The 576,716-nt window shown below is 38.6% G+C and overlaps 2 protein-coding genes, 1 long non-coding RNA gene, 1 other non-coding gene and 2 pseudogenes across 5 annotated transcripts; 3 read left to right on the forward strand and 3 right to left on the reverse strand.

The window, feature by feature from the left end:
- Nucleotides 1-81,061: 81,061 nt before the first annotated feature.
- On the reverse strand, nt 81,062-81,596 carry LOC103236300 (ATP synthase subunit d, mitochondrial pseudogene; annotated as a pseudogene).
- An 8,170-nt stretch (nt 81,597-89,766) lies between these two features.
- RNF150 (ring finger protein 150) lies at nt 89,767-361,549 on the reverse strand. Of its 2 annotated transcripts, none has more exons than XM_007999860.3 (7): nt 361,027-361,512; nt 186,837-187,087; nt 169,656-169,727; nt 167,685-167,767; nt 146,067-146,163; nt 139,664-139,874; nt 89,767-98,327 (listed from the first exon to the last, which is right to left on the reverse strand). In XM_007999860.3, exons 1-7 carry the CDS (start codon nt 361,508-361,510, stop codon nt 98,209-98,211), a joined length of 1,317 nt encoding a protein of 438 aa, XP_007998051.2. In that variant the 5' UTR covers nt 361,511-361,512; the 3' UTR covers nt 89,767-98,208. The 2 variants fall into 2 exon arrangements, with proteins under 2 accessions (XP_007998051.2, XP_037848288.1); XM_037992360.2 differs by lacking the exon at nt 89,767-98,327 and adding an exon at nt 138,165-138,445 and having other exon boundaries at nt 361,027-361,549.
- Nucleotides 123,627-133,624, forward strand: LOC140712034 (uncharacterized). The gene is made up of 3 exons (XR_012093461.1): nt 123,627-124,281; nt 128,389-128,459; nt 132,409-133,624. It is a non-coding gene; the product is annotated as an uncharacterized lncRNA (long non-coding RNA).
- An 81,676-nt stretch (nt 361,550-443,225) lies between the features above and the next one.
- Nucleotides 443,226-456,192, forward strand: ZNF330 (zinc finger protein 330). The gene is made up of 10 exons (XM_007999861.3): nt 443,226-443,440; nt 444,675-444,800; nt 446,716-446,735; nt 446,836-446,906; nt 448,990-449,069; nt 451,247-451,373; nt 451,846-451,950; nt 453,120-453,166; nt 454,212-454,329; nt 455,396-456,192. The coding sequence occupies exons 2-10, from the start codon at nt 444,681-444,683 to the stop codon at nt 455,668-455,670; spliced, it is 963 nt and encodes a 320-aa protein (XP_007998052.1). The 5' UTR covers nt 443,226-443,440; nt 444,675-444,680; the 3' UTR covers nt 455,671-456,192.
- Nucleotides 456,193-463,829: 7,637 nt separating this feature from the next.
- LOC119621864 (probable ribosome biogenesis protein RLP24 pseudogene) lies at nt 463,830-464,354 on the forward strand (annotated as a pseudogene).
- A 54,168-nt stretch (nt 464,355-518,522) lies between these two features.
- On the reverse strand, nt 518,523-518,627 carry LOC119624082 (small nucleolar RNA U13). Its single transcript, XR_005240170.1, has one exon. It is a non-coding gene; the product is annotated as a small nucleolar RNA U13 (small nucleolar RNA).
- Nucleotides 518,628-576,716: the final 58,089 nt, after the last annotated feature.

Consider the following 576,716-nt stretch of genomic DNA (forward strand, 5'->3'; position numbering starts at 1 on the left):
GGATTGCCTGAGCTCAGGAGTTTGAGACCAGCCCGGACAACACAGTTAAACCCCATCTCTACTAAAATACAAAATATTAGCTGGCATGGCACTGTGCACCTGTAGTCCCAGCTACTCAGGAGGCTGAGGCAGGAGAATTGCTAGAACCCGGGAGGCGGAGGTTGCAGTGAGCCGAGATCGCACCACTGCACTCCAGTCTGGACGACAGAATGAAAAAAAGTAAACAAAACTACAAAGTCCCTGCTTTTGTGAAGATTAAAGTGTAACCAAAACAAGTTTATAAAAATTTGCTTTGAGAACAAGATAGGACACCAAGAGGAAAGAAGAAAAATTTTTAAATCCTTAGCCATTTTCTAGTTTCTTGGAAGACTTAGAGCACATTCTCTCTGGGAAATTAGGACTGCCGTTATTATCATGACTTGTGATAACCTGTAGTAAAAGGACATTGCAAAAAACTAGAGAAACTATAAGGAGTTTATGGTGGCTTTCCAGTCCCATACTGCTACCTACTCAATTAAATGTGACTTTGAAAAAACAAAAGACATCAAATATACCTAGACAAGAAATGACACAAGGAGAACCTAATTAATCTAACTAGTTCCTCTGTGAAATAGATGACTATTTTTAGCTTTCAATTTATTCTCACAGGTTTTAAGCCCTAGGATAGTCTCAGACCACCTGAGGAGGAAAAGCATTCAACAGATGGCTAGATAAGGTAGAGGGAGATGATGTCTTTCCCTCCCTCCCTCCTTCCTTCCTTCCTTCCTTCCTTCTTGCAGAGTCTTGCTCTGTCATGCAGTCTACAGTGCAGTGGCACGATCTTGGCTCACTGCAACCTCCGCCTCCCGGGTTCAAGCAGTTCTCCTGCCTCAGCTTTCCCAGCAGCTGGGATTACAGGTGCCCACGACTGTGCCTGACTAATTTTTGTGTTTTTTAAGTAGAGATGGGGTTTCATCATCTTTGCCAGTCTGGTCTTGAACTCCAGACCTCATGATCCACCCACTTCGGTCTCCCAAACTTCTGGGATTACAGGCATGAGCCACTGCGCCCAGCCTTGTTTTACTGTCCCTCAGATCTCTCACTCTCCCCTCCAACCCTAATAGGTTTCCTTTTTTTTTTTTTTTTTTTTTTTTTTTTTCTTTGAGACGGAGTCTCTCTCTGTCACCAAGCCTGAAGTGCAGTGCTGCCATCTTGGCTCACTATAACCTCTGCCTCCCAGGTTCAAGCGATTCTCCCAGGTCAGCCTCCCAAACAGCTGGGATTATAGGCGTGAGCCACCATGCCCAGCTAATTTTTGTATTTTTAGTAGAAATGGGGTTTTACCATGTTGACCAGACTGGTCTCAAACTCCTGACCTTAGGTGATCTGCCCGCCTTGGCCTCCCAAAGTGCTGGGATTATAGGCATGAGCCACCACGCCCGGCTGACCCTGATAGGGTTCTGACTGCTTGACGTTTGAGCAGTTAAGCCGTGTATTGCTTAGTGGGAAGATCTGACTGATGCAAAATTCCAAGTGTACTTAGTTAGTCTTTGGCAATTTCCACCCCCATTTCTGCAGTATGCCCTCCTTTTCTGCTTTTTCACCTTCACAGTGGTGTGTTTTCCTCCTTATCCTCACTCCTCTCCCACTCAGTCCTCTGCTTGGTCTTCTTGGGACTTGCCCCACTTTGGAAATAGCATGGAGTCTCAGAAGCACTGTGCCCACACATCCCGCCTCCCAACTGCAGTGTCTGCTCCTTCATGGCTCAATTCTCCCAGAAGCAACGGGACAAAGGCTGCAGAACATGGGTGTTAATAACCATTCCAGGTCGGGCGCGGTGGCTTACGCCTGTAATCCCAGCACTTTGGGAGGCCGAGGTGAGTGGATCACTTGAGGTCAGGAGTTCAAGACCAGCTTGGCCAACATGGTGAAACCCCGTCTCTACTAAAAATACAAACATTAGCGGGGCATGGTGGCACATGCCTGTAATCTCAGCTACTTGGGAGGCTGAGGCAGGACAATCGCTTGAACTCAGGAGGCGAAGTTTACTGTGAGCCAAGATTGCACTACTGCACTCCAGCCTGGGCAACAGAGACTCTGTCTCAAAACAAACAATCAAACAACAACAACAAAAAACATTGCACTGCCCAGCAGTCCCAGGAGTGGTCAACTAGTAGAAAATTCAGTTTCAGTTTCAGCAGAGAATTCACCCAGCAGAGTAATAAAGTGCTAATGCTTCCTTGGAAGAACTCCCCTAGGCTTCCTATCCGAAGATAACATTTTAACAAGAGCTTTTTAAAAAAAAAATAATTAATTCACCTATCTTTGATATCCAACTTGGAGGGGCAGTAGCTGTAGTAGGATATTGGGAATTTCTTATACCCACTGAGGTAGAAGAAGGATGACCAATTGGGATAGCAAAGAGTAATATTGCTTTGAAGATCCAATACTTTGAAGTTGCTTTGAAATCTACATTAGTCGAGATTCTCTAAAGAGACAGAACCAATACACTATATACTATGAGAGACGATTTTTAGAAGAATCAGCCTGGAGTTCTGATGTCCAAGGATAGAGAAGAATATGTGGTCAGCAAAATGTCCAAGAATAGGAAAAGAAGATCTGTATATCAGATCCACATTCACCTTTTCTCCGTTTTAGTTCTCTCTAGGACCTTAGCCAGCTAAATGGTGTTCTCCTCCACAATGAGAGTGAATCCTTCCTCCTAGTTCACTTAGACTCACATGCTAATCTCCTCTGGAAACACCGTCACACATGCACTTAAAATTAATGCTTTCCTAGCTCTCTTGGTATTCCTTAATTCAGTCAAGTCGCTACCTAAAATTAACTATCACAATATAGAGACCTTCACAGTGGATCTGAGTTGCTGAACCAGCTGAAGAAACTGGATCAACCAGTCACCACACTGTCAACTCTGCAAGTAATAGAGCTAATTGATACAGAAGCCACAGTTTGGTTATTTTAGCTTTAAGTGAATGAACAGTTCTGCAGCCAGGACCATCCTTATAGTATGATTGAAGGAAAAAGATCCCTCAAAATAGCTCTCACTGTAACAGTGCTACCTTGCATCCATTCATTAAATCTTTCCACTTTCAGTTACATTCTGAGATGCTCTGGAAATAAAGAATAAATGAAACTAACTCACTCACTCACTTCCTTCCTTCCTTCCTTCCTTCCTTCCTTCCTTCCTTCCTTCCTTCCTTCCTTCCTTCCTTCCTTCCTTCCTTCCTTCCTTCCTTCCACAGGGTCTTGCTCTGTTGCCAAAGCTGGAGTGCAATGGTGCAAACATGGCTCACTGTAGCCTTAAGCTCCTGGATTCAAGCAATTCTCCCACCTTAGCCTCCTGAGTAACTGGGACTACAGGTGTGTGCCACCACATCCAGCTAATTTTTAAATTATTTTGTAGAGATGGGATCTCCCCATGTTGTCCAGGCTGGTCTTGAACTCTTGGGCTCAAGCAATCTTCCTGCCTCAGCCTCTCAAAGTGCTGAGATTACAGGCAAGAGCCAGCACCCAGCCAAAACGTTTCTTTCTATGTTGGGGACATTGTGGTCGATGACCTCTGTCAAATGTATCTGTGTTCCTGGAACGAAGGAAGGAAAGACCCTAGCCTCTCTGAGGGAAGAATAAAGCTAAACATTAGCAGAGATTTATTTTCAGACTATTTGTCAAGCAGGGCAAGTTTTTGTGTTTTTGTTTTGTTTTGTCTTTTCATGAAAGAGTCAAACCTAAGGGCAAGTTTTAATGGTTGGGAAAGAATGATAAATAAGGAAGAGACTTTAGAACAAAGGGCAAGGTGGTGAAACACTTTTCCTACTTCAAAATTATCTACTGCAAGTTCCCTGAGGGCCAGGACCCTCTTTGTTGGTGTTCTTTTGGTGTTCACATGATGACTGAATTTCTCAACTTATGTTTACAGATTTAGAAAAAAAAGGCCCTAGGAGACCCTGAACATAGTTATATTGAACTCTTCATTTTATATACAAGGAATGAAAGCCCAGAATAAGGAAGAGACTTGACTAGGGTCACTTGGATAATTAATAGCAAAGTTGGAAGTTGGTCTTATTTAGAAGACTATGAAGAACCTGAATACAAATTGCAACTTTTCCCTCTTTCATTACACATTATTTGTCACATTTTTCCCTCAAGAATTAAGTTTATATTTATATGATGCTTTCATGCCATTACCTATCACTGTGGTCTGGATGTTGAAACCTATCCACTGCTTGGCCAGATATAAGCCGTATGCCTGCCCTGGTGTTGGTGGTGGCAGAGGAGAGGTGACAGTGTGTGAGGAATAGTCCCCAAGGAAAAAATCGGAGAACTATGAGAATAAGGAGACCGGGTCATGGGTAAGCCTATGTGACAGAGGTCTACTACACAACCTACTATTGACAACTTGTTTTTTGGTGACTATATCTTCTTGAATGTAATTTGATATTGCATGTTAATATCAAAAAATATAACATGTTTTGTTTTCTGCTAACAAACCTAGTGGTTTGACTCTTGATAATTATGGTCAGAAGTCATTTGAGTTACTTAATTTTTTTTTATATTTAAAGAAAAGAAATTATTGCAAAGGTTCAGATAGACTAAACTAGTACCAGAGACTTTTAGCAAGCTCTCCGATCAGGACAGGTGCAGTGGCTTACACCTGTAATCATAGCACTTTGAAAGACCAAGGTGAGAGAATTGCTTGAGGCCAGGGGTTCAAGACCAGCCTGGGCAACATAGCAAGCTCCTGTCTCTACAAAAATATTTAAAGTTAGCCAGGCATGGTGGCACATGCCTGTAGTTTCAGCTACTTGGGAGGCTGAGATGGGAGGATCGTTTGATCCCAGGAGTCTGAGGCTGCAGTGAGCTATGATTGTGCCACTGCCCTCCAGCCTGGATGACACAGGGAGGCCCTGTCTGGGAGAAAAAAAAAAAAAAAGCTCCGGCCTGGTGCTTTTCTCCCTACCTAAACCCTTCTCTGAATCTCTGCTTCTCTCTGTACATTTGGTCTAGTGTCTTTCTCCACTGATCAGCCTCTTTGCCAACAATGGTATCTGATCCCTTGTAATTTAAGCATACACAATAACCATCATAGCCTCTCTGGTTCCATCTCTCTGTTATTGCTTTCAAGCTATAACTCCCACCATTCAGTTTTCTCAAGGAAAGAAGAAACATTTCTTGGCTATTTTCTGAATACTTTAGGTAGGTATTTCTTAGCTGTAATTCATGAGGAACATCAGTTGGTTCAGCTTATCTTTTTGTCCAAGGTCAAGGTTGTTGCATTGCTTATGACTGGCTGTCATTTTGAGGCAGAAGAATAGGGAAATAGGGTAACCAAGGGTTAAGATAGAAGCAAAAGAACAGCAGGTGCAAACAGTTATAGGCAAGATTCGACAGTATACAGGCGACATTCTCACTCATGTGATAACAAGACAGGCATTTCCACTTCAGCCTCTGATTGACCACCGGACCAAGTCTCCACTTCAGCCTCTGATTTGTTGTAGGCCCAGTCTCTACTTCAGCTTCTGATTGGCTGTGGGCCAATCCTTCATAGGGTGTAACCAATTGGAGGCCTCTAAAGAGCACCTGGGGGTGTTACCAAATTGTTTTAGCTTAATAAAAACCCTAAAAAACATTGTAATCAGGTCTCTTGAGCTGCTTGCTCAAGCCCACTCCCACTCTGTACTTTTGCTTCGCTAAATCTGCTTCAGTTTCTTCTTTTGTTGCTTTGTTTGTGAGTTTTGTTTAATTCTTTTTTTCAACTTGCCAAAAACCTGGACAACTCACAGTCAAGACTTTCCATCTGCTAACAATTTGGTCAGATCAACAAGACATGGCATCTATGTAAGTATGCATATTTTGTGCAACTGGTACTTCACAAATTCTCACTAAAAGTGCCCCGTCACTTTGCCTTCAAATGCTATACTAGGTGAAAAATGTCTGAAGTATTTCTTGTTTAACACAAGCCAGTCAACCATGTCAATAAAGACTAAAGCTCTTATACCACCCTGGGCAATATAGTGAGATCCAGTCTATACAAAAAATGAAAAAATTAGTCTGACATGGTGGCACATACCTGTCATTCCAGCTACCTGTGGGGCTGAGGTGGGAGGATCTTTGAGCCCAGAAGGTTGAGGCTGCAGCAAGCCATGAATGTGCCACTGCACTCTAGTCTGGGAAAAAAAAGACAACAGCTATTTAATGTGGTGTATTTTTAGTTATACTGTATGCAGTATAATATACAGAATATCACACAGTATAATAATTTTTATTATACTGACAACATTCTCATTAGAGAAATATTACATTTTATCTTATAAATCTCAGATCTTTAAAACATTTTTTTCTTTTGAGATGGAGTCTTGCTCTGTCGCCCAGCCTGGAGTGCAGTGGCATGATCTTGGCTCACTGCAACTTCCGCCTCCCAGATTCAAATGATTCTCCTGCCTCAGATTCCCAAGTAGCTGGGATTACAGGCGTGCACCACCACACCCAGTTAATTTTTGTATTTTTAGTAGAGACAGGGTTTCACCATCCTGGCCAGGCTGGTCTTGAACTGCTGACCTCAGGTTATCTACTCACCTCAGCTTCCCAAAGTACTGGCATTACAGGCGTAAGCTACCACTCCTGGCTCTTTAAAACATTTTTATGGTGTGTTTTACTAAATGATTTAAAAGAAAGAAGAATATCCAGGCATCAATACCAATACAAAATAACACCTTACCACCCAAACCTTCTAATTTATCAACTATATATAAAACCACTTATCTCATGATTTCCAGCCCCTCAGAATTTCCAAAAAAGATTACAAATCATAGAACGGAATTTGATGTGAAGATCCCAAATATTTGAAAAACCTTAAGTGTAAAACATTAAGGGGAGAAAAAAGGATTCACTGCACCAAAGGAGAAACTCCCAAAGGTTAAACATGAGACTTGGCTCTCAGGCTATCTTTACCAGGACTAATAAAAAGTCCAAAAAAAAAAAAAAAGAAACCCAAAAAGGACTCAGGCCGGTCATGGTGACTCACACCTGTAATTCCAGCACTTTGGGAGGCCAAGGTGGGCAGATCACTTGAGGTCAGGAGTTCAAGACCAGTCTGGCCAATATGGTGAAACCCTGTCTCTTTTAAAAATACAAAAATTAGCTGAGTGTGGTGGTGCATGCCTGTAATCCCAGCTACTTGGGAGGCTGAGGCAGGAGAATTGCTTGAACCTGGGAGGCGTAGGTTACAGTGAGCCGAGATCATGCCGCCGTACTCTAGCCTGGTTGACAGAGTGAGATTCCGTCCCCCACCACACCCGCAAAACAAAAGAAAAAGGACTCAGTTTTCATTTGTTCTTGAGGCTCTCAATACCTTCTCTCTAGGCATTTACTGCTGAGTTTTCTTTTGCAGAATCTTTGCCCTCAATGATGTTGTTTACCTCTATAAAATACAGACCTAAATCGACATTTTCATCATAAAATTGTACTGGTGAGAATTTTGCTCTTTTTGTCACTTGCAATCCCCTTATAGGCTGTGAAATGTAATCTTCCACAAAAAGGAAATGTGTTAAATCACACTGATTTCTATTCCAATGAAAATTACAGTTTGCTTTTAGTGGGCATGACTCAGTCAATCAGATTGGAAGCTTGATATTCTGTGCCTGAATGAAACTTTTTAAAACAGTTTCATCTTTCTTCTCTTACACGGAGACAACCATCATTCACCTAAAGAACACCGAAGAGGAAGGCATATAATGAAAACAAAAATAAATGCCTGCTGACTTTATCCTTCTCTACAAACTGTGGCCCTCAGATTTTTAATATCAAGGTTCAAGTAAGCCTTTTGAAAGAAATGAGAAAATCTTTTTAGATGTGCCAATAGAATATCACAGAATTCTAGATAAAGGTAGCTGACTGGTGGTTAAATTAAACAGTGCTGTAATAAAGATTACATTTTAATCATACTTGGGTAAAAAGAGAAAAATAATCATACTTAAATAAAAACAGAAAGATAAAAATGAAAAGACTTCTTTTTTTTTTTTTTTTTTTTTCCCCAGACAGAGTCTTGCTCTGTCACCCAGGCTGGAGTGTAATGGTGCTATCTCAGCTCACTGCAAGCTCTGCCTCCCGGGTTCACGCCATTCTCCTGCCTCAGCCTCCCGAGCAGCTGGGACTACAGGCGCCCGCCACCACACCTGGCTAATTTTTTGTATTTTTATTAGAGACGGAGTTTCACCATGTTAGCCAAGATGGTCTCGATCTCCTGACCTCGTGATCCGCCCTCCTTGGCCTCCCAAAGTGCTGGGATTACAGGCGTGAGCCACTGCGCCCAGCGAAAAGACTACATTTGATTAAATCAACCCTATGTAGCTACGTTTAAGTCTGCGGTGGAATCCCTTGAAGCTGGTGCCAGATGATATACAGGCTTTCTTAGAACCAGGAACAAGTAACCACCTGTACATAAAAGTGTATGTGTGTGTGTGTGTTGTGTAAGGGGAGTACCTGAACTATTTTACAAATTTAAACATCTCCAATTAATAATCCTCCTGATGTTTTATTTTTAATTATACAACTAAATAATGTTCACTGTAGAAAAATTAGAAAATACAGATAAACAAAAAGGAAAGATGCGAAATCTACATGTATGTAGTGTTTCATGCTACGCCTAAACTTTTGTAATTTAGCCTGGACAACATAGCAAAACACTGTCTCTACAAAAAATAAAAATGAATTAGTTGAGTGTGGTCTCATGTACCTGTAATACTAATTATGAGGGCTAAGGCAGGAGGATCACTTGAGCCCAGGAGTTCAAAGCTACAGTGAGCTATGATTGCACCAGTGCACTTTAGCCCAGGTGATAGAACAAGATCCTATCTCAGAATAACACACACAAACCTACAAAACTTTTGTAACTGCTTTTATTACATAACAATATTGTGAACATATTTTCAGATTTTTAAAAAACGTACATTTATATCATTATATTGGCTGCGTGTTTTTTAATTATATGATGTACCTTCATTTATCTGCCACAATTATTTGCATCTTTAAGATGTTATAAACAAATCTATGATGAACATTTAACCGTGTATTTTTGTATATTTATCTAATTCTTTTCTTTTCTTTCTTCTTCTTCTGGTTTTTTTTTTTTTTTGGAGACAGGGTCTCTCTCTGTTGCCCCAGGCTGGAATGCAGTGATATGAACACAGCACACTACAGTCTCAAACTCCTGGGCTCAAGTGATTCTCCCACCTCAGCCCTCTGAGTAACTGGGACTACGGGCACATACCACCACACCCAGCTAATTTTTTTTTTTTTTTTTATATTGTCAGGGTCTTGCACTGTTGCCCAGGCTGGTCTTGAAGTCCTGAACTCAAGCAATCCTCCTTCCTTGGCCTCCAAAAGGGCTGGGATTACAGAGGTGAGTCACTGCATCTGGCCTAATTATTTTCTTAGTATAGACTCCTAAAAGTGGAATTTCTGGGCCATCTAGAATATGCCTTTTAATGTTATTGACATACATTGCTCCAGGAAGAATGAAACCAATTATTTCCCCCAATAAATAAGACAGGATATACATTGCTCCAGAAGGAATGTAACCAATTATTTCCCCCAAGAAATAAGACAGCACCTGGTTCTCTACAGACTCATATAATATGTTTCATGAAAATGTCTGTCACTGGTTTTTTTTGGGTGGAACATGATAATATGACTCTGTATTTTTATTGCATTTTAGTAATTTCAATATGTGACATCGTTATACGATTTTCCAAGATTAAAAATAGTTCTGTTTTCTGATTATAAAAATCATGTTTATTATTAAAATGACCAAAAGAGAAAAGCATAAGAGAAAGCAAAATTCCCTAAGATATCACCACGTAGAACTAACAACTGACCTTCCACATATCAATCTGTGCATATTAACGTATATGGACCAGGAGACATCCTTTATTCCTGGGCTAAGTGCTATTCTGAGATAACATGACTTTCCGTCTGTATTCCAAGGACATCTTTGGTGCTGTTTATGTATACTGAGTTAAACTAAAGATCAGGACTGCAGTTATGCAGCCTTTCTCCTAGAGCACATGGACAGGTCCAGGGGGTCAGGCGGAGGGAGGTCTGTTTATGTACCACTTGCTTATGTATTTGTAGACCAGGCCCTGAGATGAAACGTAACTGTGTGTGGAAAGGTCAATGATTACCCCAGCATGTTGCTCAAACTTGAAGTAGAGGACAATGCAAATGATTCTAAATTTCCCCCTTCAAAAGAGGTGCACAGTTCCTTTCTAAAGTCTGTGGTAAACTCTATTCAGCACTTGCCAACACAAACGTTTCCTAAACAGCAGAAGGGTCACCTACTAGAATAGCTGCTTCATAATGTTTTCATGAATCCAACATATTTGAAAAACTGAGGTCCTCTAGAACTCCTTTGTACAGTTAAAAATAGGTATGCAATGTCATTTTAAATATTTTTCCCCTAACTTACTTGCTGTGGTAGCTTTATCTTGTCAGATATGGGTTTGTCAACCATGGTACTGCTAGGGGAATTGATTTTCCTCCATTGCCAAGGGAGTACTGTGCATGATTTTCAGAGTGCATATTTGATTTTTTGGCTGCTCATCATCTGAACATTGTTCCGCTTTTTAGGGTTGTCCCTCAAATGGCAGCCAGACTTTCTCTGCCAGGATGATCTCAGCTCCCACCTGGCTCTTGGAGCTGATAATCCACTGAGATGCAGCTAGCTCCCCACCCAGCCCTAGAGTTCTCTCTCCACACCCTTCTGATGAGACTTTCCCTTCTTCCAATCAAGAGAACTTCTTCATAGCTAGGCATGGTGGTTCATGCCTATAATCTCAGCTACTCGGGAGGCTGAGGTAGGAGGAGTGCTTTGAGGCCAGGAGTTGGAGAATAACCTGGGTAACATAGTGAGATCTCATCTCTAAAAAACGAAAAAACAAAGACAAAACAAAAGAACCCTTCCAGCCTGCCAACAAGTTTTATTCTTTATTGGTGATGGGTGTGCTGTAGAAGGGAAGATATAAATTGTTAGATCTTTCTCTGCTTCTCCCAGTTAGGAGGTTAGCTCTTTCACGACAGATACAACATACCTCCAGTTGTGGGTTATGGCTGCTTCAACATGATGGGGTGTGTATGTGTGTGTGTGTGTGTATACACTTGTGTGTAGGTACAATCATCCCTTGATATCAGTAAGGTACTGGTCCCAGGACACCCTGTGAATACTCAAATTTGTGGATGCTCAAGTCCCTTATATAAAATGGTGTAGTCCCCAGTAGGCTAGTGGTTAGGAATAAAATAATATATAAAAATAGAAATAAAAATGGTGTAGCATGGTATTTTCATAAATAACTAATCTCCTGACACTTTCATTTTATTTTTATTATTTTTTTTAGACAGAGTCTCACTCTGTTGCCCAGGCTGAAGTGCAGTGTCATGATCTCAGCTTACTGCAACCCCTGTCACCCGAGTTCAAGCGATTCTCCTGCCTCAACCTCCCAAGTAGCTGGAACTGCAGGCACTCATCACCACACCAGGCTGACTTTTGTATTCTTAGTAGAGATGGGGTTTCCCTATGTTAACCGGGCTGGTCTTGAACACTTGACTTCAAGTGATCCACCCACCTGGGCCTCCCAAAGTGCTGGGATCACAGGCATGAGCCACCACGCCCGCCTCCTGACATTTTTATACTTTGGGTCCCCATACCAAATTTATAGTGGTTTAAAACGTCATATGACACTAGTGAGAATTGATTAGAGTTTATTTCTCACTTATCTAGCAGATCTACTTCTGTTAGGAAAAATATCCAGCTAACGCTGGGAAAATCCTTACACTTTAATGTGTTTTGGTAGAGTTTACAAGTGCAAAAGTTTCTTATGCTATCCCTCCTCTAAGAGAATAAAGAAAGAGCTAAAATACCTTGGAGTCACTTGAGCAAACCTGATGTTATCCTCTGACGCAGTCTAGCCGTGTTCAAAGTGTCCATGGAGACACTGAACATTTCCTCAAGAAAATAATCTCCTCTCTCCAAAGCTTATTCAAGAAATGTAAACATATTCTCTAGTGTGGGATAATAAAATACAGTCCTCTATTTCTGTTTCCTTTCTTTTCTATTCCTAGTAGAAACCAAGAAGAATCTGAAAAGTTGAGTCAAAATAATATCTGTGGCAGCAGAGTGGAGAAGAAAAGGACCCAGGGCCATGGGTGGTAACAGAGGGAAGGCCTGTTTGTTCAGCGTATTAGATGACTTTGCCGGTGACCCACCATTCTAGGATTATTTGCTAGGTCAAGTGAGAAGGACATTTAGGAAGAGGATTGCTATATTGCGTTAGATGTATGGAGTTATTTAGGAAAGACCTTTGATAATGACATCATGGAGAGGTATAGCCATGTAGCCAATAAAATGCCTCCTGATCTTTATGAAAATTGGAAGAGTGTCTGAATTTGGTGATATCTACAAAGTAAAACATTTAAAAGTGAAAATATTTTTTGAGTTATAATCTCATTTCTAAGAACTTATCTTACCCATATACTTGTGTATGTGCCAAAGATGACTGCACGTTTTATTATGGAATCATTTGTATTGAAGCACAAAGATTGCAAAAACCTAAATGTCCTCAGCTGGGCGCAGTGGCTCGTACCTGTAATCCCAGCACTTTGGGAGGCTGAGGCAGGCAGATCACTTAAGGTCAGGAGTTTGAGACCAGGCTAACCAACATGGCGAAACTCTGTCTCTACTAAAAATACAAAAATTAGCCAAATGTGGTGGCATGTGCCTGTAGTCCCAGCTACCTGGGAGGCTGAGGCAGGGGAATCTCTTAAACTACGGAGGAAGAGGTTGCAGCGAGCCAAGGTTGCACCACTGCATTCCAGCTTGGGTGACAGAGTGAGACTCTGGCTCAAAAAAAAAAAAAAAAAAAACAACCCATACAGGGGCCAGGCACCATGGCTCACACCTATTATCCCAGCACTTTGGGAGACCGAGGTGGGCAGATCACCTGAGATCAGGAGTTTGAGACCAGCCTTGCCAACATGGAGAAACCCCATCTCTACTAAAAATACAAAATCAGTTGGGCGTGGTGGTGCATGCCTGTAATCGCAGCTACTCGGGAGGCTGAGGCAGGAGAATCACTTGAATCCAGGAGGAGGAGGTTGTGATGAGCTGAGATTGCGCCATTGCACTCCAACCTGGGCAACAAGAGCAAAACTCTGTCTCAAAAAAACAAAACAAAACAAAAACCAAACAACAACAACAGAAACCCCATATGCTAGCTAAAAATAAAAATAAAAATCTAAATGTCCTTTCAACAGAACACAAGTTATATAAATCATGCTGCATCCTTATCAATTGTATTAGACACAACTTTTAAAACATGAGGCCTACATATATATCTACTATGAAATGAGTTTATATGAAATAACGTTAAGTTAAAAACATCAAAGTTCAGGACAATATATGTGGAACATCCTCATTCACATAAAAAGGTGGTTATATCCATCTGTCCATATTCGAGTATATTAATAGCAATGTTTTCTAGTGGTTGCCACTGGGAAAGGAAGACTGCAGAAGCAACGGTCTGGAGTGAGAAGAATTGATTGATTGATTGACTGATTGATTGAGACAGGGTCTTGTTCTGTCACTCAGGCTGGAGTGCAGTGGCACAATCATGACTCACTGCAGCCTCTACTTCCCAGGCTCCAGCAATCCTCCCACCTCAGCCTCCCATGTAGCTGAGACCACAGGCATGCACCACTTTGTCCTGCTAATTAAGAATTTAAAAGTTCCTCAAATCTCATGTATCTTAGCCAGCTGGGGCTGTCATAACAAAATATAACAAACCAGGTGGCTTGAACAGCAGAAATTTATTTTCTCACAGTTTTGAAGCCTAGAAGTCCAACATCAAGGTGCCAGCAGTGTTGGTTTCTGATGAGGCCTCTCTTCCTAGCTTGCAGATCGTGACTACTTACTGTATCCTTACATGATCTTTCCTCTGTGCATGTGCAAAGAGAGAGAGGGAGAGAGGAGAGAAACAGAGGCACACAGAGATCTGGTGTCTCTTCCTCTTCTTATGAGGGTACCAGTCCTATTGGATTAAGGCCACACTCTTACGACCTCATTTAACCTTAATTACCTCCTTAAAGGCCCTATCTTCAAATACAGTCACATTGGGTGTTAAGCTTTCAGCATATGAATTTAGGGGGAAACATATTTGAGCTTATAACACCTCGTAGGTGAACTTCAAAGCACAAGTCTACTATGAATCAGCCTGGCCTTTTCATCCACCAACAGCCCTCAGGTTGTGCTCCTTGGAGCACCCATAGAAGGAAGTAAGGAAGTAAGAACTAGAACAAGAGACTGTTGAGGTGAAGAAGTTTGCTATCAACTCTGGAACTAATATTACTTGTGGCCTTCCTTTTTTATCATCACCACTCCTTGCCCCTTCCCATCCTAGGACCCAAAACAATTACCTGAGGACACTTAATCAAAAATTCCCTTTTATTTCACAGCTTCCAGACAGTACAAGATTATCTAAAATAAGATAATTCGTGAAATAAAGCAGTGTCCTGAAAGAGTTAATTGTCTTGGTTTTCAAGTGAACTTCCTTTTCTTTTCTCCACTTTGGATCTTGGTGGAATTAAGTCAATTGTTAGGCATATATTTTGAATGTCATTGTGGATGCTTTCAGCATCCTCCCTCTGAATGTCCTTGGTTTTATTGAAGCATTCTAGACTGTGGAAGTGGTGGAAGTGGTCTTGTCCCATATAATCATTTCCAAAGTCCTGCGGGAGATGACTAGATCGTCTAAGCTGACGATCATTTTGCTTATGGTACTTTCCAAGGTATGGTAGAGGACACCCAGCATGCATAAGAAACACACAGAGGTAAAGGATGAGGGAAAGAGAGGTCTAAAGAGTCGTCATTGGTCTCATGGAAATTGAGATAGATGCAACGGGCTCTACTTGTAATCCATTAGTGTTTAACCACAGCTTTCCCAGTAAAGTCTTAGCATCGTCTATGAGGGTCTCACAAGCTGGCTCCCATCTTCCTCTAAGCCTCATTCTCACACTCCCTCCTCATCCTCTATTATCTCATGATATGGAACTGCTCTACCTGCCAAAACCCCCGCTCTTCATGCTGATTCTCCATTCCTTGCCTCTACTCAATGATCAGTGATCAGTAATCAATTTCATTTCCACATTTCTTTGTCCTGATAAATCTATCTTATCTTGAAATATTCAGCGCAAGCCTCTTTACCTCTGGGAGGCCTCTCTTAGATCCACAGTGAAGTACTAGCTCTTTACTGTTTATCCATTTCCTCTCTCTGCTTCTCTGTCTGTGTCTCTCTCTTTCTCTTCCTCTCCTTCTCTTTCTCTCTCATGTATAATTTACTTTTATATCCCAAGCAGCTGGCACACTGCCTGGAACACAGCAGGTATTAACAAAATGCATGTTGAATTAAACAGTGCAACTTGAACAGTGCATCTCCTAACGAGTCTGGTGTTGGTTCTCGGCACTCAGAATTTTCTCCTAGTTAAACCTGTGATTGGAAAAGACTAGTTTGGAGACTTGCGGTGGATTTTCTACATACGACATTATTGCTCACTAGGAGATCGCAAAGGTGCCTGCCAGCTTGACTGTCTGCTTGCTTTCTGGAAGTAACACTAGAGAAACACATCACAATGTCAGCAGTAAGAAATGGCAGTTGGAAGAGCCGAGAGTGCTTACTCTAGCATCTAGGTAAACATTCATTCATTCATTCATTCATTCATTCATTCATTCAATTGCAGCCTCATTTTGAGGCAGGCCTTGTACTGGGTGCAGGAAACAAGACATACACCCTGGTTTCCTGGAACTCACAATCTTGTTTGGCTGATAGATGTGTAAACAAACACAGCTGATCCTTCTCTTCAAGTATTTAAAGTTTACTGTTTTGACCAGAAGGCACATGATTGGCAGTGGTTTGTTTTTGTGCTGAGGCCCGTGTGTGAGAATGAACTCTGAGCTAGTGAGTGAGGTTAACCAACAACTTAACGTCTAAGCCTATCTTGGCTTTAATTTCCTTTATTATTATTTTCTTACAATCGAGATTGTACTCTTAATATATTCCTGAGTGTAGTAAATTAAAATTTTTACTGTACTATATTTTATAAGGAAAATATGTTCCATAGTAAATTGTGAGAACACATGCAAAGGAAATTTGAAATATTGCTGTAATTTTTGTACACTGTGATAAGTATATTTCTAATATCTTAAAGCTGTTCCTGGCTATGATCGCACTTCTGCACTCCAGCCTGGGCAACAGAGCAAGACCTCATCTCTAATAAATAAATTAAATGTTAACAAAAATTAAAATGCAAGATATTATCAAGCTGTTTCTGGGCAAGAGATAGACATGTAGGAGAGGTTTTATGAGGAAAATAGCAATAAAGCAAAGATTTCATTTTCAGCATGAAAGCATTTTCTGTTCTGTCGAAAAAGATCAGACTCCTAACCAGATTTAGAGATGCAAATATTTGTTCCTAAAGAGGAGACTTTTTCTCCCAAAGGATAGTTTAGGGCTAGTCATCCAACCCTAAAATATAGGCCACACCTTCTTCAAGAAACATATTCTTGATTCTAGAGAGTAAAACATGTAACCCCACCTATCTATTCTGGCAGGTTCTGGTCTCTGGAAAGCTCCATGATGCAGCTAGGGGAATATAAGCCAGTTGGCATCCCTGCCTGAGGGTGGTGAGATTAGGGGAAAGATACTTGCACCAAGCCTCTAGGTCTTTCCTCTGCTTAACGTGGTTCTTCATCACAAGGGGAGACAAGTCCTACCTCATTGGCATGCCTCACTTTAATCAAAGCATAAATGAGAATATAAGCATTTAAATAAAGTGCAGATAGAAACATTCCTTTTTACCCTATAATAGATGCCATCTGACCTACTATGCCATAGGAGCATAGTAAAAATACTTTGTTTTGAATAGTTTCAACTAGGTAATTTGTGAGCATGTAGCAAAATGACTATTGAGTTTCAGTTGTGCAAATCTGGAAAACCTTACATACATTATGGAAATTAGATTTCTTTCCTTTGACAAATGTAGTTTGTGTACTTTCAAAACGTGTGACATTTTAAGTGTTTGAGAAATGGCACACTTGCACACCTTGTTAAAGACTAAGACAGCAACATCTTTGATCAATTCTGCTCTATACTTAGACAGCTGTTTTCCTTCTAGAATAGTCTGTGTACTTGAATAGTAAGTACTAAGTTCACTCAAACATACTCCCCTGGCTTCAGAAAATTTCTCTGTCAATAGTCATTGCATTCAACAGAATCTAAAGGTCAGAGTGAGCTAATGAAATGTAGTTTGGGTAATCAGATTTCATAAATAATTCAAATGGTAAATCTGGTTTTCTTTTTAAAAATTGATACTTTATAAAGTAAAATTTTATTCCTAAAACTAAGTGAAGTCAACTTCATGCCTTTTAATGATGCTTGAAGTGTACATGTGAGCAAGTCCCATATTTACCCTGAAACCATGTCAACAATTTTTGAAAGGGTATTTGCTGTGAATGAGATGATCTTTTTCAAACCATTTTTGAGTTTACATGTAGATCAGATGTTTTGACTGATAAACTCATTCTTATCACTCTAACAACAAATTAATTTAAATAAATGTCTTTTCATTTAACTGAATTGTTTAAAACATTTGGCCAAATTGACTTCTTTCTTTGGTATTTAGTAGTTGCAACTAATTAATTAATGAAGCCGACATTTTTAAAGGGTCTATTAAGTATCAGTACCTTTCTAGGCACGATGAAGTCACCTCTAACCAACCAGGAAGTTGGTCAATTTGACTAAAAATTTCACATTTGGAGGTTTATTCATCTAGTATACTGTGGCTGATTTTTCTACTTTCTTCTACTAGTTCAGAGAGAACAACTAAGTCTTTACTGAGACGATCTTTTTCATGTCTGGCACTATTATTCTGTTTCTAAAGAGATGCTAGTCCATTTTAAAGGGCAAAAGGGTGTATTCAGTATTCAAACAGGCAGGTACACCATAAAATAGCACACAAAATCCTGGAGGGCTAAATATACCTAAGAATTCAAGAAATATTTATTTTTTTAAAGATTCATTTTTTATTTTTTAGACTAGCCAAATGCAGTAGCAAGAATGGGGGGGAAGAGTAGAACAAGAAGCTTGATCTTGGACAATCAACGGTAACAATTCACTACCTTCAGACCAGCTGAGAAATATTTATTGAGCATTCAGAGTGTAAAAGATAAGAGTGTGTAACCTGCTGGTCATGTTGGCTCAAGTCTGTAATCCCAGCACTTTGGGAGGCTGAGATGGGAGGGTCACTTGAGCCCAGGAGTTCGAACCCAGCCTGGACAATATAGCAAAACCTCATCTCAACAAAAAATAAAAATAAAAAAACTAGCCAGGTGTGGTGGCACACTCCTGTGGTCCCAGCTACTTGGGAGGCTGAGGCAGGAGGATCACTGGAGCCCAGGAAGTTGAGGCTGCAGTGAGCCACTGCACTCCATCTTGGATGACTGAGTGAGACCTTGTTTCAAATAAAAAAAAACAAAGTCTGTAACCCTCCTTAGTTTCAGTTTAGCAGGGAGTGTTAAGACAAGCATACTAGTGAATGGAGAATGGAGACCACAAGGTCCATAGTACAAAAGAAAAAACATTTGAATTAAGGGTATGACTTTGGACATGTTAACTTAAATTCTGATTTTGTTCGCTTATATCTAAAACTGGCTAATAACGCTAAATTTATGTTGTACAATGTTTGGGGGAAAAAAAAGCCTACACGAAGTAACTTTGTATGCAGTAGAGACTTATAAAAATTTGCTATCATATACTACATGCACATGTATTGATATCATACAAATATCCATATACATGTATACATATATGTATACAAAAGTAATTGTGGTTTTTGCCATTACTTTTAATGGCCAAACAGCAATTACTTTTGCACTAAGAGTAATTGGGTGACAGAGCAAGACCTTGTCTCAAAAAAAAAAAAAATTTGAACAAGCATAAAAGCGATCATACTTAGCCTGCATGGTCTTTAGAACCTACGTGACCTAACGCAATGTACTGTTATCTATTAATTCTCAGACATGGAGACCTAACACTGCCTGTCCTCATCTACCACCAGGGCCAAAGAAATTGCTTCTGAATTCTTAGGATATCACCTGCTCCTTATTCCATTCTAGTTAAGGATATCCGACAATGATGCAGTGGGAATTAACCTAGTTTAATAAATACTGAGAGTGGAGTGTGCAATGGGAGATAATGGAGACGATGGCCAATTTCTTGATGAAAGGAATTTTCCTTTGGCTGATAATGTTTATGTAGAATACAGCATATCAGAACCAATGTAAACTTTCCTGCATTCAGAAAAGTCCTCTTCCGGGAGAGTCTGGGTTTTTTTTTCTTGAGACAGGGTGTGAACCTGTCACCCCAACTGGAGTGCTGTGGCATGATCTTGGCTCATTGCAATGAGGAAGATTTAAGAAATGTCTTCTTCCTCCAAGGACATGTAAAAAAGATATGCATTGGTAAAAGTTTTAGAAAACTCATGTGTTTGAAGCTATTGAACATAGTCACAGGCAAGCACGTGCCAAGATCTTCTTCACTGGCTTTAAAGACAAACCACTCACCCCTGCTTCCCCTCCTATTGGATTGATGGCCTTTTATTATAGCTGCGATAGGATAAAAGTATGAATGTAAGAGTGTTGACATGTTTTCTCTCTTCTCCAAAGCCCTAGAAAAAAATCTTATCCTTTTCAATCCAGTTTCAGCATTGTACCCTTAAGAAAAGGAAGAATTTCTTCTGGCTAAGCCAGAAGAAAAAAATCTATCTACATAAATTATTGAGGAAGACGGGAAAAGGAAAAAAGTTTGGTACGCTGAGGATAGGAAAAGTATTTTTCTTCTGGAGGGAGGTCGTAAGGAAGGCTGAGCTGGAGCAGTTGTGTGTATGAAAAAAGGAAATAAGATCTGGGGGCTGTAGCGCATGCTTGTAGTCCCAGCTACTCGGGAGGTTGAGAGGCAAGAAGACTGCTTGAGCCCAGGAGTTTGAGGCTGTAGTGCATTATCATGGTCATCTGTGAATAGCCACTGCACTCTAGCCTGGGCATGTAGCAAGACCCTGTCTCTAAAAAATAATAACAATAACTTTTTAAAAAAAAAAAAGTAAAAGAAGAAAGGGGGTTTTAGCAAGAGCTGCTATGGACCACGTGTTTGTATTTTTTAAAATGTCCTACAAGATATTTGAGTAAAGAATAATTTAAAATATTTGTAATTATTTCTGCCAGTTGAAGTGTATTTCTTAAACATGATACCACCAGTACTGAGCCACATGGGTTCTGGGCATATAATTCATTATTCAACAGCATTTCATATCTCTTTACCACATGCTAGGCCAGTGGAGGATCTGTGTATGCAAAGACGAACATGATGGCCTCCACTCTCAAGAGGTCAAATGGTCTCCAGTAGAGATAGATATATATGTAATGAGTTAAATGAAGTGTTTCAAGTACTGAGATGTACAAGATAAAAGGTTTTACACCAGATGCATGTTTTTAAAACATAAAAGCAAGAATATTCAGAGTTGCTGGGAATGGGGGACACCAGGAATATCCTCACAACTCCAGATATGCTCCTGACTGACCCAGGAGGTGGCAATGGAAGAGGGAAGAGAGACCAGAGGGTAGTGAGGAATGGAACCATGTGCTGTTTTCCCCCTGGAAAGACTCTGAGCTCCTACATTTTTCTTTAGATATATTGAAAGTTTGATTTGTAATCAAGAAAAGCCAAGAGGGGAAGCGTGATCTCCGCATGATTTGAAAGATAACTCTGGGGAGCCAGGCACAGTGGCTCATGCCTATAACCCCAACACTTTGGGAGGCCAAGGCAGGCGGATTGCTTGAGTTCAAGCATCAGTAGTTGCAGATCAGCCTGGAAAACATGGCAAAATCACATCTCTACTAAAAATATAAAAAAATAGCTGGGTGTAATGGCATGTACCTGTAGTGCCAGCTACGTGGGAGGCTGAGGCGGGAGGATCACCTGAGCCTGGGAAGTTGAGGCTGCAGTGAGCCATGATTGCACCTCTGCACTACAGCCTGGGTGATGGGAGTGAGACCCTGTCTCAAAAAAAAAAAGGAAAGAAAAGAAAGATAACTTCATAGCATTCATACAAGGAGAAAAACAGAGGACAAAGTCAGATGACTGTGTTCCACAATTTGTACAGTACAAGATTTCTTAAGGAGAAGAAGCAAAAAGTGCACTATTCTATTGCTAAAGACATAGCAAGTAATTGCCAACTTCCTTCAAAACTGAAACCTGAATGGTCATGCTTACGGCAAATGCCATTGCACAATTAAACGCACAGTGTGCTTAATGTATGGCATTGTCGGTGTGTGAGTAATCTACGCGTTATGTTTGACACGAGGCACATGAGGCGTCATGACTAACTAAGGATACGTTCTGTCCTGGCAGTTTCAATAGCATGAAGCATGTCAATAATGGGGGAGGAAAAAGAAGTCAAATACATGGAGAGAGAGAGATATATATATTTTGAGACAGTCTCACTCTGTTGCCCAAATACATGAATACATTTTTAAAAATCGTGTCTTCTATTTCATGGACATTACTTTCCATCTTGCATGAAAAGTGAGAAAGGAAGTATAAAGTGCAATTGAATCAAGCTTCTCTTTTCGAAGTTGCTCATTTCCTTATATAAGAATGTTTCGGTGCCTCTGTCTTTCAGTGAGGAGAAGGAGGGAGATGTGGGAGAGGAACAAGCTTGACATCTCCCGAGTGCTCAATTATTGCCAGCAACTGTGCTGGTGTGTTATCTGTGCTGTCACTGACGCAGAGCAGCAGGAGGGGTTGGTGTTAGAGGGAACTCTGGGAACAGGCTCTAGGATGGGGGTCCTAGTTCAGCCACTTAGCCCTGTGACTGAGCAAACTCTCAACTAGCCATAGCAACTAACAGGACATTGACAGGCACTGTATCAAGTATTCTCCTATTATTTTTTGAATCCTCACAACATCCTTTTACATAAGGTAGAAGAAATTGAGGTAAAGTTAAGGCAGAAGGAATGGCATAAAGATGAAAAGCATCTGGGTTCTAGAGTAATACTGCTGGTGTTCATGTCACAGCTACACCACTTATTAGCTGTGTCACTGTTGGCAAATTAACTTCTCTTGAGACAGCTGGAGCATACTTTGAATAGGGTTTGGCACACAGGGAGAGCTCAGTCATATCAACTCCCATTGTGATTCAGTGAAATGGCAGGTATCCCTGTTTGTGAAGTACCTTAACTGCTTAGTCTTGAGTAATGAAGACAGAGAACAGATATCATGATTTGAGGACACTGGTTTGAGGCCAGAGAATGTAGAGTACGTACAGGTATTGTAGGTGGGTATCGAGGCCTGCACACGTGCTCACTGGTCCATCTCTACTCTAACAGCGCGTGTTCCTCTTTCAGTTCCTCTTTGGGGTCTGGGTGGGGAGAAGTGGAAAGGGAAGAGGTGTCATGCCTTTGTGATTTCTTTCAAGAGCAAATCAAGTCTGCCAGTAATGAGTACCCTAGAGTGTCAAGACATTCTCTAGCCAAAAGGTCACCAGCTTCCCAATAAGGGGAGTATCTGTGACATGTAGCACACCCAACAGAAATAAACCTCATGAACTCAGAATTCTATCTGGGGGACTCTTTATTTGTGCTCCAGAACTTTGAAGGCCAGTAGTAAGGCCCATTCAAAAAATAAAGACGTTTCTATCTTATAATACTCAGAGGATTCTTAAACAAGATTTGTGAACATGGCAAAAAGCTAGTTTAAAAAAATGGAGCTCTCACTCATGTAATGAAAAATTTATGAGTTATGTATTTATCTCACTAAGTGATGGATTAGTTTGTGTTTAAGCTCATTTTCAACACGGGTGCTCAGATTTTGCAAAATTGCTTTTAATTGCCAAACCCCCCGAAGACTCAGAAGGCAGCCAGTATAACGGCAGTTGTCTGTTCTTTTAGAGGGAACATGAAGAAATGCATTCACGCTTCTCCTTACGAATCACTACTCTAAGGCTCTATTTTTTTTTTAAGGGATGGGGTCTCCCTCCCTCTGTCACCAAGGCTGGAGTGCAGTGGTGCTATCCCAGCTTACTGCAGCCTCCAACTCCTGGGCTCAAGCAGTCCTCTCTCCTCAGCCTCCCAAAATGCTGGGATTACCGCTGTGAGCCACCGCGCCCAGCCATCTTTAATTTTAAAGGAGCAGTCTGAGCTCTGTTGGCCAAGATGGGCCATGGATGCTGGAGGCCTCTTGTACAACCAGCCTGAGTTCCCTGCCACTTTGACAATCTGAGTGAGGGTCTTGGCTTGGCAGCCGCAAAGCCAGTGAGCGGCTAGAGACCCGTCCATTATCCAGGATGAAATTCCCGTTTCTGTTTGCTATTCTTTTCTTTGCCTCATTTCATCCCTTCTCCAGGTTTTATTTCCAGACTATTATGATGGAAATTTGGTCTGGCTAGATAAGACAATCTCCAAACAGAGACAGAATGATCTTGAGAACAAGATAGCAGCATCATTTGAATGGTTTCCATGGATTTTATTTGGGGTTATTTGATCTTAGCATCTCCTAAGTAACCTGAATGGTTCAAAATGCAGCCTTCAGTTTTTCCTGTCTGACTACAGTTAGGTCTTAATTGAGATCACCATGGTAATCTGTTTTAAAGTATGAAAAAGGACCTGTATAAGGCCAACTGGCAGAGAGAACGTATATCTCCAGGTTTGAGGCACACGCTGGTATCTCTAAAGATACCACCTTCTGTTTCCAATGTGAAAAGAGATAAACAGAAATTTTGAATGAGCTGGTAAGGACAATAAAATAGAGTATGCAGGCCGGGTGTGGTGGCTCATGCCTGCAGTCCCAGCACTTTGGGAGGCAGAGGTGGGCAGATCACAAGGTCAGGAGTTCGAGACCATCCTGGCCAACATGGTGAAACACCGTCTCTAGCAAAAATATAAAAATTAGTCGGGCATGGTGGTGGGCACCTGTAATCCCAGCTGCTCAGGAGGCTGAGGCAGTAGAATCGCTTGAGCCTGGGAGGCGGAGGTTGCAGTGAGCTGAGATAGAGCCATTGCACTCCGGCCTGGGCGACAGAGCAAGACTCTGTTCTTGAAAAAACAAAATAGTGTATGCAATACTTAAAGAATGACTGTTATCCAATAAGATAAACAATAAATAATTCTTAAGATAACCTTAATAGTATTTTCTGATGTAAGAAATTAGCTTTAAAATCCTATATATATAAAATTAAAAATTAAATTTGTAAAATAGGGAAAAGTTATTCCTTAAAAGTTATATATATGATTAAAACATAAAAGATTAAACTAAATGACTTCTGGCCACTGCTGTCAATGGCTAGTTTCTCTTTAGTGTATGGGTACCCTGCAAAGAGATGAAGAGTAAGGGAAGGGATTAGAACTGGGTCTTCCCTAAGTCTCATTATCCCCGTCCTGCCTTCCTTATAGCCCCTCTGCAACAGATAGGAGAGATTTGGGGAGTATCAGCCTGACTTGCCATGCAGAGTAAGACAGGAGAGGGATTGTCCTGTTCTGTGCGATCAGCAACATGCAGAGGAGGCCCCCATGGTGCCCCGTCTCCCCACCAGGCTGTTGGAGACTTGAGAGGTAGAAGAGGGGCAGAGAGTGGCCTTGTTCCTCCCAGAATCACGCTGTGATGTGTGTATGCTGCTCAGGTGAAAGCTCTGCCCCTTCCCACACCCTTCCCTGTGCATCCTAGGGGACTCCACTAGCAGGTAGGTAGGACCTGGACAGGGCTTAATTTTGTAGCCGCCTTGAGCATTTACAGAAGCTTCACTACCTGCTCTGTCACCTTTGGCACTGAGGCAACTGCCATCTGTTCTTGGAAAAGGCAAAAAGATGATCAATATGTCAAGGTGAAAGAAAGAAAGAAATTGAAGTTTATCTGCAACATTCCCTTTTCTCTTACCCTTTGATTCTACTTGAGATCCTTTGTTCTTTGGTGGCCAGGCCCTTGCAATACTGAATAGAGATGCCAAACTGAAGGAACCCCGGTGGGGGTAGATACCTCTACATAGGAAAAGGAACAGGAAGAAAAATTCAGCAAGGAAACGGGGGCTGGGAAGAACAACAACAACAAAAAAGTCAAATGTGAAGAGGGTTTTTAGATAATCTGGTTGTGTATTGTGTTACAATTTCCTATCCCTTCTCCCAATGGCCATATCCTAATCACCCTTATTCAGCAAATCCCATATTATCATTCTTTCTAGTTCAGAAAATATTTTTAATCTATAATTTTAAACACTTAAAAACTAACAAATATGCTTACTGTGCATCAGGGGTTTTCTAGGTTATTTAAAAATACTTGAACCCTCATAATAACACTCTGAAGTAGAAACATTATTCTTACTTGATTATTGAGGAAACTGAGGCAGAGAAGATAAATAGCTGAAGGTCACATGGGTAGAAAGTAAAAAATCTGGGCTTCAAATTCATAGTCTGGCTCTTGAGTCTATGCTTTCAGCCACTGCACTGTGTTGCTTCTCTTATATTTTTATATTAGATCTTTATTAAACATGTAAAAATGAATATAATATCCTGGTAAAAAATTAAGTCATTATAAATAAACAAAGTCATTTCTGGATTGTTCCCCATCATCAATTCTGGCTCTTTTTCTTTTAGAGAGAATCATATCTTTGCACAGCTTTTATCTCCTATATACTTTCATGCATATGTATGCACATGTGTCTATGAATACACATATACACACACATATAAGTACAAATATATATCCACATACATATATGTGCACATGTATATATATATATATGCAGCATATATAATTGTAGAAAATACATATTGTGTGTTTAGTTTTTTATTTTGTATTACTTAACAATGTGTCTTAGAGATCTTCCTAGTCTACATATAATACAGCTGCATTTAAAAAAATTGTTGCATGTTATTTCGTGGTGCATGTCTTATATGAGATACTATGTCTCATATAAGCAAATTCCTAGTGAGAATGGAACATGTAGGGCTTTTCCCCCTATTTTATACTCTTTCAAACAATGCAGCAGCAGTGACCGTCTTTGTATACATCACCTGTGTGTGCAGATGAGTATTACAGGGATAGACTACAAGAAGTAGGCATGCTTGGTCATATACAGTATATACTTAAAATTTTTGTAGAGTTGCCAGTTTGTGCACAATAGTAGACATAGACATTGCTGAGACTTCTTGTCTTCTAAAAAATCATACTCCCCAAGTAATATCACTTATGGAGAAAAAATGACCTGGGGCAAATACCTTAAAAATCTATGCTGCTTTGCAGAGCACTAACAAAAACAACAATTTTCTTTCTTCAGCCATTCCTGCTCCAGGCCTGACCTTCAGCCTGTTATGATGTAAGTTTAGCCTGGCTACTCCGGAACCAACTCCAAACAGAGATAACTTAGCACAGGAACGCAGCTCATCAAGGCCAGAGGCTGCCTAAAGGGGATATTAAAAATGCACAAAAACACTAGAAATGCTGGACTCTAAGCACTGAGACAGTACATAAGGAAGTGAAGCTCTGAGCCAGTGGGGCTGTCTTTGGGGTAAACAAGGAGGGCAAACTGCCACAAGCCCAGAGTCATGCAAAGGTGGGATGCATCTCTCTAGGGAAGAAGGGAGGAGCAGGGGCTCATGTTATTTATTTGAATAAAGCTGAGAGGACTCTGATCTATGTGCAACAGCTGATCTGAGAACTTGCATCTTTCTTATAGAAGAATATTAATGCTACTTCCACTTGTAAGAGCTAATTCATGTTATAAAAATGTATAAACTGACTTTTGTTGATTTGCTTTCAAAAGCATCATACCAATGACTCTAACACCACAGTGTAGCATCTTCACTTTTTGGAGTTGGATTTATGTTGCTTTTGTTTTTGTTTTCTGAGACAGGGCCTCACTCTGTCACCCAGGCTGGAATACAGTGGCACAATCATGGTTCACTGCAGCCTCAACCTCCTGGGCTTAGGCAATCTTCCTTCCTCAGCCTCCCAAGTAGCTGGGACTACAGACATGTGCCACCATGCTGGCTAATTTTAAAAAAATCATTGTTTGTAGAGATGGGATCTCCCTTTGTTGCCCAGGTTGGTCTGGAACTCTTGGGCTCAAGTAATCCTCCTGCCTTGCCTCCCAGAGTGCTGGGATTACAGGCATGAGCCACCGTGCCTGGCCTATGTTGTTTTTGGGTACATCATCTGCTATGACAGACTCAGGAAGACCTGATATAATCAGGTAACTCTATAGCAACAGGATGCTTTATTTTTCATGTTTTCTTAGAATGATAAAACTTAATTCCTTTGGGCCCTGAAATTGATTTAGAGGTCTTAAGGTTTTCTTTTAAATTGTCTCACTTGTTTTTAGGCTAAAGTTTCCTGTTATTTCTTTCTAAACTGAATATGAGGCTCTTTAACAGACAGAACAACATTGGAACTGAATATTTCTGCCTTTTCGTGACATTCACTTTATGTTGCCAATGGCAATCTTGATTTATAAGATAACATACACAGGCAAAAAGTAGAAAAGATATTTTAAATGTCCAATTTTTTTCAAGAAATAGTAAAAAGTGCAGTGCAAGGAGAAAATGGTTATCAACGTATTTCTAGGGAAGTAAAAGTTTAATATATTGCAAAGCTTATCAAAGACTATTAGTTGTTCCTCAGTGTTATGGGTCTAATCATGCACCCTGAAAATTCCTATGTTGAAGTCCTGACCCCCAATACCTAAGAATGTGACTTTATTTGGTGATAGGATGTTTACAGAGGTAATCAAGTTAAAGTGAGGAGGCCATTAGGGTAGAACCTAATCCAGTATAACTGGTGTCCTTGTAAGAAGGGGCAAATCTGGTCAGAGATACACGCAGAGGGATGACAGCATGAAGAGACAAAGGGAGAAGATGGCAGTCCACAAACCAAGGGGAGAGGCCTGGAACAGATTTTTTTTCTCAGAGCTTTCAAGGAATCAAGCCTGCAGGCACCTTGATCTTGGATTTCTAGTCTCCAGAGATAGTAAATTTCTTTTCTTTTCTTTTTTTTTTTTTTTTTTGGCCACCCAGGCTGTAGTGTAGTGGCGTGATCTTGGCTCACTGCAAGCTCTGCCTCCCGGGTTCAAGCGATTCTCCTGCCTCAGTCTCCCGAGTAGCTGGGACTACAGGCACCCGCCACCGCACCCTGCTAATTTTGATGTTTTATTTATTTATTTATTTATTTATTTTATTTTTTTTTAGTAGAGGCGTGGTTTCACAAATATCGGACAGGCTGATCTCGAACTCCCTGCCTCGTGATCCATCCACCTCGGCCTCCCAAAGTGCTGGGATTACAGACATGAGCCACCGCACCTGGCTTGAGATAGTAAGTTTCTTTTGTTTACGGCCACCCAGTTTATGGTATTTTGTATGGCAGCCCTAGCAAACAAATACGTATACTCAGTATACATATATCTTATCATAATCAGCTCCAGCGGTGGCCTCCAATGTGCCATGCCCCCCAGGACCTACACCTGATCAGTCTCCTCCCCTTGAATCTGTGCTGGGCATGAGGCTTGTTTTAACTTATAAAATGTGGCTGAAGTGAGGCTGTGCCAGTTCTGGCCCTCAGCATTAGGAAGGTGTGGCACTTAAAGTTTTGCACTTTGGGGAACCCTAGATTGCCATTTAAGAAGTCGGGCCACCCTTCGAGAGAGGTCATGCAGAAAGGTCTTATGGAAAGGGAGAAACCTGAGTCTTTATGGAGAGACCTTTCTACATGGAAAGGCCCAACACTCCACACATGCCAGCTGAGGTCAGTCTTCTAGCCGTCCCTACCAAGGCATTGTAGATGCGAGTGAGCATGTTGGACATGATAGCTGCAACCATCATCTGACTTTAATTACCTGGGAAACTCTAAGCAAGGTCAGTAGAGGGACTGCCCATTCAATTCACATAGTTATGAGTGATAATAAAAAGTTGATATATTTGAAGCCACTACGTGTTGGGATAGTTTGTTACATAGAAATAAATAACTGAAATATTCCCTTCTTCTACAGCAATACTTGGTCTCTCTTCCAAGAGACCGAGTACTGGCTGATGGGATATTAGGAGCAATGGTGTGTCTTACTTCCCAGACATGTTCTTAAATCTCTTTCCCCCTTCGTCCTTCAACCTGCTCTATGGAACGTGGCCATAAGATCCACCCTAGACAATATGCATGCACTATGCTAGAGACAACTGAGTAACCAGGTAGAAGGAGCCTGGGCCCCTGCCATGCCAGCCCCAGACTATTACATGGAAGGGAAATGAACTCCTAGTTTATGCTGGGCTCCAATTACAGCAACTTATCCCATATCCTAATTAACATACAAGGGACAATTTATTGATGAAATGTTTTACAATCTTTTTCTTAGTAGATTTCTCAGCATGTTTTACAATCTTTTTTTCAGGAGGCCATTTTTCTACACTGCAGTAAATTAGGACATTGTTTCAAATGAAAGAAAAGGAATTAAAGGATGAGAACATGAGGTCATATATGGATACATATGACAAGATTTCTTCGGGTTGAAGGCCAGGCACGGTGGCTCAAGCCTGTAATTCCAGCACTTTGGGAGGCTGAGGTGGGCAGATCACCTGAGGTCAGGAGTTCGAGACCAGCCTTGCCAGCATGGCGAAACCCCGTCTCTATTAAAAATATAAAAATTAGCCGGGCATGGTGGTGCATGCCTGTAATCCCAGCTACTCGGGAGGCTGAGGCGGGAGACTCGCTTGAACCTGGGAGGCAGAGGTTGCAGTGAGCCGAGGTTGCGCCATTGCACTCCAGCCTGGGCAACAAAGCAATACTCTGTCCAAAAAAAAAAAAAAAAAAAAAAAGTCTCTTCCTTCTCTTTTGGTGAAGCTAAGTTCAGTTCCTGTTGGACTCCTTCCCTATAACGATAGTCATTACTGAATAAAATCTATCCTTCTGGCTTTAGTTAGTGTCCAACTTAGCTCGTCTTTGACAGTCAGACTGTTGCTTGCATTCAGCTTTTCATGATCTCCATAGCCCTTGACTTGGTCTCATTCCTTATCACATTTGCATACTGAAAATTGGAAGAGCAATGGTCAGACTCTCCTGAGAAAGGATGAACCTAGTTCACTCTGAAGCACAATAGAGGATGTGTGTTAGCATCTGGCTAGGTTATAGTCATTAACATATTATCTGATTTTTTTTTCTGAATGGTTGACTCAATGTTGGGTAAGACTTAATAAAAATCCATTTTATCTGCTCTCCTTTTTCCTCTCTTTCCCTCAATCTTTACTGTTTTTCCCCCTTAACTTTGCATCAGGGTGTTCCCAGGATATTGTGTCAGGGGTCTTAACTTATATTTGATGTATGAAATGAAATGCATTTTCCCAACATAGCTATGCTTAAGTAGAGCAAACTTCTGTGTTCTAACCCTCTCCTTTCCATGACAGTTTAGGAGAATAGAAGGAACATCCAGGGTAGAAGCCTCTGGGTCATTGCTCCCTTGGGATTCAGGGTGAAGACTAATATCATTAGTCAAGGCCAGAGGTGACTGGGTTTCTTGCCAAGAGGTTGGTGAGAGCCTATCTGGAAGTGGGATGATTTGACTGGATGTCTTGCCAACCCTGGAGAAACCCCTGTGGAGGGGAAACCCAGTGTTAGAACCAACGAGCTGGGGGGTGTGAGTGAGCACCGAGTCATACCATCTGCAATTCAAGTCAGTGACTGTGGATCTCCCAGACTCCCCTGCCCATCCTAAGGTACCCATGAGGAGCTGTGGTGATCAAGGACAAACTACCAGATGGGTGACTGTGCCAGTAGGACCAGCAAAATGGAAACTGAGGAGCTGAGGAGCCTAACACCAACCGCAAAACCCAAACTTCCCAGAGAGAGGAAATTCTTCATCCAGAAACCATACAGGAGATACTGTAGGACACTTTTAAAAGAACTTAGTGAATACCCAGGAAATTTCACCTATGCTGTAGGCACTGTGTTAAATGCTTTGTGAACATGATCTCATCTGATTCTCTCAATAGCCTAAGTGGGTAAGTTCCATTACTACCCAATTATAAAGAAAATGGAGCCGAGAGAAGGTACGTAATTTACCTAAGGGTATACTCTTTTTTGTTTGTTTGTTTGTTTTTTTGAGACAGGATCTCGCTCTGTCACCCAGGCTGTCACCCAGTGGCACGATCTCAGCTGGAGTGCAGTGGCACAAACTCCACCTTCTGGGTTGAAGTGATTCTTCTGTCTCAGCCTCCCGAGTAGTTGGGACTACAGGTGTGTGTCATCACACCTGGCTAATTTTTGTATCTTTAGTAGAGCCAGGGTTTCACTACGTTGGTCTCATCTCAAATACCTAGCCTCAAGCCATCTGCCTGCCTCAGCTTCCCAAAGTGTTGGGATTACAGACATGAGCCACTGCATCCAACCAGGGTGTACTCTTAGCAAGCAGCAGAGTGACGACTGGAATGCATGATGTAATCCCTTGCTACTTCTCTGGTTTGATATTCTTACCAGGCCATCTCTTGGTGGTCCCATTGAACTTCTGGCTCTTCCTCTCAAAGCCAAGCATGCTCTCCGCTAGTCCTGAGTGCGCTCTTTCCTCTGTTGGACTCCCCTTGCCTCTGATAACTGTGTGGGTTTCTCCTTCCCTTCAACCCTTGAACGGGTCTCTGTTCAAATATCCTTTTACAGTGAGGTCTTTAACTCTCCTATCTAGAATGGCATCCTTAGCCCTTATTGATCTTTATCTCCAGCAGCCTGCCTCATTTTTCCTTTTGGTTTAGCAGCTGTTTATTTTGGCCTGGACCTCTTTTGCTTTTTTTTTTTCTTTTAGAGATAAGGTCTCGCTCTGTTGCCCGGGCTATGGCTCAATCATGGCTCATTGCAGCCTTGAATTCCTAGACTCAAGCAATTCTCCTGCCTCAGCCTCCTAAGTACCTGCAACTACACCTGTGTGCCACTACACCCAGCTAATTATTTTACTTTTTGTAGAGATGGAGGTCTCGCTATGCTGCCCAGTCTTGTCTTAAACTCCTGGCCTCAAGCAGTCTTTCTGCCTCAGCCTCCCAAAGTGCTGGGATTATAGGCATGAGCCCTAATGCCTAGCCCATGGACCTCTCTTCTGAACTCCAAGCTGTGATAACCAATTTCCAACTTGACATATCCACTTGGCTGTCTATAAACTTCCTCAAATTTACCATAAACTTCCAAAAATGAGCCCTGATCTTCCTCCCACCTTCCTTCAATCTGTTATTCTTGCAGTCTTCTTTATTTCAATGAATGGGACCTCTAGTCTTCTAATCTCTCAGAGTAAAAGCTTAGGGTCACCTTTCACTTCTCTCCTTTTCTCTCTTCTCCTGCCCAACCTGTCAGAAAATCCTGTTTTCTACCCTCAACTTAGACCCCAGCTCCAAACACTTCTCACTGCCTTCACGGGGTTACCCCGTCCTCCTCACCATCACTGCTTCTCACTGAGATTATTGTGATAATTTCCTCACTGATCTCCCTGCTTCTGCTCTAGGTTTCTTCAGCTTATTCTCTGCATAGCAGTCAAAGTGATCTTGTATAAATATGAGTCAGATCATGTCACTCCTCTGCTCAACACCCACCAATAGGTTCCTGTCTCATTTAGAGTAAGAGCCACAGCCCTCACAATGGACTACCAGATCCTAAACTCTCTGGCCTTGGTTACCTTTCTGACCCTGTCTCCTAGATAACTGGAGTATGTATTGGGAGAATGAATTAATCAATAGTATTTATTATATATCTATTTGTTTACATGTTTGTTATCTATCTCTTCTAGAATATAAACACCATGAGTACAGAGAATAGGAAATAGTAGATACCAAATCAATATTTATAGAATGAATGAATACACAGGTAAACTCAGACCATCTGATTTCAAAGCTCATGAGCTTAATCCACTATACACCATACCAGAAAACAGATGGGCTTTAGGTCATTCCAATTTTATTGTGTATTCCAAATCTTCTGACATTTCCCTATCATATATATATATGATTAAATATATATATGTTTAATTCTCTGTAGCAATTTGACACTAGCAATTTGCCTAGTTTTTAAAGGAGGTTTCATGGCTTTGTTTTTCTTCTATGCTAATGGTTACCAAATTCACTATTTCAAGTTCCAGACCTGGATTTTTAAATAGCTGCTGTGATGTGGCCTGGCCTTCCAGAACCAGTAAGAAAACGCATGCCAAATGCTAGCACAGAGGATGACACCAATGAAGATTAGTTCCCTTTCCTTTTATCAGGACAAAGGAAACACACAAGTTGGTTCAACTTTAAGTTGGGACTGCAGATGGGGGAGACAGGAACGCAGGAGAGGGGACAGCTCTTTGGGCAGCTGAACATTTCCCAGAGTGACTGCTGTGTGGGCTGCCTCTCATTCACATTGGAATGAGGAAGTGAAAACCATCTCCTGCACCCGCTCCCCGCCCGGACACGTCTACATCCTTCCCCTTCACTGTAAAAACAGGTGCTCTTCCTCTCTGGAAAGGATTTTCATCTAAGGGAGCCATGAATGCATTTTGGGTCATGTCCTTGTTTAGTGTTTTAGCAGAAGGAGATTTCCAGCCACATCCCTTGGTAGCTCTTTGTTGGGCAAGTCACATCATTTTTTTTGTTTTGGTAAAAATGGGTTCCTCATATGTAGAGTGGGTGCATTATTTACTCGGTTTAGCATTGTAAGGCAATAGTACTTTCAGACATTAGATGTATACCATCATCGTTTACATTGTAATAAAAGTATTATACAAGGGAAGTACAATCTGTTTAGTCCTCCTGCAGTGTATAAGCTAGTCTTATCTCAAAATTTAATCCTGAAGCACACAAATACATACCGTTTGGCTTGTTTTTGTTTTCTCAGCTTTTTTTTTTTTTTGAGATGGGGTGTTGCTCTGTCACCCAGGCTGGAGTGCTATGGCTGCTGTAAAATTTGTTAGTTTGAAACATCACTCGTTTATTCTCTTACAGTTCTAGAAGCCCTAAAACCAAAATCCGTTTGGGCTATGTAAAGTTAAAGGGTCACAGGGCTGTGTCCCTCTGGAAATTCTATGTGGTTCCAGTTGCGGTGGCATTTCTTGGCTCATGGTTCCATGGTCTCTTCCTTTCTCTTTTATTTTTTGTTTTTGTTTTTTTTGAGATGGGATCTTGCTCTGTTGCCCAGGCTGGAGTGCAGTGGTGGGATCATAGCTGACAGCAGCCTTGAGTTTTTGGGCTCAAGGGATCCTCCTGCCTCAGCCTCTCAAGTAGCTGGAGCTGGGACTGCAAGTGCGTGCCACCCCATCCAGCTCCTCCCTCTTCAAAACCAGCAGTATAGCATCTTCAAACCCCTCTCTGTTTCTATCATTATCACATCTCTCTCTTTCTCTTCTGTGTCAAATCTCCCTTTGCCTACCCCTTAGAAGAAAACCTTTGATTGCATTTTGGGCCCATCTGGATAATCCAGGATGATCTCCTTGTCACAAGAGCTGTAATTTAATCACATCTCAAAAGACCCCTTTTCTATATAAGGTAATATTCACAGGCTGCAGGGATTAGGATGTAGATATCTTTGAGGGTCATTACTCAACCTACCATGGAAAGAGTTCCATTTTTTTTTTCTACAAAAAGGTTAAAAGCTATTATGCTAGATAATAACAGAAAAACTTATATAGTACATTCTATGTGCTAGACATTGTTTTAAGTATATTTGTGTGTGTGTGTGTGTATGCATGTGTGTGTGCTCGTGTGAATCATTTGTTTCTTATTCTAAGGATTTGCGGTTGTTGTTTTTTTGTTTTGTTTTGTTTTGTTTTTGACAGAGTCTCTCTCTTCACCCAGTCTGGAGTGCAGTGGCATAACCTTGACTCACTGCAACTTCTGCCTCCCAGGTTCAAGCAGTTCTTGTGTCTCAGCCTCCCTAGTAGCTAGGACTGCAGGCATGCACCACCACACCCTGCTAATTTTTGTATTTTTAGTAGAGATGGGGTTTCACCATGTTGGTCAGGATGATCTCGAACTCCTGACCTCAGGTGATCTGCCCGCCTCAGCCTCCCAAAGTGCTGGGATTACAGGCGTGTGCCACTGCACCCAGCCGGGATTTATTTTCTGAGACAGAGTCCTGCTGTGTTGTCCAGGCTGGAGTGCAGTGACATGATCTCAGCTCACTGCAGCCTCAACTTCCTGGACTCAAGTGATCCTCCCACCTCAGCCCCTCCAAATAGCTGGGACTATAGGTGTGTGCACCATGCCCAGCTAGTTTTGTTTGTTTGTTTTTTTTAAAGACATGGGTCTCACTATGTTGCCCAGGCTGGTCTCAAACTCCTGAGCTCAAGGGATCCTTCTACCTCAGCCTCCCAAAGTGCTGGGATTACAGGCATAAACTACCATACCAGGTCAGACCAAGGTTTTTTGACCCAGGTCTACGTAGAACGTGCAAGAGACCCCTTTGCCCATCTACAACACCTACTTCAATTTTCTATTTGTAAAATAATTTAGTTATTTTAGTAATAGCAATGAAGAGTTATTATAAAAGCAATTGAGAGGGAAAAAGGAAGGGTTTCCATTTGTGTTTCCAATAGGAGTACAGCCACTTAAATTTGAACTGCAAGGTACACTTTTTTAAAAGTATAATTATTGAAAAGTTATAATCCAAGAAAATATTGTTGATGCATCAATTTAATAATTTCTGAATCAACCAGATCACCAATAATAAACTAAATAGGTAACAATGAAGCTAAACTAATGGGAATTGATAGCTAAAAGAACAAAGAAAGTCACAATAAAAATATAACTGTCTCAGGACAACATTAATGACAAGAAGTGCTTCCCGAAAACTTCCCGAAAATTTCAACCCACATGTGAGCGGGTGCATGGGCAATAGGAACTTTGATACGTTAACAAGCATTGCCTAGCAGCCAGTCGTCTGAGTAGAATACTGAATTAGAGTCTTTAATAAACTCTAGAATATGCTAATTTTTCAGTACAACATCAATTTTGTTTTGTTTTTTTTTTTGTTTTTTTTGTTTCTTTTTGTTGTTGTTAGAGACAGAGTCTTGATCTGTCATCCAGGCTAGAGTGAAGTGGCACGATCTTGGCTCACTGCAACTTCTGCCTCCCGAGTTCAAGCAATACTCCTGCCTCAGCCTCCCAAGTAGCTGGGATTACAGGCACCCACTACCACGCCCAGCTAATTTTTTTATTTTTTAGTAGAGATGGGATTTCACCATGTTGGCCAGGGTGGTCTCAAACTCCTGACCTCATGATCCGCCCGCCTCTGCCTCCCAAAGTGCTAGGATTATAGGCATGAGCCACTATGCATCACTAACAAACATCAAATTTTGTTAATTCTTAGAAACTTCCTATAACTATGAAGTCTTTTCTCTCTCTTTTTTTTTTTTTTTTTTTTTTTTTTGAGACGAAGTCATGCTCTGTTGCCCAGAGTGGAGTGCAGTGGTGTGATCTCAGCTCACTGCAGCCTCTGCCTCCCCGGTTCAAGTGGTTCTCCTGCTTCAGTCTCCCGAGTAGCTGGGATTACAGGTGCATGCTATCATGTCTGGCTAATTTTTATATTTTTAGTAGAGATGGGGTTTCATCATGTTGGCCAGGCTGGTCTTTAACTCCTGACCTCAACTGATCCACCTGACTCAGCTTCCCAAAGTGCTGGGATTACAGGTGTGAGCCACCGGCACCCACCTGTATTAAGTCTTGATAATAATGATGAAAACTCACATTTTGAGCCCTTAGTATGTGACAAACACTTTAGTACATTAATTTCTTAATCCTCGTACTAATAGAAATTATGTATCTGAAGTACAGAGAAATTAAGTAACTTGCTCCAAGTTGCACAGACAAAAAATACTGGAGCTGGGAGAGGAACCCAGGCAGCCCCTAAAGAATAAATATGGAAGGCTATGGGATAGTTTGAGCCCACCTTCAAGAATCATTGTTTTAGATATTTACACCACTGCTTTTTCCCAGAGTTGTTGTATAAAACTATAAGCACTTTTTATAACCTTTACTGAAGCTACGGTGGACTTGGATTATAGTCATTGATTCCTGCGTTAAATTGTCAGCTCCAGGAGGTCAGAGAACCCATTTTGTTCTTTTGTTCTCCAAGGCCCTAGAAAAATGTCTAGCACAGAGTATTGGATCAACAGATGTTTCATATAATAATGCTGACCAACATATTTTACTTCTCTGCTGATCTCAGCATTTATTATTTCAGTAAACATGTATCTAGCACAAGCCATGTGCCCACTTCAGACATGGGGATAGAGCACTGATAAACTTACACATGGTCCTACCTCAGGGAGTTTGCAGTCTAATGGGGGAAACAGACACTAAGGGAGCCATTAAGATGATGAGATGGTAAGAGAAGTATGGATGCCATCCCAGCACACTGTAAAGGGGCTGACACTAAAAAAAGGTCAGGGAAGGACTTGTGAGGAAGTGTTGAAGGTTGAAAGCTGAAAGATGAGTGGTAAATAGGTCAGATGAAAGGGAAAGGGGATATGGAGATGGTGGAGAGAATATCTTCAACCTTTCAACAGTGCGTTGAAAGGTGCAGGGATGGCCAGGTGTGATGGCCTCACACCTGTAATCCTAGCAGTCTGGGAGGCCAAGGTGTGAGGATCGCTTGAGTCCAGGAGTTCAAGCCCAGCCTGGTCAACATGGTGAGACCCCATCCCTATTAAAAAAAAATTAAGAAAGGTGCAGGGGTGAGAAGCACAAAGCATTTGTGGACCTACACGAACTTTACTGAGTCCTTGAGCCTAGTGGACATAAGGGAGAAAGGCCAGCCATTAGGCTAGAGAATTAGTCATGGGCCAACTCTGGGTCTTGGCAGGAGTATGGAATTTATCGCAAGGTACTGGGAAATCACTGTAGAATTTTAAACATAATTAATGTTTTGCTGGAATTTACGTCCAGAATGATTTCACTTGTGGGCAGTGCAGAGAACGGATTCACTTGTGACAGTGCTGAGTAGGAAGTAAAACAGAAGGTAGGGAAACCAGTTAAAAGGTTATTCCAGTGGTCTTAGTGATAGAGGATAGCAATGACCAGGATGGAGAGAAGCTTGAGAAACAAATACCTAGCCAACAAAGCAGAGCAACCAAGTTTCTAATGAAAGTGTTAGTCAGACGAGAATTTTCTCCAACTGTATCATTAACCTCATCACTTGCCATCCAAAGAGTATATGCTCTAGTTATTGTTCTGATTCTAAATTCTGTCCCAAAGGTCAAGAGTGTAGTACCATCTTCACAGTGAAGATGCATTGGGCAGCAGTGTTTAATGGTCAACTATGGTCAGGAGGGAGGGGGTTGAGGGACCAGAGGATGAATATTGTAGTTTCAACCAGAGAGAGCTATACATAAAAATTGTCTGTAGAGCCTTTACAAAATAACCATGCCAGGTCCCCATGCCAGATCTGTGGATTTACAGTCTCCAGAAGTGGGACTGAGGAGTGTGCACTTTATAAAGCTCCATAGAAGATTTTGATAATCTATGATTTAGAACTTTGTGTGTGGGGCATGAAATACTGGGAGCCTGAGTAGGGCTTTTCAGAGAATACAAATGTGGGAATTAATAAGGAGGTATAATTTGCAGGACTTGGCAACCGGCTGGATGTGACCCAGATGGCAAAGAGAGGTTCTACAGATAGAGGTATCTTTGATCGTCCATTAGGCCGTTTACAACCTAGGCAGAACTTTTGTGAAAACTGGATAAAGTCACCTCCCTGGGCATAGGGCTTGGCAAGCTGAGCCAGGTGCTTCCATCAGGCCATTGGTTCTATAAGGCAGTCCTGGTTTCCCACCTGGAAATGGGAGGTCCAGGCAGCATAGGTGAGCTGGTTAGCAAAGACACTGGTAGGTTACGTTTGGGTCGAAGTATGTTTGGTAAGCAGGAAAATATTTATCTATCCTCAGGTGTTAGAGCAAGTAAGTGGAAATCCTGTTTGTTGAAGACCAAGGATTGAGCTGAGAGATACTGGCATAGTGGCAGAGCTGAAGGTCTGCATTGTTTGATACAGTCCAAGGGAAGACTGCAGATAGAAAACAGAGTTCTCTGTTACTCAAGTGTAACTGGTGACAGTTAAATGAACTGGGAAGAAGCAATTACTTAGAAAGTAACCAATCATACAACAAAATTCCCCCCACAAAACTTAAATGTTATTTTCCTGAGACTTAGCCTAAAAAGTAGTAGGAAATTCCATGGTGGGGTAACAGGCTTTATGGGAAAAGTAGTACAGAAGAACCAACCTTGGCAGAACTTATGAATATTGTCACATTTTCTAAACTCAAACAGTGGAGGGCATAGTAACTAAATAGACTGTTAGTAACATTAAACACAGCTTAAGTTAAAGGGTGCTGGACAGTTAATCACCATGTACCACCTCCTGGTTGTTAGACCCTTCAGGATTTCTTCCCTCATTTAATCGAGGTGGTTGCAAGTTCATTTTGCATTATTGCAGATAATGCTTACTTGCATTTTAAGATATGTTTACTTTATTCCTGTTCTACTCATGTATCCAGTCTTTTCTGATTTGGAGTTGTTTTCTCCTGCTTCCTAGAGTAACTTGGATACTTGGAAAGGAACATCTGCATAACTGAGAAGGTTTTTTCTTAAACTCATTTATTTATGCAGAAGGTCATGAAAACTTCACCAAAAGAAAACAGAGCATTGCAACCTGTTAGTTCCTCTTAGAAGTTTCAGTTCTCTTCTCCCAGAAGATAACAGCTAATAATATAAACAACATTCTTTCAACATTTCCATCTGCTGAGTGTTGGGCTCAGAGTTTTACATATGTTGTGCTATTTACCCTTACAATAACATTGTAAAGCAGGTGATATTATCATCTCCATTTCAGAGATGGGGAAGTTGACTTTTAGCCTAACAAATTTGGTCAAGGTCAAAGCAGTATCATTAGTCAGTGGTAGACATAAATTTGAACACAGGTTAGGCTAACCCTGAAGCCCTCAATGTTCTCTTTTAGAATTATGGTAAAAGACACATAACATATGTTAAATCAAGTTTAGCCTAAAGCTGCCTCCTTACATATTTTAAGTTCAGCCTAAAAGTTTTGCTGTACATCGTGAACTATAACCACTGGAAGTGTAAACAGACCACAGCCTACAGTTGTGCCAAATCACCACGTTTTGGCAAATGAAATGTAGCCAACTGTTCGAACGGTGTTCAAATAAGGCAAATGCAGACCGGTAACTAATCCAGCTGTTTCTGAACCTCACTTTCCTTATTCTGTCCGTGAATCTTCTACAAGGCGGCTGCACTGGAGTCTCTGAGCCTACTGTGGCTCAGAAGGCTGCCTGATTTGCGATTAGTTCATTGCTCAATTAAACTTCTTTAAATTTAATTCAGCTGAAATTTTTGTCTTATCTCATACTAAGAGATTTACCATCTTAAACTTTTTTTTTTTTTTGAGATGAATCCTTGCTCTGTCGCCCAGGCTGGAGTGCAGTGGCACGATCTCGGCTCACTGCAAGCGCTGCCTCTTGGGTTCACGCCATTCTCCTGCCTCAGCCTCCCGAGTAGCTGGGACTACAGGTGCCCGCCACCACCCCTGGCTAACTTTTTGTATTTTTTTTTTTTTTTTTTTACTAGAGACGGGGTTTCACCGTGGTAGCCAGGATGGTCTCGATCTCCTGACCTTGTGATCCTCTCACCTCAGCCTCTCAAAGTGCTGGGATTACAGGCGTGAGCCACCGCACCCCGGCCCAGTCTTAACCCTTTTGAAGCGTACAGGTCAGTGGCATTAAGTGCCTTGACATTGCTTTGCAACTATCACAACCATTCATCTGCAGAAGATTCTTTTTTTCTTTTTATTTTTTAAATTATTATTATACTTTAAGTTCTAGGGTACATGTGCATAACGTGCAGGTTTGTTACATATGTATACTTGTGCCATGTTGGTGTGCTGCACCCATCAACTCGTCAGCACCCATCAACTTGTCATTTACATCAGGTATAACTCCCAATGCAATCCCTCCCCCCTCCCCCCATCTGCAGAAGTTTTTAATCATCCCGAACTAAAACTCTGTACTCATTAAACAACTCCAAATTCCCACCTCTTCCAGTCCCTGGTAACCACCTTCTACTTTCTGTCTCCATAGATTTGACTATTCTAGATGCCTCATGTAAGTAGAATCATAAAATAGTTGTCCTTTGGTGTCTGGTTTATTTCACTTAGGTTCACTTATGTTTTCGCATTTATAAGGATTTCCTTCCTTTTTAAGGTTGAATACTATTCCATTGTATGTCTATTCTACGTCATATTTTGTTTTGCCATTCATCTGTCCATTGGGTTGTTTCCACTGTTTGGCTATTGTGAATGATGCTGCTACAAAGATGGGTGTACAGGCCGGGCGTGGTGGCTCACGCTTGCAATCCCAGCACTTTGGGAGGCCGAGGCGGGCAGATCACTTGAAGTCAGGAGTTTGAAACCAACCTGGCCAAAATGACAAAAACCCTGTGTCTATTAAAAATACAAAAATTAGCTGGGTATGGTAGTATACGCTTGTAATCCCAGCTACCTGGGAGGCTGAAGCAGGAGAATTGCTTGAGCCCAAGAGGTGGAGGTTGCAGTGAGCCAAGGTCACACCATTGCACTTGAGCCTGGTCAACAGGGCAAGACCCTGTCTCAAAAAAAAAAAAAAAAAAAGAAATGTACAAATATCAGTTCAAGTGCCTGCTTTCAATTTAAGAACTTAAATGTTAAGCACTGCTCCACAAAGCAGCAAGATCCAGCAAGGTCACAGCTCTGAGATGGAGGTTGACCAGCCTGCAACTTCCTTTATATAATCCAGTACAAACATAGCCTCATGGGGGAGGGAAAAAAGGAATACAGGAACTTCATCCTCCTCCCCACAACTTTCTAGTTGAAAAACAGATTCTACTATTGTCGACCTGATCGTACTTGGAATCAGTTGCAGAAGTCCTGAAACGTAAGCCACAGTTCTATTGCTTCTCCTTTAGAGTTAAAAACAAAAATACACATTTTGCAACAGTGTAGAAAATACCTGTTTTTAAAAAATGCTCTTCGATATAACATGACAATCTCTCTCTCTCTCTTCTCTCTCTCTCTGTCTCTCAGGGCCTTGTTCTGTGCCCAGGCTGGGGTGCAGTAGTGCGATTTTGGCTCGCTGTATCCTCTGCCTCCTGGGCTCAAGCAGTCATCCCACCTCAGCCTCTCAAGTAGCTGGGACTGCAGTTATGCACCACTACACCTGGCTAATTTTTGTACTTTTTATAGAGACAGGGTTTGGCTATGTTGCCCAGGCTGGTCTTGAACAGCAATCCACCTGCCTCAGCCTCCCAAAGTGCTGGGATTGCAGGCATGAGCCACTGAACCCGGCTGACAATGCCACTTCAACTACACCATCGTACCTGCCTGGTCTCCCTGCCCATCTGTATTAGCTATTGTTCATACTGATTATGCATAGATTTGTATCACTTGAAAGATACGTTTCAGCCTCTTTAGTCATTTTCTATTTTGATGGATCAGGTGTGGTTTATTTCTTGGTAATTAATTAGGAAAATGTAAAGACAAAACTCTCCCTTCTGATTTTTTTTTTAAGTAATTTTTCATGCTAAACGTCTTTCACAGCCCTTGTCAGTTCTCTCAATCTCTCTCTCTCCCCCCTCCCCCTCCCCGCTTCCTCTCTCTCCCTCTCTCCTTCCCTCCCATTCAATAGAATGTGGATAAGGCACACTCACATAATGAAGGGTAACCTGCTTTATTCAAAGTCCACAGACTTAAATCTTAATCTCATCCCAAAAAGCGTACCTTTATAGAAACATCTAGAAGAATATTTGAGCAAATATCTGGGCATTGTGTCCCAGTCAAGCTGACACATAGAATTAACCCTCACAGTGGGGGAAAGGCAAGAGAAGTACATTTTATTTTAAACAGGGGAGCTTTGTCACCTGTTAGACTAACAAACAGAGGTTTTAGTGGATGAGCCATTTAGAAATATCTTATAGTTAGACTAGAAAACCAAATAAACTAAGCTTTCTACATGGGAAAGGTCAAAAAGCAGAGGCGCCACGCAGGTCCTGGCTGTGGATTTTCACAGGGTAGTGAGCAGATGGGAGCCTCCCGGTGAGAGCAGAAGGCACCTCTCCCTGGAGGCTGAGGCTCCCGAAGCCAGCTGCTCAGGGAGATTAAGAGCCTCCCTGCATGGGACAGTTTCCAGCTCCCACACCCAGCTGGTGGGCTCCTCTTTGCACTGGCTGCCACCGCCAGCAGGTTCCTGTGCCCCCTCCCCAGGGAATTCAACCAGAGAAGCAGGCTTGGGGCAGACAGTGGGCTCACACCCCCTGGAGCCCCAGCAACGCCCCGCTTCACTTTGCAGAGACCATGCATCCTGGGCTCTCCTCCTCCACTCCCTGCAGATGCACTTTTTATTTTTCTTGTCCTGGAGGATACCTCTATAGTTCTTCAAGGCCCTGCCCAACTGCCATCTCCACAGCAAGGTTGGTGCTGAATCCTCTAGCTGACATTTATTTCTCCTCCACGACATTGTCGCAGCAATTACTCTGAGCTCTGAACTTACACCTTCTTCAACAGATGTCATCTACCTAGCTGCAGGACTGTCTTAGTCAACTTGGGCTGCCATACCAAAGTCCCACAGGCTGGGTGGCTTCAACAACAGACATTGATTTCCTCACAGTTCTGGAGGCTAGAAGGCCAAGATCAAGGTGTGAGTAGAGCTGTTTTTTTCCAAAACCTTTCTCTTTGATGTGTAGATCTCTTCTTCCTGTGTCTTCACTCTGGTCTTTCCTCTGCACATGCAAATTTGGTATCCAAATTTCCCCTCTTTATAATGACACCAGTCATATTGAATTTAGGCCAACCCTAATGACCTTGTCTTAACCTACTTACCTGTAATCCCTTATCTCCCAAGTCACCTATCTCCCAAATAAGGTCACCTTCTGAGGTACTGAGAGAGGGACTTAACTCAGATTTTTTTTGGTTGGTGGGTGGGGCATAACTCTGCCCTTAACAGTGACCTTGGGTGAGTTGCTTCACCACTCACCTGCAAAAGGGGGATACAAATAATGACTATCCCATAGTGTTTTTATAAAGATGAAATCACTTAATGTATGTAAACCAATTAGTGTAGAGTCTGATAGATATCAGTCATCCAATAAACAGAAGTTACTTTAGTAATACTTAAAATGATTCTTTATTAAATAAAAAGAATTATTAGTTACTTTGAAACATTTTAAAAGAATGCAGTATATGGGGCCCTAACAAAGAAGGAAATCCTGTCATCTGTGACAGCATGGATGAACCTGGAGGACATTATGTCCAGCAAAATAAACCAGGCACAGAAAGACAAATGTCGCGTGATCTCACGCATACGTGGAATTTATAAAAGCTGAATTCATAGAAGTAGAGCACTCTGTCAGGGGTGGCGAGTCAGTGGATGTTTGTTAAAGGATAAAAATAATTTAGATAAGAAGGATAAGTCCCAGAGATCTATTGTACAACATGGTGACTATAGTTAATAATCTATTTTGAAAATCACTAAGAGAATAGATTAAAAAATATATATATAGAAGGTGTGTCACCATGTTGCCCAGACTAGTCTCAAGCTCCTGAGTTCAAGTGATCTGCCCCCTTGGCCTCTCAAAGTGCTGGGATTATAGGCATAAGCCACCACGCCTGGCCTAAAGAATAGCTTTTTAGGTGCTTTCACCACAAAAAATCAGTATGTGAGGTAATGCACATTAATTAGCTCAACTTAGCCATTCACAATGTATACATATTTCAAAACATCATGTTGCACACAATAAATATATACCATTTTATTTGTCAGTTAAAAATTAAAAAAGATTTAACACAAAATTGTTCTTACTAAAATAAGAATGATTAATAGTAAGAGCAGTATGTTACAACTGTGGACTTTAGAGTCATGCAGACATGAACTCCAGGCTCCAGCACCTGCTAGTTTTTGGTCAGGGCAAATTACTTAATCTGTTTGTCTGTATCTCAGTTTTTTGATCTGTAATTGGGAATATGAAATAACTGCCCCACAGAATAGTGTAAAGATCTGTTGAGCTAATATATAGAAAGCATGTTAATCATTCAATAAATAGTAGCTGTACCAGTTAGATTTAAAGCTAATATGTATGTCCACAGTACCGTGCTTAAAGAAGGAAGAGGTTTATTTTTCCCTCATGTAGTAGTCCATGGTGAGTGATCCGGGCTGAGAAGGCAGGTCTGCATTACCAGATAAGTTGCATCCCAAGTCCCTTCCCCCTGTTGCTCTGCCATCCTAGGGTGTTGTCCCCATCCATGAAGTTGAAGGGGGATTGTTGTGAGGTTTACGTTCCAGCCAGTGGGACGGGGAAAGAGGAAATCTAGGATTAAGTGACTTTAAGCAAGTTACAAAGAAGAAGTCATCTTTGGTAAGAACTTAACCACGTGGCCATAACTAACTCCAGAGAAGCTGGGAGATAGCCTCTAGCTTGACAGCCTGTGCAGGGCCAGAATTATACCGTGACTATGAAGAGAGAATGGATCTGGGGTGGTGGGTGAGCGCAATTCGTAGCCTGCTGTAGCAGCTTTGATAATATCATTGTGTGGCTTAAAAACACAACTGGCGTGCCTTCCGATGTCTTACCACTATGACTATACTGTATAGCTCCTGAAGGGAGAGGTGTCTCATTATCACTTCAGCCCTGTCTTTACATCCAAAGAGCTAAGCCATAAATGCATTTTTGCCAGTTGCTTTAATAAATACTTGAACTTAGTTGTATGTATCAAGCAACATAGCATTAATATGGTTATACTTCAAAACCAGGTCTCCTTTAATTTTTAAAAAATATATCTTCCAACTCTGTTGCCTATACAGTAAATAACATTTTTCAAGTTTGCTTCCATTACACAGTCTTAGAAATATTCCTAAAAAAAAAAAATCAATCTGATTAGTAGAGAAAAATTAAGGCCTGAGAAACACTTTGGAAAATATGTGATATGAAAACTATAAACCTTTGGTTGAGAACAAGTAAGCATTAGAACTGATATTTTATATAACATTTTTTAAATGGTTTAGTGATACAGTTTTGTAAGTATCCCACCCTGTCCCTAACACAGTTGCTGGTACTCACACCAGGCTTGGGTTTTTGTTTTTATCTGTCTCCAGCCATCCTTTCTCAATTTCTTTTTTTCCTTTTTTTTTGAAACTGAATTTCACTCTTGTTGCCCAGGCTGGAGTGCAATGGCGCGATCTCGGCTCATTGCAACCTCCGCCTCCCGGGTTCAAGTGATTCTCCCGCCTCAGCCTCCCGAGTAGCTGGGATTACAGGTGTGCACCACCACGCCCAGTTAATTTTGTATTTTTAGTAGAGATGGGGTTTCTTCATGTTGGTCAGGCTGGTCCCAAACTCCCAACCTCAGGTGACCCGCCTGCCTTAGCCTCCTAAAGTTCTGGGATTACAGGCGTGAGCCACTGCGCCCAGCCTTTCGATTTCTTTAACTACTGTTTTTCTGTACATCTTCCCACCAACATTTTTCAGTAACTGCAAGATTTTACTGCTCATCCTCTTTTCTTATTCCACTTTCCCTGGGTGAGCTCATTCATTTTCACACACATTTTTTTCTATCCAGATTCATATTTTGTATTTAATTCCAGCCAAAAATTTCCAGTTTCCCATCAGACATCTCCACCAGAATGTCCTAAAGCTAGCTCCAATGCAATGTGCCTAAAACTGAGGTTGTCATCTGACCTGCCAATTGGCTCCTTCTTCTATATTCTCCCAGTGAAGAACATTGTCATCTACACTATAAGCTAGAAAGTTTGCACTCTGCTGTTTCTCCTCCTTTTCACCCCCCTCTGCACAATCTAAATGTTCAACAATCAATGCCTATCATTTATTTTTTTTTTTGAGATGGAGTCTCGCTCTGTTGCCAGGCTGGAGTGCAGTGGCACACTCTCGACTCACTGCAACCTCTGCCTCCCAGGTTCAAGTAATTCTCCTGACTCAGCCTCCCAAGTAGCTGGGTCTACAGGCACACACCATCACACCCAGCTAAATTTTGTATTTTTAGTAGATACAGGGTTTCACCATGTTGGCCAGGATGGTCTCGATCTCCTTATCTCGTGATCTGCCTGCCTCGGCCTCCCAAAGTGCTGGGATTATAAGCATGAGCCACTGCATCTGGCCCAATGCCTATAATTTCTAACTTTGCAATGCCTTTGGGATCCATTCCCTTTTCTCTGTTTCTTCTATCACTGCCACAGACTTAAAAAACAAATTATCTCTGGCAGTATCATGTTATTGGTTCTAATCTTCAGCCAGCAGCTTTCTAAAACACACATCTGAGCTTGTTACTTCCTTTTTTTAAAAAAAAAATATATATTTTATGGCTTTCCATGACCATTAGGAGACTGTAAATTCTTTGGCAAGAATATTAATAATCATCACACTCTGGCTTGTTCTTCGCAATCTTCTCTTCCACTCTCAGCAATTATGTAACTCATAGTCTAATGCTTTGACTATTTGGCATTTCCCCAAAGTGCCTTATAAAGTCCTACCCCTGAATCCTTTTTCATGCTAGTCCCTCTACCTGAAATATGTAAGAAAATCCATAAGTACAGTAAGGGGCAAGAAAACAGGAGTGATTGCCATTGTCTAGCATCATTGGCAGGACATTTCTTTTGGAGAGATGGACCTGCAATAGGGAGTAAAGTGGCACACAATGTATCTTCATGGTGGGGAAAGATATAAATGACACTGAAAATCAGAAGAAGTTTGCAAATCCAAACAACATTTCAGGCCATTTAAATTTGGGCAGGCCAGGTGTGGTGGCTCACACCTGTAATTCCAGCAGTTTGGGAGGCCGAGAAGGCAGATTGCTTGAGCCCAGGAGTTTGAGACCAGCCTGGGTAACAAAGCAAAACCCTGCCTCTACCAAAGGTACAAAACTTAGCCAGGTATGGTAGCTCACACCTCTAATTCCAGCTACTCGAGAGGGTGAGGTGGGAGGATCCCTTGAGCCTGGGATGCAGAAGTTGCCGTGAACCAAGATTGCAAAACTGCACTCCAGAGTGAGACTTTGTCTCAGAAAAAGAATAATTAAAAACAATAATTTTTGGCAAACTCTTTTATGTTGTGGAACCACAGATTCACCAACTGAAAACTGGGAATGGAGAGCATCATTTCAGCTAACAGTAATAACATGCCTTTAGAAGAGAGAGTGTGTTGGGCTCTCTGAAGGTTGATGCTAATTGGAAAACAACACAAAAGCAAACCAAATTAAACTCTAGTCTCTACCACTGAGGAGCTTCCTCTAAGAATTACCAAAATCAGCGTCTGAGGCGGGCTGGACTGGTGTGAGCGTTCGGATGGCTGCAAGAGGCAACGAGGTGTCAGATGAGAAAGTGGGAACCAAGTGAATCCTTCGCCCTGCTTCTTCCATTTGGTATGCCCCCCTTCTTCCTGACAGTAACTAGCTCTTCCAGAAGGCAGCGGAATCAGCACTTACCCAGGCTGCAAATGGCTCTCCCACAGAGCTTCGCTGCTGGTGATGAACAGCCTGGGGAAGTGACGATGGAGCATGTGGCAGATATCCAGCAAACAATGAAGGCAGATAACACACCTGCAGTGTCCTTTAGACACAAGTGGAATCCATTCTGGAATACAGAATGGACTATAGGGCTAGTGAGATGTTTCCCCACATGCGCTCTTCACCCTAACACTTACTTCTCCCTTCTTCGTCTTTTGGTCATAGTGAAGACTATGAAGAGAGAATGTATCTGGGGTGGTGGGTGAGGGCAATTAGTGGCCTGCTGCAGCAGCTTTGATAATATCATTGTGTGGCTTAAAAACACAACTGGCGTGCCTTCCAATATGTTCTAAATCGTTTTCAGAAAAAGAACTTTCTCACATCATTCAGAGCATTATTCTCATGCTGGGGTATTTGATCAGCCTGGACACTTGGGCTTGCAGAACTCCATAAATGCTTTTGATTATAGAGAGAGAGAGAGAGAGAAAGAGAGAGACAGAATTGGAATCAGCTGTGGCAAAGTGTGTTCAGGGAACCATTTTCAGAATATGGGAACATCATGCTTATGGGGATGGTTTAGGCTTCAGCACCAGGAGAAGAATATTTGGAAGAAAATCCTATAAATGATGGAAATCTTACACATATGGCAGGATTGTCTTAGTTTTCCTAAAGAGTGTAGACTAGGGCTAGTACCCAGGCTAGCACTCTTTCTAAAACTGGCCACTGTCTCTGGTGATACTACCTCTGCCATAGGCTACTGACAATGTACCACATGTAGGATGCTAGCTGATGAATGAGTGACTAAACACTTAGCAATTGCCGCTGTAGTGAAACATGAGGGTTTTTTGTTTGTTTGTTTGTTTGGCTTTTTTGTTTGTTTGTTTGAGACAGGGTCTCACTCTGTTGCCCAGAATGGAAGGCAGTGGTGAGATCATGGCTCAGTTCAGCCTCAATCCCCTGGGCTCAGGTAATCCTCCCACCTCAGCCTCCTGAGTAACTGGGACTACTCGTGCGCCCCAACGCCCAGCTATTTTTTGTATTTGTGTGTGTGTGCGTCTGTAGAGACAGGATTTTGCCATGTTGCCAGGCCAGTCTTGAACTCTGGGGCTCAAGTGACCTGCCCACCTCAGCCTCCCAAAGTGCTGGGATTATAGGCGTGAGCAACTGGACCTGGCTGAAGCACAAAACTTTGTGAGAGTGAATTGATTGTGGAGAAATGGTGGAAATGTGGCCCTGACACACCGGTCAGAAGATATCAGAAAACAGCTGAAACAGAAGCCAGAAAATGCGAATTTTGATGACAGTATTGCATCTGTCTGAGAGTTTGTTTTTTCTGCCAGTTCCATGGGCTTATGCCGCAGTCTAGGGTGGAAGGGATGAAGAACAGAAAGGCAAAGAGTGGTTCCCACACATGACTCACTGTTGGGCACTGGGAACCCAGGCAAGTCTCCCCTGCAATCATGGTGACAGAATGGCAGGGGAAAGCATACTCTCCACTTCGGGATGGTTTTTTTTATTTTTATTTTTATTTTTATTTTTATTTTTATTTTTTTGATCAATATTCAATCTGGTAGGAGGGCTGTTTTAAGGCAGATCTATGTTGGTTCAGAGTGACCTTGGTGGCCAATCCCAGTGGTAGAGAAGCAGCATCTCGATTTGACTTTGTCAGCGAAATTGTGAGAGAGCCAGAGCAGAAGAAAAGGAAAGACCATGTGTCCAGGTGTGGCACTAAATGTTTGTTTGGGAGGTTCTCCCGCTATCCCAGGAAGACTGGAGAAAGGGGAGCAGGAGGCCTCACCCAAGTGGGTGGAAATGAACCAGATAAGTGTGCTGTATTAAATCACCAAAATGAAGTGTCTCAAACACCTTTCGACTTACGCCAAATCCTAAGTCATGACATCGCTAAGAGGCTACTTGCTGTTCTTTTCCCAATTTAATTTAGAGGCTCGCGGATTTCATTTGACACAGTCCTGTTAGGTATCAACAAAGATTCTACATGCTGCTGTAAATTTGCTCTTCCAAGAAAAGACTGCAAAGATGCATCTTGATTTTTTATCTAAGTGTTCTTATGAAGATAAAACTCTTAAAAGATGAACTTCATATTTTCTTGGATTATGACTGTTTTATTTTATTTTATTGTTTTTTGGCTTCTTTGGAAGGAAGTTTTCACACCTAGAGATGAGCTAGAGTTATTTTATCCGTGCATCTGCTATCATCTAGACTTCTTCAGGGATCACTGTCAGCAATTACCAAGCATTCTCCTTTTGTTGTTACTAATAATTGTACATTTTTGTAATGCTGTTAAGCTCACAGAGCACGTTAACCTAACACCTTAATATATTTTCTTCTCACAAGAAGCTATGGGCTACATTTTATAGATAAGAAAACTAAAACTCGGCCGGGCGCGGTAGCTCAAGCCTGTAATCCCAGCACTTTGGGAGGCCGAGGCCGGTGGATCACTTGAGGCCAGGAGATTGAGACCATCCTGGCTAACACGGTGAAACCCTGTCTCTACTAAAAAATACAAAAAACTAGCTGGGCGAGGTGGCGGGCGCCTGTAGTCCCAGCTACTCGGGAGGCTGAGGCAGGAGAATGGCGTGAACCCGGGAGGTGGAACTTGGAGTGAGCCAAGATCTGGCCACTGCACTCCAGCCTGGGCGACAGAGCGAGACTCCGTCTCAAAAAAAAAAAAAAAAAAAAAAAGAAAACTAAAACTCGAATATCATCTTCAAGGAGTAGCTGCTAATGGGACAGATGCTGCCTAAAGCTGGGCCTCCTGGCTTTAAAACTGTATTCTCTCTGCTATGTAAAAGGATATTGTACTACCGGTAAGTGTTAGTTGTAAGTCATTTCTAAAATGTAATTCTATCCAGACCTTGTTAACCAAATTGATGAGCTGGAAAAAATGATAGGTTTTCCTTCTCTTTGACATAATTGAGAAAATTGACCAAAGTGCAGCCTATGGGAAGAAGAAAATTTCTCAGAAATCTCAAGCTGTAATTTTTGTATGTTTCTCTGATAGAAGTTTGCCAATACAATGTTGGGCGTGTGCAGTGTGGCTCTTTCTTGGTGCACTGATCTCTCATATAGAGCACACAACATAGGGCTTGCTCCCTTTTACAATAAACTACTGTCTGCTTTTGTCCCTGTCTTCCTCATTCAAAATCTGGGCAAGGTGCAGGAAAGCCCACAAGGAGACCACTGGGTCACCCCTTGCTAAAGCAACAATATGCCTGAAGCTGTTAAAACTACAAGCCATCCTCTTGTAAAACACCACAAGGCAAAGTTAGCATGGCCAACCTTTCTCCTTTGATCATCCCTCAAAAGTCTACATTTTCTGATTTCATTTTCCCTTTAGTGTTCAATTTTACCTGATGTCCATCATTTGAATATATTAGGGACTGCCGCATGATTTCATTTGCCCTGTTTAGGCAGAAAACAAATACTGTTTCTCTTGTTGATTGACAGATTTGGCGTGTTCTTCCTAGAATATATTGCTTAAAAAATCCACTTGAGTTCCATTTTGTCCTGAGGTAAAAAACTGATATGACTGACGTGAGTAAAGTGTTTGAAATCCTGGCACCTGGTCACTGATTGCTTCTGCACTAAAGCAAGTTAACATGCTATTTTTGGAGGAATGACTGACTGTCAGTTCAGCAATGTATTAGAACTTCTTTAGGGCCAACAGCAAGACACAGTGCCGAGCAGGAGAATTTCCTACCAGTTAGGTGGTAACCAAGAATAATTCAAGACATCGGCTAAGTGAGGACAGGTGTAATCTTCCTGCACTCATGGTTTCAGTGTCAAATGCACTATTTCAGTTTCTAACATACTCAAGCACGGACAGTGCATGAAAAATGCACATTTGTGAACTGTGTGGAGCACCTTTTGTTTTTCTGGCTATTGTTGTCTCGGTTCCTCTAATTTGGTTCTACTTTGTGCAGGGCATGCCTAACAGTGAGCTGGAGGTCTGGATCTTGCAGGGGTTTGTCCCATGGTTTGAGCCACATGGGCAGGACCTGAACTTGTCGTACTGGAACTGGTGTCCACTTGCTTAAGAGTGGCTAGTTCTTTCACTCAAAGCTTCTGCTCTGGAGAGCCATAATTAGATGTAGGAAATGGAGGTCCCATGAACTTTCTAATCACTTGCCTTGTGATAAGAATGTCTTTACATTTGTATCTGATATCTGTGTTACAAAGCACTTTCGAGCTGCTAAATATTATGATTTCTATAAGAATCTTGTTGTCAGGAAGGATTATTATCCAGAGTCCACAAATGGAGAAACTGAGAAACCTAGGGAAAAGAAATAAGGAGTAGGAACAAAGGTTACTTTTTTTACCATTTACTGAGCACCTACTATGTGCCAGTCATGGTAATTATTGCTGTATTCATATGATCACTGATTTGGGTATCAGACCTTAATCTCATTTCATTGACAAAGAATCTGATGCTAAATTGCTCAGTTAGGTGATTGTTTTCCTCAAGGATACAGAGAAAGTTCCAGAGCTGGATATAAGCTCAGGCTCCTCTGACTCCAAATCTCAGGGTCTTTCTACCATATCACACTTAGGTGATTTACTCAAGGAAGCTGAGGTCTTCTGACTTTAGACCTAATTTGCTTTCCAGTACATCAAGATATCTCTTTGTGGTATAATCTTCTTATAGCTATTTTAAAATGCATCTTTGGTTGATGTGCTCTTCTGTATTCCCTTTCTCACGTACCTAGATTTCCCTAAGAATGTCCAATTAAAAACGATGTTTCTAACATGGCTTGGTAGCTTTTCAGGTTATAGCCAAATCGTGATATTCTCAAAACAAAGGCAGGCTTAATTGCCTTTTTTTTTTTTTTTTTTTAAATAGGAACTACATACTGAGCAGCACTTTTTCGAAAGAAGGGGGTGACATTATGGAATATTATTATCCTAGGCAAGGCTTGGGTTTGGAGCACTTGTACTTCTATTAGACAAGGATCTTTCATTGAAAGTGACAGAAAATCAACTCAAAATATCTTCAGGAAGAAAGGCATTGACTAGTTCAGATTTGTGAAAGGTCTTGGGTAGACTACATGCTGCCCCTGTCTTTTTCCACTTCTTACCTCTGTTTTCCTCTGTGTTGTTTTCATTCTCAGAGAGACCCTCTCTAAGGGACAATGTATTAGTTTACTAGGGCTGCTGTAACTAAGAACATAGGCTGGTGGTTTAGGCAACAGAAATCTATTGTCTCCCAGTTCTGGAGGTTGGAGGTCCAAGATAAGACACAAACAGGGTTAGTTCCTTCTTATGGCTACGGGGTGGAGTCTTTTCCAGGCCTCTCTCCTTGGCTTTTAGACAGCTATCTTCTCCCTACATCTCTTCACATTGTCTTCCCTCTATGCCTCTGTCTCTCTAGGTCTGCGCCAAAGTTTCTCGGTTTTATACAGACATCAATCCCATTGGATTAGGACCTACTATAATGATGTTACTTTTAATTGTAAAGACTGCATCACCAAATAAGATCATATTCTGCAGTCCTGGGGATTAGGACTCCAACATATGAATTTGTCGGGCAGGGGGACAATTCAGCTGATAACAAGTGGGAAGATTGCCACTCCAGAGTTACAAGGTCTGGGTAGTTCCCAATCCTAGAGAAAAGTGAGCCACCCTCAAAGCATAAAATCTCCTGGAGAGTCTGACTGTCTCTGGCTGGTCAGGTGTGCATAGCTTAGACCCAACCCACTGTGGACATGTGGATATTTTCTGGAGTGGCCGGGAGCCACAGGTTTTTTTTTTTTTATGTTGTTGTTTGTTTGGTTTTCTTTTTCAGTATAAGTGGGTGGAGCCAGCTCCTTTTCTCCAGTGACTTCCTCCTTAAGTCACTGTCCAATCAGCAATATAACCGACCAGAATTTTCAGTGTTCTAGGGCAGCTCTGCCAAAAAAGGAGAATGTTTCCTGACTCCCCAAAGACTGGAGGTCACCTCCATCATAAAGGGTTTTATTTATTTGCTTGTTTGTTTTAATCAAGACAATACCAATAGCAAGAATTTCATTGTCTAGGGATGAGCCAGTGGACATTATGGGGCTAATGGTGTTTCTTGGAAAACCAGAAGCCCACTCACTATGTTGTTTCTTAGATTCATTCATGTATAGTCAAGCTAGGCTAACTGCTCTAACAATCCCCAAATTTAGTGAATTCACACGATAAAGGTATATTTTTTGTTCATCTCATTGTCCAATTCAGGATAGGGGGTCTCTACCCCATTCAATTGTTTGGGGACCCAGGCTTCTTCCACTTGGTTTCTTTGCCATGAGCCTTGGGGTCATCTACTGGGTCCTCTGCATCTGCCTGGCACATGGGGAGAGATGATGTGGAGGGTTGTGTGGGAGATTTTAGAGGACTACCCTGAAAATGGCACCCATTATTTCTGCACGTGTTCTATAGGCCAGAACTCGGTCACATGGCCTCTTCTAGATAGCAGATGCCACAACCTACCCATCCATCCACTTATCCATCTATCAACCTACTTAGCACTTCTTGTTTTTTTTACACCTGTCTTGTGTCAGGCACTTTGTTCATCAGGAGTTCACAGTTTCTGGAAAACAGGCTGAAAAAATGACCTCTATAATAGGGTTGGTGTTACAGGGAGATGTAAATAGGGCACTAGGGAAATATTACAGAAGGAAAATCTCACTCTGCCTAGGGGTTGGGAAAGCCTTTCACGGATGAGGCTTAAACTGGACTTTGAGGAAGAAGTAGGATAGTGCAAGGGCATTCCATAGAAGGAACAGCGTGGAGGAAGCCATGGAGTTGTGGAAAAGCATGATGTGTTTGAGAAATAGCCAGTAGTCCAGTGCAGCTGGAGGATAGAGGGTGTTGAGAAACTACTCCCTCCCTAGGACTTTGGAGTGGCCTAAGAGGATAACTCCAGTCTTGCTGCCACTGGATTTGAATCTACAGTTCATTAGGTTATTATCTAGTTTCCTGTTTGTTTCACGTAGTTTTTGATCCTCATATGCAACAAACACCTGTCATGGGCCTGAGAATTCTCTAGTTCTAGGGAGAAGCAGAGAATGAAAAGTGGAACAGAGAAAAGGGAGGAGCCCATGTTTCAGTCTAATTCCCCTTGAAGTCTAAGTTTGAACGTCGTAGGTTTACCTTGAAATTTTATTGTGCAAAAGTAACTTAATAAACACAATTGCTTTAACAGAATCTGAAGTAAATCAATATCTTTACCTCCCTCTGAAATAAATCAACAGTTGCTGAATATTTTAACATTGACGGCTCCTCTCCGAATTTACATAATTTTGTTATTTTTTATAAGTAAATTTAATGAGGGTCTGTTGGTAGTAAACTTTCTCAGTGTCTGTCTGCCTGTCTGTCTATGTATCTATCTATGTATCTATGTATCTATCTATCTATGTATCTATGTATCTATCTATGTATCTATCTATGTATCTATCTATCTATCTATCTATCTATCTATCTATCTATCTATCTATCTGTCTGTCTGTCTGGAAAATGTCTTCATTTAGGCAACAGACTGGGGACCAGAGAGGATGATTAAACATAGGCTCTGCCTCTCTGGTCTATAGCCTGGTGACATTATTTTCCATTTAGCCTCTCAATACTTCTATATTCTCTTTCAGTGATCATTTATATGAGCCTCTTACAAGTGCTTTATATTCCCCCATGACAAACCTGCTTTTGATCTAACGTTTAAATTAGGAATCTTTTGGAAAATCCTCAGAGAAGTGTCCTTTTACCTAAAGGATACATCCAAGAAGCAGGATTGTGGAAGCTGATTTACAAATGGTGAAGCCAATGGAAAAACTGGTTTCTATAAACCATAATGTAGATTTTACTACTGGCCTATCATTTTTAAAAAATAAACCTTTAATTATGGAATATTTTTAGATTTACATTAAAGTTGCAAAAATACAAAGAGTTCACATGTGACTCTTACCAGATTCAGTTTCCCCTAATGTTTTCATTTTGTGTTACTGCTGTGCACTTATCAGAACTAAAAGTATACATTGATATGTTACTATTAACTGAACTGCAGACTTTATTTAGATTTCACCAATTTTTTTCCATGAATGCCCCTTTTCTGTTATAGGATCCCACTGAGGATATTATTACATTGCATTTAGTCATCATATCTCCATAGTCTCCACTGGTCTGTGACAGTTTCTCAAAGACTGATCTTGACAGTTTTGAATAGTGCTAGTCAGGTATTTTGTAGGATGTTCCCCAATCTGTCCACTAGACAAATCGTCCAACAAATGGTTAGAATGGGATTATAAGCTTATGGTGAAGACTACCACAGAGAATAATTACTCGTCTTATCACATCATATCAGGGGATACATTGGTCCATCATTTTAAAGACTCGATCTCTTTGTTGTTTTTTCTCTCGAATATCATGACAGATTAAGAATTGATTTCTTTTCTTAGAATCTTGAAAGGCCTTTAGGTTATTTCTTTCTTCATGTAAGATATCCTATGCAAATCTCTCCTGATTTGGCTCCTTACAATCTGCCAATAAACATTCTCTAATCTCTCCCACATTGCAAACAATTTGTCTTTTAATTCTGCCTGTTCCTCAAGCTGCTTATCTTCCTCTCCATCCTTCCCTTTCTACCTCTCTCTCTCTCTCTTTCTCACCACCACCTCTTTATCCCATTTCAGACCATCAGTTCACATCCGAACTTACTTGAGCTTTGGCTGGAGCCTCTTTCTAGCTTCTAATTTGTGTCCAAAGATCTGTGGTGATCATTGTGATGGTTAATTTTATGTGTCAACTTGACTGGACTGAGGGATGTCCAGATAGCTGGTAAACATCATTTCTAGGTGTGTGTATGAGGATGTTTTGGAGGAGATTGACATTTGAATCAATGGACTGAGTAAAGAAGGTTGCTGTAACTCACCTGGGTGGGCATCATCCAATCCTTTGAGGCCTGAATAGGACAAAAAAGGTAGAGGCAGGGCAAAACCTCTCTATTCTTAAGTCTGGGCATCCATTTCCTCCTGTCCTCAGACATCAAAGTTCCTGGTTCTCAGGCTTTTGGACCCTTTGGGACCAATGGGACCTACACCATCAGTTCTGCTGGTTCTCAAATCCTTGTACTCGGACTGATAGACACTACCAGCTTCTCTGGGTTTCTAGCATGCAAATGGTGTATTGTAGGACTTCTCATCCTCCTTAGAGCAAGTTCTCATTATAAATCTCCTCTTATAGATCTATATATATGCTATTGGCTCTGTTTCTCTGGAGTGCCCTGACAATCATCACACCTTATGGTTGTTAAAGCGAACTAAATATGGCCTGAGAAGGACTCCATGCTTCTATATTTGAAATATTGTGGATGAACTGTAACCTAGCTTAATAGGTAGACAAGATTGAAAACCTAACTTAGGGGTATGCGCCTGTAACAATAGCTGAGTCTTGGCCTATCCCAGTGGCCATACTTCAATCACTCATACACTGCTGGGTGTTCAAACTGTGTTCAAATAAGGCAGACGCCGAGCTGTAACCAATCTAGCCATTCTGTACCTCACTTCCAATTTCTTTCGTCATTTCCCTTATTTTGTCTATAAATCTTCTTCCACTGCATGGCTGTGCTGGAGTCTCTATGAATCTGCTGTGATTCTGGGGGCTGCCTGGTTCGCAAATCATTTGTTGCTCAATTAAACTCCTTTAAATTTAATTCAGCTGAAGATTTTCTTTTATCATGGTGGAGGAAGAGAAATCAGGAAAGGAGGTTGAGAAAGAGTAGAAAAGACTCATTCTTCTAGAATCTCATTTGGGGTACTTTTTGTAACTCTTGGAAGAGTTCGTCATCCCCACCTTTGAGTTAGCACACACCTTGTACATACTTCTATTATGCCATTTAATACGTTGTACTGCAAGGCCTGTTTCTTGTTTATTTAATGTACCTATGCTCTATTATTTTGGGTTTCCTGAGGGCAGTTACTATGACTTACTTAGGTTTCCTTAGTATCCACTACAGGTACATATTTGACACAAATTTTTCATTGAATGATTAGATCAATTAATATTTAATGTTGGGTAAATAAAATAATACCATCCTTATACAAGTGTATTGTTAAGATCAAATGAGACAATTGTGTCAGAAGCACTCAGTAATTTTTAAAGAGTTCTGTAAACTTGAGTCATTGTAACTCCTAGTCACCTATTTCTTAATCCTGTGAATCTTCTCCATCCCAAATACTTCGTTTTTATTGCACATATGCACTCTTTATATACCTTGTTTTGAGGGCAGATCACGCATATTATTAGTTATTTATTGCTGCATAACAAATTATCCCAAAACTTAGTGGCTTAAAAAACCACAAACATGTAATCTGTCAGTTTTTGAGGGGTCAAGAATTCAGGCACAGCTTAGCCAGGTCTTTGGCTCCCAGGGCTCCCAGAGGCTGCAGTCCTCTCCAGACTTGGGTCAGGGAGGATCTGCTTCCAAGCACTCACCTGGTTGTTCGCAGCCATAGGCCCTCAAAGGTACTCGGTCAGAGACATAAGTTCCTTGCCATGAGGACCTCTTCATAGGACCCCTCGCAATATGCCAGAGCAAGAATTGGGAGGTGGGGGTGGGGGGAGAGAGAGAGAGAGAGATTGAGATTACAGTCTTTTTGTAATCTAATCTTGGAAGTGGCATCTCATCACTTTTGCCATATCCTATTTGTTAGAGAGGAGTCACTAGATTCAGCCCACAGTCAAAGAGAAAAACAGCTTGCATAAGGACATGAATAACAAGAAGCAGGGATCATAGGACCATTGGAACAGGCTGCCTACGACCGCATGTTGCTAACTTTGATGCCCTGTAGTACTTAGTCCTGGCTGACATAAAGCAGGTGCTCCAGAGGTGGTGGTAAATTGATTTAAAAATAACAGAACTCCTGTCACCCCTGAGATGGATAGAATACGTGCCACCAGGAAAAGTTTTCCCAAATGCTTTCCTGCAATTTGCAGTTCTACACTGGGCATCCTGATCTATGGAACAGAGCAGGAAGGTGAGGTCAGCCAAGGAAGTCAGCACAACCTATGTAGGGTATTTCTCCAATGTCTTTCCTACCATTATCCATCTTGAATTGTGTTTCATTCATGTATAGCATATGATCAGTTAGTCATTCAACAAAGACTAATTGGGGTCTTTCTATGTACCAGTCCCTAGGGACAGAGTGATGAAGAAGAGGAAGCCCCTGCTTTTGTGGAGACTGCATTGTAGTAATTATTTTCCTTATGAGCTTGAAATGGTTTCCCAATTCATTTTGGGGACAAGAAGCCAAACTTTATTGCACCCTAATTGCTTTGTAATAGAGGTCCTAAGGAAAACATCTGAGCTAATATTAGCCATTAGCTGGAGGGCTACTACTTTCCTAACTCCCTCGTCTTCTTCAAGTCTTTGCTCACCTATTCAATGGGGCCTATCTTGACTATTCTACTTAATAATGCAAACAGAGCTTTCATACACCCACTCTTAATCCCCCTTAACCTCTCCTATTCTTTCTCCCTGTCCCATGTCACTTTTTACCTTCCAACACAATGTACTTATTATTTTTACTACACAATCCTATCTCCCCTCTGCTTGGATCTAATCTCCAGAGTGAGGATCTTCATGTGTGTTTCTTCTGCTACTCTGTCCCCCAAATCTAGAATAGTGCCTGGCACATACGAGGTGCCCAGCACATATTTGTTGAATGAATGAACTGAGTCCCTCCAGGTCAGGCTTCCTTTTTAGACCCTACTTTGTAGTTGGGAGAATTTTTTCTTGAAGGAATAGAGATGTAGTGAAAACCGGCCATGCTCTTAGCTGTGGCAGTTGATTCCAAAAAAGGGAATTAGATTTAATGTGTTCATAGGGCTGAGAAATGAGATGTGATTAATAGATGCCAAATTAGTCAATGATGAATGGATTTTCTTCCATGTAGTCAATCCTACAGCTGTGTGGTTTTCACTCGGTTTTAATGAGTCTTTGCACATGCAGGTTGAGCAGACATTGTAATGGAAGCTGGGGGTTGCCTGGTGATTTGGAGTGAATTGTGTCTAATTGGAACAAAATCAGCAGCTCTTCCCCTTTATCCCCCAAAGAATGAGGAGATGCTGGGAAGCAACAATTGCATTCCTGCAGCAGTTCAGAAAGTTTAATACTGCAAGTTTTCCAGGCCTTGCAAATAATAGGAAGTGATTATGAGAAGTGAAGTTACTCTGGCTGACCTCACCTTTTTGGTTTGACTTTGTTCTGACTTGCGTCTTACTCTTAATGCTTGATGGTTTTGAATTAAACATAATCCTCTAGCTAAGCCCTTAACGTTTTGGTGGATGGGGAGCCCATTACAAAAGTTCTACTTTTGTTGCTGAACTAAGTTCAGACACATACTACCAGAGGATGATGAAAACCAGGCTTCAGCCTTTCTCCTCTGGCAGCTTTAGTGCACACAGAATCCACTTCAGAAGGAAGGAGTTGTCCACTGCTGTTTCCCCATGTTTTCTCTCCTGTCTACCCTCAAGGTCTCACTTCTTCTTCCTGGCTGACCCAGGTTGTCATTCATTTATTTCAGCTCATCTGGTATTCCCTTGAAAGTGGCTTCAAGTCACATCTAGATAAAAAAGGAGTGAAGAAAAAAGGACCTTTGAGGTCCAGATTTGCTAGTGGTACGATTAACCACACCTTAGCACAACTCTGGATGTTTCCTCTTTTCTTTGCCTTATCAAGAATTCTTTTCATGTTTTCTTTTCATTTTTTTTAAGAACAAGACACAACCTGGAAATAAAGCAGATATGTCCTTTCACAAGAAGAAGGTGAAATGGGAGAAAAATCCCTTCTATCATATAAACCTGAATGGAAACAAAATCTCTAACTCTAGCAGTGGGAACTCTCTTTAGGTAGCTGGAAGTGCTTGGTGAAGACACTGTATTATGATACAGAATCAAACACTCAATCCAACCATGTATGAAACCTGGGTGCACTGGAAGCTCATTTAAAATTTTCTGTTTCAATTTTGAAAATTGATATTTATTTTTTACAGTTTAAAGTAAAATATGTTTGTCAATGTAAATTGAAGAAAAGCAGAAAAGTAGAAAGAAGACAAAATGAAAGTCACAGATATTCTTTATCACTGGAAGATAAAGGATGTCGATGTTTTGTTATACTTCCCTCCAGTCCCCTTTTCAATTGTTTTCTTCACAGAATTGCAACTATCTAGTCTCTACAATTCTGTATTCTCTTATTATCCTTTTTTCCCAAATTCTCTCAGATCCTAAAACATTATCTTATTTTCCCATAGCATGAAACATTCCTCCACTTTTTCAAACTCCCCAGAACTTTTTTCAATGGCAGCAAAGTAGTCTAGGGAGAACATGGGCCACAGCTTACTGTTATTGTTAGAACAATAGCCATGTTCTAAACTAGGAGTCAGCAAACATCTTCTGTAAAGGGCCAAATAGTAAACATTCTAGACTTTGTGGGCCATTTATCTTTCACAACTACCAATCCTCCTTGACTTACGATGGGGTTATGTCCCAATAAACCCATTGTAAGTTGAAAATGTCATAAGTTGAAAATGCATTTAATATGGGTAACCTACTAAAAATCATAGCTTAGCCTACCCTACCTTAAATGCGCTCAGAACACTTACATTAGCCTACAGTTGGGCAAAATCATTCGGCAACACAGTGCACGGTAAAGTATGGGCTGTTTCCTCCTGATCGTGAAGCTGACTGGGAGCTGTGGCTCACTGTTGCTGACCAGGATCACAAGAGTATCATACCACTTTCTACTGAATGTGTAGCACTTTTGGTCCATCATAAAGTTAAAAAATTGGAGACAAATCATCTTTAAGTGTTGGGGATTGTCTGTACTCCACCCTGCCATAGTACCCCAAAAGCAGCCATTGATAATATGTAAACAAATAAGCATGGCTGTCTTCCAATAAAACTATTTTGTAAATAAAACTTTATTTACAAAAACAAGCAATGGACCAGGTCTGACCCACTGGCTATGGTTTGCTGACTCCTAAGTTATTACATTGTTTTTAATTTTTTGTATTTTAGTTCTTTGATGAACATTGTGTTTCCAGATCTAGGATTATTCAGAGGAGGCTGACCCCTCCTCTACATTCTGTTTGCTAATTGTAACCTTCTAGGTACATGAGCCGTGCGGTACGTTATATCTGCAGGCTGGCTGCCAGTGCTTAGATTTATCATGCATTGAAAACGGACCATTTAAAATGTTTTCTCACAGAAGATAATTACCAGGTGGGGGAAAAAACAAGCTAAAAAAATAGTATGAAAAAAATTAAAAACTTAAAAAGAGTAAAAAACTGTTATTTTGATTGGCAAAGAAATGAAATTTCATTATTGTTTTAAACAGTATTTCCTGGAGGCTGAATCTTTTCCCACATGTTTGTTAATCTGTTGCACTTCCTCTTTTGGGACATGTCTACTTATGTCTTTTCTCTAAGTGAGAATCTAGAAGGTACGTAGCTGTTCCACTTAACTATGCTTAGTAAGTGTTAAAGGCAACATTTGAAATTACCTAAGTGTGTCTGAAGAGGAGTGTCTAAATAACTTTGGTATATAGTTGACAATGGCATTTTATGTGGGTATTACAGATTTTTTGTTTTGTTATTCTTTTAGGACTGTAGGTGGCAGAATTTAATGGTGTTTATGTTTCAGCTCATGGCCATCTGTAATCATATATTCATCTAAGGCATCTTCTTTATCTTATTGTTTTTTCCCTTTATCTCTATATTAGTTTCCTGTGGCTGCTACAACAAATGAGCACAAATGTAGTGGCTGGTAACAATAGAAATGTATTATCTCACAATTCTGGAGGCCAGAAGACGTATATCAGTATCATGAGACTGAAATCAAGGAGTCCTAAGGGCCACAATCCCTCTGGAGGCTCTAAGGGAGCCTCTTTCCACTTCCATTGGCTCCTAGCATTTCCTGCTGTGGCCACATCACTCGAATGGGCAAGGCCAGCATCTTCATATCTCCGCTCTGTCTTCACATGACCCTCTCTGTGTTTAAAATCTCCCTCTGCCTCTTCTTGTCAGGACACTTGTTATGGCCCTGATGGCAACTGACTTTCTAAGCCTATCTCCTACTCCCTTGCAGATATTCTGTCTGCTTGTTATTTTTCAATTATGTCCTATAATTGACTGATACTAAGTGGCCTTTTCAACCATCACCATTCATTTAATTCCAATGACTCTTTCAAGTAAGATCTAAAATAATAGCACACTGATAATCATTTCCTTCTTTTTCCCAACTAGTATTTCCTTCCTTTATGATTTTTAAAATTTAATGAATAGTTTTTGAGGGTTTATTTTATGCAGGGACTGTTCTAAGCCTACAAATACTTTCTCAGTTCTTTTTGTTCAACTCAATGAAGTAGATACTATTATTTTTCCCAATTTTAAGATGCAGAAACAAAGGCACAGGGAGCCTAAGTAATTTGCCTGAGGTCACACAGTTGTATGTCTCAGAGTTGGGATTTATTTTGGCAATCTGTAGAAACAAAGCCTTTAACTTCTCTGTGTGCTGCCTTCTTTTCTGCTGTTCTCTTTCTTTTATCCCTATTCCCTCCCTCTTTTCCTTCTCTTCAATTAGTAAGTGTGTGTGTCATGTATGTTAGTGAATAAAGCAGTTGTCTCATGCATGCGTGATGGGGAAGATGCACATGTAAACAAATCAACAAGCAACAAACACATAAAATTCAGAGAGACAAGTAATCAGGGAAGCGTCGGGGTCCTGGAAGTTTGCTTTTCACATTGTAAAATTAACTTCATTATAGAGCTTACCACATTCTTTTTTTGAACTGTTCTGGAAGTATTTGCATACCAGTCTTATCAATTTTCATATGGTTCAAATTCCAGGAGATGTTGATTTTTTTTTCCTGTATACTCAGTAAGATGGGCACGGTGAACATCAACTAAATATGAATTGGATCAATGAACTGTTGGAATAGCTTCAGTCAATACTGTTAATGGTTTCTGGTCATTCTCTGACTCCTGCATGTCAGTCCTGGGGCCTGGCACAGGGATGCCTCAGCGTCTGGTTGGTTGAGCAGGAATCTAGAACATTTTGATAAATATCTGAACAAGGCCCTAGTACTTGAAGTGAGGCCACTTTCAAAGAAATCATGATGGGATTTACATCAGGAAGAAAGGCCTGTCTGAGATGATGCTCTGGTAAGCCTCCATATTCAGGAATCTGCAACAAGCAGCACATTTTTCTGAACCCTGCAAAGCTGGCTGGGGGTAAGAAATTATAGTAATTAGCAACATGGCAACAATTTAGTATCTAGAAGAAAGCAGGTCCTGCTGATGCCACAAAAAACAGGAGGCAAAACAAAACTCTGTCTGTGTGTAGCATCACCTTCTAAATTTGGGGGAAATTGCCAAAAAGGCATTACTGTGCCTTGGATGAGAGGCTGACCCAGAGAGGTCATCTGAATTTCAAAACCAGAGCTTATGCCTTTCAAAATCCTTAAACCAGGCCTGCCTGAGCCATGGAGCAGCCCCTCCTCTCCCCAGCTGACTTTCCCCATGTCACCATTTGGTGTGGCCAGCATTTCCTGATGTCTTGGGAGGATGGCCAATCTTGGTCTGGTTCCATCATAATAAAGTTTCCCTGCTAGCAAGTTCTGGAAAACTTCAGTTTCCTTTTTAAAATAAACAGTTTATGATTCTGTGCTTTGATATGAAAATCCATGTGTCAGTTCATGGAGTTCATGGAAAGGAATGAAAAGCTTATAAGACGTGTTTATACTCCCTGTGAGGTAGACTTAACTGTGCCCAGAAAATAATAAATCTTCTAGAAAGAAAAGACTTCTTCCCACTTAATAAAAGCAATCACATTTGCCTGTAAGCACCTCTACCTCAGCCTGGGAAACTGTCACAGTCTCTAAAAATGAACTTGTCTTGATCTAAGACCAGAAAGCTGGGTGCTAGACCCTTGGACAACAGAAAGGATAATCTGAATCATTCTCTTCTCTTTTCTCCTCCCCTAACCCCTTACTTACCGAAGCCATTGAAGGTTAGAAGATTATGTCCATGAAGACCTTAGCTGGTGAAGGCCCTCAGAAATCCATGGAGTTTTGATTACATTTTACATTTCATTCACAAAGCATCATTTATTAGCATGTGTGCAAACTGTGCCAGGTTATTTAACATTATAATTGTTTATTTTTTTCTGGATTCTGAGCACATATTCTTCTTGCCCTTCATTATCCAGCAGGGAGCCTGACAGAAGCTATGGCATCAATGACTACTTGTTTAATAGATCAATCAATAAGGAATGTTCTTTTTAAAATAAAATAAATGGAAGTACCTTTAACACATTTGCTGATTGTAAAAATCTGTCAGTTCATTGTAAAAAAATTAGCAACTCATAATGTGTATAAAAATTTCGAACACACTATCTTCTCTTAGAGATAACCACATACACTCAGAGTTGAAAGAAAGAAAGAAAGAGCAGCTGGGTGTAATGGCCCATGCCTGTAATCCCAGCACTTTGGGAGGCCAAGGCAGGCAGATCGCCTGAGCTCAGGAGTTTAAGACCAGCCCAAGGCAATATAGTGAGACCCCTGTCACTTAAAAAAAAAAAAAAAATCTGTGTTTTCCATTCGTTCACCCTGGGTGACCAAATAGATTTTAATAGGAAATTACTAGAAATCAAAGGGTTTAGACTCAAATAAGTTATTCTCTAATAGAAGAATTTCAGACACAAAATTATTTTTAGCTTGGTCACTGAGAAAATGTGCTGAAATCTTCCACTGTGTTAGTGGAGTTTCATTTTTTTCTCTTTATTCTTTGTAATTTTTTCTTCATAGGCCATGTCATTAAAGGTTGTGGCATAAACATTTACAGCTAACCAAATATCCAAGAAGCCATACTTTCCTGGCCCCCTGGCAATTAAGTAAGTTCTTTTTACAAATTCTAGCCAATGGGCTGAGTCAAGTGATGTGTGCCACTTTTGGGACAAAGTATTTTAGAATGAGATCCCTCCCTATCAATGTCTCTTGACTGAGGATGCCACGTGGCCCAGAATGCAGAGCTGCAACGTGGTGGATCCTCCATCAGTTGGAGTCTCTGAGTGATTTTTGGAGTAGAGTTCCTCACAAACTCAAATTTGCCCTTGTAATGTGAATGAAAAATAAACATTCGTTGTCTTGCACCACTGAAATTTTAGGGTTTTTTTTGTCATTCAACATAGACTGATTTATCCTGATCAAAATGAGGTTATACAAGTTTGTATCATATCTTCTATCAGTTTGTTCTTTCTCAGTATGAAATGTTCTATTTTGTCTTTTTAAATAGTCTTCACATTAATCTCTGTCTTCTGTGATGTTAGTAAGTATATTATTTTCTTTTGGTAATCTTTGCCTACATACTTTTCTTTCTTTTGATTATCAACCTTTCTGTATTATATTTGTTTTAGTGGATCTCTTGTAAATAGCATAACACTAGATTTGAGATTCTTAAACTTTTATTTGATTTATTGTGATTACTGATAAATGTGGATTTATTTTTTCTCTTATTTACCATGCAGTCTCCTTATTTCTCATTTTTCTGTTTTGTGCCTTCTGTTGGATCAAGTTTCCTTTGTTCAGTTTTTTCTCCTATATTGTTGTGAAAGTTATAGTTTTCATTCTTTTATTTTAAGGGTTATCCTTAAATTATCAACACATAAATCAACCTTTTCTCCTAAAAAATTAGTTAAACAACAAGAACTCTCCCCTCAAATGAAGCTTGCTTCCATCTGTTCTACTTCCCCTAGATTCCCTGGAATAGATGTTATTTCCCAAAGGTTGCTACAGGGTTATCTCCCATTGCACCAAGTTGGAGTCCATTTTTCCACCATTTTGAATCTGGGAAGGGGCAATGATAACGTTGACCAATAGACTATGGCAGAAGTGACATACATGTCTGTTCAAAGTATAGCCCTTAACTGGCAGCTTCTGCTTCCTGCTTTCATGAAGCTAGCTACCATGGAAGAAGTGCAGTTTCTCTAGGTCTATCATGCTGTGGGAAGTCTTAACTCTGTGGAGAGGCCCTGGACATGAGACATCTTGCGGAGCAAGAAGCCAAGGAGCATAAAAAAATAAGAAATGAGGGCAGGAGCCATCTGGAAGTGGGTGTTCCAGTCCTATCTACTCCAGATGATGTGACATGGATCTGCCAGCTGAGCCCTTCCTGCATTCCCATCACAAAATCCTGAGTAAAATAAAATGATCATTTTTAAAACCACTGAATTCCAAGGAAGTTTATTACAACAATAAATAACCAGGACTCCTTCCCACTCTATTGTTGATATCATTTGGGATTGTAGTTCCAGATTTTATTTAAAACTTAAAAAAATGGTGATTTTTTTCAGACAGTTTTACTAATTTATTTCTGTCATGCACATCCGTGTGAAGAGACCACCAAACAGGCTTTGTGTGAGCAACAAGGCTATTTATTTCACCTGGGTGCAGGTGGGCTGAGTCCAAAAAGAGAGTCAGCGAAGGGAGATAAGGCTGGGGCCGTTTTATAGGATTTGGGTAGGTAATGGAAAATTACAGTCAAAAGGGGGTTGTTCTCTGGCGGGCAGGAGTGGGGGTTACAAGGTGCTCAGTAGGGAAGGCTTTTGAGCCAGGATGAGCCAGGAAAAGGAATTTCACAAGACAATGTCATCGCTTAAGGCAAGGACCAGCCATTTTCACTTCTTTTGTGGTGGAATGTCATCAGTTAAGGCGGGGCAGGGCATTTGCACTTCTTTTGTGATTCTTCAGTTACTTCAGGCCATCTGGGCGTATACGTGCAAGTCACAGGGGATGCGATGGCTTGGCTTGGGCTCAGAGGCCTGACATTCCTGCCTTCTTATATTAATAAGAAAAATAAAACAAAAAGTGTTGAAAATTAGGCGGCGAAAATTTTTGGGGGGTGGTATGGAGGGAGAATGGGCGATGTTTCTCAGGGCTGCTTCAAGCGGGATTAGGGGCGGCGTGGGAACCCAGAGTGGGAGAGACGAAGCTGAAGGAATATTCTGTGGTAGGGGTGATATCGTGGGGTCGTTAGAAGGAGCATTTGTCATATTGAACGATTGGTGACGGCCTGGATGCGGTTTTGTATGAATTGAAAAACTAAACGGAAGACACAAGGGAAGAGAAGGAGAGAAAACAGCTATTAAAGGACTAAGAATTGGGAGGACCTAGGACATCTAATTAGAGAGTGCCCAAGGAGGCTCAGCATAGCCTTGCCAGCAAAGATCATTTATTTACTTTAAGAGGGAATTTAGAGTGGCGGCTTGGGATAGCACCAGGAGATATCAGCTGTGCTGGCTTGGAGAAACAGTGTAAACCAGCAGTGTAAACACGAGCAGGGCATTTATGAGTAGTTGAGAACGGTGAATAGGAGTATGACTAGACGGAAGACAGTAGGGATGAAAGTTTTTTGGGGTGCAGTCTAAGTTGGTCTGGTGTCTGGAATGAGACTGGGACCTGATAAAAAGGAGCATCCACACAGGAGCTCAAATGGGCTGGAACCTGTAGCTTTCCGAGGACAGGCCTGAATTCTGAGAAGGGAAAGTGGTAAAAGTATTGTCTAGTCCTTTTTAAGTTGGTGACTGAGCTTGGTGAGGTGTGTTTTTAAAAGACCATTAGTCCGTTCTACCTTTCCTGAATACTGAGGACAGTAAAAGATATAAAGGTTTCACTGAATACCAAGAGCCTGAGAAACGGCTTGGGTGATTTGACTATTAAAGGCTGGTCTGTTATCAGACTGTATAGAGGTAGGAAGGCCAAATCAAGGAATTATGTCTGAAATGACCGCGGTGGCCTTCTCAGACCCTGTGGGAAAGGCCTCTACCCATTCAGTGAAAGCGTCTACCCAGACTAAGAGATATTTTAGTTTTCTGACTTGCGGCATGTAAGCAAAGTCAATTTGCCAGTCCTGGGCAGGGGCAAATCCTCGAGCCTGATGTGTAGGAAAGGGAGGGGGCCTGAACAATCCCTGAGGGGTAGTAGAATAGCAGATGGAACACTGAGAAGTGATCTCCTTGAGGATAGATTTCCATGACGGAAAGGAAATGAGAAGTTCTAAGAGACAGGCTAGCGGCTGGTAACCTACATGGAAGAGGTTATGAAATGACAACAGAATAGAATGGGCCTGTGAGGCTGGAAGGAGATAATTTTCTTGGTCTAGGAACTGTTTGCCTTGTGTGGGAAGAGATTAATAGGTGGAAGTTTCAGCCGGGGGGAGGGGGTAGGTGGGAGTGGCCGATGTGAAGGAGGAAAACTGCCGTGAGGGATAGAAGTTGGAAGCTAGCTGCCTTTTTAGCTAACTTATCAGTAGAAGCATTGTCCTGAGCAATGGTTGGGGGAAGAAAATAGATTTTGGAAGTTATGAGAACTGTAGAGAGTTGAGCATAGTTTGTGATTTTTTTAGGGCCTCTAACAGTGTTAAAGCAGTGGCAGCCGCTGCGCGCAGACATGAGGGCTAGGCTAAAACAGTAAGGCCGTTTGGACAGAAAGGCTGTAGGATGTGGTGCTGATCTTGTGTAAGAATTCTGACCGCACTAACAATGCCTAGGAAGGAAAGGAATTGTTGTTTTGTAGAAGGGATTGGGGTTTGGGAGATTAGCCGGACATGATCAGCAGGGAGAGTAAGTGTGTATTTATGAGAATTATGCCGAGATAGATAACAGATGAGGAAGAAATTTCGGCTTGACTGAAGTAATGGGGGCTGTTCGTGAGGCCTTGCAGCAGTACAGCCTAGGCAATTTGCTGAGCCTGATGGGTGTCAGGGTCAGTCTAAGTGAAAGTGAAGAGAGGCTGGGATGAAGGGTGCAAAGGAATAGTGAGAAAAGCATCTTTAAGATCAAGAACGGAATAGTGAGTTGTGGCGGAAGATATTGAGGACAAGAGTTGTACGGGTTGGGCACCACAGGATGGATAGGCAAAACAATTTGGTTGATAAGGCGCAGATCTTGAACTAATCTGTAAGACTTGTCCGGTTTTAGGACAGGTAAAATGGGGAAATTGTAAGGAGAGTTTATAGGCTTTAAAAGGCCATGCTGTAGCAGGTGAGTGATAACAGGCTTTAATCCTTTTAAAGCGTGCTGTGGGATGGGATATTGGCATTGAGCGGAGTAAGGGTGATTGGGTTTTAATGAGATGGTAAGGGATGCATGATCAGTCGCCAAGGAGAGGTATCCTATACTTGTGGTTTAAGGTGGGGGGATACAAAGAGGAGGATGCGAAGGAGGCTTTGAACTGGGGGAAAAGGCAGCAATGAGGTGTGGCTGTAGCCCAGGAATAGTCAGGGAAGCAGACAATTTAAAATGTCTCAACCTAATAAGGGAGCTGGGCAGGTGGGGATAACTAAAAAGGAGTGCATAAAAGAATGTTGTCCAAATTGGCACCATTGGGGGGTTTTAAGAGGTTTAGCAGCCTGGCCGTCAACACCCGCAACAGTTATGGAGGCAAGGGAAACAGGCCCTTGAAAAGAAGGTAGCCTCTGTATTGATTAAGAAGGGGATGGACTTACCCTCCACTGTAAGAGTTACCCAAAGCGTCTGTGATGGTCCAGGAGGCTTCCGAGGCGATGTGGCAGCGTCGATCTTCAGCTGCTAAGCCGAGAATATCTGGGAAGGAGTCAGTCAGACAGCCCTGGGCCAGAGCTCCAGGGGCTCTGGGAGTGGCTGAGGGGCGAGTTGGACAGTCCGATTTCCAGTAGGGTCCCGCACAGGTGGGACACGGCTTAGGAGGAATCCCGGGCTGCGGGCACTCCTTGGCCCAGTGGCCAGATTTCCGGCACTTGTAGCAAGCTCCTGGGGGAGGAGGTTCTGGAGGAACCCGTGGCAGCTGCGGTTCAGGCATTTGGAGTTGTGTGCTGGAGATGTGGCTGGGGTTTGTCTCACAGTGGAGGCAAGGAATTGCAACTCAGAAATAAGTTGCTACTTGGCTGCCTTTACTCTATTATTGTACACCTTGAAGGCGAGGTTCATTAAGTCCTGTTGTGGGGTTTGAGGGCTGGAATTTAATTTTTGGAGCTTTATTTAATGTTGGGAGCAGATTGGGTAATAAAATAAAATGCATATTAAGAATAAGATGGCCTTCTGACCTTTCAGGGTCTAGGGCTGAAAAGCGTCTTAGGGTTGCTGCTAAACAGGCCATGAATTGGACTAAGTTTTTCATATTTGATGAAAAAGAGCCTAAATGCTAACTGATTTGGGAGAGGTTGGATAAAGAAACAGGAACATTAACCGTGACTATGCCTTTAGCTCTAGCCACTTTTTAAGAGGAAATTGCTGGACAGGTGGGGGAGGGCTAGTCGTGGAACAAAACTGTAAGCCAGACCAGGTATGAGGAGGGGAGGTGATAAAAGGATTACAGGGTAGTGGAGCGAAGGCTGAGGAAAAATTGGGACCTAGCTGGGCCTGGTGAGGAGGGAAGAGGTCAGATGGGTCTGTAGAAAGGAAGATTAGAAAGACTCAGCGACGCTTGGGGCTGGGGTTGAGGGGACAGGCGGGAGGGAAAGAAGGAAGATTTGGGACGAGTTGCCTTGGGAACAGAGACTAGGGAGGGACCGATGTGTAAAAGAATGCCTGGATGTCAGGCACCTCATACTGTTTGCCCATTTTACGACAATTATTTAGATCTTGTAGGACGGAGAAATTGAAAGTGCCGTTTTCTGGCTATTTAGAGCCATTGTGGAGTTTGTATTGGGGCCAAGCAGTGATTTAGAAGAAGATAAGGGTTTAGGTTTTAGGTCAAGTGTGAGTTGAAGAGGGTTTAAGTTCTTGAGAACACAGACTAAGGGAGAAGAAGGAGGAATGGAGGGTGGAAGGTCGCCCATAGTGAAGGAGGCAAGCCCAGAGAAAAGAGAGAGTAGAGATACGGAGGAAAGGAGTTCGGGGGTTCTTGCCCTCCAGAAAAGTGGGAAAGGGATCAGGAACTAAGGGACTGGGGCACAAAAATAAGAGGTCGGGGTACTTGCCCCTCCCCCAGAAAAGCAGAGAAGGGGTAGAAACAGAGAAGGGGTCGAGGTGTTTGCCCCTCCCCCAGAAAAGGAAAGAAGGGGTAGAGACAGGGAGGGTAGGGGTTGGGGTGCTTGCCCCTCCCAGAAAAGAGGGACTTGCCGCTTAGGGTGAAGGACAAAGGCAGGCATCCCTGCAGCGTGGTCAGACACCTCTGAAACGTGAGTGAGTAATCAGAGAGGCGTCCCTGCAATGATTAAACACCAAGGGAAGGCTGCCTTCCCCAGTCGGTGACCGGCGCCAGCATTTTGGGTCCACAGATAAAACGTGTCTCCTTTGTCTCTACCAGAAAATGAAAGGAATTGAAATTAAGAGAAGGGAGAGATTGAAGGGTGGTGCCAAGACTGAAAGGAGAAAGAGGTTGAGGGATAGTGAGAGACGCTGGAGAAGAGAGTAAAAAAGGGGCCGCTTACCCGATTTAAAATTGGTGAGATGTTCCTTGGGCTGGTTGGTCTGAGGACAAGAGGTCATAGGTGGATCTTTCTCACGGAGCAAAGAGCAGGAGGACAGGGGATTGATCTCCCAAGGGAGGTCCCCTGATCGGAGTCACAGCACCAAAATGTCATGCGCATCCGTGTGAAGAGACCACCAAACAGGCTTTGTGTGAGCAATAAAGCTGTTTATTTCACCTGGATGCAGGCGGGCTGAGTCCAAAAAGAGAGTCAGCGAAGGGAGATAAAGGTGGGGCCGTTTTATAGGATTTGGGTAGGTAAAGGAAAATTACAGTCAAAAGGGGGTTGTTCTCTGGCGCCAGGAGTGGGGGGTCACAAGGTGCTCAGTGGGGGAGCTTTTTGAGCCAGGATGAGCCAGGAAAAGGAATTTCACAGGATAATATCATCACTTAAGGCAAGGACCAGCCATTTTCACTTCTTTTGTGGTGGAATGTCATCAGTAAAGGTGGGGCAGGGTATTTGCACTTCTTTTGTGATTCTTCAGTTACTTCAAGCCATCTGGGCGTATATACGTGCAAGTCACAGGGGATGCGATGGCTTGACTTGGGCTCAGAGGCCTGACAATTTCTACTTAATTACGTTTTTTATTTTGAGATACTTGTGGATTCACACATGATTATATAGACAAATCTTGTGTATTCTTTACTCAGTTTCCCCAATGACAACATCTTGCAGAAATATAGTACAATATTACAAGAAGGAAATTGGCATTGATATAGTCAAGATACAGAAAATTTTCGTCACCACGAAGGTCCCTCTTGTTGCCCTTTTATAGCTATGCCCACTTCATCTTCTGCCCTCATTCTCCTCATTAATCTCTGGAAACCACACTAACCTATTATCCATGTTCATAATTTTGTCATTTCAAGAATGTTGTAAAAATGGAATCATATAGTTTGTAACCTTTTAGTACTGGCTTTTGTCACTGAGCATAATTCTCTAGAGATTCATCCAAGCTGTTGTGTGTGGCAATAGTTCATTCCTTTTCATTGCTGAATAGTGTCCCATGGTATGAATGTACTATGGTTTCTTTAGCCATTCATCCATTAAAGGACATCTACATTGGTTCTGTTTTGTAGCTATCACGAATAAAACAGTTACAGACATTCGTACATGTATTTTGGTATGAAATGTCTTCATTTCTCTGGGACAATTGCTGGGACCTATGGTGGTTACATTTTTAAGTTTTAAAGAAACTGCCATACTGTTTTCCAGAGTGGATGTATCATTTTATATTTCTATCAACAACGTATGAGTGATCTAGTTTCTCTCCATTCTTGCAAGCATTTGTTGTTGTTGCTATTTAAAAAAAATTTAAACATTCCAATGGATATGTAGGGGTATCTCATGGTGGTTTTAACTTGCATTTTCTTAGTGATTAATAATGTTGAACATCTTTTTATGTGCTTATTTACCATCTTTATATCTGAAAAGCAGATATCTCTTCATGTCTTTTCCCCATGTTCTAATTGGATTGTTTTCTTTATTGTTGAGTTTTAAGAATTGTATCTATACTAGTCCTTTGATGGATAAGTGTTTCGTAAATATTTTCTCCCATTCTGCAGCTTGTCTTTTTAAAAATGTTTTATAGGGTCTTTTACAAAACAAAAGTTTTTAATTTTGGTGAAATCAAATGTATGAATTTTTCGTTTTATAAATTATACTTTTGCTATGAAGTCTAAGAACTCCTTGTCTAGCAATAGATCCCCCAATTTTCTCTTAAAAGTGTTATAGCGTAATGTTTTAGATTTAAAGCTATTTTCCATTTTCAGTTAATTTTGCAGAAGGTGTGAGACTTAAGCCAATTTTTTTCTCCCTATAGTTGTCCAATTGTTCTAGCAAAATTTGCTAAAAAGGCTATATTTCTTCTATTCAATTGTTTTTGCACTTTGTCAAATGCTGGTTGGCTATATTTGTGTGGATCTATTTCTGGTTTCACTATTCTGTTCCATTGATTGATGTGGCTATTCCTCTGCCCATGCCACATAGTCTTTTTTTTTTTTTTTTTTGACAAAGTCTCGCTCTGTGGCCCAGGCTGGAGTGTCTGTGGCCTAGGCTGGAGTGCAGTGGCGCAATATTGGCTCACTGCAACTTCTGTCTCCTGGGTTTAAGTGATTCTAGGGCCTCAGCCTCCCAAGTAGCTGGGATTACAGGCATGCACCACCACACCTGGCTAATTTTTGTATTTTTAGTAGGAACGGAGTTGTACCATGTTGGCCAGGCAGTCTCAAACTCCTGGCTTCAAGTGATCCACCTGCTTCAGCCTACCAAAGTGCTAGGATTATAGGTGTGAGCCACCGCTCCTGGCCCCATGCCACACAGTCTTAATAAATCTATAATTAGAAATGAGTAATGATATCTCTGACTTAATTTTTTATTTTCAAAATTGTTTTAGAGATTCTAGTTTTTCTGCATTACCATATACATTATAGATTATTCTTGTCTATATCTACAAAAACTCTTGGTGGAATTTTGATAGAAATTGTGGTAAACCTGTGTATCAATCTGTGGAGAAGTGACACCTTTGTTGAGTTCTTCAGTCCATGAACATGGAAAGTATCTCTATTTATTTAGTTCTTTTTCAGTTTCTTTCACCAGCATTTTGTAGTTTGTAGCATGTAAGTGAGTCGTGAACATGCTTTGTTACATTTACACTTAAGTATTTATTTTTTTAAGTTATTGCCACTGGCGTTGTGTTTTAATTTCAATGTTCATGGGCTCATTGGTAGCATATAGAAATACAATAGAGTTTTTGTATGCTAATCTTATATCTTGTGATCTTTCTAAGCTCACTTATTAGTTCTAAGAGGTGTTTGTTTGTTTGTTTTTGGAGAGTCCATGGGCTTTTCTGTGTAATCATGTTATCTGCAGATGTGGATTTCCCTTTCTTGATTCATTGCACTGGCTGGAACTTCCAGCATTATGTGGAGTAAGAGGGATGGGAGCAGACATCCTTGTCATGTTCTCAGTCTTGTGAGGAAAGCATTCCGTCTTTCACCATTAAGTATAATGATAGCTGTATGTTCTCAGTAGGTGCTCTTTATCAGGTTGAGAAAGTCCCCTCTATTCCTATTTTTCTTTGTGGTTTTTTTTTCACTTGTGAGTGGGCGTTACATTTTACTAACTTCTTTTTCTGCATTTGTTGATACAGTCATGAGATTTTTCTTCTTTAATTTGTTAATATTGTAGATGACATTGGTTAATTTTTAAACATGATACCAGCTTTGCATCTTTGGAATAAATTCTACTTGTCCATTGTCTTAGTCTATTCAGACTGCCATAATACAATACCTGAGATCAGGTAATTTAGTAGAAATGTGTTGTTCATAGTTCTAGGGGCTGGAAAGTCCAAGATCAAGACACTAACAGATTTGATGTCTGGTGAGGGCTTGGTCTCTGCTTCCATAGATGGTGCCTTGTTGCATCCTCACATGACAGAAGGGCAAGGCTACTCCCACTAATCTCTTTTATAAGGGCACTGATTCCATTCATGAGGGCTTTGCCTTCATGACTTAATCACCTCTCAAAAGGAGCCACCTCTTAATACCACCAAAATAGGGATTAGGGTTCACTATAAATTTTGGAAGAACACATTCATACCATAGAATCATAGTGTGTAATTCTTTTTATATTTTACTAGATTCTATTTGCTAATATTTTGTTAAGGACTTTTGCCTCTATATTCATGAGGAATATTCACCAGTAGGTTATTTTTTTGTGCTGTCTTTGTCTGGTTTTAATATCAGGGTCATATTCGTTTCAGAAAATAAATTGAGACGTGCTTGGTTTGCTTCTATTTTCTGGAAGAGATTTTGTAGAATAGGTGTTGATTCTTCTTTACTTATTTATTTTCTTAGACAGAGTTTCAGTCTGTCACCCAGGCTGTAGTACAGTGGTGGGGCTACTGCTTACTGGGTAAAAAGTCTTCCCACCTAAGCCTTCTGAGTAGCTGGGACTATAGGCATGCACCACCACACCTGGCTGAGTTTTGTATTTTTTTTTTTTTTTTTTTGAAGAGGTGGGGTTTCGCCTTGTTGCTCAGACTGGTCTTGAACTTCTGGGCTTAAGCTCAAAGAACCAGCTATTTGTTTCATTGATTTTTTTTCAATCATTTTTCTGTTTCTGATTTCATTGATTTCTTACCTTTAAATTCTTTTTTTTGAGAAGCTCTTCATCCTCACAATTTCATTGATTTTCTAGTTTTTTAATGGTTCCATAGTTTTCTTCCTTCTACTTATTTTGCTCTTCTTTTTATAGGTTTTTGAGATGGAAGCTTAGATTATTTTTATGGGGAAGCTTAGATTATTGATTTGAGTTTTTTTTGTTTTCTCTTATGTGTATGTGGTGCTATCAATTTCTGTTGCTTTGAATTCACTGGGCTTTTTGATTCTGTGATTAGTGTTTTTCATTGGTTCTGAAAATTTTAATTGTCTCTTTAAATACTGCCCTTGCCTTATTCTTTTCCTTCTTACCCTCAGAGATACCCGTTAAATACTTGTGGTATCCTTTATGTCCCTTACCTTTTTTTCTGTATCAGCAATCTTTCTGTCACTCAATCCTTCATTGTGAATCCCACTATTTTTCAGTATATTTATTTTTTTCTTCACCTGTGACTAATCTGCTATTAAACCAATTCATCTACTGAGTTTTAAATTTTGGTATTTTATTACTTTTTTTCTAAAAGCTCCATTTGATTCTTTTCAAAAACTGTTTTATACTTTAACTTGTAAAAGTATTAGTCAGTTCATAGTTTCTCCTTCCTTTCAGATGTTATTAATTTTTAAACAAAAAATTTAAATATAGTTAATATAGTTAATTTATGTAATTCTAAGACTTGAAGTCTTTGCAGTTCTGTTTCTGTGGTCTGTATTCTGCCAGATATTTCTTATGACATCCACTTTCTTTGTGTTTCTGGTTATTTTTGGCTTAGTTTTAGACAAATTTTTTGATGTCTAATATGAAATTGGCTTTTTGTTCCCCCGAAAATAATTTATATTTGATTCTGCAAGGTATCTAGAGGCACTACCAGTTTAAGACAACTTTAAACTAAATTTAAGGCTTGAAATTACCTGGAAAATACAGGATACTCAGGAGAGTTTAACTGAGGTTGTGGTCTGTGCTAGGACTGGTCTATGTGGGGGGATCTTTAAAGTACAGATTATTTAAGGGGTGAATCTCTTATTAGGCTTTCTATTTTATGTGGTTTCTGGGAGTTGATTTTTTTTCTTCCATTGCCAGGAGGCCACTAAAATGAAAATCCAGTATTTTTAGGGTGGATAATTACTCTCAGAGGAAAAGAAGCTTCTGTCTTAATTTGTGCTTCTGGGACCCTGACTTCTCTTCATGGCAGGTCTGGTATTTCCTTCCTATCTTGTCATTGCTTTGATTCTTTTAAAATACATTGTATATATTCTATCTACATTTATATTTTATCACATTAAAATATTTTTTAGCTTAAATGACAGAGATTTATTGGCTCATCCTTCTGGAGTCTAGAAGTCAGAGGAGATTAAAGTGCCAGCAAGGTAGATTCCTTCTGAGGGTCCTGATGGAGAATTTGTTCCATGCCTCTCCCTAGCTTCTGGTGCTTTACTGGCAATATTGGGTGTTCTCTGGCTTATAGAAACAAACAAACAAAAAAGAGGTTTGTTTTTACACCAAAATAATTTCTCCAAATAACTTGACTCAGCATTTCAGAAAACAGGATGGGCTTTGGTAAGACAGTAAATGTCAGAGAACCTACACATTCTGGCCAAAGATACCATCTTTTATTGCTTGTCTTTCTGGCTTTACTCCCTCTGAAGTCAGCAGGATATTTTTTCCCCATTGGAAGTAGTAAATTCTGCAATCCAAGTGTTGCTTTTCCTGAGAATGTGTCATTCTTTCAATCATTTATTCAACAAACACATGTTGAAAATCTATTCTAAGCCAGGTCCTATGCTAGGTACTGGGATACATGGAGAATAAAAATATGGATCCTAATCTCAAGTAATTTGCAACCTAGGTTGGAGAATTGGTATTAATCTGACAACCACATCAGCAAATTTTCAATACTAAACATTGTTTAATACATGGAGTAGCCCTGTCATTAGAGCTATAATGGCCAAGTACAAAGTGCTGTATAAACATTTAACTGGGATATTTAACCCAGGGATGAGAGAAGTTTTCTCCAAGGTAAAGCTCTTGAGCTGAGATCCAAAGAATGAATTGGCATTAACTAGAGGGAGATGAATAGGATAAGATCAATAAGGCTGCATGGAAAACCTGTGCAAAGGCCCTGTGGTTGAAGGTGCTCTGCATGTTAGAATTAGAAGATGTTAAAGCCAGTGGGGCTGGAACACACAGAGTGAGAGGGAAAGTGGTTTATGATAATTCTGGAGATGTCAGAGGCCGGGTAGAGCAGACTTAGAAACCAATTAAGAATTCTCTCCTGTACTTGAACTTATAGAAATGGGAGATCATTAAACATTTTTAATTGGGTCAGTGCATGTGTGTGTGTGTGTGTGTGTGTGTGTGTAGACACTGCTCTTGCTCCTGCATTTAGATAAAGAATTAAATGCATGAACTATCTTGTAAAATGCTATGTGGAACAGGGCATTTGTGGTCAGTCGATGAGTATGTAGGTGATACTTCAAGAATATTTCTTTGGCCAGGTATGGTGGACCACACCCATAATCAAAGTGCTTTGGCAGGCCAAGGTAGGATTGCTTGAGGCCAGGAGGTCAAGACCAGCCTGAACAACAAAGCAAGACCTTATCTCAATTACAAAATGTATTTAAGAAGGACATTTCTCCATTATCACCTTTCAGGAACACATATCCTGAAAGTAGGATATGGCATTTCTAGTTTTATCACTTCTAACCTGCTTTTCCTTTGAGCATATATGGTTTCAGCAATATCTAGGCCTAAGAACATTCTGAAGGTCTCTGTTTTCTGGTGTGGTCCAATATACCTTGTTTCTTCCCTGAAACATCCTCTACCCCAACCACATTAGTTGGTGTTGTCTAATCTTCCTTTCTAACTATACAAGTATTACTGGAGAAGATTTGTGAAAGGTTTTTCTTTCTCAAAGTTACCCCTACAAACGCTAATCAAAGTAGAATGCAAGCAACTCTCTTCCCTAATGCCAGGGCATCTTTTCCATTTGATGGTCAACAGGGCCCCCTACTGGGAGAAACAGCTCAACTACATAAATACCAACACAAACAGCAAGTGTTCTATAACATTTGGTTCTTCAGGCAGCCAGTGTTTAATATAATTACGTGCTGTAGCTGAGACACCTACTCATTATTTTGTGTGATAACTCTGACATGTAGTTACAAAAGATTAGCTTTTCATTTGGCATATTTTCCAATTACTCAGTGTTGAAGAATCATTGTAACAATTAACAAAAATCACAAATGTATAGTCTTAAAATAGAATTGATGTCAAGAAATAATTTGGTTCAGTGCTATGTTTCAAGAAGACTAACATTTAAATTCTTGAGGATACTGAGCTTTCTGTTTTGTTCCTAGAATTTCCAAGGGAGGACACTCCACAGTGTCATCAGAAATGAATTCTTTGCTTCTAATAAACCAATAGGTTCTTATATTTGATAATAATATCTCCCTTAAAAAAACTCCTGTTAGAATGGTTCTAAATTTACAGAAAACTTACAAAGACAGTACAGAGAGTTCCTACATTTCCATCACTCAGTTTTTCCTGTTGCTAACACCTGACATTACCATGGTACATTTGTCCTAACTAAGGAATCAACATTGGTACATTACCATTAACTAAACTCCAGAGTTTACTCAGATTTCACCATCATTGTAACTTTTCCCCAATGTCCTTTTTCTGTTCCAGGATTTCACCGAGGATATCACATTACATTTAATTACCCTGTCTTATTGGGATTCTCTGGTCTCTGACAGTTTCTGTGACTTGTCTTGTTTGTGTGTGTGTGTGTGTGTGTGTAATTATTATTTTTAATGTCCAGAATGTGTAATACAAGGGCCAGAGCTTCCTCCTGGACTTAATTTTATAAATTCTCGATTGGTTGGTGAGGCCAATAGGGATACTTTTTCTTGTCTAATTTGGTTTCTGGGAAAGCTTCGTTCAAGTCCTCAATGGTCATCTGATCAAATGGAATTAAGTTCTTTATCTTCTCCATCTGTTTCTCATATTCTACAATCCTGGCCTTTGACAGAGACACCCACTCAGCACAAGATTTCACATCTTCTTTTTCTTTGGCATCCACCTGGGCAGTATATTTATCCTCTGGCATAGGAATCTTCAGGGCATTAAACTTCTTCTCAAAGTCATCCACCAAGCCGGCCTTGGCCACATTGGCCTTGTAGTAATCCCTGTCGATAGCTGGTGGATTCTCAGGTAAAGCAGCCAACCTGGAGGTGAGGGTCTCATTCCAGGACTTCAGGGAACTAGCAATGGCCTTTTGGTTCTGGGGTATGATCTCCACAAAAGCTACCCAGTCAATGGTTTTTAGAGCAAGTTTTCGCCCAACCATCTTGGGATCCTTCACCGACCCTGGCTGCCCACGGTCCACCACTGACTTGTCTTGTTTTTGATGACCTTAGTAGATTTTGAGGAATACTGGTCATGTATTTTGTAGAATGTTCCTCAGTGTGGAGTTGTCTGGTGTTTTCATCATGGTTCTTCCAGGATTACGGTATGGGTTTTGGGAGGAAAACCCCAGCAACATTCTTATCACATCATATCAAGGCTACATACTTATGTATGTATCATTGCTGATGGTAACTTTGACAATCTGGCTGAGATAGTGTTTATTACATATCTCTACTGCAAAGGTGCTTGGTCGTTGTTGTTGTGGGTTTTTTTTTGGATTCTTGCTCTGGGCTCAGGCTAGAGTGCAGTGGTGTGATCATGGCTTCCTGTATCCTCAAACTCTGGGGCTCAAGTGATCCTTCTGAGTAGCTGGGACTGCAGGTGCATGCCATCACACCAGCTATTTTATTTTATTATTATTTTTGTACAGACAGGGTCTTGCTATGTTGGTTAGGCTGGTCTCAAACTCCTGGCTGCAAGCAATCCTCCTGTCTGGGCCTCCCAAAGTGCAGGGATTACAGGCATGAGCCACCACACCAGACTTTTTTTTTTTTTTAATTTAAATTTAAATTTAAATATCTTTCCCCTTATTTTACAGAGATAAAGACAGAAACCTGTCAGCTTGTTTTTTCAGATGAGGGAGGATAACATATTATGGCGGTGAAGAGCAGCTTTTAGGAGACAGAAAACTTGGGCTAATGAGCAGTTTTGCCACTTACTGGCTGTGTGATTTGGGCAAGCTACTTCCTAAGCTTCATGATCAGAATTTGTAAAATGGGATACTAATAGTACTTTCTTCAAAGGGTTATGGTAAGGGCCAAATGATATGATGCGTGCAAAGCACTTGCCCAGTGCCTGCTGCGTAGTAAGCACACAAATGTCACTCTGATTACACGTGTTAATATGACAGCAGTGATGATAAGCACTATGCATTTATTTTAGTGGCACTGTTACTCTTCAGAGTCAGTAGCAGCAAGTCTTCAGCAGGCAATTTTTTCCATTAATATGCCAGTCTGGACTTGGTGTTTTGGGCTAAAAGGTTGAACCTCAAGCATCCATTCAGTTACTAGTTTAACGATGTTCCCTGAGCTCCTTCTAGGTCCTGAGGATACATGGTTAAACCAGCAAACACAGTGTGGCTGCAGCCCTGGGAGTCAGGTGGAGAGTGTCCAGATAGAGGTGAGTGGGAGATAGAGGTCAGGGTTGGTTCCTATGGGACCCTGTGGGTAAAGTATAAGGACAAACTTGATTATTTCTTCTCTAGTCTCAAGCCATCAAACATTTTATAGGTGAAGTTTAGTCTCCTCCAAGTTCATTACCATAAGATCAAAGTAGCCCAACCAAATAAACGATTTCACTTGTCCCTGCTTTCCTACTCTGATTTTAGTAGTTGTGCTATTGAGCCCTGAAGTGACCGGAATGGTGGTTTTCAAACTTTAGGGTGAGGCCAGGCATGGTGGCTCATGCCTATAAACCCAGCATTTTGGGAGGCTGAGGTGGGAGGATTGCTTGAGGCCAGGAGTTTGACACTAGCCTGTACAGTGAGACCCTGTTTCTAAAAAAAAAAATTAAATTAAAAATTAGTTGGGCATTGTGGTATGGGTCTATAGTCCCAGGTACTTGGGAGGCTAAGGCAGGAGGATCACCTGAGCCCAGGAGTTTGAGGCTGCAGTGATCTATAATCATGCCACTGCACTCCAGCATGGGTGAAAGACTGAGACGCTGTCTCTAAAAACAGTAACACCTTCAAGGTGTGTTAGAATCACCTGTAGGGTTCCCTAGAACATTTTCCCTATATCTTGTACCAATTTTTTCTCATATCACCCTCTTCCTCACTGTGACTTGTTTCCTTATGTATTTTGAGCTTTTGATGGTGAGTTTATATTCCTTCGAACTTGATTTGTGAGAATTCCTTTGAGACCTGGTTTAAAGAGTATTCCTCTAGTAAGGATGTATGTATTCATTTCTACTAAACACTGAGTGTGACTATCAGTTTGCAATAACTTTAAATTTGTACTTTGGGATTTTAGGTCATACGAGTACTTGGATTCTGATACATGGCCCATGAGAAGGCTTGTCTGTGGTTAAGGCATCTCGGGGTGTTGGGGGAGACTTTATCTTTTTCCCTTTTTAACTAGAACCAAGGCTAACACTGGTGAACACTTACATCAATTCCTTCTGGTATGCGTATATATTTTTTTCTAGTTTACCCACTAAGGGTGTCAACTGTTTTAGGTACTGGCTTCGTGCTGGAGTCTCTGATTCTGAGCCTGAGCTTTGTCTCTGAGCTGCTCCTGTAGGAGCAGCACACGCCCATCTTGTGGCCTGTTTTGTGTGGCCTTTCAGCTAAGAATGGCTTTTACATTTTTAAACTGTTGCTAAGAAACAACAACAATGAAGTAAGTGACAAATCGTATGTGGCCCACAAAGCCCAAAATATTATCTTTAAAATGGTATCTTTACAGAAAAATATTGTGAACCTCTAGATCATGAGAGCTAAACATAGGCACCCAGGGCAAACTCTACTTCTGATGGTCCTGTTCCCCTCTGAATAGACTAGTAGTTTCTTACCGTTTCTGGTGTCCAAGAATTTCTCTGACATTCCTATCAGCTTAGCTCTTTGTCTTAAAGGAGGTTTTAATATTTTATCCATTGTTTTTAGGAGTTCTCTACTTAGAAGGTTCCTCTGGACACTGAGCACCTCATAATATATGAAAAAGCATCCCCACCCTTTACTTCCTGTCGAGCAAGTCTCAGTGCCACAGCAGGGCCTCTAAGAAGGGAAGGCGTTCATATGCACTGGCCTGTGAGCCGGTGTTGGGAAGTATGATATAACTGAAATGGGAGAATTCCCTTGCACCCCTTCTCAAGACATGTGACAGGAGTGCGGCTCTGTTTGGTGAGTTCAAACCACTTTTATGTGAGGGGGATCATGCAGATGGTAGGTGCAGGAACCGGAGTGACTGCTTCGGGGCTCTGGCCCCATGGCAGTGTCTAGGGGTGGGTGTCTGCGACTCCCAAAGCCCAGGTGGGTGCATGTTACAGTGTGCTCTTTTAGTCTTGCCCTTCGTGGAGGGCTTAAGGGTTAACCAGGTCAGTGGGCCTTCTGCCTTTTTGCAAGGGCAGGGGGCCAGCATGACAGCTTTCTGTATCCTGAGCTCTTGTCCAGCCATCCCGAAAAACTGGGTCACACACGAACTTGAAGGATGAATGTGGGGGTTTTATTCAGTGGTGGAGATGGCTGTCAGTGGAATGGATGGGGAGCTGGACAGCAGATGGAAGGGGAAGATGATCTTTCCTTGGAGTTTGACTGTCTAGCTGCTGATTCTCTGATCATCTCCAGCCAAACTTCTCCTGATGTTCCTTCTCTTCTCTCCCAGCTTAGGGTTTGGGGTTTATATGGGTAGAGGACACGGGGCGTGGTAGGCCAGAAGGCAACTTTTGGGTGCAAAAACAGGAATGTCCGTCCTTATTTAGGGCCACAGGTATTCAGGCTTGAGGGTGGTACCTTTTGCCAGGGAAATCACCCTCTTCTATCCAGTATTTCCATAACTAATTATATTTTGAAGGGGTGAGTCTAGAAAATAACACACATTGGGATCTCAAAATAATGAGCCTCCTTGCATAGCTAAAATTAGCATTCAGTGGGGACTCACCTCGTGGGTAGTATGTGTGTGTGTGTGTGTGTGTGTTTGCAGGTGTCTCTGCTTATATACGATGGTTGCATCATTCTATTCTACTTCCAGACTACACTTGTTCCTGTTCAGGAAGTGTTTCCTGATTATACATAATCTTCCTATACATAAACTTTCAGTTTTCTTTCTGCTTCTTTTTTTTATTTATAGAGACAGGGTCTTGCTCTGTCACCCAGGGTACAGTGGTGTGATCATAGCTCATTGCAGCTTTGACATCCCTGGCTCACCTCAAGCCATCCTCCAGCCTCAGCCTCCTGAGTAGATGGGACTACAGGCACATGCCACCATGCCTGGATAATTTTTTAATGTTTTTCTAGCGACAGGGCTCTCACTTTGTTGCCCAGGCTGGTCTCAAACTGCTTGCCTCAGGCAACCCTCCTGCTTTGGCCTGCCGAAGTGTTGGGATTCCAGACACGAGCCACCATGCCCAGCAGCTTTTCTTGCTTTCCATTCCTGACGTTTTTGAGTGGTCAGGAGGTGCTTACCCGTTTATGAAAGCAGCATGGTGCTGCCCCAAGAACTCTGGCAGTGGAGCCAGGAAAACCCAAGTTCTAGTCCTGAGTCTATCCCTCATTCATGTCCTCCCTTTTCTCCTCCTCCTTTTTGTTTCGAACAAAGGAGATAAAAAAGAGGGAAAGAAAACGTGGTAAGAGGCAAATGGACTACCTTTAACTTTCCCTATCATAAAGGAAGCTCTGTGAGTCAGGTCCCGTGTGTGTTTGGGTCCTGGCATTATACCTCAATCTCAGGTAAAGATCTCCTGAAATTAGACTTAACTGGGAGTTTTGCTGGCATAAAAAACATCAGGTCCAGGCCCAGAGTGATGTAATTTTATTCTCAGGTCTAACTCTATTGTATTCTTATATTCTCAAATTCACTTCTCTGCTTTCACATTTATTTATAGACATGGATACCATTGCCAAAGCTCTGAATTATGTTTTTCTCCTTAGAGATTTGAGACCCTTGGCTCCCATTAGATCTATAATATCAATGACAGCTGTGTTGTGTATACAGCTCTCATAGCAACCAAGTGCAGTTGCCTGCCAAGGAAACCTGGCTCTGCTTTCCCCCTTGCCTATTTAGTAAATGTCCTTAAGAACAAAGAAGGTGGCCGGGCGCGGTGGCTCAAGCCTGTAATCCCAGCACTTTGGGAGGCCGAGGCGGGCGGATCACGAGGTCAGGAGATCGAAACCATCCTGGCTAACCCGGTGAAACCCCGTCTCTACTAAAAAATACAAAAAAAAACCTAGCTGGGCGTGGTGGCGGGCGCCTGTAGTCCCAGCTGCTCGGGAGGCTGAGGCAGGAGAATGGCGTAAACCCGGGAGGCGGAGCTTGCAGTGAGCTGAGATCCGGCCACTGCACTCCAGCCTGGGTGACAGAGCGAGACTTCGCCTCAAAAAAAAAAAGAAAAAAAAAAAAAAAAAAAAAAAAAAAAGAACAAAGAAGGTGGGAATGTTAGAGGGAGGCACAGAGGGAGTGATTAGTTTAGGGGTTATGACTAATCAGGCATGTTCCCTTTCGGGGAGGGTGGGGCATGTCTTCCACAACGGGAAGGTCCGAAGGGATTGGGGCATTTAATTTGTACCTCCCTGTATGCCAGCAGGTATAGGCTACCACTGGTTGGAGATTTAGGATGGCACCTTCTTTTGCTAGGGTGCTGTGACTGAAAGCCAACGAGGGGAGATGCAATCACAGTGAGCAGAGGGTCCCCCTGGTGTCTTTGGTGGCACGGTGGAAAGGTCGTTGTCCCTGATTTGTCTCACAGCCAAGAGCAAAGATTTATAGTGAGACTTGATGGAGGCTGTCTACTACCTGTGAGTGTGATGAAATAAGAGGTCAAGTTGCTTCTGTTGTTGGATCACTAAAAATGATGGAACTGGTGTTTTAAAATGTCTCATAAAGAGGAGACCTCTCTCTGTCACCTGAATTTCTTAACTGGCATTCACTCTTCTATAGATAGTAATTACCACAGAGCAAAAATAACTCATATTCTCCCCCCACCCTTTGTTTCCCAATTTGTTGCAATGCATTATTCAGGGAGATGAGTAGCACTACTAACACTGGCTTCTAAAGAATTATTAGACTTAGAAAAGAACTAGGCCAGGCACAGTGGCTCACACCTGTAATCCCAGCACTTTGGGAGGCCGAGGCGAGCAGATTACTGGAGGTCAGGAGTTCAAGACCAGCCTGGCTAACATGATGAAACCCCCTCTCTACTAAAATTCCAAAAAATAGCCGGGTGTGGTGGTGGGCGCCTGTAATTCCAACTCTTCCTCAGGAGGCTGAGTGCAGGAGTATTGCTTTTGAACCCAGGAGGCGGAGGTTGCAGTGAGCCGAGGTTGTGCCACTGCACTCCAGCCTGGGCAACAGAGCAAGACTCCATCTCAAAAAAAACAAAAACAAAACAAAACAACAACAAAACCAGAACTAAATATACTTCTGTGTCTTCTGAATGATAGTTTAGCTTACAGTCCTCTAAATGTAGGTATTAACAGAATAAGAGTTGAGCGGCAAAGCTGACCCAGCTGGCCCATTACAAAGCTCTGGGGAGCTTTCTTTTTCTTTTCTTTTCTTTTGCTTTTTTTTTTTTGCTACTTAATTTTATCAAAATCTAGGGTTGTAAACATTCCATTCTCAAAGGTATGATTATGCTGCATGATGTCTCAAAAGCCCACAGAGTGAAGTTTCTAGGTGGGATGGGGCCTCCGCCTTCAGGCACAGCATGATAGCAAGCCACGCTGACGCCCAGTGCTCCCTGGCATGCGTGTGACCCTGGGAAGTGCCCAATGATCTCTCCCCAGGTCATACCCACGCCAGGTGAAGCATGTCCCAGGCTAACACTGCCCACTGTGCATCACCTGACCTTCCCCTCGTCCACTAGGAGCAGGGACAAGAGAGGCAAGGGTCTCTGGAATATGCAAGATTTACAGGAAATGATGTCTAGCAGCTTGTTTTTTTTTTTTTTTTTTTTAAACTCTGAACACCAACATGTTCCACACAGTGGTCTCCAGTGTAGTGTGGAAAAACACAACCCTTGAAAAAAGGGGGTTTTATTGTCAATCAGCTTCAGGAAAAGCTGAATTACAGAGTTAAATCAGTGACCTTACTGAATGAAGCCTTCTCGAAAGTTTTTAATAGTGGCCAGGCAGAGTGGCTCAGTGGCCAGGCAGAGTGGCTCATGCCTGTAATCCCAGCACTTTGAAAGGCCAAGGTGAGAGGATCACTTGAGGCCAGGAATTAAAGACTAGCCTGGACAACAAAACGAGACCCTGTCTCTACCAAAAAAAAATAAAATAAAATAAAATAAAAAAATAAAAAAAGCTATTAATAGCTAATATGAATTGTATGAAGCCTTATGCCAACTTAATTGAACTTGGGGGCCTGCTGTAAATTCTAACATATCCCATCCCACAGAAACATTTTCTCATTTGGGGACCCCTGGTCTAGTGGAAAGATGATGGAAGTTGAAGTCGGAAGGGATGGTTTCCAGGTCCTGGGTAACAGCTTCATACCCACAGTGTCTGGGCAGATAAACATTGCAATAATGGAAGCATAAACAAAGTCTAAAGTGCCTTCTAATGTGGCATAGTCATGAATGTTCCCAACAATCCCCTTAGAATATCTTCCTGCCTACAAATTAAGCATAGACTGGCCCTGAGTAAAGCCTCCTGGGCACTAATGGTTTCCTTATCGACAGCAGCTCCAGGAGACCACGGCACTCAATACTGTTTGCATTTTCTTTTTGCTAGCAAATTCTGTGCAATTAACAGCTCCTGCCTGGCCATGTCCAATCCTGGCTGCTCCTCAAGAGGATGTGTCAGGAGTCTCAGCTGGGCCAGGCGTGGGGGGCTAGGCCACACCCAAAGGCCTTCCAGGTTCCAATAGCTGAGGCCAGTGAATAGAGGGCCCTTCTCCTGTCCTGCCTTCTTTTTCCACCTTCCCAGGCCAGCAGGCTCCATCTTTTAAATTTGCTTCATGTTCCCTTGCGAATCCCAAGGAATTTCTATTTAAAATCTTTTAGAAATATACTAGTAAATATAAAAAAGAAATCTGTCTGCCCCAGCCCATCTGGCGGGCCCCATGGTATAACTCTGCCTAGTATAAACCTGCCTGAGAGAGTCCATAAGCACAGTGCTCAGTTCTTGGCAGACAGCAACTCAAGCTCATTTCACAGCCATTCTTCTTCAGAATGGCTCACATCTCTTAATCAATTCCCTTAGAACAGCAGAGCTAAGAGAAGGTTGGTGCCTGCCACTTGACTTACCTGAGAAAAACAAGGAAGCTATTATTATCCTTGGTCTTTGGACATAATCATGATTTAACAATAAATATGATGTTTTGAAATCCATAGCACCACCTCTGCAACTCAGGGATAGGCAACAAACTCAGGGAATACAGATGACACAAACACAAGCATCTGGTTCCATTTTATTAAAAAACAAAACCAAAAGAAATTTTGCAGTGAAATTTCCTGGAATTCACAACCCTCATTTTAAAATCTTTATAGTTGCAACATATTTTTTTAGCCAGTACATAAGAACACGATTGCCATTATTTACACGATAGTCTTCTATATAACAAAAATAACCATGTTGTAATGATTGAATGTTTCCAACTATCATCCTTGATTGATCGCTAGCCCATTATGAGACAAACTGATTATGCTCTCCAAGTACATAGAGAATAGAATAAAGCAAAATAAAAGTCTGTGTCTCCTAATAGAAGACAAATTCCTTTAAAGACAGTTACTTTTTTTCTTCAATTTCTTTGTATTTCAAGAGAGATATAAAGTGCCTTGAAAGAAGTAGGGTATGTGCCTGAGGTGGGGAAGAAGGAAAGAAATTTATACAGAACAAATTAAAAAACTACACTGCCTTAACTAATCATCTAAATATGCACACAACTTTGTACAGAAGATTAGTTTTGGGTAAAAAGGCTACATAATCCATTAGTACTTATTTCGGCAATTAAGAATTACCTAAAGTCCTGCAAATGTCATCAGGAGTGACATTTTTTGTGATTTTGGGTCAGATGCTATATAAATCAAGGAAGCTCAGTCACACAGTCTGAATATGGAGAGGACAGACAATGCCAAGATGGCACCATCATCTACGACCTGCAGACTAGCCAGAAAAATCTCGTGGGGAAGATAAGTAGACTTCACCCCAACATCAATCATTTTACAACAAAAGCATTTTGTTGGAAGCATTTGTTTACAATAAAAGTAATTTGTGTTAGGATAGGAAAAAAAAAAAAGCCTTTGGAATTTCCTCTTGCTAGTAGGGTGAAGATTGATTTATGATGTCATGTCTGATTATAATTGTAAATTCATTATTTGCAGACTTTTTTCCAGTGGGAAATAATGTGCTGTACAAAGTGGTTAAAATAAGTTGTTTCTTTTTCACATTTTTACGAGTGGCAATTGCTGGTTATGGTCTGCAGTCTACAAAACTGGGTATCACATATGTACTGCTTGAGAGTTTCCCCTGGAAACCAGAATAATCATCCTCCTAGCTCATGAACATTTTAAAGAACAATACCCCCCCTTTTTTTTTTTTTCCAGAAAATGAATGGAATGTAACTTTTCACAAATACAAAATTACTTCATTTTCTAAATGTAAGGGACACCCCTCTATAAAAATAACAGTCCCTTCCCACTCCCACCCCTACATCTCTTTCTAATTATAAAATGGTAGAACCATCTCAGATTACTAATGTGAAAGCAGGAAGTAAATACATTATGTACATGTACAAAACACATCACTATTTCACACCATTTACATTCATATGAAAGAAGTCCTTTTATTGATCTTCCTTTGCAATTTCACAAGAATAAAGTTGAGATAACTTACAAAAACAAGCAGTCCCTTGCTTATAACCGCACAGACATTCTAGCCAGAGGCATCTTCTTTGCAGACACAGCAACATTATCTTTCAACATTTTGCAGAAGTAAGGGCTGCCGACAGTGAGAAGATCTGTGGGGTCTCCTTCAACTTTTTAGAGTTTGTGACATTCTTTCCTCATTTGATAAATGTAGACCAAATTCTCAACTACCGAAGAAATTGTGTGATGAAAGGCAAGTAACTGGTTGTTGAATTTGTGACCCAAGTCAAATTAATTTGCTGAAAGAATAACTGCGATTATTCCAGCAGAGGGCACTCTGCCCCTTGCAATAACATCCTACTGAACAGTAAGTACCATAGATGCCAACACAAATTCAGACCGAAAAGTCCATGTATGCGTTAGTTCTTCAATTGCTCTACTATACCCATTAGTACCGGCAACAGTTTGGTATCTTCTTCAAAAGAGCAGGATATACTATATTTAGCTAGCTCTTATACATGAAAATTCTTTGGCTATTTAAAATCTTCACATTCTTAAAAAGAACAATATTCCGAGTTCAGTAAAGCGCTAGATTTGTTGGAAAGTTTTGAAGGAAAAGGGGACTAAACACTAGACTTCAAAGATGGTGTGGTACTAAGGCCACAATTCATTTTTTAGATTTCAGGATTTAGTAAGGTCAATCAACAGTCTGCAAGAGAAAACCCTATAAGGTTTAATGGTTTCATTCAACCATGCAACCCACCTTCACTTTCATTTATGAGAACATTAGGAGAAAATTCAACTAGTCAATGGAAGAAACATGTGTTCATTTGGATGGTGATCAGTCTTTGGTTTATATAGCACACATGGTCCCCACATTTTCCCTGCTTCTCCAAGCCTGTCACTTCACTAAGGATAACAGACCACAGATACTCTGTCAAGCAATGACTTTGGGTAATTAAGCGACCTTCTCTAAGGATTTTTCTCCCTGTGTTCAGACATCGCAGACCTCTTAGTAGATGTGTATATTTTTGTTTTATCATTATCATCAGCAAATATTTATCAGGTGACCATAGAGCAAATGGCTCTACATTAAGTGCAAACTTCAGTAGTAGCACAGGATTAGAAGATCTTTGATCATTGAAATTCCTGAAAAAGTCACTTGATTATGAAGCACTCAAGGCAGGTGAAGAGAGATGTGACTAACCTCAGCAAGTTCTTGTAGAACAAGCAGGCTTGCAATCAAATTGCTCGATATTAAGGGGCCACGTCTAGCGTCTGGACTTGCTTCATTAGTTCTGGGATGCTAATTTAGTGTCAATAAAAGGTGTAGAGTGGAAGAGTGTGGCTATTGACCTGTGGCTCTTTAAAAATTAATGTTCCTATTACACAGGGTCTGGGATTGAGTGAGGACAAAAGGAGGGAAAAGGAAGAGCTAAGAGATGATGAGAAACTCATATCAGCATCTTAAAATTAATTTATTTTTCAGGCAATCCGGACCTTCTTTGCCATCATGAGTATTTTAACTCATGAGTATTTAATTCCTTCAACACACAAACTCCCAAAAACCCAGGTCAGCTCTAAACCTAGGGATGAGCATTTATTTGGGGACAGCATGCACATTTTGTTAAGCACAGCAGCTTTCCAGCCCTGCTTTGACCAGCTTCCTGATCAGAGATCCTGCCATCCTCTTTTCTAACTTCCTGTAGAATGACACTCCCATCCCATTTTAACTGCCAACATCAAATGTATTCATCCATACAATGGCATGGATGAGGGATCTTGGTGGCCAAGAGCACTACATGAAGAACCATGCATCCCCACCTTAGGAGGGGAGTCTCTTTGTGTCTCTTTGTCAGTCTTCAGGAATTAGTGGCCCTCAGATCACTTACGATGAGCAAGCTCTAGTGCTAAGATGTTAGGAAGAATGGGCGTTCCAACACGTATAGTATACAAGTTTTTCCAAGAAATTCCAAACCTGGGGGCTCAGGCGAATGAGGAGGGTCAAATGCTGAGGGTGGGAGAAAGCAGACCTATACAGCATTCTGGAATTGTTGCTTTGCCATTATTTGTCCAGAAAACATTTATGGCAAGGAAGCCTGAAAACATGGCAATGGTTGTTAAGATGGGTTGTGATACAACTGGTGATATGAGAAGTGAAAATGAAACTGAGTCTATTAGGGAGGACATTGGTTTATAGCAAACTGGTTTGCCTCATCAGAAGTGAATATGGATATTGCTACACAATAAAAAGAAGAAAAACACCAAACACAGTAACAATGGTAATCACGATAATGATAATAACTCTGTAGGTATAGAACCTCCAGGTTTTTTTTTTTTTTTTTTGTTCTGAAGGTTATGTCAGAGTTTCTTGCAAGAGAGAAAACAAATTAGAAAAAAAGGGGGAGAGAGAAGATGGGAAAATAATTGATGTTATGTGTATACAAAGTAAGATATAGGCAGAGAAAAACAGATACAGACAGAAAAGGAAAAGAAATCTAAGTGAGAGAAAATATAAAAGTGCTACTGGAAATTGCCTTAGTGGCCTTAGTACCAGAAAAGGCTGGGCTCTGGCTCCACAGAGGGAGTGACTCCATATCCTAGATTTTTTGAAAAAGTTTTGATTCAAGGATTTATTCTTAAATCAGGGTGATACATTCACTGGATAACTAAATGTCATTTGATTTTTTATGCTCTGCAAAAATATCCATCTAAACAAAATTCATAAATAAGAAAGATCACTGGCATTGATTTGGTTTTGAGAGTATGGTAGCCTCAGAGATGTCAGGGCAGTGACTGAAATGGCCACTGGGCATGGTGCTTTTTGAAACGACCAAACCTAGACCTATGAATTTCCAGGATATTTCACCAGGGTGAAGGAAATGTTAAAAACAAGAAAATAAAACAAAACAAAAAAACCAAATGAACATTTTTGGACAGAGCTTTGCCTCTATGGTTCTGATCATTACCATGTGATGTCAAAAATGGGTAGGTACCTTTGCCACTTTTAATTTTCCACTTTCTCCAGACTCTACCTCTCCAACCAGAGTTGACACTCCTGGGGATATCAAGCCCCAGAGATTAAGTCAATGTTCAAAAGCTATATTCATAGTCAGGGGTCAGCTCTTCCAAAGGGACTAGCCGCACAGGAGGTAGCAGTTCCTAAAGGTAACCCTAAATTATTTCGAGTGAATGCAAATGCTCCTTTTCTTCCCCATAGCATTGGGGTGGCAGGTGGATGCTGACTTGGAGTAAAATGCTGGCTGTTGCAGGTGGTCATAATTCACCAAGTAGAGGCCAGATGATCACAGGCCCCCAAAGATTCTTTTTCAATAAGGCCACATACAGTCTTGAATTTGGAGTCAATACGTAATTTCTCATTCTTTCCTCCCAAGTCCATGAGTTTTCACTAAGCTGTGGGACTGGGGGACACTGGGAAAGGACTTTCACCAACCATGAAGAAGAAGAAGGGGTTGAGGTAAAGTTGGGTGATTTCAGTCTGGGGTTCTCTTTGGCTCCTAAGTGCCACATATCAGTCCAAGGGTTTGCCATAGAAGTGAGGGGTATAATTTTGTTTCAGCACCAAATCAGCACGGTTTGTGTGACTTTTAAGTAACAACTGGTCAGAGAAGTAATAACAAATGGTCATGGACATCAGTGATATGGTTAGAAAGTTCAAGCAGAAATTTTAAAAAGGGTTGCCTGAATCTTTATTCACCACAAAGTAAATGAACCTCTGGGCCTCTCATTAGGCGACTTGGGTGGTGTCCAGTTCTCCTGGAGGTAATTAAGGTTTTAACCTTCTTTTCTTTTGTAAGGGTCAGGGGATCTTGTGAGAATACTGGAGGAACTCTAGACCTGCATTGTCCAATTGGCAGCCACTAGCCACATGTGACTATCCAAATTGAGAGGTGCTGTGAGTGTAAAAGACACAATGGATTTAGAAGACTTAGTATACAAAAACATGTAAAACACGTCATTAATTTACATTACTGACATGTTGAAACAATATTAGGTTAAAGTACATGATTCAAATGATCTTTACCTGTTTCTTCTTACACTTTAAAATGTGGCTAGTAGAAAATTTAAAATTATGTCTGTGACTTGCATTATGTTTCTGTTAGACAGTGCTAGTCTAGACTCTTGCTACAGAAAAATGCACATCTGCTAATACACACACAGTTTGCATTTGCTTCTACAGGGTACACACACTCTCTGACATCTGTAGACTACTGGGTCTCCAGGTTAGAGTCTCTTGTTTGGGGGAGCTAAAGAAGGCTATAAGGAAGGGCTGTTCCCCTGTTCCCCTTTCTTTTGAAAGGGAAACTTTCTGGTTAAGCTTTTTTTTTTTTTCTTCTTTTTTTAAAACTATCAAAGCTACAGGAAAATCCTCCAGAAGCAAACCTTTGGTAAGTCGTGAATGGCAAAGGCTCAGGGGGTTTTGGGGTCAGATCTGCAAGCCTCGAGTTGGCCTTTCAGACCCCTCATTGTCTATGAGGCATCCTGTAAGTGCAGCTGTGGCCAGGGCTTGCATATACAATCAATTCCTGATTCACCTAGTTCTTGGCAGGAAGAGAAAATACTCGTTAATCAGAGGACTAAACAATCCAAAGTGCATTCTCTCTGGGAATGGAATATAATTTATATTTCTGTTGCTGTTGATTTATCCTTGTAATTCCACTGGACTAAAGTTAATACCAGTAATACTAAAATTTGTTTTGGGCAAAGCCAACTGAAGGAGGAGTCGGTGGCGCAAGCCTATGCTGACTGTGAAAAATAAACACCTTCGAGATCAAGAATCCCACAGTAAGAGCTAGGATTTGAAGGTATCCAGAGATTGCAAACTCTGTGACTAACAGTAATTTTTAAACAAGGCAAAGCAAACCAACTCCTACTTGGATTTAAAACTTCAATCATTTAGATTTTCATTCTCAGCAACACAGTTGTGTCAAGTCTCAAAGGCTGTTATTATATGGTACATGTCAGGTAACTCTACCTCCCCAAGCTATGAAGCCTGATTGCCACAAATCATAGCTATCTGCAAAAATGGGTCCTGCCTGTGAAAGGCTCATCAGTGGTCCTACAGCTAGAGGAGCTTGGGGACTCATGCTATTCAACCCTTCACTTTATAGATGGAGAAGCCGAGGCTTAGTAAAGCACGTGGTTCATCTAGGATTCTCGATTCAGAGCTCTCTTCATTCCTCCCTGCCTCTTTTCCCACACACAGAGAGTGGATTTCATTACAGGAAGCGCTGGACTCCTACGGAGATGCGACCTTTCTGAGGGTAATAATCATTTGCCTTGCCTGTCTACTTATAAACCATCAAATAGGAAATTGGTAAAGGTGGTGAAAAAAGAGCAGCTAGTATTCTCCCTTGACCTGCACTCCATGTTTCAGCAGGCGGCAAGGATTTACAGCAGAACCAAACTCTTTTTGAATGAGTATTAGTCTAATGAGGTGGAAAAGCCCCCATCAATACATAAAAACAACTCAGTGAGAAAAGCTTTCTTTCCTAGTTAATCCAAGCCGTGGCCTGGTCTTTGCCAGCTGCGTAGAGATAAGGTGATCCGTCTGATTGTTCAGAGACGCTATCAGTGACCTTAGTCATCTCTGTATCTGGATAGTCTGAATGTATTACAAAATTGCCCACTGAAAAAATAGCACATTTCTGTCATAGTTACAAAAAATGAATAAAAACAGAAACAGTTTAAAAATACCGTTGGGTTTCAGTATTTACTTGATACTTCTTTTCCCTTCCGTCTTACTTTGTCTATTTCAATCAGGATAAACTTGATTTAGCAAATTCTCATGCTGCATACTTTTTGGTTCAAATGATACAGCAGATCACACCTCGTTCCTCACTAGGCATCTGGACACACTCAGGGAGCCCTGGGAAGCAATCTGCTAGGGATTCACCTAAATCCTTCCACATGGTCTGGTGAGATTCAACAGAAGTGTGTTGAAATTAAGGTAAAAGCTTGGTGCTACTGCAGCCCCCACCATGTTTGCCATTGGACTTAAAAATGATTGGCTTTTCTCTAAAGCCTCCATCTTTTACAGAACCCACTTACAGAGGTAAGAAAAAAACTGTTCTAGCCCAGGGGAAACCAATGCAGCCGGCATTTTGTTTTCAATGGGAAGAAAATGTGGTATCTGGTTTTAAAACCAGCCCTACAACCACCAAAGACTGGATGCCTTGGAGGGGACTTCTGAGTTTAGAATTTCAGCCAAAGACTGTAAGACCCAGAAGAATGGAACGGCTTCCCTAGAGCTCCCTTCTCACGTCACGTGGGCCCTTAATCAAGCCTGGCAAGTGGAAGCCAGTGTGATGTGGCTTAAAATAACCAGCAGTGGCCTCAGCCGATTTAGAGCTTAGTGTTGGGGTCTCTGGCAGCTGGGATTTTTAAAGGCCCACTTAGAAGAACTTAGATTCTTAATGAAAGCTGGCCTTAGTCCATTTCAGGGTACGGAGGCACTTCTCAAAGCCATGCACACTTCATGCTGAGAGGCCAAGACCCCATATCTCAGAGATGGAATACAAACTGATCATAGCAGGAACTGGTGCTTCTAAACAGAAATCTGTACAAAAGCTGCAGTGAATCAAAGGAAAAACAAAGGAACAGATGGAAAGTAAACTACAAATAATCTTTAAAAAATTGCCAAAGAAATCAAACAACATGCGAAAAACAAGAACAATAAGACATGGAAAGAATTGAAATGAAACTAAGAAATCCTAAAGGTGGCCTTTCAGTCTGTTTTAGGAGCTTCTGAAGTGTATGTCTACATGGACATGGGAGTGGAAATCAGCTTTTAAATTCCCAGCTGCCAAGGCCACAGACTGCCGTACAGATGGAGAAACTGCATCCTGATTGACAAGACTTTGGATATTGCTTTTCGTCAGCATTCTTGAACAGAGTGCCCTGGAGTTGCCAAGGTGATCTGGAGGTGTGTGTGTGCCTGGTCCAAGTCTTGGAGCACTCCTCCCTTCCTTTCCCTTGGGTCCTACTATCTCTTTTCTTCTGGATTTGTCATTTCAAGATTTCACCTCTTCACAGTCCTGGTCAGTGGAAAGTTCTATATCAGACAGTCCAACCTCCATTGCCATGATCAAGGAGATGTCGGAATCGCTGCTTACAGCTGGCTCCTGCTCACCTGGGAGGAGAAAGCAAAGTTCACAGTGAATACTGAGCTATGTCTTTGCATGCTGGTTATTTCAGTACAATTGCCTGTAATAATATTTCTTTAAAGGCCAAGAGAAGGTATTAGAAAAATTGGGTATTCCATAAAAACTCTAGTTAAAGCCTCATCTCACATGGGTCAAAAAGTTAAATGCAAACAAAAGAAACTAGAAGAATAAAATATATCATCTAAGGATATGTCTAAGTAGGAAAATATATATCTACTATAAGTAGGGCAAGAAATTCTATTTAGAAAAGTAATTGGGCAATTCACAGAAGAAAAGATTTTTACATATGCGTAAAATTTAAAAATGTTTAACACATGTAAAATAAAATCAAAAGGCATATCAAACTCAGGAATTTGCAAAAAATTTCACAAAGGTTTCTATTCTTAACATATAGGAAGTTTTTAAATCAATAAGAAAACCAGTTCTATAGAAAAATGGACAAAGGCTACCATTACACAATTCATGGAAGAGTGTAATATAAATGACCGATAAATATAAGGTAAAAATAAGATACCCTTTTTTGTCTATGTAATCTTCACTCTTTAAAAAAGATAATATTACAGTTAAGGGTACGTTGAGGTAGGTAGGTACATGATATATTGCATATAGAACTGTAGAATTTTCACCCAGTAATTGCATTTCCAGCATGTATTATAGAGAAGTAACTGGAGATGCAAAACTACTCAGTTAAGCATAATTTACAGTAGCAAAACATTGCAAGTAACTTAAAGTCCAACAACAGAGAATATCTGAATAAACCTATTACTTTTAAAGGGCAATCTTGTTATAACCATTAAAATGATGTTTTCAAATAATTTGTAGTTACATGAGAAAATGTTCACAGTATACTGTTAAGTGAGAACAGAAATATTTAAAGCTTTGTATGCAATGGGGTCAACAGAGAAAGTTAAATGGAAGCAAGGAAACCAAAAATGCTAACGAGAGTCATGTCTGGGGTTGGGATTTATATTCATTTTCTTTTAACTTTTTTTTTCCCAGTTCTCCCAAATACTCTTTAATGAACATATATCACTTACTCATTCAAGACCTATCTACTGTGTCCCTACTGCACACTAAGGATTATGCTAGAGGCTATGGATATAGTGGAGAGCAAGACAATCCCTATCCTCAAGGAGCTTAGTGTCTGGTGGGAAGGTTGACTGTTCACTAGGCAATTACAACACAATGAGATAAGCACCAGGATGGAAGATGTACCGGGTATTACAGAATCAGGTAAGAGGGCTATGTAACCATATACTGGGTGCAATGTCTGAGTCCTAAAGGATAATCTGTATTATAGTCAGGTGAATAAGAAGAAATAATCTTTTAAGCAATAGCATGTGCAGATGGCTGGAGGTGATGGGGAGCTGTGGGCAGGCAGATATCAGAGGGTTTTTAATTTGACTGGAATGCAGAGTCAAGCTAGGGAATATGGACAGAGGAGGCCAGAGAGCTGAGCTGCATAAAGGCAGCTTTCAACCCCAAAGGTCTTATACTTTCTCTTACTTTGCAGAAGAAATATGCAATTAAAAAAACCAACAAAAATGTCTAAGTACTAAAGAATAATAATGGTTATAATACTTTTGTTCTGATAATCACTAATGTAATTTTTTCATGTTGTGACACAGTTAAGAAAAATACCTGAGTTTCACGAAGGACAGTGAATTCCTAAGATGTTTTAAAGGAGACAAATAAGAGAACTAACAAAGAATTATGGCCTGAAGAATCAGTTTCAAAGAAATAGGGTATTTTACAGGGAAATATCCAACCTAAAGACTAAGCTCTTATATGTTTCCTAGATCCATAATTGCAGGAAGTTCATAGCAATGTAACAGATCAATGGTTAAATGAAAACCCTGGAAGCATCTCTATAAAGATACAAGTCTTTGGTATTTAAAAACAGTGGCATTCAACAAATAGTCAAGAAAACTAGTCATTTAGAAAAAAGTGAAACTGGATCTGTGCCTCACACTTCACTGCAAGTGTGATGTGTGTGTGTGTGCACTTCCTTTCCATTTATCTTCTCCAGAGGAATCTGGTGCCTTTGATCCCTGACCTTCGGGGAATTCTCAAGTGCAAATAGAGATGGTTTTCACTTTCCCCATAGCTGATTCATGCTTGTTTTCTCAGCAGGGTCGTGGCGTGCTGTTGTGCAGGGTGTGTACTGCACTACTCCAGAGCACAGCTTCACTCTGGAGTCCGAGTGAGCAGTGGCTCCTGAAGTGGGGCAGGACACAACCCACACAGACGGATGCAAGGGCTTGCTGTGTCTCCAGTCTACTAAGTCATGGACTGTTCATCTGTTTTTTGCAGTTGCCTAGATTTTGTTATTGTCTCTTCTTGCATTTTACCAGTCCATGTTGTGCTCTGCCTTAAAAAAAATCCCTTCACTGTGGTTTTTGTGGAATTTCAGGAGAGACTGGGAGTGGCTTCAAATGGCAGGTTCACTCTTTTTGCTCAGTGCTCTTCTTAAGCATCATTTTTACAATAAGAACTATATATATATATGTGTGTGTGTGTGTGTGTGTGTGTATACTTCACACTTACGAGAACTGGGAATCTATATTCCTTTATACTCTATTCTAGCCTCTGCTATTAGTAACTGCATGTGTTATTTTGTCAAAATTGTTTTTCTTCTTCAGGGCTGAAGTTTAATTGTCTAGAAAATGAGAATTTGGACTGGATGCATTAGAGTCCTTTCCAGTTGTTGTTTATGCATGTTTATGTGTTGATGCCAATCCAGTACAGGGCCTCCTACATAGTGGGTTCCTGATGAATAATTATTAGACAGAATGACCACTGAGAAACAAAGTTGCCTTTTTTACAATTCTTCAGATTGTTTTTATTTTTGCAATTTTTTTCTTAATAAAAAAGGCCTGCTATTGTATATTTAGTACAAGTATGAACGAATGGGAGAATTCCCACTTGGAGGTGTAATGAAAGCTGAAATCTTATTCCTGGAGATAAAAAATGAGAGCTGTACTTTATAGGGAATTTAATTTCCACTTCTTTTCTTGCAGTGGCCCATCAATCAACTCGGCTCACAGGAAGCCAAAATTTTCAGCTCACAATTAAACCAAAGAGCTCATGATGGAATGAATTTATGACTTTCATATGGGTCCAGCAAAAAAATAAAAAAGCAGCACAGATAAAGAGCTGAGTTAGTTACAGTTCTATAGAGACAGAACTCACTGCTACCTACAGTGGCAGCTTCTCACCTTCATTCTGGCTTTGCAGCCACCAGCCTCAGCAGATCTCATAGTTTTCTAAATGGGAGTGTGTGAACTGAAAGAAAAAGGGGCCACAGGGACTGATGTAACTATGAGCTGCTGAATTCATGGTGCTACTTTGGAAATTAAGACTGTACTATACAGTGCAAGGCAAAGGTGAATTCAAATAAATGAAAATAGAGAAATTTACAAAAATGGTTCAATTTTTATGATATAACATTGCACCAATATCATCTAATCATTTTCCATTAAAAAACTTGTTTTTAAAATAATCTGAGGATGTGAAATTATTCTAAGTATGTCCTATATTTTTAATGAAACTTGGTTTGTTCCATAATTTTTAACAGTGTTTATCGTTTAATCAAGGCAGATGTTTTACTTTCAGGCTACAATAATATGAGTGAAAACTTTGTCAGCAAAATATTTAGAAGGTTCTCTGTAGGTAGTGCTAATTGGGGACGATAAGTAGCTATTAATAACATAAATGTTGACTGAATTTGCCTCCTTCTCTGCAAAAACTAACAAAAATTAATGTAAAAGTAATATTAGCCCTCATTGGATACAACCACCCTTTGATGTAGGTATTTTTATTCCAGTTTAGAGATGAAAAATACTCTTAGTCCATTTGACATAGTAGGATCATATCTATTTGATATACTTTCTTCCTTTGGTTTTCACATATTGTAAAACATTGAGAGATTTAAACAGGAGGTAATCTGATTTGCCTAACCTTTTAAGAGGTCACTCTTGCTGTTACAAGAAAAATATTGGCAGGACAATGGGCAGAAGGAATCCAGTTAGGAAACTATTACAGCAGAACAGAGGAAACATGGTGGCTTGTTGTGGTGATAAGGGTGGAGATAAGGGGACAAATGAAAGAATGATTTTGAATGAAGGATCCACAGGAAATGATGGACTAGCCAAGGGTAGTAAAAGAGGAGAAAGTAGACAATAATTCCCATGTTTTTGAGCAATACAGATACCATTTATTGAGCCAGAGAAACTGGAGAAGAAGCAGGTGTTAGAACTACATCAAGAGTTCAGGTTTGCATATGCTGTATTTGAGATGCCCAAGGTTGATGTGGAGCAGGCAGCCAGATACTTGAGTCTGGAGTTTAGAGGAGAGGCCATGACTATCAATACATTTGCAAGTCTTCAGTACAGAGAAGGTATTTTAAACCACAGAAGAGATGAGGTTTTTTTGTTTTTTGTTTTGTTTTGTTTTGTTTTAGGAAGCGATTGTAGCATGAGAAGATAAGGTCAGGGACAGAACTTGGTGAAACCCAAACATCGAGAGCCAAAGACTCAAACTGGTGACTCTGGATGCTGTTTTGTTTGGGCTGGACAATGTTTTGTTTTGTTTCAAATGTGAATTAGTTACCAATATTTGGAAGTCTGGACATTTCACATACAAATTTGTGTTTGAAATTTGTCTTGGAAAATGGAAGATATGGTAATATGTGCCTGATTCCCAGATGGACACCACTGGTGGGAGCTGAGAAAGAGGTGTGCCACTAGCCCAGGGGACACAGGCTCCAGGTTATCACAGTCACCAAATGGGCTACATCAGTGGTTCATACAGATTGCCTCGCCTGTGCAGACATTTATTTGAGTTTGAAGTCTCACAGTTAGGAGGAGAGCAGAAGAACAGCAGAGGAAGGTAATCTCCCAAAAGAGTCTGAAAATGGCCAGAGAATGGTAACAGGGAAACTAGAAGAATATAGTGTCATTGATTCATTTCCTCATTTTCCTTCAAATATACTCCTTCGTCTTTTATAAATAAAATCCATACCCAAGGAAAAGAGAGACTGTAGCATTACTGGATCGACTGGGGTGGACTTAAAGACTGATCCCAAGTGATCTCATTCTCTGTCTTCAATCTTCTTATCATAGTGTTACAGAGAGTCTGCTTAGATGGAGCAGAAAATACTGTATTTTATTTTATTAATTTATTTTTGAGACAGGGTCTCTCTCTGTCACCCAAACTGAGTGCAGTGGCATGATCTTGGCTCAGTGCACCCTCTGCCTCACAGCTGAAGCCATCCTCCCACCTCAGTCTCCCAAGTAGCTGGGACCACATACCTGTGCCACTACGCCCCGCTAATTTTTGTATTTTTGGTAGAGACAGGGTTTCATTCTCGCCCAGGCTGGTGTTGAACTCCTGGGCCCAAGCAATCCTTCTGCCTTGCCCTGCCAAAGTGCTGGGATTACAGGCATGGGCCACCATGCCTGGCCTATTCTATTTTAAATGGCGCTTTGTGACCTACTTTGTTCTCAAAACTATTGCTTTAATATATTTCCACTTGAATTCTGAGTAAAATCCATCAGTAGTCTAAACTGTGGTTAACCAAATAATTCTCAGTGGTGGGGTTTATTAATTCCATTTAGTCCATAAATTATTAATATCTTTGGTTTGGTTTATCTCCTTCCTCTTAAATACATAAAATGTTACCTAAAGACTCACAAGTTTCCCTTTGTGAAACAGGCATTGCAGTTGTAGTTCTGCTATGATTTTGATATAATTTTCGGTAACAGTGGGCCCCATGACAGTTCAAATTCTTTCCAACCATGAGAAGACAAGACTCTGAGATCTGCCCTGTTCAGTGCTGGGCATATCCAGGGCCTTTATCAGTTCTCTGGCTTAAGCTCATTCCATTATCAATGTTCCCATGTCAGGATCCTGCTGCACTCCTTCATAAAGAGGAGGCACTTGGTAAATATTTCTAGAATTGAGATAAAATTATAGATGCTTTCTGGTCACACAGGGCCTAAGTATTTTATTTTAATAGCTAATAACAATATTAATGCTTACTGAGTACTTAGTCCCTGCCAAGAACTATGCTTTATTTTATTTTTTTGAGACTGGGTTTTGCTGTCTTGCCCAGGCTGGAGCTTAGTGGTGCAATCACAGCTCACTGGAGTTTTACTCTGCCACCCAGGCTGGAATGCAGTGGCACAGTCTCGGCTCACAGCAGCCTCTGCCTCCTGGGTTCAACCGACTGTTCTGTCTCAACCTCCTGAGTAGCTGGGACTACAGGCATCTGCCACCACACCTGTGCAGCCTCCACTTGAGCGATTCTCCTGCCTCAGCCTGTTGAGTAGCTGATTTTTTTTTTTTTTTTAAAGTAGAGATGAGGTCTCACTATGTTGACTGGGCTGGTCTTGAACTTCTGATCTCAAGCAATCCTCCCTCCTTGGCCTCCCAAAGTACTGGGATTACAGACATGAGCTACCATGCCCAGCCTATGCTAAGTGCTTTAAATAATTTAATATTCTTAATTAACTATGACATGGAAAGTATTACTATTTCCATTTTCGGTTAATAAAACCAAGGCTCAAAAAGGTTTAAAATTCCACAGCTTACATAACAGTAAGAGTTGGAAACAGAATTCAAATCCTGGTTTTATCTGACTCCAGAGTCTGTGAACTTGACCATAATTACTCTTTTTTTTTTTTTGGTGAGAGACAGGGTCTTTCTCTATCACCCAGGCTGGAGTGCAGTGGGGTGACCATAGTTCACTGCAACCTTGAACTCCTGGGCTCAAGGACGCTTCTCACTTCAGTCTTCCAAGTAGCTGGGGCTACCTGCTGGCATGCACCACCCATATCTGACTAGTTAAAATATGTTTTTTTTTCATAGAAATGGAGTCTCACTATGTTGCTCAGGCTGGCTTTGAATTCCTGGCTTCAAGCCATCCTCCAAAGCACTAGGATTACAGGGGTGAGCCACCATGCCTGGCCCATAATCTGTTCTTGAGTTGAGATTCTTAACCTGAGGATTAGTTATTTGTAGGGTGGGGCTGGGGGATTAGGCATTTAAAATTACATACACACTTTTATAGCTACATAGAGGCCTTTTCCCTGTAGTTTTCATCAGATTCTCAACTCACAAAAGGCTAAGAACCATTCACTGAAATGATTTTGCATCCCTGGTGAGTTGGATAACACATTACAGTAAGCAACAGAATGGCTTGGTTTTGTTTGTGTGTGTGTTTTTTTTAAATGCATATTTTGGTAACACTAGCTAAGTGTTCTATTAACTTGACATGATAGTTTTCACATGAAGTCACTGCTTTCCTACTTAATCGTTTCTTTATGGTGGTTATTCAAAGCTAAAGCAGAAAACCATCCTTCCCCGAAGGAGGTTTATTTACTCTACTGCCTGTCTTATGAAAGAAGGCGCAGACCAGTAGCAGGCTGGCATAAGTCCTCCTGTGTTAGGAATTAACAAACATTGCCCTCAGAATAAGTGCTCTCTGTTTTGAGAGAAAATAAGGTGGTGGTGAATATAATCCCCCAGGTGGCCTATTCTCCAGGAGGTCTGGTGTTTGTATGCTGGAAGCTGCTTTGCATTACACAAAAGCTTATTTTTCCTCATGTACTTGAAAAGTAAGGTTTCAAAGAAAAATGGCATCTTTCTGTCCACTGCTACTGATGCTTATCTTCTTGAAAATAGGGCATCATTTCCAATCAACCCTGTATTGAACAAGAGCACCATAGGGAAGGCACTTTCAACCACATTGGTTGAATTATAATGTTGCTGTCTTTTCATCTCAGAATGTGAAATTCCCTTCAAGCTGGGGCAGTGTCTATATAGCCTGTCATAATCTTAGTGGGAAAGTTAATTAGACTTTAAATGCAGCATGTTTGCAATCAGGAAATGTGTTCCTTTGAATTCTTTTGCTTAGCAAGAATTTCTAAGGAGATAAACTACTTCCCATTTGGTTTATGTTTTCCCATTAATGAGTGGCCTCTGATGTGAGAATGGCAAGGTCTCTGGACTGCTTTCCTCAGAGGGTATGCAATAGGATGGATACTAATATCTAGCATGGACTGGCTCCTTCCTACATGCCAGGCATTGTGCTATGTCATTAAACATATCACACATCACCCTCACAATAATATCGCTATGATGACTTCACATGTTATAGGTGAGGGAGAGCACATAGAAGATGGAAGAAATGGGATCTCAAGCCATGCCAGTGAAATTTGACAGTTGCACTATTCTGGAATGGCAGAGCTACTAGAGTTCTATATGGCGGCCATGTTGCTCTTACAGACAAGACTCAGCCACATTTGGAAACCCAGCAGGCTTATGATACAAATTCATCCATTTGGCCAAGTGACTTCTAGAATTGTTCAGATATAACTGGCACTTTTGCCTTTTCAATTCCTGCTTCATAATTGCAAATATATACATGTTGTGGTCAAATTAGGAAAATTATTTCTTACCTTTCAGATGGGGAAGTTTAAAACATTGTTTTTATTTGGATTTGGTGAAGAAGAATTCCCTGGAAGCCTGTATATTAAATTAGATCACATAGTTAGGATTTCACTTTGCTTTTATCTCTTTGCTGTTGGTTTTCTTTCCCTGTGACACTTCACCTAGCAGGGGAAAGATTTTCTCCAACTGCTCAAATTCCTTACTGATTTCCTTGGCAGTTCATTCATTGAGTCATTCCTTACTAAGTGCCAAAAGGAGGCAATGTGATTCTTACATTAGTTTTACATTTGTTTTTGCAGGGAAGGAGGCAAAATCTAGTGCACATTCGTGTTGTCAACAGTTTCTTTACAATGCCCAATTAGTACTACCTATAGAGAACTTTAAACATTAAGCATAATATCTGGTAGATGAAAGACTTTTGATGAGTGTAAATATGATTGGTATGAAAAAGGAGTGTAAAAGAGAAAGTTTCCAAATGGATTTAGAGAGATAGGCAGAGTTCATACATATTTATCCATTTCTGAAACTGTATAAAATTATCTGTAGACCCCATTTATTCATTCAACAATTCACTTCATCTTTATTCAACAGGTGTTTATTGAACATGTATTAGGTACACAGCACTGTTGAAGAGCAGTGTGGAGAAAAGAAAGATGACCTAAGTACAGGCTCTGACTTTAAGGTGAATTTGATCTACTAAAAGAGATCAGATTTGTATCTAAAGAAATTTAATACAAGGTGACATACGCTAAAAGAGAGGTGTAAATAAAATGTTAAGGAAACAAAGGTGAGGGGAAAATATCACCTCCAAGTGGGTAACCAAGAGGATTCATGAAACAGGTTACCTGTAGGCTGGCCGTGAGGATCTGATTAGTATTGGGAAGTATGGAGGTAAATGGAATTCCTTTCAGAAGGGCCAGCATGACTATAGCAATCATCAGAGCAAATTTCAGGGCATGTGGATGGTTTGACTTGCCTGTGGCTTAGTGTGTGAAGAATGAGGAAGGGTTCAAAGAGGTCACTGTGGCTCCGAAAGTGTTGGCTGTGATTTCAATCAAATCAGAGGGAGAAAGATTCTCTATATCCCCATCAACACTTACTATTTTCTGTTTATTTTAAAATTTTATTTATTTTTAATATTAGCCATCCTAACAGGTTAAGGTGATATCTCATTGTGTGTGTGTGGTTTTTTTTTTTTTTGTTTTGTTTTGTTGTTGTTGTTGTTGTTATTCTGCAATAGAATCTTGTTCTATCGCCCAGGCTGGAGTGCAGTGGCACCATCTTGGCTCACTGCAATCTTCACCTCCCAGGCTCAAGCATTTCTTGTGCCTCAGCCTCCCGAGTAGCTGGGATTACAGGTTATGTACCACCATGCCCAGCTAATTTTTGTATTTTTAGTAGAGACAGGGTTTTACCATATTAGTGAGTCTGTTCTCGAACTCTTGGTCTCAAGTTGATACACCTGCTTTGGCCTCCCAAAGTGCTGTGATTACAGGCGTAAGCCACCACACCTGGCCTCATTGTGGTTTTGATTCAGATTTCCCTGATGATCGGTGATGTTAAGTATCTTTTTTATGCTTGTTGGCCATTTGTACTTTTTCTTAGGAAAATTATCTATTCACATCCTTTGCTTATGTTTCAGTAGGGTTATTTATGCTGTAATTTGACTTGTAGGAGTTCTTTGTGTATCCTGGATATTAATACCTTATCAAATATATGGTTTGCAAATATTTTCTGTCATTATGTAGCTTGTCTTTTCACTCTGTTGACTGTTTACTGTGTAGAAGATTTTAGTTTAATGTAGTACAATTTGTCTATTTTTGTTTTTGTTGCCTGTGCATTTGGTCATTTCCAAGAAATCCTTACCAAATACAATGCCATGAAGCTTCCCCCTTCTGTTTTCCTCTAGGAGTTTTACAGTTTCAGGTCTTAGATTTAGGTCTTTAATTCATTTGAGTGATTTTTTTTTGTATGCTTATGCTATAAGATAAGGGACCAATTACTTTCTTTTTCATGTGGACCTCCAGTTTTCTCTACACCATTTTTTGACACTATCCTTCCACCACTAGGTAGTCTTGGCTCACTGTTGAGGATTATTTGACCATATACATGAGGATCTCTATTCTGTTTCATTGGTCTGTATGTCTGTCTTTATGACAGCACCATATTATTTTGATTACTGTCATTCTGTAATACGTTTTGAAATTAGGAAGTGTGAGGCCTTTAGTTTAGTTCTTCTTTCTCATGATTGTTTTGGCTATTTGGAGTAAATATGAGTTTCAGAATTGTTTTTCTGTTTTTGCAAAAAAAAAAAAAATGCCATTGGGATTTTGATAAAGATTCCACTGAATTTACAGATTGCTTTGGGTAATATGGACATTTTAACAACATTGTCTTCCAATCTGTGAACATGGGATATCTTTCCATTTATTTATGTCTTAACTTTTTTAAGCAATGTTTTACAGTTTTCAGTGTACAAGTCTTTCACCTTGTTAAGTTTATTCCTAAGTATTTCACTTTTTTGATGCTATCATAAATGGAACTGTTTTCTTAATTTCCTTTCATATTGTTACTGTACAGAAGTTCAACTAATCTTTTATGTTAATTTTGTACCCTGCACTTTGGGAGGCTGAGGTGGGAGGATCACTTGAGCTCAGGAGTTCAAGACCAGCCCGGGCAATATAGCAAGATCTTATCTCTACAGATGAAAAAAAAACTAGCCTGGCATGGCGGCACATACCTGTGGACCCAGCTACTAGGGAGGCTAAGGTGGGAGGATTACTTGAGCCCAGGTTGAGGCTCCAGTGAGCTGTGATTGTGCCATTGCACTCCATCCTGGGTGGCAGAGCAAAATTCTGTCTCAAAAAGAAAAAAAATATTGCACCTAGAAACTTTGACTTTGCTGAATTAGTTTATTAGTTTTAAGAGCTTTTGAAATCTGTAATCTTTAAAGTTTTCTACATATAAGATCATGTCATTTTGTGAACAGAGATAATTTTATTTCCTCCTTTCCAATTTGGATGCTTTATTTATTTATTTATTTATTTCTTTATTTCCTAATTGCTCTGACTAGGACTTCCAGTACTGTGTTTAATAGAAGTGGTAAGAATTAGCATTCCTGTCTTGTTTCTGATCTTGGAAGAAAAGCTTTCTGTTTTTCACCACCTAGTATGATGTTAGCTATAGACTTTTCATACTTGGCCTTTCTTATGTTGAGAGAATTCTTCTATTCCTACTTTGTTGAATATTTTTATTATGAAAGCATGTTGAATTTCTTCAAATGCATTTTCTGCATCAATTGAGATAATCATGTGATTTTCATTCTTTGTTCTCTTAATGTGGTGTATTACACTGACTGATTTTTTTTGTATATTGAACCATCCTTGCATTCCAGGGATAAATCCCACTTGGTCACGGTATATAATCTTTTAATGTACTGTTTAAATTGATTTCCTTATATTCTGTCAAACATTTTTACATCAATATTCATTGGTTATATTGGTCTATAATTTTCTTTTCTTGTAGTATCTTTGTCTAGATTTGGTATCACAGCAATACAGGCCTCATAAAATAGTTTAGAAGTGTCCCCTCCTCTCCAGTTTTTTTTTTTTTTTTTTGAGAAGAACTCTCATAAACTCTTTTTTAAATGTGTGGGATAATTCTCCAGTAAAGCCATCTGGTCCTGGGTGTGTGTGTGTGTTTTTTGTTTGTTTGTTTGTTTGTTTTTTTACAAAAGGTCTTTTTATTACTGGTTCAATTGCCTTACTAGTGATAGGTCTGTTGCAATTTCCTATTTCTTCATGATTCAGTCATAATAGATTGCATTTGTCTAGGAATTTATACATTTCTTCTAGGTTATTCATAGGTGTATATCTGTCCACAGTAATCTCTTATAATCTTTTTTATTTATTTGGCATTAGTTGTAATGTCTCCTCTTTAATGTCTAACTATTTATTCAAGTCTTCTCTTTATTTTAATTAGTCTAGCTAAGGATCTGTCAGTTTGGTTGATCCTTTCAAAACACAAATTCTAAGTTTTATTGCTCTATTCCATTGTCTTTCTATTCTCTATTTCATTCATATTTGCTCTAATCTTTATTATTCCCTTGAAATTCTGCTAATTTTGAATTTGCTTTGTTTTCTTTTCTGTAGTTCCTTGAGGTATAAAGTTTGGTTCTTTGAGATCTTCCTTTTTTAATGTAGACATTTATTGATACAAACTTTCCTTTGTTTATTTTATTTTATTTTATTTTATTTTTTTTAATTTTAAGACAAGGTCTAGCTCTACAGCCCAGGCTGGAATGCAGTGGCATAATCTTGGTTCACTGCAACCTTCACCTTCTGGGCTCAAGCCATCCTCCCATTTCAGCCTCTCGAGTAGCTGGGACTACAGGCATGCATTATCACATCTGGATAATTTTTATATTTTTTGTAGAGATGCGGTTTCACCATTTTGCCCAGGCTCGTCTCAAACTTGTGAGCTCAAGGGATCCATCCACCTCAGCCTCCCAATGTGCTGGGATTACAAGCATGAGCCACCACACCTGGCCCCTTTCTACTTCTTTTATTGCCTCCCATAAGTCTTGGTACATTACCTTTTCGTTTTCATTTGTCTCAAGAGGTTTTCCAATTTACCTTGTGATTTCTTCTTTGACCCACTGGTTATTCAAGAGTGTGTTGTTGGTTGGGCATTGGGGCTGATGCCTATAAACCCAGCACTTTGGGAGGCCAAGGTGAGAGGATTGCTTGAACCCAGGAGGTTGAGACCAGGCTGGGCAACATAATGAGACTATATCTCTAAATGAAAAACAAAACAAAGCAAAATAGCCAAGCATAGTGACAAGTACCTGCAGGCCCAGCTACTTAGGAGGTGGAGGTAGGAGGATATCATGAGCCCAGGACTTCCAGGCTGCAGTCTCATGTCACTGCACTCTAGGCTGAGTGACAAAGCAAGACTCCATCTCTTTAAAAAAAGAGGATGTTGTTTAATTTCTACATTTTGATGAGCTTTCCAGTTTGCTATTGATTTCTAGTTTCATTTCACTGTGCCTAGAAAAGATACTTGGTATGATTTCAATCTTCTTAAATTTTTTTTTTCTTTCTTTCTTTTTTTTTTTTTTTTTGAGATGAAGTCTTAATCTGTCACCCAGACTGGAGTGCAGTGGTGCAATCTTGGCTCACTGCAAGCTCTGCCTCCCAGGTTCACGCCATTCTCCTGCCTCAGCCTCCTGACTAGCAGGACTATAGGTGCCCGCCACTATGCCCGGCTAATTTTTTGTATTTTCAGTAGAGATGGGGTTTCACAGTACTAGCCAGGATAGTCTCAATCTCCTGACCTCGTGATCTGCCTGCCTCAGCCTCCCAAAGTGCTGGGATTACAGGCGTGAGCCACTCAATCTTCTTAAATTTCTTAAGACTTGCTTTGTGGCCTAACATATGATCTATCCTTGAGAATATTTCATGTGCACTTGAGAAAAATGTGTCTTCTGCTACTGTTGGATGGAGTGTCCTGTATATGTCTATTCGATCCAACTGATCTATAGTGTTGTTCTATTCTACTTATGCCTATTGTTCTCAGTTTGGTTTTCTATCTATTTTTGAAAATGGGGTATTGAAATCTCTTACTCTTATTGTGTTACTATTTTCCCTTTAAATTCTGTACATGTTTGCTTCATATATTTGGGTACTCTGTTAGGTAAATATATATTAATAATTGTTATATCTTCCTGAATAATTAACCTTTTATCATTATATAAAGACATTCTTTGTCTCTTGTGACAGTTGCTTGCTTAGTCTATTTTTTTCTGATACGAGCACCTCTGTTCTCTTTGGTTACCATTTGCATGGAATATCTTTTTTCATCTTTTCCCTTTAGCTCAGGTGTGTTCTTAAATCTAAAGTGAGTGCCTTGTAGATGGCATATAGTTGCCTCTTGTTTTTCATTTATTTAGTCTTTTGGTCTGAGAGTTTAATCTATTCACAGTTAAAATAATTACTGATAGGGAAGTACTTATTATTTTTATCATTTTCTATGTTGTAGTTATCTCTCTTCTTCCCTCTCTTGATGCTTTCTTGTTAGTTTTGTTGATTTTTTTTTTGTAGTGCTATACTTTGATTTGTTTCTCATTTATCTTTTGTGTGCTTTTTTGGGTATTTTCTTTGTGGTTACTATAGAGATGACATAAAACATGTTAGAGCTATAATAATCTATTTTAAGCAGATAATGTCACATACCAAAACTCTACTCTTATATATTCCCTTCTACACTAAGTTATTGATGTTATAAATTATATCTTTGGTATATTTTACATCCATTAACATAGTTTTTTTCACCTTTGTCTTTTAAATTCTATATCAGAATTAAAAGTGATTTATGCACCACCATTACAGTATTTATGCACAACCCTTTACAGTATTCTCTGTTTGTCTACAGATTTACTTTTGCCATTGAGTTTCATGTTGCCATATGCTTTCATGTTACTATATAATATTCTTTTATTTCAACTTAAAGAACTCATTTTAGTATTTCTTGTAAGGCAGGTCTAGTGATGACAAACTCTCTCAGCTTTTGTTAATCTGGGTAAGTCTTTATTCCCCTTCAGTTTTGAGGACAGTTTTTCAGTATATAGTATTTTTCATTGCCATTTTTTCCCCTTTTTCTCAGTACTTTAAATATATCATCTCACTCTTTTCTGGCCTATAAGGTTTCTGCTAAGAAATCTGCTGATAATCATATGTAAGCTCCATTGTGTGTGATGAGTTAATTTTTTCTTGCTGCTTTCAAGATTCTATCTCTGTCTTTGACTTTGGACAATTTGATTATAATGTGTCTCAGTGTAGGCCTCTTTAAGTTTATCATATTTAGAGCTCACTGAACTTCTTGAATGTAGATGTTCATATCCTTCCTTACATTTAGGAAGCTTTCAGCCATTACACCTCTGAAGAAGCTCTTTGACTTTTTCTCTCTCCCTTTTTCTTTCAGAACTCTCATGATGCACATATTTGTCCACCTGATGGTACAGCATAAGTCCCTTAGGCTTTCTTTACTGTACTTCACTTTTTTTCTTTTTGCTCTTATGACTTGATAATTTCAAGTGACTTGTCCTCAAGTTCACTGATTCTTTCTTCTGTTTAATCAAGTCTGCTGTTAATCTCCCTCAGTAAAATTTTCAATTCAGTTATTGTAGTCTGCAACTCATGAATTTGTTTCTTCTTCATAGTTTTTCTTTGTTGATATTCTCATTTATTCATACATCATTTTCCTAATTATATCCAGCTGTCTATCTGTGCTCTCCTTTAATTCACTGGGCATTTTTAAGATGATTCTTTGAATGAACTATTTATCTGATAATTCATATATCTCCATTTTTTAGGGATGATTTCTGGATATTTGTTACTTTGATTGGGCCATATTTTCTTGTTTCTTTTACTCCTTTTTATGCTGTGTTGGGACTTCAGTATTTGAACTATCTGCCACTTCTCCCAGTCTTTGCAGTCTGGTTTCATACAGGTACAGATAGTTCGCCAACTAGCCCAGCTAGAGATTCTGGAGGTCTCTCAAGCCTTTTCTGAGGATGTGTGCTTTCCGAGTTTTCGTACGTAATCTAATTGCAGAGGTTTGCCAGTTTTACTCAGAAGCTTCCCCAGTGTCTGCATCATTGAAGCCTTTCTGGTGCTACCTAGCAAGTTGTGGTACTGGAGCTCCCCCTTGTGTTTATCTTTGAGACACGTGCTCAACCAAGTCCTCTTGATCACCTTTTTTTTTTTTTTTTTTTTTTTTGGTCCCTGACCTGCTGCCTTGTTCCTCTCTGTGCTTAGACTTAGGCAAGACAGAAGCCAGTCCCTTAAGTAACACCCCCTCCAAAAGTCAGAATATTAGACATCCCACTTTACAATCACTTTTCTCTTTCTCTGCCTGAGAAGAACTGAGTTGGGAGTTTTCTCCAATGGTACCATGCTATACTAGAGGGGAGGGGCTCTGGTGAATGAGTGAGCTCCATGAATTTTCCTCCTGGGCTTCCAAGCACTTGGCTTTGTCCTTGCCCGGAGTGCAGGAACTTCTTAACTTGTTTCTGTTATTTCTCCCAAAGACAATTGGTCTGTATACATTTTTTAAGTCCATTGGTATCTCCATGGAGGAAGGAGGGTCTGGGGCTTTCTATTATGCCATCTTCCTGCTGTCACTTCCAAACCGTTTTTTCCAACATGGCTGTACTATTTTTCCATCTCTACAAGCAGTGTACAAGAGTTTTAGTTTCTCTACATTTTTGCCGACATCAATCTTTTTTTTTTTTTTTTTTTTTTTTTTGAGACAGAGTCTTGCTCTGTCGCCCAGACTGGAGTGCAGTGGTGTGACCTTGGCTCACTGCAACCTCTGTCTCCCAGGTTCAAGCAATTCTCATGCCTCAGCCTCCCAGCTAGCTGGGATTACAGGTGCATGCCATCCTGCCCAGTTAATTTTTGTATTTTTAGTAGAGATGGGATTGTGCCATGTTGGCCACGCTGGTCTAGAACTCCTGACCTCAAGGGATCCACCTGCCTCAGCCTTCCAAAGTGCTGGGATTACAGGCATGAGCCACAGCACCTGGCCTGAGCTTCTTTTTATATATGTTCTAAGAAGTATGTACATCTTTTTGGGAAGCTGAGGCAGGTGGATCACGAGGTCAGGAGATTGAGACCATCCTGGCTAACATGGTGAAACCCCGTCTCTACTGAAAATATAAAAAAAATTAGCCAGGTGTGGTGGCAGGCACCTGTAGTCCCAGCTACTTGGGAGGCTGAGGCAGGAGTATGGCGTGAACCCAGGAGGCGGAGCTTGCAATGAGCCGAGATTGCACCACTGTGCTCCAGCTTAGGCAACAGAGGGAGACTTCACCTCAAAAAAAAAAAAAAAAAAAAAAAAGTATGTACATCTATTTTGGAAAGTGAATGTTCAAGTCAATGTTAGCTTTTATTTATCTGCTTTTACTCCACATTTTTCCAGAATAGAGGAGTGTGCATATACGTGTGTATGTGGTTGTGTTCAGCTGAGTGGAGTGGGCAGTAGTGAAAAACAGGAAATAACTAAGAAAAGCTGAACTAGGCATCCCACCCCACAGTGCTCCACCAGAGACATAAGGCAGGTCACCCACATGCTTTGCCCATTTTTAAACTGGGTTGTTTGTCTTCTTACTGAGTTGTATGTTCTGAATGCAAATTCTTTGTATGTTCTGAATACAAATTCTTTGTTAGACACAGGTATTGCAAATATTTTCTCTCAGTTTGTGGCCTGACTTTTCATTTTCTTAAAGATGTCCTTAAAGGAACAAAAATTGTATTTATTTATTTATTTTTGTTTTGAGACAGTCTCACTCTGTTGACCATACTGGAGTGCAGTGGCACAATCTTGGCTTATTGCAGCCTTGACACCCTGGACTCCAGCAATCCCCCTACCTTAGACTCCCTGGTAGCTGGGACTACAGGTGCACACCACCACAGCTAGCTGATTTAAAAAGTTTTAAATTTTGATAAAGGCCAATGTATCAACTTTTTCAATGGTTCACTTTTTAGGTCCTATTTAAAAAATATTTGCTTATCCTAAAGTTGTAAACATTTACTCCTATGTTTTCTTCTAGACTTTTTATAGTTTTAGTTTTTACATTGAAATCTATGACCCATTTCAAGTTAATGTATGGTGCAAAGCAGGAGTTGTTCATTTTCCCCCAACATTTTTGTAATTAAGTTCTTGAATTAAATTCCCTTATTTTGAAATCCCTAGAGTGATTTCATTTTACTGACTGGTGTAACTCAATACAGGTAATGATATTAGAAAGATAGGTGGTATTCAGATTGCAGAAGGATTTGAATGCCAGGCTAAATTATCAGAGCACTATTTAACTTACATGTATGATATTATGTTGATACTTGACAAATACTTGCTTAGATAAAATGTTGAGAAATAAACAATCTCAGCTTCCTCATCAGTAAAGTACTGATAATAATACATTTTTTATAGCCTGTAATGAGATTTGATAAATACACACACATACACACATACACACAATGCTATGCAGTATGTGCACTATATGCTATGCCAGATAATATGCAGCTAATATTGGATTTAGTATATTTACTGGGAATCTGTTTTTTTCTTTCCCCACTAAGCTTTCTGAGCTCTTTCTTTGCCCATTAACATGCCGGTGACAAAGTACACCCTTCCTTTCCCTGGCTATAATCCCACTGTTTCTGTAATATTCTATTTCTTCAGTGTTGTTGGATGTAGGTCGACACATCAACATTTCATAAAGAGTTCATTCACCATGTGACAACCTTATCCCTACTGCTTGTACAACTATCACCCTGTTACAAGATAGCCCAACACAAGAGCCAGAAGAAACTAGAGAACAGGGCTCTGATGGAAACACAAAGTCTGATTTAAAGGTCAAGCTGCAGAACACAGCAAAGCAGGGAATCCTTTACTTTGCTCTGGGAGGGGTTGGGAAGAAGAAAACAGAAATAGAAACATACTCTCCTACACCTGCATTTTCAAAAAGAAAGAAGCATTTTAAATAGAGAATGTGCCTAAATATATATTCCTCAGGAAGAGCATAAACACATTATAAGGTAAACAGCTCAATGATAACTGGAGGCCAAACACTGACATGAGCACGCTTGGCTCTTATCATGCTGGCTTCATTTTACATCAACCTGTTTGACTTCCAGTCTATTTAGGGTTTTTATCATTTCTGACCATTCTATCTGTTTCTCCAGAAAGCACCTGAAGAAGCCTGATTAAAAACCTTAAGAATTGTAAGTAATTTGTTTAGAAGAATCTCTGGTTGCCTCGTCTTCCAATAAATATTGCATAATTCACCTTTGGTTGGTTTGAAAGCAGGTCATAACTGGTATGTTGGGGGATGGGCAGGAGGGGAGGGCTCAAAGTGGAGGCATGAATAAGCTCTCAAAAGGTGACAGACTCACTCTTAGCTACAGAAAAGAGGCTTGATGTTTTGACCCAGAGCCTGGGTTGATGTCCCAACAATAAATTTCTGAAATTCACCTAGACGGGTGTGTTTACATGCCTTCCCCGACAATCTAATGGGTTTTATCTAAAGCACATAGTAACAAGGGCAATGGTCCAGTCATGCATGTTGTGAGATCATAACCCTACCCATTCCTCTGGCTCACAGAACATAATTTTCAGCTCTTTCTGTTTAGAACAAAAAACAGAATTTGTAATCAATATTTGTTCTTACAACAAGAATTCCTTGCTATGAGTTTAGGGTGAAAATAAAGGAGATACAAATGAGGTAAGCTGCTCAACAAGGAAAGGATACATGAAAGGGCAAAGGGAATAAGGCGGACTGAGCTGAGCCCGACATTTGTCTTCCATTTTGCCCCTGGGGATGGAAACCACAGCTCATGTAGTCTTTTGTGCTTTCTTCTTGTTTCCTTACTAGGCTGATAAAGCTGAAAGAGACTTAGAGATTATTTAATCAATCATTCTCTCAACCAAATAAGATAATGAATATAAAGCATTTAGCCCTGTTTCTGGCTCAAAGAAATCCTTAATAAAAAGTAGGCTGTTGGTGATCATGATACAGCTGAAGCTGTTTAGTTGTTCATGGTTATATTAACCCATCCCATTCACTTCATACTAAGAAGGCAGGTAAGAAACCCAGCATCACAGACTGGTCCCTGAATGGGATAATACTTATTATGTCAGTGCTGAGATTAGGTCTTCTAACTCCTTAAACAGTTTTTTTTTTTTTTTTTTTTTTAAATAAAAAAATATAGACCAGGTCTTGCTATGTTGCCCAGGGTGGTCTCAAACTCCTGGGCTCAAGCAATCCTCCTGCCTCAGCCTCCTGAAGTGCTGGGATTACAGACATGAGCCACCATGCCTGGCTTAAATAATTCATTTAAACTATGTATTTTTCCTTCTGGAGCAGATTCTCAAACTTCTTTTGAAAAGAGTCACATTCCCTTTTGATAAAATTAAAAAGCTTATTCCTCCCTGTGAAGGTTTGACACCTCTATTCTCACACCTTTAGAAGTACTGTAATTTTTCCTGAATCCTTACCTATGAGGAAGATTTTGTTGAACTTTGGAGTTGGTATTTTAAAAATAATTTGCATTTTTTTGTTTCCCACTTATAAAACCAAGTCATTACTTTATGTGATGTTTTTCTATACACATTCCTCCTAACCCCAATCATTGATTCAAGCGTTTGCAATCCCTAAATGCTTCATCTGGGTTTGGTATCTCTTTAAAAATCTCACGCTACTCTGAAGCGGACTTTTTTTGTGTGGGGGGGAAAGAGATGTTTTAAAATGCTACAAAAGTACAGGAAATAATATAGTAAACCAAACTGCAGTGTCTCCATCACTAAGTGTCAATGCTTAATGATATTCAAGTCCCTGCTCAATGTCACTTTCTCAGATAAGCCCTCCTTGATTGCCTGCCCTAATTAGTAGTCCCTGGTCACTCTCTAACTCCTTACTTGGCCTCATGTTGATTTTATTTTTGATAATTGAGTCCTGACATTATCTTCTATATTTCTTATCTTGTTCAATAGGATGTAATCTCCATGAAGTCAGGAACTGCTTGCATTGCCCCAAGATTCCCCAGCATAGAAAGGAGGATCTGAATTATACTAGGCTCTGAATAAATTTTTATTGAATGAATGATGTTCCATTGAAGCTTGTCTTTTTAATTAACGCAAAACAAAAAACAAATAAAAAACCCCCATATTAGCTCCTTTTGTGCCTCACCACTAGTTTTATAACCCCAACATAGCAACCACCACTCTGATTTGATATGAATTCTTACAGTATCTTTCATGCAAATCAGTGTGTGTGTATGTGTGCAGGTAACAAAAAAAAAAATCAACGTACAAGTTAAGTAATATTTTGTGTTAGCATTTTTTATACGAAAGAAAGCTTGCTATTTGTGTTATCCTGCAATTTACTTATTTTTCCTTGTTTTCAGATTTAATTACATTATGTATTTAATTCTTGTTAACTGCTATAAAAAAAAAACTAGTCCATCTAAGAATATGCTACATTTTATTTGTCCTTTCCCCAATAGAGAGACCTTTAGGTTACTTACAATATTTTTTCGCTATTATAACAACTTTTCCCTGTACATGTGTTACGTGCTAATGTTTCTGTTCCCCAAAATTCATATGTTGAAAGCTTAAACCCCAATATAATGATATTAGAAAGTGGGGGTTTGGAGAGGTAATTAGGTTTAGATGTGGTTATGAAGTTGGGGTGCCCATGATAGGATTAGTGTTCTTATAAGAAAAAGACTGGAGTTCACTCTCTCATCTCACCACGGAGGACACAGAGAGACAGCAGCCATCTTCAAGCTAGAAGAGGTATCTCAGTAGAGGTCAACCATGCAGGCATCCTGATCTTGGACTTCCCAGCCTCCTGAACTGTGAGAAATAAATGTCTGTTCTTTAAGCCACCAGGTCTATGTTACTTGATGATAGCAGCCTGATAGACTAATAAGATGTATCTTTTAGCAAGTTCTCAAAAAAATGTTAGTTTCCTTTTCCCTTCCTTGTTTTCAGGTCTAAGAATACAAAATCACTTGCTTCTCCTAGGAAGGGACCTTTTGAGGAGTTTAATGCAGCTTCCAGATGCTACCACTTGTTTTGGCTTTCCAGAAAATAAATGTCAAATTAATAAGAGAAATGAAGAGGTGTAAAGTACCATTTTAAATCACTGATCTCACTAAAGGTTAACTATAATAATAGCTAGTCACCTGTCTGCACCTATTATTATATTCCATGCTCATGGCAGGTGGCAATGAAGGTGGGATGAGTGGGTGGGAATAGCACTGGTAGAAAATGATAGATTTGGCCAAGAATTGTTCTAACACACTTTTATTTTTATAACAGTGGTTATTATAATTTTATCACCATCATCACCATCCGTTATATTTGATTTAGTTTCCAGTGTTCTTGCCATATTTGAGTCCATTTTACAGCAGGCTACCTGACTTTCAGAAAGGCTACTGCTCTCTCAAAGTCTCAGAAAGAGCCAGTAGTAAGTGGCAGAACTAGGACTTGAACCTAGCTCTTCTGTTCTTGCTCCAGTAGGTTTCACAGTGCTCCATTAACTCATACAAGTCCACAGAGCACCCCAAGGACCACTGTGGGAGGAACTGGGAAGGCTGGACAGTGGTGGAAAATGATGATGGTGATGACAAAGTTGAAAATAATAACTGCAACAAGCCCAGCCGAGACGGTTCTTTCCAAACCCTTCCATTCCTTCCCCTCCATTAGCAGTTAGCATAGTTGTCCTTCAGTACCCACTATTCGTGGGGGATTGGTACTGGGACGCTGCCCCCCTATTAAAATCTGAGGATGCCCAAGTCCCTTATATAAAATGGTGTAGTATCTGTATATAATCTATGCACATCCTTTCATATACTTTACACCTGGGCCCCCGACTGGTACCGGTCCATGGTCTGTTAGGAACTGGGCTGCACAGCAGGAGGTGGGCGGAGGGTGAACGAGCATTACTGCCTGAACTCTGCCTCCTGTCAGATCAGCAGCGCATTTGATTCTCATAGGAGCAGGAACCCTACTGTGAACTGTGCATGTGAGGGATCTAGGCTGTGCATTCCTTGTGAGAATCTAACTAATGCCTGATGAGGTGGAACAATTTCATCCTGAAAGCACCACCGCCCCACCCCCCACCACCTCTCTCGTGGAAAAATTCTCTTCCAAGCAACTGGTCCCTGTTGCCAAAAACGTTGGGAACTGCTGCTTTAAATCATCTCTAGATTACTTATAGCACCTAATATAATGTACATGCTACCTAAATAGTTATTGTATTGTATATTTTATTTGTACTATTTTCTACTGTTGGATTGAGATTTTTTTTTTCCCTGAATATTTTTGATATGCAGTTGGATGGAGGGACACCTATATAGCAATGTACAAAGGCAGATGACTAATTAATAGTGTAATGAATCTGTTGAAGCTGTTGAACCCCCTCATTTACTTTACTAATTAGATCTATATTTCCTTTGCTAATCTGACCTTTGTTTCCTGAAAAGCTAAAACAAGCATCTGATGGCTAAAACTAATTCTGCCAAAGACCTCTGCTTACAGTGATGCAACAACAAGGGAGGGGAAGGGCCTGTACTTCACCAGCCTGCGCAGTTTAAGTTGATCTCTGTATTACATTTGAACTGTACACAAATATCGGGTTTGAAAAAGACTTTTGTTAAAAACTCAGAAGGAAAGGTGTGGCCAATTCAGCCTTCCATACAATGGCAATTTTGTATCCTGCTAACTCTGTCTCCAGAAAGTGGGTTAGGGAGTCTGGGCGACTTCTTGGCCTCCCAGGTTCCTTCTCCCTGGGGAGGGATGTAGCCAAAATGTACCCTAGAGTAAAAAGTCTGTGGAGGCTGGTGTAGTGTGGCTCATGCCTGTAATCCCAGCACTTTGGGAGGCCCAAGCAGGAGGATCGCTTGAGGCCAGGAGTTTGGGACCAGCCTGAGCAACACAGTGAGACCCCACCTCTAAAAAAAAATAAGCTAAAAAATTAGCTGAGTGTGGTGGTGTGTACCTGTAGTCCCAGCTACTCAGGAGGTTGAGGTAAGAGAATTGCTTGAGCCAAAAGATTGAGTCTGTAGTGAGCCATGATTGCACCACTGCAATCCAGCCTGGGAGATGGAGTGAGATCCATCTCTTAAAATAAAAAAAAAGATCTGAGGGTAGTCCTGCCACCGTGACCACCCCCCGGCCTTTCTCCAAAGAACACTTTTATTCACAATATTCCAGACATGTGATTAACAGCACTGTCTTATTTCATTATTTAAATATTCCGCCCATGGATGTTTTTTCTCCTAACTAGAGCAGACTGTAATTTCTCAGGGGTGAGGGGCTTATTTTGCAAGACTCCATCTCTAATGCTACGGAAATAAAAGAAATGCAAAAGTTATCACTTGAATGTACTGAATAAATAAATGGGGAAAACTGAAGACATCATGTTGATTTTTTGAAAGGATAAAACACTGGGGAAGAGGACTCATGCTCTTTTGATATCAATCCTATGTGGAGTACATCATGCTAAGGAATCGAGGCAAAACCATAGAGCAGGCGAAGAGAAACAAGACCTAGACTGAGCAGCAAGCTCAAGCAATTCATTGATTGTGGGCCAGGAATCTCATTCCTGCTGTTTCCAACTCCACCTTACAAGGTACCTTTTAAGATCATTTTCTGTTTCCTTGTTTCTCTTTTAGAACCTCCCTAAGAAAGGGGCCACCTGTGTGGAATTGTCCCTGAAGCGGGCAGTGGTGGGGGTGTGAATAAGCCAGTTGTTCTGGCAGTGGACTTGTGAAGCTTAAAAATGAAAAAGTGAGAAGAACTGAAAAGGTATCATTTAGATTTGGATTATCATGAGTGGCTGAACATGCACATAATAAACACACAATTAGGAAAATGCTTAAAATTTTAAAACTTAAAAACTAGTAATTTTCTAGTATTAGGAATGCAAAATCTAAGACAGAGGCCCTTCATCCTAATATTCTTCAATATATGTACAAAAGGCCAAATTCCCTAAACAAGTCCATAGGGAGTTCCTGGAATTTAACATGGGGGTTAAGGTTTTAGTATTTCCTCCACAAGCTGAAGAGTGATGATTCCTTTCTCTGTCTCTTTCTAAACTCAGGAAAGCTATGCAAATCCCTTATGTAGACAAAGCTTTCAGTAGATCTGGCAAATGAGATCTGTTCTTAAGAAAGAGCACTTGGCAAAGTAACTGCTATTTTGTACACATCTGTTTTACATCTGTTCAAACCTAAATTCCTTCAGAGGAGGGGCAATGTCATCCTAGCTCAAAATCGGCATTAATACATCTTATGCTAAATCACCAACATCTTTTGGTAAAATAGCTGTGTTTAATTAATGAAACAGACTTCCAGATTAACTTCTGATGAGGTCCTCTAGGTGTCTTCAGAGTGTTTTATAATGTCTTCTCTCCCTAGTTATTGTTAATATATTCTGTGATCTTTCCACAACAGAAAGTCATTTTAACATGTGGCCCATGAAGTTTCTGAAGTTTTACTTCTTTTTAAAGGATCATGCTGCTGCTTTCTGGGATGATTACTGATGTTTATAATGAGCCCCATCCCCCACTTTTTAAACTCCATAAATATTTAGGACAAATAACCCTAAATATTTGTCCATGATAGAGCTCCTGGGTCCCTTCCTTTAATTGGTGCCTGCTTTATGATTTTGCCAGTGCTTCCCAGTAGCACACAATCAATGCACATTTTGAACTTGTATTCTTAAAAAATCTGCAGCCACAAACGTGGCTCATGTCCTAAATAGTAGGTGCTGAATAGATCTTCAATGCTTTTATTTTTGTCCAGCCTGCAAATATTTTATATTATTTTGCCATGAAGAAAGCTGCCTGAGACTATGTCGACAGTTTCCTGTCATGTAGATGCCTTGTCAATAATGGTAAGTATGGTGCAGAGTGAACAAATCCATAAATCTCCAAGTCACATATTACTTGCTCATCTGGGGCTGAGCTGCCTGAGTCTCCATGGATACCGAGGGAGCATCTTCAATTCAGGGAACTCCCAGGGAGAGCAGACTTTTTCTCACCCCAGGAATCTGCAAGCCTGGCATAAAAAAGTGAGGGTCCTTGAGAACATTACCTTTGTAGATCCTTTTCATTAACCCACTAGAGACTAAATCCCAGGTCGCTTTTGGTTTCCTCCCACTCCCTTTAAGAGAAAAATCTCCTGGAGAGGGTCAGGGGGCACAGGTAGCATGAGAGCTGACTGGGATTTCTATTTGAATATTTTTCCCTCGAAACTTTGATGGGAATTCCTGCATCAGAAGTGATATATTTTTCTATTTTATGGTTGTGTTTTTAGAGAGAGGGTTTCTTTAAGGAGAAGATGAATATTTAGGCACTGAGACAGCCCTGGAAGTAGAAAATGGGCATATTATAAGCACAGCCAAGTATCAATGTAAGTCAAAGTCCCCACAATATGCCTTGGAAGCAAAAAACATATGTCTTTGTAGGAAAGTAGCCTATATACATTATAAGAGCAAAGCTATGGTTCCATATGTTCCATAACTGTAATTGTTCCTCAAGATAGGAAAATAAAAACAAAGAAAAATGGAGTCCCTACCATTCTTACCTCCTGCCAATTATCAGCTCCCAGAACACATTGTCTATACTTTTAACTTTGGTGGCAGATCATTCTGCTTAGCAGTTACCAACTCTTAGTTCTGTGCTGCAGATCTTAGCTGCAATGCACCCAAATAAACTATAAAATGTAACCTTGTTGCCTTATCCTTTTTCTTATAGTAGTTAATTTTATGACACCAAATAATTCTTCCCTCAGTAAAATTATGCATCTGAGAAAACCAGTGGTAATTCTTTCAAAACTTGTCTTTTGATCTGCTTGTTCAATGACTTATTTTAGTATCTAAGATTTTTAAAGAATTTTTTTTCTACAGGAAGCACTTCCTTTTTCTAGTAGATGATTCTAGAATTATGGCTTATGCTAAAACTGTAAGACAATGCCTGCACCACAGTGTGTAGGTCACACATCAGGTCGGGGGTGTTTCATGAGCAAAGGAGCCATTATTATAACAATCAAAAGGCAGCAGCCTTCTGCCCAGATAGCAATGTTGGCTGCTAGTATTAAACCTCCACCAAGATCACAAGTAAGGCATGACTAAGTAAAAACCTACTTGTATTTTCTATAAATGTATTTTGGGATTTGGACCAGTGCTGTAAGGATCCAGTGGTCATCTTTACTACATGTATCGATATATAGCATGGGTCTATTAAGAACGATCCTCCAAGGATCAAGCACATACAATCGCACTCAAGTGTTCAGTGGGGGAAATTCCCAAAGCAGAGTAAACAAGAAATAGGTAAAGTTAGTTTGACTGAAGAGAATGTTCTAACTCTAGTACCCCTGCATACAATTAATATCAGGGTGGATATAGAGAAAATGTCAAGGAGCTGTAGGGATAAGATACCAGTTATAATGTGTGCGTTGTCTTGGGTTCTGCTTTCCTTGCGCAGGCACTCTGGGGTTGCTGGGCAGACGTTTTGAAACTCTGGCTTTAGAACGAATTACTCAGGAAGCCTAATAGAAGTGACAATTCTCAGCCTACCCCTAGAAACTGTGATTGAGTAGATCCGGGGAGGGGCCTGTGGATCTGCACTCCAACTACAGCCCAGGTGGGTGTTCAGACCATAGCTAGAAACTGGTTTGAGAAACTAGAGAAAGAATCTGAACTTCGATGAGAGTGCAAGAATTTTCACTCCGGCTCTACCATTTACCCCATGTGTGACCTCTGACGTGGTTCCTAGACTGCTCTCTAATTCAGTTTCTTAGATATAAAAGAGTGATAATTGAAAAGGCTAAAATATGTAAAGCTCTCTGTAAGATTCTTGGCACAAAGTTTAATAGTGTGTGAGTCCCTTCACCTTCTCTTCTATACAGTTAACTTTTTTTTTGAATGCTTATTATGGACCAGGCACTTTTCTAAGGATTATTGCATTACATTTAATCCCATGAGGTAGGTATTCTCTAAATTACCTCCATTTTACAGATGAGGAGCTAGAATTAGAGAGGTTGAGCCATTTGTCCAAAGTTACACAGACAGCAGGTGGCAGGGCTGGGCCTTGACCTAGCTTTACTACCAAGAATGTACATTATTTTCAGGGACATAAATGAGGGATGGGGAATTTCAACACCTCTCTCTGCTGTCTAACAAAGACCTACACTTTACTTATAGTGCCTTTAGCATCTGATCGTGTTCCTTGATGCCCCACCAGATGAAGAGACTACTACCACTCAGTGTGGTTGGACACATACAATTTTATTTGGCCCCAAAGGTGTTGTTCTATCACAGGGCTTGGATGCTAGGAATATACTACTCCTAAAATTAGGAACTGCCTTACTTGTAGAGGCATATTTAAATTTTTCCAGATATTAGAGAGCCTTAGGTTCACTTAAGAAAAAAAATGATGCACACTTTTTTTTTTTTTTTTTTTTTTTTTGAGTTCTTTCTCTTATGAGGTAAGCTGCAACTACAGTTTCATTTCTAGGAGTAATCAGGAGACCCATGACCAGAAATTTCTATGATCCCTGCTGAGACATGGCTAGCTACTATGACATAAAGTTGATGGTACTGAGTAACATGTATGTATATGTGCAGGCATGCATTTATGCTAGATAAAAGCACAGATGTGCATGCGTGTCAAAGTACTGCTTTAGGTACAAATGACTGACACATATGCTATGCATATATGAACATATTGTAGGTTTATTTTCCTACATAGGTGCATGGGCACACTTGGTATACAGATGTGCACAGGCACACATGCTTCCACATATGCATGCATGTATGTGCTTGTGTATGCAAGTATTTATGTATCCAACTACACATATTTTATCTCAGTTTTTTAACAAGGAAGATACGCTTTTTAATCCATTGAGTTCCTGCTTAAACTTTGATTTCTAAATCCTATTTTCTAATTAACTCCTTATTTAAATAGCAGTGGCAGTATTATTATGGTATTATTTTTCTTTTAAAAATTCATTCCACTGTTCTTGTGCACAGCAGGAGTATTAAATGCAGCCAATACTTTATTGTGCTGACAGCCCTGATTAAGGCATACGTCTTAATTTAGAGAAATGAGTGATTTGTTTGACAAAAAAATTTTGATGGAACTCTAGTCTATAAATCTACTAATTGTTCCTCCCTGCTGCGAACATTAGATATCAGTGTGTTAACCATGTATGTTGTTGGCTCATAGGCACACATATTGTTTCCCTGTATGATTCTACTAATAGGGTGTTTATTTTTTTTTTTAAATGAGATCTAATAGGAACATTCAAAACATTGATCTTAGCACTGTGTGTGAAAGAAGTACTGCTGTCCTGAAACTGTCCATAAATTTGGGATTGCAAGGCTGCAGTGAACTGCAGAGGACTTGCTTTGCCTCAAAAAGGCTGAACCAAGTGTCACCATAAGGAAATGTGGCCCAGGATTGCTGCAGCTTCCAGCTTTTCCAAATTAAAAATTTAGGTTTCTATGTAAAACCTTGCCAAATTTAAATGTGGGCTCCTCACTGAACTTTATCAGAAGCATTCTGAAGACAAAACACATTTCATATGTAGGCAGGCAGAGTCACAGGTGGCACCAGTTTGATACCTCTGCCTAGAATAATCCTGGAAATTTCTAGACATCTAATTCTACATCGAACTCTATCCAGTTATTCTGAATGATAAGCCAAGGCTGGAGATTGGTGGTGGTGTGTGTGTGCATGTGTGTGCATGAGTGTATGCATGTGTATGTGTGTGCACAAGGAACCTGGCTTGACTCTTATCCTGGTGTCCTGGTGTGTGCTCCTTGGGAAGCCTATGGAGCGAGGAGGAAGAACTGTCTTCTAAGCATCCTTGCACGCTCCAAATTATCCAAACAAAATGAAGGGTGTCCTAACTGATAACCACAATTGTGTCCTGGAGAGATGTGGGGAGGAGAGTCTGGTTAAATCACTTGAGCTGCAATATATTTTCTTTTCTCCAGAAGTTTTCCCTGAAAAATTTTCCCCAAAGGCGGGGAGAAACTTGCAGTGAGGATCACCACAGAAGAAGCTGGTGAGTGAGTCAGATATTTCTATATTTTAAAAGGTATCTTAGTAGGTTTTCTCTCTCTCTCTCTCTCTGTCCCATTTGCTGCAAACTTGGAGATTAGGTTGGTGCAAAAGAAACTGCGGTTTCTGCCATGACCACAATTTATTTTGCACCAACCTAATAGCATGGATATTTCCAAAATTTTTCTTCCAAGTTGTCCCCTGAGGTTCAACTTATAAACACAAAAAGATCATGAAGACCTAGAAATCTGAAATTGCTGCTTTATTCATAGAGCAGTTGTCTACAGGTCATTATGCTCAAAACACTAAGGTTACTGGCAGGGCCACTGTCTGTTGAATATAACCAATACAGAGTCATGTGTAGAAAGGGCATAATTACAACTTTCTAGGAAGTGACACTAACGGGTTGCCGATTTACTGATGGGCTGACTAGTGATGATGCTGATAACCTCAGAGGTTTCTCTGGAAATAAGGTTTTAAGGACACTCATACTTTTATATGAGATCATGGTCATAAAGACTATAGCTAGTAACTCAGTAACACTCAAATGATCAATTAGAGAAAAAGAGAAATAACTACAAGCAAGCAAGCCATCCTGCTCAGGAACTAAAGTAGTCGTGGTAACTGAAGAAGAGCAAGGTGATGTCAGTTTTCATTCCCACAAGCAGATGGTTTAGGATACAATCTAGAGCTCTCAGGCCTCGACACTACATCTTGGAAACGGACAAAGATACCCTGCAGACATTTTTATATCTAGAAATTTCAATTTCATCAATATATACACCATGATGTGTCTGACCAATATCATTCTCATGAAGAGGTGGTGTGTGGGGTGGGGAGAGAAGTAACATTTATAATTTCTTAAGTGTCAGGCACCAAGCTAGGAACTTTATAAATATATTGATTCATTTAATCTTTACAACAAACCTACGAGGTAGGTTCTATTTTGACAATTTTCATGAAGAGGAAACTGAGGCCCAGAGATATTAAGTGAATTGGTGACAGCTAGTAAGTAAGTGGCCAGACCAAGATTTGAGTCCAGATCTGTCTGACTCCCAAGTCATGCAGTTTTGTGAAACCTACATTATTTCACAGTAGGGTCATCTTTATTTATCATGGGTTAATAGAAAATAGTAAGGGTCATGTAGATGGTATAAAACAAAAATGAAAAGCTGCATTTAAGTCTTCAGTGGTTTCTGGGCATTTGGTTTTATGACATTAGCAGGGCATTTGCAGAAATTTATGCACAGTTAGACGTTAGAATCTTTCTCCATGACATTTTCCTTTGCTGCTGTTTCCGCTATTTCATCTCTCTCTGATGCTTTTAATTCCATTTCTGCTGCATAGTACAGTATCAATAACGATAAATAATAAATCGTCAGTCCATTTCTACAAGGCATTAGTCTCCCTCTCCTCTTGTGATGGGGGACCAATTTAACACTGTGCTCCTCTTTCACACAGGGGTAGGGTCACACTATCATTCCGGAGAAACTGGCTATACAGAGAATTGTTTGCTAGTGCCTTGGTCCAGCCTGAATATCATTGGAAAATATATTTATTATTTTCATTAGCAGCCAAAATATAAATATACATTGCAATACATTCTCCTTTACCTTTCATTACTGTTGTTGGTTTCCCTTAAAATTCAACATATTCATTTACTCATCCAACTAATGTTTATTAAATCTAACTGTATGCCATAGACTGTGCTGGGTTTTAGAACATAAAGGTAAAAAGTCACACAGTCCAAGCCTTTGAGGATCTATACATTTAAGGGAGTAACTGGCGATTTTTCAAGAAATTGTATCAGAGATAGCTATTTGAAAGTAGATAATTGTAAAAGAAACACCAGATTCTGCTTGGAGGAGCAGAGAAAATATCTCAGAGAATACAGCAGATGAGATGTGCTTGAAGGATACATAGGATTTGGCAGGTGGAGAGAGAAGCATGGGAGGACAGTGTACCTGGAACCACAAGTGGCTTAAAATGCTTCTGTGTAAAGAACCAGATGGGAGTGGTGAAGAGTCAGGGAGAAAGATGCAGAGGCCAAATGCTTAATGATTTTGTTAGATTGGGCAGATGGAGATTGTAACCCATAGATAATAAAAATGTTTGGAGCAAAACACTGACAAAAACAGGTTTCTATAAATGACTACCCAGGAGGCAGGATGAGCACAGACTGGAGGATGGTAGGACCAGATACAGGGAGATAAGAGCTGATAAGGGCGTGAATTATAGTAGTGGCAGAGGGAAATGGCACATGGAGAGATATTTAAAAAGCAGAATGAACAGGGTTGGTGATTGTTTCACTAAGGAGGCCAATAGCATGGAAAAAATATAGGGTAGCTGCAAGTTATTAGTGTGAGCACTGGGAAGTAATTTTACTGTAAAAATGAAAGTCACTAACTTATAAAATGAACCTATATGCTAGTGTAACGCAAATATAGCATGTAAAAAGGCAACGCTCTTTACAATTTGGTACAATTTTCTGAAGCCAAGTATACCATGCAAAGGCATAATTTTCACTACAGTAAAAAGCACATTTTTGCAGGGGACGTTAAAGCAAAGTACGTGTTGAACTAGTGAATTCGTTATTTGATGGCATGTCAACAGATCTTTTTGTTTTTTCCTTATTTTTTAAATTTAATTTTCAGATCAAATTTAAATTTTCAATATTTATTTCTACACAACATTTTGGCTTAAATAACCTGCTATCATAACTATTATTGTTAAAATTTACACTAAAGTCTGTATAAGAACCAGGTGAATACTGCTTAACAGCATTTTGGGAGCAGAAGACCGTGATGTTTGGAGACAGGGTCCGTTGCATATAGGAATCCCAGAAGGAGACCAGGCTACAGCTGTGGACGGAGGCCAACTGTGCTGCTGTTCCAGCCTCCTCCACCCGCTGTCTTCTCAGCCATTCATCTGAAATGCAGATAGGCAGATGCTGGATCTCACAATGACCTTCACTAGTCTGAAGAATGTGGCGCGGGGAGAAAGCTGAGGGCACAGTTCCTTGCTAGGTTGGCTCAGTGGTGCCGGAAGGAGAAAGATGGCGAGAAGGGCTTGTAAGTGAGGATGCAAGACCTTGAACCTTTCTAGTGAGACTTGGAAAGGAGCTAAGACAGGCATTCTAACTTTAATCATGGCGCTAGGGGCCTGAAAAAGATCTTAGAAATCACCTAACAGAAATGCAGAAAGGGTAAGTGACTTGTTCAAGGTCACACAGCTAACTGGGGGCCAAACGAGGACTAAGACCCCAATTTTCCTGCCTCTGGCTAGTGGTGTTTCCGTGATATCAGTTTACCTCAAGTAGCTCCAATGATGTTCTAATAGTGACACTTACCTTTCTTCTGAACCACTGAATTTCACTTCTGAAATATTTTGACTTACAGAACCCTCAGACTCTGAATTTTCAAAGCCAGTTCTTATGTGAGCCAAGAGGCATTTTCAGCTGCTCCTGCTTTCTTAATCTCTGAATGATGGCACTTCCCCATGATTTGCTTTAGAATCGAAATGCAAACAGAAATGTTATCTTATTTACACGAGACCCTCCTCAGACACTGAAAAACTGCTGACCTGTCAGTTGTGTTTCCTGCCATCAGCTGCTGCTTCACTGCCGAGATCCATGCACAGTGTGTCATTGTCTGGTAAACTACAGGTCTGTCTCCCAAGCCCTTTGCCCGGCTCATGCTGGTAACAGCTGCTGAGCCATGTCAAAAGCAAGACACCATTGTGAGGAATTAATCCATTAGAGATGGTGCTATCAATGAGTAACTCAGGGCATATGAGACAATCTCCTAGCAATGAATGAATGGATTTAATCTGTTGGCTGAGTTACTTCAGTTCAGGAAGACAAGTTTCTTCTGGGTGAGTGGTTGTGTCAAACTCAGGCTGAATGCTCCAAGTGGCAATATATCTACGGTCTAAATTGATTGATTCTCTTACAGGCTGTTTGTGAATCTGCAGATCCTCAACCCTCCCTGTCAGAAGTAGCAGGCACACAAAACAGGAAAGGCCTGGCAGTCTCTCCTTCAGTGAGCTTTCTTGGATTGGCAAGTGTTTTCAATGGAGGAGAAATGTTATCGTGGAAAACCCTGTGGATCATGGATTGGATAGCTGCCATCTGCAAAGCTTGACGATGGAGGCATTTGTTTATTGCAGAGATCTTTGCCTTTTGGAACAGCTGTGTCTCTCGTGAAGCTGCCATGGAGCTGGTGAGCTAGAGGGCTCAGAAGTAAGGGGGTGATGTTGCTCCAGGGACCTGGCATGTTAAGAGTCATGGAAATGACTGTCTGGAGTAGTGTTACAATCTGCAAATGCTTTGTTTTATATAGAAGTAGTCACTGTGGCTTAACTATTTCCTGAAGGGGAGATGACAGTGGGGCCTACAATCTTAAATGGCTGGCTAATTCTCTTGCCTGCCACAATGGAATGTCCTCACAAATCAAAGCAATCATCTTTCCAGGGCTCATGTGAATCTTATAGGCACCAAGGGAGATCATTCTACTGGTTGGTTCCAGCTGGCATATTTATCCATAGTCAAGAACAGAGACTTCACCATTTCAGGCTTTAATGCAAATCAAAAAAGCAGACATGGCTACTCACTCTTGCAACTCCCTCATCAATACTGGAATGGTTGATTTAAATGTGTTTATTTCTGAGGGTACCAGTATATTCTGTAGTCACATAAAACCTGGACATTGCTGTTGTGCAAATGCAGCAACGTGTAGCTGCACATGTGAAACAGAAATGTGAAATTTGTGCCAACCCTCCCTTTATGTCTCAGTTGTCTTGATTTACAGAGGTTCCCTGAAAAAGTCCTGAACGCACATTCTTTCTCTTGTTTTGCTGTTTGGGCTGTGGTCAGAGCAGGTCTACAGGCATTTACAAGTTTTGAATAGAGATGTTCTAAATACTTCATCAGTTGGTCCCCCAATAAACTTGGAACTTAAAAAATATAAAGAATAAATGTCATTTCTGGCCTTATTTTAAGAGAATGCATCTTTGGGAGCAATGAATCCCATAGAGAAGTTTATATTGGGTTCCCCAAATTAGAGAAAGCAAATCCTTGCAGACTAAACACAAACCTCTGAATGAACTCTTTGGAAGTTTTTCCCATAATGAGTTGGAGTATGTGTCCCTGGAAAGCTCCTGGGTGTTTTGCAGTGGTAGGTGTCAGAGCTGGCATGAAAACCACTTTTCTCTGTGCTGTAGCTTCAGCTGTGCTTTAACAATTTTGTCTTGTAAGTGCATTTTGAAAAGTATTCACATATATATATATATATGTATGCGAATATATATACATATATATGTATTTTTTTTTCCCCAAAAAGGCTAACCCATTTTAGGGCCTGTAGTTTAGTAGAGATAGTGGCTAAGAATGTGCTCCTTAGTTGAAAACCATCAAGACGTTTAGGAGTTAATTCTCTTGCACTTTCATGGGACTCTTTCTGCCTCAGTTTCTACTGAAGCGACGTGAATAACAAAGAAGCAGGAGACAGACTCTCCCTCCCCTACCCATCACTCAGCTCTGTGCCCCATTGCCAGATGTGCAATGAAATGTATAAAGGGGAACCTGTTTGGTAATTCTTGACCCCATCACCCGTTTTGAGGCAATGAAAATGGAAAAGGAGGAAAAGAAGATGGGGTAATTGGTAAATAAATTGTCAATGAACAGAGCAATGTCATGCTGAACTCTGCTCCTCTAGTGAAAGGGGTGGAGAAGGGGCATGTTCCAATCCCAGGCCTGTGAGGGGTAGCTGCAAGGGAATCCTCAACAAGATTTTGAAATATGTTACCTGTAGGCTGGACTCAGCAAAAATGTCTCAAACTTTCGTGAACTCAGTCTCCTTCCTGCCTGCAACCTTGAGAGGAGGCCCAAGACCTTCGTGGGGTCAAAGGCTGGAGACTGCTGCTGTCTTGGAAGAGGACTGTCAGGGCAAGTGATGTATGAGTGTCCTAGAGGCAAATGGGGTTAATGTGGGCCCTACCCAAAAGGAGCTCCTGGAGAGGTGAGGAGACATTAGGAGACAGAGGCTGAAAATGGACTCCTGGGTGCGCAGGATGCTCATGAGTAAGCAAGAGAGACCCATCTGTCCCAAGTTGCAGGAAATATAAGGGATAGTGCCCAGCAGAAAGAAAAATTTTTTTTTGGGTCTGTGTTTGCAACTTAAAGGGACTCTTAGAATTTAAAGGTACTCTTAGAACTATCAGTTACCCAAGAGTAGGCAGAAAAATCTTGGGCCTGCTAGAATTTTCATCCAGGGGCAAGGAACTCTGACAACCACTCAATATATTTTAAGTGTCAATGTAGCAAAAATAAAGATGCATTTTGAATGGTCCCCCACATCTGCCTGAGCCTTGGGTCTACCAACTACCATGGCTCAAAAATATTCAAGAAAAAGAACAATAAACATAATACAACAACAACAAAATACAAATAAAAAGTCAATATGCTAGAACAACTATAATATTAGGTATTATAAGTATCAAGAGGTGATTTAAAAGTATGGAGGATATGCAAATATTATACCATTTTATATAAGGAACTTGAACATCCTCAGATTTTGGTATCTTTGGGGGAAAGGGGGTATCATGGAATGAATTCCCTGTGGGTATCAAGGGATGACTGTCTGTTCAACATGTTAGATACACTCCTCTTTCCCCAAGGATCAGAGTTAATGGGAAGTTAGCAAAGGAAAATTTCCCAGAGGAAATCCATATCATTTTTCATTTCAACTGGCTAAGTTTTAGCCTTTACATTAATTCATGTGTACTGCTTCCTTCTGAAAGTTTGAAGACCAGGTCTCCTGGCCAGATACATCATGCCAAGTGCTTTTCAGAATGTATGGGCAGATGTGCCATATCTTGATTCTGCCATTCCCACCCTCCATGGGCCAACAGTTGGTTCCCTCTAGTCTGAGATGGAAGAAGGTCCAAGTGGGTAACGATCTGCAGGCAGTGCTCGAGGACTTGTGTAATGACTCAGTAAGGGGAATAAAGAAATGAATGGCGATGTCAACAACCTCCTTGAAAAATCACAGGAAGGTTTCAGAGCCCCCCAAGATGTGGAGTGGCACTCAACGTTTTGAAGAAGGTATAATGAAGTCATCTTTTCTGTGTCTTTCTCTAGCTTCTCTCTTGAGTCTCCAAACATACAGGGCTGTCTGTTTCGCTGTGTTTTCCTTTGGTTCTAAGGAACTTTTTTCCCCTGTGGAAGCAAATCCAACAATCTGCAGCTTGAGCTTGAGAAGTTAAAGGCAAAGTGTGTTTTTGGCATGATCAGGCCTACAGATAAAGACTGGTGAGTGACGTGTGGGCATTCATACAAATGACCACTCACATGAAGGCGGAGGAGAAACGCTGTTCTAGGACTGCCATGTGAGGTTTTAAAAGATGAAATGTCAGAAACATGAAAAATATGTACTTAAAAACATCTTTCTTCCAATGTCAGACTTGCAACAAGTGTGAATTTCCTTGGCTCTGCAAATGTTTTTCATTTTTTTCCCCCCTGCGAGCTGAAGATGATCCTTTAATGCTAGATTTTCCCACTTGCACTCTGAAGGCAATCTGTTCTACATCTTTGCTCCATGAGTGCTGAAATGACTTTGACATGCATTTGATCTATTGCGCATGGGCCAGGAAAGAAAGAATAGAGGTTGGAATGAGAGTATAAGTAGAAAGTAAACAAATTTTTGATCTTTTAAGAGATTTAGAAAAACGGAAGAACTGAACAAATAAACTAAATGGGAAGTGAGTAGGCAACTGTGTTAATTTCCCCTACTCCCCGTTCTGTCTCTGAGCATAGCATCGCTAAGCCTGGGCTCTGGGGCCAGTGGCCCAGTGAGTTCCAGCCCCACCTGTCACTTATGACCTTGGATCAGTGACATTAATCTCTCTATGCCTCCATTTCTGCATCCGTAAGATGAAGATAAAAATACTATTTACCTCATAGGGTTGTGGTGAGCTAATATATGAAAAAGGCTTAAAAGGGTGCCTGGTACATAATAGGTACAACGTATTTCTTAGCTGCTGCTATTCCTTCCTTCCTAGTAATTTCCTGGGTCTGTGGAGATGTGAGGAGGGGAAAGAATAATTTGAAGAAAAGTCATGTCCAACCTCCACTGGGTTATTTATTTGCAATTTATAGCAATATTGTATATCCAACTACACTTAGGTCTATCTCCTCATGATTTTTGAATAGCATTAGAGTACAATAATGTTGATGAAAACTTAAATCTTTTGACTCATTTAGTTATGCACTTGTGTTTGTTTATTTATTAATTAAATCTTTATTTGAGTAAGTCACTAGGCAATTAAAAAAATCTGTACAGAGCAGAGGCTTTTTCTCCTAAGGAATTACAGCCACTTAGTTAATGGTATAAACCATTAACAAATAATCAGAATGTTCATATTTGTAAAATTCTGAGAAATCCTAATAAATAAAACTAACCAGAAATATATGGTTTAGGGAAAATATTTCGTGAGAAAATTTAGTTTCTATACTAAGAAACCGATAGCCATATTCATATATGCCATCAGTCTTCTGACTGTAGGTGTATTGTCACACCACTCTTATTTCTTTATGCCATCTTTACCAGTAGTTTTCTTCGAAATTGCCTGGCATTCTTTTCTTCTGTTATGAACAGAAGGTCTCTATTTCAAGCTTAGATTGAACACCTTTACCTCAAGTCATTCAACAAACATCTACAGAATGGTCGCTATGAACTAAACACTCTGACTCTATTTTATGCAAAAACAGTTTAGGGATCACAAATTACATGGATATAGATCATAATCTTCTATTTTTTGAAGTATTTTAACTCACAATATATTTACATATTTTTTATTTTGGATGTAATTTAACCCACATTAAATTAAAATGCTTTTTCATTTGTCATCTTGGCTTACTAAAATATATGAAGTATGTAGCCACTCTTCAAAATAAGGAATCTGACAGATGACATATCTTCTCTTGAAAATCAAATGGTCATTCTTTTGCAAGGATAATGATCCTTTAAAAATTTTTTTGTTCTCAAAAGCATGCTCATGCCTTATATGTTTTTCAACTGCTGGCAAAATTTTATCAGACCTTCCAATATATTTCACTAAGATCACTTATGGCCATATGTGTGATGGTAACCAAAGATGTCCAATAAATGGAAAAATTTTGAGACCACCTGATACACCAAAAAGAGAACTTACTATTTGACCTGAGTCAGACATTTAGTCCTCTGGGGCATAATTTTCTCATGACAAAAATTAGTAGTATCTTTTGGTAAGAATCAAATGACCTTTAACGTTCTCTTTCATTTAAAGTACTGGGATTCTAGATCTATGCACTCCAATATGGTAGCAACTAGCCATATGTGATTACTAAGCATTTCAAATGTAGCTAGATAAATTAGTTTTATAGTGTCTCAATAGTTTTAATTTTGAAGATAAATATAAGTTTATATTGTCTTAATAGTTTTAAATATTGTCTCAATAGTTTTAATATTGGAGAAAATATTTTGTCTCAATAAAAAATTAATTTCTTTACTGTTTATTTCTTGAGCCACTTTATTTAAAACATTCTGAAATGTGCTATAAGTGTAAATAAAATACACATCAGATTCTGAAGACTGAGTACCAAAAAATGAAAAATATTTTAGATATACAGGGTTAAGTAAAAATATATTAGTAAAATGAACTTCATTTATTTTTTAATGTTTTAGTGTGGCCATAGAAAAATTTAAATTACATGTATGACTTGCATTATATTAATATTGGGCTATACCTGTCTAAACCTTCAAAACAAAGGGATCAAAATCCATCTTTAACGGCTTTTAAATGCCTAATGGTCAACATTTCAATACTGGGATCTTTGTATCTGTAAAAGTCAAGTTTCTCAAGGTAAAGGTCCTATTTATCAAAAACTAGTAAACCTTGCATGTGCAGATATTTCTCACCAAACTCCTCTTCAAGTCACCTTCTGTCAAGGTCCTGTAAAAATGGTATGGTTACAATATTCAATGTTCAAATCCCATGGGATCATCTCAACTCTATAATAAAAGATGATCAGGACATAAACCAAAAGGTTAAGAGTGATTCTTTCCAAGTAGTAGAGCCCTCAGTGATTTTTTTTCATTCTTTTTTAGTCTTTTCTTTTTCTTTCAATTTTTCAACAATGAAGTTTTCTCATCAGAAAAATACATATCTTTACATTTTAGCATGCTTTCATAAATTTTATAAACATCCCAAATATGTAAAAAAAAGACCAACTTCAAAGAAAATATCCCCAAATGCTTCAATCTGCTTTTCTACATTTCCAAATTTCTACAGTGGATAGGTTACTTCTATCAAGAGAAAGAAATACACTTTGTTTAAAAATTGCAATATCCACTCACTCTTTTAACCTTAAACCTGAGCTAATTTGCATCTGATTTTCTTAGAACTCCTGAAGCTTTTATCTCTTATATTAGACTGAATAGTAGGTACTTTAGATGTTTACCTCAATCTTGATGCTAATATACATAATTTAATATTTTTATGAAAACTACCATCAAACAGAACAGCATTTAGTGACTGTCTATGTAGGAGATGGGGGAAAATACCCAGAAGGTATTTTAGTATGTGGGGCCACTGTGCACAGGGGTTTAGTGTCTCTTGCAAATATGGCCATCTAAAGGGATGCTATTCACATCCATGTCCTACAGCAACAAGGAAAACAGTCTCCTGAGTGTGGTCCAGACTAGTTCATACAGTCGCCCGCACACTCAGGGGGCTCCAATGCATGTGTGTACACACATGTGAGCATGAGCACGTGAGTGGGTGTGGTTGTGCCCTATCCCAGTCCTGCTGAGTTCCCCTTGCAGTTGCTCCCCTCACCTGCCCTCCAGTCTGAGAGGCTCCAGATCCATGACCCTATGTGCCTCAGGTACCATGGGAAGTGGACATGGAGAGTGTGCAGTGCTGTGATGTGTGAGCCCTAGTGTCAGTGTGTGGGCAGGCTGGAGCATGGGCACACACAGCCAGGTGGGCTGTCTGCCCTGCTGGCTCTAGGAAGGGCAGTTCTTCTAACAACTGGCAGTTATAACAGATGAACCTAGCAATGATGCACTCATTCAATATTTTTTTCTTCTTGAGGAAAGGTATTTTTATCCAATTCCTACAAGGCAACAGCCCTTCCAGCTATGTCACTTTAAGTATGGCAGAACTCACTGTTAGTAGTAAAGATGACTTCTCCCTCCTGGGGGGTGGGGTCTGTATCCTGGACCACCTGCAAGGCTCCCACAGTCCGGACAGCAGGGTCCAAAGTGACTGAGCTTTCATTCACTGTTGTGTCGCTTGCGCCTGTGATCTGGTTGGTGGGTGGACCTCCCAGAGAGCCCTCGAAGTCAGTGGGCAAGTCGTCCATGCAGTCGGCATTGGGCTGATGGGGTAGAAAAGGATCTGTTCTCAGTACATGCCATCCACTTAGAGATTAAATGTCTATAGCCTAAAGATTTTGTCTCCATGAAAAAAATTAATTGTTTATGTCTTGAGTCACTTTATTTAAAAACATTCTACGTATAGCTTCTATAAGATTAACATAAAAAGATCTTCCAAAGTTTCCTTTCTAAAGGTTCATTTTAGATTGAAAAGATTCCTTTTTAATTTTTAGGTTAAAAATTAAAGTTTTAATTCAAGATAAACAAAATCTCTACATTTAAATAATCACTTAGGGGGAGTATGTGAAATTTATTTACAATGAAGGCACTTCCTTCCATATAGTATTATTTACTCCACACCTAGAATGTAGCTGGTAGCCTGATCATTATCCCTTAAAACTCATGTGTTGTTTACAAATACACTAATGATATGAGAGTGGGAGGGAGAATAGAATCTGAATCATTATGGTTTGTTCATTAAAGATTCATACATACCCTCAAACATACACAAAGCACAGGGTAAGGCTACATTTAAGAAAAACATAAGCCTAAAGCCAGCTATAGAAAAATATCCCTATGTCCTTAATATGGTATTGATCATACATTTGTCAAATCCTCTAAATTAAATTCTTAGAATCATAAGACTAGGGTGAGACCCCCTTGTTCAATTGCCCATTGGTTACAGGACACTTTCCTCTTCAATATCATTGACAGCTTCCCTTGAAGAACATAGCAATGGGAGCTCTCCGCTTTGCAAGGCACTCTGTGTTGGCCAGAGCATTGTTGGACTCTCTTATTATTGGGCAAAATCTTACGCTTTGCAAGTTTTACTCTTTTGTCTCAGTTCTGCTGGTTTGAAGTAAAAATGAATATATTTCTATCTCTTCCACAAACAGCTTTTCAAATGACTTTCAGTTGTTCTGTCTCTACACAAACTCAAAGTTATGTTTAAAAGGTGGTGGTGGAGGAATATTGTCTTAAGCAGTATTAAGAATAGCTGTTAATTTCTTTTGCTCTGGTCTGAACTTCGGCTTTGTCTTGAAGGATGATAATTACATGGTTTTACACTCCCAAAGTAGGCAGAACATGATGGTCAGGATTAGGGGAGGAGAACCCTGGTTGACAATGATTGAATTAACATCATAATGACTGTTGTTTTTCAAGTTCACCAGAACAGAAAACCTACAACTCCTAGGGAACACAAAGCTAGAAATGCAAAGTGCTGGGCTCTTGTCCTGGTGTTCTGCTCTTAGCTGTGTAATGCCAGTCTCCTGAGCGCCACACCTGTGTCCTAACAGTCAGCTGGAGAGCTCTACCATTCCATCAATCCATCAAATTCAGCTCATTCATTTCTTTCCTGTATTCTTTCTTCTTTTTGCCCTTTCTAGCTGTATTGGAAGGGAGCCAATTCACTGAAACTCAATTTGTCAAAAGTTGATTCATAGAATAACCAATTCACTGAATTTACTAAATTTACTGATTGACATCGGACATGAGCAAGTGGGTTTATGAACATTCTCTCCCCATTACCAGTTTCCCTATCTACTTACATCTCTTCTCCAGTTTATTTCAGTCTGCACTCTCTCATCAGAGCATTCTTTAAAAACCAAACCAAACCAAACCAAACCAAACCAAACCAAACCAAACCAAACCAAAACAAACCAAACCAAAACAAAACAAAAACACCATGGGCTGGGCACGGTGGCTCATGCCTGTAATCCCAGCACTTTGGGAGGCTGAGGCGGGCAGATCACGAGGTCAGGAGATGGAGACCATCCTGACCAACATGGTGAAACCCTGTCTCTGCTAAAATATAAAAAATTAGCCGGGTGTGGTGGCGCGCACCTGTGGTCCCAGCTACTCAGGAGGCTGAGGCAGGGGAATCGCTTGAACCTGCGAGGTGTAGGTTGCAGTGAGCCGAGATCGCCCCACTGCACTCCAGCCTGGTGACAGAGCGAGCCTCTGTCTCAAACAAAACAAAACAAAACAAACAAACAAAAAACAAAACCACCACAGGTGTGTTTCTTCTCTTCTCCCAAGGAAGGAATTACATGCTCCCTGGCAGGACAGAGGCAGATGCTCTAGAGTCTGGCCCCAGCTTACTTTTCTGGCCTCACCTTCACCCTTTGGAGACATGGAGCACACCATACATTCCCTCCTCTCAACACTGTAGCTTATATTGTCCCTGTGCTCAGGATGACATTTGATCCAATCACCCTCTTTTTCCTATCCCAAGGTCTCAAGTTGGGTCCTGGTGAATTCCTAATCACCCTTTAATTCTCAGGTCCACTGTCCCCTTTTCTAAGGCATGTTCCCTCCCAGGAAGGCATCTTCGATCCTGGAAGCACTTTATAAGGTACTTCTCCCATGCTGTATGGCTATTAATGTGCTGATCTCACTCTGCTAGTCCCCAGACATTGTAAAGTGAAGCAACCACACTTTACTGACTTTAGACTCCAAGCCCCTACATAGTGCCACTGAAAATGACTAGGTGCTCAGTAAATGTTGACTTGGAAATTTGATCTGAATCTCAGATTTCTGCCCTGGAAACTTGGGCATGTTAATATCTGCCCTAAATCAATTAAGGGAGGATTTGAGAAAATACTTGAAAAACTTTAAAGTTCTATTCAAAGATATGCTGTACACAGGTGTTTACTAAACAAAACCAACTATGGGGGGGGGGGGTTGGTTTTCAGGAGGAAAAGATTTCACAGAGAGTCTACTGTGCAGTTTGTTTTTTGGACATAAATACTTAAATGCAATCATATGCAATAATAATGGACATATTTTTCAAAATGTTGATCTAGCTGTTGGTATGGTATTGCTCTTTGTATATTTTCTTAATTTTGATGCAGGTTTTTTTTTTTTTTTTTTGTTCTTCATTTTGTGGGATACTAGGAATCGTGCTATCTTTAACAGAGTGGGTAGAGGGCAAAAGAGCTAATTAGCACAGTGAAACTGTCAATGGTAGCAAGCACAAATAATTTGGCTTAGATATAATATTTAATAGACCAACTTTACAGAACCTCACAGATTATATCCACTCTACATGGTTCATCAAATGGAATAATACTTTAAAAAGAAACCAAATCTACATACCTTTAAGAGAAGTCACAATCATAAAATTTAAAACAAGATATCAAATGCTATCTGCAAGTGAAAACTGCACAGGTATTTAAATTCAAGTTAGCATGGGAAACCCCTCTAATAAAGCAACTGCTAAATAGAATCTTGTGAATACACCAGTTATACAGGATTTTGCATTCAATAAAAATCATCAGCCTATTCCTATCAGGATAATAGTGATAGAAGGTGGCTGCTGGCATATGAAAGTCCCAGGTTATATGGTACCTTAGAGAAGGATTCGCTGAAACTGTATTCTGTCATTCTACCAAGACAGACCTAGACCTGACTGGATAGAATGGAGGGAGAAGCACTGTAATGTAGATCAAAATGCTTCTGATAATAAAGGACTCCCCACTTTTTGCATTCAGTATTATATTTCCCTTGGCAAAATATGATAGAAAATGATACCTATTGTTATAGGAATTGCGTGATCAGTGAACTGTGCTCTCATTTTCATTGTAGATAAATCACTTACAAAATAACATCCTCAGTTTCTGACTTTCAATTTATTTGTCCTACACCATGGGTAGATACAAGGACACTCTGTTAAAACAACAAAAACAAAAACAAAAACCAAAAATAATATGCCACCTGTATTTGAATATGCTAGATCAGGACTACAACCAAGTTGTTTGTGAGTTGACACTATTCAAAGGAGAATCAGGATGAAATTCATAAATACGATTGTGTAACTGCCAGCCTTCAAGGCTCTGAAGGGCTGTAACTCCATAGACATTTATTGAGCACTTAGCATATGTAAGGAATGCAGAGATGAAGCATCAACAGACATCAGTTATCAGAGAGTGACAAGCTCTTTTCAATTTTCTTTGAAGAAGAAGAAATGGAACACATGGAACATAGGAAAATTATAGACAGTTTGTTTAAGCTGCATAAAAAGGGTTTCAGTTTGATATAGGAAGTCTTTTCTAATTGAGAAGGCTGTGAGCTTGTCCAGTGAAATGGAAGTCATCTTGTTGATATAAATAAGACATAGTGCTACCCAATGGTAGAAGGATGAAGGGGAACAAAATCCAAAATTCCTCCTAGATCCTGACTTTGTCATTCCCTAGGAGAAAAACAGAAAAAGGTTGGGAGGCACAGAACGTATCCATGGATGCCTTCGTGCTTTGTGAGCAGTAGCACAAAAATGCCTTATTCTTCAGGGAGGATGTTCTGTTTTGTGGGGGCAGGCTTGGATGTGTATAATTGTTCAGCTGGACTTTAAAAATCTTTACCAAATCCAAAAGATGCTATTGATGTTTATTTTTCTGACAGTTCATTGTACTAACTAAAATCCTATCCAAACTTGGTAGGCATCAAACCATGGCCAGAATGCCCAAATGCAAAAAGTTAAAATGTTATTAATCTTGGAAATAAGAGAAAAGGCCACCCAATAATTCTTCTAAAAATAATTAACAGCGATATTTGCAACTTATTTACAAGTAGCTTCTGCAGAAGTTATACTACCACTGAAAAAGTCTGGAGTCAAATACTCTTCAGTACAAAATTGAATGATGGATGCTTGTTAGGTTCCATTGTCCTTACCAGAGAGCAGTGGGATTGGCACTTAATATTTCTAAAAATACCCTGAACAATAGGAACACATCAAAGGATGCAACTGTCTCTGTTTCATTGTGAGAACTGTGAGGATTCTAAAGATTTTGGAGACCATAGACACACATACACACATTTCCCCCTCCCTTGAAAGACTCAGTTACAGACAGAAATGTGAAGAGTACAAAAACTGAGCTCAGCTTTCTAAGTCACCAGTATCTGGCAGAGCTGTTGGGTTTTTACTGATGTTTTGTATTCCCTGTAATTGATTTTCATCATGAATGCATTATGCATTTATAACTGGTCTGAAAATTTAATGCATTATCTTTAAAATCTAGCTTAAAGGTACAGTCATACAAGTTGATTTGTGTTCAGAGTATCAACCATGGAAGTCATACAGCAGGCATGGGGGCAGCTGGCACAGGGTAGAAAGTTCAGCCAATGCATGTCCTCATAATGCTTCAGGTGTGCCCTCTCCAGCAGAGCTACTCTGATATTCCTAAGATAATGAGTCCTTTGGCATTAAACCTTTGATAAGGGATCTGATCCTTCTTCAGTGACATCTTGAGACTATTAACATTCTCTTTATTCTCTGCCATTAGCAGTGAGGAGTGACGATAGGCAGGTGGCAGCAAAGTGGAGGGGCTGAGGGGGAGCTGGTATCGGCATTTCGTTTGTCTGACTTCTACACAGCACCGTATGGTTTCTCGCATCTCTCAGTGTAGTCCTTGGATTTGGTGGCCTGCCTTGCTTCCTGCCCTCATCACTGAGAGGGGAGAACGTATAGCAGCTGGTGTCTCACCACCCACCAGTTTGCAGGCTTCACCTGATACAGTCCTGGGAAAGTCTCCCTGGAGCATCAAGCCAGCTGGCTGATTCTCTTTGTACAGGGGAGAGACTAAACTTTAGAAAACATTTAGTCTCTGGGGGAGTTAACTGGGGGAACCCGTTAAATTAAGAACTAAATACTCGCATTAAGTAGCTCTGGCTCTGGTTTCCTGTTCACTCAAAGTCTCCACAGAGATCTGAGTTGAGCTGAGGCTCTGAGCCTGACTCAGCCTCTGTCCTCCCCTCGCATTGCTGGGAGGTGCTCTCTCCCTCTGAAACCCAGGTGATTGTGGGGCAAAGCATGGCTTACGGATCTCCCTGATGGCTGAACAGGGGTGATGATGATGCAAGAGGTGCTCAGTGTGCAACTGGTCTGGGGTGTGTCTGCTCCCATCCCCCCTGCCCTCCGTGCTGCAGCCCAGAAGAGAAGCCAGTGAGCTGCACAAGTGATACCTTGACTCACAGACAAATATAACAGACATGGTGAAAGGTTGGGATGTCCTCAGAGAAAAAGTGAGGGGAGAAATGCTTTCAGACACAGGAGTTCTCCTGGAGCCTTGTAAGATGATGGGACTGCTATGTGTGACTGAGGGGACACAGAACATCCAAGTACAGTGTTTTCTCCCTGCTTTGGGGGCAACGCAGAAAGACAGACATTATGATGCTGTAGGCTGTGCTGTGCTTACCGGGATCCCTAGGGCTTTAAGAATGTTCATCTTGCACATGGGACAGGTGCGATGATCTAGAAGCCAGGGGTCAACACAGGACTTGTGGAAAAGATGCCTGCAATGAGAACCATACATCTTAGAGCGGCGATAACTGAAGAGACTACCTAGTCCACCATGGCCCAGGGACTCGTCCAAGGCCACGCAATTGCTCAGTGGCAGAGTCAAGACTCAAACATCCATCCCTAACTTGTGGACCAAAGTGTTTCCTGTTATACCCTGTGGTGATATAGTCAAAGTCTGTCTGGATCCCAAGACTGTCCTATATAATTTGCAATGGAGGCTTCCAAGCTTCAGAAAATGTAGAGAATGCAGAAACAGAGATTTTTCTCTTTCTCAATAGGAAGAAGCTCTAATGAAAAAAATGCAAGTGGGGAAACTTGTACACACCTTGTAGGATGACTTGACTGATGCTACTTTAAAAAAATATGCAGAATTTCTTTTCCCACAGTCAGTAGACAACTGCAACGTAAAGGCTGATTTCCATTAATATTTGGGATCTAACACAAAAGGGCAAAAGAACTCCTGGAAGCATTCAGTAACACCAATGCCATTTTAAGTTGTTTTGGCTTCTGACTGTCAAATCAAAAGCCAGAGTAAAAGGCTCTGGGGTTTCACGTGGGTAGCCGTCATATCTGCGCAGTTCATTTACTCAACTACATGGTCATTCCCATGTGCCAGTCGTTACTAGCTTTTGTCTTTGTGGCAGAAGGGGGCATTTGGTGGCTATAGGAGGACTTCCTAACTGAACTTTCTCTGAACTTGGCTTGAAAGGGTCCACTCAGAGATGTCAGGAACTCCTTGAGTCAGAAGCTTTTCTTCTAACTCCCAAGACTCCAGACCACAGGCAGAAGTAGTCAGAATTTCCTGCCTGGGGTAAGAAGAGAAAGAACTATCTGTTTTAAGCATGAGGACTTCCTTAGGACATTCCATGCATGCCTGACTCCCTTTCTGTACCCCCTGCCTGTCACCCCTCTGCCATGGAGCACTGTTTTTGAATATTTCTACTCTGTTCTCTCACTTGCACCTCCTTTTGTTCTAACAGTTCTGAAAACCTCATTTGCTTTGTGTTGGGCTCAAATGCTTAAAAAGTACCTCCAAATTAGAAAAGAGTTCAGGGAAGTTCTACCTTTTAAACTGAAATTAGAAGAACTCAAATGCCAAAGATGAGATTGGCTGCATACAGGATATGATCAGACTGGGGATTAGAAGAAAGGACTGTAGCAACAAGGATGTGTTATTATGTTTCCAGATTATTGTTTAAGTTGCCCTGTAGATTTACTATGATATGGTTTGGGTCTGTGTCCCTGCCCAAATACCATGTCGAATTGTAATCTCCAGTGTTGGAGGTGGGGCCTGGTGGGAGGTGACTGGATCACGGGGACAGATTTCCCTCTTGGTGCTGTTATTGTGATAGTGATTTCTCAAGAAATCTGGTCGTTTAAAAGTGTGTTTAAACAGAAGTCCCCACCCCGCTTCCTTCTGCTCCAGCCTTGTGAAGTGCTGGCTCCCACTTTGCCTTCCGCCATGATTGAGGCCTCCCCAGAAGCCCAGCAGATGCCAGCATCATGCTTCCTATAGACTATGGAAACATGAGCCAATTAAACCTTTTTTTTTTTTTTTTTTTTTTTTTGGAGTTTTGCTCTGCCGGTCAGGCTGGAGTGCAGTGGTGTGATCTCAGCTCACTTCAACCTCTACCTCCCAGGTTCAAGTGATTCTTGTACCTCAGCCTCCCAAGCAGCTGGGATAACAGGTGCCTGCCACCATGCCTGGCTAGTTTTTGTATTTTCAGTAGAGATGGGGTTTTGCCATGTTGGCCAGGCTGATCCTGAACTCCTGACCTCAAGTGATCTGCCCACCTCAGCCTCTCAAAGTGCCGGAATTACAGGTATGAGCCACTGCGACTGGCCTAACTCTATTTTCTTTATAAATTACCCAGTCGCAGGTATTTCTTTAGAGCAGTGTGAGAACAGACTAATACATGGTACTTGGAAGCAGTATATTTCATTCACTCATCCATTCCCTCCTTTATCTGTGCATTCATGCAACAAGTAGTATATACTAATAACTGTGCTTAACACAGAGAATCAGCACAATGGTGATTTGGCTCTTTCCCTCAGGAAGCACAGCAGGAGAGGCAGGCATTAATAAAATAATATAGAATAAAGTACTTAGTGACAACAGTGTTAAGTATTACATTAGAAGAAAAGGGAGTCTGGCGAGGAGGGGCTTATAACTGGGAGATTTATCCTAGTTGGGGTGTTCAGGGAAGGGCTCCCCAACAAAATGACAAAGCTGAAACTGAAGGGCTACGTGGGTCATGGTTTACATAGAGGGGAAGGGGAGGTGGAAGAAGGGTGAATGGCTCATTCAAGAGCCCAGGGAGGGAGGGGGAGCAAGGAGAAGCGGGTGTCTGGCATCCAAGCTACATAAAGCCATTCCTTTCCTCGCACTTCCAAAAAGCAATTTTGACCTCCCTATGTTCAGGATCTATGCTCTGTATCTTTATTTCTCTTCCTACATATTTCCTGCTGGTTCTAATTCTCTGGAGACTCCTGACCAATACATCCTCCAATTAGAGTGGAGGATTTGCTCTCTATGAGAGCAAAATCCTTGTTTGCTTGATTCACTGTTGCATCTCCGGCATCCCCAGTTCCTGGCACACAGTTGATGCTCAAGTTCCTAATCTGAACTTGCTCACCAACTGGTGTTGCTCCTGGGAAAAAGTCAAACACTCTGGTCCTTTGATCATTCCCTGGAGGCAGGGCTCTGCTGTTTTCTGTACATGGGCTGAGTCAGAATGACAGCAGGGCCATTCATTAGCCATTTTAGCACTCAAATAAGATGATTAACATCCCCAAGTCTCAGTGGCCTGTCTGTAGGATAGAGAAGTATCTACTACAGCGGAAAAGCCTTCCCCAGAGTCTTTGATCCACAGACACTGGTCGTTGTTCTCAAACACCCTCAGTTATTTCTATGCACTGGTCATTCTTACACCTCCCCTGGATGCTTAGTTTTTATGTGTCAATTTGGTGAGGCTGTAGTATAGTCATTCAATTGACACAAGTCAAGATGTTGCTATGAAGACATTTTGTAGATGTGGTTAATATCTACAGTCAGTTGACCTTAAATAAAGGGGATTATCCTCAATAATCTGGATGGGCCTCATGCAATCATCTGAACTATCTTAAGAGCACAGCTGAGGTTTTGGCTGGGCGCAGTGGCTCATGCCTGTAATCCTAGCACTTTGGGAGGCCAAGGCAGGCAAATCACTCAAGTTCAGGAGTTCGAGACCAGCCTGGCCAATATGGTGAAACCCTGTTTCTACCAAAAATGCAAAAACTAGCTGGGCGTGGCAGTGTGTGCCGTAATTACAGCTACTTGGGATGCTGACGTGGGAGAACTGCTCGAACCTGGGAGGCGGAGGTTGCAGTGAGCCAAGATCACGCCACTGCACTCCTGCCTGGGTGACAGGGCAAGACTCCGCCTCAAAACCAACCCACCAAACAACCCACCAACTAACCAACTCTGAGGTTCCTCTGAGAAGAAATTGTGCTCAAGACTATAATCAGCTCCTGCCAAGAGTTTCTGGCTTATAGGCCTGTCCTGCAGACTTCAGGCTTGCCAGATCTTACAGTCACATAAGCCAATTCCTTGAAATCTCAACCTGTATCTATATCTCCATTTCCATATATCTCCTGCTGGTTCTGTTTCTCTGGAGAATCCTGACCAATATATCCCTCCAATTAGGACATAAGCTGTAGGAGAATAAAATTCTGGTTTGCTCAATTCGCTGTTGTATCTCCGGGACCTAGAATAGTTCCCAACACACAGCTGATGCTCAAGAAACATTTGCTGCATGAACAGATATTTATTTACCCAAGGACCTAGCACTCCTCCCTGCCTCCACATGGTCAAGTCTCATTCATGCACTCTTCCTGAATCTCTGTTATATTGGCGACTTTTCTTCTCTCAGCACGGCTCCCTGCTGCGTTGGCTCATCATCTTTTTCTCTGTATCACTTCAATGGCATCGAAACTGCTCTCCACGATGCCAGTCTTTTCTTGTTCTCTTCATCCTACTCATTGTTGCCAGATTTATCTTCCTAAAATATAGCACTGGTTACGTCACCCCCTTGTTCCATTCTATTCTGTGCTGAGAGCTGGGTACAAAGATGAATAAGACAAGGCCCTGCCCTTTAAGGCAGCACCACAGTCATTTAGCGATTCACTGTTAACGACAATGGAAAGGCCATAGAAAGGCTGCACTCCTGGATCTGCTGTTTTGTTTTTGTTTTTGGTCTGTCCTAGGCAGGCTACCTTAGCTATCTAAGATTCAGCTCCTCATCAGTGAAATTTTGTCTTACAGGTATGGGCTTCATGAATGAATGAGTCTCTGTGTGTGTGTGTTTGGGGTGTTGGGGGAGAGAGAAATGGGGGCAGGAGAGAGAATAAATAGTACCCATAAAGCTTAAAATGTAAGTCCTGGTACTCCTTAACTGTAAACTACCACAAATCTTATTAATAGCACTGTCATTTCATCTTATTTTTAAGCTATTATGTGATTACTATGATTTCTACTCTTTTGTGTAACCTTCCTAACATGGAAAGCAAATAACTACAAATTTTTAAAAAATCAGAGGGAGAACTAAGGGCAAAAAAGAAAAGCTGCTGAAATGCCACATAGGGCAGTCAGGCTTATTATTAATTCACATACATTTCTTTTTGGTACCATATTGATCATCAAATATGAAAACTTTATCCTTATAACTGGGATTGGAAAACAGTATTTTTCCTCCTAAGTGGAAAGAAAAGTAAAAGTCAACAGACTAAATAAGTAAACAAAAGGATAGGGAAAGGATCTGGAGTTTAGTGAAATGCACCAGTTAGTAAACATCTTCAAGGCAAAGTCCATCGCATCTTTTTTGCAGGATTCGCAGGATAGCAGTGAACCTTCCCATGGTTTAACAAGTGCTGAGTGAGAAAGGACATGTGGAAGACAAGATAATCCATCTCTTAACAATCCCGACAAATTGGAAATACAACAAAGAGTTGGCCAAAACTGTTTTCTTTCCTCATTCACCAAAGGGAAGCAAACATTTTAAAAACAGTTCTTTAAACACCCGACAAAAGAGGATGCAGACAACTGCATAATGATGCAGAGATGATGACGAATAATAAGTTTTCACACTTTTTGGTAGTAATGACAAACCAAGCTAAACTAATTTCCACATCTATTGATCCTTGTTTTCTGCTGTTCTTTCACCTATATGTGTGATTCCCTCCCCAATTTAATGACATTTTTTTTTCCCAGCAGGAGAGAGAAAAGCCTGTCCTGTCTTTTCCATCTCGTTCACTTTCGTAGGCACCGTTGGACCCTCACACCCTGCAAGTGAGATTAGGACCCTGTGGTTTTCCTTTGGCAACAATGCAAGCTGTCTCATTCTTCTTAGTGAAGTGGTTAATAAAAAATGTGAAGCACTCAGGTACCTGAGAATCCCATACTCCAGGCAACATGAATTATTTAAAAAAGATACCTAGTACTTCTATGCATACCTGAAATGTTTCTGCAGAAGCTCTGAATCTTATTTGCAAAGCTGTCAGTAAAGAGTGAATTTTTAATTAATGAACACTGACATTAATGCCAGTAATTAATGAATGCTGACAGTATCTACCAGTTATTGTATCCCTACTATGTACCAGACATGTTACATACATAATTAAATCACAAAAGCCCTATGAAGTAGAAATTATTATTTCTGTCTTATGGAAGAGAAGCCTGAAGCTCATTAAAGTAAATTATCCAAAGAGCTAGTCAGCTGCAGAGCTAGGATTCAAACTCCAACTGACAGTCAGTATTTTTACCCACTCTATACTCCTCACCCCATCCTCCAGCTGTCACAGGTAAGGGGGGTAGTTGGAGGTATTCAAACCTTTATTCTTTCCCAGTGTACTTCTTTGCTCCAGCTTAGCCTCTCTGAGCCTTAGTTTCTTCACTGATAAAATGAGGATAACAAGAGCACCTATCTGAGGCACCCAATACTGTCATCCAGTACATCAGCTCTCCATCTCTCCAGCACATGGGGAGATGACAAGCTCTCTTGGTGGTGGCTATGGCCATGTGACTCATTCTGGCAGATAAATTATAAAGAGAAATGACAGATTTCACTTCAGGTCATGGCATTTAATTGCTGACCTATCAATTAACAATGTTTGAGATAGTAACTGCTTTGTCAGCCTGACTGCCATGAGTAGATACCCTCTGCTGACACACAGTGGACACAAAGCATGTGTGAGAAACCCTTGCTGTGTTAAGCCACTGAGAGTTGGGTTTGTTGTTGTTACTGCATCAAAGCTTAGCCTATCCTGACTAGTAAAAACCTTATGGGGCTGTTGTAAGGGTTAAATGCTTGTTTGTAAAGTGCTTCGTTAGTAAGTGTTCAGGGGATAATAGTAATGTTAACTTTTTAAAATGATGTTGGTATAACATGCACAGTGACAGGTCATAAATACAAATAAAACTGCTACTGAATTCAGCAAAAGGAGAAGTTTGTGAAGAAATTAAAAGGCTATGGGATACGGTAAGGCCTTTTGTACAGCCTAAAGTGTGGGAAGAACTTTGAAGCGTTTACAGTGGAAGAAAGAAATTCAAAAAGAAGGGATTTACATGAATCAACATATAGAAGAAGCACAAGTTGAGTTTCCCTCATCTGAAAATCCAAACTCTGAAATGCTCTAAAATCTGGAAAATTTTGAGTGCCAAAATGGTGCTCAAAGGAAATGCTCACTGCAGCATTCTGGATTTTGGATTTCCAGATGAGGGGTGATTACTGGTAAGTATAATGCAAATATTCCACAATTTGAGATGTGAAACACTTCTGGTCCCAGGTGTTTTGGGTTAAAGGATACTCAACTTGTATCATGACATGTATGGGTTGAAATGTAGGCTATGTTAAGTGGATGAACAGAAAATGAAGTTCAAAAATATGATTCTAAATCAACATTCTGAAATAATCTAGATGGACTGCACAGGAAAGAGGTATGAATGGTGAAGAAAATAATCATGGACCTGAGTCATACTTTCCCTGTTCCTTGTGATGGTGAACTTTGCATCATTAAGCTATTTCCTTCTGTACTTTTCCATCTGTCTATGACTCCTATACAGGAAGTCCTTCTAATGGGGATGATCTAGTCACCACTTGCTATGTGGTATTGATTAAGTCAAGTAAGCAGACACCAGTCTCGTCCTACCATATACTCAATCTCACTCACCTAGTGCCACACTGTGGGGATAATTCTGCTAACGGGCTTGATCTCAAATGGTTGGACCAATTATTTAAAAACATTTTTATTTATTTATTTTTAAAATTTGTTTATTTATTTGGAGATAGAGTCTCACTGTATTACCCAGGCTAGACAGTGCAGTGGCGTGATCTTGGCTCACTGCCACCTCTGCCTCCCAGGTTCAAGTGTTTCTCCTGCATTAGCCTCCCAAGTAGCTAGGACTATAGGCACACACCACCATGCCTGGCTAATTTTTGTATTTTTGTAGAGACAGGGTTTTGCCATGTTGGCCAGTCTGGTCTGGAACTCCTGATCTCAGGTGACCCACCACCTTGGCTTCCCAAAGTGCTGGAATTACAGGCGTGAGCTACTGTGTCCAGCCTAAAAACATCATTTTTTAAAAAAGAAAACAAACAAATGGAAAAAAGAGTTGAACACAGAACCAGTACTAACCATATTCTGGCTGTAGTTAAAAACATAATAACTTTGTTTTGGCAAGCAAATATAGCAGTTCCATCTGATAGAGCAAAAAAGAAAACAAAATGCAATAAAGTAAATTGTTGCTCACTGCATAAGCACTGTCCTTCTGTGAGAAGGCTGTTTTCTTTCCAGGCTCACAGTAACAAGTTTGAAAGTAATATCCAGAGAACATACAGAGGAAGTAAAATGCTTAAAACTTGGCTAAATTTGATTTAGTTTCCTTGAGGTGCTTAGACATTTTGCTTAGAGTGAGAGGGGGTTTCTGAAGCAGATTTTTAGTCAAAACTATAACCCTGGAGGTATGAAAGTACAGCAGGGCATCCTCCCTGAGCAGGGATAAGTGTGGCTATGGTGTCAACTCCATAGCCAATGATACAGCACTGGCCCAGAAGTCAGAAAATCTGGCTTTACTTTGGGTCCTGGGACCAACTTCTTTGAATTAAGGTTTTCTTTCAGGAAAATAAAGGGGCAATAATTGATACCTGTCCTATCTACATTATAGGCTGGTCTGAGCTAAAATTAGACATTATATGCAAAAGTGCTTTGTGAAGAGTAGAGTGCTTTTCAAAGTTCAAGTGTTATAATAAAGAACCATTTATTCCACACAGCTCTGCATTGTTTTAGATTTATAGCATGAAAGAAAAACCAACAACCTAAAAAAAAAAACCTATATCAGATCCTCTTGCTACTAATGTCAATTTCTTTTTAAATTACAATGGAAGAAATGTTTACTTTGGGAATGCAAGCTGGGAGAATTGCAAGACCCTCATTTTATAGTGTGTCTTGCTCCTTGGGTTTCTGGCAGAGGGAGGCTCTGTGCTTAGAACTTGACTCTGGTCTAATTATATCATTTGGCTGGGGCAGCAAAGCTAGTTGGCATTCATCCTGTGTGTCTACTTGATTAATATAACTGGGGATCAGGACATTTGAAGTCAGAATGCCATATTTAACAAGGTTATTACAGTGCAAGACTTCTGTCCTAAGGCAGCATTTGCTGTGTTGAAAAACAACATCATTTACAGCACTGCCATCTCTTTCATGTTCCCTTCCTTTATTCCCTTAATTAAGTGATATCTTTTACACATGTAATGTTGTACACATAAAAATCTGAAGTAATCAAAGAAAAATGATAAGAAAACACTTAGCAAACTTCAAATTTAGAAATACTGTATAATTTTTACTAATGAGTAAAGTGAACTATTGTTTTTTAAATTCTAAAACATAGCTTCTTTGGTACTTAAGTTTTTTTCCATTACTTTAAATGAAGGTATAATGTACCATAAAATGCATAAACTTTAAGTGAGCTTGATGATTTAAGTGTGTGTATGTTCACATACATACTACCCAGATGAAGATACATGCCATCCTATCACCTCAGAAAGTCCTCCTGTGCCCCTTACCAGTCAGCACCCACTCTCTGCCATGTAACCATCATTTTAACGTCTGTCACCATATATTAATTTTTCCTGTTATTGAATTTCAAATGGAATCATAAAGTATGTATTCTTTTTTGTCTAGCTTTTTAAATTCAAAATAATGGTTTTCAGATGCATCTGTGCCTTGGTGTACATCAATAGCTTGGTTTTTTTATTGCTTAATAGTATTCCATTGTATGGGTGTACCCCAATTTGTTTGCAGATTGTTCCATTGTTAGACATCTGTACTGTTTTCATTTTTTTGGCTATTATGACTAAATGTGCTATGGCCACTCTTGTATCAGTCTTTCTGGTAATATATGCATTCATTTCTCTCGGGTATATATCCAAGAACAGAATTACTAGGTCACAAGGTAGGGTGTATTTAACTTTAGTGGAAACTGCCAAACGAATTTCCAAAGTTGTTGTGCCATTTTAAACTCCTCCTACACTGCCTAACTTTTAATTTGGCCAAGTATATAAAATTATGTTCTTGGAAAATGGGTTTAAAAAATAGTTTTCATAAACTATTTGAGTGAGATGCCATACACCAGCATAAATTTTCATATAAATTTGAAAACAGTAGTTAATTAATCACTTATCTTATTTCTTGATAGGGAAGGATTAAAACCAAGAAGGAAGAGATAAAAACACAAATTCATTAATTTTATAGCATAACTTTTAAATTGTTAATCAAAAATTATCATAAAAAAGAAACATAATAAAAAAAGATTCAGCAAAAACACTAAAACAAAATGTTAAAAATAGTATCATATTTTATCAATTCTAGGCTGTATCATTCTCCATTCCCATTTTAACCTATCTAAAATTAGGAAACATCTTCCAATCAACGACAATTTATATTAAATATGATATGATGTAAAAAGAACTGGTGTCAGTCGATAGTAATATATCAAAGAAATCAAAGACATGAGAATTAAAATTACCGTTATATTTGGCTGTCAGATGAGAAAGATGCTTTAAACATTTACTACTCCATGGTTCTGAGAGACTGCTAGCATAAACACCCTCACATACTGCTAGTGAGGTGTCAATCATTACCACCTTTCACGAAAGCGATTGGATAAAATTTTTCAAGATCCTTTAAAATTCCTTTCAATCTAGTAAGTTCACTTTTAGGAATAAATCTGAAGGAATAAATACAGAATAAATATATAAACAACTAACCTCATGATTTTATAATGAAGAAAAACTGGAAGCAATTTAAATGCTGAACAATGTTAAATAAACACTAAAAATGAACTATTATGCAACTACTAAAAATTTTTAAATTATTTATTTATTTATTTATTTATTTATTTATTTATTTATTTATTTTTGAGACAGAGTATTGCTTTGTTGTCCAGACTGGAGTGCAATGGTGCGATCTTGGCTCACTGCAACCTCCACCTCCCAGGTTCAAGCGATTCTCTTGCCTCAGCTTCCCGAGTAGTTGGGATTACAGGCACCTGGCACAATGCCCATCTAATTTTTGTATTTTTAGTAGAGACGGGGTTTCATCATGTTGGCCAGGCCTGTCTTGAACTCCTGACCTTAAGTGATCTGCCTGCCTTGGCCTCCGAAAGTGCTGGGATTACAGGCGTGAGCCACTGCACCCAGTCAAAAAATTTAAAATAATTTCTAAAGTTTTTAAACAAAGCTTTTTATTGTTGAATGAGAAAGTAGAAGAAAAACTATTAATTGCTTGACTCTACAATGTTTAAAAACATAAAAATACTAATATATGGGCTGCGCACGGTGGCTCAAGCCTGTAACCCCAGCACTTTGGGAGGCCGAGACGGGCGGATCACGAGGTCAGGAGATTGAGAGAGATCATCCTGGCTAACACGGTGAAACCCCATCTCTACTAAAAAATACAAAAAACTAGCTGGGTGAGGTGGCAGGCGCCTGTAGTCCCAGCTACTCAAGAGGCTGAGGCAGGAGAATGGCGTAAACCCGGGAGGCGGAGCTTGTAGTGAGCCGAGATCCGGTCACTGCACTCCAGCCTGGGTGACAGAGCGAGACTCTGTCTGGGGAAAAAAAAAAAAAAAAAAAAAAAAAAAAAAAAAAAAAAAAAAAAAATTTATATATATATATATATATATGTGTGTATTATAAAAATTAACTATGCCAATATTAATAATGATTATTTCTGGGTGGTCAGATTATTTTTGTTTACTTCTTTATACTTTTCTCTGTTTTTGACATTTTGCACAATTAACAGTGAAACCTTGAAAGTTATTTTAATAAAAACACATTTATAAACAGCTACAAATAGATTGACCAATTCATAATATGGGCATAAAAGAGTAAGTCAAATCCTATGAAAATCAGCGAATATCCATCGCTCTTTTAATAAAAAAAGGAACTTAGAAAAAATCTGTTCCTAATCAAGCCTATGTAACAGGCACGGCAGGGTAAAATCAGGACAGGCCATTTCTGCCTGGCTAGAAAGTGCACTTTTGTTTTTGACTTCACGAGTTATAGGACTCATAATCGGAATCCTCATCACAGTACAGCATTCTGTAAACATTTTTTTTTTTTTTACTCATAAAGAGCTTGGAATTTTCTGTCTACACATTCAATTCATTTGACTCATCTTAAAATCAGACTGATCCCTGGGTTTAAAAATGTTAAGGGGCTAGTGCCTTTTTTCAGTGATTTCAGTAAAACTTGATGGTAACGCTAAGTTTTCAAATATTAAAATGATGTTCACTTTTTTTTAACATAATTCTTCCTCATGTTATGCTATTTATTATGGTCATGTCATCCCTAGCAGGGAGAGTGAATGAGAGGCTGCCCCAGCCCCCGAAAGAGGGAATTTCACAAATGAATATCAGAGCCCAACTTTGATTTTGCCTTGGTTGTCTTGAAGGATCCAAGATGTGAATCCTAGATCTGAGTTTAGGGAGAAGCAAGGAGGCTATGAACTACCAGGGGCTTTCCATCCAATGAGGATAAGGAAGCGCTGTAGGACATAACAAACAGACAACCTTCTGAGACCTGTCAGACTCAAGACGCTGTTCATAAGACATTTTTGGTGTGGGCACTGTGCTGTCACCTACATTAGCTCAGTAAACCTCACTAAATCAATTTGAAGGAGGCAGGCAAGTCACTGTGAGCCTTAGAGTCTGTGCGTGTTTAGAAAGCCTTACCAATGGATTCCCCTACTGTTTCTCATGTGCTTTACACTAAATGTTTCCCAGTGTTGCTTCTCTGGCAGGGGAAAAATGCCCCTGTCCTTGGGGACAGGAGTTCACAGAATATACTTGAAGAGTCAACTAATAATGAGGTCCATGTTAAAAATATACATCAGTCCCATTAACTGAGACAGAAAAGCAGCTGTCTGTCTGGTTAGATGGACAGGGATGATTTATGATTGTTGTGTCTATTGTTGACACATGGTACAAAATAACAACTAATTCATTAAAACTAGTAGACCATATTTGGGTTTTGACTTTTCAACAGCCCTCAAAAAAGTCCTTTTCCAAGTCTCAAGGTCTATCCCTTTTAGGTTCTTCTGTCTGACTCACATACTCAAATGTCATTAGAAATCCCTTTGTAAGTTAGGGTATCTATGGTATCTATTGCCACTATTTATACATACAAACTTTATTTCTCCTTTCACTATTACTGCTCTGTGTCAGGAACCATTTATTCTGTTTTTCATTTTTGGTCTCGTATGAAACTGTTTAATACATTTCCACTTCATCTCTTTCAACACTAATGCTTTCAGTTATGTTCTGGTCTTTGGAAAAGTATAGCCTTACATTGCAAATTTTTTAAGAAGTAAACAGTATAATGTATTCTATGTCCCAAATTACAAAGGGGAGCTCTGGAACTGATACAGATACAGAAATTTAACCTTATTCCTAAAAGGAAAGAAGAGAAAGAGGAAGGGTAAAACAGTGTTTACAAAAAGAATCAGTTATTTATTTAGAATGGAGCTTTGCTTCTGAGACCGAGTTGTCAGAGTGCTTTGGGACTGGATAACTCTGAAGAAAGGCTTAAAAAGATAAGCCAAGGCTGATCCTCAAATGGAGTTTGTGTGTGTGTGTGTGTGTGTGTGTGTGTGTGTGTGTACGTGCATGCGTGTGTGTTTGAGTGATGAAATTTATTTCAGTGCTTGAAATCTGTTTTTCGTGTTATGGTTTTTGAGTGATAGTTTGCAAGCTGCTGTATTTTTTTTTTCTGTTTAGAATTCAAATGGACATGAGCATGTTTTAAATGCAAGCAAATATATATGTATCCATCAGCTGCCTACAAGAGAAACAGGCAGCCATTTTCAACTATTCCAAACATTGAGTCATCTGGTTTACCCCTGAATATCTCTTGAATATGTCTCCCTCTCTATGTCACAGCGCCAGCACTCCAATTCAGACTTCTAGCATTTCCTACCTGGACTTTGCAACAGTCTCCTCACTGGTCCCTCTGACTCCAGTCAGACCCCTCTTAACCATGCTGCATACTGCTGCCAGTGTGTTGTGTATAAAGCACAAACCAAACCCCTCACAGTGGGTCCTCCAGCACTTGGTTGTAATCCAGGCCCCTCAGCCCAGACATTTGGGCCCTGAAGGATCTGGGGTGCCTCCTCTCCAGCCCCATGGCCAACACAAGCATCACACTCTAACAATTTCAGGTCACCACAGTTACCTTTGCTTGGAATGTTCTTAGCTCTGTCTGGAAAGCTCCTTGTATACTACTTTATGGAATATAATTTGGCAATTTAAATTTATAACCTTAGAAACAAGGAACTAATCTAAAATGTAAACTAAGGTCTAGACACAGAGCTACTTATCACAGCCTTATTTATAATAGCAGAAGAAGTATGTGTGTGTGTGTATGTGTGTAACAATTTAGGTGTCCAAAAATAGGCAAATAAATTATGGCACATGGGATATTATATATTAATTAAAAATGATGCTGACAAACTTTTGGAAGACATGGAAAACACATGTTTATTCTAGAAAATGAAGCAGGAGATCAGCAAGACTTGTTTTCTGAGCCTTGGTCAAGACCCTCCTGATCAAACCAGGATGTAGACAAGAAACTGGCCAAAACCAGCTAGGACCAAGACGGCAACAAGGGCAACCTCTGGTTGACAGTCTATAAATGATGCCATGGCAATGATCTGGAAATGACCTTATCTAGTTCTGAGAACTCCCTGCTCATTTTCTAGAAAGTTCATGAATAACCTACCCCTTATTTAGCATCTGTTTAAAAGTGGGTATAAATATAGCTAGCTGGCAATCCATGAGTGCTACTCTGGGCCACTTTGCCTATGGGATAGCCCGGCTCTGTCTATGGAGCAGCCATTTTGCTGTACGCTGTGGCTCTAATAGAACTTGCTTTCTGCCACTGTCAGTTTGCTCTTGAATTCTTTCCTGAGTGAAGCCAAGAACCCTCCTGAGCTAAGCCCCAGTTTTGGGGTACACCAGATTCAAAAAACTTAAAGTGACTGGGAGATGCAAGTATCCAAAAATATATTGTAAAAGCAAATGAAGAAAAAAATTAATAAGAATAGAGACATAAAACAGAGTAAGAGATGGGGCTAAAAAACACCTTTTGGCTATTACGTAGGCCACAAATTTGCCTCTTAGATTTCTGTCAACAAACAGAAAAAATCTAGAACACAGTTGTATATCTACAATATAAAAACATTCCCCTTGCTTGAGAGAAATACAGTTATTCCACACATGAAATATTCTGGTGAGTCCCCACGAAGAAGTCAGAGTGCAAAATCCAAATGAGACACAATGGCAAGTTTGCTAAGATTGCTTCTTAATCACCAATAAAAACCATGGCAATTGCACTAGCCAACCCAAATCTCCTGTAGGGAGTTAATAGGAAATAGTGCATGTTTTTAGTTTTCTTGTGAATTTACCTTGTGTCAGGAGTACATTTTAGAAAAGCAGAAGGACCTAATTACATTCCAATTAATCTTCTTGAAGAATAATTTTTTAGTCACCCTTCTGTTATACTTAATGAGTCTGAAGTTGTACTTGCTGTAAAAGTACCTAAAGCCAGCTAATCTAGCTTGACAATTAAAAATAGACTTATCAGAATGCATAATTAAAAAGCAAGAGTAGAAGGAGGGAGACTGGTGAGAAGCCTACTGCAGAAAGTCAGGGAAGAAGCAATGGTGGGAATGATGTTAGCGATGGTCACAGAAACCAGAGCAGTACCATTGATAATGACAAGAATAATATCATCTGAGTATTGTAACAATAGCAATAATATAAATGTATAAAATTATCACTTTGTCAGGGTTTTCAGTGTATAAATACTAATTTCTATAATAATATAAATGTATAACATCACTTTGTCAGGGTTTTGAGTGTGTAAATACCAATTTCTATAATATAAATGTATAACATTATCACTTTGTCAGGGTTTTGAGTGTGTAAATACCAATTTCTAGTTAGCCAACTTTAATTGCATTCTTGAATCAAATTTAAGTTCCTTCATTGACATTTTCTTCTGTTAACAAAAGTAAAGCCCAAATTAAAAATAAAATGCGCACAAAATTCCAGACTAGGGGAATGAAGAATTGCTGTTTGGTGAACTCAGAGTTTCAAGTTGGAGGATGAGACATTCTAGAGATGGACAGTGGTGATGGTTTCACAGCAAGGCGAATGTACTTAATGTCACTGAATTGTATATTTAAATATGATTAAAAAGGTAAATTTTATGTTATATATATTTTACCAAAACAAAGCAAAACAAACAAACAAAAAAACCGAAAAACAAACACCACACATACACACAACCCCTACACAGTTCCAGGATTATCTGATCTAACAGGTAACCTTGCTCAGGCAAAACTAACTTCTGCTGTAAAGACAGGCCTGCAAAACCTGGGCCTGCAGAGCCACTGATGGAGCCCGCCTCAGGCGCTGCTCAGAGAAGTCAGCGCTGCTCTCTAATGCTGGCATCTGCTTCAATGTGCAGATGCTAAACAGCAGCAGTGCAACGCTTTTCCACAAGAACTATTTTAGGATAGGTGTTGTTAGGTATTTATTTGATTCCACCATCTCCCCCTGCTCCCAAATAAGACCTCATTTAAGTCCAGGTGGGATTGACAACACTGCTTCTTGGCGTATCCTCTGAGAAACACTATTTACAAAATGGAACTATATATAGTATGGGTTGAACATCCTTTATCCGGGATGCTTGGGGCCAGAAGTGTTTTGGATTTTTTTTCAGATTCCGGAATGTGTGCATTATCCCAAATCCAAATAGCCTAAATTCAAAACGCTCCAATGAGCATTTCCCTTGACCATCATGGTGCTCCAAAAGTTTCAGATATGGAGCATTTTGCATTTGGATTTTTGGACTATATATACTAAACTTGTAATTCGTTTATGAACAAGTTAAAAGTTGGGAAGCATCTACCAAAGATGATAACATGAGTTTTAGAGAATTTTGTTTGTAATCCAGCTCTGACAATAATAACCCAGCGGGACATGCTGCCCCTACACACCACATAATCAAACCAACTATTTAAAGATGAGAAGCTGCTTTTCTCTGTCTTCTGTAGTGGGGTGGGATGGTGACATACAAAGAATTCATCAAAGGATACTATAAAATAAGCTAAAGGGGGCCAGGACACCTCCCTGTTTTATCTCAGTAGAAAATTCTGATTGGGCCAGACAAAAAGACCCTGATCTTTGAAGAGTGAGTTTTATATAAGCACCAACATCCCAGGGTCTTTGGTCGGTATATGCACCTTAGGGTTTAGTCAGCTTCTGTCAATAGTATCAAAGGCCAAAGGAAAGTCAAAATGAGCCACAAATAATCTAAAAAAGACCCCCAATAATCTAATACCATTTCTAGCACATTCTTACAATGTATGTGAAAAGAACAGAATAGTAAATGATATTGACAATAGTATCTTAAAGTTGCAAAATAAGCATAAGAAACAAAAACAAGATGATATATAACAATGATAGCAGAAGTTACCTGCATGAAGGAGTCAGGCAGATATTTAAATATTTACCCATTTTACAAATTTTCTAGAATGAGGATGCAATGGACAATATAAACTGCTGTTAGAAAATATGAAAACAGTACTTTTTTTTTCTGTGGAATCTTTCTTAACTTCCTTGTGCCTGGTATTAATTCCTCCAAAATTTTAATACATTGTGTTGTTATTGTTACACATACCATTCTCTATCATGAATGCTTATTTAAATTCCTTTCTCTCCCACTAGCCTATTTCCTTTAGAGCATGCATCATGCCATTTGTCTTCTCATGGCTGGGGATTTCCACTGTTGCTGGCATACAGTTGCTACAAAATGTTTTTTGTTCCAAATGAAGCATTTAGGTACTAAAAGTGTATTACTAGACAGGGTTTACATTTTTCATCTGTTGTGGAGGAGAGTTTGCAAAAATCAAAGAAAAAAACAGTAGTAGAAACTAGTATCTTCCCTAATTGGTGATAATGCTATAGGGATAAATTAGAGATAGAAGAGAATTTCATAGGAATGTAGGGAAACAGTGTATCTGTTGCTTTGGTTTAGAACAATGGCAAATAAGGGCTTCTGGCCTGCCTAAGAAATTCATATTTTTTCTGAGACACTGTGTGTTTGAAATTGAGAAGCTCAACAGGCTGAAATGAGTAATCCCTGAAGAACCGTAGGGACACCATGAGATAAAAGCCATGAAAGAATCAGAGAGGCTAACTTACTCTCTGTGCAAGAGAAGATAATAAAATGAAACATCTTTTGTGGCTAGAAATCATAATCACAAATATTAACCTTAGATATAAAAACCACCCCTAAAATATAGTGTAATGCATATTTTGGCATACGTATGAGGTAGCAAAACCAAAGTGTCTCGAGTAATGTCTCAGTGGTGTATAGGATCAAATCTAAACCACAGAAGTTAGGCTTGTCTGAGGCTGAGCTGCTTTGTGGGCTGAGGGGGTCTGTCGCTTATGGTAGATGTACACATCCAGGCTCACTCCCGGGGGCCTCACCTTCACATGCTAGAGACGGACTGGATGAAGAAAGGATGAAGGGGAAGAAATGGTAGGTGTGTATGTGCATGACTTTAGTAATCGCTATGACAAATAAAGAGGGAAAGGCATTTATTAATAATTCATCATAATTTGTTCATGGGTCTCAGAAAGAGACAAGCAATAAAATGATTTTGAAAAAGTTGTGGCACAAGAGTATAATTTGGAAAGACATCCTAAATGAAAACAACAGTGAAGAGATGCACCAAGAATGTCAGGAGTTATGAGACCACAGAAAAAAGTGAGTGAAGGGAGATGATAAACTGGAACATTTTTTGAAACAGTTTTTATGCCAAGAAGATGCAAAGAAGTCTGTGGATGAATCAGCCTGGAAATAATGGGAAGCAGAGTCTATGAAGTTCATAGGAGCAAAGGCTTAATAATACCCCAGAGAAAATTATGTAGCAAAAAGCAAACGCCAGTGCATTTGTTTGATAATATCCATTAGTGCAAACTGTCTGGCAGAAAACAGCAACAAGCATAAAAATACCTTGATTTTAAAATCTACAAGGAAAAAATGTATGAGCTATTCAGAATAGATATGTGTGACTAGTATAAGATCAAACAGTAATTAACTGTAGCTGTATTTGAAAATGCTCAAATGCATTTTGTTATTTAAAGCAGGGTTCATAGTATGGAAATAATAGTAGATGGACAGTAAGGAACATGAAACAAAATCAAGGAATGAGATAAGAATCAAATAATCATTTAAACAAGGAGGAGCCTGAAGTCAAACTAAACTAGCAAAGAGCAAGGGCTAATGTATATTAAAATCCCTAAGGTTTTATTTTCTGTGGTAAATATTAAAATGCTATTTTTTGGTTAATATTTCCAAAAAATTACAATATAAAAGGAGATCTGGAATAATACATCATGAAAATCTAAACACTGTTAAAACAACGCAATCTGTCATAAATAAAAATTGAACTCAGCCAAAAATGTTCCCCAATAAGGACATGGAAAATTAAATTGTGGTACATCTATGACTTGGACATTATGCAATCTCTAGCAGTTATATATATATATGTAGTAACATGAAGTTTATTCATGAGAGAGCTTTAAGTGAATAAACTATTTTATACTGTATGAATTGTAGAGCTAAAGTAATGCTATGTATATAATTTTTAAAACAGATTTTCTTAATTTACATTTGTAAATATCTTTGGATTTTTCAGAAGAATGCATATATTTAACTTTAATTGGCTCTGAATTTTTTTTATTAGTAGTAAACGCATAGGGTTCTAAATAATCTTCAAGAAAAAAATAAAGGAAAGCATTTTATTTGCTTATATCTAAGAGGCTTTATTATTATTATTTTTAATTAATTAATTTTTTTGAGACAGAGTCTTGCTTTGTCGCCCAGGCTGGAGTGCAGTGGCATGATGTCCGCTCACAGCAAGCTCCACCGCCCTGGGTTCATGCCATTCTCCTGCCTCAGCCTCCCGAGTAGCTGGGACTACAGGTGCCCACCACCATGCCTGGCTAATTTTTTTGTATTTTTTTTTTAGTAGAGACAGGGTTTCACCGTGTTTGCCAGGATGGTCTTGATCTCCTGACCTAGTGATCTGCCTGCCTCGGCCTCCCAAAGTGCTGGGATTACAAGCGTGAGCCACTGCGCCCGGCCTAAGAGGCTTTATAAACCTTAATAAAATACTGCAGAGATAAAAGATGTTGCTCCAAGAGGCACTCTGTAGTTCACATACTGCATTTGTCTGCCTGTGGTTCTGGAAATCACTGAGTAAACACTAAGTGTATGTAGTAACTAGAAAGAACTTACATAGCGAATCCTCATATGAAGGAAACTACCAAATCTTCAGTTATCTCTGTTTATGATTTCGTCTCAGAGAAAGGTGTCTACAAACTAAGGGAAAGTGAATCGCAATTGAAGGCTTTGGCTGGGGCCACCAGGATGTACTTCCCTAACGCCTGTTTTCCTAATGATCAATTTGCTTATGCACATTTCAACCAAGGTCTGTTTCCCTTGGGAGTTTATGCATCAATTTTAGTATCCTGTCACTTCTTTTTTAGTCCACTCTTTGTCATTTTGGGATTATTAAGCCATTCCTGTAAAGTAATTTTTGTTTCTTTTGTAGTTCTAGTAAACAGTCCTTAAGTTTGCATTGCTTTATGAATATGTAAATTGTCTTATATCTTTGTGGTATATGTTTTCCTACTTTACTTTTAAAGTCTCTAAGAATTGTTTTTTTTTTTTTTTTTGAGACAAGGTCTTGGTGTCGCCTAGTGCACTGGTGTGATCACTGGAGTGTAGTGGCGTGATCATTGCTCAGTATAACCTTGAACTCCTGGGCTTAAGGGATCCTCCCACCTCACCCTCCTGAGTAGCCAGGATTACAGGCCAGTGCCACCATGTCCCGAGCACCACCATGTTCAGCTAATTTTTAATTTTTTTTTGTAGAGACAGAGTCTTGCTTTATTGCCCAGGCTGTTCTTGAAATTGTAGTTTCAAGCAATCCTCCTGTCTTGGCCTCTCAAAGCACTAGGATGACAGGTGTGAGCCACCATGCCTGGCCTAAAGTATCTAAGAATATTGAAAGCCAATCTTTCTAAATGAAGAATCTCCCACTAAGGCATAATTTCATTTTTATTATTGGGACATTTACACAGATGAAAAAAAAAGCACTAAAAAAGGTTGTCAGTGAAGGAGGATGGATTTTACGTGACTTTTAAAAGATTTGATTTAAGTATTTAAATTTATTTAATTTTAACAATTTAAAAAGAATTCAGACAACTTCTCGTGAATTTCAATTAGGGAGATGGAATAGGGTTATATGAGAATCACCTGGGGAGTTTCCCCAACTATCCATGCCTGGCATCCTCCCCTAGATGCAAGAATTTTGTGGGAATTTGAGTGTCACATTCTCTTTCCGTTAGTTTAAAAAAAAAGAAAGAAAAGAAAGGGCATGGTATCTGTCCTTGGCTTCCTACTTACTTCTGACCATATTCTAATTACCACACTGTTCATGATCATTCACAAACATTTTTTCAGAGTTTATTATTTTAATTAAAATAGTACTGGTAAAAGCCAGAATTGATTCTGAATATCAAAGATCTGTTGTTCAAGAAAACTTGTACTTGGTGGCCACATCATAAATTTCTGTATCATGAAGTTCCAGTTCATAGCAGTATACTTCCTTTGATGCAAAGGGGATAGGGGATCAGAAACACATTTCATGACACAGTGTTTTCAAGGACAAAGGTTATACAAAAACAAGAATGTCTGGGTTGCCTGCAATGGAAACATGGAAATGTTGAGGCAGACTGACCTGGCAGCACTATGCCCAGCAGGTCTGGGCCAGGGAGGCCACGCAGGCATGCTCCACACACACAACCCAATCAAAAGCAGGCAGCCTAGTGACTCACCGGCAGGGCAGGATCCGGACAACGTCATTGGGCTTGTACCCTTCAATACAAACTGCACAGTTGTCAAAATCGGACTCTGTTTCCTGCAACAGAGGAAGCACAGATGAGCCTATTTTCTTAGCTTCATCTCTTGTGTAAATATCCAAGCCAAAACCCAAGGAGAGCTTGCCTGGAGCAAAGCTTTCGGTAGTGCTGGTGCCAGTTTTTAACTCAAATTTACCATCATTTGGACTAGTTTCCATTCCTTCTAACCTCTACTTTTTGTTTCTAGGTTCTGCTTCATGTGCTTTTGTGAGGAAAACCATTTTCTAAAGTACATTACTAAAAATGCTATTAATTATAATTAGAGGCGACATATCTAAATTTTCAGGATGAGAAATAATACTTATGGTGAATCACCTGAATGATATTTAATCTATCCATTTTTCTGGAATCTAGTGTATAAAATGAATATTAACACAAAATGGTAGTTCCAATTTTTTTCAAGTATATAAACCTCTTTTGATGCCCCATAAGATAGTGCTTATGTAATAGTCCTTGTACTTTTATTACTCTCTGATTGAGGGGAAATAACATACTGACTAAAATGTACTTTAAATTTAGTAATGCCTTTAAATAAATTTTATCTTATAAGCCCAGTGGCGTTTTTATATACTTGAAAAATAATAGCACATAATTTGTGAGATAAATCAATTATTCAGAATAGAGACAATACCTGCTTATATGTGGAGTTGTAAATCCCTTACATTGCCCCAAGGAGCTCCAAACCCATGTATTGTAATCCATTGCTCTAACTTGGCCTAGGGAATAAGGAAGACCCTTAGAAGCCCATACACCTGGGCAGGACTGCTTTGTTTTTCCTCCTCAAGATATACTATTGCTTCTGGCTTTATGATACCATTCTACAGTGAAGGAGACTATTGAAATGAATTCGGGGCTCTGTGTTTTGGTTTTTAAAAAAATTTTATAGAGACAGGGTCTTGCTGCATTGTCCAGGCTGGTCTTGAACTCCTGGCCTCAAGTGGTCTTGAACTACCTTGGCCTCCCAAAGTGCTGGGATTATAGGCATGAGCCACACCACCTGTCAACCTTGGGATTCTGAATACTGGATTTCAGAGGGATTGAATATACTTCCTGCATTTATACTGTAGACTTGAGTGGAGAACATAGCTCAGCACAGAAAGCTGTCTTGCTTGCAAAGATTCATGAAAAAACTTTCTCAGGTCATAACATCAGGAACAACCATTTTGATTTTATCTTGTGGGACACTGGAATAAACTCATGAAATATTACTTGAATACTGAATATTGTTTCCTTTGCACTGACTGCTAGAAAGCCCCACCTTAATTTTGAGACCCATTTCTATTACACATTTTAGATAATCCATTTGTGTACTAATTTCATTCTGGCTTCATCTATTTTTTTATACACTTATCCGTTTTTTTTGTTTTGTTTTGTTTTGTTTTTTGAGACGGAGTCTCGCTCTGTCGCCCAGGCTGGAGTGCAGTGGCCGGATCTCAGCTCACTGCAAACTCTGCCTCCCAGGTTTACGCCATTCTCCTGCCTCAGCCTCCTGAGTAGCTGGGACTACAGGCGCCCACCACCACGCCCGCCTAGTTTTTTTTGTAGTTTTTAGTAGAGACGGGGTTTCATTGTGTTAGCCAGGATGGTCTCCATCTCCTGACCTCGTGATCCGCCCGTCTCGGCCTCCCAAAGTGCTGGGATTACAGGCTTGAGCCACCGCGCCCAGCCCTCATATTTTCTATACAACTATTTTATTATCATAGTATATGCATTTCATAAGAAACTTTAAACTATGTTTAATTAAGAAGAGTATAATAACATATACTGATAGGACAACTGTTAGCATATATTTCCCTTTGCCATCCTTTCCTCTCTTCCACCCTGGCTGTAAGAAAAGTTAGAAGCTTCCTTGAATAGCTCCTCATGAAAAAGAAAAGAGGCTGTTACCTTGTCACCCTTCTTGATAGTCCTGACCTGGAGTTTGCTGATGGCTTTCTTTGCTGCATCCCCCAGTCGGCGCTGAAAAACCAAAACATGCTTGTTAATAATAAAGATCTGTAATTCTTGACTTCATTTCTGATGTTGCTTAATACACCAGGGCAGTTAGCTCTGAAATCATGCACATGTGGCATGAAAGCAAACAATGATGACTAGAAAAGATGGGGTAGTGGCATTTGTGCAAGGGGGCTCTACCAGTTGAGGTCTATAAAAGAGTTTTGCCATAGAGAGAAGTTCTTCATGCCTAGTGTTAAGCAAGTGGCATGTGACAAAGACCCTGCCCTATAGTTCTACAGTGCAGGTTATATGTGCATATACTAGCCAAAAAAAAAAAAAAAAAAAAAAAAGGAGTTTAGTAATTTGTCACTCTAGTCACTCAATTTGTGACACAGAGATAGCCAATCTGGAGTAGCTGGAATACATTTCATCTCCTCTTTTTGACAATCAGGATTCATTGCTTGGATATTCCTTCCAATCTGCTCATATAGGCATAACATTGGTTTAACTTTGGTCTGTTCTATTCCATCACATTCTCACATGGCAATTTTACCTCCTTTATGCATGTTTAAGTGTGAGTGTGCATATAGAAAAATACATAAAACATAATGTCCAGTTTAGCAAATAATTATAAAGCAAACACCGGAGTAACCACAACGATCCATGTCAAGAAATAATATATCACTCTCTTCCCATTTTTGGCAGAGAAAATTACCATCTTAATGAGCCCTGCAATAATGCAATCAGAGGGTGATGAAGAAAACTGGGAGAAGGATAGGGTGGTGAGTAAATTAAACTTTAATCAGTCAAGAAAAAAAATTGTTCATGTGCATGTGAGTTTTCTACATGTTTTATCTTCTTCTTAGGTATATCTATTTCTGGTCTGCAATAGATGTGTATCTGTAGTAGTAAAACATTAGAAGGACTAAGATTAAGAGGGTTAACATTTAAACACAGACTAATCATTTGCTTTCACTAATTTTGTTCCTTTTGGAAAAAGCACTCAAGCTTCTTGCTTTTCTTTAAAATAGTGAACATATATTAGTGAACAGTTAATATATCCTAGGTGCCATGTTAAAGCTATATATGCATTATCACCTTTGATATTATAACAACTATGAGAAAAGCACTATTTAATAGAACTAACTGAGGCTTACAGAGCTTAAGTAAATTGTCCAATATCATAGAATTAGTGAAAGGTAAGTCAGAATCTGAATAAAATTAAGTTTGACTTTAAAATCAAAGCTCATCTATCACCCTCACCTTCATTTACAAAACCACCCGATCAACCAGTCAGCCAGTCAGCCAACCATCTAACATCTGACCAGCCAGTCAGCCATCCATCCAACATCTGGCTAGCCAGCTCATCAGTCAACCAACCATCTAGTCAATCCGAATCACTAAGTGTTTACCATGTGGCACTTCTCTAAATACACAGCAGTTAAAGTAATTAGCAGAAAAGATGTTTTCCTTGTCAATTCATTTTTCTCTTTGATAGTTTGTCCTTTATATCTAAAATAACATTGACATTTTTATCAGAAGGGTAAGTTTTGGCTGTTTCCTAAAAGGAAACCTATACCACTGAGATTTATGCAGAAGTCCATGAGTAGCTAGCAAACTAAGGCAGCAGGCAAAAATAGAAAGAGTCTTTAGTGATAAATACCAAGGAAAAGCAGGAGACTGAGAGGAAAAGAACTGAACTGAGGTGAACTAAACATGATGGAACTTTCCTCTCCTCTTCTTCTGGTTCTTAGGTATTCATCCTTTGACTTCAGCTCAAATCATTTATTCAGGGAGCCCTTCCTAGATGTATCCAACAGGATCCCTCTCATCTAGACCCTGATAGCACTATACCTCTGCACTGTCACCTTTGAAATTTGAAATGTGTTTTTATGATCAATTACTGTTAGATTGTCCTCAGATAAGCTCCCTGAGGGCAGGCCTGTGCTTATTTTTTGCTTCACATTGTCCCCTACATCCCCAGCATATATAAATAGAATAAAGCTGCCTTCAATAATAGGCAGTCAATCATTCAACATATATTTTTGATCTCTTATTCTGTGCCAAGTATAGCTTTGGGTTTAAAAAAATGGTAATGAAAACACATGCGTATGCACACACACACACACACACACACACACAGAGACACACTCCTATCAACTGTAGTTTAATTTATAGTCTAGTGAAAACTCTAAATAATGAGTTAATAAAATCTTAAGCCAATAGTGGTTTTTGGTTTTTTGTTTTGTTGTGTTTTTTTTTTTGCTTGGAAAACAACCTGAGAAATTTAGCCAGTTAACGGGAATATTTAGGGACAAACTGTAAGTGATACACGTTGTAAGGTAAGCAAACTTGTGGTCCTAGCTTGGCAAACCTAGCCAGTATCAACTGACAGCTGCTCTCAATTGAAGGACCCTGGGGCAAGGATTGAAAGGTATTGAGAAAGGGCTACTAGTTATTGGAAGTAAATGCCACAGACCTGTAGAATATTATATTTAGAATAAGAATCTGAATCCCAAAGAAACAAATACTGTTTTTCTTTTTCAGTAAAGAACTCAGATATTTTTGCTATTGTGTTTAACTGGCGTTACATAATATTGCACCGAATTCAATCACTTAAAAAAATTTTTTGAAGACTAAACAGAGTAATTAAGTAGAAAAATATATTTTCATACAATGGTCATAGATTATACTCAAAGGGAACTTTTTTTTTTTTTTTGAGATGGAGTCTCATACCGTCACCCGGACTGGAGTGCAGTGGTGCGATCTTGGCTCACTGCATCCTCTGCCTCCCAGGTTCAAGCGATTCCCCTTGCCTCAGCCTCCCAAGTAGCTGGGATTACAGGTGTCCGCCACCATGCCTGGCTGATATTTTTGTATTTTTAGTAGTGATGGGTTTCACTATGTTGGCCAGGCTGGTCTTGAACTCCTGACCTCATGATCTGCCTGCCTCAGCCTTCCAAAGTGCTGGGATTACAGGCATGAGCCACCGCGCCTGGCCAGGGAGTCAACATTTTTAAAAAGCAGGTGAACTAGAAATAATGTTTTCAAAATTCAATTTCATTTAAAATAATGTTTTAGCAAATGAAATATGCTCTTCTTAAATGTGGGCATGTAGGGGAAGTTCAAAGACTGCATTAAACTTTGGCTGTGTATTTAACTTTACAGTTGGCTACATCTGAATAAAAATAGATGGCTTTTGAAAATATTCCCTCAATCTCTTCTAGAGAAAAAACCCTTTCCATGCCCTTTTAAAATAATGCAGGCTGCCTTTATTTTTTAAAAATGGCATGTCCTTTGAGGAAATGTAAAGCAAGCTGACGTTAAGGTAACAGGGATTTTGGCTAACAGTAAAGTTAATGGCTAGGGAATTAGAAAGACGAATTCCATTACTGGCATTTGTATGACTGGGCCCTAGAGAGGTTAAAGAAGTTCAGCAGAGGATTAAGTCATTTAGGAGATGGGCTTCCCAAATTAGCAGAATTAATAGATTGAGGGAAAGGGAGTAAAAGAAAAAGTACAGTCATATGTGGCTTAATGACAGGGCTACACTTTGAGAAATCCATTGTTAGGCGACTTCGTCACTGTGTGAAATCATGGAAGATACACAATCCTAGATGATACTGCCGGCTATATACATAGGCTCTATGGTCTAGCCTATTGCTCCCAGGCTACAAACCTGTACAGCACGACTGAATACTGTAGGCAGCTGTAACACAATGGTAAGGATCTGTGTATCTAAACACAGAAAAGATACAGTAAAAACAGGATATTATAATCTTATTGAACTGCCGTCGTACGTGTGGTCCATTTTTGACCAAAGTGTAGTTATACAGTGCATGACTGTAATAAAGTCATCTTCAACTACAAGTCTATGAGGCCTTCCTCCTAGAAGCCCTGAGAAATCAAATGATTCACAAAGGTAGGAAGACATTATTTTCCTTAATCATTCTAAAAAAGGGTATAATGGTATTCTCTTCCATTCCCTTTCCGGTGACATTCCTTGAGTTAAGCCTCATTCTGTATGTTATCGATAAATGATATACATAATTTCTCCTCTGTTGAGGAGGAAAAACACAGCATTTTGGCAGTGGCAGATAAAGGATATGAAAGTCTTCCCTGGCAAGGGCAGAACAGATGGTCCAGATACCTGGGGAAGGAAAATCAGCTTCTGAGATGTATATGATGATATAGGATCATGTAATAAAATATATATATTTTTTTCTGTAAGAGTTCTGGATTAACAAAATTAGGGAAAAAGCACCACAAAGTTTTGAAAAAATGCAATTTCCATATGCATGTAAACAAGTATTATCAGTATATGCATACTTATTTCTTTGTAGGTGGCATGAAAATTACACACCTACAGAGAAGACCCCATTAAAAAAATTATACAAAGAAAAAAGTACCACTTTCAACATTTTAAAAAAAGTTTTCAATATTAAAAAAAATCTCACTTTCAATAATTTTCAAATGAGTTTTACTGGATTTCCAAAATGCAAATTAAAGAGATAAGTAAAAACATAAACATTTAATGAAATGGCCCAAGTAAGGCTACTGTTGCTTTTGTAATTGATCTCTTCTGTCTTTGGGTTTTTGATTGCACCCAGTTTGAAGAGGGAAGGAAAACTACAGGCCCTGCTCAAACTGAATCTTGTACCTAGCCTGAATAGAGAATCTAGGGATTGGAACCAGAAGTCTGTTACAAAACAGACTCTTCCCTTTGCCATTCTCAGAAATGCAGAGTAAAGTGATGCTAATGGAAGACTCAGGGACCACTTCAGGTGGACTGAGGAACCATCTCAGGTTTGAGTCAGCCTTTTGTTTCAGGTAGGGATTCCACTCTCTTCTCTAGGGTGCTCCTATGAATTCTTTCTAATCTAACCAGACCCAAATCATACTTATTATTATTATTATTAATATTATTATTACTTTTGAGACACAGTTGTGTTCTGTCACCCAGCCTGGAGTGCAATGGCGTGAATCTCGGCTCACTGCAGCCTCTGCTTCCTGAGTTCAAGTGATTCTCGTGCCTCAGCCTCCTGAGTAGCTGGGACTACAGGTGTGTGCCACTGCACCCAGGTAATTTTTGTATTTTCTGTAGAGACAGGGTTTCACCATGTTGGTCTTGAACTCCTGACCTCAAGTGATCTGCCTGCCTCGGCCTTCCAAAGTGCTGGGATTACTGGCGTGAGCCACCGGTGCCTGGCCAAAATCATGCTTCTTACTAAAGCTTGTTAGGTGTTAGGCCATTGTAATAATTAGATTTCTCCATCTATTTGATCTAAACAGGCGTGAATATATTTACCAAGGTTATTGGTTTCTTGACAGTAGTGAAGATAAACTGTTACGCAAAATAAATACAGAGCCATGTATTAAAAGAATAAAGTCCTACATAAATTCTAACAAGAATGGTAAACAGCAGACTCCAGTTCAACCCGAGACACATAAATTAGTAATCTAAATATTTAAGAAACTGAGAAAAATAAGAAACTTTCCTCTTCCTCTGTTCTGTGTTATAAATAGAAATGCAGTGAAAGTGATAATACAAATTTGGAACATAAGGATTCCAAAACATAGCATCAAAACTGAGTTTATTTTCTTCCTATCTCATTTGATTGGATAATTCTGTAGCATATTTTATTTTTTCCAACAGCTGTATTTTATGATCATGTTCATTGTCATCATCACCAAGTGGAAAGATAACTAAGTGTTCTTAAGTTCTAGGTGAAGGGAGGCCACTGCCAAAGTAAACAGAGTTGGTCCCAGTTGTGTAAAACCTACATGGTCATGAGTGACGCAAACATTTTCCTCATGCACTCTAATACATAATAATGATCCTTCCAGGACTGGTTGATATGATAGAAGTCATAGCACAGCCAGTCCAATAAATTTCCATGGTGTGGATCACCACTCCACAAATCTAGAAAAATAGATAAAATAATTTGACTATTTCGATAGCTATGATGACCTCACAGAGTGATGCCATAAATCTGTTTGTGAACACACAATGTGAGGTAGAAACATCAGGGTTTGTTGTGGTTGTTGTTGTTGTTGGAGGTGTTGTAGAGCAGAAAATAATGGTTTCAAAGTTAGAAGACCCAGCTCTTTATCCTATTTTTGTCACTAGTTAACTGTGTGACTTTGGCCAAGTCACTTAAACATTTGTGGCCTTCTGTCCCCTTACTAATAATATAAGGTATGTAAAGTAATGTCATCTCTAGCTTTACCAGCTCATGATTTTCATCCATGCACAAAAGAATAGGGAGGCAACATGCTTTGAGACCTGAATAATCCAAAAAAAGCAAATCAAGGGCTAATTACCTCACTGAAGACTGCATGGATACGACATGCGCTTTTGCCTTTCTGTTTCCCTGAGGGCTTTGTACTTTCTTCTAGAGCAGTTTCAGGGACAATTTTAGTCCTCACTCTTTAGGAGACAGAAGCATCTCTGCCTGGACTCTCCCTTGGTGGCTGAGACTTGGCAAACTCCTTTCCTTTCTGTTTTTCTTTGTGAAGTTCATGTTTATTTTAAATTTCATTACTTCTTTTATTCCAACACAGTTTAAGTATCAATATGCAAGGCGTGCAAAAGAAATCAAAGGCACACGGGCCATGTACATGTAAATAACAGGAAAAATTATTCTCAGGGAGAGAGAAATCTTTCAGGAAAACTTTGCTGAATGTCATTACCAGGCCTCAAATAAAAATAAAGCAAATCAAAACAGATCTGGTTTCCTTGGATTAGCCTCAAAGGCAATACTGTTTATTAAAACCAAAAAAGATCCCTGCTTAGTTTATCTGATCTGTCCACATTTGAATAAGCTACCATTTATTAGGAGTTGTGTGTTTTTCAAGTCACAGATCCAGTCCTTGTGTCTGAGATGAGATGTCCTAGCAGATAGTGAGACAATATTCCAACATCACAGAAGACAGGGATACCCACCATGGCCATGGCAGGAACACCGCTTGCTGTTTGCCTTGCCATCCTGCAGGGTTTTCATAAGTAGGGTAAGAATCAGTGAATGGCAGCAGAAGCAGCACCTCTAGGGAATGAGGGGATCCTTGGCCTTCTGGTGGGGAGAGGATAACTGTCCATAGTGCACACTGGTATTCAGGATCAGGAGTCTGTCATGAATCTGGCCTCCCAACTCAAAGGTCAAGAAGAGGTCACAAGATCGTAGGTCATTAGATGGGCAGAATGGAGATGAATCCTTAGCATTCTCTGGGAAGCCCCTTAAGGTGAGGAGTCTTAAACTAGACACAGCCAACTTTCTGTATGGCAGGTTCGACCAATAATGGATTAAACACATTTGGGGGAGAAAAACAAAAAAAGATAACAATACAACAAAATAATACAAATAAAAAACACAGCATAACCACTATTTACATAGTGTTTACATTAGGTACTAGAAGTAATTAGGTAATATAAGTAAGAGATAATTTAAAGTATATGGGAGGATGTGTTATATGCAAATAATATGCCATTTCATATAAGGGACTGTGGATTTTGGTATCCATGGGTAGGAGGGGGGTCCTGGACCAATTCCTCATGGATGCTGAGGGATAACTTTATTAGGAAGGACTTAACATGACAGCCTTGCTTCTAAAGCTGGAAAGGGCCAGCGCTCAGTATCGAATGATCAGGAGTTGCTCATTTTACAGCTATGACTGAGGCAAAGACTGGCAACCTGCCCCATGGGTTAGGTCTCTGCACCTCAATGCCATTGAGGTGGCTTCATCTGGTGGAAAACACGTTGACTTGCAATCATCAATCTGGCTGCATGCCCTTGAAAAGAAAATCACTTTACATTTCTCTCTCCCAAATTCTTTCTATTGACTGTTCCTTTAACTTCTAAAAACTATAATTCTAGGATCAGGCAATCAGCATTCTCAAATACTTGAGTGAAATTACAGCCAGGTGTCTTCTGCCTCCCAGTTCCCATGACTGTGGTTTCCTCTCTGCAATCCTCTGGCACATGGGCTCTCAGGGCTGACCTGAGAGGTGTCCAGGCTACACGGTGTAGAAGTCCACACACTGGTGGCATCGATGGGCTATTTTCTTAAAGTACTCATCCAGGGGCATGATCAGGGCTGGTGAGGAGAGAGAGGTCTGTCATGGTATTTAAAAGTCATCATGACATGTGTTAAATGGCCAGTAAAATATTTTTTCTAATCATTATTGGGCCTTTCCTTCTTTGACAAGTGGGTTGTGGTTTGCAACTTCTCTTTCCATGCCATCAGGGCTTCTACCTGCTCATTTAACAGGTAGAGAGTCTGATATAAAAGGTTTCCTTCACCTGAGAACCATTCCCTCAGCTTCCTCTCCCAACCTGGCCTGCTTTGTTCTGCCTTGCTCGACCACTGTTTCCATTTTATGATAAATCTGGCTCCGAACTCCACATGGTCCTATGCACTTAATACCCTGGGTTGTCCTCTTGCCTTATAACCTTGGCCTGCCCAAGACTCTGATTCTACTTTGCACCAAAACTATTGTTAGATATAAACCCTACTCACTTTTATGTGGTCCCAGCTCCTAAAACCCCAACCTTGACCCCCATCTAGCTGCCTGGGAGTGTGACATTTATGTCAGATTATGTTAAAGAGTATTGTGGGTTTGGTTAGAGATAAGATTCCACTGGGCTGGAATATGACATCAGGAAATTAGCTCCCTAAATGTGCTGTGTGTGCTCTGAGTAGAGCTGCATCCTAATCCACATGCTCTTAAGTGTCACAGTGCTTGAATGGGAATGAGGAGTCCATTCACCTCCCTGAGCTCTGTGCAGAGACAGCTTGAAACAATCAGTCACTGGACTCAGGCACATATAGGCCATCTGACAGACCAAGGTCTCCAAAGGAAAATGGTCTCAAGAAAAGATGATGGGGCTACCAGGAGAAACAAGCATCGCGAGTGAAGAGGATGGCTGTGGAACAGTTAACCTTGAGCAGGGAAGCAATTGAGAGGCTGTCCTTGGCCTCTGCAAATCAGCCTCCTTGTTTCACCTCCCTCAGAGTGTCATTGTGCACTGGGAAGGCAAGGTGTAAGGCAAGGAGAGAAAAATTTCAGACAGTGGTAAGAATTGGGAAGAAAGGAAACTAACATAAAATGATGATTGTGGGAGAGAGGCTGGGGTAGAGGTGAGGCTGTATTAGAGTATCTCAGGCTCAGGCTCCAGAGCTCTTCTGCAATACCCTCTCCCCAGGTGAGCTCATCCTGTCCTGACAATTTAAATGTCATCCGTATTCTAATGACCCCCACATTAGTACCCCCATCCCTGTCTTCTTTCCTGAGCTCCAGACTTACCTGGCATCTCTGCTTCAATATCCAAAAGGCTTCTAAATTTAGCATTGTCAAATCCAAATTCTTGATACTCTAGCCCTTTGGATCTCTACTTTTTCCATCTTTCCTGTTCCAGTAAACACCATGAGAGTTGACTTAAATGTGTCTTTGATTCTTTTCTTGATTCCTTTCTTTCTCTCACACATATGGTAACCATAGAACTTATCATCCAAACTAGAACAATTCTGAGAGTAAATTGGGGAGCTATTAATAATTAGGCTGTGTGATACTGTGATATATAATAAGGACTATCTATATTTTGGTCTTCATCCCAGCTCCCAGCTAGAACTCCTAAAATCCTTGTAATTTCCTAAGTGATGAGAGTGATAAAGGTGAAAGGGCAGTTTTTGTAATTCATAAGAAATCCTTTTCAACCACACCCGAGTTTATGTTAATGAGGTAACCTTGGAAAGCTCCTAAGAAAAAGGTCTGGATGCTTGGGGAACCAATCTTGTGATTAGAGGGTTGGAATTTTCAGATTCCCTCACTCCTACCCCTGCCCTCTAAGGAGGGAAGAGGGGCTGAAGGCTGAGTTGATCACCAGTGGCCAATAATTTAATCAGTCACGCCTACATGATGAAACCTCAATAAAAACCCCAAAGGATAGGGTTCAGAGAGCTTTTCCCTGACTCTGGGGTAAAGATGGAAGATTCCATTTGGTTTCAAATTGTGTCAATAGAGCTAAAAAGGTCATATGTAGACTAAACTATATGTGAGGTATGTAAGAATTGAGCTATTTACTATTTGTATGGTGGTGAGGGGAAGGTGGGGAATATATTTTCCAAGCATTGTTTTATCCAATAAACGTGACCCCTTTACCAACCCTCTAATAATAGGTCATGAATATTTTCTCATTCAATCCTCACATCAAGTCTATGGGGCTGGCCTTACATGTGGGGAAGCCTGGGCATAGACAGATGAAGTAACTTGTGCAAAGTCACACCACTAGGAATTATTAGAGCAAAGATTTGAATTGAGACCCATCTGACTACAAAGTTGGTATCTTTAGCTATTGCCCTATACCAGATTTAACTTGGTTAAATCTTTAAGAAACATGGTACACCAGCCAAATCTTCCTCTCCACTTTTAGTTGTAGCCCTTATTCTCTTAAAGACCTTGCTGGGAGGCTTCTACTGTGAAGAACTTTGGCAAATATTACTTCATGGGAAACTGCATTGAAATGATCTTCTCCAGGTAGATGTGACATGAAAGTGGCCATGATTATGTAAGATGCTGGTGGCTTTCTTTTAATTGTGATCTGCACAAAGCCAAGCAGAGACTGAGGTGCTCATCTGGCTAATTCAAGGTCAGTCTCTCTTTCATATACCGGAATGGTTGGATACTTCGACAATGTAAAATAAACGCCTTTGATGTTCCATTTCAGGCTGTGAGCCTTCATCTAACCTGAAAGTCACTCCTTCTGAAGGCCAATAATGCTTTAATAAAAATAAATGGTTTAAGTTAACCTGATGCTTATTACAGCTACGGCCTGCACAGCTATAACTTTCTGTTGAATGGAGTGGAATACTGACCATTAAAGGAGAAATATTTTTCTAAGGGAAATTAAATGTTATTCCACCCATCAAAGGGCTAAAATATAGTGTCCATTTGATCAGGAAGGAGTGTTAACTTTTAACATGATCACAATTCACTGAGTGACCCTATGGTAGCATCCTACAATTCAAGGAACGTTAATAAAATGGGAGGATAATAAAAATTTAAACCCCATGAACCACTTTCATACCATTACCTTTCAATTTGTTTTTCATATACCTCACAGTATGCATGTGTCTGGATACACATGCAAGCTAGATCTACCTGCACACAGTAACATAATGATTGAAGTCATTACTCAACTAATTCAAGCTTAATATTTCACCCATATCTTTACTGCCTAATAATTACTCAAATTATCTACAGGACCAAAAATACAGGGATGCCATTTCTAATATCATTGTCTGATTAACATCTCTCTCTCTCTCTCTCTCTCTACACACACACACACACACACACACGCGTATATATGAATACATATGAAGAACACATATAGTTTACATTTTTATTGTGTTTAGATAATGATTATACTGTTTTCTAAGAAGAGTTTGCAAACTTTTCTCCATTTTCTTCATTCTACAGCTGTGGTTTCCAACATAGTAGTCACTAGCCATGTGTGGCTATTTAAATTTAAGTTAATTGTAACAAAATAAAATTTAAAATTCTGTTCCTCAGTTACTAGTCACATTTCATGTGGCCACCATATGGCAGTGCATATGTGCATATATAGGACATATATACACACACACAAATAATGAAAATGACATATATGATATATATGTTTTATGTATATAACACATACACACACACATATATAAGTTTCTCATATATAACTCTATATGAACTAACTGAAGCATGTTAGTTCTACATCTCATTTTCATTGCCTTGTGTTTGGGATTCCATCCATTTAAATTCCAGAATATTTAATGAAAGTGGCAAAATTGAATTTGTAAGCAGTCATCAAAGAATCTATATGATAGTAATAAAGGATACCATTCATTGAGTGCTGATTGAATGATCAGTGCCAGGCTCAGTGGCTTTAAAAGTAATACATATTAATTCATTTAATCCTCACTGTGACCATAATAGAAAGGTATATTCCATTTAGTTTGGAAAAACAATGAATAAAGAAATTAAGTTTCCCATTTTATGTAAGCAGTGGAACTTCATTACTATGTAGCCATAAAAATCATGTTTTTGAAAATTATTTAATGATAGAGGGATATACTCACTATTCAATAAAAGGCAGAACATAAAACATATATGGATATGTTTGTGTCTCCTGCATATCTAGATATACATGTAATGAAAATGCACTCACTATATATAGAGAGAATTAAAAATACCTGAAAGGTAATATACTCACATGTTAACAATTTTGTGGGGTAGTGGATAACTTGTCTTTTCCATGGTTTTTCTATGATTGTTAAATTTATTGAAATAAGCATGTATCATTTTGAGACTCAGATAAAAGCAATAAAAATGTTTTCAAAAATTGTCCCAGAAGCTACAGAAAATTTAAGCAGAGAATTTGCGATGAAATTAATAGAAAAAGAAGAGTTGTCTCCTAAAACATTCACGAACTTAGACCTCAGTAACTTACAGAAAATTTCTACCAATACTTTAAGAATCAGCTAATTCCAGTGCTATTTAAAATGCTTGAGTGCAGTGTTACCAAAAAGAATTTCTGCAATGATAAAAAGGTCCCATACAGGCACTGCCATATGGTGGCCACATGAAATGTGGCTAGTAACTAAGGAACAGAATTTTAAAGTTTATTTCATTACAATTAATTTAAATTTAAATAGCCACACATGGCTAGTGACTACCATGTTGGACACCACAGTTCTAGATTACAGAAAATGGAGAAAAGTTTGTAAATTCTTCTTAGAAGACAGTATAATCATTAAACATAATAAAAATGTAAACTATGAACAGATTTCATATATGAATATAAAGGCAAAAAATAATATAATAAACACTAGCAAATATAATCTCAAAAACATTAGAGGAATAGTATATAGTAGAAATTCAGGATTGTTCATAATGGAAATCCATTAATATCATCCATTTATTTGAATAGATCTAAACAGAAAACTTAGACTATGGCCATTGGAAAGGCATTTGCTAAAATCAAACATCCATTCTTGATTACAAAATTCTTAGTAAGATAGAACTAAGTTGATACGTCTGACATTATATATTTTATAACATGATAAACTATATATCTCAACCGAGAAGACTACATGGGAAAATAAGAAAATGAAGAAATGACAAAAACAATCCCATTAAATTGAGGAAGTTCCCATTAAATACACAATGAAAAGAAATATGTTCACTGTAACCACGATTACTTTAGATTATTCTGGAGATTCCAATCAATGAAATTAGATAACAGAAAAAACAGGATGTCTAGCATTTGAAAGCGGTAAGTTATCCCTGATTGTGGGCATTATTAATATAGTTCTGCAACACTAATACAAATAATCACAAATACTACAAAGTAGTGGTTAAGGGCATGGACTGTGGAGTCCTGCTGCTAGTTCAATTGCTGGCTCTATTAGTAACCAGCTATGTGACCTTGGGCAAATTACTTAAACTCTCTGTGCTTACTTCCAAAGCCGTAAAATGAGGACAATAAACTTATTTATTATGGGGCTACTATCTATTAAGGCGAAAGTAGGTAAATAGAGCAAGAGAGCTCTTAGGACATGCCTGCCGCATATAATAAATGCTATACATTATTATAATTAGGGTTACAACAATGAGGCTATTAATAATATACAAAATATACAACAATCCAAAGTTTCCAATATGAAAAAATGAATTTAAATTATAATAGTAACATAATGATTAAATACCTAGAACTAAACTGAAGAAAACTGTACAAGATTAGTAAATACTGAAAAATGCTACTGGGAATAAAAAGAAGAGTTGAAGAAGGGGAAAACATATTATATTTGAATAGGAAGATTCAACATCATAAAGTTACAAATTTCCGCTAAATTATCCTATAAGTTTAAAAACTCATATAATGATTCTAAATTCATACAAAAATAAACATGAAAAGAATAAAAATAGAGCAATAAAGAAAACAGCATGAACAGCCGTGAGACATTATAACTCTAGAGTACTAATACAAGATGGTGCTGCAGTATGAATAGAGACCTAGATTCATGGTACACTTTAGAGAGCACGGAAATAGAAGCAAGTACATATGGGTATTTAATATATGTTAAATGGGGATACTGCATATGAGAGGGGGAAAGATTAATTATTCAATAAATGCCAGTTACAAAAATAATAGGCCATCTGAAAAAAATAATGTCGGCTCTCTACTTCATTCTTTACACTGAAATAAGTTCTCTACAGACTAAAGATTTAATGACAAAAAGAAATTTAAAAAGTAGAGGCTGAAAACATGAATGCTTTTCAGTAGTCTTGGTCTATAGAAAATCTTACTATGGAAATACTAAAACCACTATGAGATCACACCTCACACCTGTTAGGATTGCTATCATCCAAAAAACAAGAGCTAACAACTGTTGGTGAGGGTATGGAGAAAAAGGAATCCTAGTACACTGCTGGTGGGAATGTAGGTGGGTGCAGCCATTAGGGAAAACAGTATGGAGGTTCCTAAAGAAATAAAAAACAGAACTACCATTTAAGATTCACCAATTCAGGCTGGGCGCGGTGGCTCAAGCCTGTAATCCCAGCACTTTGGGAGGCCGAGATGGGTGGATCACGAGGTCAGGAGATCGAGACCATCCTGGCTAATACGGTGAAACCCCGTCTCTACTAAAAAATACAAAAAAAAACTAGCCGGGCGAGGTGGCGGGCGCCTGTAGTCCCAGCTACTTGGGAGGCTGAGGCAGGAGAATGGCGTAAACCTGGGAGGCAGAGTTTGCAGCGAGCTGAGATCTGGCCACTGCACTCTACCCTGGGCGACAGAGCGAGACTCCGTCTCAAAAAAAAAAAAAAAAAAAAAAAAGATTCACCAATCCCTCTTCTGGGTATATACCCGAGGGAGATAAAATCACCACCTTGGAGAGATATCTGCACTCCCATGTTAATTGTGGCATTACTCATGATAGCCAAGATAGGGAAGCATCCTAAGTGTCCATGTGTCCACTGAAGGATGAACAGATAAAGAAAATATACATACATACACATATACAATGGATTATTAGTGTTTACCCTCAACAAGGGACATCCTGACATTTGCCACAACATGGATGGGCCTGGAGGACATCATGTTAAGTAAAATAAGCCAGACACAGAAAGAAAAATACTGAATGATCTCACCTATATATGGAATCTAATTTTTAAGAAAGGTCAAATGTCCAGAGATAGAGAATAAACCTTTGGTTACTGGGTGCGGGGAGTAGAGAGAAAATGGGGAAATGTAGGTCAAAGGATACAAAGTAGCGGAATGTATGATGAGCAAGTCTAGAGATCTAATGTACAATGACTACAGCTAAAAAATTGTATTAGAAATTTCTATTAAATAAGTAGATTTTACCTGCTCTTGTCCTCAAAAAACTACGTGAGACAATAGATATGTCAATTTGCTTTACTATATTAACCATTTTACTGTCTGTATGACTCCCCAAACATCATGTGGTAAACTTCAACTATACACAATAAAATTTATTTTTTTTAAAAAGATTAATACACCAGGAGTAGTGGCTCACACCTGTAATCCCAGCACTTTGGGAGGCTGAGGTGGGAAGATCACTTGAGGTCAGGAGTTTGAGACTAGCCTGGCCAACATAGTGAAAACCCACCTCTACTAAAAAAAACAAAAATTAGCCAGGTGTGGTGACGTACACCTGTAATCCTAACTACTTGGGAGGCCAAAGCACGAGAATCTCTTGAACCCAGGAGGCGAAGGTTGCAATGAGCCAAGATCGTGCCACTGGACTCCAGCCTGGGTGACAGAGTGAGACTCCATCTCAAGACAAAAAGATAATAAATGTAGCTCTGTAAAAACCAAAAATTTCTGCATGGCAAGAAGCACCACAGATAAAATAAAAGGCAATGACAAGCTGAGGGATGGGGAGGTGAATACTATCCTACAAAAAAGGGTTAATTTCCTTGACTAATAAAGAGTTTATACACATTAATAAGAAAATGACAACTCAATTGAAAAGAAGTCAAATAATAAAAGTAGACATTTCACCAAAAATATTCACTTTTTCTATTGTACTTGAAAAGATGTTCAATGTTACTTGTAATAAGAAAAATGTGGTACCATTTTTAACCTACCAAATCACTAACAACAAAAAAAGCTATAACATTCTTTTGGTAAGGATATGGGGAAGCAGTAATTTTCATATACAGTTGGTTAAAGTGTAAATTGGTTCAACGTTTTTTGGCAGACCATGTGGCAGTATCTATCATAGTCTAAAATGTATATGCCATTGCCCTAGCAACTAAACTTCCAGGATTTTACCTTGTAGATACACTTACAAATGTACGAAGTGTCATGTGTACATGTTTTCTTAAGAAGAGAAAACATGTCCATTAATAGGTGCTGGTTAAACAGATGTGACACATACAATGGAATGCTATGCAGTCATTAGAAATGAGAAGGAAGCTTGGCTTATGTATAGATGTGAATTAATCTGCAAGATGAAGTGAGAGAGAAGGGGTGCTATCATTTGTTGTTGTTGTTTTTTTTAAATATATGGGCATGTGTGTTTATAAGTGCATAGAAAACTCCTGGAAGATATTCCAGGGAGAGGAACTGGGTAGCTGAGAGACACACATGGGAAGGCAATTACTTTTCATTACACGCCATGTGATACTTTTTTGCATTTTGTACCATGGGTATACACGATATGTTTAATTGCTATTTAAAATAGGTTTTAGTTTTTATCTCTTTTTTTTCCTTCGGTTCACAAGGAGGAAATCTTGGCTCTTTCCAAATTATCTTCACACTATTAGCACTTCCTTTTGTTCCCTTCATTATGTGCATAAATAAATGTCAAAAACATAAGCAATGGGAATGTGGGACAAATCACCTCCATTTTACACAAAAATACAGTAAAACATCAAAATAGGTGTATTTGGATAATATCTGAAAAATGATACAGCAAATGTTAACAGTGTATATCTTGAGTGGGGGTGTTTTGGTTTTGGCTTGGTATTTTCTGTCATGTTCAAAGTTGTTTATACAAGAATATATAACATTTTTGTAACGATTTTTAAAAGTTTTTTAACTTTTTGCTACTCACCTGGTTCCTATCCCTGGCATTTGCATATCGAAACCTCTGGATATAATAAAAGACGAGCCATGCGAGGGAAATGATCATCAGGACAATGAAGGAGATGGAGACAAACACAACCGACGTGCGGCTCACATATTTCTGCAAGTTCCGGGTTCCGATGGTGATGTACATGGTCACGGTGATGTTTCTTTCCAGCAGGCTTACAATCTCCTTCCCTTTTGGCTCAGGAATCATTATGGCCACGATGTCTTCTACACCTGTGGTGAGAGGGGCGGGAAGGGGCAATAAAGGTTAGGACATAAGATGCGGGGGATCCCAGTGAGATGTGTGGGCACAGTCACATGAAACCAAATAAGGATAGTACTTTTGAGAATTCTGTGCTGAGCTAAGAAGATCTAATAGTTAGAAACCAAGTCAAATTTTCTCTGTCTTCAGTTACCTAGCTTTCTTCAGCTGCTGTTTTATATGTGAAAAAAGAACCTAAAATGAATTCATGATTTTAGTACCAGTGAAGTCATAATCATGCTATGCCCTTTTCAACTCTCCAAAGCATTGACCCCAGGTCTGGTAAAGAAAGGTGGACCCTTCCCAACCAGCCCAGTTCTATTTTGCATTCCACAGATTCCCTGAGGATGGGAAGGGGACTTTGCATTTCATGACAAAAGGGTAAAATGTCCTGCATTATGCCACCTGAGATGAGAGCTCTCTTTTCCCCACACTATGAATATTCAACTATAGATCTCTCTATAATATTTCTGAGGTAATTTTCTCCTATAATGAGTACCCAAGCAACCAAAAGAGAATATTTCTTAAGGAGCTCTAATATGATTTGCCAACATGAAATTATGGTCCCAGAACTACTTTCTGCTTATTTTACCTAATTCAATGGAAACAGCATGTTTCCACTGAACCGTGTACCAAGCAAAGAGAAGTGTGGTACAATGTTTCCATTGAACCACAAGCCACATACCAAGCAAAGAGAAGATGGAAGCAGTACAGATAATTCCAGGATTGTTTCACTTCCACTCAGATACTCCCACCATGGCTGCCTCAGTTATTAGACAGCTTGGAGCAAAAGCGCCATTTTTTTCTTGGGCCACTTTTATATATATGGGTCATTGTCCTTACACATCATGACACTGTGTGAAGTGAAGCCTCTTGGTGAGGAGTTCTGGGGTCCCTACAACAGGTTCTTCAGTATTATCATACTGAACTGGGTTCATTTGAATCTCGTATGATATTATCATATTAATTTCATTAGGGTATGTTCTCAGGAATCACCCCAATTCAAATCTAGGGAGGAAGATGCAAGATGATTAGGGCACAGAGGTCTCACATCCACATGGAAATATCCCATTACCTGGAGTGACTACAAATTAAAGGGAGGAAATTTGCAACAGGCATGTTGTAGATTAAGGGCAAAATTAAACTCCACTACAGCTGCTTAACACTGGCTGTATTCACATGTTGAGGTCAGTTAGATGGAACTACCAGGTTACATTTGCTCAGGCTGTTGCAAGTTTCTTAGAATGTTACTTAGGGCTTTCCTTTGACCTTGATCTCCGTGCAGGTTTTCAATCTTAAATTCCTTGATGGTGTTTCACTTAGGCTGAACAAATACTTTAAAACTACATATTAAAGTGTCTGTGCATGCTATATCAATTATATATTTAAAAAATTTCTAAAACTTTTACAAATCCAATTGTAAAATCATAAAGCCACAGCGTGGGTTTGGCTGTTATTTCTGGGAATAACTGAAACTGGTGGCTCGATTTTCAACTCTGAAGAATTTACTGGCAATTTCGACGCACCTTTTCTTTTCATTTTTACTTCGGTTAATGGCTGCATGTGGTCTGAGGCTGTGTGGGGGATTAAGGCTGCTGACTGGTTTTGTCTAAAGAAGCATGATCTTTGTATATTGAACTAATCTGGCCTAGTGAGGCTCATCCTGGTGCTGCAGCTATTTAGAGTCACTGAAGTAATGGTAGAATAATAATCTCTCGTTTCATTTATTCCCTTATTTATATTATTTTGGCATGTTTACTTAAAGCTCTAGAAGTACATTTTTTTTTTTTTCGGGATGGGATCTTGGGGTTATTTATGAGGCTTTGGATGTTCAGAAATGTGCAAGTTTTACTTTTTTTTTTTTTTTTTTTTTTGAGACAGAGTCTTGCTGTCACCCAGGCTGGAGTGCAGAGGCATGATCTTGGCTTACTGCAACCTCTGCCTCCCAGATTGAAGTAATTCTTAGAGGACTCAGCCTCCCAAGTAGCTGGAACCACAGGCGTACGCCATCATGCCTGGTTAATTTTTGTATTTTTAGTAGAGACAGAGTTTCGCCATATTGGCCAGGCTGATCTTGAACTTCTGACCTCAAGTGATCTGCCTGCCTTGGCTTCCCCAGGTGCTGGGATAACAGGCCTGAGCCACCACGCCCAGACTTACATTTTTTAGTAGTCAGACTTCACTAATATATTCCTTTATGGCTTCCAGTTTTGATACTCTTTAGAAAACTCTTTTCCACCCAAGATTAAAGAAATACTCATCTAAAATACCTTCTCAAAACCTTATTATAGCTTTACTGTTTACATTTAAGTCTTGAACAATCTGCGATTCAGTAACAATATTTATTGAATTCTTACCATGTGATAAGTAGAAAGAAGGAAGATTAGGATGCAATTTTTTCCTTTAAATTGTCAGATATATGTGGGTCAATTTTGCACTTTTTTGCTCTTGCTGTGAGGTTGACCTATGTTTTGCTGAACCTGTACCAGGCTGTTTTAGTTGTATAGCTTTTAACATATTTACTATCTGGTACCCTAACTCTTCCTTCACTATTTCCCTCCCTACAATATTCCTATTAATTACTTATACTTAGGAAACTAGAGTCTAACAGAGTTGGCTTCTGGACGTGGACAGCTTGTTTTAAACCCCAGTTCAGTACTTTAAAAATAGGCAACCAAATTTTCAATCTCCAAAAAGCTTTAAACTACTCATCATCCATTTTCAGGGACTTCAGAAAACATTTTCTCTTCCTGTAGGGTAAAGTATAATTAACTATTTTAAAGCATTTATTTTAAACTTCAGTGCTTAGTTACACTGCTTGTGTTGTCTGTGCCACTGTTGTGCCCTCATGACATATAACATCTACTCAGAAAGACAAACAGTACAAATGGCAGTGAGGAGGGCATGTTCATCCGAACTTCAACCTTATTCATTTGCAGTATTCATAATACATTTCTAGAGTTCATCTTGGTAAAAACACATGAGATTTTGGGAGATTACTCTGGTGTGCTTTAGTCTATTGTGCATGGTAAAAAGTGATACCAGGGATATGTATTTATCCTAATAGAAACAGTCACTAAGAATTTAGGTATCTAGGGTGTCCAAAAAAGATACAAAGCGAAGTGGATTTGGATGAATTATCTTACTCTGATCAATGCACAAAATCCAGGGCAAAATGCTCCTCCAGGATCTATATTGTTCAACTAAGGCATGTGCACTGATACGAGTATCAAATTCCCTGATCTTTGCTTCATTTTGGAATCTGCAGCTACGGTGTAATGGAGAAGCCAGCAGGTTCTCCCAAGTATACTAGGATATGCTTTGCTTCTATGGGTGTGTGTGAGGCAGGGAAGAAGAAAAATGGGTGGCACTAGGGGGAGTGGTGCAAGCCCAGCACAGTGATCTCAGAGTTCAATGCTGCCTTAAGTAGCTACTACGCATCTATGACATTCCAAGGCCCAGGGAAAAGAAGTTAACAAATAGCATATCTGGTATGGGAAAACCCACAAAGAGGTCCTGCTATTCGGGCAATTCTATTTATTGTAACACAGAGTGCCTCTTTTTGCAAAATTATATCAGCCTACTATCTATTTTCCTCCCAAAGGCACTTTATACTTGTGAGTGGTGAGAGGTTGCTATTATGTAATTATTGTGTGCTCTGGAAAAGCTCTACAGTCAGGGAGAAAATGTGTGACCAGGACACGTATGACCTGGCTGCCAGACGACAGCAGAGAAGCATCCTGTATTTTTAGTGCTTCCTTTTCCCATGAGAGTGCTCCATTGCCAGGATCTAATTTGGTATATGCAGATCAAAAATGAATCAAAACAGAAGTTCACAAAGTCAAATGTTTAATAACTAGGAAAGCCTTTACTTGTAAATTCAAACCAGGTTGTTTAGACATTGTATTAATAAAATATCTAGAATACCAGTGCAGTGCTAGACATTTCACAAAGCCTGCAATCCCATTCTTCCCTGGGACCCTGGAGATTGACAGCATCTCTCCCTGGGTTCATTTGATCAAAACTTCTTTTTCAACCTCTTGTATTCTTTTTGCTCCATTAATCTTTACTTCAATCTCAGTCTCACTGTTGGCCCTCTAGAAATTAGGTGGCAAAAAAACACAAAACCTTATATTGTCCCATTTGTAGATATTTTCTATTTGCACACTTAATATCTACTTTTTCAAAACTAGAGTCCTCTCTTGTTGATCATTTATTCTCAAAAGGAATGTGTATGAAATTATTTTAAAAACCGCAAAATACCATATAAATGTAAAGGGTAATTACTACTTTTTGCATCACCAAGTATATTTTTAATAAACACAGATGCAAAAATCCTAAATACAGTACTCACAAACAGAATCCAACAATACAGTAAAAAAAATCTTCATGACCAAATGGGATTTATTCCAGGAATGTGAAGATGATTTAATATTAGAAAAGATATTAGTACATTTTAGTACATTAACAAATTAAAGGAATAAGGCATACAATTATATTACATAGCTAGTTGTCCTCCAACATTTGGCCTTTCTTCCTTCTACAGTATGAATGTTTTAGCTAGGCACAGGCTGTACAGTGAAAAGACTCCCCTGCAGCTGGGTGTGGTATGTGATTAGTATTTGGTCATCGAGGTTTGAGTACAGATGATACTTGCCACTCCAGGAACTTATCTACAAAAGAACTGAGTATGTGCTCTCCAGGTCCCTTCTCTCCCTTCCTTTTGACTTCAGATGGAGAGACATGAGCAGCCAGCTTCATGGAGAAGGAACCCATCTGTTGAGGACTGAACACATTCCTGATTCTTTTTACGAGTAACAAAAGGAAATTTCTTTAATGTGATAATAAGGATCATTGAGAAATATTCCATTAAATGGGGGAAAAGCACTAGAGGTTTTTCAGCTAAAATCGTGAATAAGACAGGATGAGCTAACATTGTAAGAAGTTATACTTGGTACAAAGAGACAAAGAAATTGGACTGCTAAGTTTTGGAAAGAAGAGCACACACTATCATTATTTGGGGTATCACATGACCATGTATAAAAGACAAGATAATTACGTTACTAAAATTAATCCATTCAGGACTCTTCTCAGAAGTTACAGAGGGGAATCCATATTGACAAATGCAGACTATACCTCCCTACCATCTCTATTGCCTGATACAAACAAGAAAAGTAAGTGATGAGAATAAATATATACAATTAATGTTGTCAATCATACATCAATAAAGCTAGGAAAATGAAAAAACTGGAAAGAAATAAATTATTCAACAGCAGTAAAATAAGTAAGTAATCTGTGGTTTACTTACTTTCACTAAGAATTGGTAATTCACAACGTCTTGACAATGTCACAATGTCTATTTATGAGCAAACTCAGTTATATTTGTAATACATGTACATTTTTAAACTGAGGTATTTCATTTTATCTTTAATTCTGAAACATTTTTCCTCACATTTTATTACAGTATTTCCTCCTAAATTTTTTCTCTCCTGTGATTCCTATTATCCTGTTGGGGTAGCACTTCCTCTTCTTCCTCCATATTTCTTATACCCTTCCCAATTAAAAAAAACTGTATTTTGAAATAATTATGGACTAATAACAAGTGGTATAAACATGCTAGGCACGGTGGCTCATGCCTGTAATCCCAGCATTTTGGGAGGCCGAGGTGGGCAGATCACCTGCGGTCAGGAGTTCAAGACCAGCCTGACCAACATGGTGAAATTTCGTCTCTACTAAAAATACAAAAATTAGCCAGGGATGGTGGCGCGTGCCTGTAATCCCAGTTACTTGGGAGGCTGAGGCAGGAGAATTGCTTGAACCCGGGAGATGGAGGTTGCAGTGAGCCAAGATTGCACCACTGCACTCTAGCCTGGGTGACAAAGTGAGACTCTGTTTCAAAAAAAAAAAACCAAAAAACAAAAAACAAAAAGAAGAAAACAGTACACGGAGGTCCTATGAACCAATGTCCCAGCTTCTTCTGATGGTGTCATCTTATATAATTATAGTACATTATCAAAACAGGAAATTGGCACAATATAATTAACTAAATTATGGAATTTATTTGGATTTCACCAGTTTTTGCATGTACAAAATTTTTAAATGTCTTTGTGTTTAATTCTATGAAATTTTATCACATATATAGAGTCATATAACCACTAACACAATTAAGACACTGACATATTCCACCATCAAGAATAAATTCCCTCACTCTCCACTTTCCCTTCCCTAAGCCTTCTATATTCTCCATATTAATTTTGTCAGTTCTAGAATGTTACATAAATGGAATCATAAAGTATGTGATCCTCTAGATTTGCTTTTTCTCGTTCAGCATAATGTCCTTATTATACAAACAAGCACGTATCAGTAATTCATTCCTTTTGATTTCTGAGTATAATTCCATGGTAGAGACTGTGGTACAACATAGTTTAATTATTCACCAACTGATGGACATATGGATTATTGATGGTTTTTGGATATTATTAATAAAGCTGCTATGAACATTAGTATACAAGTTTTTGGATGAATATAAATGTTCATATCTCTGGGATGAATGCAAAGGAGTATAACTGCTGCTTGTATGGTAGTTGAACATTTGGTGTTCTAAGAAACTGACAAACTGTTTTCCAGAGTGGCTGTACCATTTTACATTCCCACCAGCAATGAATGATTCAGTTTCTTAGCATCCTGGTAGGACTTGGTATTATCACTATTTTATTTTAGCCATCCTGGGAGATGTCAGTGGTATGGCATTGTGTCTTTACAATATCTCTTTATTCATTCTGAGTGACTTATAATTTTTCAAGCTGATCTTCCAGCTCATAAATTTGTCTTTAGTTGTACTCATTTATATTTTATCCCATATTTTGGTGCTCTTTGTTTAAACTACAGGTGACCCTTGATCAACATGGGCTTGAACTGCATGGGTCCACTAATACAAGAATTTTTTTCAATGAATATAATTGGTCCTTTGATCTGCAACCAAATGTGGATAAAAAATGCAGCATTTGAGGCTGGGTGTGGGGGCTCACACCTGTAATCTCAGCACTTTGGGAGGCCAAGGCAGGAGGACTGCTTCAGTTCAGGAGTTTGAGACCAGCCTGGACGACATGCTGAAACCCTGCCTCGACAAAAAATACAAAAATTAGCTGGGTGTGGTGGCATGCTCCTGTGGTTCCAGCTAGTTGGGAGGCTGAGGTGGCAGGATGATTTGAGCCTGGTAGGTCGAGCCCGCAATGAGCCATGATTGTGCCACTGTGCTCCAGGCTAAGTGACAGAGCAAGACCTTGTCTCAGAAAAACAAAAAGATAAAATACAGTATTTGCAGGATTTGAAACCCAGCTGTAAGAAAAGCAACTTTTTGGGGATTCTGCAGAGCTGACCATGGGACTTAAGTTTGTGCAGATTTTGAGTTTGTGCAGGTATCTGCAGGTGGTCCTGGAACCAATCCCCAGGGAAGATTGACGGAAGACTGTATTGTATTTTTCACACTAAATATTTCCCATTGTGTGTGTATGTGTTTTATAAAACAACTTCTAGTTCCTGCTGCATAGGATCTTCCCTTAACATTTGTGGGCCATTTTTAAACCAGTCTTTCTCAGGTGGTATCTACTCATCTTGTACTATCTTTAATAACGGTGGGATTCCTCAGTTGTCTTGATAACTTGCTAATGAGCTCATGTTCCCCCGACAGAACCAGTTTCTCTGCCTGGTCCTATTTTCTGGGGAAAACCGAGGTGGAGGTCTTAGTCGTGTTCCTCCAGAAGATCTAGAAGAGAGTTTAGTATGTTTAGACAGCCCCAAGCACCAAGAAACAACCAATGAAGCTTCCCATGATGGCAGGCTCTCTGCAGTATTACTGGCTTCTCACCCTCCTCTCACATGACCCCATGTACCTTTTGCCGGAGGCACTGCTGAAGTTCCGGTCTTCTATGCCATGAGTTCTCACTCAGATCCTCATTCGATCATCGAATCCAACATAATTTCTTTTTTCAAACTCTTTCTATGTGACTCAAATTTAAGCCTCTGATTAACAAATTCCCTAACAGCCCTGGTCTTAGAATAATCCCTTCAGTTCTTTGATCCTTAACTTTCTTGCTTTGATTGGTTTGGCTTTCCTATGAAGACACTGGTTTCTTTGCATTACAGTGAAGGAAAGAATTTTTTAAATTAAATTTATTTTTATTAAGCCACATCCATTCCACATACCTCAGCACCAGAAGACGGTTTGCTGAGTGTGCTCTATCTTGTACCTCCAGATCATTACTTCTAGCCCCATCACATTCTGCTTCAAAAGCCACTCATCTTTTGAGATTCTTTCCACTTGGACTTACAACCTTTTCCCCTCTCTCCTTGCCACCATCTTTCCCTCATTTAGCTCCTACCTCACAATACTCATCCTCCTCAAATCAGAATCTCAGTGTTTGCGAGGACGACCTAGCCAGTACTCAAGCCTGTCCATTGCTTGCTCCTCTCCTCCCTGTTGACCACTGCCTCCATTGCTCCCTAGACACACATTCCTACTGTTGTATCCTGGACCTTGTCACCACTGGAAAGTGCACCACCTCTGGAATGCTGACTTCAAAGATGTCATTTTCCAGTGCCACTTCCTCTTCTTCCAGATCTCTTTGCTCAGTCATGCCCACCCCATTACTTCCCTCTACCTTCTATCCATCAGCCCTCTCCTGGCCTCCCTTCTCTCCTTACCAGCCCACATTCCAAGATCCATCATTATAAACTCTTCTTAAAATACCCTTAGCTCTCCTGTACTTCTATTTCTCCATGGAACCTGCCCTACAAAATTTTCTTTTTCTATGCTTCCACCTCTTCATGTGAACATTGCTAAGAGGAAAATCTCACAAGTCACCTTTTTTTCACTTAAAATTTATGATCACTATCCCCAGATGAACACCTGCTATCGCCCTGTTTTCCTGTATTTTGGACTCACTCCTGCTTTGTCCAAATGATGACCTCATACCTTTATGTCCGGAACCTCCCACACCCTCTCCCACCCACATTCTAAATCAGTGATGTTACCACAGAAGTCATTGAGAAAAAATACCCACAAGAGGCAAATATCCTGTCCTATTATTAAATGAGATAATTCACAATGAATTACTCAGCACAGGGCTTTCCATATAGAACCCACTAAATAGATGTTAACTTTTATTACTACCATTACTGTTGCCTTACCGCTGCCAAATACACAAATCAGTCTGCATCTGTGCCTCCTTCTCTTGTTACAATTCAGTCCAATTTCCCTCCACTATAATGACGTAATCCAATCAGTATGATTCCCTCACCTGTCACAGATACTACTGTTCAGGTAGGGGCAGGGCACGTAAGAATTTTATCTGAGTTATAACGAAGCAAACGCCTTCTTTTGGTCTTAAACAGGAGCATCTGTGGTTGTGAGAGTCATTTTCAATCCATGAGGGCAAAAGACTAAGAATAGAGCTGGCAGTGAAGAAGGAGAGTCATAAATAACCTGATGACATGACTTGAGCCTTGATCAAGCCATATCTGAAGTCAGTCTACCTTTGGGTTTTGCAGTTATTTTGCTAAAAGTGGTTTGGTTTGAATTTTCTGCCCTTTACGTCCATATTGTATAACCAGGTAGTGACATACACAAAAGTGAATCCAGGTCTTCTGAATTCCCAACCAGAGTCACTGAACCTCTCATTATACTCCCATGCAATTCCTTAGGTGGTCTATAATTTAATTTTACCTCAATCAACTTATTTGAATTCATATTCGAATTCACCATTAGTGTTTTCATACATTTCAGAAAAGAATATCCATATTATGCTAAATTATTGCTATCTGCCTTGCACATACAATTCCAAAGTCATCCTAGACCATGAATAAGCAGTCATTCCATATGGCTCCAAAGTATGTTCTATCAGCTTTTCTACCCTAGGGAGAAGTTAGTACTATCCTGAAATATGTATCTTTCCTGAAACTCATGGTATTACCATACTTGTTGAAGATGGGAAGTGTGTGGTCTGGAAGACAGTCTTAGTCTGAACAATAAAAATAGTTCCCAAGGGATAAAAACTTAAATTCACAGGACGAATTTAGGAGTTTGAAAATTTATCATTCAGGAACAAAATTAATAACCTGTAGAGCCAATCAATTGACTTGATTTCTCCAGAAGACCTCCAAGCTCAAAATATATAAGGCTCATCTAAGTTGCTGAATAAACACTGGTTAATCTGTGCTCCCCCAATACTCTGCTGGCAACTTGAAATATGTCAAATGCTGATGTTTCTGAAGTGCACTGTAATTTCACAACAGATCCTCTCAGTGTAGATTTGTCATTACAGTTACAGCTAACTGTTATGGCATTTAAAAACATATTTAAAGCAGATGCTAACAAGAGCCATCTCATTGATGTCAATTCCTCAGCTATACTTGAGGTGATCAATGACTCGTACTTTTTTGAAAGTTCATAAACATTCCTATTCTACAACTGTATAGAATTATTTATGAATTTGTGGTATGAATATAGAATAAGAATTATTGAATGTTGACTTATTACATTATTGAGTGATGAATAGAGAATTATTTATGAATTTGTGATAACTGTATGGGGAGTGATGAATATAGAATAAGGCATTGTATTTAGAAACTCACCTGTAGGATTTTCTTAGAAAATATTCAGTAAATCAGTCTTAAAAAATAACTTACTGCTAGTTCTGTGAGCATTTCAAATGGTTAAAAATAATATGATAGAGTCCAGGCTGAAATGAAACAAATCATAGAATACTAAATTGATTTTACAATAATTCCATTTTCATTAAAGTTAGTTTCTATTGGAGCAAATAATAATGCTTAAATAACTTTCTGCTTATATATAAAACATTTTAAATTCTAATTTTTGCTTGGACAAAAAACAATGTATAGTCATTCTTTGGTGTATGCAAGGAATTGCTTCCAGGACCTCCACATATACCAAAATCTGCCCATACTCAGTAGGCTCACAGTTGGCCCTGAGGAACCTGTGTATACAAAAAGTAGGCTCTCTGTATATGCAGGCTTCACATCCCAGGAATACTGTATTTTCTTTTTTTTTTTTTTTTTTTTTTTTTTTTTAGCACAAACACATTTCTTTATTAACCAAGGGATGATCCTAATTAATCCAACACACTTTGAAATAGCTACATGTAAAATGTTTGTGATAAAGATAATTGAACACAGTAATGAAAAAAAAAAAAAAGAAACAGTATGGAGATTTGCTCATTGAACTGAGCTTGGTCATTCTCTTAGTTAATTCCTGTCCAAAGTGATGATGGAAAGATGGGAAATTAGTGGTGGACTGTGTCATGAACAATGTCACCTGTACTCGGATCTATGAAAAAGTAGAATAAAAATACTGTATTTTCAACCTGTATTTGATTGGAAAAGATCTGCATATAAACAGACCAAACCTTTGTTGTTCAAGGTTCAACTATACATGTAAGTCTTATTAAGGAGCAGACTAGTGGAATCACAGTATAGGAGACTGTGAGAGACCAAAATGTCCCAGCATTTCAATCTTGATAATAATATCATAAATGAAATTAAACAGCAGAATCATTTACCATAACTTCTAACTGGGTGACTCTGGAAGATTTATTAAACCTTGAAGCTTCAGGTTCATTATTTTCACAACTCTCGTATTATGTACCAAAACGAAAGGGCCGAGTAAGGATTAAATGAAAGAATGCACACAAAGAACCTAGAACACAGATTACATTCAGTAAATATTAAGAGTTATTATTATCATCGACATTTATCAAGTAAATACTTAAAGCATTCTAGATAATATGAAATGCGCATTTAGACCAAAAGAAGTAGAGTGGGAAGGAGCACACTAACCTTGGTTTCCACTGGGGTCCAGGGACAGGGATGAGTTTATGGACAACTGAGAGCACTGGATATTGTAGGGACCTCTGAAAATAGCTGGGGACCATGAAGCCCAAGCTGGGCAAGTTGCCATTTCTGCAACATTAAAAGGTAAACTTTCCACCTGTTTTGGTCAATGAAAGGAAACTCGAAGGCAGATGAATGCAAAATCAATCTTCAAAGTAAAAAATGAATAATTGTGTTAGCAATTAATGGTTCAATTCATATTACTCTCTTAAGGTAGTGAAAAATAAAAATTGTGTAATTTTTAGTCTGAAAGTCACTTAATAAAAGAAAACACGCAATTATGTTTTATTTTGCTTTGAACTACTGGGAAAAATCACAATTAATCCCCTTTAGGCTATTTCCTTGTTTTGCTTTTTTTTTTTTTTTTTTTTGATGGAGTCCCACCTCTGTCACCCAGGCTGGAGTGCAGTGGCATGATCTTGGGTCGCTGCAACTTCTGCCTCCTGGGTTCAAGCGATTCTCCTGCCTTAGCCTTCCAGGGAGCTGGGACTACAGGCTTGCACCACCATGCCCAGCTAATTTTTGTATTTTTAGTGAAGACGGGGTTTCACTATGTTGGCCAGTGGTCTTGAACTCCTGACCTCAGATGATCTGACTGCCTTGGCCTCCCAAAGTGTTGGGATTATAGGTATGAGCCACCATGCCCGACCCCCTTTAGGCTATTTTTAACAATACATGGCAAGAACCTAGAATTACAATTAAAAAGCAATCACAGTATCATGGATCTAATGAACTTCTAGATATTTATGATATATTATACTGTACCATTGGAATAGGAAGATATAGATGGAGCACCTTGATATGGTTTGGCTGTGTCCCCTGACAAGCTCATCTTGAATTGTAGTTCCCATAATCTCCACATGTAGTGGGAGGAGCTGGGTGGGAGGTAGTTGAATTATGCGGGCAGTTTCCCCCGTACTATTCCTGTGATAGCAAGTTCTTATGGGATCTGATGTTTTTAAAGGGGCTTCCCCCTTCGATCAGCTCTCATTCTTCTCCTTCTCCTTCCTGCTGCCATGTGAAGAATGTGTTTGCTTCCCCTTCTGCATGATTGTAAGTTTCCTGAGGCCTCCCCAGTGCTATGGAACTGTCACTGAGTCAATTAAACATCTTTCCTTTATAAATTACCAGTCTCAGGCAGTTCTTTATAGAGCATAACAGACTAATACACACCTTTTCTCAACAATTTTTGGTTATTTGTCTGGCAGAAGTTATCTGGAAATTCCCAGTTTAACATATAATTTTTCATTACTTTTACTTGCTTAATAATTTCTATGTGTAAGTATTCAACAACTTATCTTCAGCAGTCTTTGAAAGTTGAAGTGAGAGATTCCTTTATTAAAAGCTAACATTGGAAAATCCCTGTTTTTGAGGCCAATTAAAGTTTACTATTTTGGTTTCTAGAAGCTGGAAATCCCCATATAGTTTTCCCTATGGTAAGATGACGTGTACTATAAATTCAACAAACATTAAGGTCAAGTTAAAAGACCAACTACAGGTTGAGTATCCTTATTTGACATGATTGGGACCAGAAGTGTCTCAGATTTTGGAATTTTTCAGATTTTGAAATATTTGCATATACATAATGAGACATCTTGGTGACAGAACCCAAGTATAAACTCAAAATTCATTTATGTTTCATATACACTTTATGCAAATAGTCTGAAGTTAATTTTACATAATACTTTTAGTAACTTTTTGCATGAAATAAAGTTTGTGTACACTGAACTATCAGAAAGCAAAGGTGTCACTCTCTATGCCACCCACTTGGACAATCTGTGGTTGTCTGGCACCGCCATCATTCCTGACTTAGAATTTATATGCTACCAAAAAGCAATATTTTTTAATACTTATTCACACATAGGTACTTAACAGTAAAAAACATGACATACCATTGAAACAGAGAAAAAATAATGTGTTTGGGGTAACTAAGCAGCACAGTAGCATCACCAGGTGCTTGTATCAGCTGTTAAATAGCAGCAACAAACAACAGCAGGATTTTGGTCTCCACCTGTGATGTCATGTTTTGTTTAAAAGGTTATAGTACATTGTATTTTATTTTTTAAGGTGACACAGAACATCACAAGTAGTTGAGGAATCAGGAAGTAGGTCCTCTAAGGTTGAGGAAGCATTCTGCTGGAAGGCAATGTTCCCTCCAGAGTCATCAGCCTCATTAACAATGTTTTTTGTCTTAGAATGCTCTCACTGATTTTCATAAACAAACATGATTTCATCTTGTTATGAATGCATGCTGCTCTAGTCCTTACTCCTTCAATAAGCCCATCACATGTTTTTCACTATGTTATCTATAGGCACTTTTTCTGTAGTGTTAACATCATCTTCACCATAACTATTATTACAATCACCGTGATTCAGAACCATTTTGGATATTTCACCATTGGTCAATGAATATACGGTAGGATCCTCATCAACGGTAAAAGCTTCTTTGATATCCACTTCTTCCAACTTACTGACGGACTCTGAAGACATTTTTTTTGCATATGCAAGGAGGTCAGACATCATCTTTTTCTCACTTGACATATGAAATTCTTCAAAATCACCACGTTATTCATCATCATCACTGAACAGAGTTTTAGGCCAGAGGTTGAGCCAGGCATGCGCAAATGTATTTTTAGTTACTGTGTTCCAAGCATTGGTAATTTCATATATGGCATCCTTCATCCTCTTGAAAACCTTCCATACCCATGCCTCTGTTCACTGCTGCTAGTCTGCTGTTCAAGAAAGTGTTTTTATATTTATTCTTCCTTGATCTAGCACTGGTCATGGCTGAATTAATGAAGTATGTGGCACAAACATCCTTTTTTTTTTTTTTTTTTTTTTTTGTTGGCGAGAAATTTTTCAGCTGGAGAATGAGCAGAACAATTGTTAGGGACTAACAAAACCTTGCAGGTCTTCATCCAGTCCAGCTTCTCTGTAGTGAGCATGGGTCACTGGAACAATTAGTGAAACTAGTCAGAAAAGATGTCCCTGGTGATGCACGCCATTTTATTAAAACAACAATGAACTGATAAGTAATTAACACCTTGAAATACTCTTTGAAACATCAAGGACACAAGCCTTTGCCTATCACAATAAGTTTACAACTATGCATGCCTGCTGCATTAGCACATCTCAGCAGTGATTCTGTCCTTAGCATACTTAATTTCTGTACAGGCTATCTCATCAGCTGTAGTCAGTGTGTTTCTGGGGCAATAAGCTTAAAACTGGGATGTTTCATCAGCATTAAGAGTTGTCCTGGCATCGAATTTTCATCAGTGATGATCTTGTAAAACTTATTAATGAATTTCTCTGCTGCTTTGTGATCAGCAGAAACTTTATGACCACAAATCTTCAAAAAAATTAATGCTATTTCTTAAGTTTCTGCAATCATCCTGTTGAATATTCACAGTTCCCTTTTGTGAACAAAGATGGATCTTTGTTTCATGATGAGCACACCATTAAGAGGCCAATGTTCACTGTGAATCTGACAGATCCACTCAGTACGTACTCAAGCTCTTCATTTTTAGCTTTATGCAGTGTTTTTCTATTTTTCATTAACTTTTGCTCATCACTTTCAATACAGAACTTTAACAATTTATCCTTCTGTTTCTTCAGGTCACATGGGGTAGTCATTCTAACACTATACTCTTCTGTGGGACATTTCATACTTACACTGCTGTCCAGTGTCTCCAACAGCTTGGCTTTCTGACTATAGATAAGCATAAATTCATCCTCTTTTTCTTATCATTGTTACCCACAGAGGTAACTGCAGGTCTTTTTTGACATTTTCAACAATATATTTATACCATAGAGCAAAGAACAAGCAAAAATAACACAGTGTGTAATGCATGTAGGTCTTGGCCTCATGTAGGGCACTGCAGGGAATCTGCCATTGGTGAATCTGGCCTGCACCTGTGCCATTTTATTACTCTTCCTGGGCATGCTTGTGGGGGGAATCTAGGCATGTGTGGAAAGAGACTGAAGCTAAAGGGGGTAAGAAAGTCTTCTTTCCTTTGGAGATGGTGAATAACTTTGTGTGTTGTATAACTGCATTTTTTTTTTTTTTTTTTTTTTTGAGACAGATTCTTACTCTGCTGACCAGGCTGAAGTGCAGTGGTGCAATTTTGGATCACTGCCGCCTCCGCCTTCCAGGTTCAAGTGATTCTTGTGTCTCAGCCTCTCGAGTAGCTGGGACTACAGGCACATGCCACCATGCCCAGCTAATTTTTTGTATTTTTAGTAGAGGCAGGGTTTCTCCACGTTGACTAGGCTGGTCTTGAGCTCCTTGACTCAAGTGATCTGCCCACTTTGGCCTTCCAAAGTGTTGAGATTACAGGTGTGAGCCCCGTGTCCAGCTGTGTGACTGTATTTTGACTGTGACCTGTCACATGAGGTCAGATGTAGAATTTTCCACTTGCAGTATTATGTCCGTGCTCAAAAATTTTTAATTTTGAATCATTTTGCATTCTGAATTTTCAGATTAGGCACACTCAATCTGTAATAACATCTTGAGATGTGAAATAGCAAAAACGGGATAGAACTTGATGACATACCTTGGCAGAAAAAAAATGGGCCTCTTAAGGATCAGAGCTCAAACTCCAAATAAGTGGAAAACGCTATATATCCTTTGACTTGATACATAAATTCTTGGGATGAGTTCTGATAAACATTGGTATGAAAACGTTTTTAGACTAATATGTAAGTGAACAGAGTCTATAAATTTTCTTGGCCTTTATTCTCTCTATCAGTTTTCTTAGGGCAGTTAGAACTGGATACATTTTAGGAAGATCTCAAGTACAGGATGGGAAGATGAGTTCGGCAACTGAGTCCGTATTCTGAAAAAGCTTCAAAGGTCTGAAACATACCTTCCTGTCCTTTGATACAGTCTACACTGTGAATCAAAAAGTGTCTAAAACAGATGCTGTCCATTACACTCGCCTCTCCCATACATTTTAGTGCACATTGTCTTGATTTTCAATTGCCAGCACCTGGATTTCTTTGCTTAAGTGACTTTCTTGACCACTATCACTCTTACTTTGTGTGGGCCAAGGGAGAGGAGGAATTGCCACCACCTAGGAGCAGCCATGAACTAATGACTAAAAAAGTGGGTGTATAAATACCTCAGCTTCCTCCCTCACTATGCTCGTGAAACTCTGCTGCACATTTTCTGCACTGTTTCCCAGAGCTTCCCAGTGGCATTAAGCTTCATTACTTCCTTGGTAACATATGATTTATTGGCTCCTTTCCTTCCCTGCTTCATTTCTCCACTCCCAAACAAGTGTTTCCTGGAATCAACTCTCAAATAAATGGCTTGGCCCTGAATTCTGTCTCAGTCCTGCTTATAAGTAAACCCAAACCAAGACTGTGCCAAAAATTACTTCTTTTTTCTTTCTTCATAGTTCTCTAATGTCCTAAATACTAGCTATAATGGTTCATGCTTTAGTGACACTACACTGTCTCCTAAATGTCACTCTTTAATAATTTGTTTACAAAGAGAAAGAAAACAGCAAATGCAAAAACATGAATTACATGAATTTTGCCCCTCCCATTTTTAACTTAAAAAGGAGAATCATTCAGCATAAGTAGTTCTAGAATCTTTTCTTTAATACCTTCTCATGCCCAATTAACACAAAAATAGTTGCAGTTACATATAGCTACTGAAAACCACCAAACTGCCTATTTGAAGGGAGAGTCAAGGATCCTTCTCTTCCACCTCTGACATCATGAGAGAATGATATTTTTTGGATATTGAAGAGAGAGCATTCACTGAGAGATTACTAAACTCATCAGATATTTTGTAAAGCTTTCTGTCTAATGTAGCCACTAGCCACATGGAAACAAATTACGTATGAAAATTTAGTCTTCAACCCTGAGCTTTATGAAATCTAAATATAGATCAAGTATTACTAATGAAAATTTAGTAACCAAATTGAGATGTGCTGAAGTGTAAAATATATACTGGAATTTGAAGACCTAGTATAAAAATCTAAATAATTGTTACTAATGAGATATTTATAAACATGTATTTTTATATTGATTAAATTTTGAAATAACATTTTGGATATATGGGTTATATAAGATATTTTAATTTTAATTTTGCTTGATTCTATTTCCTTTTTTAAAAATGTGGCCACTAGAAAATTTAAAATTAAATGTGTGGCTCACATTGTATTTCTATTGGACAGAACTGTTCAGTCAGTTTATTGACAGATTTTATTTGCTAGCCTAGGGGGCACAATCACCGGCATATAAAAAGATTAAGGCAAGGAAATAACACCCTCTCCACTAAAGGATTTGACATTTTAAGTGGAGTGTCACGGGTTCAGTAAAAATACTGCAGCCAAGCTTAAAGCAAAATTAAAAAGTAAAGTCATATAAAACTTTCTCAGGGAGTGTGGCTGTTCTCTTCTATAAATAGATTACTTATATTAAATTACGGAAAGTGATTTAGAAACAACGTTACCCTCTTTAAAAGCCCACAAAACTTGCTCTGCCTGAACAAGGAAGAAAATGCTCTGCCCACGTCCGCTTTCTAGAACCTGAACGGAAGACAGAATAAGGCAATATTAGGTACTACAAGGGGGTTACACAATCTACTCTGATATCATTTACTCCTTCATTTTACATAAAAATGAGTCTCAGCCTGGCTAGATGGCTTATTTAAGGATAGAAATGATTTTGTTCTTTCTGAAAGAAAAGAAAGGCAATTCTCAAAAATATAATTTATATTCCCACTAGTAAAACAAACTTTCCATCATTGCAAAACTCACATGTTTGAACCAGCAGCTCTCAGATGCATCCACCATCAACTCTTCTTGATAGCTCCCTGTATATTCCTTCCATATTTTTAAGTAATATATTTATAGTAATATTTCTTGGCTTATCAATTTTAGACATTTTCTACTGCTATCCTATCATGGTAGATGAGGTCTTAACTCACACTCACCCCTACCATTCCTCCTTATTTCCTAATCCTTCACTGGATGAATAGACACATCAATAGTCCTTCTATGCAAATACTGTTCACTGTAAAGCCAGGTAGTATATTACAATTAGTCCTAGACAGAGTAATCAGGCAAGAGAAAGAAATAAAAGGCATCCAAAAAGGAAAATAATCAAGTTATCTTTTTTCAGTAATGTTATGATTATATACCTAGAAAACCCTAAAGACTCTGCCAAAAGGCTCTTAGACCTGATAAATGACTTCAGTAAAGTTTCAGAATACAAAATCAATGTACAAAAATCAGCAGCATTTCTATACACCAATACTGTTCAAGTTGAGAGCCAAATCAAGAGTGCAATCCCATTTACAATAGCCACATAGATAAAAATATCTAAGGATACATCTGATAAAGGAGGTGAAAGAGTTCTACAAGGAGAACTACAAAACATTGCTGAAAGAAATCAGAGATGACACAAATAAAAAAATATTCCATGTTCATGAATTGGAAGAATTAATATCATTAAAATAACCATACTGCCCAAAGCAACTTACAGATTCAATACTATTCCTATCAAACTACCAACATCATTTTTCACAGAATTAGAAAAAACTATTGTAAAATTTCTACGGAACCAAAAAAGAGCCCAAATAGTCAAAGCAATCCTAAGCAAAAACAACAAAGCTGGAGTCATCAGATTACACGACTTCAAGCTATACTACAAGGTTACAGTAACCAAACAGTATGGTACTGGTACAAAAACAGACACACAGACCAACAGAATAAAACAGAGAACTCAGAAATAATGATGCACACCTATTGCCATCTATCTTTGACAAAGTTGACAAAAATAAGCAATGAGGAAACAACTCTTTATTCAATAAATGGTGCTGGGATAGTCAGTTAAGCCCTATGCAGAAGACTGAAATTGTACCCTTCCCATTCACCACACACAAAAATTAACTCAAGATAGATTAAAGATTTAAACGTAGGATCTGAAACTATAAGAATAAGAAGAAAATGTAAGAAATGCCATTCTGGACATTGGCCTTGAGAAAGAATTGATGACTAAGTCTTCAAAAGCAATTGCAACAAAAACATTGAGAAGTGGGACATAGTTAAACTAAACAGCTTTGGTACAGAAAAAGAAACTGTCAACAGAGTAAACAGATAACCTACAGAATGGGAGAAAATATTCACAAACTGTACATCCAATAAAGGCCTAATATCCAGAATCTACAAGGAACTTAAACAATTGAACAAGCAAAAAAGAATCCTATTAAAAATGGACAAAAGACATGAACAGACACTTCTCAAAAGAAGACATACAAGCAGCCAACAAACATGAAAACATGCTCATCATCACTGATCATTAGAGAAATGCAAATCAAAACCACAATGAGATACTATCTCACATCAGTCACAATGGCTGTGATTAAAAAGTAAAAAAATAACAGATTCTGGTGAGGTTGCAGAGAAAAGGCAATGCTAATACACTGCTGGTGGGAGTGTAAATTGGTTCAGCCACTGTAGAAAGCAGTTTGGAGACTTCTCAAAGACCTAAAAACAGAACTACCATGCAACCCAGCAATCCAATTACTGGGTATACACCCAAAAGAAAATAAATCATTCTACCATAAAAACACATGGATGTATATGTTCATCTCAGTACTGTTTATAATAACAAAGACATGGAATCAGCCTAGGCAACCATCAACAGCAGATTGAATAAAGAAAATGTGGTACATCTTCACCATGGCATGCTAAGCCATTGAAAAGAATGAAATCACGTCCTTTGCAGCAATCCAGATGCAGTTGGAAGTCATCATCCTAAGTGAATTAGCACAGGAACAGAAAACCAAATATCACATGCTCTCACTTATAAGGGGGAGCTAAGCTAAACATGGGATACATATGAACATAAAGGTAGCAACAATAGACACTGGGGACTACTAGAGGTGGGAGAGGGAGACGGACGCAAGAGTTGAAAAACTGCCTATTGGGTACTATGCTCACTCCCTGGGTGATGGGATCATTCATACCTCAAACCTCAGGGTCATGAAATATATCCATGTAACAAGGCTGCATATGTACCCACTGAATCTAAAATGAAAGTTAAATTTATAATAATTTTAAAATTAAAAAATAAATGAACAGGTTTTGTGTTTTAGTATCTTTAAGATCGCTTTTTTTCCTCCGCTTTTTGAGAAGGGGGCTCTGCATTTTTATTTTGCACTAAGACCTGCAAATTATGTAGATGATCCTGGTTCTAGCTGTGCAGAGAGACTGACAGAGATGGTATAAGACATGTGAAAATTTTTAAGTAGAGGAAGAATAACTGTGGGCATTGACAGTGTGGCTCATGGACTGATCTCTAAAGTATCTGTTTACTCACGAAATGTTAAGAGACAGCAATTGAGAACATTTAGAAAGATTACAGCAATTTGACAGAGTAATTTTATGTCTGTTGAATCTAGCTTGTTTTTAATTGTTATTGAAAAATAAAAATATTTGAGCTTGTTAAAAAAAAAAAACAATTATGAACTTTGTATTTGTTTTCCCTGGAGTTAATAATAGCATTACTTTTTCATTTGCCTAGTTTTCCATATTTTCATTGTTACTTTTTCCCAGATGCTACTATATCTCTGCCATATGCCTATCAAACAGTTATTCTGTATTCCTCAAACACATTTGTTCCATTTGTCTTTTTGACTGGGACACTTCCCTCCTGCTACCCACTGTTATCCAACTCCAATATAGACTGACTGCCTTGAAGCCAGCGATGCGGCTATCATGCAGGAGCTCATCTTACATGGTAATCTAGAGATGAAAAGATTTTACTCTTCAGGTCAACTTTAAACTGTCTTTCTTATTTGCATTTTGTAGACATATATTTAATAACAACAAGACAGTACTACCACCCCACAACCAAGCCTTCCACATACTTAAAATTAATATTATAGAAAAAGATTGTCCTTATTTGAAGCACGTTGGTTGCCCCTCCAGCAAATGCTACCACACACTGTAGCAGTTTAGCTTCATTGTAGTTAAAACCTGGTTGCTTCCAAAGTGACTCTAAGGTCTGTGGTACACAGAAGCTGGTGTCAGTGATGCTTCCAGGGTTCTCTGTGCTTAACTCCTAACTATCTGGCATGTGTCTGTTGGAAAATAGGATTAAGAGACTTTTACAACATGGCAGAATCTAAAAGCAGGGCTTTATTATTGTGATAGTGGTAATGATTTTCTGGCCTCTGCTCATCCAAAAAAAAAGTACCAATGTTAAGCCGACCACCGAAGAGATGTCAGATGCAGACAGTGGTGTGACGAGCTGCCACAGACCAGAGTACTACTTCTGGGAGCTGGCCAAAGAGCACTCCCCAAGTTCAACCTCCATAGTTGCACAAAGAGAAAACTGAGGCCTAGAGACTCACCCAAGACAAAAAGAGAGTGGGTGGCAGCCTATAAGTAGGTCTTTAAAACATTCAGAAAGATAGAAATAACTGATTGCTAACAGATACAGGATGACCTTACAAACTGATGTCATTCTGCACAAACTAAGCTTCCAGGAAGAGGCAAAATCATTTAAATATCCATATCAATAATTCTAATCCTTGGGCATTTATCCAGTAATATTATAACAACTAAATGTGTAAACTGAAGCACCAAATCACTATCCTTCCACCTTGTTATTTTTTTAACCACATAAAATACAAATCTTAAGGACTTATTAATTATTTACAGTCTGGTTCTGAAGATGATAGTACTTGCAGCAAATGCTGACAGGCTGGTTCGACCCAGCTAATCACAGTAGTTACTGAATAGATAAATTAAAAGCACTTTAAATTCTTGTTCGGAGAGACACTTGTTTTAGACATATGCTGAAAGCATGGACTTATCTGCATAGAAAGACTGGCCAATAACCAAAACTAAAAAAAAAAAAAATGGTTCTTTCTTTCCTTTGGGCCTGTTTTTGCATCTATTTGAAAGTTCCAAATTATATTTAGGTTATTCAAGACAACCCTGCTAATGCGCTGTAATTTTATATTTATAGTCATTGGTTTACACATGCCCACAGACTGCATTCTGCAACATCCAGGAGTGAAAGGCCTCTTCTGACTCCTGTGGCTCTTTTTCCGTAAGTGCCTGTACAACCAGTGCAGAGTATTCACTGTCTGGTCCTAATGGTTTCCCTTTGCTTATTGGAGAAATTATCATTATTTTCTCTTTTGTAAGCGACTCTGAAGTAAAATAAAATGATAGCTTTCTTTACATTAACAACTTTCTCTTTTTAATTTTAATTTTTATTTTAAGTTCTGGGGTACATGTGCAGGACCTGCAGATTTGTTACCTAAGTAAACGTGTACCATGGTGGTTTACTGCACCCATCACCTAGGTATTAAGCCCAGCATACATTAGCTGTTTTTCCTAATGCTCTCCCTCCCACACCCCACCTACTCACAGGTCCTAGTGTGTGTTGTTCCCCCCCCCCGTCTTCTCATTGTTCAGCTCCGGCTAATAAGTGAGAATATGCGGTGTTTGGTTTTCTGTTCCTGCATTAGTTTGCTGAGGATAATGGCTTCCAGCTCCATCCATGTCCCCGAAAAGAACATGATCTCATTCCTTTGGTGTATATGTACAACATTTTCTTTATCCAGTCTATCATTGATGGGCATTTTGGTTAATTCCATGTCTTCGCTATTGTCAATAGTGCTGCAATGAACATACATGTGCATGTATCTTTTAATAGAATGATTTATATTTCTTTGGGTATATACCCAGTAATGAGATTGGTGGATCAAATGGTATTTCTGGTTCTAGATCTCTGAAGAATCACCACACCATCTTTCACAATGGCTGAAGTAATTCCCACCAATAGTGTAAAAGTGTTCCTATTTCTCTGCAACCTCACCAGCATCTGTTGTTTCTCGACTGTTTAATAATAATTGCTATTCTGACTGGTATGAGATGGTATCTCATTGTGGTTTTGATTTGCGTTTCTCTAGTGCTCAGTGATGTTGAGCTTTTTTATTTTTTTTGTATGTTTGTTGACCATATGTATGTCTTCTTTTGAGAAGTATCTGTTCATTTCCTTTGCCCACTTTTTAATTTTTTTTTTTTTTTTTGGTGTGTGTAAATTTGTTTAAGCTCCTTGTAGATTCTGGATATTAGATCTTTGTCAGATGGACAGATTACAAAAATTTTTCCCAATCTGTAGGTTCCCTGTTCACTCTGATGATAGTTTCTTTTGCTGTGCAGAAGCTCCTTAGTTTAGTTAGATTTGATTTGTCAATTTTTGCTTTTGGTGATTTTGTCATGAAATCTTTGCCTGTGCCTATATCCTGAATGGTGGTACTGGATTTTATTCTAGGGTTTTTATAGATTTGGGTTTTAGATTTAAGTCTTTAATCTATCTTGAGTTAATTTTTGTTTGGAAGATCATTTGCAAATATTAATTTCTGGAGCCTCAGAACCATGCTAACAGATTACAACCATAAAACTTCATTTCCTCACTGGAAATATACAACTCTGAATGTCAAGACTTCAATCTTAAATAAGATTCTAATTAAGGCAAAAGACAGTTACATATTTGGGTTGCTGAGCAACTGATAGAGCATCTTTCTAAATATGAAGTATATTCTATATGAAATTTTACAACAATAATTTATATGTGAATAATATTAACTAAAGGATAAATTTAGAGAGCAGAGAAAAGCCTGGCTGATTTTTCCCAGTGTAATGATACAAGAATTATATAAAATGTGAAAAGACTGGAATCATGTTAATACTCTTATCTTCAGATAGTTCAAATCTTAACAAGGTCACTCAATAATTAAAATTCTTAAAACAATATAAAATGTCTTCTGAAAAGACATACAATCTAGTAAATCTGGTTTATTTCTAAAAGGATGAGACTTTACTGATAATATCTGAAAAATTCAAGTTCTTACATTCCTTATCAAAAAAGAACGTGAAGTAACATACTAACCTGAGTTGTCTTTACATAAAACTTTAGTATACTTGGGTTTACTTTTATATACCTTGTCCTCAGCCTTCAGAATTTCCATCTGAGTACACAGGAATTTCAAGACAAACTTGTTAGGGATAATGAGATGAAGAGTTAATTGAGGAGCCAGGTGTAGTAGCTCATGCCTGGAATGCTCCCAGAACTTTGGGAGGCTGAGATAGAAGGATCACTCAAGTCCAGAAGTTGGAGGCTGCTGTGAGCCATGATTGTGCCACAGTACTCAAACCTGGGTGAAAGTGTGAGATCCCATCTCTAAAAAATAACAATAATAATAAAAAACAAAAATTAGGCCAGGCGCGGTGGCTCAAGCCTGTAATCCCAGCACTTTGGGAGGCCGAGACGGGCGGATCACGAGGTCAGGAGATCGAGACCATCCTGGCGAACACGGTGAAACCCCGTCTCTATTAAAAAATACAGAAAACTAGCCGGGCGAGGCGGCGGGCGCCTGTAGTCCCAGCTACTCGGGAGGCTGAGGCAGGAGAATGGCGTAAACCCGGGAGGCGGAGCTTGCAGTGAGCTGCGATCCGGCCACTGCACTCCAGCCTGGGCGACAGAGCGAGACTCCGTCTCAAAAAAAAAAAAAAAAAAAAAAAAAACAAAAATTAAAAAAAGAGTTAACCAGGGAATGGGGAAACAAAAGGAATAAAGCAGAATGTTGAGCAGTACTGCTTTCTTTCTGGGGCAGGCTTGGGAGACATAAGGGAGGTGGCCTCACAGTCAGCTGGGCCTTGCCTCCACTGCTGTTAGTGGGAGAGAGGAGAGGTGCTATGGACTGAGCAAAAGCAGCGGAGGCAGCGTCATAGTGTCCTCTACCTTTAACCCTGAGTGAAACTTTCCTGGATATGACAAGGCTTTCTAACCCTGGTCCTCCCTGATAGGTAAGGGGCACTCAGAAATACCGTACTTATTTCAAAGAATGGGCTGGGCATAGTCATGAGCCATTCTCCTCCCCCTTTCATCCTAGGGACAACTGCGAAGTTGGTTATCCTGGATGGAGAGGATATCTGCTGCTTCCTGGGGAAAAGAGTTGGGATTTGGTGGCATGTCAAGGGCTGGTGCAGAAGAGGCCAACTGAGGTCTAACAGCAATGACAGGACAGCCTCTTCCTTGTGCTCAGGAGCCAAGGGAGGCACACTAGAGCAGAGCAGCAGGTGACCAAGGGCAGTGGTATCACTTCTCTTCCCCAGGATCCATGGGGAGAGGACAGGAAAACAATGCTTTTGGGAGTGATGCATCTTCCCTTGGGGTGTCAGGATTCATCCTGGTGGATGCGTTGGTTTCCTATTGCTGCTATGAGAGATTACTACAACTCAGGCCTTAAAACAGCACAAAATTATCTTACAATTTCAGAGATCAGAAGTGTGAAATAGATTTGCTGGGCTAAAATCAAGGTGTTGGCATGGCTGTGTTCCTTTGAGAATTCTAAAGGAGAACCTATGTCCTTGGCTTTTCCAGCTTCTAGAAATAGTCTACATTTCTTGGCTTGTAGCAACCTCATTCAGACTCTGCTTCCTTCATCATCTCTTTTACTCTGTGTGACCCTCATGCCTCCCTTTTACAAGGATCCTTATAATTACACTGGATGACCCAGAATAATCTCCTCATCTCAAGATCTCAACTTAATCACATCTGTGAAGTCCCTTTTGACATGTAAGGTAACGTATCCACAGGTTCTGGACATTTTTGGCAGCATTTATTCTGCTTCCCATAGTGAAAGCAGCAGTGAGAGACATTTCTGAACCAGGCCTCCAGGGGCATGCAACTACGGCCAGGTCTTTCCTCATTGTAGTGAAGGCTCCTGGCATGCCCAGCTGTTTATGTGGCCTTGTTTATACAGCCTGGAGAACGAAGATAGTTTATCATTTCCCTAAAGTCTTCATGCTGCTTGAATAGATTGTCTTCAGCTAGGAACTGATTTCGATAAATGTTAAAGCCATGATTTCTCAAAGATGACAAGGAGAGGTATCTCCTTTTTCCCCTCACTCTACCTCCATCTCCCCACCTCCAAACAAGAAAAGAAAATCTCAGTGCACTGGTAGGCTTTCAGTGATGAGAGAGATCTTGGGGAGAGAATTCTAAGTAAGGTGGTGACACCCACTCATTGGAAAACACTGCCCAGGAAGGATGGGGGACCTGGTACATTGTGGCATGAAACAAAGTTGCATTTGTGGGTGTTGTTGACATAACAGTGATAATTTGCCTCCTAAGACCTAAACATAGCCTCCACCAACATCTGAGAATGTACAGCTTTCCAAATAATTACCCACTTCAACTCAGCTCCCTCTAGACCTTCACAGGCTACCCAGACACATGCATGCTTCCAGTCCCTCCAAGAGAACTGCTTGTGGAAAGAATAAAAACAAGAGCAGCAGATTAACCATGTTTGGAGTGGAAATCCAAGGTCATGCCTGCTTCAAAACAGCTCAGTCAAATCCTGCAAGATTTTAAAGAGGGTAAAGTGTAGAAAGCTGCAGCCAGATCTCTCCACATTAAAAGTTACCAGTTTGTCTTGAAGGCAAAGGCCCAGAGGATGTGACAGAAGGGGTGCTCAAAGATCCAGCCCATCTGTGTGCCTGTCTGACCATGAGCACAGGTTGAAGGCGAGAGTTAAATGATCAGGAGGGTTATTTATGATAAATATTGATTGTGAGGTTGCTGTGCGTGTGTGCGCGTGTGTGTGCGCGCGCGCGCACACACACACACAGACACACATACACCATTGCCTATTTAAGCAGCCCTAACAAACCAAAGCCAGGGGCTAATATTGAACAGTGACCTTATTGTGGTGGCTCTCCACACAACAAAAACCACATTTAAAAGACATCAAGACCAAAAGTAAGATCTGAAGAGTGAGGAAATCTAGGCTACAACAAAATGAAAAAAGGTTTTACATATTCGCTGAACACGGGCAGCACTGAAGGATGAAATGATTCGCTTGGGGCTAGGCTCACTAGAGTAAAGGGCAAGAAGCACTTTCCACCCACGTTGCTACCCCTCTGGTGCTCCCTGGACCATGTGGATAGAAGTTTATGTTCAATCGATAAGTCCGTTTTTAAAATTTTTATGGGTACACAGTATAATAGGTATCTGTATTTATGGGGTACATGAGGTATTCTGATACAAGCATACAATGCTTAATAATGATCACATCAGGGTAAACGGGGTATTTATAACTTCAGCATTTAACATTTCTATGTGTTACAAACATTATACTATTTTATTAATTTTTAAATGTATGATAAATTATCATTGACTATAATAATCCTGTTGTGCTATCAATTACTAGAACTTATTCATTCTATCTAATTATATTTTTTGTACCCATTAACCATCCCCACTCCAACCCTACTACTCTTCCTAGCCTCTGGTAACCATCATTCTACTCTCTATGATGAAGGGCAGGTGAACCCCAAATTTGGAGCTCAGTCCCGGAATGCTCTTGGCTTTGCTCAGGAAAAAATTCAAGGGCAAGCCAGTGGTGTTAGCAGCTTCTGTTGAAATGGCAATGTATAGCAGCAGCAGAGGTACGGCTCAGTGCAGAGCAGGGCTACCCCACAGGCAGTGTGCCCAGAGTAGCAGCTCAGAGGCAGTGCTGCAGTCATATTTATAACCACTTTTAGTTATATATAAACTAAGGGGTAGATTATGCAGAAATTTCTAGGAAATGGGTGGTAACTTCTGGGTCATCAGGTCATTGCCATGGAAAGCGCCAATAAATTCTAGGTGTGGCCATTCTAGGGAATGGTAAACTGACACGGCACCATGGTGGACATGTCTTATGGAAAGCTGCTTCTGCGCCATCCCTGTTTTAGCTAATCCTCAATTTGGTCTGGTGTCTGAACCCTGCCTCTGGAGTTGTGTCCCGCCTCCTATCTCATCTCCATGAGTTCAATTGTTTTTATTTTTAGCTTCCACAAATGAGTGAGAACGCGTGAAGTTTGTCTTTCTGTGCCCCACTTATTTCACTTAATATAATGCTCTCCACTTCCATCCATGTTGTTGCAAATGACAGGATATCATCATTTGTTTTTACGGCTGAATAGTACTCCATTGTATGTATGTACCACATCTTCTTTATCCATTTATTACGTTGCTTTTAAATCCTAGCTACCGTAAACAGTGCTGCAAGAAACACGGGATTCAGACATCTCTTTCATATGCTGATTTCCTTTCTTTCGGGTATATACCTAGCAATGGGACTGCTGGATCATATGGGAGTTCAAGTTTTAGCTTTTGAGGAACTGCCATACAGTTCTCCATAGTGGCTATACTAACTACATTTCCAGCAACAGTGTATGAGGCTGCCCTTTTCCCCCATCCTCATCAGTATTTGCTATTGCTTGTCTTTTGGATAGAAAACAGTTTAACTGGGGTGAGATGATATTTCATAGTAGTTTTGGTTTGCATTCCTCTGACAATTCTCTGACAAGAAATGATGTTGAGTATTTTATCACATGCCTGTTTGCCATTTGTATGTCTTAAGAAATGTCTACTCAGATTTTTTAGCCCTTTTTTTTTTTGAGACGGAGTCTCGCTCTGTCGCCCAGGCTGGACTGTAGTGGCGCGATCTCGGCTCACTGCAAGCTCCGCCTCCTGGGTTCACGCCATTCTCCCGCCTCAGCCTCGTGAGTAGCTGGGACTACAGGCGCCCGCTGCCACACCCGGCTAATTTTTTTTTGTATTTTTAGTAGAGATGGGTTTTCACCGTGTTAGTCAGCATGGTCTCGATCTCCTGACCTTGTGATCTGCCCGCCTCGGCCTCCCAAAGTGCTGGGATTACAGGCATGAGCCACTGTGCCCGGCCTTTAGCCCATTTTTAATTGAATTATTAATTTTTTTCCTACTTAGCTTTTTGAGCTCCTTGTACATTGTTTATTAATCCCTTCTACAAGTCTTTACTGAATGTCAGCACTACTAAATGTTAAGAGGTGGCATGATAGAGAAGAAAGAAAACTTGATTTGGAATAGTTAACACTGGGTTAAAGTCTTGGCTTTCCCACTTCATAGCTGTGTGACTTGGGCATTTAACCTGCAGCTTCTTCACCTCTGTGCTAGAAACATAATTGCTTTGGCTACTTCAAAGGGTTGACGAGAGAATAAAATATAGATGTAAGTGTGCTTTCTTATCCTGTTAAACATTACGAAAATTGTATGTTACCATTAGAGAAGCAAGATAAAAAATTTTGGTTTCTAGCTTATGATCTAGTTATGGAAAAAATCTGTACAAGAAATATTCAAAGAGCAAAACTATTTAGCAAGGTGTTGGAGAGTCCTGTAGTCTAGGTTTCCTAATGCCATGTGGCAAATGTTCATTGTGTGGTACAGACCAAGTATAAAAGTGAGAAAAGCAGTCATCAGGAAAAACTTCACAGGAGAGAAGAATGTGAGCTGGAAGTAATGAGGCAGAAAGGAACCAGGAGAACATTCCAGAATGTGAGAGATTCATGAGCCAATACATAGAGACAGTGTGAAGTAAATCTGTGGTTTCTCTGCTTTCAGAAAACTCTCTCATATTTCAGACCCACTGAAAAATTCTCTCCTACAAACGACAACAGGGAACAATATAGTAATTTTTTTTTTCCAGTAGAAAAAGGTACATACCTCTTGACACAGCAATTCCACTTTTAGGAACTTAGACTACAGATGGATGTGAGTGTGTGTATATACACATATGTGAAATAATTTATACAGATGATTACTGCAGTCCAGTTTGTATATGTGAGAAAACTATAATTTATAATTGAGAAATAATAATTTAAGATGCCATCAATAGGTGATTGGCTAGGAAATTGTGTTATACACACAATCAAATATTTTACAGATTTTATAAAACATAAAATATATAAAGGTATTGGCCAGGCATGGTGGCTCATGCCTGTAATTCCAGCACTTTGGGAGGCGGAGGTGGGTGGATCATGAGGTCAGGAGTTCAAGACCAGCCTGGCTAACATGGTGAAACCCCACCTCTACTAAAAATACAAAAAATTAGCTGGGCGTGGTGGCACATGCCTGTGCCATTCATCCCAAAGAAGGAATCAACTCTGCTGATGAGCAGATCCAATACTTGAAAGACAAAACTCTACGAATATTCTTGGTTTTGACCCTTAATCTCAGCTACTTGGGAGGCTGAGGCAGGAGAATCGCTTGAGCCCAGAAGGTGGAGGTTGCAGTGAGCCAAGATCGCGCCATTGCACTCCAGCCTGGGCAACAGTGCGAGACTCTGTATCAAACTATGTGTGTGTGTATATATATACACATATATGTGTATATGTATATAAATATATTAGCTACATATGCACAGATAGGAGATAATTATCTGAATTTATTAAGTAAAAAAAGCAAAGTCTAGAAGTATGCTATATTTATGTAAAAAGAAAAGAAAAGAGTCCATACAGAGTGCTTGTCAACGCATAGACAACAGTACAAAAGTAGTCACTAGTCACAGATTAGGATAGAGGAATGAGAAGGAGACATACTTTTCACTGTATATACTTTTGAATTCCATATCATACTCAAGTATTACCTATCCAAAAATTACTTTAAATGTATTAACTGGTGACCCAATGCTTTCACAGACTCCAGATAAATTTGCACACTGACTTCAATTTAGGAAGCCCCAATAAATAATGTTCTCTGAATATCCTTTAACTGAAATTGCTTCAGGTAGGTAATGCAAAATACAGCTGCCCAGCATACAGTTCAGTCCAGTTGCCTGCAGATTTTACTGAGTGGCTGGGTCCTGTTATTGACCATATTGTGTTCCCCAAAAGTTCATTTATTGAAAGCCAAACACTCAATGTCACCGTACATGAAGACAGGGCCTCTAAGGAGGCAATCAAGATTAAATAAGGTCATAAGGGTGAGGCCCTAATCCAAAAGGACTGGTGGCCTTCTAAGAAGAGGAAGATACATCAGGAGTGCCACACACAGAGGCAAGGCCACGTGAGGCCACAGTGGGAAAGTGGTCATCTACAAGCGAGGAACAGGAAGCCAACTCTGCTGGAAACTTGATCTTGGATCTCCAGCCTCTAAAGCTGTGAGAAAATAAGTGTCTGTTGTTTAGGCTACCCAGACTGTGGCATTTTGTCATGGCAGCCTGAGAAGATTAATACCTTTACCATCAAGGACTCTGGTGGAGAAGCACAGTCCTCCAGCCAGAGATAAGCTGAGCTCAAGTGGGAGCTATGCTGCTTGGCCTGCAGAGGAGTACCGCTGTAACACAAGAACATGCCACTAATTCAAACTACAGAGTGGGTATAAGGAGTCCAGGGTCCTAGTTCCTGCAAAGCCATTCCTGACTGTGTGACCTGAACCATCACGTGAACTCTGCAGGATCTGTCTCAAATCCTTTCAGCTTCCTTACTTCCTTCCAGCTCATTGGTTCCAGGATTTATATCATGCAAACAGCAAAATATGCCACTACCAAGAGTCAAGTTAGCTTCCAAAAATAGTGCAGCTTCATATTTGGGAAAGAAAAATAGCAGCCTGTAACCTAGGAGTTCCCAATCAGTGAGACTAAATCTACTTTAGCTGTCAAAGCCTCACAAAGCAGGCTGCTGCCGCTGCTGCTGCTGACACAGAATCTTCCTCACACTCTGAGTTTTGCTGGGATTCTCATGGTAGGGAAGGTGGAACATGGTCTCCTCTGAGAATTTATTACTCCGAAAATCCACCTTTTAGAAACCCTGGCACTCCACAAAAGCAGTGAAGACGTATCCCATCTCACAAACAGACAAAACTATGACAATTCCTGTTGTCATTAAAGGGAGAGAGGTGATGTTAAGCCAAAAAACTAAAACACTCATTTCTCAAGTGTCACTCATCCCAAAGAAGAAATCAACTCTGCTGATGGGCAGATCCAACACTTGAAAGAGAAAGCCCTATGAATATTCTTGTTTTTGACCCTTAGTATCACATCATAATGAAATAGCAATATGTAGAAGCCTAGCTGAAGCACTGATGCATTTCTTTTTCAGTCAAAGGTTTGAAGTCTTATCATCAAGGGTTTACATGATGTAGCAACATTAGGAACAGATATCCTACAGTTTAGGCATGCAATTATTTCTTTAATGACAATGAAGTTAGGGCTGTTTGTTACAAAAAGTTGGGGCACATGGTTTCAAAAGAAAATATGAGCCAGAATTGTAGGTGACTATTTCAGATAACTGAACTTGTACTTTAGAAGAACGCATTTCCAGGCTAGGTGTGGTGGCTCACGTCTGTAATCACTTTGCATTTTGGGAGGCCAAGGCGGGTGGATGACCTGAGGTCAGGAGTTCGAGACCAGCCTGGCCAATTTGGTGAAACCCCATCTCCACTAAAAATACAAAAATCAGCCGGTTGTGGTGGCATATACCTGTAATCCCAGCTACTCAGGAGGCTGAGGCAGGAGCATCTCTTGAAACTGGGAGGCAGAGGTTGCAGTGAGCCGAGATTGTACCACTGCACTCCAGCCTGGGTAACAGAGTGAGACTTGGTTAAAAAAAAAAAAAAAAAAAAAAAAAGGAAGAAGAAAGAAGAAAGAAGAAGAAGAAAACATTTCCATCATATTTGTTTCTAGCAAAGCTAAAGAAAGAACTTTATCAGTTCAAGAGCTACAATAGACTTGAAAATCAGTTTTGGAAAGCAGGCCACCCTCTGAATTCAAGGAATCAGTATAGAGAAGACAGTTTTGAATGCACAGCAAAATCTTATATGCAGAAGTATTTTAAAAACAAGATGGCAATGTATCTAGGCACAAATTTCATAAATATATTCTAGATTCTCTGGGTCGGTATGCATAAGGAGAATTCCTCAGTAAAGTTTTTAATCTTGGAATCTACAACTCTGAATGGAAGAGTGGTTTCCCCCTGAGTCATTATTACATACTGTAGGTATACAAAGAAATATTAGTTTTCCAACAAGAATATTCAGTTTTGAGCAACACCCAATTGCCATGCTGGTAGCAGGCTAATAACGCCTTTGGAATATTAAAAGTAAATGCAATGACATTTTATGTCGAAATCAAGGAATGTTGAGAAGTATATAAACTTCAAGATGAACATAACTGCCTACATTGATTTAGAACTTTTGACTTTGTTCTTGGCACATACTTAGGTCAAAGCAGAGGTAATGGGATTTGTTATAAATGTGTCTCCTCACATGCCAAATATGTTGCTGTCTAAAATGTTGTATTTCAATGTGGATTTTGTTGGGAGGGAGGGCACATAAATGTTAACTGCCTTGACAGGCATCCTCATTTGGAAGGTTTTTCAACTTGCTAACATCACAAATGGTACCAAATATAAATAAGTATGACAGTATAAAGCCTTTTCTGCTGAGTTTTATAAGTCCTATGTCAAAATAATTACTAATAGAATGGCTCATTTAGAGCTAATTTATCTGTGGTCTTTGAAAACTGCTACAGAGAAAAAGAATTACACAAATCAGCTTAATTTTACTTATAATCAAATAATGTTGAATAGATGTGGTCTCGAGATGCACAGATTCAACACATTAAGATACAAGTCAGATATTTCCCACATGTGTACTTGATCAGGTTTATAGAAAACTTTCAAAAGATTATCTTCTCATTTATGCTTACTGTTGTAAAAATGCAATAAATCTTTAAATATCTAACTGGAAATGTAGTACCTCATAATAAATTGAATTTTGTGTTATTCCATCAAAACCTCTCTTTCTCCCTCTTTTCTCTGGATATTGTTTTATGTGTACCTCTCTCCTTCATCATTGTCAATCTGCTTAAATTTCCCCATTTTCCCTACTCTTGTACTCTCCCTCCCTCTTCATTTGTCTTCTCTACCCCTTTCTCTCCTGTTTGTTCAGCTTTAGTCGTTACTGAATAAAGATTTGTGTTTTCTATTTTTAATTATAAAAGAAGATGAAATAAATTAAGGATTAAAAATAAAACCAAATTGAATGATAGGTGATCTTGGTCTTCTTTTTACAACCTTTCATTAATTCTTTTTCTGCTCTTGACAGAATATACTTTCCTGCCTCTGGTTTAAAACCATGTCCAAAACCATGTGCTTACATCTAATACAAACCATGCTATTTGCATTAGATGTAAGCACAAAGAGTAAGTACGTTTAATGGAGGAAATAAATGGAAAAGGAGCTATAGGGATTACATATTATAGAGTATTTTCTTTTTTTTGGGAAAGCCTCTTTAAAAATCAGGATGTTTTAAAAGCATAGTTCAAAATTTAAAAAATGATATCAATTTAAATCTATTCAGATTTTAAGTAACTTGTATATGCTTATTAGTAAAAATTATTTTAAGTAGTTTACAAGAAAAGCTCATATACTTTTTCTTTAAATTCGCTCACTTTAGCTTTTACTTTTATATTAGTAAATAACATTTGTGGGGTGATGGGTTTGATGTGATTAATATGCACGTATATATGTATATCTATGTATGTATATTTATAATATTGGTCCACATATCACCTGAAATCATTTCATGGTATGAGTTCCGAATTTAGGTTAGGGAAATAAAATATCTCAGTTCTGCTTAGAGAAACCAAATAATTTCATTACAGATTATTATATAGTCAAAGCAGCATTAATTAAAGAGTTACAATTTTGAGTATTAGAAATAATTTTTACCAGGGTTTTCCTAGATTTTTTTTATTTGCAAAGTAGTATGTTACACAGCCTTTATTGTACTTGATTAAGCTCACACCAGGACAGGTTATCTGGCTCCTACCAGAGTTCTATCAACAGCCTCTCATTCTAAGAACAGATCTATGATGTCAGCCCTTAATCCATCTGCCTCCCCCACCTTCTTCCTCTCCTCACTATCTTAAGCTTTGCCACACTGAACGATTAAAAGCTTGGGTCAAAATGATGTGGTTATATAAACACTCACTATTTCTGTCTTATGGAAATACTTCCCCTGTGAGTTGCTCAATATGCTTCTCAGCTAAGAGAATACACCTCCTTTCTGGTCTTGCCTTAAAAATCATACCATCTGGCCTAATACCACTGACGAATTGCTAAACCTTTTAAGAAGGACTGTTGCATGCACCAAGAGACATGACTATGACTATGATTTGAATAGGGCCTGCAGCTTATAACCAAGCCGGATATAATGCAGAAGTGACAAACTGCAGGGGGAAGCCTGGGCAAAATGACCTGTGTTCTTGTTCTAGGTTCAGCTCTGCCAACCTGGGTAGCACACATTCCTTCGCTGAGCCATTGTTTTCCCAATAATGAAGTCAGCTTTAATTATCTCTAAGGTCTCTTCCAGTTCCATGACTTTTAAGCTTTTCAAGGAGAGCTCTCTATATTCCAAAAGTTAAGAACATTACCTGAAGTATTCACCACTGTACAGCTAGTGCCTGTAGCACTGCCTGACACATAGCAAATGCTTAAAATACATTTGCTGAAAGAATTAACAAACAGGTAGGCTTGCCACCACTACTGTAAAGTGATTGTAATTAATTTACAGACTCAGCTTCTCTTTCTGCCTGATAAAGATATTTCTTGAGTCAACAAAAAACTACTTATTACTTATTGGGTCAAGTAAGAGAGGTAAAAATAATGAATAAAGACTGAATTTTGAGACGAAAGGGCCATGGGAATATTTTTAGGGAACAAATACATGATACAAAACAGTACTACAATGGGTGCTTGCTTTGCTTTCAGGATTAATTTACATTGTAGAAAAGTACATGTACTCTCTTAGGATACACAGGAGACCGACCTAGGCAGTGCTTCTCTACCCCAACACATACTGATATTGGACTGAACTACAACCCTTGCACACAACTTCAGACTGTTTGCCAAAGTCCATTGAGTGGACTGATGGCATCAAGAATGAGAAAATAAGAGAAAGAAGACAAATGGCTTCTACTTTCTTGCTCTCTTACGTTTCCCACTGCCTTTCTCCACTTTGGTAACATTTCCCACATTCCAATCCTCAACATTCACTCAATCCCTAGCACATACACAGACACACACGCACACATACACACAGACACGCACACACGCACACGCACACACACGTGCTCACCACACACACACACGCGCGCACACACACACGTGCTCATACTCTATTCTCCCCCCACAATCCCTGAAATCCAAGGGAATGGGAGGAAGGTCATAGATGTATGTGCTGATCATGTGGGAGAAAGAGACGAGCTGCAAAACTGATTTTTTTTTTTCTCTACCAGAAAGGAGAATCCCGGTGAAGACCAAAGATGATGGAAGCTAAGAATTTTATCCCCATTTTTGTCCAGCACTCTACATTCTCTTCTCCTGACAGATTTCCTCCCTCTCATCTTCCTTGAGTGAGTCTTTGACTTGGACCATCCGAATAGTATCAGCAGCGAAGATTTCAGAATGGCTTGCAGTTAGGAGAAGACCACCTGCATCAGGAGAGGAAGGACAATTCTTCAAGTGAGTGGAAGGATTGGGGTTAGGAAGTTGTATACTGGAAACCAAGTCAGATTCTGAATTCAGTCTACTAAAAAAATTATACCTGCTACAGAGGTTCTATACTGGTTTCAGTTCACTCATTCAAGAGCATTCAATGAACTTCTATTGAGCATTTACACGGTGCCATGCTAGGCTCTGTGGCTACAACGGCAAACAAACAAACAAAAAAATACATGATCCCTACTTTCATGGGGGCTTAAACTTTAGTGGGAAGAACAAATGTTAGTAAAAAAACTCTCCACCAATAAATGTACAATTACAAACCGAGACAACTAACAAGAAGGAAAGCAATGAGATTCCCTGGCAATGTTCTACAAAGGAGCTTGCTGTAAGGTTAGGAGTCAAGAAAGGCTCTGGGGAGAAATTGACACTAAATCTGAGCTCAGAAGAATGAGTAGGAGATTTCTCAGCAGAGATAGGGGGTGGGAAGCAGAAGAGAAATGAAGAGGCAGGAAATTATAACCTCTTGAACTCTAAAGTCTATAATTTTCCACATTATCTTATTTAGACGTTGCTAACAGAATTATGTCTGAAAATGTTCTAGAAATATAGTTGTTGGTGAGAACACTCCCTTAAGAGGCTATAGACCCAGGTGAGTATGGAGACAGGATTCTGACCAATGACCCTTGTGTCATCAATTCTATATCTTATAATAATCCTTTACATATTTTGTAACTAAAAAATCATCCCCACTAGGTTATTTTTATAAGAAGTTGTCTTTGAGACATATGGACTTCAAGGTTAGTGCCATCATAATTTAACCATTAATCCTGGTTGTCACTAGAAATTGCCTTCAACTAGGAAGTTAACAGTTAACAAATATCTACTCTCTACTCATCTCCGTCCAGGCCAGAAAGAATTGACAGATCAGTAACTACAATGGATTATTTCCTTTTTTATTAAAAAAAGAGAAGTTCAATTAAGAGATTTCTTGTTTCAACAAACAGCATGGGCAAAGACTCCATGCCAAGAAACAGCATGGCATGTTCAGAGAGTGTTAGGGAGAAGTGGGGAGATTAGGAGGTAAAACGACAGGGCTTGGCAGGAGACAGGATATGAGGGATAAGGAATGAGGGAGGGGTTGGTGTCAAGTATGACCCCATGACTTCTGACTTGCCCACTGGGACAGACGGGAGAGGAGCCGTTCTTCAAGTTGGGGAGCAGAGAAGAAATCCGCATTTGGAGTAGAAGATATATTTTGGATATGCTAAGTCTGGGGTGACTTTGAGAAATCTAAGTAGAGATACTGAGTGGATGAATCTGTAGAGAAGTTCAGGAGGGGAGATGCAAATTCGAAGCGATCACTTGATGCATGGATGTGGATGAGGTTGAACAGGCAAATGGAATAAAGAGAAAAGAGAAGATGGCTTAAGATCAAGTATTGAGGAATTCCATATTCAGTGCTAAGCAGAGGAGAAGGAGCCTACAGATGAGTCAGAAAAGATACACCCAAGAGACAGGTGGAAAGACCAGGATGCTACAGTTAGGCCTGCTGAGAGAGAAAGCATTGTTTTCAGGGACTAGAATTGTAGGATAAGTAGGCTTCCTTAAGGTGGTATGAGAGTCTACACACTACCAAGTACTTAGAATATTTTTCCTGAATTGCAGTTAAAACCTATGAGAAATGTGGCTACAACAAAGTAAGTGTTAACCAACCCATCTTTCAAACAGATTTTTGGAATACAGTCTATTTGTAATTTGAGTATATCATGTACTATGACAGAGGAACACGTTTTACTTTAGTTAGACATGAAATATTTTGAAAGAATGGAACTATTTTATTTTCTAATACCACTTTAATCTTGGAATGTGCTATAATTTGAATTTCTATTTTTAAAAACTAGAATGAAGAGTAGGAAGGAAATTTTTAATATATATACACATATATACATATACATATGTACACTTTATATACACACACACACACACATTTCTCCATTTCTTGTGCATTTTTCTTTTGTCTTTGACCACTTTAGCTGTCAGTTCTGTAATCTCCTATAAACTAATTGAACTCTTCCTTCTGTGTGACAGCAGTAAGAATTGATCAACAAGATCCCTGGGAAAGTGACATCTGGCAACAAGGAACAATGGAAGGGAATACAGCTAATGCCATAGACAAATGTCAAGTTCCTTTAAATTTAATCCTCTCAGTAAGACATAGTTGAACTGGACACAGCTGATTAAGCAATAGATGCTTGTTTTGTTTGACATTAGGAAATCTGAGGTTGTGGCACTGCCAAAATCCTTATCTATTTCAAAGGGACAAGGAGGTACACTGATAAAGAAGGGCCTCTGAATTTCCAGCTGTGACGTTCATTCATACCTAACAGTCTGCTTAAATAGCATGCTCTCCCTAAATATTAAGAACTGTTTTGGATGTTAACAGATCTCTTTTTATCTAATTGCAGTTCTCTTAAATCCATATATTTAAAAGTTTCAGAATTGTATTTGAGAGTATCAAACATGGTGAACAAACCAAATTTAGATATTTCCTTCTTTAAAGCAAAATGTATATATAGTTGCATTTATACTGAATTGATAAAATAGTGTTGGTCTACAATATAGATATCTGTAAGAAAACTACACATCTGGAAAAGTTAATCCCTAATGAGAAAAAAAGTTATCTGTACTAGGCTAGCTCCTAAAAGGCATTTCAAAAATTTGTCTTTGCTTGTTTTGCATTTTATTACTTTTTGGTTTTCAATATAAAATATTGATTTCCAAAGGTTAGAAAGGAATTGAGACACTAATAAATCCCTCTTCTTTTTGTAGTCTAAAAGATTCATAGCCACACACCAGAAATACAGAAAGAACTTGAAGGCAGCCTACTCTCTTCCTTATTTCAATATAACAGAGATTTATTGAACATTCAAGTTTATCCATATGTAGTGGTGGTGAGGGTCTTCTGTAAGGAATCTCTGAAAATACTCCTCCTTGAAAGTGAAAGGCCACCAGGCAAGGATATGGGAAACCTAATTCTGTCTTAATTATGCCCTGTTAGATATATAACTTTGGCCTAATTAGTAAGTATTTCTGAAACTCATCTTCTTTCTATCACAGGGTGAATGAACTATGTAGATAACCTTTAAAATTTCTGCCAGATCTATAATTATATTTTATATTTCAGTTGATTTTGACAACCTTAGGGAATCCCAATAATCCTGGGCACTTGAAAGGCAATCTGATTTATTCTTCATGTACTTAAATTATTTTACTTTAGAAAATAAAATTTGACAAAGTAAAATTTCCCAACTATTTCATCAAAGTAAAGATCTAAACGTTTTGACCAAAGGCAGATTAAAAAATTGATATGGTTCCCACTTCTTGATGTAGTAGGATTAACAGAAATGAAGTGCTCTTCATTATAATCTGCCCATTTTATACTCTCCTAGGTTTTCATGGAGTGAATGTCCCACAGGTGCATCTGGTTGATCACAGAGAGATACATAACCACTATCTCCATTCCTACAACCAAACAGTAGGCACCCCTGCATGAAGGGTTCTCCGAATTTTTGTGAGCATAAGTACATTTTCATTTGCCGAAGTGAAGCCAGTGAAGGCTCTGTGTTAAGTGGAAATCCTGGGCAACGAAGACTGTGAATAAGAATGGGGAGATGATGATGCAGCTCTAGTCCTCCATACAAATCTCAGCAGTGCTCAGCAACCCTGGCTGGATTGGAGATGTACTGGAAGATCCTTATCCATTAGGTTGGCTCTCCTACTACAAAATAAACATATTCTGTAGCTATCTGCTTTGGAGTCTCAGATTCTGGATTAGTTCACAAAGAAGTAAATTTCAGTGTATACTTGAAAATTCTATTAGCATTATTTCAAATGTTTTTTGCTAATTTTTATCATTTTTCATAAGTGCCTAAGTCATTTGTTAATTTTATATTGGGTTGGCTTACTAATTTGTATTAATTCTTTAATGTGTATATGTCTTTTATTGGACATATGTATTGCAATCTCTACTCCTAATGTGTGGTTGTCTTTTCACTCTCTTAATGGAGTTGTTGAATGAGCATTTTCAATTTAATTAAGTCCAATTTATTAATCTTTTCATGGGTTGTGTTTTTTATTTCCTATTCAGGAAATCTTTGTTTATCCTAAGGTTACAAAAAATTCACCTAGGCTTTCTTCTAAAAGTTTGATTGTTTTAGCTTTCACATTTAGATTTATAATCTTAGTTTTTTATATGGCATGAGGTAGGGTTCAAAGAGCCTTTTGTTCCACATGAATATATAACACACTTAGCACAATTCATTTAAAATTCCATTCTTTCTCGTCTGTATTGGAGTGAAGACAGTTCAAATTAAGTGACCCTGTATGTTCTGCTCTGATTCTGGGTTCTTTGCCATGTTGTTGTTCCCTCTGTCTACCCTTGCACCAATATCACACTGTCTTCATTACTGTGACTTTAGTTTAAGTGTTCATATCTGGTGGTATAAGTTCTTCTTCCTTCTCCTTCTTCTTCAGCATTATCCAGGGTATCCTAAGCCCTTTGCATTTTTACATAAATTTAACATTAGATTATCAATTTATACACACATTTATATATGCGTGATGTGCTTGGGTTTTCACTGGGATTTTATTATGTCAACATTTCAATTTTGAAAGAATTACCATAATTAATTGGTAGAGAAATGAAATCTATACAGTATGTACATGCCCACCAAAAATGGCTGGAATTTATAAAAGAATGTAACAGTCAACATCAAATGTTATCAAGAACGTGAAGCAACTGGAATTCTCTTACATGGCTATGAAACAAATTGATCTAAACGCTTTGAAAAAATATTTGACGAGACTTGTTAAGACCAACATACGCTTATACTTCACCTAGTGGTTTCACTTCAATCTACCATGTTATTCCATGTCCAGCAACACTGGAGAAAGAAAGACATTCTTTGCATAAGATATTTTCTTATGCTTAAGATATTTTCTTATGCATACTCTCTTATGCATAGAATAAAGCACAAGTTCTAGAGTCAGACTGCTTCCGTTCATATGCTCACATTCCAGCTCTACCTTATTGTCCGTGTGATGCTAGGCAAACTATTTAACCTCCCTATGTCTCATGTGGACAAAATGATTAGTGTGTGTTGTTTCCATATTGTTTATTATTTTCATCTGCAAACTCGGACAACAGGGTGGATGATATTTACCTATCTCATAAGGTTTCTGTGCTAGGAGGACTAAGATAACCCACGTAAGAACAGAGACTGGCAATCAGTAAGGACTCAAGAAATGTTAGTTATTATTATTTTCTACCCATTGCCACCCTACTTATCTTTCAAAGTCTACTTAATTCAAATTGCACCTATTCCATGTCATTTTATTCCCAAATAAAGGGGATGAAAATCTTAATTCTGACAAACATCTAGTTTCTTTCCCTCTCTCCCTACCACCAACTTTATATTAATCTTCTATTTTCATCCTTATTATATTTGACTTTGATTTTGGGTTAATCTCTTGGTCTTTGCCTGCCCCTCTGGACTGCAGGCATCCCAAAATTAGGTATCTCTGCTCCTCTGCCTGTTCCTGTAGATCTTTGCCCAGTGCTCTGCACTTAAGGGCTCAATAGACGTTGGTTGCATTGTATTGAATTGAATCAGGGAGGGATCCTGTAGATCTTTGCCCGGTGCTCTGCACTTAAGGGCTCAATAGACGTTGGTTGCATTGTATTGAATTGAATCAGGGAGGGAGACTGCTAGATGCCTGTGAGAAATGTTACTTGATGTGTTTGCTTTCCAAGAAGCTTGTCATCTGAACTACTCTTAAGTGCTTAAACTCAATAGACAGTTTCTTAGTGATCCAATAGAAAGACAATGAGCAACTGCGCTAAGATTCAGGAAAGTGGCTTCAATACTGGCATGAAAATACTTGGGCTGACTGGAACAAGTGATTAGCAGTAAAACCTGCCTTTATTATGAAAATTTGAAGCAGATGGAGAGTTTCCAAATATGATTTTAAAAGCTGTAGTTGCCTTATGGGATATTAAGATCCTTACATTTTTAACATAGGAGAATTGGATTTTTATATGTTGGGCTCAGTTTTGAGTTTGTGGCTAGAAACCCTCTCAGGTTTTTAATCTTTGAGTTTTGATTTACTCAGGTTGAAACTAAAGACCAACTGACGTCAAAGATTTTATTCATTTTGCAGTGGGCCTGCATCTCTCAGGCCATCCACTTTGCAGGCCTCCAGGCAATAGTACAAATGGGGGCCTCATACCATATGTGTTTCTATATTTATCGGTATACATTAAGGTAACAAACTGCTAAATATTTTCTATGTTCTTCCCTTCATAAAGACCTAGTAGCCAGGTTCCTTGTTGTTCCGCCAGCTTGTAATGGCATGGGGCTTCTCTTCTCTTTCCAGCCCTGATCTTGAGGGACCTCGTGAGCATGTGTGGACAGCCCAGACCATACATCAAAGTTCTATCCACACCTGCTACTAACAGCACCCTTTGAGCTTAGAGAAGTGCACAGAGACAGTATGGCCCACCCTCGAGAAGATGGACCCAGGGAGGAGGTTTCCTGGGCCCTGACATTGGGAAGTCTGGGGTCTGGAGGATAAGAAGTCTGTGGGTTCTGCATGGGCTCCTCTCTTGTCTCATAGAAATGGGTGTAGCTTGAAGAAGACCAGAATAAGGTTCTCTAAAGCACAGGGTCCCTCTTGCCTGAGTCTAAGAGTAGTATTGATACTACTTTTCTTATAATACATATAACAACAGAATACTTTTATCTCGAGGTATTGTATTTAAAAGCACTGATTTGTATGACCCATTGGCATTCCTATTTAATGATATTATTAAGCAAAATTTTGGTATTACTCTCTTCTCAACAATGAAAAAACTTGAAGTATTGACTATAATACTGATATATAAATAGTTACTGGAAAGCAAGCAATTTTACTTTTTTACCCACCATAATTCTGAAAGCCATGTTCTTGTTGTCATTTTTATCTCATTCAGACTAATTCAAAAGAAAAAACACCTGTGGATTTTCATTAAAGTCATGCCATAATGGGCCACTATGGTCAACTGGAGGATGAGTGGTCACTGATGAAGCTTCACCTGAAACTCCCTTCCCTAACAATTGAGTTGAATGTCTACCCCTCACTTCAGATTCTGCTCCTCAATAGTTCTAACTTTACCTTAGAAACACAGCCGTCAGAATATCAGATTTATTTACTTACTTATTTTGAGAAAAACAAAGCTATAGCACCCTATATACCTCCTGTCCACACAACATGTCTAAATAACTCAAAAATAAACATTAAGGGCAAGTATATTTGATTTCCAGTTTAGGTGTCATTTTATCATTGTGTGAGATGGACTTGGGTCACACTTCAAAGCTCCTAAGTTTGTAAAGATTAAATGAAACCATTTATGTAAAAAAACTTGGCACAGTACTAAGACAATCAATAAATTCATTATCTTCTCCTTTCCCCTCTATTCCTCTCCACTGCATTCAACTCCAAATTTCTAAGTCAACACAAAAAGTAGATTAATAGTCATAAATTAGAATATAAGTGACTTTCATTCACTCAGTGATTATAAAATTTTGTATTTACGATATATAAACTCAAACTTCAGATTCACATGCACAAAAATCTCCTTAGAGTGAAAAGTATTTTGGGAGCTTATCAAGGGATGTACTGGGTAATGCTGAAGAACAAAGAACACTCTTGATATTAAATTGAGCTCCAAGATTTCATATTCTAAGTTTATAGCTGCATTCTGGTTAACCTCATTCTTTTTTGGAGTACAGCTACTCTTTTTAGAAATTACTTTTTCACTAATCACTGCCAATCATATTGAAATTATTGTGAAATAAAGAACCTTTTCTTTCAAAAAGCCACAATTCACATCATAACATAGGGGCCTACAAAGAGCTTATGAAAGCTCCCGAGGCAGCTGCTTCTCTTGGAGAACTGCCGGAAAGCAGCCTGCAAACACAGACAGATTCCTGCCCATGCCGGGCAGGCGGAGGTGGAGGCTGCTGGTCCTGACCGGGCTGGGCCACAATAAGAAGCTGGCTGTGAAGTTGCAAGAATTCAATTTTTTGTCCCTACATGTAACTCTGGTAAGGACTGGATAAATAAATGGGCTTCCCCCACTTTGTACTATTATAATATGGTATGCATGTGTGTGTGTTTATCAATTCAGCAAAATGTAAAATTTCATTTGAAAAATGGAGAATACATAAACACATACATATATATTAAATATCATTATAGACTAGACGGGGTGGCTCATGCCTGTAATTGCTTTGGGAAGGATTTCGGAGCCCTTTGGGAGGCCAAAGCAGGCGGATCACAAGGTCAAGAGATTGAGACCATCCTGGCCAACATGGTGAAGCCCCGTCCCTACTAAAAATACAAAAATTAGCTGGGCATGGTGGCACGCGCCTGTAGCTACTCAGGAAGCTGAGGCAGGAGAATCACTTGAACCTGGGAGGTGGAGCTTGCAGTGAGCTGAGATTGTGGTATTGCACTCCAGCCTGGTGACAGAGTAAGACTCCGTCTCAAAAAGAAAAACAAAAAGAAAGAAAGAAAAAAAAATTCATCCCCTAGTGAATCTTGTGCTCCCTATTCCCACCTCCAATTGCCAATATGCTGCCCAGAGAGAGCAGGTGTAAGAAAGGGAAGTAATATTAATTGAGTGCCTGTGAAGTGGCAGACCTGGGCTAGCTGTATTCATGCTCCTTATCTCATGCAATTTTCATCAGTCCTAGAAAACCAAATGCAACCATTGGCCCTTCTCTGAATCTTGACTAAAACAAATCATCTGTAAAAAGACATCTTGAAGACAAATGGGGAAAATGGAGTATGAGTTGTCCAGAAGACATGAAGTGTTGAAGGATACTAAAGAATGTTTTTTACAAAAAGTTGTTAAATGTGATTATGTCATGGTGGTTGTATCTTTTGGAAATTGTCCTTTCCAGCCAGAGATCCATATTGATATATTGACAGGTGAGATTATGTGATGGCTGGGATGGACAGTAAAATACTCCACTACTGTTCTACCCCACAAAAGTAAGTGGTGGATACATGATACAATAATGGTATTTTGATAATTTCTCAAACTGTATTATGAGGATAAGAGGTATTATTCTTTCTATATATGTTGTATGATTGAAAGCCCTCAAAATAGAAAGTTTTTTTTTTTTGTTATACTTTAAGTTCTAGGGTACATGTGCACAACGTGCAGGATTATTACACATGTATGCATGCGCCATGTTGGTGTGCTGCACCCATTAACTCGTCATTTACATTAGGGTTATCTCCTAGTGCTATCCCTCCCCCCTCCCACTCCCCCATGACAGGCCCTGGAGTGTGATGTTTCCCTTTCTGTGTCCAAGTGTTCTCATTGTTCAAGTCCCACCTATGAGTGAAAACATGTGGTCTTTGGTTTTTTGTCCTTGGGATAGTTTGCTGAGAATGATGGTTTCCAGCTGCATCCATGTCCCTACAAAGGACATGAACTCATCCTTTTTTATGGCTGCATAGTATTCCATGGTGTATATGTGCCACATTTTCTTAATCCAGTCTGTCACTGATGGACATTTGGGTTGGTTCCAAGTCTTTGCTATTGCGAATAGTGCCGCAATAAACATATGTGTGTATGTGTCTTTATAGCAGCATGGTTTATAATCCTTTGGGTATATACCCAGTAATGGGATGACTGGGTCAAATGGTATTTCTAGTCCCAGATCCTTGAGGAATCGCCACACTGTATTACACAATGGTTGAACTAGTTTACAGTCCCACCAACAGTGTAAAAGTGTCCCTATTTCTCCACATCCTCTCCAGCACCTGTTGTTTCCTGACTTTTTAACGATCGCCATTCTAACTGGTGTGAGATGGTATCTCATTGTAGCTTTGATTTGCATTTCCCTGATGGCCAGTGATGATGAGCATTTTTTCATGTGTCTGTTGGCTGCATAAATGTCTTCTTTTAAGAAATGTCTGTTCATATCTTTTGCCCACTTTTTGATGGGGTTTTTTTCTTGTAAATTTGTTTGAGTTATTTGTCGATTCTGGATATTAGCCCTTTGTTAGATGAGTAGATTGCAAAAATTTTCTCCCATTCTGTAGGTTGAGTGTTCACTCTGATGGTAGTTTCTTTTGCTGTGCAGAAGCTCTTTAGTTTAATTAGATCCCATTTGTCAATTTTGGCTTTTGTTGCCATTGCTTTTGGTGTTTTAGACATGAAGTCCTTGCCCATGCCTATGTCCTGAATGGTATTGCCTAGGTTTTCTTCTAGGGTTTTTATGGTTTTAGGTCTAACATTTAAGTCTTTAATCCATCTTGAATTAATTTTTGTATAAGGTGTAAGGAAGGGATCCAGATTCAGCTTTCTACATATGGCTAGCCAGTTTTCCCAGGACCATTTATTAAATAGGGAATCCTTTCCCCATTTCTTGCTTTTCTCAGGTTTGTCAAAGATCAGATGGTTGTAGATGTGTGGTATTATTTCTGAGGACTCTGTTCTGTTCCATTGGTCTATATCTCTGTTTTGGTACCAGTACCATGCTGTTTTGGTTACTACAGCCTTATAGTATAGTTTGAAGTCAGGTAGCATGAAGCCTCCAGCTTTGTTCTTTTGGCTTAGGATTGTCTTGGCAATGCAGGCCCTTTTTTGGTTCCATATGAACTTTAAAGTAGTTTTTTCCAACTCTGTGAAGAAAGTCATTGGTAGCTTGATGGGGATGGCATTGAATCTATAAATCACCTTGGGCAGTATGGCCATTTTCACGATATCGATTCTTCCTATCCATGCGCATGGAATGTTCTTCCATTTGTTTGTGTCCTCTTATTTTGTTGAGCAGTAGTTTGTAGTTTTCCTTGAAGAGGTCCTTCACATCCCTTGTAAGTTGGATTCCTAGATATTTTATTTTCTTTGAAGCAATTGTGAATGGGAGTTCACTCATAATTTGGCTCTCTGTTTGTCTGTTATTGGTGTATAAGAATGCTTGTGATTTTTGCACATTGATTTTGTATCCTGAGATTTTGCTGAAGTTTCTTATCAACTTAAGGAGATTTTGGGCTGAGACAATGGGGTTTTCTAAATATACAATCATGTCATCTGCAAACAGGGACAATTTGACTTCCTCTTTTCTTAATTGAATACCCTTTATTTCTTTCTCCTACCTGACTGCCCTGGCCAGAACTTCCAACACTATGTTGAATAGGAGTGGTGAGAGACAGCATCCCTGTCTTGTGCCAGTTTTCAGAGGGAATGCTTTCAGTTTTTGCCCATTCAGTATGATATTGGCTGTGGGTTTGTCATAAATAGCTCTTATTATTTTGAGATACACCCCATCAATACCTAATTTATTGAGAGGTTTTTAGTATGAAGGGCTGTTGAATTTTGTCAAAGGCCTTTTCTGCATCTATTGAGATAATCATGTGGTTTTTGTCTTTGATTCTGTTCATATGATGGATTACATTTATTGATTTGCATATGTTGAACCAGCCTTGCATCCCAGGGATGAAGCCCACTTAATCATGGTGGATAAGCTTTTTGATGTGCTGCTGGATTCGGTTTGCCAGTATTTTATTGAGGATTTTTGCATCAATGTTCATCGGGGATATTGGTCTAAAATTCTCTTTTTTTTGTTGTGTCTCTGTCAGGCTTTGGTATCAGGATGATTGTGGCCTCATAAAATGAGTTAGGGAGGATTCCCTCTTTTACTCTTGATTGGAATAGTTTCAGAAGGAACAGTACCAGCTCCTCCTTGTACCTCTGGTAGAATTTGGTTCTGAATCCACCTGGTCCTGGACTTTTTTTTTGGTTGGTAGGCTATTAATTATTGCCTCAATTTCAGAGTCTGTTATCGCTCTATTCAGGGATTCAACTTCTTCCTGGTCTAGTCTTTTAGGGAGGGTGTATGTCTCCAGGAATTTATCCATTTCTTCTAGATTTTCTAGTTTATTTGCGTAGAGGTGTTTATAGTATTCTCTGGTGGTAGTTTGTATTTCTGTGGGATCGGTGGTGATATCCCCTTTATCATTTTTTATTGCGTCTATTTGATTCTTCTCTCTTTTCTTCTTTATTAGTCTTGCTAGTGGTCTATCCGTTTTGTTGATCTTTTCAAAAAACGAGCTCCTGGATTCATTGAGTTTTTTGAATCGTTTTTTTGTGTTTCTATCTCCTTCAGCTCAGCTCTGATCTTAGTTATTTCTGGCCTCCTGCTAGCTTTTGAATGTGTTTTCTCTTGCTTCTCTAGTTCTTTTAATTGTGATGTTAGGGTGTCAATTTTAGATCTTTCCTGCTTTCTCTTGTGGGCATTTAGTGCTATAAATTTCCCTCTACACACTGCTTTAAATGTGTCCCAGAGATTCTGGTATGTTGTGTCTTTGTTCTCATTGGTTTCAAAGAACATCTTTATTTCTGCCTTCATTTCATTATGTACCCAGAAGTCATTCAGGAGCAGGTTGTTCAGTTTCCACGTAGTTGAGCTGTTTTGAGTGAGTTTCTTAATCCTGTGTTCTAGTTTGATTGCACTGTGGTCTGAGAGACAGTTTGTTATAATTTCTGTTCTTTTACATTTGCTGAGGAGTGCTTTACTTCTAACTATGTGGTCAATTTTGGAATAAGTGAGATGTGGTGCTGAGAAGAATGTATATTCTGTTGCTTTGGGGTGGAGAGTTCTGTAGATGTCTATGAGGTCTGCTTGGTGCAGAGCTGAGTTCAATTCCTGGATATCCTTGTTAACTTTCTGTCTCGTTGATCTGTCTAATGTTGACAGTGGGGTGTTAAAATCTCCCATTATTATTGTGTGGGAGTCTAAGTCTCTTTGTAGGTCTCTAAGGACTTGCTTTATGAATCTGGGTGCTCCTGTATTGGGTGCGTATATGTTTAGGATAGTTAACTCTTCTTGTTGAATTTTTTAAAAGAGGGAATCTCAGTTACAAATGAGGAAACTGAGGTATCTATAGGCTAAGTAACTTGCCCAAGGTCACAGATCCAGTGTTGAAAGTTCTCCTGAATTCGCGCCAAACTGCATTCCAAAGAGTGGCTCTTCTAAGTCTTCTACACTGTCCTCTTTACATGAAATGTCTCTGTATCTTCAAATATTTGCTTTTTATTCACTCCTGTCCCTGAGGAAGTTTTTCTTTCTTCGCAATGCAACCTCTCCTCAATCCTCAGTCTAGAGAAAAGCATGCTGAATTATTTAAAAAATTACCATTAATATTGATTTTGATTGACAAATTACAGTAATATACACTTATAGGATACAACGTGAAGTTCTGATAGATGTAGACAACGTGGCATGATTAAATCAAGCTAATTAACATATCCATTAACTTGCTTACTTTTTTTGTGGTGAAACATTTGAAACTTACTGTTATTTTAAAATATATAATACATTATTATTGACTATAGTCACCGTGCTGTGCAATACATCTCAAAACCCATTCCTTATGTCTAACTAAATCTTTGTACCCTTTGATCAGCAACTCCCCATTCTCTCCCTTCCCTGAGCCCCCAGCCCAGCCACTGGCAACCACTGTTTAATTCTCTCTTCCTATGAGTTCAACTTTACTAGATTTCACATATAAGTAAGATCATATGGTATCTGTCTTTCTGTTCCTGGCTTATTTCACTTAGCATCATGTTCTCTGGATTAATCTACGTTGTTGCAAGTAACAGGATTCCCCCTCCCCCTTTAATGCTGAATAGTATTCCATTATGTACATATATGCAATATTTTCTTTATCCATTCAACAGTTGATTACACTTAGATTGTTTCCATATCTTGGCTAATTATGAATAATGCTGTGATGAACATAGGAGTGCAGATATTCCTTCCACATATTTATTTCCATTCCTCTGGATATATACCTCTAAATGGGGTTACTGAGTCACATAGTGGTTATAGTTTTAGTTTTTTTGAGGACCCTCAATACTGCTTTCCAAAATGGCTCTAGTAATTTACATTCCCAGCAGTAATGTATAAAAGTTCTTTTTCTCCAGATTCTCTCCAATATATGTTATCTTTCATCTTTTTGATAAAAGCAATTTTAACAGGTGTGAGGTAATACCTCATTGCAGTTTTAATTTGCATTTTCCTAATGATTATTGAAACCAAGCATTTTTCGTATACCAATTGGCCACATTTGCATCTCTTCTTTTGAGAAATGTCTATTCAGGTCCTTTGCCCATTTTAAAGTCAGGTTGTTACTTTGCTACTGAGTTGAATTCCTTGTCTTCTGGATATTAGCCCCTTATCAGATGTACAGTTTGCAAATATTTTCTCACATTCTGTAGGTTGTTCCTTCACTTTTTTAGTTGTTTCCTTTGCTGTCCAGAAGCCTTCCAGTTTGATGCCATCCCACTGGTCTACTTTTGCCTTTGTTGCCTGTACTTTCAGGATCATATCCAAAAATCATTGCCTAGACTAATGTCATGAGCTTTCCCCCTATGTTTTTTTCCTAGTATTTTACAGTTTCAGGTTTTAAGTTCTTAATCTGTTTTTAGCTGATTTTTTGACATGGCATAAGATAAGCATCGATTTTCATTCTTCTGCATGTGGATATCTGGTATTCTCAACACCATTTATTGAAGTGATTGTCCTTTCCCTATTTTGTGTTCTTCTTACCTTTGTCAAAAATCAGGTGACTATAAATGTGTGGGTTTATTTCTTGGTTTTCTATCTTCTCCTATTGATTGATGTGCCTGCTTTTATGCTAGTATCATGCTGTTTGATTACAACTGCTTCATAATGTTTTGAAATCAGGGGGCATGATGCTTCCAGACTTTTTCATTTTGCTCAAGACTGTTTTGGTTATTTGGTATCTTTTGTGTCTCCATATGAATTTAAGGATTTTTTTTTCATTCTTGTGAAAAATGACATTGGAATTTTAAGAGGGACTACATTGAATCTGTAGATTGCTTTGGGTGGTATGGATACCTGTACAACATTTATTCTTCCAATCTGTGAACATGGGATATCTTTCCATTTATTTGTGCTTTCTTCAATTTATTTCATCAGTGTTTTATAGTTTTCAAAAAACAGGTATTTTATCTTCTTGGTTAAATTTATACCTATGTATTTTTTTTTGCTATTGTAAATGGGATTATTTTCTTAATTTCTTTTTCAGATCGTTTGCTGTTAGTATGTAGAAATGATGCTGATTTTTGGGTGCTGATTTTGTGTCCTGTAATTTTGCTGAATTCATTTATCAGTCCTAACAATTTTTCATGGAGTCTTTAGGGTTTTCTGTATATAAGATCCCGTCATCAGCAAATAGAGACAATTTTCCTTCTTCTTTTCCCATTAGGATGCATTTTACTTCTTTCTCTTATCTAATTGCTCTGGCTAGTATATTAGAAGGATGGCATGGTCAAATAATTGTTTCTCTTACTGTTCGATTGTGGTTTTTCTTGGTTGTTGTGCAGTCCAATGAAGTATCTCAGCCTCACTCCAGAGTTCTGGGATATATGGGATAGTATTTTTTGCCTGTGGATCATTGCTACATTTTGGGGGATGAGGGTGTGTGAAGCCAGGGAACCCCTATTCTGCCATATTGCTGATGTCACTCTCCACTTCCTGAATTCTAAATTCCACTCTCCTTTCTTCCAATATTATGTTACCTCTCCACTGTTTTCTTCTTTCTGTTTTCAGTCTCTCCCCACTGTTAAACCACCATCTAATGACCTTCTTAACCCTTTAGTCCATTTCTTTCTACTGCATCCTTCCCTGACAACATCAGTTGTTTACTCAGCCCTTAACATTGTGTCTCCTGCTCTCACCATTGAAAACAACAGATTTCTCAAAGGTGAAAATGAGGTAGGAGGAAGACAGGACTGGACTCTGGACCAGATTGAAGACTGACCGAAACTGGGAAGAGGCATGGAAAGCACCTCTCCATAAGACACACCCACCGGCACCAAGACAGTTTACCATTGCCATGGCAACACCTGGAAGCGACAGTCCATTTTCTGGCAAATTGTGAATCACCCATCTTTTAATTAGCATGTCATTAAAAGCAGGTATAAATATGGCTGCAGACCTGCCCCTAAGCTGCTGCTGTCAGCACACTGCCTATATGGAGTAGTCCTGCTCTGCGGGAGCAGTCAGAGCTGTAACATCGTCACCACTTCAATAAAGCTGTTTTCTGCTACAACTGGCTCACTCTTGAATTCCTTCCTGAGTGAAGCCAAGAACCTGCCCTGCGTCAAAAACATAACCTAATTTCCAAATCATCTGGACATTTCTCAATTTCCATCCTGCTTAATACCTCTGTAGTTGACTGACAATCTACTTCTGCCTGAAACTCTCTTTGCCTTTGCTTTTCCTGTCCCTGGCTGCCTTGGTTCTGCTCTCCTCTCTAACTGCTCCCCTAAATCTCCTCTTCCACCCATTAATTACATTAAGGGGTCTGTCCAGATTCTTCTTTTGGCCCAGTTCTGCTCCTCTGGAAATCCTCTCCACTGTCAATGCCTCAACAGTTGCCTTGAAATGAATCCTCCATTTCTATCCCAAATCCAACCTTTCCCTGGAGGTCACAAAATCTCACAATTGAAGGAAATCATAGAAATCACTTAGTTAATCCCTTTACTCCACGTGTGAATCCTCTCTACTCTGTAAAACATGTGAACATGAGCTACCCTACTTGGTAAACTATAAGGTACCAGAAGAAAGTCAACTCGGTTATGATCTAGTTCTGTATTTCCAATTGCTTTCTCGACATCTCTACCCAACTGTTATCCAAGCCCCTAAGCCTTAAAATACCCCACGTGGAATTTATCAACTTTCTCAAAAACCAGCTTCTTTTCCTAAACCCCTACTTCTGTGAAAGGTACCACTATTATTTTAGTCACAGGCTTAAGATTTGAGATCACCTTAGACATCTTTTAAATTAATATAATTTATTTTTTTAGAGAAGTTTTAGGTTCACAGCAAAACTGAGAAGGAAAGACAGAGTTCCCACATACTCCCCCTTACACACTCTTCCCATTTTCACACACACAGCCTCCTCCATCATCAACATCTGATATCAATGTGGTACATTTGCTACAATCAATGAGCCTACACTGGCACATCATTATCAACCAAAGTCCATAGTTTACATTTGGGTTCACTTCTGGTAAACATTGTATAGGCTTTGATAAATGTATAATAACATACATCTACCATTTATCACACAGAAGAGTTTCAGTGTCCTAAGATCCTTTGCCCTCCATTTATTCATCCTTTCTTCCCCCTAAACACTTGCAACCACTGATCTTTTTACTCTCTCCATAGTTTGCCTTTTCTAGAATGTTATATAGTTGGAATCATATTGCATGTAATCTTTTCAGATTGCTTTCTTTCACTTAGCAATATGCATTTAAGGTCCCTCCATGCCTTTTTGTGGCTTGATAGCTTATTTCTCGTTAGTGCTGAAAAGTATTCCTTTGGTTATATATACCACAGTTCATTTATCCTTTCACCTACAGAAGGACATCATGGGTGCCTCCAAGTTTTGGCAATTATTAATGAAGCTGCTGTAAACATCTGTGTGAAGGTTTTAGACTCTTAAGTCCTCTATAAATCTCACATCCCATAATAAAAATGTGTATACTAGTTAGGGGCTTAAAAGACTTAAAATATACTATCAATTGATACATGTATTATAATTTCCTAACTATTAATAGAAAGAAGGCTCAAAGATAAGAAGGGCTCATCCAAGGCCACATAGCATAGAGGTGGAAGAGCAATGACTCAAGTTCTTTAAACATCTCTCTTGTCCCTCTAGGATGTCAAGTCCTAATATTTTGTGTTTTGAATTCACCCTTTCTTGTCCACTGCCACCAGTGTGGTTCAGATAGGAATTCTTGTTCTTTGCATGAACTCTCACAACACTCTCTTAATCAGATACACTTCTCCTGGTCTACAAGAACCTCCCTTAACTTGACGACCTCAACTGCACTATACAGTGTGTCTAAATAGATAATACCATCCCATCCCTGCTTGTGAAACCCGCACTGTTTCTTTTTTCCTTCCTGAAATAAGCCCAAATACCTCACTCTGGCACTTGAAGCCATTCAGCCTGGACAGTTTTATTTCCCTCTAGTCCCTGTAAATGTGTTTATATCATAGTCACAGTAATACCCCTAGCCTTATAGGCCTTGCCTGTGACTCTAAGTCTTCTGCCATACAGGCCCTCTCCTGTCACCTTCACTGACTGATTTCAGCACAGGGCTTCCATCCAGATCCAGCAGGCCCAGAAGATGAGAGTGCTCAGAAAGGGTCCCCACCTGTCCATTGCTTGCCAGTGTAGTCACAAAAGGATTTGGGGGAATTTAAAAAATGCCACAAATCACTTTCCTAGCATTCTGCAGTTATGATCATACGTAAACTAAAAATAAAAAGCAGGGAGGTAAATTGCCACTAAAACTACAGGACCTTATTTTTTGATTCAAAGAAATGAGGGAAGAGCAGTAAATCCACTGAAATATTACAGAGGTTTTTTCTTAGGGTTGTCCTAATTATAAACATTGCTGGGGTTTATTTTCCTCCTATTTATCTGTAGAGTTACAGAAAAATTCTTTGAAGGCAATCTTACTGCAAAGAAACATATATATATATATATATATAACTTTACACAAAAGAATGTTAAAAGAAATGCACGGCAATGAATAAAATGAGCTCAGAATTTCCTGAAACATAATTACTTGCTCTGTATAGACTACATTAACATTTTAATCTTGTTTATGAAAAGACACATACTCTTGAATCGTAGAATGTAAATAAAATTAAGCTCTAGAATAAAAAGATCCAAGTCAAATATAAAATACCTTATAATCATCAAGAAAATAATTTTAGGTATTTGTGTCTGATACCTTTCTAATTCTATGGAATTGATTTAAAACTATTTTTTTCCAGGTATGACAAAAATATTTTTTAAAGCATCACTGTCATTCTTTGTAAGAGTCCTTGACTAAAAGACTATATTTAATTCTTATTAGATGGGGAAAATAAACAATCAGAACTAGAAAATCCCAGAACCAGACATAGTGTTTGAAATGACTTCTTAATTGAGCTGTTTTCAGGATTAGAAGTATGTGCTAAACTTTCATTATTATCATCACCTCTCCCACCCTCCACCACCAAATTCTCAGCATATGTTTAAGAACTAAACTGAGATTTAAATATCTGCCATCTGGAAATGCATATGAAAACCTTTCCACATTTCCAAGTCTGGTAAGAGCAAATATCTCTTTTATGTGTCTTTAATGCTAACCAATTCAAATGGTTTTCAGAATAACAGGTATTTACGTTACAGATGTTTCCAGGAGCAAGGTCATTTTTTTGGTCCTCTGATGGACCTCTCAAATTGATGGAGAAGACAACTTTAAACACATAAACATTATAGTTTAGCATTTTTGGTGAGGATCTAATTCAGCTTATAAAACAAAATTACCCAGTACACTCCTGGAATCCTTCATGAAGTACAATACAAATGACTGGTTTGTGTCTACTGTACTGCTTGCTTGAAAAATTGGATCACCTCTATTAACTCTTAGATAGTGTTTCTCTACAGTCTCATTTATTCAGCTTGCTCATCCACACAGCACTCTCTTTTCAGTTCTTTAGCCAAGGGAGTTTTTTTTTGGGGGGGGGGGTTGATTTTTTTTTTCATTTTACTTTGTTTTATTGGTCAACTTCAAGAAAAATACATACATTTTGTAGGTTTCTCTAACTGTTTTAGTTTGACTGCTCCATTGTCTATGATGTACTTTCACTGAATGTTTGGTCAGCGGAAATATTAAAAGATATTTTTCTCTTATTCCTCTTCCCCAATGAGAGTTTCATTTGGATAATTTACACACATGCACACACACGAATGTGATGCAACTCCACATTCTAAGCTAAGGTAAAGGTGGTATAACCTGCACAAGAGCACCAGGCTGAGGGGCAAATGGGTGCTAGAATCTAACTTGGTTAGAATATCTGCTAACCAAGCTTTGTGTACACAGAGCTGCTTCTGTCCAAGGAATTCTTTGAATTCTCTCAGAGGCACCTTCCTAAGTGTTCTGGCTGTAGAAAACACTGTTCTTTTGTTTGTCCTGTGTATTGTCCCTTTCCTATTGCCTAGAGGACCTAAAAAAAGGCTATGGGATCTTCATCCAGATCTTTCTAAAAAGTCAGGAAAACATGGCAAACCCTATAAACTATGGCCAACCATACAATTCCTACCTCCTCAGCTCAGTCTGCTAATTACAGTCAGGCTGATGCTAGACCATGTGCCATTTCATGATGTGTTTATTTCAGAACCTCTTCATGACTTAAGTTGTTTCATTTGGTTAGATTGTTGAGTAAAATCCGTAGAGGGTTGAGGATGAGATCCTGGCTAACTAGACCCATTGCATTGGACGTGAAAATAAATAAACACTGTGGTTAGGCTGTGTGAAGGAGAACCAGAGCTGTTAAAAACAACAAAGTGGTAAAAACAGATTTTATTCAGGACTACTGCAATAGAGGAAAGAAGACCTCAGAATAGAACTGGGCTCAATTCCAAACACACATGGGAATGTAAGAATTTATAGCCAAGGAGCTAACTGGAGGTCAGCGGATGGAAAATTACTAAGAGAAAACATCAGGGGTAAGGTGGGATTCTGGATAAACCCACCTAACAGGATCCTTGCTAAAAGCAGACCAGGGTGATCAGATAGCACCCGGGGATAGTAGAGGCTGAGGAACCCAATCAGATATCAAGCAGGGGATTCTGGCTAAGCCAATGTAACAGGATTCTTGGTAAAACTTGGACAATGCAGAGATGATCATAGAAATCAAAAAATCTAGGCTCAGTGCAAAAGAGCTCAGGGGTAGAGTTGAGTTTGGTCAAGGTGAGAATCTTTGTCAGTTGTACCAAACAGAAAAAAACACTCATCCCTGTAGTCTGGCTTTGTTCTCCAGCAAAGTATTGCTATCTGCTCACAAACACTTATTGAATGGCATCAGAAATCTAAGGGGTCAGAAGATAACAGAGGAAAAGGGGCATAATCACTCAATGTGCCCCTCCACTTAGCTGTTCAGACATTTTGTTCCCCTGGCTAACAATGAAGGTATATGGGTAATCTTGTGCCTGCAAACTGGAACACTAAACATATGGATTCAATCAGGAGGACATCTGACAAAAGTTACAGATAATTCCACTTCAAAGTTAGCTGTGCTTTCCATTTCCAAATGCTTTAATTATTTGGTATGTATGCCTGTCTCCCCAACACAGGCCCTTGGGGAAACATATGTGTCCCATTGTTACAGGTAGAAGCCCAACATGTGGGAATCAGGCCATCGGTCATGCCCCATGCCAAAGCCTCTCTGTCCCTGATTCCTCAATACTCCACACATGTGAGAAATGGTGAATCGAATAAACTTTTGTGGCAGTGTGCAGAAATCAAAAGGGAAAACATGAGCGTTTAGCTAATCCACACAGCTTGCTTGCCCCTGCAACCAATGTACACAGGAGAATCAGCATTGCAACTCATGGTCTGTGCCTCATCTGAGCAGATGCTGGGACAGCAGTTGCTGCAGCAGCAGCAATTGGAGGCCCAGCAAATGTGCAAAGACATTGGTGCCAATTTAAGAGAATAAGGGGTGACAGGAAAGAAAGGACTCTTTACACAAGCAAAAATGGGTCTCTGGAGACAGTGAGCTGGTATACAAAGTGAACCAAGTCTTATAATCTCTTTGCATTTTTTTTTTTTCCTGCAGGCTGGTGGAATAACAGCTCTTTGGAAGCCTCAGATCTGTCAGCTTATGTTCCTCTTTCATGATTTTTTATCCCCCCTCTAACCCCGCCTCACTTAGAAAAGGAACATATGGACTTTGTTGAGAGGCTGTTGTGGAATGTATAGAGTGACAAAGGCAAAATATGCAAAAGAACCCTTGAAAATGTCACATTATTGGCTTAATGGCTTTGTACAGATGGGAGTAAGGTGATGCCTTTGAAAACTTTTTATTTGGTTGGCTGATATTGCCAGTTACAGCTCATTTCTCAACCCAAAGGCAAAATACCATTCAGTGACCAAGCAAGTTAAAAACTCCAGTATAAAACAAATACTTTGAACATATGGCATTTTCCTCATTCTAACACCTTCTTTTTCATTCTGTATATCTAAATGACGAATGAATGAAAGCTGATTTAGGAAAGTAGATTGGCTAAAATGTTGGAGAAAAACTACCATCAAGTTGAGAAATACTTTTATGACGTTTTTGAAATTTCTTTTTTTTTAAGTGCATACATGTCATGTCCAAACTTTTCTATATCACCAAACAAAGTGTCACAAAAATTTTCTGGAAAAGCATTATTGAAGATGTTGCTTTACTCAAGTAATTGTCAAAAGCATTCAGCCAAACTCATTTCCCCCAACTACTTTCCATCCAAATTTGCCACACTGCAGTGAGCTAAATTATATTTTTTCACCTTATACCCCCATAAGTGTATGAATCTGATCCTTAGTAGACACAGAATTGGAAGTGTTTGTAGATCTTGTGAAATTCATAATTATACACCAAGTTTAGGAATAATGAGAGACAATTTGAGTGTACTAAGTGCCTTCCTTTATTAGCTTGTTTAACCAGTATTTGTTGTGCATCTATAATGCACTCTAGCACTGGCCAATACAAATACGTGTGTGACAAATAAAATTTAAAATTTTCTAGTAGCCATATAAAAAAGAAACTGGTGAAATTATTATTATTATTATTATTATTATGTTTTGAGTGATAGAGTCTTGCTCTGTCACCCAGGCTGGAGTGCAGTTGCATGATCTCGGCTCAGCGCAACCTCTGCCTCCTGGGTTCAAGCAATTCTCCTGGCTTGGCTTCCCAAGTAGCTAGGACTACAGGTATGTGCCACCACACCCAACTAATTTTCGTATTTTTCTTTTAGTAGTTATGGGTTTCACTATATGTTGGCCAGGCTGGTCTTGAACTCCTGACTTCAAGTGATCCGTCCACCTCAGACTCCCAAAGTGCTGGGATTACAGGCTGAGTCTCCACACCCGGCTGAAATTAATTTTTTTATATCTTATTTTACCTAATATATGCAAAATATTATATCAATAGATCATAAAAACTACTGATAGTTTACATTCTCTTTTTAAACTAAGTCTTCAAAATTTAGCTTGTATTTTATACTTTCAATGCATCATCCACATTTCAAGTGCTCAACAGCTAGATACAGCTAGTGCCTACCATGTTGGACAGCATATCTCTGGACAAACTGAACAATAACAAACTTCACGGTGCTTTCTTACCTTCTTTATTTGTTTACTCTCCTCTCTCTGCCAAAATGTTCTTATCCTTCATCCATACATTCATTCACTCATTTAAAATGTATTAAACCTCAGTTTATAGCAATATGGCAAGATAATTAACTTGTAATACTCTTCTAATGAAACTCTAAGAAATTATTGCTAAAATAAAACAAATATTCTTTGAAATGCATTGTTAGGATTATAGGAACATAAACAAAATTTCCAGAGCCAAGCTCAAGAGGAAACTAAAAACTGAATGGGGCTTGAGGTGCTATTACCTGAGCTGCCACTGGGTTGGTCCTAGGCAACTGAGGAGCTTGGTTTTCGCATTATAAGAAATACAGCTTGTCAGATACTCAAGATTTAAGCTGGAGTTCAGATTTGTCTCTAGCAATGGTACTACAGAATGGTGTTACCACAGTGAAATACTGAATCAGGAAAAAATTCTCCTTCTATCACGAAAGACAAGGACAAGGGTGATTGTCTTAGCTGAAGAAGGCTGTCTTAATTTTAAAATTCCTATCTATGGGTCTCTCCCCACTGAGGCTTGGGTTCCAATTTGCACTAACATGTCAGACATTTAATTAAACACATAAGCACACATGTGTTCTAGTAACTCCCAGAAAGCAGAAGCAAGCACAAACATCTCAGCGGGGATACACCTTCATCCCAGGGAACATAAAATTATCACTGGTTAAACACAAAACATGAACTCATAACACAAAATTAAAAACAAAATGAGAAAACAATGTATTCTGAGCAAGAATAAGCTATCAACCTAAATAATCAAAAGGGTCAGAATCCAAAAGATAGTTTATTCAAGTGAAAAGTGTGAGGGTGGCAATTCAGTGAGCAGAGCTACAGCAAAAAATGGTGATTAGTGCTCCCAGTATGGGATAAAATAAGGATCATTTCTACAGGTAAAACGGAGGTGCTGAACATAAGTACATTTTCCATACAAAGGCTAACAAAAAGAAATAAGATTTGATTAGCTACTATTAATTATACTCTAAGGAGGGTGTTTAACATTCTATTCTAAAGAGGTAACAGTCACAAGAATCTCTTATCTCCACGTCTTTTACTCTAGGTCTGAATCAAGAATAGGGAGTCCGGTTAATGTATAACATCTCAATGCAAAAGTCAAAAGAAAAAAGTCATGCACCAGAGAAGAAAAATAGTTGTATTATGTGAATCAAGTTTCAGGGATTAACTTTTTCTTTGGCATAATAAATTTGGAAGGTACTGAAATTTTCTTTTTATGTAGTTGATAAAGTAAATAAATAGTAGGATTAAACTCTTCAAGAATCTCTGATTACAGAAGTATCATAGAGCCTATAAAATAAGCACACCTAAAATATTAAAAGTCCTAAAAGGAAATGTCAAAAACACAAGAAAAGAACAAATACCAGGCAGATGAAAACAAATAACCAAATTGTACCTGAAATGATGAATACAATCATTCAATCAGTTACTCAATTAAATAACCTCAATAACTAGACTAAATTGTTGCCTAAATCAAATTTGAAGAGAAGATTAGTGAGCTGGAGGTAAGTGGTGTGTAATCCCATAACCAGATGAACTATCATTTAAGAATTATGTTGAAATAAGAGCATTTTCAGTCAAAGATCTGCAGCATTTTCTATTATAAGACCCTTGCTTTAAAAAGTACTAAAAGGTATTTAGAAAGAAAAAAGGTGAATGTGGAAAAAAAATGAAAAATGAGAAGGAATGGGGAAGAAATTGGTAAATTTGAGTTTACATAGAAATAATTATTTAAAACAGGTATAATATTAACACTTATTAACATGATGTTAAATAATTAACATCAATTATTTAAAACAGGTATAATAATAACACTTACTTAGAAGATACATAAAAAGTAGAACAAGAAAAAATAGTATAGGAGAAAGAGGACTAGAGTTAAAGCATTCTAAATTTTTTCTAAGAATAGGATGTTTATTAGCACTATACTTAAGGGTCAGATATGTAAGTTAAAATTTTAAGGGTCAAATGAAACATTGAAAAAACTTTTTATCTTTAAAGCATGAAGATAGGAGACAGGGATACTACAGACTGAATGTTTGTGTCCTCTAAACATTTTTATGTTGAAACCTTAATTTCCAATGTGATGATATTTGGAGGTAGGGCCTTTCAACAATGATTAGGTCATGAGAGTGGAGCCCTCATGAACTGGATTAGGGTCCTCATAAGAAAAGAGAGACCTTGCTTCCTCTCTGTCTGCCATATGAGTACACAAAAAGAAAGCTGTGCCTGCAAGCCAGGAAGAGGGACCTCACCAAGAACTAAATTGCCTGACATCTTGATCTTAGACTCTCCAGACTTCAGAACTGCAAGAAATAAATTGTTATTCAAGCCACCCAGTCTACGGTGCTTTTATGTGTCTATGTAAACAAGAGGACAAAGTAAACCCAAGGATAACATTACATGTCAGGTACTGTAGAAGACACAGGAATCCCCAGAATGAATAGATCAAGGAGAAATATTTATGATACAATGAGAAAAGACACATTGAGAAGAGAAAAATGAGTACATATTGGAGAGAATGATTTATTCTGCATAGAACTTTCAGGCAAGGATTAACAACAAATCTTACAGCAGTGCTGCTGAATAGAAATACAACGTGAGGCACAAGTTAAGTGTCTGATAGTTTCTTAAGGCTAGTGGCGATCACACTGGATCACATGGGGGCTCCCAACCTGATGTTCTGCATATTGGTGTGGCCAAGGAATTTAGGTGGGGTGTGCAAAGCATTTTTTCTGCTTTCAGTTGAGTGAGGTAAATACTAGGATGAACAAACTTAAGCATCTAAGCTGCAGAGCTTCTTCGACCGTTCAACACACATAAACTCCCAAGGGGTAATACGGTATGTAGTACAATGTTTCACAAACGTATTTGCTCATTTAATACTTTTTGTCAACAGCATACCTGTTAATGCCTTCCTGAAAAACAGGTAGTAGAACATCAGTTTGAGAAACTCTGGTTTCAGTCATAGGGAAAAATCAAAGGAAATGGCAAGATGTAAAGTTGAAAACACAGGCAAATGTCAGACCAGAGGCTTGTCTGTTAGGCTAAGAAGTTGGGATCTTTCAATAGTAAGCAACATAGTAAGTAAGCTATGAAGATACCTGAGCAGGGGGAGTGAGGAGTAATGCCTCTTGGCTTCAGATGTGGCCACATGAAGCTATGGGGTGCTATGGCTGCCACTCGCTAAACCAGACTGAAAAGGAGTTCCTTACAGTGACTTTTCTAGGGACCTGGTCAATGCTTTCTCCTAGTGAAATACAGGCACAGCCAACTTAGCTCTTGTCGACTGACCATGCAATCACTCCTTTTCAGCAGGTCTGCCAACCGCAAGGAGAGGAGTCACAGACAACTGAAGAAGGAAAAAGGTCCCCAAAATGCAATGAATCCTGGTCATGGAGAAGTGTCTCTGATTCTGGAACCTTCCTGCTTCAAAAGGAATAGAGTATGTTCATAAGTCATGATACATTACAAAATTTCCTGGAAGGCATGATTTAGGATATAGGTTCCAAGTGTTACATAAACAATGACTTTTATCTGAAAAAAATATATTTTGTTTTTTGAATAGGTTACATATTCACATTGTTCAAATTATCCACAGACACACAAATCTACACAGTGAAAAGCCTCAGTCCTGTTCTTGTTCTTCCTCTGCCAAGCTCCTATCACCTCTGTAGCAGGTACTTGTAGCTGGTGTCTAAACCTGCTTACTCCTCCTCTTGGCACACAGACATTTCTCAACCTCTCTTGCAATTATATCTAGCCATGTGACTAAATCCTGGTCAGGGAAATATGTGCCACTTGCCAGTCTGGTCTATAAAAATATCTCATGTTGCATCTTCCCTCTCTTTTCCTGTCTTCCAGCTGAGTGTTTATACCTAGAGCAACCTCAGAAGCTATAGAATGGAAGAGAAGGCCTATATAAGACTTAGCCCCTCAATGACTGGATGGCGCAGAATAGCCCTGTATTGTATGAATATAATCTAATTTATTAAGCCAGTCTCTTATTCAAGGACATTTGGATTCAACATTGATTTTCAATCTTCCCTGCACTAGTGTTCCTAAAGATCATTAGTTAGCTAATGAGCCTGGAATATATATATTTTTTTTTTCTTGTAATCCTGCTTGATCAAGATGTATATCTAGTGCAGAGAAAATCTGACAGGAACTTAAAGCTAGGATATAGCAGATGATGGATTTCAGGGCTGAGAATACTCTGCTACTAATGGAAATTCTGTTGAAATTTGCATACTACATACACAGTGTTGGGACGAGCTGGAACTAAACAACCCCTCTATGGAATTAATCATATTACTGCGTAGAGTATTAGACAACTGCTCCATTCAAATGTTACTGACGTCATGTGCAAAATGGTTGATGGGTTCACATTTGGCATTCATTAAGAAGTAGTGGCTAAAATTAGGCAGAATCCTAGGTGATTAATCTTTCATATGCATGGCCACAAATGGTATTCAGTCACTTAGCCAGCTTTTTCTTATGGATCCTTCTTAAGGACTGGAGCATATCTTATAAACCGTTTGCTTAGTCATTTAACTAGGGTGCTTGTTTTTGCCAACGGCTTGACAGTTCAAAAAAGAATAAAAGCCTGTTCCCCACTGGAAAATTTTGGAATTTTGCCATAATCATTAAGGCAGTGCTCTTAGTAAATTCCAGCTTTATGCCTCTTAGACAAATGGAGTATGAATTTTACTGTCAGTAGAGAACACTGAAAAACAAAGTAAGAAAAGAAAGTATCAAAGCAGTATATACCATGTTCTTTAATATTCTTCTTTAAAATTAAATATTGATTATGATTTTGTAATTTATTTTCAAGCAAGAACTGTTAAGTATTGGAGGCTCTGAATGTTAGTGTTGGTGCTAGGATTATGATAAAAATAAAGTGCTTCTTAAATTTAAAACTCTATAATATTTCCAAAGGTGATTCTGACATCTCACTTTATTTCATGTTTTCCAACAGTGAAAATACATTTTTTAAAAAAACTTAAGAGTAAAACCCACATAGTAAAAGCCCAATTATTTATTGAGCTTTCTTTGATACAATAACAATAACAATAATTGTATTCTTAAATACAGTATCAGAAAAGGTTCAGAAATTAACAATCAAAACTCACATCTATATTTACCAAAACCAATATCATTTATTAAGATAAGCTATTATCATTAAAAACTACTTGTTTTCTCAGTAAGGTAACACTTGATTCTAAGAATGGATGGCCTAGATATTTTTACAGCTATTCTCATAGTCACCCAAGATCTGGCTGCATTTTAATGAAGACGTTAACTATATGTAACTTGTGAATACATTGATATGCCCAGAGATGAAGGGTTCTGTTAAAACTACAGAATGCACATATTTCCTAGAAAATAAGCAAGTATTTTTCTTAGGTTCTATACTGGTTATTTGGTATATCATTTCATTGATAATGTATACAAACAGGCCCTATCACAATTTAATTCCAAGCAACTTCCAGATGACCCCTGCTGGTATACCTTATATTTTTTCAAGAATAATGGGAAACCAGATATTCTCCTTCACAAACTCAGGATTTGGCATACAAGACAAGGTCAAACGGCCGTTCTGTATCTCTCTCCTCTTCAACTCTTGTTCAGTTTATGAAGAACTTAAATCAGAGTGTACTTTATATACTAGTACAGTTAACAGTAAGATATGTTTCTTATTTAAACTTCAGTGTACAAAAAAGTTGAAAACACTGCCTTTACTATTGTTATTGGTTTTATGGGAATGGGATAACTATAACACAGAACTGGACCTCAAAGTCAATGCTAATTTGGGCAGAAGGAATGACTGGTTACGCCTCAGCAGAGCAGCCAAAGGGAATTCCTTTACAAATTATGGCATCAAATATCAAAAACAGTCCTATTGGTCAACAGAGTGAAAAGACAACCTATGGAATGTGAGAAAATATTTGCAAATCATATACCAGATAAGGGATTACTATCCAGAATATATAAAGAACTCCTACAATTCAACAATAAAAAACAAATAACTAAAAAATGGGCAAATGACTTAAATAGACATTTCTCCAAAGATGAAATACAAATGACCAACAAGCATATAAAGAGATGCCTGGCCGGGCGTGGTGGCTCACGCCTGTAATCCCAGTACTTTGGGAGGCCAAGGCAGGCGGATCACGAGGTCAGGAGACTGAGACCATCCTGGCTAACATGGCAAAACCCCACCTCTACTAAAAATACAAAAAATTAGCCAGGTGTAGTGGCAGGTGCCTGTAGTCCCAGCTACTTGGGAGGCTGAGGCAGGAGAATGGTGTGAACCCAGGAGGCAGAGCTTGCAGTGAGACGAGATAGCGCCACTGCACTCCAGCCTGGGCAACAGAGTGAGACTCCTTCAAAAAAAAAAAAAAAAAAAAAAAAAAAAAAGCCCAATATCAGCAATCACTAGAGAAATGCAACCAAAACTATGAGATATCACCTCATACTCATTATAATGGCTATCACACACACACACAAAAAAACAGAAAATAACAAATGATGGTGAGAATATGATAAAATTAAAAACATGTACACTGTTCACGGAAATATAAATTATACAGCTATTATGGAAAACAGTATGACAGTTCCCAAGAGATTGAAAATTATATGCTCCAGGAATCACCCCACTTCTGGGTATACACCTCAAAGTACTGAATGCAGAGTCTGGAAGAGGTATTTGCAAACCCATGTTCACTGCAGCAGGAGTCACAATAGCCAAGATATGAAATTTACCTAAGTGTCCATTCATAGATGAATGGATAAAATGTGGTTTACACATATAAAGGACTATTCCACAGCCTTAAAAATGAAGGAAATCAGATGTAACACATGATTGTCAAGTGTTACAACATGGATGTATCTTCAGATTATACTAAATAAGATAGTCACAAGAAGACAAATATGGTATGGTTCCACTTAAATGAGGTGTCCAAAGTAGTCAAATTTACAGAAACAGAAGCAGAATAGGGGTTACCAGGGGATAGGGGAGAGGAGCAAATGAAGAATTGTTCAATGGGTATAGAGTTTCTGTTTTGCAAGATAAAAAAGCTCTAAAAATCTGTTGCACAACAATGTCAATATACCTCACACTATTAAAATGTACACTTAAAATGGTTAGGATAAACTTTACGTTACACGCTTTTTGAGCACAATTAAAAATTTTTAAAATATTTAAAAAAATCAATCCTATTGGCAAACAGTCCTACTGGCCGGTCTAAGAAACCACCACAGTTATGAAAACTCCATTAGAACCCGTGGCTCCAACTCATAATTAAATCCACACATTTACAGGCAATTGATCTTTGCCAAATATGCCAAGAACACACAATAGAAAAAAGATAGTCTCTTTAATAAATGATGCTGGGAAAACTGAATATCCACAAGCAGAAGAATGAAACTAGACCCTTATCTCACACCATATACAAAAATCAATTCAAAAGGGATTTTGAACAGTTTCAGATATGAAACTATTAATCTACTAGAAGAAAACATCATGACATTGGTCTGGGCAAACATTTTTTTGGATAAGAGCTAAAAAACACAAGCAACAAAAGCAAAAACAGACAAATGGAATTGCATTAAAGTAAAAAGCTTCTGTACAGGAAAAGAAACAACAGAATGAAGAGACAACTTATGGAATGAAAGAACACATGTGCAAACTATACACCTGATAAAGAGTTAATATCCAAAATATATAAGGAACTCAAATTATTCAATAGGAAAAAATCCAATTACTCAATTAAAAAATGGGCAAGATACTTTAATAGATATTTCACAAAAGCAGATATGCAAATGGCCAACATGTATATAAAAATGCTCAACAGCACTAATAATCAGAGAAATGCAAATTAAAACGCAAACAATGAGATACTACTTCATACCTGTTAGAATGGTGATCATAAAAAAAAATGAAAGCTTAGTTTTGGTAATGATGTGGAGAAAGGGAGAACCCTTGTACAATGTTGGTGGAAATGTAAATTAGTACAGCCATTACGGAAAATGGTACAAAGTTCCTCAAGACATTAAAAATAAAACTATGATTTAGCAATCCCATTTCTGATACATATGCAGAGGAAATGAAATAGAAGACATGAGCACTCCCATGTTCCCTGTAGTGTTATTCACAATAGTCAAGACATAAAATTAACCTAAGTATCCAATGACGGATGAACGGAAAAAGATGTAGTATATGTATACACGTATACACACACACACATATATATACATATACACACACATACACATACATACACACATAGTGGAATAGTCAGCCTTAAAAAAGAAAGAAATTGTGTCATTTGTGACAACATACATGAACCTGGAAAACATAACGCTAAGTAAAATAGGCAAAGAAGGACAAATATTGCATGACTTCATTTATATGTGCAATCTAAAACAAGTAGAACTCACAGAAGCAGAGAGTAGAATGATGGTGGCCGGAGACTAGGAAACTTGAGGGAAATGGGATTACGTTGGTTAAAGGGTACGAAGTTTCAGTTGATAGAAGGAGTAAGTTCTGGTGATCAAATGAACAGCATGGTGATTACAGTTAAGACTGCATTGTGTACTTGAAATCTGCTAAGAGTATAGACCTTAAATGTTCTCTCCACACTTGCATGTACATACATACACAAAGGTAACTACTAAGTGAGGTGATGAATATGTTACCTATGTGGCTGTGGTAATCATTTCACAAGTGGTATACCAAAACATCACATTATATATAATAAATTTATACAACATTTATTTATTATATCTAAATAAAGCTCTGTGGAAAAAAAGAATCTTCTGGAACCCCAAGAACACTGCTAGTTGGTTTTCATCTGATCAAAGAAAATCTTAAGGCAACACAGGCCTTTAAGGTACAGACACACTTCAGATATACTGTGGATTCAGTTCTACAGCACTGTAACAGGCAAATATCGCAATAAAGCAAGTCATACAAATTTTTTGGTTTCCCACTGCATATAAAATGTATGTTTACACTATACAGAGGTCTATTAAGTGTGCAATAACATTATGTCTAAGCAATGTATATACCTGAATTAAAAATATTTATTGTTAAAAATGCTTACAATCATCTGAGTCTTCAGTGAGTCATAATCTTTTTGCCAGTGGAGGGTCTTGCCTTGATGTTGAAGGCTGCTGACTAATCAGGGTTGTGGTTACTAAAGTTTGGGAGCTGTGGCAACTTCTCAAAATAAGACAATGAAGTCTGCTGCATCAGTTGATTCTTCCTTTCACCAAAGATTTCTCTGTAGCATGTGATGCTGTTTGATAGCATTTTCTCCACAACAGAACTTCTTTCAAAATTGGAGTTAATCTTCTCAAATCTCTCTGCTGCTTTATTAAGTAAGTTAATGTAACATTTTAAATCCTTTGTTGTCATTTCAACAATGTTCACATTATCTTTACCAGGAGCAGATTCCATTTCAAGAAACCACTTTCTTTACACATTCAAAAGAAGCAACTCCTCATCCATTAAAGTTTTATCAGGAGATCGTTGCAATTCAGTTACATCTTTAGACTCCACTTATAATTCGAGTTCTCTTGCTATTTCCACATCTGCAGTGACTTCCTCCACTGAAGTCTTGAACCCCTCCAAGTCACCCATAAGTATTGGAATCAACTTCTTCCAAACTCCTGTAAATGTTGATATTTTAACTTATCCCCATGAATCACAAATATTCTTAATGGCTTTTAGGATTGTGAATCCTTTCCAGAAGTTTTTCAATTGACTTCACCCAGATCCATCAGTGGAATCACTGGGCAGCGATACCTTACAAAATGTATTTCTTAAATAAGAAGACTTGGAAACTGAAATTACTCCTTGATCCATTGGCTACAGAATAGATGCTGTGTTAGCAGGCATGAAAACAACATTTATCTCCCTCCCCATGTCCATCAGAGCTTTTGGGTAACCAGGCACATTGTCAATGAGCAATCATATTTTGAAAGGAGTTTTTTGTTTGTTTGTTTGTTTTTTTCCTGAGTGGTAGATCTCAACAGTGAGCTTAAAATATTCAGTAAACCATGCTGTAAATAGATGCGCTGTCATCCAGACTTTGTTGTTCCATGAATAAATCACAGGTTGAGATTGAACATAATTCATAAGGGGGCTAGGATCTTCAGAATGCTAAATGAGCACTGGCTTCATTTTAAAGTCACCAGCTGCATTAACCCCTAAAAATAGAGTCAGCCTGTCTGTTCAATCTTTGAAGCCAGGCACTGACTTCTCTTCTCTAGCTATGAAGGTCCTAGACGGCACTTTCTTCCAGTGTAAACATGTTTCATCTGCATTTAAAATCTATTGTTAAGTGAAGCCCCCTTCAATTTTCCTAGCTGCATCTTCTGAAAACTTGTTGTGGCTTCTTCATCAGCACGTGCTGCTTCACCTTGAATTTTTACGTTACGGAGATTGTGTCTTTCTTTAAACATCCTGAACTAGCCTCTGCTAGCTTCAAACTTTTCTTCTGCAGCTTCTTCACCTCTCTCAGCCTTCCTACCATTGAAGAGAATTAGGGCCTTGCTCTGGATTATGCTTTAGCTTAAGAATGTTGTAGCTGGTTTAATCTTCTAACCAGACCACTCAAACTTTCTCCGCATTAGCAAAAATGGTGTTTTGCTTTCTTATTGTTCATTTGTTCACTCGAGTAGCACTTTTAATTTCTCACAAAAACTTTCCCCGTGCATTCACAACTTGGTAAACTGTTTGGTTTAAGAGGCCTAGCTTTCAGCCCATTTCAGCTTTTGACAGGCCTTCCTCACTAAGCTTAATCATTTCCTGCTTTTGATTTAAAGTGAGAGACATGTGACTTTTCCTTTTACTTGAACACTTAAGAGGCCATGGTAGGGTTATTAATCAGCCTAATTTTATATTTTCGGGTCTCAGGGAACAGGCAGGCCCAAGAAGAGGGAGAGAGAGATGGGGAAACGGCTGTCAGCAGAGCAGTCAGAAGACACACAACATTTACCAATGAAGTTCACCATCTTATATATAGGGCATGGTTTGCAGCACCCCCAAACAATTACAATAGTAACATCAAAGATCACTGAACTCAGATCACCAAAACGGATATAATAATGAAGAAGTTTTATATATTTTGAGAATTACCAACAAGTGACAGAAGTCAATTATGCATTTAATATCAATGGGGAAAAAATGTATGTGATCTTGTGCCCCAAGTGGTAAACTAAATCTAAATCCCACGCAAGGGGACTATCACTTCAGGAAATGTATTAGTTATCAGAACATGAGATAACAAGGCAGTGGCCTTCATTAATAACCCTGCTGAAGGCTATGTCCTTGTACCCATTCAGCTCCTTCCTAAGCCTGTGAGTCTAAGTCCACACAATAATGATGAGGCATGTATATATTTAGTGGCATGCAATTGAAGCTTTACAGCCAAAAAAGAATAAAAATTAAAACAACGGCATGTGGAAAAGATTTTTCACGATCCTTTAATGGTGTCATTTCAATTCAACTAATGTTCTTTAATATTGGTTACTGTGTAAAACACCATCCTAAATACTGGGGCCAGGCCTGGGGTGGGGGATTTAAAAAACGAAACAACACAACATAACATGGCAGTCAAAGGAAAAGCTGCATCTCTGAGGTTATGCTTGAATAGCATCTTAAAAGATAAAGGGATTATCAATAAGTTTAGAAAGAAAGAAGGATTGAGAACCACAGTGGAAAGCCAGGAGGGCCTTTATAACTAAGAGAGCATCACAAACAAAGCTGTCAAAAGTACATAAATAGGACAGATATGTGGAGACTGCTAAAGATATCTATGGCAAAAGCATAAGGAGCAACAACAAATACAGTTTCCCTTTCCACTCTAGCAATAGTTTATTTTAAATTCTGCATATGGGGTTGTGCCTGTCTTATTCATTGCTGTGCTTTATATGTTTTGGGCCTATAATAGGTACTTAAGATTTGTTGAATGGATAGGCAAAAGATGAGGCCAGAAAGATAGTTGAGGGGCCAGATCACAATTCCCCTCCAATGCTAGGCTTGGTATTTAGATTTTATTTTTCCTTCTGGTAAAAACACATAACATAAAATTGACCATCTGAACCATTTTTAGGTGTGCAGCATAGTAGTGCTAACTCTATACATCCCGTTGTGCAACAGATCTCAAACTTTTTCAGACTGAAAAACTGAAACTGTATACTCATTGAATGACTCCACATTCCGAATTTGGATTTTGTTCTATGGGTAATAACATGTTCCTGAAATTTTTTGAGAAGGCTTTCTTGCAGTTTGGGAAGTAACCTAAGGGTACGCCAAAGCACCAGTGGGCTGCATGAAGGGAAAATTATTAGGTGTTTAGTGGATCAGTACAGTGAATAGACTAGACTATGGATCATTTCCTGTTTTAAAGAAAATCCTAACTGCAACACATGTAAAAATTGTTGATACATACATTTATCTGAAATATACTGATAATGCATACTCATTTCAATATTTTTAAAAATACTCAAAAAATACCCTGATATCTAACAGCGTAGCACAACTCAAACATATCCTTAATTGCAATTTACTTATGTTATGCTAAAAGGCCCTTAGCTCAAAATTGTTGCAAGTCATGGACTGTTGATTTGAGTATTTCTAACAAGCATTCCATTCTGACAGACTGAGTTCCAGACTTTCACCCTCTTACTTCCTTGGCCTTCATCCAATACTTAACACAGAATCCTCAGCATTTCATTTATATCTTGCATGCTATTCTTTATCAGGACATAAAATACACATGATGGCAGATTGTAGAAGAAAATCATAGACAGCTTATTTATTCTAAAGGACACAGTATTCTATTTCTTTTTAAAAATGTGATATTCACCTAAGGTTCTTGGCATTTCCTTAGTAAACTGTCCTTAGCTTTTTAGAAAGCATAAAATGTAGCACCAATAAATTCATTCCATTAATCACTCAAATAGCCAGTGGAAATTAAACTACCCTTCCTTAAGTCAATACTTAGTAATTTATAAGGCCTTTAAGAAGCCAATGCATAATATTTACTGGGAAATGTTTATGTTAATGTGAGGATAAGCTAATAACAATGAGAAGAATAAATTTCCTTAAGAAAATTTGGAAGAAGATAGAAAACATAAACATAATCTGATGAGAATATTAAATCTGCATTTTCTTCTGAAGGAAATGAAATGGCTCAAAAAACTTAGAATTTCCAAATTACTTTTAAGGCATTTTAGTCCCAGTTTCCCAATAAAATAATATCATTTATTTTGTTTTTTCACTGTGTAAACAGAAGCCTGAATCACTTTTGCAATAAACTGTTGGATCAAAAGAGCCTTCTTCCCAAGTTAGAAAGCTAAAAAGCTCAATGCCAAGGACTAAATTATCTCCAGCTGTAAAAGTAGATTTCATTTGTCTTGGAAAAGCTGGTAGTAGCTAAATTCATATCATTTGTATATGAAAGAAAAGATAATCAATGGAAGATTAACAGTACAAATCAGTTAATGGGGCACTACGTACGCCTACACTTACAGACTTAACCATGGTCATAAAAATATTCAAATTCCTACCCAGATATATCTATTTTAGAGGAGTTTACATTTTAAAACAGCTAACATGCAATCATATACACTAGCATGTTAAAATAAATATGATTGTTTATTCACTAAGTTAAAGTAGTTCACAGGTTATAGAATTTAAATTATACATAAAATAATTATATGCAGAGAAGGGGGACCCCATTTTATATTCCCATCCTGAGAAATGTGGGACATCAGGTTAGTCACATCTAGTCCTATGTGCATGTGTACACCTAAAGGGCTCCAGGTGAAAAGAATGTTTGGTTGATTTTCAGGTCCTAGAATAAGATTTCAAAACAAGACAAAAACTGCCCTCAATCTCTGGAAAGTGCAGGAGATAGCTGGTATGCAAGCTACACTCCTCAGAATGTGACCTTGGGTAGCACCACTTAAATATGCTTCAACTTGCCCAGAGGACTTAATTCAAGAAATCAAGAAAGAAAACTGAGTGACTAAACACAGTTGACAGCTTCTTCTGGGGGTCGAGTAATAGATTTAAAAAAGAATCTCGGCCAGGCATGGTGGCTCACGCCTGTAATCCAAGCACTTTGGGAGGCCAAGGTGGGAGGATCACTTGAATCTAAGAGATCAAGATCAGCCTGGGCAACATAGGGAGACCCCATCTCTACAAAATTTAAAAAAATTAACCAGGCATGGTGGCATGTGTCTATAGTTCCAGCTACTTGGGAGGGTGAGGTGGGAGGATTGGTTGAATCTGGGAGGTCAAGGCTGCAGTGAGCTATGATTGTGCCACTGAACTCCAGCCTGGGTAAGACAGCAAGATCCTCTCTCTCAAACAAAAAAAATCTCTTTCCCACTTTTATGGCAACAAGAACAGAATTACTTGAACAGTGAGCAATAACAAGAGGCAGGGACAATGATCACAGAAGTTTAAGGAGGAACAGGAGTGGAGGTTACCTTTACTCACTACAGGCTGAGGTCCTCGAGTGAGGTCCCCTAATGCCAGAAGAGGAAGAACATGACCCAGAGCAGACAGGAGCAATAGCCTCAGAGAGGAGCCAGGCCTTTGGGGAGAAGGGAGGAGGATCTGGGTGGTAGCCCGAAGGTCTAATGTGGCTGATAGACTGAGGGTTCAAGAGGTTAAGGCCGCCTGTCACTGGTAACCAAGCATTCCCAAGAAAAGAAGCTACTCCTGGGAAGGATGTAAAAGTGCAAGTGCAGTAGGTGGGAAATAAAGTGTGGGAGTAACATATTCAGAAAATAAGGCAGAGGTCTCAGGAAGAATACCTGTGTTTGGGCTGAGAATGGGTATTTTAAGAGGGCATAAGAATTTATGAGTCTCTTTCATGAAAAGTAGATGAAATCTAAGTAGAGAATGCAACATTCTGGAAATTGGTATGGAGTAAGAGATAATTTGAGACTAGTTTGACTGGTGAAAGTTAGTGGACAATTTTCTTTAGCAGGAGAAAGAGGGAAAGTAAGAGGAGAAGGAGGTAGAGAAAGAAAGGGGAGGAGAAAAAAGGGAGAGGAGAAAAGAGGGAGCCAGAGAGTGACAGCAGAGCTAGGGCACAGGGAGTGCATAGATTCATTTACAGAAAGGCCATACATTTAGTAACCCAGTCATGGCAAAAGTGGGAGTGTATTATAAAATTAAATAGGTGATGAATCCTTTGTAAAAATTCCTAAAATCTGCACGTGCACACATCCCTGACTAAGACAGGCAGGGTGGTTGATTCCCTGTTTTAAGATGGTCTGGAGGAAAAGGAAAAATGCCCCTCATTCAAGCTCTAGCTTAGCTAACTCTCAGCGAATCTGTAACAAGAGACCCGAGAAGCTATTAATTGCAAGCTCCTATTTCAGGGGGCTAAGGATTTCCCCAGAGTCCCATATGTGCAGTTAGGCTTAAAACTCCAACTTAAAGCTACCTCTTACTCCTCTGAATGCTAAAATTCATGCCCAGGGGTGGAGACTTAAAATGCTACTACTACATGGAATGTAGGAAGAAGCATGTTGAACAAATGCGCAAGTGCTAGAAAAACTCCTCCCCGCGTGCCGATGTAACCTTCCCCCATATAGAGAAACCCTAGAAAAGGAACCTACAAACTATCCTCAGAGAGAAGCCCGCTCCTTTTTCCTTTATCCACGCTATCTCCCTTATGCACAAGCTAGAATAAACTTAAGCTTACCTTTGCTGCTACGTTTGGTGATCTCTCTTGATTTGTATCCTGGAAGACTGCAAGAACCCCAGGTGCTGTAACACAACCACACACACACACACACTGTAGAGCAAAATCAGGTAAAATCAATAAGGTTTGTTGACTATCAGGCTACCCCAGAAGATGAAGAAATAAGAATTAACTAATGTGACCTCAGAATAAGTATTTTCTAATTTACTATAATCAGGAAATATACACATGTACACATAAACACATATTTGGTCAAGTACTAGTATTTTAATGGCTAGAAATGAAAAGGCAAAAGGTGTACCACTTTGTATACAACAAGGAGGAGATCAAAATTATAACAATACTAATGACAATGAATTCCTTGGAGATGGAATAATATACTTTTAACATTCTCTTTTACATATTTTTTGTGAGCCATGATAAAACTAATGCAATGCAAATATCTGCCTGTAAGTAGGATGATCAAATAACTTATTGTCCAAATCATGGCACTTCTGCAAGAAAATGGGGAAACTATTAATTATTATACTAGAACAGGTATACGCTGGGACAGTCCTAAGCAAACCGAGGAATGTGGTCCTCCACACATAAGTGTTAAGTAACGCTCTTGTCAATGGTTTCCTACCTATTAGCAGTAAACAGTGGGGCACAGGAATACTACTACAACTATAGCAATCCAAACGTTCAAAAAGGATGGTCAGTCGGTGGAAACATAATATACACATTTATATATGTAATATTAATTTTAAAATGTCTATAGATAATATGTTTTACAAAATTCAAGTGTACTTTAATACTACAAAATTCATGATAGGTTTTTATCATCATGTATTTTCTCAATCAATGGCTCTAAGAATACCATTAGCACTAGGTGTGCCTGGTTGAGAAAACTTTTAACTTTTAAAAGTGTTGGCACTCATTCACTTTTTGGCCACTGTTATCTGAAGTATTTATCAAATGGTTTAGTAAATGTTGGCTATTACTATAAACACTCATTTTTTTTTTTTTAAACATTAAGTCTCTACTAGGTAGTACTAAGCCTACAGCTAAAAACTGGAATGTGGTTGCTATCCTTGAGATGCGCAAAGTCCAGTTAGGGAGAGAAATAAACAAATTATTATAACCTACTGTGTTAAGGGCTGTGATATAAGTACAAGCAGCAAGTCCTACGCATGTCTTATCTAAACAGATAAATCACAACATACCATGGCAAAAGCAATAATGAAATGTAAACAAGAGCTCTGGGGTCACAAAGGGTAGAATGACCAACTGGGGGACAAAAGGGGAAGAGAATGCCATAAGATGGCAGAAATACAACCATTCATGAAAACAAAAGCAGACAGAGGAAGATAACAAATTACTCAGAAATCATCTCCTTACTTAAACCTAAATCACACACAAAAAACTGTACTTCTTACACAAATACAGAGCTGCATCTATCAAAATGTTCTCAGAATCCAAGACTCTATAAAATACAACTGGAAAATCTCTGACCAGGAGAAGAATTTTTCACACATATTTCTTTTACGGGCTGTTTTGCCTAAAAAAGGTCTACAGATTACTTTTTCTTGCCACTAGAAATAATTTGTAGTATATTGCTACTTTTGAGGATATGCCCAAAAATATTTGCTTTGAATCAAATACAATGTAAGAAAATATAAAAGAACTGAATGTTTTTGAGCATATCATTATATTATGTAAATGAACAGTAGAAGTAATATATGGGATCAAGCCTTAGACCATCTACAAAGCGACCATGAACTATACCTAAAGAACTAATTGTGAGTACATCTTATTTTTAGGAAATGGCAGATGCTGGGGAAAATATACAATCTAACTTATTTTCAAAGAATGCTTCATGAACCTGTAGCTTTATAACTAAGGAATTATATAATCACAGGTTTCATTGGGGCCAATACTAGAAAGATGACTATTTTCTCAATGAAAAGTTGATGATTCAAGAATATAAAATCATTAGTGAAAATTAAACATGTATTTATTGGACATGCTCTGGCAGTTGACATTTGTAGCTCACCTGTTTATAATAAAGTGAGGAAAAAATCAACAAACCGAACAATTGCTAGTGAATCAGATTCAATTTACTTAACAGTGTGTTAAAAGACACATTTTATATTTGGAGATTGTAAGTCTTCTTGTATAAAATGTGAGACTCCTTTAAAGAATTAGATTGCTCAAGACAAATACAACTTAGTCAACAAATTTAAATAAAGGGCGAATCAACCATCCAGTTATCTTTACTTTGACATCAAATTCCTTTGACATAATTACAATGGAATAAACTATTCTGAAAGTTCTCTGAGGCATTTCAAAAACTGGCTACATTCTAAAATTTCAACTAGTTTAATTCAGATTGGTCTTCCTTCCTTGAGGCTTTCTCTATGCAAGATGAGATGTGTCTGGAAAAAAATGCAATTTAGTTACATTACTGTAATCCATAATTTTTCACTATGTCCCTAAACAAACCAACTCCTAAAATTGCTAGGAAAACAAAAGATACTAACAAGTGCCACCAATACCAAACAGAAAAGTAAACAGCAGAATATATAAGTTGAACACTAAAAATCAATTTCTATTGAAGGTAGTGCTCCTTATTTACTGGATAGATATTCTACTTCATGTTCTGGTATTCATATATTCATTCTTATCCTCTCTCTCCCCTTCTGCCCATGTATTCTGGGGGTAGGGTGATAATCTGTCTTTTTGTCTTTACATCCATTCCAAATGCACACATATAAAGACCTTTAGGGAGGTTTTAAGGTTCTTGAACCTTGCCTTCGGCATACTATTTTAGGTAAACTGTCAGAAGGAAGGATTAAATATCTAATGGCAAAAACCGCAATTACTTTTACACCAACCTAATACTTCAGCAAAAATTTGGTAGAGCTGTATGACAATCTTTTTTAGATTTAACATGTGTTTCAGTGATCAAGTCATTTGTGGGAAATTCTTTGACTTATTTTTATTGAAAAATATAATCTGAAGCCAGTATGTACAAAAAAATTCAAATATAATTTCTTTTGGGTAGTAAGTCTACAAATAATTAACAAAGACCCATTTGAAAGGGAAAACTGAAATCCTCCCCAGGATAGGTAGGTAATTAGCAAAGAGGAAAGTACCATTTTTTAGACATATAAAATATGGTAGGTTTGTGAAGGAGAGGGGTAGGCCCCACAGAGAGTTGGTCTCTGAATCTCCAATAAAAGCAAGTTACCAGTTTGTACCTAGATGACAACACAGAAGGGTTTCTGGAAGGAGTTTAGCTATTAACACAGGCATGGCCACTGTTTGCTTATGCAAAAATTCATAAAATGCAAAATGGCTGAGCAAAAACTTTTTTTCTGAAAGACTTAGTAGTGTTAGAAAGAGAAGGCCTAAATTACTCATAAGTGAGTTTTAATGTCTTGTTGAGAGAAGTTCTATATACGGAGACTAAAAACATGTAAGTGCTTTCTTCTTATAAATATGTTGTTGGTGTCTGAGTTCAGATTTGGATTTCTATTCTCTTGTTTTGTTAACTAGGCTAGCCATGGGTATAGATGTAAAATTAAGGGAAGCCACTTTAAAAGGAATAGGTAAATAAGTCAATGGTTGGGTGGGACGAATAGCAGAACGTTTCTGAATACAAGGTATTTGTAATAATCCCTTCTATATTATGGGAAAGAGTTAAAGAGTTAATCCTACAAAAGAAAGTATATGCAGAGGTAAAAATAATACTCAGTATTCATCGATCACAACCTTGATTTCAGACTCGAAAACAGATCATCTCCCTATCCAGTGCACACCAGTGTTATGGTTATCTGGAAGGATCACAGAGAATCCAAGGAACTAATATTGACGAAGCACTTAGGTTCTTTATATATATTGTCTCATCTAACACTCATAACATCCTTGAGTGGCGTATAATAGGGTTGAAGTAAATGTATTCTATTGATATCTATCAAAATTTCCTTTTCTTCTTCACGTGACTTAAATACACATATGCAAAGCATCTATACATATTTTTAAATGATGCATTAACTTGAAATTGATATATCAAACACATTAGAGAGGATGCCTTTTGGAAGGGGGAAGGCATGTACATACATATATAATGTTAGCTGAGTGCCTTATTAGTTTTTAAATGTATATCTTTTAATTAAAGCACATCCTTCAAGCAACATGTATTGTCATGATCTTAACCACTTAGTAGCCCATGCATAGAACTGAGTTCAGTGGTTTGCTAGTTTGCTATAGGTTTGCTCCTAGGAGCAAATTCTATAGACGAGGACTGTTCAAATTCTCAAAATGGTAATCTTTATAAAAGGACTCTGGGTCTACATCAAAATCCTGGAAATGGAGAAGTAGTTACCAATTTCATATAATGCAAACATTAATACACAAAAAATGAATACATAAAATATTTATACCCATTTCAATTCTCTCAATCACCTATGCTGAATATTTATATAACACCATTATTTTAGAAGTGAAAAAGAAAACGGCAGGAAAAATCCTTGTCTTGGACTGGAAAATACTTTTTTCCAGTCAGTTTTAGAAGACTAAAGAAATCATCCTGATACCAAAGCCTGGAAGAGACACAACAAAAAAAAGAGAATTTTAGACCAATATCCCCGATGAACATTAATGCAAAAATCCTCAATAAAATGCTGGCAAACCGAATCCAGCAGCACATCAAAAAGCTTATCCACCATGATCAAGTGGGCTTCATCCCTGGGATGCAAGGCTGGTTCAACATATGCAAATCAATAAACATAATCCAGCACATAAACAGAACCAAAGACAAAAACCACATGATTATCTCAACAGATGCAGAAAAGGCCTTTGACAAAATTCAACAGCCCTTCATGCTAAAAATGCTCAATAAATTCGGTATTGATGGAACGTATCTCAAAATAATAAGAGCTATTTATGACAAACCCACAGCCAATATCATACTGAATGGATAAAACTGGAAAAATTCCCTTTGAAAACTGGCACAAGACAGGGATGCCCTCTCTCACCACTCCTATTCAACATAGTGTTGGAAGTTCTGGCTAGGGCAATCAGGCAAGAGAAAGAAATCAAGGGGATTCAGTTAGGAAAAGAAGAAGTCAAATTGTCCCTGTTTGCAGATGACATGATTGTATATTTAGAAAACCCCATTGTCTCAGCCCAAAATCTCCTTAAGCTGATAAGAAACTTCAGCAAAATCTCAGGATACAAAATCAATATGCAAAAATCACAAGCATTCTTATACACCAGTAATAGACAGAGAGCCAAACCATGAATGAACTTCCATTCACAATTGCTTCAAAGAGAATAAAATACCTAGGAAACCAACTTACAAGGGATGTAAAGGACCTCTTCAAGGAGAACCACAAAACAACTGCTCAGTGAAATAAAAGAGGACACAAACAAATGGAAGAACATACCATGCTCATGGATAGGAAGAATCAATATCGTGAAAATGGCCATACTGCCCAAGGTAATTTATAGATTCAATGCCATCCCCATCAAGCTACCAACAAGTTTCTTCACAGAATTGGAAAAAACTGCTTTAAAGTTCATATGGAACCAAAAAAGAGCCCGCATTGCCAAGACAATCCTAAGTCAAAAGAACAAAGCTGGAGGCATCATGCTACCTGACTTCAAACTATACTACAAGGCTACAGAAACCAAAACAGCACGGTACTGGTACCAAAACAGAGATATAGACCAATGGAACAGAACAGAGTCCTCAGAAATAATACCACACATCTATAGCCATCTGATCTTTGACAAACCTGAGAGAAACAAGAAATGGGGAAAGGATTCCCTATTTAATAAATGGTGCTGGGAAAACTGGCTAGCCATAAGTAGAAAGCTGAAACTGGATCCTTTCCTTACTCCTTATACGAAAATTAATTCAAGATGGATTAGAGACTTAAATGTTAGACCTAATACCATAAAAACCCTAGAAGAAAACCTAGGTAATACCATTCAGGACATAGGCATGGGCAAGGACTTCATGTCTAAAACACCAAAAGCAACAGCAACAAAAGCCAAAATTGACAAATGGGATCTAATTAAACTAAAGAGCTTCTGCACAGCAAAAGAAACTACCATCAGAGTGAACATGCAACCTACAAAATGGGAGAAAATTTTTGCAATCTACTCATCTGACAAAGGGCTAATATCCAGAACCTACAAAGAACTCAAACAAATTTACAAGAAAAAAACAAACAACCCCATCAAAAAGTGGGCAAAGGATATGAACAGACATTTCTCAAAAGAAGACATTCATACAGCCAACAGACACATGAAAAAATGCTCATCATCACTGGCCATCAGAGAAATGCAAATCAAAACCACAATGAGATACCATCTCACACCAGTTAGAATGGCAATCATTAAAAAGTCAGGAAACAACAGGTGCTGGAGAGGATGTGGAGAAATAGGAACACTTTTACATTGTTGGTGGGATTGTAAACTAGTTCAACCATTATGGAAAACAGTATGGCGATTCCTCAAGGATCTAGAACTAGATGTACCATATGACCCAGCCATCCCATTACTGGGTATGTACCCAAAGGATTATAAATCATGCTGCTATAAAGACACATGCACACGTATGTTTATTGCGGCACTATTCCCCATAGCAAAGACTTGGAATCAACCCAAATGTCCATCAGTGACAGACTGGATTAAGAAAATGTGGCACATATATACCATGGAATACTATGCAGCCATAAAAAAGCATGAGTTTGTGTCCTTTGTAGGGACATGGATGCAGCTGGAAACCATCATTCTGTTCAGCAAACTATCGCAAGAACAGAAAACCAAACACCACATGTTCTCACTCACAGGCGGGAACTGAACAATGAGATCACTTGGACTCTGGAAGGGGAACATCACACACCGGGGCCTATCATGGGGAAGGGGGAGGGGGGAGGGGGGAGGGATTGCATTGGGAGTTATACCTGATGTAAATGACGAGTTGATGGGTGCTGACGAGTTGATGGGTGCAGCACACCAACATGGCACAAGTATACATATGTAACAAACCTGCACGTTGTGCACATGTACCCTAGAACTTAAAGTATAATAATAATAAATTTTAAAAAAAAAGAAATTTAAATCCATTATGACTCAGATCAGAAGTCAGTTATTCCCTCAACTAGTTCACATCTAAAAATCAGGACTTAAAGCCAATCCCTACACATGTTGGAGTAAAGAGCTCATGCATGTGGGTGCACAGCAGAAACACACACACACACACACACAAACACACACACACACATGCACGCAATTCATGTGAGCCTGGGAAGGTCTTGACTTCAAAAGTGAAAACCATGGCACATCTTACTGGAGCATCACTTGATCTCAGTATCTGTTTTAGTTTGGGAATCAGTACAATTTGTTAGTTTAATATATTAATGTACTTATTTTTAGTTTTTCTTTACGGAGCATTTACCATGTGCCAAGGCATTGAGCTAAGTATTTTACAAGCATTATTCCTTTTAACTTTTACAACAACCATATGAGGTACATCCCAATGGTATTCCCATCATATATGTAAGAAAACTGGCAGCCTTGTGAGGTTAAGAAACTTGTGCAAAGACATTTAGCTAAAAAGTACTAGTTCCAGGACTGCAAAGTCATGTTCCGAACCATTAAGCTATATTGAAACTTCCAACATTAATATAATGAAGTAGAATGCTAACAATTTTAAATCAAAATACCAGAAACACCTGGAAGGTCATGCCAACCCCTTCACTCTCAAATGTGTATAAGCATTATTTCTGAGCAGTTTGATAAGCACTGCAAAAACCATTTTCACAAATATAACAAAGCTTAAATTTAACTCAATGAACACTTACTAGGTTCCCATCCTTTAAAGCACTTTGCTTTGGACTGTGGAAAGTAAGCATTTAAAAGTAAGGTCCTTGATTTCAAGCAATTATGCAGATGTAGTAATCTACACAGGTTTATTGACTCTCTTAAATTTAGGAATACATTTTTTTAAAAAAAATATTTAGGAACACGTTCTTTTTTTATTTTAATTTTTTTTTTTTTTTTTTTTTTTTGAGATGGAGTTTCGCTCTTTGTCGCCCAGGCTGGAGTACAGTGGCGCAATCTCGGTTCTCTGAAACCTCTGCCTCCCAGTTGCAAGCAATTCTCCCTTCTCGGCCTCCCAAGTAGCTGGGATTACAGGTGTCCACCACTACGCCTGGCTAATTTTTAAATTTTTAGTAGAGACGGGGTTTCACCATGTTGGCCAGGTTGGTCTTGAACTCCTGACCTCAGGTGATCCACCCACCTTGGCCTCTCAAAGTGCTGAGATTACAGGTGTGAGCCACAGTGCCTGGCCTAGGAGCACATTCTTATTAATTATTCTAAACACTTTTAGACAAATAATCTCAATAAATGGATCTTCTTAACTTTATGTATCAATATGTATGCAAAATACATTTTATAAGAAATTGAGATTTAGACATGACACACTTCTTGGTCAAGGTCTCCACATACAAGGTTGAGTTGAAATAAATGATAAATATAAAGGAAAAATGACTTCATAGGAAAGCCATACAGAAGAGCCTAAATTGTATAGGTTGACATATAGAAGACTGCCATAAAAAGAACGTTTTATAATTACAGAAATATTGAAATTATGATCCCGAGATAAGATTCAGCTCGACAAGCCAAAGGCAGTCAAATACAAGCTTGGTCTGACTGGTAGCTGATGAAGTTTCGTCTCTCTTTCCATGACCTTAGATGGAGGAATTACACTTCTACAAAGCTTTCACATTTTCTGTCTCCTACCTACATAGATACTAACATTCCTCTTTAAATAGACTGCATTTTTTTCTGTTAGTCACATTCATGACTGGACTAGAGTATATCCTTCAGTTGCCAGAGTTTGGGACAAGTTATGTAAACTTATTACTGGAGCATTCTAGGAAACACACAACCACGAGTCTGGAAGGAAGCTGCAGAGGAGACTCTGCTCTCATACAACTGTTATTTACTGACACCCACCAGGGCCAAACTTGAAGTTCACACTTTATGAGTCATTGGTTCCATATCTTTAGAAGCATGGTGTATGAGGAGTTCTTTTCAAACTGCTGATTGCTTCCTCAGCTTCTGAACATCTGTGTTGCTCTGTATCCATGACCATTTGTTTTATTTTGGTTTTTGACAGCTGAGGATTAATTCAAATCAAAAGGCAATTCATCATGCTCAATTTTCTCCACATTTATTCCACTGATGAGGGAATTATTACAAGAGAGTGCCTCCCTCATATAGTCTCACAATTATTGGGCCTAGGTAAGAGGAGGTACATTTGTCCTTCTTTAGAAACAGATATACGGATAAAATGAGGTATCTTGCATGTCTCACCTTCTTTGCAAACACATTTTGGGGGTCCATCGTTGTCTTATTTTTTCAGGCTTAACATTAGCTCTAGAGACTCCCTCCCCAACACACCAAAAGGAAAAAAATAAACGCTCAAACTCAGTTTTGAAATCTGGTCCAAAACTTCTCAGGCTCATGGGAATACAGTGCACATGTGTGTATGTGTGAGATTGTGTGTGTGTGTTTCCCTGCTTTAATATTTCACAGCTTTACTGCATCTGAAAACATTTAGAAAAACATGCGTGAGAGACTGGCTTTACTTGCTAGTTTTTTACATATGTTAAAATGCTATGACAGTATTCTGAATGTGTCCGGTGCCTTCAACCTTTCCTGCTGAAGGTATTTCGACCCTTTCCCGCACCCACACAATCCTCGCTGTCAACAGGATTTCCATTTGCAGCTGAGACAGGCAGAGGCTGGTCCAGATCAAAAATCTGGTCTTGTGTAAATGCACACATTCCCAGAACTGATCAAAGACAGACGCACACACAGATGGCGACTCATAGGATAAACTTTTCATCAAAACTAAATACATTTAAGAAATATATCTGAGGATAATTGGTTATAAATAATTTTACCTTGAAAAACAGAAAATGGAGGCCAAATAAAAACTTTTAAATATTCCACAAACACAAAAATCCTATTAAATGTGGTTAAAATGGATGCCGCCAACTTCTTTACACCACTGACGGTGTTCCCAAATCACACGTGCAGGATTTTCCAGGGATCACAAGTCAAAGGACAACTAAGGCCATGTAGTGGCTGAGCCTGAAAGAACCTCATCTATGAGGTACACTGATTCTTTCCATCCCTCTTTCTTTTAAAATTGTACATATATTTTAAATCAATGAACTTAATGGATCATGTATCTCTACAGAATATATTATTTTTCTCCTGGCACTCAAAGATTGCCAAAGCTATCACTTGCAATGAAGAATTACCCAGGCAGCCACCTACCAGTAGTGATACAGCAATTAATCAGAGGAAAGTCAATAGGAGAACGAGAGTATGGCACTTAAGAAGCACGTCTGTGAGTGTGCTACCATGGCATCACGGAGAGAATCAGTAGCAGATCAAAAGTGAACAAACGGGGGTTGTGTCCCACTTCCTACCAGGTCCTTAAATAGCCTGGCTAACCTTTCAAGGGTACTTTCATCCATGTCATTTAAAGCTATTTTATATTCCATGAAAAACAAAGTCGTGAATGAAACCAGTAAAATACTGTTTGCTGTGACATACCATCTCTTGGCTGAGCATATATGTGGGGGAGAAGTACAGGATGATTCACAGCAATGGCTACACTGTAAGCTAAAAGAAGCTGCTGTAAAGACAATGGAGTGAGACATCTCCCTTTGGCTATGTCTGAAGGAATGATTCAAAAATAATGTTATGCAGCAATGGACCACTGGGAAACAAAGCCCACAAGAAGATCCATCTTGGCATGCAGCCATCAAGGGTGGATTAGAACTGTATGTGAGCCTGGGTGCAGTGGTTCATGTGTGTAATCCCAACACTTTGGGAGACCAAGGCAGGAGGACTGCATGAGGCTAAGAGTTTGAGTCCATCCTGAACAACATAGCAAGACCCTGTCTCTAGAGAAAAAATGTAAAAATTAGTCAGGCATGGTGGTGTGTGACTATAGTCCTGACTAGTTGGGAGGCTGAGGCAAGAGGATTCCTTGAGCCCTGGAGTTCAAGGCTGCAGTGAGCTATGGTCCCACCATTGCACTCCAGCCTGGGTGACACACTGAGACCCTGTCTCTAAAAATAAACAAACAAAAAACAACTGTATGTGAGTAAGAAAGAATTTGCTGCTGCAACTATTAATACATGACAAAGAAGAAGATATATTGCCTAGTAGCCATTTAGATATGTATACAGCTTTGTGGAACCTACCTAGTATACCAAGATGATTGAAGCCAGCATAATACTTCTCTCATTGCTAACTCTCCTTTGTGATAAAATCTGACACCAAGGGTGGCAGTGAGAGACTTTCAAAATAAGAGCAGCAGTCAGGCCTGATGTTCATCTGCTCGACACTGGTATGGCTAACATAGTTGTTGATGGTTATGCCTATTCTGAGCAGCCAGTATTATGAAATATTGGTAATATCAGGTGTGCCTCAACTAAGGAATGAAAGTGCTTTAGTAATAGGAAGCAAATAGGGCAATAAGAAGAAACTAGATATTTCAAAGTTTATATTTTGCTTAAAGTGAAAACATAATTACAAATTGTTTACCAAAGAGTACTAGAAATGACAACTGGAAAGTGTGGCCAACATAAATAAGTATAAGGACATTTGTCAAAAAAATAAAAAAACAAACACAAAAACTTAAGTTGTAGAGTCTAGAGAGAGAAAAAAAAAAAGTGACATACTCAAGAGGAAAATGGTAAAAAAAAAAAAAAAAAAAACAGAGCCAGAAGGACAATAAAAATAATGTCAAAAAGCTTAGTGGAAGAAAAAATATTTATACCAACAAGGGTTTATTTCCAGTAAAATAAAAAAAGCTTAAAAATCGTTACCATCAAAACTTCAATGGGTAAGTGGGTAAAAGGTTCAGAAATTTGAAGAGGTCCAGAAAGTGAAAAAAATTAACACATTTTGAATACTTAAATATAAGTGAAAGGAAATATTTCAGCAAAACTTTGTAATGACAGAAGTCTTCAGGGACTGGTGGGGAATATAAGTAGACTCATTCAGTGTCAATGACATTATAAATTGCAGATATCTGGAGAATATTTGCTAATTAGAAAACAGTATATTCAGTGATTCGCCTGTTGTAAATTCATCTATGGATATAATTTTTTAAATGTATGTGATGCTTACAATAAAAACTAACTATAAACAACTTAAGTCCCCTATTAGGGGAAAGCCAAGTATATTAGAGTATACTGATATAACTGAATAGTATGCCACCACTAAAAAGATAAATATGATAAGGAAATGTGGAGAAAAAATTATAAAAATATTAAAAGTAGAAATATATGTACAACTATGTACATATATGTGTGTATATGCAATAGCAAAATTAATTTAAAATTTATAGATATGATTGTTATCCCACTAAAAGGCTAAATATAAATAATAAATATGAAATATTTACAAAATAGCAAAAGAACAGTAGAAACACATATAAACATATACATGTAAGTATATACATACATATATTACAATTATAAAAACTACTTATAAGTTTGAAACAAAAATCAGTAGGGAGCTTGAAGAAATGAAACTTGTATGTGTGAGATTTTTATTATAGGCAATATATTTCTAATTGCAATTGTATTTTTTTCCTTTTATTATACATGTAGATTTAAGAGAAAGAGCTCTTAATGAAACTTGAAGGAAAGTATTTTCTAGTTGACATATTCTAGATCATAAGAAATGCCAAAAGTTATTACGAGTAATAACAAGTGCACAGACCTAGACATCGCGGAAAGGGAATCAGGTGCGTTTACAACTTTCTTAAAAGTCACTGATATTTTACTTGCATAAGAATCTTCCTCACTGAGAAAACATTTAAAGAAAAACTCAGCCCTTATAATTTTCCTTTCTTTTTAGAAATACATAGACTCTAAAATTGTGAAGTATAGTATTTAATGGTAGTATGTAGGTAAGTAGTGTCCATATAGAGAGATGTTTCTTCTGACTGCCAATAAACAAAATCATATGTAATTACATGTATTAATATATACCCACAGGGCATATATACATACACTATATATTCATACACAAGTATATATGTACAGAGGGTGAAAATCACTTAAGTTAAATAAGCACTGTTAGATAATTAAATGGTTCTTAGGGAGAGCTTCCCTAAAAGAACCAGAGCCCTGAGCTCCTTCCTTCTTCTCCTTGCTCTAGCCACACTGATTTGAGTAGGTTTCTTGAATACACCCTGCCTTGCGGACTGTGGTCTTGCTGTTCTTTTTTTCTTTTTCTTTTTCTTTTTTTGAGATGGAGTCTTCCTCTGTTGCCCAGGCTGGAGTGCAGTGGCACGACCTCGGCTCACTGCAACCTCCGCCTCTCAGGTTCATGTCATTCTCCTGCCTCAGCCTCCTGAGTAGCTGGGACTACAGGTGCCTGCCACCACATACAGCGAATTTTTTGTATTTTTAGAAGAGATGGGGTTTCACCATGTTAGCCAGGATGGTCTCGATCTCCTGACCTCGTGATCGGCCTGTCTCGGCCTCTCAAAGTGCTGGGATTACATGTGTGAGCCGCCATGCCCGGCTCCTGCTGTTCTTTTTACCTGAACACTACTTTCCTGTATTCTGTATTCACAGGGCTCAGCCTGTGGTTCTATACAATATTCAACAACCAGCACCTATTTGGGAAACAACCAATTAGTCCAAACACCTGACCAATCAGAAGGATGCTGGGTACAAACTCCACAAGGACATACCAGTGCCTCCCCAGCTGAACGTCAGCCTTGGTGCCCTCACTTCCTCCAAATCTGGACTCAAATATCACCTCTTTGAGGAGGTATTCCCTGAAAGCCCTATCTAAAGAACATCCCTGTTATTATCTCATGACCATGGCCTTTTTCCTGTAGCATGTATCACTTGACCACATATATTTATCTGTGAAACTTTCTATTGCTTATATTCCTCATTTCATGTAAGTTCCAAGAAGGCAGGAACATTGTCTGCTCTTATCAAGGTTGCTTGTGACCTCTACTTGCTAAATCCAATGGTCAATTATTCTTCTCATCTTTTCCGAGTTCCTGTTAATAGCTGGTCACTCATGCTTCCTTGAGTGTTTTTTCTCCTAAGCTCCAGAACATTAGAGTGCTTCATTTTCCTTTTGTTTTTCTAGTTGCTCCTTCTCATTTCTTTGACTTCTGGAATTAGTTGGTGAATCCCTGGCCTCAGTCTCTTGATGTTGTCAGCCAGTCACAGCTTTAAATAACACCTGTATGCTGTGAGTTCCAAATTTGTACCTGTAGTCTGAATCTCCCTCCTGAACTCCAGATCCATTTATCCAACTGGCTGACATCTCCCTTGGCTATCTAATACACATCTAGAATTTAACTTCTCTCAAATCGAACTCCTTACATGCCCCCCAAACATGGTTTTCTTAAATCCTCCCTAGCTCAGTTAACATTAAATGCATTTTTTCCAGCTACTCGAGAGGCTGAGGTGGGAGGATAACTTGAGGCCAGGAGTTCAAGACCAGCTTAGGCAACATAGTGAGACCCTGTTTCTACAAAAAAAAAAAAAAAAAATAGCAGAGCGTGATGGGGTGCACCTATAGTCCCAGTTATTCAGGAGGCTGAGGCAAGAGGAGTGCTTGAGCCCAGTAGTTTGAGGCTGCACTAAGCTATGATCATATCATTTGCACTCCAGCCTAGGTGACAGAGTGAGGTCTTGGCTCGAAAAGAAAAAAAATCATTTTTCCCATTGGTCAAACCGAAAACCTTAACCTCACCTTTAATGTTACTCTTTCCCTCATGCCCCACATTCAGTATGTTACTCATCCTTCAAACCCTGCCCAGAGTCTATGGCCTCTCACCGTCTCTGTTTCCACCATCCTAGTTGAAGCCATCATTATCTTTTATATGGATTATTACAATAGTGTTGGAACTGGTTTTCCTGCTTCTGTTCTTGCTCTTTCCAATTTATATCAGTCCCAGAATCAGGATGATCTTGTTAAAATGTAAGTCAGGTCATGTCATTTCCTTACTCAAAATCCCCCAATGGCTTTCATGTCACCTAGATGTCCTTATTATGACTGAAAGGTTTTTAATGATCTGGTCCCTTGTTCACCCTCTGACCTCATCTGTCATTGCTCTCCCCTTTCCTTCATGCTGCTCCAGCTGCCACAGTGGCCCCCTCTTTGTGCCTCTAACAAACTAGGAATGCTGCTGCCGCAGGGCCCCCGCACTTCTTTCTTATGCCTGGAATGCAATTCCCCAGATAGGCACCTGCCTGGCTCCCTTGTATAACTCAAAGTGACTTCCTTAATGAAGTCTTATATTGCCACTCCATCTAAAATTTAAACTTTTCCAGATGATTTCACTTATACAACATTTACTTTTAACACATTTCCAGTGCTCCTAATTTAATAAAACATTTTAACAAGAGGAGATGAGGCTTGAAGAGAAAGCAAGCGGCTGGATCATGAGAACCCTTTTGAGCCAAGCAAAGCTTCTGACCTATCCCAGAGGAGCCACCAAGGGCTGTTAAGCAGCAATGTGATATAGTGTGTTTTAAAAAGGTTACTTTGGCAGTTTTTTTAAAACAAAGCATATGAAATATTCAACTATGATATGATAAGAAGACCAAGTGACTTTTTTAGAGATTTCAAGCAAACATCAAGTTCTCCTTTGTTGAATTCCTTCAATTTCTATTTGTTTTTCTGTGACAAACATTACATTTTAGTGAGCATTCACTGAACCATTTCATAGGAATAGTATTAGTCTGTTTACACGCGACTGATAAAGACTTATCCGAGACTAGGAAGAAAAAGAGGTTTAATGGACTTATAGTTCCATATGGCTGGGGAGGCCTCACAATCATGGTGGAAGGCAAGGAGGAGCAAATCACATCTTACATGGATGGCAGCAGGCAAAGAGAATTTGTCCAGGGAAACTCCCATTTTTAAAATCATCAGATCTCATGAGACTCATTCACTATCATGAGAACAGTGCAGAAAAGACCCACCCCCATAATCAAATCACTTCCCACTAGGTTCCTCCTACAACATGTGGGAATTGTGGGAGTTACAATTCAAGATAAGATTTGGGTGGGGACAAAAGCAAATCATATCATTTCACTCCCGGCCCCTCCCAAATCTCATGTCCTCACATTTCAGAATGAATCATGCCTTCCCAACAGTCTGCCAAAGTCTTAACTAATTTCAGCATTAACTCAAAAGTCCATAGTCCAACATCTCATCTGAGAAAAGGCAAGACTGCAGGGGCCTTTGAAAACAGTATGCTAAGAATAGATAGGGCTCAAGGACAGTATCTCCAATTGAACTTTTAATGAACTCCCGTAGGCGCCAAGAAGGCGGGCAGATAAAGAAGAGCATAGAAACAAAGAACTGAGTAGAAGGTTACATCTGGGAAAAGAAAGTTTGTTTTGCATTGCATTCTTTCTGCTGACGTGGGGTTTATGGAGTATAAATAAAGTGAGGCGGAGGCTCTGGGCATGGCCGCCATGTTCTCTGTGTGTCTTTGTCTTTTGTGTGTTCTTTCATTCTCCACCACCCCTGGCACGGACCCCAACACAAGACCCTTCCACCTATGTACCTGTAAAATCAAAAGCAAGTTAGTTATTTCCTAGATACAATGGGGGTACAGGTATTGCCTAAATACGGCTGTTCCAAATGGGAGAAAATGGCCAAAACGAAGGGGCTACAGACCCCATGGAAATCTAGCAGGGCAGTTAAATCTTTAAGCTCCAAAATGATCTCCTTTGACTCCATGTCTCACACCCAGGTCATACTGATGCAAGAGGTCGGTTACCATGGTCTTGAGCAGCTCTGCCCCTCCTGGCTATGCAGTGTATAGCCTCCCTCCTGGCTACTGTCAGAGGTAGATGTTGATTGTTTATGGCTTTTCCAGGTGAACGGTGCACACTGTCAGTGCATCTATCGTTCTGGGGTCTGGAGGACAGCAATGGCCCTCTTCTCATAGCTCCACTAGGTAGTGCCCCAGTAGGGACTCTGTGTGGGGGCTCCAACCCCACATTTCCCTTCTGCACTGCTCTAGCAGAGGTTTTCCATGAGGGCCCTGTCCCTGCAGCAAACTTCTGCTTAGGCATCCAGATGTTTCCATACCTCCTCTGAAATCTAGGTGGAAGTTATCAAACCTCAATTGTTAACTTCTGTGCACCCACAGGCTCAGCACCACAGGGAAGGTGCCAAGGCTTATGACCTGTACCTTCTGAAGTCATGGCCCGAGTTGTACCTTGGCCCCTTTTAATCATGGTTGGAGTGGCTGGGATGCAGAGCACCAAGTCCCTAGACTGCCCATGAAACCATTTTTACCTCCTAGGCCTCTGGGTCTGTGATGGGAGGGGCTACCGAGAAGACCTCTGACATTCCCTGGAGACATTTTCCCCATTGTCTTGGGGATTAACATTTGGCTCCTCATTACTTGTACAAATTTTTGCAGCTGGCTTAAATTTCTCCTCAGAAAATGGGATTTTCTTTTTTATCACATTGTCCAGCTGCAAATTTTCTAAACTTTTATGCTATGCTTTCCTTATAAAACTGAATGCCTTAACAGCACCCAAGTTATCTCTTGAATGCTTTGCTGCTTAGAAATTTCTTCTGCCAGATACTCTAAATCATTTCTCTCAAGTTCAAAGTTCCACAAATCTCTAGGGCAGGGGCAAAATGCCGCCAGTCTCTTTGCTAAAAATTAACAAGAGTCACCTTTTCTCCAGTTCCCAACAAGTTCCTCATCTCCATCTGGGACCACCTCAGCCTGGATTTCATTGTCCGTATCATTATCAGCATTTTGGTCAAAGCCATTCAACAAGTCTCTTGGAAGTTCCAAACTTTCCCACATATTCCTGTCTTCTTCCGAGCCCTCCAAACTGTTCCAACCTCTGCCTGTTACCCAGTTTCAAAGTGGCTTCCACATTTTTGGATATCTTTTCAGTAATGCCTCAGTCCCAGTTACAATTTATAGTATTAGTCCATTTTCATGCTGCTGATAAAGACATACCTGAGGCTGGAAAGGAAAAGAGGTTTAATGGACTTACAGTTCCATGTGGCTGGGGAGTCCTCACAATCAAGGTGGAAGGCAAGGAGGAGTAAGTCACATCTTAAGTGGATGGCAGGAGGCAGAGAGAGCTTGTGCAGGGAAACTCTCGTTTTTCAAACCATCAGCTCTCATGAGACTCATTCACTATCACAAGAACAGTGCAGAAAAGACCCCCATAATCCAGTCATCTCCCACCGCTTCCTCCATGACACATGAGAATTATAGGCATTACAGTTCAAGATGAGATTTGGGTGGGGACATGGCCAAACCGTATCAGGAACCAATTACCTTCAAATTCTTGAACTATTTGGAATTTCACATAACTTTTCCCCATAATCCTCAACATTGCAAATATTAAACAACCATAAACAGCCAAATAAGTAATATTTCACATTAGCAACAAAACCTTTTATTTTTTATTTATTTTTTTAATTTTTTGAGATAGAGACTCACTCTGTTACCCAGGCTGGAGTACAGTGGCACGATCTCGGCTCACTGCAACTTCCACCTCTTGGATTCACGCAATTCTCCTGCCTCAGCTTCCTGAGTAGCCGGTAATATAGGCGTGCACCACCATGCCCAGCTAATTTTTGTATTTTTAGTAGAGACGCAGTTTCACTATGTTGACCAGGCTGGTCTTGAACTCCTGACCTCAGGTGATCCATCTGCCTTGGCCTCACAAAGTGCTGGGATTATAAGCATAAGCCACCACGCCCAGTTGCAACAAAACCTTTAAATATGAAATAGTACAAAAAAATTTAAGTGACATGAGCCAACTGAGATGTGCTGGGAGAAATGCATTTTCCTTCTAAAAGAACAGATTCTACTCAACTCTAGCATATTGTTGGCAGATTTCTCCATTTTTCAAGAAAAGCTAAAACTCACAAGCTTATCTGAAATCTCCCAAGTTTTGAAATACTAAAATAAAATAAAATCTTTCCACAATCCTATGGCAATTTCCACCATTTGGAGGATCATTTTTGAGTCTGGGATACCCTCTCAGACATTTACATGGCTTGCTTAGCCTCTCTGTTCCTTGATTCCTTAACTATAAAAATGGAGTAATAATAACCACACCCACCTAATAAGGTTGTGGGTAGGAATGAATTAAAGATAAATGAAAAGTGTTTAAATTACTGCTAGTCACACAGTAAGTGCTCAAAAGTTGCCACTTTCCCGATCAGTTTTCCGCTGAAAATAAGTACTTGGCATCTCCCCACTTAAAACTATCAAAGCTTCTAAGTCAATTGACAATATTTCCTGATACATACTCGATACAGATCACTGCTCTGAGGACTGTGCAAATAGGCAAGGAAAAGCAAGGTACAAGGTACCTACACTTGTTAATAAAATGAGAATGAGGAATCAGGGTAAATGTATATTAAACCGACAGAAGGACATGTACCAAAATTTTAAAAAAATGTTCAAGTGGATATTAGCAAAAATCATAAGAAAAACTAGGATCTTTAAAAGAAGGGAGTTGATATGTGAGTTGGTATAATAGATTATAAGGCAGGACAGAGTGTGGGATGAGGCCACACTGAGTAGTTTCTTCAGGAAAACAAGAATTTAGGCAGGGCTCAAAAGAAGACAAGAAATGTTATTTAAATTGGGGGATATAATGGGGAAAGAAAATTGATTAGGAAGTTAAGGAAGGTATCATGGAAGTCATTAAACTGAGTGAAGCGTACATTTTAGAGGCTAAAGCATACCTCAGGAAAGGGAATATGGGCATGGTGAAATCAGCTTCGGGGGCTGGGCATGAGAAGACATTAAACCTGTGAACAGTGATAAAAATGAAAAAGAAAACGAGATAAGTGATCCACCTTCATTTCCTCTGCTAAAGCCATCCCTTCGAAATGCTCTCTCTCCTTCCAAAGGATATGTTTTAAACATGGTCCCTTTTACTATCACACTGAAAATCTCTCACCAGGGAGTATGAACACTCTGCAAGCACCTGATCTGTGAGAGAACTGAGATGTCCTATCTTTGGCTATACTTTTTTTCTTCATTCCTTCTAAAAATTGCATATTTGCTGTAAAAAAATCACATAATGACATCTAAGTGAAATATTTCAGATGAATAAAACCACCTTTAATTCCCAAAGCTAACACAATTCTTATTATTTTCATATTTTCTTGTCTAATCTATGTCTATAAGTCTACAGATTTGCCTAGTTATAATCGTTGAGTGCATTCAATTGCATTTTCCATTTTGTTCACTTACCATGTATCAAAATATTGCCTTAAGTTTCTATAGTTATTGCTAGTATTTAAATCATAGTTCATCAAGTTGATGCCTCATAATTTAATATCAGAAATTAAGTAATATTCATTCACTTTTGTCATGGAAAATGCCACAATATGCATCATTTTGCACAAAGTTTTTATTTTTATTTTAAATGTTGTTCAACTATTTCCTATAGATTAATTCAAAAGAATGAGAAGACAGATATATTAACTTTTTATTCTCCCTTAGCCTATAAATATTAACATGAACATGAATGGGTTATAATGCTATTACAAGAAAATTGGGGGAATTTTGGACGCACCACCAAAGACACTTAGCCTGAGTGTGACTTATACCAAATCACACTTCAGTTCTAAAAATGCTCTATGACCCCACAAGGGTGCTATGAATTGGCCTTTTAATTAGAGTAAAACTGAATGTCAAGTCGTGTCATTCCCCCCACCCCCAGTTCCTCTTACAAGTTAATGTGCTGATGGTAAAGACATAAATAGCAACCCTCTCTCTTCAGATAAATTGCCCATGAGAGCTGTGATAGTGAATCTACAGGCCTATAAATCTAATAAACAAGAATTATCCAATACTGAGAAATGTGACCAAGACATGGCTCTGAACTGTATTAGGTATTAATATAATAAAAGGATGAGGTTAGTGCACATATAAAATTGAAACTACAATCATACAGAGTACCTGAGAAATTGCTAAAGCAAATGTGATAATGAAGAACACAATTGAGGTTAAAAAACCTCAATTTTTAAACCTCATTTAAAATGCCATTACTTTAAAATACACACACATATAAAGAAATGTCGATGTTATTATTGAAGAGCACAATTAAAGTGAAACAACTTTGGCTATAGTTTTTAGCTGAGAAATTGGTAATAAAAAGTGGTTTGGAAGAAATAGTGGTATGTCTTGATAAAGATGGAAATGTTTGGGAATAGTTACAAAGTCTAGGTTCATACAGGCAATGTAAAATGAAGATTGGTTAGTGAGTTAGAAGACTGAAATAAGAAACCTTTAGAAAAAAAATAGCTATTGAAATTAAAAATACTCTATATTGATGGTTTAATCCAGAGTATGGCTGAAAAAATACTCATCCCACTTATCATCTGGACACAGTGGATCCTTTCATTGCTCATATTTTAAAGTCATTTTTATAAGTCATCTATATAGAAGAGCAAAAATATAAAACGATCCAATGCAACCATATGATAGTTTCAAGACAGAATGAGTTTTATTCCTTTAAAATTCGTAAATTCTTTTTGTTTTTTGGAAGACCTCTAAGAAATAATAAAAGCCTCATGCTTCTTAAAAGTAGTTAGAATTGCTCATAACAGACACTCAAATGCTAAAATTGGGCAAAATGAACTCTGAGGATTAAGCAACCATTTAAACACAGTTAAAGACACAGTTAGTAAACTGAATGATGGATCAGGAGAAATTACTCAGAATGCAGTAGAGATCTGGAGATAGAAAATATGCAAAAGAGGGTAAGAGATATAGAGGACAGGGGATGAGAAGGTTTAATGTATATTTAATAAGAGTCCTAAAAGGAAAAATTAAAATAGGAAGGGAGGCAATATTTGAAGTAATTTTACTTCAAATATTTACTTCTGAGGATTTTCTACAACTGATAAAAAGATAATCCAGCTGTACAGGAAACATGCTTATTTATCTAAATGATGAAAGAATTCACACCTCAGAAACTTTTATTCATATACCCCACACACACGTGTGCACTTTGAAAATAACAGAGTGCAGGTTATGTTAGCATTTATTAAATACCTATGGGCCACAAATGAGTCCAGGTACTAACATGCCAGAGCAACACATAATTTATGTGTTCTCTTTACACCAAGAAGGTAACTGTTGATTCCAAATTCTGCATAATTTTTTTTTTACCAAATCACATTTTAAAAGCAGTTTATTATATTCCTATTTTAAGATATCTTGTTATATATGGTCCTTGATAAAGATGAGAATCATTCTATTAACCAAATGTTAAGAAATTGTAATTTTTTGCACATTATATTTTCTATAAACTAGATATAAACACACATCCGTAAAAGTAGCTATTTTGGCTGGGCATAGTAGCTCACATCTGTTATCCTAGCACTTTCAGAGGCTGAGGCAGAGGCCTAGACCCCAGGAGTTCAAGACCAGCCTGGGCAACATAGTGAGACTCCCATCTCTATTTTTAAAAATAGTAGCTATTCTTGCAGTTAACATAAATTTCAAAATACTTAAACACCTGCCCAAGGTCCTTAAAAGAGAAGGGTGTGAAGGGCAGGGGTGTGGGCTGGTGGGAGAGATGGTTGAATATTCAGCACTGACCATCTTTGCTGGATCACCCACAGTCTTTTTATACTTTAGAGTCTCAGGTTGTTCCTCCTCCCCTTTCTCCTCTGCTTGAGGCCTTTGTAGCACATTGTCAAAATATGCAACAGAAGAAGGAAGGGATAGCCTCTGCATTCCTTTCCTCCCCTACACCTAATCCTCAGCTCTTTCCTCAGTAGCTGAAGACACGAAGGCATGAGAGAAAAAGGCCTCTTGTTCTCAGCTTCTTCCCCGTCCCATCTGGGATCCCTGGTCTCAGGACTAGGTTGGAGAATCATGGCTTATTAATGCCTCTTGGCTTCCTCTCTTTTCCCTTACTCCTCATTCTGGCAGTCTTCGATGCTTACAGTCAACAGGGTCCAGGGCTTGAGGAAAGAAGAAAATCTGACTATCTAAAATGCATAATTGTTTTTTAAAAATATTATATATGATTGATAATAGTGTAGTTACTTAAGAATGAAGGGCTATGACAAACCTTGACTATCCAAATACTAGCTGTATGTTCTCTGCAAGTTACTTAACCTCTCTGTGTTTTGGTTTCCTCATCTATAAAATGGAGGTAAAAATTAGTAACCATCTGATAAGAATCTTGTGAAGCATAAATTGGTATACCATTAGGCGCCACTGACCCCAATTTTAGCTTTTGAGATTCATTTTGGGACAATAAGTACTTAAAACAGTACCTGGCATATGGCAGGTATATGGTAACATTCAATAAATATTAATTCTTATTTTTTAAATTATATTTATAGAATAGGTTATATCTAAATTATATTTTACATAATTAAAAGTATGTGTACAATTTTATACTATATATAATTGTAAAACAATTTTAAATTATTTAGGTATGATTTAGAAGGATATCACCAAAAAGGTTCATGGTGTTACTTCTTTTAAACAAAATTAATAGTTTCTGGGGTACAGGTTGTTCTTGGTTACACAGATAAGTTCTTTAGTGGTGATTTCTGAGATTTTAGTGTACCCATCACTCGAGAGTGTACACTGTACCCCATAAGTAGTCTCATCTCCCACCTCCCCAACCTTCCCCTCTGAGTCCCCAAAGTTCATTATATTACTCTTATGACTTTGCATCCTCATAGCTTAGCTCCCACTTATGAGTGAGAAATACATACCCTACTAGCCTCCCAGTGGACCTCCTTGGTTTCCTGATAACCTCTCACCTCTTTGACACGCATAAGCTGTCTCTTTGCTGGAGCCCCTGTATTCTGGTATCTGCTCTTCTTTACTTCACACATAGCAAACCTTGGCAAGAGACCAACACCCTACTGTTGACACCCTGTCTCACTGATAAGACCAAACTCCACAGTGCAGAAGCCCCTCTGCTCCGAAAGTGGTAAGTATAAAGACTAAACTTCACTATGTTGGACCTAATAACTCTTTGGAACTAATTTTCTCCTAATGAAATACAACACTGCTTACTCTTTAATAAAATTAAAATCATAAGCCTTTAGCATTAATAGGAAGCTACTATGGCTAGGGCACTATGAACTCCCTGATGAAGCAAATCCATGCATAAAATTTTTAAAATATATATTACCAATAAAATGCATATATACATTTTTTATTCTGATCTTGATACACCAAATGGATACATCCCTGTTAACATGACTAAATATCTAATTCATTTCCTCATATATTGGAATTATGTTATTAAAGTAAACCTTTAATAACATACTGCATATTATAAGACTGCTATATACACATTATAAATATTTGGAAAATACATAAAGAAAGAAGGGTGGAAGGGGAGGAGGAAAGGGATGAAGAGGAGTGGGGAGGGTGAAGAAGAGAGGTAGAAGGAGAAACGAAGAAGAGAAGGAAGAAAATCCCTTAGCCTTAATCTTAACATCTAGGGACTGTGAAAATTTTGGTAGCTTTTCAAAATTGAGAATACGTATACCCTTTTTTAGTCTGCCTTTTCCCACAAAATATTCTGTGAACATATTTTGGCCAATACATAATCACTGACAGCATGTTTAGTAATAGTTGCCGAATATTCCACCTTCATGTAATGGTAGGCAGGGCATGGGGCTAAACCAGACTGTACTGTATCTCAATCCAGGCTTGATCTGTTACTAGTAATATCACATTAGACAATTATTATACTGTCCTACCCCTCAAATTCCTCATTTCAAAATAGGGGAATACCAATAACTACTTCAAAGGATTGTTAGGAGTATTAAGTATGATGTGACAGATAAAATATTTAGCATGGGGCTTGATGTACAATCATTTACTTAATAAATGTTAACCATTAGGTTTTCCCATTTGCCATAGTTGCCCCCACCACTCCCGACTAGATAACGTGTCTTGAAGGCACCGACTGTGTCCTTACATGAGGTCCCAGTGCAACAGAGTTGACACGTGTTAAACTGTGTTGAATGAAGAAACAAACGAATAAGTGGCTGGCGGGATGACCCTGTTAACTGGCCCTTACCAGTTAAGTGGTCAGTTTTAGACAACAGCGGAAAGTCATTAAATATTTGGAGAGGACTGTCATGTCAGCTTAGGTTTCTTCACAAAACTTTGAGAGCAACAGGAGACAATATTTTGCCCCTATCCTGTATCCTGTGGTTCGCTCTTCTGCTCTCTCTACTTTACATCCATGATCTTTCTCCAAAGATGGGCTCCAAAGTCTTTCCTACGGGACCCATTCCTTCTCAGCAGTCCTTTTCTCACTGAGATTTTGTTGGCCATGAACAACACAGCCAATGGGCTATATGTTTAGTCGAATCACTATGTCTGCTTGACTGTAATTCTATCATTCTTAGGTCTTTTCCAGATACACATTCCAATGATTTTGGTTTTGACTCATATCCACAAAGTCTAAATATACTAGGTTAAAAAAAAAAAAAGTTGACTGCTTATAATCAGTCATCAAATGGAATGTTCTCTTGCCTATTTGCTTTCAACCATAAAGTGATATACATTTTTTAAAATCTAAAAGAATGTGTGCTTGAATCAGAAGTTTGATGATTTTACCCCAGGGTCCAATTTTCCTGCATTTCTTTTTAGAATTCATCCCAGTTGCCATTCTCTGTACTTTTTTGCAGTAACTTCTTTCCTAACATTAAAAAACCTTCTACTGAGTAACATCAATTAATCATTAAGAATTCTAATAAAAATTTAGCTTTAGCTGCAAAAAGTAACAGGGAAAGTTGAGGCAATTTACCTGAAAATGTATAATTTAAAGAATCTGCTATTTGAGGAATTTCATAACAAAAAAATTCACCTTCTATCTAAGTAATCCCTCCTTAGAAAACAGAAACTTTAACAGTCTTTAGTGTTTACATTTCTGGTTTCTAATATTCTCAGACATTTAAAAAAAGTTTTCAGAGAACGATTTGATTAAATTAAAATTCACAACAGAACCTAGTTTATATACTATAAAACTCTAAATATATACTTTGCTATGTGAAGAGGTAAATTCTATCTCCAAATGAATTAGGTAATGGAAATATAAAAAATAAAAATAAAAATCTAGACTTTAAAAACATTTGATTGAAGCTTCTACAGCCATCAAATATTATTTCTAAATAGCTTATATTTCATTTCAAACAATTCCATGTTTTATTGCAAGCACATTTATCTTCATGTCTGAAAAAGGCGGCCGTAACAAAACTATTAAATAAAATGTATGTTCAGACACAGTGGCGCACACCTGTAATCCTAGAACTCTGAGAGGCCAAGGAAAGAGGATTGTTTGAGCCCAGGAGTTCGAGATCAGCCTGGGCAACATAGTGAGACCCCTATCTCTACAAAAATTTAAAAACTAGCCAGGTGTATTAGCATGCATTTACAGTTCCAGATACTTAGGAAGTTCAGGTGGGAGGACTGGTTGAGCCTAGGAAGTTGAGGTTGCACTGAGCGATGGCTAAGCCACTGCACTTAAGCCTGGGTGACAGAACGAGACTCTATCCATAAAAAAACTAAAAAGAAAAAAGAAAATAAAAGCATTTATTTTGGCTTTCAAGATTCTGTGTAATAAGGGTTATGGTGGATAATATAGTCAAATGTGTGATAAATAGTCAAATCTGAAATTAAACATAGATATCAAGGGTAAAATGTAAACAAAGGTTTTTATTCATTTTTGGCTTTACATTTGTATTATCTACCAATGTGAATTATAAAAAGATACGAAAAATCCCTACTATAAAGACACATGCACTTGTATGTTGATTGCGGCACTATCCACAATAGCAAAGACTTGGAACCAACCCATATATCCATCAGTCACAGACTAGATAAAGAAAATGTGGCACATATACACCACAGAATACTATACAGCCATAAAAAGAATGAGTTCATATCCTTTGCAGGGACATGGATGAAGCTGGAAACCATCACTCTAAGCAAACTAATACAAGAACAGAAAATCAAACACTGCATGTTCTCACTCATAAGTGAGAGCTGAACAATGAGAACACATGGACACAGGGAGGGGAACATCACACACTGGTGCCTGTTGTGGTGCGGGGGGATAGGGAACGGATAGTATTAGGAGAAATACCTAATGTAGGTGATGGGTTGATGGGTGCAGCAAACCACCATGGCACGTGTATACCTATGTAACAAAACTGCACGTTCTGTACATGTACCACAGAACTTAAAGTATAATAATTTAAAAAAGTAATAAAAGATCTAAAAAATCCAAGGCAAAAAATGCTTTATATCATCTCTGCTATCCTCATACTGCATGGATGTACATTCGCAGAAGATTCCATGCAAATACTAGGCTAAATTTTCATTTTTTATGACTTCATGGAGGCTTCATTATTCCTTCCATACCATTTCATAAAACAATTCTGAGCTATTTGTTCACACATTGGAGATAAATAAAATATACTCCTAAAGAAAGGGATGCTTGGAAGCAGAACTCATCAACTAACACTAAATATTAGCTTCTATTTATGTGACAACAACAGGAACAATTCTTGAAAATAATCAGACTAGTGGTATGCACTATTTAACCCCAGTATGGTCTACAATAAACAATATTGTAGTTTATTGCTCTTTTAAAAGATGGGAGAAATTAACACAATACACATAAGTGGGAAAATGCCATCAAACTCACTGCACGAGACATCTGACTTTTCTCAGAGAAAATCAGTTACAAGCATATCAAAGAAAAATGTCAAATTCTTATCTTTGCTTCCAAGGAAGCCTTGCAAATTTAGACTTTATCTGCCTAAAGAGCACAGTAGCAACCACACACAAAAAAATTAAGACATAATATACTCATAAAAATATAACACTTACAATATCTTCTCTGACTTTTTGAGTCATTCACAGATTTAACTTATAGCATATTCCACGATTCACAAAAGGATCTGAATTAAGTAGGTCCTACCTCAACCGACATAAATAAACTAAATTTCAAAATTGAAGGAATCGCCTCCCAAAAGCACATAGATTTAAAAATCCATTAAAATATTTCAGGAAAGATAATAAATCTGATAATTATGAGACACAAAAATTAAAGTAGAAGTGTTTTAAGTACACTAAATACTTTTCCCAAACAAACTGTAACTGAGTTATCTTTTGATTTCATAAAGTTTGAAGACTTAGGAGACACATTTTCACACTACAGCAGATAAATAGCCTTATTAAAACTAAAACAAGGAAATTATATCTATTATGCTCAAGGTAACATAAGATGTGGAAGAAACACTATATTCAAATCTGTTTCTTAAATGCATGAAATTATTACTCTTCCTTCTGAGTCTTTGTGTAAAATTGTCATTGTTTATATTCTGTATTATACACAATATAAAGATATACATGTATCTTATATATCTCTCATATATAGGTATGTATATGTGTATATATATGTATGTGTGGATATATATGTGTGTATAGACACACACACACATACAGTAGCAAGTTTGAAAGGTCTGCATGTGTATTAAACATCTAGAAGGAAAAATCATCACTCATAATCTTACTACTTAGAGGCAGCACCTTCATTTTGTTTTCCTTTATATATACAAATTACTTTAATACACAGTAGTGTTCTCTGAAAGCTTTAAGTTTGCAGAATATGAAAATATCAGTGAACCTTATCAAGAGCTTCTACATAAGATTCCTAGGCAGGGATTTGTTCTTTTCTTATTGTTTTTATCACATTATCTTATATCCTTAATTTTATAATTTCAATGTTCATTTTAGATTCTGGTAGTACATGTGCAGGTTTGTCACATAGGTATATTGTATTATGCTGAGATTTGGGGCAGGAATCATCCTGTCACCAAGGCAATGAGCACAGTACCCAACAGGCAGTCCTCCAGCCCTTGTACCCCTCCCTTTCTCCCATCTCTAGTAGTCCCCAGTGTCCATTGTTCCCATCCTCATAGTCATATGTACCCAGTGCTTAGCTCCTACTTATAAGTGAGAATGTGTGGTATTTGGTTTTCTGTTCCCGTACTACTTTGCTTAGGATGATGGCATCCATGTTGCTGCAAAGAACATGATTTTATTCTTTTTTATGGCTGAGCAGCACCTTTGAACAACATGACATCTAGTCAGTTGATCTTGTACCTATGCATTTTTAGATAGTTGAGATTCTACTTTGTAGACCATTTTGTATTCCTTTTTCAGATGACATTGTATTTGTTGTTTAAAGAATCTTTTTAAAGACAATTTTAACAATTTATAAACTTATACTATAAATACGAAATGAGTTTAGCAACTTTTTTATTTATAGCATATCTTACCTTCTCACAGAAGGATCTGACTTAAGCAGATGTTATCTCAATAATACAAATAAAAACAATTTCAAAGTTGAAGGAATTCCCTTCCAAAAGGACATGGATTTCCAATTTTAGTGAAGCATCCAAGGTTTACTTAATTATCTTCCTTTCTGTTCTTATAGTCATTTATGTTATGCCAAAATTTTTCTTTTTGAATAAGCAGATACAGACATAAATATCTTTATAGTAAAGCTATTATTTCCTTATGATACAGTCTCAGAAGTTAAATTAGTAGGACAGATTATATGGACCTTTAAAAAAGATTCTTGATAAAAATAAGCAAATTGTTTTTCTGAAAGATTGTGCCAACTTACATTTCCAGTAGTCACCTGGGAAAGGGCTGGTTGAGGGTGGACATTGTTTTATTTTAGCTTTTCAAGAAGGACCAGACAAAACTGGGTCTATGAGTAGGAACCAACTGATTATTTAGAACATGCTACGCACAAATTATTATGCTAGACTCTCGGGATACAAAAATCCTTTGCAGATTTTACAGATCCTAACAGTTTCGTGTGTGTGCCTGTGTGTGTGTGTGTGTGTGTGTATGTGTGTGTGCGCGCGCGCGCATTTATATGCAGGTTATGTGTGTGTTTGTGATGGTTGTAGGGTTTATAATTACAAAAGTTATACAATCAATAGACCCTTTATTCTAGTCAAAGGTTTTGGCCTTGGCCTCTCCTGCTTACTAAACTATAAGAACCATTTTGTAATGAATCAATGACAAAAAGTTCTTAAAAAAAAAAAATGGACTGATGGCTTCATAAACAGATTTAATGAAAGTTAAAAAACAGACCCCCTGGTTAAACCAAAGCTGTTCAACATTTCTTTTTTATTTTGCCTTTTACCTTTAAAAGTTCTACTTAATAATCATAAAACATATATTGAACTTTTGCTGTGTATCAGTTGCATCCCTTAATAACAGTGCTTGCAACAACCTTAAGAATTAAGTGCTACTAATTTTCCCATTTTACATCTGACAAAACCAAGGCCACAAAGCTAGTAAATGGCAAAGGTGAGATCTGAACGTTGCGGACTCTGTAAGAAAATGTACACTACTCTGCCTGGTATATGACAGGCACTTGGAAAATCTTAACCATTATTGTTTGTGTATATTTCCGCTTTGACCAATAGTTTGTAAATACTATGAGGTCAATGGTTTTGTCTAGAATGCCTTGAACACAGCTTGGCTTTTCTTCATTAAAATAAAGCTAATCACCAGGCATGTTTGTGCATTCCTGTAGTTCCAGCTACTTGGGAAGCTGAGGTAGGAGGATCACTTGAGCTCAGAAGTTTGAGGTTGTAATGCTCTACGATCACACCTATAAATAGCCACTGCACTCCAGCCTGGAAAGCACAGCACCACCTCTAACAAACATATATATATATATATATATATATATATATATATATATATATATATATAAAGATAATTATATTTGCATTGTACTCATATTAAAAATCACAGCAAAATAAAATACAAAAACAAAATGGTAACCTGGTGATGGGCAGAAAAGGGAGGGGAGTAGGTATCACTGAAGGGAGAGGTAGGACCCCCTCAAGCACTATTTGTTGAATTAAAGGCAAGGCAGAGGGTTTGACACTATGACGTGACTTTATAAGCTGCAAGCTGAACACCCTGACTTTTTTTTTTTTTGAGACGGAGTTTCACTCTTGTAGCCCAGGCTGGAGTGCAATGGCATGATCTCGGCTCACCGCAACCTCCACCTCCCAGGTTCAAGCGATTCTCCTGCCTCAGCCTCCCAAGTAGCTGGACTCACAGGTATGTGCCACTGCACCCGGCCAATTTTGTATTTTTAGTAGAGATGGGGTTTCTCCATGTTGGTCAGGCTGATCTTGAACTCCCAACCTCAGGAGATCTGCCCACCTCGGCCTCCCAACGTGCTGGGATTACAGGCATGAGCCACCACACCTGGCCCTGACAATTCTTAAATAAGTTCTATGCATGCCATAAGGCTTGATGTCTCCAGATCAGCTTGCTTCTCTATGATCAGCAATGAACCCTCACGTCCTGGGTTACTATCTAAGATGTGGCCACAAACATGCTGTCAGTGCGTGAGAGGCAGGGGCAGGGAAGAAAAGTGACAAAGAGAAATATACAACATGAAGGAATTTTCTAAGATTATTGATTTCTGAATGTTTCTGACTCTACTAAAAAATTATATGAAACTATTAGAGTTTACAAAATGCAGGGAAAAAAATCTTCCTATTTGTAACATATTTCAAGTGTTCTATACCAGGCTAACTGCTTAGATAACTTACGAGATAGCTCCTAATGCAAGGCAAATTTTAATTATTTTTAATTATTTGTTTACATTGCCTAGTCTCTGTGAACCTAAGAAAGGCAAATTTTAGAAGGTAGTAAGTTGAGCTGTATATGCGCTGGGAAGAAATTCATTGTAATTATTAAGTTACTGAATCCAGCCACTTAATAATGATAAATATTTCTGGTCATGAGGTCAAACACTGGAAAAACTGACCTTGACATCCTCAAGACCAGTGGAGCATGATATTAACATTCACCTTCCTCGGTCTACCAAATGCCAACCCCTTCCGCTTGGATGACCTCTGTCTACCCAGTCATGGAGGGTTCATATGATCCCCCAAAAAGATATGATGTGGAATCAGCATAATTATCTCTATTTTGATGTTGAAATCAGCTGGAATCCTCTCTCTTGATACAGTAAAATCAGAAAAGGCTTCTTTCCTGAAGCTGCTCCTGTTGAGGTAACACACTCTGTGCATGGGTGGTTCATACCTCCGACCTTCCATTCTACTTGTCTTCTAACCCTTTGCCCTCAACACTATTTGATTCATCTGATCCCAGTGTGTTCCATTTGGAGAGGGATGAATCAGCAAGAACTTCCTCCTCCCACTGTTAAATTCTTTTTCCTTATGACCCTTCCCCTCTAGATGCAAGAACATTAGAACAGGGTGCAATTGTTAAAAGCTATCATTTGTTCAGTATATGTGCAAAAAAAAAAATCCTTTCCTCAGTAATTTTCACACTCTATCAATTATACTTGAAATATGAGAAGCACATATCTCCATCCTCTGTAAAATTGGCTTATTTTTTGCAGGGGTAGCAATGCTTCCTTTCTACAGGGAGAGTGTCAAAAGAGATCATTGTACTGTGAACAAATAAGCAAACATAAATTAGACACTGAAGCCTACTCTTAAAAAATGATGATCCTGGACACTTACACTCCCCCAAGACTAAACCAGGAAGAAGTTGAATCCCTGAATAGACCAAACACAGGCTCTGAAATTGAGGCAATAATTAATAGCCTACCAATCAAAAAAAGTCCAGGACCAGACGGGTTCACAGCCGAATTCTACTGGAGGTACAAGGAGGAGCTGGTATCATTCCTTCTGAAACTATTCCAATCAATAGAAAAAGAGGGAATCCTCCCTAACTCATTTTATGAGGCCAACATCATCCTGAAACCAAAGCCTGGCAGAGGCACAACAAAAAAAAGAGAATTTTAGACCAATATCCCTGATGAACATCGATGCAAAAATCCTCAATAAAGTACTGGCAAACTGAATCCAGCAGCACATCAAAAAGCTTATCCACCATGATCAAGTGGGCTTCATCCCTGGGATGCAAGGCTGGTTCAACACACGCAAATCAATAAACGTAATCCAGCATATAAACAGAACCAAAGACAAAAACCACATGAATATCTCAATAGATGCAGAAAAGGCCTTTGACAAAATTCAACAGCCCTTCATGCTAAAAACTCTCAATAAATTCGGTATTGATGGAACGTATCTCAAAATAATAAGAGCTATTTATGACAAACCCACAGCCAATATCATACTGAATGGGCAAAAACTGAAAGCATTCCCTTTGAAAACTGGCACAAGACAGGGATGCCCTCTCTCACCACTCATATTCAACATAGTGTTGGAAGTTCTGGCTAGGGCAATCAGGCAAGAGAAAGAAACCAAGCGTATTTGGTTAGGAAAAGAAGAAGTCAAATTGTCCCTGTTTGCAGATGACATGATTGTATATTTAGAAAACCCCATCATCTCAGCCCCAAATCTCCTTAAGCTGATAAGCAACTTCAGCAAAGTCTCAGGATACAAAATCAATGTGCAAAAATCACAAGCATTCTTATACACCAGTAACAAACAAACAGAGAGCCAAATCATGAATGAACTTCCATTCACAATTGCTTCAAAGAAAATAAAATACCTAGGAATCCAGCTTACAAGGGATGTAAAGGATCTCTTCAAGGAGAACTACAAACCACTGCTCAATGAAATAAAAGAGGACACAAACAAATGGAAGAACATTCCATGCTCATGGATAGGAAGAATTGATATTGTGAAAATGGCCATACTGCCCAAGGTAATCTATAGATTCAATGCCATCCCCATTAAGCTACCAATGACTTTCTTCACAGAATTGGAAAAAACTGCTTTAAAGTTCATATGGAACCAAAAAAGAGCCCGCATTGCCAAGACAATCCTAAGTCAAAAGAACAAAGCTGGAGGCATCACGCTACCTGACTTCAAACTGTACTACAAGAGACTTAAATGTTAGACCTAAAACCATAAAAACCCTAGAAGAAAACCTAGGTAATACCATTCAGGACATAGGCATGGGCAAGGACTTCATGTCTAAGACACCAAAAGCAATGGCAACAAAGTCAAAATTGACAAATGGGATCTAATTAAACTAAAGAGCTTCTGCACAGCAAAAGAAACTACCATCAGAGTGAACAGGCAACCTACAGAATGGGAGAAAATTTTTGCATCTACTCATCTGACAAAGGGCTAATATCCAGAACCTACAAAGAACTCAAACAAATCTATGAGAAAAATACAAACAACTCCATCAAAAAGTGGGCAAAGGATATGAATAGACATTTCTCAAAAGAAGACATGCATACAGCCAACAGACACATGAAAAAATGCACATCGTCACCGGCCATCAGAGAAATGCAAATCAAAACCACAATGAGATACCATCTCACACCAGTTAGAATGGCAATCATTAAAAAGTCAGGAAACAACAGGTGCTGGAGAGGATGTGGAGAAATAGGAACACTTTTACACCGTTGGTGGGATTGTAAACTGGTTGAACCATTGTGGAAAACAGTATGGCAAGTCCTCAAGAATCTAGAACTAGAAATACCATATGACCCAGCCATCCCATTACTGGGTATATACCCAGAGGATTATAAATCATGTTGCTATAAAGACACATGCACACGTATGTTTATTGCGGCACTATTCACCATAGCAAAGACTTGGAATCAACCCAAATGTCCATCAGTGACAGACTGGATTAAGAAAATGTGGCACATATATACGATGGAATACTATGCAGCCATAAAAACAGATGAGTTCGTGTCCTTTGTAGGGACATGGATGCAGCTGGAAACCATCATTCTCAGCAAACTTTCACAAGAACAGAAAACCAAATACCACATGTTCTCACTCATAGGTGGGAACTGAACAATGAGATCACTTGGACTCTGGAAGGGGAACATCACACATCGGGGCCTATTATGAGGAGGGGGAATGGGGGAGGGGGGAGGGATAGCATTGGGAGTTATACCTGATGTAAAAGACTAGTTGATGGGTGCTGACGAGTTGATGGGTGCAGCACACCAACATGGCACAAGTATACATATGTAACAAACCCACACGTTGTGCACATGTACCCTAGAACTTAAAGTATAATTTAAAACAAAAAATGATGATGCTACCTTATGTAATTTTTCAGTGAGTTTATACTTCTAATAACTTTTAAACACAAACACAAATCTGTCTTGATACTAAACGAGTTATGTACATCAATAATATACATGTTCTACAATTTTCTAAGCAAAGAGCTATAGCACCTTAGTAAGCATTCCACTATGACATAAGCTGATGATATTTCTACAATTTATTTTGCAAAGCGTATTTCCCCCCAAACACTAAAGATATACAAAAGCACAAAACAAATAATGTAGACCGTTTGGTTGACTACTAACCTAAGTTAATATAAAGTCTGAATTATTAGTAATATGTACTGAAAATATACCATGTATGTTTTTAAATAACTTCAGATTAATTATAGTCACGTATCACTTAAAGGGTTATATTTCGAGAAATGTGTCATTAGGTGACTTTGTTGTTGTGCAAACATCATAAAATGTACTTATACAAACCTAGATGGTATAGCCTACTACACTCCTAGGCTATGTGGTACGCCCTATCGCTCCTAGACTACCAAACTGTATAACATGTTACTGTACTGAATACGGTAGCCAATCATAACACAATATTATCTGTGTATCTAAAGACATCTAAATACTGAAAAGGACAAAAGGTACAATTAAAATAGGGCATTATAATCTTATGGGACCACTGTCATAGACGTGGTCCGTCATTACCAAAATGTTGCCATGTGGCACAGGACTGTACTTGCAAATATGTCAAGGCATGCCTAATTCAGTTTTTAGGTACAATTGCTTTAAGAATAGATAATCTGTTGTTAGAATACATGTACACAGAGTAATTGAACTTATCTTAAAAACTACCATTTTGCAAGAATGTGAAATCATCCTTAAGCTATTACTAAGTCAAATTTTTCTTCAGAGAGAAAGCAGAGAAAGTGCAAGTCAGCAGGAAAAGAAGTCCACAAACTCTAGGTTAATAGAGTCCAAACAGATCAGCTTTATTGTAGCTCCTGCAATGAGTTGCCAGGGTGTTCCTTGGACTCATCAAATGAAAGTCTGTGGCTGTATATACCTACATAGCAGAAACAATCAGCCCGATAAGAAAGAACCAGAGAGTTCTAGGCCAAGCATTTAGTGCCCATCTTATATGATTAGAGACAGGGTACTTTGATAAAATTTAGGGTATATCACCTCCTACTGTTGAGGAAAAAATTCTTTGGTCCTAATGATCTACATTGGTTTTCTCAGCCAGTCAATACCACCCCATAATTATTTGGTTATTTGCCAAAGGACATGACTATAAATTACTAAAAGGTGGTCTTTTAGAGCTTTCCACTTAGATTCCAATTTTTGAGTTCAAAGAGGATAATTTCTCAAAAAGGCTTTTTATGCTAAGATAGGAAACATGTCAAAAAGCCCAGAGAAGAAGGCAAATAGAAGGGTTTCGCAATCATCCAAGGATAGAGGTAAAAATTAAGTATTTCTATGAAAAAAAGTCACGTATAAAATATCTTTTTCTACCACTGGAACAGAGTCAAGATACTTTTGTTTGTTTGTTTGTTTGTTTTTTTGAAACAGAGTCACTCTGTCACCCAGGCTGGAGTGCAGTGGCACGAATCACGCAATTCTTGTGCCTGTCTCCCAGGTTCAAGCAATTCTTGTGCCTCAGTCTCCCGAGTAGCTGGGACTACAAGCATGCGCCATCATGCCCCGCTAATTTTAGTATTTTCAGGGGAGACGGGGTTTCACCATGTGGGACAGGTTGCTCTCGAACTCCTAACCGCATGTGATCTGCCAGCCTTGGCCTCCCAAAGTGCTGGGATTACAGGCATGAGCCACCATGTCCAGCCAAGATACATTTTTCTCAGTGAACTAAAGTGGCTCCTATCACTCGAATTATATAGCAAGTTTTAGCACTGAGATTGATCCAACAAGAAAAAAGTGGTTCCCAGTTTATTACAGATATATTTTATGGCCTTTTAAAAATGGAATGAGAAAATTGGGTAGGATTTCCAGTTTAATATTTAAGAGTTGAAGACTTCAAATACTTTTGCATTATCAAAAAAAAAAAAAAAAAAAGGAAATAAGAAGAAAATAAAAACAAGCAGGGAGGGATTGAGGGAGGGAGCAAAGAAGAAATCTGCTGCTGGAAAAAGCATGAAACATTTTGGCCTAGAGTGTAATTAATTTAAAATACGGTACAAATCTAAATATGTGGTTTCTGAGTATGATTGCATTCTCCGATGAAAATACAACATCCTATGGCTCTTGAAAGGGCATAAGTTAAGAGGCACTGAGATAATTTTATGGGTAACAGAGCCACCTACACATTTTTGGGAAGCACAGACAGAATCAAAAGAGATCATGATGGGAGCTCTTATTCTTTCAGAATAAAGGTATTCAGAAAATCTTGACAGCACTGCATTTGTACAGTCCCAAAGACCAAAAGCTATAATGCCACGGCTGGCATCGTCAAGTCCTGGTGACATTTATTTTTTATTCCTTGTGGGAGAAAAAAAATCAAGTGCAAATATGAGATTCTGCCATATTTTCAAGCAATTTCTGGGGCAGTACTATTTAAACTTAATTGTGCATATCAATCACCCTGGAAACTTGTTAAAATGCAGATTCTGATCCATTAGGTCTGGGGCCTCTGCATGCTAAACAAGATCCCAGGATGCGGATGCTGATCTGCTACTGCACGAACAAACACACCGTGGGCAGCGAAATTCCAGGGCATGAGCACTGAGGGCCTTTCCACCTACAACCATGCAACAGCATCGCAAGAACTATTGCAACAGGTTAAGTGTTTTATATTATGAAAGCGCCAGGTAAAAAGAAAGGATGCAATTTTCTGACCACTAACCAATCTTCTGCCCACTGACCACTTCTGAAAAACAAAAACTGCATTACCATAAACTTTGACTGTGGCTGAAGTTCTTTGCAGTTACTATAGGTGGCCATATGATAGTAGAGACTACAGAGTACAGAATGATGAAAAAGATTCTAATGTCCATTGTGTTTTGTGGTTTGGGCATGTGTGTTTTCAGTGGGACAAAAGGAAAGGAAGATTCACATATGTATTTAAAATTGATCTCATCTTTTCTAGGTTGCTGTTATGGAACATTCTAACTGTATAGTAGCAAGTGATATAAGAGTGTAAACATCCTCACAGCATCAAGTGGTCTATCTATAAAAAGGCAATCACAAATATAATTACATCTTCAAAAACTTTTTGTATAAATATTTGAAAATTGTGAATTATAACAAAAACAGATAGATGTGAAAAGTACACATTTAATTTACCATCCCTATGAAAAGTAATTTCAGTTCTCAGTCTTATTTGTACTTGATACATCACTATAATTTATTAATAGAATTCCATCATATTCAGTCTGGCTTCTTGAATTAGCTAAATCACCTCCCAAAATCAAAGTCTCACAACAGAAAAGGCTTCCATATTTAAAAACAATTATTTTATATTCTTTTGAATCACTATGCTTTCTACACTGGAAATTCCCGCCTCATGCTATATTTGTCAACCATAGTTTGTCAGTGTCATCTACCTTGCTTAATAGGTAAACCATCACTAGAGGAAGTACCCACACAAGTTCCATTATCTGTGATCCCTCAGGGCATCATATTTAGTCAAGGCACTGCTGCCTGATCAGCCATCACATTAATCCCAGCTATAGCAGGCGAGCCAGGGACATGGTACTAAGTAGAAGACAGGAGTAAGACAGAGCAATGGAAGAAGAGGAAATAGGCTTGGATGAAAGGGAAAGGACTCTTCATGACTACAGCCAGTCTTTTTTCAGCTTTCTGTGAAGGATCGTGGAAAATGGCAGTGACCATCCCAGAGACAGGAACATAAGGGGTAAGCCACAGATCTGACAGGGCATTATCTCTTTTGCTTTCTTCCTAACCCATGTTTCCAATCCAAAACAAAGGTTTCAGCACAGGCCTCATCCCTGGAGTAAAATATCACAGATCAACTTTTTTTTTTTTTTTAATTATACTTTAAGTTCTAGGGTACATATGCACAATGTGCAGGTTTGTTACATATATATACTTGTGCCATGTTGGTGTGCTGCACCCATCAACTCGTCAGCACCCATCAACTAGTCATTTACATCAGGTATAACTTCCAATGCTATCCCTCCCCTCTCCCCCCTCCCCATAATAGGCCCCGGTGTGTGATGTTCCCCTTCCTGCGTCCAAGTGATCTCATTGTTCAGTTCCCACCTATGAGTGAGAACATGTGGTATTTGGTTTTCTGTTCTTGTGAAAGTTTGCTGAGAATGATGGTTTCCAGCTGCATCCATGTCCCTACAAAGGACACGAACTCATCTGTTTTTATGGCTGCATAGTATTCCATCGTATATATGTGCCACATTTTCTTAATCCAGTCTGTCACTGATGGACATTTGGGTTGATTCCAAGTCTTTGCTATGGTGAATAGTGCCGCAATAAACATACGTGTGCATGTGTCTTTATAGCAGCATGATTTATAATCCTCTGGGTATATACCCAGTAATGGGATGGCTGGGTCATATGGTATTTCTAGTTCTAGATTCTTGAGGACTTGCCATACTGTTTTCCACAATGGTTCAACCAGTTTACAATCCCACCAACGGTGTAAAAGTGTTCCTATTTCTCCACATCCTCTCCAGCACCTGTTGTTTCCTGACTTTTTAATGATTGCCATTCTAACTGGTGTGAGATGGTATCTCATTGTGGTTTTGATTTGCATTTCTCTGATGGCCGGTGATGATGAGCATTTTTTCATGTGCCTGTTGGCTGCAACTCTTATCTGCTATCTGAGATCCCTGTGCCTCAGTTTTTAAATTTTTATAGTGGCAATAATCTTGCTGCTTCCATTTCATGGGGGATGCAAAATAAAATGAGATAGTAACACAGATGAAGAGTACTCTGGAAAGAGGAAGGACTATGTCATTCGCTAGTACTTACTACTCACAATACTTATTACTGCTTTTCAAGTTTATTTCCTGAATTCCTACATTGACCTAAGTGGCCAGCAATTAATACAATATCAGGCTCAGGGGAAAAGTCTAGGGAAAAATGGCAGGCAAGTAAAATTTTAAAATTTAAATTCAATGTAATGGCTGTTTTTATGCCTGACCAGCTGGGCTTGGTCATCTCTACAATCCTAGCTATAAGGAAGGGTAGAGATGACAGAAAATTAAGTCTCAACTAAAACGTAACAGATGAAGAGAACTATCCAGGCAGAGAGGGAAGGAAAAGGGTCTGGGGAATGGACTGGGGAGTGGGGAGTAGAGCCAGATGTTGTGTTCAGCTCAGAGGGCTGTAGCATGAGGTGGAGAAGCCAAGCAAGGGGATAATTCCTGAGGTAGAAGATGGTTACTGAGACTCCCCTACTGGACTTCTGGGCCAGCAGAAGAATTTGGTAGTTTGAAGGCAATGGAGGAAGGTATAACCAACATATTTGGACCATGGTAGAATTTAATGTCATTACTAATCTTGAACTTTGAGAATAGATTCTTTTAAAAATATATATAATGAATAAAATCTTTTAGTCACAGAAGTGGCTGATATTAAGCAATATCCTGCAAGCAGAGAATCAAGTTTCAGTGCCATGCAATTCACAATCACAATGATGGACACACAAGTCTGGCCTTTTTGGTTGTGTAGCATTACCACGGACTGTTAGTAAGACAGGACAGATGTGCCTGGCCACTAGCTAAACAGGAATTCTGACCACAGTCAGAATGGGAAACAGTGATTCCAGAATTCTTCTTGACAGAGAGTTTGATGCCTGTATCAGTCTGGGTCATATCTGAAAATAGAAACCGCAACAGTACTTCAAACAAAGGAAATTGGTTCACAAGAAAAAACCGGAAACAGAGGAGATGAAGGCAACCTAGGGATTAGCATCAGTAGGAGGTTCTACCACCTCCAAGAGGACTAGAGTAATAAAAGGAAGGGGTACAGTACTAAAGCCCAGAGGCTGGGACTGGTCTGTGGGATCTAGACCAAAAAACGCAGGCATAACCACTCCAGAGATGCCACCCAAAGCAGGATAGAGCTCTCAGGCTTCTCCTCTACCACTGTGTTCCATCAGTGCCTCCCGTTGCCAAACCTTCCCAGAAATCAGCTGGAAAGAGGGACTGCAATGCTGTTTGTGATACAAGAGAAGGGCAAGGGATGGATCTGAGAACAAACTAGCAAATGATGGCAACCAAGACTCTAGCCATTAGGGTTATCCAGTTAACCTCTTGCACTGACCTTCTGCACACCAAACCACCTTCTAAATACAATGGAAACTATTCCCTAACCAGCACATTACATATTCTATTTCCCTTGGGAGCTACATTTCTGACTATAAATTAACAAAGTGGAACTCTTTTGTCTTAAATATAGTGTCCTGTGATTTTTGTTGGTGTGATTCAATCTCCTTCAATGAAATCAAGATCTTGATCTGAGGAACTGAATATAGACCAAAGTTGCCCAACTAATGGAAGGCCTGGTTTCAGAGCTGACTCTAGAGCAGGGAGGAATGGGCAAGTTTTTATTTAAGAATCGGAAGATACTTATTTTAGGCTTCGTGGACCATATTATCTGTTGCAACTATTCAACTCTGCACTGTAATGTGAAAGCAGATATAGGCGATACCTAAACAAATGGGTGTGGCTGTGTTCCAGTAAAACTTTATTCACAAAAACAGTCAGATTTGGTCCTCAGGCAAGTCCATACTTTGCTGACCCTTGGTCTACACCAAAGTTGGCCAACTAAGGAAAGCCTATCTGGAAGTAACTTTCAAAATGTAGCAATAGTAGTTGAAAATTTGAGGGTAGAGTTGATATCCATTGTTATGTTTACTAATTAGAATTATAGCCTCTAATCCCAGTCTATTAATCAAAATTCAAAATATTACTATATTTTACCCTGAATTACTTATCATAATTTACTTAGAACAATCTCTTTAGTTTCTTTTCTTTTAACACAATTTTTATATTCACTGCAGCTTTTGAAATACTGTTTTTCTACATCATTTGAGTTGCAGCTAATTAAAACTGAAATAGGACTTAAATTTTTTCCATTTAGCTTCTCAAAATATTTCCATTTCTAGTACTTACTAAAATTGCTATGTCATTCTTTATTAATTTTTCTTAAGTGAGGTTTGCTGGGAAAATCTCTAGCAGAAGATAATTTTCTCAGCGGTGTGAGGGATAAAAGACTACACATTGGGCACAGTGTACACTGCTCAGGTGACAGGTGCACCGAAATCTCAGAAATCACCACTAAAGAACTTGACATAACCAAAGACCACCTGTTCCCCCAAAGCTAGTGAAATAAAATAAAAATAAAAATAAATGAAAAGAAGATAATTTTCTCTCAAAATATATATTTAAAGATCTGATAGATAAGTGATCATACTATCCAGTCAATTATTTTGATAAAAATGTATAAGAACATAATATACATTAAAACATTACATATCTTTTATAACACTGCAAACAGGAACTCTTTAAAGATTTCTGTTAAGTTTTCTAAAATTTAATGAAAATATTTTCTAAAAGATGATATATATAGGAAAAATCATTTCCAGTATCTTCCAGACTTTGCAAGCTTTGTTCTAATGCCCTTCTCCATTTGTCATTTGCTCCAAATTCATGTAGCCTCTCTACTACCCTTGAGTTAGGCATATTTCCCATTTCTAAATTAAATTGCTTTTTAAAAAAATAAACAGCTATATCAGGATATTCAGTTTTCCTTTTCATCCTCTCTGAAAACAGTTGCCTATAATCTCTTCCTGACCTGGACTGGAAGATCAGGCCACAGGTTCTGAAGCACATGCAAATATGATCTGATTTAACCAGTCACTCTGGGCCTGGCTCCCCGGTGTCTCAGAATAATGCAAGGCTCCGAATAATGTCAAGGCTTCACACTGGGTTTTTTACTGTTCTTCATCTAGTATTCCTCCGGCACATACGTACCTGTTAAATTTCAGCACCTTTGTGGGTAGATCCTGATTTTCCCCCATTCCTGACCTCCCTTATAAAAGACGGTCATTCCTGACCATCTTTGAAACTTCTATCAAATTGACATAACCAGCCCTTGAGACCTTTTACTTGTCTCTGAACAAAAACACATTGCCCATACAACACAAATATTATTCACAAAAATATTTCACACAGTAAATATGAAATAGTTTTTAGTTTTTTCATTTAAACTGTATTTATTTTTAAATATTTAATATATTCCTATGCTAGTGAAGGGCAGTTTCTCCCATGGTCTAGATGATCCTGTTTGCAGGGCAGCTTTGATTCTATCCCCATTCCAGGCACTTGATATCAATGGAATTGCTATTCTTGCCTCCCAAATCCTAAAATGTAAGTTTCAAGCATTAAGCTTGAGAAGAGGCTGGTCATGATCCTGAAAAAGTCACCTGGTTTAGGGCTGTGGCACTTTTCAGCTCTACTCACTACACCTCCTTCTATTATATTGGGGAAGAAGTAGCAAAAAAGGGGGATAGAAATAAACATGTTGTATGTTTATTGTGGCACTATTCACAATAGCAAAGACTTGGAATGAACCCAAATGTCCATCAATGACAGACTGAATTAAGAAAATGTGGCACAAATACACCATGGAATACTATGCAGTCATCAAAAAGGATGAGTTCATGTCCTTTATAGAGACATGGATGCATCTGGAAACCATCATTCTCAGCAAACTATCGCAAGAACAGAAAACCAAACACCGCATGTTCTCACTCAATAGGTGGGAACTGAACAATGAGAACACTTGGACACAGGAAGGGGAACATCACACACCAGGATCTGTTGTGGGGTGGGGGAAGGGGGGAGGGATAGCATTAGGAGATATACCTAATGTAAATGATGAGTTAATGGATGCAGCATACCAACATGGCACATGTATACATATGTAACAAACCTGCACGTTGTGCACTTGTACCCTAGAACTGAAAGTAAAAGACAAAAGAAAAGAAAAAAAAAGAAATCAATGTGTTATACCCATTCAAAATGAGAGCAGACCCAAGAGCAATGAAAACATACATTCACACAAAACCCTCTACACAAACGTTTACAGCAGCTTTACATATAATGGTCCCAAAGTGGAATCAACAAATAGTTTCAATGAGTGAATGAATACACAAACTATGGTACATGCATACAGAAAAATACTACTCTGGAGTGAACTGTTGATACAACATGGATGAATCTCAAATACATTACGTTAAGTAGAAGAAGCCAGATGCAAAAGGCTACATACCGTAAGATCCCATCTATATGACATCCTGGAAAAGAAAAACAGGGACGGAAAGCAGGTCTGGGATGGGATGGGGATAGGGGAGAATGTGACTGCAAATGGGCAGCACAAAAGCATTTTGGGGCTGATGGAACTGTTCTGTATCTTACATGTGATGGTGCTATATAACTCTTACGAAAGTAAGTAAACTCATCAGCCTGTACAAAAAATGAATTCAACTATATGTGACATCAAAAATAAATATTAAAAAATTTGTTTGCAAATTAAAAGAGAGAGAGAAGGGAGAGATGAAGTGGGCTCCTCCTGGCTGTGGAAGCAAGAACAGAGCCCACATTCCACCATTCCACCAAATTCTACCATTGTTTATAACTTGAGGGAGATTCCAGGCTTCTTTTCCTTATGTTTCCTCTACCTGGTTAAGTAACCAACCAGCCTAGGGTTTTCACTACAAACACATCAAGATTCTGCACCTCCAGAGGTTTTGCTATCCTGGCCCTGCGTCCATGCTGAAGGCAGATTATCAGGCCACTTCTGAGGCCCTGGAGGCTTGTGCCAGGGGTGGCCTTTGTTTGGGGTTTTGTCCTGCTTTTCTGCCCACTATGGTTGTTTCTCTAATCTAAATTATGAAGCCTTTGATGTTTTCTTGCAGTAGCATTCAAACAAAACAAAGCAAAAATGCAGTAACTGTTGCCTGTATTAATCTCTGAGATTTTGATCTGGAAAGAAAAAGAATCATATTTTTTTCTTGAAACCTAAGATTCCCAAGGGAAGCAGAGCAGTCTGCTCTAAATTTTTTAAATAAAATTTTATCATGCTCTAAAAATGATGGCAAAAATTAATTCTCTGGGAATTTATCCTAGTCCAAAATGAGACCCAATGCAACCAAGAGATGGCTGTACTTAACCATTCCCTCAGCGAATGGGGTAAATTGTGAATGGTGATAGGGATGTCCTAGGCCAACAGGGATGTGAATGAATAAAAGCAACTGCAATCCTTTTTCTCTCTGCCCCTCTTCTTAAAATCTCAGAAGACTGAGCAATTTTGAAATGGTGTACTGAGGGAGAAGTGGGGCTCCATTTATATGCTTCTCTGTTTTGCAAGGGAAGGAAGATTTCACTGTAACCCATATTAATCTATTACCATGCTTGCTTTCCAAATCAGAGGAGACTGTGTTAGTTTTTAAAAAAGAGAGTTTAAGATTAAAGATATGTTCATAATCACATCTGCAATCCCAGCACTTTGGGAGGCCGAGGCGGGCAGATCACGCAGTCAGGAGATAGAAACCATCCTGGCCAACATGGTGAAACCCTGTCTCTACTAAAAATACAAAAAAAAAAAAAAAAAAATTAGCCAGTCATGGTGGCTGGCGCCTGTAGTCCCAGCTCCTCGGGAGGCTGAGGCAGGAGAATGGTGTGAACCTGGGAGGCGGAGCTTGCAGTGAGCCAAGATTGTGTCACTACACTCCAGCCTGGGCGACAGAGTAAGACACTGTCTCAAAAAAAAAAAATATATATATACACACACACACACACACACACGTATATATAATATATACACATATATATTATATATACGTATATATTATATATATACACACACACATATATATGTTCATAAAAAAGCCTTTTTCCACTTTAAATGCAAAATATCTCAGCAAAACTCACAGTGATAGCATTGGGTTGGACTGTGCTATGTAGTGAAGAACTATATTGTTTCATCATCATAATCAGTTCTGCCAAGTTCTAATGAAGACAACGAGTGAAGAGATATGCCCAATTCACCGGAAAAAGGGATAAGGAGTATTTAGCTGCTGTGATGCATTCTTAGTGTGAAGACTGCTTGAAGAGGTCAGGTCTTTTGGCTAAGAACGTTGGCTTTCTGCTCTCCCTCACCCCAGTTACCTGCATTTGACAACCCTATCAGATTTTCAATGATCAAATTAAACATTGCTTCATTCTGAACAATATTAGGCCATTAAAACTCCTAAGAAGGCTAAACACTGCTTTGATTTTTTTCCTTTTTTATTTTTGCTTTCACTCATTTTCTTTCTTTGAGAAGAATATATAGTGATCAATTGGTAGAGTAAGAGTGCATGGGCCCAAATTCCAGTGCCAGTTCCATCCCTTCATAGTTACGTGACCCTGGGTGAGTTACTTAGCCTCTCTGAGCTTCAATTTCCTCAGGTGAAAAATAATGTGTAAGGTGCTTACAACAGGGCTTGCACAAGGTGAGTACTGTAAAACTGTGAGGAGATGCTGTTGCTGTTATTAAGCCAACATTGGCTGAGCACTACAGACAGCAATGGAAAGAATGATTTGGAGGGAGGTCAGACAGACCTCACTTTAAATCCTACCACTTATTTACTTCATGAAGTTTCCTTATCTGAAAAATGGGGCCAGTAACACCTCCTAGCAGGACTGTTATAGACAGATTTCATGTCTGGCATTTATGTCCTAACACTGTGTGGTAGCAGGCAGAACTCCAGGCCCTGGAGCCAGAATGCCTGTGAGACTTGGTACGGTAAATTGCTAACCCTCCTGTTCTCTTATAAGTAAATGGCAGTAAAAGCAGCAAGGAGTTCATAGCATCGCTATGATGACCATGTGAAATAAAGCACAAAAAGCATAGTCAGGACTCCATAAATGTTGTTTAAAATTGTAAGACAGACACTGTTCTCCAAGAGCCAGTGTGCATTATGCTGAAAAGTGGCAAAAATTCCTGATTAAAAAAAAAATCTACTTAGTATTTAAACAAACAAAAAAGTAAAAACTACTTGCTCTTGAAAGAAAACCTCTTCCCAGGGAAGCCAGAGTAGTCAGCAGTGACAGGAAGATTTACCTGCAGCTGCAAAATTAATCTCTTCATAGTCATTCACAAAATCCCACTGCCTCTTCTTGTAATCTCTGAAATTCGTCTGTTCTCCTTTTCCTACACTAATTTCTCATCCAGTCTATTACGATTTTGTTTGTATTTTTTACAATGACAAATATGAAACAAAACCTCTGGCTCATCATCCAATTTGCAATCACCTGTCTGCATTCTAGCCACTGTGTTTTCCTCACCCAATCCAATACTGGCTCCTCACCCAATCCAATGCTGAAAATCAGTTTAAATTTTCTTTCCTCACTGTCAAAATGCAGTGATGTCAGTGCTTAAAACATGTCTTCTAATTTCTTAATTAGTTTCATTTTATATTCCTTATTTTTCTCAAACATACCCCCTCTCAACAACGTCTCCTAGGAAAAGTCCATTCCTGTGAAAAATCAACTGCTTAGCTGAAGTTGCATCCTTTTTTGTTCTTTTCTGTCTCTAAATGAGCCTCTGAGGATATTAATTAGATTTGTGTGAGAAAGGGCAAGGGGAAAATGTGTCAGCTGTTACCATCTAAACTTAGCTCTACGGAGCTTTAGAATCAGTCCTCAAGACGGAATGACAGTAATTGGAGATATTAGGATTCTGGAGCTCCACATGTCCCGCAGGGAAGGCACCACTGGAGGCAAAGGTACAGTGAGGCTGAGACAGGAAATCAGTAGGAATTCCAGAAGCAGGAGGGCTACCACAAAGAAGGAACAGCTGGCGGGCCGAATGTGAGAAGTCTGATTGCTAAATGAGACCTGCAGGTATGGCTCTGGGTGGAGTGACCTGCTTACCGGATCACATGTCCAGTGAGGTCCTCACCGTTGCGGAGCAGCAGGACTTCTAAAATGTTACCCTTGGATAAGTGGCCAGTATGGATGGACACTGTCACTGTCAGATGCAAGCAGCCATTATCGCCATAACATCAGTACCGCTCAAATTTCTGAAAAGAAGTCCAGGGCTAAGAACATGTCTGCATTGAGACAATTCCATTTTACAAACAACCCTATCAGTTATTGAAATAAATAGCCTTTAGATGTTAGTTGAACTGTTACTTTAAGCTAGGTAAATTTTCTCTATCCGTTTCCTGTGGTTTCTCAGTGCTCCATCTTAATTTCATCTGCCAAGCAACTCACTCGAAGCAAAGAGAACACAGAAGAGGGCTTCTTATGCTACTGACAGAGAGCAGGAAATAAGTGAGGCAAAAGGAAACTCACACTGTCCAAAATGGAAGACTAAAGACCAGTGCTTCCATTGGACAGGGGCAAGAAAACAGCACTGCAAACCAAATCTCAGCATGGGCAGGATTTCATGTGTTTCGTGTTTGGCAGCTTTACATCTACCAAATTTCCCTATTAAAACAGTTGCATTTTTATCTTCCAAAAATTATTGGCAAAAAAACCCTGAATACTGGTTAAAGGAATATAAAAATATAGGCAAAGACAAAATAGAGGTCTGTGAGGTCCACAATATTTTAGAACAGAAAAATAATAATTGAACTGTTCTTTAATGTGTGTATGTAAATACACGTGTGTGTACCTACCTATACTTAGAGAACTGACAGACTTTTAAAAACAGTTATTCCTTTAGAGATAGACACTTTTCATGTATGTTTAAAGAACAACTTACTCAGATTCCTTGAACAGTGCCTGCATACACCCCCATTCAATATCAACGGAGTAGGAAAGGTTTTAGTTGTTTTGTTTACACCCTGCGGAGAATTCAGTTTAATTTTCAAAACCGTAAACTGTTCCACTTGTGCCCTAGGGCTCTCAGAACTTTATGGTCACTCTGCATTCAATACTGTTTCATTGTCAAAGTATAATTATGTGTTTGTATCAAAGAAAGCAAACGCAGTCGGCTTCCCAAAAGCATGCTTCAGTTTGGCCATTTAGGTTAATTGAACAGTCACAACACATGGGCAAGAGGCACCACTGCAGTGCAATAATTTGAGCTCTGAGTTCCTCTGCTGTTCTGAACCCTTCAGAGAAAAGGGACTAAAATAATCCAAAGTAGTTATACATATTATTGGCCAAATTCCCTGAAGGCTTATTTTTCTTTGGAAAAAAGCCTAAAGGCAACATACATAATAACTGAGGGATTAAATAGTGATTCCTGCGTCATGACTATAAATGTTACAGACCATGTTTCCTGGAAACAACAACATAATTCTGAAACCAATGCACAAGATGACTGAGGGATTCAATTCAGTTCCTGTTCAATAGTCATATGCACCATTACTGGTTTTCCTTGCATTTCCTGACTGTTCTGGTCTTCATTTCCTGAGACGAATGATTTTATGACAGTCTGCAGCCCTCAATGTGCTCCTAATCCTGCCTTTCTACCTCAGAGCAGAAAGAAGAAACATAGCCTAACATAGCAGGGTTAGGAAACACAGGATAAAATTATGTTTTACATAGTATGTTAGTTACATTTATAAGTATCATGCCCAATATATTTCTTCTTCCATCTTCGGGTGAAGGGACTCTACATTTAAAACAGCAGGTATAATAGCTAATCTGAGAAAATATATGTATAGTAAATATAATAATATACCACTTTGTGTTTTCAAACCTTTTTAGACCCTCTGTAGATATTTAATTATATTGTCCCAAAACAAGTTTATCCCATGTTTTCTGACTTTTAAGACACTGCCATGAAAGGCATACTCCAAACGAACTGTCAGAAGGGCTCATCACAGATGGGGAACTAGATAACAGTACAACATCATTTCCCCCTCCAACCACAGGGCGATTTCCCAGAAACCCAAAAAGCACACAGAGACAGCCAATTATTCTGCATTTGTATAACTAAGAAACAGGATTTTTAGATAATGACTTTTTTCCCCTAACAGGAAAAACATCATCAATAACCATACTCAAAAAATGAATCGAATGACTCTCATTGGAAATGCATTGGGCTCAACAGCACAATCTCAAATTAAACCCGTTTTTCTCCTGCCGTCCTACTCTTCCTTCTCTACTCTGGCTCAGAACTATCTACAGGTTTGATGTACATGTTGGTGGTGTTGGTTTTAGTAAGGGACGCTGGCTCTACCTTGTTTGGAAATTATAAAGCTGAAGTCACAGGAGGTGCTGAACCAGATTAACACAGAGCATCATAAAAACACGTGAGTGTGAGGGCAAAATGAGGACCCTGATCAGCAGGAAACTAATGTCACAGGAAGACAGTCCGTTTTTCCCTTCTTTTTTTCCCCAAAGGCAAAACAAAAACAAAAACAAACCCTGAGAATGGCCGCAACGTTAGCTGTAAAGCCCTCTGGTCAGAGTGGCAGAAAGTGTACACATGATTCACAGGAATATGCACAAAGCTACATGGTTCAAATCCCTCACATGACTTAGATTCCTTTTTGGGCATCTATGAAAACTACAAAGGCAACTGAATAAAGCTTTACTAAAATATGCATAAACGAAGACTGAACAAAGATTAAAATTATGCTCTTTGGAAATGCAAAAGAAAATCAAGTTAACAGATTTTATACCCCTGCCCCCCAATCCTACGTCTGTACATATACACCTAATTTCTATTTCTTAATAAATAGTTTAATGTGGTGTGGGTAATACTGTCCCTAATTTCAACCATGATATTTAAATTTAAGTAGAATGCATATTCAAATATAATATACCCATTTCATTCCTAGACACAAACCAGAAATAAATAACAAACAAGTACCATTCAGTACTCTTGAATGTTGATCATTTTAATGACAATCCAGTCTCCTCATTTATTCTTCTCACTCCATGAAAGGAAAAGAGGACAGATAAAATGATTAGGTTATCAGAATGATCAGAATTGGGGGGGAAGTTAAAGACAACTTGAAGGAGAAACTGGACTTGAAAGGACCTGAACCTGTGTGTGTAAGTTATATTAGATATTCGTATGACAACTTAATGTCCTTTCTTATCTTATAATACTGATAAAACCTTAGAATAAATTTGCTTGGTAGGAACTGCATTTAAAAAGCAAAATAAAGGAAAGCAATTCAATGGGAAATTCAACTACGTCTTTTTTTAAATGTTGGTTACCTGCAAATTTGGCAATTCTGCAGTTGTCAAGAATTGCTGTAATACCACCTCAGAAGTATAAGGTGTAGAAACACTTTGCCTTTACACACACACACACACACACACACACACACATGCTTGAAGAGAGAGAAATAGAGGAAGGCGAGGAGGAAGGTAGAACCGGGGAGAGATGGGGGCAAGAGAGTATATGAATATATAAATCCTTACTGGGCTTCTACACTGGTCACCCGTAAAACACATTTACGTGTCCAGAACCACAGTCTTCACCTTCCAGGCTAGATGTATATGTTTTCTTAGGGATGAAAACTCTTCCAACAACATGCTCCATAATTCTCTGAGATACAAGGGAGAAAACCAGACCTCAGCTTCTAGTATTTTACATAATTGCTAACAAAGTTCCTAGGAAACACTCAGATGAATTTTCTTGCTGACCTAACCTCTCTGGAGATTGGTCTCTAGGAAGGCAAGGTCCAGTGAGGTGTTCTGTGGCCCAGAGGCCCTCAGAAATGCAAAGGAAGAAAAGCTGGTTGATACTTCTTGTGTCGTCTAGGTTGGAATCCAGAAACCTCAAAACAGATAATCTGACGTAGCAGGCAGACAGCAGGAGTGGGTAACGAGCTCTTCCACCACGGGATTTGGTGGGCTCTGTCTGCCTCTAGGAATACGTCAAATCAGAGATAATAGATAGGATTCCTACTACTATTGCCTCTGAAAAGGTCAGAAACTATGGACCAGAGACTCTGGTTTAACCTTAGTTAAGGGCATGGGTGCTTGTTGTTGAAAGGTGCAGAGAAAAGGGGTCCTGGATTTCCAGCCAACTGGGGGAGGGGGAAGAATCCTGAGTAAGAAAGATGGTAGGAACAGCTCTAAAAGGAACATAAAAGTGACTGAAAACTTCTAACTTGTGTCAAAAAAACAAACATGATCGGGGAAGTGTCATGGTGACTTAAAAGTAGAAAAGACCTACTAATTTTCTAATAACTCACTGCATTTCTGACCTAATTTTGGCAGCATGAGGCCTACTGTGTAGATATCTACCCAATGCATAAGGAAGAAACTCTTTGTAATTGTGCAAAGGTACAGAAGACCACTGGGAGTTCCCCTATTAGTAGAAACAGTACTACTCGCATAATCTAATTTGTCTTTCTCTAATCTTGGAATATTTACCAAATTATACCCAGAATATTTTTTGTCTTCTTGTCAAACTCTTACTGTTGTTCTACTTTACTCAAGATACCTGAAGTAAGTCTACAGCAACATGTCATAGAGTTTCGCTCTCAGGCTTGTTGTCATGCTTTTAAAGTAAACATGGATGCCACCATCATCATATTTATAGATGACAAAAACTGGAGACAGGGCTGCTAGTGCTCATGCAATATCTTTCTTCAATAGAGCACATCTTTACCTGGGCACATGGACATCTTGAAAAAAAATCAGCATGTTCCAGCCTCCTTTGTAGCTCAGTGCTGGTCTAGGTGCTGACAAAAGGCAAGTGTGACAATGTTAACATGTGACTTCTCACTAGTCCCAGGGGGCAGCTTGGGCAGCCCTAGAATGTGCATTGGGGATGGAGGAGGAAGAATATTAAGACAAGCCTGGGTCGTTGAACATCACGAAGCTGCTGGAATAATACTGGAAAGTAAAATTCTATGGTTCATCTTCATGAGAAGGAAACTTCTACTGGGTTTAAGTCACTATTACTTGGATTTTCTGTTATTTGTAGTGCACCTAAGCTTAAGAATAATAACTAATATGGTGGATAACTGAATCAGGATATAAAAAGACGTAAAATTTTAAGTAGCAGAAAAGATGGGTTGATGTAACCAAACAAAATTTAATGGGATAGATGGGTAAAAACCCACCTCTACATTTATTGATGCACAAAGCCTATCAAATAAGCATAGGAGATGGAAGCTTATCTTAGCAGCATACTTAGAAAGCAATTTTAGAGGCTCATGACCACCAAATCAAAATAATAGTGATGTAGCAGCCCGGAGAGCCAATGTGTCTTCAAGTTACACACATAAAACATGATACCTAGATGCTGGGTTCATGGCCTCAGATGGCTACAGGGTCTATAAATGCAGGGAGCAAGTCAAGAAGACATAATGTAACTGGTGAATGCAGGCCCTATCTTTAGATGGAGCAGCTGCTCAGCTCCTGGTGATTGTTGCTTTTCAGGAATGATGGCCAATGGTTTTTTTTTTTTTCCCAGAGAAGTTGCAAATCTGGATTTCTATGTAACATCTCCATTTTTCCCAAACATTGGTTATTAATTTGAAAATTTTAAGTAAAAACTACATATACTATAAGAAGCCATGTCCTCACAGGAAGTCTGTTTGCTGCTTGTTTTCAGATAACCCTTCAGATGGCAAGGGCTGAAAACTCCACTATATTCTACTTGGTGAGTCCACACTTTGAATATCACATCTGGGTAGTAACTTGAAGGAAAAATGTTAAGGAATAGAGGCAAATAGTAAAGGCAACCGAGGTCTGGTTTCTGGAATCAGGGAGAACACAGTTTGAATTCCAGCTCTGTTCCTTACTAGCAGTGTAGCTTCGAGCAATTTTCTCAGCCTCTGGAAGGTCTAGCTTTCTTATCTGTAATGTGGGGGATAATCGTAGCATCTATCCAATTTGGACTGACGTGAGGATTAAATGAGTTAACGAGCTAAGTCCATACTGGACACATTTTATGCTAAAAAGAAAGTGAGACAACTCGAAAATAGGTTTTACAAGGAACTGTAGGAACTTGAGATTTTTCTTTACATTAAAAATATCAAGTGACAACATGATATTTGCCTTCAAATATTTAAATATCTGTGAGGGTTGTTCAGCCTTGTGTCTGAGGTCCAAGGGCAGGATGGGAAAGAAACAGTGGGTAACAGTTAAAGGGAGACATTTGGATTCAGAAAAAGAAATGATCAAACAGTTAAGTAGACTCCACTGTTTCCAAAAACAATAAGGTAGTTTCCTTTTCACTGGAGAAAAGTAAACCTAAATTAGATAGCCACTGAACCAGTACACAGGAGGGGGATCAAGTGTTGAGCTAGAGTGGGTATAGGAATTAGACGAACTAGATGACCTAAGGTCCTTTCCAACACTGAGACTTCAGTGATGATGTAACAAGGAGGCAAATACATTCAATTCCTCAGACATCCTATAAGACAGACCCATTGACTCCTATGAAACAAGCTACCAACATACAAAAGAACTACACGAATAGGCCAGTAATTCAGATATGCCAAAAAGGAATCACCACCAAGGGTTTCACTGATGGTGCCAAACACTCATACACATATACACAATATCCAAGGCCAACACATCTGACTGCAATTTCAGTAGGTATACTAAGCTGTTATTCATTATACTGACTTAAGTCAAGCTAGGGTGACCATAAAAGCTCTCAGATTTGGCCGGGTGCAGTGGCTCATGCCTGTAATCCCAGCACTTTGGGAGGCTGAGGTGGGAGGATTACCTGAGGTCAGGAGTTAGAGACCAGCCTAGCCAACATGGCAAAACCCTGTCTCTATTAAAAATACAAAAATTAGCTGGGCATGGTGGTGGTGCCTGTAATCCCAGCTGCTTGGGAGGCTGCGGCAGGAGAATTGCCTGCAACTGGGACACAGAGGATGCAGTGAGCTGAGACTGCACCACTGCACTCCAGCCTGGGCATCAGAGCGAGACTCCCTGTACGAGAAAAAAAAAAAAAAAAAAAAAAAGAAACAACTCTCAGATCTTTATTTTGTTGGCATCAAGCAAAAGGGAAATAAATGCAATATCTTAAGAAAATTTGTATTCATTACCTTTTTAAAACATCCTTCGGTATTAGGTACCTGTAATGTTTATCCTTAGCATCATTCATTAAAAACAATACTATACATTTATAGAGCACTTGATTATTTATAATTATATTCAGAGAGATAAATTATTTTATTTTTCTTATAATACATCATGAGATGGGTAGAACAAAGATTATATTTCCACTTTATAGACCAGAAAATTGGGTCCCAGAGGATATAAAGTGAGTAAATGGCAATGCAGAATCTTCTAATTCCAAATCCCATCTTCTTTCCACCATGCCATATTGTATTTTTAAAGGGTCAAATAGCTTTATCCTTTTTGAGAAGAATAAAAGCATACATATTGTAAACAGGTAAATATAAAAGGATTTGGTTTATCCATTCCTATACTAGATGGGTAAAGACACTAAATTAAACACCTAAAAATGTTGGAGAAAATATTAAACATCTCTTGTAAAACATGTCTGAGTAGGATAAAAGGCAAGGAGATAGTATGATTCCACACAGGTAAGCTAAAACTGAAGGGCCAGTGCCCTGAGGGCGTCTACTACTCCTAGTGGCCTTGACCCAGACCCATGGGGGAAAGAAGACAAAGCCTGGGGGTCAGTAGATAGGGGCATAAAAAAGGGAACTGGTGTGAAGCTGAAGCCCCAGAAGGGCTACTCTGAAATTTAAACAAACAAACAAAAACCTGTCCTACAGGAGAGTTAGCATTTTGGGTTTTGGCTACCTGTGACAGAGAAAGAAAAATGATCTCCTTTGGGTATTCCCCACCACAGGCACAGATTTACATGGATGGGACTTAAGTTGACCCTCTGGGGTAACACATAATACCTCACTCTCCAGATAACTTTTAAAGTGGTCCTGGGTTAGTGCATCAAGGCTTTCAGCAGAAGCAAATCCATATTCCCTAGAAGGAGAACTCTGTATCATATCTGCGTCAAGAAATTCTCACGGACAAAGTTCTAAAGAACATGAACTCAACTAAATACATTAAACACAGAAAAATACAAGCCTGCATGGGTGAGACTTGGAAAAAACAAAATACAGAATCAAATAGGAAATGCCTGATGGTATTAAGAGAATATAAAATTAATAGGCATATTATTTCTAAGTGAATGAAAAGAGACTGAAAATATAAGGAAAGGTCAAGAGGCTATAAAAATTGACTAAACAGAGTTGAACAAGAACAAAAAGCAAACTTGCAGAAATGAAATACGTATTAATTGAAAGTCCATGGACAGGCTCAACAGATGATATAGATACAGCTAAACAGATAATTAGTGAGATGGATCAGAAATAGCACACAGAATTCAGAGGAAATGTTGTAAATGTAGATGTAAAAAGAGGTTCAGAGAAATGGAAGATAAAATGAAAATATTCAACATTCACTTATCAGAAGAATACAGACAGACATGCAGAGATGCAATATCCTCAGATAATAACTTAGGATTTCCTGAGTAATGGGATCTACACCCATAAACTTCACAGTGAAACTGAAAGGCATCTAACACAAAGGGAAGATATCGAAAGTAGCCAGAGAAAAAAGCCATAATTCTACAAAGTAGTGACTAGTAACTATATGTTGATTTCTTGACAGCAACAGTGGAAGCTGAAAGACAATGGAATATTGTCTTTAAAATGCTGAGAGAGTAACTATTAATATAGAATGTGACCAAGAATTAGTATATTTTCTGCAAAGGGCCAAATAGTAAATATTTAAGGTTTTGCAGGCCAATCTCTGTAACATATTCTTCTTTTTGTTGGGTGGTTGTGGATTTGTTTTTAAATACTTTAAAAATAGTAAAAGTAACACTTTACCATGCTTAGCTTGGAGCTGTACAAAAACAGGCCTCAGGCCAGAGTTGGCCCACATGGCCGCAGTCTGCCAGCCCCTGAAAGAGACAACAAAATTATCTGTCTGGAAGTAAGCCATTTTAATAAAGACATTCGCCCACAGACTCTCAGTAGACAAACTTCAAGAGAAAACTTCAAAAAGATGCAAAATAACACCGAACAGTCTGAGATGCAAGAAAGTCATCAAGCATTGGTAAACATACGTGACAGTCCAGATAAACATTATCTATATAATAAAATATGTATCTAACATATGCAATGAAAAGCAAATTAATAGAACCAAAATGCTAGAAAATGGAGCTGCTGCTTCTGCACATGATTTAGAAAGCAGGAAAGAGTGCTGTTCCCACTTAACAATGAGAAAAAAACTATAAAATTGTTAAGTTTCCTTAACCCTATCAGAGAGCTGAGAGTTGAGGGCATAGAGCAAATAAAAAGAACGAATTCTAAGGAGGGACAGGCTCCTCTAGGAAGAAAAGAGATGTTCAAACTAGCTCACCCGAAGGTGGGCCACCCACCCCAAGAGGGAGCAAGACAAAGTCAGCTACAATTTTAAGAAATTGTTGGAGGCCAAATGTGCGCTGACACCTCAGTCTGGAATGGCTGGGGGCCCCAAACACAGAGGGCTTTGTACTCAGTAGCAAGCTCTCTTCCATGAGGGTCCACTGAGTTCTCCCCAGAAGACCAGGGCAGGGAATATGACAGGAAGAAGCCCCTGTGTAGAGAAAGGAATCAGCTTCCCACTCCTCACCCAGGTGCTTCTCTCATAAGGAGCAAAAGTCTTAATTAAAAACAACAACAAAAAGAAACAACTCAAATTTCAGTCAACTAGAGAACTGATAAAATGGATAAATTGTGGCATGCTCATACAATGAATATCCTACATGCTTCAAAATGACTGAATCTCAAAAACATAATTATAAGGGAAAAATCAGATACAAAATAATTCCATTATGTAAAATTAACCTGTTTGGTTGCATACAATTTGCATATCAAGTTTATGGAGAGAGCACTGATATATATACCCACACATTTTTAGGTAGTACATAAAACAGGTAAAACAAACATAAGTGGGTATTTATATTTTTTTCTTATGGTTGCATATATAAAAATTAAACACCAACCCAAAGAATTATTTAGAAACTTCAAGATAGTGGCTGCCTCTGGGAAGGGGAGAGAATACAATCACTGAGGGAATCCAGGGGTTGCTACTGTGCTGTTTCTTAGTAATTTAGTTACGATACTGAGTGCTGAGAACATTTTTTATTTGCAGCTGTTTATCATTAGTCTTTAAACTTCACATGTTACATGCACTCTTACACAAACATGATGTATTTTATATATTTTTAAAAAAGTTCTGTGCATGTACACATGTAACAGTTAACAGTAGTTGCCTACTTCTATGATGGGAAAAGAGTAGTTACCTGTGCAGGAGAGGATTAATGGCCACATTTACTTCTTATTTGATATGCTGCTGTTTTTGTTTTGGTACGTCTGGTAACACAGGAGTAGTGTGCATTCTTTTTTTTTTTTTTTTTTTTTTTGAGATGGAGTCTCACTCTGTCACCCAGGCTGTCACTCTGTACAGCGGCGCAGTCTTGGCTCACTGTAACTTCCACCTCCTGGGTTCAAGCGATTCTCCTGCCTCAGTCTCCTGAGTAGCTAGGGCTACAGGCGCCCGCTGCCATGCCTAATTTTCTGTATTTTAGTAGAGATGGGGTTTCACCATGTTGGCCAGGCTGGTCTCGAACTCCTGAGTTCAGGCGATCTGCCCGCCTCAGTCTCCCAAAGTGCCAGGATTACAGGCGTGAGCCACCACGCCCAGCCAAGAGTTTTTAGTTTCTACAACAATGAATTATACCCATTTTAGGAAGATATTTTTCTACTACATTTTCAAAATGCCTCCAAAGGATAAACATGTTTATATAGCTTTCATTTTGCTAGATGTAAGTCATGCCATACAATTAAAGATATCATATCTAATGATACCTTAATATTTACTCACTTCAGAAAAGATGGCATTTAAGTTTACTGTGATCAAACAATCCCTTGTTTATTTTTACTCTGAACAAGGTAACATAGTGATTTACAAAACCGCATATTCCATTACACAGACAAGGGACCTCAAAGTCCTGCTTAAGCAAGTGGACAGAGTGCTCTGAATACTTGGCTAAAATTCCAAGAAACTTCAAGAATCACCAGTGTTGTATTTCTTTTATCCCTAAATGGGTTTGGAAATTCCTTGGTTTGTCCACAATGGCTGATAACCAGAGTGAGAAGACCTCTATATGGGACTTGATGTTCTCTAACGCTCTTTCCAGGTCTGAAAATCTTTCAGGTTTCATTTAAAGACAGCCAGGTCCTCAACAGAAAAATGATCATCCAATTAATACTGTCTTCATGCAGCTTTATTAGAGATAGCATCTGCAATATCAAACTATTATTTACCAGAACAGACCATAATCTGCAGACCTGTGTTGTTTGGGAATATTTTTACTTCTGCCCAAACAGAATGTGAGTTCCATAAAACAAGGAACCTTCTTGTGTGCATCTCCATACCACCAGAGCCTCGCCCAGTGTCAGAACCACCCTAGGTCCTGACAGCTGTTGGTTGAATGCATTTCTCTGCTTTGCAGCTCAGAAAATTAATTTCTTTCCGCCTTCCATCTATGCATTTTGCAAACTTTATGCCAATTCTGAGCCAACATGGAGTAGACATTGAGATTACAAAGATGATTAATGTACTTTTATGACCTTTATGAGGTTAAGTCTATACTACAGCATAGTTTGCAACTATAGTCATGTGCCATATAATAATGTTTTGGTCAACAAAGGATGGCATATATGACAGTGGTTCCCCAAGATTATAATGAAGCTGAAAATTTCTACTGCCTAGTAACTTCATAGCTGTCATAACATCAAAGCACAATGCATTATTCATGTTTTTATGGTGGTGCTGGTATAAGAAAACCTACTGCAGTGTCAGTCGTATAAAAGTAGTGTATACAATTATGTACAGTTCATATTTAGTGATAATGATTATGTTACTGATTTATGTATTTGTGTATGCACTATATAATTTAAAGTATATTTCTTCTACTTATAAAAAAGAAAACTAACTTTGAAATAGCCTTAGGCATGTTCTTCAAAAGATATCCAGAAGAAGGCATTGTTATCATAGGAGATGACAGCTCCATGTGTGTTACTGCCCCCGAAGACTTTCCAGCAGGACGAGATGTAGAGGTGGAAGACAGTGATAATGACGTTCTTGACCCTGTTTGGGCATGGACTAATGTGTATATTTGTGGGTTTACAATGTAAAAAGAAAGTTTATTAAAAAGAAAAAGCTTATAGAATAAGAATATAGAAAACAATTTTGTACAGCTATACAATGTGTATGTTTTAAGCAAAGTGTTATTATAAAAGAGTTAAAAACTTTTAAAAATTAAAAGGTTTATAAAGCAAAAAAGTTATAGTAAACTAAGGTTAACTTATTAAAGAAGAAATTTTAAATAAATTTAGTATACTGAGTGCACAGTGTTTACTAAATCTATAATAGAGGACAGTAGTGAACTGGGCCTTCGCATTCACTCAACAGTCAACCACTGACTCACCCAGAGTAACTTCATATTTTTACTGTACCTTTTCCATGTTTAAAGATGTTAGATACACAAACATATCAACATTGTGGTACAACAGCCCTACAGTATTTGGTATAGTAACATGTTGCACAAGTTTAAAGCCTGGGAGCAAGAGGCTATACCATAGAGCCTAGGGGTGTAATAAGTTTGTGTAAGTGACTCCATGATATGCTCACAATGACAAAACTGCCTAACGACACATTTCTCAGAATGGGATCCCTGTGACTAAGTGATGTATGCCTGTATATCTACCAAAAACACCATGAATGAAACTTACAAACACGATATTGAATGAAAGACACCAGACACAAAAGAGTATATTCTGTCTCTATAAAGTTGAAAAACAGGGCAACCTAGTCTATGGAATTTGAGGTAGGGATACTGATTACCCTTGAGCAGGTCAGTGACTGGAAGTGGGCATGGTGGGAGCTCATAGGGTTAGTCAGTATTTTGTTTCCTACCTGGGTGTGATCACTTTTCAAAACTCCATCAAGCAGTTGAAGCAGTACATTTACGATTTGTGCACTTTTATATATGCATGTTATACTTTAATAAGTAGTTCACTTTTAGAAATAACACTTTTTAAAAGCGTATGGCTTGTATAAGTTTGTGTAAGTGGATTTCTCCTATAATTCAACAGGGTTCTCAACACTTTCCCAATCTTGTCCTAACTCAGACTCCACCTCCTCCAGAACAGCTCCACTGAGCTCCAAGCTGGAATGAATGTTTCCCTCCTCAGAGCTGCCAAACCGTTTTGTTTACAAATCTCCTTTACTTTCTTTAAGTATTGTGAAGGTGCACCCCATCCATCACAGTACTTTGGATATACAGGTACCCCAAACTGTTTAAACATTTAAAAATCTACTCCCTGAACTGCTCCATGTGGCCTCTTCCTATGCTCTCGAGTGCTTTTTAATCTATCCCTTTGCCTGCATACCATATAATGAATAATCTGTGACAGTCCACTGTAAATATGATGTCAGTAAACCTGAAACTCTTTCTACTGCTGGATTGGACACATTAAGGGAAAAAGCACTATTCTTTTATTCTAACTATAAGTGTAATATAAAATTAAAAACATAATGAAAAATAAAACTACTAGTAATTGACTCTACAACTTGTTTTATGACTTTCTCCTTACTCTTACAACATCATAGGCATTTATTTTATGTCTGCACATGCAGTTCTCACTGAAGTTCATCACATTCTGGAACAGAGAGGGATGACCAGGTTTGGCATAATGGCTGCATGCTAAAAGAATACATTCTATTTTGCTTAACCAACTCTCCATCTATGGACATCTCTGGGTTATCTTCATAAAATTGCCCACTCATAATAACTATGTTAGGGTAAATCCCTAGAGGCTTATTTTCTGGGTCAAAAGTACATAACTCACAAAGAATTTTTTAGGGTGCCTATGGCCAAATGTGAAGAAGTCTGCAATATTTTATGTTTCTACAATTGCAAATTCCACATTTAATCTATTTTTTGTTTTTGCATTTTAACATCTTTGAAATCAAAATCACAGTCAGCCAAGTGGCAGATTGTGATGTGATTATCACTACCTATGCCATCCTGCAATATCCCAGCCAGAAAACCACTTAAAGGCCATTTCAAGCAGCAATTATAACTGCTGGCTATTGTCTGAAAACACTTCTATACCTTCTTTAAGATCAAGAAAGTGTCAGCATTGAATCTCACAGGATGGGCATCAATGGTTTGGAAAAATATCCCAGAGACATAAGCAGAGCATTCTTTTATGAAATGCTACATCCTCAAAGCCTTCAATGGCACAGACAACAACGTCTATGTGGAAGAAAAACAGGGACATTGATACTCTAAGTTGACAAGTGGTTCACAAGTGTTGAATTCTGCGAAAAAGTTTTAGAAAATTACTCATTAAAACAATTTACTTTGCTTATATTTTCTTCATACATATAGTTAGGCATAATCAGTGGTTAAAGTCTATCTAAATACAGAAAATAGCTTACAATAACTATGAAATAAAATTCTAAATAGCCTTGTGTCATAGTTTAATTGGTGACTTTTCTTCCTTAATAATACATCAAACAATGGTGGGCCTTAAAATTTATGGTAATTTTGATTCCATGAGAGAGAATCCAGAGTCCCTAGCTCCATCTAATACTAGATACTGTGCTGTTTTTCTTAATCATTGCCAGTTTTATGTAAAAATGATAAAATGTTTTAACTTATATGTTTTTGATTAATAATGAGAGACTTTTTTTCCTTTTTTTTTGAAACATTTATATCCCTTTTTGTAAATTGCTTGTTTTTATATTTTTAGATGTTTTTCTATTGGGATGGTTGTCCTCGCTATTTTTATATGGTAGTTTTTTATTAATTAAAAATATTACATCTTTGTTTGATATATAGCATGCAAACATTTTTCTCAGTTTATCCATCATTGTAACTTTGTTAGTAGTAGTTTTCCTTGAGATTTGAGACAAATTCAACTAGTAAAAGCTGCCAGCGAATTTCAAATTTTACCAATTTCCTTCAGATCCTTCCTCCTTTATGAAAATCCCTTGTAGATGGGGTGGAGGGAATCACACACATATAAATATGTCACACAGCTAGAAATAACTCCAATTAGCATCAGTATATATTCAAAATTATAAAACACTAAAAATCTACAGTCAATTTCCTGTCTTCGGTCACATTTTCTCCCAAAGAATAACATTCTAGGTCTTCCCAGATGGCATTTACTTTGGGTTCCTTCACAGGCTGCTTGTTGGTAATATAATAATGTGATAAGCAGAAGCAACTCAAAGTCTATCTCATAAGAAATACTTCCTGATGGCTACTCTTCTGCACCCTCGAGCTCTTGGTCTCTGCCCTTGCCAGTGCACAGGTCTCCAAGTGCTAGGGCAGGCCAGTCAGACATCCCTGGGACAGTCCTGGCACACAAGCACAGCCAAGACTCCATAATGCAAATTGTCATGATGCCCCAAGTGCAGTGTGACCGCTGGTGTGGTGGATGTTTGCCTCATACTAGGAGTCGAGAGTTGTAGGTCTTAACCCTGGCTCTGCCACTGACCAGAGATGTGATCTTGAAATAATTTTTCCTTTCTGAGTCTCCAATTTCCTTATCTTTCTATGGGGGTACTTGGAATCCCATGATCTCTAAGGTCTTTTCCAATGCCCATATTCTGGTTCTATTTTATATATATATATATATATAATCTCAACTCTACACACTTGCTGTCCCAATAATAAAAACAACAATAAATTCAGGTGTGTCTTTCTCCAAAGCTGCTGTTCTTAAACATTGTGCTACATTGCCTCTCTTATATTAGCAGATAACAGTCTGATTTATATTTTCCTTCCTTATTGCACAAGGACTGGATTGACTTGAAAGTCAAGGATAGAGACATCAGAAAGTTTTATTAGACTTCTGACACACTTACCTTAGCCAATGCAGAAAATGGTTCCGAAAGCATGTCTAATTATTTTTCCAGTTGTTTTTAACAATCACAAGAATGGAGTTCTTTGAGCACTTCCTTAAAAATATCTATTCTATAATTACTAAACTCTAATAGGAGGTTTTTCCTGAAATGTGGCCATTGGTGATTTTTCTCTGTCTCCATCTCATTATTTCTGCCACTCTTATATAGTTATACTGAAAATTAATCCTATAATTTATTTTTATAATTTTAATACGATTTTGTAGGATGGTAACACTTCTCATTGCTGATAAAAAAGGATGAAAAAAATATTACTTTCCAAAGAGCTGGCACTGTAATTACTCTAAAAGAAGGAAATGCCTTTGATGGGGCAGAAAATGAGAGAACTCAAGAACGACACATCTAGAGTTTCAGGAAAAAGGTAGAAAGTGCTCTGCAATCAAGTAGGAGAGAAATTATTTACCTTCTGGATCAGAAGATATTGATCAGGTATCAATATCAATATCAGATTGATCTGGATCAGAAGGTATTTTTCTGGCTCAGAAAGCAGAAGAAGAAAGAGAAGAGACAGGGAGGAGAGAGGAGCCAGGGGAAACAAAATTGGACTCTGAACAGGAGAAGAGCAAAAAGAAACTTCGGGTGACTAACGGTCAAAGTATTGCATGGCCACCATGGAAACTTCACTCCAACCATGTGTATCTTCACCAAAAGTAAGAAAATTGGGCTCCTGGAAAGTTTCCCCTGCTAAGAAACTAAATAAGAAAGTAATTATTTTGACTTTTGAGGCTATATTTATTTCAGGGGAGTAGATGGAAAAGTGAGAGACTAGAGATGTCAGTCTGAACACAAGGTTAGACCAGTGAGTGATCTGACATGATAGCAAAGAGTGGGATGTGCCCTTCAAAATATCCAAGTTACATTAAAAAAAAAAAAAAAAAAAAAACTTTAAGAACAAGGTACTCTAAAATTCAGTATTGAGCCATACAGTATGTGATGTGATCCCTCAGATTTTCAGTCAAATTCTAGACACTAAATGATACTATGATTGTGAATGTGTATGTTTTCGTAGGGTCTTTGGTTTGGTGCGTGTGTGTGTGCCTGTACCTGAAAGCTGATTACGTTTTGATCAATGCAGTGTGAAAGAGACATCTGCAAAAGATCTCCTGTTAACTGATAAACATGAAAATATAAGCCTCCTAGAAGGCTAAAAAAAATTACAGAAACATTTCAACTTTTATAGGACTAGAATAAAGGTTAAAAATCAACATAATCTAGACCTCAAGGGACTAGAAGTCCCCACTTGATACCCAGATTTTGCTTCTTTACCCAAATGCTATTTGCCTAGCTCTATAGTATGGTAATTATGTTCTAGTCCTTATATATTTAATCAACATCTCTAAGTTGCTTCTAAATCTTTCCTAAGAAAAGCAGTAACTTCCAGGAAGAGTTAAATATACAACTCTATCTCAGAAGAACAGGTAAGGAGTTCTCCTCTTCAATTGGAGATGAAATTCTGGAATGGATTCCACAAACAGAAAAAATTAATAGTCTTCCTTCTACCACATCCAAGTGACAGTAAACCCAAATACTGCTGATCATAACTACTGTACATCTACTACTAAATAAGCAATGCTATCAAGGACATTCACACTTTCATTCTGTAGATTAATGTAATACATTGCAAAGTCAATGCAGGAACAGTTTTGTTGCATCCTTTCCATTTTTAACATTTGTTCAGCCTCAGCCATGTCTAACTTGGGATGGATCTGACTGAGGATACTATACAAAGAGGCATGTTAGGGAAGGAGATGTACGTCATGTGTTGCATGACAACAGAGACTGGTCCTAAGAAAGGTGTCCTTAGCCAATTTCGTCATTGTGAAAACATCATAGCGTGTACTTAACACCAACCTAGATGGAATAGCCTATCACACATCCAGACTATATGGTATTGACTATTGCTCCTAGGCCACAAACCTGTCAGCACGTTACCGTTTTGAATACTGTGAGAATTTGTGTATCTAAACATAGAAAAGGTACAGTAAAAATATGGTATAAAAGATTTAACATGGTACACCCGTTTAGGGCACTTATGGTGAATACAGCTTCTAAGATCGAAAGTTGCTTTGAGTGAGTGGTGGGTGAATATGAAGGCCTAGGACATTACTATACACTATTGTAGGCTTTATAAACACTGTATAGTCAGGCTACACTACATTTATTTTAAAATTATTCTGTCTTCAATAATGAATTAACCTTAGCTTACTGTAAACTTTTTACTTTATAAACTTATTTTTTAACTTTTTTGACTTTTGTAATAATGCTTTTCTTAAAACACACATTGTACAGATGTACAAGAATATTTTCTTAATATCTTTATTCTAAGATACTTTGTCTATTTTTAAATCTTTCATTTTATTTTTTAAACTTTCTTGTTAAAAACTAAGACACAAATACACACATTAGCCTATGCCTACACAGGGTCAAGATAGTCAGTATCACCATTCTCTATCTCCATATCTTGTCCCATTGGAAGGTCTTCAGAGGCAACAACATGCATGGAGCTGTCATTTCCTGTGACGACAATGCCTTCTTCTGTAATAGCTCCTGGAGCACCTGCCCAACTCTGTTTTATGGTTAACTTTTAGAAATAAGTACAAAGAGAATACTTTAAAATAATAATAAATAGTATAATAAATACATAAATATGTAACAGTTATTATTATGTACTGTACATAATTGTATGTGCTACACTTGTATACCACTGGCAGCTCAGTAGGTTTGTTTACACCAGCATCACTACAAACACGTGAGTAATGTGTTATTCTATGACTTTACAACAGTTACAACGTCACCAGGTGGTAGACATTTTTTAGCTGCATTATAATCTTTTATTTATTTATTTATTTATTTATTTATTTATTTATTTAGAGACAGAGTCTTGCTCTGTTGCCCAGGCTGGAGTGCTGTGGCACAATCTCAGGTCACTGCAACTTCTGCCTCACAGGTTCAAGCAATTCTCCTGCCTCAGCCTCCCGAGTAGCTGGGACTACAGGCATGCGCCACCATGCCTGGCTAATTTTTGTATTTTTAGTAGAGACAGGATTTCACCATGGCCAGGATGGTCTCAAACTCCTAACCTCAAGTGATCTGCCTGCCTTGACCTCCCAAAGTTCTGGGATTACAGGTGTGAGCCACTGCACCCAGCCAGCTCCATTATAATCTTATGGGACCACTGTTATATATGTGGTCTTCCATTGACCAAAATGTCGTTATGCTGCACATGACTGCATTTATAGCAAGCTTTCAAGTATATCCACAGAAGGCATATAAATAAAACCACATTTTAGTCTTTTCTTCAATACGAATGCTGTTAACAAGAAGAAAAAATATTGATTAGGATTTCACTGCATAGTTTACCCATCTAAAAAATTAGAGTGACCAGTAGACATGGAACATAGGAAACAAGAAGGAAAGGCAATAAACTCACATATTAAATAATTTTTCCCTGATCCTTTCCTTTCCTAAAGGTCATTAACATGTCACAAATGTTTTTTTTCAGCACAGATACTCAAGAAGTGAGTCACCATCTACTTTCCCTGGCAACACAGGGAACAGTTACAGGTTCGCTGTTCTCATATTAAAAGAGAGGAAGATAATGTCACATTCACCCTGTGGTCAGGAAATTTCTACGTAAGAGGTAGTGTTCACTAACAAGAATAACCTTATCCTCAAACCACTCTATAGACAGTCCTGCTTCCCTTGCCCAACCAGGCATCGGCACCATGATTACTGCAACAGATGACCATGGCTCAGAGGCCGGCTGATAATTCACAAAGAAGGGCTTTTAACATCCAAATCTGCACAGCTATGGGCAAGATTTTTAATTCATATCATCTTAGGAACTATACATAGTTTCCTAAGCAGTTGTCTCAAGCAAAAGTAAATAATGGAATAAATAAAAAGTATAAAAAACAACTGTAGATAATTAGAATGTGGTTCCAGTGTTACTACCACGGGTCTTCACTAGGTATTACTAAAATGGAGCCTGGAGTGGCCAGGGTGGTCATGGATGCCACAGCTTTTTCTTCTTATGTTCTGATTCTTTGTCATATACTCATGCACTTCCATCTGTCCAGTGCTTTCAAAAATGGAGACACCAATCACAAAATCTTTGACTCACCATCCTCTGTGGTTTGGAGATGAAAGCATAGCCTCTCCCCTTAACTGTGTAGGCTCCATCAATTATACTCATGTTGCTCTAGAGATTGTGGATCCCATTTGCTAGTTCACATGAGAAATAAAGACTGCTGGAAACCATTCTTCAATATGAACCCATAGCTCTCAGCCTCCAATAAAAACTATCAAAGCCTTCATCTGCACAATTGAGGAAAGTTGTTATAGATTCTCATGGCTTTACGTCAGAAGAGACTAGCCTCCGAGTTGTGAAGACTCTCCTCCTTAACCCAAAGGCCCTTCCCTTTAATGCTGGCTTCTACGAGCTAAAAACAGAATAATAAGTAACAATAAAAGTGAAAAATAGCTTCTATTAGCAAACATTGAGGCCGCAGCAGCTATCAGCCAGCTACCTAACTGTTGGATAACATGGGGAGGTTATACAGAGTCATAGTGCTTGCTACTGTGGGTATTTTTATAGAATGGAGAAAAGACCATTACGGATTACTGGGATATTATTATCTAAGACTGTAGTTTTTAAATCCATCATGACCTTGCACACACACATGTCAGCATGTATGAAACAAAAGTTTCACAAAACAATAGTTACCCAGATCACATGCAATGAATTATAATGGTTTCCTCTATTTCATTTTTTTAAAGTATTATATAACCCTCTGAATTTTTTTTGAACTACAATTAGAAAAACAACTAATATAAAAGGTTAATGAGACAGGTGGAAATATACTTAAATTGATCTATTTCTAAGGAATCTCAGAAACACTAGTGTGGAAGTTTTAGATGCCAAATTGTGTTCCTTCAGGCACTAGGATGATTCTATTTTCAAAAATTCAAAACACAAAAGGTCTAGGAACACCCATTTAATTTTTATTAAAGGGCAAGACGGTAATATTTCAGGGGAAAAAGCAGTTCATTTTTCTTCAATTGTGAGTCAACCCATATTAATTAAGGTTACGCAATAGGGATATACTTAATGGAGATTGTGTGTTCTAATCGGGGATTGTAAAGAGAAGCAAGAGGTGATAAGGCTTGGGGGCCTAGGGGAAAAGAGTGAAGGTCAAGTTTCCTTAATTTGTGCATATCGCCTCATTGGCTCACCCCAAAGTCCTGAGGGGAATGTTCAGAGGCTGCTGCTCTGAACACTAATGAAGAATGAAGATGACTCCAATGCATTAGAGCTCAGTAGCTGAGATCCCAAAAGGTTTCTACCCACCCCTACATCGTAGGTGTCAAGCACAACCATAAGAGCCATCTTCCCAATCACTTACAACATCACTTGGAAAAACTATCAGTGCAGAAACCTTTATCTTTCATCCATTTTGAATCATATACAATAAAGCTAATGGTAGTCAGAGCTGAGTAGCAACTGACAGCAGACGAACAATGAAAGGTTTTCATTCTTTGAGGAGGAAAGGAGTCAATTAAAATACTGCAAGGTACCAGTGACTAGATTTTACCTTTGCATCCCTTTATACATTGAGATTAGATTGGTACATTCAATGTTGTACAAAACGTTGCTTCCCCATCTCTGAAGCCGTCAACAAATGATTCACTGAATAACAACAGCAATTGGTGATTCTATTCAATGTCCCAAATCCAAATTGGTTGCCATATTAAGAGAAGGCTGAATCGTCAACTTCCTTTTGCCAGAAAAATAACGACTGCTGAAATGCCAGTATTTGCAATGGCATAAACACTGACAATCATTCAAAACATGAAGATTCTAAAGTACCAGTTTATACATTTGTGAGTTTGGAAAGGATGTATAAGTTGAAATCATTCTAGTAAGGCCTGAATAGAGACTTTGGCACTTTCAGCTCCCTCATGGTGATGAGGTTGTTTCTCTCTCTCTCTCTTTCTCTCTCTTGTGCACACACACATCCCTGCCTCTTATACCCCAATTGCAGCCTCCAGACACTGATTATCCCCATCATGATTTAACCTCCAAATATTAACATAGTGACTATGCTTTGCCCTCATTTTTATCATCTCAATCTTGTATGCCTATTTAGGAGGTTAAATTTAGAGAGTCTTCTGAATTGTACATATTCTATACAACCACCCATTCACAAAATTCTTTCTAGAGATTCAAAGATCAGAATTAACAATGACAGTACCAAATGCACGCCCGTATATAAGAGGGAACAGCCCTCTGGTGATGATTTTTTTTAATTAAACGCTTTTTCCAAATTGGCCTACTTACCTCGTGTTATCATTTTCCCTTTCAAAAATCTACAGAAAACTTCCCAAATTAGGAGCCAATGTGATAATTGAATTGGATTTTTGATATCATCTAGTCCAACTACTTTACTACATGTCAAATCCAGCACCTCAGCCTCTTGACCTCTCAGTAGCACTGGCACTGCAATATACATCTTTACTGAAATTCTCTCATTCCTAGGTTTCCATAATTTAACTTGTTTTAGCTTTCCTCTAACCAAAATGTTCCTTTCTGCCACCAATCTCCCAAATGCTCTCCCCTGCCCAGGTCTCTATCCTTAGCTTACACTTTCTCCTGTGCTGGTCCCTTCCATCCTCATAATTTCAACTATCAGAGCCATGCTAATAATACCAATACTTCTGCCAAGCCTCAGCAATCTCAAATTCAAAATGCCCATCACTGAATCCACATTTTCCTTCCATATATCCTCTCTTTCTTGTATTATTTTAGGTCATCTCCCATCATTTACTCATTCAAAAATGTCAATTACTTTTCAATCCACCCTCATATTTAACATCAGTTTCTAGAAATTACTTCCAAAATCTCCAGACTACTGCTATCAGTAATTAGTACTCCATAAAACCAATGTTTCCTATACACACTCTTCAGTGCAGCTAGCACAGCCATTCCTTAAATATAGCTCTGACAATACTTGCTCAAAAACCTTTAATGTTTCCCTATTACCTAGAAGAAAATACCCAACCTCTTTAGCACCCTTCCCATCTCAACCTATTTTTCAGTTTCACTTCACCACACAACCCATTTACTTGTCACTCTGGCCTACTCACCTTCCTTCAACAATCAAATAAACTGTTTCCTTTGCTCAAAGTGTTCACATCTTCTACTTCTCTGATAACTCTGCTTATTTTAAAACATCACATCTGCAAAGCCTCCTTCAAATCTCCAGGCCACTTAATCACTCCCAGGTGTTCCTACACTACTTTGTTCACACAAATAATATCACACATCCACTGTACCCGTCAGTTGTTTCTTTCCTCCCTAATAGATTATAACCTCATTGAAGAAAACAGTGGTGTCTTGTTGTCTTGTCTAGCTAGGATTTCACACACCTGGTACATAGTAGGTGTTCAATTAACAACCACTAAGTAAATATATACACACAGTGAAAAACGCTTTTGAATTAAGAGTAAGAAGATGTGAGTTTAAACAAGTCCTAGCTAAGCTAGCCAAGGTAGGAGTCAAACTCTGCAAACTTCAGTTTCTTCATGTGTAAGATGACATAACAATATCTCTTCCGGCTGGGCATGGTGGCTCACGCCTGTAATTCCAGCACTTTGGGAGGCCGAGGCAGGTGGATCACCTGAGTTTGGGAGTTTGAGACCAGCTTGGCTGATGTGATGAAACCCCATCTCTACTAAAAATACAAAAAATTAGCTAGGCATGGTGGTGGGAGCCTGTAGTCCCAGCTGCTTGGGAGGCTGAGGCAGGAGAATTGCTTGAACCCAGGAGGTGGAGATTGCAGTGAGCCGACATCGCGCCATTGCACTCCAGCACGGATGAAAAGAGCGAAACTCCATTTCAAAAAAAAAAAAAAAGAAGAAGAAATATATATATATATATATATATATTTTCCATCTACAATGTTCTATTCTAAGAATCAAATGAAACCAGGTAGAGGAAAGCACTATGTCAAATATAGACTGCCATATCTAGTATAATCTTAGAGTATAATCTTTAAATCTCTATTCTTTCACTTGAAAAATATCCAAGGTTAAGATTCTAAGGCCAATGTCCAAATTGAGGATAAATATAAACACAATGAAAAATAGACACTTTATCTTACATTCTAATGTTCCTAGAAATCAAGGCTGACATCAGTTTAAAGTGATCTGTACCACATCATGGTATTAACTACTAGTTAGCTTGCAGAATCACAGTATTATAAAGAGCATAGACTTTGGATTAAAATAAGTGGGAATTCTAGTGCTACCTACTGCTTTGCTTTATTAGCAAATGTTTTTATAGCATTTATTATATATATGTGTAAATGCTTCATATATGTAACCCATTTACATCTCACTAGAATCCTATTAAATATATTGGTTCTATTATTATTTGCATTTTACATACAAGGAAACAGAAGCAGAGAGGTTGGGTGACTTGTTCAAGGTAGCAAAGCTATTATGAGGCCAAGCTGTGATGTGTGTCTGGGCAGTGTGGGTCTAGTCTGGCTTTCAACCACTAAACCATATAGCCTATATCTAAATAATATGACAAGGTAGCACAATGCCTGATCCACAATGAATTACTGACAGATGTTAGTTTCCTTTCCTTTTGGACATAATGGTGCTCAGGCAACAAAGATGATACTTGCAAGTTGTCATGAGGTCTGCTACATAATCTCCTGACAATGCTCCCATTCCATACAAACTCTGTAAAAAGGGGATTTTATCTGTATACTGCCCTCCTTTCCATATGAAAATCTTCCAAGAAAACTAGAAAAGAGCAAACCATTTAACTAGCTATTAATGCAGCCATTCAAATGGGATATATCCCATTTGAATGGCTGCATTTATAGCTAGAATATATATAGAGAGAGTTTCCTTGCATCATTAAAATGTCATTATATTGGGCTAAGGCAAAGGCAGAGAATTTGCCAATTCTATTCTTTCATATCTTTTGGTTGTCCTTTGATAAAATTCAGGACATTGATTACATTTTTATTACAATTCTAATGGTTCACATTGTATTAACTTGTTTGGCTCTCCCTGCCCATTGGCAGTCTCCAAAGCGTGCCTCTCCTACAGTGGAGATGTCGCAGTTCCCTCTTTAGCATATCATTCAGGGAGAAATGGTGTGAAAGCACTCTCTCCAAATATAGCTCACATCTCTGCAGCTCCCTTGGCTGCTTCAGACTTAGAGGAACACATTTCATTACAACTATTGGGGTAGACCGGCATTCTTCCTAGTTCTTGTAACTGGGTTGATTCTTACATATTTCTATAATTCTTACATAATGCAGTTAGGAGCAGCACTGTTTTCTTGAAAATTTTTTTCTAGTTTAATACTGTATTCAGTTCAATAAATTCCATCTCTCCACTGTCAGCTACACAGAGTTTCTGAGAATATGTACTGGTACATTATCAATATTTTATAGTTATATAGTTAATAATAATTTATTTAGCACTTCCCATGTGCCAAGTTCTATACTAAGTGCTTTACATAATTATCATATAAGAGTCCCACGAACTTATGACATTGTATTTCATTACTTCTAAGATGATTTTTAAAAACCATTTTAACATATCTGAAATCACAATGCTTCTGACAATCTATATCATGTCAAAGTTGTGATAACGTATTTTTCTGTGTACATAAAATATTGTTACATCTTAAAATTAGTGGTGATTTAGGTTCAATGAAACTTGTGAGTGCCATATTTATCCCTCTTTTAAAGTTAAAAAATCTGAGGTTGAGTCTGTTAAGGGATTTGCCCAAAATTCATTACATTTATATTATAAGCTAAATCAACATCAGTAAGAGACTTTATTGACTTATTTTCTTTCTAACAGTTCATTGTAGCATAAAGACAGGGCATCCATCTCATAATATGCATCCTTAACCACTGCAACTCAGGCTCTGAAATTTCACTGGGGCCATTTCTATCACCAAACTTAAATATATGATTTTGGGCATATTGCTTGAATGTATTAACCTCATCTATAAAGTCAGAATAATGACAGTAACCCCAGAAGGTTTCTGGGATGATTAAGTAAGATAATCCATGTTAAATGCTCAGAACACAATGAGAGATACATCAGAGGTCACTTCAATTTCATAAAATATAATAAATAAGAAATAACTAACTGATTCAATTTTTTTTTTGCTATTTACCCCCAGTCCAATCTTATTCCAGATAATACAATATCATTACTATGATCTCTTTGTTCCAACTGCACAAATATTTTGTATGGTAAAATTTCCAATTCCAAATGCGGTGAGAGGTTCACCACCTGTTCTAGCTGGTATTCTGAAGCCATTCCAACTCATAAAACGTACTCTGAGTATCATACTCCTTTGTGTAAAGTCCTGTTCGTTGTATTAGTTGGTACAAAGGAACCAGGAGAAATAAGGAATTATCCTGCCCTCATATCATTTTAAGTATAATGGGCAATGATATGTATATACAAGCAGAAGATTCTTGGTAAAATATGATAAACGCTTTTAGACAACTACAGACAAAAAGGCAATCAGAGAACAAATAAGGAAAAGTTTATATACTATCCCTTAGATGGGATGATAAGGAAATTATTTAGAAAAGAGGCAGAATTTAAGATAGGCCTTGAAGGGAAGACAGTATATGGCAGATTCTACGGCAATCCTAAGAACAGAGAACTTCATAAGCAAAAACAGGCTGATTTCCTCTTCCACCTATGATAGAGCAGTATATTTCAGAATAACCCTCCCATTAACTACAATAAAATGGGAATATTTAAAAATCTAACAAACAGCTATTTAAGATCATGATAGCAATTAAGAAAACAAGGGGCCAAGAGTCTAGAAATAAAGAAAATACAGGAAAGTGAATCCTGTATTTACCTCTGTTTCTTTGCCAATTTAGTTCTCCAAACATAGTGCCCAAACAAAGCAGTAGCCTCTGGCTTGCTGAAGTCTTACTGGTCCTGGGAGAAACGAATTGGAGTTGAGGGCTATCAAAGTTGCCAGGACATGAGAGACCAAGGACCAGGATAACAGGGAACCAGAGAGTAGTAAGAACAATCTGCAGGCAATTTCCTCTTGAGACATCTGATGGCTTTGAAGGTAAACAAAATATTTCACCCCAAAATATTTAGGACTGTTATGTCAAAGACACTGACAATGCAGGGGAACGCTGCCTAAGCCTCTGTCTGCCTCCTAATGGCAGGACATCATCCTTCCTTACTGGAGACAGTACTTGCTTATGGGCCCAGAGAAGGCACCAGCAGGCCCGAGAGGAATTTGGGAACAGATTCTACTATCTTTCCACATTTTCCCACCTTTTAAAGGACAAGAACTGCTCTCCTCTTTGTTTTATAACTACACAGGATTCACGGTTCTTAAAATATTTTTAAAGTAAGGCCCCTAAGCCACTGCCTTGAGGGAGCTTTTTGTTTGTTTTTGTTTTGAGATAGGGTCTCACTGTGTCACCCAGACTGGAGTGAAGTGGAGTGATCATAGTTCACTGCAGCCTAAAGCTCCTGGACTCAAGCGATCTTCCCACATAGCCTGGGACTACAGGTGCATGCCACCACACCTAATTTTTAATTTTTTTTTTTTTTATGAGGAAGGGGTCTTGCTATGTTGACCAGGCTGGTCTCAAACTCCTGACCTCAAGCCATCCTGCCACCTTGGTCTCCCATAATGCTGGGATTACAGGCATGAACCATCTTGTTTGGTCCAACAGTTTTTAACTGAGGCTTCTTCCAAGAGATGGGTATAGCAGGCGTTAATAAATTTCCACTTGTTTATCTTTTGTTAATTTGACTTCTATTTCAGGAAAATGTCTCAACTAGTAACCTAAAAAAAGGAAAGAAAATAAATTATATTTTCTCTCCTACAACTCCTACTTATTCAGGGCAAAATGCCTTGAACTAAATCAGAAGGCAGCTGTTAAGAGACTAAAAAGCTCATCAGTGATTTCGGCAATCTGAGCATACTGCAGGACAAAAACTGTTGTTGAGGACCCATCTAGGAGAGGGTTATCTGGTAAATCATCTGAAGAGCTATGTCCTAAGAGTAAGGACAGACCAGGAATTACACAGCCCTCACAGCTGAATGACGTACAGGGCGACAATGAATTATGAGGACAAAAAATGTCAACAGTGCCAAGGTTGAGAGCCATTGATCCTGAGGAAATGGTCTGTATATCTTTCACACAGAACAACTAAGTGAGTTTTCCTCCCAACTGTATTGTTCACCTGCTGGGATAATCTTTACTAAGGCAATAAACTTTTAGGGCTTCATGTTTTTCACTGGTAAAATAAACGATTAATTCATTCTTTTTAACCAATAAAGTGGTTAAACTTGGTTAGCTTTAAAAATCTTTCCCTTCAGTAAAAGTCTGGTTTTATTTTGTGGTTGATTAAAAAGTAAGTATTATCTGGATAATTTTGATGATACAGGCAGGAAAAAGATTATAAATCCATTAACCATAATGCATCAGCTTGCATTGTGAGGGCCTTTTCAGCTTACTTGCAACTGGGGAGATCCATACTTGTGATCAGAGGAAAAAAGGAATACTAAAGCTTTCTAATAAGAATCTTACAAGTGAAAGTATTAGGATTTATGTTAAAATCAGCAACAAAAGGGAACACTAAAAATAGACAAATGAATTACTGAGCATGAGGAACCACAAATGCAATTAAAGAAAATGTTATTTAACATCAAGGCTGTAGCAGATTAATGAGTAAGTAAAACTGTTCTGGGGTTACATGAATCGGGCATCATCTGAGGCCAATTAAAATTCTAAACAAAGTATATACTTTACACACCTGTATATGGACATATTTTGGATATGGACATATTTTAAATTCTCGTAATAATAGTAAGAATGTTGTGGGTTTTTTTGACCTTAAATAACATTTTGGGGGTTAAATCGAATTTGGTGTTGGTTTGCAAATGCTAATAGTCTACAAATTTAAGATGATGACAGGAGGAGAAATGCAAAAGAACTTATTTATAAAACTAAAAATAACATTTAGTAGTATAAAAATTTGCATAGACCCTTTTAATAGCACTGGCAGGCAAGTGACTGTCTAAATTCTGAGAACATCATTTTTGACTAAGAAGAATAAATTACACTATGAAAACTATGTACAGATGAGGACTATAACATACAAAAGAGTTTTTATCCAATCTGCCAGTCTGTGTCTTTTAATTAGAGCATTTAGCCATTTACGTTTCAGGTTAATATTGTTATGTGTGAATGTGATCCTGTCATTATGATGACAGCTGGTTATTTTGCCCATTAGTTGATGCAGTTTCTTCATAGCGTCGATGGTCTTTAAAATTTGGTATGTTTTTGCAGTGGCTGGTACCAGTTTTTCCTTTCCATATATAGTGCTTCCTTCAGGACCTCTTGTAATGCAGGCCCAGTGGTGACAAAATCTCTCAGCATTTGCTTGTCTGTAAAGGATGTTACTTTCTCCTTTGCTTATGAAGCTTAGTTTGGCTGGATAAGACATTCTGGGTCGAAAATTCTTTTCTTTAAGCATGTTGAATATTGGCCCCCACTTTCTTCTGGTTGTAGGGTTCCTGCAGAGAGAGCCGCTGTTAGTCTGACAGTCTTCACTCTGCGGGTAACCCAATCTTCTCTCTGGCTGCCCTTAACATTTTTTCCTTCATTTCAACCTTGGTAAATCTGAAGATTATGTGTCTTGGGGTTGCTCTTCTTGAGGAGTATCTTTGTGGTGTTCTCTATATTTCCTGAATTTGAATGTTGGCCCGTCTTGCTACGTTGGGGAAGTTCTCTTGGATGATATTTGGAAGTGTGTTTTCCAACTTGGTTTCATTCTCCCGATCACTTTCAGCTACACCAACCAAAGGTAGGTTTGGTCTTTTCACACAGTCCCATATTTCTTGGAGGCTTTGTTTGTTCCTTTTCATTCTTTTTGCTCCAATATTGGCTTCATGCTTTATTTCATTAAGGTGATCTTCAATCTCTGATATCCTTTCTTCCGCTTGATCTATTCGGCTATTGATACTTGTGCAGGCTTCACGAAGTTCTCGTGCTGTGTTTTTCAGCTTCACCAGGTCATTTATGTTCTTCTCTAAACTGGTTATTCCAGTTAGCAATTCCTCTAACCTTTTTTCAAGGTTCTTAGCTTCCTTGCATTGGGTTAGAACATGTTCCTTTAGCTTGGAGGAGTTTGTTATTACCCACCTTCTGAAGCCTACTTCTGTCAATTTGTCAAGACCCATCGGCGTGCTGTATTCAGGAGACCCAACTCACATGCAAAGACACACAGAGGCTCAAAATTAAGGGATGGAGGAATATTTACCAAGCAAATGGAAGAAAAAAAAAGAAAAAGCAAAAGCAAGGGTTGCAATCCTAGTATCTGATAAAACAGACCTTAAACCAACAAAGATTAAAAAAGACAAAGAAGAGAATTACATAATGGTAAAGGGATCAATGCAACAAAGACAGCTAACTATCCTAAATATATATGCACCCAATACAGGAGCACCCAGATTCGTAAAGCAAGTTCTTAGAGACATACAAAGAGACTTAGACTCCCACACAATAATAGTGGGAGACTTCAACACACCACTGTCAATATTAGACAGATCAACGAGACAGAAAATTAACAAGAATATTCAGAACTTGAACTCAGCTCTGGACCAAGCAGACCTAATAGACATCTACAGAACTCTCCACCCCAAAGCAACAGAATATACATTCTTCTCAGTACCGCATCGCACTTCTTCTAAAATTGACTACATAATTGGAAATAAAACACTCCTCAGCAAATGCAAAAGAACAGAAAGCATAACAAACAGTCTCTCAGACCACAGTGCAATCGAATTAGAACTCAGGATTAAGAAATTCACTCAAAACCATAAAACTACATGGAAATTGAACAATCTTCTCCTGAATGACTACTGGATAAATAGGTAGAAACAAGTAAGTTCTTCGAAACCAATAAGAACAAAAACACAAAGTACCAGAATCTCTGGGGCACAGATAAAGCCATGTTCAGAGGAGAAATTATAGCACTAAATGCCCACAGGAGAAAGCATGAAAGATCTAACATCGACACCCGAAAATCACAATTAAAAGAATTACAGAAGCAACAGCAAACAAATTCAAAAGCCAGCAGAAGTCAAGAAATAACTAAAATCAGAGCAGAACTGAAGAAGACAGAGACATGAAAAACCCTTAAAAAAATCAATGAATCCTGGAGCTGGTTTTTTGAAAAGATTAACAAAGTAGATAGACTGCTAGCCAGACTAATAAAGAAGAAAAGAGAGAAGTACCAAATAGAAACAATAAAAAATGATAAGGAGGATATCACCCCTGATCCCACAGAAATACAAACTATCATCAAAGAAAACTATAAACACCTCTATACAAATAAACTAGAAAATCTAGAATAAATGAAAAAATTCCTGGCCACATACACCCTTCCAAGACTAAACTAGGAAGAAGTCAAATTCCTGAATAAACCAATAACAAGTTCTGAAATTGGGCAGTAATTAATAGCCTACCAACCAAAAAATGCCCAGGACCGGACGGATTCATAGCTGAATTCTACCAGGAGCTGGTACCATTCCTTCTGAAACTATTCCAAGAAACAGAAAAAGAAGGACTCCTTTCTAATGTATTTTATGATCATCCTAATACCAAAACCTGGGTAGAGATTTTGGTATCTATCAAATTTGTTTAAATAGGGAATTCTTTCCCCATTGCTTGTTTTTGTTAGGTTTGTCAAAGATCAGATGGTTGTCGATGTGTGGTGTTATTTCTGAGGCCTCTGATCTGTTCCATTGGTCTATATATCTGTTTTGGTACCAGTACCATGACAGAGACACAACAAAAAAAAGAAAATTTCAGGCCAATATCCCTGATGAACATCCATGCAAAAATCTTCAATAAAATACTAGCAAACCAAATCGAGCAGGACATCAAAAAGCTTATCCACCACAATCAAGTCAGCTTCATCCATGGGATACAAGGCTGGTTCAACATATGCAAATCAATAAATGTAATCCATCACATAAACAGAACCAATGACAAAACCACATAATTATCTCAAAAGATGCAGAAAAGGCCTTCAATACAATTCAACACCCCTTCATGATAAAAACACTCAATAAACTAGATACTGATGGAACATATCTCAAAATAATAAGAGCTATTTATGAAAAACCCACAGCCAAAATCATGCTGAATGGGCAAAAGCTGGAAGAACTCCCTTTGAAAACCGGCACAAGACAAGAACGCCCTTTCTCACAACTCCTATTAAACATAGTATTGGAAGTTCTGGCTAGGGCAATCAGGCAAGAAAAGAAATAAAGTGTATTCAAATTAGAAGAGAGGAAGTCAAATTGTCTCTGTTTGCTGACGACATGATTGTATACTTAGAAAACCCCATCGTCTCAGCCCAAAATCTCCTTAAGCTGATAAGCAACTTCAGCAAAGTCTCAGGATACAAAATCAATGGGCAAAAATCACAAGCATTCTTATACACCAATAATACACAGACAGCCAAATCATGAATAAACTCCCATTTACAAATGCTACAAACAGAATAAAATACCTAGGAATACAACTTACAAGAGATGTGAAGGAGAACTTCAAGGAGAACTACAAATGACCACTCAAAGAAATAAGAGAGGACACAAACAAATGAAAAAACATTCCATGCTCATGGATAGGAAGAACATCATGAAATTGGCCATACTGCCCAAAGTAATTTATAGATTCAATGCTATCCCTATCAAGCTACCATTGAATTTCTGCACAGAATTTAAAAAAATACTTTAAATTTCATAAGGAACCAAAAAACAGCCTGTATAGCCAAGACAATCCTAAGCAAAAAGAACAAAGGTGCAGGCATCATTCTACCTGATCTCAAACTACACTACAAGGCTACAGTAACCAAAACAGCATGGTACTGGTACCAAAACAGAGATATAGACCAATGGAACAGAACAGAGGCCTCAGAAACAACACCACACATCTACAACCATCTGATCTTTGACAAACCTGACAAAAACAAGCAATGGGGAAAGGATTCCCTATTTAATAAATGGGTTTTGGAAAACTGGCTAGCCATATGCAGAAAACTGAAACTGGACCCCTTCCTTACACTTTATACAAAAATTAACTAAAGATGGATTACTTAAATGTAAGACCTAAAACCATAAAAACTCTAAAAGAAAACCTAGGCAATACTACTTAGGACATAGGCATGGGCAAAGACTTCATGACTAAAACACCAAAAGCAATGGCAACAAAAGCCAAAATTGACAAATTGAATCTAATTATACTAATGAGCTTCTACACAGTAAAAGAAACTATCGGAGTGAACAGGCAACCTACAGAACAGGAGAAAATGTTTGCAATCTATCCATCTGACAAAGGGCTAGTATCCAGAATCTACAAGGAACTTAAAATTACAATTAAAAAAACAACCCCATCAAAAATTGGGCAAAGGATATGAACAGGCACTTCTCAAAAGAAGACATTTATGCAGGCAGCAAACATATGAAAAAAAGCTCATCATCACTGGTCATTAGAGAAATGTAAGTCAAAACCACAATGAGATACCATCTCATGCCAGTTAGAATGGCAATCATTAAAAAGTCAAAAAACAACAGATGCTGGAGAGGATGTGGAGAAATAGGAACACTTTTACACTGTTGGTGGGAGTGCAAATTAGTTCAACCATTGTGGAAGACAGTGTGGCAATTCTTCAAGGATCTAGAACTAGAAATACCATTTGACTCAGCAATCCTATTACTGGGTATATACCCAAAGGATTATAAATCATTCCACTATAAAAACACATGCAGATGTATGTTTATTTCAGCACTATTCACAGTAGCAAAGACTTGGAACCAACCTACATGTCCATCAATGATAGACTGGATAAAGAAAATGTGGCACATATATACCACAAAATAGTATGCAGCCATAAAAAATGATGAGTTCATGTCCTTTGCAGGAACATGGATGAAACTGGAAACCAGCATTCTCAGCAAACACATGAACAGAAAACCAAACATCGCATGTTCTCACTCATAAGTGGGAGTTGAACAATGAGAACACATGGACACAGGGAGTGGAACATCACACACCGGGGCCTGTCATGGGGTGGGGGGAATAGGGGAGATACAGCATTAGGAGAAATACCTAATATAGATGATGGGTTGATGGGTCCAGCAAACCACCATGCACGTGTATACCTATGTAACAAACCTGCATGTTCTGCTCATGTATCCCAGAACTTATAGTATAATAAATATTTATATATGTACAAAAGACATTACCATATCCATAGGTGGCAAGGCTTGACTTGTGGAATTAAATCCATAATAATTTATAACTTGCACTAAGAAGTGTTTCTTGTGCAACACGAAGAATTGCATTGCTACAAATATATATCTAATAACAATGGTAAATTATTGTTAATTTTTTGTGGGAAACAACGTTTCCAGACAGTGTATTAGGCCTTATTTTTACTGTAATTCTTCTATGTTTAGACATGTTTATATATGTGGTATAAACATGCTATACAGGTGTTTAACCTAAAAGAAATAGGCTATAACCTACATCCTAGATGTGCAACAAACTGTACCATCTAGAACAAATGTATATGGTAAAGTCTGTTGTACATCATTTATACCATCTAGAACACTACAATGTTCATACAACAGTAAAATTGCCTAATGATACATTTCTCAGAATGTGTCCACGTCATTAAGCAATGCATGACTGTGTAAGAAATAGCTCTGGATTAAAATCCTAGTTTTGCTTTTAACCATCTGTAACTTTGGGCAAAGTATCCAACTCACAGGGTCTGTGAAAGGAGTGAAGTATGGAAGATAACTAATGCAGTGCCTAGAGTCTGTGTGTTCAGAACAAACGGCAGTTCTCTTCCTTCTATTACGTACTCCATCCAACAAAGATTTGCTGAGTTCCTCTAGTGAATAAGGTGATGAATGTAATAAATAAGTCTGGAACTGGAAGGGGTGATTTGTAGAAAGAATGCCTTGGCTTATTCAGAAAATGAAAAACTTTTTGCTCGGTAGTATGTTCTCCCAAGAGAAGAGAAAAGACACTGTGTGAGACGCAGAGCTCAATGGCTATTTAGAATTGCCAATCTGTCCCTCACAGTGGCTGCTGACAGCCCCCCGCCTCCCAATATCATTTGGTCATCACACTTAAGGCTCTTACCAGAGCCACACAAGCTCTGTCTCCTGGGGAGCTAGTGTCAGACCCGCTATATGGCCCCAAACTCATGAATACTGAGGCAGGGTCTGACTTTGACAATCGGTGGGCTGCTTAGACAACAGTCACCGGCAGTTGGAGAGGGTTCCGTCATACCCACCTGCATCTGAGCCCGCTACCCTATGACCTTGGCAGTTGAACATAGGTTTTGAATGTTCCTGGGTTCCTTCTCTCTCAGGTTTTTCTGAGTCTGGAGCACTTCAAATAACTGCAAACACTGTAACCTTCTGGAAGACTTACTACATGGTGTTGAGACAGTATCTATTCAAACTGCCTGCTATCAACAGAAGGGTAGTATGTTTGCTTTACCTTTCCTCAAAAAAGATGAATGGAATCTGGGACTGAGGCTTACCCAGTCACATATGGCTGTAGAAAAATGCTCAAAAACACTGGGCCCCAATCAACTTTCCTGCATGACAAAACATTTCTTTTAAGCAATATGGTGGCGACCAAACTAGCCAGGCAAGGTAATGGCCTATTTCAGGGTCACCATTCCTTTGCAAAGTGGTGCCCCATTTCAGTTGCTAAATCAATCCACCAATCATGGCCTAAAGTTTGAGCTGTATGTTTTTCTGTTTGTTTGATTGATTGGTTGATTTTTGAGACAGGGTCTTACTCTGTCGCCCAAGCTGGAGTACAGTGGCTCGATCTCGGCTCACTACAGCCTCTGACTCCTGGGTTCAAGCAATTCTCCTGCCTCAGCCTCCCAGGTAGCTGGTACTAGAGGCACCCACCACCATGCCTGGCTAATTTTTGTATTTTTAGTAGAAATAGGGTTTTGCCTTGTTGGCCAGGCTGGTCTCAAACTCCTGAACTTAGGTGATCTGCTCGTCTAGGTCTCTCAAAGTGCAAGGATTACAGACATGAGGCACTGTGTCCAGCCATATACACAGGAGATTAAATTCATTTTGGAGCATACTTAAATTACTATAACAAAAGACTAATGCTACTTTTAACTAATGCCATTATGGTTTAAGGAGAAAACTTGAGATTTCTCTCATAGTTCTCTCATTGCTCAAAAGGTTACAACCTGACCTACCTCACTGGTCATTTGTCATTTGCTATTTCCTTCATTTAGAGGAATCCTGACATACTCTTTCTGGCACACTGATTTTAAATTCTTCCATCTTCTGGAATGAAGCAGTCCATATACACAGAGACAGATTCATAGAACACATCTGGACAGGTAGGATTTACTATCAAACTAAGCAATTCCTTCTAGCAACAGTCAGGACCCCCTGAGGCATCTGGTCTACCGCATGCCCAAATCCCAGTAAGATCATCCAGGCATCACTATGCTCAACTACTTTTTTCAGATTACTTTCTGTGTTTGATAACAGCTGACTCCAAAGGACATATCTACTCCGTTAGCTATAAAAGTCCCCCTGCTGACATCCAAAAGAAAGCTCCTCCAAAGCAAAGTATTTGATTGTAAAAACTCACAGGTAGGCATCCAGGCCTCTTCAGAAACACTGGCATGATGACAGAAGATCTCAGAAAACAACAACTGGCTTCCTGCTCCAGGCCTCCCACCGGCCCTAAAGAGAAGCCCAAGGATTTAGGGCACAGGGCACCACCCTTTTCCTACTTCTCTATTCTCAGCAGCTGGTAAGGGCCTGACAGGAGGTACTTTATAAGGGGTTAAAGTCAGGTTAGAGAGTAGATGAATCTCTTACCACAGTCCCAGCAAGAATAGCTCTGCTAAGCACAAGATATAGAATCAAGTTTTTCAGTATTCAAATTAAATATTACCTTCCATACCCTCAATATAAGGCAGACAAAGTGTATATAATAAAAATTCATTACTTCATTCCTTAAGTAAGCAGTACATCTGAGAATTATGGATGGTACATATTGTATCATTCATTCATATTTTCAATAGCTATGCACTGGATGTCTTTTCTATGCCAGTCTCCATAAATACAGCTGTTAAGAAGACAAGAACCATGCCCTCATGGAGTTTATATTCCCATGTGAGAGACAGACAATAGTGGAACAAATTCACAAATGAAATTATAAAGAAATTTCAAGTAGTGATAAGATAAGGGAGAATAAGAGAAGAGAGAATGAACAGCAGATGAAATATTTTCACATTGGCCAGGAAAACTGATGAAGGGGGCAAAGGGTGATGATGATGGGAAAGGGTGACTGATGTAAATAAGACTGATAGGAGAATCTGGAAAAAAATCAAGGGTGGTGACTGGGTACTCTTCCTGCTCACTTGAGCAATAAAACCCCATGATTCTAAAACGCTGCCAAATTGTACTTTGCTGGAAGACATTTCTCTTGGAGTACAAGTGGCATAATAGCAAACTGAACTTAAAAAATAATGAGTTGGTTAAATATGAGAGAAACAGATAAATGGCTACTAGACTTTCTTGTTTGGGAATCATTCTAAAAGCATAAAGATATATTTAAATGATGGTTTGCTATGTGAATAAAAAACTATTTTTTAAAAATCTGGAAAAAGAGGTTCCAAAGGTCCTGGGCTGGGAGCATTTGAGGACCAGCAAGAAGGCATAATGGGCTGGGAAGTAGTAAGTGAGGGAAGCCGGGTAGGAAAGGGGCTGGATAGGAAGCAGGGGCCAAATCACAGAGGGCCCTGAGGACAATGGCAAGAACTTTAACTTGGTTCCAAGTATGATGGGGAATCCCTGCAAGATTTGAGCAGAGCAGTGATTGCCTTTGATTTATATTTTCAGAAGTTCATTCTGTTTGCTGTATGGGCAGCAGACGGCAGGGGGCAGGAAGGGAAGCTGGACACCAGCTAGAGGTGACAGTGGCAGTCCAGGCAAGAGCTCATCATAGCTTGGACTCAGTTGGTGACAACAATGGTGATAAGATGTGATCAGATTCAGAGTGTGTTTCTGTGGACACTAATTATAGTTTTCATGTATTACACGCTCAGAGTCACCCCTTTACTGCATTATGTAATGTAAGAGGTCACACACAACACCTATGATGGATAGCATAGGAGGCTCACTTTACAGATGAGGACTCCAAAGCCTAAACACTTGCTTCCTGAGCTCCCAAACCCTCTCTGATCAGCAGGACTTGCAGTTCTTCCCAGAACAGTGGAAGCTCATCCTCACCAAGGGAATGACTTCAGACGGCTATCTCAACCCTACACTGCTTTCTGTCTCCCTAGACAAGAGACTGTATCAGGGCTCAGAACCGGGTCAAGCGTGCACCAGAACCTTCTTTTTCACCATTACCCTATATTACCTCCCAAAATGGGTAATGATAACCACCATGAGCAGAAGAGGGGACTTCCTACTTAGTAAAAACAGCACGTTGTCTCCACCTCTTAAACTTGGAGGACTGCTCTTACAAGAATCAACATTTAGCATATAGATGAAATTTCACCCAATCAAATCACAAGGTCTAATCACTTCTCACTCATTATCGTATCCTTCTTGACTGTTTTACAGAAGTTTGTGTGCTTTCCTGTACTTGCTGCATTTGCCATGTGTTTGCCTTCTTGCTGGTCACCAAAACCGTTATTCTCAGTGAATCACTAATTCATGATTTAAGCAATACTGTCCCCACCCTCACAATTTCGAGCCTTATAGTTCTTGGGAAATTAGAAAAATTAAAATTTTATTCACATAGGATTTTGATGCCTTCAAAGGAAAAACACCATTTCCTTAAATAATTAATAAAGAACCATGTGGTATAAGAGCTTCAGGGAGATTTCAGGTTCATCCTGCATAGTGGCTGTCAGCCCTGAGTGCACTCTAGAAACATGGGGAGTCCCCTCCCTGCAACAGACCATTTACATCAGAATCTCTGCAGGTGGGATCTGGGCAGCCATAACTTTTAAACTCCCCAGGTGATCCCAACATGCGGTCAGGGTGGAGATCACTGAGCTCAACCAAGTTCCCCTCCAGAAGCCTCCTGCTCACCATTTTCAAATGAAAGAAAATGAGCCCCAGAGGAGGGAAGTGACTTGCCAACGGAAAAGCCAATTTGAGAGAGAGCCACAACTGAAACCTGAGTTTCCTAACTGCTGGTTCAATTTGCATTCAGCATCCCCCAGACACAGGAGTGTAAGGGAGGAGGTGGAGTTGCACCATCTGTAATCGTGATGATTCTGTCTCTGACGCTTCATTTCTCCTGATTCGCCACCTTTGGTGTCTTGCCTCAGCTGCCAAAATAGTGTAGCTTGGAGCAAAGTAATGCTAAAAAGCTGTGACAGGACCCCACAGCAGCAGCACTGCCAACATCCGACAGATGTCTTTTCTCCTTCAAAGGAGCACCATGCTCCTGAGTGAGCAAACATCTGAAGACTTCACCATACAGGCTATTATAAAAGAAACGATAACTGCCTTTGACTAATCCCATACTTTGGAACTTGAACGAAGGAAGTATTCATGGATATGTGCTCAGGTTTAGCTACATGTGAATGTTTACTGCAGCACTGTTTATGTAAGAGAAAAGCGGAAACATCACAGAAACATCTTGGAAGAACCAAGGAAATTTCAAAATGTACGATTAAATTTTTAACAGCTACAAAAACACACCGGCAATATATTACCCATTTGATAAAAGTAAATGTAATGAAAAAATATTAGAGTATGGATGGTTCTTACTATCTCTTTTTAAATGTTCTATGTTTTCAAATGTTTCTATATAGCATATGTATTTCATTTAAAATAAGAAAAAGGTTTTATAATACATAAAGCTGCAGGACAGTAAACACATGCACAGAATCGTATTTGGTTACAAACCTTTTTCACACTCTCTGTCCTTTTGCTTATTACTAGTATGGCTTTTTCCCCTTCGACCAAGAACAGAAACCAGGTACCCATTTCATGCCACATGCTACAAGATGAATAAACACTTGTAATGGGAGAGTCAAATTAGAACTTCCCCCACTTTATGAGTCAAATGCTAAGAAAAAGTATTTAATGGCATAGAATATTTTTATGAAATTAAAGATGAACATATTAACAGCCCATCTTTCCAGTTTCCAGGTTATTTAGCAATAGGTACTGAGCAGTTTCTGTGTGCCACAGACTGCTCTAGACTTGGGGAACTTAACTGTGGACCAAAAATATTGTTTAAATGCCCTACTCTTGTGGACTTTACTGAGAAGAACAAAGATCATCTGGTAACCATCAAGCAGTCCATCCCGACAAAACTCCTTATCTAAGGAATTCAGAAGTAATTAGACTTCTCTATTATGTAAAGCCAGCATCTGGTTCCAGGTTTCCTTCCAAAAAATTTCTAAGTAACTAGAATTTCTGTACATCTACAGAATGCATGCATATAGAAACTCATTGTGCAATTCTTGCTGACATCAAGGCACCAAAATGTCTACAAATGTAATCATTTTTTTTATTACACTTTAAGTTCTAGGGTACATGTGCACAATGTGCAGGTTTGTTACATATGTATACACGTGCCATGTTGGTGTGCTGCACCCATTAACTCATCATTTAGGTATATCTCCTAATGCTATCCCTCCCCCCTCCCCCAACCCCACGACAGACCCCGGTGTGTGATGTTCCCCACCCTGTGTCCAAGTGTTCTCATTGTTCAGTTCCCACCTATGAGTGAGAACATGCGGTGTTTGGTTTTCTGTCCTTGTATTGGTTGCTCAGAATGATGGTTTCCAGTTTCATCCATGTCCCTATAAAGGACATGAACTCATCCTTTTTTATGGCTGCACAGTATTCCATGGTGTTTATGTGCCACATTTTCTTAATCCAGTCTGTCACTGATGGACATTTGGGTTGGCTCCAAGTCTTTGCTATTGTGAATAGTGCCGCAATATTTGTCAGGACCTACATGGCTAATATGGACCAAATTACCCTTCAGCTCCTGCTTTAAGGTCCATGAATACCCCGAAGGAAAAATCCACTGTGGTGTGCTCAGCCCTCTTGCTGAGGCGCCCCACTGCACTCTTTTGCTGCTTATGCAGCGTACTTTCTATCTAATAAAACTTTTTTTTCAAACCTGCACTGTTGTCAGTAAATTCTTCTTACTCCCCACAAGTCTACCACTTTCTGATGCCGGGGCTCTGACACCTCACCTGGCCCTTACATTGTGGTGGGAGGAGACAATAAACATGTTAACAGTGGGTAACATGCAGCAGGGATGTGCTGGGGACCAGTAGGAGGCGGCTGCCACAACTTCAGAGAAGAGTAGCCTGGGAGTGCCTTCCTAACAAGACCTCATTAATAGAGAGAACTGAAGAGGCAGCCAGCTCTGTGGATTTCTGGGAGGAAGAACATTCCATGTATCTTCCTGAAAAATGAAGGGGAAAACATCTTTCCTCATCCACTATTCTTTGGGTCATTTGGAGTTACATTTCTCATGTGGGTTTCATCAGTGCATGGCTACAGAATGGTCCAGATGAATATCTGCTGTAGGTAGTGGGGAACAGAAAAGAGAAAAAGGGGGAAGAGGCATTTGTATGCCTCCTGACAATCCCTCCAAAAAGCCTCCAATCTTTGCGTTTTCAATAGTGTGTAAGTAGAGTCTGCCCATAAAAAGCCATTTATAATAGAGATTCCAGATGGAAACGGTTAAGAAACAACATTTCCTGATAATCTTTCTTACCTAATATATGTACTCATATCTGTCTGACTAGAAAAGACATGAACAAATACATTTAATACAGAATTATTTCTATAATATTTTTTTAAAATCTCTATTATGAAATAAATGTTCACAAATTGAATATGAAAATGCCTAACATGCCAATGCATAAGCTTAAATTCTCTAACAAACGACGCTTACTTTTAGTGAAAATGTTTTTCTAAATATTGCTATATATTATGGAATGAGCAAAATAAAAAAGTGAAGACTCTTACAGAAAGCAATTTATAACTACAAATGTGAAATGTTAAAATAAATTTACTTTTCCTCTTTTATTATAGAAAACTGAGACCTAGATCTAACCATGGTCATTAATATTTTGGCTTCGATTATACAAAGCACATGTATCCTACCATACATTAGACTGCCAAGCGATGAATACCTCAACGTTTAAAATAAGAGTAAAGGTCATATTATACCTGTAGACAAAGTTTCTATTTAATAGAACCACTGTAAATTGAAACTTAGTAGAAGAATTGCACAGCACAACGCTGCCTTGTTTCTCTGGGTTTTTACATTACCACCAAAATCCCCAAGAACTAAGATAATCTGCATAGGATTTGCATTTCAATTTAAATGTAGTATCTGTCAAATTACAATATCAAATACAAACACCAACATCACTGCAATCTCTCAGCAACAAGTAAAATGCTCCTTACAGTATATATAAGATGAAATATTTCTTCTAGGGATACACTGAAGACTTTCAGGGTTATCAAAATAGTAAATTCTTTACATGCTATGCTTAATGTCCAGAAATGAAACAATAATGGTTAACTTTTCAAAAGTTGAGACTGGTTTTCTAAACAAATTAACTTCATATCAGAGGCACAATCACTGTTTTCTGAAAACTGGAAGAATGAGCTATAAATAAGAAGCTCCAGGTTTTTTCTGGACCTTTCCAGATTTCATGGTTATAAAATTACTTCCTTTTTGAGAAGCCAGGAGATTTTTAAGAGAGCCACTAGGAGAGATGACGATTGAATTCTTATAAAGGATTAGAAGACAGAAGGTAAGATTCCTTCCCAATCCTCTAGATATGTATTTCCATGACCTAAAATGTATAAACAAGTCATACAGTTTCTTGCCCGGGTCATCTTAAGCTTCACCACCAAGAATGTTATTTAACACTTTGATGAATTATGGCTTTTAATAACAGAGTCTAGAATTCCTGGCTATTGGAATTTCTGCTAGTAGACAGACAGGTGAAGAGTTACAGTTTAGTGCAAAATAAATAAATACACACACACATACATGCATACTAAGTGAGAAAGTGAGATTATCTTGGCATGGAAGATCAAGACCAAGCATAAATGATAGCCAGACTGTATGTATCTTAAGAGAAAAATGAAGTGAGAACTGAGGTTCTTAAAAAAAATGTTTCTTAAATACCTAAATGATAGGGAATCACATACTCCCAATGCTTGGGAAGGCCCTTAAAGCTGTCACCCACTGGAAGTCCATCCATAAATCCTGGGATCAGCAATTCTACAATGTTCCCATTCAGTTTCAAGCTGAATGCCACAGAAAGCTTACCCTTTCAAGGAAATCTCTTCCATCTCTAAACACTTCTATTCTTATGAATTTGCTTTTCCTTTGCTGAACCAAGTCTGTTTTCCATAACTTCTCCTCACTACCCCAAGTTTGGCTCCATAAAGGTGGAGTCCCAAACACTGTGACCTTGGGGTTGCGGTGGGAAACATAAATGAGCACGGCAGGCAAAGAGCCAGATGGTAAAAAGTGATGGAGACTTGGACCAACTGGAGGGCACATGGGAACAGCCAGCCACTGCTCAGCTCCAGCTACTCTTTCCATGGGGGAATGCGGGCCCCAGTTACTGGGTTTTCTGATCAAGAAGCCAGAAATTGGGAATTTTACTAGAAGTATTCTAAGGTTTAAATACATAAAGAATATATTTTAGAGTTGAAATACCTCTTAGAGATCAACTAAAGAAAACCAAGTGTGAAAACAGAAAAAGTAACTGACTCAAAATCAAATGGTGAATTAGAGGGAGGTCCGGAAGAGAAGAGGCCCAAACATAAGGTCCCATTCTCCCATTACATAATAGAGATGCATTTCTGCAAGTCAACAATGCATCTGTTAACATACTCTGAAACAGGAAATCAGCCTTAGATTGCTTCCGGTATCTATGATTAAGTAATCACTGCCCACATCTAGACTTCAGAATACCCTTTCAAGCTGAGAGGGTATACAGAGTTGTAGCTCTAAGCATAGACCAGCAGATAGACTGCCTGGGTTGCAAGTCGAGACCTACCACTTACTGCCCGCATGTCCAAGTTATACAGTTTGCCTCAGTTTCCTCATCCATCAAACGGAGACAGTAAGGGTAACTATTTCACAATGTTGTTGTGAGAATCAAATTTATACACATATAAAGTGCTTAGAACATGCCTGGTACAGAGTAAGCACTATTTGATCAATGTTATTATTACCCAGCATGCTAAAAAAAAAAAAAAGAGAGCTAATCTTATCATTTAAAGGAAAATGTAAAGCAAAAGTACACACAAATATTCTAGAAAAATGAGTCCTGAAGAAAAAAAAAAACTTTTTAAAATTAAAGCAGCTAGGTCCTTTACAGAGTTGAAGACATAGGTAGACTTCAGCAATCAAAGTAATGGCCATAAAGGTAGCGTGAATCCATACACTGAACTCTGAGCACCCATCTATGGAGGAAGAGCCTCAGTAGATCTACTACATTTTGCCTCCAACCTTGGAGAAGTCTAGAATACATAGATATACTCCATCCTAGGCTCCTCCTTTCCAAGAGTCGAGCATGTTCTCCAGAGTTACTGCAACCATTGCCTCCCCTCCTCCATCTCCAAGTTGCTCTTAGGAACCTAGTCTCACAAAAGTTCTTCCTAGACAGCTAGATGTTTAATTTCCTGTTGACTATGTACTAGCAATAGACAAACAGAAAGATATCAAACACACACTTTAAAAAAGAAAAAAAAACACACACACACCATTTCCTCATCACCACTCAGTCACAAACAGCCTGCATACACAGACTACCATTTTTATCACACATGCCCTTGCTACAATGAAATTTCAATTTAAGCCAAAAGAAAGTACAAATGCAATAGGAGAATCTTAAATGTTCATCAATCAGAGGGAGCTGGAACACACTGTTTCAATTCACTGAGCCACAAAAAAATTGGCACCACTGCTCTGGCCTCTTCAGTATGAAAGGGTAAATAAGGAGTTCTTTCCCAAGGCTGCCAGGAACTCAGCGAGCCTCAAAGGTATGATGATCCAGTCTGTAGCTCCTGCATGTCATTGTGTGTCACTGAGTTCAATGCTTAGAATGGTTAACTTTTTTTTACTGCTTTGTGCCAGCCACAGATTTAAGCACTGTACATGCATTAGTACATCTAATTCACATAACAAGCAACCGAGGTAGATGGTGTTATCCTTCACTTCACAGATGAGGAAACCCAAGACCTGAGAGGCTAACTTGCACAAAGATACACAGTGAGAAAGTAGTGCCACCAGGACACAAATCCAAGCGGTTGGCTCTAGAGGCTACACTCCTAATTAATCAGTGCCCTAAACTGCCTCTAGAAATTTCTGATATCTTCAATTTCCTTAGGGTACACTGAAAGAAGCTTCACAGGCAGGCATCAGACCAGCTTTGAGGAGGTAATTTGGGTCTCACAGACTTTGCCTATACATGAAAGTTCACTTCTGGGGCTTTTACTAGTTGGAAGATGCATTTCTCTATAGCTCTTTGCTATGGCCTTCTTGGTGCTCTTGCACTAAAGATATAGCCTTATGTCCCTTAATAGGGGACATATAAATCTCTGGTCCATAGACTTTTTTTAAAAAAGTGAGAGAAGCAGATTTTCTCTATTAATCACTCTCTCTCTTCCCTAGGATAAAAGTGTATGAGTTGAAAGTCTGGAAAAGAATAAATAATGGTGGGCATAAGGGGAAAGGGAATAAAATGAAAAGCAGAAAAAAAGAATTAAGAGTATGTTAAAAAGTAATAATTAGTCATCAGGGAAATGAAAATTTAAAACAAAATGAAGATACCACTTCACATCCACCTGAATGGACAAAATAAAAAAGATAGTAACAAATGTTGATGAGACTGTGGAGAAACTGGAACCCTCAAACACTGCTGGTGGGAATGCGAAATGATGCAATTGCTTTGGAAAACAGTCTAGAAGGTCCTCAAATGATTAAATTATAGAGTTGCCATATGACTCAGAAGTTCTACTCCTAGGTATATAAACAAGATAAATGTCCACACAAAAATTTGTACATGAATGTTCATAGCACTATTTTTGTAACAATCAAAAAGTAGAAACAACATAATTTTCCATCAGTTGATGAACAGATACACAAAACGTGATATATCCATACCATGAAATATTATTTGGCAATAAAAAGGGTTTAAGTACTGACGCATGTTACAACCTTAATGAACCTTAGAAAGATTATGCTAAATCAAAGGGGCCAATCACAGAAGTCCACATATTACATGATTCCATTTATATGAAAGGTACAAAAGAGGCATTTAAATACATAAAGACAAAATGTAGATTAGCCTAGGGCTGGGAGGTGGGGAATAATGGGGAGTGACTAAGGAGTTGGGGAATAATGGGGAGTTGGGAAACAATGCGGAAGTACAAGGGTTTCTTATTAGAACTAGATAGTGATGATGGCTGCACAACTCAGTCAATACACTAAAAGCCATTGAAATACATACTTTAAATGAGTGAACTGAAGAGTATGTTTATATTTCAATAAAGCTGTTATACTAGGGAGGAAAGTGACTTATTATAAAGCAAAACTACTGGTCTATCCCAGAAGAAGCGTTGTCTTTTTGAATGAGAAGTCATAGTTACGTAAGTGGCAGAAAATCAAAATTATTTAAGCAGGAAAAGAAAAAAACAGAAAACATATATGAAAAGGAGAAAACAATTTCTATTTAATTGAATTTCAAGATGTGCAAATGCATAGATGTTAAACGATAGGTTGCATAACACTAAATAAACAGTAAATAAACATAAGCATACCTTCTCCTCACCTGAAATCTATCAGTTGCAAAAATAAAGGATCTACAGCAAAGGTGACAGATATAACATCAGCTTTTGCATTTTTTAAAACTTTTTGAAAACTGAATTTAAAAGTTCAAATATAAAGATTCTCTGGTATTGTACACCAAGTTCACAAAATAAAAATGTTTGATTAGCACCTAAAATGTGCAGTTTCTCAAAGTGAATTTAGAAATCTGACCTCAAATGTAACTAGAAAAAGTAAAGCTTTCAAGATCTGGACTACATGGAAGACACTGACATCCAGACCAGTATTGGCGGTGTTTGAGATTTAGGCAGAAGAATTTCAGAGTATAGTCAAGGGTTTGCCATGCTACCCTGTCATGTATCTGCTCATAATGACACTCTAGCAGAAATCAATGCTAGCCTCTGACTAAAGTGAACACAGTCTCCTAATGTGGCAAAATATCAGAAGATAATTTGGAGTTTCCTGGCTATTGGCAGATACAGCATGAATACATTTTTGGAAACAGAACAATTAGATAATAGACAATTTCCAATTTGTTTTGCCTTTAATGTTCAAACTACAGTATTACTAAACCTTCTACTCCCACTGTCTTAATCAAGCATCATTTGTGTGGGAAATCTGCTTAGTGCTTTCTTTAAAAATAAGCAAGCCATTAATTGATCCAATGTGTTGGCAGTTTTAGAGAACCTTTTTAGACAGGAACAAATGATGCCTCTTACTTTATGTTCAAAGTTGAGTTTTAGATTTCATGCACATGCACAGAGAAACAATTAAAGAATCTCACAGCTAACAATCTCCTTGGAGTTTAAACAACAACAACAACAAAGCCTCCTTCGCCCCTCCTCCATTGAGGTTTTAAATATTAAGTAACATGTTTATCTAACGATACTTTACATGACTGAAAGTGCTTTCCACAGTCCTTAACATCCTTGAATATCAAAGTTTCAGTAGTGCTCTTATGACTCAAGGTTAGAGTACGCTCTTTTCCCTTAGAAAACTGTCGAGTTCAAGAAAATATATCGAGTATTTCTTAAAGTGCTGTATTGTAATTTTTCTAAGTAACTGCCTCTCCTCTTCATTAATCAACACACCGCATTTTTCTGGCCTGTGTTTTAGAAGGGTGGAACATTTCTCCTCCCCACCTGTTTGTGTTAAGGTTGACAAATTTCCCTGACTAAAACAGCTGGTGTTGATTACTGGAGGCAAACCAATTGAATATTTCACTAATAGGTGACATGAGCTCTCGGAATGGAAACTTGTCCCCAAAGAGAACACCCCTGCAAATGTAGCCAGAGCTTGGTGTTCCATTTCAGCAGCGTAACTATTTATTCAAATCCGGTTTTTAAAGAAAATAATGTTTTGATTAGGAGACTCCACTCAGAAAATGCATCTGTCATTTTTCTCCCCTCCTTCTGGGCACTGGATGCCACAGTCTTGGCCCAGAAACCCCTCTGGGGAAGGAGGGCCCACTTCTCAGGCACACAAATACAAGTAGCAAGCCCTGACATAAGGCGGCTAGCCTGCTAAAACTAGTGGCTTATGGACTTATGTTAACAAGCCTGGGGATGGCTTTTTTGGGGGGAGGGTGTTCCTACCACCAGGGAAACATTGCTTATGTCAGGCATATGCGATATTGAGTTTGGGGACAGTAATGCATTTCTAGACCTGGTACCTGCGATCATTAACAAAAGCTTACTCTCTAGTCTGAAATCCCTTCATTCTAGCCAGAAAGAAAACCTTCAGCATATTTAACCTCCCAATCAGGCAAAGGATAATGCAATAATTAGAAAAGTAATTATAACTTTAGGGCCACCACATTCTTCTTGGCTTGTTGAGGATTGTTGTTATTTACCATCGTGGCCACCTGTCAGTTTCTCTGGATGACAGCCTGGCAGAGCATAGTACTTTTAATATGATTAATGCAGTGCGTAAACCCAGAAGGGGAAACTCTCCCACGAAGAGATGAAACCTCAAGAGCAAGTTCGCGGTGGTGAGCTGCCAGCAGGTAACCCTACTCCTCTCTTGCTATACAGGGACGCCTGCATCAGGGTATACCTGATGCACAGACCCAAGAGTGGTGCTGTGTTATCAGATCTGCTTGTTCCAAACAGGTGCTGGGCTGGTCACTAACCTAGAACAGTATCGGGTCCCTGCCCTCCAAAACCCACTTTCCAGGGCCCCCTCGGAAAAGTTAGCCCGCCACGTTGAACCCTTGTCCAAGTGGCGCTATCCCAAGCTCTCTGGCAGCCTCTCCCCTCCCCAATACAGTTCATCTTCTCCTCTTTGTAAGCCCCCCAAGTGCCGCAGAGCAAAACTTAATCGGTCCAGGGAACCTAGACACGGTTTCCGCGCCGCACGGACTTCCCAGAAGGAGCCTGGAGGCAGACGCTGGATCCCTCTAGGCACCTCCGTCCTCGCCGGCTCCCCTCCCCCGCGCCAGCTGGGCCACTCACCCGCGTGGGGCATGGTGATGGTCTCGTTGGTGTTGGCGCCCACGTTGAAGATGACCACCGCGGAGGCGTTCTGCAGGAACGCGTTCCGGATCTTATCCCTGTACGTGCAGTTGCCCTTGGGGATGAGGGCTATCCAGTTCTTGCCGTGGGTCGGGGCGGGAAACTTGGTGTTGGGGTCGCAGGCCAGGCGGTCGTGGGCCGAGCTGGCCATGACCACCTCCCCGCGGGCGTCCTGCTTAGGCGAGTGCTCTCCGTAGCGCCCGCACTCTGTCTTCTCCGTGTGCAGCTCCGCGCCGCCGCCGCCCGCCGCCCCGGCCCCGGGGTCCGGCGCGGGCTCCGCGTAGGTGATGTTCACGAAGGCGGTGTACCATTCCTCCTTCTCGGCCACTGTAAAGTCCAGGCAGAGCAGATGCACGAAACAAAAGGAAAGCAGCCATGTTGAGAGAGCCAGACTGCAGCACGCTTGGATGAGAGACATTGCCATCTTTATCCGCCGGGGCCCCCTCCCCGCCCCCGCGCCCTCCCTCCGCCCCGTCCCTCCTCCCCAGCCCCGGCCAACCCCGGGCCGGCCGCCTCTCCTCCTGCTGCTGCTCACTCCCGGGCCCGAGGGGCCGCGGCCGGGACGCGCAGCTGCCGCGGGGACCGGATTCCGGGCGAGCGGATGGCGCTGGCCCCTTCCCCTCTCAGCCGTAGCGCGGCGGTTGCATTTTGCTTCTTGGGGCCCCGGGGGGCGCGGGAACACAGGGCCCGCGGGGCTTGCAGAGGAGTCCTGCTGCCGAGCGTCCTGCTCCTTCGCCCGGCTTCGCTTTCTCTCATAAGGGTGGCCGGGGGCCCAGGAACTTGCAGGGTGGCGGGGGCAGTCACGGTTGCTCGTAGTCTGGGGTGCTGCGGTGCGGGGTGCTGCCGAGGGTGTCCTGGCCGCCGCCACTGAGCGCGGAGGCGCGCGGATCCGGCTGCAGCCGCGACAGCCGCTGCTCCCGTGCGCCGGTTCCCTCGGGCTGTGGGCGCTGCGCTCCTGGCCTCGCCGGTGGCTGCGCCTGGGCACACACTTGCCGCGGGCGGGGCGGGCTCGGGGAGCGAGCAGGCAGAGCGGAGTACGCGGTCTGTGTGTGTGTGTGTGTGTGTCTGTATGTGTATAATGTGTGCGTGCAAGGAGGAGCTTAGTGTGATGTCAAAGCCCCTGGGATTCTCTTGCCATGTTCCCTTGGTCTCTCTTTATGGGCAGCAGCGACCCCTGCCGGGTCTCAAATTCAAACTCTGTCGGCGAATTGATCCAGGTGAGGGTAAAGGGGAAGCGACCCCTGGACCTATGAGTACAGGAATAACTTCCTGAGCGTTATATTTAGCAAATATATGTGCGTCTCGTAAACGACCCTCCCGTTTGCTGGAAGTACTGCCGTGAGCTCCCTAATTACCTATCCTAAGGCCAAAGTGTAAGGTGGTTTGGTATCGAGATCCTTCCAACGCTACTTCTGGAATACCTAGGGCAGTGGCTATCAAACCTTTAGTTTTAAAGCTCAGACTGATGGGTCCTGCCACAAAGCTTCTGGTTCAGTAGATCTCGGGTAGGGCCCCAAAATATGCTTTCTAACAAGTTCCCAGGTGATACTGATGCTGCTGGTCTAACAACCACTCTGTTAAGATGGGTATAAGAATGGGCTTCCTGCTGCCCACCTGGAAGCAAACATGCAACATTTAGAATAGGTGTTTTCTCACTCTATAAGAAGAAAAACTAGGTGAGACATTTCTGGACTGTTTATTCTGATTATCATGACTGGGAACGGGGGACTCGCAGCACCAACAGGCAAGGGAAGTTTGGGTTATTGTTTATAGTGTGCTCTCCAACTATGCATAGAGATTACAATAGTGAGAGGACAGTACAGTGCCCCGGTGTAGTGTTCTTAAAACTGTGGTACAGCACAATTCCTTACCAATTAGACGTTTGGGTGGTGGATATCCTTTCCCTTGGCTTGAGATGCCTGCCAGATAGTCTCTAAAAATATTTGTGTGATGGTTCTCTATCATTCACATTTTTTCCCCACCTGATGCTCTTTCAGAGAACCCAGGATGTAAATTTTAAAAATGAAAGTCTGCCTTTTCCCCAGGACTTTAACATGTTTACAGCTCTTCGTTAATGAATGTCCACCAGTACAACTTCTCTTTTTCCGGCAGCAGTACAAACAGCTGGTGGCTGTTAAGGGAGGGCAAAGAGCCTCAGCTATACCCAAATTAGAAGCAGGCACAAGAACTACTTAGAAGAATTTGTCTCTATGGCATTCGATGTGCTGAATTTGTATGTGTTCCTAGCTTATTCACTTTAGAAAATAGGCTTCTAGGCAATTGGGACAGTGCTTTTTATAGCGCTTACTGCCAAGGAGGCAAAAGTGGAGACACCTGGCTGCTGGTTCCTGAACCACCAGAGATCTGAGGGAGGAGTCCACTGCTAGAAACCCCCTGCTAGGTTCTGAGTAGTTGCCTTTAGCAACCCACAGTGTTTTCACAGTCGTCTTTATCGCTTAGCAGTTTTTTCTCCAGCTGGAAGACTTGGAGAATGTGTGACTATCTCTTATCCCTTCTTTCCTTTGGAAAAGTTAGGTGCTAAAGAGATGACAGGGTCAAGGAAGCAGCATGGCTGGAAGATTGCTTAATTACAGGGCTCTTGGACTAATAAGTAAAACATTGAGTAAAATAGGAGCCAGGTTTCTTACTGTTGGAGAAGGAATTAACAAATATGGAAAGAAAATGAGCTATAAATAACCTTGAGGCTTTAGGGTGGATTAACATTGAGTATGAAATCATTTCTCAAAAACTGTATGTATATATATTTATGTGTGGGCACACATGTATACCATAACTCTCTCCATTCAGAGGCTAAAAGCAAAAGACACACCAAGTGACCAAAAGATCTTGGTTTCTAAATAGCATCCTCCATGAAAAGGAAGCAGGGCTGATTCTAGGGCTGGCACTGGGAAAGTACAGAGTGAGCCTTTAACCTCTTGTAAGGAAATGTTCCAAGCATGATGGGAGTATGTCAAAAGGACACAAGAGCCAGCTGGAAAGGGCTCCAGCTGGCCAAATCTGGGACAGTCTGAACATCAAAATAAATGATCCTAGTAATTCATTACAACCTATTGAATAAAGCATGAATCCGTGCTAATGTTAATACAGATAAATGATGGAGTAAATAAATAGGGAGGAACAGCTCTTCCTTATGGTAGAAATACCTACTGATAAGGATTAATGGGTATAGAAAGTCACCATTTGACAAGAGTGTTGTTTGATTTAGGCAGGAGTCATCAATGGATACTAAGGCTGATGGGTAGGTGTTTGATGTGAAGCGGGATATTAGCCTAGTCTTGAAGTATCTTCCGAAAAATACTTATTAATTCAATAAATGGTGAATGTATCGAAGAGGAGCCTGGAAGACACCAAGTTAAGCAGGTGATCATGGTGAACATCACCAGTTGTGGAACGGGTCCTATCCTGAACCTCCTGATGAAATGTACTGGGATCACAGTGTCATTTCTGTCATGTTCCTGAAAAGGACAATACATGGCATGGTCTAGACATAAGGAAACAATGGATAAACCCAGGGTGAGAGGCATCCTTCAAAATGAAAAGTTTATGCTTTTTAAAACTCTTAAACTTATGAGAGACAGAGAAAAACAGAAGAACTGATCCAAATTAAAGAGATTTAAGAGACATGACAATTACATACAATAAATATCCCAGATTGGCTCCTAGACCAGAAAGGAAAAATAAACACTGGGCAAAAATTCAGTGAAATCTGTAGATTGGATGGTATATTTTATCAATGGTGAATTCCTGACTTGGATATTTATATTGTAGTTTTGTAGAAGAATATCTGTGGGGCGGGGCCGGGGGGGGGGATATATACATTGAAGAATTTAGCAGTGATGAGACATTCTTTCTGCAACTTACTCTTAAATGGTTTCGGAAAAAAATGATTAGCTATGACACGTTGGTTTCCCTCTAGCTACACTTCCAGAGAATTCAAGGCCAGTTCATGATATTTTTAAGAAGTTAAAGGTTCACTTTTTGAGGGGACAGTAATATGTTTCCAGTTTTGTGCTAATGATTTTCCAGTGACCCTGCTACTCTTTTTTCCAGTGGCACTTCTTGAACAACTGACAAGTGGTATTTGGGGAGAGCAATGAGCTCTTGCTCTACCACCCCCCAAATATATAATACTGTTGTAGATAAAAACATCTCTGTATTTCATTTCTTCATCTAACAATATTTATCGAGCACCTGTTACGCATTGGTGTTACAGGCATGGGGCATCCAACTGAAACAAAACAGATAAGGTTCTTGCTCTCATGGAGTTTACATTCTGGAATTGGAAAAAACAGAAATTTCAAAAAAGCTTTAGATTATGTCAGATAATGACATCTGCTATGAAGAAAAAGGCAACAGAGGATGGAAGGGTTACCTATGTCACATAAGGTATTTTCTGTCAGGGTCAGCTGCTTTGTGAGGTGACTTGAACAGAATGTTGAAAGAAATAAGGATTCTATGTGGCTATTTGGGGGACTGGTTTTACCAGGAAAAGGGAACCATGAGTACAAGTACAATCTGAGGCAAGATTGTATTTGATATGCAAAAAAACCAGCAAAGAATCCATTAAGACCTTTAAAGATGGAGATGAAAGTAGAACCTGAGTGAAGAAAATGAGATCAGAAAGATGGGGAGCAAGGCATATGTGGCCTTGCCGGCAAAGGTGTGAACGCTTTGCATTTTATTCTGAGTGAGAGGAGAAAACTGGAGATTTTTGAGTGAGGAAGTGTATGTGATCAATGTGTCTTAAAAGGTTTATTCTGACTGTATATGAGCAAGTATGGGAGCAAATAGAGCAATTAGGAACTCAATAGTAATTCAGGAAACAGAGGATAATGACCTGTGCCAGGAAGGTGGCAATGAGCATGGTGAGAAGTGATTCGATCCTCAACGTGTTTTGAAGGTGGAATAAGCAGTATTCTCTGATGCATTTGACATGTAGTATGGAAGAAGAAGAGGAGCCAAGAAAGACACTACAGGTTGGAGCCTAAGTGACTGGCAGAATGGAGGAATAGTCATTTTCTGAGATGAAGATGATTGCAAGAGAAGTTGATTGGGGTAAGAATCAAGAGTTTGGACAGGTTCTATTCAAGGTGCCTAGAGGGACATCCGGAATGGCAATTTCATGTAATTTGCCTCGGCATTGAGTCTTGGGGGGAACATTACTTAATGAAAGCACGTGAATAATTGTTAAGTTATCAACACATACACAATCACCAAATTGCTTTTCCAAAGATTTGCCTCACTATGCATCAAAGTAAAGTGAGCTCCCTAAAATAGTTTTTGAAATATCCCCAGAAGACAGTTTAGTGGTGAGTCCTGGCCTGTGGGGGACTTTCTCCACCAGCCAGGCAGCCCAAATAAGATGGAATTAGTAGGTTTCCAGAGGGCTCTTTGGTGTACAGAGATCTTATTTCATAAGAAGTAGAGGCAGATTTGACTTAAATACATACGGCGTACGTTTCTGAGAAATGACAGCAGCCACAGCAGAGGATGGCAGTGCCCATTTCTCTGAGTGTCAGCAAATTGAACATTCTTTAAGAAACTCTCAACCTTGATGCTGCGTTTGCTTCTTGCCATTAATGTGCACAGCGTGTTCAAAGGGAATTCTACCTTAGGCTTCTAAAAAATGAATCATAACATTTAAAAATATAATTCCTCCTACACATACATATTTTAATGGTTTAATTAAAATTTTATGTGGAGAAGATTCAACATACAGGGTTTGATCTGTATTATATTTTTCATTTTACACTAATTGATTGGCGGATCGCATTTTTTAATGCAATCAAACAGGCATTTTTTGACGCCTGTTCAATTCTTCAACATATGTCCTTTATTCATAATAGGCTCCTAGATAACTATCCCCATCCCTGAAAAGAGGGAACACTCTTCAAAATATATTCCACATAACTGCAAATAGGGAAAGAATTCCTCAAAATATAATAGAGAATTCACATTATTTTATGTGTAAAGACTGGCATTATTATTTTTTAAATCAATTTTCCATGAAATAACATACTGTGACATTTAGTATCATATATCCTATCCTGAAGATATTTCCTCTTCCCGGTCTTCTATGTTTGTTTGGAAGGGGAGGTACAATGCTGTAGTGGTGGAGTGGGACATTTGGCGTCAGGCAATCCAGGATTCGAATCTCAGGTCTGCCACATGGGCAATTTTAACTGTGCTGAGCCACAATCTTCTCTTTAAAGTGGAGTAATTACATCTCCCAGGATTATTGGAAGATTCCAAAGGACACATCTGTTGGCCACATGGAAGAGTAAAAGATTTCAGGGAGGGGTCGGGACAAGAGTAGTAGGAGGGAACAGAGTCTAAAAATTTTAATATCCAAAAATACTTAAGGAAAGTCAATTTAGGCTGGGTGTGGTGATTCAAGCCTGTAATATCAGTTTTGGGAGGTGGAAGCAGGAAGATTGCTTGAGGTCAGGAGTTCAAGACCAGCCTTAGGCAACATAGGAAGACCCTGTCTCTACAAAAAGAAGAGAAAGAAAAATTTAGCTGGGCATGGTGGCACAAGTGCCTGTAGTCCCAGCTGCTTAGGAGGCTGAAGCAGGAGGATCGCTTCAGCACAGGAGTTCGAGGCTGTGGTGAGCCATGACTGATTGCGCCACTGTACTCCAGCCTGGGTGATAGAGTGAGACCCTGTCTCAAAAAAATAAAGTAGGGTATTCATTTATGTTTATATTTGCTACCTTTGTGTTAGGCCCTGTGCTGATGTTCAGAGGAATGGCAGGGCTCCTCCCATCAAGTTTAGAATCTAGTTTTAGAGACAGATGTAATCATCTAAGTGAATCGTGAAGGTTGTGTGTGGTCATTTTTAAAATACATGTATAAGAATTCAGTGAGAGCAGTAATTCCACATGGAAATGAAAACATTTAGGGATGATTGAACCAGGTCGATTCTGCATCACAGTTAGCCCAGATAGCCCTACACAGGAGTAGGCTTGCAGAGCTTGTTCAGGAAAGGTGTCCTACTTATGACTACATTCTCAGTGTCTGCTGCAGTGTCTGGCCCATAGAAGGCATCAATAAATGTGTTGAGTAATAAACAGTAATGAAGAGCTGCAGTTTTTGAGCACTTAATGTATATGCAGGCACTATTTGTTCTAAGCACTTTATTAATTACACAGACTGTCTTAATTAATTCTCAGGATGATTTTATGAGGTCATTACACAAATGAAGAAACAAAAAGTTAAGAGCGGAGTAACTTGCCTGAGGCCATGCAGGTAGCAAGTGTAAGAGTAGAGGTTGTATTTCTGGAAGTCTGACTCTAGGCTATGATTGTAAGGGCTATACTACCACATTAGTAGTCTTTTTGTCTTAGATATTCACCATCTTATTCATTAATTTGACTCTGACTTGAACTTCACTTCTTTTTCCTCTGCTTAATTTCTTTGTTCATCTCAGCTCTCAAGGCTTCACTTCATTTTTTGTTTTCGTAAGTTTTCTTACCACTGGTGGTGGGTCGCATTGCTTCTCTGAGGCCATACAGGCAGGATATATGAGCTTTCAGAGTCCAGCCACCCCTGAAGCTTCTGCTACAAGTACCGCAGATGGAAATGGAAGGTTTTGGAAAAGTTATTTTAGAGAGTATGCATGAAACTAATATTCACTTCTTTGCTCTTTGTTCTCTTACTACTTAAATTTCAGAACAATAGGATACCTTGCTAAAAATATCCTTTTTTTCTTTTTTGCTCCTTTGAATTATCAAGTGACTTCTTTTCATTTCCGTCTCTGATACAATTTGACATTTAATTTGGGCTTCTTTCCTTTTATCATAAACTCTTCCAAACAACGTTATGTCATAAAATGTTTTGAGAGGCTAGATATGGAAAGTCAGCTTAGAAAAACTCATTTGAGACTTGAGCCAAAACCCACAGAAAACTCTCACCACAATACATCTGTTTCCTTTTTCTTCTTATTTTTTCACGTAGTTGTTCATTTTTTTTTGTTCTAAATCATTACTTTTCATTGAGTACATTTTAAAAACTATCTGCTTTTCTCTTTCTGTTCTTTGAAAGATCATCTTGTCCTTTTTCACCAAAAAGCTGGAATGGGGGAGGTTGAACTATAAGCCAAGACATTCAGAGCGCTGCGCACTGACAGAGTGGGACAGCTGTTAGCCACAAGCATCTGTAAACTGTACTGTGTTAAAATTACCAGAGGGGAGAGAATCCAGGCCTTCTTCCTGCCCTTTCTATTTGGTTGTTTAGAAGGATGTTTTCATAAATACTTTCCCTTTTACGATGAGGCCCATTCCCACAGGGCCGGTAAACAGCAGTCTCGCACAATTGAGGGAGACAGTGTTAGCACTGCAAAGCACAGGTGTCAGAGTTTTAATCCCAGCTCTGTGCCTAATTTGCTATTTAGGTCAAGACTGCAGCATGACTAATCACTCATTTTGTCATGCTTTACTATTAGTACTAATTCCTAAATATCCATTGAGCCATAATCACACAGCCAGTCACAAGACTATAGCATTAATATATTTCCATTGACTAATTCTCACACTACATAGTAAGGACACTGGGAAGGAACAGGGGACAGAAAAATAGAATTTATTATTTCCCATAAGCCAGATCCGGTGCTGGTTTTCATGTTTGTTATCTACACTGAATTCGTAGAGCAGTCCCTTCTGTAAAGTTTCCCTTCTGTAAAATGAAGGTGTTGAAATTGATGATATTTAAAGACCTCTCAAACTTACATTCTGTGGACTTAGTGATTCTCTTAATGAGGTCATGTACAATTTTGTATTTCCATTTCTGTTATTGTTGCCGCTAGGCTTGACTCTGTTGGAGTCTACAAACGAATCTGGAGAAGGTACTTGGAATTTCTGGTTGAGGAAACTAGCTATGCACTATCCTTCACACAAGAACAGGTTTCCTCTCTCTTTGAAAAAGTTATCCTCTTTGAGCTTATTAAGAATAAAATTGTGAATGGCTCATGCCTGTAATCCCAGCACTTTGGGAGGCCAAGGTGGTGGATCACTTGAGGCCAGGATTTTGAGACCAGCCTGCCAAACATGGCACATCCCTGTCTCTACTAAAAAATACAAAAATTAGCTGGGCATGGTGGCACACCCCTGTAATCTCAGCTGCTCAGTGGCTGAGGCACCAGAATTGCTTGAACCCGGGAGGTGGAGGTTACAGGGAGGCAGAGGTTGCAGTGAGTCGGTCGAGCCACTGCACTTCAGCCTGGCCTGGGCAAAAGAGCAAGACTCTGTCTCAAATAATAATAATAATAATAGAATAATAATAATAAAAAACTGTGAGAAAGATGACACCAGTGCGGCCCATCAGGTCATCCAGTTCCACCATGGAGAACATTGGGGTGACAAAAGTGAAGGACAATTCTCTGTCACATTCATGTAATTATTTTTATATTAGCCAAGATGGCACTACTGAGCTGATCAGTTTTATTTTAAATTTATGATGTAAACTTCACATTGGCAGCTGTAGGAATACTACTGTGATTCTTTAATGGGTTCCCTAGAATGTCTCCTTTGAATGTTTCGTACCTTCCCTCCTGTCATGCCTTCCCCACACTTTTTAGTTTCTTACTCTTAGCTATGATATCATACCAGATTTTATTTAGAAAAGGAAGCCTTTAGAATCAAACTCCCCATCTTCCCACCACCTGATCCCAAAACCTATTATCTACTTTTACCCCAATGTATTCTTTTCTGTTGTTTAAATGAAAAAGACACCCTCCAGCCTATCATAACCAACTCTTTCACTTTTGCTTAGAGTCTTGTCCCCTCTGCCCTTCTCAGGAACTTAGTCCTTACCGTGATCTCCTCCCTCTCCCACAACAGTAATCCCTCCCTCTTAACTGGAACATTCCTGTCAGAACACAGACAGGCTCTAGTATTACCTCAAAAGAACCTTTCTTGTTCTTCCAACTACAACTTCATTCCTCCTCCCTTTTTATAGCAAAACTTTTCAAAAACATTGGCTATAGCAGATGTCACTCTCTTCTGTCCTTTACGCAGTATATTCTGGCTTCTGCCCAGGCCACTCACCGAAACTTCTGTGGTCACTGGTGACTGCTGCTTTGTCAAATTCAGTGGAAACACTTCTTTCCTCATCTTATGTAACCTCTCAGCAGCATCTGATGCAGTTGACCACGGCCTCCTGTCTGACACACTCTGCTCTCTTGATTTCTTCAGTGCTACTCCTTGTACTCCTAGGAAAATATTGGGGTTCCTTCAGGCTCTGACCTAAGGATTGCTGTGGTCTCTTTTCTTCATTTTATATTATGTAGGTGATCTATCCCCATTCTAGGTATCTCTCTTTTTTCTTTTTTTTTTTTTGAATGGAGTCTCACTCTGTCACCCAGGCTGGAGTGCAGTGGCGCAATCTTGGCTCACTGCAACCTCCGCCTCCCAGGTTCAAGCAATTCTCCTGCCTCAGCCTCCTGAGTAGCTGGGACTACAGGTGCATGCAGCCATGCCCAGCTAATTTTTTTGTATTTTAGTAGATACGGGATTTCACCATGTTGCCCAGGCTGGTCGCGAACTCCTGAGCTCAGGCTATCTGCCCGTCTTGGCCTCCCAAAGTGCTGGGATTACAGGCGTGAGCCACCGCGCCTGGCCAGGTATCTCATCTTTAAACTGATGATTCCTGAATTTATTTTCTCTGAGCCTCAGAGTCGCTTATCCAGCTGCCTCATTTACATATCTATATTGATGATTTATGAGTATCACAAAATTATGTCAAATACTGAACTTGATTCTCATGGCAATCTTCATCAAACAGTAAATGGCAATGCCACCCACTTGAGCTAAGAGTTTTTTTATTCCTTGCTTTCCCTCACTGCTCCCTGCCCCACATCTAAACATCTAACCCATCAGCCAGCTCTGTTATGTTAATCCAATCTTCGTAATAAATCTCAAACCTACCCTTCTCTCCATCTCCCCATTACCACCTTAGTTCAGTCCACCAGGCTCTCCTGTCACAGTGAATACAGTAGTCTTCTAACTGGACTAAGGGCTTCCCTGGCCCCAGAGTCTCCATGCGACAATTCAGTGGACTTCTTAAAATGTAAATCCCCCACTTTAAATGAGTCCATGCCTTTTGTGGTCTGCCCCTGTCTTTTCTTCAGTCTGGCACTTTCTTTCATGACCTCAGCCACTGGTTTGTTTTTGTTTTTTTCCAATCCTCACATGCAACAAGTTTTGGTTCCACTCTCTTCAGGGCTTTTGCACATGGCATTCCTTGTCTCTGGAATGCTCTTTCCCTCACCCTTCAAAGGACTAATGCCTCTTCCTTTATTTTAAATGGCATCTTCTCAGAGGTACTTTTCCTGACCACCCTCCCTAGAATAAATCTCCTTTCAACTATTCTATTTTACTTCTCTTATTTTTTTTTCTCAGAGAGCTTTTAATAGCATGCAATTATTTTGCCTATTTACCCTATTTACTTGCTTTTCATTCTCTCTGTCACTGAAATGGTATTTATTGAAATTAGGGTTCAGAACTTTATATTCAGTGCTTATCACAGTCTGGCTCATAATAAACCAAGTAGCTGAAGTTTCTAGGGGGGAAAAAAAAACAACTTTTAGGGAGGGAAACCCAAAAATCTTTATCATATTGGATGTAGGTAGTGTTTACTCTATATCCAATATGGATTGGATGTGAATTCCAACCACTATTTGATTATATAAGACTTTGTGATCTGTAATTCGATAAATTTGCTCAACAGTCATTATTCCAAAAATATAATCCTTATCCTCCTAGCACATATCAGACTAAGCTTTCCAATCTTCTTGCCAGAAGCTATGCCACACTGATAAAGACTGTATTTTATTGAATTATTCTTTAATTGGCAATTGTTATAGTGTATTCACTTGCTTTGGAGTCTGGGCCTGAGTTACTCTTTGCTTTTGAGGATTCCAGTCCAGTTATGTGGGGAGATCATGAATTCTATGCAGGAGAATTGCCGTGAAATCAGACTTTGTGACTAATAAGCTCAATTTGCTCTTGATGTTTATTAATATTTTTAGGAGCATGAATGCTCTTAGACTCCAGAAACTTTAGGAACAAAAATGACTCCTCCCCTCAGTGAGGAAAGGTAAAGATGAGCTAATTATAAATATTTTTAATCAGAAGAAATGTAGGAAAAGCATCCTTACTTTGGAAAATATTTTCTATAGGGCTTTGTGGTTCTTTCCTAGATACTAGACACAAGTGTTAGGAAAGCAGGGACTCTAGTTATATTTCCTAAGTCTTAAAAGGCCTGGAAGTAGATTCTCAAAAAATGTAGAAGGAAGGAAGGAGGGAAGGAAGGAAGGAAGGAAGGAAGGAAGGAAGGAAGGAAGGAAAGGCATGCTGATTAAATGAACCAAGATGCTCCAGTAACAAAAATTATGACATCAGCTAATAATTTAAATTTGATAATAAAATATTTATATCTATAGGACAGATGGCTTAGGCAAAAGAGTAACACATGGTCTGGACTTCATGTCTAGAAATTTCCCTAGTGTCTAGATTAAAATACAGTCTTGGTCATTTAAGACATTTACCTCACATTTGCATTTCACTTATTCCAGAAGAAAATGGGGATTGAAAAAATATTAATGGATAATAACAGTAACATTTCAATTCCCAAACTAGTCAGTGTTTATAATTGGCTAAATAATTTCCTGAACTTAAGTGTGTTACATAAGTTTTTTAATGGCAAATAAGATGGTGTAGAATTTAAATAGTTACAAAATGTCTTCAAAGTGTCAAAGAAAATGAACATTGATCTATGAAGAAATAAATACAAATGAGTTAGAAATATTTTTATTTAATATAACATTAAGATGAATAAAACTAAGCAAAATATAGAATATTATGAAACCTAGCTTAATATGATGCTGGAATAAAGAAATATAAAGCTATTATAAAGATAAATTTTTGTAAAACAATCTCAACAGGCTCTATAACTAAATATACATAGATCATTTCCAATTAACAGGAGTGAGTATGTAGGTGTAGGGACTTGTATATGCACATGTGTGTATTCATGTGAATAGTATAGCTGACCATTTAGCATGGAATAAGTTCTGTAGGCTCACTAATGATTTATAGCTTGTTTCTCTTGCCTTATTTGGCATGGCTACATTAAGTTGAAAAATCTTTGAAATGAGGTGGCATGAAAAGAAAAAGAAAATCTCATTTTTGGATGTATAAACAAAAAAGAAATTGTATCAATTGCCCAGCCTATCTCTTTACCCAGGACAGAAGTCTCTTATGGGTCAGGGCCTACTTGGATGACTATATCTTATGGAAGATCCAATGCTCAAGTTCTACTATGGTTCAGGTTCCCCACTTTTATATCTTGTGCAGATTTTGAGGAGTCAGGTTGTGCCTCAGGGTATCATTGTGTCAGGACAGATATAGCATCAAACACAGCAGCCTCAGTGTGTGTCTGGAGTCAAGCATGTTCAGTGTCCCGCTGCCTTCCACCTACTGTTCATTGAGACATAGCCAGCTTCTCATTGGTCCCTTTTCCTGTTACATTAGAAGGAAGAATTTAACTTGACTGGTTAAATATTTCCGGGATTCGGGAAGAGAAAATGTGATCTAACGAACAATGAGATCTACTACATTCTCTTACTTAGGGATGGATACATATTTAATAAATCAGAAACAGGATTGGTTCTATTGACTAAGTCAAAGTAGTTTTAAAATTCATGTCATGTTGCATATTCAAATAATAGAGCCTTTGACCCTATTTTCCTAGGGAGGAAAAATGTCTGCAGGAGAAACATTCGTTACACAGATGTAAACCTTCTTCAACGTTTTTATCCTATCTCCCAGAAAGAATATTCACAAGAGAATTATTGTTTGTTGAATTTAAGAAACATTCACTACATCATGCAAATAACTTTAATTGCGTTCTTTGGGAAAAGACAATCCGCATATAAGTATGATCCCATAAAATGAGCCAACTATTCTTAAAGCACAGGTTGGGCCATCTTCTTATTTATGAAACTGGGCTGCCCCCTGGGAGTATTTAAGAGTAACATGCAACAACTGCTGTAATTATCAGCAGTATGTCTCACAGAAAAACTTAACGAAGGCATAATCGAAGAGTAAAAAAATGAAAGTTAAGGTTTGTGATGAGGTTACTGTACTCTCATCCCTTTGCCAAGTTGCCACTAAACATTAGCCAAACTTTGGAACACTCTCAGATATGAAGCCTACCAAATGACCTTGCTGGACACATCCTGTAGGTCCTACATCCCACTCAAGGCAACTTTGTTATCAACTACACTAAGAGAAATATACAATCTGCTGGAGGTTTAAGGAATCAATAAACAATACCCTCTTTCCACTCTCAAGATTAGAGCAAATTGAGAGATAGAACTCAAACAGATGGCAGTAGTGTATTAGCTTTATTACTGATAAAAGCTCTTTAGAGAATGTGACTGTGTTTTGCTTTTGTTTTTGTTTATGAGACAGTGTCTTGCTCTGTCACCCAGGCTGACGTGCAGTGGTGCAATTATGGCCACTGCAACCTTCCGGGCTCAATCGCTCCTCCCACCTCAGCATCCCAAGTAGCTGGGCCTACAAGTGTGTGCCACCACACTCAGCTAATTTTTGTATTATTCACAGAGACAGGATCTCACTATGTTGCCCAGCTTGGTGACTGTGTTTGTTATGATAAGTAATACAAACCAACTCTAAAATTTCAGGGACTGAACAAAAGTTAATTTCTTGTTCATATGTAGCCCAGTAAGGATGTTCCTGCTTGGCAGGTAGCCTTCAGCATGGTCATTCAGTGGACCTTCCATAATGTGGCTCTATCCCTAGAGCTTCAAAGTCTGCTGCTGAAGTCTCTACATCAGTTAATAACTGGGAAAGAAAGAGCATGAAAAATTACACAGGAGGTTTTCATGTGACAGGTCTGGAAGTAGTGTACATAAGTTAATATTCCATTGCTTAGAACTCAGTCACATGGCCTAACCTAACTGTAAAGCAGGTTGGGAAAGTTGCAAATTTAGTATATCTCTATGTACACAAGGCAGAGGAAATGGATTTTGGTGAAAACATAGCAGTCTTGACCAAAATAACTAGATCTTAGCCAAGTGGGCTTGCAAATATTTCCTCCCGAACTTAGGCAGACTTACCCCTGAAAAATAACAGCTCATTCCTACAAGGGTAGAATCTGCCTCACTAAGCTTAGAGCATAGCTGAGAGAGAGAGGCTCGGAATGCACCCTCTCTGTGGGCAGGCAGATTTCAGAGGGGAGGGGAAAAGGCTGATTGAACATGATTAATTTTTTCTTCCATTCTCATCACTTATAAGAAGGAGGAAGAAAAAATCCAGAAGTGCTACTCTAGGAAAATCATCTACTGAGAAATATGAGGAGTAGAGAATAAGTTTTCCCCCAGGAGTTGAATACAAACCTTTAAACCAATTCATGTCATCCTTAAATTTCTTCTTTAAAACCATATATTGGTTGGTAATGTCCTTAAAATATCTTCTCATATCTTTCCTTAATTTTAGGATATATTATAATAATTGGCTTATTCAAATTATTAATAAAAGATTATTTAAATTGCTAATAAAATTAGCCTTAATACAACTTTGAGACTCTCTACTTGTGTTTCTTTTGAAATGCTATCTCAATAACTTTGTCAAATACAGGATGTATATATATAAATATGTATATATATTTATATATATTTAATTTTTTGAAAATATGGAATAAAGTAATATATAGGATGATAGCTCCCTCTTATAGATTGAGCATGAGCAAAGTTAGTTCAGATCATCAGTGGTCTGCTACCCTGGACCTAGAATATAAACTAATTATGCTTCTCTTTAAAAAGAAAACTATCTTGTAAGCAGTTTATTGAATATGCTAGACTCGTTAGCAGTAATTTATGACATGTTTTTATTTCTCTCAGTGACTGCCCTGGACAATCGCTTTAGCAGGTTCTTAAAGCTTTTCACTTTTTTTTTTTTTTTTTTTTTTTTTTAAATGGAGTTTCGTTCTTTGTTGCCCAGGCTGGAGTGCAATGGTGCCATCTCAGCTCACTGCAACCTCTGCCTCCGGGGTTCAAGCAATTCTCCTGCCTCAGCCTCCCAATTAGCTGGGACTACAGGCGTGCACCACCACGCCCAACTAATTTTTTCATATTTAGCAGAGATGAGGTTTCACCATGTTGGTCAGGCTGGTGTCGAGCTCCTGACCTCAGGTGATCCGCCTGCCTTGGCTTCCCAAAGTGCTAGGATTACAGGCATGCAACACTGCGCCCAGCGCTTTTCACTCTTAAATGGTAACACATCCCTGTTTCATTTTTTCCCAGGCATTAAAACTGTCTAATCTATTCTGTTTTCAAATTTTTGGTCTCCTTTCTTCTTGTATCACAGTCCAGCTTAGTTAGGCTCGGAAGCTGCAGAAGGGGGCTGATTCCATCAGCTGGCAGCTTTATCGTTCCTCCTTAGTTCCTGGCTTTGGGTAATCCATCCATAGATCCTCTCTTTACTGAAGTCACCTTGCCTTGGGGATTGAGTGGGGAGCAAAACTGAACAGAAGTTTTCACTTGAAGCTCACAATGTGGTACTGAGAGACAAACATTCATGTAGTCACGTAAATGTTCTTTAGGGTCTGAAACTATCCCTCAACATTTTTAAATTTTATCCTTTTGGTGGGGTTTCAAGAATCATCAAAAAATACATATAAGTGTATTCATTATCAGTTAGGTAACCTACAACCATGCAATAGAGTCCTGATACAGGTTTCAAGGCCCTCACTTTTGTTTTGATTTATTTTTTATTCCAATAGGTTTTGGGGGAACAGGAGGTGTTTGGTTACATGAATAAGCTCTCTAGTTGTAATTTCTGAGATTTTGGTGCACCCAGGACCCCAGCAGTGTACCCTGTACCCAATGTGTAGTCTCTTATCTCTCACCGCTCCCCACCCTTTCCCCAGAGTCCCCAAAGTCCAATATATTATTCTTATGCCTTTGCGTCCTCATAGCTTAGCTCCCACTTATAAGTGAGAACATATGATGTTTGGTTTTCCATTCCTGAGTTACTTCACTTAGAATAATAGTCTTCAATTCCATCCAGGTTGATGCAAATGCCATTATTTTGTTCCTTTTTATGGCAGAGTAGTATTCCATGTTATTTATATATACTACATTATCTTTATCCACTCATTGATTGATGGGCATTTAGGCTGGTTCCATATTCTTGCAATTGCAGTTGTGCTGCTATAAACATAAGTGTCCAAGTATCTTTTTTGTATAGTGACTTCTTTTCCTCTAGGTAGATACCTAGTAGTGGGATTGCTGGATCAAATGGTAGATCTAATTTTAGTTCTTTGAGGAATCTCTACACTGTTTTCCATAGTGGTTGTACTAGTTTACATTCCTACCAACATTGTAAAAGTGTTCCCTTTTCACCACATTCACACCAACAGGTATTTTTAAAATTTATTTTATGATGGCCATTCTTGCAGGAGTGAGTCAGGGCCCTCGCTTTTGGATGAGTATTTCTGACTGCCTTGGTATAGTTCAGTCCTTTGTAGTTGTCTGGGTCTAATGACCAAAGAATGAAATAGTTGTAATGTATAAATGATAAATTATCACTAAAGAGGGGTCAAATAAATCATAGCATCATTTGCTAATAAAGTTTTTGCAATGATTCTGATAGACAAAAATGGTGGGAAAATATACTATTTTGTGAATCTATCACAAAATAGTCCAAAAGGCCTGACATATTAGCAATTGGTAGCATATTCATATTGCAAGCAGCATCTTAGTTTAGGCAAAGCAAAATAATCAGATAATAGCCCCTTCTTCCATTCAGTTGCCCAGGGCAAAAACCTTGGAGCTCTCTTTGACTCCTTTCATACTTGCCTTCTTTCATACTCATATCCAATGTCTCACCAAATACATCAGATTCCAATGGCTTCTCACCATCATCATCTCCATTGCTTCCATCACGGGTGTGAGCGGGGCTTATTGTAATAGCTTCCTACTTGGTCCTTTAGTCTACCCCGGCCTGCCTTACACAGCTGCCAAGTAATCATGATAAAACACAAGTCATGTGGAGTCACTCCTTTGCTCAATTTTCTGGTAGCATTCCATCTCTCTTAGAGTAAAATTCAGAGTTTTTAGATTGGCCTATATGGCCCCTGATGAATGGAAAAGAGACACTGTCCCTCTAATATGCCCTATTTCCTTTTCTATTCTTTTTCCTCCAACTGATCTCCATTTAACATAGTATATTGTTTACCTTTCATGTTCTCTGTACCTCCTACTAGAATGTAAATCCTAAAAGGGCAGGAATTTTCATCCACATTCTTTATTTCTGCAACTCCAGCTCCTGGATTAGTTCCTGGAATATAGTACACATTCAATGAACAATTCTGAAATGATTGGATGAATCTGGTATACTAAAAATTTTTTTGTATCACTTGATCGGCAAATAAGTTTTCTTTTCTTCTTGTGTTTTAGGGTCAGGATCTTGCTTTGTCACCCAGGGAGGCTGGAGTGTAGTGGCACAATCATAGCTCACTGCAGCCTCAGACTCCCAGGCTCAAGTGATTCAGCGCTTCTCCTGCCTCATCTTCTCAGGCAGCTGGGACTAGAGGCATGCTAAATTACCATACCTGGCTATGTTTTTAATTTTTTTTGTAGAGGATGTGCTCTCACTTTGTTGCCCATGCTGGTCTAGAACTCCTGGCCTCAAGCGATCCTCTTGTCTCGGCCTCCCAAAGTGCTGGCATTACAGGCATGAGCCAATACGCCCAGCCAAGATTTGTTTTTTTATAGTTGTATAAGAGTTGTTAGAATAAACCTAGTTTATGGTTAAATATATTTAACTAATAGTATTATAAAAGTAATTTACCTTGTAATTCCAGTGACTCAAGAGGTCAGGAGTTTGAGACCAGCCTGGGCAATGTAGGGAGACCCCATCTCTACAGACACACACACACACACACACACACACACACACACACACACAGAGTAATTGAAGTCAATACTGATAACTATAGGAATGTTCTTCTTTAAAATGGTTATATAAAATTATTACACTTTATTCTTTGAAATATACTATTTTGGCTAGGTTTATAGAAGTCTGAAAGGATCAGAAAAATCCAAGAACATTAGAATTAGGAGAAAATGTAAATATTATCTAATTTAATATTTTACCTTAGAATAGAACAATTCCTGGAATTGTGGGATATTTTTTAAAAAATATTATTTTGTGGCTTCTTGTTTGGCAGGGTTTTTGAATTTTATAAGCAAGGAAGTGTTCCTAATCTTTATAACATTTGAATTTACAAATAATTTGAAATTCCCTGAAGAAGGCAAATGTGTTCCCATGATAAAATAAAATTATTCACAGAAAATTTCTTTAGTAAACCAGCTTCAAATTTCATTCAGATGGAAAAGCTGTTCTAATTGATTTACCAGATAGCTATGGCTGGAAAATATTTAATTCTTGGAAAAATTCATGATGTAGGTCTGCCATGTGTTCTTTTACAAACCTTTCATTGACAGCCAAAAAAAAAATGTGGAGTTTAGTAACAGTGATAAAATTGTCATTTATTCATTTAAAAATGGCTTTTATGTAATCTGTTAATCCCTCTCAAGCAATCTGGGAAAGTGTGCTGTGAATCATTAGAAATATATGAACGATTGAGCTGTGAAATTTTATTACAGAATTATATTATGCCACAAGGATTAATCAACGGGTGAGACATTGCCACAAAGCAATTCACTTAAAAATTCAGCCATGTTGCTTTTGTCCCTGAAGGGTGGATTGAACACCCACACTGGAATTTTGTCCAGTCACATAAAAAGAAAATGTAAGCATTCCTTTTCAAAATTACTAACTTTTGAGATGAATTGAGCAAAATAATTAGTGTTAGGAGGGAATATTCCATCCTTTTCAGAAAATGAATATGGACTATCTGAATATTATTTTGACCTATGACATGACTTTGTTACTTTAATGTAACACATTGCAAATCATAAAGTGCCATCTACATATTTATTTAATTATTTTATTATTTATTTGCATGAAAAAAGGTAAAATTTATTCACCGAAAGCACTCTGCCAATTTCATTGTAGTGGATAATGACTCTCACTATGAATTATGTAATGAGATCTTCTCAACCCTTATATTTACTTTATCACAATTATAAGGACTCACTCCTAATTTTATCCTGTCCCAGAAGATGTTTGGGGTGTACTACCATTTCTGGGGGATAAAAGCTGGGGCGTGCAACCTATTTTTTTGTGAGATAAACTTCACTTTGTGTTTTACACACATATGTAACATCGTATAATGAGAATAATACTAAATTAGCCTTTGAAAGCAATTATAGGCAGGTTTTAAAAATTTTACTTTAATTTCTGGCTTACATTTGCGGAACATGCAGGTTTTTTACATAGGTAAATGTGTGCCATGGTGGTTTGCTGCACCTATCAACCCGTCACCTAGGTATTAAGACCCACATGCATTAGCTATTTGTCATGATGCTGCCAGTGTTTTTGAGTAACCAGAAGTATATTTCCAGGAATCATTCACAACATCTTAATTATGCACTTTGCTTGCAATACACATAATTTTTTTTTCTTCTCCTGTCTCAGGCTGAGAAAAGTTTTTAATTCTTTCAAGTGCTGGGAGTACATTGTCATTAAAGATATCAGAGCACTTTCTCGAGAAGTTGTTGGGGAGGGAGGGTTAATAAAATGTTGTGAACTGAGTTGTATTCCCCAAAAATTCATTTATTGATTAGTTTATTGAAGTTCTAACTCCCAGTATGACAGATGGTGACTATGTTTGGAGAAAGGGTCTTTAAAGAGGTAATGAAGTTAAAATGAGATCATTAAGGTGGGTCCTAATCCAATATGGCTGATGTCCCTACAGAAAAAGGAAGTCTGGACACAGATGGGTAAGGGGAGGACCATGTCAAGACACAGGGAAAAGATGGCTATCCACAAGCCAAGGGGAGGGGCCTCAGAAGAAACCAACCCTGCTGACACCTTGATCTTGAACTTCAAGCCCTTAGAATTGTTAGAAAATAAAGTTCTGTTGTTTAAAGACACCCAGTCTATGGTAATTTGTTATGGCAGCCCTGTGTACTAACCCACACAGTAAAGAAATAATGGTAAAAATCTTCAGATGAGCATTCAGCTATCCAAAGAGAAAGAGGATAGTGAGTGAGTAGATGATATAGTAGGTTTTAAATGGTCCAGAAGGATGTAAGGTTTCCATTACCTATTTTTCTATTTGTTTCCCAACTGGATTGTGCGACCACAGGGAGTAGAAATGATGTCTAACCTGTCTTTGAAACTTTCTCATAGGAGTTCATGCATGCCTAAAGGATTGATCCATCGTTAATAGAGGAGGTGTGCAGCAATGAGCACACACCATGGTGTAATGTGTGGCTGAGATAGCAGACTCTGGAGTTAGTTTGCTGAGATTAAATCCCAGATATGCCACTTATTAGTTGTCTGCTTTGGGACAAATTTCTCCATCTCCCCATGCTTTAGTTTTTTCATGTGTAAAACAGATAATCATTATACATATCTCATCAGTTTGCTGTGAGTACTAAATGAGTACATATATGTAAAAGCACTTAGAATAGTTCCAGTTACATAAATGGCACTCATTAAGACTTTGCTATTAAACACATAATTTTAAGACTGCCCACAGAGTGTGCAACAGGAGGAGCTCTGCTGTACTAGTTGACATGAAGCAGAAAGACTCTGTGTCCAGTTCATAGTACTATCAGTTCCTTGGCCAGTTTCCAACTTATGTTCTTCCCACATAAGTAGCCAGATCCTCCCTACTCCGGGGAAAGGAATTTGCTTTTGTAAAACTAATGAGGAACATCACAGGTCTGCAGAATGAAAAAGGTCATTCTGTCCTTCCTTAGCGTGCCTGTGTAGCACAATGCTGTTGAGTTAGAAGGGTTGTTAGGCAAGCAGTTCTCACAACTTGTTGGGTAATGACTGTGTTTGGATCAGTGGGCTAAATGCTGGGGGGCTGGGGAAAAGTTGAGAAGAGTCAGAGAACACACACACTCAAAAACAAGAGGAGGCCAATTTCTCTGCCTTGGCTGACCCCCTTGCAATTCTGGTGTGTTTCTGGAGAGATACAATATGCCCCCGTGCAACACATCTGAAAACTTAAGCAGCTGTACTTAAAATGCAGACCACATATTTGAGTGCAAAAAGAACATAAATCAACAGCTGAATTTAATTTAAAGAAAGCGTGTCATGAGAAGGTGAGCTCTCAGGAAGGTTTGAAGGATGAAAGAACACAAATTGGTAGAGACGAGGAAAAGAGAGAAACCATTATTCAACAACAACCTGTGTTTCAGGTGCGGTGTCTCATTTAGTTTTATCAGTAACCCTAAAGATGAGTAGAGGTAGTTACCTTCGTGCCTGACTCATAATGACGGGAGACAGGAACTGTATGCCTGTTCACTAAAATAAATGCTTGGTGATGTCATCCTTCATCAGAGTCAGATATTTTACCATTAGTTCCTCCTTCATAAATAATCCTCTTTTGTCTGTCAACTTAAAATTGTGAGATCTATACATGTGGAGAGGAGAGCTTTATGTTTTATTTTATTTCAAGACAGAGTCATGCCCCTTCGCCCAGGCTGGAGTGCAGTGGCACGATTTCAGCTCACTGCGACCTCCGCCTCCCGGGTTCAAACAATTCTCCTGCCTCAGCCTCCTTAGTAACTGAGACTACAGGCATGCACCACCACACCCAGCTGATTTTTTTTGTAATTGTTGTATTTTTAGTAGAGACAGGGTTTCACTATGTTGGCCAGGCTGGTCTCGAACTCCTGACCTCAGATGATCCGCCCACCTCGGCCTCCCAAAGTACTGGGATTACAGGTGTGAGCCTACGCAACCAGCCAAGAGCTTTATTCCTTAAAAAGAGTTGCAGCCTGCAAGCCAGCCATCCTACAGGCCGAGAAGCGTAGACTCTGGAGGGAATCGAAAGTGGGCACTTTGAAGGAGGAAGGGTGAGTCAGGAATTTATGCTGAATGGGTTGGGTAAGTATACATATTAAACAGAGCATAGCAGGACTAGGAATAATCACAAAATTGGGTATGCAAGTATGAGTAGTAAGCAAACATGAATGTTATATACATCCCATTTTCACTTTGGGGAGGAGACAACATTTAAATGCATCAGAATTAGGCTTTACATGTTAAAAGGTGAAATGGAGGACACGAAGACATGCAGTGCCCAGTCCTCTAAACAGCCAGAACGAGTGCATGGCGCGTGGTCTCTTATCAGCCAGGAATGCTGGTCAGTTGTTCTGTCGAAACCACAAAAAGGGAGGGGAGTCGGGCTGCAGTATCAGGCAGTTGTTTGAAATCAGTAGCAGAGCAAGTCTTTCAAAAGGACAGGTTTCTGTTTAACTCTTAGGAAAGAAAAGTCTAATGGTGGTTAGTGAGGGAGGAGGCAAAAGGAGGTGAGACTGACCTTCCATCTCATCATGGCTGGAAGGAAGAGGAAAAAGAGGCAACATGGATCTTCCATCCCATCATGGCTGGAAACCCTGTTTCTAAGTTTTCTCTGAGGTCCCCTTGGCTAAGAGAGTGTCCATTTAGTCAGTTGGGGAGCTGAACATTTTATTTTTATTTCTCATATCTAAATTCTATTGTTGCATGCATATGAAGATTATAGTATATTTATTTATTTATTTATTTCAGAGACAGGGTCTCACTGTCATCCAGGGTGAAGTGCAGTGGTGCAATCACAGCTCACTACAGCCTTGATCTCCTGGGCTCAAGCCATTCTCCTGCCTCATCCTCCTGCCTCATCCTCCTGAGTAGAAGGGACTACAGACATATGCCACCACACCCGACTAATTTTTTGACTTTTTTTTTTTTTTAAAGACAAGGTCTTTCTATGTTGTCCAGGCTGGTCTTGAATGCCTGAGCTTAGATGATCCTCCTACCTCAGCCTCCCAAGTAGCTGGGACTACAGGCATGAGCCACTGCTCCTGGCTGATATTATATTTAATTAAAAATATTTGTGCAGGTCAGGAATGGTGGCTCACACCTGTAATCGCAGCACTTTGGGAGGCTGAGGTGGGTGGATCACCTGAGGTCAGGAGTTTGAGACCAGCCTGACCAATATGGCAAAATCCCGTCTCTACTACTAAAAAAAAAAAAAAAAAAAAAAAAAAAAAAAAAAAAAAAATTTACCCAGTTGTGGTGGCACATACCTGTAATCTCAGCTACTCAGGAGGCTGAAGCATAAGAATTGCTTGAACCTGGGAGGTAGAGGTTGCAGTGAGCCAAGATTGCATCACTGCACTCCAGTCTGGGCAATAGAGTGAGACTCTATTTAAAAAAAAAAAAATTGATCATATGCTGTAGATGATGAAAATAATCCATTAAGGTCCAGGAACTTCCAAGCCTAGAGAGTGGCAACGCCTTGTATTAAATATGTAAGGATGCTTTCAGCTGCAAGTATCAGAATTCACAACTAAAAGTTCCTTGAAAACCAATCAACTTAGTATCTTTACATAACAGGAAGTACATAAGTAGACAATTCTGAGAGTGGGTGAGTCCATAGTGTAACACTGTCATCAGAGACTCAGATGCTTTTTGCTCTTTGCTCTTCTACTTTCAGGGTTTCATCAGTGTTTCCTCTCATGATCATAGACAGCTGCAGGATTCAGGTGTCACATGCACAATATCTCCCCGTCAAAAATGTAGGGGTGTGTCACATCCTAGAAACCCTTTGTAAATAGTGAGAAAAATATTTCCTAAAGTGGCCATCCACACTGCTGCACCGAAGAAGTCAGATCCCATTGGTCTGGGTTTGGTTATATATAACCATGGCTAAATTCAGTCCCTCAGAAGGAGAGTAGAATTATGATTGACTCAGCCACCAGTGATTCATACATAGCAGGTTGAACCTCAGAGCAAAACCAGGGCTCTGCCAGTAAGGGGGAATTGGGAAGGAAGTGGTAAAAAATGGTGTCTGTCTCAGTGAACTGGCCAGGCTAGGGAAACTTTACATTTCTTTTTTTCCAGTCCATTTGAAGTTGACTCCGTATTTTAGCTTTCAGAAGGCACTCTATTGCTCCTGTTCTTGGGCCTGATCTCCTCTATTGCTCATTCCTAGACTGATTCCATATGTCTTGGTTGTATCATCATGTTTCAAAAACTCTAAGGAAGTTTACATGATAACAACGTATTACCACCTCCTATTTGCAATGTGCATTATAGTGTGAACAAGCCTGCTACATATAGAAACAAGGCTTCGACAAACAGTTCACTATTACTCAAAACAGTGTTGTGAAAAGACCAAGGCTCAGGCCAGTTAAGTGTCTCATCCAGAGTCAAACAGCTTTGAGGTTATTGCATTTGCTCTATGGCTCAGCTCTCTTATCTTTTCACCCAATAGTCTTTCTATCATCCCTTCCTAGTGCTCAGAACTCTATACATATTTGTTAGATAAATGAATTAACATTAAAAACCTGGTGAAGGACAGGCATGGTGACTCACACCTGTAATACCAGCACTTTAGGAGGACGAGGCAGGAGGATCACGAGGTCAGGAGTTCGAGACCAGCCTGATCAACATGGTGAAACTCCATCTCTCCTAAAAATACAAAAATTAGCTGGGTGTGGTGGTGCAAGCCTGGAATCCCAAATACTCGGGAGGCTGAGGTAGGCGAGTCACTTGAACCCAGGAGGCAGAGGTTGCAGTGAGCCAAGACTGTGCCACTGCACTCCAGCCTGGGTGACAGAGTGAGACTGCATCTAAAAACAAAAACAAAAACAAAAACAAAACAAAGAACAACAATAAAAAACCCCTGAGAAGTGTGCATATCATTTCTGTAATCTTTTTTCAGGAGAGGTTGAGAAAATATAAAGTACTAGGACCAGTTGGCCACTGGAGGTCACTATTATTTCACAAAAGGAGAACTTGCTACTCTTTCCAAAAAAAAAAAAAAAAAGTTAGCCTAATCCTATTTTAAAAATCCAAGACAAATGGTAATAATAGTTGTTATATAACATTTACTGATTTCACAAAGCTTTAGGAATTACAACTATAGAAAGCTCATCCTTAGTGTATTAGCATTTATCAAACATTCTGCTGAACTGAATAGTCAAATTTTTCTGTGACATTTCTGCTCATTTATCATTACCATTTCATTTTTGCAATGTACAGATAGTGGAAGTGTTAATAGATAAGGTTCTTTCCTCAAAGTCATGCCTACCCCGCCTGCCACCACCCAACCAACATTGTTATATTCCAAGGAAGAACTATCAGTATTCCCTGTGAGTATAATTTGTGAGACACTTAGAACTCAAACCCTCTTTTCACCTGAACCATCCTTCCAATTTATTCACAGATAATCTGAAATGTCACCATTAGTTCTTCATTCCTTTTTGTTAAGTTTATGTTACCATCTTGAGGGTGCTTTGAAATGGCAGTTCCCAGCTTGGTGTTCTTCAAAATATGTACGGTGTGAATCATTTCATTAAAGGAAGTGTTTCTCAGTCAAGTCAATCTGGAAAATGCTGCAAACTGCAGCCCCTATTTGGAGCTAGAAAACCACATTATCACTTTAACTGAACAGAAGTTCAACAGCTGGTATTATTTTGGTTAACAAGCTGTTTCCAAATATTTGACCAGAGGTCGGTAAACTTTCTCTGTAAAGAACTGGATAAGAAAATGTTTTAGGCTTCGTGGGTCATCTAGGGTTTCTGTTGGAGCTACTTTAATTTGCCATTGTAGCTTGAAAGTGGCTTTGGACAACATGTAATCAGTAATGTGGCTGTGTTCTGACAAAACTTAGTTTATAGACACTGAAATTTGACATTAATATATTTTTCACATCATGAAATATTATTCTCCTTTTGCTTTTCCCCAAACAATTTAAAATCTAAAAACTCTCAGCCATATGAGTTTTGTACATAGCTCACACTCTCCACCAAAACAAGCAGTGGACAAGATTTGGGCTGTGGTCCAGAGTTTACTGATGCTTGATTGGTTTTTATTTATTTATGTTTTTTGGATAGGGCCTTGCTGTGTCACCCAGGCTGGAGTGCAGTGGTGCAATCATGGCTAACTGCAGCCTCCACCTTCTGGGCCCAAATGATCCTCCCACTGCAGCCTCCCAAGTAGCTGGGACTACAGCTGTATGTGACCACGCCTGGCTAATTTTTGTATTTTTTTGTAAAGGCAGGGTTTTGTCATGTTGCCCAGGCTGATCTACAACTTCGGGGTTCAAGTGATCCACCCACCCTCCCAAGTGTTGGTATTACAGGTGTGAGCCACTGCACCCAGCCTATCTTTCTTCTTTCTAATTTGTTCACGTAACATTTCAGCCATTGTCAAATGCCAATCCTTACTGGTGTTTTTTTTTTTTTTTTTTTTTTTTTTTTCTCTAACTCCCTACTTTCATCTGTTACAATTCGCAATAATTGTGATAATTTTGCAACAATCCTCGATTTCCAAAGGTTCTACAGCTGTGATTCTAGAAGCTCCGCCCCAGGTCATCAGCAATGGGGTCACCTGGCACCTGGTAAGAAATGCAAATTGTCAGGCCCCACCCCAAAACTACTGAGCTGGTTCAGCAATCTGTGTTTTCACAAGTCCTCCAGGGTATTCTGATGCACGCTAAAACTTGAAAAATCACTGTTAGATAGCGCCAATCAAAATTTTAACATACTATAAGATAAGGAAAGGAAAGAAAATGAAAGTTATCATAGGTTATTTGGCTAAAGGCAAATCAACTGTTACAAGAATAAGTATGGAAAGGAAGCCTGTAGGAAGGAAGTGACTGAAGGAATTAGAAATCTACATAACTGGGGAAATGCTGGTTGGTATTGACAGAAGTAGGCTTCAGAAGGTGGGTAATAACAAACTCCTCCAAGCTAAAGGAACATGTTCTAACCCAATGCAAGGAAGCTAAGAACCTTGATAAAAGGTTACAGGAACTGCTAAGTAGAATAACCAGTTTAGAGAAGAACATAAATGACCTGTGGAGCTGAAAAACACAGCATGAGAACTTCGTGAAGCATACACCAGTATCAATAGCCAAACTGATCAACCAGAAGAAAGGATAATAGAGATTGAAGATCAATTTAATGAAAAAAAAAAGCATGAAGACAAGATTAGAGAAAAAAGAATTAAAAGGAATAAACAAAACCTCCAAGAAATATGGGACTGTGTGAAAAGACCAAACCTACGTTTGACTGGTGTGTGAAAAGTGACAGTGAGAATAGAACCAAGTTAGAAAACACTCATCAGGATATTATACAGGAGAACTTCCCTAGCCTCCCAAGACAGGCCAACATTCAAATTCAGGAAATACAGAGAAGACTACAAAGATACTCCTCGAGCAAAGCAACCCCAAGGTACATAATCATCAGCTTCACCAAGGTTGAAATGAAGGAAAAAATGTTATGGGCATCCAGAGAGAAAGGCTAGGTTACCCACAAAAGGAAGCCCATCAGACTAAAAGCAGATCTCTGTGCAGAAATCCTGAAAGCCAGAAGAGAGTGGGGGCCAATATTCAACATTCTTAAAGAAAAGAATTTTCATCCCAGAATTTCATATCCAGCCAAACTAAGCTTCGTAAGTGAAGGAGAAATAATATCCTTTACAGACAAGCAAATCCTGAGACATTTTGTCACCATCAGGCTTGCCTTACAAGAACTCCTGAAGGAAGCACTAAATATGAAAAACCAGCAGTCGCCACCAGAAAAACATCAAAATGTAAAGACCATTGACACTATAAGAAACTGCATCAACTAATGCGCAAAATAACCAGCTAACATCATAATGACAGAATCAAATTCACATATAACAATATTAACCTTAAATGTAAATAGGCTAAATGTCCCAAAATAAAAGACACAGACTGACAAATTGGATAAAGAGTAAAAACTCATCAGTGTGCTGTATTCAGGAGACCCAACTCACATGCAAAGACAGACATAGCCTAAACATAAAAGGATGGAGTAATAATTACCAAGCAAATGAAAAGCAATAAACAGCAGGGATTGCAATCCTAGTCTCCAATAAAACAGACTTAAAACCAACAAAGATCAAAAAAGGCAAAGAAGGGCATAACATAATGGTAAAGGGATCAGTGCAATAAGAAGAGCTAACTACCCTAAATATATATGTACCCACTACAGGAGCACCCAGATTCATAAAGTAAATTCTTAGAGACCTACAAAGATACTTGGACTCCCACACAATAATAATGGGAGACTTTAATACCCCACTGTCAATATTAGACAGATCAATGAGATAGAAAATTAACAAAGATATTTAGGACTTGAACTCAGCTCTCGACCAAGCAGACCTAATAGACGTCTACAGATCTCTCCACCCAAAATCAACAGAATATACATTTTTCTTAGCACCACATCACACTTATTCTAAAATTGACCACATAATTGGAAGTAAAACACTCCTCAGCAAATGCAAAAGAACAGAAGTCATAACAGTCTTTCAGACAACAGAGTAATCACATTAAAACTCAGGAGGAAAAAATTCACTCAAAATCGCACAACTACATGGAAACTGAACAACCTGCTTCTGAATGACTACTGGGTAAATAACAGAATTAAGGCAGAAATAAATAAGTTCTTGGAAGCCAATGAAAACAGAGATACAATGTACCAGAATCTCAGGGGCACAGCTAAAGCAATGTTTATAGGGAAACTGATAGCACTAAATGCCCACAGGAGAAAGCAGGGAAGATCTAAATTTGACACCCTAACATCACAATTCAAAAAACTAGAGAAGCAAGAGCAAAGAAATGCAAAAACTAGCAGAAGACAAGAAATAACAAAGATCAGAGAAGAATTGAAGGAGATAGAGACATGAAAAATCCTTCAAAAAATCAAGGAATCCAGGAGCTGGTTTTTTGAAAAGATTAACAAAATAGATGACTACTAGCCAAACTAATAAAGAAGAAAAGGGAGAAGAATTAAATAGACACACAAAAAAAATGATAAAGGGGATATCACCACTGATCCCACAGAAATACAAACTACCGTCAGCGAATACTATAAGCACCTCTATGGAAATAAACTAGGAAATCTAGAAGAAATGGATAAATTCCTGGCCACATACACCCTCCCAAGACTAAACCAGGAAGAAGTCGAATCCAATAATACGCTCTGAAATTGAGGCAGTAATTAATAGCCTACCAACTAAAAAAAGCCCAGGACCAGACGGATTCACAGCTGAATTCTACCAGAGGTACAAAGAGGAGCTAGTATCATTCCTTTGGAAACTATTCTAAACAATGGAAAAAGAGGGACTCCTCCCTAACTCATTTTCTGTTCATCCTGATACTACAACCTGGCAGAGACACAACAGAAAAGGAAAAAGGCTAATATCCCTGCTGAACATCGATGCAAAAATCTTCAATAAAATACTGGCAAACCAAATCCAGCAGCACATCAAAAAGCTTATCCATTCACGATCAAGTCACCTTCATCCGTGGGATGCAAGACTGGTTCAACATACACAAATTAATAAACATAATCCATCATATAAACACATCCAATGACAAAAACCACATGATTATCTCAATAGATGCAGAAAAGACGTTCGATAAAATTCAACACCTTTCCATGCTAAAAACACTCAATAAACTAGGTATTGATGGAAAATATCTCAAAATAATAAGAGCTATTTATGACAAACCCACAGTCAATACAATACTGAATGGGCAAAAGCTAGAAGCATTCCCTTTGAAAACTGGCACAAGACAAGGGTGTCCTCTCTTGCCACTCCTATTAAACATAGTATTGGAAGTTCTGACCAGGGAAATTAGGCAAGAGAAAGAAACAGGGTATTCAAATAGGAAGAGGGGAAGTTAAATTGTCTCTGTTTGCAGATGACATAATTATATTCAGAGAACCCCATTGTCTCAGCCCAAAATCTCCTTAAGCTGATAAGCAACTTCAGCAAAGTCTCAGGATACAAAATCAATGTGCGAAAATCACAAGTATTCATGTAGAGCAATAACAGACAAGCAGAGAGCCAAATCATGAGTGAACTTCCATTCACAGTTGCTGCAAAGAGAATAAAATACTTAGGAATACAACTTACAAGGGATGTGGAAGACCTCTCAAGGAAAACTACAAACCACTGCTCAAAGAAAAAGAGAGGACACAAACAAATGGAAAAACATTCCATGCTCATGGATAGCAAGAATCAATATCATGAACATGGCCATACTGCCCAAAGTAATTTATAGACTCAGTGGGATTCCTATCAAGCTACCATTGACTTTCTTCACAGAATTAGAAAAATCTACTTTAAATTTCATATCGAACCAAAAAAGAGCACATATAGCCATGACGCTTTTAAACAAAGAACAAAGCCGGAGGCATCATGCTACCTGATTTCAAACTGTACTACAAGGCTACAGTAACCACAACAGCATGGTACTGGTACCAAAACAGATATATAGACCAATGGAAGAGAACAACAACCTCAGAAATAACACCACACACTTATAACCATTTGGTCTTTGACAAACCTTACAAAAGAAACAATGGGGGGAAATTCCCTATTTAGTAAATGGTGTTGGGAAAACCGGCTAGCCATATGCAGAAAACTAAAACTGAACCCCTTCCTTACACCTTATACAAAAATTAACTAAAGATGGATTAAAAACTTAAATGTAAGACTTAAAACCATAGAACTCCTAGAAGAAAACCTAGGAAATACCTTTCAGGACATAGGCCTGGGCAAAGACTTCATGACTAAAACACCAAAAGCAATGGCAACAGAAGCCAAAATTGACAAATGGGATCTAATTAGACTAAAGAGCTTCTGCACGGTAAAAGAAATCATCATCAGAATGAAAAGGCAACCTACAGAATGGGAGAAAATTATTGCAATCTATCCATCTGACAAAGGGCTAATATCCAGAATCTACAAGGAACTTAAACAAATTTACAATAAAAAAAACAAACAACCCCATCAAAAATTGGGCAAAGGATATAAACAGGCACTTCTCAAAAGAAGAGATTTCTGCAGGCAGCAAACATATGAAAAAAAGCTCATCATCACTGGTCATTAGAGAAATGCAAATCAAAACCACAGTGAGATACCATCTCACACCAGTTAGAATGACGATCATTAAAAAGTCAGAAAGCAACAGATGCTGGAGAGGATGTTGAGAAATAGGAATGCTTTTACACAGTAGGTGGGATTGTAAATTAGTTCAACCATTGTGGAAGACAATGTGGCAATTCCTCAAGTATCTAGAACCATAAATACCATTGGACCCAGCAATCCCATTACTGGGTATATACCCAAAGGATTATAAATCATGCTACCATAAAGACACATGAATGGGTTTGTTTATTGCAGCACTATTCACAATAACAAAGACTTGGAACCAACCCAAATGCCCATCAATAATAGACTGGATTAAAAAAATGTGGCACATATACACCATGGAATACTATGTAGGCATAAAACTGGATGAGTTCACATCCTTTGCAGGTACGTGGATGAGGCTGGAAATCATCATTCTCAGCAAAGTAACACAGGAACAGAAAACCAAACACTGCATGTTCTCACTCATAAGTGGGAGTTGAACAATGAGAACACATGGACACAGGGCGGGAAACATCACAGACTGGGGCCTGTCAGGGGGTGTAAGTTAGGGGAGGGATAGCATTAGGAGAAATACCTAATGTAGATGATGGGTTGATGGGTGCAGCAAACCACCAGGGCACATGTATACCTATGTAACAAACATGAACGTTCTGCACATGTATCCCAGAACTTAAAGTATAATAATAATTTTTAAAAAGCCTTTGGTGGACTATTGAGAAGGCAGGATTGTATTTTGCAGTGTGAGAAGGACATGACATTTGGCGGGGCCAGGGGCAGAATTATATGATTTGAATCTGTGTCTCTGCCCATATCTTATGTTGAATTGTAATTCCTTGTGTTGGATGTGGGGCCTGGTGGGAGGCGATTAGGTCATGGGGGTGATTTCTAATTGTTTAGCCCCATCCCATCTTGGTACCATGTGGCATGTGAGTTCTCATGAGATCTGGCTGTTTAAAAGTGTGTGGCACCTCTGCCTTTTTCTCTTCTTCCTGCTCTGGGCACGTAAGATGCGTCTACTTCCCGTTTACCTTCTGCCATGATTGTAAGTTTCCTGAGGCCTCCCAAGGAGCTAAGCAGATGCCAGCATCATGTTTACTGAATAGCCTGAGGAACCATGAGCCAATTAAGCTTCTTTTATTTATAAATTGCCCAGTCTCAGGTATTCTTTATAGCAGATAACTGACAAATACAATCAATACATAACTATTCTTAGGTAATTTTTAATAATTATAGTTTGGCAAAGAATCAGAGTAATTCTTTAGGAAGGAGAAACAAAATACCCACATGTTGAGAAACAGGAAAAGGTCCAAGAATCACAATAAAAAGTTAATTTTTAATTTTAAAGAAGAATGCCTGACATGGGCTTCATCTTCATTTGGCTGATCTATTCAGGCTTGAGTTCACTTTAAGTTATTTTATTAAATTTAACTTTCTAATTGTTTATTATTCTACTCATTTCCATCTTTTAGGTCTAGCCCTTGTTTTGTTGTAATATGTGCCATTCTTTTTTTACATTTATGAAGTCAATTATACTTCTGCTACTTTTACGAGAACAATTTAGCCTATCAGAGTCATGAGCCATTTAATACATTTTTTTCTAATCTCTTTGACCTCAGAGGTCCTCACTTCCTAAAATTCCATGACTCTACAATTTCTAATTTGTGCTGTAGTCTAGAAATCCCAAGAAGAAAAATATAGGAAATGGATGAATTTATTCAGAAAAGCATTTTAGAAATAAGAATCCCAATGTTAATATTTATCTTGCACTAAACTAAACACGCATCTAGACTTAGGGATGGTTCACTGCTCGTATAATTAAGATAATGTTACAGAACTATGGAATCATGAGTCTGCAAATGAAAAGAAATGGAGATACTGAATCAAATTTAGACTTAATGAGCCTTTTCAGACTTCATCATGTTAACATATTCCATTATTATAAATATTTGTAATGGTTATAAGTCAGATGATATACAACATATTGGTGAATGCTCTTTGGACCAAGTAGCTTGTAATTTCTCAGTTATTTTGAGGAAGTTTATCATATAGATGACATGTACTCCATGTCTTGGGGCACCTGTAGATGATTTTTTATTGGAACATGAATCACCACATAATGTTTGAATAGCTGAAGGTTGCCTCTACGTTATCAGAGCTGTCAAAATCCACTTTTTACGCAACAGATTAAAAGCAATAAAAAGCAACTCTTTTAATTTGCATTGTTATTTCTATTATTCTGATATAGTTCTTATTCTGCTTAGAAAATGAAATCTATTAGAATTTTTTTTCTGTCTCTGCAAAGGAGAGTCTATCATTCAAGCAGTCAAAATGACTCTGGTTATTTTTTCTGAGATAGGGTCATAACTTTCATTTCAACCTCTGAAATTATACATCCATTATAGTGGAAGTGTTAGATAGGCTACCATTCAGAGATACTAAAACGGTCAATAAACAATCTCATTCTGGAAATGACCACAGAAAGCAAACGGTAAATCACCTCCTATGTCAACTGGCTTCAGTGTGTTCCAGAGAATATTTTAACATTCACTCCTGCAAGAACATGATTGTTATAAGAGTGGTGTCAAAAGGACAGCAGCGTCTCTACTGTGACTACTTCCACCTGGTTGGATAAGTTTGTGTCCAAGATGTGAGGCACCAAGGCTGATTTTTAGTCCATAACACGTATTAATGCACAGTACATCCAAGGCCTGTGCTAGAAACTGAGAACACAAAGAAGAATACAAGATAATCTTTCTTCAAGGAAATCACAGACTTCTGGACAAGAGAAGAATGCAAAATTGTAATTGCAATGCAGTCATGTTAAGGTTATAATGGATATATACACAGTCTTTTTAGAAAGCAAGGAGAAAGAGCTTCCAACATAGAGTTGTAAAGAATAACTTGTAAAAGAAGGAGGCTTAGATAATAAAGATTACCTTTCCCCTCCAGCCCACACTGCATGGTCTATGTTCCCAGTCAGTAGCAGAATCAGGACTGGACCCTAGATCTTCTCATGCTTCCCAGAGAACTTTCCACTAACAGCCACACCTCTTGGGAGAGATTATCCTTTTTTACAGCAGTCTACATGAGTATCGGACCCTATAGTGGATTCTCTTTATTTGTAAGTTACATAAAACACATTTGATCTGCGTGTGTGTGCATGCACCCATGTGTGGATGCATCTATGAGAGAGAGACAGAAAGAGAGAGAGAAAGAGAGAGAGAAGGTGGGGATTCTTACTACTTACTAGTGAGTGAGCACAGAATGGGGGAAATGAATCTATTACCTCAGTTAGTCTTAGTTTCCTCTGAGGGATGCTTGAAGACATTCTCTAGGCACAGAGATGAATGCTACTTTTGAGCTCCCACTTCAACTTCAGTTGAATGTACTACAATGTATCCATGGCCCATGTTATACACAATTTGTATATAGATACATGTCCATGTACATATAGCACAAGTGAACTTCAACTTGACTAGTTGACATAGGTTTTCTTTTGTAGATGTTTAATTAAATGGTGTTAAGTTCCTCCCTTCCCATATTTTGGAGCCAATGATTTTCTTCAGATTTCAGATACATCCCAAAGCCCCCTTGAAGACCTTGTCACTGGTGGGCATTGTGCCTGTCATACCTAGGTGCTTCTCATATGAACGTCTAGCCATGCTTAGAGTAAGTTAAAAATACTTATACTTTTATATGCTCTTTGATATATACTGTATAATACTACATATATACATTTGTACCTATACATAAGATCAGTGTTTTGATTAGCTATTGCCACAACAATGCTCTCTAGAAAAGCACCACAACATTTCAGTAGCACACAGCAATAGGCTTTTATTCTTCCCTTACGAGTTTGCTGGTCAGCTGGTGCTTCTCTGCTTTAGACTGTGGCGCAGCTCGGTGGCTCTGCTCAATGTACTTCTCAGTCTTCTGGGACCGTGAGTTAGCTGGGGCATTTGCTTCTCATGACACTGGCAGAGGTGCAAGAGGGCAAATAGAACTTATGAGATCTCTTACGACCTAAGCTTGGAGTTGGCAGAGTCCCTTTTCTCTATATGTCATTAGCCAAAGCAAGGCGCACAGCTAAGCCCAAAGTCAAAAGGCAGGGCAATGCACTCCTCACAGTGAGACTCTGGCAAGAGCATGAATGTGGATGGGGTGAAAAATTGGGATCAATAATTTATCTACATCTACTGAGTTACCCCCCTTCCCTATACACACATTTGCCATGCTTAATAAATGGTTTAAAATATTTTTGAGATATTATGGATTTAGTAGTTGACCTGAAAACCTGTACCCTGTACAAGATATGACTCAGCTGTACCTATAGCAGCTGGTGAGCCATGTGCCCATGATACCAAGTCACCTAGGTGAACTTCCAGAGTTGGAGATTTTTTTTGTCTAGGCCTTAAATAACAACACTCACTTGAGCATTAATTACACTTGGTTCAAAAGCTGAATTTATGAAAACTAGGATATTGCCAGGTGCAGTGGCACACGCCTGTAATCCCAGCACTTTGGGAGGCCAAGGTGGGCAGATCACCTAAGGTCAGGAGTTCAAGACCAGCCTGGCCAAGCTTGTGAAACCCCATCTCTACTAAAAATACAAAAAATTAGCCAGGCATGGCGGCGGGCGCCTGTAATCCCAGTTACTAGGGAGCCTGAGGCAGGAGAATCACCTGAACCCAGGAGGCAGAAGTTGTGGTGAGCCGAGATCGTGCCATTGCACTCCAGCCTGGGCAACAAGAGTGAAACTCCATCTTAAAGAAAAAGAAAACTAGGATATTCATCTTAATTTAAAGGAAAGTGTTACTGAAGACATGGTTTTCAAAAGAGATGCTACCTCCACCAGCTCATTGCCTTGAGGGATTCCAACGACTATTTCATTTGTATTAGACATCAGGTGTTTTGTCTGTAATGAGTCAGCCTTCTTTATAAGACTTTCTCTTATTATTAGTTAATTCTTGATGCCTTGATCAATTATCACCTGTTACATTCAGAACAGTAGCTTATATACTCACTTTATAGTGGGTGTCTTTTATAAACTTTTGATTATGCATTTATTTTCATTATACATACACTGCATGTTTGTCGCAAAAGTTGGAAAACAGAGATAAGCAAAAGAGAGATGAGCATTCTGTATTTTACAAACATTATTTCAAACATTCCCCACAACAACCCTGAAAGGTAGAGATTTTTTGGTCCAGTTGACAGAAGAGGAAATTGAGGAACAGTGAGATCAAGGAGTTCACCTAAGTTGACATAGTTGGTAAATGGCTGTCAGGATCTCTGGCTCTGTAGCCAGTGCCTAAGTTTCAGTTTGCCCTCTTGCACCTCTGCCAGCATCACAAGAAGCGAATTCCCCAGCTAGCTCATGGCCCCAGGAGAAGACTGAGGACATTGAGCAGAGCCAGCCAACTGCCCTACGGTTGGCTAAATAGTGTTTTTACACTTTGGACAAGCCCTCTACTTGGAACTCCACGGTGTCTTTGCTTCTATCAGTTTTAAATGAACACAAATAATAAATGTATTTTCAGTATAAAAATTTAAACAATTTAGAAATATTTCGAGTAAAAAGTGAAAGTTCTTCCTCAAAACTTTTATGTCTCATTCAACTTTTCTTCTCAGAAGCAACTATTGTTATCAATTTGGTGTGTATTTTCCTAGACCTTTTCTTATGATTTATAAATACAGTTTATGTGGATATGTTTCTACTTGTATGTGAGAGTAGATTGTACATTTTACAGCAAAGGAATCATATTATACCTTTTTTTTTTCTTTCTTTTACAATTTGCATTTTTTACCTAACGTTACATTTTGGAGATGTTTCTGTGGTAAATTCTAGTTGACTTCAGCAGTCATTTCCCCATTCTTTATTGACAGAGGAATTGCTATTTGGGCATATGGTACCCAAAATAAAGTTACATTTCCTGCTTTCCCTAACAGCTAGCTGTGGCCACTTGACTAAAGGCTGATCAAAAAATGTGCATAAAAGTGTCTGAGACATCTGCCAGTTCCCTTCTTTAAGAAAGAGCTGGTGTGTGTTTGAGTCTCTCTTTCTTTGTCCTTTCCTCTATCCTTCTGTCTATAATGTAGATGACACCATCATCAACCACAGTGCTGGGACCAGGCACACTGAGCAGTGAGACACAAAAGCCCAAGGGTTAATACCATGGAGTGCCGTACTAGCTCTGGTTCACTTTCCTCTGCTTGACAAAGAAATGCATCTGAATTTTACTTAAGCCACTATTATTTTGAAGTTTTTTGTGACTTGCAACTGGTAATAATTCTAGAATTGCAGCAAATAGCGGAACCAGATCATGTGCTGTTGACTTGACAGAAGTAGTTAGGTGGTGAAGAGCAAAGGATCAGATATTATTGGCTAGAAAGTACATGAGCCTTATTTGGTTCATCGGTCCCTACTCTGCCTTGAAAGGCAGACCACAAACTGATAGAAGCTACAGGGTTGAAGGAAAAGGAAGAGAAACTGGATGATGTTAACAGAAGTGCTTCTTGCTGTCTGCAGCAAAGTCTCATTCAAGAGAGGTGAACACAGGCCAGAAAATCTAGGAAAAAGTTGGAGAAGAATATAGCTCTATTAAAAACAGCCTTTTCTGCCTGGCATCTGCAATCTCAGTTGTCTGAGTGGTTACCTAGAATCCTGTGTAAGAAAAAAAAAAAAAAACAAAAAACCCTTCTGTACCAACTCCAAATGAAGGAGTTGTAAACATTGATTCTGCAATGGCAGCCTTAGCAGGAGATAACTGTGCTCCAAGTCTTTTAAAATCACCTTCCGCTAAGAGTTTTCTGTTAGATGATGGAAGCCAGCCCAGGGGCGAAAAATCCAGATTAAACTGGTTGTTTCAGAAGACCTCAAGGTGGCCAGTACCAAACTGAGAAAAAGGGAAAGGCAGAGTGCTGATGGTGGGAATGAACACATGAAAGTCTTCAGGCAATATAGCTTAGTCTGGAGCCAGATTGCCAGCATTAAGCCCACTCACTGTGCAACTTCGGGAAATTGCTTAATCTCTCCATTCCTCACAGATCTGTTGAGCTCCTATTATATTGCCAGGCACTATTCTTGGACTGGGGACAACATTGCAAACATAACAAAACAGAAAAATAAAAACAAGGTCCTTGCTGTTCAGAGTTTTGAGTTCTAGTGAGAAGAGAGAGAATTATCAAGAAAACAAATTTAAAAGACAATTGTAATGACAAGATAATTTCAGATAGTAGAAAGTGGAAAGAAACTGAAGCAGGGTGATAGAGAGAGGGTTACCAGTAGTCGTAATAGCCAAAGAAAAGTTCTGATTCTACATTGTTTCTAAAACGCATCTGCATTAATGACTGCTGGGGTCTAAGAGGGCCTAAGACATTATCACTCTCCTCCATACTTGAGTTCAGAAGCCACTGAAAGATAAGGCAAAGAGGTCATGGTCATGACTGATTGCACTCAGAATATCAGATCTATTACTGAATGTTTTAGTTGGGGCTACTATAACTGTGTAGCTTAAAAACAACATAAATCTATTTCTCACAGTTCTGGAGGCTGAAGTTCAAGATCAAGTGGCCAGAATGGTAAGGCTCTGGTGAAATTCCTCTTGCTGGATGCAGATTGCTAACTTTTTGTTGTATACTCTTGAGACAGAGAGCAGAGAGGAGAAGCAAGTTCTCTTGTAACTCTATCTTTATTTTTTTGAGACAGGGTCTCACTCTGTCACCCAGGCTCAAGTGCAGAGGTGTGATCACAGTTCGTTGCAACCTCAACCTTCTTGGTTCAAGCAATCCTCCCACCTCAGCTTCTCAAGTAGCTGAGACTACAAGCGCAAGTGCTACCATGGCAGGCTAATTTTTTTTTTTTTTGTATTTTTTGTAGAGACAGAGGATTTTGCCATGTTGCCCAGGCTGGTCTTGAACTCATGGGCTCAAGTGAGCCACCTGTCTCAGTCTCCCAAAGTGCTGGGATTACAGGCAGGAGCCACCACACCCAGCCTCTTGTGATTCTTGAAAGGGCACTAATCCCTTTCATGAGGGCTCCAACCTTATGGTATCATCTAATTCTAATTCCCTTCCAAAGTCCCAACCTCTTACTACTATCACCTTGGGGGATAATGTTTCAACATCTGAATCCTGGGGGACACAGACATTCAGTGTTTAAACCTGAGAAAAGCAAAATTTAAGTATATGACTTGGTCCCTCGCAAAAAATGAACTTTGGAATACTAAATCTCAGAATTAGAGAACTTTCCCATCCAGTCCTTAGTGGTATTGCTTTGTTACTTTTTTTAAATAAAAAAACTAAAGTTTAGCCACTCATCCAACAATAAAGCATAAAGCAGGTTAAAATTTGATGAAAAACACCCTTCACCACACAACTATGAATGATATTTTTAGTATCTTCAAAAATTATAAATATTTCCTTGTGTTTTAACTTCATAACAGGCAAAATAACTCGTTTGGTGCCTTGTACTTTCAAAATTTTATGTCACCAGCTCAAAGCTTCTTAGTCTTTCAAGTTTTCTCCATTGAACATGCTCATGTCTGCTGGTTTTATTTTAATTTCAGTCAAAGATTAACAAAAATTTAAAATACAAAAAGTTAATTCTACAATATCAATTTACACTTACGTATGAAACTAGAAATATCACAAAAGGGATAATATCATAGAACTTTGAAGTACACACTCCTATGAAAAGGAAGATTACAATGCTCACTTTAAAGTGGGTTTTTGGCTGGCCATGGTGGTTCACACCTGTAATCCCAGCACTTTGGGAGGCCAAGGCAGGAGAATCGCTTGAGGCCAAGAGTTTGAGACCAACCTGGGCAACATAACAAGACCCTGTCTCCTAGAAAAAAACAAAACAAAACAAAACAAAACAAAACAAAAACAGGTGTGGTGACAAGAACCTGTAGTCCTAGCTGACCAGGAGGCTGAGGTGGGAGAATCCCTTGAACCCAGGTGTTCCAGGCTACAGTGAGCAGTAATCACATTACTGTACTCCAGCCCTGGCAACAGTAAGACCTTGTCTCTAAAAAAAAATGTATTTCTGATTCCTTCCAGTGAACCCAATATAGAGATGGGAAAGTCTGGTCCTGGGTCTTTGCTGCTCCATTCTGATACATCCTAAGCCCAAGTTCATGTTTCTACTGAGGATAGATGAGTTTGGCAGTGTGCCAGAATTACACATTAGGTACATTGGTGTAGAATGTAAATTTGATTCTTTCTCTCTCTCTCAACATTTTAGGTATTTGAAAATACAGGGCATTATTGATTCTCTCTCACTCTCTCTCCCTCAGCGCAGCCTGCAATGTACATTAATATCCGGCCTGAAACTATGGCATAGAGCATTTTATTATCCTGGAATGTCAAACTTTCCTAGGAAGAGAATTTTTCTTAAGGAGAATTCCCACAATCCAGGTGCATGTACTGACATTCCCTTTCCTGGGTATATTATTTTTCACACTCAGTTCTTGTTCTGTTTTCTCTGACATTATAGGAGAAAATTGATGGAACAGAATAAAGTAAGAGCCCTGGTGCTTTATCATCTTAACCGTTCAGCTCATTTCATTGAAACCTTGGGGAGACCAGGAGGTGCTCATGGATAACTCCCTTAGACAAAAGGACTTTTTGTTTGTATGTTTTTGTTTACTTTTATGTTCAATTTACCATAAAGAGTCTCATACTGTTATAGTGCTGAATAAATAATAAACCCAATAGCAAATACAGTAATTAAGGTTTTGGGGGAAGTGACACCTTTACACTTTAGAAATTAAACTGTAATATTGTATCTCAAAATATCTATAAAACTGACAAAACTGGTCAGTTTGATTAGCAGGAAGTAAACTAAAAATTTCTAGATTTCATTAACCTCCCTAGAATGTAGCATTGAAACAAGTACTTAGGAAAGTTGTAGGAATTCTCTTTTTGGAGTTGTCTGAAAAAGGATTTCTTTCTTTTAGGAGGATAAGGACTGAACATTAGACAGAATGTTTTCTCAATGTCTGTTGCAACCTCAGAGTATGTGTGTGCATGCACGCTCATGCTATTTTCTCTAATTACAGAACAGAATTTCTCTAATTCTCTTGAATTAACAATGCTGGCATAACGCAGTCTTTTTACCTGACTTGTGGTGCAAAGCTATATCAAGGTTAAATAATAATTTTGTAGATGAGTAGTGAAACAGCAATATTCGTGCTTCAGATTCAAAGAATTTGAGTTTCCTGTACACTTTATTTTTTTTTCCATGTGAGAGGTACGTTGAGAAGAACAAGTTTTGAAAGAATTTTAGTGCAAAAGAGTGGGTGCCACTTCTCAATTGCAAAAAATTATCAGCTAAGATTCCCACTTTTCCTTCACATACTGTCCTCAGCTTAAAGAAGACAAGTTCTTTAGGGTTAGTGGGGGAGTGGGAGGTGGGTAGGATGGAGACACAGCCAAGCTTGAAATGGTGCTGACAAGGGCCAGGGCAGGTGGGATCCATGTGGATGCTAGTTTATGTTCTCCAACTGCTTCTTAATGTCAAGTTCAATATTGTTCATGTTGAATGATGTATTTTTGCTACAGTGGAGGTATTCCTGCAAAGCTGAGTAGGACTAGAATATGTACTCCTCCCTCCCAGAATGCTGGCTCTTCATTTGACTAACACCTGATCATTCTTCAGGTCTAAGCTCAATGCAACTTTCTCTAGGAAAGCTTATGTGACTCCTAAATCTAAATTAGGATCCCATTACATTTTTCTCTCTTAGGACCCTGTTTCTTTCCTTCAGAGAAATATGTGTATAGAAACATATGTAAATGTAGAAGAATATAATGCATTATTATATATTAAGATCTCTTATTTGTTAAAAGTTTCTCTCCCACGTTCGACCACATGCTCTAGCTGGGCAAGCACCATATCTCAAGAGCGTAGCACCTGGTAGTTGATTGGTAGACAGTCAATCAGTATTTCCTGAGTTAATAAATCTGTAAATGTGTTCTCACTTTCTCTCCTGGACTTCATTTCTAATCAACTTTCTATTGGCATTATTCCTTAACGATTTAGGTTGCGTTTCATACTTTGTTCATTGTCAAGGGAATTTAATATTTAAAGGAGTTCAATAGTGATTTGTTTTGTAAAGAAAGGGTCATTTGATTGCATAAATATTCTGTATTCTTTTGAAGGCAAAATTTATTTTCTCACAAATACTGTCTGGTTTTTGGGCTTTACACTGCTAGGGCAGTGTCCTTTCACAACTGCTTAAACCCATTTGTATTTCCATACAGGTGCTTTCACCTTATGTCACTCCCACAACACAATTTAATGAGATTTGGGGAGATTTGTTTCCTGATTTGTTTCCTTTTTGCTTCTGGATGGCCACAGACAGAAATCTGGTTCAGGGCAACCTCTAGATAAGCAATAGCTATCAGGCCAGAGCCCTCCAGCTGCTGCTCAATCCGTATGCAATACCGTGCCGCAGGGGAAAGATTAGACAGACTAATTAGTACTCATTACTGTGGAACCAGAAGATCTCCTCTTAGTATGACAAAACATAATAAAAGCCATCACACAGTGGGCTCAACTGGTCAGAAAGATAGGGCTTCACACCCCAGATGCACATACTCTAGCGTTCTCTATCCTGGGAAACAAAACTAAGCTAAATAAACAAACCAAGAAACCTTTACTTGGCTCTCCTGTTACCTCTGGTAACCATCCCATTAATCTTTTTTCCTTTTATTCACAGCACCTCAAATAATTTGGTATCTATTTGGAATGCATTCTTCTCTAAATAACAGACTGTCTGATCATTGTTTATACTGGAGATGATTTTTCTCACCTAACAAGAAATCTGGAGGTGGTTGTTTGCTGATGTTTATTCAGTGGCTCACAGAGTGAGGTCTTTGAGTTGGTGTCTCTGATTCTCATGGTTCTTTCCACATGGCTGTCAGAGCACAAGCAATTCCCAGCAGCTTATTCTCACACACCCATGTTCAAATTCAGATAGCAGAAGAAACAAGCACAGAGCTTACACCTCATTTTCTTCCCCTTTAACCAGGAATAAGGAACATCCTTCAAAGGAGTCCCAGTTTCCTTTGCCTCCTCTTATGTTTCATTGGCAAGAACTGGGTTTCATGGCTACCCCAGCTAAATAATAATAATAATAATAATAATAATAATAATAATAATAATAAGTAATAGATTTTCCAACCCTTATGTCTGTAGGTGACAGAGAATGGATAAGGGAATTGGAGATGCTTTTTGAATAGGTACAAAAAGGTCTGCAATAGATTCTGATCTGGAACTTGGCTTAGTCTTTTGCAATCTCATTTATTATAGTATCAAAACTGCATTCTTGGTGGTGACATTCTCCTCAAACTTTAATATATCCCTTTTCTCTGTTTGGTGCCATACTCCTCATTTGAATTTCCTAAAAATGAATGACATGCAATGAGCAAATCACATATGTATATGGTACATTAAGCGGATAAGCAGTACATGTGATATTTTCAAAAGACTACATCTTTTTTTTTTTTTTTCCAAATACTTTTCTCCCCATTCCCCCACTAGAGTGTTGTTTTTCTTTTTCCATGGACCTTTCTCAGGTACTGCAATTCCTAGAGTAATAAATGTAGATGTTTACACCATGCTACAGTATTTTTTTATTTATATAGATAAAGCAAGAATCAGTAATTTCATAATTTGGGATATTCAAGGGAATCATTATGGTGAGTTTTTAAAAAATATGTATTATTCTTTGAAAAGGTGATACGAGATAGAAAGTCCCCAACTTTTCTAAAATACACATTTTAATAAAAATCTGCCCTTGCTAGAGATGTTATCACATACTAGTAACTCTTCACTGAATCACAGTCCTTTGGGGTTTATTCATCAACTCATAGCATATAATCTATTACTGACTTTCTGCTTGTGGTACCTGAAGTTACCCAGTGCTGCTGAAGGGCAAGTGGATTCACATTCACTTCACTAAGAATGAAAAGAAAAAAATGGACAGATGTTCTTGGTAGTGGCTGGCATTTCAGTATGTAATGTATAGAGTTACCTAATATATTAGCCTTTCACATGAAAGAAAGAAAATAGAATCCATATAATATTCCTATAATTGTGACTAGCTGAAGAAATTGATTGACCTGAACTACTTAAAGGTTTTTCATCTATACATAATTAATAATAAATGCATTCTGAAAGCTGAGCAATGTTTTTTGAAATTCATTTATTTGATAGTCTTCATTTGACCTCTTTGAAAATATCCTGCAGCTCTGCTTTTTTGTTTGCTTCTTTGATTGGGCACGAGTAATCACTCATGCATAGAAATTCCTACTAACTTACTCAGTGACGCTTTCTCTTTTGCATACAAGGGCTCTCTCTAATTTTTTACTGTCATCAAATTTCCATGCTATATCATCTACAAATATGAAGACTGTGCTCATTTAAACAGAGTTTAGTGTTCAAATAAAATACACAGCAAAGTTTATCTGACACATTTAATGATGTGCATAATCGTTATTGTGCTGCATGGTAATTGGGCATAAATGGTAAACCACTCATGTCATAGCAATGGAAAATATATTTATACAGACAGACCCAACATTTTCATATTCAACAGTGTTAAGTAACTGGAAGTGGGGGAAATGAGAATGGGGATGTAGCTTGACTGGTTTATTTACCTATTATCTTCTAGCTCTATCAGCTCCAACCCAAGAAGAGGTATCTGGAATCTCCAGGTCTTTCCTATATTGATTTTCCCAGGATTTAGATGGACTAACATGAGCTTGGGCTTCTGAAGCACTTAGACGTGAGTCTTCTGTGTTGATTATTTTAAAAGAAAAGAGACTCGTTAAAGGACTAGGGTGTCAGACAACTGGTGAGAGAAAGAAAACTTTTCCACGTATAATTTTCTTGGCATAAGACCCCAAGAAGCAGTGGCTCATTATGGTTTTGTGTAGAGAAGTCAGAGTTTGTATACTTATCTTCAGAGGGCTACATATTACCAGTCAGGGTGTAGAGGACACTTCATAAGCTTAGGTGATCATGGTGGTAGACCTGTTATTATTGACTCAGTAGGTATGGTAGGCAGAATTCTAAGATTGTCCCCAATTATCCCCATGATTCCTGCCCCACTGGTATATATGCCTTATATAATCACTTTCCCTTGAATGAGAGAAAAACCTGTGAATATGATAGAATATTATTTCTGTAATTAGGTTACAATATGAGGCAAAAGTGAGATAATTTGGCAGATGCAATTAAGGTCCCTAATCAGTTGATTTTTTTTTTAAACGTCCTCAAGATTTTATTTTATTTTTATTATTATTATACTTTAAGTTCCACCATACATGTGCAGAATGTGCGGGTTTGTTACATAGGTATACATGTGCCATGGTAGTTTGCTGCACCCGTCAACCTGTCATCTAAGTTTTAAGCCCTACATGCATTAGGTATTTCTCTTAATGCTATCCCTCCCCTTGCCCCAAACCCCCCGACAGGCCCCAGTGTGTGATATTCCCCTCCCTGTGTCCATGTGTTCTCATTGTTCAACTCCCACTTATGAGTGAGAACATGCACTGTTTGGTTTTCTGTTCCTGTGTTAGTTTGCTGAGAATGATGGTTCCTAGCTTCATCCATGTCCCTGCAAAAGACATGAACTCATTCATTTTTATAGCAGCAGAGTATTCCATGGTGTATATGTGCCACATTTTCTTTATCTAGTCTATCATTGATTGGCATTTTGGTTGGTTCCAAGTGTTTGTTATTGTAAATAGTGCTGCAATAAACATACGTGTGCATATGTCTTTATAGAAGAATGATTTATAATCCTTTGGGTATATAGCCCGTAATGGGATGGCTGGGTCAAATGGTATTTCTGGTTCTAGATCCTTGAGGAATTGTCACACTGTTTTCCACAATGGTCTAACAAATTTACACTCCCACCAACAGTATAAAAGCATTCCTATTTCTCCACATCCTCTCCAACACATGTTTCCTGAATGTTTAATGATCACCATTCTAACTGGCGTGAGATGGTATCGCATTGTGATTTTGATTTGCATTTCTCTAATGGCCAGTAATGATGAGCCTCTTTCCATGTCTGTTGGCTGCATAAATGTCTTCTTTTGAGAAGTGTCTGTTCATATCCTTTGCCCACTTTTTGATGGGGTTTTTTTTCCTTGTAAATGTGTTTAAGTTCTTTGTAGATTCTGGATATTAGCCCTTTGTCAGATGGAATAGATTGCAAAAGTTTTCTCCCATTCTGCAGGTTGCCTGTTCACTCTGATGATAGTTTCTTTTGCTGTGCAGAAGTTCTTTAGTTTAACTAGATCCCATTTGCCAATTTTGGCGTTTTTTTTTTTTTTTGAAATTGCTTTTGGTATTTAAATCATGAAGTCTTTGCTCATGCCTGTGTCCTGAATGGTATTGCCTAAGTTTTCCTGTAGGATTTTTTGGCTTGAGGTCTTATGTTGAAGTCTTTAATCTACCTTGAGTTAATTTTTTATATAAGATGTAAGGAAGGGGTCCAGATTCAGTTGTCTGCATATAGTTAGTCAGTTCTTCCAACACCATTTATTAAATAGGGAATCCTTTCCCCATTGCTTCTTTTTGTCAGGTTTGTCTAAGATCAGATGGTTGTAGATGTGTGGCATTATTTCTGAGGCCTCTGTTTGTTCTGTTCCATTGGTCTATATATCTGTTTTTTTTGTTTTTGTTTTTTTGTTTGTTTTTTACCAGCACCATGCTGTTTGGTTACTGTAGCCTCGTAGTATAGTTTGGAGTCAGGTAGCATGATGTCTCCAGGTTTGTTCTTTTGGCTTATCATTGTCTTGGCTATATGGGCTCTTTTTTGGTTCCATATGAAATTTAAAGTAGTCTTTTTTTTTTTTTTAAATTCTGTGAAGAAAGTCAATGGTAGCTTGATGGGGATAGCATTGAATCTACAAATTACTTTTGGTAGTATGGCCATTTTCACGATATTGATTCTTCCTCTCCATGAGCATGGAATGTTTTTCCACTTGTTTGTGTCCTCTCTTATTTCCTTGAGCGGTGATTTGTAGTTTTCCTTGAAGAGGTCCTTCATGTCCCTTGTAAATTGTATTCCTAGGTATTTTATTCTCTTTGTAGCAATTATGAATGGAAGTTCACTCATGATTTGGCTCTCTGCTTGTCTATTATTGGTTTATATGAATGCTTGTGATTTTTGCACATTGATTTTGTATCCTGAGACTTTGCTAAAGTTGCTTATCAGCTTAAGGACATTTTGGGCTGAGACAATGGGGTTTTCAAAATATACAATCATGTCATCTGCAAACAGAGACAATTTGACTTCCTCTCTTCCTATTTGAATACTCTTTATTTTTTTGTCTTGCCTCATTGTCCTGGCTCAAACTTCCAATACTATGTTTAATAGGAGTAGTGAGATAGGGCATCCTTGTCTTGTGCTGGTTTTCAAAGGGACTGCTTCCAGCTTTTGCTTATTCAGTATGATATTGGCTGTGGGTTTGTCACAAACAGCTCTTATTATTTTGAGATATGTTCCATAAATACCTAGTTTATTGAGTGTTTTTAGCATGAAGGGTGTTAAATTTTAAGGAAAGCCTTTTCTGCATCTATTGAGATAATCATGTGGGTTTTATGATTGGTTCTGTTTATGTGATGAATTATGTTTATTGATTTGCTGTATATCGAACCAGCCTTGCATCCTGGGGATGAAGCCAACTTGATCATGGTGGATAAGCTTTTTGATGCACTGCTGGATTCAGTTTGTGAGTGTTTTACTGAGGATTTTTGCATCGATGTTCATCAGGGATATTGGCCTGAAATTTTCTTTTTCTCTTGTGTCTCAGCTAGATTTTGATATCAGGATGATCCTGGCCTTATAAAATGAGTTAGGGAGGAATCCCTCTTTTTCTATTGTTTGGAATAGTTTCAGAAGGAATGGTACCAGCTCCTCTTTGTACCTCTGGTAGAATTCTGCTGTGAATCCATCTGGTCCTGGGTTTTTTTTTTTGTTGGTAGGCTATTAATTACTGCTTCAATTTCAGAACTTGTTATTGGTCTGTCCGGGGATTTGACTTCTTTCTTGTTTAGTCTTGGGAGGGTGTATGTATCCAGGAATTTACTCATTTCTTCTAGATTTTCTAGTTTATTTGCATAGAGGTGTTTATAGTATTCTCTGATGATGATAGTCTGTATTTCTGTGGGATCAGTTGTGATATCCACTTCATCATTTTTTATTGTGTTGATTTGATTCTTCTCTCTTTCCTTCTTTATTAGTCTGGCTAGTGGTCTATTTTGGTAATCATTTCAAAAAACCAGCTCCTGGATTCATTGATTTTTTGAAGGGTTTTTTGTGTCTCTGTCTCCTTCAGTTCTGCTCTGATATTAGTTATTTCTTGTCTTCTGCTAGCTTTTGCATTTCTTTGCTCTTGCTTCTCTAGTTCTTTTAGTTGTGATGTAAGGGTGTCGATTTTAGATCTTTCCCACTTTCTGATGTGGGCCATTAGTCCTGTAGATTTCCCTGTAAACACTACTTTAGCTGTGTCCCAGAGTTTCTGGTATGTTGTGTCTTTGTTCTCTTGGGTTTCAAAGAACTTATTTATTTCTGCCTTAAATTTGTTATTTAGCCAATAGTCATTCAAGAGCAGCTTGTTCAGTTTCCATGTAGTTGTATGGTTTTGAGCGAGTTTCTTACTCTTGAGTTCTAATTCGATTGCACTGTGGTCTGAAAGACTGTTAGGATTTTCATTCTTTTGCATTTGCTGAGTAGTGTTTTACTTCCAATTATGTGGTCAATTTTAGAATAAGTGCGATGTGGTGCTGAGAAGAATGTATATTCTGTTGATTTGGGGTGGAGAGTTCTATAGATGCCTATTAGGTCCTCTTGATCCAGAGCTGAGTTCAAGTCCTAAATATCCTTGTTAATTTTCTATCTCATTGATTTGTCTAATAATGACAGTGGGGTGTTAAAGTCTCTCACTATTATTGTGTGGGAGTCTAAGTCTCTTTGCAGGTCTCTAAGAAATTGCTTTATGAATCTGGGTGCTTGTGTATTGGGTGCATATATATTTAGGATAGTTAGCTCTTCTTGCTGCATTGACCCCATTACCTTTATGTAATGCCCTTCTTTGTCTTTTTTGATCTTTGTTGGTTTAAAGTCTGTTTTATTGGAGGTGAAGATTGCAACCCCTGCTTTTTTTGCTTTCCATTTGCTTGGTAAATATTCCTCCATCTCTTTAATTTGAGCCCATGTATGTCTTTGCATGTGAGATGGGTCTTCTGAACACAACACACTGGTGAGTTTTGACTCCTTCCAATTTGCCAGTCTGTGCTTTTTACTGGGGCATTTAGCCCATTTATATTTAAGTTTCATATTGTTATATGTGAATATGATCCTGTCTCATGATGTTAGCTGTTTTTTTTTTTTTTTTTTTGCACATTAGTTGATGTAGTTTCTTCATAGCGTTGTTGGTCATTATATTTTGGTATGTTTTCCAGTGGCTGGTAACGGTTTTTCCTTTCCATATTTAGTGCTTCCTTCAGGAGGTCCTGTAAGGCAAGCCTGGTGGTGACAAAATCCCTCAGCATTTGCTTGTCTGGAAAGGACTGTGTTTCTCTTTTGCTTATGAAGTTTAGTTTGGCTGAATATGAAATTCTGGGTTGAAAATTCTTTTCTTCAAGAACATTGAATATTGGTCCCCACTCTCTTCTGGCTTGCAGAGTTTCTCCAGAGAGATCCACTGTTAGTCTGATGGGCTTCACTTTGTGGGTAACCTGACCTTTCTCTCTGGCTGCCCTTAACATTTTTTCCTTCATTTCAACCTTGGTGAATCTGACAATTATGTGTCTTGGGGTTGTTCTTCTTGAGGAGTATCTTTGTGGTGTTGTCTGCATTTCCTGAATTTGAATGTTGGCCTATCTTGCTAGTTTGGGGAAGTTCTCCTGGATAATATCCCGAAGTGTGTTTTCCTTCTTGGTTCCATTCTCTCCATCATTTTCAGGTACACCAATCAATCGTAGGTTTGGTCTTTTCACATAGTCCCATATTTCTTGGAGGCTTTGTTCATTCCTTTTCATTCTTTTTTCTCTAATCTTGTCTTCATGCTTTTTTTTTCCATTAAGTTGATCTTCAATCTCTGATATCTTTTTTTCTTCTTGATCAATTAGGCTATTGATACTTGTGTACACTTCACAAAGGTCTCATACTGTGTTTTTCAGGTTCATCAGGTCATTTATGTTCTTCTCTAAACTGGTTATTCTAGTTACCAGTTCCTGTAACCTTTGTCAAGGTTCTTATCTTCCTTGCCTTGGGCTAGAACATGCTCCTTTAGCTTGGAGGAGTTTGTTATTACCCACTTTCTGAAGCCTACTTTTGTCAATTTGTCAAACTCATTGTCTGTCCAGTTTTGTGCCCTTGCTGGGGAGGAGTTGTGATCTTTTGGAGGAAAAGAGGTATTCTGATTTTTGGAATTTTCAGCATTTTTGTGCGAGTTCTTCCTCATCTTTGTGGATATATCTATCTTTGATTTTTGATGCTTATAACTTTTGAATAGGGTTTTTGCATGGGCGTCCTTTTTGTTGATGTTGATGTTACTGCTTTCTGTTTGTTAGTTTTCATTCTAATAGTCAGGCCCCTTTTCTGCAGGTCTGCTGGAGTTTGCTGCAGGTTCAGTCCACACCTTGTTTGCTTGGGTATTACCAGTAGAGGATGCAGAATAGCATATTGCTGTCTGCTTCTTCCTCTGGAAGCTTCATCCCAGAGGGGCACCCTCCAGATGCCAGCTGGAGCTCTCCTATATGAGGTGTCTGTTAAACCCTGCTGGGAGATATCTCCCAGTCAGGTGGCACAGGGTCAGGGACCCACTGGAGGAGGCAGTCTGTCCCTTAGCAGAACTCGAGCGTTGTGCCAGGAGATCCGCTGCTCTATTCAGAGCCGGCGGGCAGGAACGTTCAAGTCTGCTGAAGTTGTGCCCACAGCTGCCCCTTCCCCTAGGAGCTCTGTCCCAGGGAGATGAGAGTTTTATCTGTAAGTCTCTGACTGGGGCTGCTGCCTTTTTTTCAGAGATGCTTGCTCAGTGAGGAGGAATCTAGAGAGGCAGTCTGGCCACAGTGGCTTTGCCGCACTGTGGTGGGCTCCACCCAGTCTGAACTTCCCAGTGGCTTTGTTTACACTGTGAGGGGAAAACGGCCTACTCCAGCCTCAGCAATGGTAGTGCCCTCCACCACCAAGCTGAAGCATCCCAGGTTGACTTCAGACTGCTGTGCTGGCAGCGAGAATTTCAAGCCAGTGGGTCTTAGCTTGCTGGGCTCCGTGGGGGTGGGACCCACTGAGCAAGACCACTTGGTTCCCTGGCTTCAGCCCCCTTTCAGGGGAGTGAACGGTTCTGTTTTGCTGGGGTTCCAGGTGCTACTGGGATATGAAAAAGTACTCCTGCAGGTAGCCTGGTGTCTGCCCAAACAGCTGCCCGGTTTTGTGCTTAAAATCCGGGGCCCTCGGCCGGATAGCACAGTCCCTCATGGCTTCGCTTGGCTGGGAGAGGGAGTTCACTGGCCTCTTGCATTTCCTGGTGGAGGCGACACCCTTCCCTGCTTCTGCTTGCCCTCCGTGGGCTGCACCTGCTTCTAACCAGTCTAAATGAGATGAACCAGGTACCTCAGTTGGAGATGAAGAAATCACCCACCTCCGTGTTGGTCTCGCTGGTTGCTGCAGACCAGAGCTGTTCCTATTCGGCCATCTTGCCAGATCCCCCAATCAGTCGATTTTAAGTTTATCTAAGTGGAGATTACCTGGGTGAGTCTGGCCTAATCAGGTGAGCCCTAAGAGAGAGAGTCTTCTCCTGGCTCTAAAAATGTAAGCTGCCATGTTTTGAGATAGTCATGTGTCTGTGACCTGAGGACATCCCTAGGAACTGAGAACAACCCTGGCCAACAGTCACCCAGAAAATTGGGAACTATAGTCCTATGACTACAAGGGAGTAAATTCTACCAACAACCTGAATGAGCTTGGAAAAGGTCCGTGAGCTTCACATGAAAGCCTGGCATTAGAGACGCCTTGCTTGCAGGCCTGTGAGACTTTAAGCAGACTCAGTGAAGCTATGTCTAGGTTTCTGACCCACAAAAACTCTGAGAAAATAAAAAGGTATTGTTTAAACCACCACTTAGAAAACTAGGACCTTTGGACTTAAGTATTCATACTTTTAACAAATAGTTATTGATTAATAACCATGTCTTCTGTCCTGTTAATCCAATCTGCACTTGGATATGGAGAGAGAATTAGGTTTCATTGTATTTTGTATAACTGACTGTATTTTCATAAGCCTTCTACCAGCTGGAGTAATTAATAGAGTGAAAAAGTTTAAAATTGTCAATTAAAATCAGTTCAGTCCCTTCCTATTTTAAACCTTCTCATTTCATGTAAGTATTCAGCCAATTTGAAGTCCAGCTCCATGAGGAACATTTCAACACTGTGGACCTTCCCCACTCCACTTCACAAGTTAGCATGGTAAGGACTTAAACTTTCCATGTAATCATTGTAATGGAGAAGAGATGGGTCCTTAAATTCATGCAGTGGCCACTAGTCCCTCACTGGTGTCAGCCGTGAAGTGGTTGGCCTTGGTTACTTTCTGGATGGTGACCACTAAGTTAGGACTGATCCTATCCCTGATGTTTCTGTGGGTGCCAGTTGCTGATCTGTGGCTGGTGTAGGTCATGGTCCTGATTCTCTTGACTTGGGCTAGGCCTCAAGTAATCCCTGGCTGACACCGCCTCACTCAGTCCCTCTTCTGAGACTCCTCCACTTGTCTCTGGTTTGGATGTTCCACCTCAATCCTTTGCCCAAGTATATCCAATGTCAGAACCTCTGGTTCTAGCTCTGCTTTCATCCACATCCCCTCAATTCTGGAGAAACTTTAAATGATGCAACCATTTACACAGCTCTTTGGGATAACACTTAGTATCTATTTGTAACAATGTACATGTTGTCATATTTCCACATTGCTCTTGTCAAAGAGGGTGTCGTGTATTTGGAGAATGTTGTGACTTCTGCAATGAAGGGGAGATGGGTGCTTGGATATATATACTGCTTCATAAGTAATAAATACAGTGACAATAAATATAAAGTTTTTAATTCATACACACAAAAATATACTTTGTAGATGTGTTGATACACTATCTATCTATCTATCTGCACACACAATGCTCTATGTTGTTTATAATACACATATGTCTTAGCAAGGGATGCTCCCTGGCTTTGTGACCATTGAGGGCTGATGGTCCCGCTCTTGGTCATCTTATAGGTGTGTGCTCCTGATGTCTAACACCAGCATATCCTAGTCCATTTCATACTCAGCTTGGTTGTGGCCTCATCATTTTCCTGCCACTTTGGGCCACTTTGGTGCTCACTGGCTTTGTAGACTCCCCTGCTTCCACCTGCTCCTACTTCCCATCCCCAGATCCTTATGAATCAGATGAAGCATGATTGGGCTTTTTCCCTCTTCCGGTCAAGATTTACCCAACATCATCATGGCTTCCTCTCTTAGAGCAGCAGTGATCTGAATCCTAAGTGCTTGGTTCTTGGTTTGTTAAAAAATTCAGAAAATATTAACTTCCTTCACCTTATTGCCTTACTGCAAAAAGCCCTCTTTTAATATGAGAAAAGGAAAATTAATTTGATTCTCTCTCCATTCCTAAGATAATAATCTTAATATCTTCCCCTCATTTCCAGTAAGCAGGTGAATGCCTCAATCCAGGTAGAGAGTCAGGTACCCAAAAATGCAAGACAGGAAAATGTGACTATTTTTAAGGCTGTTACTTAAAAGTACACAGAGTATTCAATAGTGAATAAAATGGAAAAATCTCTGCTTCATGGAGTTTGTAGCCTAGTGAGGTAGACAGTTATTATACAAATAAATATATAGTTGTTTTGTGTTTTGAAGTGGTGTTTTGAAGGAAAACAGCTGGTAGGGGAGAGAATGAATGGGGTTGACAGTGGTGAGAAATAGTTTAGACAGGAACATCAGGAAAGGTCTCTCTGAGACACAACAGAGACTCTCAGATGAGTGAATTTCGGCCAAAGCATAGGGGGAAGACATGTAGGAGAGCTCTAAGGTGGAGAAGTGTAAGAGAAGGCCTATAGTGCCTTCATATCCCACACAATGCAGAAGCCAAAGTCCTATCACCAACAACACTCTGCCAGGGTGTAATCCCTCATTGCCTTGCCAGCCTACTGCTCTCGTGCTCTTTCATATCTCTGACCTCATCCTCTACTTCTTTACTCTTCATTCTGTCTGAATTAGCCATACTTGCTCACTCGATGTTCCTCAAGCATGCCAGGCAAGCTCCCAACTCAGGGCCTTTGCACAGGCCATTTTTTTCTGGCTGGAAGGCACTTTTGCCAGGTAGTTGCAAAGATCACTTCTCACATTCTTCAAGTTCTTTCAAAAAATTCAATCTCTTCATAAGACCTGCCTTGGCCACCTTCTCTAAAACTCCATTTCCTTCTGGTCTGTCATTTTATGTCGCTCTTCCCTGCTTTTAGTTTTCTTCTTAGCACTTACCTTTATCTAACGTAATACATGTTTCATTCATGTATCTTATTTATTGCCTGTCTCCCATGTAATGTAATGTAAGCTGTAAGGACAAGGGATTTTATCAATGTCATTCACTACTGTATCTTAGCAATTAGAATAGTGCCTAGCACATAATAAGCAATCAATAAATGTTTGCTGAATGAATAAATGAATGATGGACAGATCTGTTTGGTTTGTGGTCCAGTTGGGACTGGTCATCCCAGTCTCTCTGCGTGAGATTCCCCAGCAATCTGAAACATCTCCTGGGTTTTTAGCTGGTGATTCAAGTTGTATTCCTTTCTTCACATCTTTAACAGTTATTTGTGGAGCACTTATTATGTACCAGGCACTATTCTGGACACTGGGGATATGGTAGCAAGAAAGACAATATCCCTGTCTTTATGGCACTTAGATTTTAAGCCAAGTTTTGTTTTTGTTTTTTTTCCTAGAGATTATATCTTGTGACAAAAATATCTTCTGCCTTCACCTGCCACAATGCAACAGTAACGGCAGCAGCCAGCTTCACCAAATGTGGCACAATGGAGCAGGATGTGGGAGCAAGAAATGAGAGAGAAGCCTGTCTGATACAAATCTTCCAGAAGGACACAGAGATGCTTAGCAAGTGCCCTGCAGAAGAAATTATTTAGCTGGGAGGGGCCAGTGAATTCTCTATTTACAAGCTGGCTACAAGCTGGCTATCCAATTTCCCACTACCGTTTAACTTCCTCATTACATGATAAGGAGGATTATTTTATTCTAATTTTGTTCTTAGATAAATTAGAATGGCCACTGAGGAAGAATGACTACATCTGTGTGGGCTATAAAAAGCAACGAAGCATTGTCATTTCAATTCTCATACGCACATAATTTTATAAAACTTGACTGCTCACATTTGAACATGCCATTTGAAACACACATACTGTACACGACAAACTATACATTTCCAATGGCAAATGCCCATGGAAAGTTAACTGGAATCATCGATGGAAAAAATCTGACAGGTACCCACTGCTGGCACTAATGTCTTTCTGCAGGGATTTCTGATGTATTGAAACAATTACTATGAATACAACTGGAGATATAGTATTATATACATTCAAAGTGTTGAAAGGTAGCTAAAGTATTCTAGGGAAAATTAATTTTTACTAACATTGTAGCTGAGGACAAAGGATTAGGAACTTTATATATATGGTATCTAGTTACTTAGGCATTACATTTTAATGAACTATAGAGTATTTTCACACATAACTGAATCTTAATAGCTAATATCATTTTCATATTTTATGTTAGGCCATATAGAATTCTTGCTTTGTGAATGCCAGATGTTTTCCATAATAATGTCAAATTTTAGCATAAATGGAGAATCTCAGACTGTTTTTAGGTTGATTTGAAAAAAAATACATGCTAGCATACTGCCTGTTACAGTGTTACAACTGCAGGCTCTTTCAGGGTAGGGATGGGCTGTTACCTATGCTTGTTTTTCCTCACACAGTACTAGAGCACCAGGCCCATAACCTCACATATAGAAGGTACTCAATATGAGTAGAACTAATGAAAGAACTGCCATATAAATAGGTTGGCTTAGAGAAACAGGTGTGAGGATTTAATCGTCACACTATTCACAGAAAAGGTAAATTGCATAAACATGGAGCCAGACTGCCCGAGTTCAAATCCTAACTCTGCTACTTACTTCATCTTGTGCTTCAGTTCCCTGCTTGGAAAAATGGGATAATAGTGGTATCTACCTCATAGGCTGATCATGAGGATTAAATGAGTTAATTAAAACATGTAAAAGATTTACAACACTGCCTGGCATATGATAAGGACACAAATAGCTACTATTATGTAAGATAAGTACAGATCTTCAAAAAGGAAACATGAAATACAACGCTATGAAGCCCTTTCTACCCTTTCCCCTACACATACCTTTTCAATGCACATGAATACACATGAATACACACACACACACACACACACACACACCCCTGTGCACAAACATAAACCCCTCATAAAACTAAAAAGAAAAGTTCCTCACAGGCTACCAGGAAAAATACTCAATTGCCCACTGGAGATCCTGATGTAGTGTCTGTCACTTTAAATGAACTCAGCCTGCCGTCCTAAACCTGAGCTAGGATTATGTAAACAGCCACTGGAAGGCCTCCAAACTCTATTTCTGGAATTATTCCAGGTCATTTTCCATCTGCCAGTAATGCTAATCCTTGATCTTGGTGAGACTAGATAATCTTTTCAGATATTAATTTATGTGGCTTTCTCCCTGTATCTTTCTTTTTCAGTGCCCCTGACTACCTCCCTCTCCCTCTTTCTCCTTTCCCTACCTCCATTCAAGCTGTCCCTTGATCTCAGCTCTCTGGCTTCAGTGACTGGTGGAGCTGGGTAGAAGATTGAGGGATGTGGTTATATTACTGAAAGCATCAGTAATCTGTAAAATGACTTACTTTCTTTGCTAAAAATCTAAGCCCACAAGGTAATTAATTATATGGGTGGTAAAACTGGTAGAAAGGTTAAGTCAATTTATGGGAGTAGGATGGTTTAGAAAAACACAAGGGGAGAAAGATTTTCTGCGATGTTTAAAAGCGTTCTATTATTGGATTGTGACAAGGTTTGCAATCTGAGGGTTTTATCAGTAAAAGAGACCTGATTATTGTTCATTGATAAAGTCAAAACATGCGTCATGATTCTAGAGAGGTTTGGCTGTGAAGTAGTCTGGGAAACTAGAGTTATAGGCGCCTCATTACAGATTTCCACATGCAAAGCTCAGGTTGGAAGTGATAAAGAACAGCAGAAAGGGGGCACATGGACAAAGATTATGGACTTCTCCAAGTAATCTATGTGGACAGTAGACCAAAATCCAAAGTGCTCCTGTGCTTTGGCAATGCACAAAGTTTTGGAAATGCAGCAAAATCCCTATGGTGAAGAAACCCCAAGAAACTACAGGTAAAGCTTTCCCCTTGTCTCGTTGGATGGGGCTCAAAATAGAAATGAATTTGATGTACACAAAGTAAAGAGGTATGATGATTCTGGCAGGTGTTTTTACCATGCTGCAGTTCTTACTCTTTCTTCTGTTGACAAAACCCTGATCCCCTTAAGGGGATTTCTGTCTCCTCCATTTGAGGAGACTTGATGAAACTGTTGGTCAAGTTTTCCTGTCTTTCTATAGCAAAAGGAGCAGGGCAAATGACCCACATTACATCAGTTAGGTTCTCCCTTTTGGGACTTTGATTCTTGAGAGGGATGATGCAAATACCAAGGAGCTGTTGGATTTGATTGCCCCAGTGTCAGCAGTAATTCGTTCCTGCCAACTAGATCTTCAGAGCTGCCTTCGGTTCCGCCCTTTGCAAGTCCAGTTCTTTGAGTTTGCCTTAGATTTTGAGAATTGATTCATTATGCTTCCACTACATTCTTTCTCAAGTCAGAAAGCCTTTTGGTAGAAATACAAAGTTAGAAAGAGTTGGTATTTCTTGTTACAACTCATAAAACTATCAGTTCTAGTAACTATTTTACCATCCCACTGTGCATAGCTTTGGATTGAGGAACTAGTGATGAATTGCAGTTGTGGTTGGCCTTGGCTTCTTGCTAAGATATGCATTTTAGTATCTCTTTTAGCTTTACAGATTGACCCTTTTAATAAGAGACAACTCACCCTTTCCCCTGCCTCAGCACAAGTGACTGATTCCTTTAACTTCCCATCTTCCAGAATCTGCCTTGGAGACAAGTCCCAGAAAGGTGGCCAGCTGATCCAAAATCTCCTGATCAATTCAATGATGGTCCATCTATCTCAGTAAGTGCCAAGGTGAGGGTTTGCTCATATCCAGTGATCAAAACATGAACATAAGCTAATCTTCTTTTGATCAGTGTCTGATGTCAAGAGCTGGATTAATTTCATCCCAAAGACAAGGTGTTTTAACAATTTTTTTTTTACTTCTTTGTGCTATTTCCTTTTATCTGAGTTGTAGCTTTTGTTTGCTATACAAATGCCACGCTAAAATTTTTATTTTATTACAAATAATTTATCTCAAAAGCTTAGTGAATTCAGAATTACTATTCAATTTTGAATGTCTTCATTTGGTGTTTGTAAAAAAATGTAAGGTGAATATATGTTACTGTTGTTTTGAGTTATACAATAATAAATTTAGTTTTACGTGTTAGGTACATAATTTCTAAATTTTGAATGTATCTATTTCCTCCATTTTTTGTAGCAGATTATCTTAGTATTTCAACATATAAGATAAAAGACACTCAATGTATTTATTTTAAAATTCTTAATAGTTTTTATTTGTAACTTATTGTATTTTAGGAAAAACCATTTTCAGAATAACAAAGAAAATTAAGCTAAAACACATTTTGTATTTTCTCTCCAAATTTACTTTTATCATCTTTTACAATTTGTATTTTCTAAAGTCAACTAATCAAATATTTAGAAATGATCTCGGCCGTGTGCAGTGGCTCACGCCTGTAAATCCAGCACTTTGGGAGGCCGAGGCAGGTGGATCACGAGGTCAGGAGATTGAGACCATCCCAGCGAACACTGTGAAACCCCATCCCTACTAAAAATACAAAAAATTAGCCATGTGTGGCAGTGGGCTCCTGTATTCCCAGCTACTCGGGAGGCTGAGGCAGGAGAATGGCATGAACCCGGGAGGCGGAGCTTGCAGTGAGCCGAGATCGCACCACTGCACTCCAGCCTGGTCAACAGACCAATACTCTGTCTCAAATAAAAAAAAATGACCTCAATAAGCAGAGTGCTCAGCACATAGTAAGTGCTTTAAATATTGTATCAATTAACAAGGCAATTTGATTGGCTTTTATTCACTACGAACTATGTTGCAAAGTATTAGACCGCTCTTCTTTTTCTTGTTTTTTTTTTTGTTGTTGTTGTTGTTGTTGTTGGAGTTTTGCTCTTGTTGCCCAGGCTGCAGTGCAGTTGTGTGATCTTGGCTCACTGCAAGCTCCGCCTCCTGGGTTCACGCCATTCTCCTGCCTCAGCCTCCCAAGTAGCTGGGAATACAGGCGCCCACTGCCACACACGGCTAATTTTTTGTAGTTTTAGTAGGAATGGGGTTTCACAGTGTTACCTGGGATGGTCTCAAACTCCTGACCTCAGATGATCCACCCGCCTCAGCCTCCCAAAGTGCAGGGATTACAGGCATGAGCCACCATGCCCAGCCTAGACCATTCTTTATTTGTCCCTTTTCATAGATCATGAGAGATTAATTCATAGATTTTTCAGTTATGTCTGTTTCCAGAAATGCTCTCTGTTTGTCCAAAATATTTACATGAAGTAAGATTCATTCACTACATAAAGTTTTGTTGAACACCTATTATGCTTTGGACATTGGGCTGACCTAAAAGTTAAACACATGATTCCTGCCTTCAAGGAGCTTGAGAGAGTTGAATAATGAACAGATAAGAGTGAAAAATGGTAAGTGTAATTATCGGTATGCTCAGAGGACCATGACTAAACGGAAGTATACATCAGAAAGGTTTTGGGAGTTCAAAAAAGATTCACAGATGATGAGTTCACTGATTTTTAAAAAGTATAAAAAGTCAACAAAAGTTTTATTGCTCTGTTTGGGGCTAAAAGCATCTCAAGCATACTTGTCTCTGCCTTCAAAATAAATCTTATCAGATAAGGCTAAAGTAGAACAATTAAGTGGCTAAACAGAAGTAGGCTTTTGCAACACCAAAAGCATAATTCACAAAATAAAAAAGATAAATTAGACTTTATCAAAGTTAAAACCTTTTTCTCTGTTAAGAGAATGAAAAGACAATTTACAGACTGGAAGAAAATATTTGCAAATCATATTATCTTGCAAATATTCTTATATTCAGAAGATACAAAGAACTTTTGAAACTTAACAATAAGAAAACAAACAACCCAATAAAAAATGAGCAACAGATTTGAACAGACACTTTACCAAAGAAGTGTGAATAGCAAACGAACACATGAAAAGATGCTCAACATCGTTCATCATTTAGAGAAATGCAAAAAAAAAAACCTGAGATACCACTGCACACCTATTAGAATGTCTAAAAAACACAAACCAACAATACTGAGTGGTAGTGAGGATATAGAGCAATTAGAACTGTCACACATTGCTGGTGGGATTGCAAAATTGTATAGTCAATTTGGAAAGTAGTTTGTCAGTTTTTTAACATATACTTACCATATGACCCATCAATCTACTTTTTTATCTAAGAGAACAGAAACTTATTTTACTTAAAAACCTTTATGTGAATGCTTATACATTGATTCATAATGTCCAATGGTGGAGACTATCCAAATGTCCTTCAACTGATGACTGGATAAAGTAACTGTGAGACATCCATATAGTGAAACAGTACTCAGCAATAGAAACACGCTCCTGGTACACTCAATAATGTGGATGAATCTCAAATGCATCTTGCTAAGTAAAGAAGTCAGACCACTAAATCTACATAATGTATGATTTCATTTATGTGGCATTCCAGGAAAAGCAAAATTATAGGGACAGAGAATAGAGGATTGGCAGAGGGCTGACTACAAAGAAACAGCACAATGGGAATTTTCAGATTGATGGACTGTTCTGTATTATAATTATAGTGATAAATATCACTATGTTTTGTCAAAAACATACAACTATATAACAGAAATTACATTTTACTGTATGTAAATTTTTAAAATGATAAAAGTAGAATTTCTATATTCTTGTATCTTCCCCCAAATTATACATAAGGAGGCAAACTCAATTTTTAGTAGAATGCCCTCAATATTTATAGTGGGTAAACAAGAGTATCAATTATTTACAATACATATGTGCATGTATACATATTGACAAGTGCTAAATCCAGGTTGACCATTTGAAGTACAAAAGATTGAACAGAGAAAATTAAATTTAAAATAATTAAATTACTGATGAAACTTAGTTAGTTTGGGCTACTATAATGAGATACTGTCCACTGAATAGCTTATATACACAAGATAAATTTATTTCTCACAGTTCTGGAGGTGGGAAGTCTGAGATCAGGGTGCTGGCATGGTTCGCTCTGGGGAGGGTCCTTTTTTGGGTTACAGACTGTCATATTCTTGCTGTATTCTCATATAGTGGAAAAGGTGAGAGAGCTCTCTAGGGTCTCTTTTATAAGGGCACTAATCCCATTGATAAGGATTCCATCCTCTGGACCTAATTGCCTCCCAAAGACTCCACTTCCTAATACTATCACATTGGGATACAGGCTGTCATCTTCTGGGATACAGACTTTCATCTTCTTGCTGTATTCTTATATAGTGGAAAAGGTAAGAGAGCTCTCTAAGGTCTCTTTTATAAGGGCACTAATCTCATTGATGAGGATTCCATCCTCATGACCTAATTGCCTCCCAAAGACTCCACCTCCTAATACTATCGCATTGGGAATTAGGGCTTCATTTTATGAATTTGTTGTGTGTGTTGGGGGAAAACACAAACATTCAGTCCATTGCAGGCTCTTCTGCAAAAAAAAAATGCATGAAAATAAAAATTAAGGGTAACTCACATGGAGGTACAAAAGCATCATCAAGAAAAATGTATGAATAGTGAGAAAGTAAGTCTTGGCTTTTGATTTTAAAGAATCTTCGTTTTCAGTTCTGGCTTACCACTGACCCTGAAATAAGTTGAAAAAAGTAGGCACTAATAGTTCCAGTATCATCTGTATTGGGGATTCCCAATAAATCAGATCTATTTTACTAGTTAGGACTCATTTGGTTGCAAACAGCAGAAACCCAATCTCAACTAGATTAAACAGTAGGGTAATTCATTGGCCCACAGAACCAAAAGGATGATAGAAAAAGAAAGGTGTAGGAAACTGAGATAATACAATAGGTCAGATTATTATATCAGACTCACATGAATTAGTTACCTTACTCTGTGAATCTTTACTAATAATTTCAGAGACATAAGTAATATGAGACACAGGTGAAGCAGGGGAATGTTCTGGGACCACCAAGGTAGGTCCACACATCTTTTCTTATATCTGGATGCATTCTGGCCCAAATTGATATACAATTACTATAAACAATGCATGAGGCCACATTACTCACACAGAAGAATGTTGTTTGGTTATGAAGCATTTTCATTTTATACCCAAATATAAAATGAAGTTTTACGTTATAATTTACATGGTTTACATGAGACTTTCCAGATAGCCATGCCTCATAAATCCATAGATTCCAGATTTGTTTATATTAAGTGATTCCACACAGACCAGGTATATCTTTCTGAAGACATTGTATGAATGATGATTCTCCTTGTAGTTTTTATTGGTGTGTCTTCCAGAGGGTCAGCCATTCAAGGGTTTACAAAGAAATTTTTCTAGGTCACCTTTCTCATTTTTCTCTCTGGATGTGCCACCTCCTCAGTTCTCCATGAAAAGGAGAGAATGGGTGTAGTCTTGCAGCTATTTTCTTCTTGGAACCAAAGCCTCAAGGACCTCTTAAATCAGGGACTCCACCTCACCAAGAAGTTTCTTTCTTTTTCTTTCCTTCTCATCCTTTCTATATCTCAATCTCCGCCTGACTTCATTTTGCCAATGTTCCTACCTTATCATTTGGAAGATGGCTACCAACAAACAGCTTGACTTTAGAAACCTTGTGCTATGGTCTGAATGTTGACCTTTCCCCAAAATCCGTATGTTGGAACAGAATCCCCAGTGTGATACTATTAAGAAGCGGGACCTTCAGGTGACAATTAGGCCATGAGGGTTTCCACTCTCATGAATGGGTTTAGAGACCTTATAAAAGGGCTAGAGAGAGCTTGCTTGCCGTTTCAGCCATGTGAGGACACGGCAAGATGGTGCCATCTATGAGAAATTGGCTTTCACCAGACACTGACTCGGATAGGACCTCGAGCTTGGATTTCCCAGCCTTCAAAATAAGTTTCTGTTGTTTGCAAATTACCCAGTCTAAGGTATTTGTTATAACAGCCCAAATGGAGGAAGATACTCCAGTAAATAGAATTAATTTTTCTTCATTTGTTTTCCTCTCAGAATCCAAGGAAAAATCTTGATGTTCCTTGTCTGGCTCATGTACCACTCCACTGTTGTTAGGGTATTCAAGTCTGGGATCAAATGAAATCAGGGGAGCAAGTTTCTCTATTTAGGAAGAGAGATAGCAAAACTTCCTGAACTGCTAAAAAATAATAGCTGAGTTCACCAAAACATTTGATTCATTCTTGTTTTAAACATAACCAGAGTTTAGTCAGAATCCTAGTATTTTGTTAATTGATATATTCCTATAGACACTTTTATTCATGTTTTACTAGGTCTGAGTTTAAAGTAAGACTTTTAAAAAAAATTACAGGAAGTTAATATAGAATGATTATTTTTCAAATTTTTTTTGGAGGAGGAAGTCATACTCTAATTTAAAATAGTCTTCAAATATTTAAAAACTTTTTGGAATTTTGTATAAAAATGCTTTCAAAGCCAGTTTGTGAGTTTTACAATAGAACTATTCTTATTAATTTATAAAAATATATTAAATTTTATTGTCTGTAGTCAAATGTTTTATCATTAGCATTTGTCTTAACAGGAAAAATGGAAAGTTATTCAATATATAGTGACAAAAAAAATTTCAAAAGTCTTTAGGGGTCAGATCACTAGCAAATTAACAAATAATATTTTACTCTGTAACTGCATGCTATTCCATAAAATGCAATACTGTCTATAAAAAATACAGTGGCAATAAATCCTTAAGAGTATGAGGTTTGGCACACATTAAAAAAATTTATGGTTTTTTTTGTGAAAATGCTGAAAGATTTATTTTCAATTTTGTTTTATGATATATATTTTGACCATATGACCACTGAGTTGGGTCTCTTCTTGGAGATTATTTTATATATATATGAAATATATATATATTTTACATATATAAAATATATATGTGTAAAATAATCAGACTGGGTAATTTGCATATATAATATATATAAATATATATATTAAAAATACATAAAATATAGAAATATGCCATATATACATATATATACACGTATATATATGGCATATTTATGCAGGCAAAAATACACAATTACAACAAAAAATGTGGACTCTGATCATTCTGTGTTACTGGGGAGTAATGTGCTCTGGTCACCATTTCCTCCTCCTTCAGCCTTCAGATAGACAAGGATTACTTCAACTTAATGTACTAGATACCCCAAAGGCACCAGGTCTGGGGAAGTTATTCTCACCCTTCCTGTAATTTTCAGGGTCTTTTTCTTGTGTCTTTGCTTATTAGCTTAGGACAGCCTTCAAGGAAGTTGTTTTGTTTCATCTTCATTTTTGCCAACAGTGCTGTTTGGATTCTGAGGAGGATAGAGAAAAGGCTCCCCCAAGAAGGAAAGGCATGGGTTTGGGCACAAAAACAACAGCAGCAACAGCAGCAACAACAACTAATCAGCTCATGTCTTCTTGGCTTTTGGTAAGGAGACTAACAGAAATATGCCCTCCCAAGCACAGTGAAGAAAAAAAGAAGTTCTTCTCTAGACCTTCCCAGAGGGATAACGTTTCTGTTAAGAATTTTGGAAGAATGGGTAGGACCCAGCAGAAGGGCAGGTGAGAGCAGAGAGAAAAGACATCCAAGTCAAGGCAACACTGTGTAAAATGCAACCATTCAGGAACTGAGAGCAGTTCATTGTGGATAAAGCCTGGGGTGTCGGGCCAGGAAATTTCCTGATTTGTTAAGGAATTTGGATTTCACAATGTAAATTACGGAGTCCATTTGAAATAGATAATTGATATGAATAGGTTGCAGTTTTGAAGAATCAGTCTTGGAGTTAGAGGATAGATATGGGCAGATGTGATTAGAAGCAGGGATGAGAGCCAGCAATATTCCAAGTGAGAAAAGCAGGAGAGTTGAGCTTATGCAGGAGCAGTGAGAACAGAATAAAAATTGTCATAATCTACTGGAAGTGAGAACTGAGAGATAAGGAGGAGTTCTTCATATTGTACCAAGAAAAATCTTTGCAAAAAGTAGTTATGATAATCCACTCACCTTGCTTAAAATGCCTTCATTGCTTTCATGTTCTTCTTAGACAAAAAGATAAAATTCCTTATCTATTTACTTTTGCATCTCTAGTATTTATTATACAATAGACACTAAAGAAGTACAAATATTCTACATCCAATCTCCTCCCTCTCCTATGAGTATGTGCCATTTAAATTGATCTATTTTGCCCCCTGAGGGTGGAGAGGAATTTTAAAGAAGACAAACTGAGGTTACTGTCAGGGGCAGAGCTGGAAGCAGCATTTGGTACTCACAGTGCCAACTTTGATGTACATCATCCAAATAAGATAGCTAAGACAAAATTCTCAGTAAGCTATACATTTTGATACAAATATAAAAATTATTGTTATGCTTTTTTGCACATTTTATACTTGCTGAGTTGGTTCTCAGTCTTTGGTCAAATGTTAAGTATTTTGAGGGTCTGATATACAAATCTTATCTCAGCATAACTGCAATCTAAGACTGTTTGTTATTTTAAAGGACCTTTTTCATATAAGTAAAACCCAGGAGTATTTTTGAGTATAAAATTTTGTCAAGATCACCTGATACATTTCTATAAATGCATGCCTTGCAGTCTTTTTCTGAGCATAGTTAATCCATTTGGGATAAACATTCTTAAAATAAAATGATCTTACATCAAACAAATATTGACATGCTTTTTAAGGTCATTTGAGACAAGGCTAGAATATTAACAGAATATTGATGCATGTGTTTTCACCAATAACTGGAGTTAAAATTCACTGCATTCATTTTATTATATAAATCTCAAGTATTAAGAAATCATATTAACTCATTTTGAGTTTTCATAGTCATTGTTATACCCTAAGCATCTAGTACAGGTACATAAGCTGTTCACATACAATGCTTGTAAGATGTTTTTCATATCCCATTTTTAAAAATAAACTTGAGGACCTAAGATGATAACACAGAAGATTCTTTCAGGCTATTATTAATCTCTGCATGTTTCATTCTTTCTTTTCTACACTATGCTTCACAGGTAATAAAGGAAACAAAAAGAATGAGAACTGGGTTTGAAAAGGCAAAATTAGAAAGGAAAAATGGTTTTTATTACTGAGATAGATGATGGATTTACAGAGGCAGGACAAAAGATCCAGTCATTCTTCTAATGAATATTTTTGTTCCACATCAAAGCACAAATATGTTCCAGGGTTTGTGCATGAGTGGGTATTCATTATGATGAGAAATATTTCTTCTTGGGTGCCGAATAGCAGGGAATACACTTTATCCCAATTTAAAGCTAAACCCATTTTATTTATTTAAAGAGAGCTGGCAATACCTTCAATACCTTCATATCCCACAGAATAACCTGTTAGTTTCTAGCTTCTCAGGGGCAATCCCAAATTTTCTGTCTATCTTGGAGGAGGCATGTCGCTAAAATTAATTTTAAGAAACTACTAATTTCACAGTTTCGGTCAGTGAGAGAGTGTGTGTGTGTGTGTGTGTGTGTGTGTGTGCGCGCGCCTGTGTTAGAAGAAAGGTTGTTCAATTAAAAAGAGTTAACATGTATGATTGCTTGATAAGGGGCGAAGTGGATCTAGCATCCTCATTTTATGAAATGAAATAAAGATGATTCCTCTATAAGATGATCCACTCTTTTTCCAAATTCACTCATGATCACTCTCGCAGTGCTTGCTTCCTAAAGCCACCTTAGGGTCTGCTTTGTTGACACTGCTCTCCTTGTACTGGCAGTTCCTTCCATCTTTTCTCTCTTTCTTTTATTTAAAAGAGTGTTCCCGGCTGGGCGAGGTGGCTCACACCTATAATCCCAGCACTTTGGGAGGCCGAGGCAGGTGGATCACCTGAGGTCAGGAGTTTGGACCAGTCTGGCCAACATGGTGAAACCCCATCTCTACTAAAAATATAAAAATTAGCCAGGTGTGATGGCAGGTGCCTGCAATCTCAGCTACTCAGAAGGCTGAGGCAGGAGAATTGCTGGAACCTAGGAGGCAGAGGTTACAGTGAGCCAAGATCGCAGCTTGCACTCCAGCCCGGGCGACAACAGTGAGACTCAATCTCGGAAAAAAAAAAAAGAAAAAAAAGTGTTCCCAAAGGAAAACACCAAGTTCAAAAAGATTGCCATAGTCAAGGACAGGTCATAAAGATTTCAAATGAAGATGTCAGATGAAGAAAATGTAACAAATAAATTAGATACAAGTGGATTCAAAATTTTATAGATAAGAGATAGTCAGAATGCCCCCTGAGTTGTGTGATTGCCCTAATCCTGGAAACCTGTGACTGTGTTATATGATCTGGCAAAGGGACTTTGAAGGTTATATTAGCTAGGGTTCTCTAGAGGGGCAGAACCAATAGGATATATGTGTATATGAAAGTGAGTTTATTTGGGAGAAATGGCTCACATGATTACAAGGCAAAGTCTCCTAATAGACTGTCTGTAAGTGGGGAAGAGAGAAGCCAGTAAGTAGTTCAGTTGGAGGCCGAAAGCCTCAAAACCAGGGAAGCCAGTAGTGCAGCTTTAGTCTGTGATTGAAGGCCTGGGAACCCCCGAGAAGCTGCTGGTGCAAGTCCCAAAGGCAGAAGAACCTGCAGTCTGATGTCCAAGGGCAGGAGGAGTGGAAGCAACTGTCCAGCATGGTAAGAAGAAGGCAGCCAGCCAGTCTCACTTTCTTCTCTCTGCTTTGTTCTAGCCATGCTGGCAGCCTGTTGGATGGTGCTCACCCACAAGGAGGGTGGGTCTTCCTCTCCCCGTCCGTGACTCAAATGTCCTTCTCCTCTGGCAACACCCTCACAGACACACCCGGAAACAATACTTTACCAGTTATCCAGGCATCCTTCAATCCAGTCAAGTTGACACCTAATATTAACCATCATACAGATCAATTAGAGATAAATTAAAATAGAGAGGTTATCCTAAATTATTTATGTGGGCCCAATCTAATTGCATGAGCCCTTAAAAGCAGAGTACTCTCTCTGGCTGGAATTAGAGAGAAGCAGCAGAAGGAAAAAAATCAGAGGGATGAGAAATGTGGGAGAGACTTGACCCCATCAGTCTGTTGCTGGAGGGGGTCAAATGGAAAGTAGGAGAAGAAATGTGGGCAGCCTCTGAGAGCAAAGATCAGCCCCTGGATGATGGTCAGCACAGAAACAGGAGCCTCAGCGCTCAACCACAAGGTAGTGAATTGAACAATCCACCTAAATGAACTTTGGAGAGGATTCTTCTCCACAGCATCCAATCAGGAACGCAGCCCTTCTGACATCTTAATTTGGGTTTTGTGGAATCCAAAGAAGAGAAAGCCTACCCAGACTTCCAACCTACAGAAGCTGTGAGATAAAAAATTTGGGGTTGTTTTAAGCCATTAAGTTTGTGGTAATTTGTTTTGGCAGCATAGAAAAGTAACATATAGAGATATGGATTCTAATCAGCTAGTTTTAACACTAAAGGTTAAAACCTACTTAGGATGGCCTTTTCTCAACTTTTACTTTCCTTTTATCAGGACGGTTTAGTCAAGACAAAAGAAACCATTGCAGGTATTTCAAGCAGGAAGGATTTAACACAACATACTAGGCACTTTATAAACAGAAAACAAAAACAAGGGTTGAGGAAACAGTCAGGAAAACTGCCTCACAAAATATGGAAGTCGAAAGACTCACAGGGAATCACTATGGATGATCTCAGTTATCTGTGGCATCACAATGAGTGATCATCAGGAGAATGTCTGGAAGCCACTGGTAAAATTTCGTTTCTGTGGTATTCCTGCCTTGCCCTGCAGGAAGAATAATAATGACTTCTTCCTCTGTTCTGCTTTCCAAATCTCATATGACTGCCTCTCACTGGTGGAAGCTAACTCAGATCCCAGCCTTCCAGCCCTTGCACTACAGAGAAGAGCACAGAAGGAGAAATATGGCCCCGAGTGGCTAGCATATTCCTCTATCTCATTGTTTCCATTGCATCGATACCCATAGGCAGAAAATTAAGTAAGGAAAAATAAAAGGCAAGAAAAGAAAAGGAACACCAGCCACCAAAGCACTTAGCAATTTCAGATTCAGACATTTACAAAGTGAAATTGCAAAAGAGTTTCAATTCTTCTTTGCAAGCTCTGTTCTACCTGGATGAGTGCCATTACTCTAGGTGTCAGGATATTTGTTCTGTGTTTATACAGAATCATGGAATGCTAGCAGCTATACCTTAATTCTTTCCTTTTCAATTTTGTTCTTTTTACAAAGGAATGGAAAGTCTATTGAGGTTACTGAATACTTCAAGTCAAGATAGCTAGTTAGTAACTAAACAGGGTTAAGGTCTTTTGAAGTCTTTCTCATTTCCCAACTTACTGTCAAGTTTTACAAAGAGTCTGATACTACTTGCAGACTAACAAGTCAGCCTGCTACTGTTTTGTGGATACTGGCAGAAGACACAAGACTCTTGGGTCAGAGACAAAGGACTTCAGTACTCATGGGACAACAGTGGCCAGAGCAGATACTATACACACTGTAGATTTGCACCACAGTCAAGGAACAGTAAGTTTGAATAATTAACTGTTTTTTCAGCAAGTGGAAGCAAGCTTGCTCTTTGTCTGGTGAGACACCTTACCTCAATCCTCAAAGTTGCTCACTGCAAATATAAATCTCAGCAATGGCCCAGCTAAAGGGCCTTGCATTCTTGGCATATCAGCAAGAATATGCAGCTGAAGGACAGAGGCAAACTGCATCTCCCGACACCCACCAAGAAAGGGAAGACTAGAGGATATGCAGGAATTCACAGTTATAACTAAAAGTATTTCATATTTACTACAGGCAAAATAGTATATTTAATATATATGTACATGCTATTCTATTTCTGAAATTTGTCTACAAGTCTGCATGTTGTTATAGTTCACTTTTCACTACCATATAGCATTGCATTAGGTGAATATGTAACAATTTATTAATCCATTCTTATGCTGAACAGTTGAGCTGATTTGCAGTCTTTTTCCATTATGCTACTATAAATATTTTTGCATATATTTCCTGCTACCTATGTTTAGAAGTTTCCCTAGAGTATTTGATTAGGTGTGAAATTACTTGATTATTGAGGCTAAAAATAACTATGTATTTATTCACAATTTGTGTTTTCTTGCCTGTGAATTCCCCATTCATATCCTTTGCCCATTTTTTGATTGGGTTGCTTGTCTTTTTAAATGTATTAAGAGTTCATAATTTCATCATGGATTCATAGTTAAAACCAAATCTCTTAGTAATAGAAAGTAACATTTTTAATTCCCCATCTGCCCAAATTGTGGGGGATATCTATAAAAAAACTCTAATTTCTTGAGGCCAGGAGTTTGAAGCCAGCCTGGGCAATATAGCAAGAATCCATCCCCAAAAGACAAAAAAGAATCCTATAATTTCTAATATTATTTTAACGGCAATATAATAAAATCATTTTCTTTAAAGGGACCAAACAAGGATGCTCTGTATCATGGTTTCTATTAACTATTGTATTGGAAGTCTTACCCACATCAATAAGGCAAAAAATTGAAATAAGATATAAGGAGATAGAAAGTAGAAAGAAAATGGTCATTAGTCACAGATGATATAATTCCTAATTATAAAAGCCAAAATTATTTGTGGAAAAATTATTAGAAATGGAAAGATGAATCACATTTGTAGTTTTTTTATTTGTTTTGTTTTTCTATGAGGCCACTTCTGTGTGTATTTGATGATCTTTTATTGTGATCTCTCATGGTTGGCTGGTTTTAATCTGTGGACAATCTGGAGGCCTAAGTTGACAATTCTTTCCTCCAGTGAGTATTTATATTTGCTTCTCACTGCAGTCAGGGAACACCACAGATCCGGGACCACTTTAGTTACCTTCAGGGTTTCAGGTTAGAACCTGAATCACTGATTAAGCTCCTTGAAGTGGTTGCTGGCAGGAGGCTTAATTTTCTTTTTGCAATGCTGACGTTGATTTTGCCTTCAGACAACACATTCCTTACATGTCAGCTTACATTTAACGTGCTGGTTGCAGTTGTAGCTTTTTTTTTTTTTTTTTTCCAGGGAGAAGGTATTGGTGATAAGATATTTTTCTTACTTCCTATTAGCTCAGCAACATGCTAAAAATTATGTTTTATACAGAATCCAATTTCTTTGTATTGGAAGGGATTTTTTAAAAACATTGTTTTTCATTTGGCCCCATTGTTTTTTTAAAAGTCACCCTTACAGTTTGAAATTTCTTGTCTTGTGGAGTATCAAAAATCAAGGTGTGGCCAGCACTCTGGTTTCCTATTGTATGTCCATTTTTCCATTTCTTCCTAATAACAGAACCCCAATTTTATTCTGGGTTGCAGTGTCCAGCTAAAATAAATCTCCATTTGCCAGTCTTTCTGGCAGCTAGGCATGCTCATGTAACTCAATTCTGGTCAATTATCTGAGGCCAGAGTCATTCGGTTGAAGATTGGGGAAAACTTCTTGGCAGAGGTTGACTTTGTTTTTGTGTGTCCTTTTGTCCTTTCTTCCCTTCCTCAATTTTTTTACTTAAAAGGTTAGTTAACTGTGATTATTATTGAGAGCATGGTAAAAGAATCCCAAAGACTTCAGTAGTAAAGTTCTTGCCTCACTATCCTTGTCTTGGACTTCTTGTACATGAAAGAAAAACCACCTTGTTGAATCCATCATTAATTAAGTTTTCAGTTACATATAGTTGGATGCATTTTCTGCCTATTTGGTATCTGATTTTGATGTAATGTTTAATTAGTGTCTAAATATCTTTAAGTAGGTTTTAGAAAAAAACCACAGTAGCAAATCACATTTATTTTATATGTTTGGTAATTTAAACATATAACCACATAGCCACTTTATTGTGGCTAATTACAGAAGCAGATGGTATTAGATGCACCTATGCTTGCTATTTCAAGAAAACTTTATTGAAGCTATAATTTGATTTCATTCCAAGAGAAATGAAAATATAATTTAAGTCAATAATTATTATCTAATAGTATTTTTCATGATGAACACATCTTACACTCCCAGTTAGAAAATGATCTGATTCAATTTATAATAATGCCCTATTATTTCTTCCAAGTACAACCATTAGTTTACTTTAATTCATATCATATTGAGTCTGTTTGAAAAGCACTAAGGGTTATTTATACATTGTTTTTCCACTTGTTGCTGAGAAGGAAAGTAATAGAATTGAATATCCCTTAACTATTTCATTTATTTTAACTTACTTTGATTTTTTTTGGAGGTCTGGTAACTATTGTCATCCAGATGGCCATACTGGATAAAACTCACTTTCTATATTCAAAATTAACAGTAAATGACTTTTCAGGTTTGGAAGATAGGGCAGTTTGACTTTGCTGTATAATCTTTACTGTTAATATTTTAATCAACTGGAAAAACCTCATTCCATCTCAAGTTCTATCCTCAGGCAGAGTTGTAATAATCATTCCTAAAGTGAAAGAAAGAATTTAATAGAAGAATAGAATTTAATTAAAAGAAATAAATAGAACAGGAAACTAGAAAAAAGTGGATGCTTTCTCCACTTTGAGTTGAGGCTTCACGGGATAACCTTGAACTACTCAATCTGATTTAAATGTCTCACTTAAGTGCTTCCAGAGTTCCAGGTGCTACCAAGACAATATCTCACTGAATAATCTGGAGGACCCACGGGAGACCACTGGATGACTATAGGCTCAAGGAGCAGGCAGGCAGGACTGAAAGGTAAATAGGAGGCTAAACCATGAGCAGGGGGCTATGGATCTCCAAGAGCCAGGTAGCAACAAAAGGAACTTAGCACTTAATGTTTCTCATGTGCCAGGCACTGTGCTGAGTGTTTTATGTGTATCTTCATACTTAATCCTCTCAGTAAACCTAGGAAGAAGGGACTTAGTAACTGCAGACCGAAGACATCAAACTTTATGGATACTCTTGAGCCTCTTCAGCTTCCTCTTATCTGTTCTTATTCCACTGCAGAATACAGCAGTGAAGACCTTCAAATCGAACAAACTAAACATATGCTTGAAGGTGGGCTTGTGGGTAGGAATTTTCTTGTGGTGTTTTTTAATCTTTGCTTTTTCCCACCCTACTTAGATACAAAGGCAACACAGAAAACTATTCCTACCAGCTTCTTCTGTGGCAACATTTTTTTCTAACCTTGTTTCTGCACCGAAGCTATTGTCCACTGTTCATCCCAGCTTTATGCAAGAGTCTCCAACCTAGTTTCCTACTCTTCTTGGCCACAGGACCTGTGTCTCCAGCTGTACTGGTCCATTCTAACACTGCTATAAAGAACTACTTGAAACTAGGTAATTTATAAAGAAAAGAGGTTTAATTGACTCACAGTTCCACAGGCTGTACAGGAGGTCTCAGGAAACATATAATCATGATGGAGGGATGAAAGGGAAGCAGGCACAATCTTCACATGGCGGAGTGGGAGAGAGAGAGAGTGAAGGGGGGAAGTGCTACACACTTTTTTTTTTCCTTTTTTTTTGAGATGGAGTCTCACTCTGTCGCCCAAGTTGGAGGGTGGTGGGATGATCTCGGCTCATTGCAACCTCCACCTCCTGGGTTCAAGCGATTCTCCTGCGTCAGCCTCCCAAGTAGCTGGGATTACAGGTTTGCACCACCTTGCCCAGTTAATTTTTTGTATTTTTAGTGGAGATGGAGTTTCATCATGATGGCCAAGCTGATCTTGAGCTCCTGACCTCAAGTGATCCGCCCACCTCGGCCTCCCAAAGTGCTAGGATTACAGGCGTGAGCCACTGCGCCTGGCCAGCTACACACTTTTAAACAATCAGATCTCGCGAGAACTCACTCACTATCATGAGAACAGCAAGGGGGAAATCCGCCCTCATGATCCAATCACCTCTCTCCTCCAACATTGGGAATTACAATTCAACATGAGATTTGGGTGAGGACACAGAGCCAAGCCATATTACCAGTGTACAAATTTCTCAGTAGAATCCAAGTTCTAGTTCACTGGGGAGTTTCAGATGGTACCAGCCAAATGCCAGTTCCAGAGCTTGCTTACTGTGTGGATTCCTACTTTCTCAGTCTTTCTGGTCTCCTTGAACTTTTATCACTTTCCTGCCAGTTTAGTCATGCACTCGAAAATGTCTTTGATCTGTTTGCTTTTGTTTTGTTTTATCCAGTGTTATGTGTGCTCTATTGTTACAGAATTTCTCCAGATATCTTACCAGAAATAGAGATCTGGACTTTACTGAGGAAATATACTTGACAGATAATTTGGAGGTCATATTACAAAGGCTTAGTGATTAGATTGATAGGTTAGAGAGATGAAAGTGTCTGGATTGACTCCCAGATTTCTGGCTTCAATAGATGAATTAGTGCCCTTTGTTCATTGAGCTAAGACACCAAGAAAGAGGCATCAGTTTTGGGGGAATGATGATGAATTCAGTTTTGAAAACCCAGTTTGATAACAGATAAAACTAATTTTCAGCTTTCTATTTGTAAAGTGAAGAAATATGTACTTTACAATAGAGTTTTTATTGATATTAAATGTCATAATGAATATGAAAACCTTAGTAATATATAAAGGGCTATGCAGGTATAGGAAACTTAGAAATCCTTCTCTTTCCCTCAAAGCTAATTGGTAAAAAGAGGTACTCAGAGTCTTCCTTATGACACATAGGTCCAGTGGATAATAGGGTGTGAGAACTAGGATAAAAAGGAAAACTAAGTTGCTAGACAGTTATGAGCAATATAAAGTTTTCCCAAAATATACAAACCATTTGTTAAAAGATCATTTATCTGTCTAAACATGTGATGCTTTAAAAGTACTGAGGTGAAATCTATTATGCAGTTATTTTATGAGCCACAATTATTATTTGTGGAATGCTCAAAAGATGGACAACATAGGTGTCTGGATTTAGGAAGTACTTTTATGAGCTAGAAGGTTTTTTTTTTTTTTTTTTTTTTTTTTGAGACGGAGTCTCGCCCAGGCTGGAGTGCAGTGGCCGGATCTCAGTTCACTGCAAGCTCCGCCTCCCGGGTTTATGCCATTCTCCTGCCTCAGCCTCCAGAGTAGCTGGGACTACAGGCGCCCGCCACCTCGCCCGGCTAGTTTTTTTTTGTGTTTTTTTTTTTTTTTTTTTTTTTTTTAAGTAGAGACGGGGTTTCACCGCCTTAGTCAGGATGGTCTCGATCTCCTGACCTCGTGATCCGCCCGTCTTGGCCTCCCAAAGTGCTGGGATTACAGGCTTGAGCCACCGCGCCCGGCCGAGCTAGAAGTTTTTTAAAAATTTTATTGTGGCAAGAATGCTTAACAGAAGGGCTACCCTCTAAACAGATTTTTAAGTGCACAGCACGGTATTGTTATCTCTAGGCACAATGCTGTAGGTCTCTAGAACTTATTTATCTTGGGTAACTGAATATTTTTTGCCGATTAGCACCTCTCCATTTCCCCCCTACTCCCGGACCCTGGCAACCACCATTCCACTCTCTGCTCCTGTGAATTTGACTATTTTAGATACTCACATATGAGTGGAATCTTGTAGTATTTGTCGTGTGTCTGGCTTATTTCCCTTAGCATAATGTTCTTAAGTGTTCTTCAGGTTGTTGTGTATGACAGGAATTCTTTATTTGATTTAATAAAAGGAAGAAATTCCTCCTTTTTAGAGGCTGATAAATATTGCATTATATATACATACACATAAATGTATATACACAGACACACAACAGATAACATTAGAAAAGGAATTTTTATTTGCAGAAATAAACAAACTTTAATTCCGGGAAGAAAGCCAAACTGAGATACATTTAAATGGACAAGTGAAAGAGCCCTGCGTTCCAGAGCTCTCCAAAATGTCCCGGAACATTTATGTGCTGCCAATAGGTCACAAGTGTGGCTGGACCTGAGTCAGGACCCAGAAATGAAAAAAAATCCTCTTGCTTCTAAAAATAATATGTGAGAAGTGCCGGTTAAGTAAAGAATACTTTTCCAAAAGATAAATGAATAAAGATTTTACCTTTCCACAAAAAGAAAAAATGAAAAGGGGAAGAAAATTGCAGAGTCACCTTCAAAAACAGACCTGTCCTGTTTTTCCCTGTGTGACCTGTAAGTATTATTTTCTACTTATGTCACAGCAAGTAAGTGTTTCGGAAGAACTGCTATAGATGGCTTATTTTAAGGCTTTCATCCATACTTTCCTGCCTCTATTTTAATATTTCTTTTAAAACCTTGTAGCAAAATGCAACATGCATAAATTACATAAATTATAATACAGATTGATGAAGGGTCACAGATTGAATACAGCCATCATAAGTAAGATATTTTCATTACCTTTACTCTAGAAACCCTGCTTGTGAGCCTTTGAAGTCACTACCTTCACCCAAAGGTAACCTCTATGCTAACTTCTAATCTGATTAATTTTGACTACATTTAAACTTTATTTAATTAAATCATGGTGTTCTTTTTTTCTTTGTGAGATTTGTTTGCTTAACATTATTTTAGTGACGTTCATTCATAGTTATGTGAGACTGTAGTTTGTACATTCTTGTTAGGGTATAATATTAATATTTTATTATATGAATATGTCACAATTCATTTATGCATTCTCCTGTTAAGGGATAATTGGGTTGTTTATAGTTTTGGAGATGTTGCAAATAATGCTACCATAAACACTATTTTACATATATTTTATTTTATTTCATTTCATTTGAGATGGAGTTTTGCTCTTGTTGCCCAGGCTGGAGTGCAATGGCAGGATCTCGGCTCATTGCAAACTCAGCCTCCCTGGTGGTTCAAGCAATTCTCCTTCCTCAGTCTCTCAAGTAGCTGGGATTGCAGGCACCTGCCACCACACCCAGCTAATTTTTGTATTTTCAGTAGAGATGGGTTTCACCATGTTGGCCAGGCTAGTCTTGAACTCCTGACCTCAGGTGATCTGCCTGCCTCGACCTCCCAAAGTGCTGGGATAACAGGCGTGAGCCACCATGCCTGGCCTATTTTACATATATTGTAGTAAATACAGGTACGCATTTTGGATATATATCCTTTAACACATGTGGCTAAATAATTTTCAAAGTGGTAGTCCATTTACATCCCCCAAAACTGGATGAGAGTTCCAGTTACTCCACATCTTTACCAATAAACACTTGGTCACTGGTATTGCCAGTCTTTTAATCTTAGTCATTCTGGTGGCTGTTGAGGATTATTTATATATATGTTTTAAAATTAGTATTGTTCTGAAAACTAAAAGTATGGCTAACACTCCACATCATCAATCTTTTCTTCCCTCTCCAGAGGTAACCATAATCTGAAGTTAGTAACATTTCCAGCATCTTTTGGTGTATATATATATCCATAAATAATGTATACAAATGATTTTTGCTTTACAATTTTACATAGGTGGCATTCCAATTTGATTTTTCACCAAACATCTCCCCCAAATTTAGGAATTAGTCCATATTGATACTTATAAAGTCTACAAATTCAGTACTTAATTCAGTACTGGGCCTATTCATCTGCTTCTTCTGAAAAGTATTCAGAATAGTATCGTTCTGGAAACTAAAAGTATGGCTAACACTCCACACCATCAATCTTTTCTTCCCTCTCCAGAGGTAACCATAATCTGAAGTTAGTAACATTTCTGGGCATCTTTTGGTACTTTTACAAGGTGTGTATATGTATATAGTCATAAATAATGTTTACAACTGATTTTTGCTTTACAGTTTTACATATGTGGCATTCCAATTTGATTTTTCACCAAATATCTCCTCCAAATTTAGGAATTAGTCCATATTGATACTTATAAAGTCTATGAATTTTAATTGCTATATAGATAGCATGCAATTTGTCCCTTTTCCTAATAAAAGGTTGCTTAAAAAATTGTGCTATGGTATCATTGTATATTTGTATGCAAATTTCTTATGGTAGAGACCCAGAAGGATGATGGTTGAATCTTTAATTTTGCACATATTTACGTTTACTTAACATTGCCATGTGCTTCTCCTAAACAGGTTTAACATTTATACTCCCAGTAGAATTGCTTAAAATTTGTTTCTCCACCTTTCACCAATACTTTGATTTGCCAGGCTTTTACATTTTGGACAGTCTTATGGGTGTCATTTATTCTGTATATAACTCTTTTGTCAGTTACATGGGTGTCAAAATTCATTCCTCTCATTTTAATTTACCTTTTTACTTTATAATGTCTTTAGTCATCCTGAAGTTTTTAAATTTTATTAAATTCATTGTTCATTAAATTTTTGGGGTTTTTTTTGTGTCTTAAGAAATCATTCTACTTTAATATCATAAAGGCATTCTCCCATGTTTTCTTATAATAGTTTTATTTTTGCTTTGTATATTTAGGTCTTTCTACCTGGAACTTATTAAATATGTGCTGTTAATAGGGATCTAATTTTATCTTCCTCCATATGGATCGCCAATAGTTTTTGCCTCATTTATTGAATCATACCCATCTTCTACTGATGCTAATGCAACCCGTACCATTTGCCAAATATCCAAATGTATGTGAGTCTGTATCTAGGCTTTCTATTCAGTTACATTTGTCTATTTGCTGACACCTGAAACTATGCAATATTGTTTTAATTACTAGAGCTTTATAATAAATAAAAGTATCCTTCTGCTTGTATAACTAAAATGGTCTGGGCTTTTCAATTCTTTAATTATTCCTATGAATTTTAGAGAGCAATTAACCAAATTCCATTAAAAAATCTGTATGAGGATTTGATTTGAATTGCCTTGCATTTATAGAATATTTCAGTTCCTTATAATTTTCATATCCCAAATTGCTTATTATAATTTTGTTGTTTTATATAGACAATGTTTTAGATTTACCCTATATATTAAATAAATTGATTATTATTACTTTTTGTATCCCCTCCTGCCTTTTAAATTCCATTTTCATCTTGTGAAGACCGCCCTTTGAAATTCTTTCACTGAGTATCTGTGAATAGTAAAGGTTCTCTGTCTTTGTCAGAATATTTATTTTGCCATCATTCTTGGTAGTGAATACTGGCAGGCACTACCCAGATCCGTCTTCCTCAATGAAAGACTTATTTCCTGAGCTGCTGAGAGTACAGCAAGCCAACACAATCCAACTCTTGGCCCTCTTCAGGAGTCCTTTAACCCAAGGTCGCACTCTTCTTCTTTGGCAGCGCTCATCCAATGACTAAATGTCATAGGTGTATAAAGGCCCAGCCCACTTCCCCTAACTCAAGACAACTCTGAAGGGATATCCCAGATTCAAAGATGAGGCCTTTACTGAGACTTCACTGCAGGTCAACTCTTTCCTCTGCTCAATCCTGCTTCCGTTTCTTCTGCAGACGTTGTTCCCCAAAGCATTCCCTAACATACTCATTATACTCTTCTCTGACTCAGAGTATGCTTCCTGGGGAAGCCAACCTAAAACAGTTGGTGTCAGGAGTGGTCCAAGATAGTAGGCTAAGATGGGATTTATGATTTGAATCACAAGTCATGTGACTATCAGTGAGGACCCCCTTGGGGTAGGTGTAGGACAGACAGACCTTGGCACAAGGTAACAGTGCAGTAGTTAAAACTTTCATCAGTAATGAACTGGGGTGGTATTCTAATGTGAGGTTATATAAGAGTGGGTAAAATGTATCAGGCCGTTGAGAACTATGAGGGAAATAGTAATCTTAATGACAGTGGCATTGACTGTTATTGCTAAGTAAAATTGATTCTTTGAAAATACCAAAAAGCTGAGAGTGGTTAGTTGGCTATTAAAATCTAAGAGTACATTCCAGAAGGCCTCTTTGGTAGCAAATAAAGGGACTTTTATCTCCTCCAGTGGGAAGGCAGAAAAAGCAGAGGAATAGGCCCAGTACTAAATCCTAAGTGCGGCAGAGCTCTAAAAGAGATTATGAAACCCAGCTTGGTCGGCTATGCATAGGTCAAGGTGCTTGATCGGAAGGAGATTCTGATGCAGGGGGAGGATCATCAGGTTTCAGTTAAAAGCGGGCAGAGCACACATTAGAGGCTGAGAATGTGGGATGATTTGTTCACAAAGGAATGGAATCCAGAGGGCAAAACAGAAATAAGAGACAGGGGAGGCTAGTACTGAAGTTCATCAGGCAACTGAAGGCACAGCTTAGCGCAGCAACCAAGAAAAGGTGGGATGTGACGCACGGCAGATGAAAGGTTTCCAACAGAAGTAAGCATGAATTTGCTGTTTGAGTCAATTGATCCAGTCCCAAATCTGTGAGTTCATTTTCCTCTTCCTTTTAGATTCCTCCTTTTTCTAAAAAAGTAAAACTAAGGGGGCCTTCCCCCGCTTTCCCTCCGTCTGCTTCCCTATTTTCCCTCGCATTTCCTGCCTTTTCTTAAGATCCTCTGCTTAGGAATGGGGCATTGGCCCCCGCAGGTGTGGGCGGGGAAGGGGCGGAGCGAACAGAAGTGGGCGGGCCCCTTCCTGTGACGTCGGCCGTAAGGACGCTGCTGTCGTAAAAGGACGTCCGGTTCGTCTCCTAGTGTCCGGAACCGGCTGTCAGCCTCCCTGGCTGTTAGTACCTTCTTTCCCGGAGTCCTGGTCCACTAGTTGGATTTACTGCTGTCGCGGGCGGGCTTCACGCCATTCCCTGTCCTTCGGCCCCCTGACTGTGTCCGGCCTCCCGGTGAAAGTGAGCTAGGTTTGCCCGGAGCGCGCACGAGGTAGGGTGTCCCTCGGGCGGGTGACAGTTGCGGGTCCCCAAGCCGCCTGGCGCCTCTGCCGCTTCTCCCCTGGATGCCCCTCTGCCCCACTGGGTTCTCCAGCTCCAGGCTGGACTCCTAAAGCCGCAGTGCCACGTGCCTGTTTCCTCACTTGGTGACACGCGCAGTGCCCGCAAGAAGTTGGAGTGTTACCGGAAAAGGGCTTGAACCCATATAAGTCTGAGAAGAAGATTCACTCTTTTGAGCATGCAGAACAAACTGGAGGGAAAAAAAATGAGATTTAACTTTATCAGAGGATTCAAAGGATATCTCTGAGGACGCAGAAAGTTCATCCGCATGATTACCTCGTGATTATTTTCTGAGGTTCTTTGGCCAGGGCAGCGCGCCCTCTAGATTTTGTCATTTTACATACTGGAATGGTGACTTAGTGGTCTGGGCGTTACGTTACCGAAGTAACCACCTATTAAATGTGGCTATTTTTCAGTTGCTACCGTGCTGCTTACCACCGGTTTTTTTTTTTAATTGAGCATTCAGTTCAGAAAACTTCAGTTTAGAAGAATCTTGTATTTCAACTAAATAATGAAAATTAAACATACTCTTAAACATAAATTTGAACCCCGTTAAAATTACATGCTCACTGGGTGTAGAGGGAAAAGCATTTGTTAAAGATTCAAAGCAACTAATACCTTAAATGTCTTCGGAATGTTTTGACTTTGTAGTTAATAGTGTTATTTGTTGACAGATGTTTTGTTTACATATTACATAGGAAAAATTAGACTTGTTTTACTTAAGGTGTTGGCAGCGTCAGGTCATCTGAATATATAGCTCAAAAAGGTGATATAAACTGGGTAAATAATGCTCTTTTTAATTTTTTCTTTTTTTTTTTTTTGCTAATGAGATACATGATTCATTTGTTTTAATGAGTTGCAGAATACTTTATCATTGGAGAAACATTTTTCTTAGTGGGAAAAGAAAACCAGTTTGTCTTTTAGGGCAAATTTTTTTGACGTTTACATTTTTAGAATCGTAAGTGCCAATAAATGCCTTGTTTTAAGGGTCACCCGCTTCATTTGGAAAAATACGTGCTTAACGTTTCGTAAGGCTTAGAATGTGCTTAGTTATCAAAAGGATAGAGTTTAACAAGAATAAGAATACTTTGTTATACTATTTCTTAGTTTATTAAAATAGTAAATGCAGTCAATTTTATCTTTTCTGTTCTCTTGTGTCAAAATAGGGGAAAATGCCTAAAAAAAAGACTGGTGCGAGGAAGAAGGCTGAGAACCGCCGAGAACGTGAAAAACAACTAAGAGCATCAAGAAGCACTATAGATTTGGCCAAACATCCATGTAATGCTTCAATGGTATCAGCTTTTTTTGATATCAGTTGATAGTTGAAAAAACCATATATTATTTTATCTGAAGTACACCTGAATAAAATTTTAGTGAAGACAGTGTTTTTGCATATATTTTGTTACTGAATTTAGTATCTTTGGCTCGTCCGTTGATTTCACTGAGTAGCAGTGATTCTTGTTGGATTTTATATTATTTATAAAACCTAGCGTATTACTTCACATACTGTTGGTGATAAAGGTAGATATTGGACAAGAATAGATAATAGAAACTTTCATTTTCCAATTTCTTTAATGCCTCAATTTGTCTTATTAGTTGGGTTTTCATCATATTTTCTTAGCTATTCTTTCCTTTCTCTTTTCTGAACTTCCTACTTAACATCTGTTGGCTTCCTGTTCTATTACCTTATCTGCATGTGCTAAGTGGGTTAGTCCTGATAATTTCTGGGCTGCTTTGAATGGTTGCTGCTTTTGAAATACGCTTTTTGAAATACGTGAAAAAACAATTATGTCATCATTTCCTCTTTGCTTTCACTGACTGTAGAGTTATTCCAGTTCTCCCTATTTCTACTCCTTTCTTTGTTTTTCTTTTCCCACTGTTTCTTTTTTTTCCCTCTTCCTTTTGTTTTGTCAAACATATATGAATTGTTTAATGTAGCTTAATTTAGCAAACGTTTATTGCGCATCTACTCTGTGCCAGGTGTTATTTCAGACACTGTGGATGGTGATACATAGATGAATTACATGGTCCCTATTTCCAGAAGTTTATAGCTCAGTTATCTTGTATATTAGGATTTGTTTGTTTATAAATGACAGAAATCTAACTTAAATTAACCTTAGGGAAAAATAGTTTATTGAATGGATAATGGAATAACTCATATTGCTGGGAAGGGGAAGGATATACCTGGGACTCAGGGACAATCGGAACCTGGAACAACTTGTTGTTCTGTCTTTTGCTTTTGTTTCTTCTTCCTTATTAGTTCCATTTTTTCATGTTGTTTTACTCCATTTGTTTGGTTTCATAGTTGCAGGTAGCTTGCATGTCTCACATCACATACTGTTCCTCAGAGAAGGAAAGAACTCTGAAAGGCTGGACTTGACCCAGTGCCTGTCCCAGGACTAACATTTATTGGGGTTGGTTGGGAGAGGCCAGATTACATAGCACAGATGTGACAGTGAGGCTCTCTTCTGTATGTAAGAGTCCTTTCCAGAGAAGAGAGGTGTTAGGCAGAGAAAGCAATAAATGACTGGCATGCCTAAATATATATAATGACAGCTAGATTTTGGAAGTGCTTCAATAAAGGTACAATGTACTTATTAGGACTAAGAGGTGATAAAGTTGACTGTGTGTGGAAGGGGTACAGTTCACAGAGGAGGTGGGATTTTCACCAGAACTTTCAACAGGTAGTAGGCACTTTTCAGGGAAAGTATTAGAATAAGTAAAGACATGGAGAAGAGAGAATATAAGACATATTTGGGGAATGGCTGACCATTAGTGACTTGAGTCTAAAAAGAGTAGGCCAACAAGGTTTGGAAAGTGGTTAAGGGCCAGATTGTGGAGAGTTTTTAAAACCATGTTTAGGGCTCTGGATTTTCTGTGAACTTTATTATTTTGTATTCTCTCCTGTTTCTTATGTTCATTCTGTGATATTTTATTCCTTACAAACAACTGAAAAATCAACTACCAATGTGTTTAGCCTCCTTCGTGATAATGCCACTTCTTCCTCTGGAATCTACCCAGACTCTCTCTCTTACATACCTTTGTTATTTAAGCATGGGTAGATGCTTGTATACATGGGTGGAGTTGGAGCTTTAGTGTAGTGTCACTTAAATTTTAACCTGAAAAGCAGGTTATTCTTTGTAATACAAGTAAATTTGCAGTTTTCAGTCTGCAGAAAAATTAATGTGATATTTTTATATGTTACAGGAATGTGACAAGTGTCAGAGGTAAATTTTATTTCTTTTTCTATCTACCTTTAATAAAATTGTCCCTCTGACCTTTTATTTGACATTGACCATATTTTAAAATTTTATTTTACATGACAAGGCGGCAGAAGAATAGAGCATTTTGCTACTTTTGTAATTCTGTACAGAAGTTACCAATTTGTGCACAGTGTGGTAAGTAAGTAATAACTAAGGACATATACTTTTTATAAACTGGTAGTTCATCAATTTGAACTTGGGTGGGTTTGTTGCTATTGGTTACAGTGCTTATAATTGGTTATAATGTTATGCTTTACCATTAAAAAAATAACAAAATGTGTTATGTTACCTACCAAAAAACTATCAAGTCTTGATTTTGTCTCTTTGATGTAATGCTGGAAAATAATTAAGGTACAATTTAGATACAGGTTACCAATAAGTTTTTTTAAACAATGAAAGATCAGATTTTAGACATAACATTTGGGGATCCTGAACTTTTAGTTATACTACCTTAGTCTTGTCAGTATCTATTTGTTTACTTATCTACATTTTGATTCCTGCTGATATTACCTGCAGTGTGTTAGACCATTGGGAATAATTTTATTCCACATTTACCTGCTACTTATTTTGTGATCAGTAGTTTTTGAGTTTGATGCTTACCATGTGATTCATGAGTTTCCTCACATGTATTCTCAAATTATTGAAATCAAGTTCCTAAGTCATGTGTCCAATTCTTAAGTATAGGTGGAGACTTGTACCCTGAAATGATTATTCAAAATAAAACTAAATGTTAGCAAGATGGGTGTTTCCCAAATAGCCTTCCACAGACTACCTGAAATATTAATGGATATTTCTTGAAAAATATATATGGGTATACATTTGAGAAATATTGCATGCATCCTCCTCTCAGTCTCATCTGGGAGATTTCTATTATATATGTTAGAAGTTCTGAAGACTTGCAATAAAGAAACCGTTAACTTTATTACTCTAGATTTACTTCCCTCCCCAACTTTTGATAAACAAGTATCACTTTTATTTATGAGATAATAATTTCAGGTAGAATAATTTGGGGTATGCCTCATTTAAATGTGTTTATATATAATAATATTCCAGAAAGTTAGTAGTGTTTAGGGCTATATCCCTGAATATTTCTAGTATAGTTCTAGATTTCAAAGAATGTATCTTTTCAATTCTACAGTTAATGAGAAAGAGAAAACTGGCCTATATGGAACACTCATGGTAGTTTTTATAGCCTTGTTTCATAAAACGTAATGAATGTAGAATGAGAAAATAGACTTTGTGGAAGATTAAGAGGTAAGATCTTGCTAGGACTTACCCATATTTTGAGTGTCTCTGGGCTTAAATTTTGTAGTGCTGTTAGATGGATGCATTTCTCATTTACTGACTCTTAGTGCTGGACATGGAACAGTTGGGTAACTGCTGCCTCTCATTTCCAGTTCCTCTTCCCATTTCCTATTGTCTAACTTTGTTCCTTAGGGAATCAAGATAATGGAAAATGGTTTCTTTTGTGTTCCATTTTGTGGAGTCTCAGATGGATGATTAATGTCATCATTAATTCTCACATAATATCTGATAAGCAAATTTCCTGATAGTGTTTTGGGTTGGTAATTTAATTTGCTTCTAGATCAGAGGTTTAGTGGTTGTGTGGTGATTTGTAGCTGTATCACTGTATCGTTTATTATGCTGATTTGGGCACCATTTCAGAATTTTGCTGGGAAAATGTTTAACTGGGGGCTTTCTTGTAAATTTTTATGTTTGGATAAAATTACATTAACTTGATAAGTTACATAATCATTTGGTTTGGTTTGAGGTATTCTGTGGAAATAAATGATAACTTCAAACCACAATTTGTATTGTGAATTATAAAATGTAAAATTTATTATAAAAAAGCATTCCTTTAAAAATATTTTGAATAATCTGAAGATTCATACGTTTTTAAACTGTTAAAATGATCATTAGATTACAAAGCATAACCTGTGATTTCTGATTTAGTACAAACAAATTAGCATATATGTTGTTGTATAGTTCATTTTACAGATTTATTAGTAAATTTGAAGTCTGAAAAGTCTGATTCGAGTAATGAAGTCTCAGTTACATCTATTTTCTCTTTTTAGTTATGTAAACAGTAAATACTGATTCAATTTCATTAGTTTTTAAATTATTTCCTCAGGAACTTGGGCTGGATAAAAGAGGAATTCGTGAGTACTGGTATGTATTCCTTTGCAAGACTAACAGTGCAAATGTTTCTCTTCATTAGGGAAAACAAAGTGCATGATGAAGTCTTCAGACTGTGTCATAAAGCATGCTGGTGTATACAGTACTGGCCTTGCAATGGTGGTAAGCTTCTTCTTATCTCTTAGACTAGTACGTTTTCAAGGATAAGAAAAAGACATTCTGATCAATGGTTATTTTTTTCTAAATGTCACTGCTTTATTCCTTGTTACAATCAATCTGTAGTTATCTGGATTATCAGTGGCATGCTTTTTGTATGATTTTCCCTTAGTACCCACTTGTTTCTAGCTGCTTCTTTCTTTCTTATTAGGAAATATACAAGGCATGGAAACTTTTCATGCTGATCTAAACAGAATTTCATTTATTAGTGGTACCTTTCTAATATCTCTTAACCAGGCTTCACAAAACAGTATTTAGTGTACTGAAAGCCCTGCTTAACCAATGTTTAAGCCTTTGCTTAAATAAGCAACCTAGTTCTAACAGAACCTAGGATAATAGTGTTCTTTAACACTTTACATTTCAGAAAAGTGTATATATTTAACATACCTCTTCTTTACATACCGGATTTTTTTTTAAGTAAATTCAGCTTTTTGAATAATAAAAACAATTGGATTATGTGATGTATTTTGCTTTTTACTAAAACATGTTTTCCTTTTAAATATGAGGTAACTAGTTTTACTGTATTGTTGTATGATTTTATGTTCAAATAAAATTTTGTTCAAATTGTAGTCCATGAGGAAAATGATACTGTATTTATGTCAAATGGAATATTTTATTTATGGTAAATTTCCAAGAACATATAAACTTCTATTATGAGGGAGACCTATATTTCATATGTGCATATATTATAGAAGCAAGGAGCGAGAATTATCTTGTGAATTGCTATTTATTTTAAATATAGGATTGTCAATGTTATCTTTATTCAGAAACCCTTTCAGTCTTCCTTGGTAGCTTAAGTTCAGTCAAATTTGTTTTTTAAAATCACTGTGTGTTTTGAATGTGAATAATTTCTTCTTAAAGAAAACATTTAAGTAGAGTCATATATCATTAGTTGTAAATTCTAGAAAAGTGATTTTCTGGATATTTTATATTTGCCTCCTCAGATTCCCCCTGAGAACAGCAGGAGAATAAGATCTGGTGTTCATTCTTTCATCTCACTCCCTACCAGGTTATCCTGGTTTGGTTTTGTCTTTTCTCTAAGGACCACAGTTCCTCTCTGTATGGTCAGGTAGTCCTCTCCTGTTTGTCCTAAGTCCTTCCCTGACCTCTGTAAATTATCTCTATTAAAACTCTTCTGGATTACCTAGTTTGAGAGTACCATCTCTTTTTTGCAAGAACTCTGGCTGATCCAAGAGAGATAGTTGATGATTTGCTAGCTATACTGATAACCCATTTTTGCAAGTCAAAAAACATTCTTCCTATTTGTTGTTCGCTACATTTGTTTCAGAGTCTTGAATAATAGAATACTGAATTGAGATTCTGAAATCCTGGCTTTAAATCTCACCTCACCTGTAATCTAACTCTGGGACTTGGATTTAGTCTTGGGCCCCATGCTTTTCCTTTATAAAGGAAAGATTGTCTGATCCTACTCTCTTAAGATTCTTTCTAGCTTTTAATATTCAATAGGTGTCAATGTTTTATTGAAACACATATTGTTATTGTCTTTTCTTGATATAGAATTGGAGAATCTTACCCTGTATTTTAGTTCCATATATTTTACTTTAAAATTTTTCCACAAAGAAGTGTAATTATTATTAAAATATAAGTTTCCATAAGAGAAAAAAAGCTGGCAAAAGTTTCATATTTCTCAGTAATTCTAGAAAAGCTATGCAATTATTTTATAAATTATATAGATAAGAAGGTGTTTTAAAAATCAGAAATGGTAGTATTTAAAAATTCAATTTAGTTACAGGAATTATTATAGACAAGAAAGCTTAAACTGTTGTCTCCTCCAAAGTCCATTTGAATTAAATTCATTTTGAGGAAAACACTTCCAACTCTGACTTAATTAAATAATATTAGGGTAAGTGTGCAGTTTACCTTTTTTTCTTTTGATACGTAACTGAGTTTTGCATATTGTGAGTAGCTGTTAAGTTGTTTTTCAGAGAACCCTTTTTAATTTTGGCTTAGAGTGAGTAGTAAAATTTTTTAATGAAGCTACCTGCTATCATTGAGGGTTGATAAATTGCTAAATGTATACAGTTTTTATGGTTGCCATGGTTAAGCAATGGTTGCAGGTGGTCAGGTGATAATGACTATCTATTCTTATTCCTTGGTTACAGGGTGCAATATGTGACTTCTGTGAAGCTTGGGTTTGCCATGGTAGGAAATGTCTCAGTACACATGCCTGTGCCTGCCCTCTTACCGATGCTGAGTGTGTTGAATGTGAACGAGGCGTGTGGGACCATGGTGAGTCACTGGACACAAGTAATGAGCTTCGTTATAGGTGAAGGTTGACTTGGAAACATTTTGCATGCTATTTTTGAGATTTTTTTTCAGGATACTGTCAATCCTAACTAGTGGTACTATTTAGATTATCAGCGTAGTTAGAGAAGGGATGTATACTATCAGTTATTGTCAATGCTAGTATTGTTTACTCAAACGTGGAGGGGAGTTGGGGTGGAGCAGGTAGTCTTTTTGAGCGTTGTGAGTGTTATATGAGTAGCTAGTGGATAGTAAGAGCCCCCTTTTTTCAGTTTCAGTTTAGTTTCAAGGACTTCCAACAGTTTTCATTTTAGCTTTTATCAGAAAAAAAATGGCTGAACAATTTTGGTGTACCTCCAAAGTAACTTGCCATCTCTTCTAAGCAGTTTTATAGATAGGAGTTTTTCTTAATTAAAGTTTATCTTATTTACATTTGTATTTTTTTTTAATCCAATAGGAGGCAGAATATTCAGTTGTTCTTTTTGCCATAACTTTCTCTGTGAAGATGATCAATTTGAGCATCAAGCCAGCTGCCAGGTTTTAGAGGCAGAAACATTTAAATGTAAGTTTTTAAATATTACATGTTCTTTATACCCAAGATTCTGAATAGTGTATTAATCTTAATGAAAAAGGAATCAAGTTTTTTTATACTGCTTCTCATGAACTGTAATTTAACTCAATCTTTATTTTCTGTTTCTAGAAAACGCTCAGAACAGTCGGAATATAGTTCTAAATTTTTCAGCAGGGATGCCACTGGCATATTGGTTGGGCCAGTTCATCATTTTGTAGGCTTGATTTGATTAGGCATTGCAGGACTTACACCTTTCCTGGTTCAGACTACCACATGTCATTTTTACCTTCAAATTATTGTAAAAACCAAACCCTCACCCTTCTTCCTTCCCATTTCCAAATGCCCTCCAGTAAGAGATACCACCCTGTTTGTTTCTGCTAGTTGGTTCCAGTGATTCTTAGACAGGACTGTATATCAAAAATACCTGTGGAGGTTTTAAAACTAATGTGGATGCCCAGGTCTCATCCCTGGAGATTCTATCTTTTAAGTCTGTGGTGGGTGCCAGGCACCTGTATTTAACCTACACACAAAATTCTCATATATTTTCCAGTTGAGAACCAGCATTACTGACTGGGATAATAGTGTCAACTTTACAGATGTTTCTTTCTTGGAAGGTTCATTGAAATGAGACTCCATATAAAACAATAGTATGTAGTACTTGGCATTTAAAAAGCCCTTTTTAAATAGTAGTTACTATTATAGGAAAAAGACTGAAATTCCCCAGGTATTCTCTTCCTTTAATTTGGTTCTTGTTCTGTTATGAAATCCTAATTCTTACACTTACTTATAAATTTAAAGTAGATAAGTCATCTCTGTGATATACATACAACATACATACTACACACACACAATATATGTGTATGCATGTGTATATAATTCTTACAATATTTATATATAAAATTCTCAAAGATTAAAAGAGCATCTTGAAGTATATATCATTTTTGAGCCTTTCTTAGCCTTTTGCAGAATGTATAATAATAAATTTAATTATTTTATTTGCAGCATGGGAGCTTTGTGTGTTTTATAACATTTGAACCCAAAAGACAGGCAGCTGTCTATAAGGCTGTATTTCCATTGCAAGCTTTTAGTGATTTGATAAAAGACAAAGGAAAATTCTAAGAACGTAATAATGGGATTTAAGATTAATCTCTTTCCCACAGGTGTTTCGTGCAATCGGCTTGGTCAGCACTCGTGTCTCCGTTGTAAGGTATACCTATGCATTTTTTCTTTTTAGATTTTGTTTTTAATCTTTATACCCCTCCACCAGTCCTTGGATTATATGTAGCTATAATTAATGTATAAGATACCTTAAAATTATATAGTTCAATTCTTTTATTTTTGAGATTATGGAATTGAAGTTGAGAAGGCTTACATGACTTTCCAGTGGTCATCTAGTCACCTTGTAGTAGAGTTGTGACTAGTGCACATTTCTCCGGAATCCTGGCTCTGTGTTTTAATGGAGAACATTCTGACCAAGGTGATGAGAGTCTATTTTAATTAATGTCAAAATGTACCTGCCTAGAAGAGTTTGGGTAAAGATTTCCAAATTTTTCTGTGTCCTTAGGCCTATTCTCTAGCATTTGTTCATCAAAGATTACTAAACAGATGTAGCCAATGCCCTTCCTCTCAGAAGCATTTCTGTAGTTCTTATATTCCTAACCCTATGTCTTATTTATCTTCCAGTTCTGTTCTGGTTTTACCAAATGGCGTTCAGGCGTTGTCTGTGTTGTTTTCTTTGTCTGGAGTACTTTTCCATCTTTGCTTACCCTATCGCCCTTCCATTCTTCATGTCGCGATTAAGACTTCGTGTCTCTAAGATGGCTTTCCCAAATCCCATGTCTGCTTTAGTGCTCTTCCCTCTGCACTTCCCCTTCAGTGCTTAGTGTCTTGTAATTGCCCTTTCACTGTCTCCATCCCCAGTTAGACCATACACTGTGTGAGAGTAAATAGGCTGTTCACTATTATTTCATTTCGTCAGGGGCCTTATGAATACTGAAATATTTTTGAACGGCTAAATGTACTTACATATCATACTCAATATAGTTAGTCTGCCTTGTGTTAGATCATCGTTCAGAAGAGTCCTGACAAAAATCATTTCTGTTAAAAAAAAATGAAATGAAAAGTGTGACTGGTCCCAACAAAATTCTTAATCTCACTGCCTTAACAAAGCTATATCTTTAAAGCAATGAATACTGTCTTTTTGTATATTTTTACATTTTTATTTATTTACTTATTTTGCTTCTCCTATATAGGCTTGTTTCTGTGATGATCATACAAGGAGCAAAGTGTTTAAGCAAGAAAAAGGAAAACAGCCTCCTTGTCCTAAGTGTGGGCATGAAACGCAGGAGACTAAGGACCTTAGCATGTCAAGTAAGGCCCTTAAGATACTAAGGAAGTGATTTTTGCTTTCATACTTAGACAAAGTTTATCTTTTTTTTTTTTTTGGTCTATTTTTCTTACTGCCCCTTATTTGAAAAGATGAATGTGTTCTTTTAAGCAAGTGGAATTTTACAGCTTGGGAAAATATGTCGGTAAAGTTTTTCAGTTTTACTTAAATATACCAATATTCATTTTGATATTTGGTATTTGCCTTAGTTAATGACAGCAAATACTGAAATTTAAGATAAAGAGTGATTTTTTAATTTTTGTTGAAGCTTCCTTGTTAAATAGTTGAGTAGCTATAATTCCTTCATATTAAAGTGGTGGTAATCTTAAGTACTTAGAAGTCAAATTTACTCTGAAGCTATCTTAGGCGTGTGGTATTTGAGCACCTATGTTTATTTATGTAATAGCACTACTATAGGAAATTATTTTATGGTTTTTATGTAACTTTTTTTGTGAAGTAATAACACTACTATAAGCATGCTTATAGTAATGCAGCTCCCAATTTTGTTAAAGAGAAATTTGACTCTTAACCAGACATATCAGAATGGAAGCATAATTCTAAGTGACTGACTGCCTTGTTTAATCATAGATGTAGCTGCACAGTGAGATGAGACTGATGATTTTGCTGATCTTCCGCACTAAACTTTGTGTCACTACTAAGGCAGAAGAAATGACAGGCTTTGTTTTTCAGGGCATCTACATTGTAAAATAGCTGTCTTAAGAAAAATGTACTGATATGAAATCAACTGTATTCTGTGATTTATGTGATTTGAAAATAAACTGTCAGTGACCAAACAGAAGGTATTTTAGTTTTAAACATGCCTGATTACCTCTGGAGTGGTCTGTTGGTCTAGATTTAATGAAATGACACTGTAATTTTTATTTTTTTATGGTGTGTATATAGACTCAGGTGAAAAAATTAGGAAAATATGACCTATTTTTTCATTTGGGATTAAAGCAGCCAATGAAATTCATGAAATGTTATAGAGGAAGATGAGAATGTAGAGAACTGGAACTAACCAAATGCCTTGTACATGTCTGTCTTCTATAGCACGCTCCCTGAAATTTGGCAGGCAGACCGGAGCTGAAGAGGGAGATGGAGCTTCTGGGTATGATGCCTACTGGAAGAACCTTTCATCTGATAAGTATGGTGATACCAGCTACCACGATGAGGAGGAGGATGAGTATGAAGCAGAGGATGATGAAGAGGAAGAAGAGGAAGGCAGAAAGGATTCAGACACTGAGTCATCAGATTTGTTTACTAATTTGAATTTAGGAAGGACCTATGCTAGTGGCTATGCTCACTATGAGGAACAAGAGAACTAGGGAACAAGAGAACAAGAGAACTGCTTGTCCTCTAGTGGCCATGTGTGAGAGGAGCAGAAGTGGGTGTGTGCACTTGATGAATTGTGGGTGGATGTTCAAAAGTACCTTAGCCAGTTAGCCTTGCACAGAAGGCTAGTTACACTTAATGGGCCAAGCGATAGGATGTAGCGTTTTTATAGAACTGATAATCAGGCTTACGGCATAAGAAAAATGAATTTCAAATGTAAGATGTTTATTGATCGAACCAATTGAAGTATCATGGATTGGATTGTTACTGATTTCAGTAAAGTAGTATGTTTTGCCAATTAGATACATATATACAGGATAAAGGAATAGGATGGTAATATATTTGTTTGAAATTAAATTACTCTTTTTATTAAAAAATACTGCTTTATTCATTTGTCTGATTTTGTAAAATGTAATGAGTAAAATGAATTACTGTATTTTTCCTTTTATGTCCACAGAATGAAAGTCATATGTTGTTATATTCTAAATTTTCATTAAATATTCATGTCACCTTGAGTTGTCATGATATGTGTGTTTTAGTATTTGACCTATTCTCTTTCTTCACAATGTATATCCTCAGTGGTACCTATTATTAATACCTTAAATGTAGTGATAAGGTGACTAGTTAGCCATTTTTCAGAGATACAGTATCAGAAATAGTATTATTACAGAAGCTTTACCCAGGACATTTTATTTCTCTTTGAATAAACCTATTATTTCACTTAAGTACTTTTGATATTATATTTAATTTTTTGTTCTGTATTTTCAGTTTGTTTTGGAAAGCATTCCAATTTTTTTACAAACTGCTTCAGTTTTTGCACATACGGAAATAGGTAGTAGAGACTATGGTATACACTTAAAGATAAGCAGCCCAGGCCCCATCACTGATGATAGGTGGAGGACAGTCCTGTCACAAGTCCCAGTTGTTACAACTTACACTGGCAGGTAATAGGGATTGGGTAGTTGTAGAAGGAAAGACAGTATCTGATTGCCTGACATTTTAGATGTATGGAGAAAATTGTAGCTATGAGGATAACAGGGTTGGATGGCCATTGTCAAGCCATTTTTGTTCTATAGAGGCATACTTAACAGCCAAGGACAATAACAGGCGATGGAAAGCTAGATGTCAAAGTTAGAGGGCCTCTGGTGGCATATGAAAAAGCGTTTCATCTTTTGCAGTAGGACAGCTTGAAAAAACCGAGGACCAAGCCCAAGACTTAATAGTTTCAAAGGATAAACTTTGAAGACAGTTGCCAGCCAAGGTAAGTCTATTATGCCAACATTGGCAAACTGCTTGGAAAAACCTGTGACCCTGACAAATGAGATGGAGACATCTGAATCGATGGGGCTGGAGATTTTTACTCCCCAGTCTCCTGAATTTCTGAGCTTTCAGTCATAGCCCACCCCTCCATGTTAAGGGCAAGCACTCCCTGCTTCATTCTCAGGCTGGATGACAATGCAGAGACTTCTTTCTTCAGGAAACATGCTCCCTTCAAGACTTGTCCTGTCTCCAGGCCATTATAGTTAGTATCTCCAGGCCTAAAATTAAGGTTAAGTGATGATAAAGTTAAGCAAAACTCAGTTGAGGTGCTGGAAGTGAAGTGAGGGGAAACAGACTATACCCCAAAGGAACTGCAAGAATTAGGAAGAGTTGCAGGAATATGTTTGAGGTTGGAATCAGTGCTTAAGAGGATCAAAACATAAAATTAGGTAGGAGTTTGATGGCAGCCCCTACACTGGATCTTTGGATTGCTAAGAGTTATCTTAAATTAGAGGGTTTTAATACCCTGGCTAGGATCCTGTGAGATGGTGTGAACTCATTACCAGGATGGCTTCTTGAAGTTTTGAAAAAGTAATGGTCTTTTCTGAGCAAAGTCGAAACACTAGGATTACTATGACATGTTGGAAGAATGGATTTAAAAGGTTATGGGAATTGGGTATGTTGGAATGGATTGGAAGATGAGATGATTGTGTTCCATGGGAAGGCTCAGTGGACACACCATTGAATAGGGCCGTAGAAACCTGCACTGATGATGGGGTATAAGCATCTCTAAAAATATGTGGTAGCTCTCAGTGGGCCATATCAGATAGTAGGAAAAGAAAACAGTTCAGCTTGCTGATGGCAATGTATGACAAGATTCTGAAAAATAGTGGCTAAAGTGGCAGTGCCCAACTGCCAAAAGTCAGGGGGTTACAGTTAATGAGAAAGTGAGAGTGGTAGTCAAGGGGTCCTAACCTGCAAAGAGTTATGGAGAAGGCTAATGTAACATAGCACTTTAGGGACAAAACAAATGGGTAGCCAACATGAATACTACGCAGTTTGTCCCATTAGATAAAATTAAGGATGGATTACATGGAAGCTAAGGGTAGTCACCCCAATAAAAAGCTAGCATCCCTTGCTCAATTTCTGGGCCTGAGTCACTTCAGACCTGGAGCCCAGACTGAAGAGGTAGCTGGGTCCCAGGAGGAAAGACATGACACCATGGCATCTGTACAAGGTAATGATTCCCTTTGGTGTTTCCTCAAAGGGACCCAGAGCCATTTGGTCTGGTAATTCTAAGCTTAGGAAAGGAGAAATATAAGGGATTTCAAGGATTGTTGAACACAGAATCTGAATTGACATTGATATTCAGATAGTGTCCCTGTTGCTTTGTAGGGGATGAGGGAGGAGTTGGGTTATACAAGGAGTCCTGGGCAAGTTTAAGCTTACAGTAGTTTCACAACATGTGTGGAGGGCCAAGTGAAGCCTCTGACACTGCCTACCCTTGTGTCTTCTTACTTCAGCCAGTTAGTAATACACAATAGTGTCACTTGCAGGATGCAGTACCATCCTTAGGGATCTAAAAGATGCAGAGATGATCATCTCATCACATCTGTCAATTCACCATTTTGGCCCCTGCAGAAATTTTATGGATCCTAGAAGGTGGTGATAGACAAGCTCAACAAAGTAATACCCTTGATTGCAACTGCTATGCTAGATGTGGTATCTTCGTTAGAGCAGATGCATGTGGCCCAAGTGTATGGAACATCATCTTGGTTCGTGCAAATGTATTCTTCTCTCTCAATAAGAGAAGGGAATCAGAAACAATTTGCATTCACACAGAATGGGCAACAATATATATTTATAGTTTTGTAAACTACACCACTTTATCCTAAAGAACATAGATCTGTTACATAATGACTATGTTGAGGCTGGATGAAGAAGTGGCTAGACCATTGAGAACTTGGTAGGAGATGTGTTCCAGAGGGAGGAGATAAAGCTTATGAACTTTCAGTGGATAAACCTTATAAACTTTTTGCCATACTCATAAATTTTTCAGGGTTCCAATGGTGAGGGGCAGTTTGATGCATCTGATCTAAAGTATAAAGCAAATGAAAACATGTATTCTCTTACTCTGAGGAAGGAAGCACAATGTCTGGTGAGCCACCCTGAGTTCTGGAGGCAGCATATGTCACTCCTGAGGATAGTGTCCCGGCCAGTGTAACAGCTGATGCAAAAGGCTGCCTGTTTTAGGTGGAGCCCCCAGCAGGTAAGAGTTCTACAGCTGGTCTAGGTTGCAGTGGAAGTAGCCCTACTTTCTGGGCCACAGAGTGATGCTACTATATTGGAGGTATTAGTGATGGGATAAGTTGTGCTGTAGCAAGCCTCAGCAGGAGAGTCACCGTGCTCATCTCTGGGTTATAGAGGAAGCTTATGCCATCTGCATTTAGAGACTCATATACTCCCAGAGGCAGACAGAATGGTTTCCAACTTATCAAGGCCTATCTAGTTACCACCACTGCCAAATGTCACCTGTCAGCAGCAGGGGCAACTGCTGCACCCTTGATGGGGTATCATCACTTGGGGAGACAAATCAGAGCAGCCACCCCAGAAAGGCTAGTGGTTCATTATCAGTGGAATAGATCCACATTCTTGGAATAGGCTTACCTCTCCTTCCTGCAGGGCCTCATCCAGCATTGGTACCTAGGGGTTTATGGAATGTTTGATTCACTGGCCTGAAATCCCACATAATATATGTAGGCCATGGAATCATCTTTAAAGTAAAGAAGTCTGCAGTAATAGGCCTGTGACCATGGGATTCACTGTATCATATAGTGCACCACCCAGAAACTTCCTGCCTGATGATGTGGTGCAGTGGTGTGCTGAAAACACACCAAAGCAGCAGTTCAGAGGCAATACTCTGTAACAATTTCATACCATCCTTCAAGTTACAGATAAGCGTTGACCCACAGGTATTCCTATTCCAATGTGTTTCCAATAGATAAAGTGCATGTGTGGTAGGTTGAACAGTGTCACTTTAAGGTCATGTTCTTCTGGAATGTCAGAATGTGACCTTATTTGGAAGTAGGGTCTCTGAAGATGTAACTCACTAAGATGTCAGCTAGTTAGGCTAACATCTTAGGGGTTGGGCTTATATCCAAAGGTTAGGTGGGCTCATATCCAAAGATGATGAGAGGACACACAGACACACAAGAAAGAAAGCCATGAGAAGATGGAGTCAGAGATTGGCGTGATTCATCTATAAGCCAAGGAATGCTAAGCATTGCCTGCAACCACCAGAAGTGAGAAGAGAAGCATGGAACAGATGATCCCTCAGACCCTCTAAAAGTAATAAACACTGCCAACATCTTGATATTGAACTTCTGGCCTCCTGAATGGTGAGAGAATACATTTTCTGTTGTTTTAAGTCATCCAGTTTGTGATAATTTGTTATAGCAACCCTAGGAAGCTAATATGCCATGGGAATTAGGCATGGAAGCAGGAGTTGCCACCACTCCCAGTGATTCACTGGGGAACATTATGTTTCCCATCTCTACACTCCTGGGTTCTGAATGACTAGAATTCTATGTCCTCAAGGGGATACCTTTCTTCATGGGACCCAGTAAGTACCACCATTGGATAATAAGCTGTGCCTGCCACCTTGGTATTTGTGACTTTTTATGTCTAGGGACTGTCACTGTCTTGGCAGAGATAAGTGTCTTTCTTCATCAGAAGGAGGTAGGGCTGCTCTTACCTGATGGGGATAGGGAGGATTATAAGTGGAATCCAGCAACTCACTTGAGTTTTCTAGGTGCTCCTTTGCCCATTTGTGACTATACATGAACATATATGGACATAGCCAACAGCCACAGACTATGAAGGGCATAGTGACTAGACTCTTCGGGATGAGGGTTTGGGTCATGCCACCAGATAATTACCAAGACTAACAGAGGTGGTAGTTGTCAGGTAACTTTAGGACCTGCCCCAGCTTGAGAGAGCTGCCTTGGCTGAAATCAGATCCTTCCCAAAGCAGACCATGCATCTGGTGACTTAAGTGACTGGTCTGGCTAATTTAGTCCAACACGGCCCATCATGACAAATAGCTATGAAGTTACTATCCCTATACAGAATCTAATAGTTGACACTTAAGAATATGGGGGTAAATATGCTTCTTCCTCTGTGTTTTGGTCACGGTTTGGCAAACTCCTTGCTGGAATACTGTAATGATGTATGTAAGGTTGACCTTTATAAGTCACCTAGCAGCTTCTGCTCATGCAAAATATACTAGTCCGTTTCCGAAAGTGAATAGACCATGTAGCATGCTCACCTGTGCTTTAGAGAATGGCTGGTTACTTATTTGCCTAATGAGAATAAGTCAAAGAATGAAGCTTAATATATTAATCCCTAATAATATTTTGTGGAACCAGACATAGTACAATGCTAAATCAGGCATATGGAAGCATTTTAAATAAGAAATACAATGTAGATAGAGGCAAGAGCTTTCTTTTTCTTTTCTTTTTTTTTTGAGTTGGAGTCGCAGTCTGTCACCCAAGCTGGAGTGTAGTGGCCTGAACTCTGCTCACTGAAACCTCTGCCTCCGGGGGTCAAGTGATTCTCCTGCCTCAGCCTCCCAAGTAGCTGGGATTACAGGCATGCACCACTGTGCCTGGCTAACTTTTATATTCTTAGTAGAGACAAGGTTTCGCCATTTTGGCCAGGCTGGTCCGGAACTCCTGACCTGAGGTGATTTGCCCGCTTTGACCCTCCAAAGTGCTGTGATTACAGGCGTGAGCCACCACACCTGGCCTGGGCATTTTTGATAAAGAGCTTTGGTGGGAAAGCAAAATAATATGCTAACTGCAATTTGCTGATTTGTATAACTCAATTTTGCCACTAAACAGCAGCACTTTTACATTAAATCCAGGTAAAAATTCAGTTAGCATTTGCTACATGCCCGTCGTCAAAATGCTAGAATACTAGGACAGATGAAAAATTTAAAGGTAAATACAGTATTATGTAAGCTGTTAAAGCTCACATTTTATTAGAGAAAATAAGACGCAGTACAAGGTTAATAGTAGCTAACATTTACTATGTATTCTCTGTACAGCCCAAGCTGCTTTACCTGCATAGGTGCTTTGAAGTCTCACAGCAGAGTTAGGGTACAGTATTTAGCTCCCTGAGCAAGCCAGGCCAGTCTCCTCACCCTGCTCTGTCTAGAGCTGTTCTAGTAGCAAACTGCCTGTGCTGCTAATGTGATCGTGGCACCAGAGCACTGTTGCTGCTGCTTCTGTCACTACAAACTAGAGGATCTGCTGCAGCAGTAGGGACCACTGCCTCTTGTCACTTGTGGGTATAACCTGATAGCATCTCTGGTCACAAGTCCTGGGGTTTCTTTTATTGCCATTGAGGTATGACATACAGTCGGATTTGCTTTGGGTCCACTTTTGTGTAATGGAGAAGCGCAGGCATAGTAAAGCCTCATGGGAGTGACCTCTAACAAATGGGAAACAGAAATTAGTAGATAAACTTACTCCCTCTTCTCCCCTTTCACAGTAACTTCAAATGTTCTCTCTGAAGACATCCTGTGAAATCAAGAAATCGGCTTGTCACAGACTCTGGCCATACAGGACTCTACCCTGTGAGGTTTCTCTCCCCTCTTCACCACTTGGTTTCTCCTTCACTCACCCCTGCTTCTGTGGGATTGCACATTTAATATTTTCTGAGGAAACTGGGCTAACGCAGGTAGAAGTTACCAATACCAGGCTGAATGTGTGCTTAAGAAAAGTACAAAGGAAATGTAGAATGCGAAAAGGTAGAAATAAAAACTGGAGTCACTGTGGAAGGATTTAAGGATATTCTAGGCTGGACACCGATGGCTCATGCCTGTAATCCCGACACTTTGGGAAGCCGAGGCGGGTGCATCTCCTGAGGTCAGGAATTTGAGACCCGCTTGGCCAACGTGGCAAAACCCCATCTCTACTAAAAATATAAAAATTAGCCAGGCGTGGTGGTGGGTTCTTGTAATCCCAGCTACTCTGGAGGCTGAGGCAGGAGAATCGCTTGAATCCAGGAGTCGGAGGTTTCAGTGAGCCAAGGTTGCCTCACTGCACTCCAACCTGGGCGACAGAGAGAGACAAGAAAAAGAAAGAAAGAAAGAAAGAAAAAGGATATTCTACATGGGGAGGGACTTCCTAAACAAAGAAAACATTTTTCAAATAAACAAACCTAGAATGTGTTCTTTAAATCAATAAATAATCTTGAAGGTGATTTATATTTTTTGATGAAATTTGTGTTATTCAGTATTTTCTTTAGAAGTTATTTGACTTTTGTAGGCATATGGTAATTTCAGTTCAAAATTGATTTTACTTTGTTAGCTCAGCATCACTGGCTCCAAATGATTCCTAGCTTTCCTACTTAAATGTAGGAATGTTTGAAAAATCAGTATTTATTACATTTAAAGATACCTGTGTATAATTCTAAAAGAATATTTTTCAAAAGTACTCGCAGCACCTTTAGAATAAATTAATCATTTTCCTAACTGATTTCAAAGGAGCAGCAAATATTTTTGATACAAAATTACTGATATGTTTGCATATATTTTACTGATTCATTTTCAATTTTGGGATCAAATACAGCTTCAAGTTCTGGGTTTATCATTTCTTAAATATTGAGATCTTTTCCTAAGCTTCCTCATCTATAAGGAGAGGGTAATAACTCAGAAGGCTATTTTGATGATTAAATTAGATAAATGCATCTGAATTCTTTTGCACTATTTTAGGCATAATACATCGTAGCTCATAGTTAAATCTCTGATAGGGCAGAAACCTAGAACTCAGGTGTCACTTCCTCTCAAGCTTGGCGTGCGTTTGGTGGGGTCCCATGTGGGTTCAACATGGGTATCGAGAAGTGTTATTTCTATTCGAGGCCCATCTACCCTGTACACGGCATGATTGCAAAGTGTTCAGATTTTGCAAATCTAAATGTCATAAAAACTTCAAAAAGAAGCACAATCCTCGCAAAGTTAGGTGGACCAAAGTATTCCGGAAAGCAGCTGGTAAAGAGCTTACAGTGGATAATTAATTTGAATTTGAAAAACGTAGAAATGAACCTATCAAATGCCAGCGAGAGCTATGGAATAAAACTATTGATGCAATGAAGAGAGTTGAAGAGATAAAACAGAAACACCAAGCTAACTTTATAATGAACAGATTGAAGAAAAATAGCTACAGAAAGTTCAGGATATCAAAGAAGTCAAGCAAAGCATCCATCTTATCTGAGTCCCTCTTGCAGGCAAAGGGAAGCATTTGGAAGAGAAAATGGTACAGCAGTTACAAGAGGATGTGGACATGGAAGATGCTCCTTAAAAATCTCTGTAACCATTTCTTTGGTGTACATTTGAAAATGCCCTTTGGATACTTGGAACTACTAAATTATTTTATTTTTTACAAAAGGTCACTTAAGTGAAAAGCGATTAAAATACATCTTTCCTACATTGCCATCTACGTAACATCAGATATTACAGATGTTAGATTGCATCTCAGTGTTAAATCTTCACTGATAGATGTACTTAAGTAAATCAGGAAAATTCTGCTTATAACTATAGAAGTGAATTGTGGATGTAAAATGGTTATGCCATTTGGATAATGGCGCTAGGCAGCATTTGTATAGTAACTAATGGCAAAAATTCATGGCTACCAACATATAAAATAAAATATTCTTTGCAGTAAAATATTCCCTTTGTTAATGTTATGGGGGGAATACAAAAAGGAACTAACAATTTGTATGGCAGTGTCAGATATTATTTTTATTTTAGTATTTCCTGTTTTGGTTTATTTGCCTCTTAGAAGAGCATAACGACATTGTTTGATAAAGCCTAATTATGCAGGACTGCTTTGACCTGGTTTAACCCTTCTCATAGGTAGTTGTGGATGTTGGGGATGAGAACTGAATAATCTTTGCCTGGAGTGACACTACACTCTAGAATTTCCACTTTGGAGAATATTCAGTTCTAACTTGTGATTCCTGGTAGAACAAACATTTTTCTAGCTCAGCAACGATCTAGAAGCAGAGTAATCCCAGCACCTTTTAAAAGTTATTATATGGTTTTCTTTTAAAAAGCTCCTGTTTTTGGAAAGTAGAATTTATGGGTACAACATATGTTCATTATTTTGTACATAAAATAAAACCATTAAAAAAGTTAAAAAAAAAAAAAAAAGAAAAAGTGAAAAAAAAAAGAAACCTAGAACTTAACCAACAAGTCAGTGAAAATCATGCTATGCTATGGGTGTCCATGTGTGAGGGTAATGATCTTAGCCTAAGATGGTACTGCTATTTTAATACATGTGGAAATTTGGCCAGTGTGTTTGTGGTGGTGGTTTTAGAAGAGAGGAATGGTTTGAATTTTATCTCTGTATATATGCTGTGGTTGCCAGACAGCTCAATTATTATAGCTTCCTGCAGTCTGTGCTGTCTACTGAAATTATTATCCCTGGCCCTCACTCTTGTTTTTTTTTTTTTTTAAAGCTATATTGAGGTATAATTGATGTACAATAAACTACACATATTTCAAAAGTACAGTTTGACAAGTTTTAACATATGTATATATCCATGAAATCATCACCACAATAAACATATTCATCACTCCAAAAATTTTCTTTTGCAATCCCTCTCTCCAGTCTCTTCTCTCAACTCCCATCTACTCTGGACCCAGGCAACAACTAATCTGTTTCTTGTCACTACAAATTAGTTTGTATTTCTAGAATTTTATATTAATAGAATCATGCAGTATGTATTTATTTTTGTTTTAGATTTTTTTTTTTTTTTTTTTTTACTGAGTTTAATTATTTTGAGATTTACCCATGTAGTTCATTCCCTTTTTTGCTGAGTGGCATTCCATTGTATAGATATACCACAAGTTGTTTATCCTTTTGCTTGTTTCTTGACATTTGGGCTGTTTCCAGTTTTTGGCTATTACAAATAAAACTGCTATTTATATTCACATGCAAGTTTTGGTATTAATATACGGTTTCATTTCTTTAGGTTGAATATGTAGGTGTGGAAAGGCTAGACCATATTTTAAAAAACTGCCAAACTGTTTTTTAAAATGACTGTATCTTGTTACATTTCTAGACAACTTATCTTTTTTCTTGCCAGCACATGGTATGCAATCTTTTTAATTTTAGCTCTAATGGGTGTGCTATTAGGCAATAAATATTTAGGATTGTTATGCTATGATCGAGCCTTTTATCATTATGAAATAACTCCCTCACCCTGATCCTCAATAATATTCTTGGTTCTGAAATTTATTTTATCTGATATTTTTATAGCTGCTCCAGCTATCTTTTGATTAGCTTAAATGCGGTTTATATTTTTCTAGCTGTTTACTTTTAATCATTCATGCCTATATGCTCAAAGTAAGTCTCTTGTAGGCAGCATATAGTTGGGCCTTGCATTTTTATTCAATCTGACAATCTGTCTTCTAATTGGGATGTTTAGATCATTTACATTTAATATGATTATCATTTAGTTCGGTTTATATTTATCACCCTGCTATTTCTTTCTGTTTGTCCCGCATTGTCTGTGTTTTCTATATTCTCCTCTTTTAAAAAAAAATTCGTTTGGATTAACCACATTTTTTTGTGTGTGATTTCATTTTATATCCTTTGTTGGCCTATAAGCTATAGTTTGCTGTTTTATTGTTTTAGTGGTTGCTTTAGAGTTTATAGTACACACATCTTTAACTTATCACAGCCTTTCTTCAAGTGATATTTTAACATCTCATGTACTGTACAAGAGCCTTATACATTCTTAATTCTCGTAAATTTATACATTTTTTTTTCTCCTGTTTCTCGCCTCTGGATATTCATGCGATTGTCATGTGCTTTACATTTTACATAAATTATAAACTCCACACTACATTAATAAGCATAGCTGCAAGTCCACCCAGACTCAGTTCTTTCTCTTCAGGGAGTCCACTGGGCTCCACTTGGGTTTCGCCACCCTACACTGTGGCCTGCAAAATCTCTTAAGGTAGAAGTCTGGGTAATTGCAAGACTCACTTTATTCATTTTTCATCTTTTAGGAATTATTGTCTCTTGAATTACTTGATACCCAGTATCTTAAAAATTGTTATTTCATATATTTGGTGTGTTTTTAAATTTATTTCAAGTGGGAGAGCAAATCTGATCCATGCTACTTTATTCTGGCTGAGGCGAAAGCTGTGATCCAGATATATTTTAATGCATAGAAACTAGTCCATTAGACATGACTTTCCTTTGGAATATTATTTTTCATCCATGTTTATAAAGATTCTTTTAGTATTTTTAATCCACCAAAGAAAAAAATGCATGGCAATAAACTATTTCCAGTACTGTGTGTATCTATTCCTAACAAAATAAACTTAGTAATATTAGTAAACTTGCCTTAAAAAATCTTGTCAGTGGTTTTTCATCAGTAAATTAAAAATAATTCTTACTACCACCTTTACATTTAGTAGATATTTATACATTTTAAAAAATATTGTTATTGAAGGTTTAATGTAAGTATAGATTTTGCTTGTCAGGAGAAACCAGGGCAATCAGTGATCCTTCTTTTTTCTTAATTTTTAAAAGATGTAGTTGTATTTTCAGAGATGTTCAAGGCTAACTTGTAAGAATCTTATAGTTTTTGCTGAGAAAACATTTTCTTCCTACTAATATCTGTACCCTAATAAAAGTTAAGCCTCTATTGCTTCATGGTGGCTGAGAAGGTATAAATGGAAAGAATAGATCTCTGCGGGTCCTTAGGAGATTTGCAAAGTTTGAAAATGCTGAGTATCATCTGGTTTAGTTATTTACCTAATTCAAGGGTCTTCTGTATATTGCTGACTCAGCTTATCCAAACTGTTATAGGCTGTGCTTCTTGTTTTTCTACAACTGCATATAGTTGTATCTTTATAGGAAATGAAGATTATTGTACTGAATAAACTCTATAAACTAGATCATATGTACCTAGGGTTTAAATTGATAGGTTTATGAGATCCTGGCTCATGGACAGAGATTTTTGGCAGTATTAAATATCTATCTTGATTTAATCATTTCACAAGTATACATATATTAAAATCTCATGTTGAACACTAAGTATATACAGTTTTTTTTTTTTGTTATAACAGAATAAAGCTGGGGGAAATTTTTATCTTAGTATAGTAGGCAGAATAATGGCTTCCCGAGGGTGTTCATGTCCTAATTCCAGGAAACTGCAAATGTGTTATGTTATATCACAAAGGGGAATTAAAGTAGCCAATGGAATTAAATTTGCTAAGTACCTGATACAGTTTGACTGTGTCCCCACCCAAATCTCAACTTGAATTGTATCTCTCAGAATTTCCACATGTTGTGGGAGGGACCCAGGGGGAGGTAATTGAATCATGGGGGCCAGTCTTTCCTTGCTATTCTCATGGTAGTCAATACGTCTCATGAGATCTGATGGGTTTATCAGGGCTTTCTGCTTTTGCTTCTTCCTCATTTTCTCTTGCCGCTGCCATGTAAAAAGTGCCTTTCAACTCCCGCCATGATTCTGAGACCTCCTCAGCCATGTGGAACTGTAAGTCCAATTACACCTCTTTTCTACCCAGCCTTGGGTGTCTTTATCAGCAGCTTGAAAATGGAATAATGTAGGCCCTGACCTTAAATCAAAAAGGTTTTTAAAGGTGGAAGACAGGCAGAAGAGAAGATTGAAGTGATGAGACATGAGGAATTGGGTCTTTACCTTCCCAATATGACTAGGATTTCTTGGAACATGAAGTAAGGGGATGATGAGCCAAGGAATATGGCGGCCTCTAGAAGGTGGAAAAGGCAAGGAAACAAATTCTCCCCTAGAGGCTTCAAAAAGGCATACAAGCCTGCCAACACCTTGATTTTAGCCCAGTGAAGCCTGTGTCAGACTATTAACCTACAAAACTGTAGATAGTAAATGTGCATTTTTTTTTCTGAGATGGAGTCTTGCTCTGATGCCCAGGCTGCAGTGCAGTGGCATGATCTCGGCTCACTGCAAGCTCCATCTCCTGGTTCATGCCATTCTCTTGCCTCAGCTTCCCGAATAGCTGGGACTACAGGCGCCTGCAGCACGCCTGACTAATTTTTTGTATTTTTTGGTAGAGATGGGGTTTCACCGTGTTAGCCAGGATGGTCTCAATCTCCTTACCTCGTGATCCACCTGCCTTGGCCTCCCAAAGTGCTGGGATTACAGGCATGAGCCACCACGCCTGGCCATGTGCATTGTTTTAAGCCACTAAATTTGTGATAATTTGTTATAACAGCAATAGGAAACGAATACACTTAGTTATCTCCCAAACCTTAAATGAAAGTGTAAACACTGGCATGTTTCATATGACTATAGGATCAAATGCTTTAATGTAAAACAGTTATTTCAATACAAAATTGAAATGCTTACAGAATTTATGGTGAAGTATTAGCTAAGCCATAAGTGAGGTGCAGAAAATTATCACATTATAACTCCTCAAAGAGAAAAAGCAGAAAGTGAACTAACACAGTCTCACAACATTAGTACTTAGCACTTTGTCTGATAGTGTTTATATTAATGAAGAAATTTAAACTGACTCATGAAATGTGAAACTCTAGAGTCTTTGGGATATTGTCACTAGGCTATAATTAAAACAAAAGGTGCCAAATAATTGTTACCGGAAGTCATAAATGCTGTATTTGGTCTCTTGGTTTCTTTATTCAACATTGTCTACAAGCTTTTTACATCAGTGAGGACCAAGTCATTAATGGAACCACAGAACAAATTTATTCTAAACATCGAAAAAGTAAAATCTCTTTACAGTGCAACTTCCCTGGGCTGGATGAAGGATTCTATGTCTGAGTTAATATAAGAAACCATAAAGAGAGAGAAGAAATGCTCTGTAACTGTGTTTCAAATTTGAAAGCTTGCACAGTCCTGAGAAAACAATTGTGGATTCCTAGGATTCCACAGGATGTACTGGTTAAGAGGGCATAGTTCTTTTTGAGAAAAACCTATGAGCTCAACAGAGGTATAAAAGTCAGAGTGAAAATAGCAACAGACTCTTTAAATAGCTCACGCAACTCTGAAGCAAAAATAATTTTTAAATAGTTAATGCAAGGAAATGACTACTGTAGAGTAGAATCACAATTATAAACATGAAGGGCAGACATACACACATTCTTATTTTACATTTTGAGATTTACATGTATTCTGTTAACATTTCTGTAAGAAATATATATGTAACATATATGCTACATATATATTCCTTATTATACAAATTTAGTATAAAGAGTCCTCTTTTTACATGATGCAAGTTTTTCTTAGCCTCCAAGAGAAGAAAACACAACGAAAGCAAGGTTTGCAGCATCTATATGGCTTTGACCTGTAGGCATCTGGTGCCAAGTTCTTTGTCAGCCCATTACTATGTAACACACCTGATGAACTCATCAAATTATCTTACTTTGCTGATAGTATTTCTCTGTTTCAAAAAAGAAATGTACTTAATGCTATCAGACAATCATCAGAATAAAAAAAGACTAGTGTCATTGAAGTTTTGTTTGCCTGGAAACTCTTGTTGTTGAATAAAAGGAAAGTTAAAAAAATATTTTTTTTCCTCCAAATTTTGGTCTAGAATGCCACCCAGGCCTCTCAATCTAGCTTTGAACTTGAGTCTAAAGAAAATATTTGATCTTCTTTATCTTTCAACTTGACAAAATGTTCTTCCTTTATGAAGTCCCGTTTTTTGTTTTAAGTGTGCTTGTCAATGTGTTTTATGAAGGTAAAGCTCTTAGAGGTATGATACAAGTCTTTTTTTGTTTAACCTTTGAACATCCTCTTAAGTATCTACCCCACCACGTTGCATCCAAAAAATATTTCTCATTAAAATCATACTTGTCCTATAGTGGTTTGGAAGTAATAGAAGAAAGTATTGGATTTACCTTTTTCACTTAGAGGTTTAAATACTTAAAGGTAACATTTCATTTCATTGAACAAATACACATTGAGGCCTTTATGCATGGCGATGGTTAATACTCATTAAACGATTAACTGACACAGCCAGCATGACTAAGTTATGTGCTTGATACTTAAGAAACTTAAAATTCATCCATGGATTACAAAATATGCTTGTAATGAAACAAAAAGCCGTACTTGTTTTCAAATAATGTTATTTGGTCAAACGACCAAAGAATACCAGATTCCAGCTCTATAACTACTCCCTATTGCATGAAATAAATATACAGAAAAAGGGCAAACTTATACTTTATTAATAGGTGATGACTTTGCTTTAATCCAGTGCAGGACCCTAGTGACCTAGGCTGAAACTTGAGAAAAACTCTTTCCTAAGTGCTTCCAACCTGAAATGCCCACTCAGTGTTTCTTTTCCATGAAGGTAGGATGTATAGATAGGGGTAAGAGGAGACATAATAGAGAACACAAATTGTCTCTAGTCACAATGGAGAATAATGAATAAATATAGCTTATTAAAATATGTCATGTGAGTCTACATAAAATGACAAGGATAATTCAATCTTTGTAAGTGACATTGCTGACTCCGGGATTAACTTTAAATAGCAGGCCTCTGACATTGCCTTAATTTTTGTTAAAACAGAAGTGAGAATATTCTGGCCTGCCATAGTGACTCACATTTATAATCCCAGTGCTTTGGGAGGCCAAGGCAGGCAGATGGCGAGAGTTCGGGAGTTCAAGATCAGCTTGTGCAACATGGTGGTGAGCACTTGTAGTCCCAGCTACTTGGAAGGCTGAGGTAGGAGGATGGCTTGAGCCTGAGAGGTGGAAGTTGCAGTGAGCCAAGATTGTGCCACTACATTCCAGTCTGGGCGACAGAGCCAGACCCTGTTTCACACACACACGAAAAGAAGTGAGAATATTCGGATTTTAAATCAAACAACTTAATCTATGAGCTTCTGCTTTATGCTAACTGAAAAGTCATTATTAGGAAGGATGTATTAGCTACTAAGATAGCCATTAATAAGTAATAATATAATTGTGTGTAGTTCAAATAAATGCATTTGCATATCACTTTAGACTACATCTTGAATAATGCAGCATGAATAATAAAAGCTCTTTTTTATCTGGAATTTGTCATTCACTCAGTTTCCATTTTAAAAAGGTACTTAATTTGGCTGCCTTTCAGAGAATTCCTGATTCCTTAGTATGCTGATGTCTTCTAATATCAGAATGCTAGAGTGCTGTGATCTTCATTTATAGTTCAACTATGAGCTAAGTCTGAAAATAGACCTCATAGCACCCATTGAGCACACTACTTTATGAGCAAACTATATAAGGACACTATTTTTTAAGGAAAAGTAAAGAGATCTTGGTCTTAACAGGTATGGGAGAATAAAGAAAACCAACATGGCTGTGGCAGAGAGTGAGAAGTGTCTGCCACCCACAAGAAGAGGAAGAGAAGGATTCCTGCAGGGCTCCTTGCACCACTAGGACGGCTGCAAGATGAAGCTTGAATCCTATGCAGAAATGGTTGGTAGAGCTGCAGCCACACATGCAGCTTTTGGGAGCAGTAGCAAAAACTTGAAAGAGGGCTTAGAGTCTGCACAGTCACATTTCCATCTATTCTTCTGGCTTCTACCTGACCAGGCCACTCACTCAAACACTACTTTCATCAAGATGACCAGTGGTCTCCATGCTGCCACATCCAAGGATCAGCCTCCCAGTATCATGCCCTCTCCTCAATATTTTACACAGGTTGCTACTATCTTTTCCCTCAAACATATTTCCTTTGGTTTCCACCAAATCATACTCTTCCAGCTTTCCTCTTACCCCACTGACCATTCCTTAGAGAACTTTGCTGGCTTCACTTCCTTTCTCTACTTTAAATGCTGAACCTAAATGGTACAACCAAATGCGTGATTGTGCACTTTCTGCCTACATGATCTTGTTACTGGTGCCCTGGGTTCTTGTAACCAAATCATTTTAGTAGAAGTGGCACCAATTCTTATTTAAAGGTCTGGTAGAATTTGGGATGTGAATCCATCTGGACCTTGGCTTCTTTTTGTTGTTAGCAATTTTAAAATTACAGATTCAATATCACTGCTTGCTATTAGTCTGTTCAGAATTTCTACTTCTTCCTGATTCAATCTAGGAGGGTTGTATGTTCCCAGGAATTTATTCATTTCCTCAAAATTTTTAGTTTGTGTGCATAGAGATTCTCATGGTAGTCTTAAATGATCTTTTGCATTACTGTGGTGTTGGTTGTAACGTCTCCATTTTCATTTCTCAAACTCTTGGCTGCAAGCAATCCACCTGCCTTGGCCATCCAAAGTGCTGGGATTAGAGTTGTGAGCCACAATGCCCAGCCCTCCATTTTTATTTCTAATTGAGCTTATTTGAATCTTCTTTCTTGTTTCCTTGGTTAATCTAGTTAATAGTCTATACATTTTGTTTATCTTTCCAAACAACCACCTTTTTGTTTCATTAATCTTTTATATAGTTTTTCATTTTAATTTCATTTAGTTCTACTCTAACCTTTGTTACTTCTTTTCATCTGCTAGCTTTGGGTTTAGTTTGTCCTTGTTTTTTTGCTTCTTGAGGTGTGGCTTTACATTGTCAATTGGTGATCTTTCAGACTTTAATGTAGGCATTGAGTGCTATAAACTTTCCTCTTATAGGAAAGTTCTCTTATAGAACTTCCCAGAAGTTCTGATAACTTGTGGGTAACTATTATCATTCATTTTGAATAAATTTAAATTTCCATCCTGATTTCACTGTTAACCCAAAAATCATTCAGGAACAGATTGTTTAATTTCCATGTATTTGTAGACTTTTGAAGCTTTCTTTAGGAGTTGATTTCAGGTTTTGTCACTGTGGTCTGAGAATATATATGATATGATTTCTATTTGTAAAAATTTATTGATACTCGTTTTGTGGCCTATCATATATGCTGTCTTGGAGAGTGTTCTATATTCTAAGAATGTATATTCTGCAGGTCTTAGGTAGAATGTCCTGAAAATATCTATTAGGTCCATTTGATCTAGAGTGTAGTTTAAGTAAAGTGTTTCTTTGTTAACTTTCTACCTTAATGATCTATCTAGTGCTGTCAGTATAGTGTTGAAATGTTGAAGTCTTTTGCTATTATTGTGTTGCTGTCTATCTCTTTTCTTAGGTCTAGTAGTAATTGTTTTATGAATCTGGAAGCTACAGAGTTAGGTGCACATATATTTGGAATTGCAATATCTTCTTGTTAGGTTGATCCTATTATCATATATAATGACTTTTTTTGGTCTTGTTTTTAACTTTTAAAGTTAAAAACTTTAAAAAACTGCTTGCTTTTGTTTTCCATTTGTGTGGAATATCTTTTTCCACCCCTTTGCCTTGAGTCTGTAAGAATCCTTACATGTTAGGTTTCCTGAAGACAGCAGATGTTTGATTTGTGATTTTTTTTTTTAATCCATTCTGCCAAACTGTATCTTTTAAGTGGAGCATTAGACCATTTACGTTCAGTGTTAATATTGAGATGTGAGATACTGTTCCAGTCATCATATTGATTGTTACCTAGATACTTCATTTTCTTCATTTTTGTTTGTTTGTTTGTTTTTTGAAACAGGGTCTTACTCTGTTGCCCCGGCTAGAGTGCAATGGTACAATCTTGGCTCACTGCAACTCCCACCTCCTGGGTTCAAGTGATTCTCCTGCCTCAGCCTCCCGAGTAGTTGGGATTACAGGCACCCACCACCATGCCCAACCAATTTTTGTATTTTTAGTAGAGATAGGGTTTCACCATGTTGGTCAGGCTGGTCTCAAACTTCTGACCTCAGGTGATCCACCTGCCTCGGCCTCCCAAAGTGCTGGGATTACAGACGTGAGCCACTGTGCCTGGCCATATTATTGTTTTTATAAACTGTGAGTTTTATGCTTTCAAGAGGTTCTATTTCAGTGCATATTGATCCTTTGTTTCAAGACTTAGAACTCCTTTTAGCATTTTTTGTAGGACTGCTCCAGCAGTGACAAATTCACTCAGCATTTGCTTGTCTGGAAAATACTTTATTTCTTCTTCATTTGTGAAACTTAGTTTCGCTGGATACAAAATTCTTGGCTAAAAGTTATACTGTTTAAGCAGGGTAAATATAAGACCTCAATCCCTTCTGGCTTATAAGGTTTCTGCTGTGAAGTCTACTGTTAGTCTGATAGGTTTTCCTTTATAGGTTACCTGATGCTTTTATGTCACTGCTCTGAGAAGTCTTTCCTTTATGTTGACTTTAGATAGCCTCATGATTGTATTCCTTGATGATGTCCTTTTTGCAGTGAATCTCCCAGGAGTTCTTTGGGCTTCTTGTATTTGTGAATCTAAATCTCTAGCAACACCTGGGAAGTTTTCCTCAATTATTTCCTCAAAGAAGTTTTCCAAACTTTTTCTTTCTCTTTTCCCTCAGGAACACCAGTGAATCTTAGGTCTGGACATTTTATATAATCCCGTATTTCTTGGAGACGTTCATTTCTTTTGATTCATTTTTCTTTATTTTCGTCTGATTGGGTTAGCTCAAAAACCTTATCTTTGAGCTTTGAAATTATTTCTTCTACTTATTCCAGTCTATTGTTAAAACTTTACACTGCATTGCTGAGTGCATTGGCTCATGCCTGTAATCCAGCACTTTGGGAGGCTGAGGCAGGCCAATCACTGTGGTCAGGAGTTCAAGAATAGCCTGGCCAACACAGGAAACCCCATCTCTACCAAAAATACAAAAATTAGCCAGGTGTGGTGGCAGGTGCCTATAATCCCAGCAACTCGGGAGGCTGAGGCAAGAGAATCACTTGAACCTGGGAGGTGAAGGTTGCAGTGAGCCAATATTTCACCACTACATTCCAGCCCAGGTAACAGAGTGAGACTCTGTCTTAAAACAAACAAAAAAACCAAAAACCACAAAACAAAAAAACCCACAAAACTTTACTCTGCATTTTGTAATGCCCTAAATATGTTTTACATTTCCAAACATTAGATTGATTTTTCTTCAAAATATGTCTTTAGAAAATTTTTGACTCATATCCTGAATTGTTTTTTACATTTCTTTATGTTGGTTTTCGCCTTTCTTTTATATCTCCCTGAGTAGCATAATAATAAACTCTTTGAATTCTTTGCCTGATATTTCAAAGATTTTATCTTGCTTTGGATCCACTGCTGGAGATTTACTGTGATCTTTTGGGGGATGTTATAGAACCCTATTTTGTCATATTGTCAGAATTATTTGTCTGGTTTTTCTCATTGGGGTAGACATTTTTTCCTAGTTATTCTTGAATTTATTTTTGATTCACTTGTGTGTTTTTTTTTTTTAATTTCTTTTTCTTTCCCCCTTAAGGATGTGACTTCAATGTTTACAGTTCTTTGTAACCAAATTTGGGTTTGGTGTTTTCAGGGGTGAAGGCTCTGTATGAGTCCCTTGGTTATAAGTCTTTGTATAATAGCTTTCTTAGAAGCTGGCTATAGTAGCAATGTGCTCAGTGTATGAGCAAGTTCACTGACTCCTATGAGGTTGGAATGGCAGAGGTCTCTGAAAACTTGTCTCATTCCTCTGTGGTATGCACTTATTTATTTATTTATGCCCTAGTATTTTATTTTCTGGGTTGAATAGTTCAGGCTTCAGATGAATAGGGAAGGAGTCCTTGGGTTTAAACTGGCTGTGGCTAAGGCAGGTGGGTCGATGCAATACCTAATGGGGCATTGAGGTCCCAGCCTTGACAGAGGTGATTGGGGACCTCTTGGTGAAATGTGCTGAGGTCTCATCAGGGGGAAGCGTGGGAGCCACCTCAGCTCCCCTGCCAGGCTGGTAGGAAAGTGAACTACCTCCCAGTCACACTGCTGACCCTGTGTTTAGCTATTCAGATCAGACAAGTATTTATTTCTATTTTGATGTTCCATACAAACAGGGATCATGACTCTACCCTTCATGCAAGACAGACAAGGAGGGCACTCCTGCCATGAGGATGCAGTCACTTTGAGGTGTTCCAGAAAGATTGTCTACAGGTATACTCATGCTGAGCTCCCATGGGAGAAGCCCCAGCTGTGTCTGCAGTGGTGGAGGAGGGGAAAAAGAATTCCCCTTCTCCAAGATCCTTCACAATCACCAGGGCTGCTTGCCCATTGGGGTAGAGCCACAGACTTTCCTCTCTGAACCCAGCACTGCACCTGTGCCTCTGTTGAAATAAACTTCCCACAAGCAGAAAGTTCTGAGACTCAAGGCTTGCAAGTCTGTATTCTTTTGTCCCACAGGTTGCTTCCTTCATGTGGTGCCATCCCCCTTCCCCTAGGAGTAGGAGACCCTGAGAGCCAGACTACTGTGAGTGCTGCTGCTCCTCTGGGTCCAGCCACCCAGTGGGCGGTCACATTATAGGCTGGTTCTAGAGAATGTCTGCAAGGGATCCAGTTATATGCCCTGTCCTTAAGTCTCTCAGAAGTGGGCACCAGCACTAGCTCTGATGGGGGTGGCAGGATAATGACACAGAATGTGAGATTTCCTTGGTTATGAATAGTCAGTGTGTTGACTTTCTCAAATTCTGGTTGCAGTAATGACGAACTGCTCACATGGACAGACTCAGGACCTCCTAGCTAGCCAGCGTTCTGCAGGTGTTCTGATAGCTGAGGTCACACACAAGTTTTCTCCTTCATGAGTGCTATGTTATTCTACCTGGCAGCGCTATGTTATTCTACCTGGCAATGCTATAGTGGATTGTGTCGACTGGCTTCCAGCCAGCGGGTGGTGCTTGCAAAAAGCACCAGCTGCAGTGGCAGTGGTGGGATTTGTGCTTGCCTTATGTTACCGAGGGGAGGTACTCTGGTGTCTCTGGCAATGAGTGGGGCCATAGGGTGCCTAAAAGTTTCTGTCCTTTTTGTTAAGATACCAGTGGGGGGGCGGTGGTGGAGGTGCAAAGTCAGTGGGGGCTGGGTCTTGAATGTCTGTGTTGTGGCTGTCCACTTGTGGGGCAAGCAGAAGGCCCAGTTGGGGTCAAAGGGTGGTTATCTGGCCATTGGAGTAATGTTCCAGGGAGGAGCACAGCTGCCTCTGCTGCACAGGAGAGTCTGCCTGGGAAGTGGGGAGTAGCAGGCAGCAGTAAGCCCAAGCGAACTCCCATGCACTTGGCAAGGCAGGTCTCACACCCACAGTGTTTCACCAGCAGCAGCTAGCTAGGTTCCAGGCAGCCTGTGCTCAGAACTCAAAACTGCCCCAGGCCATAAGCCTTCCCAGGGAGACAGCAATGATGGCTTTCAGGCCATGCCCCTCCCAGTCCACCTGCAAACAGCTCCTGTGCTTGTGGCTGCAGCACACTTCCCAGTTGCCCCTTGGTTCTGGTCAAGAGAGTCTGTCTTCGATTGAGATTATATTGCAAATTTCATTTGGGAACTTCTTTTAACCTGTGACTACTGCCTGAGTCAGCTGACAGACATCTGTGTGGTCATCTGTGAGGCAGAATCAGAAATAGCTTCCCTCCATCCTTACTAGAGACTGGGATTGCACACAGAGCACTTTCTACTGCTGCTCTTCTTGTACACTCCCCACTGGAGCTACATCAGCTCCAGCACTGGGTAAGGTTAAGGCCTTCTTCTGTGGCCAGGATTCCTGGGTTCCCCATTGGGGGTGTATATCCTGGAGGCAGTTTATTCCCCTCTCACACTGGGGCCTGGCTCATGAATTTTTACCCGGGTTTGTGAACTGACAGAAGCTGATTGATTATTTTTGGTAAATGTTCATTGCCACTTGTAGTGAATAAGTAGGTGCAAGCTTGCACCTCCTCATAACCAGGAAGCAAAGCAAACGTGTCAGGCTAGATGTTGCCTGCCACACCAATGAGCAACCATATCACAGAGATGTAACCCGTTCCCTAAGCCTATTGAAGCTATAACTCTCTGTCCTTTTAGATGCTCAATTGCCTCTCATATGAAAGATTTATCTAAGGCAAATTCAGCATTATTTTTGTGTCAGAATTTGGTCAATTATCTATTGGAAACAGTCAACCAAGAATTCTCAGAGCCAGCAGTTGAATGTAGGATCATTTAAGGATGCAGCCTAGGGTGCTATACTTAAAATATAGGCCACAGAACTCTAAATGTTCATTTGTCCAAATATGAGGAAATGCCTCTCTAAAATTCTAACAGTCTCAATACTATGTTAAACAACTCTAAACTTATCCTGGGGGTCACTAATTTCTGTCAATGAGAAACCTATTTGTTACACTCATTATGTGCGTGATGAAAACCCCAACGGTTGCCAAAAGCTAAACATAGTTGAAGCTTATTTATTAGCCACCCCGTAAGTGTGACCTTTCCAATTAAATGCGAGCTAATTATACCAGAAATGTAAATTCCTGATTTAGGTAACTGGCTTCCCCTATGTATAGACTGAAAGGAGCTAACAATTTATATCACATTAGATATATTCAACAATTTTAAATAAATTACAGATGTAAATATACCAGCCAAAGATGCTACTCATTAAGGAAGACAATGACCATCCTAATGAACTGAATTTATACACAACTAGGGAATCCCAGCCATGAAGTTGACTGAATTCTTGTCAGTTACTATAATGGGATACACTGAACTTTATTTATAGTTGCTATGTCAATAACTGTAAATCTAAGACACATAGCCTTTTTCTTTGGATTCATATTATACATACTGTATAATTCTTTTTTGTAGTCATGGAAGTTAGCACATCCTGATCAGCTTTATCACTGGACTAAATTTTTCATTTCTTTGGCTCTTCAGAATCCTGAGGAATAGAAATAGGAATTCTCTTTAATTTTAAAGATCTTTGAATGTGATGACTTTTCATTCTTACGTATACTTTCAGGATCCTTGAATTCTTATGGATATTTTTGTCAGTTGAATCCTACATATTTCTTATGGTCTTGAGTAACTTACAATAACAACCTATAAGGTCAGTCTACTGGTATAATTGCTATTATGCCCCATTGCAGGAGACACTCAAGTATTAGAACTCCTTCGTTTCTAAGGGATCATTCTCAAGAAGAAAACATACAATGTTATTTTTAAGTGTATAGGACATATGCTAGTGGACCTCAAATGTATATCTTTAACCCTAATTACTTTCCTGAATTCTGGAGTTTTATTTCCAGTCTTCTACTAGACATTTCAACTTACATACCTAATAAGTATCTCAAGCAATCACGGACAAAATCCTATTGAATTTTGCTTCCACTTCTTTAATCTCTTCCTCCGTACATCTTTCTCATGACAGTACCAAAGCACGAATGTTCATTCAGGTACTCAGGCCAATAATCTAGGAGTTATTCTTGGTTCCTCTTTTTTGCTTACCCATTCCTCCTGTTCCATCCACCCCATCATTAAGCTCTGTTGTCTCTGCCTATAAACGTACTCTGAGTCACTCCATCCAACTCACCATCATCTCTTAGCAGGACAATTTCAATATATCTTCAACTGATCTTGCTGCTTCTGCTCCTGCTCTTCTGTCATCCATTCTTCATGAAGTGATTTTGTTAAAATCGAAATCAGATGTTCTTCCCTCCCCAAAACTCTCTAAAATTTTCTTACCACACTCAGAATAAAATCCAAACTTATTACCTATTTTTTACAAGATATGACCTTTCTGAATTCTTTGACCTCATCACCTAGCCCCTTCCTTACTCACTAGACACTGGTCAGAGAGCTTTTTTATTCCCCCCAAACTCACTGAGCTTATTTCTGTCACAGGGATTTTGCTCTAGCCCTTCCCTCTGAATAGAACACCATTTCCTCTAATTGTAGGAAGGCTGACTCTTTTTGCATAATTAAAATTTCAGTGGAAGGTACCCCTTGTTGCCCTCTACCATTCCACATTATTTTAATTCTGTGCATTGCATTTATCAATACTTATATATTATTTTGTGGTCATTATATGGCTTTTCCAATAATATATACAGATCATGCCTATTTTGTTCACTACTATATTTCCAAGGCTTATGGGATATGATATATTTAATGTGTATTTTTAAAAGAACAAACATTCAGAATATAATCTAGCTTTCCAAATATCTATTGATAATTTCATCCACGTGTCCCATAGGCACCTCATTATTTAATTTCATAATTACTCTTTTTTCTGTATCCCCTATGACAAAGACTGTCATCACCTGCCCATGTGATTTTTTAAATGCTCTCACAGGTGACTTACAGGTCCAGAAAAGATTATTCAGAGGCTACATTTTCTTTAATATATGAATTTGATTTGATCCCATGAACTTGATTATATTTATTAATATGCCAATTTAAGTCACCTTTAAATTTGTTTTAACCAGTTATTTATATTTCATTTATATATCTATTGTACTTAAGATTTCCTTTAGAATCACTTTATGTGACTCACTAACAAATAACACCATCAGAATTACTTAATAAATTCTTAAAAATCTAGTAAATTAAACTTATACATACGCTGAGTCTTACATTCTCTGAAATGTTGCAGTACTGTTTATATAGCTAATAAAATTTTACTTTAAAATAACAAGTAACAAGTCTAAATAAATTTCTATTTCTAGAAATAGAAATTTAAATCTATTTCTATACCAGAAATAGAAAATAATCAAAGGGAAAAAATTCTCATAAACCTAAAATAACTAATATGCACAGTTTTGTTCTTTTTACACAAAAATATTAATATTGAGGAGGAAGCTGGAGCAATATGGTTGAATAGAAGTCTCCAGCAGTCATTTCTTCCCACAAGAACACCAAATTGAACAACTATCCACACAAAAAGGTACTTTCAGAAGAACCAAAAAATCAGGTGAGTGATCATAGTACCTGGTTTTAACATATTAAGGAAAGAGGCACTGAAGAGGGTAGAAAGACAGTCTGGAATCATCTACATCAGCCTCCCCCATCCACTGGCCGTGGCTGTGTGATACAGAGAGAGAATCTGTGCACTTAGGGGAGGGAGAACACAATGATTGTGGGACTTTGCATTAGAACTCAATGCTGCCCAATTACAGCAGAAAGTAACATGGGGCAGAACTCAGCCAGCACCAACAGAGGGAGCATTTAGACCAGCGCTAGCCAAAGGGGAATCACTGATTCCAGTGGTCAGAACCTGAGTTCTGGCAAGTCCTACCACCACAGACTAAAGTGCTAGGGGGTCTTAAATAAACTTGAAAGTCACTCTAGGACACAAGGACCTCAATTCCTGGACAAGTCCTGGTACTGTGCTGGGCTCAGAGTCAGTGGATTTGGGGCATACATCAGCCAGGATGGAAAAGGGAATGTTTGTGTCAACCCTCATCTGACCCCAGGCAGCTCAGCTCACAGCTGCAGGAGAGACTTCTTTCTTCTGCTTCAGGCAAGGAGAGGGGAGAGGAAAGAGGACTTTATCTTAAAACTTGGATATCAACTCTGCCACAGTAGAAAAGGGCACCAGGCAGAGTCTTGAGGCCCTATTCCAGGTCCTAGCTCCCAGACAACATTTCTAGACATACCCTGGGCCAGAAGGGAAGTTGCTATCTTGAAGGGAGGGAACCAATCATGGCAGGATTCATCACCTGCTGACTAAAGAGAACTTGGGCCTTGAATAATCAGCAGCAGTCCCCGGGCAGTACTCACCAGAAACTTTGGGTGAGACTCAGAGATGTGCTAGCTTCAGATGTGACCCAGCATATTCCCAGCTGTGGTGGCTGTGGGGAGAGACTCCTTCCGCTTGAAGAAATAATAGGGAAGAGTAAAGAGAATTTGGTCTTGCAGCTCTGTATCTGCTTAGTAACAGTGGGATAGAGCATGAAGTAGGATCCTGGGTCCCTGATTACAGGTCTTGGCTCCTGGATGACATTTCTGGCTGCCCTAGGTCAAAAGGGAGCCCACTGCCCTGAAGAGAGAGTTGTAGGCCTGGCAGCATTCACCACAAGCTGACTGGGGAATGGGTCTTGAATGAACATTAGTGGTAGCCAGGAAGTACTCATCACAGGCCTGCAGCAGTGGAGGCCACAAGGAGAGACCCTTCTGCTTGTTGAAAGACAACAGAAAAGTGGGAAGGACTTGGTCTTTTGGCCTGGGTGCCAGCTCAGTCGCAGTAGGATAGAGAGCCAGGAAGATGTCTAAGTTTTCCAAACCTTGGCCCTGGCTCTTGGACAGCATCTCTTGATCCACCTGGGGCCCAGGGAAACTCACTGTCCTGAATGAAAGGACATAAGCCTACCCGGCTTTACCACATGCTGATTGTAGAGCTCTAGGGCCATGAGTGAACATAAATGATAACCAGGCAGTGGTTACTGCAGACCTTGGGTGAGACCAAGAGCTGTGCTGGGTTCAAATCTGACCCAACACTGTCCCAGTGGTGGTGGTCACAGGGGTGCTCGTGTCAACTCTCCCCCAGCTTCAGACAGCTCAACACATAGAGAGAGACTCTACTTGGGTATGCCTGGTAATCCAGAGAATTCCTCTGGATTTTATCCAAGACCACCATAGTGATACTTCTATGAGTCTGTAAGAGCCACAGCTGGGCTTGGGGTGCTTCCTAATATAGATACAGCTGCAGTAACCAAAACCTTAGAGTGCAACACCCAAGTCCCTTCGAATAACTGGAAAGCCTTCAAAAGAAGGAAAAATACAAACAAGCCCAGACTGTGAAAACTACAATACATAGCTAACTCTTAAATGCCCAGACACCGATGGACATCCACAAGCATCAAGACCATCCAGGAAAACATGACCTCCCCAAACAAGATTAATAAGGCACCAGTGACCAATTATGGAGAGACAGAGAATTCAAAATAGCTGTGTTGAGGAAACTCAATGAAATCCATGATGACACAGAGAAGGAATTCAGTACTATCAGATTAATTTAACAAACAGACTACAATAATTAAAAGGAATCAAGAAACAATTTCGGAGTCAAGCAATGCAGTTGACATACTGAAGAATGCATCAGAGCCTTTTAACAGCAGAATTGATCAAGCAGAAGAAAGAATTAGTGAGCTTGAAAGACAGGCTATTTGAAATACACAGTCAGAGAAGACAAAAGGAAAAAGATTAAAAAAGAATGAAACATGCCTACAAGATAAAGAAAATAACCTCAAAAGGGCAAATCTACATGTTATTGGCCTTCAAGGTGAGGTTAAAAGAAAGACAGAGGTATAAAGGTTATTCAAAAGGATAATAACAGAGAACTTCCCAAACTTAGAGAAAGATGCCAGTATTTAAGTACAAGAAGGTTACAGAACACCGAGTAGATGTAACTCAAATAAGACTACATCAAGCCATTTAATAATCAAACTCCAAAGGTCAAGGATAAAGAAAGGATCCTAAAAGCAGGAAGAGAAAGGAAAAAAAATAACATAGAATGGAACTCCAATATGATTGGCAGCAGACTTCTTGGTGGAAAACTTACAAGCCAGGAGAGACTGGCATTACATGTTTAAAGTGCTGAAGGATAAAATCTTTTACTCTAGCATAGTTTATCCAGTGAAAATATCCCTCAAATATGAAGCAGAAATAAAGATTATACAAACAAAATTATAAACAAAATTATAAATAAAGATTATATAAATAAGCAAAAGTGAAAGGATTTCGTTACCTGACTTGTCCTACAAGAAATTCTAAAGGGAGTTCTTTAGTCTGAAAGAAAATAACATTAATGAGCAATAACAAATCATCTAAAGGTACCAAACTTAGTGGTAAGAGTAAATACACAGAAAAAGAGAACATAACATTGTAATTGTGGTATGTAAGCTACTTATATCTAGAGTGGAAAGACTAAAAAATGAAGCTATCAAAAATAATGACAACAATTTTTCAAGACATAGACATTATAATAAGATATAAATAGAAACGAGAAAAGTTAAAAAGTGGGAGGATGAAGTTAAAGTATAGAGTTTTTATTAGTTTTCTCTTTGCTTGTTTGCTAGTTTGTTTGTTTATGCTATCAGTGTTAAGTCACCATCAGTTTAAAATAATGAGTTATATGATACCATTTGCAAGCCTCATGGTAACCTCAAATTAAAAAAAACACCATAAATTTAAAACATTTTAAAAATTAAAAAGAACCGTACAACAAGCTCAAATTAAAAAAAAACAAAAACAAACAAACAAAATAAAACACCATACAACAGATACACAAAGACCAAACAAAGAAGAAATTAAAACATACCACCAGAGAAAACTGCCTTCACTAAAAGACAGATAGGAAGGAAGGAAAGAAAGAAGAGAAGAATACAAAACAACCAGAAAACAAATAACAAAATGATAGAAGTAAGTCCTTACTTATCAATAATAACAGTGAACGTAAATTAACTAAAGTTTCCAATCAAAAGACATGCAGTGACTGAATGGATTAAAAAATAAGACCCAACGCTATGTTGCCTATGAAAAACACAACTCACCTATAGACTAACAGGGAGGAAAAATGATATTCCGTGCAAATAGAAAACAAAATTAGCAAGAGTAATTACACTTATAGCAGAAAAAATAGTTTACAAAACAAAAAATATAGAGACAAAGAAGATAATTTTATAATAGCAAGAAGTTACATATAACTAGTTATATATAATAGCAAGAAGTTATATAGCAAGAAGGTATAACAATTATAGATGTATACGCACCCAAAACTGGAGCACCCAGATACATAGAGTAAATATTATTGGAGCTGAAGAGAGAGACAGACCTCAATGCAGTAACAGTTGGAGACTTCAACATCCCACTTTCAGCATTTTGTAGACAGAAAATCACCATCCGCCCCCCACCAAAAATCAGACTTAACCTGCACTATAGACAAAATGAACCTAATAGATATTTATATAACATTTCATCCAAGAGGTACAGAATATGCATTATTCTCCTGAACACATGGATAATTCTCAAAGATAAACCATATGTTAGGCCAGAAAACAAGTCTTAAAAATTAAAAAAAAAATAGAAATTATTTCAAGTGTCTTCTCTCACCACAATGCAATACAACTGGAAATCAATAACAAGAAGAATTTTGGAAACTATGCAAATATACAGAAATTACATTATATGCTCCTGCATGGCCAGTGGGTCAATGAATAAATTAAGAAGGAAATTTTAGAAACATATTGAAACAAATGAAAATGGAAACACAAGATACCAAAACTTATGGGGTACAGCAAAAGCAGGACTAAGTGGAAAGTTTGTAGCAATAAGCACTTACATCAAAAACATAAATAAAGCTTCAAATAAATAACTTAATAATACAACTTAAAGAACTAGAAAAGAAGGAGCAAACCAAACTCAAAACTAGTGGAAGAAAACAAGAAATAAAGGTTAGAACAGAAAAAAATAAAATTGAAATAAAAATCAAAAGTTTAATGAAATTAAAGTGGGTATTTTAAAAAGATAAACAAAACGAACACACCTTCAGACAAAGAGTAAAGAAAGACCCAAATAAATAAAATCAGAGATGAAAAAGGGCACATTGCAACTGACAACACAGGAATTCAAAGGATCATTCAAGGTTACTATAAGCAACTACATGCCAATAAGTTGGAAAACCAAGAAGATATGGATAAATTGCTAGAGACACATGCAACCCACTAAGATTGAGCCATGAAGAAATCCAAAACCTGAACAGAACAATAACAAGTAATGAAATTGAAACCATAATAAAAAGTCTTCCAGCAAAGTAAAGCCCAGGATCCAAGGGCTTCACTGCTGAATTATACCAAATATTTAAAGAACAAATACAAATCCTACTCACACTATTCCAGAAAATAGAAAATAAAGGAATACTTCCAAACTCATTCTACAAGGCCAGCATTACTTTGACATTGAAATGACAAAGACACATCTGAAAAAGAAAACTACAGGCCAATATCCCTGATGAACATTGATGCAAAGTCTTCAACAAAACTCTAGCAAACCAAATCCAACAACACATTAAAAAGGTCGTTCATCATGACCAAGTGCGATTTATCCTAGGGATGCAAGTATGGTTCAACATATGCAAATCAATGTGATACATCGTATCAACAGAATGAAGAACAAACACCATATGATCATTTCAACTGATGGTGAAAAAGCATTTGATAAAATTCAACATCCCTTCATGATTAAAAAACAAAAACCCTTAAAAAACGGAATAGAAGAAACACACCTCAGTACAATAAAAGCCATTTATGCGGGAGGCAAAGGTTGCAGTGATCCGAGACCATGCCACTGCACTCCAGCCTGGATGATACAGTGAGACTCCATCTCAAAAAAAAAAAAAAAAAAAAAAAAAGCCATATATGGCAGACCCATAGCTAGTATCATCCTGGACAAGGAAAAGCTGAAAGCCTTTCCTCTAAGATCTGGCAAAGGACAAGGATGCCCACTTTCACCACTATTATTCAACATAGTACTGGAAGTCCCAGCTAGAGTAGTCAGATAAATAAATAAAGAGCATCCATATTGAGAAGGAAGAAGCCAAATTATCCTTGTTTACAGATTATACAGTCGTATATTTGGAAAAACCTAAAGACTCAATGAAAAAACTATTAGAAATGATAAGCAAATTTTGTAAAATTACAGTGTATGAAATCAACACATAAAAATTAGGATTCCTATATGCCAATAGTGAACAATCTGAAAAGGAAATCAATAAAATAATCCCATTTATAATAGCTACAAATTTAAAAACTCTAGGAATAAACTTAATCAAAGAAGTGAAAGATCTCTGCAATGAAGACTATGAAACACTGATGCAAGAAAGTGAAGAAGACACACAAAAAGTGGAAAGATTTCATGTTCATGGATTGGAAGAATCAATATTATTAAAATACCCATACTACTCAATGTAATCTACAGATTCAATGCAATCTCTGCCAAAATACCAATGACATTCTTCACAGAAATAGAAAGAACAATTCTAAAATTTATATGGAACCAAAAAAGACCCAAAATAGCCAAAGCTATCCTGATAAAAAATAACAGAACTGGAGGAATCACATTACCTGACTTCATATTATACTACAGACCTGTAGTAACCAAAACAGCATGATACTAGCATAAAAACAAACACACAGACCAGTGGAACAGAATAGAGAACCCAAAAAACAAATCCATAAATCTACACTAAACTCATTTTTAACGAAGTTGCTAAGACCATACAATGAGGAAAGATGATGGGAACACTGGGTATCCGTAAGCAGAATGAGATGAGACCCCATCTCTTGCCATACAGGAAATCAAAATGGATCAAAGACCTAAATGCAAGACCTAAAAGTATAAAAATAGTAAAAGAAAACAGGACACTGAAAGGGTCAAAGATTTCTTGAGTAAACCAAAGTAAAAATGGACATATGGGATGACATCATGTTAAAAAGCTTCTACAAGCAGAGGAAACAATCAACAAAGTGATGACTTAACCCACAGAAAGGGAGAGAATATTTGCAAACTACCCATTTGACAGGGATTAAAAACCAAGAATGTAAGGAGCTCAAACAACTTAATAGGAAAAAAAAAAAACTAATAATCTGATTAAAAAATGGGCAAAACATCGGAATAGACATTGCTCAAAAGAAGACATACAAATGGCAAACAGGTATATGAAAAGGTGTTCAACACCATTGATCAACAGAGAAATGCAAATCAAAACTACAATGAGACATAATCTCACCTGATTAAAATGGCTTATATCCAAAAGACAGGCAATAACAAATGCTGGTGAGGATGTGGAGAAAAGGCAACATTTATACTCTGTTGTTAGGAATGTAAACTAGTGCAACTACTATGGAGAACAGTTTGAAGGCTGCTTAAAAATCTCAACATTGAACTATCATTTGTTCCAGCAATCCCGCTGCTAGGTATTTACCCAAAAGGAAGGAAATCAGTTTATCAACAAGTTATCTGTACTCCCATGTTTACTGAAGTACTGTTCACAATAGCCAAGATTTGGAAGCAACCTAAATGTCTATCAACAGATTAATGGATAAAGAAAATGTGATATATATACACAATGGAGGACTAGTCAAGCCTAACAAAGAATGATATCCTGTCTTTTGCAGCAGCATGGATGAAACTTAAGGACATTTTGTTAAGTGACATAAGCCAGGCACAGAAAAACAAACTTCACATGTTCTCACTTATTTGTGGGAGCTAAAAATTAAAACAATTGAACTTGTGGAGATAGAGACTAGAATGATGGTTACTAGAGGCTGTGAGGGGTAGTGCGGGGGATGGAGTGTGGATGACTAATGGGTAGTTTGGAGTAGAAAGGGGATTGCTAAAGGATGCAAAAGTATAGTTAGATACAATGAATAAGATCTACTATTTGATAGCACAACAGTGTGTCTACAGTCAACAGTCATTTATTGTACATTTAAAAATAACTGTAAGAGTATAATTGGATTCTTTGTAACACAAACAAAGGATAAATACTTAAGGTGATGGATACTGCATTTACCCTGATGTAATTATTAAACATTGTATGATTGTATTAAAACATATCATGGGCTGGGTGTGGTGGCTCATGCCTGTAATCCCAGCACTTTGGGAGGCTGAGATGGGCAGATCATCTGAGGTCAGGAGTTCGAGACCAGTCTGGCTAACATGGCAAAGCCCCATCTCTATTAAAAATACAAAAATTAGCCAGGCGAAGTGGTGGGTGCCTGCAATCCTAGCTACTGGGGAGAATGAGGCAGGAGAATCGCTTAAACCCAGGAGGCAGAGGTTGCAGTGAGATGACATTGTGCCACTGTACTCTAGCCTGGGGGACAGAGGGAGACTGTTTTAAAGAAACAAAAAAGCGTATCATGTACACACACACGCACACTTGTGTATACATATATATGAATATATATATACACACATATATATGAATATATAGGTATACACACATACTATGTGTACCCGCAACAATTTTTTAAAATTAATATAGATTTTATTTACTTAATAATTTTGATACTTAATTTAACTTTTCCTGGGGTTGAGAATATAATTATGTCATCTCATACAGTTTTGAGCTTATCACCCCAAGTGATTTGTGTGGTGAACTTCTCAGTTGACAGAGGTTGAATATCAAAAAGCAGTTTGCCTGGATGTGATGTCTTATATTGTAAGTCTTATACGCAAGGTGAATTTTTTGTTGTTATACTACTACCTGTCAGTTTAAACTTTCGAGTTTTGATGTTAACACTCTCCACATGGGGTCATCTTGAAGTCCCTTTTCCTGAATTACCTAGTTCTCATATCTGATGAATTGGCTAACCCCTCACAATATTTTCAGCCAATTTTCTTTTCTGCATGAAGCAGAGTTTTCTCTCTTTCTGCCTTCTGAGATATTTAATTGTCATCTGATTCATCCTGAATATATTTTAAATATTTTTCTCACTCTGTTTTTACAGTTTCAAGATCATGTTAATGACACCGTTTCAAGGCAGATATCTGAAAAGAAATCTGCCTTTTTAATCAACCTTCCCCGTATTAAAATTGTCACCTTTCTTGATTTGTTAAAGAAAAAATTATTCACAACACTTGTTAAAGATGGTGAGGTAGACTTTATTCTGGTGGCTACTAAAGTGTGGTTTTGTAGTAGGAGAGAGAGATTGGGTTCAACTTCTAATACAACAAGGAGAAGTAGGAAATTGTAGCAAATCATAGCCCAGGAGCAGTGTGGGAGTCAGTGGATGAGAAGTTACTTAGAGAAACACTAGGGGCTGAACTTCGCAGGGAAGGATACAGTAGCCTAAAGTTAAACTAGCCTTCTTTTAACTAGGCCCAACTAGTTTAACTAGGAGCCTAGTTAAAAAGAAGGCTGAGAAGAACCTGAACAAAGTTTGGCCAAGGAGATAATCAGTTATTTTTCTCACTCTGTTTTATAATTTCAGGATCATGTTCATGACATCACTTCAAGGCAGAAACCTGAAAATAAATCTGCCCTTTAAATCAACTTTTCCTATATCAAAAGTCACCTCTCTTGAATCTATCATTGATCTCAAATTCATTCTGTCCTTTGCATCGTCACCGCCATTTCCTTAGTTCAGTTTAGGATTTTTTTTCTTACTTGGACTTTTGCTCTTCTCTACAACCTTCCAATTCCACTCTGCATTCCACACATCTGCCAAAGTGGCATTTCTTAAAATGCAAATCTGCTCATATCCCTCTGCTTAAAACCTTTTCATAGCTGTAGAAAACTGTCAGGGTGATGTTTGAACTGCCTAGCAAGGCCTTCTCACCTACCCGTTCATAATCCATTCTTTCTTCCAGCCATCCTGTATCCATCTAACAAATATCTCCTGCTACCTACTGGACATTTCATCTATTGCTTTTTTTTTTTTCTATCGATAAAACCTTATTCACCCTTAAGTTTTTCTACTCCCTCAGTTTTCCCACTGTCCTCTCTTCAAATGGCCTTCAGGTAAATTGAACTAGGTACAGTTCCTCAACTATGCTATGATATTTCATGTATTTTTGAGTTTGCTCCAGAGGTTTCCTCTGTCTGGAATTTCTGTCCCTCCTCAGCTACTGGACTACCTTGTGCTCAGTTTTAAAAGTGAAACTCAAGCGCCACTTTCTCTAAGATGTCTTCCATGACCTGTTTCCTTATTTGAATAAGGTAAAACTTTTCTGTGTTTTCTTAGACTCGTGCGTGTGTGCATTAATTATGGTTGTCTGTATGTTCAAATTGTTGAGTTTTAATCTTTACATCTCTAGTGCATAGAACATATAGGGAATTCTAACAATTTCTAAAATGGGTGAATGAATGAAAAATAAGCCAATAAAAGATGCTCATCTTTCAGAATGAATGCATTTGGCCACCAATCCATTCTTACAGATTTTCTTTGACTGTAGTTTGACAGTCCAAGAAGTTTATCTTCACCTGAGGGGTAAGTTTGAGTCTCAGTCTCTTATTTGAATACACAGTATGTAGTCTGCAAAGTCCTGATGAAGAATGTGTATTTCTTGAGAGTATCTAACTCAGGGACCCAGGGTGAGAGACTATTTCCTTCTTTATCATTTATATCTATTATTGTTTTCTCTCTTTAGAAAGAACCTAACTTCACTATTTTAAAATAAAACATATATTGATACATAAGCAGAATAAGTATGGAAAAAGATTAAAAATCTAAAATAACATTGAGAAAAACCACAGAAGTAAAATATACAGAATAGTGTATTATTATCAACCAAAATTCTGCTAGGAAAAACAGATTTTTCCTAGCACCCCTGAAGTCCTCCCCCATGTATCACATTCTAATTGCGACTTGCTCCCATCCTTCCAAATTACCATTATCATGACTTTTAGAGCAATCACTAGTGTTTCTAAGAGTAATTTTATTATCTCAATATGCATGCCCACATAATATATTTTAGCTTGACCCCTTTTTAAAAACTTTGATATGTCTTTTAATTGTCTTTTAATCTCTAGGATCCCTCACCATTAATTTTATTTGCTGATCCCTTATCTATTGAAGAACTCATACAATGTGACACGTAGAGTTTCACAGAGCCTAGATTTTTCGGTCTTACACTTAGTTTCATACTCACTGTTTTCTTATGTCCTTGATAAATCCTGAAATTGGGAGCTGGATCCAAAGTCTTGATCAGACTAATATTTACTACCTGTTGCAAAACTGTGGGTGATTTTGTGTTCTCTCGTCAAGAAACATATAAGATCCAGTTGTTTCTCTTTCGGTGATGTTAGCAGCCATACACATGGCCTAGGATTCATTGGAATCCTATTAATTCATTGGAAGTTGCAATTCTTTTTTAAATTTACTGGTATAGTTTCATCAAGTGACACTTCTGTCTTCTAGTATAGGCTATCTAATGGTAAAGTTCATATAAGAAATACATGATAAATGCTTGATTCTTTCATATTATTTTCTAATTTTCAAAGTCAATAGTTAATTCCCTATTATCCTTTAAAGATAATCAGTTAGTTTATTTCTTTTTAAAAACATCTCTGTGAACTTAGGGATTTAAACATGTTATAAGTTTAAATTCATTGCATTTCTTATTCTTTTTGAAGTTCAGGTAGTCCCATCTTTGGTCAGTGGAGACTTCTTTAATTTGGCTCCTGAATCCCTTGGATACAACCGTAATTTTCTTTGATAGCTTCCTTGCTATGTGCAATAATAATATGTTCCAGGCTTTTCTAATACATTTCCTGCCTTGGACCTAGAGTACCCAGTTCTCCAAGAAACCTTCTAGTGAGAAGGAATATTTTGAAACCACCATCTGGGAGCTAGTGATGCTTGCTGCTACTGACATGATCACTGTTTCTAGCTAAAAAGGAGTCTAGTTTTAAAAAAACCGAGTCCTAAGGATGCTCAGTTTATTAGCACAAGTGGGTAGGGTTAGAAGAATTGGGATAGACTGTTTTTCTGTACCCCAAATTACTTCAGTTAACTGAGCGTTGGTAATAAATGTACATACTTCATTTTGTCTACTTTTAAAACATGAATGCATTTAGCAACACTGTGCCCCAAGATATCTATCTTTATGGTGATTACCAATCTGCACAGGTCATAGGCTATCAGGATCAGAGTGAATTTAATAAATAACATAGCCCAGGGTTATCTCAGAGGCTGTCTTAACACTTGCAGAGCTGTGGTCCTGAGCAATTTTTTTTTTTTTTTTTTTTTTTAACTAGAAGCATTAGGGCAGTGCTTCTTCAACAAGAACTCTAATATAAATTTGAATCAAACAAACATATACAGTGCAAAAGAGAGCAAGTGTGTGGTTTATCATCATGAGAATACAAACCCAAATGACAGAACTAGCAATTCTTCCCACAGTTTTTTCATTATTTATATGGTGTTTACAAAATACATGTAAGTTTTAAAGAAATAATTTCTCTTTAACTTCTAAGTTTTTACATAATTATTATGCCCTTGAGGCAAATATAATGAAATACCCAGATGAGAATCTTTTCCTTAATACTGGGTTGCACATTGACTTGAGTCCTATTGATTCTCATTTAGATGCTTGCTGAATGAGTACTAATAGCTATGATTTATTAAGTCCCTACTAGCTGTTGGGTACCATATACATTTTTTTCCATATCCCACAGTAACCCTGAAATGTATATAGTGTTTTTTTTATTTTATAGATTAGGAAACAGAGGATAAGATATTTGAAGAAACACACAGATAGTAATTTTGTATTTGAGATTCTAACCCAGAGCTCCTTGTTTTCAGAGTCTCTGTTTTCATCTGCTTTACTATACAGTTGGACTGGCTTTGATTACACAACCAAAAAAGAAATTGCCTCCTTTTCATGAGTAGAACATGAATGGTTTTTGTAGCCAATCTGTTATTGATGCCTCTTCTACCTCTTTGGGACTATTCATGGGAATAAAATATAGTCGTAACATTTCAATGAAATATGGAAGGAATGGATTTTTAGTATTTTGAGTATCTAATAGCCTGAAGACAGCTAATGAACATTTTCAAGTAGACAATTGTAAGCCTACTAAATACTGGGAGTTATGGAAGACACAAAATGAAAAAGGGGTGATACCTGTTCTGTTCTGTACCTGAGTGACGGCATCAGTTGTACTCCGAACCTCAGCATCAGGAAGTCTACTCGGGTAACAAACCTGCATATGTACCCCCTGAATCTAAAATAAAAGTTAAAAAAAGAATTTTATACCCTAACAAAGAGATAGATGTGTACATAAATATTGTAGAAGTGTTTCCTTGTTGTCAGAAACTTCAGGCAAACATTGTTGGCTGAGGGTATGTGAAGGCTGCCTGTCCTGGATTTAAAGGGTGTGCACATTGACGTTTGTGGGAGGGGAAGGGGTTTGTAGCCTATGAAGGATTTTGACATGGGAGATTTTGATAATTTGAGTCTGGGATAGAGGTGTGAATGAAGGAGAAAGTTTTCTCCTATTGGGAAAAATGAACAATTCAGATTTCATTCAGGTGAACTCAGATACCCTGGTTTTAGAATTGTGCCAGGGAGAAAATTTGTCATAATTATAGTTGCAGGAAACTACGTTGCTCTCCTTCCTTGTCTTCAGCTCTTAAAATTTGTACACTTTTCTCCATCTCACTAACAGATAAGCTTGCTCTTATTTTATAGAGAAAAGTAAGTCTCATATTTTAGCATGAAACATATGAACCTGCCCATATATGTACCTGTCTGTCCCTCTTTCTCCCATAGAAATGAAAATTTGTGTCATCTATGTAAGATAAATTCCTGCTCCCCATCCCTTCAAGGCTTATAGGAATCCCATTATTCTCTTTTCCTTTCAACCCCTGCCTCAGCTAGTTCTTCCCATTGGCTTTAACCAGCCCAATTCTTTCCTGTTTAGATATACAAGAGAATCCTGAAGGCATCACTAGATTCTTGATCCCCATCCAGTTCCACTCTATTTCCCTTCCACTCTCCATAACCAAATTACCAGAAATAGTTGTCCAGAATTCTGTCTCAGTTTCCTCATTCTCTGGCTTCCTAATTCATCTCTCCACTGAAATAATTCTCCCTAAGATCACCAGTGACTTTTACGTTGCTAAGCTCTCTTGCTGTTTTCCAGTTTCCATCTGTACCAGTCAAGGTAGTTAATGCAAACTTCCACAACATACAAAAGTCTGAACATCAGTGGCATAAGACAATAAAGTTTCCATTCTCAAATGTACCATCTGATGTTGATCAGATGACTCCTTCCATGTGGCTATGCCATATGGAATATATGTGTTCTAGTTATCTACTGCTGCATGAACTGCCCACAACTTCAGTGGCTTAAAACAATGTCAACAGTTATTTTATTCATATATCTGTAATTTGGAAAAAGACTTATAGATAAAGTTTTTCTCTGCTCCACTTAGCTTCTGCTGCAGAAGCTCCAAGGCTGAGGGCTAGAATCACCCAAAGATGCATTCCTTCCTGCCTCTGGAGGGTGATGCTGGCTGTGGGCTGGGAACTCAGTTGGATCGGTTGCTAGAACAGCTACCTGTGGCCTTCCTAGGCAGTTCCTTGGCTTTCTTACAGCATGATTTCTTGCACAGCTTTTCCCTTGGGACCTTCCTTTCTAATATGTTGCTGGAAGTCATGCAGTGTCACTCCCTTTGTATTCTTCTTAGAAGTGAGTCACTTTGTTCACTGCATCATCTGACTTGACTCCTTAGCAGCAGTGATGCAGTTAACTCTTTCCCACATAAAAACATTCTCTTTTCTTCTTTCCTAATGACACCCCACATTCTCCTAGCTTTACATGCATTTTTTTTTTTTTTTTGCTTTTAGGACATAATCCCAAATCCATGCTCTTGTCAAGCCCTCCATACTTCTCTGTTCTCATCTTACACTCTACTCTCCCTTGTTTTTCCCACTTCAGTCCCAGCAGCTGTTTTTGTTCGCCTCTTATTTGCCACACATTGGGGCTGTTGCCCAGGCTGTTTCCTCTTCTCAGTATTCTCTTTCCTCTCCTCCTTATTTAGCTCTGTCTTCTTCAGGTAAGGTTTTCTTTCAATCATCAAAATTAGTTCAAATCTACCTATGATTCTAGCCCATGGTAACATATATACTCCTCCTTCAAAGCATTTATATCAATTCTTAATCTTGGTTATTTTTTATTTATTGTCTCTCTTCATCTTTTCAATATAAGCTCAATGAAATTGGTCTATTTGTTTTGCTTATCAAATGATCCCTAGTGTCTACCTAGCACAGTGCCTGGCAAATAATACATATTTTTTAAATAAATGAATGTATCTCGTAGCCTAGCAATCTTGGGTAACAAGAACTATAGTCCACATTTTACCAATAGTTCTCAAGTGTGGGCAACGCCACTCTTCTAAAAGGATGTTTAGATATGTACTTTTGTGTGTGTGTGTGTGTGTGTGTGTGTGTTTGTGAGTGCAGGACCCTGATGTGTGCTATGCAGGGTTGGGGATGCTTATCATCCCGCAATAAAGAGAACCGCCTCATACAACAAAGAACCCTGTACCATATACCAAGAGTGCCTCATACCTTACTTTAAGAAATCACAAATCAGTAGTTTAACTGAACTTCTTAGCTAACCTTCTGTACTGGAAACAACAAACATTAAGACATGGCAAAGATAAAGGGAAGTGCTGTAGCACTGTCCCTCCACCCCATCTTCTCCATTTTGCAAGGTACCTGTTTTGTGGAGGCTCCACTTAAGAGTAGGAATATGGTAGAGAGTTGTGACCATTTGGCCTTGCAGACTGTGGAGACCTGTGTACCTCCAGCAAGCAAATCTCCAGGCCTCCACAATCACATATACCATAGTTGCCATTATGCACTGGCAAGGAGACAAGTTCATTGTCTCCAAAGGCCAGTTATTTACTGCTGAAGTATAAGAAAGAGTGAGCAAAATACATGCATCTGATTGGTTCTTTTTAATTTTGCAATTATGATGGAGGTGGAAGAGCAAACAGAAGGAAAGCATTTTGACATGATAAAAATGCTATGATATTATCACCTGTAATAGGACAAAGTTCAGTACTGATTGGGCTTTTTCCTGACCTGAGGAGTTGACCCTGATGATCTGAGATTACAGTGGAGAGAATGACCATATTAGTTATCTATTGCTGCATAACAAATAATCCAAAACCTAGTGGCTTAAAACTATAAATATTTATCTGAGTGTTTGTGGGTCAAGAATCCTGGAGTGGCTCACCTGGGTAGTTCTAAATCAGTATTTCTCATGATTTTGAGATTTCAGTTGGGGCTGCAGCATCTGAAGTCTTGACTGGGGCTGCAGGATCTACATCAAAGGTGTCTCATTTATATGGCTGGCAAAATGGTGCTGACTGTTGGTAGGAGGCCTCCGTTCCCTTCCACGCGGGCCTCCCACAGGGCTCCTCAAGTGTCCTCTGGGTTTCCCCTGTAGCTAGCATAAGACCAAGAGAGAAGTGGCAATTCTTGTATCCTACTGGTTACACACATACCCTGATTCAAGGTGGGAAAACCCACACAGAAATTCAGGGATACACACAAAGGCGTGTAGGGATAAGGATCACTGGGGGTCACCCTGGAGCAGGATGCCACAGTGACCTAGGCAAGTTTAGTCACTCCAAGGCTGAGTTGGAGAGGTCTAATTATTGGTCTAAGAACTCTAGTTGCCTGAGGTTCTGGACTAGAGTTCAAATTGGTCAGATGCCCTTTGATACAAGGGGGAGAATGGGAGTGTGAGGCAGAATTACGACCCCCTGCCCAACATGTCCATGTCCTTAATTACCGGAACTTGTGAGTATATAGCCTTGCATGGCAAAAGTGACATTGCAGATGTTATTAAGTCAAGAATCTTGACAGGGAGATTATCCTGGGTTATCTGGGTAGGACTAATATAATCACAAAGGTCTTTATATACTGAAGAGGCGGAAGGGACCATTAGAGATGTGGCAATGGAAGCCTAGGTCTGACTGATGCAGGGCCGGCAGCCAGGAATACAGACAGCCTCTAGAAACTGGAAACATCAAGAATTCAATTTCCCCCTAGAGTCTTCAGAAGGAACACAGCTCTGCTGACACCTTGGTTTCAGCCCCATGAGACCCATTTCAGTCTTTTCACCTCCAGAACTATAACACCTTTGTGTTGCTTTAAGCCTCTAAATTTGTATTAATTTTGTTACAGCAGCAATAGAAAACCAATGCAGGGGGTAAGGAGGAGGATACCTTTTTTCTGTGGTGGGGAGCAGGGAGTGGGGTGTTCCCTTCAGCTGGTTCCTCTTCTGGAAGTTGGAAAACCCATCATCTGTAACCTCTGTGTGGGAAACACATTTTCCACCATTGATGGGATGTTTGCTGAGCCTCCGGGATTGTGGTCCTGCTCTTCCGCAGCCAGAGGCTGATAAAACGTGAGGTATTGCTCCTCACAAGAGAGCATTAGCTGCGGGGGTCTGCCCTGCAGACCCTGACCCAAACCAAGGATGAATAAAACATACACTGACACACAGATATTCTGCTTTGCCAGTCCTGCTGAGTGTCCAACCGCCTGCCCACCAACAGAGGTTTGTCACTGCAGCCAGTTGGCCAGTCCTGAGCAGTTTGCACTCCAGGCATTTATTTAGTATACAATTAACAACAGACGCTCTGAGTTAACACACTTGTGGATAATTAACGTGGTTAAGAGGATAGTTCTACGAAGGATTAGAGCTCAGGTACTGCAGCTTAAAGTAAATACCACTGGGGGCAATATCCCCGGTCGACCTCCCCATGGAGCGGGCCGTCCGGCTTAAAGGTCAGTTAATGGAGGTAGGGCAAACAGACTTAAGTGGGGAAGCCTCTGTTGTCCCTCATATTTACCCATGACCTAATGCTTTAAGGTAAGAACCGGCTGCCTTCAATCTGTTCAATTATTACAAGCTATGTAACCTTTCGGCCTTCCAAAAAGGTTTGTGACCATTCCCTGTAACTTTCCCTAATACTTCCCTTTAGTATTTTTGCCACCATCCTGAGTGAATCCCAACAAAAAGTACCGGGCAGAGAGCATAGGGTAGCACAGTTAGACTGACAGAGGGAAAAGAGTGCCTTCCTGAGTTCTCTTTTTCAAGGGGAAGAAAGTACAGAATCTGCTCGAGCATGAAGGCCCTGAGTTGGGAGGCCACAGAGGAACCATAGGACTGCAAGCGGCCTACACTGATGTGAAACAAAGGGCTACAGGGCTCAGAAATTGCAACCAAGTCTCATAAAGGACCTCCAGCAGCCAGGGAAGCAGGGTCCACAAGATGGATTGAAGTTCTGAAATGGAGAAAATGACCTCTTTTTACTAACATGAAACTGTCTTAATTATTTAAAATCACTGAAAAATTATGGAAGCACACTGAGATGCCCATAAACTAGCCCACTGAGGGTATGTTCCTGCAGAGCTAATTTGGTGGACTGCTGGCACATTACAATACTTTCATGCATATATCCCAGTAAGTTAAGATGCACCAACAAAGCTAGTAATAGAACCATTTTTTTTCAATGCTGAATGTTATGGCAGTGAAGGTAATGCTAACCATTCAATTAATGATACCCTCTGGTGTCAGAGCCTAAACTGTCCACCTTAATAAACATTCTTAAATCTCATTTTGTTGTATCTCGCTTGACCAGAACTGCGAGCCTTAGGTAAATTACAGGGTTGTGTATGTAGCCTCCTGAACTGTGGGACCGCAAAGCGTGGAGCACCATAGTGAGCCTCTAATGACTGTTATCATAGTGGTTAAATGCAGAAGGAAGTGGAAGAAAATGAGCATCCAAATGTTGCCCATGGAAAATAAATTGTGCGCTGTGTTGTGACAAAAGATGTACAAAAAACAGATGACAAGTTTGAGAGCAGGGTTTAGTGAGGTTTCATTTGAATACTCCTTTGGGATCCATTTGTTTTAAACAGTTCAGATGTTTGTATAGATGGAATTGAGAGAGCTTTCTGAAATCTACCAATGAGCCAACCAACCTGTTTTCCAGTATCCTTTTAAAACTGCTAAAAGTGTGGGATTCAAAAATGTTTGTATAATATCGCCTGTGAAGCAGAGCTTTTAAAATGTAATTTGGTCTTTTGACAATGAATTGCAAACAATAGACTGATCAGAACTTTTATGTTTTATGTAACTTTTTAAAAAATGTGAATAATTTTGTGATAATATTATTTGGACTTTGATAAGACATCTACATTTTAGTCTATGCATATTTTCTCAACCTCAAAAATATATGGTAAAAAGAGATAAAGCAGCCTTAAACCATGTCCATTAATGTCTTAACTTGTATAAAGTCCCTAAAAAAAGGCTGAAGTCCTGGCAACATAAGAGGTGTGTGTCAGAGGAGACGTGGCCTGTGTTTTGTAGTCAGAGAGATCTTGGTTCAGGCTTAAATATTTGATTCCGTCACACCCTAGCTGTGTGACCTTGACCACGTTACAATATGTCGTTGAATATGCAGTTACTCATCTATAAAGTGAGTGGAGCACTCACATTTGTGTGGTACTAAATGCTATAGATGAAATACCTACTTCATCTCTTCTCATTATGCACCTTAAAATTTATTTAAATAGGTAGAGAAAGAAGGATGAAAATATCAAACCTTAAATGCCTGAAACTTTTACAAAGTTATACATTATATTATACATGCAAAGGTGTCCTTTTTAAAAAATCTAGTTTCTTGCAAATGAAGACATTAGCAATTAATTACCATTATTTCTATATTCGAATAGTATAGCACATTTTATGATAATAAGTACGTTATTATTCTATGTAAGTCTCTAGAAAAAAAGTGTTGCATATAGAGTTTGATATATAAGGTGAATAAAACATTTAAGGGAGAGCACATAATCAAGTATAAATATAAAAGAGTAAGTTTATTGCAGCACTATTCACAATAGCAAAGACTTGGAATCAACCCGAATGTCCATCAGTGACAGACTGGATTAAGAAAATGTGGCACATATACACCATGGACTACTATGCAGCCATAAAAAAGGATGAGTTCATGTCCTTTGTAGGGACATGGATACAGCTGGAAACCATCATTCTCAGCAAACTATTGCAAGAACAGAAAACCAAATACCACAAATTCTCACTCATAGGTGGGAATTGAGCAATGAGATCACTTGGACACAGGAAGGGGATCATCACACACTGGGTCCTATTGTGGGAAGGACGGGGGGAGGGATAGCATTAGGAGATATACCTAATGTAAATGATGAGTTAATGGGTGCAGCACACCAACATGGCACATGTATACATATGTAACAAACCTGCATGTTGTGTACATGTACCCTAGAACTTAAAGTATAATTAAAAAAAGAGTAAGTTTACAAGTTCCAATTATAAATACAATCAATTCAACAATTTTTTTTTTGCTAATTTATTGTGTATCAGGCATTGTTCTAAGTATGGTAGATGAAGTGGTGAATAAAATCTACTCAATGTCTTTTTTTTCATGAATCTTGCGTTTTACAAACAGGAACTTATAAATTTATCAGGAAAATTGCAGCTAGAATTTGCAAAATTATGAAATCTTAAAATGGGATCAATAATATGGGATTCTCTTCTGAAGGAAAGGCTCAGTCCACTGCTTGGAGAAAGACAGTGTAACATTAAGGTAAGGCAGAGTTATGGTAGAACTAATCAACTCCTACACTACTGAATCTTTATTAGCACAGCCTTAGGCTATGCTCATAGTTCCTTTCAGATGATGATACCCATTAAACACCCAGCAGTGTTAGGCACGGGTAAGAAAAGTAAAATACAAGCATTCTTAGAAGAGAATCCTTACAGTCTGGTATAAGAGATAAGATTGCTCTAGACAATAATATATGGTATATTCCACAAGAGAGAGACAAAACAAACACACAAACAATAAACAGCAGCATTAACAGCAAACCAGATAGGAGTTTAAAAAGGTGAGAGAGATCCAATTTGATTTAACTAGAAAAGACTTGCTAGAGGAGAGAGGCAAATGAGACAGGTCTTGAAGGATGGGTAGAGTTTATTCAGGTGGAGATGATGGTGAGAGCATTCTAGCAGGAAACTGAGCCCACTAAATAGGAATCCAGAATCCAATGGGGGAACTGAATTAGCTGCACTCAGTTCTTTGTTGGAGAGCATGTATATGAAATGTTCTTACCAGCTTGAGGAGCCACCTTAATCACCAAAATATCTGGAGCCTCACCTTTTAAAAGGAATATGAGTTAAATAAAAACTATTCCAAGGATAGTAGGGAGCCTGAAATGACATTTGATGAAAGGTTGAAAACTTGCACATTTGTCCTAAAGAAAAGAAGAAGCCTTGAGGACACAACGGCAACAGAATTTAACTCTGCAAAGGATTGTCTTGTGGAGCCAGGTTGAACTACAGTCAGAAGGCGGATTTTACAGTCTTTGAAGATTTCCAAACAAATCTGGAAAACTTTTAGCTAGGAAAATTGTGTAGGGGAATTCCTTACAGGATTGGTAGATGGATTAGAGGAAGCCCTTGGGCTCTCCCAGTCTTGATATTTTATAGTAGTATTTGAAATTGGGATTTTATGACTAAAATTATGTTTGGGATTATTTGCAGAAAAATGAACATAGTACTGTTACTTTTTTTTTTTTTTTTGAGACAGAGTTTCACTCTGCCTCCCAGGCAGGAGTGCAGTGGCATGATCTGGGCTCACTGCAGCCTCCGTCTCCTGGATTCAAGCAATTCTCCTGCCTCAGCCTCCCAAGCAGGTGAGATTACAGCTGCCCGCCACCATGCCCGGCTAATTTTTTGTGTTTTAAATGGAGACGGGCTTTCACCATGTTGACCAGGCTGGTCTCGAACTCCTGACCTCAGGTGATCTGCCCACCGTGGCCTCCCAAAGTGCTGGGATTACAGGTAGGAGCCACCGCGACAGCCAATAGTGTTACTTTCAAGAGTGAAAAAAGGTCGGGCGCGGTGGCTCATGCCTGTAATCCCAGCCAGCACTTTGGTAGGCCGAGGTCAGGAGATTGAGACCATCCTGGCTAACACGGTGAAACCCCGTCTCTACTAAATATACAAAACCAAAATTAGCTGGGTGTGGTGACGGGCGCCTGTAGTCCCAGCTACTCGGGAGGCTGAGGAGGGAGAATGGCGTGAACCCGGGAGGCGGAGCTTGCAGTGAGCCGAGATCCCGCCACTACACTCCAGGCTGGGTGACAGAGCGAGATTCTGTCTCAAAAAAAAAAAACAAAAAAACAAAAAAAAAACAGAGTGAAAAACAAATCCTCTCCTCTCTTCTCCTGGATCTCTCCTGCTTTGCTTCCCAGCACACATTCGCCCTCTGCTTAGGTCCTCTTCTGAATTTGTGTGGCCTGGGGACCACACCTTAACTCTAGAGATGCTGCACATGACCCACGCTTAGGTGATCAGAACACCTAATTCCCACAGTGATTGCCTCAGAAGCGGGCATATGACTTAATCATAGCTGAAAATATGCAATAAGAATTATAGTAGGATTTCCGGGAAGGGCCATCTCTCTTCCATGCTTTATGTAAAGTGGAGAGACTAGAGGGTCTGGAGCTGCTGCCGTTATCTACTACCAGAAGCCTAAGACAGAAGCCACACAGGGGAGGGAAGAGACAAGTGATAGAAAAGAATTACAGTGGTATTGCTTGAACTTTCAAGGTCACAATGTTTGAAGACAGCAAGAGGTATTTCTGGGCTTTTCAGGTTCTGTAAATTAAGAGATTTTCTAAAATCTGTTTATGAAGGGTTGTCTGTCACTTGCAAATCCAGCCTCCTAACTCAAGAGAGCTAAGGGTGCAACAATCTAAGAATGATAGAATAAAGTTTGGTGGAACTACTCATAGGCTAGAAGGTAGTCATTAAAAGTTGTTATGAAAGCTATGTAGTAAGAGACAGGATACAAAATACAATTGAGCCTCATTATTTGCATATTCCATATTTGCAAATTCTATTTGCTAAAATTTACTTGTGCACCCCCAAATCAATACCACGGCACTTTTTCAGTCACTTGCAGCCATATGCAATGCAGCAAGCGTTTCAGTCACTTGATGTGCATATTTCCTGACTGAAGTTAAACAAGGTTGTACTCTGCATTCTTGTTTCAGCTCCCATTCTATCAGTGAATGTCCTTTGGCTGTCTATTTAATCACTTTTTTTCCAGCTTCTTGTTGATGATTTTACTATTTGAAATAGTCTCCAGATGTGGTTCTAACATGCTGTCTAGTGTTCCTAAGCACAAAAAGGCTGTGATGTGCCTTATGGAGAAAATAAATGTATCAGATAAGCTTTGTTCAGGTATGAGTTAGTTATAGCGGTGCGGTGTTGGCTGTCAGTTCAATGCTAATGAAACAATCAACAATATATAAAAATAAAGCGTTTTTGAATAGAAACATACAAAAGGCAAGGTTATATATTGATTAATTGATGAAGATGTGAACAGAGGCTCACAGGAGCCTAACACTACGTTTCTCCTAGGAACAGTGGCTCATTTTTTGCTAAATGAGTGTTTGTGGTAACTTCATAGAAAATAGCTATCACAAATAATGAAAATAGACTGTATATAAGCATTGCATACAAAAGGAAAAGATTGGAAAAATGACCACTCAAAATAACAGTGGTGGTACTATACTGATAGGACTGTGCGTTTTTTCATCTTTACATTAATTTTCAAATGTTTAAGAACAGAATAATATCTCTATGGTAAAAAAATACATTTTAGAAATACCAGACATATAGAAAACCAACAAAACCTGCACAAAAACTACATTGGGCTTTCTATTCAGAGTCAGTTTAAAGCAAATGTGAAAGTTCGTTTATTATTTTTAGGGTCTCACTTCATTCAAAAAATACAATAAACAATAAAATATTTATTTTGGCATAACTTAGTTTGGTTGCCTACTTAAATCACCAGATTTGACTGTTAATGATTTGTTTCCCTAAAATCAAATTTATGTCTAAGAAATGTGTCCAAGTCCTAAATGCATAGATTATAATAATCAGAACACTGGAAAGAATACTGGGGTTATTTTTATCTAACTTCCCATTCAATATAAATGTTCTTGCATACCATTCCCAAAAGATAAGAATCTGATTTTTTTTTTGGAATTTGTTCTATAAAGGGAAGTTTACTACCAGATAATATCTTTTTGGTCAGTTTAATCGTTACCAATACTTTTTATATTTATCAATATTCCTGTAACAGTCTGTGGTTTTTAACTACAGAGGATAAATCAAATCCCCTTTGTGGAATATAGTTCTTCAAATATTGCAGGGAAGGTATCATGTCGTTCCTGTGGCTTTTCTTTTCTAGGTTAAATATCTCCAGGATCTTTATCCATTCTTCATAAGAGTATACTTTTTAATCCTCTGTTTTCCCATTCTACCTTGTCTCCATGAGCTCCAGCTTAGCGATGCGCTACTTAATATGATGAAATCAACACTGAGGAAAATGTGGGATTTTCAGGCCCAGTAATACCTCTGCTTCCACTGCACTTGACATTTTTCAAAAGAAGAAATCCAAAAGGGCTCTGAGAAATCGAGGCTTCTGGTGTGAGTGTACTAGCCCTCAATGTGATGCCTGCAAGAAAATAAACACTCTCTGGGATAAATAGAACTAGTATATTAAAATAATCCATGTGTAGGTATAGCTTGTATTTCTGTTTTTAATTTTCTCGTTTTCTCTCTTTATTGTCTAGTTATTTTTTAATTTTTATCAATCATAATAATTCAAACAAATTATTACCTTCTTGTCCCATTTGAGCTTTTTGTTTTTAGTTCTTGCCCTGCCCACTTTTATGGCAATTGTAGATTTCTTTAACATTGTTGCCTTAGAAAGCAACAGAAGCTACAATTCAAACTTTTCTAATTCTTATAGGTATTTTTGTCACACTACACAGTGAAATGTTTTGGTTTTTGATTTAACCTTATGTTTTCACACCATATTGAGTAACTAATGCTTTCATCTGCTAAACCTGCTTATGATATGATATAATGTTTATATCCCTAAGACTTCTCACTGAATAATAAAAGCAACAAATTGTAGTATACTGGGTGATATAGAGAATATGTAAAAGGGTTTTTGTTGTGGTTGTTAATTATGCTTTAAAAATTTTTTGTGCATCCAGCTAACTCTAGTGGTGAAATTATATGCTTTAGACTTTTATTACAAGTGATCTTGTATATGCTTTAGACTTTTGTTACAAGTGATCTTGTTGTCAGGCATTCTTATGAGTGTCTGACGTTGAGTTAAGAACTTTAGCAAAAATCATAAGAACTTTGGATATAGAAATAGAAACATATACCTTATTTAAAATTTTTATTTCTATACACTTCTCAGTGCAGTGATTCATTTTTAATTGATACATAATATTTTTATGTATTTATGGGGTACATGTGATATTTTGTTACATGCATAGAATGTGTAAGGATCAAGTCAGTTTATTTAGGGTATCTATCACCTCGAGGATTTATCATGTCTATGTGTTAGAAACATTTCAAGTCCTCCATTCCAGTTATTTTGAAATATAACATACATTGTTGTTAGCTATAGTGATTCTACTCTGCTACTAAACAATAGAATGTATTTGTTCTACCTAACTGTACATTTGTACTCATTAACCAACCTCTTTCAGCTCCCACCCCCAACCAACCCACACACCCTTCTTAGTCTCTGATATCTACATTCTACTCTCCTACCTTCATGAGATCAAACTTTGAAAGCTCCCACTATGAATGAGAAAATGCAATATTTGTCTTTTGGTGCATGGCTTATTTCACTTAAAATAAAGACCTCTAGCTCCAGCCACATTGCTGCAAATGACATAATTTCATTCTTTTTAGTGAGTAGTATTCCACTGTGTATGTATACCACATTTTCTTTATCCATTTGTTTGTTAATAAATATTTGTTAGGTTGATCTTGTGTCTTTGCCATTGTGAATAGTGCTGCAATAAACATGAGGGTGCAGGTATCTTTTTGATATATTGATGTCTTTTCCTTTGGGTAAATACCCAGTAGTGGGATTGCTGTATCATATGGTAGTTGTACTTTTAGTTTTTTGAGGAACCCCCATATTGTTTTCTATGATGGCTGTACTAATTTACATTCCCACCAAAAGTATTTAAGAGTTTTCTTTTCTCTGTATTCTCATCATCATCATTTTTTTTTTTTAAAAAATAGCCATTTTAAGTGGAGTGAGATGATATTTTTGTGGTTTTGATTTGTGTTTCCTTGGTAATTACCAATGTGAAGCCTTTTTTTCAGACTCATAGGCCATTGTATGTCTTTCTTTGGGAAATATGTATTTATGTCCTTTGCCCACTTTTTAATGGGATTATTTGTGTTTTTTTAAAACTGTTGAGTTGTTTCAGTTCCTTGTATTTATCCTTGTCAGATAGTTTGCAAATATTTTCTTTGTTCGCCAGGTTATCTCTTCACTTTGTTGATTGTTTCCTTTGCAGCACAGGAGCTTTTTAGTTTAACATAGTCCCATCTGTCTAATTTTGTTTTTGTTTCCTATATTTTTGAGGTCTTAGCTATAAAATCATTGCCTAGACCAATGTGCTGAAATATTTCCCTGATGTGTTCTTGTAGCAGTTTTACACTTTTGCATCTTAGGTGTAAGTGTTTAATGCATTGAGTTGATTTTTGCATAGGGTGATAGATACGATCTAGCTTCATTCTTCTGTAGATGGATACCCAATTTTCCCAGCACCATTTATTGAAGAGGGTGTTTTTTCCCCTCAATGTATGTTTTTGGCAACTTTGTAGAAAATCAGTTAGCTATAAATTTGTGGATTTGTTTTTGGTTCTCCATTCTGTTCCATTGGTCTATGTGTTTGTTTTTATACCAATATTGTAGAGGTTTTTCACCTCCTTGGCTAAATTTGTTCCTAGGTAATTTTTTTGGTAGCAATTGTAAATGGTATTGCATTCTTGATTTCTTTCCCAGCTAGTTCATTGTTGGATTATAGAAATGCTACTGATTTTTGGGTGTTGATATTGTATCCTACCACTTCATTGAGTATATTTGCCATATATAAGACTTTTTTTTTTTTTGGTGGAATCTTCAGGTTTTTCTAGATATAACATCAAGTTGTTTGCCAAAAGAGATGGTTCGATTTCCTCTTTTTCAATTTGGAGGCTTTTATTTCTTCCTCTTGCCTAATTGGGCTGGCTAAGACATCTAGCACTATATGTATTAGGAGTGATAAAAGTGAGTATCTGTCTTGTTCCAGTTCTTAGAGGAAAGGCTTTCAGCTTTTCCCCATTCAGTGGATGTTAGCTGTGGGTTTATCATATATGGCTTTTATTATATTGAGGTATGTTCCTTCTATGCTCAGTTTGTTGAGAGTTAATCATGAAGGGATATTAAATTTTGTAAAATACTTTTTCTGCATCTGTTGAGATAATCATATAGTTTTTGCCCTTCATTCTTTTGTGCAATGTGTAACATTTATTAATTTGTATATGTTGTACCATCCTTGTATCAATGGGATAAATACCACTTGATCATGACATATAATATTTTTGATGTACTGCTGCATTCAGTTTGCTCGTATTTTGATGGGGATTTTTGTATCTACGTTCATCATGAATATTGGTCTGTAGTTTCATTTTGTTGTTGTTGTATCATTATCTGGTTTGGGTATCAGGGTAATAGGGCCTTGTAGAGTGACTTAGGAAAAATTCATTCCTTTTCATTTATTGGAATGGTGTGAAGATAATTGCTGTTAGATCTTCTTTGGAAGTTTAAATTTGGCAGAATTTGACAGTGATCCTGAACTTCTTTGATGGGAGATTTTATTTTTACTATTACTGATTCAATCTCATTACTCATTATTGGTCTGTTCAGGTTTTCTATTTATTTCTGATTCAACCGTGGTAGGCTGTGTGTTTCTAAAAATTTATTCATTTACTCTAGGTTTTCTAGTTTGTTAGTGTGTAGTTGTTCATAATAGTCTCTGCTGATCTCTTATATTTCTGTGATCTGTGATGTCAGTTATAATGTCTTCTTTTTCATTTGTTATTTTATTTATTTGGGTCTTCTCTCTTTTTTTCATGGTTAGTTTAGCTAGTGGTTTATTAATTTAGTTTATTTTCCCTTTTGTTTTTTGACTCTTTGTTGTGTTCTTTAGTCTCTATTTTGTTTATTTCTGCTCTAATCTATATCATTTCTTTCCTTTTGCTAATTTTGGGTTTGGTTTGTCACTGTGTTTATAGTTCCTTGAGGTGGATCATTAGATTGCTTATTTAAAATCTTTCTACTTTTTCAATATAGATTTTAGTGCTATACACTTCCCTGTTAGCACTGATTTTGCATCCCATTAGTTTTGGTATGTTGTGTTTCAAGTTTCACTTGTTTCTAGAAATTTGACCTAATGTTATTCAAGAGCATGTTGTTTAATTTCCTTATATTTATGTATTTTTCCCAAGTTTATTTTTTATTGATATTTAGTTTTATTCTATTATAGTCTGAGAAGATACTTGATATAATTTTTATTTTTCAAAAATTTGTTGAGACTTGTTTTGGGTTCTAACATATAGTTTATCTTGGAGAATGTTCCATGTGCTGAGGAGAATATATATGTTGAAGCTGTTGGATAAAATGTTCTGTAGATGTCTTTTAGGTCCATTTCGTCTAAAGTGCCGTTTAAATCCAATGTTGCTTTGTTAATTTTCTGTCTAGATGATCTGTCTAATGCTGAGAGTGGGATGTTAAAGTTCCCGATTACTATTGTGTTTGAGTCTATCTCTCTCTTTAGATCTAAAATATTTGCTTTATATATCTGGGTGCTCCAGTGTTGCGTGCATATATGTTTAGAATTATTATATCCTTTTGCTGAATTGATCACTTTATTATTATCTTATGACCTTCTTTTTCTAATTGTACTGTTTTGGACTTAAAATCTGTTATTTCGGATAGAAGTACAGTTACTCCTGCTTGTTTTTGGTTTCTATTTGTGTGGATTTTTTTTTCATCCCTTTACTTTCAGTTTACATGTGTCTTTACAGGTGAGATGAGTTTCTTGTAAGCAGCATATAGTTGGGTTTAAAAAATACATTCAGGGCTGGGTGCGGTGGCTCATGCCTGTAATTCCAGCACTTTGGGAGGCCAAAGTTGGCAAAACATGAGTTCAGGAGTTTGAGACCAGCCTGGCCAACATAGTGAAACCCTGTCTCTACTAAAAATACAAAAATTAGCTGCACATGGTGGTGCGTGCCTGTAGTCCTAGCTACTCGGGAGGCTGAGGCAGGGGAATTGCTTGAACCCAGGAGACAGAGGTTGTGGTGAGCCAAGATTGTGCCACTGCACTCCAGCCTGGGCAAAGAGTGAGACTCCCTCTCAAAAATAAAATAAAATAAAATAAAATAAAATAAAATAAAATAAAATAAAATTCAGCAAGTTCATATCTTTTACATGGAAGGAGTAATCAATTTATATTCAAGATTATTATTTATATGTAAGGGCTTACTTCTGTCATTTTATTTATTGATTCCTGGTTGTTTTGTATATCCTTTGTTCTTTTTGTTCTCTCTTATTGTTTATCATTGTCATGTAGTGGTTTTCTATAGCGGTAACATTTAAGTCCCTTCTCATCCTCATTTGTATGTTTGCTCTACCAGTGGGCTTTATACATTCATGTGTTTTCATATGGTAGATATTGTTCTTTTGCTTTCACATGTAGAACTCCCTTCAGCATTTCTTATAGGGCCAGTCTAGTGGTTGTAAATTCCCTTAGCTTTTGTTTGTCTGGAAAATATTTTTTTTCTCTTTCATTTATGAAGGACATTGCTGCTCGTAATTTTTTCTTTTAGCACTTTGAATACATAATCCAACTTTCTCCTGGCCTGTAAGGTTTCTGATGAAAAATATACTGCTTGTCTGATTGGAGTTCCCTTAAATGTGACTAGATGCTTTTTTCTTGTTTTTAGAATTCTCTCTTTGTCTTTGACTTATAACGATTTGACTATAATGTACTATGGAGAAGACATTTTCGAATTGTATCTGTTTGGAGATTCATGAGCTTCCTGTATCTGGAAGTCTACATCTCTTGCTAGATTTTGAAAGTTTTCAGATAAATTAAATAGGTTTCTATCCCTTCCATATTTTCCTTTGCCTCCTGGGACACTGATAATTCAAATATTTCATCACTTTATTGTGTACCATATGTCATGCAGACTTTGTTCATTGTTTTTATTCATTTTTCTTTATTTGTATCTGGGTTATTTCAAAAGACTTGTCTTCAAGTTCTAAAATTATTCCTTCTATGTAATCCAGTCTATTGCTGAAGCTTTCAAATGTATTTTGCATTTATTTGGTGAATTAATTAGTTCCCAAATTTCTATTTTTTAATGACATCCATTATTTTGGTAAATTTCTCAATTGTATCCTGAATTATTTTTTCTGATTTCTTTGTATTGTTTATCTAAATTGTTTTGTATGTCATCGAGCTTCTTCAATATAATTATGTTTAATTCTTTATTCAGGATTTCATACTTTTTAAAATTGGAATCTACTGCTGGAAAATGATTGTGTTCTTTTGGAAATGTCATATTTCATTGGTTATTAATGGTTTTTTGTGTCCTTAAGTTGATATCTGCATATCTGTTGTAAAGTCAGTTTTTCCAGGTTTTTGAATTGGTTTCATAGGGGACAACTTTTTCCTTAAGATGTATCTATGATGTTGGTTGCATAGGGCACGTTGGCCTTGATTCTGAGGCATGCAGTAGTGTAGTCTTTGTATAATTTTTTTTTTTTTTTTTTTTTTTGGTTGAGACGGAATCTCGTTCTGTCGCCCAGGCTGGAGTGCAGTGGCTGGATCTCAGCTCACTGCAAGCTCCGCCTCCCGGGTTTACGCCATTCTCCTGCCTCAGCCTCCCAAGTAGCTGGGACTACAGGCGCCCGTCTTTGTATAATTTTTTAACCTGTAGACAGCTTCAGCAGTCTGTGACTTCCTCAGTAGCTTAGAGTGCAGTTTTTAGTGAAGGCTGTTGTGAAGATTTTCTGGTGATGGGGATGAGCAGTTGGGGACTAAAGTTGTACTGAGTGGTTAACTGGGCCCCACGGTGATGTATACTGGCATTGGTATCAGCAGGTCCGGGCAGGTAAATTCTTGGGTCTCCAGGCAGCTTGCTCATGTGCTGGCAATGGCAGCAGTGAGCCAGGTGGGTGGGTGGGTCCTTGGGCCCCTGGGCAGCAGGCATGGTGTGGTCAATGGCTGCGGCAGTGGAAAGATAATCTATTGGCTTCCAAGTGGTCTGTGCTGGTGTTGGCAATGGCAGCAGTGGTCTGAGTATCGATGTAGTCATTCTTTAGTTCACTTTAATAAATGAGTATAATTTTACCTATCAAAATTTGTTTAAAATAAATATCTCTTATTTGTTTTATCTGCTTTGACATTAAGGATAAAATAATCTTAACCATCTTTTATGCAATGATTAATTCCACTAATATTAATTTACTTAACTGCTGCATCCATATTTCCATGCCAATTTATATTCCATAATTCCACATACGTTTATTTATAAAGAAATCATTAGGACAAAGTCAGTGTAGGTTGGGAATATGTAGCTTGACATCTAGAAGGAAAATTTGATTCATCTGGTTTTCCATGGTGTGGAAGGTGTTTGGGTTGCTCACCAGTATTTCCGGTTTTACTCTTTTTAGGCACACAACGCTGGGGGACACTGGTGGGAAAGGGATTATATTTCCACTCTTTCTTGAAGATTGACGTGATCTGGTGACTCAATTTAGTCAACAAAATGTGAGTAGAAGTGATAAGCAGTGCTTTGGTGCAGAAGTACTTATCATCCACATGAGACTGCCCAGCACACTCCTTTGCTGTGGTGACTCAGGAGCACTATTATAAGGATAGTGCCATGCAGTCAAGGCAGCTATCGAAGCAGAGCCCATGCCTTCAGGACAGACATTTTCATGGGGTATGAAGGACTTTGGGTGACTGAGAAACAACATTTTTTTTTGTACTAAATATCTGGTATTATGGTGGTGTTTTTTGTTACTACAGCATAAACCAACCAATTCTGACAGGTATCCATGCCTTTGTCTCTAATTAGTTTGTACTTTAATAGGCAGTCACTCTGTTTTGTTGTTCACATATGTTTTTGACTGCACTGCCTTTTGGTAATTAACTGTCTTTTTTTCCTAAGCAGTGTGAAGCTTTGGCACCTTTCCCCTTTTTCACTTGCACCATCTCAGATGAAATGCACTGGACATAATGTCTGGGTTCAATGCTTCGTAATCTACTTGTGCTGGCTCCAAGAAGATAATTTTTTGAAGCATTGGGAGGACATTTTTCCATTTGTTTGATTTTATGGGTGAACATAGTACACGATAGAAGGAGTGAATGGGATCCCAACTGGACAGCAGAAAAGGACTTTGGAGCTGCTATAAAAATTGAAAACTGGCCAGGCGCGGTGGCTCTCGCCTGTAATCCTAGCACTTTGGGAGGCCTAGATGGGCGGATCATGAGGTCAGGAGATCGAGACTATCATGGCTAACATGGTGACACCCCGCCTCTATTAAAAATACAAAAAAATTAGCCGGGCATGGTGGCGGGCGCCTGTAGTCCCAGCTACTTGGGACACTGAGGCAGGAGAATGGCGTGACCCCAGGAGGCAGAGCTTGCAGGGAGCCAAGATCACGCCACTGCACTCCAACCTGGGTAACAGAGTGAGACTCCATCTCAAAATAAAATAAAATAAAATAGGAAATAGTGTGCATGTCCAGTTTTGATAAACAATGACTGAAGATTTGACATTGTCTCTACTCTAGAAATCCCCGTTCTTGAAAAAATACAGTGAATGAAACAGTTCTTGTTTTGATGTGGACACTTCCTTGAAATTATCTCTCTCTCAGAGCTTATTTTATGCCATTATAACCCTTGTACTAAAGTGGCCCCTGAAAGTAGAAATTCAAGGCGCTTTATGGAGGAGGAGGGAGTATGGTGGTTCATTTGATGTGGACCTTTATCAAGTTTTTGGAAATCTTAGTCTGGCATTCCCCAGTTAAAGAAAAGATGATTTCTGAGGGAAAATAAGGGACATTTAAGAATTAAAAAAAAAAAAAAAGAAAAAAAAAGAAAAAGCTATCCATTTAATCCACTTATAAAATACCTTCTTCTAGAGCACTTTCATTTGCAGTCTAAATGAGACTTGAATTGACCCAGGAAAGAATGTCATTGCAATGCCAGGTTTCAAATACAGAGTGCTCGTTGCTTCTTTCATCTGCAGGTAATGTCATTATATATTGCAATCACTCTGATGGCATCTGCTCATTAGGAATTCATTGAGTGCTCATGTGGCTATAATGCACTTCCATTTGTATTCTGAGACAATTTAGCATTGGGGAACTTAAAAGTCATTTGATCAATCCTGTGTGGAGCTCCTGTTTTCACTCCAGGCAAATTAATGTGAAGATCATTGTAACATATTAAACATCTAATTGTTCATTGATGAAGTAGTAACACTGAAGTGTTCATATTTAAAGATGTAATATTTCATCAAATTTTGAAGGCATAAAAGTATTTTTCCTAGTTAGATTGAGTGGCAAAGACAGAGGAAGATTAACACTGAAATATGTAAAACTTAACTCATTGTTTTGGCATGTTTACTTTCATAGTTTAGGAAAACTGAGGGTATATTATCTGTGTATGGTTTGCTCATAAAATCATATTTTCTTACATATTAAGTTTAAAAGTATAATCTTTGTAAAATCAAACAATGCTGAATTTACAGATTAGTCACTTGCTTTCCCTAGTTTTAATGAATTTGCAATGATTTTGAAAGGATTTAAATGCTGTTGAACTTAGGAATTTAATATTGTCTTCACATTTTTGTGAAACTGTGAAGCCATCAAAACCTGAGAATAGAAGAAACCTTCAAAGTAATAGTAAAAAACAGGAAAAAATGATGGAAGCTGTACTTTCATAAACTCTACCAGGTTATGCAATAGTGAAAGTACTTATTTTTTTCAGAAGAGAGGTTGATGGAGAGGGGGGAAAAAAGGAGAATCCCTCCTCTTTCAAACTCACTACATGCAAATGTTGTCATATGAAATATTTCTAAACAGTCTTGTTTTCAAATGGTGTTAAGAAGAGGATATGTTTTGTCCTGTTAGCATTTTTAATAATTTGCAAAATTCAGAGGTTTTTTTTCAGATTAAGAGAAGTCTCTCAATATTTATTTTCTTGTTTTTGTGTATTTATAAACATAAATTTGAATTTTTATGTTTTCTAGAAGAATCCAGAAAAGGAGAATATGAATGAAAGGCAGTTTTATACACAAAAAGGCCAGTCAACATATTTTGTGAGGGGCTATGACTGGAAATATTTCAGTCCATATTATTGGGACAAATACCTGAAATTCTTAAGTGTGAAATTGCAAACCTTTAGAATAAATTATAATGATGACCTAGTACAATCTCCTCATCTTACAGGTGACGAAACCAAAACCTGGATATCAAATTAAAAGCTACTTTTTACAACATAAGATCTTAGAGATGAGAGCTTAAGAATGACATTAATAGATAGCATACAACAGTTTGAATATTTATTTGATATTATAACTACAAATACCCCAGCAGAACCTCTCTAAGACCTTATAATTATTTTAGGTTTTCTTATACTTAATTTACATGGTTTCCCTAAAGGTAAACTGATTCTAAGTTAACTCAAAGCTGAAGCTTGAAATAAGCATGCAGCTTTATTCATTCATTTATTTATTGAAAATTATCTTCTAAGAACAATGGAGTACTAGGCACTGTTCTAGATATTTATGATATGTCAGTGCTTATATAAACAAAAAGCTCTGCCCTGGTAGCAAGGACACAGACAAGTAATAATCAACACAATAAATAAGTTGAAAGATAGAAGGTGATTGTGCTATGAAAAAAAAATAGAGCAGGATGGGAGAACTGGAAGTGCAGGATGGGGTTAATATGAAAGATAGTTGCATCTTTAAATGTGGTGGTCAAAGTGGGACTTGATAAAGGTGACATTTAAGCAAAGGTCTGAAGACTGGGAGGAAGTTAACCAAATGGAAGTGGGTAGAAGAACATTCTTCATGAGGGAACAGCCAGCACAAACTCCAAGGTGAGATTGTGCATGGTATATTAGAGAAATAGCAAGGAGGCTAGTCTGGAGTGGAGTAAAAGACAGGGATCGCAGAAGAAGAAAAAGTCAGAAAGATTGTCAGGGGTCCAGACCTTGTGGGACCATGTAAAGAATTTGGATCACTGCGGGTGAAAGAGGAGCAGTTCGAGAGATTAGAATGGAAGAATGACATAATCTAATATGATGTCTTAAAAAATCATTTTTGGCTGTGTTGAGGACAGCCTCATCTTTAATGCAGAGTTTTACTTCCTCAAGACCTCTTTTCCTTGAGCTCTTTTGTTATCTTGTTCCTCTGTAACAAGTGCTTCCCCTGGATGGGGAAGGTTTAGAATAGCTTATGAAGGGCCCTGTGACTCTTTGAAAGTCAAGGCTCCTCTTTCTGGGCCTGCAAAGCCTTTGGTGATCTGCTCTGCCGGGCTCTGCACCTGTTGACCCCTAGCTGTGCTCCCGCTGGGTGGCCTCTCTAGTTTCTTTTCTCACATGGCACCTCTTTGTTTATTATCGCTTCTCCTTAGGAGGTGAAAGAAGCGTGGGATGAAAAATGTTTAGGATTTAATGTGTTTGTCCTGATCCCATCACTTTTGTTTCCGTAATTATAAAAGCAGCATGTTTTTAATGTAAAAAATTAGGAAATAGAGGCACACACAAAGTCCTCCCAAAAAAGAAAGTATAATCTTCTTACCCAAAGATAACTTTAACACAGTTTTTATATCTTTCCAGAACTCTGTGCACGTGTGTGTTTAAACAAAAAGGGTTTCTATTATGCATACGTTTGTAATCTTCTCATTTTACTTAATATATCATGATTGCGCACATGTTAATAAATATTTCTTTATGCCAATGTTGTAATAACTTAGTGCTGTTTCATTTTGTGAATGTACTATTAGTTATTTAATTGTCAGTATATAGTTAGACATTTAGATGGTAAAGTAGAAAATGTTTGTCCATATATTTAATTCTTCTTTAAAGTAAACATCGAGAATTGGTATTTTAGGTAAGTCAAATGTACACATATTTCTATATTTTTTGATGTATATTGCCACATTGTACTGAGAGTGATAATACCAGTTTTTTTATTCTCACCAGTACTCTATCAGGCCATTTCCTCCTACCCCAAACCCTCACAAACACAGGACTAAAAAAAAAAAAAAAATGCAAGTATTAACATGTAAAAAGTTACATATTATTATGTTACTTTTTATTGCTTTGATAATTAACGGCAAATATTTGTCAGTATCCTGCAGAAATCAACTTAGATACCCTTCTTTCACCTGGAAAGAGTTTCTAATGCCTTCATTCTGGGTTGGCCCCCTTTCCTACATGCCATAGAATTTTGTACTTTAAGTACCACTTGTAAACACCAATTTACTTCTCTTTCTGCTTCATTAGGCTTTCAGATCCATGAAGGCAGGGATCCTGCTGTCTTGCTCACCACCAGCCAGTGACTGGCACATCATAGCTTCTGAACAAATAGGTGTAAGTCTTGGAAACCATAATTTTAAAATAATGAAATAATTTAATTACATCACCAGTGGTTAATATCTTTTTGCCCTTCTTAAAGAAAATATATTTTACCGCCCATTTGACCAGCAGAGCAGTGGCCTTTTTCCCCCCTAATTTCTAGGCATTAGAAACAAATTTGTACATACTAGAATTCTGGAGAATGAATGAATGAATGAATGGATGGATGGAGGCTCTTTCCATTGTCTATTCCATTTATAGTCTTCTGGTCAGCTGATGAGAATATACCCCCAACCTCTAGACTGAAAGTTGATTAAAAACCCCTAGCAAAACAAAACAAAAATACAGGCAAAGAGGAAACTCATAAATTATGTTTGTTTGATAACTCAAAGTGAATCACATTCTATTTTCTAAATTAATTCAACTTCAGAGCTTCATTCATGACTGTGTTTCTAGCCAATTCTTGGCTTTCCAGGTTATCTAGACACTACTTGTGACCTGGCAGTGCTTTTCTAAATAAATCATGTGTTAAGGGATTTCTGTGTAGTAAACTATAGATCTTGTCTCCGTTATACAGTCTGTGAATTTCCAACTGAATTTCTATGAAAGTCTATTTCAAACCTCAAATGATTAACTACTTTATTAGCATATATTTCTTTTTTTTCAGGTCAGACAGGTAATGTCCCCACATTGTAACTAGGTTCAGAGGGTGGCACATCTCACATATGTATGTGAACACCCAGTCATCGTGTTCATGAACTACAAGAGGATCGTATTACTATATATTTCACTTTAATTTTTATGTACCAGAATATTTGGTTTAGCTAATTTAATGAAATTTGTTAATATTTAAAAATTAATAAACACATAAAGAATGTTAGTCATTTTAATATAACTATTGAGAAAGTGAAGAAGTGATTTTAGTAAAAGTCAGTTGGTAATGGGTTTTGATTATTTGGACATCTAAGTTCAATGAATGCAAACAAATTAGAAAGGGGACAGGTGAAGAAATTGAGGAAAAGACTCACAGTTATCTCTCTATCTCTCTCTCTCTCTCTTTTTTTTTTTTTTTTTAAATTGAGACAGGGTCTCACTCTTTCATCTAGGTTGGTGTGCTGTGGCGTGATCTCAGCTCACTGGAACCTCTGCCTCCAGGGTTCAAGTGACTCTCCCACCTCAACTTCACCATTAGCTGGAACTACAGGCGTGCGCCACCACACCTGGCCAATTTTTGTATTTTTGGCAGAGATGGGGTTTTGCCATGTTGACTAGGCTGGCCTTAAACTCCTGACCTCAAGTGATCTTCCTGCCTTGGCCTCCCAAAGTGCTGGGATTACAGGTGTGAGCCACTGTGCATGGCCTCATAGTTATCTCTTAATTACTGGTAAGATGGTTCAAAAGGATTATCTGAAAACAATATAAATAATCTTTTCTTAAAATTATATTTTTAAACATAATGAAGTTATGTTGGGGATTGGGGTTGAATGCAAAGTACTAAAGACAAGACTTTGAAATATTTTAAAAAATAATACTTGTATTTATTTCTAGTTTCCACTCCTAATTATCAGACTAAGCAATGACAAAGGTTGGTACCTAGAATAGATATAAATTGCACAATTGCATGGTGGATGAATTGTTCAAAAGAGATGACTCTGTTCTCCAGGAGACCCATTTATTTTTCAATTAACAAAGAGTAAAAGGCCTTTTCTGACACTTTTACTTAAGGGACAGGATAAAAAATATGCCACTTATGCTTGGTAGGTTTAATTAAATGTTTAGTTTAAGCTTAGAAGAAACTATTTGTTTTAGCCAGTTCGGATTGTAATAGATAATTAAAAATTCCATTAACAATTAAGTTGGCATTTTGATTAAAAAAGTATATCTAGCAGCATAAAGCCTCTCTGGTACCAAAGTTTTTGACTCTTCCTTGACATATTTCTTGTTTGGTGAATGTTTTAATCTCATCATCTCTTAGTGGTTTTCTGATTTTATAGTTTATGACTCAAATAATGCTATTTAATCAGTGGGTCAGACTAATAAACCCAAGCTCACGCTCACTAAAATTTCAGCATAAACAGATTTGAATGAATGTGTTATCTTGTCAGCATATTGCTTTTTTTGTGCAATTGCCCATACAGTTATTGCTCATTTTATGCTGTAAGCTTTGGGAAGATGTGTAACTTGATCTAAATCGTTTTTTTTCTTTTTTAGCACATAAAGCCAAGTTGATTAAATAATGATGATAATAATAATTTTAACCATAAGTAGTAAAAAATTATTGCACACACACTCTAAGCCTGACATTGTCCTAAAAATCATATGTGCATGGTCTATGTAAGATAGATATAATCTCCATTTTATACATGAGTTAACTGAGGTTCTGTAAGGTTAAATGATTTGTTGAAGATTCAGTTATTAAATGCTAGAAATAAAAAGCAGCTTGCTTTACTCCAAACATCATAATATCCTATTACATATGTTATTATCAGTAGTTGAATGCTGTTTACACCATTAGATATGTTGTGTTTTACTATATTCCTACCATGAGAGCACAGTGATTCTCAAACTTTAATGTGAGCATCTAGTTAAAATACAGATTCTGATTCAGTAGGTTTAGGGTGGAGGCCAGAGATTCTGCATTTATAACAAGTTCCCTGGTGATGTTAGTGATGCTGGTCCGTAAGCCACCACATTAGGCGAGGCTCTTTCCAGTGATGCCGACACAACATAGAAGGAATGTAGGGAAATTGCTGACCAGATCTTGATTGGAAGCATTTAAATGTTTTCAACCTACAAAGTTTCCTTTTCGTTGGAGAATCTGATATGCCCTTCTCCACCTCTTAAAATTAGTGCTGTAGAGAGCCATGGATTTTGATGGGGCTGCCTGCTACATCCCTTATGTGTTTGGGGATGGAAAAGGATCAGAAATGACTGACCCAGCCACTTCAGAACCTTAAACACTAGAACCCAGTATGAATCCTAGGTGATGCTGTTAATGGTATGGTATGGACAAGGCAGAGGGGAAAGAAAGTCAAAGCAAGGGAACTGAGTTAGGAAAAGGAAAGAAGTGGGAGAAGGAAAATAACAAGAGACAGTGGAGGAAAGGAGCCAATTACTTATGGTGGCGAATGACAGAATGATACAGAAGGTGGCCAGAAAGAGCCAATTTCTTATCTCTACATAGCAAAATTTGAAGAAGCTTCTCATCTCAAAAATACCACTTTCCCCAGTTAGTTATGGGGACTCCTCAAATTATGGTTTTTATTCAAGGCAACCTTTAAGATAGTGTACTATGTTAGGACTGGGTGTGTTGGCTCATGCCTGTAATCCCAGCACTTTGGGAGGCCAAGGCGGGTGGATCACTAGGTCAGGAGATCGAGACCATCATGACTAACACAGTGAAACCCCGTCTCTACTAAAAATACAAATAATTAGCAGGGCACGGTGTTGGGAGCCTGAAGTCCCAGCTACTTGGGAGGCTGAGGCAGGAGAATGGCCTGAACCCGGAAGGCGGAGCTTGCAGTGAGTGCACATCCCGCCACTGCACTCCAACCTGGGCGACAGAGGGAGACTCTGCCTGGGCGTAGGGAGGGGTGGGGAGATAGTATAGTATGTTAGTTAGCTTCTCTTACCCACTAGAAATTTCAAGGTGACTATTTTGAGCTGGGTAAAAAATAATCTTTCACCTTCACTTTAATCATCATTGTAGCAATTCTAGAGCTATCTTGTCCTTATAATTTAGCTAATGAGTTTGTGTAATTGAAAACAGCGGGGTGGAATGGATGTAGTCAAATTCCATTAGTGACTTAGTTCCTGAGAAATATGTGTGTGTGTGTATGCCTGCGTACCTACACTTCTCATCTCATATCAGTGGACTGACAAAAAATGAAAGCAACTTTTTTGTAAGTAGTATATTAAACAGTTACAATCATTGCTTTTTAGAATTCCTTGTTTGAAAAGTCAATTAGGTAAAAATTCCTTGGCCAGGTTACAGAGGTAGATGACAGATGGCAATGTTATAGAAGCCACCAGATAACTTATGAAACACTAATGTTTTTATAAGTTTGTGAATGTCTTTCCAAACCCTTTAGTAAAATAAAACTTGTGGGAGGCCTTGGTAATAGAGATGGTGACAAGGGCCAAGTTTGGGTTAAGAATGCCTTTGGCTTAAATATAACAATGTAGACATGAACCCAGATTTTGACAGTTACCAGAGAGGCTGTCATTTCAAAATGCCAATAGAGACTGCCAACAGCAATTGCCGCAAGCGACTTTGATCCAGGTCCTCTCAAATTGTCTCCTAGTAATGTGCTGTCGTGTGGAACAGCTGATGGAAACACTGAGCCCCACTAAAACAGTCAGGGAAGATTTCATGCCACCATATCTCTGACTGGAATTTTCTAATTCTTACAATTTTTTTTTTGTCTCATCAATTTCTTGTTGTATATGGCTCCATCTGGATGGAATCTGTGGAATCTATCTCCAAGTTTCCATATTAGTGAACTATTAATTTCTAGATTTTTAGTCAACAGTCTATGCCACTGTCCTCCTTGATAAATTGCAAGTATGTGCTTTTTGTATTGGTAGTCTGCATGAGAAGTATAGAGAATTTTAGTCACGATTTTTTCACTACTGATCATTGCTATGGCACTTATCTCCTTGTGATTTCTCCTGCTAGATTTCTTCCGGTAGAGAAATCTAGCAGGAGAAATCTAGCAGGACTGACTGACACAAGATTGTTTGCAGCATTTATTGGTGTTTACAGAGCCTTTGACTTTGTGGATTGTATACATATAGTCTGTCTCATGAACTTTTAAATATCTAATTGACACGGAGTTACTAATACTTCTACATAACTGCATCTTTTTTTTTTTTTTTTTTTTTTTGACAGGGTCTCACTCCATTGCCCAAGCTAGAGTGCAGTGCTGCAATCACAGCTCACTGTAGCCTTGACCTCCCCAGGTGTTCAGGTGATCCTCCTACCTCAACCTCCCAAGTAGCTGGGACTACAGGTGTGTGTCACCATGCCTGGTTAATTTTTGTTTTTTTTGTAGAGATGGAGTTTTGCCATGTTACCCAAGCTAGTCTCAATCTCCTGGGCTTAAGCAATTCTCCTGCCTCAGCTTCCCAAAGTGCTGGGATTACAGGCATGAGCCATCACACCTGCCCCAGAACTGCATCTTAGTAGCATAGACTAAACCTCTCATGAATTGTCAGAGACAGACTCAGTACCTTTTTCTTCCAAATTTGATTCTAAACAGCTTCATACTCCTTTGGGATCAAAATGATGCTTTATAGTATTTTATTACTGGTAAGTAAAATTATATAAAATAAGAGATGTAAGCCAATAAGTCCTCATTATAAAGAGCTAAGTGAAAATTTGATCTTCATTAAAATTCCTGATTTTTTCTCGCTTCTTAAAAAAATGAATCTTCCTGGATATTTTTCCTTTTTTTGACACACAGTTTCACTCTGTCACCCAGGCTGGAGTTCAGTGGTGCGATCTCGGCTCACTCCGGGGTTCAAGCGGTTCTCATGCCTCAGCCTCTCTAGTAGCTGGGATTACAGGCGCCCACCACCATGCCGAGCTAATTTTTGAATTTTTAGTAGAGACAGGTTTTCTCCATGTTGGCCAGGCTGGGCACGAATTCCTGACTTTAAGTGATCTGCCTGCCTAGGCCTCCCAAAGTGCCGGGGTTATAAGCATGAGCCACTGTGCCCAGCCCCTGGATATTTTTCTATAATTACCTTGTAGATATATATTTACTCAAAATAAATGCCCGTGGAATCAGAAGAACCATACTTTTAATCCTTAATTGAAATGAAAGTGCAGAATCTTTCAAAATAAATATTATAATGCAAATATTGACAATTAAGAAAAAAAAAACCTCCTTTTAGGTTTAAAGCAGTATGCTTTACAACCTCCCAAACCAGTTTTGATCCATGCAGGGAACTGAGGGCCAGAACATTAGCTTGGCTTCCTCCATGAGCTCAGTTGTATCCCAGGCATGGGAAGCAGAGAACGTATAAAACACAGTCTGAGTCCTGAAGGACTTTCCAACTTTAGTGAGAAGGCAAGATCAACTGCCACATAAAAACTATATATAACACAGGCCCCTTTTAGAAAAATGTATTTTAAAACTACAAATACAAATTTGGGGACAAGAGTGAATACTCACCATCAGAAGAAAAATTCTGATAAATTATTGGAAGCTGGGAGAATTAGGTGCCTTGCTTCTAGATATTTCTGGACAATGCACTAGAATTGCTTACGTAGAAATGTGTCCTCAGTGCAGCTGGGCTTCCCCTCCTCGTCTTGTCATGGAATTTTCCATGACAGAAATTCCCAGCCTTCACAGGAGTCTAGCAAGCGAGAAGCTCTGGGGTTTTGGCTTCACTAGCTTCCCAAGGCATCTGCCTCTTCATATAACTTCATAATAGTCATTAAGAGAACTGTAAAAAACCAGCAGTTGGATTCTACAAGTAGACCCCAAAAGATTCTACCTATATTTTATTTCCCAAAGACTCTACATGTGAAATTCCTACATTTATTCATTCAACAGATATTTATTGAGCACCTTTCACATGGCACATACCACTTTACCTGCTGAGAGTGAGTCATGCATAGAACAGATAAAATCACTGCTCTCACAAAGACACAATTAAAAATATCATATGTCATGTGGCAAATGCCTAAAAGAAAAATAAGAGGGCAGAGGATAACAGACTAGGGGACTAGGAGGGCCTCTCTTCCGGGTGCCAATGAGATGAAAGCACAAGCAGGAGTGGAAGAGCATTCCAGTCAAAGGGATCAGAAAGTGCAAAGTCTCTGAGTCTGGGGCATATTTAATATGTTGAAGTAATGCAGGAAGGTCACTGTGGCTGGAGTAGAGAGGACAAAGGGAAGAGGCAATGAGATTAGGAAAGTAGCTAGGGATAAGTTTATGCAGGGCCTTGTAAATAACAGTCAGGAATCAGGAAGAGTAACATGGTCTGACTTGGACTTTGAGATGGCCACTCTGTTGTGTGAAGAGCAGGAGTAAGGAACCAGAGGCCAGTGAGGAGGCCATCACAAGGGCCAGGCAAGAGGTAGTGGGGCATGGACTAGTGATCTGGTAACAGGGATGTTAAGAAATGATTGAATTCTGTGTTTTCTAACATAGTGTCTGGAATCCCAGCTCCAAAGCGACTGACTGACTGACAAATTTTCTAGGAGGTTAATTAAGGAAACCTACTGTTCACTATACTAATATTTATCCAAGTACAGGGGCCAGCTGCATCAGAAGCTCCCATGGCTTTTGTTAAAAAAAAAAAAAAAATTCCAGGGCCTTGTCACAGACCTACATAGAATATCTGGCAAAGGAGGTCCAGGAATATGAGGTTTTAACAAACTCCTTGTGTGGTTTTTAACACGGGATAAATTTTGACCCTGGTCTTTATGGAAGAGAGTGCTGAGCTCTTGCAAAGGTTTGTGTCTTGTTAGACATTTCAAGCCCATACTTTAAATATCTTCAGGCTAGAATTGAGAATAAATTGTGAATTTAACAGTGAGAATTACAAAAGCTCTAGTGTTTTCGCCTGAACTCTCAGTATGAGATGTCTCCATCAAGCTGTCAGATTTTAGCCTTATCGGGGGTTTCATGAAACTTTTTGTCATTTTACATTGATTTTCATATTCCTGAACCTTCTGAGTAAACTTGACTTTTAGCCTTAGATTAGAGATTATAAATACTAACAATTGAACCTAGAATATTTTAAAGCTTCTATCTGTATGAGCCAAGTGTGAAGCGTACTTAAGAGAAGACAAAGGGAGTTTGGCAACCCTTTCTAAAGCTATTTTTGCTTTTTTGTATATTAATAAGTGATATGCTCTCTCTTTACAAACTATTAATGAAGTAAAATAGATTTCTCTGGCTTCCAAAACAGAGGAGATGATACTTTGAGATGAGACAGTTAGAAATGAGACATGAAACAATAGCTAATAGATTTTGCTTTCTGTGTTGCTTTCTTTCCCTCTCCTACCTTTCTTTATTGCTTCATACTGAACTATCTTTAGATATAAGAATGAATACTAAACTCTGTTTACTCTAAAATCCTTTACCATTGTGTACACTTGCATTATAGTAAGAGTATGAGCATCATTTTGTATTCTATATTTTTCCAGTATTGTATACACAGTAAATGTATTATGTCAGTCTCTGGAATTACCTTTTATTGTTTGTTTTGAGACAGGGTATCACTCTGCCACCCAGACTGGAGTGCAGTGGTGCTATCTAGGTTCACTGCAGCCCAACCTCCTAGGCTCAAGCAATCATCCCACCTCAACTTCCTGAGCAGCTGGGACCACAGGTGTGCATCACCACACCCAGCCAATGTTTGGATTTTTTGTAGAGACGAGGTTTTGCTATGTTGCTCAGACTGGTTTCAAACTCCTGAGCTCAAGCAGTACACCTGCCTCGGCTTACCAAAGTGCTGGGATTACAGGCGTGATCCTGTATACATGGGATCCGTGATACATGGGATTACCATGCCTGGCCTGAAATTACAATTCATAATGGCTTTATAGTAAAGCATTGTAATGTTATGCTGTACTTCATATAACCATTTATTTACTGCTTGCCATTTGTACTTGAGTTTTTCCAGTTTTTCAGTATATAATAATGAAGTATGACATGGCTCTAAACATCTTTATGTAAATTACGTCATTGTCTTTGGGTCTATTTTTTTCATGAAATATTCCCAAATAAATGATTGTTGAACTAATATGTAATAAAAGATGTTTTTAAAATGGTAACCAGCTGCCAGACTGTTTCTCAGAAAGCTTGAACTGATATTCCATGCCACGGATAATATTTCATCATAGCAATACAAAGTTTAAGCACAATTTTTTTTTTTTTTTTTGGCCAGTTTGATAGATGTAACTTACTCCATTATTTAAACTTTTTCATCTTCTCTGTGGTTAAAATAGAATACTTGTAAAATTGGGACATGAATTTAGGGCAGAATCAGAGTGACAGCTTTCCGACAGATGACCTCTCTCTCATCAGTGTTATTTTCCAGTTTCTTTGGCTCATTTTGCAATGCAACAACCTAACAGGGTGAAAGTTCCAGATACTCCACAAGGTGATGGTTTTGAAGAGAAGTTCTGCTGCTGGGCAGAAGAGGGCACTGTTTGTTTGTACTGAGGCAGAACAAACCCTGACCTGTTTAGGGAGAGCAATCACTGTCAGAGCCAGCCCTTCACACTTGCGGTCCGGTGACCACTATGGTGGGTGCCGCAGCTCCTTCCATGCATGACAAGTCATGTTAAGCACTGAATTTGCTATTATTCACTGAGCTCTATGAAATTCCAGCCCCCTAGAAGACCAATGGAATCATTTACACTGCTGACACCAAGGAGTTAGCACCCAGGCAGTTGCCTACCACAAGAAGGAGGGCTGGTTTGCTCCAGGAGGCACCAGCCGGTCCAGACACCTGCAAGGCTCCGGGGAACCACAAGGTTAATTAGAATTTGAAGAGCAGCGAAGGTCAGGAATTTAGAAAGGCTGGAAAAGCAACCAGACTAGGATTTTAAGAACATTTTTGTTAAAATTAAGAAGTAATACCCAAGATTTTTAGGCCAAACCACATTTCTGTATTTCTTGTTTTTTGGTTTATTTTTTTTAGTTAAAAAAGTCACATAGGAGGCCGGGCGTGGTGGCTCAAGCCTGTAATCCCAGCACTTTGGGAGGCCGAGACGGGTGGATCACAAGGTCAGGAGATCGAGACCATCCTGGCTAACACGGTGAAACCCCGTCTCTACTAAAAAATACAAAAAACTAGCCGGGCGAGGTGGCGGGTGCCTGTAGTCCCAGCTACTCGGGAGGCTGAGGCAGGAGAATGGCATGAACCCAGGAGGCGGAGCTTGCAGTGAGCTGAGATCCGGCCACTGCACTCCAGCCTGGGCGACAGAGCAAGACTCCATCTCAAAAAAAAAGAAAAAAAAAAAAGTCACATAGGAAATGTACAAATGCATTATTATGACAAAAGATTAAATCACACTATTAACTGCTGAGGAATCTGTAGTCTCTTTTTTGCCTCTTCGTTCCACTCGCACTCGCTTTCTCAAAGGCCACTGCTGTTAATATTTTGATGACTCTGTTGTGAGCATTTACAGACATAGGTGCATACACTGCACACATATATCTTTTTTTCTCTCCAAGAGTGGGATCTTGCCATACACATTATCCTGAAACTAGTTTTTCCCCACTTAACCATAAATCTTGTCACTGTTTCCATGGGTTCAAATTGGTCTTCTTTTGCATAACTATATGTAATATGGATTACCATGAGTTAACCATTATACTGATGAAACATTTAGGTTTCCAATTTTCATTATTACAAATAATGCAAAATGAATGTTGTTGTGTATATAACTCTGTGCACAGACTTCAGTGTTTCTGTAGGATAGATGTCAGATGTAAAATTGCAAGGTCAAATTTTATGAGCATTTAAAGTTTTAATAGATGTGGTCAAATTGCTCTCCAAAAAGGGAGAAGGTAACTTCTTAAGGGTATTGATATGTGTGAGCGTATCGACCAGACTGTTTGATGGTGCTAAACAGAAGAAACTCTTGTGTTGCAGACCAAAACCTTCAGTGCGCTGATTATATTTGTACAGTTGCCTTTGCTTCACTCCAGTGAAACCATTATGGACTCGTTCCTAAATGAGAATCTTGGGATTAGCATAAAGACCTTCTAAACTGCAATGGGCCTCTGACATATTTTTCTCAGGTTTGGGCAGAGGGTCAAGGATAAAGGATAGAGCAAAGTGTCTTCTTGACCTGCAGAAGAGGTTCAGGGGAAATGCCCTAGCCATCAGCAGGGACCATAAGAGCAGGTCTTATCTACGATGCCTCATATCTGATTCTGCTCTTGTCTGCCTACTGTCCACGCTATTCTTTGAACCATAATTAAATCACATCGCATTATGCTGAAAGCCTTCTAGTGGGCACCCCCTGCAGGTACCTTGGCTTATTAGGCCGCTTTACACTCTGACCTCTTCCCCAAAGACATCATATCCAACTAGGCTCTCTTGTTCTTCCTGCCCCAACCCTCACCTCGCAGCCCACTGGCTTCATTTTGACTCTAAACACACCAACCTGAGAAAGTGAAGTGAATTCAAGTAGATGTCCCAGAGGGCTCTGAAATGTGCCTTCCATTTGTGAAGCCTGATAAATCTAACAGAATGCACTGAGTCTGATTAGGGCCAGGAACCAGGAAGAACAATGAAAGGGCTAAGTGTTCCTGAGGTAGAGCCCTGAGAGCATGCTCTAAGGGCTGTGCCAGTGTTTCACTGGACCAGATGTGTACCAGGGGGAAGAGATTTTACCTGGGGACCAACAGGGAGGAAAAGAAACCACAGAAAAAAGAAGTCTGTATGGACTGCTAGTATGGACATGCAAAGTAGCCAGGAAAGGAGTTGCAACCAAGGAAACTGCAGGTGAGGGATGTCCCAACAAGGAAATCTCTGAAGAGACCATGAAAGAGCCTCATTTAGGAAAGGAATAGCTTAACATCTGTCTACTCAGCCGAGACTTCAGCTTTAACCATCTGGTAGGCCCCGAAAGTCCAAAGAAACTTCCCAGCCAAGTAACTGTGCTAACTCTTTCTTTCTCCTTATGCACACTTCTTTACCTCCCAGCCCAGCCTTCACAAAGCAGAATACTGATGTGTTGTGGGAGCAGATGAGCAGAGAGAGCAGAGAGCAGGAGGACTGGGCTCACTGGCCAACCCTCCACCACCCGAGCTATATGAGCTAGAGAGGACATTAGAAACAAAGGTAAATAGAGAAATTTAGAGGCTGGGTTTCTCCAAGGAGCTGGACTGTCAAACTTCCTCACTGAGACTGTGCTTTACACAGGTGAGCAGAAGGTTGCATCCTCTGAGAGTTGCTGGGAAGTTAGGGACTTGCCCAAGCCTTGGTTCAGTTGCAGAGTACTCCCACTCCATCGTGTGCAAAGCACACTTCTCAGTCTTGGCTGTATATTAATGTCACCTGGGAAACTTTCAAAAATCCCAATGCCCAGGCTATGCTACAGTCCAGATAAATCAGAACCATTGAGGGTAGGCTCTAGGCATTAACGTCTTTAAAGATCCCAAGGAATTCAAGGTGCAACCAAATGGTGAGAGATAAAAATAAGGTTGCTTTTAATCATAATCAAGAGATTGTTTCCTATACTGAAAATATATTTGTTTTTGTGTTAATTCCAGGGCCTTTATAATCCCCGAACTTTTTAATGTACAAATTACAGATTTAAAGGTAAATTATAAACTTTAAAAATATTTAGGTCATCTGTTACTTAATGCTATAAAGAATACTTTTTCAAAAGGTGATAAGGGCTTATCTGCAGACAAGAATCTAAATTATGTCCTACATCGAGTTGTGAGAAGGCTATCTAGACCCCAAATTGCCAGAGTAAAAAAAATGCGTTAGGACTTTATCATTATGCTATAATATGATGAGACATACTCTAATTTACCAACATATATCAGGTTGATAATAATTTTAATATCAATGGATGTATTAGTTAAGGTTTTCTAGAGAAATAAAACTATCTATATCTGTATTGATACAGATATTTATTATATAAATTGCTTATGATATTACAGGGACCAACAAGTTCACAATCTGTTGTGTGTAAGCCAGATAACTAGGAAAGCTGGTGGTATAATTCAGTCTGAGTTCACAGACCTGAGAGCCAGGAGTGCCAATGTCTGAGGGCAGAAGAAGGGGAATGTCTTAGCTCAAACAAAGAGAGCACATTTGCCCTTTCTCTGCATTCATGTTTTATTCAGTCTCCCAAGAGATTGAATGATGCTCACCTGCATTGGTGAGGGAATCTATGCAGTCTACTGATTCACATGCTAATCTCTTCTAGAAACATTCTCATGGACAAACCTGGAAATAATATCTTACCAGCCACCTGGACATCCCTCAGCCCAGGCAAGTTGATACGTAAAATTAACCATCACACTAGGCTCCAGTAGCATCACAGAAAGTTTTAATTGGGTTTAGCTGTCGTCCTTCATTACTAGAAAGAAGTACTTTGGAGAAAATGGCAGTTTGGCAGAAATAGCAAGAACCACACTTGTGATATATTTTTTTCATACAAACTTTCTCTCTGATGGTACTTCTTGATTTCCAAAAGCCAAGTGTTTGTGGTCTGACTGCATCAGAATCCCTTTGAGAACCTGTTAAAAATATTGATTCCCTGGTGCAATGCAGAACTCTGGTGTCAGCCTTTCTGGCAGTGAAGCCTGAGCAGTGATGCTCCCACGATGGCCAGCTGCCTTAGGGCAGCATGGGTGATGATGCTAATGGGTGATGATCCTAATGCTGGGTGATGATGAAACCTTAGACTAATAATAAATCTGTGGTGGGGGGAGTAAATTCATAATTAGTGAAGAAACTACTGACTGTTAAAAGGTGGTATTAGTGACTGTGGGTTTGTCTTTGCAGATCAAGTTGCCTATGGTGCCATCTGAAAGATTCCTCAGTGAATATTTTAGGAGACACCGGGAGGGTTTCCTGTATTTTTAGTGGGGTGGTGGGGAAGGAGTCACATGGTAAATTTTCACAGCAGTTTTCTTAATCTGATTGTATGTTGAAATGATTTGTTATGGAAATAAGAAAGAGGAAGTATTGTAGTCTCTCCCATGGCCTCAACCAACTTATTTTTTTTTTTTTAATTCTTTTTTGTAGAGATGGTTCTGCTTTGCTGTCCGGGCTGGTCTTGAACTCTTGGCCTCAAGCAGTCTTTCTGTCTCAGCCTCCCAAAGTGGCATGAAACACTATGCCAAAGCCTGAGCCATCCTGTGGGACATGAACTCCTTCTAATTTTCAAGAGTCTTTCATCATTTTTCATGAGCTCCTTTCATGTCCTTCATGAGTCTTTCACCATCTTTCCTCTCAGTGTAGCAAGGAAAGAGGAACAGGCTTATCAGCCAGTGATGAAATAAAATCCTGCTGCTGTCACCTGCTAGCTGTGTGACTTTAGCCACATTCCATAACCTCCCTAAGCATTCATGAATTCACTGCTCAAGGAGGGTTAACTTCTCACTGGTTTTGTGAGAATTTAGTGAGTTAACATACTTAAACATGAACTTAACCAATACTGATTCCCTTCTATAAATCTGTGTCCCTTGTTCCTGGGACAGAACAGGTGCTCCGTAAAAGATAGGCAGAGATAGATGAAAGAATGGCTGGTCAGTAACTTGTATAGGACCTCACATCTGTAAGACATGCTAAACTATTTCTGACAACGTTGTTTTTACCAGAAGTCATCTCAGGGAGTATTTTATGTTTTGGGGAGAAGGTCTTTCATAAGCTTCCTGGAATTGGAGTGGAGTAAGTGAGGGTGTGAATTGGTAGGACCACGAATCCTTCTCTGCCTACACAGTCCCAGTTGATACCTGTCGTAATAGCACCCCCTTTGACACTAGAAAGTATCCCAGGTTGGACACTTAATCACATGGTCATCATATGTAAGGGTCATGCCGAAATAACATTAAGTGGTCACTGAGCCACCTTTGGGGAAGAGGGTTTCCTGCAGAGTGCTGGTGGTCTTGAGTGGAGTGTGCGAGCTTGGTGCTGGCACAGATTTGCTTGGATAGTTGAGGAGAAGCTGAGCATTGCCTCTAGCAACTTTTCCCACTGAGTGCTCAGTCCTTCTCCTAAACACAACCTGAACAAAATAGTAGTGTTAAGGAGCCCTAAGAGACCCACTGTTCAGGCTAGCCCAGATGGGGTTACAACTATTTGCTACCTCAAAAATAAGGTGGTAGAGTTATTTATCAGAAAGAGAAATGGGCTAAGCACCAGGGAGTCAAAACTTTAGCCTTCATGGTTATTTAAGCTGTGTCTGATTTACTTTTGTCAGTCGCATTTTGCTGCTGTCATTGCACATGCGTCTGAAAGGCTGCAACCAGCCCTGGGTGATGTCCTACGGAACTTTGCTGGGAGTTACAGTGAATAAATTTTAAGACACCTTAACAGCTCTTTGGGCTGCTCTACTCCTTTCTTTATTTCAAGAATTTTCCAAATAATTGGGGCTGTTGGGTAAGTGTGGTTTAGTTTCATTGGTGAGGTATGGCAATGGTTAACACTGCACTGTGTTCTGCCAGAAAACTGGGACACAGACCTGTGGCCTCTCCTTTCTCTATCTGTGCTCACTCCCTGGATAATCTCTTCTGATCTCAAGAATTTCATGCCACCTCCATGTAGTTGACTCCCAAATGTATACCCTCAGGATGGAACTATTCTCAGAACCACAGGTTTGTATATGTAGCTGTGTATTTAACATTTCTTCACAGGTGGCTAATAGACATTTCAAATTTATTATGTCCAAAATTAAACTCAGTGTTACCCCAAACCTCAAGTTTCTTCCATCTCATTCCCTGGGAATTCCATTCTCCCAGTTGTTCGGGCAAAAAAATCTTAGAATCATCTTTGAATTCTCTCTTTCACTCGTACTACACTTAACATATTAGCAAATCTTATCCATTTTACCTTTGAAATCTGTCCACAATTCAACTACTTTGAGTTATCTTCACCGCTTCTACTTTGGTCTAAGCCACCCTCAGGCATTGTCTAGATTATTTCAGGAGTCTCCCAGTTGATCTTTTTGCTTTCACCCTTTGTCCTCTCAAAGTCGGCTGCAGCCAGAAAGATCCTGTTAAATATAATTCACATCATGTCCCTACTTTTTTTTTTTTCTAAAATCCTCCAGTGGTTCCCAGGGACTGACCTGTTCTCTCTCCTACTTCCTGCATCCCAACTCTCTAAGATCATACACTGATTCTACGCCTCCCTGGCTCTGCTCTAGCTGCATTGGCCTCTGCTGTTTATAGAACAGGAACACACATTTCCACTAGAAGATTCCCACCAGGCAAGCTTCTGCCCTGGTCTCTACCCTTGCTCTTTCCTCTGCCTGGAATGCTTCCCCTTGAGGCATCCTCTCCGTTCATCCCTGCCCCACTTCATGCCCTTATTCAAATATGGGTTTCTCACTCTAAAGCTGCACCCACTCCTCTCACTCCTCTTCCCCTTTCTTCCTTTATTGTTCTTCTCAGCACTGGTCACCATTTAACATATTTTATATTTTATTAAATATATATATGCACATATATATACACACACACATATATATATAATTTATATATTATATATAAAATTGTCTGTGCTCTTCAACTTAAACATGAGCTCTGAGAGCAGTGATTTCTTCTGCTGCTTAATCTGTGTGAGTAACTGCTAGAGTCTCAGGATTTAGTAAAGTGTCTGACATGAGTAGTTTCTCAAATACATTTGCTGAAGGAAGGAATGAACGAGACCTCCCGAATTCAACTGAGATTTACTGAGCATCAGCAGCAGGGCTTAGTGATAAACTTTATGATGGGCATATTTTTATTTTAATCATTTTTTAAAACTTAGGATTATATTAAACTAAAGGATCTTTAAGGATCTTCCTGCTGGCTAGCTCAGCTTTTCTCTTTGGGTAGGCTCAGGGCCCTTTCTAGTATCATTAGTCTACATGTAATTCATATTTCATGTTTGGATATGAGAAGTGGCAGGGATCTAATACAAGGGAACACTTAAAACATTTTCTTTTTTCAAGGAAGCTGCTGTCTGCTTCTTTAGGTAGGCAGAGACTGTAAACACCCTTGAAACACTTCTATAGTCCCTGCTACTGACTCTCTTTGTTCTGCAAATGTGAGGTAGATTGCTTTGGCTGTCTTGGGCAAGGAGTGTAACACTCCTAGTTCTGTGATGTTGACACCTATCAAAATCTCTGTCTTCCCTAGGTTTGCAGAACTGTCAGGAGAGAGTGATGAGCTAGTTTGAATAAGGGGTCTAGGGGTCTTTAGAAAGGAAAGGGACTAAGTATCTAACCTGGAGGTCAGCAAACGTTTTCTTTAAAGAGCCAGGTAGTAAATGTTTTAGACTTGTGGACCATATGATCTCTGTCACAATAACTCAAAACCCAACTTTGCTGTTGTAGCACCAAACCTGCTGTAAACAATTCTGAAGTAAATAAGCATTACTGTATTCCAATATGGCATTATTTACAGACACCGGAATTCATATAATTTTCACGCATCACAAAATATTCTTGTTTTGATATTTAAGAAATGTAAAAATCATTCTAAGCTCATGGTCGTAAAGAAACATACAGTGAGCCAGAATTGGCCTATCAACTTAGTTGTTTGGTGACTTTGCTATAAACCTTGGTCTCTGAAATAGAAGATAGCCCAGGGGTTCTGTTGGTTGAGAGAGGGACTTCTTGCAGCGTACACAGGGTGCTTATGAATCCAATCCTCCTCGGCATGGTGTTGTATTTTGAGAAACACTGGCTTCTGTTCATGTATGAGAGAGGACTGTAATCTTGGGGTGTAGGTGTGATGGGCTGTGCAGAAGTCTGGCAGCATTGGCATAACTACCAAAAATGATGCCCATCCTTTGGGTTGTGTAGGACCATTGATCAACAGTTATCAGTGATTTGATCAGGCATTTCAGTGTTTTTCTTGGCTTGGAAGCTTGCCTAACCACTTTTGAAATCAATAAGTCTCTAGGATGTTTGTGCAATTTAGGTTGGCACTGAGGAGAATTCGCCAGAGGGAGTTACTGGGCATCCTGCCAATGTGGGTATATGGGATCAAGCCAACCATATTTGTAACCCAAGCTAGTAAGAGGGTCATATTTGTTACACTTAACATTACTCTTTAGTCACTAGAGTCCCGCAGCATGGCACTTCCTGAGAACCCAGGAAGTAACTGGTAAATTGAAGTTTATAGACAAATAAGGCACTGCTCACTTCTTGATTAGTCTCTCTCTCTCTGTTAAGAATTTCTGAGATTAAAATGAAAAGGAAAAACAAGTATTGAACTACCTTGTTTGGGCATGGTGTCATGAGCCATCTCATGTATTATCTGCTTTAATTCTTCAGCCATCTCATGTATTATCTGCTTTAATTCTTCCTAGAAAGTAGATATTTTTATTTACAAATGATAAATTACCTGTCCAATGCTAAAAGCTAATAGGTAGTTGAGTTTTTGGAATGCAGTCCTTCTGACTTTTGATACTGCCATTGCTTTTCAGCAAATGGATGTAATCCGTTCTTTGTATAATGCAAAAGGAAAAGGGTATTTGATGTGTTAGGATAGATAAATCCCCCCCCACTGCTATTAAAACTTAAGTCAAAATCCATTTCTCCTATTTATGGCTATTTTGCAATTCATACAATTGCACATTTAACTTGTAATATATTAGTCTGTAGGCTTTGGTAAGACACTTTAAAATATAATATATATTCATTTATGAGGGTGAATTCTCCCAGAACATTGCAGTCTCTTAGGTTTGGATTATACTCCATCATGTATTTATTACTTAAATATCTTTTCTTTAAATTCAAACACTTAAAAGCATAAAATGCCTCTCATCTCTCTTTTCATCAACGAATCCCTCATTATCTTTAAATATTGCTCATAAACCAGACTGCTTACTTTTAGACCCCTTCAACCTCCCTCTCCCTTTCTTTCCCTCTCTCCATTTTTAATTATCCCATCTTACCACAGCGTCTTAGCCAGGGAGAGCCGTGCAATGAGAGATGTGCTGATTTTTTCCTCTCTTTGATACTAGAGAAGAAACATTGTTTAGACGAAAGTAACCTGGTTCTATCCCTGATTTCCTTCAGTACAGTGGCATAAATGTGTAGCATCTAGACAGTTTTGAGGCTGTTGGCCTGTAATGGTCCACACTGGTCCCCTGAATTTTATGTCTAATACTCGGGTAAGATATTCAGGTTAGTTCTTCCAATACCAAGTATCTCTTTGTAACAATACTAAGAGGATCTTTTATAATGAACTTAACAAGGACCACTGAAGGATTTATTGAGAACATTGGAATATCAGCCTTTCAAGAGAACTATGTATGCTTATATAGACCAAACTACAAAAGAAACACAATGGGTTGGGATATCAGTTTCTTATTCCTCTTCAGTAGGATATTGGGGGAACCAGCCCCCAATATTTCAACATAGGTTCTTTTCTATTTTCCCTAAGCATCGGCTGGTCTGAGAAATAAAGGGGAAGAGTACAAAAGAGAGAAATTTTAAAGCTGGGTGTCCGGGGGAGACATCACATGTTGACAGGTTCTGTGATGCCCCCTGAGCTGCAAAACCAGCAAGTTTTTATCAGTGATTTTCAAAGGGAAGGGAGTGTATGAATAGGGTGTGGGTCACAGAGATCACATCTTCAGAGGGCAATAAAAGATCACAAGACAGAAGGTCAGGGCAAAATCACAAGGTCAGGGCGAAACTAGAATTACTAATGAAGTTGCATGTTCCGCTGTGCATGCATTGTCATTGATAAACATCTTAACAGGGTTCAAGAGCAGAGAACCGGTTGGATGAGAATTCACCAGAGTGGAATTTCCTAATCCTAGCAAACATGGGGGTGCTGCAAGAGGTCAGGGCATGTTTCATCCCTTATCTGCAACTGCATAAGGCAGACACCTCCAGGGCAGCCATTTTAGAGACTCCCCCCACCAGGAATGCATTCTTTTCCCAGGGCTGTTAATTATTAGTATTCCTTACTGGGGAAAGAATTCAGTGATATTTATCTTACTTGTTTTCAGTAATAAGAGAAATATGGCTCTGTCCTGCCCGGCCCCTCAGGCAGTCAGGCCCAGTGGTTATCTCCCTTGTTCCCTGAACATCGCTGTTATCCTGTTCTTTTTTCAAGGTGCCCAGATTTCATATTGTTTAAACACACATGCTTTATGAACAATTTGTGCAGTTAATGCAATCATCACAGGGTCCTGAGGCGACATACATCCTCAGCTTATGAAGATGATGGGATTAAGAGATTAAAGTAAAGACAGGCATAGGAAATTATAAAAGTATTGATTGGGGAAGTGATAAATGTCCATCAAATCTTCACAATTTATGTTCAGAGACTGCAATAAAGACAGGTGTAAAAAATTATAAGAGTATTAATTTGGGGAACTAATAAATGTCCATGAAATCTTCACAATTTATGTTATTCTCTCATGGCTTCAGCAGCTCCCTCCATTCAGGGTCCCTGACTTCCCACAACAGTGGGAAACTGGTGATGACACATCCTTTGGCAGTATGGCTAAGGATCTAGTTTTTAGCTGTTGTGAATCCTTGCACTGTTTCACACTGTTCCTGTTGCACGTGATACGGTTCTACTTTAGGAGTCCTATATCAAATGTTGGTAGTTTTAAGTTCTTGATTACTAACTTCATTACTTCTCTTAAGTCTGTTTTCACTTTTCAGATTATCAGGGATTTTTTTGAACCAGAGTATCTTTGATCTTTTCTGCACTAAGGATGCAGAGGTTTGAAAGTACTTTTGCAAGCCAGGACCAGAAATGAAAAATAGACCTTCTATTTGCACAGCCAGGTGATACTTCCTATGGATTGCTGTTTCAACTCCCTTGGATATGAGGCTTAAGAGTTTGCTGCTGCTCAACCTCTTCTTTCCATTTATGGTGAGTGTGATGGCATCTCATGGGAAACACCTAATGGGGGGTCCGATGCTTAATTAGCCAGGAGGTGCTAGTTGAATCTGACCCTTGCTGGTTCTTTTGCAAAACTCTGGAGAAACACAAAGTGTGCAAGGCTCCACACAGGGACTCTGAATGTGCACATGAAAGGGGCATTCACTTTGGGCCTGGCTGCAAATGCTACCAGTGCACTAGATGTGTTCCCATGGCTGGCCCTCCCAACCTACCCAAAGGTCAGTTTAAGGAAATAGAGGGGACAAAATTGAATAACAACTCAAAGAAATGGTAGGATTCTAATGAAAAACCAATTAAGGCAGACAGATGGCTGACACACACTTCTGACTTTCTTAAGAATATTTAGAGAAGTTATTTTTGTAGCATATGAAGGCAATGCCTGACAGCAGGTGTTAGTCACCATCATTTAGAGTGTGCCGTACAGAGCCTTAGGTAGACAAGCAGGAATACGACATTTTATTTTGTCATTTTCCTATTAAGATGTCAAACATACCTTTTTAATAGCATTTTTAATGATTTCAAAGGACAGTTTATCAGCTCTCATCTCAGAGCTGCTGACACACTCACTCAGAATAGAAAATCCTTTCCATGTTTTTATAAACCAAATGTTTCAAGGAAAGAATATCAGGCATGTTATTCTTTTCAGATTAGAATATTTAAGTGAAATATGGGTCTTGTTTGCTGTTTACTATAAGGGATATAATTGAGGTTAAATTGCCTAATTGTAAATCAGAGCTCCAGGGATCTAATCCCAGCTGTGCAACTGAAATAGCAGTGAGAACCAGAGAAAGTCATTTTAGGTTTCTTGGAACATCATTTTCCCATCAGAAGGGAGTTCCTGGGAACAAGAGTTTAAAGAGTGAGGAAGAGAGGAGTATTCTATGGAAGAAAATATTGGAAGAAATTTGTTAAATTCTGACAGTCCTACCAATTAATTATATACCCTTCATGTTATTGAGTACTGCCTTGAGGACTTGCAGAGGGAAAGTTTATTTAAAGAATAAAAAATAAACAGAATGAAGAGTAGGAAAGGGGAACAAAAAAGCAGAAAAGTAGTCATAGATGTATTAATAATTGAAGGAGTTTTAAGGGAGGATTTTCCCCAAAATGCAAACACTTAACAGGTACAAGCACTTTAAGAGAACAGATGGATTTGGCTTGTTGAGGAAAAAAAGGACAAGATCAAATGGGGGTGAATTCGGGAAAAATATCTCATGAATAAATCTTCAGGGGCAAATTAGCAAGTACCCACAATTTACGGCACTGGAGACCTGATTGCAAAATAGATAGGATGACTCAAAACATTTTGTGATGTTTCTTTACCAATGAAGGAGCTTAAGGAGGAGAAAGCTATTTTGAAATAACTCTCTGGAAGGAAGTCAGGGCTCTTGTTTGCTTACTTTCTGTAACAACACTATGCAATTCAGTTTGTACATACATTTGTAACAATTGCTAAGAAATGAAATTATTGCTAGAAAAATACAATCTCTTATTAAGGGAGATATTGAAAATGTCTAAGTTAAACATTGAGGGAAAATATAATAAGTAGAAAACTTTCAAATTATATAGGTATATGCAAAATCATGTATTTCTGATAAAATGTTTGCAGTGATTTTCAATTTAATAAACAGTTGAGAGCATCTACTGTAAGTACCATTTTGATTACCAAGAGCAGTGCACAAAAAATTTACTGAAACAAAGAACTGAAAAATTAAAGGAATATTTCCAGAAGTTATTCCCATCTCTCATTATTATCGTATATCGTAGGTTAAACTTTTATGACCTTCATATATCCTCAGTGTGCCTAACTTTACAATCAAAGCGATTTTTCTCCCTTGCTATCCTCCATTCATGTCCCACCTAAATATTTTAGTCTGTCTTCTCTTTAGACATCTCATTGTGTAACAGCTGAACAATTAGTTTTTGTATTTTTAGATGGAAGAGATAGCAGAGCATAGAGTTAAAGACTGGGATGTGAAATTCATCCTCAGCACTGATGAAGTCTTCTTCATTATGGTCAAGGCATGATTGTTAAATAATATTTGATGACAATCAACAAAATAGTAATCAGACAAGGTCATAGTTGAAAGGAGCTATAGAGCTTGTCTATTTTACATACATTATTTTATGGACACAATCCCCCTCAACAAGAACTTGCTGACTGTATCAGCACTGGGCTGGCTGTTGGAATCCAAACATTGAAAAATGTAGGCTCAAAGAGATCAAATACTTACTCAAGTTTACATGTTTTGCTACATTCCTTTCATTTGACCCACTCTCTTCATTCTTCATATGCTCTGTATTCCTGGAGGCTGACCTTTAGGGACATCACATCAATATGATTTCTAGCCTTCTGGGTTCCAGTTGAGATTAGCCTATGGGATATACTTCATAGTGAGTAGGCAGGAGACTGAGGTCAGGATGTTTATCTTACCTTTGGAGTTTCCAGGAGCTTGTTGCATCCTGACTGAAGGTCATAGTATCCATAAGGGAACCCTGTCTACACAATTCTCTCCATGTGGGTTCTGATAACCATTCCCTTACCTTGGCCCTCAGGCTACAGATGGTAGAAGCACTTCATAGTTACTAATCCCTGGTTTTGCATTATCCTTCTTGTTTCCCATATATCTTGCCCACATCTTTAATGAAATCCTCCTTAAATTGCCCAATTTTAGCATGCCACCTGTTTTCTGCTGGGACCATGAGAGTTATACATTCTATAAAATGATTTTCAGTTTTCTTGATTTATAATGTCTCTTGGGGTGTTTGTAAAACAGTTTTTATTTAAGTTTTGCAAAGCTCTGATTGTTAAGAGTTTGGTTATTTCTAAGTTATTGATAGGTCAGGGACCTGCAGTAGGGACAAGATGGCAGAGTCCACATGGTAGCACTGGAAGTTTACATTCAGTATACTCAAGTTGGTATTTAAATAATTGGTGGCTCAATCACATTCTTGATTTTAAATTCCATTAAGTGTATTTCTATTAGGTGAGAGATACTTGTTCTATCCCTTCTACTATGAAAGTTAAAGACCAAAGTGTGCTTTGGTAGAATTTATGCCAAGAGTTTGATTACCAAAGTAGCAAAATTGATAGAATGTAGATCTAGACCTGGGAAAAGTTTAAGAAAGAGGAAAGACAATATCTGCTTTCCTTACCCTCTTCCCTCTAAAACTGTATTAACCACTAGCTTATGGTTAAAACCCTTTGATAGTAGAGTGTATTCTTGATCTTAAGACTTTGATGTCCATTCAAATTATACTGTCCTTGAAAGTGATAACACTTCATTCATGATTAAAAATGCTTTCGGGGGAAGTGTTTTGGATCTTTCTGATAAAGTTTGATTTGTGAATAGGGTGAGATATGAGAGGTTTGGGTTCTAAAATTCATATGTATGTGAGAGATGGTTGGGTTAATGGGGGGATTGGGCAGTGGGAAAAAAGAGGAAACATTTTCAAGCGGGGGAAACATATAAGTTTGCCATACTGGAGGAAAAGACATGATTTAAGAAAAAGCTGAGAAGACTCTCTTAACTACAGAAGTAGGTGCAAAGGATGACAATTGGGAAGATAATGAAGAGGTCTGAGTGAATTGCCTTATTTTGTTGGTCCCAGCCTTTGTCTTATTCATGAATGTAACATTACAGTTACACTGATTGGGATTCAATGGAAATTGATACTAGTATTTACTGACAGTTTACAATAGAGGAGGCAATGTTCTAAGTCTTTTGCATTTATTGAACCATTCAATTCTCATAAAAAGTCCATGAGGTAGATGCTATCATTGGTCCATGTCCATTTTCATGCTGCTGATAAAGACATACGTGAGACTGGGAAGAAAAAGATGTTTAATGGACTCAGTTCCAGGTGGCTGGGGAGACCTTACAATCATGGTGGAAGGCGAAAGGCACTTCTCACATGGAGGCGGCAAGACAGAATCACAGCTAAGCAAAAGGGGTTTCCCCTTATGAAACCATCAGACCTTGTGAGACTTACTCACTTCCGTGAGAACAGTATGGGGGAAACTGCCCCCATGATTCAATTTTCTCCTACTGGGTCCCTCCCACAAGATGTGGGAATTATGGGAGCTATAATTCAAGATGAGATTTGGGCGGGGACGCAGCCAAACCATATCGTTCCCTATGTTAATTTCCTGGGGCTGCCATAATAAAGTACCAACAACTGGGTGGCTTAAAGAACAGAAATTTATTGCCTCACAGTTCTGGAGGCTAGAAGTCCAAAGTCAAGGTGTTAGCAGAGTTGATTCCTTCTGAGGGCTCTGTGGCACATTCTGGACCTCTCTTCTAGCTTCTGGTAACCTTAGATGTTCCTTGATTTGTAGGTTTGGTTCCTATGTCATATTGTCTCTCCTTGATATGTATCTGTCCCTGGAGTTCAAATTTCCCTTTTTATAAGGACACTATTCATATTGGATTAGGACCTGCCCTAATGACCTCATCTTAAATTGATCATTTGTAAAGACTCTATTTCTAAATAAGGTCATATTCACATGTATTGGAGGTTAGGACTTCAACATCTTTTTGTGGGACACATTTATACCTATAACAGTGCCCATTTTAAAGTTGAGGAAACTAAAACACAGAGAAGTCTGCTAAATTGCCCACTGTCACCAAGAATGTAAGTAGTAGTGGTGGAAAGTCTGTGTTTTAACCATGATGCTGGACTGTCTTTTATGAAGGAAGCTTAGGTGCAGAAAGACTGGATGATAACACCACAAAATAAGTGCCAGGGTTGTGTGTGATTGAAAGTCTTGGCACCTCCCATTCTGAAGCATTTGTGGACATGGTCTCAGTCTTCTAAAATGATTTTAAATTGAGATTTGCATTAGCACCATCTGAAGATATTTCTATCTGAGGAGATTGGTTAATTGGCACTGGAGAAGAACATTGAAATTCCTTTTACTGAATAACCTGCTTTTTAACTTGAAACTTCAGATGAAGACAAAAATGAAAGAATATTATATTTTCATGCCTACTGGTTTTTTATTGAAATATACTTTAATATAGTAAAATGAGCACATCCAAACTATGTAATTTCATGCATATTGAAAAATGTAGGCTGAGTGTGGTGGCTCATGCTTGTAATCCCAGCACTTTTGCAGAACAAGGCAGGTGGATCACTTGAGCCCAGGAATTCAAGACCAGCCTGGACAACATGGCAAAACTCTGTCTCTACAAAAAATACAAAAATTAGCTAGGCATGGTAGTGGATGCCTATAGTGCCAGCTACTTGGGAGACTGAGGCAGGATGACTGCTTGAGCCTGGGAGTCTGAGACTGCAGTGAGTCAATATCATGCCATTGCATTCCAGCTTAGACAACAAAGCAAGACGCTTAGACAACGAAGCATCTTGTCTAAGAAGACAAGATGTCTCAAAAAAATTATACACTTGTATATTACTAGAGGATCAAAAGTCTTTCACATTACTTTGCATTCTCACCAGCAGGAGACGTCCTTGATTACAGAGACTTTTGAACACTATTCTGATGGTATTATTTTACAGATGTGATGAGACGAAGTAGTGCATAGACCAGCCCTTATTTTATTTTTGTTTTCATTATTTAAAAGTATTTTTCCATTGTTTCCCTTGCATTTTCTTGGCTCAAGATCATCAATATTCTTAATATTTTTACTTAATTTTATCGGAGTTGTCCCTTATCAGGTACCTCCCTTGGTACATTCAATTCACAGCCTTATAAGGGTGTTTGAAGGTTTATCATGGCTAATATTTTCCTACCATTGATGCAAAAGCAGCAGGATTTGGGAAACTAGATAAATGCTTAAAGCAAGAAGGAGAAAGCAAGATCTAGGCCTAACAGTTTGTGTGTAGAGCAGTATGGTGACACCTGCTGTCTACTAACCTTCTGACACTTTTCTCCTCTCTATGTACCATCTCACAATGGAGAGAGGGAAACATGCTTCTAGTCTTGACAGCACCATCCTCACCTCTGAGGACGGCTTGATGCAGTACGTAAGTTATGTAGTATCAATGCTGGTGGTTGAGGTGGAGAGGGAATTTAGTCCCTTGAATTTTCTTTGTTCTCTTTTGTGCTCCCACAAGAATAATGGAATTTCAGGAAGCTATAGTTTAGAGACACATTTGAGATCATGCAGAATACCTCTGGAAAGAAGGTTTGACTAATTGGCCCTTAAGATTACATCCAGGCCAGGCATGGTGGCTCACGCCTGTAATCCCAGCAGTTTGGGAGGCCGAGACGGACGGATCATGAGGTCAGCAGATCGAGACCATCCTGTCTAATACGGTAAAACCCCGTCTCTACTAAAAATACAAAAAATAGCCTTGAGTGGTGGCAGGCGCCTGTAGTCCCAGCTACTCAGGAGGCTGAGGCAGGAGAATGGCCTGAACCCAGGAGGCGGAGCTTGCAGTGAGTCAGGATCTGCCACTGCACTCCAACCTGGGCGACAGAGTGAGACTCCGTCTCGGGGAAAAAAAACAAAAAAAACAAAAAAAACCCCATTATATCCAACTCTGTGATTCTAGAATTCATTTTTCAAATAAGTAAGTTGCGGCCCTGAGAGGTTAAGTAACTTCAAAAACCATCATACCAGAAGTTAGTGCAGAGCAAGGGCTATGACTTGGGATGCAAATTTCGGTGCACCCACTATCAAATCCAGAAGCTTCCCATGTTAGACCTAAATAAGAAGCTGGATTCCTTCTGCTTCATTTTTGGACTTTTGTCTTTTACACAGACTCTAGGACCTCTTAAACCCTTGTTAAAATGTTCACTTACCAACTGAGGGCTAAATACGCCTGTGTGAAAGGTGGAGGTGAACATGACAGTACTCGGCACACCTACTTCTCTTCCATTGGCAGGACCACTGCAATCCCAACCAATAATAACTCACTAACCAAGCTCAGCAAGACCCACATCCAAACACACCACTGTCTGATGTGCTTCAAAGTGCAAATGTAGGACACAACTTTTCAGCCAGTAAGTTTGCTGTTGTAACTATTCATTTGGAAACAAGAAGCAAAAAGAACAATATTTAATTAAAAGTTCAGATTTGTTTTGGATACCAAATCAAAAACTAGGATGTCTCAGATTTTACAAGTGCTCCTTCAGTCACAGAGATACACCGTGTGGAATTTGCAGTACTTTGTACTGCAGAGTAGGTTGTAATTGGACAGGTGAGTTCTCCTCCCTTTTCCTGTTTCCTCCCCGGGAGCTCAGAGGAATACAGGAGCTAGCAGCATGGAGCTCTGAATTGAGGCATGCCTAATCACAGTGTGCAGACAGTTCCCCTGTCTGTCTTAGTTCTCCTAACCAGAATTTATATTTACCAAAAGATGATCATACATAGTAGTAAGTAGAAGTGTTACAAAAGATATGGCAAAGAAAGTTTGGGTGACCATGAAGTAAACCTGGGGCAGCACAGGATGGAACTGAGAAGCAGTGTAATTGCCAACTGCCATTACTCAAGGTCAAAGACCCCTTTATGGATTAGATCTTTTCTTCCTTTCTGCAACACCTAATATACAGCTCTGAACATCCTAATTCCTTTTAGTCCTGCTGCAAGCACTGGATGACTGACTTACCTTCTTGGCCAGGTAACCCCTGCTATATCACGATATTTCATCTACAAGAAAAGCAGCAATTCTTCTCCAGCTTCCCTGCTTAACTTTCAGGAGATTTTGGCCCATGTGCTGCTACAGAAAGATTGAAGAAGACAAAGTACATTAAAGCGCCGGGCACGGTGGCTCAAGCCTGTAATCCCAGCACTTTGGGAGGCCGAGACGGGTGGATCACGAGGTCAGGAGATCGAGACCATCCTGGCTAACACGGTGAAACTCCGTCTCTACTAAAAAATACAAAAAACTAGCCGGGCGAGGTGGCGGGCGCCTGTAGTCCCAGCTACTCGGGAGGCTGAGGCAGGAGAATGGCGTAAACCCGGGAGGCGGAGCTTGCAGTGAGCTGAGATCCGGCCACTGCACTCCAGCCTGGGCAACAGAGCGAGACTCCGGCTCAAAAAAAAAAAAAAAAAAAAAAAAAAAGTACATTACAGTAAATTCTGATCTTTATCCCCTAAGTATGTATGAGTATATGGTAACCAGTAATGATTTATACTAACACAGCTCCATCTGAATTCCAGAACATTTTCTAAGCAATGCTCCATCAATCCTCCAAGCAGCCTTTAACATAGATAGGAAAATGAACATATTTTCTATGACTCATAAACAATATGGATGCACTTAATAAATCCAGTTTTACAGATATTGTAATGATGATTCCTCAGCCCTAGCAAAGTCAGAGAAGTGAGTTCACATTTGGGAAGTGGTATGCAAATGCAAGAATGCCAATGGATGTGTTCCTACCTCATACTTTATGCACATTAAGTATATATTGAGTAGTTTATGGCTTCACAGAAAATGTCTTCCTTATATTTAAAAAAGTCCTTCCTATTTTTTAAGGGACAAAATCACTGCATATAATTGTAAATTTAAAATGTACTTAAGTATACTAAAAAATGAAAGTCATTCTCATTTTTACCCTATTTTTCACTCCTCTGAAGTAATAACTGTTAACAGTTTGTGCATACTTGCAAACATTTTTTCATATTCATATTTATAAAATATAAAGGTCTATATATTATTTTGCAACTCATTTTTATCACTTAGTAATACAGGTTGTGATAATGTAAAATATATAAATCTAATTTATGCCTTTTAATTGTCACATTTGTTGCTTTCAGCTTAAAAGATTTTTAACCCATACCTCATTGGGGATCGTTTCTGCAGTTTCCAATTATTTTCTTATTGCAAACAGTGCTACAATAAAATATTACCTTGAGCAGAAATGCTACAATAAGTATCCCCATAGCATTGTTTGCAATAAGAAAAAAATTGTTACAACTCTTCTTGGAGAAGGCAAGTGTGTCTTTAATATAAACTCACAGGGTAATTTCATATATCAGGTTTTTTTCCTATAATATAATAGTTTAAGACAAACATTATTATTCATAGGATGACATATTGGTTTAGTGATTCTTTTAGTCTTGACTAGATTGATTCACATGTCTGCTGTAAGTAAGCTGTGGGTTGGCTAGGTGTTGCTGCTAATCTTAGCTAGGTTCTCCCATATGTTTGGGGGTTGACTAACTGTTGGCTGGCCTAGAAAACCTCAGGATTTCTCCTGGAAGCCCATCCTGGGCATGTTTTCATGGGGAGACAGAGGGTCACGCAAAGGAGGTGGAACATGTAAATGTTTCTTCAAGTCTCTTGTGTCTTTTGCTACTATTCCATTGGCCACAGCAAACTTGAATCCGAAGTATGTGTGGTAGGGCATTTAGCATCAGTGTGAAAAACTAGAATAATTTTTGCAATCAATTTTCGTATGTATTTTAACAGTTTATGGATATTGCCAAATTGCCCTCTCACAGGATTTAACTAATTTTCACTACTACCAGTGGTGTATAAGAGGATTTTTGGCAACAAAATTTAGTCTCCCAGAGTGAAAAATTAGGAACACAGGACAATCTGATTAGGAACACAGGGACAATCTGTCCCTTCTGATTTTTACTATTATGTTCTAGAACTACTGACCAAATTTATAATACTTATTGCTTTTTCTATTGTATAGCTTTTCTTAATAATTTATAATATTTGCATTCCTTTTTACAAATTTAATTAAAGCCATATTAATAGTTCCTTTTTTGCCTTAGCTATAATTAAAAAGGAATTAATGTTTACTTTATTAGTCTTTTCAGAAAGCAGCTTCCACATTCTTAAGTTCTTTACTGTGAACCACATCTTAGTTGGGTAAATTTTGTTATCAGGAAGGTTTTCAAAACATGGTCATGCATGTTATATTTTCTGAGATCACTCACATCTAACAATCTTTTTCTATTGCTTTTTTACATGAATGAGCTGAGGATAAAATTATTGGGTCCCATATTTCCCCTTATTTATCCATTATCTTCTGAAATTGAATGTTCTATGAAGAGCTTTGATATAGGTAATCTGCCCTTCCTTCCATTTATTTAAAAACATTAATTAAGCATCTAATGTGACAGGCACTATTCTAGGCACTGAGAGCATAGAAATAAACCACATACACACATACACACACACATACACATACACACTCACATACACACACACAAATATCCTTGCTTTCCTGAAGCTTAAATTCTTGTGAGAGAACATCTCTAATAAAAAGAAAAAGTAAATAATTATGTAGTACGAATAAATAGATTAAGTAAGTGAAAGTAAAACAAACAAAAAATTGAATGACTTAAACAACATAAATGAATTTTTTCACAATTTTGGAAATTAGAAGTTCAAAATTAAGGTGTTGGCAGAGCTGTCTCCCCTCTAAAGACACTAGGGAAGAATCCTTTCTTTCCTCTTTCTAGCAAGAAAGTGGTTGCGGCAGTGTCACTCCAGTCTCTGTCTCAGTTGTCACATTGTTTTCTGTGTCTCTGTGCGTCCTCTCCTCTGATAAGGTCCTTAATAGGTTGACTCTAATCCAGCATAAACTTACCTTTATTTAACTAATTGCATATACAAAGACTCTATTTCCAAATAAGATCCCATTCTGAGGTTTAGGGTACACATGCATTTTTGAAGGACACTGTTGAACCTAGTACAGGAGCAATTGCTGCGGTTAGTATTACAGAGTGAAACCTTCAACAGTAGCAAGTACAAGAGTGTTGATATTTGAGCAGTGCACCAGTGAAGGAAGATTACAAATCATGGTTTGTCCTATCTGCACAGTCAGCTAGCCAATATAACCCAAGGCTTGATTCTGGAGTGTCTCCACAGGTGGAATAAAATTAGGGACCAATGAGAAGAGGATTCGGAGGGCCACTCTAAGACAGGAAAACAAAACCCTTCAAATTCATGAGTCCATTTGTTTCCTAGAATATAAAGATGAAAGGCCAAATTGTGACCCAGCAAAAGACCTACAGAGTGGGAACTGCTCTGTAGCACATATACAAGGAAACTGATGTGATTGGATATCGATTGGAATAATGCCTTTGCCAATCCTCTGGCTCTACAGCCCCAGGTCAAGACTGTATTTGTCTTCTTTCTATCAGAGGAAGCCAAGCCCTCAGCTCTCATATGGACCTGACATGGAGGAGATAGATCAGTGAAGTGGGAGAAAATTAGCAATAGTGCGGTGGGAGGCGACACCAGTACTTGACATTCTATCTCCAGAAAAGTGGATATTCGTGATTGGTACCTTAGGCACCATCTGCTCATCCTGATTTCCTTTAATCACCAATGCCAATGTAGAAAGAGAGATGTAACTCTACACCTCTTTGCTTGAGCTTAGAGTCATTTTCACAACTCCAGAATTCTAAGAAAACTCTACCTAATGGGGAAAAAGTGTTTATGTTTTTACTCAGTTGTTTCATTACATAAGTTGATTATGTTTGAAAAATAAAGTGTATCGTTTGCTAGTTAAGAGTGATAATTCTTATTCACTTGCATTTCAGGAACCTCCGAATGAGGAAATCATAACTCAGGCATTAAAAACTACTTTCTATATTTGAATTACTTTTTATCATTTATCTAAGACTTGACCATAAAGCTGCTATATAAATCTAATAAGGCACAAAATTGTGCCCTCACACAAAACGTGTTGTTTCAGTGATTTAAGGCAGATAAATCTGTTTTTGAACCCAAGTCACAGGTGGTGGGACTCCCTCATTGTTTGTACCTTATAAGTAGAAAGCAAAGGGAAAAGTCAACCAAGCAATCTCAGTTGCCAAGGATACAGCATTTTCTACTGAATGAAGAAGATATATGTGAGCTCCCCACTTTTGTTGACTCATTACAAGTCGATACCAATGATTCTGAATAAATGGTTTGTCAAACAACAGGGCCTTGTTGTCCTTTGCATGGATGGGAACTTTATACAGTGTAAAAGTTCAATACTTACGGATTAATTTCTTTGAAAGTGTGGCCTTGCTAATATTGCCTTTTATATTACTAAGTAGATTTACTTTCTATATTTCCTCCTTCCTCATTGCTTAAGGGAACATTTGCAAGATTCATAGAAATGAGTCAATTCAGACTAGTACAATTCAAAATATGCAATTTGATTCATATTCTTCCAGGTTCTGAACAGCTACTAGCTTAGAAGCATGCTAAAGCTATGCTGTAAATAAGCCTTTCCTATTTAATTGGCTTCACACAGTCTTCAAAGGCCACTCTCTTTGCTATTCTTATATGATAAGAAGATAGACCTTTGGTTGTGTGGACAGCAGAAATAGGCAGAAAGAACTTTTGCTCATTCTTGATGTTCACAAGTTCAAATTATCACAAACAGAACATGAGCTGAGCCTGAGACAACAGAATAGTGGAAGGGACAGCCTACAAATCACTGTCTATTACTTCTTCAAATGTGGCACAATATGAGGCCCCTGCTGAGGGAAATATGACCACACCCTGATTGTATTTTTATCTGCTCATCTCATCAAGCTTTGATTTAGCAACAGCTGATTAGGCAACAGTTGTTGGAGGATATTGCAAGCTTATAAAACACTGAGATTCTTGTTTAAGGGAAGGGGATTAAAAAGACATCAGGAAGCATTACAAAAGATTTCTTTAATGTTTATCTGGCCTGTAAAATAGTGCTGAGTACAAGTTGGAGAATCAGTAAATAGTTATTTAATGACCAATGGCTCTGTGACTAGTATACTGTAGCAAGTCCATAGGAATGAATGCTCATGGAGAAAGGAGGTAAAAAGTGAAAGAGGGAAAATAATTTCGACAAAAGCAAGATCTGTGTTTTTGATGAATTAATATGAAAATTAATGTACATTTCCTTTAACAAAACCATTCATGTTCTTAAAGCCTCAAGACTCCTAATTACTTTTATGAATATAAATGGCTAGACCTTTGTTACCCGATTGATGATTAGAATTGATTTCCCTGGATAGTCTGTTTCTTTTTTCATTGATTTAAATGCCCTTTGGAAGCTGAGCTCACAGATTAAAAAAAAAAAAAAGTGTCCTTTCCGGACAGAAAACAGTATTCTTGGATCCAGGGTCCTTAGCTCTTTGGATCATTTAGTCTCTTGAAACTCTTAAGGATGAAGGTAGGGAGAATGTAGAAACATGGGAACTGAAAATTTGGGGGGTTGGATTTGTCCAGTTCTGCATCAGCTTCATTTTACAGCTTCCTCTTTTCCTTGTTTCATTTTCCTTCCCTCCACCACTTTCCTAAAATTGTCAGTTTCCTGGATAACCCAGACACCAGATCTATATTGCCTAGCTCTTATTGAATGTTTCAAAGAAATGTTTGGCTACTAATCCATAGTATTATTAAATTGCAACCAAAAGCAAACCTAGAGTCTCCTGGTTTAGGTTTTGAGACCATTGTGAATATGTAAGTTCAAGACAAGTATGTCCCTGCTTGGAAGTAGACAGGAAAATCTTTACACTGCTGAATTAAGCTACAAAAGCAGCAGTAATTACACACCTGCTTGTTTTTCTCTTACCTCCTAAAATTTCAAAATACATTGATATTTTAGTGAATATATTATAAAATACACTTAGATAATGTAGTTTACATTGTCTAAAATCTTTTTTTTTTTTTTTTTTTTTTTGAGACGGAGTCTTGCTCTGTCGCCCAGGCTAGAGTGCAGTGGCTGGATCTCAGCTCACTGCAAGCTCCGCCTCCCGGGTTTACGCCATTCTCCTGCCTCAGCCTCCTGAGTAGCTGGGACTACAGGCGCCCGCCACCTGCCCGGCTAGTTTTGTTTTTGTATTTTTTAGTAGAGACGGAGTTTCACCGTGTTAGCCAGGATGGTCTCGATCTCCTGACCTCGTGATCCGCCCGCCTCAGCCTCCCAAAGTGCTGGGATTACAGGCTTGAGCCACCGAGCCCGGCCTACATTGTCTAAAATCTTACAAGGGATGGCTGAGACGTGAGTGACAGAATTGTGCTGATGCCTTAGGACTGACACTGGAAGGACACAAAGAAGTAGTATTTGTCTAGCACTTCTCTATTCCAGGCTCCGTGCTAGATGCTTTAAATAGAGTATCGGGTTTTGCATTTAGAACAACTCTTTTAAGTGTTAAGTTAACATTATTATGAGGTTGAACTACATGAAATTGCCATTTTTGTAGGTCGAAAATGTTGCATATTGGAAATTTCAAATGGTTTAACCTAATTTCTTTTTTATGGGGAAAGAGGGAGAGAGAGATATTAAGTAATTTCTCCAAATCACACAGTTTCAAACCCAGGTTTTATGACTCTCAAATCCTTTGTACTGGGTTGCCTTCCAAAGAGGCTGTTGTTACTTCCCTGTTTATGCTGGAGAAGTTATTCAATACGTCTGCACTATGATTTTCATACCCCCAAGTGATCTATTAATACCCACCCACCTACTTGATAGGGTTGTAATTAGGATCACATGAACTCCTATGTAAAGCTGTTTTGGGAACGTATCTTAGAATTGTAGTATACTTCTACTTTTCAGTCCAGGAATGTGCCCAGAAGATATAACATCAACTAAAATGGACAACATCTAGCTTTTCTTGATATAAAATATGTCTTTATAGTTTCTTCCCTAACGTCTTTTAAATTTCTTATAATTGGAAAAAATTATGTTTTACTGTAGAGAATGTCTCAGCTTAGGAATATTTTGCTTTTAGCATCTGAAAAGATGAAGACAGTATAAACACTACTCACTGGGTTTTTAGGGGGTGGTTAAGCATATTTGTTCAAAGAAAAGAGAAAACCTTTATTGGAATCTTCAGGAAACTTGACTAATAAATTTATGGAATCCACAGCACCTAGTATAGTTTTTCTTACATATAATAAGTACTTAACAAATAGTAAGTAAATAGAAACCAAAGGAGAGTGAATGAGAGATTCAAAAAACACTCATACTATAAACTCTAAATAAATCCTAATAATGCCTTTTTAGTTCTCTGATTTTCTGAAGATTATCTTACTAATCAAAGAGTATAATGATGTTTATAAACTATTACAATGAATAAAGAAATTTGTTTTACTCGAGTATGTGTAATAGGGTCTGAGTGTATATTTCTTTTTACTCTCTTAAGTGTGCCTAGAGTACATATGTACCAAGAACCCTACTAGATGCTAATGAAACAATGGTGACAAAACAGACAGGCTGTCCCCATTCCAGCTCACATTGTACTCTGGTACTCTCTGCCTAGTGAATTGATTTCATGAAAATTTCTTTGAGTAGATTCTTTGAACAGAGCTTAAAGAGGATAAAAGAAGGACAGTTGTCATATGAGTAACAGGTGAGGAACATTTACAGGAACAGAAAATTGTTTGAAGACTTTAGGGACATGTCAACACTTAACTGATGAAAATCATGAGGTTTGCGTGCCTAACTCCTTCTCCCTGGAAATCAGATGTGAGAATGTTAGAGATTTCAGAAAGAGTATGGCGTTTAGGGACAGAGGCACTTGCCGCATAGCAAACGTCAGCCAGTAGGAATGAGCACATAGTAGCTTCAGGTGTGATCACCAGCTGCAGATTCTCTGTTCCCCACCCCACTAATACTGGGACTTTTTACAGACCTATATTTGCTCACATTTTCAGCAGAATATCCTGTAGTATATGTAGTAACTGGTAAGTTCAGCACAGGTGGTAAGTGATATTTACATGTTATTTAATTACAGAAATTTTTTAAAGAGGCTTCTCATGGCATGAAAGAGTTGGTATCTTTATAAAAGGTGAGCAATTTTCTGCTCAGTGTATGACCTTCTACTCATTAAGACTACACCACAGTGGAATACTGTATTAATAATGATTAATACAGAAGTGATTATTAGCAAGTTCTATATATCTAATTAGAAGGATGTGGGTTATAACAAAGTCTGGGAATAAAAGTTTGAGTACATTACCCAATATTTGAGAGGTATCTAAGAACACATGAATGTGAGGATCTTGTGAAATTGACTGGAGATTACATTATGTTGTACAGTTAGAACCAGATAATCTATCAAAGTGAAAACCAGTGTCTGTGACATAGACACAGTGTCTGGGACTTGGTCCAGGATATTCCTAGGCAATGGCAGGCAGCAAGTCAATGTTGTTCATATGCTATGTGTACATGCTGTGAATGGATTCAAATCCTGATTTTGCCATTTTTAAAGATATCCACTAACAAAAGCTGGGTGAGACTCACTATTTAAGTGAGACCTGAAGTTATGGCTGTAGGGCTATAAAAGGCTGCACAGATCAGTAACAGTTATTATTTATATGCACATGTGTGCTTGCATACAAAACAGGGATAACATAACATTGCATCATTTAAATGAAAAAATTAAATATCATGCCCATGAAATATTTATCTCAGATGTAACTTCCTGAGGGTTCACATCCTTTCAAACAGCATTAAAAACAATTTATAATTGAGTTTTGCAAAGTATGAGACTAGATTCATTTAGTCTGATTTCTCTAAGTAGACATTGGTAGTAAAGCATTTCACAAAAGTGACTACTTCAGTGGAGGATATCCCACAGAAGGAAGGAGTTTAATAGGAACTCATTGGGTGTTGGAAGCCAGTGGCAGAAGTTAGTGGAAGCAGCGTGGATTTTGGGGGTGCTGGTTTGCTTATATGACACTCTCAAAGTCACACTCCTTTCCCCTTCCACATGGTTCTATTCATATCTTTCACAACGAAAGTCTTCATACAGCAATCCAAAGGCAGAATGAAACATTTTTGCCATCCAAACTTGAGCTTGTTCAGATTCTGTTTCCGCCCTCTTTTGGGGTGTAAGTTGGACCAGTATGAATGGGTGGGGTTGGTAAGTGTATGTAACTGTAGAGATATCAGCTTAGGGTTGCCCATTTTTATAAAAATACAGGACACTCATTCCAATTTGAATGTCGGAAAAACTGTGAATACTTTCTTTAGCATAATTATGTCCCAAATATTGCATGGGACATATTCATACTAAAGTATATTTCTTGTTCATATGTATTTCAAGTTTAACTGGGCCTTCTGTACTTTATCTGGCAACCCTTATTTAGTTAGAACTTTGGTCAAGGAAGCCACCATTCAAAGGTTGATAGAGTTTTGTTGATGATGTTGTTTTGCACAGTGATGTTTGATTGGCCCTCTTTAGATAGTTGATATAGCCATGGGAAATCAGAATTTGATAAACTGATAATGTTTTGTAATACGGTTTGGCCCCAGTATTCCTTGGAATCTGGGGAAGTTTGGCCTCTCCATGGGTCATGCTGTTGAATGAAAAGCAGGATAGAGTTCTGTCTATCCAGGCTTTTAGGCTGCTGTTCTAAGCAGGATCAGACTGGTTAATATGTGAAGTTGTTCTGTGTTGCTGTTTTACCCCTGTGTTCTTTGGAGTCTGTGGAGGTTTGCCCTTGCCCTTTAAAAATCAAATAACCACGGAAACTGCTTTACCTAAAATGTTAGTTTACAGCATTTGTTGGATTACTTATTGGGGTAAACAAAGTTTAGCCATGTGTACATGTTTGTAAACTGGTGAATTTGTATTGCTATCTCAATGTAAGCTATTGGATTACTATGTGTGTATATGCATTAGATATGTTTATGTATATGCATATTTATTATGTTATATCTTGTAGCAACCAAATTGACTTATAAATAAAACAGCACTGATAAATTAAGTAAATAAGCTCAAAAATATTTTTCAAGTTCATGTGACTTAAGCAAAATTTTAACAAACAAGCTATCTTTAAAACTATGGTAAGATAAAAATAGAAGTGTCTTCAGATGTGTTAGAATACACTTTTTTCTGTGTTTTATATTTGTCTCTGCTGGATATTTTGAGGTGTCATGGTTTGGCAAGGAAGGTTATAAAACTACAGACTCAGCCAAAACAAAATGATCGTTGTGTGACTTGACAAATGAGACTAATTTAATGTTGTTAGTTTAATAAAAACAGCTGAATCTTCTGGATTATTGACAAAAATACCTTTGTATTTAACTGTAAGGTTCTTAGGTAGGTGAGCACATTATAATCACAGGCTATAAAATAAATGGTTGACAAGGAATAATTTGAAATAATGATGAGCTTTGTTTAATATCTCAGTTTTCAGAAGTAATTAAACTGTTAAAAATGAAAGAATTGAGTACATGCAAATGGGATAAATGTTGTAGGTGAACCTTTTGTGTAACGTAAAATCTTAAAATTGTTTTTGACGTTCATTGGATGTCTGAGTTATTTACAATTAAGAAAGGGCTAGGATATAGGGAAATATGCTTCTAAAAATTGTGGCATAGTTTCGTCTGTAAAATGCTAATATTTGACAGACAGTTCAGGATTTCTGGTTTCCATTTTCACTAAAATTTAAGGTGACTAAGAGTAAGAATTATAGTTAATGTACAATTCTGTACATAAAATGTGCTGAAGAGGGTATGTCCTTACTGAGAAAAAGAATAATTCTGAATAATTCTGTCTAATTCAGAAGTTATCTAAAGGTTAATTCAAGTTATAGACTTGAAAAGGTTATGTATGCAACAAGGTAGAAAGGAACAGTAAATAGGGTTAGAGAGATGTGAAGAAAGTTATAGGTATGTACATGTATTTTTGGTAAGAAAGGTTATAAATAAAAGAGAATAAGAGAATAATTTTGTATGAGAAAGGATCTTGTGTGGTAAATTTTTGTCCTGAAGTAAAATGACTGTTTTTTTTTTTAAAGAAAAGCTGGGATGAAACAAAGTCCAAGTAGTTCATATATGGTCTGTGTAAGTCATATGTAGTTTTCCCCTCTGTTTCTCTGTGTGTCTATCTTCACACATATACAGAAAAAATAGAAAGTTGACAAAATTTAGATAGTAAAATATTCTTTAAAACCTGATAAAACAATTAGAGAAATTTAGCTAATTAACATTGCTCATAAAGTTCTTATTCTTAATGAAAGTAAATTAATAAATATTGTAAAGAAATACATTGGCAGTTTGGCAATTCTTCTTTAATATAGTTAAGCATGAAGCCAGATTTAACATGGAGCCAAATTTCATATCATATTTGCATAGTACGGTACAGATAGTATTAGGATAGTTTTGCTATAGATAGTATATGCATAGTGCTGCATAGTTCTGCATAGACAGTATTAGCACTAAAGCATTTACTGGTCATGTGCCTAAAGTGACTTTCTTAATGGCATAAAATGTATAGTGGCATTCATGGACATTAATTTGTATACCAGGAATGAGATATCCATTATGTTTCTTTTACATTCTAGGTAACACTGTATCCTACAAGGTAAACTGAATAGGAGAAGAATTTGATGTTCTTTAATTGTTTGTTTTTGCTTTTAATTTTCATTTATTACTGTTTGTTCTTATTTAGTTTTCACTTATATATACATATACATGTATGTATACATTGATTTTTTTCTAATTTCTAATGGAAAGCTTGTATTTGGTTCTGTGAAAAGTCATTTTGTTTCCTATGCATTTACAACAGTTCATCATTTGCTCTGTTTGTCTAAAGTTTCTAAGCTACCTTTGTCAAACCTCCAAAAATTAATAGAGCATATCAGCCATTTTAAATTAGATTTGTTTTGCTTACCTCTGATGATCTTGAGAGCTACAAGAGCTTTAAGGTTCCTGGCAAAACAAAAAATTAAATTAAAGACTTATTTTTGTAAGTTCTGAACAGAAATAGTACGCTGTTAATTTTGTTATTTGGAAAAGTAGGTGAGAGTAGAAATGTTTAAATATACTGTTTATTTCCAAGGTAATTCAAGTCAATCAATAATTTGAGTTAGTTTCAGATCTTTTTCTTTAGGTAATGAAGAAAAACTGTGATATGGTTACAAAGTTTTAATGCTCAGAAAGGACTGGTCTTATCCTTAGAGAAATCAAGATTTCTCTTAAATTAGTTTTGTTTACCATTATTAAAATTAAGTGACATTCATGAAATTTAAGAGTAATTTTAAAAAGCAAGACTTTCCAGTGATTTTTTATCCTAAGCCTTTTATCACTGTTAGGCCTTCGCATATGTACTTGAAAATAAAATAGGTACAAGGTTGCACTGGTTTGAAGATTCTAGTGATGAAAGTTACCTAATAAGTTGTCAGTACTGTATCTAGAAATCCATCTTGGAAATTTGTGATGATGCACTTTTAAATCACTGAAAAGAAATTATTGTGTGCTTGTTCTTACTTTATCCCTGTTTTGTTGTACAATATTTAAGTGAAAGGAGACTATTTATCTTCATACTGAATTTCAAGAACTGATATTTGTATTTACCATTTTAAAAATAATGTAATTGTCTTACTATGATCAGTTTGGCATAGGACATCTCACATTTTTTATGCTTTTGGTCACAGTTCTGTCACTAGAAGGCTAGCAATTATACATATGAAAGGAGTAACCTGATGACTTTAATACAATGGTTTGAAGTGCTGACTAGACAGCGAATCAGTGTTTTAATTTGTAACATGTTAGAGAAAATTGTAGGACTTTCTAAAGTATAAATTTCCTATTAACTAACCATTTTGCTGTTAAGTGACAGGGCTTTTACTCTTGGGTCTTAAAAAGGTACTGACTCCTGTAAATTTTGAGCATTTATACCAGTCAAAGCCTCATCTTCAGACCCAGGAGAAGGTGACAATCAAAGTGAACTGCTTTCATGAGACACAGGTCAGAAATTAAAACTATTCAATCCCTCTAGGCCAAGGGAGTATCACAAAAGAGGTGAGCAAGTGAGATTATAAGGGCCAATTCTGAGTGATAAAGTTAGTCAGAGATTTTCTGTAAATTAGGCATTAATATCAAAAGCACAGTGATACAAGGCCAGTGTCTGGGCCTCCGTGTTGGAATAACAGGATTTCCTTGAAGCATTGATCTGCTCTTTAATAGAAAATTGTAAAGATTATAAAAGGTTTATGGAAATCTTACCTTATGGTCAAGCTAATTGGAATTAAATAGATTTGTTTATAAGAATTGCAGTTAAATAGATTTGTTTATATTATTAAAATTAGCTTTTGCATTAATAATAAACCATAAAAGGGTAAAATCTGGTTATCTCATTTGAACAATTTTTTTTTTGTACTATTAATAAGAGATGGCCCTGTGTGATTTCTCTTTGGTGGAGGTGGGGAACTAGAGAGAGAGAAAGATTGTATTTCAGAAGAAAACTATAGTATTATTAATAGATTAACCTTTGATTCCTGAGTGGCCACCAGGTCGCTCATGGTACAGAGCTGCCCACAACACTTCTCCTAAGCATAAGCAGTCGGAAAGATCCATGACCAGATTCCTCATGAATGAGAAACTGACAAATGAGAAGGGATGGGGAACTGAAACCAGCCCAATTGTCCCATAGAACTGATGTTTATGGTTTCTTTCAATAAACATAGGAATTGATGCTTCCAGTCTTAAAACTTGAGAAAGTCACATTTATATGAGTTTCTTTCTCAGGAAGCCAAACATCAGGCCTCCTCAAGAAACTGAAACTCACCAGATTGCAGCATTTGGACAATGAGATGCCAAACCCCTCACCCATCATGATTGCCTAACTGACCACCTGCTCCCTGTTGACAAACTCCTCTTCCTTGCCCCTCCCAAATTCCTGTCTTCCCACACATGGTTACATTTCGTCCCTGCTACATTAACTCCTAACTTTAGTCAATTAGGGAAATAGATGAAATTAAGACTGATTTCTCATCTTCTCAGCTGCATCACCCATCTAATTAAAGTCTTCTTCCCTGACAATCCTGGTTGACTTAGTGATTGGCTTTCTGTGCAGTGAGCAACAGGACCTAGACCAAACCCCTGGTGTTTTGGTAACAGAAGTGTGATATTAGAGTGTGAACTGCTAACTGCTTGTGACTTGAGTTCGATTTTTAAAAATTCTAGGGACCTTACTTTTTCCTTGAACAAGATAAGAAATTTGGGTTAAAGGTTTGGTTTGCAACCCTGAGTACACATTAAAATCAACTGGGAAATATCCAGAAAAATACATCCCAAGATGATCATATTATTTACCATCCAATGTCCTTAAAGAATAAAGGGGCAGCTAAAAATAATAAACAGCCACCAATTGTTCTGTAACAGGTTTCACATAGAACTATCCCCCAGGGAAACTAAAATGTATTTTTCTCCCTATGAATTCCTAGAAATTATTAGTTAATTGGTCTGGAATGGGCTTCAAAAATCTCATCAGGTGATTCCAAAGAACAATTCACTTTTGAATCCCTGGAACCTTCTACCTCTTGAAGTCCTTTTCAATGCATCTGATAGGACCTTGCCGCTTTTGTACTATGTAACCAATAATTGACTATAAATAGGTATCTGCATTTTGGGTATTTGTATTTTGTCCTCAGTTGGCATTATTTGCTGCCTTTTTATTGAGTCTCCTTTCTATTCTTTTTCTTTCTTTCCTGTGACTATATAGACCAGAGAAAGGCAGGAATAAGAATAAGAGGAAAACCGTGAGGCCCATTTTGCTTATTTTTCTTTTATGAGAAATTCAATTCTAAATCAGTTTCTCTGGAACCATGACCTACCACAGAGAAAGTAGATTAAAAAATTATTGTGGCCTCTGGGAAGGGCATGTTTACTTATTCCTGGATTCAGGTCATGCTAGCGAACAAGGATTAATGGCACATCCAATTAGGGTGAGCACTAGGAATTGCATGTGAAGCATTGCTCTGACAATTACTGGCCATAGCACCTCAGCATCTCAGCTTGCCCAGGGAAGGCACTGAACAGTCATCTCTTCCCGATGAGAGAAAACCACACTTGTTATTTAACTAGGACTCTATCTGGAAATGCAGAATTTTTTATTGCTCTTTATTAGCCTCTTGTAAGATACTACACAAATTTAAGAACTCTGAAAATGATGTGCCCATCAGCGTATTTATTTATGCCATGTCTGTGATCTCCAAAGGGGTGCTCCTTAGTCATGCATTTGTCATGCCATGCGATGCTATGTATCCATTCAGATGTTATTGGGTAAGGGTGGACAAGTGAACCAAAGGCAGTCATTGACATAGCAGAAAAGGTGACAAGACAATACAATTTCCTTTCTCTCGAGCGCAAACTGAGAAGGAAGACAGTTAATGGGTGGAGGTGGAGCAAAATTTATAGGTTGTAATGTAGGAAAGAGTGGAGAGACTATGAAGGGCCACTTGCAACCCAAAGATATGAACAATCAGAAACTACGAGAAAGCAGATGCAGTGTTGTTGAAAGTGTAGAACTAGATGTACCATACGACCCAGCCATCCCATTACTTGATATATACCCAAAGGATTATAAATCATGCTGCTATAAAGACACATGCACACGTATGTTTATTGCGACACTATTCACAATAGCAAAGACTTGGAATCAACCCGAATGTCCATCAGTGACAGACTGGATTAAGAAAATGTGGCACATATACACCATGGAATACTATGCAGCCATAAAAAAGGATGAGTTTGTGTCCTTTGTAGGGACATGGATGCAGCTGGAAACCATCATTCTTAGCAAACTATCACAAGAACAGAAAACCAAACACCGCATGTTCTCACTCATAGGTGGGAACTGAACAATGAGATCACTTGGACTCGGGAAGGGGAACATCACACACCGGGGCCTATCATGGGGAGGGGGGAGGGGGGAAGGGGGAGGGATTGCATTGGGAGTTATACCTGATGTAAAGGACGAGTTGATGGGTGCTGATGAGTTGATGGGTGCAGCACACCAACATGGCACAAGTATACATATGTAACAAACCTGCACGTTATGCACATGTACCCTAGAACTTAAAGTATAATAATAACAATAAATTAAAAAAAAAGTGTGGTATATGAACATGAGTTTTGGTCTGTTAACTGTTAGTTACCAGTCTCCAATAAGCAAAGACAAAAAGAAGCAGCTAAGCTTTTAGACTGCATAGAAGCTTAACATTGTTTTGACTCCAAATGGATGGTTTTGTGTTTTGTAAAAGTACTGGCCTATGATGGATTGAGATGTGGGGGAAGGATGTTCCTTTACTGTATATAATTTGAGAAGCACTGGATTAGAAGATGATGGAGTAGTGGATCATGGTATGAGAAGAAGGAATCACTTAGAGAAGTGCAGAGTCATATTAATGACTGAGTTTTAATGAAGATTTGTGAATGGCTGTTGCTGAAGCCCTTAGAACTGCCTTGATCCTCAAACCATCCCACCATCCTATGCTATTTTTCTTGGGGTTTAATTGACGAGTTTTTCTGTAATTTGAGTGAGTTTCTGTTCCTTGTAACTAAATAACCAAAGAATATAAATGGAAGAAAAAAAGAAACATTTACAAAGTTGTCCTGGGGATTCTAACTTATTATACCATAGGATCGAGGAATGTCTTTACATCTTTTGTGGGTATATTAGGTTGTCTTATCATTTTAAATTAGAAATGTGTGAAGGAAACAACAGAATGAAAAAACTACCAAAAAAATTGGATAAAAAATTTGCCAATCATGTATGTGATAAGGGATTAGTATCTAGACTATATAGGGAACTTCTACAACTCAACAACAACAAAACAAATAGCCTGACTTAAAAATAGGCAAAGGATATGAACAGACAATTCTCTAAAGAAGATATACGAATGTTAAACAAGCATATGAAAAGATGCTCAACATTACTAACATAAAAGAAATGCAAACCAGGACCATAACAAGATATTACTTCACACCCATTAAGATGGCCACTATCAAAAAATAGAAAACAAAAATGGTTGCTGAGGAGGCAGAGAAATTGGAACCCTTGTGCCCTGTTGGTGGGTATGTGAAATAGAGCAGACATTATAGAAAGCAGTATGGAGGTTCTTTAAAATATTAAAAATATAATTACCATAGATACAGCAACTATACTCTGGGTATATATCCAAAGAATTCAAAGCAAGAACTTGAAGAGATGTTTAAACAGCCAGTTTTACTTACATCACAATAGCCAAGAAATGGAAGTAATGCAAATGTTTATCAATAGATGAATGGATTAAAAAATGTAATATATACATACAATGGAATGTTGTGCACACTTAAAAAGGAAGGAAATTCTAAAACATGTTATAAACAGTGATGAATCTCAAAGACATTGTGTGAAGCAAAACGTACCAGTCACAAAAGGACAAATACTTTAAGAATCTACTTATATGAGGTACATAAAGAAGTCAACATCACAGAAGCAAAAAGTAGAAAGGTCATTGCAAAAGGTTGGGGAAGTGGGAGGGAAAATTAGTGTTAAGCGGATATAGAGTTTTAGTTTTGCAAGATAAAAAAATTCTTGAGATCTGCTGCACGACAATGGGAATATACTTAACGTTACTGAAGTGTACACTTAAAAATGGTTGAAATGGTAAATTTTATATTATGTTTTTTACTGCAATAAAAGAAAGAAGAGTCTGGGCATGGTGATTCACATCTGTAATCCTGGTTGAGGCCAGGAGTTTGAGACCAACCTAGGCAATATAGCAAGACTTCACCTGTATTAAAAATTAAAAAAGAATTAGCTGGGCATGGTTACATGTGCTTGTCCTAGGTACGTGGTTGGCTTAGGTGGGAGGGTTGCTTGAGGCCAGGACTTCAAGTTTGCGGTGAGCCCTGATGGCATTGAACTCCAGCCAGAGCAAGACCCTGTAAAACAAACAAAAAGAAAGAAGGAAGGAAGGAAGGAATGTAGGAAGGAAAAAGAAAGCGGGGAAGAAAAGAAGGAGGGAAAGAAAGGAAAAAAAGAAGGAAACTGGTGGCATAGCCATTCAGTCATTCAGGGCTTATCATGAGTTTGTACTTGATCTTACCCTGAGACTGACCCCTGGAGCATCTATGTTCCCCGGGAATATTGTAAAACTGAACAAAATATATAGCTAGGGATTCCAGTAATTCTGCTGAGAATTTTTTTTCTTTGCTAACCTTAGTCAAAGAATTGAATTCTTAGGGGTCTAGGAGTTTTTCCCAGTCAGAGACACAGAGGTAGGAGACACTGAGGAGCTCCGAGGAGCAGTTGTGAAGACATCTGATACCACAAGATTATTGGTCACTGTGTAGTAGGTCGGTCCCAACTGTGGGGAGCCCACACAGAAGATAGGCCATGTGTTTGACCAACAGCATGGTGGGATGGTTTGGAATGGTTCAACATGGCCGAGAGGAGTGATTGGAAAAATAATCAAGAGAGATAGTAAAACACAACATCTGAAGCACAGGGAAGCCAGGATGCAGGTGGTATCTGAAATTACTGATTGATAAGGCAATTCCATACTCCTCCCTTCTTTGAACTAAAAAAATCTGGGATATTTATAGATACCTGAGAAGGAAGAAGGGCTGACATTCTATTATTTTTTAGGCAGTGCTCTCAATCTGTCGAATCCAGGAAGTTTTTTAATTCAAGAACCACCTGAGTTATCATTACAATTTGTTTTGGGGGACAATGAAATATATAGACTCAGCCAGAAAGAAGGGGGTTAGGGGACTCTTAGCTGTGGGTATGTGGATAAAGTTAAGAAGGTGAATTGAGAAATCAAACAATTGAGAATGGCAGATGCCAGACTCAAGAACATGAATTTATCCTATAGGCCATGAGGAGCCAATGAAGACTGCCATGTAGTGTAATGAAATAGGGGAAGAAACATTATACAATATAGATTTACGTTTGATCCATGTGTGCAGGATGGCTTGGGGTTCATGCCAGAGGATCTGGCATAAAGCCTTGTCGAACTAATGGGGACCTTGGTCATAGATGTGAAAGAGGAATGCTAAAGAGTGGATGTGAGGGACATGAAGAAAACAAATGTTAGTAAGACTGGGGACAGATTAGATGTCTAATTAGATGACTTACTCACTTTAATCTCTTGTATTAACTTTAACTGTTAGATACAACATATATTAAGCTGCAATTCAATTAGCATGCAGAGTGAGTTAAATAGGCCATAACACATCCTTCAAGAGTTTCTAATGCACAATAGGCAATCATAGTTTTAAAAAGCACATGAAACACATTCTGTAAAATCTTATTAAGAAAAGTAATGATTAGGAAGAGTCACCTTAAAATAGTGTATGTTCTGAGTTACAATACATTTTAAAGGAAATGCAGTTTTATTGATTCTAAGTTTATATAGAACTAGGTGTTCTAGGTTAATATTAAGTAGAGGAAGTTCTGTTTTATTAACAGATAACATTTTAAAAATTAATGTTAGTATTAATAGGTAAAGTTTTTCTAAATAATTTTTAATCATAAAATTTGTCCAATCCATTAAAAAGTTTGGGATAAATTTGGTCTGAAATAAAGAAGTCCTTTAAAAATATGTAATTATATTTGATGCAAGTGTAAGATAATTTAGAAACCCAGAGAATAATATAAAAGTCTGGGACTAAGATGTTAACATTTCTCATGGTCTGCCAAACCATCTGGGCAGCAATTCTAGAGGAGGAATTCAAGGAGTTGTTTCTGGAGTAGAAGAAGCAAAGTACTTGTAGGTTTGAGCCCGTGCCTCCTATATATTTGTTGTGGGCTGAATTGCAACCCCATAAAATTCATATGTTGAAGCCCTGACTCTCTATGTGTTTGGAAATAGGGCCTTTAAGAGAGTAATTAAGATTAAATTAGATCGTAGGTATGGGCACTAATCCAGTAGGATTGGTGTCTCTATAAGAAGAGAGAGGGATACCAGAGCTCTCTCTCTCTTTCTGCGAGTGCACAGAGGAAAGGCCACCTGAGAAATGGTGGAAATATAGCCATCTCAAACCAGATCAGTTCTGAACAAGATGTTGGTTGTTATTTTGGGATTTTCTCCTCACCTTTGCTAGCTGAAATCTTAGATGGTTGAATTTACATTATAGCTTCATGAATTAATTGAATTTACTTGAATTTAAAAGAATAGTGAAACTGACTGGTTTTCAAAGCACCTCTGACCTCTAATATGTTCCTCTATCACGTAGACTTGTGTTGTCATAATTAAGATTTTACCACCCAGAATGGTAGGCAACACAGAGATCTGGAATATTTCTTCTTCCATTTCTTTCTTTCTGTTTCTCTGCCTTGTATTATATTGAAGAGAGTGTACTTATGAACTTAAAAGGCATAAAGAAAAATTAATATTCACAGAAGTAGATGAAGTATATATGCCTTAAAAGATCCATCATATGGTTTGCAATTGTTTATCGTATTTATTTTTAAACATTGTATTAAAAAAGCTGACATTCCTGTGGCCTTGGAACTAGACCCCAGCTTTCCAGGAAAAGTAATTTTTTATGGCAATTAGATGGCTTACACCAAAGCTTTTAACAACTCAGAGCCTATCAAGCAAGAAGATATTATCTCAATTCCTTTGTTAGAAAAGAAGATTTAAATTTCATTATTACTTCTTATCCATTTGGGAAAATAATGCTTCTGGTAAAAATGCCTTTATTGTGTATATTAACATATAAGATTTGCACATATAATTCTGTCATAACTCCTCTAAGCCTGATCAAGCCAAAAGTTGAGAATTGGGAATTATTATTTAAAGAGGACTCAGTCAGAAAAATGCCTGATTACATTTATTCAGATTTTAATCAATTACTTGTTCATTTAATAACTTTCTTATTTATTTTTATTTACTGGGTACCTATATCCTACATAACACTATGGACAAATATAATAAAAATCAAAATGTTACACTGCTAGAAATAGCTTACTTTAAGCCAACTTCCTTCCAATAATTTCAGGGCAAATAGATGAATTCTGATATTTTTTGTTAAAATAACTTCATTTAAAACTGTTGGTGATTCTAGCCTTCTCTTGAATCTTGTTAGAAAAAGCATATGATTGTGGCTTTGAATTTAATTTTACAAAGTGAAGTTTTCCAGCTTCATAATAAACTACAGACCTCATTTCCAAGGGAATCAGTCATAAAGGATGGAGAGTAAATATTAATGTTCCAGTTCCTAAAATGTCCTTTAGATGTCTCTGTTTCATATCTCATGTGGACCAATCCAGCAGGCCACTGGGAAAGACATTGCCTGAAGCTGACTTCCCGACAAGTTGAATTTGTCCTCAAAGGACAAACGAAGCTCTTTGAAAATAGAATTTGACAAAGTTAATGAAAGAAAAATGTAGATGATGGCATGCAAATCTATCATTACTACTTCATAATATTTTTATAACCCAAAAAATAATCTATAATGGGGAGATGTCCTTTTCTACTTAGCTTGCAGGCAATTCTGTTGCATAATATAATTTTAACACTATTTGGTTTTATAGTGCAATCTGTATTTTTATTAAAGCATGTTCATTCAAGCTGGTCTTGAAAGAATCTTGAATGAACATTAGAATGAAAGCTAAGATGGGATATTGATAAAAGAAGACAAGTAAACATTTAAATACTGTGCATTGATAAAACTTAGCCTTTCCCCCTCTTAACACACAGAAAGTGAGCAGCTGTGGCTTAGGTCCAATGGGCAGTATATTAGAGGATTTCTCTCTGGAGTAGTTGATTGGCTTAAGGGAAAAGATCTACATACTCTGAGATTTCTGGGTTTTAATCACCCTGCAATGAGGCCTACCAATTAAAATGTTCTGGAACCCAGACAGAGCTACTGATTGGTTATAAATTTGAATAGGTAGCTAGGGACCACTAGACATGTGAAGAAAGCGTCTCATTTGAAAGTCAGAGCCAAGAGCAAGATGAAAGGAATGCAGAAGAAGTAAAGATAGTGTAGGAGCAGAAGAAAAACATGATAAGATAAATATCCCAGGGAACGCAGGAAATATATTTTACTCCTGAAGCAATAACAGGGAGTTATAAAAATAAGAGAATAAGAAATTCATAAGAAAAATATTTTCAGCAGAAGTAAAAAAATTTGATAGAAATACAAAAGATGAAGTGAAGACTCTTCCAGAAAATGAGAACCAAAAGAGAAAGATACAGCAGATAAGAAAGAAAATATTTTTAAAAAATCAGTCGACCAAACCAGGGTTAAAATGTTTAACTATTACATCTTCAAGAAAGAGAATAAAAATCAGAGAGAAAGGTGAAAAAAATATTCAAGAAATAATGTAGGAAAACTTGGGAGTATTGAAAGCTTTGAATTTCTAGGTTGACAACCCTCTGAGTGCCCAAAAATGAATGATAGAAAATCTGCATCAACACATAACATCATGAAATTTCAGAACCGTGAGGATAAAAAGACAATCCTAAAAGCAGTCAGGTAGAAATAACACATCACATTCAAAAGATGGTACTCAAACAATGGAGAAGTCCCTTCAAACTTGTGAGGAGAAATGAATTACATCCCAGAATTCCATGCTCAGCCAAGCTATCAATCAACTGTGAATATAGAATGATATTTTCCAATATGTGGGATCTCAAAACATGTGCATTCTGTTCATATTTCTCAGAACACTATTATGTACTTCACCAAAAAGAGAACCAACAAAAAGAGGAAGTCTCTGCATCCAACTAGAAGGTGCTACATGACAGGAGCGGGATAAAGGGACTATCTAAATGATGGTGCAGGGAAGTCCCAGGATGATAGTTGTGTAACGAATCTGAGAACAGTCAGTTCAGGTCAGAAAAATTAGCCCAGAGAACTTCAAGAAGTATGTTTCCAAACTAAACAAAACTGATATATTACCTAGTGCTGCACATCTGATCGCTGAAAATTATACTTCAAACAAATCAAAGATAATAAAAATACTATTTTTGTCTTCATTGTCCCCTTATAATTTTTCAGTGGTGGGATTTTTTTACCCCTTTTCTTCGGAATAAATTCTCTAGAAGTCTACATAGCCAATGAGCTCACTCCTAGAAGCTATAAAGCCCTGGAGGCAGAAACAGACTGGCTGTTTACAAGCCTGTTTCTTTTTCTTCTGTTACACAAGCATAGCGTTTCCCAGCTTCTCTTGCGGTTTGGCATGGCCACGTAACTGAGTTCTGGACAATGCAAATGTAAGAGCAAATAACATGGTACTTCAGGGCCATAGCTCATAACAAATCTTGATACAAGATGCTTCATGCTTTTTCTCCTATCAGATTCATGCAGAAATGAACCCAGTGGCTCCAAAAACTATATGTTAATGATGGTGGAACCCTAAGGTGGAAACAGACTGGGTTTCTAAATCACTGCTTGGCGCTTGGAGCATAGTCAACTGTGAATCAAGAACAGGCATTTCAGGTGGTAAAAAAGTGTACTTCTACTGTCCTACCATCACAGCACATCTAGCAAAACTGTCCTCTGGAGACCTGGAAGGCAAACCATGTTTCTAGTCAGCTTATGGCTTTGGGAAAGGGTTTGGAAAGTCAGTCATGGGCTTTACCTTGTGTTTCCAGCAAAGTCTTACTATAAAAGGATGAGCTTAAGAAAGACTTGGCTATTTTGAAAGCAGAAATGAAAGTGAAAAGAAAAAGACTGGAAATTTGGGCCCTTGAATTTGAGACTTCAGTCTTAGATATACTCTGAATATTTCAAACAGACTATCCAGTTCCAGACTATAAATAAAACTGCATTTGGTTTAATATCTGATCTCAGTGGCTCACCTGAGGTGGACCAGCTACTTCCCGTGGGAGAGGGGCAGGTAGTTTTTCTATCCTCTTGCCCAGTTATATGCTGCTTATAAGCTGTCATTGCTGTTGCTATGGGAATGGAGTCAGAGGCTGGAAAGGAAAAGGAGGCAGGGAATTTGCTAGTTCTGATACTGTAAGATGGGCAGATGCTTGCAGGTGACTTTCCCTCTTTGGGTTGCTTTGGTGCTCTGCAGGGTCACCCCCTGTGGGGCTCATTTGGCTGCAACCACTGCAGCTCTCTAGCCCACTGCTCAGCCCCTGGGTTTAGGGAACCACTATCCACTCTCTATTTTGGTTAGAGGCTCATTACACTTCCAGAAAGTCCTTCTTGGACAGAGCTAAAGGTGGCCCCCAGCTAGTTCTCTCCTGAGGTCCTCATCTCCTCCACCAGAAATACTTTACTCCCCAAAGAGCTCACCAGCTGCCCTTCCTGTTCCAATAAGCCTGTCAGATGCCAGTCTTCCCCTCTCTCAAGCTCCAGGAGACTTATCTCAAACTCTCCAAGTTGGCCCAATGAAGCCCTTTTTGCAAAAGATAGCACTCTATTGCTCCCCTTGGAGAAGGTGAAACTCAGGCTAGCAACACATGCAAACACACACCCCTCTTAACAAATTGTTCTCATCTCCAATCTTTGGACCCTTTTGTATTCTTCAGTGGTTTTGGAGCTGCCCAACTGGTTCTCTGATAGCTCCTTTGAAAATCTACATTTTGGTTTGACAATTCTCTTTGGAATTTCACATATTATATATTGTGGTGAAAGCTGAAACTTCCAATTTAATGTCAATGAGGAAAAACTCACTGTTTCCTTTACTCTCAACACTTCACTTCTGACACCAAATGTGTGGGATATTTTTTTCCCACACCAATCAGTTCTCTCTGGACAGCACTTCTGTGTCCTACAATTCAATTACGGTACTATCTACCTTGCAGTTAGTGCAGACACTGTAGGTCGAAGGCTCAGTCCCACAAGACTGCGCCCCCCCACCCCACCCCCTTCACTTCAGATGCCAGTGGCATGGCGTGGATATCCACATTACCCATAACATTTGTCCAACTTGGCTGCAAATTGAAGGTTTCCACGACTTTCTCCTGAGGTTTGATATTTTGCCACGATGGCTCACAAAACTCAGGGAAACATTCACTTAACTGGTTTATAACAAAGGGTATGATGAAAGATGCAGATGAACAGCCAGGTGAAGGCGAGGTCCTGAGCAAAGGAGCTTCTGTCCCCGTGATGCTGGGGTGTGCCACCCTCCTATCCTGTGGATGTGTTTACCAACCTGGAAGCTCTCCAAACCCTGCCTTCTAGGGATTTTTTATAAAAGTTTCATCATGTAGGCATGACCAATTATTAACCCAGTCTCCAGCTCACAGTTTGAATTATGGCTTGGTGTTTCTGGAAAACAGCCCTCATGTTGAGGTTATGCAGTAGTCCGCCAAGTGTTGCCTCATTAGAATAAAGGCAGTCTTATTGCCCAGGAAATTCCAAGGGATTTAGGAGCTCTGTGGCAGGAACAGGAGGCAGAAACGAAATATATAAATTTTTTTATGTCACAAACATCCTGTTACACTGTATTAGAAAAAATATTATACCGCTCTTGGAAGACTGAGGGAGATAATTAGTAATAGGCACAAAGAAATCAATTATATAATAAGACTATTGAAAACTCAGCAATTTAAAGTTCCACATAAACTGAAAAGTTGTATAAGAAAGGTAACTTCCTTCTCTCCCTTTCAACCCCTGCTGTACTACTACAAGCTATTCCTTGACTCATCATTCAGGGAACGTGAGTAAAGGGGATGGGCCTCCTTACCACTAAATATTCTTTTTTTTTTTTTTTTTAATACTTTAAGTTCTAGGGTATATATGCATAACGTGCAGGTTTGTTACATATGTATACTTGTGCCATGTTGGTGTGCTGCACCCATCAACTCGTCAGCACCCATCAACTCGTCATTTACATCAGGTATAACTCCCAATGCAATCCCTTCCCCCTCCCCCCTCCCCATGATAGGCCCCGGTGTGTGATGTTCCCCTTCCCGAGTCCAAGTGATCTCATTGTTCAGTTCCCACCTATGAGTGAGAACATGCAGTGTTTGATTTTCTGTTCTTGCGATAGTTTGCTGAGAATGATGGTTTCCAGCTGCATCCATGTCCCTACAAAGGACACAAACTCATCCTTTTTTATGGCTGCATAGTATTCCATGGTGTATATGTGCCACATTATAAATCATGCTGCTATAAAGACACATGCACACGTATGTTTATTGCGGCACTATTCACAATAGCAAAGACTTGTAATCAACCCAAAACCCCTAAATATTCTTAGCAAATTAATAAGGAGGTGACAAAAGACTCGAAAGGTAGCTTTTCTCCTACCAGGTCGCCCGTCCCAAAATATTAAAAGTAGCTAAATAAAATGCATTTCTTTTTGTAATTTGGTGTCATTGTCCTTAAAAAAATGAGGCATGGTTACTGAGCTCTTTGCCCATCCCATTTCTAAAATTAAAAACCTCAGTTTCAATCCTGAATCTGTTCTCTGGCTCATTCTTCCTGCCATCAAATAACTATACAAATATAGTCAATCTTTGGCTGGTTCCATGATTGACATCTTAGAACATCAAAATTGGGAATGGTATGGCCCAATTGTCACCTTAGTCCTGAAATATGTTATAAACCAACCATTGGAAGAAAATGAGCACATTCACACATAAGAATGGCTAGGTCTATAAAAGTTCCCCACCTTTCTTCATCTGCAGAAAATATTTATTTTGCAGGTTAGGGTTTTCCATCCATCAGAAAAAAGAATCGCCTTTACTGTTCTTTTCACTACACACAGGCAGACTAATCTGCTCTACTTTCTGTGACTATCACTGTTTTTTTGTTTTGTTTTGTTTTGAGACAGAGTCTCACTCTGTTGCCCAGGCTGGAGTGCAATGGCACAATCGCGGCTCACTGCAACCTCCACCTCCTGGATTCAAGCAATTCTCCTGCCTCGGCCTCCCAAGTAGTTGGGAGTAGGCATGTGTCACCATGCCCAGGTAATTTTTTGTATTTTTAGTAGAGATGGGGTTTCACCATGTTAGCCAGCCTGGTCTCGAACTCCTGACCTCAGGCAATCCATCCGCCTCAGCCTCCCAAAGTGCTGGGATTACAGGTGTGAGCCACTGTGCCCGGCCTACTATCACTGTTAAAAGCACATCCTATACTGCACTGTAATTAGTTTGTTAATGGCATGTTTCTCACTGTAAGATAACTCCTTAAGATTAAGGCTTTTGTGCATTTTCATGTTCTCATGTTTAAGAACAATGCTTGAAACACAGATTCCATATATGCTGAATGAATGAATAAACTATTAAATAAGTTAGAGCACTAGAATGAACTCAGATATGGTTTACATTTGTTGACATTTTGAATCTTGTAATTATTTGTGTCTATCTCCTCAGCTTGGCTGTGAGTCCAAGAGTATATAAATCTTGCCTCATCTATGCTAGCAGCCTCAGCATTTAGCATTGTGCCTACTGCCTAAAGTGTGATAGTTGCTCAGTTAATGTTTTGAAAATGAAGAAATGAATGCATTACATTATGAGATTCGCAAGAATAAGCTCCCTGGGTTGTCTGTGTCCTGTGTTTCATTATGCCATGCTTGTTCCTATCTTTAGGGACTTGAAAATGTCATTGAAATCTAAAGAATATTGGTTTTGAGAGTCATTTCTCAGCTACCACGTTCACCTTCTTCCAAAATACCATTTTGTCTTCTTAAGAGAATAATGTTTCTGTTTCTTTTTTGTTTTTTCTTTTTTTAATGTAACCCAGATCTTCAATTAAGACCATGTTTTACAAGTACACTTAGGATAAGCCTTTTATAAAACTAGTCCTTTGGCTTATAAGCCCCAGCTTCTTTGTCCAGTCGGTGCTGTTGCTGTTGGATGACTTAACGAACAATGCCTGAGGCTTATAGATAAAAGGACTCATAGAGCAAAGTTATTACATGGGTTACCTTTCTGAATAATACTTATTGCAGAATGTTCCTAGCATTAAGTAAAAATAGACCAAATATTAGCATTCTCAAAGCCCTTATCTTCTATGCACACGTGTACTGCTCTTGTTTTAGCTGTGGTTTAGTACTGCATGACATCAGTAGCAGATTCAGTTCCCATTTTTAGGCAAAAAGGAACAAATTGCCCTTCCTTGTTCAAGGAAGATCAAGGCAGATCAAGTATCTAAAGATCAGTTCTCTGTTGCAAACTCTGGAACCACTGACAGGCTTGCAGTCTGCTTCTCCGTATAAAGAACAAAAAACACTGGGAGGATACATTTAAAAAATCGAACTATCAGAGGTAGTTGGAAATTTAGTTTGCCCTTAGATGAGAAAAAAAAAAAACAAAACAACAACAACAAAAAACCAACAACAAAACATTTATGTTGCAAAGAGGAGTAAAGAAAAAAAATTTAAAAGATAAAAACTGGCTAAATCTGTCATGCTCAATTGAGCAATAGAGCAGAATGGGATAAGCATATTAGCAGCAGTTGAGAAAAACGGCTTTTCAAATTCAGTTTTTTTATGAGAGTAATTTAGGAAGTGTAGTTTAAGAGTCATTAAGTATAAAATACCATAAACGTCAATGTGAGTGGTATTCTGCTTTTGTTTGGTTCACTGAGTGACATAGCATACCTTAAATCTGATGAAGAAGCTCCTTTGGAGGCTATAAAGGGAAAGGCATCGATGGGAGCAGCCCTGAGAAAGAAAGTGGTCCCTTAAACACATTTGGCCATCTTGTTTAGAAGCTGGCGAGAGATAAGAGGAAGCCTTTGCTTCCAACTCATGAATGAAGTAATGCAATGAACATTCTCGTGAGCCAGCCACCCACTTCCTGTTAAATAAAAAAAAAAAAAAAAGGGAATGTGGGCATTTGCAGTTAGCTTGTGGGGGATGCTTTGAAGCAGGGAGGCAGGAGGGAGGAGTGAAGTTTGATTCATTAAGCTGTGACAGGAGGAAATGTGAACCAAAATGTGGCTGTGAGCTCCAAGACTCTTGAGCTATTACATCAGTTATTATGTTGGAATGGGAGGATAAAGGAAAGGCCACCTCCCCTTGCCTCTACTAGCCTGAAAAGTTGTGAAGTGTAAAGTGTGATCCCTTGTAAATATTGGTTTGAAGGTCTCACCAACTCTAGAGAGTTTAAAAAGGAAGAAAATGCACTGTAAAAGATCTCAAGAGGAAAATATTTTGTCTAGTCCATGTTTGTTGAATATTTGCTGAGCTCCAAATACGATGACAAATTCAGCCTCTGTCTAGACACTTCCTATTTTTGACTCACTTAAGTTTATTTTGCCTTGCTGGCACCATACACATTACCTTTAGAATAAAGCCTCAAGCCTCAATCATTCATACTCCAGCATCCTCCTCTTTACCAATACTCCTTCTCAACCCTGAACAAAAAGGTATGTCCATACCATCTACTCTAATCTTTTAGTAGCCACACAGTTGCTCTGAAAATTGGCCATGGTTGTCTCACCTTGAAGCCTGTGCTTCTTAATATGTCTCCATCTGGACGTCCAATTACATCTCAAGATTCAACCACATTGAGCTGGGCCTCTAAAGTTTGGGAGAGTTCCCTTCTCCACAGTCTTCCCCAGCTCCTCCAGCTCACAGGGGTGCCTCTTTCTCTAAATTTCTAGCCTTCGACCTGTGCTCTGAAGCAGCCATACCTGATCTCCACTGTTATGGAAGGTTTTCTCAACTATCATCTCATCTCCCTAACTGTAGATTCCATTGTATCCATCACAGGGTTTTATTTGTTTTCTGGAATTTTTGTGTGTTGTGTGGCAATGTGTGTTCTTTCTCTCACTCTTTCTCTGCCTACACACACACACAAACACACACATACACACACATTCTGGGAGAGGAAACTTTTCTTTCTTTCATTGCAAGTAATACTTGTTTACCTATTTCTTTCCTCTACTTTGGCAGAAGCATCAGTGAACGACCACGGCTAATCCGCTTGCCAGGTCAGGCGCTGCAATGGGCAGCCACCCTTTGGCCCTGCACCATGCTTTTGTGCTGCTGGTTTAAGTGAGCTTTGCTCACAGATGGTGTGGACACACCTGGCTCAGTAGAGGCATGGGCTCAGTAGAATGGCCTACACACTGACTTAGTATGCTAAGATGGGCTGAGGCAGAGGAAGAATTTCCAGTTAGGAAAACACAAGATGATATTTCACCGTTGTTCTGTATTTAATGATACAGAATCTATTTAAACATCTTATCCACTTTATGGTATTGTTTTCATTTATTCACTGAATTGTTGATTTATGAATTCATCTGTCAGATATATCACGTGTTACTTAATGATGGAGATAAGTTCTGAGAAATGCATTGTCAGTCATGTTATATAAACATCATAGAGTGTACTTACATGAACCTACATGGTAGCTGGGTGCTCCTTTACTACAAACCTGAACTGAATACTGTAGACAACTGTAACATAATGGTTAAATATTTGTGTATCTAAACATAGAAAAGGTACAGTAAAAGTACGGCATGAAAGATTTTAAAAGATGGTACACCTGTATTGGGCTAAATGGACATAGCAGACCTGGAAGTTGCTGTGGGTGAGTCGGTGAGCGAGTGGTGAGTGACTGTGAAGGCCTAGGCTGTTATGTACACTATTGTATACTTTAGAAACATTGTACATTTATGCTGTACTAAATTTTTTTTTTTGAGACAGAGTCTCTCGCTTTGTTGCCCAGGCTGGAGTGCAGTGGTGTGATTTCAGCTCACTGCAACCTCTGCCTCCTG

This window comes from Chlorocebus sabaeus, chromosome 7, assembly GCF_047675955.1.
Source record: "Chlorocebus sabaeus isolate Y175 chromosome 7, mChlSab1.0.hap1, whole genome shotgun sequence".
Taxonomy (NCBI): domain Eukaryota; kingdom Metazoa; phylum Chordata; class Mammalia; order Primates; family Cercopithecidae; genus Chlorocebus; species Chlorocebus sabaeus.

What these genes read in the sequence shown, in the direction of transcription:
- RNF150 (XM_007999860.3), bottom strand. Translation starts at nt 361,510, where the DNA reads ATGGCAATGTCTCTCATCCAAGCGTGCTGCAGTCTGGCTCTCTCAACA. An exon ending in CTATCAAGAAGGGTGACAAG is followed by an intron (nt 167,768 to 169,655) that starts GTAACAGCCTCT and finishes CCTCTGTTGCAG; the next exon opens with GAAACAGAGTCCGATTTTGA. An exon ending in TTAAAGCCCTAGGGATCCCG is followed by an intron (nt 139,875 to 146,066) that starts GTAAGCACAGCA and finishes CTACCCCATCAG; the next exon opens with CCCAATGCCGACTGCATGGA.
- ZNF330 (XM_007999861.3), top strand. Translation starts at nt 444,681, where the DNA reads ATGCCTAAAAAAAAGACTGGTGCGAGGAAGAAGGCTGAGAACCGCCGA. An exon ending in ATCCATGTAATGCTTCAATG is followed by an intron (nt 444,801 to 446,715) that starts GTATCAGCTTTT and finishes TATATGTTACAG; the next exon opens with GAATGTGACAAGTGTCAGAG. An exon ending in GAATGTGACAAGTGTCAGAG is followed by an intron (nt 446,736 to 446,835) that starts GTAAATTTTATT and finishes TTACATGACAAG; the next exon opens with GCGGCAGAAGAATAGAGCAT.